At 44.0% G+C, this 565,723-nt stretch overlaps 2 protein-coding genes and 1 long non-coding RNA gene across 4 annotated transcripts; 1 reads left to right on the forward strand and 2 right to left on the reverse strand.

Annotated features, from left to right (window-relative positions):
* Positions 1-145,453: 145,453 nt before the first annotated feature.
* Positions 145,454-200,902, reverse strand: PURG (purine rich element binding protein G). The gene is made up of 3 exons (XM_040417878.1): positions 200,781-200,902; positions 151,246-151,315; positions 145,454-146,712 (listed from the first exon to the last, which is right to left on the reverse strand). Exon 3 carries the CDS (start codon positions 146,692-146,694, stop codon positions 145,720-145,722), a length of 975 nt encoding a protein of 324 aa, XP_040273812.1. The 5' UTR covers positions 146,695-146,712; positions 151,246-151,315; positions 200,781-200,902; the 3' UTR covers positions 145,454-145,719.
* A 133-nt stretch (positions 200,903-201,035) lies between these two features.
* Positions 201,036-431,995, forward strand: WRN (WRN RecQ like helicase). Of its 2 annotated transcripts, XM_040417880.1 has the most exons (37): positions 201,074-201,128; positions 201,317-201,403; positions 203,246-203,359; positions 207,457-207,572; positions 212,317-212,462; positions 218,620-218,768; positions 219,642-219,791; positions 221,099-221,171; positions 221,257-221,371; positions 227,452-227,749; positions 240,501-240,569; positions 251,364-251,505; positions 253,603-253,678; positions 265,846-265,913; positions 266,678-266,786; positions 268,018-268,086; positions 272,300-272,382; positions 287,197-287,303; positions 309,811-309,998; positions 323,651-323,825; positions 339,767-339,948; positions 341,376-341,477; positions 342,931-343,023; positions 346,182-346,323; positions 360,761-360,931; positions 368,480-368,577; positions 372,102-372,177; positions 372,254-372,330; positions 372,881-372,959; positions 381,094-381,206; positions 387,986-388,100; positions 409,673-409,804; positions 410,445-410,607; positions 412,968-413,209; positions 415,871-416,005; positions 418,892-420,153; positions 431,984-431,995. In XM_040417880.1, exons 3-36 carry the CDS (start codon positions 203,279-203,281, stop codon positions 418,997-418,999), a joined length of 4,242 nt encoding a protein of 1,413 aa, XP_040273814.1. In that variant the 5' UTR covers positions 201,074-201,128; positions 201,317-201,403; positions 203,246-203,278; the 3' UTR covers positions 419,000-420,153; positions 431,984-431,995. The 2 variants fall into 2 exon arrangements, with proteins under 2 accessions (XP_040273813.1, XP_040273814.1); XM_040417879.1 differs by lacking the exon at positions 201,317-201,403 and having other exon boundaries at positions 201,036-201,128; positions 203,249-203,359.
* A 94,408-nt stretch (positions 431,996-526,403) lies between these two features.
* Positions 526,404-547,609, reverse strand: LOC120991648. Its single transcript, XR_005776749.1, has 3 exons — positions 547,480-547,609; positions 538,904-538,908; positions 526,404-526,416 (listed from the first exon to the last, which is right to left on the reverse strand). It is a non-coding gene; the product is annotated as an uncharacterized LOC120991648 (long non-coding RNA).
* Between the last annotated feature and the right edge of the window lie 18,114 nt (positions 547,610-565,723).

The following is a 565,723-nucleotide window of genomic DNA, read 5'->3' on the forward strand; positions in this document are numbered from 1 at the left end:
ACAAGGGCCCCGGGGGGAGTGTCCCTTGCTAGGAGACCTGCATAAAAGGCTGAAAAATAACCCATTAAAGAGTTCCTGTTTTACATTCAACATAGAGCCTCATCTCATGTGTGTGGGGATTGCTATACGTGTATACTCCCCTGGCTATTACTCCTAGCTCTTGTAAGAGCTGTTCCTGTTCCTGGTTCCTGTGGTGGTATCGGTGTCGAGTGGAGTGCTTGGAGGCCTCGGGAAGCACTAGGAGCATCTATAAACGGAGGTACGCAGTCGGGGTGTCAGGAGATCCTTTACACGTTCCGTGCTTCCGTTCCGCATCTCTAGGTTTGCGGACCCTTTGAAATGAATGGTTCCTAAAGTGGTCACTAAGTGGTACCGCACTCCAGATATATTACATAAAATGTTTCCTTTAGTGCCTGAGACTTGCTGGAGATGCCACGCAGCTAAGGGCACAGCTTTGCATGTTTGGTGGTCGGGTACTATGATTCGTCCGTTCTGGGAAAATGTGACTAATGAGATTAAGAGGTTATGTCCAGCAGATGTGACTCTAACGCCCAAAGCTGTCCTCTTAAACTTGCCAGAACTACATTGCCCTCTTAGCAAGCACTCGCTTCTCTCGCAACTAATAGCTGCGGCAAAACTGTTAATCCCTCTCAAATGGCTATCTGATGAGGCCCCTACTGTACAGATGTGGAAAGACAAAGTTAGAGAGATTTGCAGATTTGAGGAGTTATCTAGCTGGGAATCCCATAAGCCCTAAAGTTTTCCCCTTGATAGGTCCTTGGACCATGTTCCATCCCTTTCCTTGCAATTTGGGTTTACGTTTGTATGATTCTACCATCCATTCACTGTATGATTGACTTATCATATATCTAGTCATTTATTTTTTGATCATAACTAGCAGCTTTGTGTGAATATAGGTGATGACTTACTATGCTCTTGTACACATGTAACTAATGCTCTTGTGATCCTGGGGCATGTTGCCCTCCTTTTCTATTGTTATATATGTCTGTTATTTCAATAAACAGAAATGTAAAAAAAATGAATGGTTCCGCATCCGTGATGTGGAATGACAACGGAACGGTGCCCGTGTATTGCGGATCCACAAATGCGGTCCGCAATATGGGCACGGGACACCAACAGTCGTGTGCATGAGCCCTAATTGACTCTGAAGCCGGCTTGAGGCTTCGGTCAATTAAATCGAGGTAACAGGTCCCCCGATCTCAGCCGGGAAACGCTGTTACTGGACCGAAAGATTGTGACTTCCGGTTCCGGTCTGTGCAGATGCCGTGGTCACATTTGACCACGGCATCTGAAAGGTAAGATGTATGCGATCAGCCTTATGGCTGATCGCATACATGTGCCGCAGGACTCTGCTATTTAAAATAGTAGAGACCCCGCGGCTAAGGCGCCCACGAGCGGGCGCCATCTTTAGGGATCGGACCCATGACGTACAGCTACGTCATGGGTCCTTAAAGGGTTAAGGTAATGCTGGTGGTTTGGGAGGCGTTTTTTAGGTAAGAAGTTCTATTTAAGGTGACTTCACAAATTGCAGATTTTGTTCTGTTCATGCCATGCTTTTCCATGTCAGTGTTACCCAGTGTTTTACCATTTAGTATGTACTGGGGACTTGTATTATTCCTACTCATGTGCATAACCTTACATTTGTCAGTGTTAGGCCTCTTTCACACGGCCGTTTGGCTTTTTTAGTGTTTTGCAGTCCTTATTTCAAGGATTCATTGTTCCGTTTTTTGTTTCCATTGTGTTTCCATTTCTGTTCCGTTTTTCCGTATGGCATATACAGTATACAGTAATTACATAAAATACAATAAAATTTTCAATAGATGGTTCCGCAAAAACAGAACGGATACGGCAGACATATGAATGCATTTCCGTATGTGTTCCGTTTTTTTTTTGCAGACCCATTGACTTGAATGGAGCCACGGAACGTGATTTGCGGGCAATAATATGACATGTTCTATCTATGTAGAACACATATACAGTGGCAGTGTACAGAACCACACACACATATACAGTGGCAGTGTACGGAACCGCACACACATATACAGTGGCAGTGTACGGAACCGCACACACATATACAGTGGCAGTGTACAGAACCGCACAAGCATATACAGTGGCAGTGTACGGTACCGCACACACATATACAGTGGCAGTGTACAGTACCGCACACACATATACAGTGGCAGTGTACAGTACCACACACACATATACAGTGGCAGTGTACAGAACCGCACACACATATACAGTGGCAGTGTACAGTACCACACACACATATACAGTGGCAGTGTACAGAATCGCACACACATATACAGCGGCAGTGTACAGTCGCACACACATATACAGTGGCAGTGTACAGAATCGCACACACATATACAATGGCAGTGTACAGTCGCACACACATATACAGTGGCAGTGTACGGATTTTTTTTTTTTTTATGTTCCGGCGTTCACCGCATAGATTTTTTTTATATTTTAATAGTTTGGACTTTTCTGACGTGGCGATATGTGATATGTTTATTTATTTATTGTTTATATATTTTATATGTGACCAGAAAGCTCAGCGGCTCAACCTCTCACCGTATGAGATAAGGTGCTCACCTACAAGTCCCACCCTAAGGACCAAAGTGAAACGTGGATGTCAAAAAGCAATGAAGGGGCACACTCAAAAGGGCTCACTTGAAAAAGCAACGATAGACACTTTATTTAACCTAAAAATATCCCCTAAAAATATACATAAAATATAGGCTGAATACAAATATATGACCTCTATATATATAGGATTGAGTCCCGTGTATCAGTACACCCGTCCCAGGGTGATTCCTGTAGCAAGTATGTCGGCTGAGACCCTTACTAATCGATAGAAAGGTGGTGCATATGTGCCGGCTATATATCACTCAAATGTGGCACGTATATGTCATTATACCGCAACCAAATGTAGATCAATGGACGTGCAGCACCTGTATAGGTGTAATGATGAGGGCTGTATAGCACTAAATGCCAATAACTTCTGATCTTTCTCAGTCAAAGTCCAATTGATATAGGCGGCAACACTCACAGTTGATAACACCGCCAAAAGTCACTTGGTGCATTCACAATGCCACAATAGATGATCCCCTGGAGCTGGGTCTTACCCGTCTTCACTGCCTCTAATGCAGCGCTGATTCCAGACGGCCGCACACCAGCGGCATCCCACGTGGTGTGCTAGACCTCGGCGTGGCGTCCCACGTGACCTGGTTGCTTGGGAGACCGGGAGAAGCTGGGATGACGTCACCAATCGGCGACCGCTTGCTATGAATCCGGACAAAGCTTCCTCTATTTTCTTTATTTATTGCAGGTAGGGGTGGGCGATATGGCCTAAAATCTATATTGCGATATAATTTTAAGCATGTGCGATATGCGATATAGTGTTTTCTATATTTGGGGGGGGGTGTTTAAACTTTTTTTTTTTTTTACTTTTTATTTAATAACTATTAGCCTCCTTAAGGGCATATTGTCATATTCACCCTAATAGAGCTCTACTAGGGTGAATAGGACTTTACACTCTCCCTGCTGCCCTGTGCTTTGTGCACACAACAGCAGGGAACTGACCATGGCAGCCAGCCTCTCATGTGCCCCCCCCAGCCTCTCATGTGCCCCCCCAGCCCCTGATCAGCCCCCCAGCCTCTGATCAGCCCCCCAGCCCCTGATCCGCCCCCCAGCCTCTCATGTGCCCCCCCGCCTCTGATCAACCCCCCAGCCTCTCCCTCTTATCAGCCCCCTCTGGTAACTCAAACCCACCCCCCCTCCCTCCCCAGTATTAATCATTGGTGGCAGTGGCCACAGGGTCCCCCTCCTCCCCCCCATCATAGGTGGCAGTGGGCAGTTCCGATCGGAGTCCCAGCAGTGTAATGCTGGGGCTCCGATCGGTTACCATGGCAGCCAGGACGCTACTGAAGTCCTGGCTGCGATGGTATGTTAGTGAGCAGCATTATACTCACGTGAGCCGTGGCCGCTCCTTCTTCTCATAGGTCTGTGCGGCGCATTGCTAATGCTATAAGCATTAGCAATGCGCTGCACAGACAGAAGAAGGAGCGACCGGCGGCCACGGCGCACATGAGTATAATGCTGCTCACTAACATACCATCGCAGCCAGGACTTCAGTAGCGTCCTGGCTGCCATGGTAAACGATCGGAGCCCCAGCATTACACTGCTGGGACTCTGATCGGAACTGCCCACTGCCCACCGATCGGAACTGCCCACTGTCCAATTCAGAAACTGAAGAACATTCCCGGCACCCGACCTCTGACAGGACGCTGTGATCTGCGCGATTAACCCCTCAACTGAGGGGTTAATCGTGCGGATCACAGCGTGCAGTCATAGGGGCCGGGATATGGCCGGCACATTGGTATTCAGGCATTCATTGGTGGCGCAGTGGCCACAGTCCCTCCCCTCCTCCTCCTACTCTGTTCTTAGTGGCCAGCGGCAGCCGCGCACAGTGGGGAGGGACTCCCTCCTTCTCCACTGTGCCGGCTCAGGAAACCATATCGTGGCACAAATTTATATCGCATATCGCCTATATCGCCCACCCCTAATTGCAGGAATTCAGTGCAATGCTCACTCCTCACGCCAGACGCGTTCGAGGTATTGTACCTCTTCCTCAGTATATTTTATATGTGAAATTGGGAAAGGGGGTGATTTATACTTAATATTTTGGTGTTTTTTTTTAACCCCTTAAGGACCGGTACTTAACCACCTCCGGACCGCTGTACGCACAGACGCGTCCTGGAGGTGGTTGATTCATTCCGAGTGGACGCATATACGCGTCATCTCGCGAGACGCGAGATTTCCTGTGAACGCGCGCACACAGGCGCGCGCGCTCACAGGAACGGAAGGTAAGAGAGTTGATCTCCAGCCTGCCAGCGGCGATCGTTCGCTGGCAGGCTGGAGATGTGTTTTTTTTAACCCCTAACAGGTATATTTGACGCTGTTTTGATAACAGCGTCTAATATACCTGCTACCTGGTCCTCTGGTGGTCCCATTTGTTTGGATCGACCACCAGAGGACACAGGTAGCTCAGTAAAGTCCCACCAAGCACCACTACACTACACTACACCCCCCCCCGTCACTTATTAACCCCTTATTAGCCCCTGATCACCCCATATAGACTCCCTGATCACCCCCCTGTCATTGATTACCCCCCTGTCATTGATCAACCCCCTGTAAAGCTCCATTCAGATGTCCGCATGATTTTTACGGATCCACTGATAGATGGATCGGATCCGCAAAACGCATCCGGACGTTTGAATGAAGCCTTACAGGGGCATGATCAATGACTGTGGTTATCACCCCATATAGACTCCCTGATCACCCCCCTGTCATTGATCACCCCCCTGTCATTGATTACCCCCCTGTAAAGCTCCATTCAGACGTCCGCATGATTTTTACGGATCCACTGATAGATGGATCGGATCCGCAAAACGCATCCGGACGTCTGAATGAAGCCTTACAGGGGCATGATCAATGACTGTGGTGATCACCCCATATAGACTCCCTGATCACCCCCCTGTAAAGCTCCATTCAGATGTCCGCATGATTTTTACGGATCCACTGATAGATGGATCGGATCCGCAAAACGCATCCGGACGTCTGAATGAAGCCTTACAGGGGCATGATCAATGACTGTGGTTATCACCCCATATAGACTCCCTGATCACCCCCCTGTCATTGATCACCCCCCTGTCATTGATCACCCCCCTGTCATTGATTACCCCCCTGTAAAGCTCCATTCAGACGTCCGCATGATTTTTACGGATCCACTGATAGATGGATCGGATCCGCAAAACGCATCCGGACGTCTGAATGAAGCCTTACAGGGGCATGATCAATGACTGTGGTTATCACCCCATATAGACTCCCTGATCACCCCCCTGTCATTGATTACCCCCCTGTAAAGCTCCATTCAGACGTCCGCATGATTTTTACGGATCCACTGATAGATGGATCGGATCCGCAAAACGCATCCGGACGTCTGAATGAAGCCTTACAGGGGCATGATCAATGACTGTGGTGATCACCCCATATAGACTCCCTGATCACCCCCCTGTCATTGATTACCCCCCTGTCATTGATCACCCCCCTGTAAAGCTCCATTCAGACGTCCGCATGATTTTTACGGATCCACTGATAGATGGATCGGATCCGCAAAACGCATCCGGACGTCTGAATGAAGCCTTACACGGGCGTGATCAATGACTGTGGTTATCACCCCATATAGACTCCCTGATCACCCCCCTGTCATTGATCCCCCCCCTGTCATTGATCACCCCCCTGTCATTGATCACCCCCCTGTCATTGATCACCACCCCTGTCATTGATCACCCCCCCTGTCATTGATCACCCCCCCTGTCATTGATCACCCCCCCTGTCATTGATCACCCCCCCTGTCATTGATCACCCCCCCTGTCATTGATCACCCCCCTGTCATTGATCACCCCCCTGTCATTGATCAACCCCCTGTCATTGATCAACCCCCCTGTCATTGATCACCCCCCTGTCATTGATCACCCCCCTGTCATTGATCACCCCCCTGTAAGGCTCCATTCAGACATTTTTTTGGCCCAAGTTAGCGGAATTATTATTTTTTTTTCTTACAAAGTCTCATATTCCACTAACTTGTGACAAAAAATTAAATCTCACATGAACTCACCATACCCCTCACGGAATCCAAATGCGTAAAATTTTTTAGACATTTATATTCCAGACTTCTTCTCACGCTTTAGGGCCCCTAGAATGCCAGGGCAGTATAAATACCCCACATGTGACCCCATTTCGGAAAGAAGACACCCCCAGGTATTCCGTGAGGGGCATATTGAGTCCATGAAAGATTGAAATTTTTGTCCCAAGTTAGCGGAACGGGAGACTTTGTGAGAAAAAAATAAAAAATATCAATTTCCGCTAACTTGTGCCAAAAAAAAAAAATTTCTATGAACTCGCCATGCCCCTCATTGAATACCTTGGGGTGTCTTCTTTCCAAAATGGGGTCACATGTGGGGTATTTATACTGCCCTGGCATTCTAGGGGCCCCAAAGCGTGAGAAGAAGTCTGGTATCCAAATGTCTAAAAATGCCCTCCTAAAAGGAATTTGGGCCCCTTTGCGCATCTAGGCTGCAAAAAAGTGTCACACATCTGGTATCGCCGTACTCAGGAGAAGTTGGGGAATGTGTTTTGGGGTGTCATTTTACATATACCCATGCTGGGTGAGATAAATATCTTGGTCAAATGCCAACTTTGTATAAAAAAATGGGAAAAGTTGTCTTTTGCCAAGATATTTCTCTCACCCAGCATGGGTATATGTAAAAAGACACCCCAAAACACATTCCCCAACTTCTCCCGAGTACGGAGATACCAGATGTGTGACACTTTTTTGCAGCCTAGGTGGGCAAAGGGGCCCATATTCCAAAGAGCACCTTTCGGATTTCACTGGTCATTTACCTACTTACCACACATTAGGGCCCCTGGAAAATGCCAGGGCAGTATAACTACCCCACAAGTGACCCCATTTTGGAAAGAAGACACCCCAAGGTATTCCGTGAGGGGCATGGCGAGTTCCTAGAATTTTTTATTTTTTGTCACAAGTTAGTGGAAAATGATGATTTTTTTTTTTTTTTTTTTTTCATACAAAGTCTCATATTCCACTAACTTGTGACAAAAAATAAAAACTTCCATGAACTCACTATGCCCATCAGCGAATACCTTGGGGTCTATTCTTTCCAAAATGGGGTCACTTGTGGGGTAGGTATAATGCCCTGGTATTTTAGGGGCCCAAATGTGTGGTAAGGAGTTTGAAATCAAATTCTGTAAAAAATGACGAGTGAAATCCGAAAGGTGCTCTTTGGAATATGGGCCCCTTTGCCCACCTAGGCTGCAAAAAAGTGTCACACATCTGGTATCTCCGTACTCAGGAGAAGGTGGGGAATGTGTTTTGGGGTGTCATTTTACATATACCCATGCTGGGTGAGATAAATATCTTGGTCAAATGCCAACTTTGTATAAAAAAATGGGAAAAGTTGTCTTTTGCCAAGATATTTCTCTCACCCAGCATGGGTATATGTAAAAAGACACCCCAAAACACATTCCCCAACTTCTCCTGAGTACGGAGATACCACATGTGTGGCACTTTTTTGCAGCCTAGGTGGGCAAAGGGGCCCATATTCCAAAGAGCACCTTTTGGATTTCACTGGTCATTTACCTACTTACCACACATTAGGGCCCCTGGAAAATGCCAGGGCAGTATAACTACCCCACAAGTGACCCCATTTTGGAAAGAAGACACCCCAAGGTATTCCGTGAGGGGCATGGCGAGTTCCTAGAATTTTTTATTTTTTGTCACAAGTTAGTGGAAAATGATGATTTTTTTTTTTTTTTTTTTTTTCATACAAAGTCTCATATTCCACTAACTTGTGACAAAAAATAAAAACTTCCATGAACTCACTATGCCCATCAGCGAATACCTTGGGGTCTCTTCTTTCCAAAATGGGGTCACTTGTGGGGTAGGTATAATGCCCTGGTATTTTAGGGGCCCAAATGTGTGGTAAGGAGTTTGAAATCAAATTCTGTAAAAAATGACGAGTGAAATCCGAAAGGTGCTCTTTGGAATATGGGCCCCTTTGCCCACCTAGGCTGCAAAAAAGTGTCACACATCTGGTATCTCCGTACTCAGGAGAAGGTGGGGAATGTGTTTTGGGGTGTCATTTTACATATACCCATGCTGGGTGAGATAAATATCTTGGTCAAATGCCAACTTTGTATAAAAAAATGGGAAAAGTTGTCTTTTGCCAAGATATTTCTCTCACCCAGCATGGGTATATGTAAAAAGACACCCCAAAACACATTCCCCAACTTCTCCTGAGTACGGAGATACCACATGTGTGGCACTTTTTTGCAGCCTAGGTGGGCAAAGGGGCCCATATTCCAAAGAGCACCTTTTGGATTTCACTGGTCATTTACCTACTTACCACACATTAGGGCCCCTGGAAAATGCCAGGGCAGTATAACTACCCCACAAGTGACCCCATTTTGGAAAGAAGACACCCCAAGGTATTCCGTGAGGGGCATGGCGAGTTCCTAGAATTTTTTATTTTTTGTCACAAGTTAGTGGAAAATGATGATTTTTTTTTTTTTTTTTTTTTTTTCATACAAAGTCTCATATTCCACTAACTTGTAACAAAAAATAAAAACTTCCATGAACTCACTATGCCCATCAGCGAATACCTTGGGGTCTCTTCTTTCCAAAATGGGGTCACTTGTGGGGTAGTTATACTGCCCTGGCATTCTAGGGGCCCAAATGTGTGGTAAGGAGTTTGAAATCAAATTCTGTAAAAAATGACGAGTGAAATCCGAAAGGTGCTCTTTGGAATATGGGCCCCTTTGCCCACCTAGGCTGCAAAAAAGTGTCACACATCTGGTATCTCCGTATTCAGGAGAAGTTGGGGAATGTGTTTTGGGGTGTCTTTTTACATATACCCATGCTGGGTGAGAGAAATATCTTGGCAAAAGACAACTTTTCCCATTTTTTTATACAAAGTTGGCATTTGACCAAGATATTTATCTCACCCAGCATGGGTATATGTAAAATGACACCCCAAAACACATTCCCCAATTTCTACTGAATACGGAGATACCAGATGTGTGACACTTTTTTGCAGCCTAGGTGGGCAAAGGGGCCCACATTCCAAAGAGCACCTTTCGGATTTCACTGGTCAGTTTTTACAGAATTTGATTTCAAACTCCTTACCACACATTTGGGCCCCTAGAATGCCAGGGCAGTATAACTACCCCACAAGTGACCCCATTTTGGAAAGAAGAGACCCCAAGGTATTTCGTGATGGGCATAGTGAGTTCATGGAAGTTTTTATTTTTTGTCACAAGTTAGTGGAATATGAGACTTTGTAAGAAAAAAAAAAAAAAATCATCATTTTCCGCTAACTTGTGACAAAAAATAAAAAGTTCTATGAACTCACTATGCCCATCAGCGAATACCTTAGGGTGTGTACTTTCCGAAATGGGGTCATTTGTGGGGTGTTTGTACTGTCTGGGCATTGTAGAACCTCAGGAAACATGACAGGTGCTCAGAAAGTCAGAGCTGCTTCAAAAAGCGGAAATTCACATTTTTGTACCATAGTTTGTAAACGCTATAACTTTTACCCAAACCATTTTTTTTTTACCCAAACATTTTTTTTTTATCAAAGACATGTAGAACTATAAATTTAGAGCAAAATTTCTATATGGATGTCTTTTTTTTTGCAAAATTTTACAACTGAAAGTGAAAAATGTCATTTTTTTGCAAAAAAATCGTTAAATTTCGATTAATAACAAAAAAAGTAAAAATGTCAGCAGCAATGAAATACCACCAAATGAAAGCTCTATTAGTGAGAAGAAAAGGAGGTAAAATTCATTTGGGTGGTAAGTTGCATGACCGAGCAATAAACGGTGAAAGTAGTGTAGGTCAGAAGTGTAAAAAGTGGCCTGGTCTTTCAGGGTGTTTAAGCACTGGGGGCTGAGGTGGTTAAAGGGCTTCTGTCACCCCATTAAACCTTTTTTTTTTTTTTTCCTTTACTAATAATCCCTATAGTGCGATCTCATGATACATAAGCTAATTAATCATTTTCGTTCAGTAGAATTTGCTAAAAATCGATTTTAAAAATATGCTAATTACCTTGCTACCAGCAAGTAGGGCGGCTACTTGCTGGTAGCAGCCGCATCCTCCGATCGTAATAACTCCCCCTCGGCATGCTGATTGACAGGGCCAGGGAAGGGAATCGTTCTCTGCTGGCGCTGTTAGAATTTGAAATCTCGCGCCTGCGCCGTACCTGTCTTCAATCGGCGCAGGCGCACTGAGAGGCGGCCGCTCGCTCGACCGCTCCATCCTCAATGCGCCTGCGTCGATGACGTGATCGCATACACCCGGAAGAGAAGACGCCGGCATCGCTGGAAGGAGGCGGAGAGTCTGGATGACGTCGCTGGATGCTCGAATCAGGTAAGTATGTATGTAATAAGCATGCTGCCACAAAAACCACCAACGAAATGGTCATAAAAAACAATAAATAATTGTTATCAAAAGTACAATTATTAACACTATACTCTTCCGGGTGTATGCGATGACGTCATCGACGCAGGCGCATTGAGGATGGAGCGGTCGAGCGAGCATTTTGGAAAGAAGACACCCCAAGGTATTCGCTGATGGGCATAGTGAGTTCATGGAAGTTTTTATTTTTTGTCACAAGTTAGTGGAATATGAGACTTTGTAAGAAAAAAAAAATAAATCATCATTTTCCACTAACTTGTGACAAAAAATAAAAAATTCTAGGAACTCACCATGCCCCTCATGGAATACCTTGGGGTGTCTTCTTTCCAAAATGGGGTCACTTGTGGGGTAGTTATACTGCCCTGGCATTCTAGGGGCCCAAATGTGTGGTAAGGAGTTTGAAATCAAATTCTGTAAAACATGACCAGTGAAATCCGAAAGGTGCTCTTTGGAATGTGTGCCCCTTTGCCCACCTAGGCTGCAAAAAAGTGCCACACATGTGGTATCTCCATATTCAGGAGAAGTTGGGGAATGTGTTTTGGGGTGTCATTTTACATATACCCATGCTGGGTGAGAGAAATATCTTGGCAAAAGACAACTTTTCCCATTTTTTTATACAAAGTTGGCATTTGACCAAGATATTTATCTCACCCAGCATGGGTATATGTAAAATGACACCCCAAAACACATTCCCCAACTTCTCCTGAATACGGAGATACCACATGTGTGACACTTTTTTGCAGCCTAGGTGGGCAAAGGGGCCCATATTCCAAAGAGCACCTTTCGGATTTCACTGGTCATTTTTTACAGAATTTGATTTCAAACTCCTTACCACACATTTGGGCCCCTAGAATGCCAGGGCAGTATAAATACCCCACAAGTGACCCCATTTTGGAAAGAAGACACCCCAAGGTATTCGCTGATGGGCATAGTGAGTTCATGGAAGTTTTTATTTTTTGTCACAAGTTAGTGGAATATGAGACTTTGTAAGGGAAAAAAATAAATAAAAAATCATCATTTTCCACTAACTTGTGACAAAAAATAAAAAATTCTAGGAACTTGCCATGCCCCTCACGGAGTACCTTGGGGTGTCTTCTTTCCAAAATGGGGTCACTTGTGGGGTAGTTATACTGCCCTGGCATTTTCCAGGGGCCCTAATGTGTTGTAAGTAGGTAAATGACCTGTGAAATCCGAAAGGTGCTCTTTGGAATGTGGGCCCCTTTGCCCACCTGGGCTGCAAAAAAGTGTCACACATCTGGTATCGCCGTATTCAGGAGAAGTTGGGGAATGTGTTTTGGGGTGTCATTTTACATATACCCATGCTGGGTGAGATAAATATCTTGGTCAAATGCCAACTTTGTATCAAAAAATGGGAAAAGTTGTCTTTTGCCAAGATATTTCTCTCACCCAGCATGGGTATATGTAAAATGACACCCCAAAACACATTCCCCAACTTCTCCTGAGTACGGAGATACCACATGTGTGGCACTTTTTTGCAGCCTAGATGCGCAAAGGGGCCCACATTCCTTTTAGGAGGGCATTTTTAGACATTTGGATCCCAGACTTCTTCTCACGCTTTAGGGCCCCTAGAATGCCAGGGCAGTATAAATACCCCACATGTGACCCCATTTTGGAAAAAAGACACCCCAAGTTATTTAATGAGGGGCATGGCGAGTTCATAGAATTTTTTTTTTTTTTGGCACAAGTTAGCGGAAATGGATTTTATTTATTTTTTTCTCACAAAGTCTCCCTTTCCGCTAACTTGGGACAAAAATTTCAATCTTTCATGGACTCAATATGCCCCTCACGGAATACCTTGGGGTGTCTTCTTTCCGAAATGGGGTCACATGTGGGGTATTTATACTGCCCTGGCATTCTAGGGGCCCTAAAGCGTGAGAAGAAGTCTGGAATATAAATGTCTAAAAATTTTTACGCATTTGGATTCCGTGAGGGGTATGGTGAGTTCATCTGAGATTTTATTTTTTTACACAAGTTAGTGGAATATGAGACTTTGTAAGAAAAAAATAATAATTTCCGCTAACTTGGGCCAAAAAAATGTCTGAATGGAGCCTTACAGGGGGGTGATCAATGACAGGGGGGTGATCAATGACAGGGGGGTGATCAGGGAGTCTATATGGGGTGATCACCCCCCTGTCATTGATCACCCCCCTATAAGGCTCCATTCAGATGTCCGTATGTGTTTTGCGGATCCGATCCATGTATCCGTGGATCCGTAAAAATCATACGACATCTGAATGCAGCCTGACAGGGGGGGTGATCAATGACAGGGGGGGTGATCAATGACAGGGGGGTGATCAGGGAGTCTATATGGGGTGATCACCACAGTCATGGATCACGCCCCTGTAAGGCTCCATTCAGATGTCCGTATGCGTTTTGCGGATCCGATCCATCTATCAGCGGATCCGTAAAAATCATGCGGACATCTGAATGGAGCTTTACAGGGGTGTGATCAATGACAGGGGGGTAATCAATGACAGGGGGGTGATCAGGGAGTCTATATGGGGTGATCACCACAGTCATTGATCACGCCCCTGTAAGGCTTCATTCAGACGTCCGTATGCGTTTTGCGGATCCGATCCATCTATCAGTGGATCCGTAAAAATCATGCGGACATCTGAATGGATCTTACAGGGGGGTAATCAATGACAGGGGGGTGATCAGGGAGTCTATATGGGGTGATCACCACAGTCATTGATCACGCCCCTGTAAGGCTCCATTCAGATGTCCGTATGCGTTTTGCGGATCCGATCCATCTATCAGTGGATCCGTAAAAATCATGCGGACATCTGAATAGAGCTTTACAGGGGTGTGATCAATGACAGGGGGGTAATCAATGACAGGGAGGTGATCAGGGAGTCTATATGGGGTGATCACCACAGTCATTGATCACGCCCCTGTAAGGTTTTATTCAGACGTCCGTATGCGTTTTGCGGATCCGATCCATCTATCAGTGGATCCGTAAAAATCATGCGGACATCTGAATGGATCTTACAAGGGGGTAATCATTGACAGGGGGGTGATCAGGGAGTCTATATGGGGTGATCACCACAGTCATTGATCACGCCCCTGTAAGGCTCCATTCAGATGTCCGTATGCGTTTTGCGGATCCGATCCATCTATCAGTGGATCCGTAAAAATCATGCGGACATCTGAATGGAGCTTTACAGGGGTGTGATCAATGACAGGGGGGTAATCAATGACAGGGGGGTGATCAGGGAGTCTATATGGGGTGATCAGGGGTGATCAGGGGCTAATAAGGGGTTAATAAGTGACGGGGGGGGGGGGGTGTAGTGTAGTGTAGTGGTGCTTGGTGCTACTTTACTGAGCTACCTGTGTCCTCTGGTGGTCGATCCAAACAAAGGGGACCACCAGAGGACCAGGTAGCAGGTATATTAGACGCTGTTATCAAAACAGCGTCTAATATACCTGTTAGGGGTTAAAAAAATCACATCTCCAGCCTGCCAGCGAACGATTGCCGCTGGCAGGCTGGAGATCAACTCTCTTACCTTCCGTTCCTGTGAGCGCGCGCGCCTGTGTGCGCGCGTTCACAGGAAATCCCGGCTCACGCGAGATGACGCGTATATGCGTCGCTGAGCACAGGGCTGCCACCTCCGGAACGCGAATCTGCGTTAGGCGGTCCGGAGGTGGTTAAGGACACAGGGCGTACCTGTACGTCCTGTGTTGTTCCGATCACTGCCGCACGGCCGGCAGTGTTCAGAACGGGGTGCCTGTTGAAATCATTCAGCAGGCACCCTGTGACAATGCCTAGGGGGGTCGTCGTCCCCCCGCATTGCCGATCGCTACAAACCGCAGCTCAATTCAGACCTGCGGTTTGTAGCGCTTATGCGAGTTTCTGATCCCTGCGGTCCGTGACCGCAGGGATCAGAAACCTCAAAGGGCCTGTATTTCAAAGTTACCCCCCCCCCCCCTGCAGCCCTCTGTGTTTTTGTGCCTGCGGGGGGATTGCGGGCGGTGCGGGAGGCAGTGTGGGGGGCGGGCGAGCGATCTTCCGCCCAGCCCCCGTTTATTCTCAGGATGACCAAGCGGTTGAATCAGAGTGTCAGCTCATTGCTGACACTCTGATTCAAACGGCTGACATCTGTGCAGATGTCAGCCGATTTAACCCCTTCCATGCCGCGGTCCGTAGAGACCGCTGTATGGAAGAGGTTAACAGGGAGGGAGCTCCCTCCCTCTCCCATCGGGGGACTGCTGTGCCTTTGCAGCCCCCGAACAGGATGAGATCACAGAACCCCCCTCCCTCCCCTTCTCCGTCTGCTCAGTTGTGGCAGACGGGGAAGGTTCCCATGGCAACAGGACGCCTTCTCAGGCATCCTGCTGTCTATGGTGCTGAACAGATCTGTGCTAAAGGCAGAGATCTGTTCAGACAAAGTGTAAGTGAAATACAGTACAGTACACTATATAGTGTACTGTACTGTATTAGGCTACTTTCACACTAGCGTTCGGAGCGGATCCGTCTGATGTTTCATCAGACGGATCCGCTCCGATAATGCAGACGTTCGCATCCGTTCAGAACGGATGCGTCTGCATTAAAACTTAGAAAATTTTCTAAGTGTGAAAGTTGTCTGAGCGGATCCGTTCAGACTTTACATTGTAAGTCAATGGGGAACGGATCCGCTTGAAGATTGAGCCATATGGTGTCATCTTCAAGCGGATCCGCCCCCATTGACTTACATTGTAAGTCTGGACGGATCCGCTCGCCTCCGCACGGCCAGGCGGACACCCGAACGCTGCAAGCAGCGTTCAGGTGTCCGCTCACTGAGCAGAGCGGAGGCTGAACGCTGGCAGGCGGATGCATTCTCAGTGGATCCGTCTCCACTGAGAATGCATTGGGGCCAGACGGATGCGTTCGGGACCGCTCGTGAGCCCCTTCAAACGGAGCGCACGAGCGGACACCCGAACGCTAGTGTGAAAGTAGCCTTATACAGACATCAGACCCACTGGAACTTCAAGAACCAAGTGGGTCTGGGTAAAGATTTTTTTTTTTAAAAAGTGAAAAAAAGTAAAAATAAAAAAAAACACATTTATCCCTGATTAAAAATTGAAAAAATTAAATTCCCTACACATGTTATATATCACCGCGTCCGTAACGACCTGATCTATAAAACGGTCATGTTACATTCCCCGCACGGTGAACGCCATAAAAAAATAAAAATAAAAACTATGATGAAATTGAAATTTTGCCCACCTTACTTTTCCCAAAAAGGTAATAAAAGTGATCAAAAAAGTCGTATGTACGGCAAAATAGTACCATTCAAACCGTCGCCTCATCCTGCAAAAAATGAGCCCCTACGAGACAATGGGCCAAAAAAAAAAATATATGGCTCTGAGTCTATGGAGACACTAAAACAAGTTTTTTGGGTTTCAAAAATGATATTATTGTGTAAAACCTTAATAAATAAAAAAAAAAGGTATACATATTAGGTATTGCCGTGTCCGTAAGAACCTATAAAAATAATGCTCTATAAAAATATCACATGATCTAACTCCTCAGGTGAACAACGTAAAAAAATAAAATAAAAATGGTGTCAAAAAAGCCATAATTTTGTCACCTTACATCACAAAAAGTGTAATAGCAAGCGATCAAAAAGGTATACGCACCCCAAAATCATACCATTAAAACAGTCATCTCAGGCTACTTTCACACTAGCGTTCGGGGCTCCGCTTGTGAGTTCCGTTTGAAGGCTCTCACAAGCGGCCCCGAACGGATCCGTCCAGCCCTAATGCATTCTGAGTGGATGCGGATCCGCTCAGAATGCATCAGTTTGGCACCGTTTGTCCTCCGCTCCGCTCAGCAAGCGGACCCATGAACGCAGCTTGCAGCGTTCGGGTGTCCGCCTGGCCGTGCGGAGGCAAACGGATCCGTCCAGACTTACAATGTAAGTCAATGGGGACGGATCCGTTTGAAGTTGACACAATATGGCTCATTATCATGAACAAACAAAAAAAAATTAAAAAAATAATTAGTTTTTTTTGTTCATGGTAATGCAAACGGATCCGTTCTGAATGGATCTAAGCGTTTGCATTATAGGTGCGGATCCGTCTGTGCAGATACCAGACGGATCCGCACCTAACGCAGGTGTGAAAGTAGCCTCATCTTGCAAAAAATGAGACCCTAACTAAGACAATCGCCCAAAAAATAAAAAAAACTATGGCTCTCAGACTATGGAGACACTAAAATGTTTTTTTTTTGTTTCAAAAATGATATTATTGTGTAAATCTCAAATAAATTTAAAAAAGGAAACATATTAGGTATCCCTGCGTCCGTAACAACCTGCTCTTTAAAAATAGCACATGATCTAATCTGTCAGATGAACGTTGTAAATAATAAAAAATAAAAACTGTGCCAAAACTGGTATTTTTGGGCAAATTTTCCATTTTAATAAAATTTTTCCCGTAACAAAGCAAGGGTTAACAGCCAAACAAAACTCAATATTTAATGCCCTGATTCTGTAGTTTACAGAAACACCCCATATGTGGTCGTAAACTGCTGTATGGCCACACGGCAGGGCGCAGAAGGAAAGTAATGCCATACGGTTTTTGGAAGGCAGATTTTGCTGGACTTGTTTTTTGACACCATGTCCAATTTGAAGCCCCCCCTGATGCACCCCTAGAGTAGAAACTCCACAAAGTGACCTCATTTAAGAAACTACACCCCTCAAGGTATTCAAAACTGATTTTACAAACTTTGTTAACCCTTTAAGGGTCCATTCACACGTCCGTTGTTTCTTTCCTGATCTGTTCCGTTTTTTGCGGAACAGATCTGGACCAGATCTGGCCCTATTCATTTTCAATGGGTCCTGAAAAAAAACGGACAGCTCAATGTCTGATTTTTTTTCAGGACCCATTGAAAATGAATGGGTCCAGATCTGTTCCGCAAAAAACGGAACAGATCAGGAAAGAAACAACGGACGTGTGAATGGACCCTAAGGCCTCCTGCACACGACCGTTGTGTGCACCCGTGGCCGTTGTGCCGTTTTCCGTTTTTTTCGCGGACCCATTGACTTTCAATGGGTCCGTGGAAAAAACGGAAAATGCACCGTTTTGCAGCCGCATCCGTGATCCGTGTTTCATGGCCGTGAAAAAAATATGACCTGTCCTATTTTTTTCACGGCCAACGGTTCACGGACCCATTCAAGTCAATGGGTCCGTGAAAGAACACGGATGCACACAAGATTGGCATCCGTGTCCGTGATCCGTGGCCGTAGGTTAGTTTTTATACAGACGGATCCGAAGATCCGTCTGCATAAAGCTTTTTCAAAGCTGAGTTTTCACTTCGTGAAAACTCAGAACCGACAGTATATTCTAACACAGAAGCGTTCCCATGGTGATGGGGACGCTTCTAGTTAGAATACACTACAAACTGTGTACAAGACTGCCCCCTGCTGCCTGGCAGCACCCGATCTCTTACAGGGGGCCGTGATCAGCACAATTAACCCCTTCAGGTGCGGCACCTGAAAGGGTTAATTGTACTATCATATCCCCCTGTAAGAGATCAGGGCTGCCAGGCAGCAGGGGGCAGACCCCCCCCCCCCCCTCCCCAGTTTGAATATCATTGATATCATTGATGGCCCCCCCCCCCCCTCCCTCCCTCTATTGTAATAATTCGTTGGTGGCACAGTGTGCGCCCCCCATCGGCCCCCCCTCCCTCTATAGCATTAACAACATTGGTGGCCAGTGTGCGGCCTCCCATCTCCCCCCCCCATCATCATTGTTGGCAGCGGAGTTCCGATCGGAGTCCCAGTTTAATCGCTGGGGCTCCGATCGGTAACCATGGCAACCAGGTCACTACTACAGTCCTGGTTGCCATGGTTACATAGCAATAGTACAATAGTAGAAGATTCATACTTACCGGCTGCTGCGATGTTCGTGTCCGGCCGGGAGCTCCACCTACTGGTAAGTGACAGCCTCAGGTCTGTGCGGCGCATTGCTAAATGAACTGTCACTTACCAGTAGGAGGAGCTCCCGGCCGGACACGAACATCGCAGCTCCCAGGTAAGTATGAATCTTTTACTATTGTACTATTGCTAGTAACCCGCTGCCACCAATGATCGGGGGGGGGGGGGGAGATGGGAGGCCGCACACTGGCCACCAATGTTGTTAATGCTATAGAGGGAAGGGGGGGGGGGGGCGATGGGGGGCGCACACTGTGCCACCAACGATTTATTACAATAAAGGGAGGAAGGGGGGGGGTGGCGGGGGGGCGCACACTGTGCCACCAACGATTTATTACAATAGAGGGAGGAAGGGGGGGGGGCGGGGGGGCGCACACTGTGCCACCAACGATTTATTACAATAGAGGGAGGAAGGGCGCACACTGTGCCACCAACGAATTATTACAATAGAGGGAGGAAGGGGGGGGGGGCGCACTGGCCACCAATGATATTCAAACTGGGGAGGGGGGGGGGGGTCTGCCCCCTGCTGCCTGATCTCTTACAGGGGGATATGATAGTACAATTAACCCCTTCAGGTGCGGCACTTAAGGGGTTAATTGTGCTGATCACGGCCCCCTGTAAGAGATCGGATGCTGCTAGGCAGCAGGGGGCAATCATGTACACAGTTTGTAGTATATTCTAACTAGAAGCGTCCCCATCACCATGGGAACGCCTCTGTGTTAGAATATACTGTCGGAAATGAGGTTTCACGATCTAACTCATATCCGGCAGTATATTCTAACATAGGGGCGTTCCCATGGTGATGGGGACGCTTCAAGTTAAAATATACCATCGGATTGGAGAAAACTCCGATCCGATGGTATAAAAGGGACTCCAGACTTTACATTGAAAGTCAATAGGGACGGATCCGTTTGAAATGGCACCATATTGTGTCAACGTCAAACGGATCCGTCCCCATTGACTTGCATTGTAATTCAGGACGGATCCGTTTGGCTCCGCACGGCCAGGCGGACACCAAAACGACTTTTTTTTCATGTCCGTGGATCCTCCAAAAATCAAGGAAGACCCACGGACGAAAAAACGGTCACGGATCACGGAAAAACGGGACCCGTTTTTGCGGACCGCAAAAAAATACGTTCGTGTGCAGGAGGCCTAAGTGTTCCACAAGAGTCAATAGAAATTCTGAAATTTTATCTCCATTTGCTATTTTTTGTTACTTTGCTTCACAAAAAGAGTAATATAGAGAAACCAAAAATCATATGTACCCTAAAATAGTATCAAAATAACTGCTACCTTGTCCCGTAGTCCAAAATGGGGTCACTCTTTTGGAGTTTCTACTCTAGGTGTGCATAAGGGGGGCTTCAAATGGGACATGGTGTAAATAAACCAGTCCAGCGAAATCTGCCTTCCAAAAACCACACTGCGCTCCTTTCCCTCTACGCTCTGACGTGGGGCCGTACAGTGGTGTAGGACCACATATCGGGTGTTTCTGTAAACCGCAGAGTCAGGGCAATAAATATAGAGTTTTGTTTGGCTGTTAACCCTTGCTTTGTTAGTGGAAAAAATGGATTAAAATGGAAAATTTGGCAAAAAATTTAAAATTTCATCTCCATTTGCCATCAACTCTTGGGGAACACCTAAAGGGTTAATAGTGTTTGTAAAATCAGTTTTGAATACCTTGAGGGGTGTAGTTTCTAGAATGGGATGGTTTCTATTATGTAAGCCTCACAAAATGACTTCAGACCTGAACTGGTCCCTAAAAAGTGGGTTTTTGAAAATTTCAGAAAATTTTCAAGATTTTCATCTAAACTTCTAAGCCTTGTAACATCCTCAATAAATAAAATGGCATTCCCAAAATGATCCAAACATGAAGTAGTCATATGGGGAATGTAAAGTAATAACTATTTTTGGAGGTATTACTATGTATTATAAAAGTAGAGAAATTGAAACTTGGAAATTTGCTAATTTTTCCAAAATTTTGGTAAATTTGGTATTTTTTTATAAATAAAAATGAAATTTTTTTACTCCATTTTACCACTGTCATGAAGTACAATATGTGACGAAAAAACAATCTCAGAATGGCCTGGATAAGTAAAAGCGTTTTAAAGTTATCACCACATAAAGTGACACTGGTCAGATTTGCAAAAAATGGCCTGGTCTTTAAGGTGAAATTAGGCTGTGTCCTTAAGGGGTTAAAGGGGTTATCCCATCTTTTGAAGTCTGCCTAAGGGTCCATTCACCCGTCCATGTGTGTTTTGCGGATCCACAGAACACGGACCGGACATCGCCGGCACTTAATAGAAAATGCCTATTCTTGTCCGCAATTGCGGACAAGAATAGGACATGTTCTATTTTTTTCGGGAAAGGAATTGCGGACCCGGAAGTGCGGATCCGCAATTCCGGATCCGGGCAGCACATCGTGCTGCCCCATAGAAATGAATGGGTCTGCAATTCTGTTCCGCAAAATGCGGAACAAAATTGCGGACGTGTGAATGGACCCTAATTGTGTAGTTTTTGACACCAGTATCAACTTACCCAATAGAAGTTATTAGAGATTCGTCATCCCTTCTTATATATTGGACCTTCTTTTGTAGCCTAGTTTACTGCCGGTCGTTATAGGTTACGGCCACCCCAGCAACATCGGAGCATTGGCCGCGCTTGCGCGCTATCCTCTTTATTTTTTTTACGCAGCCCGACCTGACTCTCGGGCTTGCGCATTTTCGCGCCTGCGCGGTGGATTCCTTTAGTTCGTCCTGTGTTTTTTTTTGCAGAGAACTCTCTGCGCGCTTGTTAGTTCTCCTGCGCTTGTAGCTGCGGCGGCTGAGCGAATGATTTCCTGCTCACACAGGAGATTGCACGCCAAGCAAGGAGGCGGAGTCAGTAGATCAGCAGACCGCTGATCCTGCTGTCAGTCAATAGAAATGTAAACGCCCCCTGACTGAGCAGTTTCTCGAACATAAGAGAGCAGCCACGGCATGGAAATGAGAAGGTGGGATAACCCCTTTAACTTTTTTTTTTTACACTTTTTATTCAATAACTATTTTCCCCCTTAGGGGCCAGAACCTTGGATCTTTTCATCCCTTGACCTATTTACCCTGATAGATATCTATCAGGGTGAATAGCATCTTACACTGTCCCTGCTGCCCTGTGCATAGTGCACACAGCAGCAGGGAGATTACCATGGCAGCCAGGGCTTCAGTAGCGTCCTGGCTGCCATGGTAACTGATCGGAGCCCCAGAATTAAACAGCTGGGGCTCCGATCAGAAGCTGCCACTGCCACCAATGAAGAGGAAGGGACCCTGTGGCTACTGCCACCAATGATTTTAATACTGGGGGGTTGAGAGGGGCGGGTGTACTGTGCCACCAATGATTTTAATGGGGGGGGAGGGGGGCGCACTGCGCCACCAATGATAATTAACCCTTAATACAGGAGGCGGGTACTGGCAGCAGATCAGCGGCAGTTAACTGCCGCTGATCGCAGCTCCCTGTCAGAGGCAGGGTGCCGGCTATGCGATTCTGCTGCCGGCACCTGCCTCCTGTATTATGTGTTATATGGGTCCGGACTTTAAGTAGCAGGCTACACAGAGCGGCGCACAGAGATGTCCCAGCACTTACTATTATTCTTGGGCGCCGCTCCGTTCGCCTGCCGTGCCCAATTACTGTCTCCTGCTCCATATGCTAATTACTATCGGAGCAATGGGGAGGAGACAGCAGGGCGTTCCTTCTCCCTGCGCTGCGATTGGACAGCGCTAAAGCCAGGGAGAAGGAACGCCCACATGATGCGGACCCACTGCATCCTACCTACCTCCTCGGCTTCCCTGATGTTACCCTGTCCACCCCGCTCTCCACCCCCGGGTAACTTCTTCTGGGGGCAGCCATGTGAGGGCAAATACCCAGGTGCCAGGACAAAATTCCTGATCGCCTTGGCGGCCTGAGATTTGTCGAGCCCTGGCTTAAAGAGGACCTTTTACCTGAAAATGAAAGTTAAACTAAAGATATAGCCTTACTTACATGCCCCCGGTATTGCTTATTCAGTAATTAATTTTTCAATCAGTGCCCCCGTTTGTCCGCGCTGCCCCCCAGAAGATTTGCTGCCTTGTATGCTAATGAGCCATTCGGCTCAACTGGGCGAGCCTTCAAAAGTTCACCCGAGCGTGTCATTCTTCTCCCTGGCACGGAGCGCATCCAATCAGCGCGCTCCGCTCTTAGCCAGGAAGACGCTCCAGTTCTCGCGAGATTTGCGAGAACTGGAGCGATTTCATCCATCCGGAGTCGGCGCCATCTCGCGACAACTGGAGCATCTTCTCCCTGGCTAAGAGCGGAGAGCGCTGATTGGATGCGCTCCGTGCCAGGGAGAAGAATGACACGCCCAGAGAACTTTTGAAGGCCCGCCCAGTTGAGCCGAATGGCTCATTAGCATACAAGGCGACAAATATTCCGGGGGGCAGCGCGGACAAACGGGGGCACTGATTGAAAGATGAATGACTGAATAAGCAATACCGGGGGCATGTAAGTAAGGCTATATCTTTAGTTTAACTTTCATTTTCAGGTGAAAGGTCCTCTAAGAGAGTAGTGCCGAGTCTGAAAACGTCCATTTTGTGATCAATGGAAATGTCACTTTTATAGTCACAGAGACCCTTTTACGGCGAGTGCATTGGTAGTCCAGCCCAGGAGTATAGGAAAACCCTTTAGGGTCCATTCACACGTCCGCGAAATGGGTCCGCATCCGTTCCGCAATTTTGTGGGTGTGGACCAATTCATCTTCAATGGGGCCGCAAAAGATGCAGACAGCACACAGTGTACAGCACACTGTGTGCTGTCTGCATCTTTTGCGGCCCCATTGAAGATGAATTGGTCCACACCCACAAAATTGCGGAACGGATGCGGACCCATTTTGCGGGGTACTTCTGTTCCGTGGCCCCGCAAAAAATAGAACATGTCCTATTCTTGTCCGCAGACACGGACAAGAAAAGGCATTCCCATTATAATGCCAGACATGTGCGGACCACAAATTGCGGAATGCACATGGCCGGTGTCCGTGTTTTGCGGATCCGCAATATGCGGACCGCAAAACACGTACGGACGTGTGAATAGACCTTTACTCTGAGATCTGGTGTCATTTGGGGGGAAACAGGCAGATGGAAAATGGAGTACAATTTCAACAAAACGAAACAGTTGCATTATACTACATAAAACCAAGGTAGAAAAAAACGAATCTGTTATATTTTTTTATTGTATTAGGCGCTGTTCACATCTCATCATCTCAACACGTTCAGCATATGATCAAGGACAGCTCCCTGGAGCCATAGGCAACCATTCACTCTAAGGGTCCATTCACACGTCCGCAAAATGGGTCCGCATCCGTTCCGCAATTTCGCGGAACAGGTGCGGACCCATTAATTTTCAATGGGGCCGGAATGTGCTGTCCGGATCCGCACTTCCGTTCCGCAAAAAAATAGAGCATGTCCTATTCTTTTCCGCAATTGCAGACAAGAAAAGGCATTTTCTATGAGAGTGTCGGCGATGTGCGGAACGCACATTGCCGGTGTCCGTGTTTTGCAGATCCGCAAAACACATACGGACGTGTGAATGGACCCTAAGGAGGCCAAAGGAGTGTCCTGTTGTCTCCATCAGAGTGCTGTGCACCAGACTGCGCTTTCCTATATAGTGGGACACAAATACAAAACCGTATGCCGCACAGTATGCTTTATCATTGGCATACCTAGGAAAGACTCCTGACCTACACCTCTTATGTAGATCTATACATAATGCTGGCCATACACATGCAGTAGATAAAAGGTGGCCAGAATGGCTAATTACGACCAGCTGTTATGTGAAAAACTAGCGCGAACGACTGTTCACAATTGCCGATTGCAGACTCTTGTCTGACGAAGATGTCATCAGCCATGCCAAAAGTGCAAGTTTAGGGTCCATTCACACGTCCGCAATTCTGTTCTGCATTTTGCGGAACAGAATTGCGGACCCATTCATTTCTATGGGCTGCCCGGATCCGGAATTGCGGATCCGCAATTCCGTTCCCGAAAAAAACAGAACATGTCCTATTCTTGTCCGCAATTGTGGACAAGATTAGGCATTTTCTATTAAGTGCCGGCACTCTGTGGATCCGCAAAACACACATGGACGTGTGAATGGAACCTTATGGCGTGATTTGCCAAATTCGGACAACCATTTGTGCAAGGACACGGGAGTCCATTTTCTAAAAACTAACTCCATGGTCGACTAGTTTAGTCTGGCATGTTGCTGGTGGGATGAAACAAACCATCCCATAGATGACTGATGCAGCCAATCATTGTCTCAAATGTATGATATTAAAGGGGTAGTCTCACTTCAGTAAGTGGCATTTATCATGTAGAGAAAGTTAATACAAGGCACTTACTAATATACTGTGATTGTCCATATTGCCTCCTTTGCTGTCTGGAGTAATTTTTCCATCACATTGTGCACTGCTCGTTTCCATGGTTACGACCACCCTTGCAAGCCATCAGCAGAGGCTGTTCTTGCACAATATAGGAAAAAAGCCCAAGCCTTTGTGCGCTTTCGCGGTTTAGGCCACCAGAGAGGCCGGCACTTTTTCCTATAATGTGTAAGCACGACCACTACTGTTGAAATGCAGAGTGGTCATAACCATGGAAACGAGCAGTGCACAATGTGACGGAAAAATGAATCCAGCCAGCAAAGGAGGCAATATGGATAATAACAATACATTAGTAAGTGCCTTGTATTACCTTTCTCTACATGATAAATGCTATTTTCGGAAGGGACACAACCCCTTTAAGGCCTCATGCACAGGACCGTATGTATTTTGTGGTCCGCAAAAAACAGAACGGACGCGGAAAGAAAATACTTTGTGTGCATGAGCCCTAAGCATAACTAATTAGACTGACAGGAACATCTACACAGACTTTCATCACTATGGACTTGCTCACTTCTGCAGTAGAGGAACCCACAGAGAGGAGAGGTATACAGTAAAGTTAGTGACCCCCCCTATTAGGGTTGTTGCGGGTATCGAAATTTCGATACCCAATCGATACTTTTGTCCCGGTATCGATACGATACCGGGATTTCCGTTTTTTCGATACTGGGCTGCGCTTCTGCGCAGTCTAGTATCTCTGAACATGAGCGCGCTGCTATCGGCGCGCTCATGTTCTCTCTCAGCAGCACGGGGAGAAGGAAGCTGTCCTCCCTCCCCCTGTGCTGCTGCCGCTGCCACCAATGAGAAGAGAGGGGCGGAGGAGGGGCGGCAATGAGAAGAGAGGGGCGGAGGAGGGGCGGCAATGAGAAGAGAGGGGGTGGAGGAGGGGCGGCAATGAGAAGAGAGGGGCGGAGGAGGGGCGGGCGCACTGCGCCACCAATGATAGGATTACTATCGGAGCGATGGGAGGAGACATCAGCTTCACTAGTGGGCGTTCCTTTTCCCTGCGCTGCGATTGGACAGCGCTACAGCCAGGGAGAAGGAACGCCCACTAGTGAAGCTGATGTCTCCTCCCATCGCTCCGATAGTAATCAGCAGCATGTGGAGCAGGAGAGGAGACAGTAATGGGGCACTGCGGGCGAACGGAGCGGCGCCCAGGACTAAATGGTGAGTGCTGAGACATCGCTGGGCGCCGCTCTGTGTGGCCTAATAGTAAAAGTCTGGACTCATATACAGTAGTCAGTCTTTAACACATACAGGAGGCGGGTGCCGGCAGCAGAATCGCATTGCCGGCACCCTGCCCCTGACAGGGAGCTGCGATCAGCGGCAGTTAACTGCCGCTGATCTGCTAGTACCCGCCTCCTGTATAAAGGGGTAAAATCATTGGTGGTGCAGTGTGCCCCCCCCCTCAATCCCCCCATCCCATTAAAATCATTGGTGGCACAGTGCGCCGGCCCCTCTCAACCCTCCAGTATTAAAATCATTGGTGGCAGTGGCCACAGGGACCTCTCCACTCCCCCTCATTGGTGGTGCAGTGGCAGCTTCTGATCGGAGCCCCAGCTGTGTAAGCCTGGGGCTCCGATCGGTTACCATGGCAGCCAGGACGCTACAGAAGCCCTGGTTGCCATGGTAACATCCCTGATGCTGTGTGCACAAAGCACAGAGCAGCAGGGACAGTGTGGAGTCCTATTCACCCTGATAGAGATCTATCAGGGTGAATAGGAAAAGGGATGAAAGATCCCAGGTTCTAGCCCCTAAGGGGGGAAATAGTTATTAAATAAAAAGTGAAAAAAAAAAAAACCACTAAAATATGAAGTATAAATCACCCCCCTTTTCCCAATTTCACATATAAAATATATAAATAAACATATTACATCGCCACGTCAGAAAAGTCCAAACTATTAAAATATAAAAAAAAAATCTAGGTGGTGAATGCCGGAACAGAAAAAATAAAATAAAAACTGCGCGATTCGCCATTTTTAAAAATGAGGAATGCACGTGGCTTTTTTTGTTTATTTTTTTCGCGTGGTATCGAATGGTATCGAGTATCGCAATACTTTTTCATGGTATCGAAACCGAATCAAAAATTTGGTATCGCAACAACTCTACCCCCTATATGAAGTCTGCGTATGCCCACCAAGACAAATCCTGGACAAGGTGTAGGATACACTATACACATAAGGGCACTCTCTTCTTCCGTTTACACTATAGCGCACTTGGGATCAGTATGGTTTCCCCATATAGCAGCTAATGTTATATCTATGGGTCTACAGACAGCTACATAAATCTCTATGGAGTCTGGGCAAAGAAAACATTAGATGGAAGCAGAGCTTTCCCAATAGAAGTACATACAGGGATTGAGACAGCACACACAGCTCAGCTGTGCAGAACCTCATGGAGCCACCAGATCTCCATCTTGTGTGCACGAGCCCTGACCCAGACATGGCAGTACAGCGTACTTGTGAAACCCAGGGATCTCAACTCTCCCGGAGGTTCAGGGAGTCTCCAGCTATAGCGGCTCCCTGACACCCATATGTGAAGCAAAAGGTTTATCTCAGTCAGATAGCAGAGCAGAGAGATAAGAGAAGTGACAGGACAGAGTTTAGATTACAGGTTGAATTAACCCTTTAGGGTCAAATTGGCTTCTCAAGGAGATATATATGTTAAAGGCATCCCTCCTTCTGTCTCATTCAGTAGCTATAGAACTATTGAGAGAGATGTATTTTTTTTAAATACATTTACACATTTAATCCTCCATTTTAGTTATATAATTTACCCCAGTGTTAAATTCCCCCCCCCCCCCTTCCCCCCCCCCGGATGCTTTAATCATATACATAAATATGATAATTTGGGGCAGGGTAATGAGCCCAGTCCTCCACACCATAGAGCACAGTGTGCAGATACTGCATATGTTTGGAAAATGTAATAAAAAGTTTGTGAAAAAAAAAAAAAAGAAAACCTCCCTGAAATGAGAAGTGCACCTCCCCTAAATGAGAAGTGCACCTCCCTGAAATGAGTTTTTGCAGGTTGGGATGTCTGGAAACCTGACTACAACTGGACAAGCAAGTGACCCAGTCAGGTCTCCATACATAGGTTAGAGTGAGTCCTGAAGACCACAATGTACTAAACCATGAACTGACTTGTAGTCAGCACATAGGGACCTGGAGGAGGTTCTGGGAGTCACTTCCACCATAACGATGCCAGACAGATTACACAGCAATGTGTAGGAGATTTATCAGAACTGGCTTAGTTGTCGATAGTAACCTATCAGATTTCACCTTTCATTTTTCAGAGAGCCTATGAAAAATGAAAGGTGGAATCTGATTGGTTGCTATCGACAACTAAGTCAGTTTTCCTTTCTAACAGTTTTGATAGTGTAGGTAAGAATTACACTCTGCTTCAGGTACAGATAGGAGTAGTGGTCCCCAGGAGTGGAAACAACTGCAAAGAAAGAGGCCATTTCCCTTTGTATGGAGACATCTATAGCAAATACTAAGGAAAATGCAGTATCACACTACAGACATAGAAATTAAAGGAAAAGTGCAATGACTGGGCAGGGGCGGACACTCCATATGTGCACCGCCAGCCTTTACTACTGTCCATTAGTGGAGCCAGGCTCAGAATCATGTGCACAGGGGTCCGCACCTGTCTCAGGTAGGTGGCCAAAGATAGAGGGGGAGATTTATCAAGGAAAACTGGCTTAGGCGCCCATAGCAGCCAATCAGATTCCACCTTTAAGATCTGCTTTGGAAAATGACAGGTGGAATCTGATTGGCTGCTATGGACAACTAAGCCAGTTCTTCTTTTCACCAATCTCGATAATTTCCCCCCACAGTTTTTAGTAAACTTGAGGGGCTTTGCCAACACACATACAGCGGGGTTCAGCAACCTCCTTCACTCCAGCTGTTGTGAAACTACAATTCCCAGCATGCCCACTCGCTCCCATAGGTGCAAATGGAGCTTGCTGGGAGTTGTTCAACAACAGATGGAGTACCAGAGGCTGCTGACCCTGATCTACCACCTATATCTCATACCTAGGGAGGCAAGGGGGGGGGGGGGAACTGACTTATTACACAGCGGTCTGAATACATGATGAGGCGATCACTTACCTGCGTCTCTTATAACCGACGCCTGCACCATCCGCAACCGCAATACAATCTGACTAGCGGCAGGAAAGTCCGGGACTAACGGGCATCCCAGGCCACGCCCACTGCAGAAACACACATGGTGATTGGTAGGCTCGTACAAGCAGTTCCTCAGACGCCTCGATTAGCAAGAGGAGCTCCGCTGCTGATTGGTCATTCCGCGCGACAACAGCCTAAACCACGCCCACAATGTAAACCGCTTCCACACCAGAGGAGCACGAAGACGTTACTGAACTGTGTGCAGTCAGTCATGGAAGCCGCACCATGCCCACCGGCTGTAGTCACATTGCCCCATAGGCAAAAGGTGGTCTGCAATGAGACGTAAGCCCCTAGAGGTAAACTCTCCGAGCACCGCCTACTAGAAGCGAAGTAATAAAGCGGTCCAGGTTCTCCATCCCCGCACATCTCCTTCCTCAGTAACTGCAAGGGGCAAAACAGCGCCACTGATAACGCTGGGGGCTGCCCCCCTGTACTAGAAAGCGCAGCGTGGGGGCCACAAACAGGACGCAACGGCTTCATTAACGCACCTCTCAGGGGCTTCATTCTGACGTGCGGTAACGCCACGGGCCGGGAGGGTGTGAAGAGGTGACCCCTGGTCGCTGCCACCTCAGGCACCAGTGCGGACTCGTCAGTCATTTTAGGATAAGGTTTTCCCACGCCCGGGAAGCCTGTCATGAGGACACTAGACCAGAATAAGTGTGACAGAGAAGGTGTAATTACAGGAATTCCCCCGTCACCTCAGGATAAACCTGCCTTCTAATGCTCCCATGTGTAAAGCCAGCCTTACAGCCAGTAACCGCTCACTTGTTGTTTTCAGGCTACGTTCACACTTTGTCAAGCTGAACAACACAGAGCTGATCTCAGGAGAAACCAGCCTCTGAAATGCAGGCACTTGTGGAGGATGCCTGTTTTAAAGGGAACCTGTCACCGGGATTTTGTGTATAGAGCTGAGGACATGGGTTGCTAGATCTCCACTAGCACATCCGCAATATCCAGTCCCCATAGCTCTCTGTGCTTTTATTGTGTAAAAAAACGATTTGATACATATGCAAAATAACCTGAGATGAGTCCTGTCCCTGAGATGAGTCCAGCGTGAAGAAGCCCAGCACCGCCCCGCATCCTCCAAATCTCCTTGCTCCCTGACGTCACAAAGCTAGAGCCAGCACAGGGAATTAACATTTGCCATCAGTGATGGCCAGTTCGCATTGTTCGCCCGCGAACATATGCGGGCTGCCATCTTTTTTCACAAGTCCGGCGAGGCACAGGTGAGCCCTTATCTGTGCCTGTGCGCGAGCCGGTCTGAAAACAAGTGCGGTCAGCGGGAGCAGGCAGTTCCGAGAACAGCCCGATTAAGGCCCCCGGTGGCTGTTCTCGGAACTGCCTGCTCCCGCTGACCGCACTTGTTTTCAGACCGGCTCGTGCACAGGTAAGGGTTTACCTGTGCCTCGCCGGACTTGTGAAAAGAGATAGCAGCCCGCATATGTTCGCGGGCGAACAATGTGAACTGGCCATCACTATTTGCCAAATGTCTACTTTATGTTAGCATCATTTTGTATTTGTCATTTAATTTTTTTAGGACATTAGAAGGTTTATATTTTTAGAAGCAAATTTTTAAGGAAATTTCCAAAATCCACTCTGTGGGCCTTACGTAGTAGATACTACCCATAAATTACCCCATTTTAGAAACTACACCCCTCAAGTTATTCAATACTGATTTTACAAACGGTATTAACCCTTTATACGTTTCCCAAAAATTTACGGAAAATGGAGGCAAAATTTCACTTTTTTTCAGTTTTAATCAATTTTTTCCTGTAGCACATCAAGGGTTAACAGCCAAACAAACCTCAATATCTATTACCCTGATTCTGCAGTTTACAGAAACACCCCATGTCTGGTAGTATACTTCTGTAAGGGCACACGGCAAGTCTCTGAAGGAAAGGAGCATTATATGTTTTTTGGAGGGCAGGTTTTGCTGAAGTGGTTTTTGGGCGCTATGTTACATTTGAAGGCACACTAAGGTACCCCTACAGTATCAATTACAGTAGCTTTATCATTGGTTCTACAGGGTGGGCCATTTATATGGATACACCTTGATAAAATGGGAATGGTTGGTGATATTAACTTCCTGTTTGTGGCACATTAGTATATGTGAGGGGGGAAACTTTTCAAGATGGGTGGTGACCATGGTGGCCATTTTGAAGTCGGCCATTTTGAATCCAACTTTTGTTTTTTCAATAGGAAGAGCGTCATGTGACACATCAAACTTATTGGGAATTTCACAAGAAAAACAATGGTGTCCTTGTTTTTAACGTAACTTTATTCTTTCACCACCCATCTTGAAAAGTTTCCCCCCTCACATATACTAATGTGCCACAAACAGGAAGTTAATATCACCAACCATTCCCATTTTATTAAGGTGTATCTATATAAATGGCCCACCCTGTATTTTGGGGTACATACAACTTTTTGATAACATTTTATTTAGCTTTTTGGGAAGCAGGATAAAGAAAACGCAGCAATTCTGCCATTGCTTTTGGGATTTGTTATTGCGGTGAACACCGTGCATGAAAAATGACATGTTATCTGTATTCTGCTGGTCTATACGATTACAGAAATACCAATTTTATATAGTTTATTTTTTTATTTAATCACTTTTACACAAAGCATTTTTTGGGGGGAAAAATCGTGCTTTTGTGCCTCCGTTTTTTGAGAGCCATATTTTTTAAATTTTTCTGCCAATCGTCTTTTGTTGCGGCTTATTCTTTGCAGGATGAGTTGATGTTTTCATTGGTACCATTTTGGGGTACATAGTACTTTTTGACCGCTTGGTATTATGCTTTTTGGTGGTGTCAACACCATTTTTAAAAAACTTTTTTTTTTTACACCATTCACCTGAAGGGGTATACAATTACCGTATTTTTCACCCCATAAGACGCTTTTTTATTTCCACCCAGCTCCATATGTAGCGAATACTAATGAACGCTTCCATTATAGAAGCGCTTATTAGTACCGGATGACCAGGAAGTGGTGAAGGCTCTGTACTTACTGCTTCCTGGTCCTCGGCTGTCAGCTGTGCTGTGGCTGCGCACAGCATGAGGGCGCTCTGTGACCTCACGCTGTGCCCATCAGTTCACAGCACAGCCGACTTGCATTGTGGGTCATGACGGATCCCTCTTGCTCCGCATCCCAGGACAGAAAGCAAACCGCAGCATGCTGCGGTTTGCTCTCTGGTATGAGAATGCAACTAAACAGAACAGAATGCATTTTGGTGCACTCCGTTCTGTTCAGTTACGTTTTGTCCCCATTGACAATGAATGGGAACAAAACTGAAGCGGTTTTTTTCCGGTATTGAGACCCTATGATGGAACTCAATACCGGAAAATATTACCACTAGTGTGAAAGCAGTCTTAGGGCTCATGCACACGAACGTATTTTCTTTCTGTGTCTGTTCTGTTTTTTTTGCAGACCGTATACGGAACCATTCATTTCAATGGGTCCGCAAAAAAAAAATTCCTGCGTGGTGAAATTAAAAACACGCGATTTGCCATTTTTCTCATCTTGTCCCCACAAAAAATTTAATAACGGTGATCAAAAAGTCTTACATACTACAAGCATGGTATCAATAAAAACTACAGTTTTTTGCGCAAAAAATAAGCCCTCATACAGCTCTGTAGACTGAAATATAAAAAGTTATGGTTGTCAGAATATGGTGATGCAAAGAAAATTTAGATTTTTCTAAACGTTTTTATTTTTTTTAAAGTAGAAAAAACTATTCACTTTGGTATTGCCGAATTTGTATTTAGCCGCAGAATAAGGACGTCAGGTCATTTTTAGTACATTGTGAACTTCGCCAGAATTCAGCTTTCTTTTCAATTTTGCCACCCAAAGAATTTTTTTCCTGTTTTCTAATACAAGACATGGTAAATTAAATGGTGGCATTAAAAAATTAATCTTGTCCCGCAAAAAATAAGCCCTCATATAACTATGTGAACGGAAAAATAAAAACGTTATGGCTATTGAAACGTGCGGAATTAAACTCCAAAATGCAAAAATGAAGATAAGCCTGGTCTATAAGGGGTTAAGGATCTGTCCGGTTTTTGAAAATTTGACATGTGTCACTTTATGCGATAAAAACTTAGAAATGCTTTTACTTATCCAAACCATTATAAGGTTGTTTTCTCTCGATACATTGTACTTCACGATAGTGGAATATTTCAGTCGATTTCAATTTTCCAAATTTGAATTTCTCTGCTTTTAAGGGCTCATGCGTACGACCGTTAATGTTTTACGGTCCATTTTTCACGGATCCGTTGTTTCGTATCTGAGGTTTGTTTTTCTCGGATTTATGTCCTCTTCTGTTCCGTCATTCTACAAAACATCCGTATGGCTTCCGTATGCGATCCGTTTCTTGCAGATCGGAAACGGAAACAGTAACTTATTAATCACCAATCACATGAGCAATATGGGCTGGGCATAGCATTTCTACAGTATGGATCCGCAAAATACGGATGACATTCGAATGTGTTCCGTGTGCGTTCCGTATTTTTTGCAGGCCCATTGACTTGAATGGGGCCTTGGACCGTGATTTGCGGACAATAATAGGACATGCACTACTTTTTTGCGGAACGGAAATACGGAAACGGAATGCACATGGAGTACCTTCCATTGTTTTTGCTGACCCATTGAAGTGAATGGTTCCGCATACGGTCCGGAAAAAAAAAACCGGAACGGAAGCGGAAAGAAAATACGTTTGTGTGCATAGTGATACATCATAAAATAGTACTTTCACACTAGCGTTTTTGTTTTCCGGTATTGAGTTCCGTCACAGGAGTTTTATCCTAATGCATTCTGAATGGAGAGCATTCCGTTCAGGATGCATCAGTTCAAATTGCGGTCCCCAATGCACGGAATGGATGCACAACGTTCGTGTGCAAGAAGCCTTTATTGTGAGGGAAGGTAACCAAAAAATTGCTGTTCTGGCACAGTTTTTATTTTTTTGTTTTTTACGGTGTTCACCTGACAGGTTAGATCATGTGATATTTTTATAGAGCAGGTTGTTACGGAAGTGACGATATCAAATATGTCTACTTTTCTTTTTCTTTCAGTTTTACAGAATAAAGCATTTTTTTTAAATAATAATGTTTTTGTGTCTTATTTTTCTGAAAGCCATATTTTTTATCTTATGTAAGGGCTCAGTTTTCTGCGGTATGAGGTGACGGTTTGATTAGTACTATTTTGGGGTACATACGACTTTTTGATTGTTTGGTATTACACTTTTTGTGATGCAAGGTGATAGAAAATGGCTTTTTGCCATGGTTTTTATTTTATTTATTTTATGGCATTCACCAAACTAGTTGGATCATGTGATATTATTATAGAGCACATCGTTATGGACGTGGCGATACCCAATATGTCTTTTTTAAATATATTTTGGTTTTACACAATAAAAACATTTTTGAAACCAAAAAAAATCATGTTTTAGGCTAGTTCCACACTAGCGTCAGGGGACTCCGGTAGGCTGTTCCTGCGGGTGTCGGATCCGTGCTGCCGCTAGTGCACACGTGACCCCTGTGGTACGCTCCGTCCCCATTGACTATAATGGGGCGGGGTGGAGTTCCGGCGGCAGCACGGTAGCGCACGCCGAGAGGGGGCCAGAATAAAAGTCCTGCATGTAGTATAGTATAGTCAAATGGGGATGGAGCGTACCTCCGGCGGCACGCGTGTACTAGCGGCAGCACGGATCCAACAGGCTGTTCACCCGCTGGAACAGCTTGCAGGAGTCCCCTGCCACTAGTGTGAAAGAACCTTTAGGCTGGTTTCACACGGGTTTTGCGGAAAAAGATGCGGGTGCGTTGTGGGAACATGCACGATTTTTCCACGCGAGTGCAAAACATTGTAATGCGTTTTGCACGCGCGTAAGAAAAATCTACATGTTTGGTACCCAAACCCGAACTTCTTCACAGAAGTTTGGGTTAGGTGTTGTGTAGATTGTATTATTTTCCCTTATAACATGGTTATAAGGGAAAATAATAGCATTCTTAATACAGAATGCAAAGTACAATAGGGCTGGAGGGGTTAAAAAAATAATAAAAAATAATTTAACTCACCTTAATCTGCTTGATCGCGCAGCCCGGCTTCTCTTCTGTCTTCTTCTTTGAGGAATAGGACATTTGATGACGTCACTGCGCTCATCACATGGTCCACCACATGATCTTTTTACCACGGGGATAGATCGTGTGACTGACCATGTGAAGAGCGCAGTGACGTCACCACAGGTCCTTTTCCTGTGCACAGCAAAGATGAAGACAGAAGAGATGCCGGCTGCGCGAACAAGTGGATTAAGGTGAGTTACATAATTTTTTATTTTTTTTAACCCCTCCAGTCCTATTGTACTTTGCATTCTGTATTAAGAATGCTATTATTTTCCCTTATAACCATGTTATAAGCGGAAATAATAAAGGTCAGGTCCCCATCCCGATTGTCTCCTAGCAACCGTGCGTGAAAATCGCACCGCATCCCCACTTGCTTGCGGATGCTTGCGATTTTCATGCAGCCCCATTCACTTCTATGGGGCCTGCGTTGTGTGGAAAAAAGAATATAGAACATGCTGCGATTTTCACGCAACGCACAAGTGATGCGTGAAAATCACCGCTCGCGTACACAGCCCTATAGAAATGAATTGGTCCGGATTCAGTGCGGGTGCAATGCGTTCACCTCAAGCATCGCACCCGCGCGGAAAACTCGCCCGTCTGAAAGAGGCCTTAGTGTCTCCATTTTCTGAAAGCCATATCTTTTTATTCTTTGGGCGATTGTCTTAGGCTACTTTCACACTCGCGTTTTGTGCGGATCCATCATGGACGGATCCATTCAGATAATACAACCGTCTGCATCCGTTCAGAACGGATCCGTTTGTATTATCTGTAACATTGCCAAGACGGATCCATCTTGAACACCATTGAAAGTTAATGGGGACGGATCCGTTTTCTATTGTGCCATATTGTGTCAGAGAAAACGGATCCGTCCCCATTGACTTACATTGTGTGCCAGGATGCATCCGTTTGGCTCAGTTTCATTAGACGGACACCAAAAGCAAGCAGCGTTTGGTGTCCGTCTCCAAAGCGGAATTGAGACTGAACTGATGCATTCTGAGCGGATCCTTTTCCATTCATTGATTGCTTGGTATTACACTTTTTGTGATGTAAGGTGACAAAAAATGGCTTTTATTGGCACAGTTTTTAGTTTTTTTTGTTAACCAAACAGGGTGGATCATGTGATATTTTTATAGAGCTGGTCATTACAGATGCAGCGATACCTAATATGTCTGTTTTTTATTTTTTTCTATTTCTATTTACAATTTTATATGTGTCTTTTTATGGGAAAAGGACATTTTTTTTACTTGAAACTTACATTTTTATTGTTAAAAACATTTTTATTTCATTTTTTTTATTTTTGGCCCACTATGGGACTTCAACATTACAGGGTCTGATCCCTGTTTCAATGCAGTACAATACATCTGCAGATACAGCAGGGGCTCAGCTGTCAGCCAGGCCTCTGCCGCTGATAGGACTAGTGCAGCTCCTGCACCCGTCCAATCAGCGGCCCATAACTGTAAAGTGGCTGGAGAAGTCACTTTCTGCTGCGCCGTACATGTACAGCAGATGTCGGGAAGGGGTTATTAGTACATAAGTGGCAAAAAGATATATAAAAAAAAAAAAAACACCAACCAAAACCGTTGCTATAGTCACGCAAAAGTATAAATTATATATATTTGTAAAGCGCTGCGGAATATGGTGGTGCAATATAAATAAATTATATATATATACAAAAAATGACTAACACGAAATAGAGAACGCATTTTATTTATTTAAAAAAAAAAAGTTGTAGTTTGAAAACAAAATTAGTTTTTTTTCTATTTTTCTTTCACAGTTTTCCTAAATTAAATCTCAAAAAATTATTTTGCTAGTCCAACAAATACAGTTGTGTTCAAAATAATAGCAGTGTGTTTAAAAAAAGTGAATAAAGCTTAAAATCCTTCTAATAGCTTTTATTTCCATACACACAAATGCATTGGGAACACTACACATTCTATTCCAAATCAAAACATGAAAAATATATCAAATTGGTTTTGTTCCTCTAAAAAAAAATGGAAGAAAAAGGAATATTAGACTGTTCAAAAAAATAGCAGTGTTTGTATTCTTCTTTACAAACTAAAACATTCACTATATAAGCTGAAAAATGTTTGAAGATTTTGCTTTCCTTTGAATCACTTAACTAATATTTAGTTGTATAACCACTGTTTCTGAGAACTGCTGTACATCTGTGTTTCATGGAGTCAACCAACTTCTGGCACCTGTGAACAGGTATTCCAGCCCAGGACGATTGGACTACATTCTACAGTTCTTCTCTATTTCTTGGTTTTGCCTCAGAAACTGCATTTTTGATGTTACCCCACAAGTTTTCTATTGGATTAAGATCCGGGGATTGGGCTGGCCACTCCATAACGTCAATCTTGTTGGTCTGGAACCAAGATGTTGCACGTTTACTGGTGTGTTTGGGATTGTTGTCTTGTTGGAACACCCATTTCAAGAGAATTTCCTCTTCAGCATAAGGCAGCATGACTGTCACAGTCGTTACCTCTGGCTGTGACCTTCTGTCTATGCTCTCGCTGCAGCTTCGTTCCTGTGTGTTATTTGTGGTTCTTTATGGGTTAACTCCCCTGTGTGTCTATTAGGAGTCAATCCTCTCTGTCTGCTCCATGGGTGTGGCCTCTCTGCTGCACCCATGGAACCTGTATATAAGGCTGAGGTTTCCTCAGTTCTGTGTCAGCTCTCCTGGTGTGTGTTGTCTTGTCCTTCTCCTTGTTTGTACTCACTCTCCCATGCTGCTGACCCATGGGATCCGTGTCTGTCTGTGCTCTGTGGGTTTCCTACTTGTTCATTCCTGTCCTCCTGTTATCTGTTCTGCCAGTTATGTTTTAGTTACCTTGTGTGTATTCATATGTATCTGTTCAGCAAGCCCTTGCTGCAGCGCGCCTAGCTGCAGAGTGCTATGGGCAAGGCCACGCAGTATACCACTGGTGGAGCTAGTCCTTCTCTGCTCATTGCCACTCCTGTTCCCTTGCGTGAACTCCTGTTTGTATTTTTAGTTGCCTGTTTGTTTTATGTTTGCCTATGTACCGTCGGTACCTTCTGGTACCTGTATTTGCTCCTGTTGTCACTGTCTAGTTCACGCTCCAGAGTGGACCCTGGCAACTCCCTGCGGCAAAGCCTAACCCTACCATCTGGGGCACTAGTGAATACCCGGAGTTGCTTAGTCACGCCCCTCTGGAGTATTACTAGACAGTGGCGCAGTGGGGTTTTCCTCCCACTGTGCGGACGATACATAGAGCTCTCAATTTTCCCTGTGTTTCCCTCCTTGGTTTCTGTTTGTGCAATAAACTCTGTTGTGTCTGTACCGTATTGCTGTATGTTTATTGCTTGACGACGCAGAGGTCTCTCCTGGGACCTCCAACTCGTGACAATGACCTCTTCAAGTATTCTGATGTATTCAAACTGATCCATGATCCCTGGTATGCGATAAATAGGCCCAACACCGTAGTATGAGAAACATCCACATATCACAATGCTTGCGCCACCATGCTTTACTGTCTTCACGGGGGTCGTCTGACAAACTGTCTCCGGCCACTAGACCCAAAAAGAACAATCTTACTTTCATCAGTCCACAAAATGTTGCGCCATTTCTCTTTAGGCCAGTCAATGTGCTCTTTGGCAAATTGTAACCTCTTCAGCACGTCTTTTTTTCAACAGTGGGACTTTGCGGGGGCTTCTTGCAGATAGCTTGGCTTCACATAGGCGTCTTCTAATTGTAACAGTACTCACAGGTAACTTTAGACCTTCTTTGATCTTCCTGGAGCTAATTGTTGGCTGAGTCCTTGCTATTTTGACTATTCTTCTATCCATTTGAATGGTAGTTTTTCGCTTTCTTCCACGTCTTTCAGGTATTGGTTGCCATTTTAGCTGAGCAACCTATCATTTTCTGCACTTCTTTATATGTTTTCCCCTCTCCAATCAACTTTTTAATCAAGGTACACTGTTCTTCTGAACAATGTCTGGAACTACCCATTTCCCTCAAAATGTCAGAGAGAAATGCACTGTAACCAGCATATACAACATTTGCTGCCTTCCTTCCTTAAATAAGGGCAATAATTGCCACCTGTTTTTCAAAGAATAATTGACCTCACTAATTGAACTCCACACTGCTATTATTTTGAACATGCCCCTTTCAATAAGTGATTGAATTACACAGAATCAGCAGCATGCATGGCATGACTGTTGGGTCTGTTGGAGTTCTATTACTCTACTACACCTGCTAGTAAATTATTTGCCATGTAGAAATATAATTTCTACCAAAAACAGTGATTGATCAGGTTAGTGATGTCTATTATTTTGAACACATCTGTACATAAGTTAGGGCTGCCCCAAATGAAACAGTGTCTCGCCATTAAGGCCTTTGTAGGCCTGGTCATTAAACTGGTTAAAACACTTCAGGGACATGACATGCTGCACGTTACTCTAGGAGCACCCTCTGCACTTTTATTGACTGGGTCAGGTATGATGAAGTTTACACTGCCTGGTCCTGTTAATCAAAGTGAAGGAGGCTTGGTGGTTCCAGATAGAGCAGAGTCTCTAGGAGCAACAGCAATGCCCCTGTTGCTCCTATAGGCTCATTTGCATATATTAAATTAAAATATCATGTTTCTCAGCAATGCGGACACGTGTACATTGGACCAACACAGATGCCTTTAGCTGCCAAGTGCACATACAGCAAATCAGCCAGTTTCATAGATACAAATCTGCTGACAGATGCCTTTTAACACATGAAGCACTGAATGTGTTATATATGAACTCCTCAAATTTTATAGTTTTTTCGAAGACTATATTTATTTGCATTTGCACTCTGCTAGAATATGCATTTTAGTCCCAAAAAATTTTTTTTTCACTTTTTGCTAATAATCATTGTTTTCTGCAAAGCTGCATGAAGGTGGTTTTGTGTGTTTGAGATTGTGAAACAGCTCTTGTTGCATGAACACTGTTATTTTGCTGTTTGTCCACAAGAGGCCGCTGTTTTCTCTCACAGCTACACAGACTGCTCAGATTTAAATATTCATAGGAGGTGAAGCTGTGTGTCTAGAGGAAGGAAGCTAGGTCCATTTTAGTTGCAGACTGGAAAAGTGTGTGAGAGAAGAAATCCATTAACATCCTAGCGTGGAATCACCCTTTTGTGACCAGGACTGCAGCCAAGTGAAGCTGACTGTGTCAAGGACCCAGATCCCGTCCAGGAGATAGAGTACAGCTGCCTGGGAATGTGGCGGGAGACCTTCCCCCAGCGCCAATGGCACCGGATCAGGACCCAGCAAAGGGTGCGCCTGCGCAAGGCCAGCTTGCCCCCTAACGCCATGTCCGCCCCAGTAGGATACATGTTGCGTCATCTGCCAAAATTTGACGGTGAAAACATGTTGTTGCAGGACTGGACTGAAAGGGTGCGAAATGCGGTTAAAATTTGTAACCTGACCAGGCAGGCATTGGTTGCGTTGGGGACTCTAGAGGGTGACTAATATCACATAAAGAGGTCTAGATTAGTTATAACGATGGTAACTGGGATACTCAATTACTGTTATATACACACCAAAAAAAAAAGAGTAAACTTAATTCCCATGGATTTAAAATGTAATGTTTATTCAAATGACAAGAATAAAATGGAAAGACATATTCATACTAAGTATATAATCGTTACCAACATATGTAGAGACATCCAATTAACAGCTCCACCTAACCTCAATTATCTTACTGGTTACATATAAACAGTAAAAGGACATTGCAAGAAGGTTTAGACCGGTGCAAACTAACATAGTGCGCAGGGAAATACATCCTCTCTAAAAAATATATGCGTCCACTAATCTAGATACATTCCTAAATACAATGACAGCAATGTAACAGAAATGCTAAAACTTCTTGTGCAGTTTTAGGACAAATCATACCAGGATGGTGGCAGGGTTTGGTGGTCGCTGGCTCCTCGACGTCAGACGGACAGTGATGGTGAGGCCCAAATCTGAGAGAGACACCCTAGAGAAAATAGGAGATAGGGGGGGGGGGGGGCTGCTAAAGTAGTGCAGAGACACTTCTTCAACCGACAACAGCAAGAGGGCGAGACTCTGATGCAGTATTCCAATGCCCTACAGGAAATGATCAATGAGATACAGCGGCGAGACCCAGAGGCCATGGGAGCCTTCCGGGAGGTGGACCGGCCACTAAGAGATCAGTTCATAGTGGGGCTCTACAACAAGTTCCTACAGGATAAGCTGCAAGAGATGAGCCGGATGACGGCCAACATGACATTCTACAGTGTCTACCAAGCTGCCATGGAGAGGGAGGAAGAGCATGTACCTGTGGAGGCGGGAGTGGTGAGTAGCACTCATGCTACAAGGGACCGGTCTGGGTCTGAAAAATCTGAGTCCCTAAAGGATGTGGTACAGGCCCTGAGGACAGAATTAAGAGGACTTCGGCTAGAAGTGTCCTAGATGAAGGCAGAAACATCCGGTCTCCGGAAATGACCCCAGCATCCCGCTCCACTCCACCCAGGAAGACCTAGTTGTGGGGGCATGTCAAAAGAGGGCCCCTCTGTTGGGCTTGTTGACAGTACGGCCATATGGCCAGAGAGTTCCCCCTAACGGATGGAGTCCGAGCCGACGTTAAGCTTCTGAACGCCGCAGTAGCTGGGCTTCCTGCATGGGGTACTCCAGAAGCTAAGCCCAATGCGTGAGGAACACGACCTGTATGCCAGCAGCCCCGTTAGGGAAGCCAAGTTGGAAAGCCAGAAGGTACGCTGCCTAGTTGATACAGGGTCGGAGTGCACCCTTATGCCTTTGCAGTTGTCACGCCTTGCCCTGTGAATGTGCGGAGATCTGCCAGGCTGGCTGCTCATGTTTTCTCTTTGTTTTGGTTTGAGTTGAGCTGGATCCACCTTCCCTCAGGTGTACTGGGTTGATTGTTAGCGAAGCTATTTATTCCTCCTTCTCCCAGTGGCCTGTGCGGGTTATAGTTCATTCCTGTGGGCTTTGGATGTGTTGTGGATTGCCTTCTCCAGCTCAGCTCAAGATAAGTCCTCTCTGTTTCTTCCGTTGTTGTCTAGGCCTCTAGGGAGACGGTTGCTTCCTCCTCCTTGAGGAAACAGGTAGTCTCTTCCCCTTTCCCTTCTGCTCAGGGTTTTCCCAGGGTATATAGACGTAGGCACGAGGGCATGTGCATATCCATCATAAGGGTATGCACATGTGCATAGCGGTATAGGGAAAGCTTCAGGGATCGCTAGGAGGTGACCCTTTCTCCCTAGCTTTTGGGCCTGGTCTATTGTTCTGTTTGTTTTCCCTGTGTTTGGTTATTTCCCTGCTGACATACCTTCTGTGACATTATAACCCTCCATAAAACTGTCATATCCCTGCTGTTTGCGAAATGGAGGCTATGGATGCTTTGGCTGATTGCATGCAGGGATTATCGCTGGAGGTTGCTGATCTCCATAGTACTGTTGCATGGTGTCAGAATGCTCTGGCGTCTAACGCCGTTGGAGGAAAACAGGTCTGCTTAGAGCCTAAAGTCGCTCTCCCTGATAGGTTCTCAGGGGGTGGTGATGACTTTATATAGTTCAGGGAGTTCTGCAGGTTGTATTTTCGTCTGCGGCCGATGTCATCTGGTGACAAGAATCAAAGAGTGGAGAACATTATATCTCTGCTCAAAGGGGACGCGCAGTCCTGGGCTTTTTCTCTGCCGACCGGTTCACCATCCCTCTGGTCGGTGGATGAATTTTTTAGAGCCTTGGGCTTGATTTATGATGACCTAGACCACATCTCTATGGCTGAATCGAAGCTGCACAGTTTGTTACAGGGAGAAGTTACTGTGGAGTCATATTGTGCAGAATTTAGAAGATGGGCAACTGACTCGGGCTGGAATGATCCTGCACTCTGGAGTCAGTTTTGTCAGGGGCTATCTGAGAGGTTGAAAGATGCCCTTGCTTTTCATGAGTACCCAGATTCATTGAAGACGGCCATGTCTTTGGCAGTGCGGCTTGATAGACGTCTTAGTGAAAGGTATAAGATTCCTCTCGAGTGGGGGGTCCCGTCTGTAAGTGGATCCGTCCCACCTAGTCCCCGGGGTGATATGACTTTTGAATCTGGGGAAGGAGAGGAGCCTATGCAGTTGGGCCAGGTTTCCTTTCGCTCAGGTGATAGGGATTTTAGGAAGCTGAATAAGCTATGTTACTACTGTGGTAAAAAAAGATCATTTTGTTTATGCGTGTCCTTTTGCTAAACCTCAAAACGGTAATGAAAAACTACGGAGGTATTCACATAAAGAGAAAGAAAAAAACTCCCTGACTCTTGGTAGTGTGAATGGGGAGTCTGAGCAAGCTAATATGCATTCTCCCTGCAATACCCATTTTCTCCTGCCTGCCATGGTGACGCTAGACCTTATTGACTTTCATTTTCTCCAAAATTTTGGTTTTAGAACTAGCGCATTAGAAAAGGTAATACCAGTGTTTGCTATTGATTCCTCCCCTCTCTTACAAAAGAGTCTTACACATATTGTTCATGACATTCCGTTAAGGATGGGTGATTCACATGTTGAGTCCATTTCTTGTTTTGTTATGAGGGGCTTGCCTGCTCCGATGGTCGTCCATAAGTGGCCCTCCCTCCCCCTCCTCCTGCTGTAAGATTTCACGCATACAGGGGTTGAGCGAAGTGCCGGCGCATGCGCACTTCGCTGTAAGAAGCCAAATGGAGAAGTCCGCACGGGCGCATCAGGCAGAGCCCTGTGCGCAAGCGCGAGATCTTACAGCAGAAGGAGGGGGGAGGGAGGGAGGGAGAGCAAGAGGTGGCACAGAGGATTAGGAGGCGGCGCTGAAGTCCGGAAAGGCGGCGCTGGGCATGAACGGCGGTGGGTGCGGCCGGCACCTTGCATCTATTAACATCCCCTTGGGCACCTTATTTGTTTGACTGACAGGTTAGTAAAAGCTGTTTTTTAGCTAAATAAGCCCACAGATGACATTTATAATCCCACATTAGGAATCGTGAAGACGCCCTGAACATCAGCATATTTTTAGCTGACAGGGGTGAAACCTGGTGACAGAATCCCTTTAAAGAAATTACTGTTTCTAGCTGCTGTGGACTAGCAGCTAGAAACAGTAATTTCTTTAATGTGTTATGTTATTTAGACTGAGCTCTCAGCATGCTTAGCCAGTCAGTAATTTTCATAGTGCTGTTATGATTTATGGACACAGCTCTCAGCATGCTTAGCCAGCCTTCTATCTGGCTGTGCTTCTTGAGAGTCACAGTCCACAGGCTCAGAAACAGCTAGTGGACTGTGACTCTCAAGATGCAAAGCCAGATAGAAGGCTGGCTAAGCATGCTGAGAGCTGTGTCCATAAATCATAACAGCACTATGATTGCCCTCCCTTCCAACTGGATGAGTTTATCTGATACCTGCCCTGCTCCAGAAGCTCCTGCTGTCTCGCGGGCTGGTGTGGCTGAGCGCTGTGGGCCGTGTGCTGGTCGAAACTGCTGAGCAGGTTGTACACAGCGCAGCGTGCAGGAGGGATAACCGCGGGCGCACTGAGGTCATATCCGGCGGGCCAACGTCACATTATCCTGTGACGTACATCCGGCGGCAGGACGTCAGAGCAGCTGGTGCTGTTCCTGTAATGCCGGCCCGCCGGATATGACCTCAGTAGTGATGGGAAGTTTGGATCTTTCAGATGAATCGGTTCATTTGAATCAGCTCATTCAAATGAACCGATTCATGAATCGGATCTTCGGTTCACTTGCTGAGTCACTGACTGCTGAGCTGACTCGCAAGTGAACCGAAGACTCTAGGTGCCGGTGCGCATGATGCTATCCAATCGATTCACTTGCTGCTGCTGACTCAGTTGGCTCTTCAGCTCTCTAATGAGTGAGTCAGGATCAGGAAGAGTGATTGATTATAGTGATAGTGAAGGGAAGCTGAGGCTGACGCCGGACAGGAGGACTCAGGACAGGAGTCAGGAGCTGTCACTGTGGTGTGCATTGTGCATTGTTACCCACAGTGACAACAGTCTGACACTGACAGTAGTACAACGAACCAAGTGAAGTGAAATGTGAATGCACGCACAGGGAAAACTATGTGCTGAATTGATAACAGTATTACAGTAACACAGTCACTGGCTGATAATAAAATAGTCCCCACTTAACGGAATCCATAAAGGAGATGTGAACCCACCCTTAGTTATATAGCTACTGAATGAGATGCCTTTAACATATATATCTCCTGAGAAGCCAATTTGATCCTAAAGGGTTAATTCGAACTGTAATCTAAACTCTGTGTCCTCTTATCTCTCTGCTCCTGTCCCTTAATCTTATCACTGCTGCAACAAAAGCAGCCGAGAGCCTCAGTGTAACCTGTTCTAGCCTCTGACTCACGGCTCTTTTAACTCAAAGAATCGAATGAGTCTCTAACTAATCAGATCTTTAGATTCTTTTAACCTGAGACTCATTCCATTCATTTCTATTCTTAGACTCCCTGCACTACTCAGACGGCTCAGAGCTGCTAGTGCTTGCCTTGCCTCAGCTCTGATTGGTTGGTGGGCGGGGAGGGGCTGGCAGAAGAAGCTTCCACTCTAGGATGATATTACGCTCCCCCCGAGTCCCTCCCTCAGGCTCCCTGCTGCCAGCATGAGGTGAGCGTCTCTGCATTGTCTGTGTGCTGTGTGACTGACAGTCATCACTAGACCTCAGTGCGCCCGCGGTTATCCCTCCTGCACACTGCACTGTGTACAACAGAGGACGTTTAGCGCAGGCCGCCCCCGACGGCCTTTTGGCTGGCGGATGGGCCTATTTTATGGTAGCTGCAGCTCCATCAGCCCCTACGTTAATCCGGCCCTGCCTTTGAGCCAGTGAAGGAGACGCTGACCAGTGCCCCGATTCTGGCTTGTGTGCAGTTCGACACCCCATTCCTGCCGTACACTGACGGAAGTCTACATGGTCTGGGGGCCATGTTATCCGAAGTCCAGGATTTACGTGAGAGAGTCATTGCCTATGGCAGGCAGTCTCTAAATAAGTCAGAGCGCAACCCTGACAACTATAGCTCCTTTAAATTAAAACTACTGGGGCTGGTGTGGGCTATGACCGAAAGGTTCACGGAGTGCAGAGGTTACCGTGATGACGGACAACAACCCATTAGCACATCTGGAGAAGGCCAAGCTCGGTGCACTTGAGCAGAGGTGGTTGGCTCGCTTTTCTAAGTTCCAATATCGCATCAAGTTCCGGTCAGGTAGGGAGAACGGCAACACCGTTGCACTCTCCCGAGTGTAAGGGCGCCGACTCAGGAAGCCGATGAGGAGCTAGAGGATACTGAAACTAATGACCTTGGTCGATTGCCCATGTTCCAGGACGTGGCACATTCAAGTGGGGTGGCATCTGGGATGTCCATGGTGTTGGGAAAGACGTTGGCTGATTGGGAGAGAGTCCAGAATGGCTGCCCGGACCTGTGAAAAGTGAGAGAATGGGTCTGGACCAAGACCTGGCCTTGGCCGGAAGAGTGTAGACCCGTAAAAGTAAAAAAAAAAAAAATACTGTATCCGTTTTTCCAGATGACACCGGAGAGGCGGATCCAGTATTGCAATGCATTTGTGAGACGGATCCACATCTGGATCGGTCTACAAATGGTTTCCATCTGCATTCAGATTGCCGGATCCAGCAGGTAGTTCTGGCGACGGAACTGCCTGCCGGAATCCAGCAACTCAAGTGTGAAAGTACCCTAAGCTGACTGTTACACGGGGCCTCCTGTGTCGAACCATATACTTACAGTCAGAGTTGCAACAGATTTGTCATACCCATCTCATTGGGACCGGAGGCCGTCCGGGAAGCCCATGAAAGGGGCGCCCATTTCGGGAGCGACAAAACATTCAAGTGGCTCCAACGGCTGGTATACTGTCCAGATCTGGCAAATATGGTGGCTGAGGCCTGTCATAAGTGTCGTGCCTGTGGGCTGAACAAGAGTACTGAACAGCGGGCTCCTGTCCAGGCCATCCGGACTTCAGCTCCACTAGAGCTTCTTATGATCGATTATGTGCAGATTGCATACTCTACCTCGGGACACTCGTACTGTCTAGTCATGACAGACCATTTCACAAAGTATCCGGTGGCTGTACCCACCAGAGACCAGACAGCAGAGTCGGCCACCGAAGCGGTCTGCAAACACTTTATACAGGTGTTTGGGTGTCCAATGAGAATACATTCAGACCAGGTGGCATGTTTCCAGGATACTCTAATGAACGAACTATATCAGCTATATAGGATCGAACGCTCCCGCCCAACCCTGTATCACCCTCAAGAAAACAGGGCGTGCGAACTCTTCAACCAAACTTTGCTCCAGATTCTGCGGACTCTGGAGGATAGCCAAAAGGCTCGGTGGCCCGAATACCTATACCTACCTGAACTGATGTGGGCCTATAACAACAGGGTACACAGTACTATCAGATACTCCCCACATATGCTCATGTTTGGGAGAGCCGGATGGTAGATGGAAGACCTCCACATGCCTGACCCGATGGAACCATCATGAGAAGTACTACCGCATGGGCGCAAGAGCAACATTGCCGGCTGAGAGCGGTCCACAAGGTTGTGGGAGAGCGTCTGGGACAAGTGGTACACCCTAACACAAGACCAGTGCAGAGGCATGGGTATGCCCCAGGGGATCGAGTGATGATCAAAGCCAAACGGCCGTCTGGGAAGTTGGATGGGCGGTGGGCGGCGGTCCCATATACAGTAAAAAGGAAGGTAGACCCTGCCATCCCGGTATATGACGTAGAATCAATAGGGACTGGGGGTCCCTCACGGAACTTACACCGTAACATGTTGAGACATTGTAATTTTGATGAGCCAGTGTGCGTGGAGGAGATCCCTCCTCATGCTCAGGGTACAGAGGAAATCTCTTTAGAGGAGGAAAAGGACGAATGGTGTGTTGTCCCTGTCCCGATACCAGCCGAGGCGCCAATCGTGGCAGGTTGTCACCCCAGAAGAAATGCTGAACAATTAGCAGCTCCTCCCCCGGCAGAAGTGCCTGACGTCCCCAGAGCTTCTGAGCTTCTCACTCTGCAAAGGTCAACCAGGGCCAACGCTGGGGTGCCCCCACAGCGCTATGCACAGGATGAGTTTGAGTGGGGAGGGTTGCCGAGGATGACAACCTCTAGTGGCGTGGCATGTGAGATTGTGAAACAGCTCTTATTGCATGAACACTGTTATTTTGCTGTTTGGCCCCAAGAGGCCGCTGTTTTCCCACGCAGCTAAACAGACTGCTCATAGGAGGTGGAGCTGTGTGTCTAGAGGAAGGAAGCTGGGTCCATTTTAGTTGCAGAGTGGAAAAGTGTGTGAGAGAAGAAATGCATTAACATCCTAGCGTGGAATCACCCTTTTGCAACCAGGGCTGCGGCTGTAACACCCTAGAGTTGTGTTACTACACTCCTCTACCCAGCTACTATCTTCTAAGCGCCTCTTATAATGTCATCTGATATAATTTACATTATGTCCTCCAGAAATCTATATATATAAAAAAGGACGTATGTTTGTATGTGTGTATGTATGTATGTGTGTATGTTCCGCGAAAACTAAAAAATGCAACCATCCATTTCAACGAAACTTGGTATACACATCCCTTGCTACCTGGAAATAAATCTTGCGGGGGTCTCGGCTCTCTAGGACGTACCGTTCCCGAGATATTCCCAAAAAATGGGGCGGTCACTGCTAAAGGGGCGGCCACTGTGAAAGTCACTGTTAAAGGGACGGCCACCATGAAAGTCACTGTTAGGCGGTCACCGTTAAACGGGCTGCCGCTGTGAAAGTCAATGTTAGGCGGTCACCGTTAAAGGGGCGGCCACCATGAAAGTCACTGTTAGGCGGCCACCGTTAAAGGGGCGGCCACTGTGAAAGTCACTGTTAAAGGGGCGGTCACCATTAAAGGGGTGGCCACTGTGAAAGTCACTGTTAAAGGGCGGTCACCATTAAAGGGGCGGCCACTGTGAAAGTCACTGTTAAAGGGGCAGACACCGTTAAAGGGGCGGCCACTGTGAAAGTCACTGTTAAAGGGGCGGTCACCGTTAAAGGGGCGACCATTGTGAAAGTCACTGTTATTTAATATAAAATTGCAATAAATAAATAACCGAGCAACGCCGGGTCATCAGCTAGTGTACATATAAAACTATGTTAAAGGGGTTCTACACTTTGTTTAAACTGATGATCTATCCTCTGGATAGATCATCAGCTTCTGATCGGCGGGTGTCCGACACCCGGGACCACCGCCGATCAACTGTTTGAGAAGGCAGCGGAGCTCCAGCAGCGCTGCGGACTTCTCACTGTTTACCACAGGCCCAGTGACGTCACGACTAGTATCACTGGCCTGGGTGGGGCTAAGCTCCATTCAAGTGAACAGAGCTTAGCCCAGGCCAGTGATACTAGTCGTGACGTCACTCGGCCTGCGGTAAACAGTGAGAAGGCCGCTGCATTGCTGGAGTGCCGCTGCCTTCTCAAACAGCTGATCGGCGGGGGTCCCAGGTGTCGGACCCCCGCCGATCAGAAGCTGATGATCTCTCCAGAGGATAGCTCATCAGTTTAAACAAAGTGCAGAACCCCTTTAAATGTAATGTGTTATGTAATTATCCTGGTTACCAGCGGGTGGCAGCATCATTGGCAGAGATAGTCTTAATGTTATTGAACTTTAGAGTGGAAAATTTCTGTTCTATTCTGCCCCCCCCCCACACACACACTTTCTGGAGAGAGGTCGGCGAGTCCGTCTTCCTGCAGCAAGGGAGGGGAAAAACTGTTAGAACCAGTTATAGTTTACCCCCTGTTGGGGAAAGGAGGGTTTTGAATAGTACTCCCTCCTTAAGGAAGAAACTAGGGGCACATCTCTGCAAGAGACATGGCCATATACCCAGTCTGAACACCTTCAGCCCTGCTGGATGAAGAGAGCAGAAACTACAGTCAAACTCCAGAGTTCCAGGAAGAAAGCATCCCCTGAGAATCCATCTGTGAGATAAGTCCAGAATCCTAGGAGAAGCCTATTCCTCCTCAGCTAGTCTGTCCCCACACAGCAGAAGCTACAGATAAGTTCAGAAGCTAATCCTGCCACAGTTACAGAGCTATCAAGCAGACGTTTATCCTGCAAGCTCCACATTTAAAGCAGAAGTACTCATTCCTGCCAATGATTGCCAAAACCTGCTGGGACCAAGAGACTAAAGCTGTATACTGTTTGGATACAAGTAATTTCAAGTAAAGCAACGTTTGAACTTCATCTAAAGGTCTGGACATCATTTATTCTGCAAAGTTCCTCTATTACTCCTACTATCACTACACTCAAATTTATTGCAAGTGAGCCAGGAGTCCGGCCGTACCCAGGTAGGAGACACAGTGAAACAACTACCACAACACTACAGAGACATTATAGGCCATTACACCACTCTGGCATTCCTAATTTGGCAATTTGGCGTCACGACAAATACAGAATATTATCCACCCTCACCTGGCCACGGCACAGCCAAGTGAAGCTGATTGTATCAAGGACCCGGATCCCGTCCAGAAGGAGTACAGCAGAGCAGACCCGGGTCAGTAAGACAGAGTGTGCACGCACCTCAATATAAGATTGGCGCCTAAATACTAGAGACTGAGATCAAACCTGCCTGTAGTTAGTTAGTGTTGCTGAGTGGCAGGCTACCAAGAATTGCTGTTTGTTTATCACAAAGACTTATCAGTTAAAGTTTTGGTTCGCTACGGAGAACAGAGAGGACTTCACCATAATCTCCAGTTACTCCAGCGTGTTTATCGGGAGTGATCTATATTAGGCACGTGCCACATTACCAGTTTAGGGGAGTGTCTAACTAGCTGGGTATTGTTAGGAGGCGGTGCTGGAGCTGTGGTAGAGAAATGAGAACTGCATAATTGGTTTGGTTGGATACAGCAACAAGAAGTGCTAAATTTAAGATTGAAACGAACCAGTGATTGGTTTACATGGTGAAAACAAGTCAGGAGATTCCATAATAAAAACCTACATTGTGCTTTCAGTAGTAATGCCTGTATTGTGTCCCCAAAATTAATGTCCCTTAATATGCCCCTGTAATATAAAAGTGCTTTCAGCATTAACCCCTTCACAGTGGTTGAGGTAATGTACGGAGCGGGCTGTATCATACAGCAGGCAGACGCCGCAATGTCAGGGAATGGTCAACATGCCACACCCTGTCATTTAACCCCTCAGGTGCCGCGATCAACATAGGTCGTGGCACCGGTGAGGAATGTGGCTCCCTCTGCCTTCCAATCAGAGCTCCTGCAGTGAAATTGCGGGGCTTCAATCGGGTACCTTGGCAGCCTGGACGCATCTAAAAAATGTCTGAACTATGAAAATATAATAAAAAATATTTCTTTGAGGTGAAAAACACACAATTAGCTTTTTTTTGTCACCTTTTCCCCCTCCCAAAAATTGAATAACAGTGATCAAAAAGTTGTACATATCACAAAAATGGTATCAATAAAAGCTACAGTTCATCACGCAAAAAACAAGCCCTCACACAGCTCTACAGGGAGTGCAGAATTATTAGGCAAATGAGTATTTTGACCACATCATCCTCTTTATGCATGTTGTCTTACTCCAAGCTGTATAGGCTCAAAAGCCTACTACCAATTAAGCATATTAGGTGATGTGCATCTCTGTAATGAGAAGAGGTGTGGTCTAATGACATCAACACCCTATATTAGGTGTTTGGCAAAATGGGTCAAAAGAAGGACTTGACAGGCTCAGAAAAGTCAAAAATAGTGAGATATCTTGCAGAGGGATGCAGCACTCTTAAAATTGCAAAGCTTCTGAAGCGTGATCATCGAACAATCAAGCGTTTCATTCAAAATAGTCAACAGGGTCGCAAGAAGCGTGTGGAAAAACCAAGGCACAAAATAACTGCCCATGAACTGAGAAAAGTCAAGCGTGCAGCTGCCAAGATGCCACTTGCCACCAGTTTGGCCATATTTCAGAGCTGCAACATCACTGGAGTGCCCAAAAGCACAAGGTGTGCAATACTCAGAGACATGGCCAAGGTAAGAAAGGCTGAAAGACGACCACCACTGAACAAGACACACAAGCTGAAACGTCAAGACTGGGCCAAGAAATATCTCAAGACTGATTTTTCTAAGGTTTTATGGACTGATGAAATGAGAGTGAGTCTTGATGGGCCAGATGGATGGGCCCGTGGATGGATTGGTAAAGGGCAGAGAGCTCCAGTCCGACTCAGACGCCAGCAAGGTGGAGGTGGAGTACTGGTTTGGGCTGGTATCATCAAAGATGAGCTTGTGGGGCCTTTTCGGGTTGAGGATGGAGTCAAGCTCAACTCCCAGTCCTACTGCCAGTTTCTGGAAGACACCTTCTTCAAGCAGTGGTACAGGAAGAAGTCTGCATCCTTCAAGAAAAACATGATTTTCATGCAGGACAATGCTCCATCACATGCGTCCAAGTACTCCACAGTGTGGCTGGCAAGAAAGGGTATAAAAGAAGAAAATCTAATGACATGGCCTCCTTGTTCACCTGATCTGAACCCCATTGAGAACCTGTGGTCCATCATCAAATGTGAGATTTACAAGGAGGGAAAACAGTACACCTCTCTGAACAGTGTCTGGGAGGCTGTGGTTGCTGCTGCACGCAATGTTGATGGTGAACAGATCAAAACACTGACAGAATCCATGGATGGCAGGCTTTTGAGTGTCCTTGCAAAGAAAGGTGGCTATATTGGTCACTGATTTGTTTTTGTTTTGTTTTTGAATGTCAGAAATGTATATTTGTGAATGTTGAGATGTTATATTGGTTTCACTGGTAAAAATAAATAATTGAAATGGGTATATATTTGTTTTTTGTTAAGTTGCCTAATAATTATGCACAGTAATAGTCACCTGCACACACAGCTATCCCCCTAAAATAGCTAAAACTAAAAACAAACTAAAAACTACTTCCAAAAATATTCAGCTTTGATATTAACCACCTCCGGACCGCTGTACGCACAGACGCGTCCTGGAGGTGGTTGTTTAATTCCTCCTGGACGCGCCGGCGCGTCATCTCGCGAGACGCGAGATTTCGGTCACAGCCGGCCCGCGCATGCGCATCGCGGGCCGGCAAAAGTTCGAGGAGTATTTCATCAGCAACCTGCCGGCCAATGATCGTCGCTGGCAGGTTGCTGATTTTTAAAAAATCGAATCACAAGCCAGATAACAGATCATATTAGTAAATATGATCTGTTATATGGCTTCTCTGCTCCTCTGCTGGTCCTTTTCGTCGGTTGGATCCAGCAGAGAAGCAGACATCACTGTGAGTACACCAAACACTTCACTGTAGCCCCTGATCACCCCCCTGCACCCCAATTAACCCTTTGATCACCCCTTTGATCGCCCCTGTCAATCACCAGTGAAAGGAAAAAAAGTGATCAGTGTAAACTGTCACTTTTTTTTTTTCACTAGTATTGGCTGTTAGGTTTTAGGGATAGTTTAGGCCCCTTGGTTAGGTAGTTAGCGTCAGTTAGCGCCCACCCCACCGCACCGCAGTCACTTTTATTCGCTGTTTAGCGTATCGCTAATCAGCATTTGTACTTTTATAGTATCTGTAAGTGATCAAAACTGATCACGGTCAGATCTATAATAGTATTAGTGTCACTTTAGTTCGCCCTCCACCCAAAACGCAGTGTTTGCCCGATCAGGCCTGATCGGTCGCCCACACGTGCGTTCACCCACGCCCGCCCCACCGCAGTGACAAAAAATTATTTTTTTTTGATCACTGCACATTCACTTTACACGCTCTGCGGCGATAAAAAAATCAGTTTTGATATTTTTTATCAACCGCAGCGGCCTCCAGTACTTCGCTAGCCTCCCCTTTGTAAGACAGGCTTGCTTTTTTTCTTGGGTAGTCTCAGGGAATACCCCTAAATTTAGTAGTCCAAATGTCAAACAGGGGGTATTCTTCTGAAGAGGCCTACAGGATTCTGACCCAGTCGGATGAGGAGTGGGAACCCTCATCTGACGAATCTAGCGGGTCAGAATATGAACCTGTAGAAAGCAGTGGCTCTCTGACCCAAAGTTCGGACGAGGAGGTGGAGGTCCCTGGCAGCACCAGGCGTACTCGGCCCCATGTCGCTAGACCACAGGTTACACAGGATCCGCTTCAAGAGCAGCAGAGTGGGGCTGTCGCTGCCGGATCACGTGGTGAGGCATACACCAGCAGCGCAGCCCTTCCTGGACCTAGTACCAGCACTGCCGTACAACCTGGTGAAGTAGCGAGCACCAGAAGGGCAGTTGAAGCTGGTACGGTGGCACGTGCACTAGTTACCCCGTCGCAGCCACCTCGCAGACAGGCCCGTAGAGCCCCTAGAATCCCTGAGGTGCTGGCAAACCCTGATTGGCAGTCACCAACTTCAGCCGCACCATTAGTTCCCCCTTTCACCGCCCAGTCTGGAGTTCGGGTTGAGACGGCTCAGATCAGTACGGCCCTGGGATTTTTTGAGCTGTTCTTGACTGCGGAGCTCTTGGACTTAGTCGTGGCAGAGACCAACCAATATGCCACACAATTTATAACCGCAAACCCGGGAAGCTTTTATGCCCAGCCTTTCCGGTGGAAACCAGTCCAAGTTTCCGAACTTAAAATTTTTCTGGGCCTTCTCCTCAACATGGGCCTGACAAAAAAGCATGAATTGCGGTCATATTGGTCAACGCACCCAATTCATCACATGCCCATGTTCTCTGCTGCTATGTCCAGGACACGATTTGAGGCCATCCTGCGTTTCCTGCACTTTAGCGACAACACCACCTCCCGTCCCAGAGGCCACCCAGCTTTTGACCGGCTCCACAAAATTCGGCCCCTCATAGACCATTTCAACCAGAAATTTGCAGATTTGTATACCCCTGAGCAAAACATCTGCGTAGACGAGTCCCTAATACATTTTACCGGGCGCCTTGGCTTCAAACAATACATCCCAAGCAAGCGTGCCCGGTATGGGGTCAAATTGTATAAGCTCTGTGAAAGGGCCACAGGCTATACCCACAAATTTCGGATCTATGAGGGAAAAGATCAGACCCTGGAGCCGGTCGGTTGCCCTGACTACCTGGGGAGCAGTGGGAAGACAGTCTGGGACTTGGTGTCACCCTTATTCGGCAAGGGGTACCATCTTTATGTGGACAATTTTTACACAAGTGTGGCCCTCTTTAGGCATTTGTTTCTAGAACGGATTTGCGCCTGTGGCACCGCGCGAACTAGTCGCGTGGGCTTCCCCCAACGGCTTGTAACCACCCGTCTTGCAAGGGGGGAGAGGGCTGCCTTGTGTAACGAAGAACTGCTCGCGGTGAAATGGAGAGACAAGCGTGACGTTTACATGCTCTCCTCCATTCACGCAGACACGACAATACAAATTCAAAGGGCAACCCGTGTCATTGAAAAGCCCCTCTCAGTCCACGACTATAATTTGCTCATGGGAGGGGTGGACTTCAATGACCAGATGTTGGCTCCCTATTTAGTTTCCCGCAGAACCAGACGCTGGTATAAGAAGGTGTCTGTATATTTAATTCAATTGGCGCTCTACAATAGTTTTGTTCTCTACAGTAAGGCTGGGAGAACACGATCCTTCCTCAAATTCCAGGAAGAGATCATCGAGAACCTCCTTTACCCAGGAGGTTCCGTGGCCCCATCCACCAGTGTAGTTAGCCGTCTACACGAGCGACATTTCCCCAGTGTCGTTGCTGGTACCTCAACCCAACCGCCACCCCGAAAAAAATGTCGTGTCTGTAGCAGGAGTGGAATAAGGCGTGACACCCGCTATTTCTGTCCTGACTGTCCGGACCACCCTGCCCTATGCTTAGGAGAGTGTTTCCGGAAGTACCACACACAGGTACACCTAGCATAGGGATCACATCTCACCAGGACAGGCACACAGGGCTATTAGGGCCCTTTCTCTCACAGCTGCTGCAAACCTCTCCTTTCACCTGGGATAAAGTGCATAACGTACTTCGCCACATCTTTGGGCGATTTGCGCTTTGCACATTGTCCCATGGGGAAGGAGAGGTTTGTTCTATAAAGGTAAAAAAAAAAAAACAAAAAAAAAATTACCGGTAAGTAAAAAAGTTAAAAAAGTTTAAAAAAGTTAATATGTTCTGTTCTAAAGTTAATAAAGTTATTGCTTTGCGGCCTGGTTTTTTCTTTTTTGTTTTGTTTTTTTTACCTTCCAGGTGGACCAACCGATCGACCAGCTGCAGCACTGATGTGCATTCGGACAGAAGTATTGCGCTGCTGTCAGATTACACGCAAGTCGGTGTATGCGGCGCTGCAAGACGAGATTTCTCCTCTGCAGTAAAAGATATGTTTGCCGAGGCATATGAGCTGAGGAGGTGGCGGTGTTCATATACTTTGGCAAACACTTTGTATATATAAAAAAAAAAAATCCCGGCAATGATTTATTCATCCACATCGATTGATGTGAATGGAGAAATCTGGTTTGCCAGGGCATACGAGCTGAAGTGGGTATGGATGTTGGGCGGAGCTCCTATGTCCTGGCAGACGCCTTTCCCCTCCTTTTTCTTTTTTTGGCAGAGATTTTTTCATCCACATTGATCGATGCGAATGAAGAAATCTGTGCCGTTCATTTTTTTCTTTCAGCCCAGAGGCTGAACGGAAAAAAAAAAATCTCATTACCCGTATGCTCAATATAAGGAGAATAGCAGAAACTCCTAATGCTGGGCATACATGTAATGATTGCGGAGACCCTCAAATGCCAGGGCAGTACAAACACCCCACAAATAACACCATTTTGGAAAGAAGACACCCCAAGGTATTCGCTGAGGGGCATATTGAGTCCATGAAAGATTGAAATTTTTGTCCCAAGTTAGCGGAAAGGGAGACTTTGTGAGAACAAAATCAAAAAAATCAATTTCCGCTAACTTGTGCCAAAAATTTTTTTTTTCAATGAACTCGCCATGCCCCTCATTGAATACCTTGGGGTGTCTTCTTTCCAAAATGGGGTCACATGTGGGGTATTTATACTGCCCTGGCATTTTAGGGGCCCAAAGCGTGAGAAGAAGTCTGGTATCCAAATGTCTAAAAATGCCCTCCTAAAAGGAATTTGGGCCCCTTTGCCCACCTAGGCTGCAAAAAAGTGTCACACATCTGGTATCTCCGTACTCAGGAGAAGTTGAGGAATGTGTTTTGGGGTGTCTTTTTACATATACCCATGCTGGGTGAGATAAATATCTTGGTCAAATGCCAACTTTGTATAAAAAAATGGGAAAAGTTGTCTTTTGCCAAGATATTTCTCTCACCCAGCATGGGTATATGTAAAAAGACACCCCAAAACACATTCCTCAACTTCTCCTGAGTACGGAGATACCAGATGTGTGACACTTTTTTGCAGCCTAGGTGGGCAAAGGGGCCCACATTCCAAAGAGCACCTTTCGGATTTCACAGGTCATTTACCTACTTACCACACATTAGGGCCCCTGTAAAATGCCAGGGCAGTATAACTACCCCACAAGTGACCCCATTTTGGAAAGAAGACACCCCAAGGTATTCCGTGAGGGGCATGGCAAGTTCCTAGAATTTTTAATTTTTAGTCACAAGTTAGTGGAAAATGATGATTTTTATTTTTATTTTATTTTTTCATACAAAGTCTCATATTCCACTAACTTGTGACAAAAAATAAAAACTTCCATGAACTCACTATGCCCATCAGCGAATACCTTGGGGTCTCTTCTTTCCAAAATGGGGTCACTTGTGGGGTAGTTATACTGCCCTGGCATTCTAGGGGCCCAAATGTGTGGTAAGGAGTTTGAAATCAAATTCAGTAAAAATTGACCTGTGAAATCCGAAAGGTGCTCTTTGGAATATGGGCCCCTTTGCCCACCTAGGCTGCAAAAAAGTGTCACACATCTGGTATCTCCGTACTCAGGAGAAGTTGAGGAATGTGTTTTGGGGTGTCTTTTTACATATACCCATGCTGGGTGAGATAAATATCTTGGTCAAATGCCAACTTTGTATAAAAAAATGGGAAAAGTTGTCTTTTGCCAAGATATTTCTCTCACCCAGCATGGGTATATATAAAATGACACCCCAAAACACATTCCCCACCTTCTCCTGAGTACGGAGATACCAGATGTGTGACACTTTTTTGCAGCCTAGGTGGGCAAAGGGGCCCATATTCCAAAGAGCACCTTTCGGATTTCACAGGTCAATTTTTACTGAATTTGATTTCAAACTCCTTACCACACATTTGGACCCCTAGAATGCCAGGGCAGTATAACTACCCCACAAGTGACCCCATTTTGGAAAGAAGAGACCCCAAGGTATTCGCTGATGGGCATAGTGAGTTCATGGAAGTTTTTATTTTTTGTCACAAGTTAGTGGAATATGAGACTTTGTATGAAAAAAAAAAAAAAATCATCATTTTCCACTAACTTGTGACAAAAAATAAAAAATTCTAGGAACTCGCCATGCCCCTCACGGAATACCTTGGGGTGTCTTCTTTCCAAAATGGGGTCACTTGTGGGGTAGTTATACTGCCCTGGCATTCTAGGGGCCCAAATGTGTGGTAAGGAGTTTGAAATCAAATTCAGTAAAAATTGACCTGTGAAATCCGAAAGGTGCTCTTTGGAATATGGGCCCCTTTGCCCACCTAGGCTGCAAAAAAGTGTCACACATCTGGTATCTCCGTACTCAGGAGAAGGTGGGGAATGTGTTTTGGGGTGTCATTTTATATATACCCATGCTGGGTGAGAGAAATATCTTGGCAAAAGACAACTTTTCCCATTTTTTTATACAAAGTTGGCATTTGACCAAGATATTTATCTCACCCAGCATGGGTATATGTAAAAAGACACCCCAAAACACATTCCTCAACTTCTCCTGAGTACGGAGATACCAGATGTGTGACACTTTTTTGCAGCCTAGGTGGGCAAAGGGGCCCATATTCCAAAGAGCACCTTTCGGATTTCACAGGTCAATTTTTACTGAATTTGATTTCAAACTCCTTACCACACATTTGGGCCCCTAGAATGCCAGGGCAGTATAACTACCCCACAAGTGACCCCATTTTGGAAAGAAGACACCCCAAGGTATTCGCTGATGGGCATAGTGAGTTCATGGAAGTTTTTATTTTTTGTCACAAGTTAGTGGAATATGAGACTTTGTATGAAAAAAAAAAAAAAAAAAAAATCATAATTTTCCACTAACTTGTGACAAAAAATAAAAAATTCTAGGAACTCGCCATGCCCCTCACGGAATACCTTGGGGTGTCTTCTTTCCAAAATGGGGTCACTTGTGGGGTAGTTATACTGCCCTGGCATTCTAGGGGCCCAAATGTGTGGAAAGGAGTTTGAAATCAAATTCAGTAAAAATTGACTTGTGAAATCCGAAAGGTGCTCTTTGGAATATGGGCCCCTTTGCCCACCTAGGCTGCAAAAAAGTGTCACACATCTGGTATCTCCGTACTCAGGAGAAGTTGAGGAATGTGTTTTGGGGTGTCTTTTTACATATACCCATGCTGGGTGAGATAAATATCTTGGTCAAATGCCAACTTTGTATAAAAAAATGGGAAAAGTTGTATTTTGCCAAGATATTTCTCTCACCCAGCATGGGTATATATAAAATGACACCCCAAAACACATTCCCCACCTTCTCCTGAGTACGGAGATACCAGATGTGTGACACTTTTTTGCAGCCTAGGTGGGCAAAGGGGCCCATATTCCAAAGAGCACCTTTCGGATTTCACAGGTCATTTTTTACTGAATTTGATTTCAAACTCCTTACCACACATTTGGGCCCCTAGAATGCCAGGGCAGTATAACTACCCCACAAGTGACCCCATTTTGGAAAGAAGAGACCCCAAGGTATTCGCTGATGGGCATAGTGAGTTCCTAGAACTTTTTATTTTTTGTCACAAGTTAGTGGAATATGAGACTTTGTAAGAAAAAAAAAAAAAAAAAAAAAATCATCATTTTCCGCTAACTTGTGACAAAAAATAAAAAGTTCTATGAACTCACTATGCCCATCAGCGAATACCTTAGGGTGTGTACTTTCCGAAATGGGGTCATTTGTGGGGTGTTTGTACTGTCTGGGCATTGTAGAACCTCAGGAAACATGACAGGTGCTCAGAAAGTCAGAGCTGCTTCAAAAAGCGGAAATTCACATTTTTGTACCATAGTTTGTAAACGCTATAACTTTTACCCAAACCATTTTTTTTTTACCCAAACATTTTTTTTTTATCAAAGACATGTAGAACAATAAATTTAGAGCAAAATTTCTATATGGATCTCGTTTTTTTTGCAAAATTTTACAACTGAAAGTGAAAAATGTCATTTTTTTGCAAAAAAATCGTTAAATTTCGATTAATAACAAAAAAAGTAAAAATGTCAGCAGCAAAGAAATACCACCAAATGAAAGCTCTATTAGTGAGAAGAAAAGGAGGTAAAATTCATTTGGGTGGTAAGTTGCATGACCGAGCAATAAACGGTGAAAGTAATGTAGGTCAGAAGTGTAAAAAGTGGCCTGGTCTTTCAGGGTGTTTAAGCACTGGGGGCTGAGGTGGTTAATGAGTTTTTTGGGTTCATTGAGAACATGGTTGTTGTTCAATAATAAAATTAATCCTCAAAAATACAACTTGCCTAATAATTCTGCACTCCCTGTATAGACAGAAATATAAAAAAGTTATGGCTGTCAGAATATGGTGATGCAAAGAAAATTTTGATTTTTCTCAATCTTTGAGAACAAAGTATAACTGAAGCTATACACATACAGACAAAAATAAAAGCAAAAACAACCTAATATTACGTAACAATAGGCATGTTCACAAAATTGACCAATGGCAAAGTTAGCATTTTTGACGGAAACATTCACGTGTGAGCATCTGCATATAAAAGGAACGCCAGTGGGTGGGGGAAAATAAATGCACCTCTTAGAAGACGAGGCTGGCTGTAAATTAAAGTTTCTATAGAACCACCTCAGGCAGGGGAGCTGCGTGTACGCACGAGAGCCACGGCATGCATTGGTTCAGAACACGTGTTCTAAGTTGTAGTGTAGGAGCAAAGACCACTTTGTGGTGCATATGCTGGTCGTTTTTAACCTCTAATATCGACAGGGTGGCATTCTGTTTCCAGTGTCTCGCCAATATGTTACGGGTAGCGGTAAGGATGTGTGCAACCACCCATTTAAATTCACTTGGGATCTGGTGTAGGCCAATACACAGTATAGCCAGCTCCGGAGTTAGAGAAAAGTGTACATCTATCACTTCCGAAATTAAAGCTCGTGTTTCTTGCCATTGGGGGGAAACTGTAGGGCAGAACCACCACATGTGCGAAGGAGAACCTATTTGTCCACATGCCCGCCAGCATAGGGCTGAATACCCGCTTTTCATATGAGCCAGCCTATCAGGAGTGATATACCATCTCAGTTGTATTTTTCTATTCTGTTCTGCGTGATTGATGCATTTAGAAGGTCTAATTGCCCAGAGCAGTGCTTTTTGCCACTCTTCAGTTGAGAAGCAAGTCCCAAGTTCCTCTTCCGATTTGAGCATAAGATGGCTTAGCCGATATGTGCGAGGGGAAAAAAGAAGAGTACACAATCGATAGGCCTCTCTTGACCTCCGTAGATCGATCATAATATTGTGTTACATTGGTAGTAGGGGGCTGGTTTGGCTCGATGGTTATGGAATTTAAAAAGTGACGTATTTGTAGATACTGATAAAAAAAAAAAAGAGTGTTCGGAAGGGCAAATTCCAAATGTAATGACTCAAATGGTAGTAAATTCATATGATCATATAGTTTCCCAAGCGTGTCTACCCCTCGCTTGTTCCAGGTTTTCAGGAATAAATTGGGTATGTGATATTCTAAGGATATTAGAGGAAAGCGGTTTTTGTCAAACCTAGCCATGGGACCCGAATGTGAAAGTAGATGGTGCCAAGCCTCCAGAGCAGCTTCCATAGTGTTTAAATGAAGAGTTCAGCTTAATTTCCTCAGAGCCTGCGCCGCGAGGAAGCTCTTGAGTGAAGAGCCTTTTATAAGTGATTCTTCAATTTGTAACCACCTTTGAGGTTTGGAGGGTTGCCACCATTCTTTGGTTTGTGCTGCTAGGGACGCCCAGTAATACTTCTTCACATCAGGGACACCCAGTGCACCCAGTTTCATAGACTGATATAAAGCTGCCTTGCAAATTCTGGGTTTGGAGGAGCCCCATATGAAATTTATCATATCCTGTTGAAGCTGATGAAGAATGCTATTGGGGATTTTAATGGGCAGGCAACTGAATCTATATAGCAGTTTGGGTAGGACTAGCATCTTCGTAATATTTATCCTAGCAATCAAGGAGAGGTTGTGACATTTCAAGAAGTCGTAATCTTTTTTGAGTTCTGCCGATAAAGCTCTAAAGTTCACGCCACCCAACTCCCGTACCGAGGGGGTTACCAGAATTCCCAAGTGCATCATGTGATTTTCGGCCCACTGGAAGTTATACGACAGTAATATACTATTCTTTATATCATCATTAATAAACATTGGGAGAACGCTGGACTTGGTAACATTTAGCTCTGTAAGACATTCTATATACTTGCTAGCGATTTTTCTGGGTTGTTAACAGTTAGGATGACATCATCAGCATATAGAGTGATAGTGTGATAATGTTTTCCCACTGGAGTACCTGTGATATCAGGGTTTGACCTAATAGCTTGTGTCAAAGGCTCCATTACCAATGCAAATATTAGAGGGGATTCGGGGCATCCTTGTCTCGTGCCGTTTGTAATATGGAATGTTCTAGAGAGAAACCCTGATGCTAATATTCTGGCTGAAGGATTGGTATACAGGCCCATGATGCCAGAGGCTATTGGTCCAGAGAACCCAAACTTGGTCAGAACTTCCTCCAGGTACCCCCAGTGTACTCTGTCAAAAGCTTTTTCTGCATCTAGCGAAAGAAATACAGTGGGGACCCTGGAGAGCCCTGCTATTTGTAGCAGGTCTATTATGCGTCTTGTCCCATTACTGCATTGCCTGCCAGCCACAAAGCCCACCTGGTCTAAGTCAACTAAGTTAGGGAGAACTTTGTGAATTCTGGAGAGCAAAATCTTAGAAAAGAGCTCTATGGGCCAGATTTATCATTAGCTTAAGTCAAAATAATGGAGTGAAAAAGTCGCAAATTTTTGCGCAATCACTAAAACCCGCGCAAAAATTTGTGACTTTTATTAGCTCTGCGCTATGCTCGCCAGTTTTTTGAAAGTGGGTGTTTTTTCTTATGTAAATGAATCTCTAGACAGATTTACTATTGCGACAATTTAAAAAGTTCACTCCAGTGAGGACCATGCTTATCTTATGCGACTTTTTTTTTTTTTATCTGATAATTTGTATTCGTTTTCCAGAGGTAAAAATTAAATATGAATACCATTGCACGTACATATTATAGTACGAGATATACATAATCTCTGTTAATTGATACATATTATCAAAGCAGTATCAAACATTATGCATATTATCAAACAACAGTGCAAGATATTAATAGGATTTTCTATCAGTACCAATTCACTCTTAAACCCTCAACCCCCATCAAACCCCCCCGGCAATGAAGCGGGCACAACATCAACCGTACAGTTGAAATCCATAGGTTAACCATCATTCCTTGAGTACCATACCAGATCACCAAGCATATCAACCCATCCATGTATGACTTACATTTACAGGCATGAGCACATGTACACATAACACTATACTGCCTACTTATAGAAGCTGCTCCACAGTGAGAGGCCTAATTACATTGCACCAGTCCTATAGTCCACCCATTTGTCCCAAATTTTGTTAAACTTTTTCAGGCACTGCCTCTTAAGATACACTCCCTTTTCTAGGCGAAGGATATCAGTCATTCTGTTCAGGAATTCTGGCATCGATGGGGCCTGGGGTTTAAGCCAGTATTTAGCAATCAATTTTCTAGCCTGGAAAAGCAGACGCTGCACTCCCAGACGATAATGACAGTTTTTAATTTCCAGTATTCCCAGTACACATGTCCTCGGATCAGCCGAGATCTCAATGGTGTAAGCATATTTAACCCCTTAGGGACCCATGACGTATCGGTACGGCATGGTTCCCGAGTCCTTAAGGACCCATGACGTACCGGTACGTCATGTGTTGTTCCGATCACCGCCGCCCGGCGGGCGGTGATCGGAACATGGTGCCTGCTCAAATCATTGAGCAGGCACCTCGGCTAAATGCACGTGGGGGTCCTGTGCCCCCCGTGTTGGCAATCGCCGCAAACCGCAGGTCAATTCAGACCTGCGGTTTTCGGCTTTTACCTGGTGAGGTGGCGGTGGTGCCATCGGGTCCCCATGGGGCTGTGGGGGGACCCGATGGCATGGAAGGCAGCGCGATGCCTTCCTGAGGAATCTGTGCTGCCTTCCGGTGACGAGCCTGTGAGATCCAGCCCCCTGGATCTCACAGGCTGGAAGCTGTATGAGTAATACACACAGTATTACTCATACAGCCAATGCATTCCAATACAAAAGTATTGGAATGCATTGTAAGGGATTAGACCCCCAAAAGTTCAAGTCCCAAAGTGGGACAAAAAATAAAGTGAAAAAAAAGTTGAAAAAATAAAGTTTTCCCCCCAAAAAATTAAAAGTTTCAAGTAAAAATAAACAAAAACTTAATTTTTCCCAAATAAAGTGAAAAAAATTTGGTAAAAAATAGGAAAAAAAAAAAGTATACATATTAGGTATCGCCACGTCCGTATCGACCGGCTCTATAAACATATCACATGACCTAACCCCTCAGATGAACACCGTAAAAACAGCAAGCGATCAAAAAGGCGTTTTCCCACCAAAATAGTGCCAATCAAACTGTCATCTCATCCTGCAAAAAATGAGACCCTACCTAAGAAAATCGCCCAAAAACTGAAAAAACTATGGCTCTCAGAATCAGAAACATGATTTTTTTTGGTTTCAAAAATGATATTATTGTGTAAAACTTACATAAATAAAAAAAGTATACATATTAGGTATCGCCGCGTCCGTATCGACAGGCTCTCTAAAAATATCACATGACCTAACCCCTCAGATGAACACCGTAAAAAATTTAAAATAAAAACTGTGCTAAATAAACCATTTTTTGTCACCTTACATCACAAAAAGTGTAATAGCAAGTGATCAAGAAGTCACACGCACAAATCATACCCTACCCAAGGTGATCGCCCAAAAACTGAAAAAATTATGGCTCTCAGACTATGGAAACTTCAAAAATAAAATCATTGTGTAAAACTTACATAAATAAAAAAAAAGTATACATATGAGGTATCGCCGCATCCATGACAACCTGGTCTATAAAAATATCACATGATCTAACCTGTCAGATGAATGTTGTAAATAACAAAAAATAAAAACGGTGCCAAAACAGCTATTTCTTGTTATCTTGCCTCACAAAAAGTGTAATATAGAGCAACCAAAAATCATGTGTACCCTAAACTAGTACCAACAATACTGCCACCCTATCCCGTAGTTTCTAAAATGGGGCCACTTTTTTGAAGTTTCTACTCTAGGGGTGCATCAGGGGGGGCTTCAAATGGGACATGGTGTCAAAAAAAACAGTCCAGCAAAATCTGCCTTCCAAAAACCGTATGGCATTCCTTTCCTTCTGCGCCCTGCCGTGTGCCCGTGTAGTGTCCCACTAGGTAATTGTGGGCACTACACAAGGGTCAATTGGGCCACGTTGTTCTCCACCTCCTGTGGAACAGGGTCATTGTATTTGATATGTCATTTTAATGTATAATGTCATTTTATTTATGTGTATTTCCTGGTTACCAGGCCTATTAGGGTGCAGTTCCTACTCCTAGACGTTAGAGGTAGTGTTGAGCGAACTTCTGTTTTAAGTTCGGCGTCTAAAGTTCGGCTTCCGGTTAGCGAAGAATCCTGATATGGATTCCGAATTCCGTTGTGGTCCGTGGTAGCGGAATCAATAATGGCCAATTATTGATTCCGCTACCACGAACCACAACGCAATTCAGAATCCATATCGGGATTCTTCGCTAACCGGAAGCCGAACTTTAGACGCCGAACTTAAAACAGAAGTTCGCTCAACACTAGTTAGAGGGAGCCAGGGACCCCCTAGTATAAATAGCCAGGTCTAGACAAGAGAGGTAGTGTAGAGTCAGAAGTGAGTGTGGACTTTAGCTAGGCATCAGCTGAAGTGAGCTTCTGACATGCAACTAGACAGCCCAGGCTTCTAGTTGTCCCCCAGGGGAAGAGTTACCTCCTGAAGAAACCTGCAGTTCCTACAAAGTAAAGTACAGAGCAAAGCAGAGCCAGTATTCCAGCCAGACCAGAGAGCTGAAGGGCAGAAGGATTTTATAGGAAAGCAAGAATATATACCTGAGGAAGTTTCCCTAACCAAGAATAAAGCCAACAATAGAGCATACGGGCCTTAGGATAAAGACAGACAGGAGTTCTGAGGAATAGTGCACAGGATTTCTGAGGAAAAGTGCAGCCTGTTCTGTAAGTGTGTTTACCCTCTGTGTATCTTGCAAGACCATTGTGCCTGCCAATTTTATATAAGCCTGCTTGAGACTGCTTCAGTCATATGGAACTGAACCTAAAGAACTGTAAATAGTTAATTGCTTCAGTAAACAAAAGTTTTGGTTCACTGCAAACTGTGTACCTCAATTATTCCTATTATAAATCGGTGTGCCACCGTTACCGGCACTGGCGTCACGAACTTAAAGGGATCTTGCCACCGGCACATGAAACCTGCAACATCCAGGGCACCTCACCTACCACCGGCCTGGTCCCTATACATTGAGAGTGCCCCAGAGGACTTCTGTGCCAGCCTCTCCATCACTGCTGTATGCCTGCCCAGGGTCTCCTATGAACTGTGAGTAACCAAGAGCAACCCTCGTTTGCCTATTAACCGTGACCTCACTATCGCAATACCCTGCAGGGCTGCGTACTGCACCCGTACAGCTGTTTACGACCACATATGGGGTGTTTCTGTAAACTACAGAATCAGGGCCATAAATTTGGAGTTTTGTTTAGCTGTTAACCCTTGCTTTGTTACTGGGAAAAATGGATTAAAATGGAAAATTTTCCAAAAAATTGAAATTCTGAAATTTCATCTCCATTTGCCAATAACTCTTGTGGAACACCAAAAGAGTGAACGACGTTTGTAAAATCTGTTTTGAATACCTTGAGGGGTGTAGTTTCTTAGATGGGGTCACTTTTATGGAGTTTCTACTCTAGGGGTGCATCGGGGGGCTTTAAATGGGACATGGTGTCAAAAAAAACAGTCCAGCAAAATCCGCCTTCCAAAAACTGTATGGCATTCCTTTCCTTCTGCGCCCTGCCGTGTGCCCCTACAGTAGTTTACGACCACATATGGGGTGTTTCTGAAAAACTACAGAATCAGGGCCATAAATATTGAGTTTTGTTTGGCTGTTAACCCTTGCTTTGTAAAAGTAAAAAAAATATTAAAATGGAAAATCTGCCAAAAAAGTGAAATTTTGAAATTGTATCTCTATTTTCCATTAATTCTTGTGGAACACCTAAAGGGTTAACAAAGTTTGTAAAATCAGTTTTGAATACCTTGAGGGGTGTAGTTTATAGAATGGGGTCATTTTTGGGGTGTTTCTATTATGTAAGCCTCGCAAAGTGACTTCAGACCTGAACTGGTCCCTAACAATTGGGTTTTTGAAAATTTCAGAAAAATTTCAAGATTTGCTTCTAAACTTCTAAGCCTTGGAACATCCCCAAAAAATAAAATATCATTCCCAAAATGATCCAAACATGAAGTAGACATATGTGAATGTAAATTAATAACTATTTTTGGAGGTATTACTATGTATTATAGAAGTAGAGAAATTGAAACTTGGAAATTTGCAATTTTTTACAAATTTTTGGTAAATTTGGTATTTTTTTTATAAATAAAAATGTTGTTTTTTTTTACTTCATTTTACCAGTGTCATGAAGTACAATATGTGACGAAAAAACTATCTGAGAATGGCCTGGATAAGTCAAAGCGTTTTAAAGTTATCAGCACTTAAAGTGACACTGGTCAGATTTGCAAAAAATGGCCAAGTCCAGAAGGGGTTAATAGCTGCCAACACATCAGTCCAGAAATTCCTAAGCTCTGCGCACTCCCAGAACATGTGTAGCAAGGAAGCAGGACTCACTCCACATCGAGGACAGGATGCATCAGGTCCAACTTCCTATCTTGAACAGAAATGCCGGAGTCATTTACACCCTGTGAATAAGAAACAGTTGAGACATGCGTTGGCCTTCACAGAGCGATAATTGAGGTGTCAATGCCAATATCGACTTCAATTGCTCCTCTGTTATTGGTCCAACCTCCATCTCCCATTTATACTTGACCACTAGAGTATTCTGTTTCATTGATTTCACAGATTGATTCCTATAAATGGACGAAATTAATCCACTTGAGGAGTAACCCGTGAGTATTTGTTGAAACAATGGAACTGTTGTACACTTAAGTGACATAGATTTCGCCTGAACCTGAAAGGCGTGTCGTAGCTGCAAAAACGGATAAAAGGCTGTGTGAGGAAGAGCAAACTCATTTCTAAGTTGCTCAAAGGACTTAAAGAAGACCTTTCACCCGAATAAAGTATCTAAACTGACTATATAGACGTGTAGAGCGGCGCCCAGGGATCCCCCTGCACTTACTGTTATCCCCGGGCGCCGCTCCGTTCTCCGGTTATAGCCTCCGGTATGTTCATAGTTAGGCTCCACCCAGGGGAACCTGCCGCGGTCTCCTTCTCCTATGCTGTAGCGCTGGCCAATCAAAGCTACCGGTGAATCATGACCTATGATATATGCTATCAGCCGGGCAGACGCAACGTCCCCAGGGGTCTTTCCCCACCCCCTCAGCTGCTGCAGCTGTAAAGATAGATAATATAGCCAGGAGTTAGGGATAGAGAGCCCCCTGCATCTTTTCCTCTCTGCAACGTATCCAGTCAGATCCTAGCAGTTTTTTTGTGCCAAATCAGACTTCTAAATAGTCTATCTATTCTAAGAAAGATCCGGCGAGGTATCCATCTTATGCGACTTTTTAATAGAACATGCGACTTTTTCGTAAAGACGTGCGACTTTTGTAAAGCCGCTTACTGAAGGATAAACTGCTACCGTCAAACCAGATTTATCACAGTATTAAAGGGCTATTAATAAATCTGATTTAGCCAAAAGTGACTTTGGACATATGTAAAAGTGGAGTAAGATGTAAGTGTAATGATAAATCTGACCCTATGTCTGTATTTAACAAAGATATTGGCCTAAAATTAGCAGACGTGTCTGCCACTTTCCCTGGCTTAGGTACAGGGCCGGCGCAACTGTAAGGCGAACTAGGCAGCCGCCTAGGGCGCAATTTAGCAGGGGGCGCCGGCTCCGTGCGGTTTAAAAAAAAAGCGTTGGTTATATTAGTACTATTTTTGGGTACATATGATTTTTTGATCATTCATTATAACACTTTATGGGGCAAGGTGACCAAAAAATTGGTTGTTTTAGCACAGTTTCTATTTATTTATTTTTACAGCGTTCACCTGAGGGGTTCAGTCAAGTGACATTTTTATAGAGCAGATTGTTACGGACGTGGCGATACCTAATATGTATACTTTTTCTCATTTATTAAAGTTTTACACAATAATAGCATTTTTGAAACCAAAAAATTATGTTTTAATGTGTCCATGTTCTGAGAGCTATAGTTTTTTTATTTTTTGAGAGATTTTCTTATGTAGGGGCTCATTTTTTGCGGGATGAGGTGACGGTTTTATTGGTACCATTTTGTGGGACATACGCGTTTTTGATCACTTGGTGTTGCACCTTTTGTGATGCAAGGTGACAAAAATTGCTTGTTTTGACACCGTTTTTTTTTTTTTTTTTTTTTTTTTTTACGGTGTTCACCCGAGGGGTTAGGTCATGTGATATTTTTATAGAGCTGGTTTTTACGGACGCGGCAATACCTAATATGTATACTTTTTTTTATTTGTTTCACTTTAACACAATAATAGCATTTTTGAAACCAAAAAAATGATGTTTTAGTGTCTCCATGTTCTAAGAGCTATAGTTTTTTTTATTTTTTGAGAGATTTTCTTATGTAGGGGCTCATTTTTTGCGGGATGAGGTGACGGTTTTATTGGTACCATTTTGTGGGACATACGCGTTTTTGATCACTTGGTGTTGCACCTTTTGTGATGCAAGGTGACAAAAATTGCTTGTTTTGACACAGTTTTTTTTATTTATTTTTTACGGTGTTCACCCGAGGGGTTAGGTCATGTGATATTTTTATAGAGCTGGTTTTTACGGACGCGGCAATACTAAATATGTCTATTTTATTTTTTCTATTTTTAATTTTTTTTTTTTATTCCTTACTTGGGATTTTTTTTTTTTTTTACATGTGAAACTTTTTTTTATTTTATTTTTTCAACCCTTTATTTTATTTTTATTTTATTTTACACTTTTCGTTCCCCATAAGGTCATACAAGACCTCTGGGGGACATTTACTTCACTTTTTTTTTTTTTTTTTACACTGTTGATTTCTCCTGTAACTGGGGCTGACATAGTAGCCCCAGTTACAGGACAAATACACCCCTATAGAGGCTGTACAGCAGCAATCCTGCGCTGTACAGCCTCAGTGCAGGGCTGATCGAGGTCTCTGCACTCTCCGGTCACGGCTCCTGCACTCTCCGGTCACGGCGGTCACATGACCGCCGGGCCGGAACAGGAAGCGCACAGCGCTTCCTTCTCTGCAAACACAGCGCTCGGTGAGCGCTGTGTCTGCAGCGATCGTGAAGGCAGGGACACCTGGGCACTGTCCCTGCCTCCTCTCTGGGTTGCCCTGCTGTCACTGACAGCGGGCAACCCGATCAGCAGCTGCACGATTAGCGTGCAGCTGCTATTTCTGACAGGACGTTTTAAAACGTGCTGTCAGAAATTGACGTCCACCCATAGGACGTTTATATCCTATGGGCGGACGTGAGGCGGTTAAGTACCAGGGCATCAAGGCGTACCTGTACGCCCTGTGTCCTTAAGGTTAATGCATTCTGAAGGGATAATGATCCGCTCAGAATGCATCAGTTTAGCTCCGTTCCGCCTCCATTCCACTTTGGAGGCGGATGCCAAAACGCTGCTTGCAGTGTTTTGGTGTCCGTCTGACGAAACTGAGCCAAACGGATCCGTTTTCACTGACACAAATGGGGACGGATCCGTTTTTCTGACACAATATGGCACAATAGAAAACGGATCCGTCCCCTATTGACTTTCAATGGTGTTCAAGACGGATCTGTTTTGGCTATGTTAAAGAGATACAAACGGATCCGTTCTGAACGGATGCATGCGGTTGTATTATCTGAACGGATGCGTTTGTGCAGATCCATGACGGATCTGCACCAAACGCGAGTGTGAAAGTAGCCTTACTTACATGTCGAAGTCCTGCCTCACCTCAGCTTGCCTCCTGCCTCGCTCTTAAAGATGACCTTTCACCGATTCTTACCCTATGAACTAACTATACAGACATGTGGAGCGGCGCCCGGGGATCTCACTGCACTTACTATTATCCCCGGGCGCCGCTCCGTTCTCCTGCTATGTCCTCCGGTATCTCCGTTCCCTAAGTTATCGTAGGCGGAGTCTGCCCTTGTTCTTCTGTAGCGCTGGCCAATCGCATTGCATAGCTCACAGCCTGGGAGAAAATAACCTCCCAGGCTGTGAGCTCTGCGCTGCGATTGGCCAGCGCTAGGGCAGACTCCGCCTACCATAACTTAGGGACTGGTATCTCCGCCTACTATAACTTAGTGAGCGGAGATACCGGAGGGCAGAACGGCAGAACGGAGCGGCGCCCGGGGATAATAGTAAGTGCAGGGAGATCCCCGGGCGCCGCTCTACATGTCTGTATAGTTAGTTCATAGGGTAAGAATCGGTGAAAGGTCCTCTTTAACTGTCCGTCTATGCAGCAGCCATTATATGTATTTTGCATGCCTTCCGCTGCTTCTAAACAGGCTTCTCATTCCCATAAGTCCTCACAGCCAAACAGTTTTTTGGACAAAAAAAGGCTGTCTCATGTCTCACAGAAAAATAAGGTACGGTCTCTTTAAAAGCTCATGTGTCTTAGGGTACTTTCACACTAGCGTTTTTCTTTTCTGGCACTGAGTTCCGTCAAAAGGGCTCAATGCCGGAATAGAACTGATCAGGTATATCCCCATTTATTCTGAATGGAGAGTAATCCATTCAGGATGCATAAGGATGTCTTCAGTTCAGTCATTTTGACTGATCAGGCAAAAGAGAAAACCGTAGCATGCTACGGTTTTATCTCCGGCGAAAAAAACGGAAGACTTGCCTGAATGTCGGATCCGGCATTTTTTTCCATAGGAATGTATTAGTGACGGATCGGGCATTCAAAATACTGGAATGCTGGATCCATGCGCAGACCGAAAAAAAAGGTGAAAAAAATAAATGCCGGATCCGTTTTGCCAGATGACACTGGAAAGACGGATCCGGCATTTCAAAGCATTTTTTGACTGATCAGGCATTTTTAAGACTGATCAGGATCCTGATCAGTCTTACTAATGCCATCAGTTGGCATACGTTTTCCGGCGACTGAACTGCTTGCCGGATCACTCTGCCGCAAGTGTGAAAGTAGTCTTATCTTGAGCAGTGCTGCCCTGACACAGAATGCACTAATGCTGTTCCTGATGATAAAACCTGACTTTCTACTTAGTAAATTCAATCTACCTAACTAAATATATTGTCTTCATAATCCCTACACTGTCTGTAAAAGACCCAAAGATGGCAGTCTTCTTGTGTTTACTGCAGATAGGACAAATACGTCCTGTCACATCAGTGGCTGAGCTCACTGTTATGCCAGTGGGTCCATAACGACTGTGTCAACTTAAGCACATGGCTGCTGGCGAGCCATCAGGCCGCTACCTCCTGGTGTAGTCTCTGTGTGGTTGACAGCTGACCCACGGAGGTGCAGAACATCGAGAGATCAGGCTAAATCGTAGTTGTGGACAGGCCAAGCTCAGTACTGGAAATTAAGGGTCAATATGGAGGTCAGATCAGGCAGCAGAGGGTCAGGAATTGGGCAGAAGTCAGTGTCACGAGGGTGTCAAGAGCCACGTCTGACTCCGTTAAACCCGGGGTCAGGAAGTCGCAGCGGGTGGCTGTGCGCTCTATGTATAAAGATAGTGCTGTTTCTTAATGGTAGCTTTCTGGATTTGCCTTGTAACCCTTTTTGGCTCACTCAGGGATCTGTAGCTTCTTCTCCTCAGCTGTTTCTTGTCCAGCACTCCCAACCTCCTTATATTCCCATCTCCCACTTCTCTGGTTGCCAGATATAGAGCTTTCTGCCTGGACTTCTATACTGACCCACTGGAGCTGAGTAGCTGTGATCCCTGGTTGTTGTCTCAGAGCGTTACCCTCCGGATCCCTGTTGGGCCTTGGTGGTCTGCTGTTGTCGTCCACCTGGGATTATATGTTTTGTCTGTATTGTCTGTCCTCTCCTTGGTGTTTTCCTTTAGTGTCAGTGGTGCAGACTAGTGATCCCACCACCCCGTTCACTACACAGGGCTCATCTTAGGGAAAGCCAGGGTTTAGGCACGTGATCGGCGTACGAGTGAGGAACCCGTCTAGGGACGTCAGGGCAGTCAGGTGCCAGCCTCAAGGGGAGTCAGGGGTCACCACCTTTCTCTCTCCCTTGGACAGGGCCTTCCCATTTCCCTCCCTTTGCGTGACGACGGTCATGACATTATATCTGGCCCTTATTTTGTGTAGGTAAAAAAAAAAAAAAAACTTTTTTCTTTTTCTGCCTATTTAGAATCCAGTATGGATCCAATTGCTGCTTTGACAAAACAACTTCAAGGCCTGTCTTTGGAGGTGGCAGTATTGAAGGCGTCGGTCCTCCAGCAACAGCAGCAATTGCAACAGACCGCAAGTCCAGCGGTTGCTACGGGTAACCAGGTTGTTGCGGAACCCAAGGTTGTTCTTCCTGACAGATTTTCTGGGGGAAGGGACAAATTTGTGACGTTCCGTGAGGCCTGTAAGTTATATTTTAAACTGTGCCCTTACTCCTCTGGTAATGAAGAACAGCGGGTGGGGATTGTTATTTCCCTGCTTCAGGGGGATCCGCAATCCTGGGCGTTCTCTTTACCCACTGATTCCCAGGCTCTCCGGTCAGTGGATGAATTTTTTGGGGCTTTGGGTCTCATATATGATGACCCTGACCGAGTCGCTCTGGCTGAATCAAAATTACGGAGACTCCTACAGGGAGAGCGGCCAGCAGAGGAGTACTGCTCAGAGTTCCGTAGGTGGGCTACGGATACCCATACCCAGTGGAATGACCCGGCTCTCAGGAGTCAGTTCTGCTCTGGGTTATCCGAAAGGATTAAGGATGCGCTTGCGCTGTATGAGACTCCCTTTTCCCTTGATGCTGTTATGTCCCTTTCTATCAGAATAGATAGACGGCTGAGGGACAGATTGAAAAATCCTGAGCAATTGGTAACCCCTCCCAAGCAGCAGTTAGTCTGTACGGACTTAGACGAGCCTATGCAGCTAGGAGGAACTACTCGTCAGGTCCATCCTCCTGAGGCTCGCCGTAGGCGTGGGGTTTGTTTTTTCTGTGGGGGGAGGGGTCATTTCATTAATGTCTGTCCTTCCTTTCCCAAAAACAAGAGACCGTCGGAAAACTACTAACCCCAGGCTGTGTGGAGGATGTCAGCCGGGGGGTATACGTTTCCTCCATACGAACATCTCAATTTGTGTTGCCAGCGGTTGTTGTTTTTGGTGTTAAGACGGAGACTATTTCTTTCTTTCTAGACAATGGAGCAGGAGTAAATTTGATAGATGCCCATTTTGCCCACACTATGGGTTTGTCTCTCTGTACGCTACAGAGACCTATTCCCATATTCGCTATTGATTCTGCTCCTCTGTCTCAGAGAAAACTCACTCACATTGTCCATAACTTACACCTTCGGGTAGGGGACCACCATAGCGAGTGTCTTTCATGTTATGTTCTGGAGGGGCTTCCCACTCCTGTGGTATTTTGTCTTCCCTGGTTGGTAGCGCACAATCCAGTGGTGGATTGGCAGGCCAGGGAGATATTGGAGTGGAGTGAGCATTGCAGAGAAAATTGCTTAAATATCAATTGCTTAGTCGCCTCCATAGCTACTCTACCTAAATTTGTTTCGGACTTTGAGGACGTTTTTTCTGAAAAGGGTTGTCAGAAGTTACCACCTCACCGTCCTTATGAATGCCCGGTTAATCTGATTCCTGGTGCAAAATTACCCAAGACCAGGTTATATAATCTTTCGGGTCCGGAGAGACAAGCCATGAAAGATTATATCTTCGAGAGCTTGGCTAAGGGACACATCAGACCCTCTTCTTCACCCGTGGCTGCAGGGTTTTTCCCTGTTAAAAAGAAAGATGGGGGCCTGCGTCCTCCTTGCCTAGATTTCAGCAAACTAAACCGGATAACCATCCGAGACCCTTACCCTCTTCCTCTCATTCCTGACCTGTTTAATCAGATTGCGGGTGCTAGGTGGTTCTCCAAACTTGATCTTGGGGGGGGCCTACAATCTGATTCGTATCAAGGAAGGGGATGAGTGGAAGACAGCTTTTAACACCCCTGAGGGGCATTATGAAAATCTAGTCATGCCTTTCGGTCTGACCAATGCTCCTGCTGTCTTCCAACATTTCGTTAATGACATTTTTAGTCATCTTATCGGCAGGTTTGTGGTGATATACCTAGATGATATTTAAATTTATTCGTCTGATCTGAAAACACATGAGGTGCATGTCAGACAGGTACTGCAGGTCCTACGGACCAATAAATTATATGTGAAAATTGAAAAGTGTGTCTTCGCTGTTCAGGAAATACAGTTCCTAGGTTATTTATTATCTGCTTCAGGTTTCCGTATGGATCCTAGGAAGGTCCAGGCAATTTTAGATTGGGATCTTCCTGAGAACCTCAAAGCACTGCAACGGTTCTTGGGCTTCGCAAATTTCTACAGAAAGTTCATTAAAAATTATTCGGTGATTGTCAAACCCCTTACTGACATGACTAGGAAGGGGACTGATTTTTCTAAATGGTCTGACGCCGCTAAAATTGCTTTTTCCTCTCTAAAAGAGAGTTTTACCTCGGCACCTGTACTAATCCAACCTGATGTCTCCCAGCCTTTTATTGTTGAAGTAGATGCATCAGAGGTGGGAGTGGGGGCTGTACTGTCTCAGGGTCCGTCTCCTGGCAAATGGCGTCCTTGTGCTTTCCTTTCTAAAAAACTATCTGCAGCGGGGAGAAGAACTATGATATTGGCAATAGGGAACTATTAGCTATTAAACTAGCGTTTGAAGAATGGCGTCACTTTTTAGAGGGGGCAATCCACCCCGTCACGGTGATTACAGACCACAAAAACCTTCTGTACCTCGAATCAGCTAAGCGTCTCACCCCTAGACAAGCTAGGTGGTCGCTATTTTTTACCAGGTTTAACTTTTTTATTACCTATTGTCAGGGCCGGATTAAGAGCATCATGGGCCTGGTGCTGAGGATTTTGCTGGGCCTTTTTATGGAACTGCATATGTCTTAATTACATATATATATTATCGATACCATTAAAGTATTTTGTTCCTGCAACTACCCCTTCATTTGGCGTCTATCTTGGCAACATGGAGGGGGACCACAGAAGGGGGACCCTGAGGGTGGGGGCACCCTCAGGGCACTATAGTGTCAGGAAAACCGCTTTGTTTTCCTGACACTATAGTGATCCTTTAACATGACTATGAAGATTACTGTTTTCTAGCTGCTGTGGACTGTGGACAACAGTGGGGAGGGAGGGAGAGCGAGAGGCGGCACAGAGGATTAGGAGGCGGCGCAGAAGTCTGGAAAGGCGGCGCTGGGCACGAACGGCGGCGGGTGCGGCCGGCACCTTGCATCCATTAACATCCCCTTGGGCACCTTATTTATTTGACTGACAGGTTAGTAATAGCAGTTTTTTTGCTAAATAAGCCCACAGATGACATTTATAAGCCCACATTAGGAATCGTGAAGACGCCCTGAACATCAGCATATTTTTAGCTGACAGGGGTGAAACCTGGTGACAGAATCCCTTTAAAGAAATTACTGTTTCTAGCTGCTGTGGACTAGCAGCTAGAAACAGTAATTTCTTTATCTGTTATGTTATTTAGACTGAGCTCTCAGCATGCTTAGCCAGTCAGTAATTTTCATAGTGCTGTTATGATTTATGGACACAGCTCTCAGCATGCTTAGCCAGCCTTCTATCTGGCTGTGCTTCTTGAGAGTCACAGTCCACAGGCTCAGAAACAGCCTGTGGACTGTGACTCTCAAGATGCAAAGCCAGATAGAAGGCTGGCTAAGCATGCTGAGAGCTGTGTCCATAAATCATAACAGCACTATAATTGCCCTCCCTTCCAACTGGATGAGTTTATCTGATACCTGCCCTGCTCCAGAAGCTCCTGCTGTCTCGCGGGCTGGTGTGGCTGAGCGCTGTGGGCCGTGTGCTGGTCAAAACTGCTGAGCAGGTTCTACACAGCGCAGCGTGCAGGAGGGATAACCGCGGGCACATTGAGGTCATATCCGGCGGGCCGGCATTACAGGAACCGCACCAGCTGCTCTGACGTCCTGCCGCCGGATATCCTGTGAAGTATATCCGGAGGCAGGACGTCAGAGCAGCTGGTGCTGTTCCTGTAATACCGCGGCCCGCCGGACATGACCTCAGTAGTGATGGGAAGTTCGGATCTTTCAGATGAGTCGGTTCATGAATCGGATCTTCGGTTCACTTGCTGAGTCACTGACTGCTGAGCTGACTCGCAAGTGAACCGAAGACTCTAGGTGCCGGTGCGCATGCGCAGATGCTATCCATTCGATTCACTTGCTGCTGCTGACTCAGTCGGCTCTTCAGCTCTCTAATGAGTGAGTCAGGATCAGGAAGAGTGATTGATTATAGTGATAGTGAAGGGAAGCTGAGGCTGACGCCGGACAGGAGGACTCAGGAGCTGTCACTGTGGTGTGCATTGTTGTCTGTTGTGCATCGTTACCCACAGTGACAACAGTCTGACACTGACAGTAGTACAACGAACCAAGTGAAGTGAAATGTGAATGCACGCACAGGGAAAACTATGTGCTGAATTGATAACAGTATTACAGTAACACAGTCACTGGCTGATAATAAAATAGTCCCCACTTAACGGAATCCATAAAGGAGATGTGAACCCACCCTTAGTTATATAGCTACTGAATGAGATGCCTTTAACATATATATCTCCTGAGAAGCCAATTTGATCCTAAAGGGTTAATTCAACCTGTAATCTAAACTCTGTGTCATCTGTCACTTCTCTTATCTCTCTGCTCCTGTCCCTTAATCTTATCACTGCCTCAGTGTAACCTGTTCTAGACTCTGACTCTTGGCTCTTTTAACTCAAAGAATCTAATGAGTCACTAACTAAGGGATCTTTCACACCTGCGTTCTTTTCTTCCGACATACAGTTCCGTCGTCGGGGCTCTATGCCGGAAGAATCCTGATCAGTTTTATCCTAATGCATTCTGAATGGAGTGAAATCCGTTAAGGATGCATCAGGATGTCTTCAGTTCCAGAACGGAACATTTTTTGGCCGGAGAAAATACCGCAGCATGCTGCGCTTTTTGCTCCGGCCAAAAATCCTGAAGATTTGCCGCAAGGCCGGATCCGGAATTAATGCCCATTGAAAGGCATTGATCCGGATCCGGCCTTAAGCTAAACGTCGTTTCGGCGCATTGCCGGACCCGACGTTTAGCTTTTTCTGGATGGTTACCATGGCTGCCGGGACGCTAAAGTCCTGGCAGCCATGGTAAAGTGTAGTGGGGAGCGGGGGAGCAGTATACTTACCGTCCGTGCGGCTCCCGGGGTGCTCCAGAATGACGTCAGGGCGCCCCAAGCGCATAGATCACGTGATCACATGGACTCGTCATCCATGCGCATGGGGCGCTCTGACGTCATTCTGGAGCGCCCCGGGAGCCGCACGGACTGTAAGTATACTGCTCCCCCGCTCCCCACTACTACTATGGCAGCCAGGACTTTAATAGCGTCCTGGCTGCCATAGTAACACTGAAAGCATTTTGAAGACGGCTCCATCTTCAAATGCTTTTAGTACACTTGCGTTTTTCCGGATCCGGCGTGTAATTCCGGCAAGTGGAGTACACGCCGGATCCGGACAACGCAAGTGTGAAAGAGGCCTTAGTCGGATCTTTAGATTCTTTTAACCTGAGACTCATTCAAATCATTTCTATTCTTAGACTCCCTGTACTACTCAGACGGCTCAGAGCTGCTAGTGCTTGCCTTGCCTCAGCTCTGATTGGTTGGTGGGCGGGAAGGGGCGGGGCTGGCAGAAGCAGCTTCCACTCTAGGATCAGTTTACGCTCCTCCCGAGTCCCTCCCTCAGGCTCCCTGCTGCCAGCGTGACCATCTCTGCATTGTTTGTGTGCTCTATGTGACGCTGCGCTGTATGCAACAGAGAACTTTTAGCACGGGCCGCTCCCGACTGCCTTTTGGCTGGCGGATGGGCCTATTTTATGGTAGGGGCCGGGAGCAGCAGCTACATCAGCCCCTTTGTTAATCCGGCCCTGCCTATCGTCCTGGGGCAAAAAATACCAAGGCAGATGCATTATCTCGTTGTTTCCCTGGAGGGGGTAATGTGAGTGATCCGGTACCCATTCTACAAAGAGGAGTGGTTGTCTCTGCGGTACACTCTGTTCTGGAGGGGAAGGTGTTAGAGGCCCAGGGGGACGCCCCGGTCTCTTGCCCCTCAGAGAAATTGTTTGTACCGTTAAACCTGCGTCTCGAATTATTAAAGGAACATCATAATTCGGCACTTGCTGGGCACCCGGGTAGTAAAGCAACCTTGGAACTATTGTCTCGTCGTTTTTGGTGGCCAAGGTTGCGTCAGGATGTAATGGATTTTGTGTCTACTTGTTCTACTTGTGCGCGCGCGAAAGTCTCTCATACACGTCCTGCAGGGTCTTTATTGCCACTTGTCATTCCTAATAGGCCATGGACACATCTGTCAATGGATTTTATTACTGACTTACCTTTGTCTGCGGGTAAAACAGTTATCTTGGTAGTAGTAGACAGGTTTAGCAAGATGGTACACTTCATTGCGTTACCCGCACTACCTAATGCTAAGACTCTTGCTCAGGTATTCATCAGTGAAATCGTGAAGCTTCACGGGGTCCCTTCCGATGTTGTTTCGGATCGGGGAACCCAGTTTATTTCTAAGTTTTGGAAAGCTTTTTGTTCCCGTTTGGGGGTACACTTGTCCTTTTCCTCAGCTTTCCATCCTCAGTCGAATGGACAGACTGAGCGTACCAACCAAAACCTTGAGACATATCTAAGGTGTTTTGTGTCTGAAAACCAAGAGGTGTGGTCATCATATTTACCGTTAGCCGAGTTTGCCATAAATAATCGCCGTCAGGAATCCATTGGCAAGTCACCATTTCTTGGTGCATATGGTTTTCATCCCCAATTCTGTACTTTCAAAGAGGGGGGGTCTTCTGGGGTTCCCAAAGAGGAACGGTTTTCGTCATCTCTTTCATCTGTATGGCAGAAAGTGCAAGCTAATTTGAAAAATATGGGAGGTAAATATAAATGCATGGCTGATAAGAAACGGTCGCTAGGTCCGGACCTAGGTGTGAATGACTATGTGTGGTTATCTACTAGGAATATTAAATTAAAGGTTCCCTCTTGGAAACTGGGTCCTAGGTTCATTGGTCCTTACAAAATAGTGGCCATCATTAACCCCGTGGCTTTTCGCCTGGAGCTACCTCAGACTTTTAAAATTCATAACGTCTTCCATAAGTCGTTACTCAAAAAGTATGTTCCACCTCTAGAACCATCACCGCTGCCACCCCCTCCTGTTATTGTGGATGGTAATCTAGAGTTTCAAATATCCAAAATTGTTGATTCTCGTCGGGTCCGCCGCTCTCTTCAATATCTGGTGCATTGGAGGGGTTACGGTCCCGAGGAAAGAATGTGGGTTCCAGCGTCTGAGGTAAACGCCGACAGGTTAGTTCGGGCTTTTCATGCCTCTCATCCTGAGAGACCTAGTCCTGAGTGTCCGGAGGCCCCTCGTGGAAAGGGGGGTACTGTCACGAGGGTGTCAAGAGCCACGTCTGACTCCGTTATACCCGGGGTCAGGAAGTCGCAGCGGGTGGCTGCGCGCTCTATGTATAAAGATAGTGCTGTTTCTTAATAGTAGCTTTCTGGATTTGCCTTGTAAGCCTTTTTGGCTCACTCAGGGATCCGTAGCTTCTTCTCCTCAGCTGTTTCTTGTCCAGCACTCCCAACCTCCTTTTATTCCCCTCTCCCACTTCTCTGGTTGCCAGATATAGAGCTTCCTGTCTGGACTTCTATACTGACCCACTGGAGCTGAGTAGCTGTGATCCCTGGTTGTTGTTCCAGAGCGTTACCCTCCGGATCCCTGTTGGGCTTATGTTGTCTGCTGTTGTCGTCCACCTGGGATTATATGTTTTGTCTGTATTGTCTGTCCTCTCCTTGGTGTTTTCCTTTAGTGTCAGTGGTGCAGACTAGTGATTCCACCGCCCTGTTCACTACGTAGGGCTCATCTTAGGGAAAGCCAGGGTTTAGGCACGTGATTGACGTACGGGTGAGGAACCCCTCTAGGGATGTCAGGGCAGTCAGGTGCCAGCCTCAAGGTGAGTCAGGGGTCACCACCTTTCCCTCTCCCTTGGACAGGGCCTTCCCATTTCCCTCCCTTTGCGTGACGCCGGTCATGACAGTCAGCACACGGGCAGACAAGCAGATAGAGAACACCTTTGCTGGAACTAGATAGCTAGGTAATCTATTGCTATTGGGGATGGTGTCTTTAGTACCATGATTTGGCCAGCCATAGGCTGAAGAGAATTAGAGTGCATGTGCGCTGGCCCTTTAAGAGCTGAAAGGAGCGTGTGTGCCGTGTGGGCAGAAGTAAGAGGTCTATACCAGCAAAGATCGGACTGCATGACGCAGCCAGCTTTGAGACCAGGGGTTGGTGGTCTGGACCGCCAGGGAATTATGAGTGAAAGTGCACCCATGCCAAGAAGGCAGGTAGTCTGGCTGTGAAGCTGACTGAAAAGCATTGTGGGCAAGCCGGCTGGATGGAGGTCTACCTGTGGTGAGGTGATGCTCCATCTTCATCCTTCCTGCCCTGCCTCACTATTTAAATGTAAATGGTGGGTTCTGTTTTACACTAAGCAAAGCAAAGCTTTGGAATCATTTGGGAGAATTTATGTGAATTTTTGACAAATCTGATTAGAATTGATTCGATCATCTCCAATTGTAATTTTATTTATTTTATGCACTTTACAGACATTAGCAACCAACTGTCCCCAATGGGGCTCACAAGCTAAGGTCCCTATCAGTATGTCTTTGGAGTGTGGGAGGAAACATGAGTACCCAGAGGAAACCCACACAAACATGGGGAGAACATACAAACTCCATGCAGATGTTGTCCTTGGTCGGATTCGAACTTAGGACCCCAGAGCTGCAAGGCACCAGTGCTAACCACTGAGTTACCGTGCTGCCCATGTAATCACTTAATATATCATCATTACCTTCACACATATAAAGTTTAAAGGGGGTTGTACAAGTTATATTTATCCTCAGGATAGTTCATCAATATCAGATCGGCGGGGGTCCGTCACCCGCGACGATCAGCTGTTTGAAGAGAAGGCGCGCGCCTGTCCCAGCGCTGCCTCCTCTTAATTATTTACCTGCTCCCCGTCGCATCTGTAGCGATGAGCAGCTATAATTACACCCGAGCCGTCCTATTCATTTCAATGGGACAGCTCGTTCCTATACACTTGTCAATTTGAGTCGATTCCAACAAACTCTTGGTGTGTTATTTTTTGCCAGTGAATATATCATGCTGCTCATCTGAGCTCTTAGGTCTTATGCACCACTCTACAATCCTATAACTTTGCCCCGGTACATCCTAGCTCTTTGATTTGGGGTTATCATTGGAGGTTCAGCCCAGAGAACTTTTAGGTCCAATAGCATTCTGGAGAGAAATCTGGTAAAGTGTAGAATGAGATTTCAAATGGCCTCCTTAGATTCCCCACTTACTCCTTTTCTATTACACCCAAGCCTTCCAGATGGTATGATACCTATGGTGTGATTCCTATGATGTCTACACCATGGTTTACTACTGTCATTTTCAAGTTTAGGGATTTGGTCAATCCTAATACACACACACTTACATTTTTTGGAGATTCAGACAAAACTGTTTATACCTGCTTCTACATCTTACAGTTACCAGTAAATAACACACTTCTTTACTTTATAGCTCCTCCTACTCAATCACTTTGAGCACATGGGTCTCATCTCAGATATTTATAGTTTGTTGAATGGCATTCTTATATGCTGAAAGGGGTTTTACCACAGTAAAAAACGCAGATAAAAATAATTATATTAGCAAATTTGACCCCTTTTCTTAAACCCAAGTATTTCTAAAGCCAAGCTTACCTACGTAGCCTGGTCTCTGTACTTGTTCTGACAAGTTGCCAGGCAGGCTCAGAGTGGTCCGCAGGAGTACAGGTGAATCCCCCAGTAGGCCCCTGGGCAAGGTGGGCCCCTAGTCCCCCAACCCCTTCACAAGTGGCACATAATCCAGTAGAATGTTAGTGGGCACGTAGGCGTTAGTGATGAGCGGCAGGTGCAATATTCAAATTCACGATATTTCATGAATATTCGTCATATATTGTCAAATTCGTGTCTATTTTCTTGCTGCGTAAATCGGCAATGTAATATGAGCGTATTGCGTGCCCAATATAGCCGTGGGTCACTGTTGCTACATTTTTCAAGCTGCTAGAAGTTTCCTGAGACTGGAGAAAATGGTTGGCACGGCAGAACATTACAATAGCTTTATACGCAGATAGAGTGCTCCAATATATTCGTGATTGCGAATATTTTGGCGCAATACGTGCAACTTCACATTTTAGCAGGTCTGATGACATATTACTGATTGGTGCACTATGTTTTGTTGTGACATCACAGCATTATGTCTGCAGCCATGTATGTATGGACAGCAGAACCTATCACTATCTAACCTACACTGACTATCTCCTACTAACTATCTGTATTATATATATAAGCTAACTAACTATCTAACTATCTAATGCATTATAGCACGAAGCACAGCAATGACACCGCTGTCTCTCTCAGAACTTAAAAAACTGTAGAAAATGGCTGCTAGGGAGGTTCTTATATAGTAAACGGTAGGGAACTTTCCTATTGGTTGCTAGGGATGTTGCTAAGCTCAGACAAAGACATTGCAGCCTTCTCATTGGCCCACAAGCAAGAAGGGAGGTTACTGATGAAAAAAAAAATGAGAATATACGTGAATATGAATATATAGCACTATATTCTAAATCTTCGCAAATTCTCAAAGTGGCGATATTCGCGATTCGAATATTCGCGCTAACACTATTAGGCGTATGCCGGAGTCACTACCATGGGGACATTGAGCATATTGGGGGTTGTATTGTATGTTATTTGCTTCTCTTTCCCTCCTTTTTTCCCTGTATTTAGTTATTCTACAGCTTGTCTGAGGTGAATCCTAATGAGAGACTGTGATTGGTTCCCTGGTTGCTTACCTGTTGCTGGGTACCTGTTTTCTACCCATCAGCAATTGGTCATTCAAGCTGCAGTGGCGGGAAATGTGGGTATTTATACAGGCGGTCATGAGGTTCCGGAGCTTGTCTGTCTGTGAACTCTGGAAGAAGAGGACATCGTCCCGCACGCCCTCCCCTATGTTTAAAGTCGCGGTTCTGAATTAGAGGGGAGTTAGTCACCCAGCTTTGCTGGGGGGACAGTCTTGGAAGTACTGGTTTTAATGATTATTTATTAATTTGATTAATTAATTATTTATGAGTTTTAATTTTGGTATGTAAATAAACCCTTAATAAAGGACCACGGCCATTATTTTACCACTTTATGTTTAACCACTTCACATTCACCCATAGGATATAAACGTCCCATGGGTGGATGTTTATCTCTGAATGGAAGTTCTGGGCGGGGGGTCTGCTGTCAGTGACCCATAGGGAAGGCAGGGATGGTTCCCAGGTGTCCCTGCCTTCTAGATCGCTGTATATACAGCGCTCAACGAGCGCTGTGTATACATATCAGAAAGCACTATGCACTTCCTGTCCTGTCCCTGTGGTCATGTGACCGCCAGGGTCGGGAGAGTGCAGGAGCTGTCGGGTCTTCTACAGACCTCGATCAGCCCTGCACTGAGGCTGTATTTCCCCTGTAACTGGGGCTACTATGTCAGCCCCAGTTACAGGAGAAATCAATGGTGAAAAAAAAATATGTGAAGTTAAATGTCCCTCAGAGGGCTTGTATGACCTTATGGGGGACGCAAAGGGTAAAATAAAAAATTAAAAAAATAAAATAATAAAGTGTTTTTAAAAAATAAAAAAATTCTCCAATTAATAAAAAAAAAAATATGTTAAAAATAGAAAATAAATAAATAAAATAGACATATTGGTATTGCCGCATCCGTAATGACCGGCCCTATAAAAATATCACATGATCCATCCCATCCGATAAACACCATAAAAAATTAAATAAAAACTGTCAAAAAAGCCATTTTTGGCACCTTACATCACAAAAAGAGCAACTCCAAGTGATCAAAAAGGCATATGGCCCCCAAATTTGTAGCAATCAAACCGTCACCTCATCCCGCAAAAAATTTGACTCTAACTAAGACGGTATAATAAAATAAAACAGAAAATAAAAAAAGCTATGGCTCTCAGACTATGGAGACACAAAAACATCATGCTATTGTGTAAAACGTAATAAATAATAAGTACACAAATTAGGTATTGCCACATCCGTAGCGATCTGCTCTATAAAAATGTCACATGACCTAACCCTTCAGGTGAATGCTGTAAAAATAAATAAAAACTGTGCTAAAACAACCAATTTGTTGGTCACCTTGCCCTATAAAGTGTAATAATGCATGATCAAAAAATCATATGTACCCAAAAATGGTACCAATAAAAACGTCAACTCTTCCTGCAAAAAAAATAGCCCCAGCACAAGACAATCGGCAAAAAAATATAAATAATATGGCGTTTAGAAAATGGAGACACCAAATTTTTTTTTTTCCAGAAATGCTTTATGATGTAAAACTGAAACAAACAAAAGTAGGCATATTTGATATCATTGCGTCCGTAACAACCTGCTCTATAAAAATAGCACATGATCTACGCTGTCAGATGAATGTTGTAAAAAATTTAAACAGTGCCAAGAGAAATTAAAAATTATATGTACCCCAAAATAGTACCAATAAAACTGGCACCTTATCCCCCAGTTTCCAAAATGGGGTCACTTCTTGGGAGTTTCTACTGTAAGGGTGCATCAGGGGGCTTCAAATGGGACATGGCATCTAAAAAAACAGTCCAGCAAAATCTGCCTTCCAAAAACCATACGGCGCTTCTTTTCTTCTGCGCCCTGCCGTGTGCCCTTACATCAGTTTACGACCACATATGGGGTATTTCTGTAAACCGGCTAATCAGGGTAATAAATTCTTGAGTTTTGTTTGGCTGTTAACCCTCAATATGTTAAAAAAGAAAAAGTGATTAAAATGGAAAATTTGCCAAAAAAGTGAAACTTTGAAATGTCGTCTATAGTTTTGAGTATGGAGGCCTCGTGGTGAGCGCCTCAATCCTGCCTTTGCTGTGGAGCAACACACTGCCCCCACTGCTGGCGTGATGATCTGGGGAGCCATCACATACAACAGTCGGTCACCCCCTAATAACGATACGAGGGACACTAACATCTCAGCGAAATGTGTAAGACACCCTGCAGCGACATGTGTTCTGTTGGGCTTCCAACTGGCACTCTTTAGCAGGATAATGCTCAAGGATTTATGGGACCAACTGGGATTCCAGCTTTGGAAACCTGTGAGTGTGCAGGATCTACAGGACAAATCTTGGGCAAATGGGCCACAGGATACCATACAGAACCTGTATGTCTCCATGCCCTACTGTAGTTCATCTTGTATCCAGGTTAGAGGCAGCCCAAGAGGGTACTAGAGCCTAGTTTTCCCATGGCATCCGACCACTAAAGCCAATTAATTTTCTCTGCTGTAGACTGCAAAGGACAATGATTGGCTGCCAGACCAAGTGCCATATCTCAGGATGTCATGATGCTAATTGAAAGCAAAGAGTAGCGGGAGCCCCAGAGGAGCGCCACAGAGAATGGCAGTGGAGAAAGGGGCGAGTCTTAAAGGGAACCTGTGACCTGGATTTTGGGTATAGAGCTGAGGACATGGGTTGCTAGATGGCTCCTAGCACATCCGCAATATCCAGTCCCGGTAGCTCTGTGGGCTTTTATTGTGTAAAAAAAACGATTTGATACATATGCAAACTAACCTGAGATGAGTCAGAGCTTGAAAATATGACTCTTCTCTGGTCACACAAGATATGACTCTTATGTTAATTTGCATAAAAGGCCGGAAGTACAAAAATGCATAATACTTATTGAATTAGTCTGAAAATGAAATTAAAAGTGTAATTTATATGTTTAGGGTAACACAATGAACATTTAGAAACGCTCAGTGAGCAGTGGCGTAACTACAGGGGAAGCAGCTGCTTCGGGGCCCAGGCTGACAAGGGGCCCGGCGCCCAGCAGCGTGAGGCACAAAGTTTCCTAATTATCTAATAGCTTTTCAAGCCAGGCCCCTTCACATACAGTGCAGCTGCAATTGGGGGCCTGGCCTGTCCATCACCAAACACCGTCCCCTGTGTGACCATATGTGAGCAGCAACACAGTCTCCAGCACAGCCCGAAGCCTGACTCCGCCGACTCATGTGACTGATCACGTGCTCCTGACATCATGAAAGGTCCTTTTGCTCACTATGAACTCGCATCTCCTGAGGTAGGACATGTAACTGAAATAGTATATAGCCAGTTCACAGTGAGTTGGTCCCCCCCACACCTCAGTGTACAGTCCCCCCACATCTTAGTGTACAGTCCCCCCCCACATCTTAGTGTACAGTCCACCCCACATCTCAGTGTACAGTCCCCCTATACCTCAGTGTACAGTCCCCCCACATCTCAGTGTACACTCCCCCCACATCTCAGTGTACAGTCCCCCCATACCTCAGTGTACAGTCCCCCCATACCGCAGTGTACAGTCCCCCCATACCTCAGTGTACAGTCCCCCCCATACTTCAATGTACAGTCCCCCCACATCTCAGTGTACAGTCCCCCACATCTCAATGTACAGTCCCCCCCATACCTCAATGTACAGTCCCCCCACATCTCAGTGTACAGTCCCCCCACATCTAAGTGTACAGTCCCCCCACATCTCAGTGTACAGTCCCCCCACATCTCAGTGTACAGTCCCCCCTTACCTCAATGTACAGTCCCCCATCTCAGTGTACAGTCCCCCCCATACCTCAATGTACAATCCCCCCACATCTCAGTGTACAGTCCCCCCATACCTCAATGTACAGTCCTCCCACATCTCAGTGTAGAGTCCCGCCCATACCTCAGTGTACAGTCCCCCCCATACCTCAGTGTACAGTCCCCCCACATCTCAGTGTAGAGTCCCGCCCATACCTCAGTGTACAGTCCCCCCCACACCTCAGTGTACAGTCCCCCCCACATCTCAGCGTACAGTCCCCCCCACATCTCAGTTCAAAATAAGTTACTACATGAGTAGGTTCTGCATACTTCTCCCGTGCTGCTGACACTCGCGAACTCCATGATCCATGTGAAAAAGCACGTTACTCTCCTGTTTCTGAGCCACGTGATCTGGGAGTGCCATGTGATGTTGTAACGTCAGTAGGTCCTTGCCAAGTATAGTATTTAGCCATTGCCGTAGGACATGAGAATGGAGCATTTCCAGCACTGATGTAGATACGGGGGTCGCAGAAAACCAGAGCCTCCCGCCTTTCCTGTACTGCTTCTGGGGAACTACAAGTCCCAGAATATTAGTTCTTGCGATAGGTGTAAATCCATTAAAACCTGGCTACTTGTAGGCTTCCCGTATGTATGGAGACAGTGAACTGTGGTTATTAGGGGCTCAGACCATTGGGACAGCCGGTGTCAGCCCTGCAGCAATACATAGAATGGGCACCTATCCTACAGCAGGGGTCATACTGTGCTGTACATACAATTTAGTGTGACGTCATATTCACCTCCTCGGTTATATTACACAGGAAAGCACAATTCTGCAGCAACCCCCCCCCCCCCCATCCCCTTCCTTCCTTCCCCCAGCCCTTGTCTATGCTGCCCTGGTCTGTGCCCCCCTGGCACTTGAGTTGCGAAGTGCGCGGGATGGGGGGCCTCATACAAAAAATTGCTGTGAGGCCCAGTCACTTCTAGTTACGCACCTGTCAGTGAGGGTAGCATAGTAGAGGTGACAGGTTCCCTTTAAGATGACAATAGAAGGTTTAGGAGCAATGGAGAAGAGTAGATAAAATATCACTGAATTCAAATGATATTTTAATGTATCTTACAAATTCACACAAAATGTTCAGTTACCGAAAATATAGAGATACAGTTAAGTTTATTGATTAACAGGTAAAAGTCAACATTATTGTTATTGGAAAAGGAAGAGTCATGCTCTGACTTAACCCCTTGTCAGCATCCACTGAACATGTACAGATATGCGCAGGGGAGATGGTGCAGGTTGAGGAGCCCACTCAATGTGTTGTGGGTGCCGACTGTGTTACACAGTGAACAGCTGCCTGCAGTGACCACTTAGATGCCACAATCAATGGTTTAACCAATTTACAGGTATCTGGGCTGCGCTGTAGGGAATCCCCAGGTCAAAATCTCCAGAGTAATCTTGGACTGGTGACTGTGGTGCTGAGGTGAGGAGTTAAACCAGGGTCCATAAATGGAAAAGCAGGCAGGAGGCACCAAAGGAATATGTCAGTGCAGGGTGAGGTACAAGGACAAAGGTAAGAATCCTGAAAACACTATGCAGACAACAGAGCAAATGAGTTAAAAGGGAATCTGTCAGTAGTTTTGGTGTCCTAACTTAGGGCAATATAAACTAGTGACAGGTCTCCTTAACAAAACGCTCAGTCACTTTGTTTAACTGACCCGGTCATTTTGCTAAAATCTTGTATTAAACAACTTGAGTTCATGCCAAATGAGTCCCCATATCCATGAGCTCCTGGCTTTCCCCACCCACCTGCCCCTGATTCATATGGAAAAAAAACCTGTCAATTAAAGGCAGATGGGAAAGCCGTGAGGTCAGGAATATGGGGACTCGTTTGGCATGCGCCGGAGCTGTTAGAACCAAGCAGCATAAAACTGGTGACAGATTCCCTTTAACCCGTTAGCTACGAGTACGGCGCTGGAGTGATAGGCATACATGGCGCATGTGCAGAGACCTGCCGTTAATTACCGTGACCGGCATGCTTTGCCTCTCACACTGAGTTCAATCTGCCATCAGCATGTTATAGAGCAAGAGGAGCTGAGCAGCTTGATATACAGTCTTCTGGGAAAAAAATTATTTTACATTTCTGCTCATTCTAGGCTTTGAAGTCCAGGAAGCGGTCCTATCAGTGACAGCCTTCCCTCTATGACTGTGTATACAGAGATAGCTGTCAATCACTGATATGACCACCTCCTTGATTTCAAAGCTCAAAATGAGTAGTAATTTAACCCATAGGATACCAGCGTTTTAGGGTCACAAATCCCAGCGCCATACAGCTACTGTACGGCGCTCTGATTGGGCGGGTGCAGGAGCTGCGCCTGCCCGATCAGCTGCAGGTGTCCGGCAGTCACTGATAGCCGGACTCCTGCTGTATGTGCCGGTATCGATGCCGGAACATTAACCCTTGCACTGCCGCGGTCAGCGCTGACTGCGGCACGTGCGGTATTCTGCTGGGTGCGGGGTGGCCATCGGCTCCCCGCGCTGCTGTGAAGGGGACCCGATGGCAGGAAAGGCAGCCCGATGCTTTCCTTAGGCATCGTGGCTGCCTTCCATGTGAGCCTGTGAGGTCCAGCCCCCTGGATCTCACAGACAAGAAGCTGTAAGTGTATTACAGTGTGTAATACACTTACAGCCAATGCATCACAGTCACGGGTTACCAAAAACGTGACGTTACGCCCTCCAGAGGAGCAGGTAAGGTCAAGTTGGTACAGTTTACACACACACCTCCTGTCCACGCGGGCACAGAGAGGCAACAAGCTGAGAGAGCCTTTTCACTGCCGCCGCAGTGAAACAGCGCTGTCTCAGCCCGGGAAATCTGCCACCAGCTTCTCGCTTGATATAAGCCCGGTCCGCTAACAGGATTATATAGGGTGAGAAACCAATCCGCGGCAGCTTATAACTAGGCCAAAACACGGACGTGGGGATTCGTGATCGAGATACAAGATAGCACAAGATTAATTTATATATTTAATCGCCGTAAGGGCACACTAGATATAACACAATATACACAGAGAATATATACAGTGGTCTGAGGTTACAGATACTGGTTATATGGGTACAACAGGGTTAAGCAGTGTAAAAGTCAGTTACCGGGTAGTTGAAAGTTCCTTTGGGTCATAAGGGTGGAATAGTCCCTAGCTTCAGTCACGTGGGGGTGGTGATGTCAGCGGTTTCCAGGTCTCTCTAAACACATTTGCACGATGTGACCCCCTTTCAGAGAAAAACACCGCCCGCTGGCTTGCATGGGCTTATGACCTGTAGCTGGCCATGCCCCTCCCGCCTATGGGTAGGGTCCACCCCTCCTTCTCTGGTGCTGGGAGAAAATGACCCATAGGGCTCATAGCCCCAGACCAGAATGTCGCAGGAAGATGGTTCCGGGCCCAATTGATCCGCCTGGGTTCTGGCTACAACTAGAGTCCAAACATGGTACCGGTATTTGGTTTCTGTGGGGAGATATGGATATCTCCTTTCCCTGGCATGCCCCCATCAAATAAAGCCCATGGGCCCGTACATCGTGGCCACCGGGACACAAATATGTATCCGGTTTGCGCCTGCGATGGCCGGGCGATTCATAATTCCTTATGAAATGTAGGTGCCAACATGTCTGGAAGGTAGCATTAATCCTGGCAGGGCTGATACCTCCTGCTGGGTTTTTTTCCTGCAGGATTTAGCTTGCTTCCAAACTGACTGATGGAGGTGTGACCTTCTCCACCTGGGGCCTCCTTGAAGCCTGGACCCCTGGGGCTTTCTTCCTTGCCAGCTGACACTCAGATGGCTGGGGGATGGGAACTTATTTTGCATGTACACTGATGAACATGCCAAGAGGTGAATCAAATGACAATCAGGGCTGGGGCTTTGAAGCAGGGCCCTCCTGTGGAGTTCACTACCTCTGCTATCTGTCAGAAAATGGGGGTGTGAGGACATGGCTGACAGTAAATATTAATCCATATTCCTTACACCGGCTCTATAAAAATATCACATGATCCACACCGTCAGGTGAACGCCATAAAAAAAAAAAAAAAAAAAAAGCCTTTTTCTGGTCACCTTGCCTCACAAAAAGTGTAATATCAAGCGATCAAAAAGGCATATTTAGGCCAAAATTGTACCAATCAAACCATCATCTCATCCAACAAAAAATTAGCCCCTACCTAAGACAATCGCCTAAAAAAAATTAAAATAGGGCTCTCAGAAAATGGCAACACAAAAACAAGATTTTATGCTGTTCAACAATGGTTTCACTGTGTAAAACAAAATAAAAAATGATAGACATATTAGGTATTGCCGCGTCCGTAACAACGTGCTCTATAAAAATATTACGTTATATGCCTCCTCAGTTGAATGCTGTAAAAAAATAAAAGAACTATGCCAAAACAGCAATTTTTTTCACCTTTCCTTACAAAAAGTGTAATAGCAAGTGATCAAAAAGTCTTATGTACCCCAAAATGGTACCACTCAAACCGTCACCTGCAAAAATGAGTCCCAACATAAGACAATTACTTAAAAAATAAAAACCAATGGCACTCGTAAACCAATCCATAAAAATCTGCACTGCAAAAGCCATATGGCGCTCTTTCCGTTCTGAATCCTACCATGTGCCCCCACAGCAGTTTATCACCACATATGGGGTGTTGCAATATTCAGGAGAAAATGGGTAACAAATTATGGGGTGCTTTTTATCCTGTTACCCCTTGTGAAAATGAAAAAATGTGGGGCTAAAGTAACACTTTATTGGAAGAAACAAAGCTTTTCATTTTCACAGCCAAGTGTTTCCAACTTCTGTAAAACGCTTAGGGGGTCAAAGTGGTCAGTACCCCCTTTAATATGTTCTTTGAAGGGTGTAGTTTCCAAAATGGGGTCACTTTTTGAGTGTTTTGACTGTAGGGGTACGTCAGGGTCTCTTCAAGTACAGAATGGTGTCTAAAATCCATTTTAGCAAAATCTGCCTCCAAAATCTGTATGGCGCTCCTTTCCGTCTGACCACTGCCACGTGCCCATAGAGCACTTTACCGCCACATATGGGGTATTTATTTAAACTGCAGAATCAGAGTAATATATATTGAGGTTTATTTTGCTGTTAACCCTCGCTGTGTTGAAAGAAAAAATTAACATAAAAAAATCTACCTTTAATTCTTGTGTAACACCTCAAGGGTTAACAAAGTTTGTAACATCAGTTTTGAATAATTTGAGCGGTGCAGTTTCTAAAATGTGGTCATTTATGGGTGGTTTCCTTTACGTAAGCCCCTCAAAATCACTTTATAACTGAATTGGTGCTTAAAAAAATGTTTTCTAAACTTCTAAGGTCCTAAAAAAATAAAATGACATTTACAAAATTATGCCATAAAGCATAAAGCAAACATATGGGGAATGTTGATTGATAACTATTTTATGAGGTATTATCTGTCTCAAAAGTAGAGAAATTCAAGTTTAGAAAATTGTGAATTTTTCTAAATTTTGGGTAATTTTTTGATTGTTTTATAAATAAAAGGTGAAATATATTGACTCAAATTTACCACTGTCATGGAGTACAATGTGAAGGGGTTAAATGAATGAATTACAATGTATACTAAATGTTTTCCCGCAAAACTATACATCAATCTGTCCAGCAGCTGCTGATCTATAACATACCGGTACTACTTGTAGGTTGCACTGCATTTTCAATATTACAGGTTTCCCTTTAACACAGCTCTGCTCCAAAGCTATAAAGGAACCTTGAGAGGAACATAACACACGCTGTGATTCTGTTATCAGCCTTCAGGTTTATAATAGAGGTTTTACTTTTCTTTGTAATTCTGCCAACAATAATAATGAGAAGTCTGCTGAGAAGTGATCTCTTCATAACAGGAACTGTCAGCCCATTAGGGGCTCAATATACTAACAGGAAAACTGCAATATTTTTTTTTACTTTTTAACATAATGAATGGAAAATAAAAAAAAAGCATCAAAATATATTTTAAAAAAAACTTTTTTAAACAACAGTTATTTCTCCAGGCCAAGTTTTAGAGGCAACATACACTTATCTTTTCATTTTTTACTTTGCATGCCAGAATGAAGCCGAAAATTAAGCACAATTGGTCAGTGCTAAAGAAAAAATATAAGCAAATTATAATTGATCGGTGACCCATTTGTGGTCATCAGGATGTATTGGGCAAATCAATTTGAAAAGTTTGAGATTAATTTTCAATGAAATTATAGCAGGGGGTTGGACTGACAAATCTGGTGTATAATAAACAGTATGAGATTCCTTTCCCTACATATAGCTCATAAAATATTGTCATGGTGCAGTTCACTGTAACAGTTGTGGCCATGCAGACTGGCTACATGCTCTCTCGCGTACTGGTAGCAGGCTGACACCTGTGTATGTGCAATGAGCAGGACACTGGGTCAGTGGACATGCAATGCAGTGGGTCAGTATATAAGTGTATAAGTTTGTGACGCCAGTTGCAGCTTGCGCAGGTACTGTAGCAGGGCCCTTTAAGATGTTATGAGCTCACGTACTAGGTAAGGAATGCCAGAGGGGGATAATGTCTCTGTATAGCAGATTTGATAGTGTCAACGGTGTCTCCTACCTGTGGTACGGCTGGACTCCTGTATCCTGGCTCACATGCAACAAAATGAGTGCTGTTAATAGGAGTAATGGAGAAATGATGGAATTCCACACAGATAATAGGGTCCAACTTGTCTTTACTCGGTAATATGATATGCAGCTTTGATCCATACAAGTTACAGCTTCAGTCTAGGGTCCCAGCAGGTTTTGGCAATATGTGGCAGGAATTTATATCTATTCTGCATCTGGTACATACGCCTATTGATCTGGCAGGTATCTATCTTCTGCTCTGTCTGTGGTCTGCTTGTTTGGGTCTGACTAGCTTAAGAGGTACTTATCTTCTCTTTATCTTGGGATCTTTACTTACAGGACTGCTCGCAGGGTATGATGGTGGCTTCCTGGGGATCTGATAGTTCTGTAGATGGCTGCTTTCTCTGTCCACCAGCTGAGGTAAGGGACTCAGGCTGGGAAGGTTGATCTGGGGCCTCAGCAGAGGCTTGGATCCTTGGTTGGGGTCCCTGTTTTCTGGGAGCTCCTGGTAACACAGCCTACCCCAGCAGGGGGGCTAGTTACACTGACTAGAACTTTCTTTCCTCCTCCTGAAGTAGGATGTGGGAACATTCCACTCCTCCTCAGAAAGGGGGAGCTAGCCTGGAATGGACTATTCCAGCCTAGGTCTATTAACTAGCTATGGTCTGCCTACATATTGCTGCCACCTGCTGGTGTACATTGAGAATTACAGCATAATATATGAAACAGGCATAAAAATACATACATTGGTAATGCACGGTTATATTACATCAGATGGAAATACACATCTACACCTAACATTATGAAGCAGGGTGAAGGAGTTTTAGTGACATACTCTGGGATGTTACATACCCGCTTACTTTAAGTGAAGCCGTCCTCGGCGCATAGTAGACGGTTGAGGAATAAGCTCTGGGTACCCAATAAATACAAAGTGCTGCATGAATATACATAAAATGACGTTCAAAGACAAAACATTTAACGGTTTCCTCGAGGTTCCTGCCCGCTAGCATAAGGTGTCCAACACACAGTTTCCTATAACTGCACTAAGCAATACCTTTACTGACTGACTTTGTATATCGTCCACCAATATCAAAGAAAGCATGGGGGTGTCTTTACTCCGTAATCCCACCATTATGTAATGGAAAGCCCGCAAATAGAAGGGTGGCTTTATCCTGTATTCCCTTCCCTGCATCATAGCCTGAAGAAATTTGGCTTATAGCACGATCAATATGAGGTCTATGAGGAAGCTAGATATAAGGCTCTAAGGCTTGAGGTACCATACCTTAGGCAAACGCTCAGAAGGGGAGGTATTTATCGTCTCTGTGTCTTCTGGCAAGTAACAGGAGGAGGGCAGTACGTTCCCATGGATCTCCTGGAAATAAGACACCTCCGGATGGGAACAATCCAGAACATTTAACAAGCGGGAAGGAGCAGCCTAGGGCTTCTAACGATTCCCGAAGCAGCAGGGGTACCTGTGTAACTAGACCTGTCAGGACTTACCACTTGGTCCTACCCAGGTGTAGGCCATTAGTTTTCAATGTCCATATGAAGACAGTCCGTTTGAAGGGGGGAAAGAACAAGAGCTGTAAAAAGGAACACTTTAAGTAAATTGCGAGATTTTTGTTAAGTGCAATGGTTAAGTGCAATCATTGTAAACAGTGCATAAATTCACATTGCGGCATCTGGAAAGATAATACACACAATGAGCAGGATATATTGAACGTTGCATAACATTTGTAAACTGGTTACAATGACATAAATTATTAAATAGCATGACAATTGAGTGCAAGCTTTTATGTTGCAAACATTTTATAAAATAGTGCAAATTTTATAAGTGCAAGGATAGGCTCAACAATAACTTGAGTCCTTATTCCTGGAAGTGCTTGTAGTTTGTAGAATCCTCTGGAAACTGATAAAAGTTCTTTGCAATCCACAGGGCAAAAGAGTTAATTGTAATCCAAAGGGTTAAAATGTCATATAATAGCAGCAACAGGCTATCAAGTAACCTGAGAAAGGGGATAAAACGGTTAACTTGGAAATGAGGGGCTAAGTGCTGATGGGGGGGGGAGTCCTAACTGACATGACCATCTGGATGAGGACAACAACGGCAACCTGGAACAAAAAGGTTAAAAGCACACAACATGCCAACAGGTCCTCACCCGTCAGGTAGCAGTCCACGGAGTGGCTCCCAAAACAATGTCACTGATAATTATTTTTGTAGTGGGGACACCTTACAGGTAGGTGTCCAGCTCCTCATCACTACTAGAGCTGCTGAAGTGCATGAGAGGATATTCTAGCCTCTGCTGGTAGCTCAGAGTAGTGTTAGTGGTGGTGCGCCACCTCCCTCTACCGGTGACAGTAGGAATAGGCTGTACTGACAGCCTGGAGAACGTATCTGTAGCTTCCCGCAGACCGGAATCCACAGCCGGTGCGGGAAGGGGCAGAATCTCTGGCTGCAAGGGCTCAGGGAGGCCTGGAGCAGTTTGTTAGGGCTGCTTCCAAGGAAGCGCGTAGGGAGGCATGAAAGACGGCTGCACCTTGGGGTTGAAGGTCAGGACACTGTTATTAATCTGCCCTACCCTCAGGGATGGTGGTGGTGACAAGTCTGGTATTAAAGGTGTAGGGGCTGGTTGAACCTTCTCTTTGAAGAGCAGTCGGCCATCCGGGGTTTCCTGCAGACAACGGGTCCTGCCCGCAGAGCCTGGATCCTCCTGCCAGATCTCTGGGGTGACGGCAGGGGAGAGTGGTTTCTGCAGCAGGGTGACTCCAGCTGCAAACAGTCCTTGCATAGACCGCATAGGGGTATATTCCACTTGATCCCCCACATACAGATTGTGCCTCTCCTGGGGCAAATAGTGGCGTTTCACTGACCGGCGGCCTACAAACACCTCAGTTCCAGAATAATTGTCCTGGAGGAACCCCACTCCTCTCTCCACTGAGAACCATAGGACGGTTCCGGTCCTCCTGGCTAACTTGGGGTCGTCGATCACCTGCTTTGCCCATTCCTCAACCGCCGATTTGTACTCCCACACGGTCTGGGCGAAATCGGTAATCTCATGTGGGACATCTGGGTTTGGGCTGCAGAGCTTCTCGTAGCTGGGCTGTGGAGTGGAATCTCCAGCCGCCTCCACCGCACCAGGATGCACAGACAGCGGTGCAGGTTGGGGTCCGGTGACGTTGGAGGGTGTTGCGGGATGTGATGCAGGCCCTGGGCCTGACGGCAGGTACTGGGGTCTCAGGACGTGGCGGTGGGACGGACCGGGCCTGGGCCTCAGGGAGCGGGGTTGCTCCTACCTGATGTCGCGGCCGGTTCCGGTGTCTCCTGATCACGATCCTGTAGCTCCACCTTCGACTGTGCCACAATCTGGATGATGGTGACAATGGCGACGGCCCCTGCGGTGGATGGCTCGACATCAGCCTCCATCTGTATGGTGGCGTCGCCTTCCGCGGGGGTCCTTGCGTCAGAGGAGGGATCCACGGCCTCCGGGAACTCAATCAGGTCTTGGTTCTCCACATCAGGGATCGGGGCTTCAGCGGCGGCCTTCTCCGACTCCTCGGGGATGCTGGGCAGGACAGGGGATGTCGAGTCTTTGGGCACGGAGTGATCCACTGCCTCCGGCCTGGATCCAAAGGTCGACGGTCCACGCTTCTGCATCAGTTGGGAGACCTGAATCTCCAGCGGTTGTTCTGGGTATACGTCCTCTCCTCCGATGGACATTTTGTTCCACCTGGGACGCGGGCAGGCCATGCTTGCGGCTCTCCTGCACACACTGATCGCCAGAACTAAACTTTTTTTTACTCACAAAAGGTGTAAAAGGGGCTGGCCCAAGACAAGGATACAGGAAGTGATGACATAGGAAAGGACAGGGAGGGGCAATCAATGTGGCTGGACAGACTAAGCACACACCCCATCACTGTATAAGGAAGGATGAGTCATGTCCATTGTCTGACCAGCCAGGTGGCCGCCCACCCCCCATCACTGTCAGCATGGACCTCATTCAATACTGCTCAAAAGTGACCAGTATCTAATGAAGATCATTCTACTCGTTCTTATAGGTTTGAGATTATCTGCGAGACATTGCTACGGCTATTGTCAGTATACGGTACGAGTATACTGACAAGGCAGATATGCATGTCTTAACAGCAGATATGTATCCAGAAGGGAAGAAGCCCAGTGCATTGCGCTTAGTGCTCACAAACCGGCAAACGCCCCCCTACACACTGAGAACACGTCTCCAAGCCCATGAGAAGGTTTTCATACTGACGGTTTTGCACTGGTCCCGATTCAGCCCAAGTACCCTCTGCCAGAGCGTTCTTTGGCCAAATCCGACACAGGGAGACAGATGACAATCTATAAAAACACACACACACACACACACACTCTCACTACCAGAGCTTTGAGACGTTCTCACAGCTCTGTTTCTCCACCCCTGTGATGATGTCACTACTAGAGCTTGGAGGAGTTCTCTCTGCTCTGTTTCTCCGCCCCTGTGATGAGGTCTTTACTTTCTGTTTCCTTCCTCCCAGCTGTTCCTCCTGTGTTTGATTTCTCTGTCTTTAAATCACCCCTCCTCCTTTGTAGGGTGCGGATTATATTTCTCATTTGAGTTGTAGCTCTCGCTTGAGTATCTTCACTTGTGTGCTATCATTTCACTGGACCTGTGTTCTGCTGCAGCAAGTACTCCGGATATTGCCAGCTGTCTTTGGATCTGTCTTCACTGCTGCTGCAGCTCCTTCAGATAAGTGTGCAGACATTGTAGTGTTTCTGTTTGTTTTCTGACTGGATCCGAGGTGACCCCGGTTCCGTCCATATACTGAGCAGGGCACCGGTGGCCGTGCCCCTTCCACTATTGTAGGGGTTACAGTGGTCATCAATCTTAGGTACGCGGGCATGCCTCGTTCCACCATTTGGATCCGGGCATGTGCTTAGCAGCATAGGGAGAGCTTTGAGGGTCTGACAGGGGTCACCCTTTATCCTCCCTAGTTTGGGTCCGGTCAGTAGCTCTATTTACTGTGCATGCTCTTGTTGCTCACATACAGCCGTGACACACACATCCTAAGATAAAATGTCCACATAAAATTTCCACAACAAACTATTTTCAATAAAAACATGTTAATAAAAAAGAACAATGAATGGTGTAATGCAGTGTTTAACGTATAGTGCAGGCTTCCTGCCTGTACTGTATCTTATGCTCTTGTATCACAATGTATGCATGTCATTTATTGTACTGTTGGCCAGCTTACGTTGGATTGCATTATCTTGCATGTTGTATTTGATTGAAACAAATCTATTTCTTCATTAAACTCAAACAGCTGTCTACAGATGAGTCTCTAGTTTGTGTGAAATACCTAGTCATATTTCTAGCCACTTTAACCACCTCAGCTCCCCTAGCTTAAACACCCTTAATGACCAGACCACTTTTTACAATTCTGCACTACACTACTTTCACGGTTTATTGCTCGGTCATGCAACTTACCACCCAAATGAATTTTACCTCCTTTTCTTCTCACTAATAGAGCTTTCATTTGGTGGTATTTTATTGCTGCTGACATTTTTACTTTTTTTTGTTATCATTCGAAATTTAACGTTTTTTTGGAAAAAAATGACATTTTTCACTTTCAGTTGTAAAATTTTTCAAATAAAACTACATTTCTATTAAAATTTTTCTCAAAATTTATTGTTCTACATGTCTTTGATAAAAAAAAAATATGTTTGGGTAAAAAAAAAAAATGGTTTGGGTAAAAGTTATAGCGTTTACAAACTATGGTACAAAAATGTGAATTTCCGCTTTTTGAAGCAGCTCTGACTTTCTGAGCACCTGTCATGTTTCCTGAGGTTCTACAATGCCCAGACAGTAGAAAAACCCTACAAATGACCCCATTTCGGAAAGTAGACACCCTAAGGTATTCTCTGATGGGCATAGTGAGTTCATAGAACTTTTTATTTTTTGTCACAAGTTAACGGAAAATGATGATTTTTTTTTTTTCTTACAAAGTCTCATATTCTACTAACTTGTGACAAAAAATAAAAACTTCCATGAACTCACTATGCCCATCAAGAAATACCTGGGGGTGTCTTCTTTCCAAAATGGGGTCACTTGTGGGGTAGTTATACTGCCCTGGCATTTTAGGGGCCCGAATGCGTGAAAAGTAGTTTGAAATCAAAATGAGCAAAAAATGACATGTGAAATCCTAAAGGTGCTCTTTGGAATGTGGGCCCCTTTGCCCACCTAGGCTGCAAAAAAGTGTCACACATGTGGTATCGCCGTACTCAGGAGAAGTTGGGCAATGTGTTTTGGGGTGTCTTTTTACATATACCCATGCTGGGTGAGAGAAATATCTCGGCAAAAGACAACTTTTCCCATTCTTTTTTTATACAAAGTTGGTATTTGACCGAGATATTTATCTCACCCAGCATGGGTATATACAAAATGACACCCCAAAACACATTGCCCAACTTCTACTGAGTACGGCGATACCACATGTGTGACACTTTTTTGCAGGCTAGATGCGCAAAGGGGCCCAAATTCCTTTTAGGAGGGCATTTTTAGACATTTGGATCCCAGACTTCTTCTCACGCTTTAGGGCCCCTAAAATGCCAGGTCAGTATAAATACCCCACATGTAACCCCATTTTGGAAAGAAGACACCCCAAGGTATTCAATGAGGGGCATGGCGAGTTCATAGAAGATTTTTTTTTTTTGCACAAGTTAGCGGATTTTTTTTAATTTTTTTTCTCTCACAAAGTCTCCCTTTCCACTAACTTGGGACAAAAATGTAAATCTTTCATGGACTCAATATGCCCCTCAGCGAATACCTTGGGGTGTCTTCTTTCCAAAATGGGGTCATTTGTGGGGTGTTTGTACTGCCCTGGCATTTGAGGGTCTCCGCAATCATTACATGTATGGCCAGCATTAGGAGTTTCTGCTATTCTCCTTATATTGAGCATACGGGTAATGATATTTTTTTTTTCCGTTCAGCCTCTGGGCTGAAAGAAAAAATGAACGGCACAGATTTCTTCATTCGCATTGATCAATGTGGATGAAAAAATCTCTGCCAAAAAAAAAAAAGGAGCGGAAAGGCGTCTGCCAGGACATAGGAGCTCCGCCCAACATCCAAACCCACTTGGCCTGTATGCCCTGGCAAACCCGATTTCTCCATTCACATCAATCGATGTGGATGAATAAATCATTGCCGGGATTTATTATTATTTTTTTATATACAAAGTGTTTGCCAAAGCATATGAACACCGCGCCCCTCAGCTCATATGCCTCGGCAAACGTATCTTTTACTGCAGAGGAGAAATCTCGTCTTGCAGCGCCGCATACACCGACTTTTGTGTAATCTGACAGCAGCGCAATGCTTCTGTCAGAATGCACATCAGTGCTGAAGCTCGTTCATCGGTTGGTCCACCTAGAAGGTAAAAAAAAAAGAAAAAACCAGGCCGCAACGCAATAAATTTATTAACATTATATAACATTTGAACAGAACATTAACTTTTTTGCTTACCAGTGATTTTTTTTTACCTTTATAGGACAAACCTCTCCTTCCCCATGGGACAATGTGCAAAGCGCAAATCGCCCAAAGATGTGGCGAAGTACATTATGCACTTTGTCCCAGGTGAAAGGAGAGGTTTGCAGCAGCTGTGAGTGAAAGGGCCCTAATAGCCCTGTGTGCCTGTCCTGTGAAACGCAATCCCTATGCTAAGTGTACCTGTGTGTGGTACTTCCGGAAACACTCCCCAAAGCATAGGGCAGGGTGGTCAGGACAGTCAGGACAGAAATAGCGGGTGTCACGCCTTATTCCACTCCTGCTACAGACACAACATCTTTTTCGGGGTGGCGCTTGGGTTGAGGTACCAGAAACGACACTGGGGAAATGTCGCTCGTGTAGACGGCTCACTACACTGGTGGAGAAGGAGAACGCCCAGAAATTTTTTTAATTCGGAAACTTGGACGGGTTTCCACCGGAAGGACTGGGCATAATAGCTTCCCGGGTTGGCGGCTATAAATTGAGTGGCATACCGATTTGTTTCTGCCACGACTAAGTCCAAGAGCTCTGCAGTCAAGAACAGCTCAAAAAATCCCAGTGCTGAACCGATCTGAGATGTCTCAACCTGAACTCCAGACTGGGCGGTGAAAGGGGGAACTACTGGTGCGGCTGAAGTTGGGGCTGCCAATCAGGGTTTGCCAGCACCTCAGGGACTCTAGGGGCGCTACGGGCCTGTCTGTGCGGTGGCTGCGACAGGGTAACTACTGCACGTGCCACCGTACCAGCTTCAACTGCCCTTCTGGTGCTCGCCACTTCACCATGTTGTACGGCAGTGCTGGTACTAGGTCCAGGGTGGGCTGCGCTGCTGGTGTATGCCTCACCACGTAAACTGACAGCGCCAGCCCCACTCTGCTGCCCTTGAAGAAGATCCTGCGCAACCTGTGGTCTAGCAACACGAGGCCGGGTACGCCTGGTGGTATCAGGGACCTCAACCTCCTCGTCCGAACTTTAGGTCAGACTGCCACTGCTTTCTACAGGTTCATATTCTGACCCGCTGGATTCGTCAGATGAGGGTTCCCATTCCTCATCCGACTGGGTCAGAATCCTGTAGGCCTCTTCAGAAGAATACCCCTTGTTTGCCATTTGGTCAACTAAATTTAGGGGGTATTCCCTGAGACTACCCAAGAAAAAAAGCAAGCCTGTCTTACAAAGGGGAGGCTAGCGAAGTACCGGAAGCCGCTGCGATTAATAAAAGATATCAAAACTGATTTTTTTATTGCCGCAGCGCTTGTGAAGTAATAAAAAAAAATTAAAAATTTTGTCACTGCGGCGGGGCGGGCGTGGGTGAACGCATGTGTGGGCGACCGATCAAGCCTGATCGGGCAAACACTGCGTTTTGGGTGGAGGGCGAACTAAGGTGACACTAATACTATTATAGATCTGACTGTGATCAGTTCTGATCACTTACAGATACTATAAAAGTACAAATGCTGATTAGCGATACGCTAATCAGCGAATCAGTGACTGCGGTGCGGTGGGATGGGCGCTAAACGATCGCTAACTACCTAACTAAGGGGCCTAAACTATCCTAAAACCTAACAGTCAATACCAGTGGGGAAAAAAAGTGACAGTTTACACTGATCACTTTTTTCCCTTTCACTAGGTGATTGACAGGGGCGATCAAGGGGTTAATTGGGGTGATGGGAGGGTGATCTGGGGCTATGTGTGGTGTTGGTGTGTACTCACTGTGATCTGTGCTCCTCTGCTGGGACCAACCGACGAAAAGGACCAGCAGAGGAGCACAGAAGCCATTTAACACCTTATATTTATAAATATAAAGTGTTAACTGGCTTCTGATTCGGTTTTTTGAAAATCATCAGCCTGCCAGCGATGATCATTGGCTGGCAGGCTGATGATGAACTTGTCCTGTAACTTTTGCCGGCCCGCGATGCGCATGCGCGGGTCGGCTGTGAGCGTAATCTCACGTCTCGCAAGATGACGCGTAGATGCGTGACTCTGCCTGAGACAGCCGCCTCCATGGAACCTGTCACCATGAAAATGCAGAGTAATCTGCAGGCAGCATGTTATAGCGCAGGAGGAGCTGAGCAGTGTGATGTATAGTATTAGGGAAGACACCATTTTCTTCCTTCTGGTGGAATTAATTTGCATAAAGTGAAACCTGGCACCTTTAGGTAGGGCAAACCTAAAGTACAGGTGCATCTTAAAAAAAAAAAAGTCAGAATATTATCAAAAAGTTAATGTATTTCAGTAATTCAAATTGCAAACTTATATTTTATAGTTTAATTACATACAGAGTTATCTACTTCAAGTGTTTTTTTTTATGTTGATGATTATGACTTACAGCTAATGAAAACCCAAGTGTAATTATCTCAGAAAATTTTAATATTGTGAAAAAGCCCAATATTGTAGACTCATGGTGATAAACTCTAATCAGTTAATCAACACAAAACACCTGCAAAGGTTAGCTAAGCTTTTAAATGGTCACTCAGTCTGGTTCAGTGGGCAACACAATCATGTGGAAGACTGCTGACTTGACAACCACAAGACAGTCAGACACCTTCCACAAGGAGGTTAAAGGGTTGTCTCACTTCAGCAAATGGCATTTATCGTGTAGAGAAAGGTACTGCAAGCCACTTGCTAATTTACTGTGATTGTCCATATTGTTTCTTTTGCTGGCTAAATTAATTTTCCAATCACATTATACACTGCTGATTTCCATGGTCACGACCACCCTGCAATCCATCAGTGGTGGCCATGCTTGCACACTACAGGAAAAAGCACTAGCCTATGTGTGGTCCCACAGTCCCGGCCACCAGAGAGACTGGTGCTTTTTCCTATGGTGTGCAAGCACGGCCACCACTGATGGATTGCAGGGTGGTCATAACCATGGAAACGAGCAGTGTATAATGTGATGGAAAAATTAATCGAGCCAGTAAAGTAAAATGGATAATAACAATACATTAGTAAGTGCTTTATATTAACTTAATCAACATAATAAAGTCTATTTGCTGAGGTGAGACAACCCCTTTAAGCCACAAAAGGTCATTGCTAAAGAAGCTGACTAATTACAGAGTGCTGTATCGAAGCATATTAATGGAAAGTTGAGAGGAAGAAAAAAAGTGTGGTAGAAAAAGTTGCGCAAGCATCAGGGACAACCACAGCCTTGAAAGAATTGTCAAGAAAAGACCATTCAAGAATTTGGTGGACTGCAGCCAGAGTCAGTGCTTCAAGAGCCACCACACACAGACATATCAAGGACATGGCTACAACTGTCATATTCCTTGTGTCAAGCAGCTCATGACTCCGAGAGAACGTCAGAAGCGTCTTACCTGGTCAAAGAAGAAATATGTGCAGCCTCTTGTACCTGATGAAGGGGAGTGATTCCCCAAAACGCGTTGTATTGCTGCAATAAAATACTGTACTCCTGATCCTGGTGACCTGTGGACGGTTTTTGCGCCGTGGGACGTTTTGTTTCTGCTAACTACTTACCTTCTTGGGGATCCCAGGCATCTCTGATAAGAAGACTCTCTCTGATCCGGTGGCTGAAGACCGCCATTTTCCAGGTTTTCAGGTTCCTTCTGATGAGCATACATTAGAGTTGTGCCTAATATTAGCACAACCCTACAAGGTGAGCCTTGCAATTTATTTTCTTACCCTCTGGTTCTCGCAGAATTACCCTATGGTGCGCACATCTGTTTAATTACAGTACAAATCAAGCCTGCTTACTGAAAGAAGAAAAAGGACTGGGCTGTTGCTCAGTTGTCCAAAGTCCTGTTTTCAGATGAAAGTAAATTTTGCATTTCATTTTGAAATCAAGGTCCCAGAGTCAAGAGGAAGAGTGGAGAGGCACACAATCCAAGTTATGAACATGGCGATCACAGTGGCTCAGTTGTTAGCACTGTTGCCTTCTGGCGCAGGGGTCATAGGTTCAAATCCAACTAAGGACAACATCTGCATTGAGTTTGTATGTTCTCCCCGTTTTTGCGTGGGTTTGCACTCCAAAGACATACTGATAGGGAACTTAGATTGTGAGCCACAGTGGGGACAGCCTGATGTTAATGTCTGGAAACCGCTGCAGAATATAGTAGTGCATAATAATAATTTTGAATTTGTTTTAGCTATTTCAGTCTGAGATCTGTTATTTTAGACAGAAAAAAAAAAACTTCATGTAGGACTTTTTTTCTGTCTAAAATAACGTATCTCAGATTGAAATGGCTTCAACTGATGCTTAAACTACATGACTGTTACATCAGGAGAGCAAGTGCCATGGTTGTGTGTCATGAACTGTGCAGAAATCCTATCATCTCTTCCCCTATGCAGAATGAGGGCTGTAACTGTGTCCACAATCCCCTGCGGAATACTCTGCCCGGCAACAACAGATTAAGAGCTGTACTTAAAGGGAACCTGTCACCGGGATTTTGGGTATAGAGCTGAGGACATGGGTTGCTAGATGGCCGCTAGCACTTCCGCAATATCCAGTCCCCATAGCTCTGTGTGCTTTTATTGTGTAAAAAAAAACGATTTGATACATATGCAAATTAACATAAAAGAGTCATATCTTACTTGTGTGACCAGAGAAGAGTCATATTTTCAAGCTCTGACTCATCTCAGGATAATTTGCATATGTATCAAATTGCTTTTTCTACACCATAAAAGCACACAGAGCTATGGGGACTGAGTATTGCGGATGTGCTAGCGGCCATCTAGCAAACCCATGTCCTCAGTTCTATACACAAAATCCTGGTGACAGGTTCCCTTTAAGGTTGTTTACCTGTAAAGCCTTATAAGGGCAATGGAATGTGATAATATCATGTGACCTGCCATGAGAGGGGGGATTTGAAACTGTTGTTATCCCTCACATCTTGGGGAGGGGGATATGAAAACTGTTGTTTTACCTCAATAAATCAGTTTATGTTCTGAGTTCACATGAACCAGAGGTGTGTGATGTCTTCTCTGAGGAAAAGGGGACATTAGGATCGCATGGTTCTGGATGTCCGAATGGCATGATCTTGTGACAGTACAGAGCTACTCATTTGGGTTATAAGGGCCCTGTTACAATTTGGTGGCAGCGGCTGGATAGATCCCCCCACTAGGGTGACGTTCAAACCACCACTGGGACCCCCCCCCTTTGTAATGATGGAGCGTTACTATGAGACTCTAAAGAGGGAGACCCTGAAAGATCTGCTGGAAACTCGAGGAAGGACATCTGGTAATAAGACCAAAGCTGTGATGATCGAGGAGTTGTGAGAGTTAGACCAGCAACAAGAAGCGGTCCGGGTTGAGAGTCCTGTCATATAGGACACAAAGAAGCAGGTGGAGTGGCGACTTGCCCTTTATGGAGATCACCCCACGGTTGAGCAGGTGAACCAGGTGCTGGATCAGGTGCACAAGCTGGAGCGGGAAAGGCGGATGACCCAGCAGGAAGCAGTAGCCCGGCCCTGAAGATAGGGGGGGGGGGGAACAAGCTATCCTATGGGGCATTCCAAGGAATCGGAAAACATCGACGAGTTCCTTGAGGTATTTGAGCGGCAGTGTGGGAACTTATGTCTGGAGCCAGATGAGTGGGTCCCTGTGCTAGTGAGTAATCTTAACGGCCGAGCACAGACTGCCTACAAGAGCGTGCCTGCTGAGGACTGCCATGACTATGAACGAGTAAAGGAGCGGCTGCTCGCCTGATATGGAATAACCCCTGAGGCGCACAGAGTGAAATTCCGTAGCTTCAGAAGGAAGGTACAGCAGTCCTTGGTGGAGTGGACCCACTGTATGAAGCAGTCTGTGGAAGGCTGGATCTTGGGAAACCGGGCAGATACTGTTTCGGACGTTATCCAGTTAGTATTGCTGGAGCAATTTTATAAGTATGCTCCCACTGCAGTCACCGAGTTTGTGAAAGACCGTAAACCCAAAACTGCGGACGAAGCAGCAGTTCTTGGGGACGAGTACCTAGACTCCCGACGCAACTGGCACCTCGACAATAATAGGCAAGTACTGAATGCGCCTACTCCAACCCGAACCCAGTTCCAGCCCCGACCCAGTCCGGCAACCCTTGCTCCCACAGCTGCCAGACCATCCTACCCTCTCTCAGCTGCCCGAAACCCTTACCGGGCACAGTCTACTGAGAACAGAGTTGTGCTAGCAAGACCAACCCGTCCAGACCTGTTTCCGTTGCGAGCAAGCGGGACATATACAGCTACACTGCACCACCTGGGGTCCCAAGAACAACCATCCTTCTGCCCAACCTCCAGTTCTCTGCCTAGAAACCAAGGAGGACTTTGGAACCCTTCATGAGGAGGACCCAGTCCGAGCTGCCTCTGGAGATAACAGGGAACACCATCGGCAGGATGTGTGGGTCAATGGTAAGAAACCTGAGGGGCTACGAGATACAGGGGCTACTATCACCCTTGTTAAGCTCCACCTGGTCCCCCCTGCTGGACAGTTGTCCAAATTCATAGCTGTCCGAGTGGCCGGCGGCAACGTACATCGGATTCCCCTTGGCCAAGTTAAAATGGATTGGGGCAACGGAAGCCAACAGGTCCAAGTTGGAATTATGCATGAGTTACCAGCTGAAGTGCTTCTGGCCAATGATTTGGGCTACTTAACTTCTCAATATCAGAAGGATACCGTAACCCCAGAGACATGTATGGTGTTAACACGCCAGCAGAGCCAGAGGGTCAGAGGGGCACTCGAGGAGGAGAACCAAGTGAGTGAGACTGCCCCTAACTGCAACCCTGACGAGTCCCTAGGTAGTACCCCAGATAGTGGTCCTGACTCGCCCGATAGGCCGTGGGCCACCTCAGCAGAATTTCGGAAAGCCACACTTGCTGATCCAACCCTAGCAGGGTATCGAGAATGTGCTGGGGCTGAGCCAGCAAAGCAAAGCAAAGCGATGGTAAAATTATATGGAGCCAGGGGTTGTTATACCGGCTTACAGAGGGCACCAAGCCTACTAAGATACCTAAGAAGCAGCTGGTTGTGCCCCAGCAGTACCGAATTGACCTCATGCGAGTTAGCCATGAGATTCCCCTGGCTGGCCACTTCGGAATAAACCATACCACGGATCACCTGACTCTGAACTTTTATTGACCCGGGCTATCCGAGGATTTGAAAATGTACCTGCGAAATTGTGATGCCTGCCAGCGGGCAGGCATGCGAGGTGACAACCCAAGGGCTAAACTACACCCCTTACCCGTTATCGAGGAGCCCTTTAGCCGCATAGCAGTCAATATTATCGGGCCCCTCGCTAAGCCCAGCCCCACCGAGAAAAGGTTGATCCTCACAGTCGTAGACTTTGCTACCAGGTACCCCGAGGCTGTCCCGTTAAACAATATCACCACCAAGTCAGTGAACGATGCACTGTTTAGTATTTTCTCCAGGGTGGGTTTTCCCAGAGAGGTGCTTTCCGACAACGGGTCTCAGTTCTTTGCTGAACTGACCTGGCAGGTCTGGGATCTGTGTAAGATACACAGTCTGCGTACATCCCCCATCACCCCCAGACCAATGGTCTCTGCGAACGCTTCAATGGGACCCTGAAGCAAATGCTTCGGACATTCGTCCTGCAGTATCGGGACTGGGAGAGGTTCCGGCCCCACTTTCTGTTCACTCACAGGGAGGTGCCGCAGGAGTCTACTGGGTTTTCTCCCTTCGAGCTTTTGTACGGGAGAAGAGTTAGAGGACCCCTAGATTTGGTTCGAGACCACTGGGAGGGAGACAGGGAGGAGGAAGGGACCCCACTACATCAGTATGTCCTCAATCTCAGGGACCGGCTAACGGAGCTAACTGCCTCTGTGGCGGCAAACCTTTGGGAAGCCCAGAGTCGACAAAGAGTTTGGTACGATCGTACCGCTCAAAGCCGTATTCTAGCAGTAGGGCAGAAAGCGCTGGCACTAAAACCGTTAAGGACTGATAAGCTCCAAGCCAAATGGCAAGGACCTTACCGGGTGGTAAAGCAGCTCTGCGACACCACATACCTCCTGGCCAAGTGTTCAGATGAGAGGATTCAACGAACCTTTCATGTAAACATGTTAAAGGCATACAAGGAGAGGGCAGGGGAGGTAGCTGCCATCTGTGCCCCTGAAGCTGACAACACTGAGCAGCTACCACTTTCCGAAATGCCCAGACAGGGGGGACCCCGAGTAGGGATAGAGGGCATACAGATATCCAAGCAGTTAGGGGATATCCGGCAGAGGCAGGTCAGAGAAGTACTAGCCCGACGTAGGGACCTGTTCTCGATGATCCCAGGAGTCACAGATCTAGCCATGCACCATGTAGAAACCCCAAGGCAGTCTCCCCTCAAGCAAGCCGCTTATAGTGTACCAGAGACTGTTAGATCAGGGATGAGGCAAGAAATTAGAGAGATGCTTGATTTAGGGATCGTCAAGGCATCTGAGAGCTCCTGGGCTTCTCCAGTAGGACCCGTTTTGCGTGGACTACCGAAGACTCAATGACCGGACCACGACTGATGCCTACCCCAAGCCCCGTATCAATGAGTTGTTAGACCGCATTTCCCGGGGCAAGTTCCTCACCACTTTAGATCTCTGCATTGGGGTACTAGCAGATTCGTCTGGACCCGGAGACTATTTTGAAGTCGGCGTTTGTCACCCCCTTTGGCCTGTACCAGTTTAAAGGGTTTCTGTCACCCCGCAAAACTCATTTTTTTTTTTTTTTGGATAGTTAGATTCCTCATAGTGCGATATAGGAGAATATAATAGTCTTACTTACTTTCATGCGGCAGATTCTTTATAAAACGAACTTTTATAATATGTAAATGAGGGCTCTACCAGCAAGTAGGGCGTCTACTTGCTGGTAGCTGCTGCAGAAATCCACCCCCTCGCCGTGTTGATTGACAGGGCCAGCCGTGATCTCCTCCTCCGGCCGGCCCTGTCAGTAATTCAAAAATCGCGCGCCTCTGGTCATTCGGCGCAGGCGCTCTGAGATGAGGAGGCTCGTCTCCTCAGCACTCCCTCAGTGCGCCTGCGCCGATGACGTCTTCTCTTTCGGTGATGTCATCGGCGCAGGCGCACTGAGGGAGTGCTGAGGATACGAGCCTCCTCATCTCAGAGCGCCTGCGCCGAATGACCAGAGGCGCGCGATTTTTGAATTACTGACAGGGCCGGCCGGAGGAGGAGATCACGGCTGGCCCTGTCAATCAACACGGCGAGGGGGCGGATTTCTGCAGCAGCTACCAGCAAGTAGACGTCCTAATTGCTGGTAGAGCCCTCATTTACATATTATAAAAGTTCGTTTTATAAAGAATCGGCCGCATGAAAGTAAGTAAGACTATTATATTCTCCTATATCGCGCTATGAGGAATCGAACTATCCAAAAAAAAAAAAAGGAGTTTTGCGGGGTGACAGAAACCCTGTAAGGTGATGCCGTTTGGGATGAAGAACACACCAGCAACATTCCAGCGGATGATAGGCTCCTAGATTGCCTCCAGGAGTATGCCTGCGCATACCTGGACGTTATTGCTATCTACAGCAATACCTGGGAGGACCACTTGGGTATTGTATTGGACCGTGTGCAGGCAGTGCGACTCACCCTCAGGCCCGACAAATGTGTAATTGGGGTGGCGGAAGTGCCATACCTCGGGCACAGAGTGGGTAGTGGGTGCCAGCGTCCAGAGCCAGCAAAGATAGAGGCAGTTGCCCGATGGCCCACCCCCAGCACCAAGACACAGGTCTTAGCGTTCCTGGTTACCACTGGCTATTATCGCAAATTTGTTCCCGAGTACAGCTCCATAGCCAAGCCCATGACTGACCCGACAAAGAAAAATCTGCCTAAACAAGTCCTGTGGTCTCCGGAGTTTGAAGCTGCCTTCCAGAAACTCAAACACGCTCTGGTTATTGAACCTGTACTGACTGCAACTGACCCCACCAAACTGTTTTGTGTTTACACAGATGCCTCTGCTTTTGGACTAAGTACTAAGCCAAGTGGGGGGACAATAGCCGTGAGCACCCGGTGATGTACACTAGCCGCAAGCTGTTACCTCGGGAGGTAGGATATGCAGCTGTGGAGGAGTGTCTGGCTCTGGTCTGGGCCCGTAAAAAGTTCCAGCCTTATCTGTATGGGCAGTCCTTCACGGTGCTCACTGACCACAACCCTCTTGTATGGCTTCACTGTGTCTCTGGGGACAATGGCTGACTCTTGAGATGGAGCCTTGCCCTGCAGCCCTATGACTCCAGGGTTCAGTACCGACCAGGGAAGCAGAACGGGAATGCTTGATTGTCTGTCCCGGCAACTGGAGCTCGAGAACTGAACAATGCTGAACTTCCCGGACAGCCCCTAGCCGACCCGTTAGGATCTGGCCGGGTCTGCCGGTCCTTTAGACAAAGGGGGGGGGAGTATTGTTACATCAGGAGAGCAAGTGCCATGGTTGTGTGTCATGAACTGTGCAGAAATCCTATCATCTCTTCCCCTACCTATGCAGAATGAGGGCTGTAAGGCTGGGTTCACACGAGCGTGTCCGGATTAGGTCTGGATGCGTCCCGGTGTATTGCGGCAAACCTGCGCGAGTAGGAACGCAATTGCAGTCAGTTTTGACTGCGATTGCGTTCCGATGTTTCGTTTTTATCAGGCGGGTGCAATGTGTTTTGCACACGCGTGATAAAAAAACCGACTGTGGTACCCAGACCCGAACTTCTTCACAGAAGTTCAGGTTTGGGTTAGGTGTTCTGTAGATGTTATTATTTTCCCTTATAACATGGTTATAAGGGAAAATAATAGCATTCTGAAAACAGAATGCTTAGTTAGTGATCAATTGAGGGTTAAAAAAATAAAAATAATTAACTCACCTTCTCCTCTTGATCGCGTAGTTACCGGTCTCTTCTTTACTTCTTTAATGATGAGCTGTGGGCTAAAGGATCTGTGGTGACGTCAGATCACATGCTCCTATCACATGGTCCATCACCACGGTGATGGACCATGTGTTTGGAGCATGTGATCTGACGTCACCACAGATCCTTTAGCCCACAGCTCACCATTAAAGAAGTAAAGAAGAGACCGGTAACTACGCAATCAAGAGGAGAAGGTGAGTTAATTATTTAATTTTTTTTAACCCTCAATTGATCACCTACTAAGCATTCTGTTTTCAGAATGCTATTATTTTCCCTTATAACCATGTTATAAGGGAAAATAATACAGTGACTAGACTTACCTAGCCACCATGCATGAAAATCGCACCGCATCCGCACTTGCTTGCGGATGCTTGCGATTTTCACGCAACCCCATTCACTTCTATGGGGCCTGCGTTGCGTGAAAAACGCAGAATATAGAGCATGCTGCGATTTTCACGCACCGCACAAGTGATGCGTGAAAATCACCGCTCATCTGAACAGCCCCATTGAAATGAATGGGTCGGGATTCAGTGCGGGTGCAATACGTTCACCTACCGCATTGTGCCCGCGCGGAAATCTCGCCCGTGTGAACGCAGCCTGTGTCCACCATCCCCTGCGGAGACTCTGCCTGGCAACAACAGATTAACAGCTGTACTAAAAGAGGACCTTTCACTAGAATAGAAAATCTAAACTAAGTATACAGACAGAGAGCGGCGCCCAGGGATCTCCCTGCACTTACTGTTATACCTGGGCGCAGCTCCGTTCTCCCGGTATAGCCTCCAGTATCTTCATATGTTCGGCTCCACCCAGTTGAGCCTGCCGGCGTCTCCTTCTCCCATGCTGTAGCGCTGGGATTCGAAACGGTTATCCCTCACATCTTGGGGAGGGGGATATAAAAACTGTTGTTTTAACTCAATAAATCAGTTTATGTTCTGGGTTCACATGAACCAGAGGTGTGTGATGTCTTCTCTGAGGAAAAGGGAACATTAGGATCGCATGGTTCTGGATGTCCGAATGGCATGATCTTGTGACAGTACAGAGCTACTCATTTGGGTTATAAGGGCCCGGTTACAATGACCGATTTTTTTGTTTATTTTTCTGTTCTTCTGATGGGATCAGGTGAACGGAAAACAAACAGTGATGTGAACCTGGCATTAGGATGCCTTCACATGCGACAAAATTTGTTCCAGAAAATTTCAGCAACAGAACATATGTTCCATTTACTTGCATGGAGTTGTTTTGGCAGCAAGCACAAAGATTTCTGCAAGCTTTATTCAGGTGAATAGAGCAGATTTTTAGTTGCAGAAATGTTCTATTGTCAGTATAGGCATGGGTCTGAGACCTGGCATCCCCGCGAATCAGAGGTTTGAAGAGTAGGCCCTCCATGCGAGCACTAGTTCTTGTTCATTACACTGCACTTCGTCTCAGAAGTTTCGGCAGCAGAGTGTAATGACAAGTACTCACTCAGTTTACTTGAATGGAGCTAGTACTTGTAATTACACTATGTCGCCACTGCAGAGAAGGCAACGCATAGTTTAACGAACATTAAGCGCCGCCTCCTCTTCAAACAGCTGATCAGTGGAGGTGCCAGGAGTCAGACCCCTGCCGATCGGATATTGATTACGTATCCTAACAATAGGTCATCAATATAAATGGTCTGCACAACCCCTTTAAGAATGGTACAATTGTAATAAACAAATAATCTTTTATTAAAATTAAGCATGGTATAGCATCTAATACAAAGGGACAATCAGCAAATTCTAACAGTGTGAAATTAACCAGGTTGCCTGCTATACTTATTTACGTTGACTAATTAAAAAGAATTCATGAAGTGATTTCCTTCTCATTAACAGCAAATAAGTCTGAAGTCTTTTCTGCCTCAATGGTTTTTTTCATCAAGCTAAAATGATCTCCTGCTGTATATTGAGCAACAGTATTAGAATAACTCAGAATTTAATGTTGGTGACTATTAAGACCAACAGGAATTAGATTACATAAGCTGAGGCTTTGTTAGCAACTTACCCAATACAGTCCTAATCACCAATCTCCGTAAGATTTCGTTCACACACAAATTTTCCCTGGCATTTTAAGAAGCCATAAAAATAGCTTACGTTTTTTTTCCTTGCGCAAGAGTTCTTGTGGCGTTTTGCATTAACACGTTTGAATGGTGTTTATTTAGGCAATTTTTTCCATATAGGGAAAGGGATGAAAAAACACCACTGCTGCATAAAGAGACACAAAAAGCCACAAAAACGGAAAAACAAAAAAAATTCAAAACAAAACAAAAAACACTTCAACCCTGCATTTTGTAAAATCTGCAGCTGGAATTTTTTCAGCAAGGGAAAAAACAAAAAACAAAAAAAAAAAAACAAACAAACAGCACAAACAGAGAAAATGCATAACAGTATGTTATTTATTGAGCAGCAATGTTTTGAGTTTTATTTAACCTTTCATCAGACTGCTGGCAGAGACCTTTGGCAACGTTGGTGCAGATAAAGGAATGTGAGTTTTTTAGCCTGTACAATTACATTCCCATTAACACTCCACAGGCCCGAATTAGGCATACTACAGTATAACTTTTACCTGGAGTGTTCCTTTAATTAGAAAAACATGGCTGCTTTCCTCTAAAAATAGCTCCACACCTGTCCACAGATTGTGTGTGGTATTGCAGCTCAGCCCCACTTGCATCAATAGTGCAGAGCTACAATATCAGACACAAGTCATGGACAGGTGTGGAGCCGTTTCTGGAAGACAGCAGCAACAGTTTTCTAATTCTGGACAACCCCTTGAAATCTTAGGCTCACCTTGTATATTCTGTTTTCTTAGGTATCTGGGCGAAGAAAAAAAAAAACATGTTGGGGTGCTGTAACACATTTTTTCTTGCATTTTTTGCACCTGCAGTTTTTGGCATTTTTATATATTTTTTTGCAGTAAAAAAATCCAGCTCTTTGTTAGCCGAAGCTCTAAGGGAAATAGTAAACCCAGGACACACAAGCATTTTTTGCTGCCAGTGTTTTTGTTCATTAACTGGCGTTTTTGGTCTTTCTGGCTTCTTTTAAAAAATACACCAACAAAAATAAAATAAAGTGGGCTAGTGGAAAAACATGATCAAGGATAGTTGCTTATAAAATCCATCAGGCCTAGGGCGCAATTTAGCAGGGGGCACTAGCCCCGTGCGGTTTAAAAAAAAGCGTAGGTTAAGTGGCGGCCGGGCTTGCCGCAAGTTTTTTTTTTTAAAGTATGGCGGCGGCCCTCCCCCGCACGGTCGCACTGGGCGGCTGCCGCACTGCCCGGACTGGAGCGTCCATGATTGTGCACCGCCCGGGCGCAGCCTTAAGAGAGGGACTGACAGGAGGGAAGCGCCTCTAATGTAGCGTGGCCGAGCTCTGTTCGGTCCGCGGTACAGGAGCTTTTGTTTCCTGTACCCAGCCGGACTGACAGGAAGTGCTCACTTAGTGTGCACTTCCTTTTAGTCCGGCCGGGTACAGGAAACAAATGCTCCTGTACCGTGGACCGAACAGAGCTCGGCCACGCTACACTAGAGGTGGGGGGGAATGAGAGTGACAAGGGTGGGGGGAAATGAGTGTGACAAGGGAGGGAGGGGGGGGGGGAGAAGAGAGTGGGGGGAAATGAGTGTGACAAGGGAGGGAGGGGGGGAGAAGAGAGTGGGGGAGAAGAGAGTGACAAGGGAGGGAGGGGGGGAGAAGAGAGAATGGGGGAGAAGAGAGTGACAAGGGAGGGAGGGGGGGGAGAAGAGAGAGAGTGGGGGAGAAGAGAGTGACAAGGGAGGGAGGGGGGGGGGGGAGAAGAGAGAGAGTGGGGGAGAAGAGAGTGACAAGGGAGGGAGGGGGGGGGGGAGAAGAGAGAGAGTGGGGGAGAAGAGAGTGACAAGGGAGGGAGGGGGGGGAGAAGAGAGAGAGTGGGGGAGAAGAGAGTGACAAGGGAGGGAGGGGGGGGAGAAGAGAGTGACAAGGGAGGGAGGGGGGGGAGAAGAGAGAGAGTGGGGGAGAAGAGAGTGACAAGGGAGGGAGGGGGGGGAGAAGAGAGAGAGTGGGGGAGAAGAGAGTGACAAGGGAGGGAGGGGGGGGGAGAAGAGAGTGACAAGGGAGGGGGGAGAAGAGAGTGACAAGGGAGGGGGGAGAAGAGAGTGACAAGGGAGGGGGGAGAAGAGAGTGACAAGGGAGGGAGGGGGGGGGAGAAGAGAGTGACAAGGGAGGGAGGGGGGGGGGGAGAAGAGAGTGACAAGGGAGGGAGGGGGGAGAAGAGAGTGACAAGGGAGGGAGGGGGGGGGAGAAGGAGAAGAGAGTGACAAGGGAGGGAGGGGGGGGGAAGAGAGTGACAAGGGAGGGAGGGGGGGGGAGAGAAGAGAGTGACAAGGGAGGGAGGGGGGGGGAGAGAAGAGAGTGACAAGGGAGGGAGGGGGGGGGGGGGAGAACGTGACAAGGGAGGGAGGGAGAGAGAAGAGAGTGACAAGGGAGGGGGAGAAGAGATAGTGACAAGGGAGTCCCCAGAGCCAGACCAAGAGCCGGACTGCAGCCAGAGACCAGATCATCTTATTGTCCTGGTGGTAAGTAAACAATGCAATATGTTTATTATTTAATTGTTTAGTTATTAATACTACATTGGAAACTAATTTCCCTCACATTAAAAGGACACTATAGTCCCAGAACCACTACAGTTTAATGTAGTGGTACTGGTGTCTATAGCCTGTTCCTGCAGAGAAAAGACACTGTGCAGTACTGGTGTTAAAGGAGCACTATAGTGCCAGGAAAACAAAAACTCATTTTCCTGGCACTATATAGTTGTTAGGAGTGGGGCACCCTCGTGTCCCCCTCCCACTGGGCTGAAGGGGTTAAAACCCCTTCAGCCACTTACCTTTCTTCAGCTCCGGCACTGGGAACTCTTCTCCCCGATCCTCCTCTCAGCTGCGCATGCGCACGCATTCAAAACTATGTTCCGCGTCTTCCCACTGTAATTTTCACAGTGAGAATCGCGGAAGCACCTCTAGCGGCTGTCAGGGAGACAGCTACAAGAAGCTTGATTAACCGTAAGGGAAACATAGCAGTTCTTTTTATTTAAATGCTGAGAAAGGGGTGGAACATATGTGGTCATGATATGGGCAGATCATCTGATAAGGAAGGGGGGGGGGGGGCTAGGCAATTTTTATCTTGCCTAGGGCGGCAAAAATTCTTGCACCGGCCCTGCTCATACCAGAGAGCAAACCGCAGCATACTGCGGTTTTCTTTCCGTCATAGGATGCGGAGCAAGACAGATCAGTCATGACCCACAATGCAAATCAATGGTGACGGATCTGTTTTCTCTGACAATAGAAAACGGGTCCATCCCCCATTGACTTTAAATGGAGTTCATGACTGATCCGTTTTGGCTATGTTAAAGATAAAACAACCGGATGTGTTCAAAACAGATGCAGGCGGTTGTATTATCACTAACGGAAGAGTTTTTTTGCTGAACCCTTCCGGATCCAGCAAAGACACTAGTGTTAAAGTAGCCCAAGGCTAGTTTCACACTAGGGACTGTCTGATCCGTGCTGCCACTAGTGCACGCGTGACCCCGGACTACCGCTCCGGCCCCATTGACTGTTCACCCGCCGGAATTCCTTGCCGCTAATGTAAAAGTACCCTAACTGGGACCTCACACCCCTGACGTGTTTTGCCGTAGCTTCTTCCAAAGGGAATTATATGACCAGTTTGTAATGCTCAAATAACTATTTTTGCATTAAAGGGGTTGTCTCACTTCAGCAAGTGGCATTTATCATGCAGAGAAAGTTACTACAAGGCACTTACTAATGTATTATTATCATCTATATTGCCTCCTTTGCTGTCTGGATTCATTTTTCTATCACATTATACACTGCTCGTTTCCATGGTTACAGACCACCCTGCAATCCATCAGTGGTGGTCGTGCTTGCACAATATAATTAAAAGCACTAGCCTATGTGCATTCCCATGGTCCCGGCCACCAGAGAGGCTGACGTTTTTTTCTATATTGTGCAAGCACAGCCACTACTGATGGATTGCAGAGTGGTCTGTAACCATGGAAACGAGCAGTGTATAATGTGATAGAAAAATTAATCCAGACAGCAAAGGAGGCAATAAGGAGAATCACAATACATTAGTAAGTGGCTTGTTTTAACTTACTCTACATAATAAATTCTATTTGCTGAAGTGACACTACCCCTTTAATCCTGGGATCCTCTAATTATATGTGATTTGCTGCCTGTTCTTAGATATGTTTTAACAGTATTAAATAAAGCTTCATATTTTATTATATTGATAAACTGTGTGGTGGAGTTTATAGGCGACAATTGTTTTTAAAAATGCAGCATGCTGCAGTTCTTAGTGTTTGCTAGGCATCACCTTCTCTATAGCACACTATAAAGAAAATGTTAGCGGGCAAATACGCTGTTTGCAAACACACTCAAAAAAGCCACAAAATAATACAGGTGGACAAAACAAAAATGCATGCAGCGGTATTTCTCTGTCAAAACCAGTATCTGGGTGGAAACCTCACAGGCCCTGGCTATGCCAGATATGGCAATTCTGGTAATCTGCTCCTCTGCTGGAACAGAGTACAGGTGTGCTAAAACACCGATGTGGACGTAGCGTTACTTTTAGCGTAGCGTAACTCCAACAGGTTTGGTAAATGTCCAAATGAAGTTTGGTCAGAGCAAATTTTTGGGGAAACCTATAACAGAAATAACGTGTACAGAACAGCATATGCAGAGCTTTTTTTTTGCTTTTTTTTTTAAGTCGGAAAAAAAAACACACAGACTCAATTAAAGACAGAAGCAAATTTATTTGTAAGACGGAACAAATAGAGGGGCAAACATCGATAAGCAAAGTCACTGTATAACTGGGGTAAACAGAGACCTCAAATACAAAATATATTGAAGGGACTGTAAGTAATATTGGTAAGAGCAGCTCATGTCTCCATGTTTGTTTCTATTCTTTCAGTAAGATTAATTTCGGATTGAACCCATCAGGCCAAGAAACTTTAACAAAGGGACAATGAAGTAACGCTTCACTGAAGTTGCTATGTATAAGGCTTCTCTGGAATGAAGAAAATCACACTGAAAACACTGGCTACTGTATGAGAGAATCTTAGAAGTCATACAGAGCCTTTGTCTGCTATCTCTACTATTAGGCGGTGAACTATTTTTGGAATTTTGAGAAATAGGCTGCATTAGCAACACTCAAGGATAATGAATCATTCGTGTTTTATTACCTGAAACTAACATTCTTTCCTTAATCTAATGGATTGAGTGGATGCTTATGAAGCACGTACAAAAAGTATGTTTTCTAAGGGAGATTTCTTTTTAAAATTATGTTAAAAGGGTTATCCAAGATAATTAAAAATTTCAGACGAGCCCTACAAACTGCAGCAGTCAAAATCAGGTATACAGCACTTCATCGCTGCAGCCAATCACTGTACTCAGATGTCTTAGGACTCATGCACATGTCCATGATCGGCCCGGGAAACAGCTCCCCCGAACTAACCATTTTATGATCATAGCTGGGGAGATCCGGCAAAGACATGAAATGTGTGATCCCGATCATGGTTGTGTGCATGAGCCATTATGCTTAGGACAGTGACAGTTACGTGCCATACACATGCACGGCGATTGGAGGGGTTTGTCTGAGATTTTAAACCTTCTTGGACAAGCCCTTTAACTACATTTTTCACTTTTGTTAGACTTCTTCCCCTTCTGCATTATTTCTGTTGTTCTGCTAGTTTATAGGAACTGAACAACTAAAAATAACAAAAGTGGCAAATTGTGGCAGAGAAACCCATTGAATATAATTGGCGTCTGACAGGTTTTCCGTCATGGGGCCTATCGGCTTACTAAATAGTGCAGCATGCCGTGCTATTTTGACAAGCATTTTTAAAGGAATCTGCCACAAAGTCGAACAAAGCCTTATTTGGATAATCATCCATAATATAGAGTCTACATGTTCGGAGCCATGGGGCAAGCAATAAATTTAATGCGGCCAAGCCATGCCTGTATTTGCAACTCCCATAAAATGAAAATTTAGGAACATCTCTTCTTAAGTTTCCAGTTATTAATTCTGAAAATGTACGCATAAATTGTCAAGAGGATGTTAATCAGTAACCTATTCAATGGTGTGTGCAATTAATCACTGAGCCCGTATGCACCGGACTGTAATTGTCCCCAAATGAGTGCTGATCAATGACATACATCGGTTTTCACACTGGCCAATGCAAACTGAATACAGGACGAATGATCGTTACTTCAATCATTCATCCCAGTTCGGCTTTTGTTGGCAGCTAATCCTGTTTAAATGGGGTGATGTCCCGCAAACATAAAATTGGTGGGCCTTTGAAACAGGCCATTGATTGTTTTTTGGTGATCAATGGCACATGTAAAATGAGTGTATAAGGACTGACCCTATTGGCAAGGTTAAATTGCAACATCCGGTTGTCAATTTATTCATACATTTCAGACAGGAATAACAGAGTAACGCAAAGTTTAAAAAAATGCTCCAGCCAGAGATGTATCTGGTGAGGAACGAGAGTTTGCGGGTGACATTCCAGGGCCATTTGCATGGTGAGCCCCACCCCAAGGCAGAGTGGCCTAGCTGAGCACCACTCGCAACTATATCCATGTCTGCAGGATGCTGATACCTGTGGTACAGCAGGGAGCCACAGGCCCTACCATTTTTAGTCTTGTAGGCTAATCCTTTCTAGGTCGCTCACAGGGGCCATTGTTACTTGGAGGCACACAGGGGGAATTATTACTTTCCAGGGGGTTCAAAAGGGTCACTATTACTGTCAAGAGGGCACATAGTGGGCATGAATACTATATAAGGCTCACAGAATTGGCAGTTATTACTTTGTAGGGACACATAAGGGGCATTTTCATATGGACCCTGAGGGGACTGTTTTCAGGGGTGCTGTCTATGTGGCACTATTTTTTGGGGGGATAATTACAGTTATATCTAAAGTACAATGTTTGGAGCACCGTGCCATACAGCACATATAGTAATAGGGGAAGATAGGGCAGCAACAGTCACAGAATTGTGGGCATCAGCAGGATGGAGAGTTTGTGTAGGGAAAAGGTAAGGTAGATACTGGAAAAGTGAGCAGCTGTCAGTTGCAAACTCTGCAGATGCAAATTGTGGCTTTCAGAAATCATCATTGATCTGGGCCATATGGAAAAGTGAATGCCTCCAATCAAAGACAGATATGTAAACTGTAAGCCATTGGGTATAACTATACTGAAATGACTTGTGTAATCTGCAGCACACCTGTATAATATTAATATCCACCACAGTAGGTTGGTAATATTGGTCTTTGTACAGAGTTTTGTTTAGTAACAGTATGGAGGCAATATTCAGTCACCATTTATTTGAATTGTTATTGCTCATGGTGCGACTTCCACCTCCGGGGAATATAGCTATTTGCTAATACAGACATGGCTAATGTTTTAACCTGATTAAACTAAAATGCTGGGAAGAGAAGTACATATGCATTAGCAAAAGGGTGTGCATATGTACTGCTTTGAATACCAAATCAATCTACGACGTGGAATGTGAGCGGTTTCTCAATACCTGGAGTGAGTCCCTCTGAGCCCAGGGCATCCACTGAAATGGAATGTCTAACAATTTTAAGGATAGCAATACTATGCGGAATGCAGCCTTGAGCTTTGTACCCTTTTCTGTATCAACTAAACAGGTCTCAATAAGTTGAGGTTGTCAATAAAATAAAACTTTCTTGCCAAATAAATTAAATAACTGGTAGGACTGTTAACTATAACTTAAGACTAGTAACTCAAGAAAGTATTGAATGTTGCAGAAACATTATAGATCCAGGTATCTGATATACATTTGTTGAGAAATAGCAATATCTGATTTTACTGCCAAAAGCTAAATTCGCCATGAACTAGCAGATGAGATTGTTCCTTTTAGCAGACATTTGATAAAGGGATTTTCAGTTTTCAGATGCCATTTTCCACACAAATCCAGAAATCACTCTCACAGGAATTCTGTATCAGAAATGGGTTCATGCAAATCACATGCCAAATTTACCATGCAAAACCATTACACAGTCACATCACATTTTACAGAGCATTATTATAAGAAAAACTTTTTCACCCAACTCATTTGCTCAAAAAAGTTACCATTTTTAAATACTCATTACATATTTCTAGATATATGTTTTTACAGTGCCCAGGAGAGATAATCACAAACCATTGCAAAGCTTAATGAGGTTCTTGGCCATATCAGGATCAAACCGTGAAACCTGTTCTGTTATGGAAGAGGCTCAAGTTAAGATTAAAACTCCTTGGCTAAAACAGAGAAGTTTGTGGGTTCACAGAATGTTGCGTGGGTTGCACAGGATCAGAGCTGCTTTCTTGAGGAAAGAAAACTGGAGGACAAAAGAAAAGCCCACATATAAAATTGTACGGAGATTGTCAATGAGTCTTTGAAAGGAAATTCAAGTTTATCAAAAATTGTTCTGTTGTCATTACAAACAGACAGACAATCTTGCAAAATAGGATTTCTATCTTCAAGCTTTGCTTAGCATGTGTGCAGTTAGCGTCCACAGAAGCACCATAAGAAGAGATAGCACCACAAATGTACTTTTTTTTGTCTTAGAGGCTAACTGTCAACGTGCGTCGAAAAACTTGGAACTGGTGTGGTTACACACAAAGGTCCAAATACAAGGCCATTTATATTTTTAATACAGTACAATACATTTAAGAGAGAACACATTTAAAGTACAGTACAAAGGGAACATCACCATGCACCCTGCAGATAGTGGAGTATGGAAAACTACTAACACCACAACCACCACTATTACCACCTAAGATATTGTCACTAACACCAGAATAACCTATGACATCCCAAACTCAGCTTGGTAGTACAACTATGCATAACTGCACCTTTTGAAATACAAGTCGCAAGCAAGGTGTGCAAGGTGATCTTGACAAAGTTGCTAAGCAAACATTGGCCTTTCGATGTATTTGGGCATAATCAATGATGTTTTACCTTGACCATGAAACACACTATATTTATTGCAAGGTGTTGAAGCAGGGCTTAGAATGAACATGAAATGACATTGATCCTCCATCTGAAAGGAAGGTTGCTACATTAAGCAGAAACACATATTTGGAAAGGAGAGTGTAACCACTGATATACTGTGGAATACCATTCTCCCCAACTGTTCACAACCAAAACAAAGGTTTAAACCGGTTGCCTATGATTGGGCGAGTTTAAATAACCAAAGAAACCGAAAAAGAAAAAAGATTTTCTAATATACTGCCACTGGCATCGAAATCCCATGTCATCCAACTGATGAAATGCCATTATGGTCCATTGAAAATCATGGGAATGAGACAATAGGTCACTGTGGCCTAATCATAACACCCTTATTGTAAGCCAAAACCAGTAGTGAAGCCTACTGAAAATCAGGTGATTTTATTTTGCATCTATTCTGTGTTTTTGACCCACATCTGACCACAACTGACCAAATAACTGAAGTGTCAACTCAGCCTTACTGGCCCAAAATGTGATGCTTATATTTCAATGTCCACGGTTTCGACCTGGTCCTGTAGCTTATATCCCTGTCCAAATGCCAGAATAACCCTTTAAATATGCCACGGTTATAGGACTTGAGTGGCTTTTCATAACCTTGATAGAATCTGAAGTAGAGAAAATCATTCCATACACAGAAACATGGAATTGGGGGACGGGGTTACAATAATAGGAATGAAGGTCGAAGTAGATTTCAAAGCAAGACGGACTGGCAAGGTAAGTATCCTGAAATGTTATGTAGTTTTACATATAGAGTAGATTTATAAAGTACAATCTCAGCTGTAATGCACATGTATTGTGCCCTCTTCTGTGCTGAAGACAAATTAATGGAAAGACTAAATATATTTCTGACCTCTATTCATCAACCTTTTTACGTCTGAAACGTCATCTTTAGTAGGTCATTCATCTTGAGAAATTTTAGGAGCTTAAATTTTAGGAGCCTTGAGTGCTTTTACAAGGGCAGTCATTATAAAAGTACAGTCTTCTCTAGTGCGTTATGCTCTGAAAAGCTGTATGTTTGCATGAATGCAGAGCTGTGTACATACACTGAATTATAGTTTCATAATGTAGATTTCACGTATTACAGAGAAAGGCAACAGCAAATGTTTCAAACAAACCACCATACTCTTAGCTCAACAGACCTCTCTTATTTCCAGAGGTTTAAAGGGGTAAATGCTAAAACTTCAAGCTACACACAATGCCATAACCCTATATATGCAACATCACGTATGTATTGTATGTAAAGTGATAAATATCTCCTTAGCGTCTATAGACATATTTCAGAAAAACTACTGTAGAGCAATCTAGTTCAAGAGTTACCTAGGCAAATAAGACCCACCAACATGAAGTATTTATATAGAAGTAATAACTTCTCCAAGAACTGATGCAATCTGAAGTTGAATTTGGTAATTTAAAGATAGCACCACTGGGAAAACACACAACATTACTACCTTCAACTGCTGAAATACATTTCAAGACAAACTTATAATGCCAAAATATCAGCATAAAATATTCTTGCAAATGCATGGTTGAGCAACTTTCAAGGGACTAGTAAACTGGTACAGCTATTGATGACCTATCTTCTGGATAGTTCAGTAGAGATGTCAACCTCCTGGCACTCTGGAGAATGTTGCTTGAAGTCGGGTTCCCACCCCATATAGTAATAAAGAGAAATACTCCAGTCTATCTTCTGGATAGGTCATCAATATCAGATCAGTTCCAACACCCCCACCGATCATCTGTTTTGTGCTGCTGTGGCGCGGGAATCTACAATGATACAGAACAGAAGGCGCCATACACTGTGTAGCTTCTGACAACAGCGTACTGAAACTCAGTTCCCATTTACTTGGTTTAGAGCCGAGCTGCAGTACCCTGGCATGGCCACTACACAGTGCACAGAGCTGTCTGCCTCCAGTACCGTGCTGTCGCAGCCCAAAACTGTGGATTGGAGGGGGATCATGATGTCATGAATGACTGTAGCCCAGACAACCCCTTTAATCCTGCTACTACTATAAATAAAAGGAGGGTGTGGAAAGAGTCTATAGACAGAGGAAGGTCCAGAGGATGCATACATGGTACTAGGGATCGACCGATTATCGGTTTGGCCGATATTGAGGATTTTGAACGTTATCGGTATCGGCATCTATTTTGCCGATATACCGATAACGTATGGGGAACACAGATCGCTGTGTTCCCTCCGCAGCACAGGGGAGAAGGAAGCAGTGTCTCCTCCCCCTGTGCTGCTGCTGCCGCTGCCGCCAATGAGGGGATAGAACATAAGAGGAGGGGAGGGGCTGTGGCCGCTGTGCCACCAATGAAGATAAGCCTCTCATTCATTCATATACAGGAGGCGGGAGCTGGCTGCAGAATCACATAGCCGGCTCCCGACCTCTATGAGCGATAGCTGCGGTCCGCGATAGTTAACTCCTCAGGTGCCGCGGATCGCAGCTACCGCTGATAGAGGTCGGGAGCCGGCTATGTGATTCTGCAGCCAGCTCCCGCCTCCTGTATATGAATGATCGAGAGACTTATCTTCATTGGTGGCGCAGTGCGCCCCCCCCAAGCCCCCCAGTATTAATCATTGGTGGCGCAGTGCGCCCCCCACCCCCATCCCAATCCCGGCCAATAGTAAAAACATTGGTGGCGCAGTGCGCCCCCCCCCCCCACCCAGTATTAATCATTGGTGGCAGTGGCCACAGGATCCCCTCTCCCCTGCTCCTCCGATCGGAGCCCCAGCTGTGTAAGCCTGGGGCTCCGATCGGTTACCATGGCAGCCAGGACGCTATTGAAGCCCTGGCTGCCATGTTCAGCTCCATGCTGCTGTGTGCACTATGCACAGAGCAGCAGGGACAGTGTGAGATCCTATTCACCCTGATAGAGATCTATCAGGGTGAATAGGACAAAGGTTCTAGTCCCTAAGGGGGTTAAAAGTTAGTAAAAAAAAAAAACCACAAAAATATTAAGTATAAATGAAAAAGATTTATAAAAAAAAAAATACACATTAACAATAAACATATTAATTTTCAGCAGATTTGTGTAGGAATTTTTTTTTTCTCAAAAATGAAAATTCCCAGAATATCGGTATAAATTATCGGCTATCGGCCTGAAAGTTCACAAATTATCGGTATCGGCCCTAAAAAATCAATATCGGTCGATCCCTACATGGTACCATTCCCAATTGGTACCACCATTTGGAATGTTTTAATTACATCTTACGTTTCATTGTTAAAAGGCATCTGTCAGCAGATTTAAACCTATTTAAGTGGCAGCTGAAGACATCTGTATTGGTCCCATGTTCATATGTTACCGCATTGCTGAAAAAAAAAAGATGTTTTATTACATGCGAGTGAGCCTCTAGGAGCAATGGGGGTGTTAGTTATTCCTAGAGGCTCTGCTTTCTGTACAACTGCTACGCCCCCTGCACTTTGATTGACAGAGTGGTAAAGTGATCACACATGCCTGGCCCTGTCTACGTGCATAGAACGCGGCAGTTCCAGAGAGGAGAGAGCCTGTAGATGTAACGGCAACGCCCCCGTCGCTCCTAGAGGCTCATTTGCATATATTAAAACATCATTTTCTCAGCAATGCAGACATATATGAACATGGGACCATGCCTTTATTTTCATTCTCTGGCAAACACTAAGGCCCACATTTATCAAGATCTCACTTAACAAAATGTCTAAGTTAAAGCATGGTTAAAATATAGTGATCTAAATTTATGGCTGCATACCTATGCCTGCTCTGATAAATCGGTCACTAAAATTCCCTTTCTATATCAGGGTCTGTTGTGTTATTCTTCAGTTTTTCTACATGTGCATAAAAAACACATCACAAACTGCATTTGAGCAGAAAAAGTGCTAGAACTTAACAGACTGGCAGGAAGAACTGGCAGTAATCAGGGTATGGCACACAACCAAGGCACCCCCCAAAAGCAGCCAATCGCCACATGATTTTTCTGCGTTCTCTGGCCATACTCTTACAAGCTAACGTAAATGATACAAATCACTGATAAATGTATCCTAAAGCATATATGACACTATTCTGGAGTAATATTCATGCAAAAAAAAAAAAGCAAATACACTGATAAATATGGGCCTACGTTTGATAAGTCTCTCTAATTCGAGCAAACTATACAAAAGGTTATAAGAAAAGATGTTTGAGAACTGTTATTTTATAAGGAATAAAAGTATTTCTAAAACAGACATGTCAGGAGAGGTGACAGGTCCTCTTTAAATGGGTTCTATAGCTTTTTCTTACTGGTGATCTATCCTCTGCTGGTTCACTTCAATGGGGCTTGGCCGCGCCCAGGCCAGTGATACTACATGTGAGGTCACTAGGCCTGTGGGAAAGAACAAGAAGGCAGCGGCGCTACTGCCAGCTCCGCTGCCTTCTCAAACAGCTGACAAACGGGACCCCAACCGATCAGATGCTTATGATCTATCCAGAGGATAGATCAATCGGTAAAAAAAAGATCCAGAACCCCTTTAGGGTCAAAATAGTGCATGAATAGACCAAATCTGTTTCATGGGTAAAGTAAGCCAACCACACACTAGTACTGTATTATATAGGTTTAGTTCTCTATACATATACAGATGTACCATGGTTAGCACTCCCGCTGTTAACTCAAATTTCTTAACTCATTTCATTATCTTGAGACAAAAGCCATTGAAAGGCAATTGAAGGCGTTTGCTTAGATTAGAAAAAAGGAGTGCTAACCATGTGACAACTGTATGTACAGGAAAGCAGAAATCCTATAGAAACGCCATTGTTTATTGCAGCCTTTCTGGCTAGCAGTTCCTGGAAACATTCTTAATATATTTATCACGTGCCAGACCACCAGAATGTAGAGACGGGAAGATGAGCTTTTTGCTGTTTGTTAGCAGCTACGGTATGCATGGCTTGTAATTGATATAAATTCAATTGTACTCCATTACAAAGCCATGATAGAGCGTTTAAATCTAATAGTAGATGCATCAAGCTAAGCGTTCTCTCGTCCTTAAGTCACACTACAGCAAGTGCTTTATTTAATGTTTCATTTAGAATGGCTGCATGTTATTAGTGCAACCCTAGTACATTTTTTCCATTGCATCTTTCTGCTTTTGATCCATTTTTAGCACTACTATCTTAATTTGGCACATGGCTATATTAAAGGGGTTGACCCACGAAAAAATATTCTAGTCTTCAAACCAGCACCTGGATCTGAATACTTTTGTAATTGCATGTAAATAAAAATGTATTATAGCTACTGAGTTATTCAATGAAATCTACCTGTATAGCGCCACCTGCTGTTCATTCTTTTTCTAATTTCTCTGTCCCGCTCACTGAGATGGAAGCACATGCTCAGTTCTATCCTTTAACAGTCACTAGCAGCTGCAGACAGGACTCACCCTCTGAGAAAGGGCACACCCCTAAGCTGCCAGCTCCAACTAACTCTAGCAGAACAATTTGAACAATGAATGGGGAGATCTCTGGATCCATGTGAGGTGCAGGGCTGGTTCCAGCTTTGGTAGAAAGAGGGTGCCATGTGCTAGATTAAGGATAATTTTCATTTTTTCCATTATTCATAGTATAACCCCTTTAAGGATCCATGTTGAATGGATCCTAATACAATGCCCACTGTCTGTAACCAGTTTCATATGGAGATACCATTTTTCTCACAGATTTTAATATGGAAAAAATCTTTCTGCTGTCTGTGGCTCCACAGGACCATGCTGCAAAAACAATAGACTTAGGACATACTCAGTTTGGCTACATTGGTAAATGTAACAAAGTCCACGCATTATTCCAAAGAATGCTTTACACTAGTCTTATCTGTACAGAAAGAAATTCTATTTTAGGCTAGACTCATGCATGCAGCTTAAGATGTAGTTTGAGCCAAAACCAGAAGTGGATCCAAGAGAAAAGAAACATATCAATCTTTTTGAATTTGGCTCCAAAAACCTCCATGTGCGATTCGACTTTGACAATATCCAATTGATCTAACCTGGAGTCTCTCTCAGATTGCCCTGGATATCTGCATTCCCTTTTTAAGCTGGTCCACTGGGCATTGATCCTGAAAAACAGATGTTACAAAAGGGTAGTGGTAAAGGATTTTGCAACCTTGCCAGGAGTCGGTCATCAGTTTTGACCATGCAAAACTGATACCAGCACTAGGTATGGGCTGGGGAGAGCCAGATAAAAATACCTTTAGTGGAGCTTATATTATCAGGAATATGAACTTTTATTCTGCCAGGTTCTGCTCCTGCAAGTGCTCAGGAGATGCTTAGTGCTCTACATTGACCTGCTTCAGCATCCAACAAGGAGACCACTGCAGCTGTTGCTCAGAGCATTTCACAGTGAAGTAGTTGCAGGAGAAGAATAAAAGTTCATATGAACTCTACTCTTGGTAATAAAATGCTGGTAAACTAGTAAGAATCAATAGGTCAGCTAGATCTGGTTCAAAATGTACAATTATAACAGCTACTTGTTCTTAAAGCTATGTAAGGTTAGAAAAAATGCTTCAAGTCCATGTATCTTCATACATGACAGCTTCCATGCTAGTTTCTATCAGGGGTGTCCATGATCACATGGCTCACAGGTCAGTTTCCTGATCCCTTTTTTAGTTCCTGTGGAAAGGGCTCTGTGGCTCACACCCGTAAGAAATAAGGACCCAAGCATAGGCTCTTTATGGTATGTACACTCTAGCTTCTAACCATTTAAGGGGTCATCCCATAAATAATATTTAAACTAGCAATGAATTATAAACTAGCAATAAATTCTAAACTAATGCTGTATTATAGAGGTTTTTCAGGATTTAAACATTGAGGACCTATCAGAAGGACGATTCCCAGGACCCCCACTGATCAGCTGTTTAAGGGTGCAGTGTTGCGGCCTCTTCATAATATGCCAAGCACAATCTGAGCACACATTAATCTCTCTCCACACAGCTAGGTTACAGCATAGGGATCCTCTGCTCACTGCAGAGCAGCCAACAGAAATAGCTTTCTGCTTGTGAGGGAAGGGCCATAGCGTTTGCAGTAGCATGGAAGTAATCAATGCAAAGAGTGCTTCTCAGCTTGTTAGGACTGCAAAGCTGGAAAGAAAAGGAGACCGATTCTAGCTAGAGTCCAGCCACAGGTACATATTAGCAGCAGCAAAGAGGAAGCAAAAGATGATGAAAAAAGTATATGCTAGACACGGGAAATTACTTTAAGACCGCTATAAAACAGCATTTCTGGATATTTGGTATGAAAATGATTTAGGAGAACCTCTTTAATTACATACCTCACACCTTTCCTTAGAAGCTTTATCTGGATGCTTTGTGTGAAGACACACAACCTCCTCTGAATATTCTCTTGGTATAGAAATATCTTTATTGCACCAGGTAGATATACAAGTCTTGGAAATATATATATATATAAAAAAAGCTACAGAAATCTGCACGGCCAAATGTATTAGTGCAAGAAAGTTAACTATAATCTTAATATATATGCTCTATAATAGAATTTCTTTTGTTATTGTGAAAATATATTAAAAATACATTTCTATTACAACAAAAACACTATACTACACAAAACTTTAGACACTGCATGTCTTGCAGCACTAGATGTTATATTTTATATTTTTGGACAAGCCCTTTTATATAAAAACGTATAGCTAAGGCTAGGATCGGATCAGCAGCGAAACTCCAGTTTTCGGTTTCAATATATGCGAAGAGGTATTTCCCAAGGAAACAGAACCATCTTGCTTTGAATATAGTCTTCCCATGGAGCATTGCCAATAAGTCTCCATACCATGGAGCACTTCCAGTAAGTCTCCATACGGGGCTGGTCTCAGAGAGATCCAGTACCCTACCTAAGCTGTTCCATTCCAATTTTTTGTTTTGGAATGGTTTGATCCGGCATATGACGCACAGCACCAGTGTGCGATGGATCTCATTGACTATAATGGTGTCTGTTGGGCTTCCAGTATGCATTGCGGCATTCTGCTGGACAAAATACTGCTGCATGCAACAGTATTTTGTCATTTTTTCCCAGATTATGCTAGTGCCAGAACTTCTGCTACAGATGTGAACTTAGCTTTACTTGATTTGAAAATTGCAGCAGTAAAGACATTGAGGGTTGTTAATACATAGTTCCACATGTATTTTTTTAGGATACTCATAAAATCATCAGGGTAAGGCCACGTAACGCAGCTGACTGCATGTGGCCAAGCCATCCCACCAACGGCAGCACAATTTTGCTGTAAAATTACATGGTCAGTGGCTGCCATAGATTGATGGAGCTTGGCCGCATAGTGTGGTCCTACCCTTGGGGTTTGCATAATTTCAATTAACTATATGATATTTATACACTGAACCAAACTATGTTTTATCTGCAATGCAAAAAAATGCAAATAGAGAGAGTTCTTCTCACTCCATTTCAGGAATGTTAACACATCAGGATGAACTGAAAAGGGATCCAGTACGGGCATCAAAGAATAAAGGCATTTTAGGGAATTGACAGATACGGTACTACAAGCCTAGAAACTTTCTGATTCAAAATGAGTACAAATTTGAACCTTCTCAATATAATACCAAGCACTTAAATCCTAAAATGGTTGAGGAGATATGTAGAGTGCTGATCTACCAAGTGTACAGGCCTTACAATGTACAGCACCTTCTCTCTCAGCTGGTTACATGCCGGTCCTGAAGACAGCATTTTAGTATTTGCACAATGTATGCTACACTTGATGGCTAATGGTTGGGAGATATACCGTAGTAAAAAAAATATTTTATATATATAGCGTCTTCTCAGGTACTATTAAGAGAATTAGGAATGCATCGATTCAGCAGCATGCTATCCATAATGTGAGTTCTATTGGTACCAATTATTCCCCATTAGGATGGTGCTGGAAATCAACACACCACCATTATAAGCTTTAGTTAAGGTTCTAGTCCGTGTTTAGCAGTTTGTGTCCCATAGTACTGTATGTGCATTAGTGTCCTGCTAACTTTGAAATTAAGCGATAGATTTGTCTAAAAAGTGACTCCTTCAATGTTTCCAAGAAACATTAACCTGCTTGTTGTGGATGAAGAGGTAGGCATGCACAAGAGGTCAGTCTTCATTGTAGTGTGGGCATTATAACATGAGTGAGGCTACTTTAACAGTCATCTGAACTTAGCATGGTTCTCTTCTCCCCATTCCACTGTAAATTAGTTTACATCAAACAGGGGGCAGAAATGACCGACAGCAATATAATTACTCTGAGGCTCTGTTCAAATCTGCATTGTGGCTTCATTTTGTAATGGAAGCTACAACACTGTGGCATAACAGACACCATCAGCACCCACCTAATGATGCGTTTGTAATTTTCAATTGCAAAAACAGCGCTACATGCAGAACAATTTTTTTCCCAGTCAAAAAGGACATAGATACACTACTCACAAAAAGTTAGGGATATTTGCCTTGTGGGTGAAATTTCAGGATGAACCTAAAATGTACTCTAACCTTTACAGGTGAACTTAAAGTGAACTTTTGAATGTACATGTCCAACTGTTCATTGTTATGGTGCTTTTTTGCAAAACTTGCAACAATAAATTTCCTGGTTCAATTAGAATTGGTATTTAAACAGTCCTCCTCATCATGTTGTTCACATTTTGACATCATGAGACCAAGACGACACCTACTGAAACAAATCAAATCAAAAGTACCTCGCCATTGCAAGGCTTTAAGCAGGATGTTCTCAGACAGAAGTGGCCACTAAGCTTAGAGTGTCATCAAAAGGTTGCGACAGATAGAGAGACTGGAAGAGTGACTGAAAGGCATAGAAGTGGACGTCCTTTGGACACATTCCACACAGATGACCGCTTCATTGTGAATACCTGCAGAACCAGATGATGAACTCCAGGCACATTTTAGGGAGGTGAGAGGAACCCAAGTGTCACATAAGTCCATTCGAAACCATTTACAACATGGTCTGCGTGCTAGGTGATATGCAGGGGTACTGTACATGACCACAGGTGTCATCGTCTTGCATGGGCCAGGGAGCATCTACGATGGATGAGGGACCAGTGGGCCTCAGTACTGTTCACTGATGAAAGTGGATTCATGCTGAGCAGAAATGATGGCCACCAACGATGTTGGAGACGTCAAGGAGAGCTCTATGCATCAGCCACTGTTTGCCTTTGGTGGTGGCGTTACAGTGTGGTCAGGTATGTCTAGTCACTACAGAACTGCCCATACTTTGTGAATGGTACAGTGACAAGCCCATACTACTTGAATAACATCATTAATCCGGTCATTGTGCCTCTGCACGAACAGGCCTAATTTCATTTTCATGGATGACATAAATGTGCCAGCTCATCAAAGTCGCATCATTAGGGAACGCTGCTGGAGACTGGGGTACCTCAAATGGAGTGGCCTGCACTTTCTCCAGACCTGAATCCCGCTGAAAACCTATGGGATCAGCTGAGTCGCCATGTAGCGACTCATAACACTGTACCCTAGAACCTCAATGACCTGAGGGCCACCCTTCAAGAAGAGTGGGATGCCATGCCTAAGCAGACAATAAGTCTACTTATGAACAGTCTGAGACGTCGCTGTCAAGCTGTAATTGATGCTCAAGGCAACATGACAAGTTATTGAGACCATGAAATTTTTTGTGAGGGTACACCGGCCACTGTTGTTGGCTTTGGTTTCAATAAATTATTTGAGATGAGGAAATCAACATTGCATGCTTCTACATAAATGCCCTACTTTCATTATATAATATCTTTGTAGCGTGAAGTTTTTACGTTTTCCATAAATTTCACCCGAAAGCCAAATTATATACACTGAACAAAAATATAAACACAACACTTTCGGTTTTGCTCTCATTTTGCATGAGCTGAACTCAAAGATCTGAAACATTTTCTACATACACAAGACTCATTACTCTCAAATATTGTTCACAAATCTGTCTAAATCTGAGTTAGTGAGCACTTCTCCTTTGCCGAGAATTTATGAAAGAATAGGTCATTCTAAAGAGCTCACTGAATTGAAATGTGCTCCTGTAATAGGATGTCACCATTTTAACACTTTGTGAAATTTCTTCCTTCCTATATATTCTATGATCAACTGTGAGTGGCATTATTGTAAACTAAGTGTTTAGTAACCAAAGCAATTCAGAAACAAAGTGGTAGACCACTGAATGTTACAGAGCGGGGTCACATAGTGCTGAGGTGCATTGTACATTAAAGTCACCAATGCTCTGCTGACTCAATAACTGACTCTGCCAAACCTCCTATGACATTGTCGGCACAAAAACTCTGAGCTGGGAGTTTTATGGCAGGTGTTTCTGCATGTAAGCCTTACATCAGAAAGCACAATGCCAAAAGCCAGATGGAGTGATGTAAGGCACTGTACCACCTGTAAAGGTTGATGGAGAAAGGATAATGCTATGGGTTTGCTTTCCTGAGGTTGGCTTAAGTCCCTTAGTTCCAGTAAAGGGAAATCTTAATACTTCAGCATACCAAGACATTATGGACAACAGTATGCTTCAATCTATGTGGGAACAGTTTAGGGAAGGCCCTTTTCTGTTCCAGCATGTGTACCAGTGCACAAAGCAAGGTCCATGCAAGGCATGGTTGGGTGAATTTAGTGTGCAAGAACTTGAGTGGCCCTCACAGAGCCCTGACCTCAACATCAAACACCTTTGGGGCAAAATGGAATGGAGATTGTAAGCCAGTCCCTCTCATCCAACATAAGTGTCTAACCTCACAAATGCTCTTCTGGATTAATGGACAGAAATTCCCACAGACACACTCCAAAATCATGTAAAAAGGCTGGAAGCTTTTATTTAAGCTGCAAAGGGAGGACCAATGCCATATTAATGCCCATAGCTTTAGAATGGGAGGTCATAAAAGCTCCTGTAGATGTGTAGGTGTCCCAATGCATTTGCCCATATAGTGTATATATGTTTTGGTCCTTTTAGTTCTTCCATTGTGAAACTGGGGTTTTCCTCACTGTGCAGATGTATGATTACGGTATGTATGACAACAAACTTCCCCATACTGTAGAGTGTATGATTTACAATGAGCCTTTACTTTAGAGTACTGTAAAGAGGTTCTGCAGTCGTATGGTGAAATTGTTTTTATCTGCTCAGAGTACCCCAAGCACTGTATAGTTCTTCCTCATATGCCTGCTTTTTATGTCAGGTATTTTATTTCCTTTCTATTCTCGATCAAGAGGGGGGTTTAGGGGCATAGATACTGCAGAGGAAACCATGTGGAAAAAGTTATGTGAAACATTATGTAGCAAAGTATGCTGGGCTTGGTTTGCAAACCCAGCAGAAAGCTGAGAAAAACAGGAAGTTCTGCATGTAAACATCCTGCTCAGATACGCTGATGCAGGGAACGGGGTTAAGTAAAGCACTGACATTAAAAATAGTTATATAGGGCAAAAATATGCAGCGTTTGGGGTACCTTAGGCAGTTACAAAATTTTTGGAGAACCCTTGTAAAGCATTTATAGACCTTACTTTCACTTAACATGCCAGTTAGGCCTGATTTTTAGTTTGCAAAAATGGATCTTTCAAAAAATGGATACCTTTTCCTGCATTTCATTTTTTTCTCCCTGATGTGTGAATAGCTCCATCGTCTTGTATAGGTCAGTTTTAAAGGATAGCACAATGAAGTGTGGTTGTGTGGATGAGGCAATTTAATGCAACTCGTTTTGTTTAATATTCTAAATATACGGTTTATACTACTGTAAATAGAAATAATTTACAAAATAAAAACTAAACAAAAAGCACAAAGCCAATATTGAACATCTTACCATTCTTTACCAAATGACATGAACACATCATGTAAGTACGTTGAAGACAAGACATGAAACCTAAAAGGGAAGTATCACTTGTTTTAACATGCTTAAATACACTGGACTCAAACTGCAAACGATAGGATTATATTGGCATCTATTAAATCATTCCTGGCAGCTCACGGACACCTCCTGCCCAAGACTCTACTTGACTGGTTTTTTAGCATGTCCCCCATGCATAGAGTGCTGCTAAAGATATAATTTATGCCCGTCGCAGACAATGATTAGCTGCAGTTATAAAACTCTCTTGTCTACACTATCTGTGCGAGCAGAATCTCCAGCATATTATACGAGATGCAGCTTCTCACTGCTCTCCCCACCTCCTCCTTCTAACCTATAACAAGCAGGAGGCAGAAGAGACAGGCTGAAGCTCTCTCTCCTAGACCACAATGCATTAAGAATTTTATAACTAAGGCACAACCGAATTTTTGCTCTGCATCCGATCCACATAATTGCGGATTGGATGCAGACCCATTAATTTCAATGGGGCCGCAAAAAATGTGCATTCACATCCATACCTCTGTTCTGCAGTCCCACAAAAAAGATAGAACATGTCCTATTCTTGTCTGTTTTGCGGACAAGAATAGGCATTGTTACAATGGGTCTGCCCAAAAAAATGGATGCAACACGACGTCAGTTTTTTGCGGACCACAAAATACATATGGTCGCGTAAATGCCCTCTAGTTACATGTCACTGAGCTCTATCACTTGCTGCCCTTACAGATAGGACTAAAAACAGAGCAAATGCTGTATGAGATACCCCTCTTTATAAATGGAAATGTAGGCTGCAGGGCTACAGATGAGACTCATACGGTTCCCCTAATGCAGAGAGGAAGAAGGAGCCAAAATGGTGTACAGCCACATCAACTAAAACAGTTATATAGGACTCCTACACAAGCGCATTATTCGCGGCACTATGTAGGCAAAACAAATGCTGGAGGGCTTCAACCTCAGGGAGGCAGCACAATTATACCAGATTCCATCATGAACAACACCATAGGATTTCTTTTTAGCACAGTCAGTTTTACTGTTACAATGTGGCATTTCAGTTTAAGTAAAACACAATCTAGTTTTATGCGGACTTCATAGAAACATCAGAATAGTATTTATTATAGAACGTGTCTAATCTCTATTTAAAGATGATACTTTATGAGAACAGCACAACACAATTTGCTTTAACTGAACCTTGAAAGCAGATCTGATCTAGAAATCTAAGACTGACATATACAACAATTAGGTATAATAAGCTATAAAGTCCTACAATGGTTTGACTTATGTTAAAAGCACATCCATCACCATATACATTTTATATACCATATATATATATATATATATTGCACAGGGCCTCAGAATATTAGTGCTACAATATCAGCACCAAAGATCTAAGAACTTCAGTAATTCACATAACTACATTATGACCGTTACTTATGCTATAAATATTTCTTCTACACCTTGTAAACTCTTTAATCGTATAAAATTCACTTAGAAAATAATTTAAATGACAGACATTGGACATCTGAAGTTGCTAGTGATTTAGTAAGCTTCGCTTACATGTAAAAAAGAAATGGAAGGATACGCAGTGACTTAAAGCCACTAATGGTCCACACACATAGAAACTCCCCTTTACAAAGTGCTTAGATAGCAGTTTAGAGGTAATGTCAGTCATTTCAACTATGTTCCTTCATGGTTTGATATAAGTTACTGGTTTCCCTAAATATATAGCCTTTTCGCTTATAAAGAGGGGTAATGTCCCCAATACAAGGATTTGGCATACGCCTTGGATGTAGTTCCATTTAGTACTGTCTAATATAGTTGTAATAGTGCCGTCTACATTGCTAGAAAAAAATAAAATGGAGATACATATACTACTGACTTGAGAACCAGCCTGCAAAGCTTATAAACAAGTGAGCAGTGAGTAACATGGGTGTAAACCTTGGTCCTGCTGGTTATAACCACAAGCCTCATGTCCTTTATTTTTACACGGATGCAAAACTCTCTTACATTTGGAATCTGTCATGACTTCAGATTTTAGCGGATCCAAGACTAATCCGGATCGAAAAATAACGCAGCACACTGTTATGCTGACCTTCAACAAGCCACAGAAGTCTGTACAGAGCCTTATCTGTACATGCTTTAAAATTGTTCCAACAACTGCCCACACACATACAAATTTAGGATAATTGTCAATTAATATATTCATGTGGCCTTACAATGTACTACAACAGAATATGTACATGCACAATGCATGTACATAATAATCACATTGAAATTTACACTTAGAACAAAATTGCAACATAAGACTGGCCAGGAATGGTTATTACTTGAACCCATGGGCTGGTAGCCTACCCAATCAACAGAACAAAGAGGCTGAAGTACTATGCTCATTTGGCCATCTCACAGTGTAGATAGGTTGGTCCACAACATCAGCAAGATAGATGAGAAGTTTATGATGGTTGGGGGTCTGACCACTGGGACCCCTACCAATCACAAGAATGGGGGTTCAGAAGTACCTAGCTTGAATCGAGTAGTAGAAGTAGTGAATGAAGCGGTGGTCATGCATGCACTCTACCACTTTATTCACCAGATTGGAGGGAGTTGCAGCAGTCCGAACCCCAGAAAATCAAAGATTTCTCAGCTATCCAGTGGGCAAGGGCTAAATGATGTTTGTTGGCCAATTCATTGACAGGGATCCTGTAGACTTAAACAGGTTTTCCAGTCACCCGATATTGATGACCTATCCTCAGTATAGGTCATTAAAGGCAATCAGTGAGGGTTTGCCCCACCAATCAGCTATTCCCTGTGGCCTCTGGTGCTGAAACTAGCACTTTGAATGGAACAGGAAGCAGACCGCTCTGTTCAAAGTTTAGTGGCCGTGCTGGGTTACTTCAGCTTATCTACCACTGAAGTAAATGGGAGCAGAGTTGCAGTAACCCAGCACAGCCCCTAAACTTTGAACAGAGCGGTCTGCTTCCTGTTCCATTCAAAGTGCTACTTCCAGCACCAGAGGCCACAAGGAATAGCTAATTAATGGGGTGTGGGGTGTCAAACCATTACATTGGATATTAATAACCTATCCTGAGTATAGGTCTTCTATATCAGAGGCCTGGAAACCCTCTTTAAATAAGGGTCAAATACACATGCGTAGAGACCCCTTAATTTCAGCAACTGTATGGGTCAAAGTTCAGAAACCCTCATCATTCCAAAGAATAAGTCAGAGGTACACCATTTATTGTAAATTAGCCAATACAGGATTTCAAGGAAGTCTGTCAGTAGTTTTGATAATGCTAAACTGCTGACAGCACTATGAAGGGGCTTGGGAGAGCAGCGCAAACATAGCTTTTGGTGAGTTTTTATTAAGGGTAGTGGAAATAAGAACTTTCTGCATTGAGCTGCTTAATAGAAGACCAGCCAGCTTTCAACCGGAAGACCACTATAGCTGTCACTCAGAGCAGGGAGAAAGTGCTGCAAAAGCAGCTCCCCACCGAGCACTTCACAGTGAAGCTCTATGTCCAGGGCACTCACTGGGCATATTCTAGCAGAAGAAAATTTCATTGGGCAGCACGGTGGCTCAGTGGTTAGCACTGGGCAACATCTGCATGGAGTTTGTATGGTTCCCCCCCACACTCCAAAGACATACTGATATTGTTGTGACTTAGATGAAGATCGGATCATTGCGGACAGTGGGATGCTAATGTATGTAAAGCGCTATATATAGTTGCAAGAAAAAGTATGTGAACCCTTTGGAATGATATGGATTTCTGCACAAATTGGTCATAAAATGTGATCCAATCTTCATCTAAGTCACAACAATAGACAATCACAGTCTGCTTAAACTAATAACACACAAATTAAATGTTACCATGTTTTTATTGAACACACCATGTAAACATTCACAGAGCAGGTGGAAAAAGTATGTGAACCCTTGGATTTAATAACTGGTTGAACCTCCTTTGGCAGAAATAACTTCAACCAAACGTTTCCTGTAGTTGCAGATCAGACGTGCACAACGGTCAGGAGTAATTCTCGACCATTCCTCTTTACAGAACTGTTTCAGTTCAGCAATATTCTTGGGATGTCTGGTGTGAATCGCTTTCTTGAGGTCATGCCAAAGCATTTCAATCGGGCTGAGGTCAGGACTCTTACTGGGCCACTCCAGAAGGTGTATATTTTCTTCTGTTTAAGCCATTCTGTTGTCGATTTACTTCTATGCTTTAGGTCTTTGTCCTGTTGCAACACCCATCTTCTGTTGAGCTTCAGCTGGTGGACAGATGGCCTTAAGTTCTCCTGCAAAATATCTTGATAAACTTAGGAATTCATTTTTCCTTTGATGATAGCAATCGGTCCAGGCCTTGACGCAGCAAAGCAGCCCAAAACCATGATGACCCCACCACCATACTTCACAGGGATAAGGTTTTGATGTTTGTGTGCTGTGCCTCTTTCTCCACACATAGTGTTGTGCGTTTCTTCCAGCAACTTTGGTTTCATCTGTCCACAGAATATTTTGCCAGTACTGCTGTGGAACATCCAGGTGCTCTTGTGCAAACTGTAAACGTGCAGCAATGTTTTTTTGGACAGCAGAGGCTTCCTCTGTGGTATTCTCCCATGAAATCCATTCTTGTTTAGTATTTTACATATCGTAGATTCTCTAACAGGGATGTTAGCATATGCCAGACTTTTGTAAGTCTTTAGCAGACACTCTAGGATTCTTCTTCACCTCATTGAGCAGTCTGCGCTGTGCTCTTGCAGTCATCTTTACAGGATGGCCACTCCTAGGGAGAGTAGCAGCAGTGCTGAACTTTCTCCATTTATAGACAATTTGTCTTACCATGGACTGATGAACAGCAAGGCTTTTGGAGATACTTTTATAACCCTTTCCAGCTTTATGCAAGTCAACAATTCTTAATCGTAGGTCTTCTGAGAGCTCTTTTGTGCAAGGCATCATTCACATCAGGCAATGCTTCCTGTGAAAAGCAAACCCAGAACTGGTGTGTGTTTTTTATAGGGCAGGGCAGCTGTAACCAACACCTTCAATCTCATTGATTGGACTCCAGTTGGCTGACACCTCACTCCAATTAGCTCTTGGAGATGTCATTAGTCTAGGGGGTCACATACTTTTTCCACCTGCACTGTGAATATTTACATGGTGTGTTCAATAAAAACACGGTAACATTTAATTCTGTGTGTTTTATTAGTTTAAAAGGAACCTGTCACCAGGATTTTGTGTATAGAGCTGAGGACATGGGTTGCTAGATGGCCACTAGCACATCCACAATACCCAGTCCCCATAGCTCTGTGTGCTTTTATTGTGTAAAAAACCAGATTTGATACATATGCAAATTAACCTGACTCTTCTCACGTACAGGACTCATCTCAGGTTAATTTGCATATGTATCAAATCGTTTTTTTTACACAATAAAAGCACAAAGAGCTATGGGGACTGGGTATTGCGGATGTGCTAGCGGCCATCTAGCAACCCATGTCCTCCGCTCTATACACAAAATCCTGGTGACAGGTTCCCATTAAGCAGACTGTGATTGTCTATTGTTGTGACTTAGATGAAGATCAGATCACATTTTATGACCAATTTGTGCAGAAATCCATATCATTCCAAAGGGTTTACATACTTTTTCTTGCAACTGTAAGTGCATAAAATAAATAAATACTCAAACTACTAATTTATGTTTGTACTGCTCCCCCCAATGACCTGCCTATGGTTGTAAACAGTTTAGCATGGACTCTCTTTAAAGGAAACATCGATCAGGCCTTGTTCACCTTACCACAATTAGCATATTTGGTACTAGTCTTCCCTACCAATTAATATGTATGTTATTTTTCTGTTTTTCTAAAATTATGTTCTATGGAGGAGGGAATGGAAAACGGAAGAAAAAAAAATGCAACTGCGTGGCTGCTTGCACACTGTAATTTGCAGTGTCCATTTGCCATATGGCGGGATGGCTGCTGACGCAAACATCAAGCGTCCTTTTAGCATCTGTCTATTTTTTATTTTGCTGTATAGAACAGTGTGCTATTACATACAAAGGCATCCAGTAACTGGCACCTATGGGTGATGGATGCCACTACATGCCAGAAATCCTCAAAAAGACATTGCAAAATGCAGTGTGAAAGCACCCAAATTCCACCGTTATAGCACAAATGTGAATGAGGCCTTATCAAATCAACTAAAATTTGACAAGTTTTTTTGAAATGAAAGAAAAATAAATGTAAAAGTAATCAAAGAAATGGTGTACTTTGGTGCAGACAAACAGTAATGTTACCCGCATCCATCATCTACTGTTCCGGTATAATAATAATAATGGGCGATACCAGTCCTTGACAAATAGAGGCATTAGAGTTACTGTGGGGTATTTATGGTCCAGAAGATTAGTTGTTACATTCATCCCCAAATTAGCATTGTCAACATGTTCTCCTTTACTACAGGCACTGTGATTAGCAGCAACAGTGTTAAGTTATACTTACTGTATACCCCACTTATAATCATTACCAAAGATAACTCTATAGATATGCTAAACATGCATAACTATGGTATACATACAATTTATAATGAAACATTAATGGTTCATATATATATTTATAGATCTATATATATCATTTTTTTCTTTAAATAAAAAATAAAACTTTTTAGTGCTTCAAAACCCAACATACAGAGTCAGCAACCCCTTGTGCAAAACAATACATAAATAAGGGCAGATTTGGTATGGTTCAATTGTCTACTGACAGAAATGAGAACCCTATGCCACTATTCAGCTGGAATTTAAGGTCTTTCCTTTGTTAAAGCATCCAAATGTTCTTTGCTAGGAGATGCTGCATAAACGCAATCAAACGATATTCAACTAAAATAATATTTTAACAATCACTAAATAGCTTTTTCGTTGTCACCTAACACTCGCGCGCACATGGGGGAGGGGGGTCAGTTACTTTGACTTACAATATAAACAATTTGTCATAGTACAATAGGTCTATACAGAGGCGCACCATAATCTATATATATTTCTATATAAAATAGCCATGAAGGGAGGAATATTGTTAAAAGGCATAATTCTACTCTTTCACATATTCAAACTGCTACTGTCGGGAAGCATTTTCTATCCCGGTGACAGTGCAGTGGTTTCATCTACACGTGGACAGTTTTTTTTGAGATTTAGAAATTCCTTGGCTGTAAACAGTGTAAACAGTTAACACACACTGTCAGCTACCATACGTCACTTTGTTGCTGATGTATTCTGCATCCAAAAGACATTCTGAACTCTCAACAGAGTTTTACAAATGTGTAAATGCATTTCATATACATTCACAGTAATAAATGCCCTGTATATAAGCTTGGCAGAGCTGAAAAAGCAAACTGGAAATCAAACGAATAAAAAAAAAAAATTATAAATTAGGTTATATATTTTATATGTGTACTATATCTATATATCTATGAAGTAGAAATATAGATATAATGTAATTCGCTTTGATAGTGCAATTCAAGCCTTACCTAATGTATTTTAAAAAGGTTGAACTTTGTGCTGATCAAAAGAAAACAACAAAAAACCACTTGTACAGTCTTGAAATTATTGAAGCAGCTCTATCAGAGGCTGGTAAGCTCATAAGAGAGTGTCTGTGTTGTAGACAAAAATGTGGACAACAGATCCTCAAAGGATTTTTCTGTCCGTTGATACTCTGCTAAAAAATAAAAAGGAATGAACAAAAATGAATAGAGAAATCTTCTAAAAGACTACAGAATTTGTCTCCAATAAAAAGACTTCAATTTTGTATCATGTTCACTGGCAATTGCTCTACTCAGGACACTCTTGCTCTTCACTACTGTCCACTCGTACATCCATTCTCTTTTCTTTATGGCTATTATAAATTTTTCTCATCTCCTCTTCATATTTGATAAAATTGTCTCCAAACCTTGTCCATACTTTGTAAGGGACTGTGATAGTGTTGCGATAGGGTGGTCTTACCTCGCTTACCCTTAAGAATATGCCATAACGGTTAGAGCCCACATCAAAATAGAACCTCTTATTGTCCACACGGAAAGAAGTTCCTTCTGGAAGCTCAGGGGGTTCATCCCCACCACCTCGACGTTCTTCTATATCTCCTTCTCCATAATCTTCAATAAGCTGAACCAATGCATCTCTAAATTCAATCATACCTTGAGCTGGCAGAACTATGGTCTGCTCTTGACCCAAACTTTGACCAAAATAACCAATCATTCCAGGTCCTCTGGTCATTGTTTGTCTAATTCTTAAAAACCGTCCCCGTTGGTTCTCCTTAAGGTCTAAATAATATTTTCTATTGTCTCGTTCAATATATTCGGTTTTAAGAACACTGTGTGTTGCTGGTTCTTCTGATCCAACAGAACCTGAAGGTGAGGCTGGATGAGGCCTCCTTCTAGAATCATGTTCTTTTTCACTTCCATGTTCACCTCTTTGAGAATGACTGCTTCTAAGACCTAGATGAGCATAGTGCTCAATAAAATCTCCTAAACAGTCTTTTAGTTCAGCAGCCACAGATAAGGATAACGTCAACTTGCTTTTTCTAATGTTATCCTGTCGCCCTCTACCAATCCAAACTTCTGCAATCTTTAAAAAACGACCACGAGCACTCTGCTTGACATCCAAATAAAACCTTTTTTTCTGAATGTCAACTCGTTTGGATGCTAGCTCTTGTATCTCTAAATTTTGTGTTGAGGGGTAGCTGTACTGTTGTGGGTAGACGTTCCTGCTTATTCCTGCACTTTCCCTCTGGCCTCTTCCTCGATCCATATTTAATGTCTCAGTCAACTAGAAAAAGAAATATTAAGTAATACAAATCAGAACTGCACATATATTAGAAACATTTGAAAGTACACACCACATTTAAATGGGAGTTGAACTGCAGTAGCCCGGAACTACACTTTCAACACAGCTAGCTATACTTCTAGCACCATTCAAAGTGCTAGTTTCCACACTGATTAGATATTGATGGCCTATCCTAAGGATAACCATCAATATTATGTGACTGGAAAACCCTTTTAAGCTGGTGTGTAATATTTGGTGCTTTGTACTGTATCTAAAGTTTACCAGTTGACCAACTAAATGCAGTCATGCTGGTGATGTTACATAATATACCTCAAAACCCACTAGTATTTATTGCGGCTATTCAGTATAAACAATGGCTTGCAAATATAAGTAATCGGAAACACATACCAAATAAATCCTTTTTCAGATTTTAAGCTACTATGGCCACAGCCTTTTGCAACCATTACAGTCAGGTCCATAAATATTGGGACATCGACAACGCTAACATTTTTGGCTCTATACACCACCACAATGGATTGGAAATGAAAAACAAAATGTGCTTTAACTGCTTTGATTTGTGGGCATTTACATCCAAATCAGGTGAACGGTGTAGGAATTACAACAGTTTGCATATGTGTTAAGGGACCAAAAGTAATGGGACAAATGGCTTCTCAGCTGTTCCATGGCCAGGTGTGTGTTATTCCCCCAATATCCCAATTACAATGAGCAGATAAAAAGGTCCAGAGTTCATTTCAAGTCTGCTATTTGCATTTGGAATCTAAAAAAATAAAAAAAATAAAAAAACAACATCAGAGAGATAGCAAAAACAATAGGCGTGGCCAAAACAACTGTTTGGAACATTCTTAAAAAGAAGGAATGCAGCGGGGAGCTCAGCAACACCAAAAGACCCAGAAGACTACGGAAAACAACTGTGGTGGATGACCGAAGAATTCTTTCCCTGGTGAAGAAAACACCCTTCACAACAGTTGGCCAGATCAAGATCACTCTCCAGGAGGTAGGTTTAGGTGTATCAAAGTCAACAATCAAGAGAAGACTTCACCAGAGTGAATACAGACGGTTCACCACAAGATGTAAAACATTGGTGAGCCTCAAAAACAGGAAGACCAGATGAAAGTTTGCCAAACAACATCTACAAAAGCCTTCACAGTTCTGGAACAACATCCTATGGACAGATGAGACCAAGATCAACTTGTACCAGAGTGATGAGAAGAGTATGGAGACGGAAAGGAACTGCTCATGATCCAAAGCATACCACCTCATCAGTGAAGCATGGTGGTGGTAGTGTCATGGCGTGGGCATGTATGGCTGCCTATAGAACTGGTTCTCTTGTATTTATTGATGACGTGACTGCTGACAAAAGCAGCAGGATGAATTCTGAAGTGTTACGGGCAATATTATCTGCTCATATGCAGCCAAATGCTTCAGAACTCATTGGACGGCGCTTCACATTGCAGATGGACAATGACCCCAAAGCATACTGCAAAAGCAAACAGTTTTTTAAAGGAAAGAAGTGGAATGTTATGCAATGGCCAAGTCAATCACCTGACCTGAATCCGATTGAGCATGCAATTCACTTGCTGAAGACAAAACTGAAGGGAAAATGCCCCAAGAACAAGCAGGAACTGAAGACAGTAGAGGCCTGGCAGAGCATCACCAGGGATGAAACCCAACATCTGGTGATGTCTATGCGTTCCAGACTTCAGGCTGTAATTGACTGCAAAGAATTTGCAACAAAGTATTAAAAAGTGAAAGTTTGTGTGGCGAAAATAACCTCGCCACTGGGTTTTGGAGGGGCCTGTTTGCCAGCCTCTTGCCTCAGGATTATGGCCCATATACTAACTTTGAAGGAGAAGACAGACTGGCCGCACAGCTTCAGGCCTCCTGCACACGGCCGTTTTTTCCCCCCCGTTTACTGGCCGTTTTTTGCGTTCCGTATACGGAACCATTCATTTCAATGGCTCCGCAAAAAAAAACCGGAATGTACTCCGTATGCATTCCGTTTCCGTATTTCCGTTCTGTTCTAACATAGAACATGTCCTATTATTGCCCGCAAATCACGTTCCGTGGCTCCATTCAAGTCAATGGGTCCGCAAAAAAAACGGAACACATCCGTTTCCGTTCTTTGCTGAACCATCTATTGAAAATGTTATGCCCAGCCCAATTTTATCTATGTAATTACTGTATACTGTATATGCCATACGGAAAAACGGAACGGAAAAACGGAACAGAAACAAAAAAAACGGAACGGATCCGTGAAAAACGGACCGCAAAACACTGAAAAAGCCATACGGTCGTGTGCAATAGGCCTAAATCTGTGGAACTGTTTAGGGCAGGAAAGCCATGCTTGCGGTCGGCCAAATGTGACTTCCATGGAATTCGGAAACCTCTGCTCGGATCTGGGTGATTTTTGGATATGTTGGTCACCCAGATCAGAGCTATACATGGATGTATAAATTATGGGGATATGTGGGGTTTTGAGGTGTTTTCTGTGTTTTGGGAAAAATGTGTGTTTTCTGCCTGATTAAGTTAGCCTGTTATGTTTGGTAATTGTATCACAGGCAGAGCCCAACCAATGTGTTTTGGTAATTGTATTTTGTTGATTGCGTCAAAGACAATGCTTATTGTATTTTGTTGATTGAGTCAAAGACAGAGGGAAGGGGGTTTTGTGTACAATTGCTGGGAAGGTTTTAATACTGTAAATGCATGCGATTGGCTAAAATATAAACTGTCACAGTCTTCTACAAGGGCCCCAGGAGGAGTGTCCCTTGCTAAGAGACCTGCATAAAAGGCTGAAAAATAACCCATTAAAGAGTTCCTGTTTTACATTCAACATAGAGCCTCGTCTCATGTGTGTGGGGATTGCTATAGGCTGTATACTCCCCTGGCTATAACCCCTAGCTCTTGTAAGAGCTGTTCCTGTTCCTTGTTCCTCTGGTGGTATCGGTGTCGAGCCTAGTGCTTGGAGTCCTCGGGAGGCACTAGGAGCATCCATCAACGGAGGTACCCAAGTCAGGGTGTCAGGAGATCCGTTACATTAGTGGCAAGCGGCGGGATCGTTCCCACAGCCAGAGGGACAGCTACTTACAAAACACCAAACTCCCGAACGGCATACAAGGGAATGCTCCAAACCCCCGAACGGAAAACAGCATAGCACTCCAAACTCCCGAACAGAACCTCACGAATAGCTGCTAGCAGACGAATAGGAAATGCACCCAAGCGGCTTACACTCCTAGCAATCAATCAGTCTCTAACAGCATACAGTGAATCCCCCTAAGAACGAGACGAGGCTCTGTGTTGAGGGTCAAGCAGTGGACAGCCAGAGGTGTGTGTTTATTGTTCTTATATACACATTAGTACCACCCACAGGGTTTTGTAAAACAACCAGTAAACACGTACAATACACTCAGACACTCCCACACAAAATCCTCCCCTCTGCCTGTGATACAATTACCTTACACAATGGGTTAATGTAATTATCACAGGCAGGGGAATACACAGTTTTACACAATGTCTTCTGTCCTGGAGACAATTGGGAAGTAATGAAATTTATCTCCAAGGGCAAAGGCAAAACTTCATTAGCCACATGGTAGCAAAAGACAATCAAAGACATAAGAATATTTAACTGTGCAGCTATTGCATAAAACATAGACATTTAACATATCCCCAGATAGCTCCGGTCTGAGTGCATATTATTAGGTGAATGGCACTCAGACTACACGAATACAGTTCAATTGCCATGGAGCCAAATTCTTTCACATAGTGTTTGCAGGGGAAAATCAAGAGTTTCAACATGGGGCCATAGTCTAAAGGAAGCGGGCGGGCAACCAGGCTTCTCCAATGCATTGTGGCGAGATTGGTCTCGTCACAGTTTGATTTATGATTATTATTTTGTCCCATTACTTTTGGTCCCTTAACAAGTGGGAGGCACATATGCAAACTCTTGTAATTCCTACATCGTTCACCTGATTTGGATGTAAATACCCTCAAATTAAAGCTGACAGTCTGCAGTTAAAGCACATCTTGTTAGTTTCATTTCAAATCCATTGTGGTGGTGTATAGAGCCAAACATTTTAGAATTGTGTCGATGTCCCAATATTTATGGACCTGGCTGTATGTATTACAAGGTATTGATTTGGTATTTCAGCACATTGTACAGTACAATAGTACAGACGACGTTCACTCAGATCATTTTACAATTACAAGAATGCCTTTTTCTTTTGGTTTACAAAACTGCAGCTTATTTACTAAAACAGGCATTTCTGAGTGTAAAGGATTAAACAGTGACAACACTTTGGGAGAGATTTATCAAACTGCTGTAAAGTAGAACTGGCTTAGTTGCCCAGGGCAACCTATCAGATGCCACCTTTCATTTTTCACAGCTCCTTTGAAAAATTAAAGGTGGAATCTAATTGGTTGCTATGGGCAACTAAGCCAGTTCTACTTTACAGCAGTATGATAAATCTCTCCCTACGATTGTAAACAGGGCTAAATAATAGAAGCGGATCAGTGACCCACCTGTGCTCAAGCAAGGATATCATGAAGTACAGGGTTTGACAGCACCACTTCAGAAATGCAATATCTGCTCCTGTTGATAAAAATTAACAGTTAGCTAAAGATTTAATTCAATAGACAAGCAATTTTAAATTGAACTATTGCATAATGTTTATTAGTACTAAAATATGAATTATTCCTTAGAACAGAAATGAAGTGCAGCATCATAATTTCAATAAACTTTGCATAAAATCAATAGTATAAGGGAAAATACATTTTGTAATGTATCTTATTAGAGAAAAATATGTCTCATTCTCCAGCTACCTCTCCCCTTCCCTACCTGCCTCCTGTACGGATTGTTCACTCTCACTTCACGACTACAATCTGTATGGAGAAATTAGACACACTTGGGCACATTTATTAAGACCAGCATTTTAGACGCCGGTCTTAATAAAGGACTGCGCTGGTGGTGGATCCGCCAAAGTTATGAAAAGGCGCAGCCTCTATATAACTTCGGGTGATCCACCGCCGCTTTCGGGTGATCCACCGCAGCTTCCTAACTGTCTTAGGGTCCATTCACACGTCCGTAAGTGTTTTGCGGACCCGCAAAACACGGACACCTGCAATGTGCGATCCGCAATTTGCGGATCCGCACATAAGACACTATAATAGAAAATGCCTTTTCTGGTCCGCAATTGCGGACAAGAATAGGACATGTTCTATTTTTTCCAGGAATGAAATTGCGGATCCCGAAAAAACGGATGCGGATCCCGAAAATGCAGATGCGGATCCAGGAAATGTGGATTTGCATCCGTTCCAGCCCCATTGAAAGTGAAAGTGAATGAATCCACAAATTGCGGAACGAATGCGGACCCAAATTACGGACGTGTGAATGGACCCTTACTCTTAGGGCTCTTTCACACTTGCATTGTTGTGTTCCGGCATAGAGTTCCGTCGTCGGGGCTCTATGCCGGAAGAATCCTGATCAGGATTATCCCAATGCATTCTGAATGGAGAGAAATCCGTTCAGGATGCATCAGGATGTCTTCAGTTCAGGACCGGAACGTTTTTTGGCCGGAGAAAATACCGCAGCATGCTGCGCTTTTTGCTCCGGTCAAAAATCCTTAACACTTGCCGCAAGGCCGGATCCCGAATTAATGAAATGCATTAATCCGGATCCGGCCTTAAGCTAAATGTCGTTTCGGCGCATTACCGGATCCAACGTTTAGCTTTTTCTGAATGGTTACCATGGCTGCCAGGACGCTAAAGTCCTGTTTGCCATGGTAAAGTGTAGTGGGGAGCAGTATACTTACCGTGCGTGCGGCTCCCGGGGCGCTTCAGAGTGACGTCAGGGCGCCCCACGCGTATGGATGACGTGATCGCATGGATCACGTCATCCATGCGCATGGGGCGCCCTGACGTCACTCTGAAGCGCCCCGGGAGCAGCACGCACGGTAAGTATACTGCTCCCTCGCTCCCCACTACTACTATGGCAGCCAGGACTTTAATAGCGTCCTGGGTGCCATAGTAACACTGAACGCATTTTGAAGACGGATCCATCTTCAAATGCCTTTAGTTCACTTGCGGTGTTACGGATCCGGCGGGCACCTCCGGCAAATGGAGTGCACGACGGATCCGGACATTGCAAGTGTGAAAGAGGCCTAACATGCCTAAAAGAGGCATAGAAAATGGTAAATGAGACGGACCTGCGTGAGCGGGGAGAAGTTGCAGACTGCAGCACAAAGGACCTTTGCGGCCAATCTGCACCAGAAATACAGCCAATTTAGACGTATTTGTTTAAAAAAATGACCCCCATTATTCGCTTACTGAAAAATGTGGGTACGCGCTTCTTATAGACGTCTATGGAAAGTGGAGGAGGATGAGGAGGTGTGAGCTGCTGGAGGGGGACAGACGCTGCTGCTGGCTCTAGTAAGTTTTCTGCCTCACCCCAGTTCTGGATATACAGCTATAATGCTCAGTAGGGCCTCATGCACACAACCGTTTTTTTTTGCGGTCCGCAAAACGAATTTCATTTGTTCCGTGACCGTTTTTTCTTCCGTGGGTCTTCCTTGATTTTTGGAGGATCCACGGACATGAAGGAAAAAGTCATTTTGGTGTCCGCCTGGCCGTGCGGAGCCAAACGAATCCGTCCTGACTTACAATGCAAGTCAATGGGGACGGATCCGTTTGACGTTGACACAATATGGTGCAATTGCAAACGGATCTGTCCCCCATTGACTTTCAATGTAAAGTCAGGAGTCCCTATTATACCATCGGATCGGAGTTTTCTCCAATCCGATGGTATATTTTAACTTGAAGCGTCCCCATCACCATGGGAACGCCTCTGTTAGAATATACCATCGGATTTGAGTTAGATCGTGAAACTCAGATCCGACAGTATATTCTAACACAGAGGCGTTCCCATAGTGATGGGGACGCTTCAAGTTAGAATATACTGAGAACTGTGTAATAACTGCCCCCCGCTGCCTGGCAGCACCCCATCTCTTACAGGGGGGTGTGATCAGCACAATTAACCCCTCAGGTGCCACACCTGAGGGGTTAATTGTGCGTATCATAGCCCCCTGTAAGAGATCAGGTGCTGCCAGGCAGGAGGGGGCAGACCCCCTCCCTCCCCAGTTTTAAATTCATTGGTGGCCAGTGCGGCCCCCCTCTCCCCCCCGGTAATTAAAACCACCTTCCCCCATCATTGGTAGCAGCAGAGAGTTCCGATTGGAGTCCCAGTTTAATCGCTGGGGCTCCGATCGGTTACCATGGCAGCCAAGAAGCTACTGCAGTCCTGGCTGCGATGGTTACTTAGCAATAGAAGCATTATACTTACCTGCGATGTCTGTGACCGGCCGGGCGCTCCTCCTACTGGTAAGTGACAGGTCTGTGCGGCGGCATTGCGGCGTATTGGCCACCAATGAGTTAAATACAGGGGAGGGAGGGGGGGCCGCACTGGCCACCAATGAATTTAAAACTGGGGAGGGAGGGGGGTCTGCCCCCTCCTGCCTGGCAGCACCTGATCTCTTACAGGGGGCTATGATACGCACAATTAACCCCTCAGGTGCGGCACCTGAGGGGTTAATTGTGTGGATCACCACCGCCCCCTGTAAGAGATCAGGTGCTGCCAGGCAGGAGGGGGCAGTCATGTACACAGTTCGTAGTATATTCTAACTTGAAGCGTCCCCATCACTATGGGAATGCCTCTGTGTTAGAATATACTGTCGGATCTGAGTTTTCACAAAGTGAAAACTCAGATCTAAAAAGCTTTTATGCAGACGGATCAGCGGATCCGTCTGTGTGAAAGTAGCCTACGGACACGGATGACAATCTTATGTGCATCCGTGTTTTTTCACGGACCCATTGACTTGAATATGTCCGTGAACCGTTGTCCGTCACGGACACACGGATCACGGACACGGAGGTACAACGGTGCATTTTCCGAGTTTTCAACGGACCCATTGAAAGTCAATGGGTCCGCAGAAAATCACGGAAAACGGAACAACGGACACGGATGCACACAACGGTCGTGTGCATGAAGCCTAATGCTGTATAATGCCCTACATGCTGCTTCTTTCGAGGGTGTGCTACAGAAAGATTGAGGCATAGGATCTCTATGTGTACTATGTATGGAAGACATCTCAAAAGCTTGTCCCCACTAACCAACTCAGAGGAAACGATTCAGCTTGCAGAGTGGAAAATCGTATATCCAAATCATATAATGACAACATATAGTGTTATTCTTTACTTACACACAACAGCTTATTCTAAAAAGCCCCCTACAATGAGGGGTAGCCCTTAAAGTTTGCAAACTGTCCACGATCATTACAATTGTTGATTTACACGTCTGGGATTTTTTCTTACTTTATATGCCTTTCTGCTTTCCCCAGCAGTTCTGGATGGGGCATGTGAACACTACACTACTACTGCCTGCGCTACATTGCCCTGACAGGTAATACTCGCCCCATGCTGGTACACAGACTACAGTGGCTTGAAAAAGTATTCATACCCCCTGAACATTTCAATTTTTTTTTTCCGAATTACTCCCACAAACTTAAATGTATTTTTATTGGGATTTTATGTGATAGACCAACACAAAGTATCAAGTATGTGTGAAATGAAAAGAAAAATGATACATGGTCTTCAAAAAATTTTATAAACAAAAATCTGGAAAGTGTGGTGTGCATTGGTATTTAGCTCTCTGTACTCTGATACCCCTAAATAAAATCATGTGACCAACTACCTTCAGAAGTCACCTAATTAGTAAATAGAGTCCACCTGTGTGTAATTTATTCTCAGTATAACTACAGCTGTTCTGTGAAGGCCTCATATTTGTTAGTGTTAGCATCATGACCAAGGAACACACCAAACGGGTCAGGGATAAAGTTGTGGAGAAGTGCAAAGAAGGTTAGATTATAAAAATATATCCCAACCTCTGAACATCTAACGGAACACTGTTCAATTCATCCTCCAAAAATGGAAGGAGTATGGCACAACTGCAAACCTACCAAGACATGGCCATCCACTTAAACTGAGAGCCCAGGCAAGAAGAGCACTTATTAGAAAAGCAGCCAAGAGGCCCCTGGTCACTCTGGAGGAGCTGAAGAGATCCACAGCTCAGATGGGAGAATCTGTCCACAGGACAAGTATTAGTCATGTACTCCACAAATATGGCCTTTATGAAAGAGTGGCAAGAAGAAAGCCCTTTTTGAAAGTAAGCCATAAGAAGTCCCATTTGCAGTTTGTCACAAGCCATGTAGGGGAAACATCAAATATGTGGAAGAAGGTGCTCTGGTCAGATGAGGCCAGTCAACTTTTTGGCTGAAAGGGGTATTCTCATCTCAGAAAATGGGGGCATATCACTAGAATATGACCCCATTGTCTGAAAGGTGCAGGTCCCACACCAATCTTGTAAACTGAGCCGACAAAGTGAAGGCAGGCGCACAGAGCTTGTGTGGCCACACTCCATAAATTTCTAAGGGGCAGCTGGAAATAGCGCTGGCTTGGCTATTTCTGTTGGCCCTGAACACACCATGTCCACCTTGAAACACAATAGTGGCAGCATCATGCTATGGGGATGCTTTTCTTCAGCAGGGACAGGGAACCTGTTCAGAGTCGATGGGAAGATGGATCGAGATGAATACAGGGCAATCCTGAAAGAAAACCTGGTAGAAGTTGCAAAAGACTTGACTGGGGCAGAGGTTCACCTTCCAGTAGGACAACAACCCTAAGGATGCAGCCAGAGCTGTAATGGAATGGTTTAGATCAAAAGCATATTCACGTGTTAGAATGGCCCAGTCAAAGTCCAGACCTAAATCCCACTGTGGCAAGACTTGAAAATTGCTGTTCACAAACGCTCTCCATTCAATCTGACTGAGCTTGAGCTATTTTGCAAAGAAGAATGGGCAAAAATTTCAGCCTCTAGATGTGCAAAGTTGATAGAGACATACCCCAAAAGATCTGCAGCTATAATAGCAGCAAAAACTGGTCCTATACAAAGCACTGACTCGGGGGAGGGCTGAATACAAATGTATGTCACACTTTTGTGACACAGGTTTAGAAGTGGCAGTGGATCTGCCGAAGTTATGTAGAGGCCGGTGCCTCTACATAATTTTGGTGGATCTTCCGCCAGTGCAGGGCTTTAATAATAACGGCACTAAATCGCCAGTCCTAATAAATGTTCCCCTGTATGTTTACAGATGCCGCCGCTAAGTGAGCTGCCTTTGTCTTTTTAAATTTTAATTTTGTGGCATAAAAAAAAAACCATTCTCTAGATCAGTACAAAAGCAATACCTAACATACATTTTTAGGTTGTTATGGATGTGGCAAAAATGTGGAGGGGTTTAATTTTTTTTCTTTAATTTTAAAAAATAAATAAAAATATAACACTTTCAGGAGAGAGAATGGATTTTCCAACTTTTTTTTTTTATTTCAAATAAAACTTTGAGTTGTTTGTAGATTTGATTAGTCCCACATAGGTACTAGCGTTTGTTTGATCGCTTACATAATACAATGCACTACTTATGTAGGGCAATGTAATATCTTGTGGGTGGGAAACTGAAAAGCAATACATAGAAGGCAAACTTAGGGCCTTTATTATACCCCTGCCCTGGATGTCATTTAAACAAAGTAGTTGACAGAGGGAGACCCTCCCTTTAAGACCGCTTAGATGCCACAGTGACTATAAATTGCGATAACTAAGAGGCTAAACATCAGAGCAGGCGGTCAGCTATTATAGCATTTGCTCTTCCTGGCACAGGAGACCTGTCCAACACTAAAGCCATTGGAAAAAAAGTGAAGGCCTAGCTTAAAGTCCTTTGACTCATATCAAAAGTAATATTGGTGGTAACAAGTCAGTAAAAACATAACTTTTCAGACTACCATTCCTAGAAATTGAGCTCCATTTTAAAGATGAAAGATAAAACCCCATTTAAAAAAATATGAATACCATTGAAACAAGGACTCAGCAGTCCATGAGACAACTCTTAATTGAGGAGATTTACAGGTAACCTAAAAAAGCTGATGAATTTAGGGGTCTGCAAAAATTGCCCTACAGTTGTTGCCTAAAAAAACAAACAAAAAAAAAAACAATGAGTACTCACCTAACCGATCCCCTGCCGCTGCTCTAGTCCCGCTTCTTTCCACTTGCCTCAGGCTCAAAATTTAGGATACTGATTGGCCCACCTAATCAGCCAATCACTAGCCAAAGAGGTGACCAGCCTCGGACAGTAATTGGCTGAGCGAACATGGAAAGCCATTTCTTGCATGTCAAAGCCTGAGACTAGGAGCATGGCCCGAAGCAGCGGTGGCGGATTAGTAAAGTGAATACTGATAGCCTTTTGAATTTTTTATTTAAGTCATTTCGATTCAGTTTCTAAACAAAAATCGGGTAAAAAATGGCGTACTGTGCATTCCTCACAGTTCAAAAATGCTCCCTGTAGTGTCACAAAACATGGGGCTGGGGTATTAAAATATACAGTATAAAGTAACCTTTAACAAAGTCATTTTATATATTTCCATACAATATTACAGCAAGTAAAAAATTAAATACTAATATGTGAAAGAATGCTCAGCCAACCTTACCTTTGTTCCAAGCAGCAACCAACACTATTTATAATATGCAGCAAAATATATGTTACATTCAAATCAGTGAAAACTTGGCCTTATAAGCACATACTGTACATTCACGTGCATAAGTACCAAAAAGTAACAGGTTATAACAGGATTTTGCTCCCCTTACCCCCACAGCAATGCACAGCACAGACACTGTCAAAGTCATTGCAGCCACTTCACACCATGTAATGCTTACACACTGAGCTGCAGAAAGCAATCAAAACCCTTGCATTGTATCCCTTTTATGAAGTTGTTTGGCCTTTCTATTAACTTGAAATTACATTTCTGCTTTAAAGCAGGCTTAGTGGTTCATGGCCATTGTCATTAGGGCAGCATTAGAGGAAAGGCAGTGTACAGAAAGCAGGACATGTTCTGGTCACACATTTTTTGGCACAAGCAGATATCACACACAGGGATGAAGGATCTGAAAGCTCTTAATAAAATTATGATGTTTTCCACTGCAAAACACTGAGGATGAAAACAGATAGATACTGGAGTTCAAGATGTTAACAAGGTTTAGGGAGGACAGAATGTACATAGTTTGGTTTCTTTCCTCATATCACAAGCCATTTCATACCATTTGAGAAGCTCTTCAGCACTGTAGTTTGTCATGGTTCATGTGGCTTTAAGTTGCCTATTTGTTCTTTTTCCACAAGGGACCCAGACAAGATTGTTCTAAAACCCAACATTATTACCATTGAACTGTATTATATACCATTTTTATCAGCAGGCTTAAAGGGGCAGTCCGATGCCAGAAAAAAATATTTTCATTATTTTGCCAATGTAAAATAACGAAATAATAAACCGTATTTTTCAGACTTTAACCACTTCATGCATTTTCACGTACATGTACGTGAGGGAATGCGGCTTCTTGCTGCATCCTCACGTGCATGTACGTGATGTGATCCGCAGCACGGGCCCGGCTGTTACCGATTAACCCTTTCACATGCCAACACGAAGTGTAATTCCAAGCGATCAAAAAGATAAATGTACCCCAAAATAGTGCCAAACAGTAAAAAAATTATACACTACCTAAGACAACCCTCCAAAAAAAAATAAAAAAAAATATGGCTTTCAGAAAATGGACAAACATGATTTTTTTTCCTTAAAAAATGCTTTTATATTGTAAAACTGAAATAAATGTTAAAAAAAAAAAAAAAGTATACATATTAGGTATCGCCACATCCGTAACGACATGCTCTATAAAAATATCACATGGCCCAAACCCTCAGGTGAACACCGTAAAAAAATTATAAAAACTGTAGCAAAAATGCAATTTTTTGTCACCATACATCACAAAGTAATTCCAAGCGATCAAAAAGACATATGCACCCCAATATAGTACCAAATTATTTATTCAGGCAAAAAATGAGCCCCTACATAGGACAATCGCCCACAAGATAAAAAAATAAAAATAAAAAAAATTATATATATATATATATATATATATATATATATATATATATATATATATATATATATATATATATATATATATATATATCTTTTAGAAAATGGAAACACTAAAACATGATTTTTTTCTTCAAAAAATGCTTTTATAGTGTAAAACTGAAATACATTTAAAATTTTTTGATATATTAGATATCTTCATGTCCGTAGTGACTTGCTCTATAAAAATATTATATGACTTACCCCCTAAGATGAGCAACATAAAAAAATTTAAACTGTGCAAAAAAGCTATTTTTTGGTCACCTTACATGACAGTTTAATTCCAAGTGATCAAAAAGACATATGTACCCCAAAACAGTACCAAACAGTAATCTTTTCCTGCAAAAATTGAGCCCCTACCTAAGCAAATAAAATGGCTGTTGTGGCACAGTTTTTATTTAGTTTTTTTACGGAGTACTCTTGACAGGATAGATCATGTGTTGCTTTTATAGAGCAGGTTTTTGTTTCAGTTTGACATGATAAAGCATATTTGAAAACAAAAATAATGTTTTTGTGTCTTCATTTTCTGAAATCTACATTTCTTTTATTTTTCTGCCGATAGTCTTGTGCAGGGGCTATTTATTTGCAGGAAGAGCTGCCATTTTTATTGGTACCATTTTTGGGTACATACGATTTATGATCATTCAATATGACACTATTTTGGGATAAGATGACCACAAAAATTTATATTTTGGCACAGTTTTTTTTTAAATAGAGTTCAACTGAGGGGGTGGTAGATCATGTGATATTTTTATAGAGCAGGTTTTCACAGACGTGGCAATACCCAATATGTCTACTTTTTTATGTATTTCAGTTTTACACAATAAAAGTATTTTTGAAAAATAATCATTTTAGCATCTCGTAATCATCTGCTCTATAAAAATATATCACATGATCTATCCCCTCAGGTGAACGCCGTAAAAATAAAGAAATAAAAACGGAGCCAAAAATGCAATTTTTTGTCACCATCATAAAAAGTGTAATTCCAAGCGATCAAAAAGTCATACACAACCCAAAATGGTACCAGTCATCTCTTCCGTCCAAAAATGTGCCCTGCATAACACAAAATCGCCCCAAAAAAATAAAAAAATAAATGACTTTCAAAAATGCTTTTATTGTGTAAAACTGAAATACATAAGAGTAGACCTATTAGGTATTGCCACATCTGTAAAAACCTGCTAAAATATCACATGATCTACCCCCTCAGTTGAACACTATTAAAAAAATAAAAACTGTGCCAAAATAGCCATTTTGTGGTCACCTTGCCCCAAAAAAGTGTTATATTGAATGATCAAAAATAATATGTACCCAAAAATGGTACCAATAAAAATGTCAGCTCTTTCTGCAGAAAATAGCCCCTACAATAGACGATCGGCAGAAAAATTTAAGAAATGTAGATTTTAGAAAATGAAGACACAAACATTAATTTATATTTGTTTTCAAAAATGCTTTATTATGTAAAACTGAAAAAAAATAAAAAATAAAAACACATATTTGGTATTGTTGCGTCCGTATAAACCTGCTCTATAAAATAAAAACACATGATCAATCCTGTCAGGTGTACTCCGTAAAAAACAAAAAATAAAAAAACTGCGCTACAACAGCCATTTTTTGGTTACTTTGCCTCACAAAAAGAGTAATATCAAGCAATCAAAAATAATGTGTACCCCAAAATAGTACCAATAAAACTGTCACCTCATCCCGTAGTTTACAAAATGGAGTCACATTTCGGGACTTTCTACTCTAGGGGTGCAGGGGGTCTTCAAATGTGACATGGCAACTTAAAATTAACCCAGTAAAATCTGCCCTCCAAAATCCATATTGCGCTCCTTTCCCTCTGTGCCCTGCCGTCTGCCCTTACAGCAGTTTACCACCACATGTAGGGTGTTTCTGCAAACTGCAGAATCAGGGGGGGAAAAAATTGTGTTTTCTTTGGCTGTTCAACCTTGCTGTATTACAGGGAAAAATAAATAAAAATGGAAAATCTGAAAAAATTAAAATAAATAAAAAAATCTGTGTTGAATAACTGGAAGGGTGTAGTTTCTAAAATGGGGTCTTTTATAGGTGGTTTCTACTATGTAAGCCCAACAGCGACTTCATATCTGAACTGGTCCTTAAAAAGTAGGTGTCACACCCTGCCCTGTGGGTGTTCTGAGGAGATCTGTCAAAATTGCTGCACGTGACTCGATCTGACAGTTTGTTTTGTTGTGGGTTTGAGCAGAATCCCACCTCCTCCCAGGTGTTTTTCTTTAGGTAATTGGTGAGGCTATTTATTCCTCTCTCTCCCGATAGCCTTTGCGGGTTATAGTTCTGCCTTGTGTGAGCTCTGGAAGTTTGGTGAATCGTCTGCTCCTACACATCAAGATAAGTCCTTTTCTTTTTTTCCTTCTGTGTCCGTTTTGACTAGGCCTCTAGGGTGACGCTAGCTCCTTCAGTTGCTTTTTCTCTGCCGACCGGTTCACAGTCCCTCCGGTCGGTGGATGAATTTTTCGGAGCCTTGGGCCCGATTTAGAATGACCCAGACCGGGTCTCTATGGCTGAATCTAAGTTGTGCAGCTTGTGCCAGGGAGAAGGTACTGCTGAGTCGTATTGTGCTGAATTTAGAAGAAGGGCGACTGACTAGGAGTGGAATTATCCTGCACTCCGTAGTCAGTTCTGTAAGGGGCTATCTGAGAGATTATAAGATGCCCTTGCATTTCATGAAAATCCTGATTCTTTGGAGGCGGCCAGGTCTTTGGCTGTACGTATTGATAGACTTCTTAGGGAGAGGTGCAAGGTTCTCCTCGGGCAGGGGGTGCTGTCTGGTGGGGAATCGGTCCCTCCTGTCCCTCGGGGTACTATGACACTTGAATCAGGGACTGGAGAGGAGCCTATGCAACTGAGTCAGGTTACTTCTTGCTCTGGTTATAGGAATTTTAGGAAGCTGAATAGACTGTTACTTCTGTGGTAAAGAAGGTCATTTCGTTAATGTGTGCCCCTTTATTAATCCTCGAAGTGGTAATGAAAAACAAATCGGGGATTCCTTCAAAGGAAAAAAAAGCTCCCTTAGGCTCCATTCAGACGTCCGCAACGTGTTTTGCGGATCCACAAAACACGGACAGTGGCAATGTGCGTTCCGCATTTTGCGGACCGCACATTGCCAGCACTATAGAATATGCCTATTCTTGTCCGCAATTGCGGACAAGAATAGGACATGTTCTATTTTTTTCGGGAACGGAATTGCGGACCCGGAAGTGCGGGTCCGAAATTCCGTGTCTGGGCAGCACATCGTGCTGCCCCATAGGAATGAATGGATCCGCAATTCCGTTCCGCAAAATATGGAACGAAATTGCGAAAGTGTGAATGGACCCTTACTCTTGGTAGTGTGAATGGCGAGTCAGAGCAGCCATATTCGTATCCTACCTGCAGTACCCGATTCCTCCTGCCTGCCATGGTGGCGCTAGACTCAGGGAATTTTGAGTTAAAGGTATTTGTTGACAGTGGCGCAGGGGGTTAATCTTATTGATTTTAAATTTCTTCAGAGTCATGGTTTTAAAACTAGTGCATTAAGCAAAAAGATACCAATGTTTGCTATAGATTCCGCACCCCTCTCGCAAAGATGTCTAACTCATAGGCCTCTTTCACATGGGCGTCATGTTTTTTGCCCGGATAAGATGCGGGTGCGTTGCGGGAAAATGCGCGATTTTTTCACGCGAGTGCAAAACATTATAAAAATCGGCATGTTTTGTACCCAAACCTGAACTTCTTCACAGAAGTTCGGGTTTGGGTTAGGTGTTCTGTAGATTGTATTATTTTCCCTTATAACATGGTTATAAGGGAAAATAATAGCATTCTTAATACAGAATGCATAGTACAATAAGGCTGGAGGGGTTAAAAATAAATAAATTATTTAACTCACCTTAATTTACTTGATCGCGCAGCCCGGCTTCTCTTCTGTCTTCTTCTTTGCTGTGCACAGGAATAGTACCTTTGATGACATCACTGTGCTCATCACATGGCTCATCACCATGGTGAGGGACCATGTGATTGGACCATGTGATGTGACGTCATCACAGGTCCTTAGCCGGCAGCTCAACATTACAGAAGAAGACAGAGATCCGCAACTACGCGATCAAGTGGACTCTGAGTTAATTTTTTTAAACCCACTATTTTACTTTGCATTCTGTATTCAGAATGCTATTATTTTCCCTTATAACCATGTTATAAGGGAAAATAATACAGATCGGGTCCCCAGCCCGAATGTCACCTAGCAACCATGCGTGAAAATCACACCGCATCCACACTTGCTTGCGGATGCTTGCGATTTTCACGCGGCCCCATTCACTTCTATGGGGCCTGCGTTGCGTGAAAAACGCAGAATATAGAGCATGCTGCGATTTTCACGCAACGCACAAGTGATGCGTGAAAAATCACAGCTCATGTGCACAGCCCCATAGAAATGAATAGGTCAGGATTCAGTGCGGGTTCAATGCGTTCACCTCACGCATTGCACCCGCGCGGAATACTCGTCCGTGTGAAAGGGGCCATATTGTTCAGGATATTCATTTGAGGGTGGGTGATTCTCATGTTGAGTTCATTTATTGTTTTGTTATGAAAGGTTTGCCTGCTCAGATGGTTCTGGGCTTACCATGGTTGATAAAACATAACCCTACCATTGATTGGCAAACAAGACAAATCATTAATTAGTGGAGTAATGGAGTAAATTTTGTACGAACAACTGTCTTAGTGCTTCTATTTCGGGGGTGTCCACTAAGGTGTTGCTTCAGTTTCTTTCCGATTTTTCGGACGTATTCTCGGAGGGTGGAGCTCAGGAGTTGCCCCCTCACAGAGTATGATTGTCCGGTCAATCCTATCCCCGGAGCAAAATTGCCAAAATCTCGGTTATATAATTTTTTTTCAACCTGAAAGAACAGCTATGCAGAAGTATATTGCTGAGAGTTTGGTAAAGGGACATATTAGACCATCTAAGTCTCCTATGGCCGCTGGCTTCTTTTTCGTAAAGAAGGACGGATCCCTTAGACCATGCCTAAATTTCCGGGAATTGAATCTCATTACTGTCCGTGATCCTTATCCCCTTCCTTTGATTTCGGATCCATTTGATCAAATTGTTGGTGCCAAGGTGTTTTCTAAGTTGGATTTAAGAGGAGCTTATAATCTGATCAGAATCAGGGAAGGAGATGAATGGAAAACAGCCTTCAATACCCCCGAGGGTCACTTCAAGAACCTAGTCATGCCCTTTGGTTTAACTAATGCTCCAGCAGTCTTTCAGCGCTTTATCAATGACATTTTTCATCATTTGGTGGGGAGGTTCGTTGTGATTTAACTCTATGACATACGTATTTACTCACCCGATATGAAGACTCATCATTATCATTTGAGACAAGTGTTATTGATCCTTCGGGAGAATAAATTGTATGCCAAGTTGGAAAAATGTGTTTGCTGTTCAGGAGCTGCCGTTTTTGGGGTACTTGCTTTCTGCCTCCGGTTTTCGTATGGATCCCGAAAAAGGTCCGTGCGGTAGTGGAATGTGACCGGCCGGAGAATCAGAAAGCCCTGATGCGGTTTTTAGGATTTACTAATTACTACAGAAAACTCAAGAGGAGGCACCCGATTCTTGTCCTCCAGGCAAGTTGTTTGTTTCTTCTGAACTGCGATACAAAGTGTTCAAGGGACATCATGATACTGTCCTTGAGGGAGATCCTGAAAGTAGATCCACTGTAGATCTTATTTCCCGGAGATTCTGGTGGCCAAGGTTGCGTAAAGGTTTTGAGGGTTATGTAGCAGCTTGTGAGACCTGTGCACGCGCGAAGGTGGCTCACACTCAGCCATCAGGATCTCTTCTTCCTTTGTCCATCCCATCCCGTCCTTGGACGTATTTGTCCATGGACTTCATTACTGATTTGACGCGTTCCTCTGGGAAAACTGTGATTTTGGTGGTAGTGGACCGCTTCAGCAAGATGGCTCACTTTATACCATTATCAGGTTTGCCCAATGCGAAAACTCTCGCTCAAGTTTTTATTGTTAACATTGTGAGATTACATGGCATTTCCTCTGATGTGGTGTCTGATAGGGGGACGCAATTTGTTTCCAGGTTTTGGAGGGCGTTTTGTTCTCGTCTGGGTATTCAGTTGTCTTTCTCTTCGGCTTTTCATCCTCAGTCAAATGGTCAAACTGAGCGCACTAACCAAAACCTGGAGACCTATTTGAGGTGTTTTGTCGCTGAGAATCAAGATGAGTGGTCCTCATTCTTGTCTTTAGCCGAGTTTGCCTTGAATAACCGTAGACAGGAGTCAACTGATAAGTCACCATTTCTTGGTGCATATGGTTTTCACCCCCAGTTTGGTACTCTTTCTGGGACCGAATCTTCTGGGATACCGGAAGGAGAGATTCTCTTCCTCTTTGTCATCTATCTGGCGGAAGATTCAAGTTAATTTGAAAAAAACGGGTGAAAGATATAAACGGATGGCTGACAAGAGACGTATGACAGGTACAGACCTGTGTGTGGGTGATTTGGTGTGATTGTCCACTAAAAACATTAAGCTCAAGGTACCCTCTTGGAAATTGGGTCCAAGATTTATTGGCCCTTACAAAATCTCGGCCATTGTCAATCCAGTGGCGTTTCGTCTGGAACTTCTGCAGGCCTGGAAGATCCATAATGTGTTTCACAGGTCCTTGTTGAAGAAATATGTGGATCCTGTGGTACCATCTCCTTTGCCGCCTCCTCCTCCTCCTGTTTTGGTTGATGGTAATCTGGAGTTTCAGATCTCTAGAATTCTCAACTCACGCGTTCTTCATGTTTCCCTTCAGTACCTGGTGCATTGGAGGGGATACGGTCCAGAGGAAAGAATGTGGGTTCCGGCTACAGATGTTAATGCTAACCGCCTTGTGAAGGCCTTTCACAGGGCACACCCGGATAAAGTTGGTCCTGGGTGTCTGGAGGTCACCCGTAGAGGGAGGGGGGGGGGAGGGGTAGGCATGTGCATAGCTACCATCCAGATATGCACATGGGCATAGCAGCTTAGGGAAAGTGCTTTAGGGATTTCTAGGAGGCGACACCTTTGTTCCCTAGCATTTGGGGCCTAGTCAGTTGTTTTTGCTTGCTTTGCCTTGTTCTGTTTCCTTCCCTCATCTTAACTACCGTGAATTTTCTTAAAAACTTTACGAATTATTTCTAAGCCTTCTGGGCGGACCCTGGCCGCTGGAGAAGTTGGCAGCGTGAAGCCACAGCTCCTCTGTACCCAGGCACTATAGACCGGAAAAAAAAAAAGTGACCTATTTGTATAAGCTCCTACTTAAATGTCCGATAGTTCCACCATCACCAGTCTTGGTGCCTGCTGCAGAGCTTTAGTGAGGAGGGCCTTGGAGATGTTGGTGCTATCCAATTCCTCCTCTTCTATCTCCGGCATGCTCTCCGGCTCAGAGTCTTCAGCTGCATTTGCCGAGACTGTTGATCCTGCGGCCATCTTGGATCCAACTCCTTTTGAGTGTGCACCTTTCTTTTTGAAGAATCTCTGCACATGTCTTACCTAGAGTTGTCATGATACCAAAATTTGGACTATTTCGATACCATAAAAAAGTATTGCGATATTCGATACCACGTGACAAAAATAAAAAACACCAAAAAAAGCCATGTGCATTCCACATTTTATGGAACGCCTGGACCATAATAGAACAGTCAGAGCCTAATTTTTGTTAGGACAAGGTGACTAAAAAATGGCAAATTGCAATTTATTTTTATTTTTTTTCCGTTACGGCGTTACCGCATAGGAGAGATTTTTAAATATTTTAATAGTTTGAACTTTTTTGAGCATGGTGATATGTAATATTTATTTATTGTTTACATATTTTATATGTAAAATTGGGCAAGGGGGTGATTTAAACTTAATATTTTGGTGTTCTTAAATAAAAAGTAAAAAAAAAAAAAAATTATATATATATACTATTAGGGGCTAGAACCTGGGGGAAGAGGGGGCACACTGCACCACCAATGAACATAGTTTATGCTGGAATACAAACGCAGGCTGCGCTGCAGGTGCCGGCCATATCCCATACCTGGCACCCAGCCTCTATGACTGCGTGCTGCGATCCGCCGCTATTAACCAGTCAGGTGTGGCACCGGAGGGGTTAATAGCGGAGGATTGCAGCGCGCAGTCATAGAGGCTGGGTGCCAGGTATGGGATATGGCCGGGACCCGCAGCCTGCGTTTGTATTCAGGCATAAACCATATTAATTTGTGGTGCAGTGGCCACAGCCCCTCCACTCCTCCTCACTTCTATCAGTCCATTGGTGTCAGCGGCAGCAGCGGTAGAGGAGGGAGGGACTGCCTCCTTCTCCCCTGTGCTGTTGAGAAGAACATGGCACGCGCTCAGAGATGGGAGCTCACCTGATTAAACAAGTTACCCAGGAGGAGGTGGGAGCAGTAATCCACAGCTTTGCCCGGGCAAAAGTCTGGGCCCGGACGGGTTTCCATTGATTTACTACAAGAGGTTTCAGAAAGTTCTACTTCCCGGAGGTCACGGAGGTGTGCAATAGACTAATGAGAGATATGGAAATGTATGTGTTGGTACATTTTTGGTGACTTACTGTATTTCTGAAAACTGAAAATAAAGAATTTATAAAAAAAATAATAATCTAAGCCTTCTAACGTCCTAAAAAAATTATGACGTTTACAAAATGATGCTAACATGAAGTAGACATATGGGGAATGTACAGTAACAACTATTTTATGAGGTATAACAATCTGCTTTAAAAAGAGAACCTTTCATGGTTTTTGTTTATTCTAGATAAATACCTTTACTTGCGGGCTGATGCTGCCACCCTGCCTGTTTTTTTTATATTTCTCCTACTCTCCGCTGTGCCCCCTTGTATTTTTACCGCTCAGTATGTTAATACTGAGCATCGAAGGAGGGAGGAGGAGACGCCAGGGTTTCTCAATGGGCATCTCCTTCTCCCTGGCTGTGTCGCGATCCAATCTGCTGTGATGCTCCCTGCATCGATGCCCTCTACTGTGAGGAAGAAACCTGTGAGCGGAAAAAATACAGGGGGGCACAGCGGGGCGTAGGAGCGATATTTAAAACAAACAGGCAGGGTGGCAGCATCAGCAGGGAGTACCCCGCAAGTAAAAGGTATTTATCTAGAATAAACAAAAACATGAAAGGTCAGCTTTAAGAGCAGAGACATTCAAATTTCAAAATGGTGAACTTTTACAAAATTTTTTGTAAATTTCGGAATTTTTTTTTTTATACATAAAGGTGAAACATATTGACTCAAATTTACCACTAACATGAAGTCATGAGAAAACATATTGACTCAAATTTACCACTAACATGAAGTCATGAGAAAACAATCTCAGAATCACTTATATATGTAAAAGCGTTCCAGATAGATTTGCAAAATGTGGCTTGGTCCTTATGGTGAAAACTGGCCTGGTCTTGAATAGCAAAAGATGCACTTTTTTCCCCAAAAAGTGTCAGTGTGTCTTATAGTCTGAATAGAGTTGTTGCGATACCAAATTTTTGATTCGATTTCGATACCATAAAAAAGTATTGCAATACTCTATACCATGCGGGAAAAAAAAAAAGCCACGTGCATTCCGCATTTTATTAAAAAAATGGGAATCGCGCAGTTTTATTTATTTTTTTTCTGTTCCGGCATTCACCGCATAGATTTTTTTTTAATAGTTTGGACTTTTTGATGTGGCGATATGTTTATTCATTGTTTATATATTTTATATGTGAAATTGGGAAAGGGGGTAATTTATACTTAATAATTTGGTGTGTTGTTTTTTTTTACTTTTTATTTAATAACCATTTCCACCCTTAGGGACTAGAACCTAAGATCTTCTAATCCCTTGTCCTATTCACCGTAATAGATCTCTATCAGGGTGAATAGGACTTCACACTCTCCCTGCTGCCCTGGGCTCTGTGCACACAGCAGCAGGGAGCTGCAGTAGCAGTAGCGTCCTGGCTGCCATGGTAACTGATCGGAGCCCCAGGATTACACAGCCGGGGCTCCGATCAGAAACTGCCACTGCCACCAATGAAGAGGCGGTGAGGGGACCCTGTGGCCACTGCCACCAATGATTTTAATGGGGGGGGGGGGGGGGGGGGGGGCGGGCGCACTGCGCCACCAATTATTCTAATACTGGGGTGGTGGTGGGGGGGGGGGGGGGAGGGAACACTGCGCCTCCAATGATAATTAACTCTTAATACAGGAGGCGGGTACTGGCAGCAGATCAGCGGCAGTTAACCCCTCAGGTGCTGCGCTTTGATTGGACAGCGCTACAGCCAGGGAGACGGAATGCCCACTAGAGAAGCTGATGTCTCCTCCCCATTGCTCCGATAGTAGTAATTAGCATATGGAACAGGAGACCGTTATGGGGGCACAGCGGGCGAACGGAGCGGCGCCCAGGAATAACAGTAAGTGCTGGGACATCTCTGTGTAGCCTAATACTTAACTAAGTCCAAACCCAGGAAAAGTCCTATCATTGGTGGCGCAGTGCGCCCGCCCCTCCTCCGCCCCCCTCTCCATTCATTGGTGGCAGCGGCGGCACAGGGGGAGGGAGGGACTGCTTCCTTCTCCCCTGTGCTGCTGAGGGAACATGAGCGTGCTCATGTTCTGTGATACTAGACTGCGCAGCCCAGTATTGAAAAAAATGGAAATCCCGGTATCGTATCGATACCGGGACAAAAGTATCGATTGGGTATCGAAATTTCGATACCCGCGACAACCCTAAGTCTGAATGCTAATGACTGCTTTCATTATGGAAGTGGTCATCAGCATGCGGGAGGCACAGGGAGCAGTGAGGGAAGCACTGCACTGGATCTATTCACCCTCCCTGGTCTTCTTACAGTGTGGTGCGTACAGGGTCAGGACGTAGTGCATGCAAGCGTGTACTATGACCTGAGTCTGATCCGAGGGCCGATGGGGAGTCTGAGACCTGATGGAACTTGGGGGTCTGATCTGAGGTCTGATGAAGAATGGGGGTCTGCTTTAGGACTGATGAAAAAAAATATATCATTTTTTTCCCCCTATTTTCCTCCTCCAAATCCAAGGTGCGTCTTATAGTCTGGTGCATCTTTTAATCTGAAAAATACGGTACATTCATTTTCAGAACTGCACCAATGAAACATTTTTAATCCCTGTTGAGTGGTCCTGGAAGTGGAGCTTCTCCTGTAAGCTATGATGTTCTGGCACAACCTCAGGTCGCAACCTTCTCTGTGTGGGTGACATGTATGAACCAGCTGTCTACTGTATCTGGCTTAGTTTTTTTTCTCTCATTCAAGGTTTTATAAAATTTTCCAAGGTAAATAGGACAAAAGCAAAAAAGCGTATCTGAACATATTGCCACATGCTGTAAGTCGAGAACAGTCAAATATCCGTTTCAAAACAACGGAAAACATCAGGGGGTCTGCCAAGAACATATTCAGTAAAGAAAAGGCATTGGGAGGAGGAGCATACAATGAAGACAGCAGGGGGGACACACGAGGGCAAAAAAAATAAAAGAAGGAGGGGGAAGGAAGAGGGTGTGGAACAGACACGAGTGCTGATTACAGGTGTGCAGCCCGGAACTCACTGGAGGTGCGAAACGTCTCCCATGGGCTCCACGTCTTCACAAAACGGGAGGCGGCCAATGGGGAAATGCAGATGAGGTCCTCCATCCTTTGGTGGAGAGCAATTTCCTCAAACCACTCCATCAGTAGGGGGAAGGGGGGGGGGGGGGGTGGTGACTTCCAGTGGCGGGGAATGACCGTTTTGGCGGCTTGGAGAATATATTTCAAGAGGGAGACCTTATAGGCTGGGATGGTGAGGTCGAAGGCGAAAAGCAAGAGGGATTCGGGGGTGTTGGGTATAGGAATCCCTGACACTTTACGCACAATGGAATGCACCGAGTCCCAGAAAGGGCGCAGGCCAGAGCATTGCCACCATATATGAATCATGGTGCCCTCCTCTGACAAACATCTCCAGCATCTGTCCAGTACAGACGGAAACCACTTGTGGAGAAGAGTGGGCACTCTGTACCACCTGGAGAGGACCTTGTAATTAGTTTCCTGCGCCTTCGTGGAGATCAGCGCCTTGTGAGTCAAAAGGAAGACTCTCTTCCATTGGGAAGGGGGTGAGTTGGACACCTAAATCGCATTCCCACGCCGAGCAAAAAGGGAGGAGGACGGGAGGAGTGTTGCTGGATGAGCAGATTGTATATAGTGGAGATGTCCCTGAATACTGCTGATGGAGCCAGGCACATTTGCTCAAACTTAGTGAGGGCTCTGGATAGGTCATGGGTTTTACGCAAGGTCGAATAAAAATGTTGAAGTTGGAGGTGTTCAAAGGTTCTGGCTCAGTTTTTTAGCCTTCTCCAAATCTGCTGTGATGTCTAATAAGAGAGCCAGACAGCTTGTCCCCTTCAAGAAGGTGTTCTCTGCCACTTGAGGCTGTGTTAGAATGGCACACCTTACAGCAGAATCTCCACTTTGGAGACCACATCACAGGGAATGAAACTGGGCCCTTACTTTATAGTTGCAAAATAATGAGGAGCTCTTTCTTTTCTCTTCCTGACTCCTCCTATACATGGTTGAAGCAGCATGAAACTGCTGACAGTTTCCCCTCTAACCTGTGTGCCTGCAATGTTTAAATCAGCATTGAAAAGAGCACAAAAGCATGTTTTTGTAATAAAACCCTAGTGTAATTAGGAATGTCAAGAAGCTGCAAGCAGGTTCAGAGTCCTCCCAGCTACATTACACAGTTGTCCGGCCTAGGAGTTGACAACCCAAATGGCCATAACCAATAAAAAAAAACAATAATAATAATAATAATTAAAATGATCACAAAATCAGGCACTCAATATTGGATGCAAAACCGAGGAATCTCCAAAGTAATGTCAACTCGGAAAATAGACATGCAGTAGAAAACGATCCAGCACTTGAGCATCTTGATAAAATACATGGACTTTAATCCAAATGGAAAAAATACAACATGTAGCATGGCATCACATGTCTTTCCTTCACATACTGAACACAGCAATTCTTGATCATGGCTCCAGGTCAAGAACATAGGAATGTGCCAAGAATCTTATGGCCTTACTGTTTGTTGGGGATCTGTATCCTCATAGTCATTAGATGGAAACAGGTTTATTCATCTCCTGATATTGCAGGGATAGGTTCCTTTTTTTGTTTCAGATACGGAATCCTTGTATTCCACATAGGGACAAATTAACTGCTTGCCAAGTGTAACTAGAGCCTAATGGGATTCACAGTCCGTGCTGCAACTCCATTATAATTATTTATCTTGTGGCAAACAGATATAGTTACAACTGGAACCACCATGGGCAGCAAAATGGCACTGCAATATGCCAATCTTTTCATGGCAAAACTAGAAAGTGAGTTCTTGGTATCCTGCCCCATCACACCTTTGTCCTACTTTTGTTTCAGTGACAAAATCCTAATCATCTGGACTGACTGAACATGAACTAATACAATTCCATGAAAGATTCAATGATAATCATCCCACCATAAACCTGACACTTAACTGCTCAAAAACGCAGACAAGCTTTCTAGATACCACCATAAAGCTTTAAAACAGCTCAATACAGACATCCTTGTATCGGAAACCAATCGATCAGCCTACGTACCTCAAATAGGACAGTTTCCATCCCAGACACATTAAAACAACCAGCATCTACAATTGGGACATCAGATATATTGGCATCTGTTCGAGCTCATCGGAATAAGAAAGTCAATCGGATGACTGGCAAAACGTCTTCAAGAAAAAAATAATAATAATCCAGGTGCTCTAAGTTATTACTACTGATATACCATGACCTGAATGAATGAGAACCTTCACAGACATAACACTAGATATGTGACCAATGCCATTCATGGTCCAGAATGCAATCTCACATCTATAGGATGCACGATGAGAAAAGTAAAATGTCGTATTGCAAAGCATATTGTATATATTGCACCTTAGTTAGCTTTTTGTTTTGCAAAACACTTTGTAGAGCAACACTTTCCCGATTCTTTTATATCTGGCCCAGATCACTATGAAGGCTTCTTCCAAACACACATTTTGGGTCATTGCCTTACAGCACCAGCTCCACCTCTGCATTCGCCATACACAGTGCCAAGATGGTAATAATGCCCCCTCCCATTGCCCTACATAGTATTAGTACCGCCTTTGTGCCTCCCTTTGCATTTGTGCACCCACAAAGTAGTAATGCATGCCATTGTGCTCCCATGCAACAATAATGGCCCTCTGTGCTCCTATACAGTAATACCTCCCATGTCCCAGGACAATTGTAATGTCACTGTATACTACTAATCTATACCAATAATAATACTTCCCTATGTGCACCCAATACAATAATAATGCTCATGTATGCACTCATACAATAAAAATGCCCCTATATATGAATGCTCACTTATGCTTTGTGTCCCCTAGATTAGTATTGCTCCCATTCACACCATAACAAAAAAATAAAAGGTTATAATTTGGAACACTGGACTCCCATTCCCTCTGCTTTTGGCAGTGCCACCTCTGAGGCTCCAACGATCAACATAAAAAAAAAAATCCATTTTTTTTTTAAACAAATTCCTGGTGGTAGACTTTTTTTTTTTTTTTTTTTTAACAACCTCTTTAAATTCCACCCGTGGGGTCCCTAGATCTGGAGGCTTCCTGTAAATGAAAAATCATTATTGTCTAGAAGCTTTTTCCCTCCTGGGTGAAAGCTAATGTACCATCTCCACATACAGAAACATTACGTTGATGGCCTCTTACCTGGCCAACCAGTTTCCTGCTTTGAAATGATAAAGAGCAAGAACCTCAACACAGTTATCTGCAGATATGAAGAAGATTCCGGTTTGGCTTATATCTCATGTCATGTTTCAAGGCATGTTACAAGACATGTCACACTGACTTGTAGGGTAGCACTCAGTTTGTTTCCGGATTGTGGTTTTGCCTGATCCTTTGGTGCTCCGCACCAGTCTCTCTTGACCCCTGTGGGTTTGCAGCCAAAGATCAGTGACTACTCTAAGGCCTCTTTCGCACGGGTGTCGCGTGTGAGGGACGGATAGGATGCAGGTGTGTTGCGGGAAAATGGATGGACCATGTGATGAGCGCAGTGACGTCACCAAAGGTCCTTTTCCTCCCAGGTCATCAAAGAAGAAGAAAGAAGGCGAGCCGCGATGCGCGAATAAGTGGATAAAGGTGAGTTTAATATTTATTTTCTAACCTCCCCCATCTCTAATTTACTTTGCATTCTGTATTAAGAATGCTATTATTTTCCCTCATAACCATGTTATAAGGGAAAAAAAAAGATAGAGTCCCCATCCCGATAGTCTCCTAGCAACCATACGTGAAAATCGCACCGCATCCGCACTTGCTTGCGATTTTCACGCAGCCCCATTCACTTCTATGGGGCCTATGCTGCGTGAAAAATGCACAATATAGAGCTTGCTGGGATTTTCACGTAACGCACAAGTGATGCGTGAAAATCACCGCTCATGTGCACAGCACCATAGAAATGAATGGGTCCGGATTCAGTGCGGGTGCAATGCGTTCACCTCACGCATTGCACCCGCGCGGCAAACTCGCTCGTGTAAAAGGGGCCTTAGAGATAGCAGCATGGTGGTTCCCCTACAGCGGAATCCAGACCATTGTATAGGGGTTAAAGGGTGAAGTCAAAGGGGGGCACTTAGATAATGCCCCTAGAAATAGCCCTAAGTCAAATCTGTTTCTAAACACACTTCTATAACAGGGAAGATATTGCAAAATATTCTATAAAAGACATAAGTAATAAAGAAAAATAAAGAAAAGCAAAGCACTTTCACATTACACCCACATACTTAAAATGTTTATGATATACGGTTTTCAAACTTTTTAACCACCTCAGCCCCCATAGCTTAAACACCCTGAAAGACCAGGCCACTTTTTACACTTCTGACCTACACTACTTTCACCGTTTATTGCTCGGTCATGCAACTTACCACCCAAATGAATTTTACCTCCTTTTCTTCTCACTAATAGAGCTTTCATTTGGTGGTATTTCATTGCTGCTGACATTTTTACTTTTTTTGTTATTAATCGAAATTTAACGATTTTTTTGCAAAAAAATGACATTTTTCACTTTCAGTTGTAAAATTTTGCAAAAAAAACGACATCCATATAGAAATTTTGCTCTAAATTTATAGTTCTACATGTCTTTGATAAAAAAAAAATGTTTGGGTAGAAAAAAAATGGTTTGGGTAAAAGTTATAGCGTTTACAAACTATGGTACAAAAATGTGAATTTCCGCTTTTTGAAGCAGCTCTGACTTTCTGAGCACCTGTCATGTTTCCTGAGGTTCTACAATGCCCAGACAGTACAAACACCCCACAAATGACCCCATTTCTGAAAGTACACACCCTAAGGTATTCGCTGATGGGCACAGTGAGTTCATAGAACTTTTTATTTTTTGTCACAAGTTAGCGGAAAATGATGATTTTTTTTTTTTTTTTTTTTTTTCTTACAAAGTCTCATATTCCACTAACTTGTGACAAAAAATAAAAACTTCCATGAACTCACTATGCCCATCAGCGAATACCTTGGGGTCTCTTCTTTCCAAAATGGGGTCACTTGTGGGGTAGTTATACTGCCCTGGCATTCTAGGGGCCCAAATGTGTGGTAAGGAGTTTGAAATCAAATTCAGTAAAAAATGACCTGTGAAATCCGAAAGGTGCTCTTTGGAATATGGGCCCCTTTGCCCACCTAGGCTGCAAAAAAGTGTCACACATCTGGTATCCCCGTACTCAGGAGAAGTTGAGGAATGTGTTTTGGGGTGTCTTTTTACATATACCCATGCTGGGTGAGATAAATATCTTGGTCAAATGACAACTTTGTATAAAAAAATGGGAAAAGTTGTCTTTTGCCAAGATATTTCTCTCACCCAGCATGGGTATATATAAAATGACACCCCAAAACACATTCCCCACCTTCTCCTGAGTACGGAGATACCAGATGTGTGACACTTTTTTGCAGCCTAGGTGGGCAAAGGGGCCCATATTCCAAAGAGCACCTTTCGGATTTCACTCGTCATTTTTTACTGAATTTGATTTCAAACTCCTTACCACACATTTGGGCCCCTAGAATGCCAGGGCAGTATATCTACCCCACAAGTGACCCCATTTTGGAAAGAAGACACCCCAAGGTATTCCGTGAGGGGCATGGCGAGTTCCTAGAATTTTTTATTTTTTGTCACAAGTTAGTGGAAAATGATGATTTTTTTTTTTTTTTTTTTTTTTTCATACAAAGTCTCATATTCCACTAACTTGTGACAAAAAATAAAAACTTCCATGAACTCACTATGCCCATCAGCGAATACCTTGGGGTCTCTTCTTTCCAAAATGGGGTCACTTGTGGGGTAGTTATACTGCCCTGGCATTCTAGGGGCCCAAATGTGTGGTAAGGAGTTTGAAATCAAATTCTGTAAAAATTGACCTGTGAAATCCGAAAGGTGCTCTTTGGAATATGGGCCCCTTTGCCCACCTAGGCTGCAAAAAAGTGTCACACATCTGGTATCTCTGTATTCAGGAGAAGTTGAGGAATGTGTTTTGGGGTGTCATTTTACATATACCCATGCTGGGTGAGATAAATATCTTGGTCAAATGCCAACTTTGTATAAAAAAATGGGAAAAGTTGTCGTTTGCCAAGATATTTCTCTCACCCAGCATGGGTATATGTAAAATGACACCCCAAAACACATTCCCCACCTTCTCCTGAGTACGGCAATACCAGATGTGTGACACTTTTTTGCAGCCTAGGTGGGCAAAGGGGCCCATATTCCAAAGAGCACCTTTCGGATTTCACAGGTCAATTTTTACAGAATTTGATTTCAAACTCCTTACCACACATTTGGGCCCCTAGAATGCCAGGGCAGTATAACTACCCCACAAGTGACCCCATTTTGGAAAGAAGACACCCCAAGGTATTCGCTGATGGGCATAGTGAGTTCATGGAAGTTTTTATTTTTTGTCACAAGTTAGTGGAATATGAGACTTTGTATGAAAAAAAAAAAAAAAAAAAAAATCAGCATTTTCCACTAACTTGTGACAAAAAATAAAAAATTCTAGGAACTCGCCATGCCCCTCACGGAATACCTTGGGGTGTCTTCTTTCTAAAATGGGGTCACTTGTGTGGTAGTTATACTGCCCTGGCATTTTCCAGGGGCCCTAATGTGTGTTAGGTAGGTAAATGACCTGTGAAATCCTAAAGGTGCTCTTTGGAATATGGGCCCCTTTGCCCACCTAGGCTGCAAAAAAGTGTCACACATCTGGTATCTCCGTACTCAGGAGAAGGTGGGGAATGTGTTTTGGGGTGTCATTTTACATATACCCTTGCTGGGTGAGAGAAATATCTTGGCAAAAGACAACTTTTCCCATTTTTTTATACAAAGTTGGCATTTGACCAAGATATTTCTCTCACCCAGCATGGGTATATGTAAAATGACACCCCAAAACACATTCCCCAACTTCTCCTGAGTACGGCGATACCAGATGTGTGACACTTTTTTGCAGCCTAGATGCGCAAAGGTGCCCAAATTCCTTTTAGGAGGGCATTTTTAGACATTTGGATACCAGACTTCTTCTCACGCTTTGGGGCCCCTAGAATGCCAGGGCAGTATAAATACCCCACATGTGACCCCATTTTGGAAAGAAGACACCCCAAGGTATTCAATGAGGGGCATGGCGAGTTCATAGAAATTTTTTTTTTTTTGGCACAAGTTAGCGGAAATTGATATTTTTTATTTTTTTCTCACAAAGTCTCCCGTTCCGCTAACTTGGGACAAAAATTTCAATCTTTCATGGACTCAATATGCCCCTCACGGAATACCTGGGGGTGTCTTCTTTCCGAAATGGGGTCACATGTGGGGTATTTATACTGCCCTGGCATTCTAGGGGCCCTAAAGCGTGAGAAGAAGTCTGGAATATACATGTCTAAAAAATTTTACGCATTTGGATTCCGTGAGGGGTATGGTGAGTTCATGTGAGATTTTATTTTTTGACACAAGTTAGTGGAATATGAGACTTTGTAAGAAAAATAAATAAAAATTCCGCTAACTTGGGCCAAAAAAATGTCTGAATGGAGCCTTACAGAGGGTGATCAATGACAGGGGGGTGATCAATGACAGGGGGGGTGATCAATGACAGGGGGGGTGATCAATGACAGGGGGGGTGATCAGGGAGTCTATATGGGGTGATAACCACAGTCATTGATCACGCCCGTGTAAGGCTTCATTCAGACGTCCGTATGCGTTTTGCGGATCCGATCCATCTATCAGTGCATCCGTAAAAATCATGCGGACATCTGAATGGAGCTTTACAGGGGGGTAATCAATGACAGGGGGGTGATCAGGGAGTCTATATGGGGTGATCACCACAGTCATTGATCATGCCCCTGTAAGGCTTCATTCAGACGTCCGGATGCGTTTTGCGGATCCGATCCATCTATCAGTGGATCCGTAAAAATCATGCGGACGTCTGAATGGAGCTTTACAGGGGGGTAATCAATGACAGGGGGGTAATCAATGACAGGGGGGTGATCAGGGAGTCTATATGGGGTGATCACCACAGTCATTGATCATGCCCCTGTAAGGCTTCATTCAGACGTCCGGATGCGTTTTGCGGATCCGATCCATCTATCAGTGCATCCGTAAAAATCATGCGGACGTCTGAATGGAGCTTTACAGGGGGGTAATCAATGACAGGGGGGTAATCAATGACAGGGGGGTGATCAGGGAGTCTATATGGGGTGATAACCACAGTCATTGATCACGCCCCTGTAAGGCTTCATTCAGACGTCCGGATGCGTTTTGCGGATCGGATCCATCTATCAGTGCATCCGTAAAAATCATGCGGACATCTGAATGGAGCTTTACAGGGGGGTGATCAGGGAGTCTATATGGGGTGATCACCACAGTCATTGATCATGCCCCTGTAAGGCTTCATTCAGACGTCCGGATGCGTTTTGCGGATCGGATCCATCTATCAGTGCATCCGTAAAAATCATGCGGACATCTGAATGGAGCTTTACAGGGGGGTGATCAGGGAGTCTATATGGGGTGATCACCACAGTCATTGATCATGCCCCTGTAAAGCTTCATTCAGACGTCCGGATGCGTTTTGCGGATCGGATCCATCTATCAGTGCATCCGTAAAAATCATGCGGACATCTGAATGGAGCTTTACAGGGGGGTGATCAGGGAGTCTATATGGGGTGATCACCACAGTCATTGATCATGCCCCTGTAAAGCTTCATTCAGACGTCCGGATGCGTTTTGCGGATCGGATCCATCTATCAGTGCATCCGTAAAAATCATGCGGACATCTGAATGGAGCTTTACAGGGGGGTGATCAGGGAGTCTATATGGGGTGATCACCACAGTCATTGATCATGCCCCTGTAAAGCTTCATTCAGACGTCCGGATGCGTTTTGCGGATCCGATCCATCTATCAGTGGATCCGTAAAAATCATGCGGACGTCTGAATGGAGCTTTACAGGGGGTTGATCAATGACAGGGGGGTAATCAATGACAGGGGGGTGATCAGGGAGTCTATATGGGGTGATCAGGGGCTAATAAGGGGTTAATAAGTGACGGGGGGGGGGTGTAGTGTAGTGTAGTGGTGCTTGGTGGGACTTTACTGAGCTACCTGTGTCCTCTGGTGGTCGATCCAAACAAAGGGGACCACCAGAGGACCAGGTAGCAGGTATATTAGACGCTGTTATCAAAACAGCGTCTAATATACCTGTTAGGGTTAAAAAAAAACACATCTCCAGCCTGCCAGCGAACGATCGCCGCTGGCAGGCTGGAGATCAACTCTCTTACCTTCCGTTCCTGTGAGCGCGCGCGCCTGTGTGCGCGCGTTCACAGGAAATCTCGCGTCTCGCGAGATGACGCGCCGGCGCGTCCAGGAGGAATGAATCAACCACCTCCAGGACGCGTCTGTGCGTACAGCGGTCCGGAGGTGGTTAATAAATAAAAATCTGGAGTGTGGCGTGCATTTGTATTCAGCCACCCCCCCAGTCAATACTTTGTAGGAAGACATTACGCTTCAATTACAGCTGCAAGTCTTCTGGGGTATGTCTCTACCAGCTTCACACAACTAGAGGCTGAAATTTTAGCCCATTCTTGTTTGTCAGTCAGTAATTTTTTAGTCTTGCCACAGATTCTCAATGGGATTTAGGTCTGGACATTGACTGGGCCATTCTAACACATAAATATGCTTGGTCCAAAACCAGTGATGCCCAACCTACGGCCCGTGAAGCTGTGTCATGCAGCCCGTGCGACTCCCTGGAAAAAGTCTAAAAATTCCAATACGCCTTAGGCCTCTTTCACACGAGCGTGACGGATTGGCTCCGGATGCGTTCAGTGAAATTTGCACCATTTTGAAAGCATGGTCAGTCAGTTTTGTCTGCAATTGCGTTCAGTTTTTTCCACGCAGGTGCAATGAGTTTAAAACGCATTGCATCCGCACCTGCTTTCGGATGCAATGCGCTTTTCACTGAAGACCCAGTCACTTCTATGGGGTCAGGGCAGCGTGAAAAACGCTGAATATAGAACATGCTGCATTTTTCACGCAACGCAGAACTGATGCGTGAAAAAGAAAACCGCAGATGTACACAGACCCATTGCGGGTGCCATGCGTTCATTTCACGCATTGCACCCGTGCGGAAAACTCGCTCGTGTGAAAGGGGCCTTAGACTTTCCCCCCACATTCATCAGCACAGTAAGCGCTGTGAATGGCACAGGCAGCGCAGCGATGCTGCCTGAAATAACCAATAGCAAAGCTCCTTTACAGCAAGGAGCTTTGTTATTGGTTAGTATAGCAGTGCGCCGGAGCGAAACAGGTCCTGCAGCGGGGAAGTCAGCGGGAGGAGGGGCCGGGCTCCAGGGCTGGCTGTTGTAAGGAGAGCGGACATGCGTCCCGAGGACCTTGGGAAACATGACAGGGCCGCTGGAGAGATAAGAAGGAGTGGACTCAACTGGGTTCCTGGTGACCCTGCTCCCCCCTCCTCCTGTCACCCCACTAGTGACCCTGCTCCCCCTTCCTCCTGTCAGCCCACTAGTGACCCTTCTCCCCCCTCCTCCTGTCAGCCCACTAGTGACCCTGCTCGCCCCTCCTCCTGTCACCTCACTAGTGAAGCTAAACAGACTCCACCGACTATGATGGGATCCGTTCAGTTTCTGTTCGGGATCCTGTCTTTTTACCGGACACAAAAGTGCTCCATACAAGGCTTTTTTGTCTGGTCTTTTTCGACAAACTGCAACAGAGGCTCCAAAAGCAGCCTCCAACGCAGATTTGAAGGCCTACGTATTATGTTTTTTAGTAAAGCTCACACGTGCCCCCTCAGTGTTTGCATTTCTTTCTGGCAAAACTACCTGGTTCTGGCCCGCAAAATTTATACCACGTCCAGTGCGGCCCTCAGACGAAAAATGGTTGGGCACCACTGTATCCATTGTAGCTCTGGCTTTATGTTTAGAGTTGTTGTCCTGCTGGAAGGTGAACCTCTGTCCCAGTCTAAATCGCATATGCTGACACCATCATGTTTCATGGTGGGGATGGCGTGTTCAAGGTGATTAGCAGTGTTAGTTTTCTGCCACACAGAAATGTGCATTTCTATGTGTGGCATCCTTCATTATAGCCTTGTAAACATTCGGTGTCTAGGTTCTTCAACCCATAACTGAATGCATGAAGCCAACAAGCATCCAGCTCTATTGCATCCTGTAGAGACAGTGACAACCTGCTGAGGCCAGGCAGAGAGCACACAATGAGAGCAGGAATCTTATGCAGAAGTTGAACGTAAATGGGGAACTTTGAATCGTTGCAGCCTTACACTGCACCTACATCAATGTGATCGATGCAAAAAAATCCTCAATGCAGTTTCCCTGGTGATTTGAAGGGGGCACCTGTGATTTGAAGGGGCTGATGGAGCTGGGGGACATAGATGGCAATGGCATGGAGGGGCTGATGATATCTGATGGCACTGGGGAAGTGGGGGACATGGCATGGAGGCGCTGATGATATCTGATGGCACTGGGGGACATGTCATGGAGGGGCTGATCTGATAGCTGTGGGGGACATCCCATAGCAATGGATGGCATGGAGGCACTAGGGGAGTGGGGGACATGGCAATGGATGGCATGGAGGGGCTGGTAGCACTGGGGGAGTGGAGCTGAAGGCACTGGGGGAACGGAGCAGATGGCACTGGGGGATAGTGGAGCTGATGGCATTGGGGGGAACGAAGGGTGTTGGGGACTGATGGCAGGGGTTCTGATGAGTTTTTATAAAAGGAAAACAGTCTATTAATTCATTTTTTCTTATTAAAGTACTCGATTATTCATAAAAAATAAAATTGGTAGAATACTCGATTGCTGCAGCACTAGTGCAGTGGCAGTTAAGTGGCATGAACAGGATTAGAAAAACAAGAGCAATTTGTCTAAAAACAGCAGTGCCTTACGTGTCCACAGATTGCGTGTGGTTGTCACGCCGGTGACAGGTTTGTGAAGGTCTGAAAGAATAACTGCACATTAGTTATCTGACAGCCTCTTTTGGTTTCACTTTGTGTATTGCTGGCATGTCCACACCCCCTGTTCAGGTGTGGATCAGGTGACCTTCACCTCCCCCTATTTAGTCTGACTTTACCCATCACTCCTTGCTCTGGATAGCTTCATTTGGTTTTTGGAAGAGCTGGAGTGTGGTTCATGGTGAAGTCCTGTTCGTCCATCATCCATCAGCCTCAGAAGTTAAGTGTTCCGCTTGTTGTGTTTTGTATTCCCCCCACCCACCTTTGTTTGCTAGGCCTCAGCGAGACGCTGGTTCCTTCACCAGGGAAGGAGCGGGTTGTCTCTGCCCGGTCATTACTATTAGGGGAACTGAGGGCCACCAGGGTTTTCTAGGTTCCTGTGTATGGGCATCTCTACCATCGAGAGGTGCCCATACGGATAGGAGCTAGGGCCAGGAGCAGGGTTTTATAGGTGGTGACCCTTTTCCTTCCCTAGCGGTGAGGCCTAGTGTCTTTTCCCTTCCTTCTTGTTGTCCTTTGTTGTTCTCCCCTACAACATCCGTGACAGTGGTATTGTAGCTCAGCACCATTTACTTTCATGAACCCTAAGCTGCAATACCAGACAACACATAGAAAGGTGTAACACTGCTTCTGGAAGTAAGCAGCCTAGGGCGGGGTGTTTCATCAAATTAATTCGCCATTTGACTCAACCAAAATTCTGTTTTGCTCAGATTCATAAAATTCAATTTTACCCATACTTGTGTGACCCTCACACTACTACCCGAGTCATCCTCGCTGGACTATATAGGATTTATACATATAGTGATTAATATTTTCTGCTCTACAGACAGGAGATGCTTACATGTAGTACAGAGATTCTGAGGGCGCTACTTGCTCTCCTCTCCCCTCCCTGGTAATGTCTGAATTGGCACTGCCTCCTAGGTTCAAAGGAGTATTCCCATCTGGACATTTGTGGTATATCAATGTGGACCCTTTTCTACTGAATAAACAGGGCCCCAACGTGAATGAAGAGCAAGCCATGCATGCACGACTTTCTCAATTCCCTGCTATGGGACTTCCGAAACAACCGAGTGCTCTTCATTTAAGTCGAGCCCTGTTATTGAGATAGGAGTGGATTCCAGAGGTGGGTCCCGCATCTATTAGGCATATACAGTTACAAGAAAAAGTATGTGAACCCTTTGTAATGATATGGATTTCTGCAAATTGGTCATAAAATGTGATTTGATCTTCATCTAAGTCACAACAATAGACAATCACAGTCTGCTTAAATTAATAACACACAAGGAATTAAGTGTTACCATGTTTTTATTGAACACACCATGTAAACATTCACAGTGCAGGTGGAAAAAGTATGTGAACCCTTGGATTTAATAACTGGTTGAACCTCCTGTGGCAGCAATAACTTCAACCAAACGTTTCCTGTAGTTGCAGATCAGACGTGAACAACGGTCAGGAGTAATTCTTGACCATTCCTCTTTACAGAACTGTTTCAGTTCAGCAATATTCTTGGGATGTCTGGTGTGAATCGCTTTCTTGAGGTCATGCCACAGCATCTCAATCGGTTTGAGGTCAGGACTCTGACTGGGCCACTCGAGAAGGCGTATTTTCTTCTGTTTAGGCCATTCTGTTGTCGATTTACTTCTGTGCTTCGGGTCGTTGTCCTGTTGCAACACCCATCTTCTGTTGAGCTTCAGCTGGTGGACAGATGGCCTTAATTTCTCCTGCAAAATGTCTTGATAAACTTGGGAATTCATTTTTCCTTTGATGATAATAATCCGTCCAGGCCCTGACGCAGCAAAGCAGCCCCAAACCATGATTCCCCCACCACCATACTTCACAGTTGGGATGAGGTTTTGATGTTGGTGTGCTGTGCCTCTTTTTCTCCACACATAGTGTTGTGTGTTTCTTCCAAACAACTCAACTTTGGTTTCATCTGTCCACAGAATATTTTGCCAGTACTGCTGTGGAACATCCAGGTGCTCTTGTGCAAACTGTAAACGTGCAGCAATATATTTTTTTGGACAGCAGCGGTATCATCCCACGAAATCCATTCTTGTTTCGTGTTTTACGTATCGTAGATTCACTAACAGGGATGTTAGCATATGACAGAGACTTTTGTAAGTCTTTAGCTGACACTCTAGGATTCTTCTTCACCTCTTGAGCAGTCTAAGCTGTGCTCTTGCAGTCATCTTTACAGGACGGCCACTCCTAGGGAGAGTAGCAGCAGTGCTGAACTTTCTCCATTTATAGACAATTTGTCTTACCATGGACTGATGAGCAGCAAGGCTTTTGGAGATACTTTTATAACCCTTTCCAGCTTTATGCAAGTCAACAATTCTTAATTGTAGGTCTTCTGAGAGCTCTTTTGTGTGAGGCATCATTCACATTAGGCAATGCTTCTTGTGAAAAGCAAACCCAAAACTGGTGTGTGTTTTTTATAGGGCAGAGCAGCTGTAACCAACACCTCCAATCTCATCTCATTGATTGGACTCCAGTTGGCTGACACCTCACTCCAATTAGCTCTTGGAGATGTCATTAGTCTAGGGGTTCACATACTTTTTCCACCTGCACTGTGAATGTTTACATGGTGTGTTCAATAAAAACATGGTGACATTTAATTCTTTGTGTGTTATTAGTTTAAGCAGACTGTGATTGTCTATTGTGACTTAGATGAAGATCAGATCACATTTTATGACCAATTTGAGCAGAAATCCATATCATTCCTAAGGGTTCACATACTTTTTCTTGCAACTGTATATCCCTATGTCTATAATTGTCCAGAAGGAACAGGCTCAATGTTTGGTGTAAACTGTAATTTAGGGGATCAATTGTTCCATTCTTTTTTTGAAGGCACAGTCACTGGCCAAGAGTACATAGAGTTGCTTCGCACATCCGTTTTACTGGCCATTCGTGCACTTTATGCGGACGAGCAATTTTACTTCCAGAAAATGAAAATTACTTACGGGTAATTGGATTTTCCTGAACCCACGACAGCACCATGAGAGAGGATGGATCCGCCCCCAAAGACAGGAAACCTGCGGCACAAAAAGGCGGAGACTCCTCTCTGCCCTCAGTATGACAACCTCACGGATTTGAGGAACTCCGACGTCTTCGTTAGTTTACATTTCTACTCTTTTTTTTTGCAACACCCGTGAAAACACTCCAGCACCCAGGATAAAGAAAGAGGGGGGAGAGAAAAAATAAGGGTGCTGTCGTGGGTTCAGGAAAATCCAATTACCAGTAAGTAATTTTAATTTTACCCCTCACCCACGACAGCACCGAAGCTCCAAAGAATAAAATCAGGAGAGTTCAATTGTAACCGGTAGTGGTTAAAGAAGCTAGAAGGAGAAAACCAAACGGCAGCTTTACAGATGTCCTCGATAGAGACTGCCGCTCTTTCAGCCTATGACGTTGATACAGCCCTTGTGGAGTGCGCACGTAGACCCTCAGGAGGTTTCTTACCCGAGTAAGAGTATGCCAGAGAAATAGCTGACGTGATCCATCTTGCTAGAGTCTTCTTTGAGGCCTGATGTCCTTTGTTTTTTCCCTGAAAAAGAACAAATAGCGAGGAAGATTTCCTCCACTCCCTAGTCTCATTCAGGTACTGAATGAGACATCTGACATCCAGGCAATGGAAAACGTCCTCCCTTTCTGAAGATGGATTATCATAAAAGGAAGGAAGAATAATTTCTTGTGATCTACGGAATTTAGTAGCTACTTTAGGTAAGAAAGCCGGGTCAGGTTTTAAAATGACTGTCCTGAAGGATAGTTGTGTACAGGGGATTTATGGAAATCGCCTGAATTTCGGAGACTCTACGTGCTGAAGTAAATGCCACTAATAAACATAGTTTTAGATAAAGGAATTTTATATTAATCTGATGGATAGGCTCAAAGGGAGGGGCTGTCAGGGCCTGCAGAACCAGATTTAGGTCCCAAGGGGCCATTCTCTGGGAAACATTAAGGGAAGATCTGGAAACGGCTTTAAAGAAATGCATAACCCAAGGATGACACTAAGCGTTCGTTACTGAGGGCCGACAAGGCAGACACCTGGACTTTCAGAGTGCTTGGAGAGAGATCCATTTCTAGCCCTTTCTGAAGGAACTCTAGTACCTTATTTAAGGGTGGAGAGTCTGGAAGGTTTTTAAATTGAAGACCTGCGAAAGACAAAAACTTCTGCCAGGTTCTGGCATAAATAGACATAGTTATCTTTTTCCTGCTACTTAAAAGGGTATTTGTTAAGTTGACAGAAAATCCCTTACTCCTCAACAATTGCCTCTCAAGTTCCACGCCATCAGGTGGAGGTTGTCAACCTGCGGATGGAAAATCGGATCCTGAAAAAGAAGACCCTGAGTTGCCGGGAGCACCCAAGGATCTGAAATCGATAACTTCCTCAGCCATGTAAACCATGGCCTCTTTGGCCAAAATGGGGCAATTAGTATTACCCTTGCCTGATCTTCCCTGATTTTCCTCTATACTCGGGGAATCAGTGGGAAAGGAGGGAAGGCATAGGCCAGAGGAAAATCCCACCTGTGGAGGAAAGCATCCAGCCCACAGGGGGATCCATATGGAGACAGGGAAAAGAACCTTTTCACCTTTTTGTTCTGAGCCGTGGCAAACAGGTCTATATATGGGAGACCCCAGCTTTTTGAGATCTGGGTGAACATCTTGTGGTCCAGACAGCACTCCCCCTGGGAAATCTCATGGCAATTCAAAAAGTCTGCCTGGATATTTACCTTCCCCCTGATGTGAACTGCTGAAATAGACCTGCATTTGCCCTCTAACATGTGGTGGATGTAACTTAGTACTAGCATTAGGTCCTGACACCTGGTGTCCCCCCCCTGCTTGTTTATGTAGGAAACAACTGTTATATTGTCGGACATAATTCTTAGATCCTTGCCTACAAATAGTGGAAGAGCTTCCTGAATTTCTTCTTTCACCGCCATGAGCTCCTTCATGTTGGAGGAAACCTTTATCAAGCTTCCCTTCCAACGCCCCTGAAAAGATAGCTTCTGAAAGTGGGCTCCCCTGCCCCATGGACTTGCGTCTGTTGTCAAACAATCTCGTTCTTTAGCCAAGGAAGACCTTGATTTAAATTGTCTGTCTTCAACCACCACCTTAGGTTGAGTAAGGTCTGAGAAGATATTGTGAATTTCATATCTAGAGGAAGACTCCCCTTCTGCCAAGTCTCTAGAATCTCCCACTGCAGCTCTCTTGTATGGAATTGTGCCCAAGTGACAGCTGGGATGCAGGAAGTTAAACTCCCCAGGATCGACATACCTTTTCTCAAGGTGATCCGGGGATGATCTATTAAATTTTGGCTCTTCTATCATATACCGGCTATCTTCTCTTCTGTCAAAAAACACTTCTGGTGTCTGGAGTCCAAGATTAGGCCCAGGAACTGCTGACGTTGAATAGGCCTTCTATTCTCCTTCACAAGGCACTGCACAGTCTTTTCTTAGACTGTAGGTCACCCTTCCAATTTTTTAGCCATAAGGCCCTGCGAGCGGAGTTAGCTAGTCCTGCCGCGCGGGCGGACAATCTAATAGCGTCCACAGATGCATCCGCTAAAAAATCTACCGCCTTTTTAATAATAGGAAGACTAGCTAAAACGTCCTCTCTAGGGCTCTTGCTCTTTATCTGTTCCTCTAGATCTGACAACCACATAATAAGGGATCTGGTAGTACAGGTTGAAGCGATGGAAGGTCTGAAGGAAGACGTCGAGGCCTCCCAAGCTCCTTTCAGGAACCCCTCAGCTTTTTTATCTAAGGGATCCTTTAAGGACCCCATGTCTTCGAATGGAAGAGCCGACTTCCTAGCTTCCTTAGATATGGCTACGTCAATCTTTGGCGCTTTATTCCAGATAGCGGCTACGTCCTCAGAAAAAGGATATTTCCTCTTAAAATTTTTAGAAATAAACACTCTTGTTTGGTTTATGCCATTCTTCATTAATTAAGGCTGATATATTTTTATGCTAAGGGGATGACCTAGACTGTTTTGTCTGCAGCCCCCCAAACATAATATCCTGCACCGATCTAGCCTCTTATGTCTTCTATTCCCATGGTTGCTTTGATTGCTTTTAAGAGTTTATCCACATCCTCCACGGGAAAGAAAGCTCTCAATTTCATTATTATCGGAATCTGACGAGAGGGACGAAGCGTCTGAGTCCAAACAGAAAGACTGGACCTCCTCCCCCTCAGCCCGAAGAAACCACCTTAAACTCTTTCCTTTTTCTTAGACTTAGCTTCTCTGGAACTATCAGGCTACTTGGAGGATAAAGAAGCATTAATCTCAGCTCTTACAAAATTCTGTAGACAACTATAAAAGGATGGAGTCTCCTCAGCCACCGTTTTATCTATGCATTGCTGGCATAACCTCTTGCTATATTCAGAAGCCAGAAAACATCTGCATAAGGCACATTCTTTGTGACGTCTCTTAGAAACTGCTTTTTTAGTTTTTTCCTGCAAAGACACATATACATTTGTACATCAAAAGATAGTCATATAAAACATGTGGCTACACAAGCCTCTCACCCCTCCCTGGTACAGAGGTCTGGTTGGCCGCCGGGTCCTCCATAGCCTCTTTTCTTTCTTCCTCCATGCTGCAGCTCTTGTCTCCAGACACTGTCAGGCCTCCGTGTAATACAAACGCTGGCAGCCATTTCCGGGTTCCAGTGGCTTTTTAATCACACCCGCCGCACGTGATGAGCCCACGCATCCATGCGCTCCAGGCCTCACTCTCAACCCAGAAGTGGTGGATCACGTAAGCAGAGCCAAGACTCCTCCCCCTGGCCGGTTCTTCTGTCCTCTGCGCCGACGGATGCTTACTATCGCACCGAAGCATCGTGCCCTCCAGCGCTCAGGAAGGCCGAGCCATCGCGCCTCTGCTCGCCCCCACCCCCAGTGCACAGCGTGCCGCACAAAAACTGGGGGCCACAGGTAACAGGGCAGCCTAGGGAGATGAGGACGAACCACAGGCTTCCCTCAAAGACCGGAAACCATACTGAGGGCAGAGAGGAGTCTCCGCCTTTTTGTGCCGCAGGTTTCCCGTCTTTGGGGGCGGATCCATTCTCTCTCGTGGTGCTGTCGTGGGTGAGGGGTAAAGATGACTTACCACACACAGCTTTATCCCATAGACTATCTCCCCGTGTGAAGTGAGTTATTTAATATGCATCTGCACGTTTATTTTAGCTTGATTATTTAGATCAATGATTTTACCCTAATGTCTAGCAATAACTGATGGTCTATAACTGGGCACAAGGATCCAGATATAGATAGTGGCGCAAGCCTCTTAAGATCCAATCCCACTCTGATCATAGAGAACCTCCAACTTAATTAGATTTTAGGTCATTTCTTTCATCTCTAGCATTACCTCCACTTTTGGATTTCTATTGCATGGACCTCAATTTCTATACTTTATGTTCATTGTGGACCCATGGATCTAGAATATTAATTTGACCTAAGTATTTCTCGTGGATTGGCGCCCACGAGGTGGTTAGGCCCCCCATTTTTTTTCCTATCCTTCATCATGATGATATGTTTATGCTTGTTACATATTTAACCATCTTAGGCAGCCTTCCACTATTCTCCTAGTAACCTTTTACAGTCACCTCCTTTTCCAACTTTCCCCTGTTGGCGCCCGGTAGTTACTCGAATAACTCCTCTATTGGTTTACTCCAAAAGGAATTTTGTGATTAACACTCTTCTTTTTTGGGACTTTGTCCCCTTCCTCTCCTTACCACCACACTACCACCAAGATGAGAGATATCTCGATATTCTGCCAGGAAGTTGGATGAAGAAGCGCAGTGGAATTCCCACCTCATTCCCCTGACTTTACACCCCTTGACTTCTACCTATGGGAAACTGTAAAAAATGTGGTATACCATAAAAAAAAAACAGCAACATGGGCTGCACCATGGAAAAATATTGAAATGTCGTTCTACGATATCCAAAGTGTCTTGATGTTAATGGTGATCACTCTGAGCACCTTATGTTGATCCAAAAAGTCAAACATGACTTACAGCCACCCTTTTGTCTAGTAATAAGGCCTCATGCACATGACCGTTGTTTTGGTCCGCATCCGAGCCGCACTTTTTGCGGCTTGGATGCGGACCCATTCCCTTCAATGGGGCCGCAAAAGATGCAAACAGCACTCCGTGTGCTGTCCGCATCCATTGCTCCGTTCCTTGGTCCGCAAAAAAAATATAACCAGTCCTATTCTTGTCCGTTTTGCGGACAAGAATAGGCAGTTATATCAATGGCTGTCCGTGCCGTTCCGCAAATTGCGGAATGCACACAGACGCCATCCCTGTTTTGCGGATCCGCAATTTGCAGACCGCAAAACACACAATGGTCGTGTGCATGTAGCCTTAGGCTGAGTTCACACGGGCGAGTATTCCGCGCGGGTGCAATGCGGGAGGTGAACGCATTGCACCCACACTGAATCTGGACCCATTCATTTCTATGGGGCTGTGCACATGAGCTGTGATTTTCACTCATCAGTTATGCGTTGCGTGAAAATCGCAGCATGCTCTATATTGTGCGATTTCCACGCAACGCAGGCCCCATAGAAGTGAATGGGGCTGCGTGAAAATCGCAAGCATCCGCAAGCAAGTGCGGATGCAGTGCGATTTTCACGCACACTGTTGCTAGGAGACGATCGGGATGGAGACCCGATCATTATTATTTTCCCTTATAACATGGTTATAAAGGGAAAATAGCATTCTGAACACAAAATGCATAGTAAAATAGCACTTTTTTAAAATAAATTTAACTCTCCTTAATCCACTTGCTCGCGCAGCCGGCATCTCTTCTGTCTTCATCTTAGCTGTGTGCAGGAAAAGGACCTGTGGTGACGTCTCTCCGGTCATCACATGATCCATCACCATGGTAAAAGATCATGTGACGGACCATGTGATAACCGCCGGAGAGACGTCACCACAGGTCCTTTTCCTGCACACAGCTAAGATGAAGACAGAAGAGATGCCGGGCTGCACGAGCAAGTGGATTAAGGTGAGTTAAATTATTTTCTTTTACCCCTCCAGCGCTATTGTACTATGCATTCTGTATTAAGAATGCTATTATTTTCCCTTATAACCATGTTATAAGGGAAAATAATACAATCTACAGAACACCGATCCCAAGCCCGAACTTCTGTGAAGAAGTTCGGGTTTGGGTATCAAACATGCGCGATTTTTCTCACGCGCGTGCAAAACGCATTACAATGTTTCATGGTTTGTAGAGTGAAACTAAATCGCACCTCCTCATTCCTATACTATTGACTACTGTATGTAATAAGCAGCATTTCTTATGATAAAACATGGCTATACAGCGGTTATATCAATCATTTGCTGTGCACTATTAGGAGGCAATTAGTATACAGTTTGATCAAAGAGCATAGGCCCACTTACCGCGACAAGGTTTCCTCCTGTTAAGTGGGAACCTACTCTAACCGTAGCGCAGTGCCGTGTGGCGATCACCGCGTCTCCACACTGCTCCAGCAGGCAATGGGTGCGATTTAGTTTCACTCTACAAACCATGATTTAAGTCAGCACTCCTCCCCATGTGACACAGGTGCTCTGTACTTAAATTAGCAGTAGTCTGCACAGGGTTTTAATTCCTACCACATCTCAGTTGGAGCTCCTGAGAAGCTGTGAACAGGTGATCCTTTAGCACCAGTTCACATGCGGCGCTGGATGGCGGCCGTCGTTGTTTCTGTGCTGTGCTGGTGGAGCTGTGGGATCCGAGGCCTAGGTGGCTCCGCTGTACAGCGGGGCGGCTGGTTGGCTGCTGGATCCCATTGCCTGCTGGAGCAGTGTGGAGACGCGGTGATCGCCACACGGCACTGCGCTACGGTTAGAGTAGGTTCCCACTTAACAGGAGGAAACCTTGTCGCGGTAAGTGGGCCTATGCTCTTTGATCAAACTGTATACTAATTGCCTCCTAATAGTGCACAGCAAATGATTGATATAACCGCTGTATAGCCATGTTTTATCATAAGAAATGCTGCTTATTACATACAGTAGTCAATAGTATAGGAATGAGGAGGTGCGATTTAGTTTCACTCTACAAACCATGATGCATTACAATGTTTTACACTTGCGTGGAAAAATCGTGCATGTTCCCGCAACGCACCCGCACCTTTTCCCACAAAGTCTAGCTTGGAGCTTAATGAACCCCACTAATCAAATGTAACCGAATAAACAAATATGATGTGCATGATGTGGGTGCAGATCGTGCCATTCACTAAACAGATGATGTTTATCCATCAGTATTAGGGTCCATTTACACGTCCGCAAAATGGGTCCGCATCCGTTCCGCAATTTTGCGAAACCATTCATTTTCAATTGGGCCACAAAAGATACGGACAGAACATGTCCTATTTTTGTCCGCAGGCACGGACAAGAAAAGGCATTTCCATTATAGTGCCGGCCATGTGCGGACCACAAAACACTTGCGGACGTGTGAATGGACCCTTAGACACTCTTAGGCCAGGACCACATCAGTTATTTATAACCAGTTTTTCTTTAGTCAGAGATGGACATGACTAATATATATGTACAGTTTAGTGCACCAGTGTAGCATCCATAGCCTGACAGCGCCCAAAGCTGGCGTCAAAACTGATGCACTGGATGAGGTGAACAACTACCACAGCAAACTAGGGGATCAGTTCTGGCATCAGTTTCCCTCTGGGGTTTTTTGTACTATGCCAGAGAAACCAATGAATGGCAGTGTATATGTGAATTCGGCATTATAATGACCATAAAAAAAAAAAAAAAAAAAAAAAAAAAAAAACACATAACATTCACATTCATGAAAGGACACCAATGCAGATAATCTTATTTGGGCTAAAAAAAAAATTCTGAGTGAGTCTTTACTAAAAATTTGCAACAGTTTCTGGCTTACAGACTGTCTTACTTTATGTTTTACAGAGAATCTGTCAGGCAGCTGCTCTGATGGCTGGATGTGCAGCCCTTATCCTGAACTCCTGACAGCTCATAAACACTACATCAATAGGAGAGTCTATGAGCTGCCAGAACAGAACTTCAGATATTCTGTATATACAATGAAAATGAAGGCTGGAAAACAGAAACGGTTGTAAAGTTTTAATAAAGACCACTTGAAAAAAGAATTTTTAGCCGAAGCCGAGTAAAATGCAATAATAAAAGACTGCTTCCGAAGGTATACATTAGGGGTGCACCGAAATTCCGGCAGCCGAAAATATCGGCCGAAAATGTACCTAATCCATTTCGGCCGATATTTTTACATATCGGCCGAAAATATGGGGTGTGGGATTTGTCACCCACCAAGTAGCTCACCATCTGCGGGCGGGCGGTTTACTTTAAGTCACTGCATCTTTATTTTACCTTACAATCGTGACGCTCCAGTAACAACTCTGCAGGCAGAGCGGAGGGCGGCGTAACGTCACTTACTCACGTGACGCGCCTGCTCCGCCTCCTTCATTCATAAAGTGGGCGGAGCAGGTGCGTCACGTGAGTAAGTGACGTTACGCCGCCCTCCGCTCTGCCTGCAGAGTTGTTACTGGAGCGTCACGATTGTAAGGTAAAATAAAGATGCAGTGAGTGATGCTGTGAGCAGCAGGGCTGGGGCTGTTATGGGTAGGGGGATCGGTCTATGGCACTGCTATGGGGAGGGGGGATCTGTGCACTGTTATGCCCATAACAGTGCACATATCCCCCCCATAACAGCGCCACCCACAGATCCCCCTCTCCATAACAGCGCCACCCACAGATCCCCCTCTCCATAACAGCGCCACCCACAGATCCCCCTCTCCATAACAGCGCCACCCACAGATCCCCCTCTCCATAACAGCGCCACCCACAGATCCCCCTCTCCATAACAGCGCCACCCACAGATCCCCCTCTCCATAACAGCGCCACCCACAGATCCCCCTCTCCATAACAGCGCCACCCACAGATCCCCCTCTCCATAACAGCGCCACCCACAGATCCCCCTCTCCATAACAGCGCCACCCACAGATCCCCCTCTCCATAACAGCGCCACCCACAGATCCCCCTCTCCATAACAGCGCCACCCACAGATCCCCCTCTCCATAACAGCGCCACCCACAGATCCCCCTCTCCATAACAGAGCCACCCACAGATCCCCCTCTCCATAACAGCGCCACCCACAGATCCCCCTCTCCATAACAGCGCCACCCACAGATCCCCCTCTCCATAACAGCGCCACCCACAGATCCCCCTCTCCATAACAGCGCCACCCACAGATCCCCCTCTCCATAACAGCGCCACCCACAGATCCCCCTCTCCATAACAGCGCCACCCACAGATCCCCCTCTCCATAACAGCGCCACCCACAGATCCCCCTCTCCATAACAGCGCCACCCACAGATCCCCCTCTCCATAACAGCGCCACCCACAGATCCCCCTCTCCATAACAGCGCCACCCACAGATCCCCCTCTCCATAACAGCGCCACCCACAGATCCCCCTCTCCATAACAGCGCCACCCACAGATCCCCCTCTCCATAACAGCGCCACCCACAGATCCCCCTCTCCATAACAGCGCCACCCACAGATCCCCCTCTCCATAACAGAGCCACCCACAGATCCCCCTCTCCATATAGAATATGATTTATTAAATTCATGAAAAAGAATTATTAAAAAAATCATTAAAAAAAAAAAGTATTTTAAAAGTATTTGGGCAAAAAAGGCAGTTTCGGTTTCGGTTTTCGGTCAAGGGCATCCAGAATTTTCGGTTTCGGACCAGAATTTTCATTTCGGTGCACCCCTAGTATACATAGCCTTTAAATGGGTTGTCCCATTACAACAACTTATCGCTTTCCACAGAATAGGGGATAAGTGTCTGATTGGCAGGGGTTTAACCGCTGGGGTCCCCGCTGATCACTAGAACAAGGGCCCATGTTCCTCCATATGAGTGGAACAGCGGACACACATGGAGCACAAATACGAATGTATGTCCAAAAGGAGAAACACTGGCATGTCACTGTGAAGTTCAAGTGTACAGTCGTGGCCAAAAGTTTTGAGAATGACAAAAATATATTAGTTTTCACAAAGTTTGCTGCTAAACTGCTTTTAGATCTTTGTTTCAGTTGTTTCTGTGATGTAGTGAAATATAATTACACGCACTTCATACGTTTCAAAGGCTTTTAAATCGACAATTACATGACATTTATGCAAAGAGTCAGTATTTGCAGTGTTGGCCCTTCTTTTTCAGGACCTCTGCAATTTGACTGGGCATGCTCTCAATCAACTTCTGGGCCAATTCCTGACTGATAGCAACCCATTCTTTCATAATCACTTCTTGGAGTTTGTCAGAATTAGTGGGTTTTTGTTTGTCCACCCGCCTCTTGAGGATTGACCACAAGTTCTCAATGGGATTAAGATCTCGGGAGTTTCCAGGCCATAGACCCAAAATGTCAACGTTTTGGTCCCCGAGCCACTTAGTTATCACTTTTGCCTTATGGCACGGTGCTCCATCGTGCTGGAAAATGCATTGTTCTTCACCAAACTGTTGTTGGATTGTTGGAAGAAGTTGCTGTTGGAGGGCGTTTTGGTACCATTCTTTATTCATGGCTGTGTTTTTGGGCAAAATTGTGAGTGAGCCTACTCCCTTGGATGAGAAGCAACCCCACACATGAATGGTCTCAGGATGATTTACTGTTGGCATGACACAGGACTGATGGTAGCGCTCACCTTTTCTTCTCCGGACAAGCCTTTTTCCAGATGCCCCAAACAAATCGGAAAGAGGCTTCATCGGAGAATATGACTTTGCCCCAGTCCTCAGCAGTCCATTCACCATACTTTCTGCAGAAGATCAATCTGTCCCTGATGTTTTTTTTTGGAGAGAAGTGGCTTCTTTGCTTCCCTTCTTGACACCAGGCCATCTTCCAAAAGTCTTCGCCTCACTGGTGGCACTCCGATCCCGCAGCCGAATCCTCTTTAGGAGACGATCCTGGCGCTTGCTGGACTTTCTTGAACGCCCTGAAGCCTTCTTAACAAGAATTGAACCTCTTTCCTTGATGATCCTATAAATTGTTGATTGAGGTGCAATCTTAGTAGCCACAATATCCTTGCCTGTGAAGCCATTTTTATGCAACGCAATGATGGCTGCATGCGTTTCTTTGCAGGTCACCATGGTTAACAATGGAAGAACAATGATTTCAAGCATCACCCTCCTTTTAACATGTCAAGTCTGCCATTTTAACCCAATCAGCCTGACATAATGATCTCCAGCCATGTGCTCGTCAACATTCTCACCTGAGTTAACAAGAAGATTACTGAAATGATCTCAGCAGGTCCTTTAATGACAGCAATGAAATGCAGTGGAAAGGTTTTATTGGGATTAAGTTAATTTTCATGGCAAAGAAGGACTATGCATTTCATCTGATCACTCTTCATAACATTCTGGAGTATATGCAAATTGCTATTATAAAAACTTAAGCAGCAACTTTTCCAATTTCCAATATTTATGTAATTCTCAAAACTTTTGGCCACGACTGTATACCACATGACCACTGGAGCCAATCACTGCCCTTATTGGTAGACTGCTGAGGACAGCAATAGGCTGCAGTGTGGTCACGTGCCATATACCTCACTGCTGCAGTTTGTAAACAAGCAGAGGACCATACCAGCGGTGCAGACTATGGCGCTAGAGAAAGAGGCAAGTACAACATCCTTTTTTATTTGACACCATTTGGTGGCTTGTCAGATATTTTTTTATTATTTTAAGACATCACATAAATACATGTCTGTCTTATAAAGACTGGAGGGTCTGATCTGAGGTCTGATACATATTGGGGATCTGATTGGGGCGGTCTGACACGAGGTCTAATAATGATTGGGGTCTGATCTGAGATCTGATAAAGCCTGGGTGTCTGATACAGATTCTGGGGGGTCTAATCTGAGGTCTAATAAAGCCTAGGGGTCTGATCTGAGGTCTCAAAAATTGGGGGTCTGATCTGAGATCTGATGTCAAATGAAGATTAAGGGTCTGATAAAGATTGGGGGTGCTGATCTAAGGTCTCATGAAGATTAGGGGGTCTGATGAAAAATTTTTTTTTCTTATTTTCATCCTCTAAAACCTAGGTGGGTTTTATAATCAGGTGAAGTCTTTAAAGCAAAAAATAAAGTCATCCTCTAAAACTTCAGTAAATATTTATGTAGACAAATTTAATACAAGCCACTAATCTATTGCGATTGTCCACATTGCTTCCTCTGCCGGCTGGATTCATTTCTCCATCACATTATACACTGCTCGTTTCCATGGTTACGACCACCCTGCAATCCATCAGTAGTAGTCATGCTTGTACACTACAGGAAAAAGCAGCAAACTCTCTGGTGGTTCGGACTGTGGAATCGCGCACAGGCACGCATGCACAGCAGATCCTAGCCACCTCGTATCTGCACTCCAGTGGTGGCTGTAACCATGGAAATGAGCAGTGTATAATGTGATGGAAAAATGAATCCAGCCAGTAAAAGGAAACAATATAGATAATAATAATACATTAGTAAGTGGCTTGTACTAACTTTCTCTACATGATAAATGCCACTTGCTGAAGTGAGACTACCCCTTTATGCTATGAGTTAAAGGGTGCACCAGCTGGGTTGCCAAATCCCAGTTCTGTCAGACTGAGCCCAAACATGGTAGAAGTGCATACACTTTCTTTTGTCTCTCATCTTCACTAGATCAACATTGAGTATAGGCCCCCCTCCAAAAAAGCCCCATTACTGCATAACCGCCCCTTCTATTTCCAGTACTAGCCATTCCCTGACAACCACAATTTACCAGTTTCTATTTCAGCGATATATGTGATCAGAGACATGTTTGTCAGTGATCAGATGTACTGCACGGTATTATAAAATCAACTGACCCCTTAGGCGAGGCTCACGTGGCACAGATTTCAGTTGCAGAGTGGCCAGTGGATCTGCACTCAGATTAGCCCCACCAACGGCGCTAAGCCACGGCTTTTCCATGTGGCATTTGCCACATTAAGGCTACATGCACACAACCGGTGTGTTTTGCGGTCCGCAAATCGCGTATTCACAAAACACGGATGGCGTCCCGTGTGCGTTCCGCAATTTGCGGAACGGCACGGACAGCCTTTAATATAACTTCCTATTCCTGTCCGCAAAGCGCAGACAAGAATAGGACAGGTTATATATTTTTTTGCAGACCACGGAACGGAGCAACTCTGTGCTGTCCGCATCTTTTGCGGCCCCATTGAAGTGAATGGGTCCACCCCCGAGCCGCCAAAACTGCGGCTCTGATGCGGACCAAAACAACGGCTGTGTGCATGAGGCCTAATGAACATTTTTAAATCTGCAGCAAAATATGGCAACCGTTCATGAATAGACCTATAATTACCCAGAAAATTGGGCAGCCATTAGCAGTCAATTTGGTGCAGGGCCTGGCAGTGTAAGTAAGGTGGCGGCCGCCATTGCTCTAGCAGATGTTAGGACAATAAAACACGCAGACTGCCCAGACCATGTCATTCGGAGATGAGCTCTGAACAACATTTTCCAAGTTCCTAAGAATTCAGCTAGCCATTTTCCAGTGACTTCCATTTCAAGGAGACCTTGGTGACGACCATTATGACCATCATCGCTGCATCTTAAAGGGTCATTACCAAACCACGAGTTAGAAACTGATGCAAAACGCGTCAGTAAATTAGCTTTTTAGATTTCTAGAAAAATCTGATAGGCATCTTTACTAATTTGATAAAAGTGGACACACTGACTAATGATTCCAGGTGGTCACTGATTTTAATAGGGTGGTCAAATCCAAACATTACATAAGCTGATCAATGGGTCGCACTGCTGGTCCCACTCCCACCTAAAATCTGTGGAACAAAGGGACCGGGACCACCACTCGGAATTTCCTAGTAGCAGGTTTCAGAATGCTTTTTTTTTTCCAAACCAAACTACCTGAGGCCACGTAAATGCCAGGACCTATTAAAGGGACAAAGTAGACTATGAGGATGGTCATATAGGAGGAGATGAGCGCTGTCCGTGGTGCTGAAATGTACATAGGCCCAAGTTGACTTCCTCCATACCCTCTACCATTCACCCAGGGCAATGATGCCAACCAAGGTGAGAATGGTTTGCTTCTGGTGAGCGGATGGTGCCCGTATGGGTCGCGGCTTGGGCATTAACAGTTTTTGAGGGTGCACACAGACAATTCTATAGTGATGCCTTGTAATGTATGTCAAAGGGGATGCAGTGACATCCCTGGCACACTATGGCAGCACTACATATGGCACATCAGTGTACACACATAGTGACAGATCCCACCGGCCACCTTCTGAGGGACAAGCTGGCACCAATGGAATCCAGGCTATGCCTATCTCGGCTGACCTTGCAGCTCCCCCCCCCCCATCCATCATGAGCAGTGCACAGTCAGCCAGAAATGCACCTCGTCTCCCAGAGAACAGGCCTGTACTCACTGTTACACGCAGTGCATGGCGGGCCGACCTGCTCCCCGGTGCAGCCTCGAGAACAGCGCTCCTCCCGCTTTCATGGCCGTCCGGGAATGACTCCTCCATCCGCGCGTTGGCGCAGAATGACGTCACCGCCACAGAACAGCAGGTCCTAGAGACAAGCCTCGGCAGGCGGAAGTCGTCTGGAAGAATGGTGCCTGCCGGGAGCCGGGAGGACCAATCAGGATTGTGTGGGCAGGAAGGGCGGAAGTGTTTCCCGGAGTCAGCCTCACCTGAGTCTTTTCGCGCCGTGGCTGAATGCAGCAGAGGCTGAGGCGGCTGGTGCTCTCCTGTCATAGAGACCTATAGTATGCAGTAAGTGGGAGCAGCTTGTGTCATGAAATGGTGATAGGCTGTGATTAAGTGCACATGGCATATAGCCCACCCCTAGTCATAGTTTGAGTTTATGGGGGGATCTACAGGTTTTCTATAATGATAAGTTACCTTGTACTTGTCTCTTTTATGGCTTCTTTCTAACTTTTTGCCCTTTAACATTTCTCCAGGATTGCGCAGAGTCTGGGGCTCACGTCTCGTCTTCCTCCAGAAAATAGCATGCCCCATGTGTACTAACCTCCAGACTTTCTTCTACACCAGGCAGCTCACCATACGTACCGTGATATGGCATCTCATATATACAGCTATAGTTATAAGGCCTACAGGCACCGGCCGTGTGAATGCTGCCATTTTTTTCACTGTAAAAATGTCCTGTTCTTGTCCACTTGAAAGGGTTTTCCAACATTTTAATACTGATGACCTATTCTCAGGATAGGTCATCAGTATCTGATCGGTGGAGGCCCAGGACCCCTGCCAATCAGCTGTGAGCACCAGTGCTTTCTCGCAGATCACCAAGCGCAGCGTCGTACATTGTATAGCGGCTGTGCTTGGTCTCGCGCTCAGTCCTATTTACTTGAATGGGACTGAGCTGCTCCTGGGCCACGTGACATCATTGGCCTAGGAAACGCATAAAGGAGGAGTGCCGGTGCCTTCTCAAACAGCTGATCCGCAGGGGTGAAGGATGGAAAAAAATAAGTGGCCCCATTTTGTAGTTGGTTCCAAATTGACAGAAGGTAGGGCCATCAATACCAGATTTTGGCACATTATACACCCTCAACAGAGCCAAATACCACAGTGCATCAAAAAATACATCCCTAAAAACTGCCACTGGCTGGTGGTGAGGAGGGCTCAAGTGGCCCAATGGGCATTGGCCCCCACGGAAGTTTCCCTGTAGAGTCTATGGCCAGACAGAAGGGGTCCAGAGTGTCAGACTCCCACCGATCAGATACTGATGACCTATCTAGAACATAGGTTATCAGTATTATAATGTTAGAAAATCCCTTTAAAGGGGTTGTGTCAATTAAGCAAATAGCATTTATCATGTAGAGAAAGTGAATACAAGCCACTTACTAATGTATTGTTATCATCCACATTGCTTCCTTTGCTGGCTGGATGCATTTTTCCATCTCATTATACACTGCTCGTTTCCATGGTTACGACCACCCTGCAATCCATCAGTGGTGGTTGTGCTTGCACACTATAGGAAAAAGCACCAGCCTATGTGTGCTCCCACGGTCCCAGTCACCAGAGAGGCCGACGCTTTCTCCTATAGTGTGCAAGCACAAACCATCATACGGCTATGTGAACTGAAAACTAAAAAAAATGATGGCTCCGGGAAGGCAGGGAATAAAAAACTGAAAGTCTCTGCATTAAGAAGGGGTTAAAGATCATTTTTCCTTTTTTCTTCTCTTTATAATATGTGACATATGAATGAGACACCTCAGAAAATGCAACTGGTGAAACCCCTCCAACTGCCTGAGTAAAGGTGCTGTGGATTAGTCAGTGAGGTTATCTCATAATTAATATAAAAAATGAAAATCAGATATCATAAGAGTACATGGATCCAGAGATCTCCACATTTCTTGCTCCAGTTACTTGACTCGATTTTTCTTGAAGCTGGGAGGCCCGGGGTGCGTCCTTTCTGCTGTAGCTCTCTCTGTGACAGCCTCCAACAGTAGATATGGCTGGTGACTGTTAAAGGATGGAATTGAGCATGTGCGCCCACCGCATCGAGGTGTACAGAGAAATAAGGAAAAGAATAAACAGCAGGTGGCGCTAGACCAATAGAATTTATAACTAATAAAAAAATTTATGACATGCCATTACAAAAGTATTCAGATTCTGGTGCTGGTTTAAAAAATAGAATAATTTTTGTGTGATTTTTTTTCCCCCTTAAGTGGGGAAAATTGGCTTCTATCTCGCAGTTTTTTTTTGCCTTCCTCTGGATAAACTTGCAGGATTACAGGCCGAACTGGATAGACAGATGTCTTTTTTCGGCCTTATGTGCTATGTTACTATGTTACAACCCCTTTCATATGTTTCAGTAGGGACATACCCGTTAACTAACTGCCAGTGGAATAAATGAAACCTCTGTCTTTCAGGACCAAATTATTGCTTTTGCATGAATTTAAATGAAAATGTCCGGGGAACAGCGAAAGCTTCCCAACTGGATGTCTGAGCAGGATACTCACGGTACAAGTAAGGCTAAGACGGTAAGTCTGCTTCAAGAAGTCATTGTGGCTTTTAGGTTCTTATATTTTGTGTTGCCCATAGCGACAAGTTGGATCAAGTCCACTGCAAAGAAATAAAAAGCTTAAAGGGGTTTTCCAGGAGTTTCATACTGATGACCTCTAAATACATCATCAGTATCTGATCAGCTATTTGATAAGACACAGGCGCTTGCAGTAGTGCCGCGGCCTTCTTGAAGCTTTCCCTAGGCCACGTGATGTCACGTTCTTTGGTCACATGTCCTAGGCACAGCCCAGCCCTATAGAAGTGAATGCGGCTGAGCTGCCATACCAAGTGCAGCTGCTATACGATGTACAGCGCTGTGCCTGGTGAGCACAGAGAAGGCCTTCTCAAACAGCTGATCGGTGGGGGGCCCCCCAGTGTTGGACCCCCCACCAATCAGATACTGATGACCTGTCCAGAGGATAGGTCCTCAGTATTAAAATCTTGGAAACCCCTTTTAAAGGGGTTTTCAGGAATTTTCATACTGATAGCCTATCCTCAGAATAAGCAATCCATATCTGGTCCGTTCTGTCAGCTTCCAGTTCCGTCCACTACACAATAATGGAGCTGTGTAGTTCTGGTGCCAGAGCTTAAAATCCCAGAAAACTGATTGGTTGCTGTAGACACTGACACCTTTCTTAGCTTATAGGGGGAGATTTATCATCTACCATGCACCCGAAAAGTGGCGTTAAAAAGCCTCAAACTATTGGGGTCATTTATCAAACTGGTGTAAAGTAGAACTGGCTTAGTTACCCATAGCAACCAATCAGATTCCACCTTTCATTTTTGACAGCTCCTTTGGAAAATGAAAGGTGGAATCTGATTGGTTGCTATGGGCAACTAAGCCATTTCTACTTTACACCAGTTTAAATAACCCCATATGTGTTTGCAAGTTTTTAACTGTGACACTTAAAAAGTATCGTATCTGCCAATTTTCAGAATGGGGGCATAACAAAGGCCGGAAAGGGGCGTGACCAGCAGCCGCAACTTATTTATCTTCATTTCCGTCAGTCCTCTGGCGCAAATGAAGCCAGAAATCTATGGCAGCTCTGAGTTGCCGTGGATTTCGGTTTAGGTGCATGTGCTGCCGGAGGTTGCGCCTCATTTATGACGAGGCCCAAAATTAGTTGCATCCTCTTGCAGCACAGGGGATATCAAGACCCCTTATTCCATTTTTATTATTCCTTGATATGTCTAATAGAGGAGAGAGGGGGTAACATGCCGTAGTGATATATATGATTCAGGCACTTCATACTTCTGTTTATGGGATGTTCCTTTAGAAATCTGCTTATGGGATGGATTGGTGTTCTGTTTTTTTGCGGAAAGGATGCAGACCCATTCATTTCAATAGGCCCGCAAAAAATGTGGACAGCACACAGTGTGGTATCCGCATCTGTATGTCTGTTCCGTAGCGCCGCAAAAAAAAAAAAAACATGTCCTATTCTTGTCTGTTTTGCGGACAAGGATAGGCATTGTTACAATGGATTTGCAAAAAAAATGGATGCCATACGGAAAGTCAACCGTTTTCTTTGCAGATCTGCAATTTGCGGACCGCAAAACACATACGGTCGTGTGAATGTAGTCACCTACTTTTGAATGGTCATTCTATCTGGATACACAGTAGCAAGCCCCTTCCCCTCCCATTACTTGTCAGGTTGGCCAAAGCAGAAAGACAGTACTTATAGTCATTGGAATTGGCTGAATGTGTATACTGTGATGAGACTACCCCTTTTATGAATCACTTTTAGCACTGGGTGACGATTTATGGTAACATGTAAAAAAATGATTTTTATGAGGCTTTGAGTTTGGTTGGTGCATAGCCATTGTTGAATACTGTATCTGGTAGCTACTAAAAGGGAATGTCCAGTAGCAAGTTAGACTACTTTCACACTAGCGTTAATATGTTCCGGTATTGAGAGCCGTCAAAGCGCTTCCGTTTTGTCCCTATTCATTCTCAATGGGGACAAAACGTAACAAAACAGAACGGAGTGCACCAAAATGCATTCTGTTCCATTCTCATACCAGAGAGCAAACTGCAGCCTGCTTTCCGTCCTGGGATGCGGAGCAAAACGGATCCGTAATGACCCACAATGCAAGTCAATGGGGGACGTTTCTCTGACACAATCTGGCACAATAGAACACGGATCCGTCCCCCATTGACTTTCAGTAGAGTTCATAACAGATGCAGATGGTTGTATTATCAGTAACGGAAGCATTTTTGCTTAACTCTGTCGGATCCAGCAAAAACAATAGAGTGAAAGTAGCCTTAGATAAGGCTACTTTCACACTGGCATTTTGTTTTCCGTTTGTGAGATCCGTTCAGGGCTCTCACAAGCGGTCCAAAACGGATCAGTTTTGCCCTAATGCATTCTGAATGGAAAAGGATCCGCTCAGAATGCTTCAGTTTGCCTCCGTTCAGTCACCATTCCGCACTGGTGACGGACACCAAAACTCTGCCAGCAACGTTTTGGTGTCCGCCTGACGATGCGGAGGCAAACGGATTCGTCCTGACACACAATGGAAGTCAATGGAGGCGGATCCGTTTTCACTGACACAATATGGCACAATAGAAAACGGATCCGTCCCCCATTGACTTTCAATGGTGTTCAAGACGGATCCGTTTTGGCAAAGTTAAAGATAATGCAAACAGATCCGTTCTGAACGGATGTAGACGGTTGTATTATCTGAACGGATCCGACTGTGCAGATCCATGACGGATCCGCACCAAATGCGAGTGTGAAAGTAGCCCATCTTATAAATATGCTTCAGTTATCCAATGTGCCCTGATATGAAGATACCCTCTCTAGTCCTGGGTCCCAGCACCTTTACAGGGTAACCGTGCCGTGTGAAGAGGCTGGCTGAATGTCTCATTTCAATAGCTTAACCAGCCCCCTTCCTGGTATGGCTGACACATACATAAGGGGGCTGGCTTAGCTACTGAAATTGTGTCATTCTCGAAATTCTCAGTGGTGGGAAGAACCAGATGCTACAGTGCAGTTTGGTTGTGATAGATGAGTACACCAATACTTTAGACAAAGGGGTTGTGCCACTAATATAAATGTGTCCCACCCAACAGATATCGCTGTTATAGAACGTTCCCCAAATACCTCCATTTATTAGAGCAGCCTTATTCTAAAGTTATTCGCTTACCATTTCACCTGTGCCAAGCCAGTTTTGATATTCATTTGCGTTTGGTTACGTCATGCATTGGAGCTTTGTAATGTAGGACATTGGGAAGAAGAAGGGGCGTGGTTAGTGTCACATGACCTGCTGATGTCAGGACACATATCGCTGCCCTAAGGCCTGATGGGACAGCTGACACATGACAAACCAGGAAGTAGGATTCAGGAATGGGGGATAAGAGAAAACTGCAAATGAGGTAAATCTGAAAAAAAAAAAAAAAACAGTCCAAGAATAAATAGGGGCTAGAATTATTGATGTGAAAAGTAGTTTATGGCACAGCCCCTTTAAAGGGGTTGTCCGGGATTGGGGACATTGCTCTAATAGTACAAGTGTGACATACACATTACATACAAGCACCTTTGGCACAGATTTCTGCAGCCCCGTTTTCATCTTTGAAATTCATGGCCAGAAGTTACTGTTTTCTTCTCCTCAGTGACGTACCGGGTCCCTTGCAGGCAAGCAAAGCTTCCTCTTCCGCTGCTCAGGGAGCCTGGTGACGTCACTGGCAGCATAGGTAATTTATGCAGAGTGGATGGAGGGGCGGTAACTAGGCTGGCCGACATTGCGCTAAGCCCCGCCCCTCCAGTCCGGTGACATCACCAGGAGCAGAGAGACAGCTGTAACCACCTGATGCCACGCTGCCCCAGGACCCACAGGGCAGTGCAGCCGGAAGTCAGGTAAAGATAAACAGATATATAAACAATGAGTGGGGGACTGTTGGAGCCACATAGAAGTGGTGAAAATAGCTGAAAATATATGGAGGCACCTTTATTTAGATGTACATTGTGAGTAAACGCGTTTTTTTTTTAACATTTGGTCCCAGACAACCCCTTTAAGTGGTCAGATATTTATTGTTTCATGTATTGTATAAAGCTTTCATTTACTTCTTAATTAGAATTGCTCCTTGAAGAAAAATATATTAGAAGATAATCTCCCGTTCCTGAAATTCAGTGGCTCAATTGTCTATAGTTATGAAGCACAGGAGTGTTCTTTCTTTTCGGAGTACATCAGGTGAGACCTTTTATAAAGCACAATTTTTACTTCAGTTTAAGGTAGTATGTTAAAGATATCTCCTATTTTAGTATTTTAAATGCTAGACCCCCAGCAGTTGCTGCAAAACTTGGAGGTGTTTAAATGGAGCAGTGGTCAAGTATGTATGCTTCCAATCCATTTAAAGACTATTTGATTGACAGAACAGCCAAACAGTTAGTAGGTTATTAAAGGTGTTATCCAAGCCACAATTATTGATGACCTTTCCACAGGACAGGCCATCGATATCAGATCAGCAGGGCTGACATGTGCTACCCCGATAATCATCTGTTTGAAGGGGCCATGGCGCTTGTGCGCACTCTATTGTAGTGGTGGTGCAGCGTAATTACAGCTTCCTCTTCCATTCACGTGATTAGGAGGAGAATCTTTAATTACACTGCACATATTTTAATAGTTTGGACTTTTCGGATGTGGCGATATGTAATTTGTTTATATATTTTATATGTAAAATTGGGAAAGGGGGTGATTTTAAAGGGACACTGACAGGCCCAAAAAGCATATTTAGGTATATATATGACAGTACAGGTCTTATAAAGTGTATTAGAATCATCTAAGTATCCCCCCTGTCCACCTTATAAATACAGTAAAATGAAGTTTTATAACCTGCTTGAATCGTGTTTCATCTCCACTTGCGCCCAGCCAGCCTCGCCACAACTGCCAGTTGAAGCGCCGCCCAGCTCATCAATATTCACTTTGCTGGGCGGCTACTAGTGTCCCCGGCCATCTTCAGCGCATGCGCCCGGCACCCTCACTGGCTGGGATCGCATCGCGCCTGCGCACAGTCTGATTCTCAGAGGCCGATGCAGCCTCTGCTTTATGCGCATGCGCCGGGCACAGTTCAGAGCAGCGCTTCAGAGTAGCCGCCCAGCGAAGTGAATATTGATGAGCTGGGCGGCGCTTCAAACGGCAGTTGTGGCGAGGCTGGCTGGGCGCAAGTTGAGATGAAACGCCGCCCCTTGGGCAAATTGAACACGATTCAAGCAGGTTATAAAACTTCATTTTACTGTATTTATAAGGTGGACAGGGGGGATACTTAGATGATTCTAATACACTTTATAAGACCTGTACTGTCATATATATACCTAAATATGCTTTTTGGGCCTGTCAGTGTCCCTTTAAACTTGGTATTTTTTTAATTTTTTTTTACTTTTACTTTTTATTTAATAGCTATTAGCCCCCTTGGGGCTAGAATCTGGGATCTTTTAATCCCTTGTCCTATTCACCCTAATAGAGCTCTATTAGGGCGAATCAGAACTCACACTCTCCCTGTGCTTTGTGCACACAGCAGCAGGGAGCTCACCATGGCAGCCATGGCTTCAGTAGCATCCTGGCTGCCATGGTAACCGATCGGAGCCCTGCGATTACACTGCTGGGGCTCCGATCAGAATCTGCCACTGGGCCACCAATGAATTTAATACTGAGGGGGGCGGGTTGGAGGGGCGCACTGCACCAACAATGTTTTTAATACTCCTCCTCCTCCCCTCTCTTTTGTCATTGGTGTCAGCAGCACAGGGGGTAGGGAGGGAGAGACTGTTTACTTCTCCACTGTGCTGCTGAGGAGAACATGGAGCGCGCTGAGAGCAGCGGGTGCCATGTTCTGTGATACTAGGCTGCTCAGTAGCGCAGCCTAGTATCGTTAAAAGGCAAATCCCGGTATCAAATCGATCTGGGTACAAAAATATCGATTGGGTATCGATAATTCGATACCCGGTGCAACCCTAGTTTAATGCAGGGGTGCACAACCCGCAGGCCGCATGCAGCCCCCAGAGCCAAGATTTGTGGCCCCCATCCTCCTGGTCAGAAACAGTGTATCAGCGCTTCTTCTCAGATAGGTGAGTGCCGCGCTATGCAGGGTGGACCTAGCTTGGGGGCAGAAGAGCGCAGAGCTGCAGGGTCAGGAGACCCTGCTCAGCTCTGCCTTGTACAAAGCACCCACAGTAGGCTGGTTTACCCTGTAACTGGGGCTCCTTTGGATGCCTCAGTTACAGTTGAAATAGTGCAAAAAAATCTCCTATTGTCTCCCAAAGGTCTTTCAGTGACCTATTGGGGACAAATTATGTGGAAAAAATATTAAATTCTAAAAATAATAAAAAACAAAACAAAAAATGTAATAAAACACAAATGAAAAAAAAATTATAAATATAATATGATGTGGCAAAAAATAGAAAATTATATACGAAAAATAAAATACAAATAAAGGAAAAACTGCAAAATATAATAGTGTTCACTGTCCCCCAACAGGCCTTTTATGATCCCTTGGGGGACATATTATGTGGCAAAAATATGTTTAAAAAATAAGTAATAAACCAATTATGAAAAAATACAATAAAATATTAATAAAATACCAAAAAATTAAATAAAAAGGAAAAAGTTAAAAATTAACAAAAAGTGTCAGTGTCCCCCCAAAGGTCTTTTTATAACCTCTTGGGGGATATATTTTGTAGCAGAGCTATATTAAGAATTAAGTTAAAAAAGATAAAAAAATAATAAAATGCATAAAACAAAAAGCACCCACACCAACCAAAAGCGTCACCATTATCGCGTGAAACTATACATATTATATAACAAAACGACTGACACAAAATAGGGAACTAATTATAATAATTATTTTGGAATCAGTTTGCATATTTACTGAACAAGGAGCTGTAGTTTGAAAAAATTAATACTTAAAAAAAAATAATTGTACAGTTTCCCCCAAATAAAACTAAAAAAGAAATTCTAAGTCCCTATGTGTCAAGTAAAAAATTGTTGCAAAAATTATTTTGGTAGACCCAACACATAAAACATTAAAAAGTTACAACTGTTTGAGCCACCACGTGCACTGAATCACAAAGTGTCTGTTCAGGCCTGGTTATTAAAGTGTTAACTAATAAGTGCTTTCTCCACTAGTAAGGGAAAGTGCTTACTGGTTATTACATGACGTCTGTAACTGGGGGGCAGGAGGTGGTAATGACCAGGGAGCGCCGTCCTCTACAGTGAAGGAAAGCGCTGATTTATGAATAGGGGGCAGGATGGAAGGAAATGTTGCCACTTTTCTGGGTTTTTCCTGTAAAAATTTATTTTTTAACAAGTTCCTGCAGCATTGCCCCTGAAACAGAAGATTCGTACTTACCTGCTCCATGCCGCTCTGGTCCTGTTGCGCTGCCCGCTCTGCCTCCATCTTCGAGTTCCTGCGCTGTTTACACCTGGCAGTGTATGCATATGGTCACATGCACCTCTCTCAGCCAATGACTGGCTTCAGCAGTGACATGCTGCTTGTGGCCACATTATCTCTGAAGCCAGTCATTAGCTGGAGTGGTGCATGTGACCATGGCCATGCACTGCCAGGTGAAAACAGCGCGGGGACTGGAAGATGGGGGCAGTGCAGAGGACCGAATAGGTGGGGAGCAGGTACGTTTAACTATTCGGTTTCGCGGGACATGCTGAAGGAACGTGTTAAAAATAAATTTTTACTAGAAAATCCTTTTAAGCCCCTAATAAACTGAGATATTCAGGTCAATTACTGGGAACAAGTGTTCATAGAAGCGCTCATTCATGATAACTGTCCGGTATAATCGTGTCGTACATCTCTCTGTGTAATCAGGGATGTACTACCGATTAATCAATATAACTAAATAAATGAGGAATGACTGTGATAGCGATCATTCCTCACCAGTCACTTTATATTGTCCTGTGTAATAGGCTGATGCAAATGAGTGGCGATCAACATATATATGACAATGCGGCCCTCAGACCAAAAAAAAGGTTGTGCACCCCTGGTTTAAAGGCTGTGTACACCTTTGGAGGCTGTTTTTTAATGATTGCATTTTACTCATTTTTGGCAAAATTTTTTATATTTTTTAAATATTGAGCTGTTCTGTCACGAAGGGTTAAATGTTTTTCTAGCTGTGTTACTGGTACTTTCACTTTGTACCGGTCATCTAATAACCCTTATCTCTAAACTACTAAGAGGTCATAAACACTTAAGCCACATTCTTATCAATGAGATTAGGACTGAGCTATAATGAGTGTTTATAATGTCAGAAAGCAGAGATAAGGAGCCCGTCAGCTCCCCAACTGACCGAAAATAAAAAAGGGTGCTACTAGAGCATCTCAGCCCTGTTTAGAAAAAAAGACTCTATATTTATAATAAAGAGCAATTCAAAAAAATATATATTTTTAGCTCAAAATGAGTACAATGCAATAATAAAATAAATAAATAATTGCCCCCAAAGGTGTGCATAGCTTTTAAGTGGATGCCTGACAGTAGCATCTGCCATCTGTAGTCTTTAATAGTATCTGTGTAACGGATCCATTATGAAAAGTTCATGACCTACCTGTGAAATGGATGGCACCTGCCCCCCATAGGCTACCATGTGTAAATAAACGGTATATTTACTAGACTCCAGAGGATGGGTTAGTGTAGATTACTTTTCTATTCTATTTTTATCTTTTTGCAGTATACTGACATATACCTGCCACTTGTAGCCCAAAAGAGCACTCTTTTGTCCTCTGTGTGGCATTGGAAGGCTATGGACATATTTAGCATGTACATCAGGCGCTTTCACTGTGTACATGCTGAATAGAAACAAAAACTGGGATGGGAACAGTCCCTAACCGTGTTGGGGTGTGGAATACAACATACACCAGCCTTAGAAGTTCTCCCATGTTGTGTTGGTATACACTTCAGCACGTATAATTTGTTTTTTGTGTACTTTTATTTTAGAGAGAGACTTTCCAAAGAAGCTGTGCTTGGATTTGACATTGAGTGGCCCCCTGCTTATAGAAAGGGTAAAAATGGAAAGGTCTCCCTCATCCAAGTGTGCACTTCAGAAGAGGAATGCTATTTATTTCAGGTTTCATCCATGACAGGTCTGCTATGTTAAAATATTATTTGTTCTTATCGTAGATACAGTAGAATTAATTTAAGGATATGACAATGGTTTTTGGTCTGGTTGGAAAACCCGTTTTCAATTACAGTTGGTTGTGACTATGAAGGATCTCTTAGCCAGAGCAGAGAAAAGCAACATGGAATTGTCTCTGAGGACCCAGCATGTCATTATATCATACAGACAACCAGTTAATTAAATGAAAATTGTGAAATGCTTTCATAATTTTCCCTGTGGCAAAGCTGCAGGGAATTTGAATACTTGTCAGGTTGCCTTGCAAAGTCAGAAAGGTCCACATCATGTAAATCATACAACATCTTTAAAGGGGTTATCCAACCCCTATAATGCCCGGGCCTGTACTTACCTTACTGTCCGGCACCCGCGTTGTTTCTGATGCCCGCACGGCTGCTGTTGCATCTCCCCATCGTGCGCGACGGGGTGGAGTGGTCAGCCAATAGCAGGTTGCGATGGGGACGAGCCTTCCTAGCATCACCCGCGATGCTAGGAAGGCTCATCCTCGTCATGGCCTGCTATTGGATGCCTCCTGCTAGGAAGGCTCTACCCCGTCTCGGCCTGCTATTGGCTGGACCCAACCCTCCGTCGTCGGATGTTTTGATCTGCGCGACAGGGAGATGCAACGGTGGCCGTGCAGGCATCAGAAGCGACGCGGGTGCCGGGAAGCAAGGTAGGTACAACCTGTGTGAGGGAGCCCTGGCATTATAGGGGTTTGATAACCCCTTTAAGAAGTCCTTTTTACTAAAATATGGCATTGGCAATTATCTCTATGAAGTATTACATTAACTGTAAGGTTCTCTTCATTTCTTTGGTCTGTGTTAACATGCATGAAACGTGGACTCTATGATCATTTCCATCGGAAGGGTCAGAATGGAGAGTTTCCCAAGTTTTATGTAAATTGAAATGGATTTTTAAGATTGGACATGTTCAATCAATCTCAGCCATTGCAGGCCAGTAACTAGAACTACATGGAAAAAAACAGGATAATGTTCTACCCTCTTTGGGAATCGATAACAGCCAAAAGGGCACACAGAATGGAAGGTGTTGTTCCAGAGGCTTTTATTAAAGGGGTTCCCCCCTCTCCTAAATTTATGGCATAGCAATGGCAGCTGCTCAGGAACATATAGCTGACACTCTGCTGCAAAATCCGAGATAACCCATTGCAGTGAATTTTACCAGCGATTGGACAACTGTATGTTCAAGTCCCCTGAAAAAAAAAAAAATAATGAGTCTTAGATATGGCGATGCAAAGAAAAAAATAAGATGGAAAACTTAAAATGTGATTTTTATGATGCAAAAGTAGTAAAACATGAAAAAAATCAACATAATTGTATCAATTTGCATTTATCATATCATATATTCCGTATGGCGAACCCGAAAGTTTGTTCCATAAAAAAATCAAACCACCACAAATTATGTGGTGCCTTTTTTCCTTTTAAGCCTTGCAAAAATTAAGAATTTGGGGCTAGAGCAAAATACTATTGGAAAAAAATTAAATTATTTTCCATTTTCCATTTTTGCAGTCCAATGTTAATAAATTCTATGAAACGCCTGTGGAGTCAAAACCATCGCTGCACCGCTACCTGAATTCCTGGAGGTGTAGTTTAAAAAAATGGGGATTACTACTTAGGGTTTCCACTGTACTGGTACCTCATGAGTGCCATGTTTGACCTGGTGCCCCAAACCCATTCCAGTAAAACCTACGCTTCAAAAGCCAAATGGTACTCCTTCCTTACCATAGGTCACAGTAATGCCTGTGCAAGCGTCAGACGCCTGTACAGGCAGCACAGCAATACTGCTGGTGCCCGGAGCATCCAATAACAAAATAACAAAGCACTGTACTGGCAGGTCTAGAGTAGGCAGCAAGTAAGAAGCTTTGTTATTAGATGAGGAGGCTTCTGATTGGCCAATTTTGGCTCACTATTGCTCCATGTCGCACCTGAATCAGTGACTGCCTGGGCTAAGAGGGGCAAAAAGAGTCTGGCAGGAGGCGGTGAAGGAAAGATCCATGGATACGGGGGACAAGTGCTGGAGACAGTTAATAGCAAAAGGCAGCATCATGTGCACTTAGCTGTGCGGGTCTGGGGTGTACAGTTGCTCCGGTAGCAATTCCCTATAGCTGCTGAATGAAAAGTGAAACCTTTTACATCAGCATGGTCTGCGTGCTAGACGACCTGCCCCACCACCAGGCACAGGCATTATCGACTTGTATGGGCAAGGAGCATCTACGCTGGACGAGTGACCAGTGGGCCTCAGTGCTGTTCACTGATGAAAGTTGATTCACGCTGAGCAGAAATTATGGCCGCCAATTATGTTGGAGACATCAAGTAGTGTGCTATGCATCAGCCACTGTTTGCTTGTGGTGGTGTTACAGTGTGGGCAGGTGTGTCTAGTCAAATACAGTGATAAGCCCATACTACTTGAATAACATCATTAATCCAGTCATTGTGCCTCTGCATTAACGACACAGGCCTAATTTCATCTTCATGGATGAAAATGCGCCAGATCGAGGTCACATCATTAGGGAACGGTTGATGGAGACAGCAAATGGAGTGGCATGCACTTTCTGCAGAACTGAATCCCATTGAAAACCTATGGGATCAGCTAAGTCACTGTGTAGAGGCTCGTAACTCTGTAACCCAGAACCTCAATGACCTGAGAAGGCGCCCTTAAAGCAGAGTGGGATGCCCTGCCTCAGCAGGCAATACGTCGACTTGTGAACAGCATGGGACGTCGTAGTTGTTGGGGCAAAAACCCCAATGCCGAATGAGCCTTGGACTCCGAATTAGAAGTTATGGATATCCATAGAGAAAAACCAACACAGGCATAGAGCTGTGTTTCAAGAGTTTCTAAACTTTATTAAAGAAAGCAGAGGTTAATAAAGCGATTTTCTGGATCATTTCTAACTAAAGACGTAGTCAAACATTTATGTCATTAACTCATTAAAAACACAATCTGAAATGAGCTTGGCTATATGCCTGAATCTTAACTGTGGGTGCTAGCCACATGCTAGTTCTCCTAGTGCTTGTTAAGATTCCTTTCTAACAAGCGTTGGTGGGGGCTAGGAGTGACCTTAAAGTTACAGTAACTTTCCACAAGAAGCTCACAGTTCATTAAAGAGGACCTTTCACCAGGATACATGTATAGAAATAATTATATTACCTGACAGTGCGGCCCCCAGTGATGTATTTCCGCTTATTATTTTTCAAAAAGACCCCCCTCCTTTCATCTGCTGTGGTCTCTGGTAGTTCTGGCGCCTCATATGCTAATTAGGCGATTTGGTTCAACTAGGCGGTGACTTGAATTTGTCCTGGGCGCGGTTATCTTCTCCCTGGCTAAGAGCACATCCAATCAGATTCGCGAGAACTTGAGCTTTTACACATCCCGAGCTGTGCGCCATCTTGGAGTCCCCGGCGGAGAGCATTGCAGCGGCGGCATAGGCTGCAGCAGCAGTAGGATCCTGTCGGTAAGTAGGAAAAACACCCTAGAAAACTAGCAACTTGTTCAACCTTTACTAATACTCCCCCTAGGCAAACGAGCATGATGTTAGTTTTACAAATTTACCTGCCACAACCCCCTAAGGGACTCCAAGATGGCGCACGGCTTGGCTCCTTCTCCCTGGCTAAGAGCAGGACACTCTGATTGATTGGATGCGCTCGCAGCCAGGAGGAACATAACCGCTCCCAGGACAAATTCAAGTCACTGCCTAGTTGAACCGAATCGCCTCATTAGCATATGATGCGCCAGAACTACCGGAGACCACAGCGGACGAAAAGGGGGGTCCTTTGAAAAAAAAAGCGGAAATACATCACTGGGGGCCGCACTATTAGGTAATATAATTATTTCTATACATGTATCCTGGTGAAAGGTCCTCTGTAATGTAAAATGGCAATATGAAGTACAAACATGGAGTCTTAACCCTCACGTTGTCAAGCGGTAATTGATGCTCGAGGCCACATGACATGGTATTGAGACATTGCCTTTTTCGTGGGGGTATACCCAACACTGTTGTTGGCTTTTGTTTCAATAAATTGAGATGAGGAAATCACCATTGCATGCTTCGACTTAAATGCCCTACTTTCATTATATAATATCACTGTAGCTTGAACATTTTACGTTTTCCATAAATTTCACCCAAAACCCAAATATCCCTCACATTTGGTGAGTAGTGTATGTTAAATAGAACCCTATAGTAAATAACTTACTAATATACCGTACTTCTTCATACAATATTGCCTGCTCTCCTGGTAAAGTGTCATTTTGTAGTCGTTTATAGACTCATTGGCAGAGTTACGACCACCACTGCAATCCAGTCGGTTGCAAAGCGCTGGCCTCTGTGGTGACTGGTGTCGTCCCGGCTACTTCATATACTGTGAGCTTCTCCTGGCAATGGCAGGAACCTGAGAGCAGTTCAAGAGAATAAAAGAGGGCGGAAAGCAAGCGAAGCCACCAAAGTGCTGCACTTAAGGCTGCTATTGCTTTTTCCTGAGCAGACCGAGGCTGCTATTGAATCATTAGCAGCCTCGGGAGTGCGCACACCCAGACAAGGGGCGGAGTTACTGCGCCCCAGCACCGCTTGCCTGAGCACCACCCCGTAGTGTGCCGAATGTCCTGGATTGAAGAGTAGAAGAGACAAGGTGAGACAACCCCTTTAAGTATCTCCTGTATTAAATTGTCCTATCGGCACTATCCCCACAAAGAGCCTATATGTGCATTGGATCTGCAGAGCAGAACAGCTCATTGTGGGGTTGTCATGGTGCTTATGGGATAATGTAACCCTGAAGATCCAGAGCACCGATAACTTGGCTACCTGTACAGCCCACACATGATGTGAACTTAATGATGCAAACATAACATCCTGACTACACTGTACCAGCATGCTCTGGCTGAGCCTCTGATCAGTCTGCTGTCCCACTCGACAAGTCTGCAGGCCCTCTTGTAGGCCAGTGAGGTCACGTTCTTCGGTCACATGGCCTAGGTGCCATTCAGTTCCACTCATTATGGGGCTGAGCTGCAATACCAAGCACAATTGCTGTCCAGTGGACGACGCTGTGCTTGGTAAGCTGCAGTGCTCACCTGAGCGGCCTCTTCAAACAGCTGATTGAGGGTGGTGCTGGGTGCCAGACCCCCCACCAATCACATACTGATGACCTATCCTAAGGATAGGTCATCAGTATTAAACACTCAGCCAACCCCTTTAAAAAAAAATATGACTTATGCCCCAAAAAAGTACGGTAAGTATTCATATGACTACAAAAAACCAAAGCATAGATGTTATTACTAGTGTTGAGCGAACTTGTGTTTTCAAGTTCGGCGTAAAAGGTTCGGGTTATCTAAGAATTCCGTTATGGATTCTGCTACCACGGACCATAAGTTCGCTCATCCTTAGTTATCACTCGAATCTGACCTTCACCTGACGTAGACCCCAGTAAGTGGACCTTTGTGAGAAGTAGTTGAGATCTGGCATATAGTTTAAGCAGTCCTGTGAGCTAAAAGTTGTAGCATGAAGAGAACATGTATGATCCCACAGTCCAGGATTCTTAATGAAAAAACGTAAAAAAAAATATATATATTTTTTTTTCAAGAAAACTGCTGTTTTATTGGTGGAATCTAAAGTGCAAAAGAAAACATTGGAGATGGACATTAACCTTCTCTCAGCTGAGCACTTTATGGTTGACATCTGAGTGCTTTGTGGTTGACATCAGCAATGAATTGGTGTAAAACAGTTGACTGTAAAAAGCCTTTCCAAATATCTTATTATGAAACAAATGCTGTATATTTAGTTCCTACTGTCAAAGACTCCCCACCGTGGGAAGGGAGAGTCAGTCTGAATTGACTATTGGCTGGTAAACTGGACCTCACGAGGGCTGCATAGAAAAGTATACTACCTATAGTTGTATAGTATTGCTGCCTGTGTGAAATGAGTGCCCTTTATTCAATCAGTTTTTTGATCCCTGAACAGATGTTATGGCATTGTCCTAGAAAATGTCACACTTTTTCTGGGGTGGATCCATTAAATACAGTAGGGAAAGGGGGTTATGTGAAGTCTATGAAATTTATGTTTCTCAGGATTTCACGAAGGTCTACAATTAGATATAATCTGATAGGATTTACCTGTCTCACAGGTTTTCCTAAGGGTCTGAAGAGGCTGCTTGAAGACATGTCTATAAAGAAGGTTGGAGTTGGTATTGAAGGGGACCAATGGAAGTTAATGAGCGACTGTGATCTGAAGTTAAAAGGATTCATCGAACTTACTGATTTGGCAAACCAAAAGGTATGTGTTTCCTAATATATTCTAACCCATGAAATGCTGAGGTCATGTTTGTTAAATAGGTATTTCCATTCCACCTCTGGAACGATCATAAAGTTAGGGCATGTTCTAGTAATATGAAACCACTTTATGGTAGGAATACCCCATTAGGCTGGCCATACATTTGAGATTGCTTATCAGCTGAACTACCGTATTTCTTTCAACTCCAGTATAAACATGCACACTCTGCTCAACCGAGCATACATGTTTATTTCAGTAGGGACAGTGAAATAAAGCGCTGCCAGACCCCTTTTACAACAGCTTGAATCTGCCATTAAGGAAATGTAGGGAGATCCTATACACTTGAAATTATTGGGTTTGAAACAGTTTTTACCTCTAGACATCTAGTTGGATGTCTAGGTTTAGTGTCCAAAAGAAAAACCAAACACAATGCAACAGCACTCTGAACATATAAACTATACTAATGCTATATTTACTTTATGTATGAATGAGGTACTAAGCAAGTATATTTTGATCCAAAGCATTTGTGCCCATCCACCACTGCAAGGTGACATTTTTTTTTTTTAAGATAGAACCCTACTCTTTCATAACTCCTGTCCTTCTGCCAACATGTCTCAAATGAATGCAGGGAAACTGGGCTCCACCTATACTACACAAATTAAAAACCGCTTGTGGGAAAGATTGGTTTGTTAGGGGTGCATGACCAAAATGGAGGCAGCACCACCACCAAATGCATACTGCAGAAACATGCATGTTGCAGTGGCTGACCTTCATATTCAGAGCTTTAACATATGCAGTATTTATATCACTTTTTGTGTACACTAATTCTTATGTTGATTTTGGAGATGTCTTAAAATATATCTTTTATGTGTTTAGCTTCAGTGTAAGGAAAAGTGGAGTTTGAATGGCTTGGTCAAACACCTCTTCAACAAGCAGCTTCTGAAAGATGACTCTGTGCGTTGCAGTGACTGGGACAGACTTCCCCTCAGTGAAGAGCAGAAGCTCTATGCTGCCTCAGATGCATATGTACGTTTGAATGCCACTGAATATTTTCAATGTACTAATAGATGTATTTTCTACAAATTAAAGGGATATTCCGGTAAAGTAACTTCATTTTTGAAAAACTGCATTAAAGGATAACTGTCATTTTTTTTATTTTTGGAGTATTGGATTGTGGTGATTTAATATTACCTTGGTGGCCCTATTTCAACTTTTCACTGTGTATTCAATTACCCCTTAATTCCACATTTTTGTTCCCTGTACTGCCTACTTTTACCTGTGCTTAAAATAGGGTTGCTAGGCATGGTCCGTCTATCTGTTGAAGGACGGAGCAAAGCAGGCTGCGTGCAAGGTCACATTACTGACAGCCAGGGACTGTAAGTAAATGATTAAAGTCAGGTCCTCCCCAGCAGCTGATAACAGTGCCTGGGCTGTGTGCACTTCTCCCTGTCCCTGCGCTTGGCAGACGCTCCCTCACTCAGCAGAGCTGGAGAATGCAGAGTTGAAGCAGCGCAGACCAGGGAAGGGAGATCTGCCATCTGCTCAGTGTATAAATGAAAGCAACATGTGGTAAGAGGACCCCTTTGTGCTGCAGGAGATTAACCCTTTAGGGGGAGGGCTGTGGTTACTGACACTTTTGGGGGCTATTGTTACTGGCTAGTGAGGGCAGGCAGGATTAGCCTCAGGGTGAGGGCAGTGGCGGCCATCTTAACTGAATAGTGAAATTGCAGTTTTATGCAAACTGGTTGCTAAGGGCTGAATCTTATTAAATATGGGGTTAAGTCAGTCTAATAGTAACTGATTCTGGAATATCATGTTATTAGTAACTACATATATGAAAATTTAAATTAGGGTCTAAATGTGACAGTTATCCTTTCAGGCTGCAAGCTGTGACCCAACCAGAACCCATACCTATACATATAACCAGAGTTTCAATTTACCTTGACTCCTGTCATTTTATACCTCCTACTGCAGATTCTGTCTCCTTCATCCCCCAGATTAGCCTTTAGTAATTAGTCTTAAGCTCCTTGATTGTTCCCCCTTCATCTGGGCCTATGTGTGGCTGACCTGGCTGCACAAGCAGTATGTCCGTCCCTAATATATGACAATATTAACCCTAATGTAAGAATGTTAGAGAAAGCTACCCTGACCCCTCTATGAGGTGACTTCAAATAGTTTTTATTAGTTATACATTATTTCTTTTAATATTGTCAGGTTCTCCAAATTGGAGTACTGTGCTGAAAGAGGGATCACTGTAAACCGCAGAAGGATTATCATCTAGTGCATCTCCAAAAGTAGATCTGATCATTTAGTCTTCATACTGTATTTTGCAGGCTGGACTTCTGATTTACCAAAAGTTGGAGAGCTTGGATGAAAAGGAGAAACTTGTTTTATCTATCCCCACAGGTATATTTTATACTACAATGTTGTATTATTTATTCTATGATGATGTATTATATATTTCAGTTGACGTGGGCTATTTGTTTCATAGGATTGAGTTCTGGATCATGTGAAGTGAAAAACAAGTTGAACAGTCTGTCACAGGAGCTCCTAGTTCTGGTGGATCAGGTCCCTGGTAATTTTGAGGACTCTAGAGAAGCAGAAAGGTAAGGTTTCTAGTGATAATATCTGATCTTTGGTGACGCTGAAGTGTCTGCTCCTTGTAGAAAGAAGTTGAAGTGTCACAGGAAAACAAGCCTCCATGAGTAGGGATGAGCGAACCCGAACTGTATAGTTCGGGTTCTTACCGAATTTTGGGGTGTCCGTGACACGGACCCGAACCCGAACATTTTCGTAAAAGTTCGGGTTCGGTGTTCGGCGCTTTTTTGGCGCTTTTTGAAAGGCTGCAAAGCAGCCAATCAACAAGTGTCATACTACTTGCCCCAAGAGGCCATCACAGCCATGCCTACTATTGGCATGTCTGTGATTGGCCAGTGCAGCATGTGACCCAGCCTCTATTTAAGCTGGAGTCACGTAGCGCCGCACGTCACTCTGCTCTGATCACTGTAGGGATAGGATGCAGCTGCTGCTGTTAGGGCGAGATTAGGCAGGGATTTATTTACTGAAGTGATCGATATACAGCTGTGTATCATACAACCTCTGCTATTCAATTGCTCACTGTTTTAAGGCTGCCCAGAGCGTTTTTCAGTCACTTTTTTCTGGGGTGATCGGCGGCCATTTTGTGTCTTGTGGTGCGCCAGCACAAGCTGCCACCAAGTCCATTTTTAACCATCAATAGTGTGTTGTTTTTTTTTGCTATAGCCTACATCAGGGGCTTGGCTGTGCTTGCTATTTTATTGAGGGGTAAAATACAATCGCCAAAATAGCAGTACCCTAAATCTGGTGTTTCAGCTGTGGCTAGCCAATTGTAATACTGTCTGCTGTCTGCCAAAGCACAGTTTTTGTTCTGGGTTGAAATACAATTCCCAACTTAGCAATTCCCTATATTAGTGGTTTCTGCTCTATCAGGCCAAGTTTAAATCTATCCATAAAAGGGTATATTAGATTGAAGGTGCGGATAGGGTCATCCTCAATAACTTCAGACGCTACCGTGCATTTCCAAGTCTAATTCTGTCCGTAAAAGGGATACCTGTCATCCAGCGCCTAAATACTAGGCCTACAATTTATATTCAGCTAAATCTGTCGTTACTGCTGTGCCTGTATTAGTGTAATACGGTACCTAAATAGATAGCCAGATAGTGTTAGGTGCCTGTAAAAAAAAAAGGCCTGAATTTGAATTCAATACATTGGGCCAAATAATTTTTTTCTTATTGTGGTGAACGGTAACAATGAGCGAAACATCTAGTAAGGGACGCGGACATGGTCGTAGTGGTGTTAGTGGACCCTCTGGTGCTGGGAGAGGACGTGGTCGTTCACAGCCACACGTCCTAGTGAACCAACTACCTCAGGTCCCAGTAGCCACCAGAATTTACAGCGATATTTGGTGGGGCCCAATGCCGTTCTAAGGATAGTAAGGCCTGAGATAGAATGCACTAACGCACAACCACTTATGTTTCCTGATGAGGACATGGGAATACCACCTCAGCACGTCTCTGATGATGACGAAACACAGGTGCCAACTGCTGCATCTTTCTGCAGTGTGCAGACTGAACAGGAGGTCAGGGAGGAAGACTGGGTTGAAGACGATGCAGGGGACAATGAGGTCCTAGACCCCACATGGAATGAAGGTCGTGCCACTGACTTTCAGAATTCGGAGGAAGAGGCAGTGGTGAGACCGAGCTAACAGCGTAGCAAAAGAGGGAGCAGTGGGCAAAAGCAGAACACCCGCCGCCAAGAGAGTCCGTCTGCTACTGGCCACCGCCATCTGGGACCGAGCACCCCAAAGGCAGCTTCAAGGAGTTCCCTGGCGTGGCAGTTCTTCAAACAATGTGCTGACGACAAGACCCGAGTGGTTTGCACGCTGTGCCATCAGAGCCTGAAGCGAGGCATTAACGTTCTGAACCTTAGCACAACCTGCATGACCAGGCACCTGCATGCAAAGCATGAACTGCAGTGGAGTAAACACCTTAAAAACAAGGAACTCACTCAGGCTCCCCTGCTACCTCTTCTGCTGCTGCCGCCGCCTCGGCCTCTTCCTCCGCCTCTGGAGGAACGTTGGCACCTGCCACCCAGCAAACAGAGGATGTACCACCAACACCACCACCTTCGTCACCAAGCATCTCAACCATGTCACACGGCAGCGATCAGCTCTCTATCTCACAAACATTTGAAAGAAAGCGTAAATTCCCACCTAGCCACCCTCGATCCCTGTCCCTGGATGCCAGCATTTCTAAACTACTGGCATATGAAATGCTGTCATTCAGGCTGGTGGACACAGACCGCTTCAAACAGCTCATGTCGCTTGCTGTCCCACAGTATGTTGTTCCCAGCCGCCACTACTTCTCCAAGAGAGCCGTGCCTTCCCTGCACAACCAAGTATCCGATAAAATCAAGTGTGCACTGCGCAACGCCATCTGTGGCAAGGTCCACCTAACCACAGATACGTGGACCAGTAAGCACGGCCAGGGACGCTATATCTCCCTAACTGCACACTGGGTAAATGTAGTGGCGGCTGGGCCCCAGGCGAAGAGCTGTTTGGCGCACGTCCTTCCGCCGCCAAGGATCGCAGGGCAACATTCTTTGCCTCCTGTTGCCTCCTCCTCCTACTCGGCTTCCTCCTCCTCTTCTTCCACCTGCTCATCCAGTCAGCCACACACCTTCACCACCAACTTCAGCACAGCCCGGGGTAAACGTCAGCAGGCCATTCTGAAACTCATATGTTTGGGGGACAGGCCCCACACCGCACAGGAGTTGTGGCGGGGTATAGAACAACAGACCGACGAGTGGTTGCTGCCGGTGAGCCTCAAGCCCGGCCTGGTGGTGTGCGATAATGGGCGAAATCTCGTTGCAGCTCTGGGACTAGCCGGTTTGACGCACATCCCTTGCCTGGCGCATGTGCTGAATTTGATGGTGCAGAAGTTCATTCACAACTACCCCGACATGTCAGAGCTGCTGCATAAAGTGCGGGCCGTCTGTGCGCGCTTCCGGCGTTCACATCCTGCCGCTGCTCGCCTGTCTGCGCTACAGCGTAACTTCGGCCTTCCCGCTCACCACCTCATATGCGACGTGCCCACCAGGTGGAACTCCACCTTGCACATGCTGGACAGACTGTGCGAGCAGCAGCAGGCCATAGTGGAGTTTCAGCTGCAGCACGCACGGGTCAGTCGCACTGCGGAACAGCACCACTTCACCACCAATGACTGGGCCTCCATGCGAGACCTGTGTGCCCTGTTGCGCTGTTTCAAGTACTCCACCAACATGGCCAGTGGCGATGACGCCGTTATCAGCGTTACAATACCACTTCTATGTCTCCTTGAGAAAACCAGGTACAAATGTGGCCAGACAGGGCCCACTACTGGAGGACGAGGATGAGGAGGAGGTGGAGGAGGATGAGGATGAAGCATGTTCACAGCGGGGTGGCACCCAACGCAGCTCGGGCCCATCACTGGTACGTGGCTGGGGGGAAACGCAGGACGATGACGATACGCCTCCCACAGAGGACAGCTTGTCCTTACCTCTGGTCAGCCTGGCACACATGAGCGACTACATGCTGCAGTGCCTGCGCAACGACAGCAGAGTTGCCCACATTTTAACGTGTGCGGACTACTGGGTTGCCACCCTGCTGGATCCCCGGTACAAAGACAATGTGCCCACCTTACTTCCTGCACTGGAGCGTGATAGGAAGATGCGCGAGTACAAGCGCACGTTGGTAGACGCGCTACTGAGAGCATTCCCAAATGTCACAGGGGAACAAGTGGAAGCCCAAGGCGAAGGCAGAGGAGGAGCAAGAGGTCGCCAACGCAGCTGTGTCACGGCCAGCTCCTCTGAGGGCAGGGTTAGCATGGCAGAGATGTGGAAAAGTTTTGTCACCACGCCACAGCTAACTGCACCACCACCTGATACGGAACGTGTTAGCAGGAGGCAACATTTCACTAACATGGTGGAACAGTACGTGTGCACACCCCTCCACGTACTGACTGATGGTTCAGCCCCATTCAACTTCTGGGTCTCCAAATTGTCCACGTGGCCAGAGCTAGCCTTTTATGCCTTGGAGGTGCTGGCCTGCCCGGCGGCCAGCGTTTTGTCTGAACGTGTATTCAGCACGGCAGGGGGCGTCATTACAGACAAACGCAGCCGCCTGTCTACAGCCAATGTGGACAAGCTGACGTTCATAAAAATGAACCAAGCATGGATCCCACAGGACCTGTCCATCCCTTGTGCAGATTAGACATTTATAACTACCTCCCCTTAACCATATATTATTGTACTCCAGGGCACTTCCTCATTCAATCCTTTTTTTATTTTCAATTTACCATTATATTGCGGGGCAACCCAAAGTTGAATGAACCTCTCCTCTGTCTGGGTGCCGGGGCCTAAAAATATCTGACAGTGGCCTGTTCCAGTGTTGGGTGACATGAAGCATGATTCTCTGCTATGACATGAAGCCTGAATCTCTGCTATGGAACCTCTCTCCTCTGTCTTTGTGACGGGGCCTAAAAATATCTGACAATGGCCTGTTCCAGTGTTGGGTGACATGAAGCATGATTCTCTGCTATGACATGAAGCCTGAATCTCTGCTATGACATGAAGCCTGAATCTCTGCTATGGGACTTCTCTCCTCTGTCTGGGTGCCGGGGCCTAAAAATATCTGACAATGGCCTGTTCCAGTGTTGGGTGACATGAAGCCTGATTCTCTGCTATGACTTGAAGCCTGATTCTCTGCTATGACTTGAAGCCTGATTCTCTGCTATGACTTGAAGCCTGATTCTCTGCTATGGGACCTCTCTACGGGTGCCGGGGCCTAAATATCTGACAATGGCCTGTTCCAGTGGTGGGTGACGTGAAGCCTGATTCTCTGCTATGCCATGAAGCCTGATTCTCTGCTATGCCATGAAGCCTGATTCTCTGCTATGCCATGAAGCCTGATTCTCTGCTATGCCATGAAGCCTGATTCTCTGCTATGCCATGAAGCCTGATTCTCTGCTATGCCATGAAGCCTGATTCTCTGCTATGCCATGAAGCCTGATTCTCTGCTATGCCATGAAGCCTGATTCTCTGCTATGCCATGAAGCCTGATTCTCTGCTATGCCATGAAGCCTGATTCTCTGCTATGCCATGAAGCCTGATTCTCTGCTATGCCATGAAGCCTGATTCTCTGCTATGCCATGAAGCCTGATTCTCTGCTATGCCATGAAGCCTGATTCTCTGCTATGCCATGAAGCCTGATTCTCTGCTATGCCATGAAGCCTGATTCTCTGCTATGCCATGAAGCCTGATTCTCTGCTATGCCATGAAGCCTGATTCTCTGCTATGCCATGAAGCCTGATTCTCTGCTATGCCATGAAGCCTGATTCTCTGCTATGCCATGAAGCCTGATTCTCTGCTATGCCATGAAGCCTGATTCTCTGCTATGCCATGAAGCCTGATTCTCTGCTATGACTTGAAGCCTGATTCTCTGCTATGACTTGAAGCCTGATTCTCTGCTATGACTTGAAGCCTGATTCTCTGCTATGGGACCTCTCTCCTCTGTCTGGGTGACGGGGCCTAAATATCTGACAATGGCCTGTTCCAGTGGTGGGTGACGTGAAGCCTGATTCTCTGCCATGAGACCTCTCTCCAATTGATATTGGTTAATTTAAATTTATTTTATTTTTATTTTAATTAATTTCCCTATCCACATTTGTTTGCAGGGGATTTACCTACATTTTGCTGCCTTTTGCAGCCCTCTAGCCCTTTCCTGGGCTATTTTATAGCCTTTTTAGTGCCGAAAAGTTCGGATCCCGAACCCGAACATTTCCGGGAAGTTCGGCCGAACTTCTCGAACCCGAACATCCAGGTGTTCGCTCAACTCTATCCATGACAAATCTGTTTTTAAGAAAAATTCAAATTACTGGCAATTTCCAGGATATACAAAATCTATATGGCCATGAAATTGTAAAAGAATAGATCTTTAAATTGTTCAGTTTTAACCAATAGCCTGCTGTCGTTCTCTGGTACGCTATCCATGATGACACAGTGATATGACTGCATGACGTGGCCCAATGTCAGAGGGAGACAGCACCAGTTTATTTGATTAAAGCATTTCTAGAGCTGGCAGACTTGTATTTCTGCTTATTTTATTTTACAGAGCTGTACATATTCTCGATAAGCTTTCTTCGGGCCTGGAAGATTTAAGAAACATTCTAGTGTCTTCCAAAGAACAGGAAAATGGCACAGAAGGTGAACATTTGTCGCAGGATGAGACCAATTCAGCAAGCATGGAAGACAGCCATGATCAGAGGAAAAGCAGCAAGCGTACTGAGGGCATGGTTACTCTACCTAAAGATACTTTACATCAACCATTACACTCGAAGCAAGGGTTGACTATAGATGAACTTAACATGATTGAGCAAGAAGAGCATGAAGAAACGATAATGTTTGATGAGGTAGGAAGTGAATTTTTTTAATGCATTTATCACTCTTTATTCTTTTTTTTTTATCTAATATTTTTTTCGATTATACATATAAAGGAAAAACAAACCCCAAATCCCAACCACCTCTCCTGACATCTCTGTTTTAGTAGCTACTTGCATATGGAGCATCTGTTTTTTTTTTTTTTACTCTGTCGTAGCTTTTTTTTTACTATTCTTGCTAGAAGTTTATGGATATCGGTACAGATGGTTTTTACCAGCCTGGGGGAGTGTCCTGCACTGTCAAACACTATCAAATCAGTGCTGCCAGTGTCAGACTGGACAGGAACACCCCCCCAGCCAGTAACTCCCATAAACTTCTAGCAGGAATAATAGTAAAATGGCACAACATAGAGTCATAAAAATAGATGCCGCAGAATTGATATTACATGGGAATGCAAGTAGCTACTAAACAGACATGTCAGGAGTGGTGACAAGTCCTCTTTAAACCTCTATAGTCCCAACAGAACATGAGCACTGATACATAAAAGTTAAATCCACAGTATATAATGGATAAAGACAAAAGAGATGATACATGCCATATTACAATAAACTGAGCTCTTAAGATACCTTTTCATGCACCCAGGTACAATTTCCTCTCCAGTCCTAATTCGTGTGTACCCTGGGATGATTCGCCAACACTCCACAGCATTCTGTCCCTTACAAGATGCTCATGAAGCATCACTCCTCGTTCTTACTTTGTATGTTTCCACATTACAGTAGATGAGTTTGGAAACAAAATACTGTCATGCCCTGCTCAGACTATGTGCGGAGGTCTGCCAGATTAGCAGCACGTGTCTAGTCATTTGTTTGTTTTGGAGTCGTGCTAGATCCGCCTCCCTTCAGGTGCACTGGGTGGGGTTGTGCGTTTAAATTACTCTCACTCCCAGTGTACCGTACGGGTTATAGCTTCTGTCAGGTAGTGGAAGCAAGCAAGGAGGAATTGGCTGTTCCTGCTCAGATAAGATAAGTGGTTTTGGATTTCTTTGGTTTGCTGTCTAGGCTGTTTGAGTGTCGTCTGTCCCTTCCAGGTTCTGAGGGAGCAGGCTGCCACTTTTCCCCTTTCACCATCTCAGGGATTCTAGGGTATTTTCAGCCCAGGCACGAGGACACATTATTCCCACCTTCAGGGTCTGAATGTGGGCTTAGCAGAATAGGGAAAGCTGTTAGGGATTTTCTAGGAGGTGACCTTATCCCCAGCTTCTCGCCTAGAAACTTGTTTGTTTTGTTATCTGTGTATCTTATATCCTGTCCGCCGTGACATTATAACCCGCCAAAACTGTGACTGCCATTGCTCAGCGGTTTTGTGATGGCGTCAATTGATGCGCTAGTTGACAGCATGCAGGGATTATCTCTAGAGGTTGCGGATCTGCGTAGTTCGGTCACATGGTGTCAGAATGCTCTGGCATCAGGTTCAGGTCAAATTTGTTGGGAGCCTAAAGTCGCTATTCCTGAGAGATTTGCAGGGGGTGCGGATGACTTTATCCACTTTAAAGAGTCATGCAAGTTGTATTTTCGGCTACGTCCATCTTCGTCAGGTGATGAAAGTCAGAGGGTTGGTATAATCATTTCTCTGCTTAAAGGGGACGCGCAATCCTGGGCCTTTTCTCTGCTGCCCGGTTCTCTGGCCGTCCGGTCGGTGGAAGAATTTTTTAAAGCCCTGGGATTAATTTACGATGACCCAGATCGGGTCTCGATGGCGGAATCTAAATTGCGTAATTTATTACAGGGTGAACATACTGCAGAGGTTTACTGCGTTGAGTTTAGGAGATGGGCTACCGAGTCACAGTGGAATGACCCTGCGTTACATAGTCAGTTTTGTCAGGGGTTATCTGAGAGATTGAAAGATGCCCTTGCTTTTCATGAGTACCCAAATTCTTTGGAGAATGCTATGTCTTTGGCAGTACGGTTAGATAGACGTATTAGAGAGAGGTGTAAGGCTCCCTCCGCGCAAGGGATCCCTTCTGTGAGTGGTTTCATCTCTACTGCTTCCCAGGGTGATGTTACAGGTAACTCTGGGGTAGGGGAGGAACCCATGCAGCTGGGTCAGGTATCTTTCCGTTCTGGTAGTAGAGACTTTAGGAAATTGCATAAACTATGTTACTACTGTGGGAAAAGTGGTCATTTTATTTTTGCTTGTCCTTTGGTTAAACCGCATGTTCATAAGAAAGAGAAAAAAAAAAACGTCCTGACTCTTGGTAGCGTGAATGGAGTGGTGGAGCAAGCAGGTATGCAAGCTCCCTGTAATACTCGTTTTCTCCTTCCAGCTATGGTGGCGCTAGACTCAAGAATTTTTTTTTGTTGAAGTATTCATTGACTGTGGTGCTGGGGTAAACCTTATTGACTTTCTTTTTCTTCAAAATCTGGGTCTAAGTACTTGCACTTTAGAAAGAGAGATTCCAGTTTTTGCAATTAATTCTTAACCTCTTTCTCAAAGGAGTCTCACTCATATTGCTCATGGTATTCAGTTAAGGGTGGGCGATTCACATGTTGAGATTATGTCTTGTTTTGTGATGAAGGACTTGCCCGCTCCTATAGTCTTAGGGTTACCGTGGTTGACAAAACATAACCCAATTATAGATTGGCAAGCAAGACAAATCATTGGTTGGAGTGAATTTTGTTCGGATAATTGTCTTGGCACAACTATCTCTGGTGTGTCCACTACGGCTCTACCTCAGTATCTCTCAGATTTAGCGGATGTCTTTTCGGAGGGTGGGGCTCAGGAATTGCCCCCTCATCGTGACTATGATTGTCCAGTTAATCTCATCCCAGGGGCTAAATTGCCAAAATCTCGGCTTTACAATCTTTCTCAACCCGAAAGAGAGGTCATGCGGAAGTATATCGCCGAGAGTTTGGCAAAAGGTCATATTAGGCCATCTAAGTCTCCGGTGGCAGTAGGTTTATTCTTTGTAAAGAAAGGATGGATCGCTGAGACCTTGTTTGGATTTCCGGGAATTGAACCGTATTACGGTCCGGGATCCGTATCCCCTTCCTTTGATCTCCGACCTTTTTGATCAGATTGTTGGTGCCAAGGTGTTCTCTAAGTTGGATTTGAGAGGGGCCTACAATCTGATCAGAATCAAGGAAGGGGATGAGTGGAAAACGGCCTTCAATACGCACGAGGGTCATTTTGAGAATCTGGTTATGCCTTTTGGGTTGACGAACGCACCAGCAGTATTTCAGCGATTCGTATATGACATTTTCTATCATTTGGTGGGGAGGTTCGTGGTAGTTTACTTGGATGACATTTTAATTTACACTCCTGATCTGAAGACCCATCAGGATCATGTGAGACAGGTTTTGACGATCCTTCGGGAGAATAAATTATATGCCAAATTGGAGAAATGTGTATTTTCTGTGCAGGAGCTTCCATTTTTGGGATATCTGCTTTCTGACTCTGGTTTTCGTATGGACCCCGAAAAGGTCCGGGCGGTTCTGGAATGGGACCGACCAGAGAATCAGAAAGCTTTGATGCGGTTTTTGGGGTTTACTAAATATTATAGAAAATTTATTTTAAACTATTCTACCATTGTAAGACCCCTGACTGATATGACTAAGAAGGGCGCCGACGTCTCTGTCTGGTCGGATGAGGCATTGCAGGCCTTTTCGACTATTAAGGAGTGTTTTGCGTCTGCTCCCATTCTGGTGCAGCCTGATGTGTCTCAGCCATTCGTGGTGGAGGTTGATGCATCAGAAGTGGGGGTTGGAGCGTTGCTGTCGCATCTCCTGGCAAGTGGGTCCCGTGTGCTTTTTTTTCTCAAGAAGCTCTCGGTCGCCGAGAAGAATTATGATGTGGGAGATAGAGAGTTGCTGGCCATCAAGTTGGCCTTTGAGGAATGGCGTCACTGGTTGGAGGGGGCGTCTCACCCCGTTACAGTATATACAGGTCATAAGAACTTGGCTTACCTGCAATCTGCCAAGCGTCTGAACCCTAGACAGGCCAGATGGTCGCTGTTTTTTACCAGGTTCAATTTTGTGGTTACTTTTCGTCTGGGGGTTTAAAACGTCAAGGCAGATGCGTTGTCTCGCAGTTTTCCTGGGGGATGTGATTCAGAGGATCCTGCTCCGATTTTGGCTGATGGGGTGGTGGTCTCTGCTCTGTACCCCGAATTGGAGATGGAGGTGTTGGGAGCCCAGGAGGGGGCTCCTGGTTCTTGTCCCCCAGGGAGGTTGTTTGTTCCTGAAGGACTGCGATACAAGGTATTCAAGGAGCATCATGATGCTTTCCTTGCTGGACATCCTGGTGGTAAGTCCACCTGTGACCTTGTGTCCCGGAGGTTCTGGTGGCCTGGGTTACGTAAGAGCATTGAGGATTACGTGACAGCTTGTGAAACCTGTGCACGGTCAAAGATTGCTCATACTCGACCGGCTGGTTCACTTCTTCCTTTGTCTATTCCGTCTCGTCCTTGGACACACTTGTCTATAGACTTTATTACGGATCTGCCGAGTTCCTCCGGGAAAACTGTGATTCTGGTGGTAGTTGACCGTTTTAGTAAAATGGCTCACTTTATATCGTTGACTAGTCTGCCTAATGCCAAGACTCTTGCACAGATTTTTGTTGATAATATCGTGAAATTGCATGATATTCCTTCGGATGTGGTTTCTGATAGGGGCACGCAGTTTGTCTCCAGGTTTTCAACTTGGCATACAACTCTCGACTTGGCATACAACTTTCTGAATGGACAGACAGAGCGTACTAATCAAAACCTGGAGACCTACTTGAGGTGCTTTGTGGCTGAGAATCAGGAGGACTGGTCCTCATTCTTGACCCTAGCAGAGTTTGCTTTGAATAACCGTAGGCAGGAGTCCACGGGTAAGTCGCCATTTTTTGGCGCATACGGTTTTCATCCTCAGTTTGGTACCTTTTCTGGGACTAGTTCCTCTGGGATGCCAGAGGAGGATCCAAGTGAATTTGGAGAAGATGGGTAAAGGTATAAGCGAATGGCTGACAAAAGATGTGTGACTGGTCCGGATCTGTGTGTGGGTGATCTGGTGTAGTTGTCCACTAAAAATATTAAACTGAGAGTGCCATCTTGGAAACTGGGTCCAAGATTTATTGGTCCGTACAAAATATCTGCGGTGATCAATCCAGTAGCGTTTCGGTTGGATCTTCCGCAGACTTGGAGGATCCATGATGTGTTCCACAGGTCTTTATTGAAAAAATATCTGAAACCGGTGGAACTATCGCCATTGCCCCCTCCTCCTGTTCTGGTCGATGGAAATTTAGAGTTTGAGATCTCCAGGGTTCTCGACTCTAGAGTTCTTCGGGGTTCCCTTCAGTACCTGGTACACTGGTGGGGATACGGCCCTGAGGAAAGGATGTGGGTTCCGGCGCTGGATGTCAGTGCGAACCGACTGGTTAGGGCTTTTCACAGATCCCACCCGGATAAGGTTGGCCTGGGGTGTCCGGAGGTCACCCGTAGAAGGGGGGGTACTGTCATGTCCTGCTCAGAATATGTGCGGAGGTCTGCCAGATTAGCAGCACGTGTCTAGTCATTTGTTTGTTTTGGAGTCGTGCTAGATCCGCCTCCCTTCAGGTGCACTGGGTGGGGTCGTGGGTTTAATTTACTTTCACTCCCAGTGTACCGTGCCGGTTATAGCTTCTGTCAGGCAGTGGAAGCAAGCAAGGAGGAATTGGCTGTTCCTGCTCAGATAAGATAAGTGGTTTTGGATTTCTTTGGTTTGCTGTCTAGGCTGTTTGAGTGTCTGTCCCCTCCAGGTTCTGAGGGAGCAGGCTGCCCCTTTTCCCCTTTCACCATCTCAGGAATTCTAGGGTATTTTCAGCCCAGGCACCAGGACACATTATTCCCACCTTCAGGGTCTGAATGTGGGCTTAGCAGAATAGGGAAAGCTGTTAGGGATTTTCTAGGAGGTGACCTTATCCCCAGCTTCTCGCCTAGAAACTTGTTTGTTTTGTTATCTGTGTATCTTATATCCTGTCCGCCGTGACAAATACATCCTTCAAATATAAACATTAAATTGCAACGCTAAGAGGGACATGCTCTAAAGTTCAGCAAATACAGAAAGTAGTAGATGTCGCAAAAGGTCTGCAGATGATCAAATTTTCAAGCACCTAACTCCAATCTGTGGCATGTGGGAGGGGCATAAAAGTAAGACTGAAAGTAAAGTTTTTTTTTTAGCCACACAAAACTTAAAAAATTGGATTGTGTGGGATGAATGTGAGATGCTTATAGGTGTTTCCTGGGAATGGAGGCAGAAACAAGGTGTGTGGCCATACAGATGAGTTACAAGTTGGAGTGATTGGGGGAGGGGAGGGGGGTTCTGTCTGCTTGTTTCTGCCTTCATTCCCAGGAAACACCTATAAGCATCTCACATTCATCCCACACGATCCAATTTTTTAAGTTTTGTGTGGCTAAAAAAAAAACTTTACTTTCAGTCTTACTTTTATGCCCCTCCCGCATGCCACAGATTGGAGCTAGGTGCTTGAAAATGTGATCATCTGCAGACCTTTTGTGACATCTACTACTTTCTGTATTTGCTGAACTTTACAGCATGTCCCTCTTAGCGTAAAGTTCAGGCTATGAGCTGATCGCTGCGATTGGCCAGCGCTACAGCATGGGAGAATGAGACGCCGGCAGATTCCCCTGGGTGGAGCCTAACTATGAAGATACCGGAGGCTATAACGGGAGGTCGGAGCTGCGCCCGGGGATAACAGTAAGTGCAGGGGGATCCCTGGCCACCGCTCTCCATGTCTGTATAGTTAGTTTAGATGTTTTATTCTAGTGAAAGGTCCTCTTTAAGCTTTTCTATTCATTTGATAATGGTTCTTACCTCTCTTCTCAGAAAAGTCAAGGTTGCTTCCAGGCACGGAGAAATTGCTTTGCCATTAGAAAGAAAAAGAATACAAGCTTTCTCTAAGCCCAGCGCCACCCTCCAATACTTTACCAAGTGTGGTCTGCCCAAGGGAAAATTACAGATTATCATTATAGATCAGGGGTGGCCAGCCTGTGGCTCTTTGCTTCATCAAGTGAGGCTCTAGCTGTGGTGCCTGGAAGCAGTCAGGCCACCTCACTCTCCACCCCATGCTCAGATCTCTTTTCCTGATCAGGCACTGTTACTACTTTGCAGCTCCAGCTCACTCTTCACTATGTCCTGATGCACACAGTGTGAGAACGTAGTATGTGGAGACACGCACTATGACCTGACGTTGTGCTCATCAGGTCACAGTGGAGAGCGTGTCAGACCTGCAGAGTAGCAGGTGCCCGAGCAGGAGCCCAGTGCCTGATCAGGAGAGGGAAGAGATTTTTTTATTTTTTATTATAGAACTGAGCATACAGGTCTGATCTGAGCATGAGTGGGAAAATCTGAGCATGATGGTTCATATCTGATCATGGGGGTCTTGTTTGAGCATGGGTTGGTCAGGTCTGAGCATGGGGGGTCAGATCTGAGAAGGGGGAGATCTGAGCATGGGGGGGGTGGGGGGTGGATCTGAGCATGGGGGGGGTGGGGGGTGGATCTGAGCACTGAGGGTTTGACACTGGGAGTCTGATTTGTGTTACCTGATCCAAGCATTGGGGGTCTTATTTTGGGGGTCTAATTTGGAGGTCTGATGAGGTTTGGGATCTTATTGTAGGTCCGATTAGGATTGGGGATCTGATTTAGGAGTCTGATCTGAAGTCTGATGAAAAATATATTTCTCGCCCATATTCATTGGGGGACACAGAGACTGTGGGTATAGCTATGTCCTCTAGGAGGCGTTGACACTAATAAAAGCTGTTAGCTCCTCCCCTGGCAGCTATACCCCCTCCAGCCTGGAGAGAGAGCTTCAGTTTTTTCTAGTGTCAATAGGAGGCAAAACCTCCCTGCTCTGCAGGGAAGCCCCTGAAGATTTTTTATTTTAGTTTATTTTTTTTCTTCTTTTTCAGATGGGAAAACAGTGGATGCCTCGCCTGCCTGTTCTCCCGGGGTCGAGTTGCGCCAGTACCGGTCACCCGCACTGCTGCCTCCCCCACAGAAGACAAGGTGGACCAGGGCAGCCTTGCTCCCCTGCTTCCCGCCAGCCAAGGGGTCACCTAGGTCTGCCAAAGAGAAGACCCTCCCGCCATACCAGACTTCTGCCACTCCGGTGCCAGCTGCTGAGGAGGTGACCCTGCTGGAGAAGGTGACCTTGAGGGTCCACTTAGGGAGGGTGAAGTGAAGAGGATGAGAGAGGTGAGTACACGGGACTAGGTAAGTATCCCTCCCTCCCTCTTGGTGACAATTGTCCTAGGATTTGGGCACCAGGAAACAGGCACCAGCCTTATTATGGAGCACCAGGGTTCCCTCTCACTCCCCGCCTGTGCACTCCCTAGGCCGAGCAGGTGCTGGCTATCGCGGGCACTAGGGGAGGTAATCGGTGACTGATTATATTTCATCGGCAGGAGAGCTCTTGCGCTCTCACTCAGGTCCCTCTGCGCCACGGCCGACTGACAGCTTCGGTCCGCCGTGCGCTAATGCATAGACCCGACCGCCCCCCGCTGCAGACTGGAAACATGCATCGGCGGACACACAGGGAAGGGAGCGAAGGAGGCTCTCCCCTATCTGTGATCCGCTGGTGTCCAGGCTCTTAGGGAGTTAATAACTTCCCTGACAGGAGTGGGGGGTGCGCTCTGACTGTATATTCCTTATCCACCATTTCTGATGTGGGAAGTAGTTGTGCTGGCACTCTGGTTTAGTATTGCAGCGTGTTCTGCTCCGCTGATGCGGATTTTTATGCTGGTACTACCGTTCGCAGTCGCTGCAGTGGGGCAATCCCTCAGTAGTGGTTCTACCCTGACACTGGCTTGGCAGTTGTTCCTGTCCAACGCCCTTCCCAGGTGGAGTGTTTTAGTTTAGCTCTCCTTTCCTGGGGCAGTATGGTACCATGGCCTCTACCGGATTCCTCTAGTCTGCCCCTCAGTTTGTGCGGACGGGGCACACTGCGGCTCCTACGGTATGGGGGTTCTGGAGTAGCCATTACATACTCTGGCTCCTCCTGCACGGCTCCTTCGTTAGGTGACAAATTCTTCTAACGCTAAATTCGGTGGCGTACGCTGCATGGCCTCCTCCTTAGGCTGAGTATGGCACCGCCATTATCATCCGGTGGCTACTTCTGTGTAGTGCCAGTCTCAAATGGCGAATGGGCTTCGCCCTGCCACTTTTTTCTTCAGTTTTTTTCTCTTCCTTCTCTGACTCGGGGTTCACGGCCACTCCGCAAACCTTGGTAGCTCCTACGTTACTACTTCCCCTCATCTATGTTGATGCAGGGTATTGGTTCTGTGGTTTTTTCTTCCAAGTCCTGTTCCGGACCGACTGTTGTGCTGCCTGTGACGTTTTTTCCAACTCCTACCCGTTGGTACTGGGTGTACTACCCGTATCTACAACTACCTCTCTCAAGACTTGACTAGTGACTGCCATGTCAGTAGTCATGCCTTTTCACTGCATGTTACGTGGCTGGGCTACGAGACTCACCACGCCAGGCTGAGCAGGGGTGCTGTTACGACTGTTAATGGAGTTTCGTTCCTGGAACGGAACACCCCTTCTATTCTACCTCCTCGAGGCAGGAGTTTTTTCTCTCATCTTGGTCTGGTCGAAATTTCTGTCGAGCAGTGTTGCTCCTCCGTCAATACACGGTCGTTGACGGAACTCTACCGCCGGTGATTCTCGTATCGTCTCTACTTTTACCTATCCAATGTGTTGTTTCATTGGCTTGCGGTTGGACATGTCTCATTCAGGCGCTCTTTTCTCGGTAGTTTATCAGCCAGCTTCTCAGTCTCCCCACAAGCCTCTTCGGCTCGGGGAACATTGGTGGACCACTTACCGTTTCCGTGGAGCGCTTCCCTTTAGCAGGGGTGGATCCTGCGGTCCTGGGTTTTTTGGTTGGCCATTAGTTCCTTGCTCCTGTCCTGGAAGGTGTTTTTTTCTTGTGGCTATCGCATCCATCAGATGGGTGTCCGGGTTGGGGCACTCTCTTGCAGAGAACCTCCTGGTTCTAACAGGGATAAGCGGTTCCCCGGCCCGTTCATTGCTTTCTCCGACGGTGGTCTCCGATTTCCATTTCAATGAAGAAACTGTCCTTCCATCACTGTGTCCCTCCCCTTCACACCCTAGGGAAAGGGAGTTAGGTCATTTGGACATTGTCAGGGCTCTGACTATTGCCAGCCTCCAGTTCCTTCCGGTGTACGGACTCTCCTTTTTTGTCATCCCGGAGGGTCCTCGCAAGGCATTGGCGGCCTCCAGGGTGGCAATTGCACGTCTGCATTTGCTTAAGCGTACTGCACCCGGGGCAGGGTCCCGCCCTTAGGTGTCACGGCTCACTCCACCAGAGCGGTGGGCGCTCTTGGGCCCGGAGGATTCAAAGTTCGGCCGCGCAGTTGTGCAGGGTGGCTACTGTTGTCCTTACGCACATTCACAAAATTTTGCCAGATGCATACCTATGCATCGGCGGGCGCCGCCTTTGGAACCCTTGGTCTTGCAGGTGGCAGTTCTTAGTTACCTGCAGGGGCGCTTGCTCCATGGGTCTGTGGTTTTCCCTCCCTGTGGACTGCTTTCGGACGTCCCACGGTCTCTGTGTCCCCCAATGAATTTGGGCGAGAAAACGAGATTTTTATAAAACTTACCAGTAAAATCTCTTTCTCGCTCTCCATTGGGGGACACAGCACCCACCCAGTATTGTTGTTCGGCTACAGTTGTGGCTGTTGCTGGTTAGAAACTGGTTCGGTTCTTGGCATTGTTGCTGTTACACGTTTTTTCGTTTGGTTTTCTTTCTCTCCTACTGCTTCTCACAAACTGAGACTCTCTCTCCAGGCTGGAGGGGGTATAGTTGCCTGGGGAGGAGCTAACAGCTTTTACTAGTGTCAACGCCTCCTAGAGGACATAGCTATACCCACGGTCTCTGTGTCCCCCAATGAAGAGCGAGAAAGAGATTTTACTGGTAAGTTTTTCAAAAATCTAGTTTTTGTTTTTTCCCCCTCTGGAAATGAAAAATAAGAAAAATATATTTTTAGCAGACCTCAGATCGGATGAAAAATATCTATTTTATGTTAATTTTCTTTGTTAAAACCTAGGTGCATCTTGAAGGGCGAAAAATACGGTGACTCGTGTGTAATTGTATAGCTTGTGGCTCCTGGTAGTCATACGTTGTTTTTTTTTTGGGCTCTTTGTGTATGTAAGTTTGGCCACCCCTGTTATAGATTAACCTCATGGCTATGGAAATCAAAAAATATTTTTATTATGTTTTTTTCAAAATTCTTGCTTGGTGTGCCTTCTGCAGCTTATCTGTTTCACAGTAGCCCTGGGGAACATAGCAAAGTGCAGAATATTGTTCTGTGATAACTGTCAGACTGTCTGATGCTAAGTTTCTTTTCTGAACAATCTTCTAAGCTGATTTATGACCAAATGAAAGGGAAGGGTACTGGGAGGAGTACCAGTGATCTCCGATACATGGGCTGGCTATAGACATCAGAACTTTATCTGCAAATCTTTGACTTATTTTAGTAGCATCAAAGACACCAGATTCTCCGCAGACCTAACCAGGTTTAGATGGGACTCCGAATGGTCAGCAGGCTTTTTTTCCCCCTATATGCACCACAGAAGTGAATACATAGGGACAGATTTAGGGCTCATTCACATGGCCGTATCTGTTTTTGCGGATCGGAGAGGCCTTCCCTATGATACAAATGCCTATTCTTGTCTGCAAAAATGATTAGGACATGTTCTATGTTCTTTGCTGTCCGCATCTTTTGTGGCCCCGTTGCAATGAATGGGTTCGCATTCGATCCGCAAAGTTGTGGAATGGATGCGGACAGAAAAATACGGTCATGTGAATGGGCTCTTAGGGAACTGTCGTTGTACATAACAACCAATCAGAGTGCAGCTTTCATTTTGTATTCTGATTTTGCAAAATAAAAGTGGCGTTTTGGTTGCTGTGGGCAGTTTTTCTTTTAGACAGTTTCAGAAATGCTTTCCATAGTGTTTCCTTAATTATAGTGTTTTCAGCCTTTTTTACTATGATAACATGCCTACATGGAAGGATGACGGCAGAAAAAGAGCATGCCCACGAACAAGGCCTTTACTATGGATTTACCCGCTGCTGGAAGTTTCTTCCAAGCATATACCTCTCTTTTAGTAAAATATGTTCTCACATTGCTGATGTCTGTACAAATTTCTAAAGCGATCAGTAAAATGCACTACATTTATTAAGATGTGCTCCAAATATTGTTGTATAGTAGTGTTCAAGCCATGAAGCCACATTGATAAATTTGGCACACTTTAAAGGGAACCTCTCACCATGAAAATGCGGTGCAATCTGCAGGCAGCATGTTATAGAGCAGGAGAAGCTGAGCAGATTTTATATAGTTTTATAGGAAAAGATGAATTAAAGCTTCTAATTTAAACATTAAAACCTCAGCTGTTGTCAGTGATTGACAGCTATCTATGTATGTCCATTTATACAGGGAAGGCTTCCAGTCACCAATAAGTCTGTCCACTTGGTCAGCTGAGCTCAGAATGAGCTAGGATTTTAATACATTAATTTACAAGTTCTTCTGAATCTTTTCCCACAAACTGTATATTGATCTGCTCAGCTCCTCCTGCTCTATACTGCGCTGCCTGCCGATTACACTGCATTTCATGCTGACAGGTCCTCTATAAACCACTGATGTGTGGATAGACGCTTTCTCCTCTGTGTCTTCTCTTGTTCACGATATGTTTACGAAGACTTTTTCTATAACTTTTTATCAAATTACAGGAAAATGAGGAACCAGAACTAAGTTATATATTTGATGACGATGAAGAGTTTGAGACTGAGATGCTCAAGGTAGGAGTATTCATTGGTTCTTCTCCCAGTGAGACAGTTACTGTCTATGTGTACCGATTACAGAAATGTATTAATACAGAACCCTTGTAGAACCTGTGTGACCTAGCCAAAACATAAGGGCCAGAGGAAAGGAAAATAAAGGAAAAAATATTCCATTGCATGTTTCATTTGACCCTGCTTTTTTATTACAACACAATGCATGCAGCATATGCTACAGATTCATTGAGATGACTCTCCACATTATCTGCCAGCCACAGACACCGAGCTCCTCCCTATTCTGCCATAATGCAGCTCTTCAGCCTTTCTGCTGCCTGATGTGAAAATTGAAATGATGATGCCACCTGTAGTGCCAGTACATATAATGTCCCACTCCCCATAGTGCCCATATGTGTAATGACCAGGGTCGTAGCTAAAGGCTCATGGGCCCTGGTGCAAGAGTTCAGCTTGGGCCCCCCTTCCCTCAGTGCTCTGTGGCCAGGGGCAGGGGAGCCCATAGCCTTCCTGCTGCCTGAGGCAAAAATTGAAATGGCACCCCCCATGCTAAATTCTCAACCTAACCCCTTCCCTCTAGCCAGAGTTGTGACGATCAAGCACTTCCTATAATGCCAGTGTCTTCTTATGTGACACAAGGGTCTTTGGGCCCCCTCAGGCTCCTGGGCCCGGTAGCGACTGCTACCTCTGCACCCCCTATAGCTACGCCCCTGGTAATGACACATGTATTATAATGCCTCCTGTAGTGGTCTGGCCTGTATTATAATGCCCACTCCCCTGTAGTGTCCCCTGTAGTTTACAGCTCCCTATAGTGCTAGTATGTATAATACTCTCCGCCTCCTGTAATGACCCCTGTATTATAATGTCTCCTTGTAGTTCTCCCTTTAGTGCTAGCATGTACACTGCGTGCAGAATTATTAGGCAAATGAGTATTTTGACCACATCATCCTCTTTATGCATGTTGTCTTACTCCAAGCTGTATAGGCTCGAAAGCCTACTACCAATTAAGCATGTTAGGTGATGTGCATCTCTGTAATGAGAAGGGGTGTGGTCTAATGACATCAACACCCTATATTAGGTGTGCATAATTATTAGGCAACTTCCTTTCCTTTGGCAAAATGGGTCAAAAGAAGGACTTGACAGGCTCAGAAAAGTCAAAAATAGTGAGATATCTTGCAGAGGGATGCAGCACTCTTAAAATTGCAAAGCTTCTGAAGCGTGATCATCGAACAATCAAGCGTTTCATTCAAAATAGTCAACAGGGTCGCAAGAAGCGTGTGGAAAAACCAAGGCGCAAAATAACTGCCCATGAACTGAGAAAAGTCAAGCGTGCAGCTGCCAAGATGCTACTTGCCACCAGTTTGGCCATATTTCAGAGCTGCAACATCACTGGAGTGCCGAAAAGCACAAGGTGTGCAATACTCAGAGACATGGCCAAGGTAAGAAAGGCTGAAAGACGACCACCACTGAACAAGACACACAAGCTGAAACGTCAAGACTGGGCCAAGAAATATCTCAAGACTGATTTTTCTAAGGTTTTATGGACTGATGAAATGAGAGTGAGTCTTGATGGGCCAGATGGATGGGCCCGTGGCTGGATTGGTAAAGGGCAGAGAGCTCCAGTCCGACTCAGACGCCAGCAAGGTGGAGGTGGAGTACTGGTTTGGGCTGGTATCATCAAAGATGAGCTTGTGGGGCCTTTTCGGGTTGAGGATGGAGTCAAGCTCAACTCCCAGTCCTACTGCCAGTTTCTGGAAGACACCTTCTTCAAGCAGTGGTACAGGAAGAAGTCTGCATCCTTCAAGAAAAACATGATTTTCATGCAGGACAATGCTCCATCACACGCGTCCAAGTACTCCACAGCGTGGCTGGCAAGAAAGGGTATAAAAGAAGAAAATCTAATGACATGGCCTCCTTGTTCACCTGATCTGAACCCCATTGAGAACCTGTGGTCCATCATCAAATGTGAGATTTACAAGGAGGGAAAACAGTACACCTCTCTGAACAGTGTCTGGGAGGCTGTGGTTGCTGCTGCACGTAATGTTGATGGTGAACAGATCAAAACACTGACAGAATCCATGGATGGCAGGCTTTTGAGTGTCCTTGCAAAGAAAGGTGGCTATATTGGTCACTAATTTGTTTTTGTTTTGTTTTTGAATGTCAGAAATGTATATTTGTGAATGTTGACATATATTGGTTTCACTGGTAAAAATAAATAATTGAAATGGGTATATAATTGTTTTTTGTTAAGTTGCCTAATAATTATGCACAGTAATAGTCACCTGCACACACAGATATCCCCCTAAAATAGCTAAAACTAAAAACAAACTAAAAACTACTTCCAAAAATACCGGTGACGCTTATTCCACCACTCTGCCCCCCACAAGAAGACAAAGCGGACCAGGAGGGCTTGACCATCCTGCTCCCCCCAGCCATGGGACCACCTATTTCAGCCCTCCAACCCAGTCCCTGTCACTTGTGCCAGGGACTGAAAAGGTGGCACCGCTGGTACATATCAGATGGGCGAAGAACACAGATGAAGGCAGGTAAGTATGCCTGTCTGTGTTTGTGTATAGGCTGGACTCTCTATTTGCGATCTGGGGCAGTTCGGGTATCTGAGGATCCTCTGCAGCACGGGGGGTTAATACTCTGCGGCGACTTCCTCTCTCCACCAGCGTCTTGTCGGTGGCGGCACTGCCGCTGCCGCCGTCGTCTTCTCTCCCTTCTCTTGTTCTGGCCGGGAGACATCTCCCGTTTACAGGAGCGCGGGCCCGCTTGACCATGCCGGCCGGCACCCCTTCGCTTCCGGATTCCGCCAGCGCAGTAGTGGGGGTGGAGCTTCGCGCCGTCGTCTTTATTGTTCCGCCGGGCGGTAGGAGGGGGCGGAGCCAAATATTCCCGCTGCGCTTTCCCTCCTGCCTGCTCCAGCTCCTGAGAGGAACGTCGCTCGCCGCAGACTGCCGCCCTGTCTCCTGGGGACACAGTCAGCAAGGGTATTGCTCCACTCTGGTAGGACCAGCGCTGCTCCCCCCTCCTCTGTACCCTCTCTGACCCCTGACTCAGGTCATGTTGGACCCAGCGGATCTCGCGCTCCAAGTCCTTGGCAGGGCTACCCATTATGCCTGCGCCTCATGCAACGTGAAGTTTCCTAGGAGCCAGGCGAACCCCCTCTGTGCCTCATGCCAGACCACCCAGTGCGTGCCGCCTCAGTCGCAGTCCACCGACGTGCACCCTTCTGCTGCAAGTATGGAACCGGAATGGGCCAAATCCCTGTCCCGGGCGGTGACTGACCTATTTAAGATCTCCCAATCCACCCTTTCCATAATGGGTCGCTTGGTGGAGACGTCGTCACCTGCGCAACCTGCTATCTCCCAGGGCGCATCATCCAGGAGCAGACATCCCAGCAAGCGTCCCAGGCAGGAACGCCTCTCTTCCTCAGATGCATCGCCTTCTCCTCCTCCCCCCAGTTCGCTGTGCAGGGCGTCCTCGTTGGTTGGGGATCCTTCGTCCGGAGGAGAACTCGCCGAGTCGGACACTGATCTGAATCCGGACTGCTCGTCCCAGATGGCCGCCTTAGTGGACAGGTCAGTCTCGGCAGTCCGGGACACTTTTCAGCTTCAAGAGGAGGGCCCCTCTTCCAGTCACAAGCAGACTCCCAAGTCGTTCCCGGTAAATGACGACTTTTCCGTTCTCACTGCTAAAGAGTGGGAACAGCCAGGTTCACGTTTCCTGATCCCCAAGCGGCTGGATCTTCTTTATCCGTTCCCGCCGGATTGGGTGGGTAAGTGGTCTTCCCCTCCAAAGGTGGACCCGCCTGGCTAAAAATACCGCTATTCCGGTCGCGGAATAGCAGGTATTTCTCTGCAGGACCCGGTGGACCGTCGTGTCGAATCGCTGGCGAAGTCGGTTTTTTCTGCCACCGGTTCGGCACCCCTTCCCATTTTCGCTTCCGCGTGGGTAGCTAAGTCGGTTTCTGAATGGGCCCTGCGCTTGCATCAGGATTTAGACTCGGACCTTTCCCGCACAGAACTCCAGGCTCTGGCGGCCCAGATATCCCAGGCGGGGAAGTACCTTTGCGAGGCGGCTCTGGACGCGGGCTCCATGGTCGCGCGGTCATCCGCTTTTGCCGTCTCCATTCGGCGGGAACTCTGGTTGAAGGCCTGGCAGGCCGATTCTTCCTCTAAGCATTCTCTTCTCTCCCTTCCTTTCGCTGGGTCTCGTCTTTTTGGGCCCAAACTTGACGAGATCATTTCTGAGGCCACGGGTGGCAAAGTACCCATCTTCCGCAGCCCAAACCCAAGCGTTCTTTCCGACCACGTCCTTCCGCACCTCGCCAGTCCCTCCGCCGCTTCATGGGCACCCGCCCGGCGGCCCAAACTTGACGAGATCATTTCTGAGGCCACGGGTGGCAAAGTACCCATCTTCCGCAGCCCAAACCCAAGCGTTCTTTCCGACCACGTCCTTCCGCACCTCGCCAGTCCCTCCGCCGCTTCATGGGCACCCGCCCGGCGGCTCCCTCGACCGCGAGGCAGCCCTTCCAGGAGCAACGGTGGAAGCCTTCGTTCAAGCCCCAGCCCGCCTGGCGTTCCCGAGCGCAGCCTCAGCGCTCTTCCTCTGACAAGCAATCCCCTACATGAAGGTGCGCCCCCACCTTCCTGGGTGGGGGGTCGGCTCCGTCATTTTCAGGAGGTTTGGCAGGCCCACATCTCAGACGCCTGGGCGCTCGAGGTGGTCACTTCGGGCTACAAGTTGGAGCTCAAATCCATGCCTCCAAACCATTTTTTTCTGTCCCGTCCCCCCAGGGAGCCGTCTCGTGCGGGGGCCTTCTTTCAAGCGGTTCAAGATCTGCTGGTCAGGGGAGTGATCTCCCTATTTCCGGTGAAGGAGCGGTTTTCCGGTTTTTACTCCAACCTCTTCATGGTGCCCAAGAAGGAGGTGAGCGGTCCGCCCGGTGTTGGACCTCAAGAGGTTAAACCGTTACCTTTGAGTGCGCCGTTTTCGCATGGAGTCTCTTCGCTCCGTGATAGCTTCCTTGGCGCAAGGGAAATGGTTAACTTCCGTGGATATCCAGGACGCTTTCCTGCACGTCCCCATCGCGATCGCTCACCACTCAGACCACTACCAGTTCGTCGCCCTGCCATTCGGTCTGGCGACTGCGCCGAGGGTGTTCACCAAGGTGCTCGCTCCGCTTATGGGCCTTCTTCGCTCCAGGGGCATCACTTTGATTCCGTACCTGGACGACATTCTCATCAAAGCGTCGTCGTTCCGGCAGTTCACTTTGGATGGCTAGTGAACCTTCGAAAATCCTCCCTGGTCCCGTCCACTTGGATTCCGTTCCTCGGTATGCTACTGGACTCCGGGACAGCTCGGGTGCGTCTTCCAGCGGACAAGGGTGAAGGGCCTTCGCAGCGCGGTGCTCCGTTTGCTTCGGCAGCGCACAGTCTCCATCCGGACTTGTATGCGGGTGTTGGGCCTTATGGTGGCCTCGTTCGAGGCGGTACCATTCGCTCAATTTCACACCCGGTCCCTTCAACGGGCGATCCTCTCGACCTGGGACAAGTCCCAGGAATCCTTGGATCGTCGGTTTTCCCTTCCTCAACAGGTTCGGTCGGACCTCCATTGGTGGCTCTCCCCAATTCACCTGGAGATGGGGAAGTCTTTCCTTCCGATCAGATGGACGGTCGTTACGACCGATGCCAGTCTTCAGGGTTGGGGAGGAGTCTTCGTCACTCGGACTGCCCAGGGCGTATGGCCTCCGTCGGAGTCCAGACTGTCCATCAATGTCTTGGAGCTTCGTGCAATTTTCTTATCACTGCGCCATTGGTCTCCCCTCCTGCGGGGCCTTCATGTCCGAGTCTAGTCGGACAATGCCACAGCGGTGGCGTATGTCAACCATCAGGGGGGGACTCGCAGTTCGACCGTCATGTCGGAGGTGGGCGGAGGCCCATGTTCCGGCCCTGTCGGCGGTCCACATCCCTGGCGTTGTCAATTGGACGGCAGATTTCCTGAGCCGGACGACGATAGACCCCGGGGAATGGTCTCTCCATTCGGAAGTGTTCAACGCTCTCGGTCATCGCTGGGGGCGGCCAGACGTGGATCTGATGGCCTCCGGCCTCAATCACAAGCTTCAATGCTACATTGCCCGCGCAAGGGATCCAGCAGGTTGCGGAGTGGACGCCTTCGTGGCGACGTGGGACGGGTTCACGTTCCTCTATGTCTTTCCGCCACTGTCCCTCCTGCCTCGGATTCTCCGCAGGATCAAGTGGGAGGGCGTTCAAACCCTGCTGATCGCTCCGGACTGTCCGCGCAGGGCATGGTACTCGGACCTTGTCCTCCTGTTAGGGGACGTTCCGTACCCGCTCCCTCTCAGACCCGATCTTCTGTCGCAAGGGCCTGTCTTCCACCCGAGTTTAGATACTCTTCGTTTGACGGCGTGGCTCTTGAAACCTTCCTTTTGAAACAGCTGGGTTTTTCCGATGCAGTGGTTCGGACGCTCATTTGGGCCAGGAAACCTACTTCTTCCAGGATATATTATAGGACCTGGAAATCCTTCCTTCGTTTCTGTGAGGAGCGGGAACTATCTCCCAGATCCTTCTCCCTGACGGTCGTTTTGGCCTTCCTTCAGTCCGGACAGGAATTGGGCATGGCGCTAAGCTCCTTGAAGGGCCAGGTGTCGGCCCTTTCCATTTTCTTTCAGCGATCCTTGGCGGGACTGGGTTCTGTTAGGACCTTCCTTCAGGGCGTTGCGCACTCCGTTCCGCCGTACCATCCTCCGCTTCATCCGTGGGATCTCAACTTGGTATTGGGAGTTCTGCAGGCTTCCCCTTTCAAACCCTTGCGGGAGGCTTCCCTCCACCTGCTGTCCTGGAAAGTGGCCTTCCTGGTGGCCATCACATCCATTCGGAGGGTTTCAGAATTGGCAGCTCTGTCCTGCCGTGAACCATTCCTGATCTTTCATCAGGACAAGGTGGTACTCCGTCCGGTCCCTTCCTTTTTGCCTAAGGTAGCGTCGGCTTTTCACCTCAATGAGGACATTGTCCTTCCGTCCCTTTGTCCTGGGCCCTTACATCCGCGGGAGGTGTTGTTGCACCGCTTGGATGTGGTGCGGGCTCTGCGGATTTACCTCTTCGGCCGTGGCCCCCTTTCGGCGCACGGACGCCTTGTTCGTCCTTTCGGAGGGTTCTAGGAAGGGGTTGGCAGCTTCCAAGGTGACGATCTCCCGGTGGATTCACTCCACTATTTTGGAATGTTATCGCGTTCGGGACAGGACGCCCCCTCCGGGAATCACGGCCCATTCTACCAGGGCACTTGGGTCCTCCTGGGCTCACTTCCACCGGGCGTTGGCGGCTCAGTTGTGTAAAGCCACGACCTGGTCTTCCCTCCACACTTTTACAAAGTTTTACAGGGTTCACACTCTCGCTTCTGCGGACGCCGCTCTGGGCCGCCTGGTTTTGCAGGCCGCGGTGTGATGACTGTCATGAGGGTCTCTACCTTCTTCACTCTGTTTTGTGTTCCCTCCCCAAGGACTGCTTTATGACGTCCCTTGGTCTGTGTCCCCCAATGATATAAGCGAGAAAACGAGATTTTGTGAAACTCGCCTGTAAAATTTGTTTCTCGCTTGATTCATTGGGGGGTACAGCACCCACCCCCGTTTGGGTCCGTTGACCGTGGAGTTAGTTAATGTGGTTATATCCTTCTGCTTCTCCTACTGCTTTTGCACAAACTGAAGGCTCTCTCCTGGCCGGAGGGGGTATAGCTGGCGGGGGAGGAGCTAACAGTTTTTAGCCTAGTGTCGCCTCCTAGTGGCAGCAAGCAGCTATACCCATGGTCTGTGTCCCCCAATTAATCAAGCGAGAAACAGATTTTACAGGTGAGTTTCACAAAATCTTGTTATTGCTCCCTCCCTCGTCCTGTAGTGCCCCAGTATTCTAAAGCACCCTCTGTAGTGGTAGTATATATAATGGCCCCCTGTTTTGGTAGTATATATAATGGCCCGTGTGTCTTGGTAGTATACATAATACTACTAGTACATTAGTCTTTGCCCAAAGCAACCAATCAGAGCTCCTCTTTTAGTTCCTACAGGGCTCTAAAAAAATGAAAGCTGAGCTCTGATTGGTTGCTTTGGACAAATAAGGCTACTTTCACACTCACATTTGGTGCGGATCCGCCATTGTTCTGCACAGACGGATCCGTTCACATAATACAACCGTCTGCGTCCGTTCAGAACGGATCAGTTTGTATTATCTTTAACATAGCCAAGACGGATCCGTCTTGAACACCATTAAAAGCCAATGGAGGACGGATCCGTTTTCTATTGTGCCAGATTATGTCATAGAAAATGGATCTGTCCCCATTGACTTACATTGTGTGTCAGAACGGATCCGTTTGGCTCAGTTTCGTCAGACGGACACCAAAACGCTGCAAGCAGAGCGGAATAGAGACGGAACGGAGGCAAACTGATGCATTCTGAGCTGATCCTTTTCCATTCAGAATGCATTAGGGCAAAAGTGATCCGTTTTGGACAACTTGTGAGAGCCCTGAACGGATCTCACAAACTGAAAGCCAAAACGCCAGTGTGAAAGTAGCCTAAGACAGATTTGCTATTAGGCAGTTTGATTTGGAAATATTAGAGGCGGGCTACTTTTTTGTGGGCCACCCTATATAATGGTCCCCCTATAATGGTTTTACAATGGTCCTCCTTTATACATGGTCTATATAAAATACACCCCCTGTAGTGCCCCAAGTAGTGCCAGCATATATACAGTACAGACCAAAAGTTTGGACACACCTTCTCATTCAAAGAGTTTTCTTTATTTTCATGACTATGAAAATTGTAGATTCACACTGAAGGCATCAAAACTATGAATTAACACATGTGGAATTATATACATAACAAACAAGTGTGAAACAACTGAAAATATGTCATATTCTAGGTTCTTCAAAGTAGCCACCTTTTGCTTTGATTACTGCTTTGCACACTCATGGCATTCTCTTAATGAGCTTCAAGAGGTAGTCCCCTGAAATGGTTTTCACTTCACAGGTGTGCCCTGTCAGGTTTAATAAGTGGAATTTCTTGCCTTATAAATGGGGTCGGGACCATCAGTTGCGTTGAGGAGAAGTCAGGTGGATACACAGCTGATAATCCTACTGAATAGACTGTTAGAATTTGTATTATGGCAAGAAAAAAGCAGCTAAGTAAAGAAAAACGAGTGGCCATCATTACTTTAAGAAATAAAGGTCAGTCAGTCAGCCGAAAAATTGGGAAAACTTTAAAAGTAAGGGCTATTTGACCATGAAGGAGAGTGATGGGGTGCTGCGCCAGATGACCTGGCCTCCACAGTCACCAGACCTGAACCCAATCGAGATGGTTTGGGGTGAGCTGGACCGCAGAGTGAAGGCAAAAGGGCCAACAAGTGCTAAGCATCTCTGGGAACTCCTTCAAGACTGTTGGAAGACCATTTCAGGGGACTACCTCTTGAAGCTCATCAAGAGAATGCCAAGAGTGTGCAAAGCAGTAATCAAAGCAAAAGGTGGCTACTTTGAAGAACCTAGAATATGACATATTTTCAGTTGTTTCACACTTGTTTGTTATGTATATAATTCCACATGTGTTAATTCATAGTTTTGATGCCTTCATAGTCATGAAAATAAAGAAAAATCTTCGAATGAGAAGGTGTGTCCAAACTTTTGGTCTGTACTGTATATAAAAAAGCAAACAAAATACTTGTGTTCCGCTCTCTGCCGCCATCTGCATTGCATGCTACAGGCCTGTTCATCTTCCCAACTTCTTTTGGCCTCAGTTGCCATGGCCCTCCTGTTCTCAGTGGAGAGCTCATCCTGCAGTTCTTCTCCATGCTGTTGGGGGTTGAAGGACCTGTGATGATGCTCTGTTCTAGTCTCAGTTCCTTTACTAGATGTACAGGCCTTGTGATGATTATGGTGTCATCATCGGTCCTTGCAGAAGCTCCTATCTAATCTGGGAACTACACCATGCTCTGTGCAGTTCCTTTACTGGATGTACAGGACCTGTGATGCTGAACATGATGTTATCACAGGTCCTGGCAGATGCCCCTATCTAACCTGCCTCTGCTCTTATTGCCCCAGCCTAGGCCTCCCTACTTCTCTGATATATATTAATAAAAAAAACTTAGCATTTCACAAAATTCTCTACTTATGTCTTTTTGCCAGCGGTGTGATTCTCCTCTATCTGCCCAGCGCCGCCCTGCTTAGTTAGCAGCTGCTGGCAAATAAAGGAGTGCATGGCTGCAACGATCAATGCAAACAGTGGAGGCAACTAAGCCAGTTTTCCTTTACGCCAGTTTTGATAAATCTCCCCTGTAATTGTTGAGCATTTCTGTATGTCAGCACTGATCGCTGCAGTACTGTTCGACTGTATTTGGCATACTCCTTCCCGATAATTTCCTCAGTCATTGGTCTGTGTAGCGGGGCCTTTACAGTTATATATATATATATATATATATATATATATATATATATATATAAAAAATCATCATTCACTTTAACAAAGGAGCTTTATACATAAAACCATAAAGTTTTTGTAAAATTGCTTTAATTTTATTTCCAACTTTTGAAGCAATAAAAGAAAATTAGTCGCAAAATTGTATACTTTCTTTTAAGGCAGCCTTATAATAGGTGGTAACGGCTTCTTACTAAGTATTTAATGGGGAATTGTGCAGTCTTTTATCATAATCTGCTCCTCCCTGTAATCAACAATATATGGTCAGACCAGCCCTCTAATAAAGAATATTTAGAATAAGGAATTATTGCTTTTCTTTTTTTTAGTCTGTAGAGATCCTGGATAAAAGCCCAGAATCATTTACCACTAGCTTTCCACAAACACTGGTACCCAGTAGTAAAGTAGACCATAATGCAGTGGATGAGGAAGAAGATGAAGGTATAGAAGAGGAGGAGGAAGATGATTGGGGTATGAACTTCTATATAAAAGCATTATTTTCTCAATACATTTGCATGTAAATGAAATTTGCCAGGGTTAGGGCTCTTTCACACCTGCGTTCTTTTCTTCCGGCATAGAGTTCCGTCGTCGGGGCTCTATGCCGGAAGAATCCTGATCAGTTTTATCCTAATGCATTCTGAATGGAGAGAAATCCGTTCAGGATGCATCAGGATGTCTTCAGTTCCGGAACGTTTTTTGGCCGGAGAAAATACCGCAGCATGCTGCGCTTTTTGCTCCGGCCAAAAATCCTGAAGACTTGCCGCAAGGCAGGATCCGGAATTAATGCCCATTGAAAGGCATTGATCCGGATCCGGCCTTAAGCTAAACGTCCTTTCGGCGCATTGCCGGATCCGACGTTTAGCTTTTTCTGAATGGTTACCATGGCTGCCGGGACGCTAAAGTCCTGGCAGCCATGGTAAAGTGTAGCGTGGAGCGGGGGAGCAGCATACTTACCGTCCGTGCGGCTCCCGGGGCGCTCCAGAGTGACGTCAGGGCGCCCCAAGCGCATGGATCACGTGATCGCATGGACACGTCATCCATGCGCATGGGGCGCTTTGACGTCATTCTGGAGCGCCTCGGGAGCCGCACGGACTGTAAGTATACCGCTCCCCCGCTCCTACTATGGCAACCAGGACTTTAATAGCGTCCTGGCTGCCATAGTAACACTGAAAGCATTTTGAAGACTGATCCGTCTTCAAATGCTTTCAGTACACTTGCGTTTTTCCGGATCCGGGGTGTAATTCCGGCAAGTGGAGTACACGCCGGATCTGGACAACGCAAGTGTGAAAGAGGCCTTAGATCAGATGTTGCGCAGCTTCAATGTGCTTAAAATGATCCTAAAGTGGTTTTTATGGGAATCATTTAAAATGGCCACCAGCAACCTATTCTAGATTATAAGCAGGACTGGTTGCCTCCACTTGCAGAGCGGATTGAGGTGTGAGGGGACAAGGTCTCGCAGCACACAATGCTCTGGCACTTGCATATATACTACATATTGGTGAGTGTAACTTTCAGGCTGCTCAGCCATGATGGCATATTATAGGCCGGATCACATCATTACCATCTATTGTAGAGCAGTACTAGGTGTTCTGAGAAAACGACCCCTCACCCTCCTATGCATCAAGTGGAGACAACCAGTCCTGCTCATACTCTTGGAGAGGTTGCTGGCACTCATTTTAAATCATTCCCGGAGAGCCCCTTTAGCTGGCTTGTATTCAACAGCCGGAGAGCCTTATGCACGAGTCCTGGTTAAATAGAATATGGATTGTGCACCAGACTCTTCAGACATCATAAAGTTACCTCAGCATTTGTAGTGATCAGGTTGCCACCTGTGTCTGTCTATACCTGGTGTAAGATTGAGTAAGTAAGACTCGCAGTTATAGGGACACTTTAAAGGGAGTCTTTCACGCAGATTCACCCTATTAACCTAATAACAGTGTTATGTCCACGGCATCCCCCCTATTAAAACGGTGCTTACCGTTTGTTGCTTGCTAACATCGTTGTGGAGAAAAACACTTTTAATCCGCATGCAAATGAGTCTGTGAAGGTGCCCAGGGCATGCGCCAATGAACGCGATATCGGCGCTTGCGCATTGAATGAGCACTGTCAGGCCGGGGCATCGCAGTTTAGCGTGCGCATGCGCGGGATTACTGACGGGAGGAGGGAGGTTAGAACAGAGACTAAGGGTGGGCAAACGCGGCGGAGGGGGAGTGCCTTCGTATGAAAATGTCCCAGGGGCCTGGGCACCGGCCGTTGTAACACCGCCCCTGGGCACCTTCACAGACTCATTTGCATGCGGATTAAAAGTGTTTTTCTCCACAACGATGTTAGCAAGCAACAAACGGTAAGCACCGTTTTAATAGGGGGGATGCCGTGGACATAACACTGTTATTAGGTTAATAGGGTGAATCTGCGTGAAATATTCCCTTTAAGAATGTATCTTTGCTGGGTCCAAGACATCTCAGGCCTGTATTATTAAGTATCATAGACTGGAAAAAGCCATTGGTTACAATCACATGGTAAATGTGCAAATGGTATTCACTTTATTTTTTTCTTATTTTTTTAAAGATCCAGCTCTTCCCGAACCTAATGTGCATCAAATTTCTTGCTTGAAAACGTATTTTGGCCATTCAAGTTTTAAACCGTAAGTATGATAGAGGGAGTTATAAAAAAAAAACCACAAGATTTTGGCATGAGTTTTAATGCCAGCTCTATCAACACATCATTACCAGCAAAAGCTCATTTAGTTTTTCAGCTAACAAGTGAAGTTGGAGATCATGATCAACAATCCTCACACGACCATATGTATTTTAAGGTCAACAAAACACAGATCCTCAAAAAATACAGATAACGTCCGCATGATGTCCGTGTTGCATCATTTTTTTTTTGCAGATCCACTGTAATGCCAATTTTTGTCCGCGAAATGGACAAGAATCGGACATGTTCTGTCCTTTTTGCGGAGCTACAGAACGGACATACAGATGCGGACAGCACACGGTGGGCTGTCCACATTTTTGGCGGACCCATTGAAATGAATGGGTCCGCATCCTATCCTCAAAAAATGCTGATTGGATGTGGTTTTTCCTTTTTTGCGTTTTCGTTTTTCTCTCCCTGCATTTCCGGGGCCATAACTTTTTTATTTTTACATTCACATAGCTATATGAGGGCTTGTTTTTTATGGTACAAGTTGCACTTTCTAATTCCACCATTTAATATTGCATACGATGTAGGAAAGCTGGGGAAAAAAATCCAAATGGGGTGAAATTGGAAAAAAAAAAAGCTATTCCGCAACAGTTTTTTCTGGGTTTTGTTTTTATGGAATTCCCTATACGGTAAAACTGACCTGTTAGATTCATTCTACAGGTCAGTACTATTACGACGATACCACATATGCATCGTTTTACTTTTTAATACAGAAACAAAATTAAAAACCTTGGAAAAAAAAATCTTTTCATCACTATATTGTGACCCCCTAAAACTTTTTGGTAGTTATGTGTACAGGGCTGTGTGAGGGCTCATATTATCTGGGGTGATCTCTACTTTTCATTGATACTATTTTGCTGTGTGTGTATAACTTTTTGATCAGTTTTTATTTAATTTTTTGTGGGGGTTAAGTGACAAAAAACGAACATTTGGCCATTTTGACTTTTTTCCATTTCGCAGTTTGCTGTATAAGATAAATATTTTAATGTATATATTTTTTTAAACATTTCCCATAGAAAACTAACAAGCCATCATTAGATGGCTTCTCTCATACACTCCAATACAGTAGCTTTGGAGTGTATGTGAAATACACTATGGGGGTCATTTATTAAGTCTGGCGTTTTAGACGCCGGTCTTAACAATCCCTATAGCGGTCTTTCTTTTCATTGTCATGTTTGGATATTTGTTGCAGTAATGTATGATCTTTGCTGTCTAACCCTTTCATGACCGGAAGTGTGTTTGATCTTGAGGACCAAAGCAAAATTTCACTTTTTGGAATGCTGTAAAGGTGATGTTTTTTTCATTTCTTCGTCTATCTACAAAAGGTTTTTTGGATACACAGGTACAGGGTGGATTTGATTTAAATCATAGTTTTCTACATAAAGATGAATTCTTGCTGGTATAACTTATAATATGCAAGTAGATGAAGATTTTTAGAATAACAACTTTTCATATTAGTTTTATTAGGTTGATTCTGCATTCATAGGTTTGTAGAAGTTAGGATTAGGCCTCTTTCACACGGGCGTGTCCGGATGCGTCCCGGTGCATTGCGGCAAACCCCACGCGAGTAGGTACGCAATTGCAGTCAGTGAAGGATTGCGTTCCGTTGTTCAGTTTTTATCGCGCGGGTGCAATGCGTTTTGCACGCGCGTGATTAAAAACTGACTGTGGTACCCAGACCCGAACTTCTTCACAGAAGTTCAGGTTTGGGTTAGTTGTAGTGTAGATTGTATTATTTCCCCTTATAACATGGTTATAAGGGAAAATAATAGCATTCTGAATACAGAATGCATAGTACAATAGGGCTGGAGGGGTTAAAAAAATAAAATAAAAATAATTTAACTCGCCCTAATCCACTTGTTCGCGCAGCCGACATCTCTTCTGTCTTCATCTGTGAGCAATAGGACCTTTGATGATGTCACTACGCTCATCACATGATCCATCACCATGGTGATGGATCATGTGATGAACGCAGTGACGTCATCAAAGGTCCTATTGCTCATAGAACAAGACAGAAGAGATGCCGGCTGCGCGAACAAGTGGATTAAGGGGAGTTAAAAAAAAATTTTTTAACCCCTCCAGCCCTATTGTACTATGCATTCTGTATTTAGAATGCTATTATTTTCCCTTATAACCATGTTATAAGGGGAAATAATAATGATTGGGTCCCCATCTCGATAGTCTCCTAGCAACCGTGTGTGAAAATCGCACTGCATCCGCACTTGCTTGCGGATGCTTGCGATTTTCACGCACCCCCATTCACTTCTATGGGGCCTGCGTTGCGTGAAAAATTCAGAATATAGAACATGCTACGATTTTCACGCAACCCAAAAGTGATGCGTGAAAATCACCGCTCGTGTGCACAGCCCCATAGAAATGAATGGGTCGGGATTCAGTGCGGGTGCAATGCGTTCACTTCACGCATTGCACCCGCGCGGAAAACTTGCCCGTGTGAAAGGGGCCTTAAGGTATTTTTCTCAACTTTGTTCATGTTATAACATTTTTGCTGTGAAGAAGAGGCATGTGATCTCTGCTGAGTCAAATTCAGTTTTGAGAACTGCAAAAGTAAACCAAGCATCTGTGATAATAATCTTACAAAAACCTCTGGAAGAGCATGACATTGTAAATGGATTAATGGAATTTATTTAGCAAAAAAATTACACATATAGAAACATAGAATGTGTCGGCAGATAAGAACCATTTGGCCCATCTAGTCTGCCCAATATACTGAGTACTATGGATAGCCCCTGGCCCTATCTTATATGAAGGATGGCCTTATGCCTATCCCATGCATGCTTAAACTCCTTCACTGTATTTGCAGCTACCACTTCTGCAGGAAGGCTATTCCATGCATCCACTACTCTCTCAGTAAAGTAATACTTCCTGATATTACTTTTAAACCTTTGCCCCTGTAATTTAAAACTATGTCCTCTTGTAGCAGTTTTTCTTCTTTTAAATATTCTCTCCTCTTTTACCTTGTTGATTCCCTTTATGTATTTAAAAGTTTCTATCATAGCCCCTCTGTCTCGTCTTTCTTCCAAGCTATACATGTTAAAGTCCTTTAACCCCTTAGGGACGCATGACGTACCGGTACGGCATGTTTCCCGAGTCCTTAAGGACCCATGATGTACCGGTACGTCATGTGGTGTTCCGTTCACCGCCCCCATTGAGCAGGCACCACGGCTAAATCCGCGGGGGGCACAAACCTGTGGTTTGCGGCTTTTTATTGTGCGGGCGGCGGTAGTCGGCGGTGCCATTGGGTCCCCATGGGGCTGTGGGGGGGACCCGATGGCATGGAAGGCAGCGCGATGCCTTCCGGTGAAGAGCCTGTGAGATCCAGCCCCCTGGATCTCACAGGCCGGAAGCTGTATGAGTAATACACACAGTATTACTCATACAGCCAATGCATTTCAATACAGAAGTATTGGAATGCATTGTAAAGGATTAGACCCCCAAAAGTTCAAGTCCCAAAGTGGGACAAAAAATAAAGTGGAAAAAAAAAAGTTTAAAAAATAGAGTCCCCCCCCAAAAAAATTAAAAGTTTCAAGTAAAAATAAACAAAAACGTCATTTTCCCCAAATAAAGTTAAAAAAAATTGGTAAATAATAGAAAAATAAAAAAAAAAGTATACATATTAGGTATCGCCGTGTCCGTATCGACCGGCTCTATAAAAATATCACATGACCTAACCCCTCAGATGAACACCGTAAAAAATAAAAACTGTGCTAAATAAATCATTTCTCTGTCACCTTACATCACAAAAAGGCGTTTGCCCACCAAAATAGTACCAAGCTAACCGTCACCTTATCCAGCAAAAAATGAGCCGTTACCTGAGACAATCGCCAAAAAAATAAAAAAAAACTATGGCTCAGAATATGGAGACACTAAAACATGATTTTTTAATTTTTTTTTCAAAAATGATATTATTGTGTAAAACTTACATAAATAAAAAAAAGTATACATATTAGGTATTGCCGCGTCCGTAACGACCGGCTATATAAAAATATCACATGACCTAACCCCTCAGGTGAACACCGTAAAAAATTTAAAATAAAAACTGTGCTAAATAAACCATTTTTTGTCACCTTACATCACAAAAAGTGTAATAGCAAGCGATCAAAAAGTCACACGCACCCCAAAATAGTGCCAATAAAGCCGTCATCTCATCCCGCAAAAATCCTACCCTACCTAAGGTAATCGCCCAAAAACTGCAAAAAATATGGTTCTCAGACTATGGAAACACTAAAACATTATTTTTTTTTGCTTCAAAAAAGAAATCGATGTGTAAAACTTGCATAAATAAAAAAAAAAGTATACATATTGGGTATCGCAGCATCCGTGACAACCTGGTCTATAAGAATATCACATGATCTAACCTGTCAGATGAATGTTGTAAATAAAATAAAAAACTGTGCCAAAACAGCTATTTCTTGTTATCTTGCTTAACAAAAAGTGTAATATAGAGCAACCAAAAATCATATGTACCCTAAACTAGTACCAACAATACTGCCACCCTATTCCGTAGTTTCTAAAATGGGGCCATTTTTTGGGAGTTTCTACTCTAGGGGTGCATCAGGGGGGCTTCAAATGGGACATGGTGTCAAAAAAACCAGTCCAGCAAAATCTGCCTTCCAAAAACCGTATGGCATTCTTTTCCTTCTGCGCCCTGCCGTGTGCTTGTACAGTAGTTTACAACCACATATGGGGTGTTTCTGTAAACTACAGAATCTGGGCCATAACTATTGTTTGGTTTGGCTGTTAACCCTTGCTTTGTAACTGGAACAAAATTATTAAAATGGAAAATCTATCAAAAAAGTGAAATTTTGAAAATGTAGCTCTATTTTCCATTAATTCTTGTGGAACACCTAAAGGGTTAACAACGTTTGTAAAATCAGTTTTGAATACCTTAAGGGGTGTAGTTTATAGAATGGGGTCATTTTTGGGTGGTTTCTATTATGTAAGCCTCGCAAAGTGACTTCAGACCTGAACTGGTCCCTAAAAATTTGGTTTTTGAAAAATTTCAAGATTTGCTTTTAAACTTCTAAGCCTTGTAACATTCCCAAAAGGATCCAAACATGAAGTAGACTTATGGGGAATGTAAAGTAATAACTATTTTTGGAGGTATTACTATGGATTATAGAAGTAGAGAAATTGAAACTTGGAAACTTGCAAATTTTTCAAAATTTTTGGTAAATTTTTTTTATTTTTTTATGCAAAAAAATTAACTTTTTTGACCCAATTTTAGCAGTGTCATGAAGTACAATATGTGACGAAAAAACAATCTCAGAATGGCCTGGGTAAGTAAAAGAATTTTAAAGTTATCAGCACTTAAAGTGACACTGGTCAGATTTGCAAAAAATGGCCAAGTCCTTAAGGTGAAATAGGGCTGAGTCCTTAAGGGGTTAACCTTTTCTGGTAAGTTTTATCCTGCAATCCATGTACCAGTTTAGTAGCTCTTCTCTGAACTCTCTCCAAAGTATCAATATCCTTCTGGTTATATGGTCTCCAGTACTGCACACAATACTCCAAATGAGGTCTCACTAGTGCTCTGTAGAGCGGCATGAGCACCTCCCTCTTTCTACTGGTAATTCCTCTCCCTATACACCCAAGCATTCTGCTAGCATTTCCTGCTGCTCTATGACATTGTCTGCCTACCTTTAAGTCTTCTGAAATAATGACCCCTAAATCTCTTTCCTCAGATACTGAGGTTAGGACTGTATCACAGATTTTATATTCTGCTCTTGGATTTTTACGCCCCAGGTGCATTATCTTGCACTTATCAACATTAAATTTTAGTTGCCAGATTTTTGACCATTCCTCTAGTTTTCCTAAATCCTTTTCTATTTGGTGTATCCCTCCAGGAACATCAACCCTGTTACAAATATTTGTGTCATCAGCACAAAGACATACCTTACCATCGAGGCCTTCTGCAATTTCTCTGATAAAGATATTAAACAATATGGGTCCCAGAACAGATCCCTGAGGTACCCCACTGGTAGCAAGACCATGGTCTGAATATACTCCATTGACTACAACCCTCTGTTGTCTGTCCCTCAGCCACTGCCTAATCCATTCAACAATATGGGAGTCCACGTACAGCCTTATTCTACATAATTAAAAAACTAATCTTTATTTCATGATGGAATAACCTTTGGATGGTAATATATTTTCCTCAAAAAGCTTTTTATGTAAAAAAAAATACGATTTAAATAAAAAAATCTTTTTTTTTTTTTTTTTTATAAAAAAAAAAAAAATAATAGATTTTTATCCACCCTGCACAGGTATTTCTTACTATTAAGCAAACCTGTCAAATTGAACCCGTTACATTAAAAATGCATCGCAGCCTGAGCAGACTGATGTAATTTTTTGTTAGAACAGTTTCAGTATCATTTATTCTTTCAAACCCTTCCCAATCATGTAATTGTAACCATTAAGTTTCCTCATGCTCCCCTTGGTTCCCTTCCATTTTCCACGTTTGTTTTTTCTGTCACACATGCTATTACAGCAGGTGTCCCTTTTGGTTTATACATTTATTTTAATTGTTTTTGTGTTTTTTGCCTTTGTTTTTTATTATTTGTGCCTAGAGAGATTTATTTACAGAGTGGTGTTAACGAAGTGTGCCAAATGTGGGGGTACAATATTTTCTTGGGAGGTAAGGCTCCTGAGATGTACACAGGTAGGCTCATGGCTAATCTTATCCCTACCTTTTTGGAATGCAGTATATAATATGGTGGCATTTAATACAGTTTTGTTTAATGTGAAGATTCTCCTTTCCCTAAATGTTGCCAAATCTTTTCCATGTTAAAAAAGAAAAATAGCTCAATATTACTTCTCTAAGAGATCCATTTTATGGGTTCTCTAAGAGACCCATTCAAGGGGTTTATCCAACACAAAAAGACCTGCATGACCCAAAGTGGGGGTGATGCTCACCCGATCCCCGCCACTGGATCTGGGCTGTTGGGCTCCTGGGCCAGTAGTTCTGCTCTCATGTTGGCCAAGGACAACATAAGTTGACGGGCTTACATTTGACTGCTGCAGCTAACCACAGACCACAGCAGTGACCTTCTCTCCTCCGCTACATGTCACGTCATGCGTGATGCAAGGGGAACAAGTCACTGTTGCTGCTTGTGATTGGCTGCAGCGGTCATATGCGCTCCTGTTGACGGATGTTGTCCTCGGTGCATGTGGGAGTGGAACTGCCAGGCCAGGAGCCCAACAGACTAGACCCAGCGGCGGGGATCAGGTGAGCATCACTCCCACTCTGGGACAGGAAGGTCTGGGCCACTCTTTTAGGCTGGGTTCACACTTGAGCGTTTTACAGCGCGTTCAAACGCGCTGTAAAACGCTCAACACATGAAAACCAATGCTTCCCTATGGCCCTGGTTCTCACTTGAGCGTTTTACAGCGCGTTTGAACGCGCTGAAAAACGCCCTACGCTCAAACAAGTTCTTGAGCTTCTTTGGGGCGTTTTACAGTGCGTTTGTGGCCATAGGACATTGCAGTCAATCACACAAACGCGCGTTTACTATTGCAAAAAACGTGCGTTAAACGCGCATATCAAAGACGCTCAGGTCTGAACCCAGCCTTAGTGTTGGATAACCCCTTTAAGTTTAAAACATACCTAACCTTTCAATGGACTCTGCATTAATCAATAGTACAGTGTGTGTACATAACAAATAACACAATTTCTGGCCATTATATGACTTGTTTCTGGCATTTTTTAGCAGTTTTCCTCTGTGCATGGTGAATGTCTCGTTTGCAGTTTTCCTAGATCTGGTGGGTGGAGCCTAGCCGCCATCTACTGCTCACAGAAAGTAGAGGAGAATCTGCTTCCTAACCTTCTCATACTCACTCAGAAGCAACCCCAGGATCATGGAGAACATTACAAAGAAGTCCTGTATGGTTAGGAATTTAGTGCTTGTGCTGAGATAAAAACTTCCCATGTAGCTGTGGAGTCTCTTTAGTGTCTTTCCTTGATTCCCGGCTCACTCATGCCCCGGCTCACTCATCCCCCATTCCTCTCCGTAGACTTGTATTGACATGTTTGATACTTCAGCAGAGCTAGTCTGTTTGAAGATGGATTCAAAGCATATTTCAAACAGAAAAGCAATTAGGGAGGCAGTGGAGATGTAAACAGCTCATAGCACGATGGCTAGACATTTCTCTTTGATAAGACATATTACAAAGTTTCTTGTGGTCGCTTGTACTATTGATTTATGTAAAGTTGTGTGAAAAGTTAGTGACTATTTAATAATAAGCTGGTTATTTATAAGGCGTTTCTTGCAAGGTTTTCATTCCCTGGCCCTTTTATTGATAGTTTTTTCTATGTACACCAATGGTTTGATCATATTTTGAGTTCTGCAGTTTTTAAAATAAAAGGCGATTTATTTTTATTTTTTTCTCTATTGGGGATGTTTCTTTGCATTGCCATTTTCTAATAGCCATAACTTTTTTATTTTCGTTCAACAGAGCGACAAACAGGAGAAACTGAAGTTTTTATTTGTACTATTTTTGGGGTACATATGACTTTTTGATAACTGTTAACTTTTTTGGGGGGACAAGGTTACTAAAAGAAATGTTGAATAACTATTCACTGCACAGGAACATTTAAAAAAAAAAATTTAAATAGTTCAGACTTTTTCGAATGCGGCAATACCTGATATGTTTGTTTTTATTTTTTTATAGAATTTTTATATGTAAAATTGGGAAAGGGGGGTGATTTAAACTTTTAATATTTTTGTGTGTCTTTTTTTACTTAACTTTTAGCCCCCTTAGGGGGCTAGCACCTGGGATCTTTTGATCCCTTGTCCCATTCACCCTAATAAAGATGCATTAGGGAGAATGGGATTCTGAGATTTTCCCTGCTAAGCTGCACCTTGAAGTTACCAGATTCCGCAATTGCTGTTGAATGCGGCATCTGAGGGGTTAAATGACGGGATTCTGCGTGATCGTCGTTCCTTGTAATTGTGGCTGGGTGCCTGCTGTATTATACAGCCGGCAACCACCACGTATGGAGCAGGTTCAGAGCAGCTGCCTGCTCTATACAATTCCCTGCGCATAATTCCAAACATATACTGCATTATGCGTTAAAGGGTTAATGGGAGGCACATAGTGTTATTAATTTTAAACCTCCATGTGCCTTTATATTAATAGTAAGTGACACCCTCATTAACCCCATGTAGCCCATTATATGAGGACATGATGGGGTCACTTGCTATTAATATGAGGCACATGGAGGTACTAATGTAATAAAACCATGTGCCTCACATTAATACAGGCACACAGCATAAAAAATATACCTATAAAACTGCAGAAAACCTCCTCAGTGTTCCCTGTAAGCTGCCTCCGGCCGAGCGAGCAGCTTAGAGGGAACACTGAGTTTTGGACCGTCTCAGCCCTTTGAAGATCTCCCTTGCTGTTGACTCCCCTTAGATTGGCCCTATAAGCAGCAAACATACTTAGGGGTGAAAATTAGTAGTAGTTATTTGTTCTCAATCATACCTCGCTTTTACAGGCTATATTGATTCATTTAGATTAATTAAAAGTCCCTTATTTCTATTGGTTTGGAAGGAAGAATATGGTCAAGTCCTTCATTATTCCCAGGTTTACTTGCTTGTTTAAGGCTGGGTTCAGACCTGAGCGTATTCGATATGCGCTTTTTACAGGCGTTTTTATCGGGCGTTTTTAATGGGGGGGAACAAGCAAATGCCTATTTAGGCGCGTTTCTGCTGAAGTCTATGGGCGGGAACGCGCGACAATACGCCCCAAAGAAGCTCCTGTACTTCTTGAGGCGTAGGGCGTTTTACAGCACGTTCGTACGCATTGTAAAACGCTCAGGTGAGAACCATGCCCATAGGGAAACATTGGTTTTTGCCTGTTGAGCGTTTTACAGCGCGTAGGAATGCGCTGTAAAACGCTCAGGTCTGAACCCAGCCTAAAGATTTTCCCATTATAGTTCCAAGAGTTTTCTTTCAAACACTGTGTAAAACTAGCTGCAAATGTTTATAAAACAACAAAGTCACAGATTATCTATGGTAATTTAAATAGACCTAAAGCACAGGGTGGCAAAGGGTTACCAGGTCCAGAAATGTTTAATGAAGGTAATGCATCTGTTAGTCTGCTAGTTGTAGACGGCTCTTGTGCATAAAACATGGGTGGGTACTGAGGATGCAGTGGCCTCCAAATCATTAAGATCTCTGAGTTTAAGTGATCAATTACATAATTCCCACACGTGGACTCTTAGGCTGGGTTCAGACCTGAGCGTATTTGATATGCGCGTTTAACGCGCGTTTTTATGCGCGGTTTTTGCAATAGTAAACGCGCGTTTGACGCTCGTTTGTGTGATTGACTGCAGTGTCCTATGGCCACAAACGCGCGTCAAAACGCCCCAAAGAAGCTCAAGAACTTGTTTGAGCGTAGGGCATTTTTCAGCGCGTTCAAACGCGCTGTAAAACGCTCAAGTGAGAACCAGGGCCATAGGGAAGCATTGATTTTCATGTGTTGAGCGTTTTACAGCGCGTTTGAACGCGCTGTAAAACGCTCAAGTGTGAACCCAGCCTTAGCCCTTTATTAAAAGCTACCTTATGGGTGTAGAAATGGTTTTGAGACAAAAAGGGAGCTTCTACTCAATCCTCCCCCCCCCCTCTTACAACTCAAGGATCTCATTGAGGTAGCACTGTGTGAACTGGTTGAAATTTTATCTTATGATAATGCACTCTACTCTAGATAGGGCACTCATGGTTTAAGACATTGAAGGTTTGTTCCCAAATGCTGATTAAATTCATCTTTGGGATCTACAAGTTCCCGCATACACCTTCTACTTCTCTCACCCTATTACTTCTTTCACCCTTGCTATTATTGGATTATGGGAGAGAGATTTGGGTAGAAAATTCTCTAAAGAGATCTTTCTTATTCTCCGCTCCCCTCATAAGCTTTCAAGGTGTGTATGCATCCAAGAGAACGACTATAACGTAATGACTAGGTACTGGTAGTACAACACCCTTGATAAAATAGCCTTGTGTGGTTGCAACCTTACTGATTGTTGCTGGAGATGTCTGGAGGAGAGAGGCTCCTTCCTTTACCTCTTGTGGACCAGTAAGACCATAGGTGACTAGTGGAAGGAGGTAAAATAACACTTGCAAAACTTCCTTCCTCTGTATTCTTGATATTTGCTGTGTCTTCTAAGGGAGAGGGAAAGTATTCGGCCTTATTGTTCCAACAGTTAATAACAGCTGCCTCCTTGTTCCCCATTCTTGGCTTTTAGTGGAGTTGCCTTCCTTAGATCAGTGAATAAATAGAGTGGATCAACTATACCGATTTGAGGAAATCCCTCACTGGGAATCACGTCTAGGGTTGCTTTCCTCTGTTTGGCAAGGATGTCGATCTTTTGTATTTTGTATCGTAATGTCTATCTGTTTGCATGCCTGCAATACTAAGATTATTGGTTAAGACCTGATCTCTGTCAATACTTTTATGACTTGTTCATTGTTTTACTATATGTCATGAAAGGTACGCTTTTAATGTTTTTCATTACTCAAAAATCAATTTTAATTAAAAAAAAAAATAAAAATGCAGAATTCCAAAAAGTGGGAATTTTGCTCTGGTTACAAAGGCCCCAAACACCACGGGTCATGAAAGGGTTAACCCTCTACTCGTCCTCTGTCCAGTGGGCGGTGTTATTCGGTGGCCGATAGCTATCATTCACTAATAGGACCAGTCCCAGTCTAATACTAAGCTTGGAAAGAGCAGAGAGTTTGAATGAATAAATTGCACATTGTACAGAATCTTTTCCCATAAAACTATATATCAACCTGCTCAACATCTCCAGCTTTATAACATGCTGTCTGCAGATTGCACTGCATTTTCAGTGTGACAGGCCGCATGCATACGACCGCGTGTAGTCCGAGAAACACGGCTCATATGTCGGCTGCATCTCTCGGCTCAACAGCGGCTTCTCTGACATGAACGTACTGCATCATAGTGATTTACAATGCAGCAAGTTCCTATCCACAGGTCTTTTGTACTGTACTTACATCATCATGTGATGTGGACAGGAAGATGTTTATATTACTTCTTGTTTGTTATATCACACTGATTTCTATTTCTTAGGGTCCAATGGAAAGTTATCAATTCCATTTTAAAAGAGAGGCGGGACAACCTTGTTGTCATGGCAACAGGTAGCTGATGTGTTCATATCTTGTTGATTTCATGTCCATTCTTGTTGTAATATATTGTGGTGAACCTTACATTGAGTCTCTATGGGGTGAAAGGGCTCAGGAAGGGAAAGGGGAAGAAAAGCAGAACCAGCAGTTCGTCTTCCTCTTCTTCAGCCACTGATCTTCCATAAATTTTTGGGTCAGTTTTCTTGCGGCAGATGCAGCTCCTTGCCTCTCCTAGAAGCTCGCTGCTCCCTCCTCTGTGCTGCTGATGTCGGCTAAACCCCCAAAATACCCAGTGTGGTAACGTGTACTGTGATGACAGGGAAAGACATGGCAGACGAGAGTGGAGAAATTGTCATTGGTGGTTTAGTAGGTGGTCCTGATGCAAGTGATGCAGATGGAGAAGCGAGGAGCTGCTTCTTCAAACATGCCCACCCTCTGTTGTGAGAACGATCAACTGCGCATGCGCCATCTCATTATTCAGATAGGAAGACAATACCTACTATAGAGAAGTGCCAAATATTTATGGCGCATGCTTGACCATGGCAAAGTGAAATACAAATGGATAGGTCCATCGGATGGAAATGATCCGATCCTCAGGAGGTATTCTACATGTAGACAAGTATGTAGGAGAAAATAGCGGGCCTGGCTTACATGGGTTGTCCGAGATAATTAAAAATATACACTCACCCCTTGCTCCAGTACCATTCTCTGCAGTGCTAATCCAGTATGTCCAGTGCTCTTTTGTCCTATTTGTATAAAATGCCTGTTTTATTTTATAGGTTATGGAAAGAGTCTGTGTTATCAGTTTGCTCCGGTTTATACTTCCTGCATTGGCATTGTGATCTCACCGCTTATTTCTCTCATGGAAGACCAAGTATTACAGCTTACGTAAGTGTCTCCGTATAGGACTTGCCTCCAGGGTTCCGATATGCAGCCATTGGTAATATTCAAATACTGTAATCTGGCAGCAATAACATCTGATTTGATTCTGGATTATCAAATGGTCATAAAAACAATGTGTAAGCAGGATAGAGAAGCTTTGAGAAGACTGTCCAAACTAACGGTTTTCTGGTGTTAAGCAAAAATGGCATGCATTTTTTTTTTTTTAAAGTGTGACTTTATGCTACTCTTGTCACTTTTGAAAAGTGGGTGAGAAAGTAAGCAGGGTAGCTAGGTGAGTAGGTGTATAGTAGATTTAATGCTTTTTCCCAAAAACATGCAACATTTGACCCCTCAGTTGCCATGGTCTGAGACCTGCCACAGCAGTGTTCCTATAGACTATAGCTGTCCCTATATACTGTACAATAGCTTCTCCCTGTCACCCTGTCTTACTGCCCACTGTCATGTGTCTCCCAGCAGCTGGTTGGTATTTCAGCATGCCAGGGATGCAGCAGGATTGCTTACTGTCAGCGCTGGCCATGAGGATCACTGAGAAACAGCAGGGATGGGAACATTTAGGCTACACATAGTAATATACTGTACAGAGGGAGAGGTGAGGGCATCTTCATAGTCACCACTGCAGTGTACTGTATTAGGAAGACGGATATGTCTTAGTAACACTCATTTTAGGGCTCATGCACACGGCCGTAAGCATTTTGCGGTCCTCAAACCACAAATCTTCAAAACATGGGTCTGGGGCAAGTGCAAGCCACCATTTATTTATTTTTTACTTCTGTAAACATGCCCTATCCTTGGAATAGGACATGTTCAATTTATTTTTATTTTTTTGCTGGGCGACGGAATAGAAATGTGCATGAGATGAATGGGGCTGCATACGATCCTCAAAAAACGCTGATCAGATGCGGAGTAAAACTACGGCTGTGTGAAGCCTGTGCCCATATTGTGGCCCCACATTCACTCTAATGGGTCTGCACCACAATAAAATTGAACGTATTATATTTTTTTGCAATGCGGACTGAATGTTGTGGATCGCTTGAATGGGTCCGCAAACAGCGGGCACTCGTGTACATGAGATCTCTGCTAAGAGCCGTTTCAGGGCAAGTTTTGTCCTATAAGTGTATAGCTTCACTAAATAAAGTATATTAGAAAAATGTTCCCTACACATTAGAAAAAAATGGCAGCTGCTCTTTAACATGGCATATGTTTCTTTTATTATTAGAATGTCAAATATTCCAGCCTGTTTTCTTGGCTCAGCACAGTCTAAAAACGTCATGCATGATGTGAAAGGGTAAGTCTTTATATCGAAAACCTTTCTCACAGGAACAAATGTATTTCTGTCATTGTCCCTTGTATCATGTAGGCGACTGGTAACTTATCTATTTTGTAGGCATCCTGATAGCAGAGAATTCTTACAGTAGCAGGAGTACAGATTTTACTGAGCGGAAGGGAGATTTCATTGGGAACCCCTAGTAGGCCTCAAACACATTTTAGCTCATACTTCTATGAAGGGTGCCATACCTTAGATATGTTTTTCCCATAGAAACAGTGCATTTAGGTAAAATATAGTTTAATATGTAACATCTATTTAAGGGAATGGAGCTCTTTGAGTGTAGCATAATAGAAACACCAAGATTAGCGTTTGGAGGGTGACCTCCTCTAAAGAATCTGTAGGATTCCTATGGGGAAGTCTCCTGCATGAAGATATCATTGTGTGATTGAAATTACTGAATAAACAAACCTCAAAAAGCACCTGTCATCAGAATCATCCCTATTAAACCAGCCATGATGCCCACTAGGACTGACCATGATGATTAAAAATATTATTTTCTTCCATCAATCCGTTGCAGCATTTAGGAGAAATATGCGAGTATAAATTTTCAAGTCCAGTAATTGACAGTGTTCTCTGTATGATCATGCAGTCAGAGATAGCTGTCAATCACTGATTTGACCACCCAGAGGTCTCCTAAGCCCAAAATGAGCAGGAGTATAAATGAGTAAATAACATTTTTTTTCAGAATCTTTTCCTACTAAGCTATACATCCTTCTGCTCTATAACATACTTTCTGCAGATCAGACCATGTTCAATGTGACAGGTTCAGAGTGTAATCTACATACACTCCTCTAAATTCAAATTGCAACACCCAGAAAATCAAGCCGTAAGGTTATACAAATTGAGTAAGTAGCGGGGGTCAATAAGATATGCAGATCAGATTTTCAAGCACCTAGCTCCAATCTCTGGCATGTAGGAGGGGCATAATAGCCAGATTGAAAGCAAAGTTTTTTTCTTTTAGCCACATGAAACTTTACAAATTGGATGAAGTCATGTGGGATGATTGTGCGTCCTGTTCATTGATGTGCAAGTTATCTCTACTTGTCGCAAACTGAGAGGGACAGAATCCTTGAACAGAGAGAGACCTTGGTTTATCACTTCAGGAGATTGCTATGTGCCTAGATTGAGATATCAGCACTGTTAAAGGGGTATTCCCATCACAGACAATGGGGGCATATTGCTAGGATATGCCCCCATTGTCTGATAGGTGCTTGTCCCACCTCTGGGACCCACATCTACAATGAGAATGGAGCGGGGAAATGAACGGAGGGCGCGCTGCGCATGCGCAGCTGCCTTCCATTCATTTCTATGGAGCCGACGAAAATAGCCGATCGCTGGCTCAGCTATTTCCCTCTGCTCTATAGAAATGATTAGGAGCAGGGTCCGCGTGTGCGCGGTACGCTCCCATTCACTTCTATGGGAGCAGCGCTTGGTGGTGGACGGACCCCTGGAAATCCGGCGTCCTCTAGCCACAGCTCTACTTGCTCTGTTCTCATTGTAGGTGCGGGACCAGAGGTGGGACCCACACCTATCAGACAATGGCGGCATATCCTAGCCATATGCCCCCATTGTCTGTGATGGGAATACACACTTAAAGCTTGCGTATCCCAGTGTTTGGGAAAACAACAATGCACTGGAATGAGAGCAAGAAGTGCACAGAGGCGAACTTCTGCATGGACAGATTTTCTGATTAAAAGAATGCCAGTGTCACGATCATGGTTATGGTCGTGACTCCTTATCCGCATGCAGTTGCCTGCGGTTTTGTTTTTGTTGTCAACCACATGGTGAGGGCTGCTTGTATGTTGCCTCACGTGTGGTTCCCGCTGGCAACATGTTTGTATTTGGCAGCATAGCAGCCTGAGCTGTTGCTAGGCAACTTGCTGTCAAGTGCATGCGGTTTCACCTTGCAACCTCTCTTGGTATGTGTGCACTTTCCGGGTTTGTTGTGCATGAGGTTATGTTTGTATGCACTGTGACACCTCCCTTCACTTGCGGTTGTCCGCGGCAAAGTGTGGCAGTGTCTCGGCCTGCTGGCTGTTCCCCAGGACATGGTTGCCACGCATGCCGTTGCCGGCGGTAACAGGTGAGTGTGTTGTTTATGTGCTTTTCCCTTTAAGTGGCTTCACTACCCTGCCTGGTGTAAGAAGGGTTAACTCCCTTCTTAGTGTGTGAACACTGGGTGTGTCTGTGTGTGGGTGTGGCCACTTGGGGCTATTTAGCTCCGGCTGGATGCCAGACTCTGAGGGGTACTTCAGCCATGGTTAGCTGGAGTCATCCTCCTGGGTATATACCATCTGCCAGTGAGGGCCACCCTTGTAGTCATAAGTTTGTTATGTTTGATGTTTTGAAGATGTTTCTTTGGTCTCTGTGTTTATTGCAGCTATGGTTTCCTGGGTTCCTGTGTGGTGTGTGCTGTGTTCGTTAGTATTGTTGTGGACAACAGCACTTGTACATGGGTTCCAGGTTGTGTGTCTGTGGCAGGTAGGTGGTGTTACTAGTTGCATTTACCTGCCATTGCCATAAGCTGTTTATGTTCCCCTTTCTTTGCAGCTTGGCCAGTGAGACTCCTGTTCGTCCGGATCTAGGAGGAACAGGTCGTCTTACCCTGCTCCTAGTTCAGGGCCATCCTGAGGGCTAGTAGGGACCCCAAGGTTCCGGAGTATGAGCCCTCCTACCATCAGGGTCGGCTCATACAGCTAGGAGTCAGGGTCAGAATTAGGGACGTATTAGGAGGTGAGCAGCTCCCTGATTCCTGTCCTGGCCTAGCAGCGACCACCATCTTCTGACATCACTCGGCTAAGGGTTTTCCCCATCCTCAGCCGTGACAGCCATGCAGTGATCCATTCTGTACTTCAGTAATATTGGACACATCCCAAGCCTAGGGTGGCAAACAGTGTCTACACAAATGATCAGAAGTTGTTTGCATGACATTGGGCTACATCCAGACGTCCAGCTACAGGTGTTCCATTGACCTCATGCCACTACTCTCACAGACTATCATGGTTCACAGCAAGATACTGCGTTTGTCTCAGAACAATGAAAGCCAGAGAATGGTCTGGAGATCACATGGGCAACGCCATGAAGAGACCTTCACAAGGAAATGTCACACCGGCCCTAGTCCCGGGATTATGGTGTGGGCTGGCATAATGTATGGTGGCCGGACCCCACTATTCTTCATTTTAGATACACTAACAACTCAGCATTACATTGATTTAATCTCGGAACCAGTGGTACAGCCATTTCTCCAAATTTTTCCGGGGCCGTTTTTTAACAGGACACTACCAGGCAGTAAGTTGCTTGGCCTAAACGCTTGCAGCGTCTCCAGACTTGTCTCCAATCAAGCACATCTGGGCTGCCATTGGTTGGCAGTTGTAAAGGGAGCTGCCAGCGAATCTTGATGATTTGTGTGCCTAACATGTGGCAGAACATTCTTCAGACAACCATTATTAATCTCAATGATGGCATGCCAAGGCATCTAAGTGTGTGTATTTCTGCGCATGGTGTTCATACTTAAAGGGAACCTGTCATCAACTTTATGCTGCCCATACTAACGGCAGTATAAAGTAGAGACAGGTGAGTTGATTTCAGCGGTCTGTCATTTATAAGTTAAATATAAGTTGTTTCCCGAGAACCAACATCACAATCATTGAAGACTGGTTCTGGAAAAGAGTCACGGCCACCTGAGAAGAGTCCTGGTTATTCATGAATTCCTTCTTAGTCTTAGTCTTCTACCTAGTTTTTTTCCTTTCTCTCTAGGAGAGAACTGCCAACCATCAGCAGATGGACGGGAGAGCATGAGATTATGAATAACCATGACTCTACTCAGGTAGATTGGACTATTTTCAAGGCCTGTGCTCCAGGATTTATGATGCTGGTTCTCAGCAACCACTTAGTTTTAGCTCATGAGTGACACACCGCCGAGATCAGCATTTCTGTCACTAGTTTATTCTGCACTCAGTGAGATTAGCATAAAGTTGATGACAGGTTCCCTTTAATACTGAATAAATCAAGATATTCTGGATATTTTGTTTCCATTTTTTTTTAATCATTTGCATATCATTAACATATCTGTTGAGGATTGTATATAGTTAAATGGTGAAATAATATAACATGTGGTGAGATTTTTTTTTTCTACAATTTTATATCCTTGTTTTGCTTTGTCATTTTACAGAGGAAAATTTAAAGTCATTTATATGACACCTGAATTTTGTTCTGTCGGGATCTCTTTGCTGCAGGAGCTAGATAACAATTTTGGTATGCTTTCATTTTTTTTCTCACTTCCTGTTTTAAGTTTTTAATTTCATGTAAACTCTCTTAAATCATTCCTGTGATTTGGAGGAACACAAGGGGATGTACTGTATAATGAAATTGCATTATTTCAAATGCCCTAACATGCCTTTACTAACAGAACACACAGAGAGTTTAAAAGCCACCACCCACACTCACCCGTCAGGGTAATTTATGCTTCCTTCTCTCCTCTGCCTCCTGCAGTGGCTGCTAAAGCTGGCAGAGTGAGTCCACACAGGCTGATTCTCGTCCCTGACAGCGGGGGCCTGTTTTCACGCCGCAAACGAGGGGTCTTCCTTCCCTACATTCGGAAGCAGACCGGAGAGCGCAGAGACGCTGCACGCCGCTCTGGGTGCCAGCAGCAGTCAGCGCTTAGTTCCCGACATTGCCGGAGGGGGCGGAGCCAGGTCACGTGGGGAGGCGCAGGAGCGCCCTAATGAAGTCAGCTTTTTCTAATATAGAGCGGGCGATTCAATTCATCCTGGTCTCCACTGATTCCTGCTCCCAGACAGCTACTGAATATCGGCTCCTGAAGCCCCTGGAAGCCACATGGAAGGCGCAAACCCACCTTCAGTTGCTCCTGTCATGAGTTCTCCTGGGGGGGAAAAATTCTGCATTTATTTTTCATGTTATTATTTTGCTGATACCTGGTTGCTCTTCTTTTTAGGGATTAAAGGAGGCTAAAGTTAAACATAAGATTGCAAGATGTGCAACTTGTTCAAATAAGCTTCATGAAAATTATATAAAAAAAGGCTTTGTAAGTCTTGCATTAGTGAACCTTTAGAGTTTAGAGGAGGAGCAACCATCTATCCTTAATGAAATGAGATCTATGATCCAAAATGAAATTAAGTCCTCCCTGGTCTCCCTTGTGCCAGTCCCCCATACACCTCCGGCCAAAAAGACCAAAATATTAATTCCATCCTCCTCTGAAGCAGAAGACATGGACGAGGGGGCCTCCACCTCTAGACTCAATATTGATGCTGATGTTCTGTCAGAGGGATAAATAATTGAACATGGAAAAAAATATTACTTTTCATCTGAAGATATGGAGGAATTATTAGGGGCTGTTAGAGCCACCATGGGTATCGAGGATATCCAGAAGCCCCGGTCAGTTCAGGACGTAATGTTTGGGGGATTACGTGTAAAAAAGTCTCATGTATTCCCAGTCGATGAAAACATCACTGGCATGATAATGGATGAATGGACAGATCCTGAAAGAAGGTTGGGTGTCTCCAGGAAATTTAAAAATAGATTGTTATTTGACCAGTCTGAAACCAAGATCTTTAACGAGACCCCAAAAATTGATCACAGTTACAGGATCCCATGGAAAGAAAGACAGATGCACTTCTGAAGAAAAGCTGGGAGGCCTCTATGTTTGGGGTCAAAACAAACATAGCGGCAACCTCTGTGGCCAAGTCTATGTATATTTGGCTCAATGAGTTAGAAGACCACATAAAAAAGAAAACTCCAAGAGAGGAAATTTTAAACTCCATTCCCCTCAAGTCAGCAACAGCATTTCTAGCGGACGCTTCTGTCGAATCTGTCAGATTCGCTGCAAAAGATGGGGCCCTGTCAAATTCAGCCAGAAGAGCTCTATGGATGAAATCCTGGGGAGTCGACAGGGCATCCAAGGCAAAATTGTGCTCCATCGCCTTCTCAGGAGAGTACGTATTTGGCCCAGTTCTAGATGCTATCCTAGAGAAGGCAGCTGATAAGAAAAAGGGTTTTCCTGAGGAGAATAAAAGGAAGCCTTTTTGTCCCTTTAGTTCACAGCCTTAGCCTTACAGAGGTAAGGGCAAAACGGGACGTTGGAGTTACCAAAAAGGAGGCAGGGGCAGAGGGTTTCTCCTCAATCCCCATAACAAACAAAATGACAAACAATGACGCCAAAGTTGGAGGAAGGTTGAGGAAATTTCTGACTCAGTGGGAATCAGTCACCCAAAATCCCTGGGCCTTAGATCTCATCAGAGATGGTTACAAGATAGAATTTTTTTCAAAACCTCCAAAAAGATGCCAAATAACGACTCGCAATGAAAATGTGGTATCAAACATTTGGCAAGGAGTGGTAGAGCTAAAACAATTAGGAGTAGTGATAGAAGTACCCAAATTAGAAATAGTAAGAGGCTTTTACTCACCATTATTCCTAGTCCAAAAACCAGACTGTTCTTCCCGTACTATTATAAATCTAAAAGGGCTAAACAAATCAATAACTTACAGAAGATTCAAGATGGAGTCAATATCATCTATCATTCCACTAATCAAGGAAGGTTCATATATCGACCTAAAAGATGCCTACTACCATGTAAATTCACAAAAATATCTGAGATTTGCACTAAAAGACAAAAAGGGCATAATCCATCATTATCAATTCGTTGCTCTCCCATTCAGGATTTCGTCAGCCCCAAGGGTGTTCACAAAACTGGTAGTAGAGATGATAGCCCCGCTCAGACTAGAAGGGCTACTAATTTTTCCCTACTTAGACAACTTCCTTCTGGTCGGGAATTCAAAACCAGAAACATCCAGACAAACCGAATTTGTGTTATGGAAACTTTCAGAGCTAGGCTGGATAACAAAAGTCCTGCCTAGTACCATCATCAAAAAGGAAGTTCTTAGGGGTAATACTAGATTCTAAATCCCAGCCGTCGGAAAAGATGGAATCTTTGAGGGAGAGAATAAAAAGCTTCCAAGCTCAAAAAGAGTGCTCTATCAGAAAAGCTATGGGCATCCTGAGACTGATGACGTCCTGCATTCCAGCAGTAGCATGGTGTCAGGCCCACACCAGAGTAACACCTTCCTGGATCCTGAGAAAATGGAACAGAAAACAGTCATCTCTGGACAAAAGGTTAAGAATCCCTTACCACGTAAAGTTAGATCTGAACTGGTGCAAGGAAAGCGCAAATCTACTAAAAGGTGTAACCTGGTGGACAACGCCACAGATACAGATAATGACCGATGCAAGCGGCTACGGATGGGGGGCAAAAGTAGCCTCAAATTCACTGAAAAAAGGATACTTGGGTATTACGTTTCAATATCAATTGTGCTCACGGTACTAAGAAACGTTGAATAAGAAGTAAAACTCCAAATATTTATTAGGTATGCATTAAAAAGAGGAAGGACCTCTATATCACTAAATAATTACGGTTCGCTGCTTTCTCTGTATTGTAACATCAATAAACAAGAGAAAGCAACGGCTGATACAAAACGTGAAGGTGATTGTCAGGTTAATCTATAGTAAAGATAGGGGTATAATCACAACACCGCAGCCATGTGGAGGGCTGTCACAGAGGGTGTGATCATCTCTATTCCCTACTTCTTTTCCACTTCTCCCCCTGGTAACAATTCAGACCAGTGAGTAGTGCCTGACGTTTCAGCGGCTATCTGCTCTAGTATATATTCTCATATTGTCTGCGCTAACATTGCTGTTATCCTCTGCTCTACGCGTTTCGCCTAAAGCTCATCAGGAGCGCTGGATACAGACAGGACAGACAAACAGAACGCCGTTTGCCTCGTGTCTCAAGGCGGTGGCATCGGTGCTAGGGTGGCCGTAGTTACGGCCGCCGCAAACAGCTGTTTAAATGGGGGACTTCCCTCCCCCCACAAGGGTGTGGCTAGCCACTGTCAGCATCCATGTACGCCCTCTGCAGCGCTGTATCGATGTAAAAAAGCATATGCAGTTAGCAGGGACCAATCGGCTGTTATAGTGCAGGTAAAGAGACAATATCAGCACATATGGGAAAATGGAGAAAAGTTATTAACCCTATATGTTATATTTATAGTGTGCCTGTTTTAGAAGCTACAGGAATAGAGAGGGAGAATGACCCCCAGATAGTATATATGGAATCAGGGGGTATGTTTTACACACTTAAATTGATAATGCAGAAATGACCAGCACTTATGAGTGTAGGTGGTGAGGTAATGATGGACAATAGAGGATATCCCATTACATATGAAGCATACATACAAAATATGTTTAAGGCCCTCTGGTTTTACGGTTCGTAGCCTAAATGTCCATTCTGCTTCTTTTTAACCACCTCAGCCCCCAGTGCTTAAACACCCTGAAAGACCAGGCCACTTTTTACACTTCTGACCTACACTACTTTCACCGTTTATTGCTCGGTCATGCAACTTACCACCCAAATGAATTTTACCTCCTTTTCTTCTCACTAATAGAGCTTTCATTTGGTGGTATTTCATTCCTGCTGACATTTTTACTTTTTTTGTTATTAATCGAAATTTAACGATTTTTTTGCAAAAAAATGACATTTTTCACTTTCAGTTGTCAAATTTTGCAGAAAAAACGAGATCCATATATAAATTTTGCTCTAAATTTATTGTTCTACATGTCTTTGATAAAAAAAAAATGTTTGGGTAAAAAAAAATGGTTTGGGTAAAGGTTATAGCGTTTACAAACTATGGTACAAAAATGTGAATTTCCGCTTTTTGAAGCAGCTCTGACTTTCTGAGCACCTGTCATGTTTGCTGAGGTTCTACAATGCCCAGACAGTACAAACACCCCACAAATGACCCCATTTCGGAAAGTACACACCCTAAGGTATTCGCTGATGGGCATAGTGAGTTCATAGAACTTTTTATTTTTTGTCACAAGTTAGCGGAAAATGATGATTTTTTTATTTATTTTTTTCTTACAAAGTCTCATATTCCACTAACTTGTGACAAAAAATAAAAACTTCCATGAACTCACTATGCCCATCACGAAATACCTTGGGGTCTCTTCTTTCCAAAATGGGGTCACTTGTGGGGTAGTTATACTGCCCTGGCATTCTAGGGGCCCAAATGTGTGGTAAGGAGTTTGAAATCAAATTCTGTAAAAAATGACGAGTGAAATCCGAAAGGTGCTCTTTGGAATATGGGCCCCTTTGCCCACCTAGGCTGCAAAAAAGTGTCACACATCTGGTATCTCTGTATTCAGGAGAAGTTGAGGAATGTGTTTTGGGGTGTCTTTTTACATATACCCATGCTGGGTGAGATAAATATCTTGGTCAAATGCCAACTTTGTATAAAAAAATGGGAAAAGTTGTCTTTTGCCAAGATATTTCTCTCACCCAGCATGGGTATATGTAAAATGACACCCCAAAACACATTCCCCACCTTCTCCTGAGTACGGAGATACCAGATGTGTGACACTTTTTTGCAGCCTAGGTGGGCAAAGGGGCCCATATTCCAAAGAGCACCTTTCGGATTTCACAGGTCATTTTTTACAGAATTTGATTTCAAACTCCTTACCACACATTTGGGCCCCTAGAATGCCAGGGCAGTATAACTACCCCACAAGTGACCCCATTTTGGAAAGAAGAGACCCCAAGGTATTCGCTGATGGGCATAGTGAGTTCATGGAAGTTTTTATTTTTTGTCACAAGTTAGTGGAATATGAGACTTTGTATGAAAAAAAAAAAAAAAATCATCATTTTCCACTAACTTGTGACAAAAAATAAAAAATTCTAGGAACTCGCCATGCCCCTCACGGAATACCTTGGGGTGTCTTCTTTCCAAAATGGGGTCACTTGTGGGGTAGTTATACTGCCCTGGCATTTTCCAGGGGCCCTAATGTGTGGTAAGTAGGTTAATGACCTGTGAAATCCGAAAGGTGCTCTTTGGAATGTGGGCCCCTTTGCCCACCTAGGCTGCAAAAAAGTGTCACACATCTGGTATCTCCGTACTCAGGAGAAGGTGGGGAATGTGTTTTGGGGTGTCATTTTACATATACCCATGCTGGGTGAGAGAAATATCTTGGCAAAAGACAACTTTTCCCATTTTTTTATACAAAGTTGGCATTTGACCAAGATATTTATCTCACCCAGCATGGGTATATGTAAAAAGACACCCCAAAACACATTCCTCAACTTCTCCTGAATACAGAGATACCAGATGTGTGACACTTTTTTGCAGCCTAGGTGGGCAAAGGTGCCCAAATTCCTTTTAGGAGGGCATTTTTAGACATTTGGATACCAGACTTCTTATCACGCTTTGGGGCCCCTAAAATGCCAGGGCAGTATAAATACCCCACATGTGACCCCATTTTGGAAAGAAGACACCCCAAGGTATTCAATGAGGGGCATGGCGAGTTCATTGAAAAAAAAAAATTTTGGCACAAGTTAGCGGAAATTGATTTTTTTGATTTTGTTCTCACAAAGTCTCCCTTTCCGCTAACTTGGGACAAAAATTTCAATCTTTCATGGACTCAATATGCCCCTCAGCGAATACCTTGGGGTGTCTTCTTTCCAAAATGGTGTTATTTGTGGGGTGTTTGTACTGCCCTGGCATTTGAGGGTCTCCGCAATCATTACATGTATGCCCAGCATTAGGAGTTTCTGCTATTCTCCTTATATTGAGCATACGGGTAATGAGATTTTTTTTTTTCCGTTCAGCCTCTGGGCTGAAAGAAAAAAATGAACGGCACACATTTCTTCATTCGCATCGATCAATGTGGATGAAAAAATCTCTGCCAAAAAAAGAAAAAGGAGGGGAAAGGCGTCTGCCAGGACATAGGAGCTCCGCCCAACAACCATACCCACTTCAGCTCGTATGCCCTGGCAAACCAGATTTCTCCATTCACATCAATCGATGTGGATGAATAAATCATTGCCGGGATTTTTTTTTTTTTAAATATACAAAGTGTTTGCCAAAGTATATGAACACCGCCACCTACTCGGCTCATATGCCTCGGCAAACATATCTTTTACTGCAGAGGAGAAATCTCGTCTTGCAGCGCCGCATACACCGACTTGCGTGTAATCTGACAGCAGCGCAATGCTTCTGTCCGAATGCACATCAGTGCTGCAGCTGGTCGATCGGTTGGTCCACCTGGAAGGTAAAAAAAACAAAACAAAAAAGAAAAAACCAGGCCGCAAAGCAATAACTTTATTAACTTTAGAACAGAACATATTAACTTTTTTTTAACTTTTTTACTTACCGGTAATTTTTTTTTTGTTTAGTTTTTTTTACCTTTATAGAACAAACCTCTCCTTCCCCATGGGACAATGTGCAAAGCGCAAATCGCCCAAAGATGTGGCGAAGTACGTTATGCACTTTATCCCAGGTGAAAGGAGAGGTTTGCAGCAGCTGAGAGTAAAAGGGCCCTAATAGCCCTGTGTGCCTGTCCTGTGAGATGCAATCCCTATGCTAGGTGTACCTGTGTGTGGTACTTCCGGAAACACTCACCAAAGCATAGGGCAGGGTGGTCAGGACAGTCAGGACAGAAATAGCGGGTGTCACGCCTTATTCCACTCCTGCTACAGACACGACATCTTTTTCGGGGTGACGGTTGGGTTGAGGTACCAGGAACGACACTGGGGAAATGTCGCTCGTGTAGACGGCTAACTACACTGGTGGATGGGGCCACGGAACCTCCTGGGTAAAGGAGGTTCTCGATGATCTCTTCCTGGAATTTGAGGAAAGATCGTGTTCTCCCAGCCTTACTGTAGAGAACAAAACTATTGTACAGCGCCAATTGAATTAAATATACAGACACCTTCTTATACCAGCGTCTGGTTCTGCGGGAAACTAAATACGGAGACAACATCTGGTCATTGAAGTCCACCCCTCCCATGAGCGCATTATAGTCGTGGACACAGAGGGGCTTTTCAATGACACGGGTTGCTCGCTCAATTTGGATTGTCGTGTCTGCGTGAATGGAGGAGAGCATGTAAACGTCACGCTTGTCTCTCCATTTCACCGCGAGCAGTTCTTCGTTACACAAGGCAGCCCTCTCCCCCCTTGCAAGACGGGTGGTTACAAGCCGTTGGGGGAAGCCCACGCGACTAGTTCGCGCGGTGCCACAGGCGCAAATCCGTTCTAGAAACAAATGCCTAAAGAGGGCCACACTTGTGTAAAAATTGTCCACATAAAGATGGTACCCCTTGCCGAATAAGGGTGACACCAAGTCCCAGACTGTCTTCCCACTGCTCCCCAGGTAGTCAGGGCAACCGACCGGCTCCAGGGTCTGATCTTTTCCCTCATAGATCCGAAATTTGTGGGTATAGCCTGTGGCCCTTTCACAGAGCTTATACAATTTGACCCCATACCGGGCACGCTTGCTTGGGATGTACTGTTTGAAGCCAAGGCGCCCGGTAAAATGTATTAGGGACTCGTCTACGCAGATGTTTTGCTCGGGGGTATACAAATCTGCAAATTTCTGGTTGAAATGGTCTATGAGGGGCCGAATTTTGTGTAGCCGGTCAAAAGCTGGGTGGCCTCTGGGACGGGAGGTGGTGTTGTCGCTAAAATGCAGGAAACGGAGGATGGCCTCAGATCGTGCCCTGGACATAGCAGCAGAGAACATGGGCATGTGATGAATCGGGTGCGTGGACCAATATGACCGCAATTCATGCTTTTTTGTCAGGCCCATGTTGAGGAGAAGGCCCAAAAAAATTTTAAGTTCGGAAACTTGGACTGGTTTCCACCGGAAAGGCTGGGCATAAAAGCTTCCCGGGTTGGCGGATATAAATTGTGTGGCATACCGGTTTGTCTCTGCCACGACTAAGTCCAAGAGCTCCGCAGTCAAGAACAGCTCAAAAAATCCCAGGGCCGAACCGATTTGAGCTGTCTCAACCCGAACTCCAGACTGGGCGGTGAAAGGGGGAACTACAGGTGCGGCTGAAGTTGGTGACTGCCAATCAGGGTTTGCCAGCACCTCAGGGATTCTAGGGGCTCTACAGGCCTGTCTGTGCGGTGGCTGCGACGGGGTAACTAGTGCACGTGCCACCGTACCAGCTTCAACTGCCCTTCTGGTGCTCGCCACGTCACCATGTTGTACGGCAGTGCTGGTACTAGGTCCAGGGAGGGCTGCGCTGCTGGTGTATGCCTCACCACGTGATCCGGCAGCGACAGCCCCACTCTGCTGCTCTTGAAGCGGATCCTGCATAACCTGTGGTCTAGCGACACGGGGCCGGGTACGCCTGGTGCTGCCAGGGACCTCCACCTCCTCGTCCGAACTTTGGGTCAGAGAGCCACTGCTTTCCACCGGTTCATATTCTGACCCGCTAGATTCGTCAGATGAGGGTTCCCACTCCTCATCCGACTGGGTCAGAATCCTGTAGGCCTCTTCAGAAGAATACCCCTTGTTTGACATTTGGACTACTAAATTTAGGGGTATTCCCTGAGACTACCCAAGAAAAAAAGCAAGCCTGTCTTACAAAGGGGAGGCTAGCGAAGTACCAGAGGCCGCTGCGGTTGATAAAAAATATCAAAACTGATTTTTTTATCGCCGCAGTGCGTGTACAATGAATGTGCAGTGATCAAAAAAAATATATTTTTTGTCACTGCGGTGGGGCGGGTGTGGGTGAACGCACGTGTGGGCGACCGATCAGGCCTGATCGGGCAAACACTGCGTTTTGGGTGGAGGGCGAACTAAAGTGACACTAATACTATTATAGATCTGACCGTGATCAGTTTTGATCACTTACAGATACTATAAAAGTACAAATGCTGATTAGCAATACGCTATTCAGCGAATAAAATTGACTGCGGTGCGGTGGGGTGGGCGCTAACTGACGCTAACTACCTAACCAATGGGCCTAAACTATCCCTAAAACCTAACAGCCAATACCAGTGAAAAAAAAAAAGTGACAGTTTACACTGATCACTTTTTTTCCTTTCACTAGTGATTGACAGGGGCGATCAAAGGGGTGATCAAAGGGTTAATTGGGGTGCAGGGGGGTGATCTGGGGCTAAGGTGTAGTGTTTGGTGTACTCACAGTTCAGTCTGCTCCTGTGCTGGATCCAACCGACGAAAAGGACCAGCACAGGAGCAGACAAGCCATATAACAGATCATATTTACTAATATGATCTGTTATATGACTTTTGATTGGATTTTTTGAAAATCGCCAGCCTGCCAGCCAATGATCGTTGCTGGCAGGCTGGTGACGAACTTGTTCTTTGAATTTTGCCGACCCGCGATGCGCATGCGCGGGCCGGCTTTGAGCGAAATCTCGCGTCTCGCGAGATGACGCGTATATGCGTGATTGTGCGCAGCGCTGCCACCTCCGGAACGCGAATCTGCGTACAGCGGTCCGGAGGTGGTTAAAGCAGTCTTTTATCATAGTCCCCACCCCTCGGCATTCTTCTAATCACTTCAATGCCTTGAAATTTAATGGCATCGACTCTGCCCTCATGCATCGCGCAGGCATGGCGTGCAATTGGAGTATCGGCTCCATTACGGATATCGTTTAGATGTTCCCCTACCCGTCGCCTAAACTTCCGTATTGTCCTGCCCACATATTGCAGGCCGCATAGCATGTTACCAGGTAAATGACACCACTCGTTCTGCAATTGATAAATGAACGAATTATAAACTTTTTCCCTGTCACCGTATTCCTAAAGCTGTTACCTCATTCAATTGACGCACAGCCTCCACACCGGAAAGTACCACAAGGTTGTCGGCTAAGCCATGTATTTGGCTGTTGACTTTGGTGGAGGCTATGAACTAGTCTATCCCTTAGGTTGCGGTCTCAACGATACGTGATAGTCTGGGTAGCATCCCCAAGATGTCCTACATCTGGGTCAGACTGTAAAATACCCCAGTAACAGGTAAGGACATCCCGTACTTTTTGATGAGCTTCGTCAAACGTGGCAATGATGCGGATTTTATCATTGTCATCATCTCTCTTCCATGGTTCAAGTAACATATTACGATTCACTGATAATGAATGCTGCTATGAGTTCTTGAGGACCTGATCAGGGTATCCCCTCTTCTTCAAGCGGTTTTGGAGATCCTTTGCTTCCACCCTGTAGTCCTCCACAAACTGGCAGGGAAGGTGGTCAGAAGAAGTAGGGAAAAGATCCTCAAACTACAGAAAGTTACGAGCGGTCTGGGAGACCCTAAAGGTATCTCAGGTCATGTTAGGAGGAAAACATTTAAATCTATTCTCAGACAATACCATGACTGTTGCATCTCTAAAGCATCAAGGAGGCACAAGGTCATCAAGTTTAATACTACTAGCATAAAAAAATTATTATTGGGCAGAAAAGAACGTCCTCTTAATTACAGCAGTCCATCTCAAGGGTTTGGAAAATGTAGAAGCAGATTATCTGAGCAGAAGAACACTGGACCCAGGGGAATGATCTTTAAACCATGAAGTCTTCCAACAGATCTGCAAAAAATGGGGCTCACCGCAGATAGACCTGTTCGCCTCTTAGACAAATGCAAAAATAGGATGCTTTTGCTCCCTAAATCCCAGGGAAAAACCGTGGGCATTAGATGCCTTTTCGATAAAATGATCATGGGACCTGGCATATGCTTTCCCACCATGGAGCCTAATTCCTCAGCTCCTCTCAAAAAATTCTAAGGAATCCGGTAACCATGATATTAATAGTTCTCTACTGGCCAAAGAGTAGCTGGTTCGCCATCCTGAAGAAACTAGCCCTAGATGAACCGTTGGAAATACCTCTGATGGGGAACATTCGGTCTCAGGGTCCAATTGTTCATCAGAATCCCAGTTTTTTTCAAGCTGTCCGCCTGGATCCCGAGAGCGAGATCTTGAGAGGCAAAGACCTCTCGGACAGGGTTATTAGTACATTAAAAGCTAGTAGTAAAAAGGTTACCTCAGCTATCTACCTTTAAAATCTGGAGAAGGTATTGTAGTTGGTTAGGGGATACTTCCCCGGATATGTCATCCCCATGTATCCAAAATATCTTGGATTTCCTTCAGAGGGAATTAGATCTGGGCCTTTAGACCAAGTACTCTCAAAGTCCAGGTCTCCGCCCTGGGTGCATTCTACAATTTTAATCTGGCTAATCATAGATGGCTAAAAAGATTTAGAAGAGCCGCTTCCAGACTGAGACCATCCTTAACCCCTAGGACCCCTCTGTGAGAACCTAAACTTGGTTCTGAGGGGTCTGACACAGTCTCCTTTTACCCCTACATCGGATATTTCCATAAAACACCTTTCATTTAAAGCAGCCGTCCTTATAGCTATAACAACAGCTAGACGCCTGGAGGAAATTCAGGCCCTCTCCTGTATGGAACCCTATCTTACAATATGTCCTGACAGGATCATGCTTAGATTAGATCCTGGCTTTCTTCCAAAAGTCGTCTCCGACTCCCATAGAGACCAGGAGATAATCTTACCTTCTTTTTGCCGAAAACAGAAAAACATTTCCATCTCCTAGACTTAAGGGAAACAGTTATCTAATACCTGGCAGCTACTAGGGAATTCAGAAAAGACGATAACCTTCTAATTCAGTTTTTAGGCCAAAACAAGGGGAAGGAGGTTTCCAAAGCCTCTATAGTACATTGGATAAAGAACACAATATCCTGTTACTCCCAAATGGGCCTTATGGGGCCTTCTAACGTGAGAGCCCATTCCGCCAGGGCAATGGCCTCTTCCTGGGGTGAAAAAGCTGACGTTTCTATTGACAAAATTTGTAGGGCCGCTACTTGGTCAAGTATAAATACGTTCATTAAACATTATCGTTTAAATGTCACTGCTTCTGCAGATCTAACCTTTGGCCAGACAGTTCTGCAAGCAGTAGCCCACCCTACCATTTTATCTTGTAGTTCTCATGTATAGCCGTCATGGTGGATGAAATGGAAAACCGGAGTTAGACTTACCAGTAATTCTGTTTCCTTGAATCCACCATGACTGCTCGTATATTCCCTCTCTAAATTATTCTAAAATTAGGTAATACAAAAAAAAATTATTCTCACACCCACTTGGGTAATTTGTAAAAACTGACGGGTGAGCGTGGGTGTTGGATTTTAAACTCTGTGTTCCTGCCCCTATAGAGGTCAAGGGGTCGATCTCATGTATAGCCGTTATGGTGGATTCAAGGAAACAGAATTACCGGTAAGTCTAAGGCTGGTTTCACACGGGCGTTGCAGGAAAAGATGCGGGTGCGTTGCGGGAAGATGCGTGATTTTTTTCCCCGCGAGTGCAAAGCGTTTTAATGCGTTTTGCACGCGCGTGAGAAAAATCTGCATGTTTGGTACCCAGACCCGAACCCGGACTTCTTCACACAAGTCCGGGTTTGGGTTCCATATTCTGTAAATTTTATTATTTACATGGTTATAAGGGAAAATAATAGCATTCTTTAATACAGAATGCTTAATAGAAGGTCAATTGAGGGTTAAAAAAATATATATAAATTGACTCACCTCCTCCAATTGATCACGTAGCTGCTGGTCTCCTGTTCTTTCTTCAGGACCTGTCAAAGGACCTGTAGTGACGTCACTGAGCTCATCACATGGCCCATCACCATGGTGATGGATCATGTGATGAGCACAGTGATGTCACCACGGGTCCTTTGACAGGTCCTGAAGAAAGAACAGGAGACCAGCAGCTACGCGATCAATTGGTGGAGATGAGTTAATTTTTATTTATATTTTTTAACCCTCAATTGACCTTCTACTAAGCATTCTGTTATAAAGAATGCTATTATTTTCCCTTTTGACCATGTTATAAGGGAAAATAATACAGTGAATAGACTTTCATCCTAGCAACCATGAGTGAAAATCGCACCGCATCCGCACTTGCTTGCGGATGCTTGCGATTTTCACGCAGCCACATTCACTTCTATGGGGCCTGCGTTGCCTGAAAAATGCACGATATAGAGCATGCTGCGATTTTCACGCAACGCACAAGTGATGCGTGAAAATCACTGCGCATGTGCACAGCCCCATAGAAATGAATGGGTCCAGATTCACCTCACGCATTGCACCTGCGCGCAATACTTGCCCGTGTGAAAGGGGCCTAACTCTGGTTTTCTCCAGATTTATCAAATGTTCCACGTTGTTTGATACATTTGTCTCATCTTTAAGCCTAACACTTTTGTCTAGAAAAACTACTCCAGTTTTCCTACATCCTTTTTGCGACTTTTTAAAAAAAGTCTCAGTGATAAATTTGAAGTGAAGCTTATTAACATAGCTAACCACAACCACTTTCCCACCCATTTTTTCAAAACTGGAGTGGTTGCAAAATGTTTTGTGCAAGTGAGCCCAAAATGTCGCAAAGGCCCACTTTTGCAATTTTTTAAGCCAGAATTCTGAAGAGAAGGCATGATAAATTTCCACCATAGTGTTTTGTCTGTAGCCTGCAATACATAGCCAAACTGTATGACTTTAAAGGGACTCTGTCACCAGTTTTATGGTATCCCAACTAAATGCAACATAAACAAATGACAGATCTCCTTAGCAAAATGCTGGGTCACTTTTTTTTTTTACCTGACCCAGCCATTTTACCAAAATCTTGTGTTGCATAGCTCCAGCGCATGCCAATGTGTCCCCATATCCATGAGCTCCTAGCTTTCCCCGCCCAATTGTTGCTGATTCATATGGATAACTGTCAGGTGAGCGGGGAGAACCGTGAGCTCATGAATATGGGGACACATTGACATGCACTGGAGCTGTTGGTGACAGATTCTCTTTCGAGGGGTTGTCCATTCCTTTAGAGTTGATGGTCTATCTCTTCTTTTTTTTTTTCTTTTCTTTACACACCAACCTGCCTGTAATTAAAGGGCATCTGTCACTGTATTTGCAGTTATAGGTGACAATCCTACTACTGTAATTTCCAATGGGCCAAATTGCAGACAAAACACAAAATATGGGGACTAAAAAACAATGTAAGAACCAAGAAAGGTATGATGTCTTGGAGATATGGCCACAGTAGGTGCCATGAGAGAGAAATAAGAGAATGAGTATTATAATTAAACGTGCAGTTTTAGAGATCAAATACTTCTAGATCCAAAAGATATACAACATTCTCTTTTATAAAGATTTCCGTTTCCAGATGTACTGACCAAACCTCATTGTTTATCTTGATTATAGGTATAAGCCTTATTGCCGTTGATGAGGCACATTGCATTTCTGAATGGGGGCATGATTTCAGGAGTGCTTATCGGAGCCTTGGAAACCTCAAGCGATTACTGCCTTCGGTAAGAACTCTACATGCTCTCTAGTCTTCATAATAGATGGTAGGCTTTCCAAACACTGCTTGGATTCACACTATGGCCTACATTTACTACTAATGGTATATTTTACAGCAACATGTTGGTAAGATGCACCAAATTTATTATTAGCAAATATGGTCTTGGAAACACAAAAGAGGACCGTATACTGCTACAGATGGATCTGGATAGATTGGAGGTTTGGGCAGATAAGTGGCAGATGAGTTTTAACACTGACAAATGTAAGGTTATGCACATGGGAAGGAATAATGCAAGTCACCCGTACATACTAAATGGTAACACTGACATAGAAGAATTATAGTTGACGAAACATGGAAATGTGAACAGAGCCGAACAGTATTACAGGATATAAGTACTAGATTTATGAAGGAGAATTTTTTATCCAGGGAATTCTTCTGATGCCACATTTCAATTTTCAGCCTCACAATCTGTTAGTATGTACGGATTTGTACCATAATTTTGCACTCCGCTATTTAGCCTAACCTCTTAAACATGAGGCCCAGTTAGGTACTTAACCCCTTACGGACACATGACGTACCGGTACGGCATGTTTCCCGAGTCCTTAAGGACACATGACATACCGGTACGTCATGTGGTGTTCCGAACAACGCCGCCCGGCGGGCGGTGATCGGAACAAGGTGCCTGCTCAAATCATTGAGGAGGCGCCACGGCTAAATGCGCGCGGGGGGGTCCTGTGGTTTGCGGCTTTTACCTTATGCGGCGGCGGTGATCGGAGATGCCATCGGGTCCCCATGGGGCTGTGGGGGGGACCCGATGGCATGGAAGGCATGTCACCTTAGATCACAAAAAGTACAACAGCAAGCGATCAAAAAAGCCTTTGCCCACCAAAATGGTACCAATTGAACAGTCACCTCATCCCGCAAAAAATGAGCCCCTACCTGAGACAATCGCCCAAAAAAAAAAAAAACTATGGCTCAGAATATGGAGACACTAAAACATCATTTTTTTTGTTTGAAAAAAGCTGTTATTGTCTAAAACTTACATAAATAAATAAAAAAGTTTACATATTTGGTATCGCCGCGTTCGGATCGACCGGCTCTATATAAAAATATCACATGACCTAACCTCTCAGATGAACACCGTAAAAAATAAAAACTGTGCTAAATAAACCATTTTTTGTCACTTTACATCACAAAAAGTGTAATAGCAAGCGATCAGAAAGTCATATGCCCCCCAAAATAGTGCCAATCAAAAAGTCATCTCATCCCGCAAAAAAATTAGACCCTACCTAAGATAATCGCCCAAAAACTGAAAAAATTGTGGCTCTCAGACTATGGAAACACTAAAACATGATTTTTTTTTTTGCTTCAAAAATGAAATCATTGTGTAAAACTTAAATAAATAAAAATTGTATACATATTAGGTATCGCCGCATCCGTGACAACCTGGTCTATAAAAATATCACATGATCTAACCTGTCCGATGAATGTTGTAAATAACAAAAAATAAAAAATGTGCCAAAACAGCTATTTCTTGTTATCTTGCCTCACAAAAAGTGTAATATAGAGCAACCAAAAATCATATGTACCCTAAACTAGTACCAACAATACTGCCACCCTATCCCGTAGTTTCTAAAATGGGGCCACTTTTTTGGAGTTTCTACTCTGGGGGTGCATCAGGGGGGCTTCAAATGGGACATGGTGTAAAAAAAAAAACAGTTCAGCAAAATCTGCCTTCCAAAAACCGTATGGCATTCCTTTCCTTTTGCGCCCTGCCGTGTGCCCGTGCAGCGGTTTACGACCACATATGGGGTGTTTCTGTAAACTACAGAATCAGGGCCATAAATATTGAGTTTGGTTTGGCTGTTAACCCTTGCTTTGTAACCGGAAAAAAAATTATAAAAATGGAAAATCTGCCAAAAAAGTGAAATTTTGAAATTGTATCTCTATTTTCCATTAATTCTTGTGGAACACCTAAAGGGTTAACAAAGTTTGTAAAATCAGTTTTGAATACCTTGAGGGGTGTAGTTTCTAGAATGGGGTCATTTTTGGGTGGTTTCTATTATGTAAGCCTCGCAAAGTGACTTCAGACCTGAACTGGTCCCTAAAAATTGGGTTTTTGAAAATTTCTGAAAAATTTCAAGATTTGCTTCTAAACTTCTAAGCCTTGTAACATCCCCAAAAAATAAAATATCATTCCCAAAATGATGCAAACATGAAGTAGACATATGGGGAATGTAAAGTAATAACTATTTTTGGAGGTATAACTATGTATTATAGAAGTAAAGAAATTGAAACTTGGAAATTTGCCATTTTTAACAAATCTTTGGTAAATTTGGTATTTTTTTTATAAATAAAAATGTTTTTTTTTTTTACTTCATTTTACCAGTGTCAGGAAGTACAATATGTGACGAAAAAACTATCTCAGAATGGCCTGGATAGTCAAAGCGTTTTAACGTTATCAGCACTTAAAGCGACACTGGTCAGATTTGCAAAAAATGGCCTGGTCCTTAAGGTGAAATAGGGCTGAGTCCTTAAGGGGTTAAAGTATCTGTCAGCAGGTTCAACCTTATTAAACCAGGTTCTTACCTAATAAAAACAAAACTTTCTACCTATGATCCGTTTCTGCTTTTAAAGGGCATCTGTCAGCAGATTTATGAAACTGGCTTACATGTTACATGTGTACTTGGCAGCTGATGGCATCTGTGTTGGTCCCATGTTCATATGTTCCTGTATTGCTGAGAAAAATTGTTTTAATATATGCAAATGAGCCTCCAGGAGCAATTGCTGTTACTCCTAAAGGCTCTGCTCTCTCTGCAACTGCCGCGCCATCTCCTCTTTGATTGACAGGACCAGGCAATATGATCTTTTCACTGCCTGGCCCTGACAATAAAAGTGCAGAGACTCATTTGACCAACACATGTCTTCAGCTGCCAAGTGCACATGTGACAGGTCAGCCAGTTTCATAGCTACAAATCTGCTGACAGATGCCCTTTTAGACAGATAAATATGTTTGAAATATCCAAATTAGAGTTTAAGTGCACAGAGAATGAGCCCTTTTCATTCTGTGCACCTTAGCTTCTCTCCACTTGATTGAGAGCACCAGGCATCCAGTTGAAGAAGGGGGTGTCCAGGAAAGCAGAGCTGAGGAGTAAGGCTCCATTCACACGTCCGCACATGGAAAGCGGCAATGTGCAGGCTCCATTCACACGTCCGCACATGGAAAGCGGCAATGTGCGGTCCGCATTTTGCGGACCGCACATTGCCGGCACTAGTAGAATATGCCTGTTCTTGTCCGCAATTGCGGACAAGAATAGGACATGTTCTATTTTTTTGCGGAATGGAAGTGCGGATCCGCAATTCCGTGTCCAGGCAGCACATTGTACTGTCCCATAGGAATGAATGGGTCCGCAATTCCGTTCCGCAAAATGCGGAACGAAATTGCGGATGTGTGAATGGAGCCTAAAGGTGCATTGAGTGACTAGGGCATGTCCTCAGTGCACTAAACCTCTAATATTTATATTCCTAAAAACACTTGTTTCTCTTAAATGCATCAACAGATTGATGGAACAAAGGTATTTTAATAATCAGAATGGTCAGCCTACCAGGCATTATGGCTGGTTTAGTATGGTTGATACTGCCCTTTAACCCCTTCAAGGACCAGGCCAATTTTTGTTTTTGCATTTTTGTTTTTTCCTCTCTACATTCTCAAACGTTCAACTTTTTAAATTTTTTGTTCACATGTCTTGTTTTGGTAAATGTAAAAAAAAAAAATTGTGGGGTTAAATTGAAAAAAACACAATTCTGCCAAATTAAAGGGAACCTGTCACCGGGATTTTGGGTATAGAGCTGAGGACATGGGTTGCTAGATGGCCACTAGCACATCCGCAATATCCAGTCGCCATAGATCGGTGTGCTTTTATTGTGTAAAAAAACGATTTGATACATATGCAAATTAACCTGAGATGAGTCCTGTCCCTCATCTCAGGTTAAAAGCACACAGAGCTATGGGGACTTTGTATTGCGGATGTGCTAGCGGCTATCTAGTAACCCATGTCCTCAGCTCTATACCCCAAATCCAGGTGACAGGTTCCCTTTAACCCCTTAAGGACTCGGCCTATTTTTTGCAAATCTGACCAGTGTCGCTTTAAGTGCTGATAACTTTAAAACGCTTTGACTTATCCAGGCCTTTCTGAGATTGTTTTTTCGTCACATATTGTACTTCATGACACTGGTAAAATGAAGTCAAAAAAATTCATTTTTATTTATAAAAAAATACCAAATTTACCAAGTTTAAATTTCTCTACTTCTATAATACATAGTAATACCTCCAAAAATAGTTATTACTTTACATTCCCCATATGTCTACTTCATGTTTGGATCATTTTGGGAATGATATTTTATTTTTTGGGGATGTTACAAGGCTTAGAAATTTAGAAGCAAATCTTGAAATTTTTCTGAAATTTTCAAAAACCCAATTTTTAGGGACCAGTTCAGGTCTGAAGTCACTTTGCGAGGTTTACATAATAGAAACCACCCAAAAATGACCCCATTCTAGAAACTACACCCCTCAAGGTATTCAAAACTGATTTTACAAACTTTGTTAACCCTTTATGTGTTCCACAAGAATTAATGGAAAATAGAGATACAATTTCAAAATTTCACTTTTTTGGCAGATTTTCCATTTTAATAATTTTTTTCCAGTTACAAAGCAAGGGTTAACAGCCAAACCAAACTCAATATTTATGGCCCTGATTCTGTAGTTTACAGAAACACCCCATATGTGGTCATAAACTACTGTACGGGCACACGGCAGGGCGCAGAAGGAAAGGAATGCCATACGGTTTTTGGAAGGCAGATTTTGCTGGACTGTATTTTTTGACACCATGTCCCATTTGAAGCCCCCCTGATGCACCCCCTAGAGTAGAAATTCCAAAAAAGTGGCCCCATTTTAGAAACTACGGGATAGGGTGGCAGTATTGCTGGTACTAGTTTAGGGTACATATGATTTTTGGTTACTCTATATTACACTTTTTGTGAGGCAAGATAACAAGAAATAGCTGTTTTGGCACTTTTTTTATTTTTTGTTATTTACAACATTCATCGGACAGGTTAGATCATGTGATATTTTTATAGACCAGGTTGTCACGGATGCGGCGATACCTAATATGTATACTTTTTATTTATTTATTTATGTAAGTTGTACACAATGATTTCATTTTTAAAGCAAAAAAAATCATGTTTTAGTGTTTCCATAGTCTGAGAGCCACAATTTTTTCAGTTTTGGGGTGATTACCTTGGGTAGGGTATGATTTTTGCGGATGAGATGACTGTTTGATTGGCACTATTTTGGGGTGCGTGTGACTTTTTGATCGCTTGCTATTACACTTTTTGTGATGTAAGGTGACAAAAAATGGTTTATTTAGCACAGTTTTTATTTTACATTTTTTACGGTGTTCATCTGAGGGGTTAGGTCATGTGATATTTTTATAGAGCCAGTCGATACGGACGCGGCGATACCAAATATGTGTACTTTTTTATTTATTTATGTAAATTTTACACAATAACAGCTTTTTTAAAAAAAATAAAAATAATTTGTCCCACTTTGAGACTTGAACTTTTGGGGATATATTCCTTTACAATGCATTCCAATACTTCTGTATTTGAATGCCTTGGCTGTATGAGTAATACTGTTTGTATTACTCATACAGCTTCCTGGGCCTGTGAGATCTGGGGGCTGGATCTCACAGGCTCTTCACCGGAAGGCAGCGCAGATGCCTCAGGAAGGCATCGCGCTGCCTTCCATGCCATCGGGTCCCCCCCACAGCCCCATGGGGACCTGATGGCACCACTGCCGCAGCAGGTAAAAGCCGCAAACCGCAGGTCTGAATTAACCTGTGGGGACCCCCCCGCGCATTTAGCCGAGGTGCCTGCTCAATGATTTGAGCAGGCACCTTGTTTCGATCACCGCCCGCCGGGCTGCGGTGATCGGAACAACACATGACGTACCGATATGTCATGGGTCCTTAAGGCCTCGGGAACCATGCCGTACCGATACGTCATGGGTCCCTAAGGGGTTAATATACGGTAGTTTTTATTATGTTGTGTGTCTTTAAAAAAAAAAAATCCTTTGAAAAATAAACATTTTCTTTGCATTGCCATTTTCTGACTTGCATACATTTTTTATATTTCCGTCTACAGCGCTGTATCAGGTCTTTTTTTGTGTGGAACAAACTGTATTTTTTATTGGTAATAATTTGGTGTACATACCACTTTTGGATCATTTTTTTTATTCAATGTTTTGGGGGCTAGGACAAGGTGACCAAAAATGCCGAGTAGTGTTTTTTTTTTTTTTATTGAATTTTTTTTCTATTACAGCGTTCACTGCGCATGAAAAATATTTGTGTTTTTTAATAGTCCTGGCACATTCAGACTTGGCGATTCCAGTTGTTTGTTTATTTTTTGTATTTAATTGCTTTTATATGTAAAATTGGGAAAGGGGGTGATTTTGAGTTTTATATGTTTTTTAATAAAAATAAATTCTACTGTAACTTTTAGGTCCCTTCAGGGGACTTGCATATGCAGTCTTCTGATCTCTTGTCCGATAGACTGCAATGGAATACTACTAAAGTGTATGGGATTCAGACAGGCTGCCTGCCGAGCTGTGCCTCATGGCCAATCTCGATTTACTGCTAGAAAGTGATGGCTGTATTATGCAGCTGGCACCCACCATGTATGGAGTGAGCTCAGCTTGTGAGCTTGTTTCACACGTCCTCTGCACGCTGGTGCCATACATGTATGCTATTATGCATTAAAGAGTTACAGAGACATCAAAAACATATTTTTTTTTTTTATCTCATCTCTCCATTTTGAAATCTTTTAGAATTATTCCATTGAAGTAGCTACAGTGAAGAACAGAATTATTTGAACACCCTGCGATTTTGCAAGTTCTCCCACTTGGAAATCATAGAGGGGTCTGAAATTCACATTGTAGGTGCATTCCCACTCGGAGACAGAATAAAAAAAATGAAAAAATCAGGAAATCACATTGTATGATTTTTAAAGAATGTATTTGCCTTGCACTGCTGAACATAAGTATTTGAACACCTGAGAAACAGCAAGAATTCTGGCTCTCAAAGACCTGTTACTGTGCCTTTTAAAAAGTCCACCTGTACTTCACTCATTAATTTAACTTAGTAGCACCTGTCTGAGCTGTTTAAAGACACCTGTCCACCCCACAGTCAGTGAGACCCCAACTTCTACCATGGGCAAGACCAAAGAGCTGTCAAAAGACACCAGAGACAAAATTGTGGACCTCCACAAGGCTGGAAAGGGCTATGGGGCAATTGCCAAGCAGCTTGGTGAAAATAGATCAACTGTTGGAGCAATTGTTAGAAAATGGAAGAGGCTAAAGACGACTGTCAGTCTCCCTCGGACTGGGGCTCCATGCAAGATCTCACCTCGTGGGGTATCACTGATAAGAAAAGTGAGGAATCAGCCCAGAACTACAAGGGAGGAGCTGGTCAATGACATGAAGAGAGCTGGGACCACAGTTTCAAAGGTCACTGTCGGGAGAACATTACGCCGTCATGGTATTAAATCATGCATTTCACGGAAGGTTTCCCTTCCCAAGTCATCACATGCCCAGGCCTGTCTGAAGTTTGCCAATGACCATCTGGATGATCCAGAGGAGGCATGAGAGAAAGTCATATGATCAGATGAGACCAAAGTAGAACTTTTTGGTCTAAACTTCACTCGTCGTGTTTGGAGGAAAAAGGAGGTTGTGTTGCATCCCAAGAACACCATCCCTACTGTGAAGCATGAGGGTGGTAACATCATGCTTTGGGGTGCTTTTCTGCGAAGGGGACAGGATGACTGCACTGTATTAAGGAGAGGATGAATGGGGCCTTTTATTGTGAGAATTTAAGCAACAACCTCCTTCCCTCAGTCAGAGCATTGAAGATGGGTCGTGGCTGGGTCTTCCAACATGACAACGACCAGAAGCACACAGCCAAGATAACCAAAGAGTGGCTCCATAAGAAGCATATCAAGGTTCTGGAGTGGCCTAGCCAGTCTCCAGACCTAAATCCAATAGAACATCTTTGGAGGGAGCTGAAACTCCGTGTTGCTCAGCGACAGCCCCGAAACCTGACAGATCTAGAGATCATCTGTATGGAGGAGTGGGCCAAAATCCCTGTTGCCGTGTGTGCAAACCTGGTCAAGAACTACAGGAAATGTTTGACCTCTGTAATTGCAAACGAAAAGGCTTCTGTACCAAATATTAACACTGGTTTTCTCAGGTGTTCAAATACTCATGTTCAGCGGTGCAAGACAAATACATTATTTAAAAATCATACAATGTGATTTCCTGATTTTTTATTTTATTTTATTCTCTCATTGTGGGAATGCACCTACAATGTGAATTTCAGACCCCTCCATGATTTCTAAGTCGGACATCTTGCAAAATCACAGGGTGTTCAAATACTTCTGTTCCTCACTGTATATGAATGCTTGTTTTTTGTAGGAGTAGTTGTATATTTTAACAGCAGCATTCCGGAGTACATATTATGTATAGTATAATTTTTATACATTTGGGGGGGAAGGGCTGAGTTGTTTTTTTTTTTTTTTTTTTTAACTGCTCTCACTGTGCAATATAAATGTAGTATAAACAATTAGAATTTTTTAGTTTTTCATGTTTTTTCCTCCATGCATTACATTCTAATGGCACCATATATCAGTGGCAAAAAAAACGGAATTAGACTTACCGGTAATTCAGTTTCCATGAAATCACCATGACGGCCACAAGGAGATTGACCCATGACCTCTGTGGGGGCAGGAAACAGAGAAGAGGTTAAATTGCCCCCTCCCACCACCACACCTCAGTGTTCCAAAGATATCAAGTGCCAGAAGTGTCCTAGTATTTCCCAGTATTACATCATACCAGAAAATACCGGTGAAAAGAACTTAAAAGAAAGGGAGGGAATATATGGGCCGTCATGGTGATTTCATGGAAACTGAATTACCGGTAAGTCTAATTCCGGTTTTCCCATATCATCACCATGACGGCCACAAGGAGAGTTATAAAATTATTTTTTAAGGGTGGGGGCAACCGCTTGGAGAACCTTCCGACCAAAGGAGAGGCCAGAGGTTCCAGATAAATCCAAACGGTAATGTTTCACAAATGTGTGAATACTAGACCAGGAGGCGGCCCTGCATATATCATCCAGGGAGGCCCCTGCTCTTTCAGCAAAAGTAGTGGAGACAGCTCTGGTAGAGTGAGCTCTAATATTGGAAGGAGGATCCAGATTCTGATTCTTATAGCAAAGGGTAATAGTGTCTTTAATCCATCTTGCAATGGAGGATTTTGAGACCTTGGATCCTTTATTCTTTCCAGCAAATTGGACAAGCAGGCTGTCAGACTTCCTGAAGTCCCTAGTGGCTTCTAAGTATCTAAGGACTGTACGCCTAACATCAAGGAAATGAAATTTTTCTTCCTCCTGATCCTTGGGATTGTTGAAAAAGGATGGAAGGAGGATCTCTTGGCCTCTGTTGCGGTCTGAGGCTACCTTTGGCAGGAAACCTGGGTCTAGTTTAAGCACAATCTTATCCTCAGTGATGGTAAGGTATGGTTCCCTAATGGAGAGAGCTTGAATTTCTCCCAGTCTCTTGGCAGAGGTAATTGCTATAAGGAAAGCAGTTTTGAAGGAAAGCAATTTAATTGAACAACTCTCCAATGGCTCAAATGGGGAACACATAAGGTTGTTGAGAACTAAATTTAAGTCCCAGGTTGGGCTGCGGGATCTTAGCGTGGGTCTAAGTCTGCGGGCAGCTCGTATGAATCGTTTGACCCATCTATGGTCTGCCAGGTCGGCGTCAAAGAAAGCGCTTAATGCCGAAATCTGAACTTTTAAGGTGGATGGAGAGAGGCCCATGTCCAGACCTTTCTGTAGAAATTCCAGAATTTTCTGGATATTAGGCCCTACAAAATTTGGATTCTCTTCTCCCGACCATGAACAGAACCTTTTCCAGATCTTCAAGTATATTGCGGAAGTTACTTTTTTTCTGGAACATCTCAGGGTGGCTATAACTTTGTCTGACAGGCCCTGAGACCTTAAGAGGGAGACCTCAGGATCCAAGCCGTGAGCTTCAGGAACTCCGGATGAGGATGCAGCAAAGGACCCTGGTATAGGATGTCCCCTCTGAGTGGGAGTCTCACTGGTTCGTCTATTGCTAGTTTCAATAGAGGAGCGAACCAACTTCTCTTCGGCCAGAACGGGGCGATCAATATTACTGTGGTTCTCCCCTCCTGAATCTTCTGAATGACCCTTGGTATGAGAGGCAACGGAGGGAATGCGTACCCTAGATCCCAGCACCATTTTAGGGAGAAGGCATCTATCCTCCAGGGATGATCTCCTGCATTTAGGGAGCAGAATGTTTGAACTTTCGTATTTCTCCTTGATGCGAACAGGTCTATTGTAGGAAGCCCCCATCTCTGGGTTAGCATATTGAAGACCTCTGGATTCAGTGCCCACTCTGTATGATCTACCACTTGTCTGCTCAAAAAGTCCGCTTCTAGATTCTGGGACCCCTTCAGGTGCATTGCTGAGATGGATTTTAGTTCTTTCTCTGCAAAGAAGAAAATTTCCTCTGAGATACTCTGGAGTTTCCTTGATCGAGTACCTCCCTGGTGTTTCAAGTAGGAGACCACGGTCACATTGTCCGATAGGACTTTCACATGCTGATTTCTTATCAACTGTCTGGCGGAGAGTAGAGCTTCTCTTACCGCATACAGCTCCCTGAAATTTGAGGATTGGGCAGATATCAGATGCTTCCACGTCCCCTGGAAATAGGCTTTGTCGATTTTCGCTCCCCAACCGGATTGGCTGGCATCCGTGAAGATGGTAATTGAGGGCGATTTGATCCATGGGACTCCCTGGGAAAGATTCTTCTCCTTCATCCACCATGAGAGAGAGCTCTTTACTGATCCTGGAATTGGAAGTTTGGAGTCCAGAGAGCCCTTCTTGTTCCAGTGGGACAATAGCCAGTTCTGTATCACTCGGCAGTGAGCCTGTGCCCACTCGACAGAAGGTATACAGGAGGTTAGGAGGCCGAGTAGGCTCATTGCTTCCCTCACTGAACATCCTTTCCGGCGTTGGAAGTGCCTCACCTTGTTTATCAGGGACTGGACCTTGCTCTGTGGAAGGAAGGTTGACTGAGTTACGGAGTCCAGAGTAACTCCCAGGAACCTCACCTTCTCGGATGGAACCAACATTGACTTGGATTCGTTCACTATCCATCCTAGTTGAGACAGGCGGGACAGAAATATTTCCAAGTCCGATAGCAGGAGTTCTTTTGAGTCTGCTATAATTAGAAAGTCGTCCAGATATGGCACTATATTTAACCCTTCCTGTCTGAGTGGGGCTATCATCTCTATCACTAATTTGGTGAAAAGCCTTGGAGCGGCTGAAATCCCGAAGGGTAGTGCTATAAATTGGAAATGACGAATCCGATTGGAAGGATCTAGGATAGCAAATCTTAGAAACCTCTGGTGATCTGGGTGAATGGGGACGTGCAGATAGGCGTCCTTCAGGTCGACCGAGCACATAAATGCCCCTAGCTTTATCAATGGTACTATGGATCTGAGAGACTCCATCTTGAACTTCCTGTAAAGAATAAACTTGTTCAGTTGTTTCAAGTTTATGATGGTCCGGAAGTTTCCTTCCTTTTTCCTTACTAAGAATAGGGTTGAATAGTACCCTTGACCTCTTTGAAACGCAGGAACTGGGATTACTGCACCCTTCTTCACCAAGTCCTGGACTCCTTGAAAAATATTTAGGTTGGAGAATCTGGTAGGCATCTTTGTGACGACGAATCTTGGAGGGGGGAGAGAGGTGAACTCGATCCTGTAACCTTGCCGAATGATATCCAAGGCCCAGGGATTTCTTGATGTTAGAGACCATGGACCCAGGAAATCATTCAGTCTCCCCCCTACAATGGCGTCATTGTTTGTCCTCGAATTTGGATTGGGGCTTGAGAAGGAAGCCTCTCCCTCTACCCCCTTTGGGATAAGACCAGCGGCCTGACTTGCCTTTCCCTCTAACAGACTTGTTTTGTCCACCGTAAGACCGAAAGGACTGGTTCTTTCTAAAGGACCTTTCCTCAGGGAATCCCTTCTTTTTGTCGGCCGCTTTCTCAAGAATTTCGTCTAGGACCGGCCCGAATACATATTCTCCTGAAAAGGGGATAGATATTAACTTCTGTTTAGAAACTCTATCGCCCGACCAAGACTTCATCGACAAAGCCCGACGAGCTGCATTGGAAAGCCCTGCCTCCTTAGCGCAGAATCTAATAGACTCAGCCGATGCATCTGCCAGGAACCCCGTAGCTGATTTAAGTAGCGGGATGGACTGCAAGATTTCTTCCCTGGAGGTCTTACTGCTTAGGTGGTTCTCAAGCTCTCCTAACCATAAGTACATAGACCTGGCGACAGACGTTGCTGCGATGTTGGTCTTGATGTTAAACATGGAGGCCTCCCAAGCTTTCCTTAAAAGGGCATCTGCCTTCCGCTCCATAGCGTCTTTCAATTGGGCGGCATCCTCAAACGGCAGGGCAGTTTTTTTATTAACCTTTGCCACCTGCACATCTATTTTAGGGGTCTCGTCGAACAACTTAGACTGAGAGGGGTCGAACAACAGTCGATTTTTAAATTCTTTGGAAATCCCCAAACGTTTTTCTGGTTCTGACCATTCCTCCAGAATCATTTGTCTAATGTGTTCGTTTATGGGGAAGACCCTGGATTTTTTCACCTTGAGTCCCCCGAACATTTCGTCCTGAATGGATAAGGACCTAGGGGTTTCCTCAATCCCCATTGTTGTTCTGACTGCCTTTAATAAGTCACTCATCTCTTCAGAGGAAAAATAAAATTTCTTATTATTTTCGTATATTTCTCCTTCAGAGAGAGAGAGATCATCCTCCCACTGCATGGAAGTGGAGGCTTTATCGTCGGCATCCTCGGATCCAGAGGTAATGATCCTAGAACGCGGACGCTTGCGAGAGGGCTCGTCCTGGGGATCAGACTGAGCAACTCTAGCGGCCCTAATTTCTTCCTGAACCACAGATCTGATATTCTCCATAAGGGACGACTGTTCCTGCTGGACCACATCAGAAATACATGCTTTACACAGCTTCTTTCCATATCCCTCAGGCAGTCTTTTAGCACAAGAGATGCAGCGAGGAGGTTTATTAAACTTTTTTTGCGCCTCTTTAGCCTGAAATAGATATGGAATAGAGGCATCAGAAATAGGCCTAGTAAAAATACAGTGCTATAAGAAAAGCGGACCCCCAGAGGGATACTTACAGGAGGCAGAGAGGGGGCATCAAGCTCCATAACAGTTTGTATCTCAGGACCTGACATATTCCAAGCAAAGCAATTGCAGTACTCACAGACCTCAGATCGGCGTTCCCATGGCCGTCCCGCCTTTTATTCAAACTGCTCAGCCTCCTGCGCTTTACTTCCGGGTTGCGTCACATGACCGAACCCGGAAGTGACGTCACTGACGTCGGCGTGCGCACACGCCGGCCGCACCAGCCCGACCCACAGGGGAGGAGGAGGAGGAGGAGGAGATTGCGGCCCGGGAGCAGGCTCCAGACCAGTCGGAGCGAGACCTCCCGATATCCCCCAGCCCAGCATAAGCACGCGGCCGCCGGCGGACTGGGGGAGCTCCGATGAGCTTCAGGTAACCAGGAGACCGTCCTCGGACCCTCCTGGAGACAAAGAAAAATAAAAAAGGAGACTATTTCCTATCTTCATCTCCCTGCCGTCCGCAGGGAGACTCTTCTCTGACCCTGGCCACAGTGGGGACAGGAACACTGAGGTGTGGTGGTGGGAGGGGGCAATTTAACCTCTTCTCTGTTTCCTGCCCCCACAGAGGTCATGGGTCAATCTCCTTGTGGCCGTCATGGTGATGATATGGGAAACCCTTTTATATTTTCTATTACCAGTAATTCCATTATATGGAATACCAATTCCATACAATGGGAGTACTGGTTATAAAAAAAAATTTTGAAGGAGTTGTGCCACAAATACAAATGTATCCTACCCAGCATATATCGCTGTTAAATCATTTCCCTAAATACCTCCATTTATTAGAGCTGCCTTAGGGCTCATGCACACGACAGTATTTTGCGTTCCGTATACAGACCGTATTTTGATTCCGTATACGGTCCGTATACGAAACCATTCATTTCATTGGGTCCGCAAAAAGATGCGGACAGCATTCTGTGTGCTGTCTGTATCCGTTGCTCCGTTCCGTTACCCCGCAAAAATTATGAGACATGTCCTATTCTTCTCCGTTTTGCGGACAAGAATAGGCATCTCTATAATGGGCCTCCTGTTCCGTGCCGCATATTGCGGAAGGCACACGGGCGGCATCCGTTTTTTTGCGGACCGCAAAAAATGGCACGGCCGTGTGCATGAGCCCTTATTCTAAAGTTATTAGCTTGCTGATTAGCACCCTGTGGCAAATTTTGTTCTGATATTCAATTGCAGTAGGTCACGTCTTGCATTAGAGTCTTGTAATGTAAGGGGTGTGGTTAGTGTCACATGTTCTGCTGATATCAGGACGCATCTTTCTGATGGGACAGTTGATACATGATAAACTAGGAAGTAGGATTCAAGCATGTGGGATAAGAGAAAACAGCAAATAAGGTAAATTTGAAAATAACATCCAAGGAGGCATGAGAGCTATGAAAATACACTTTAGGGCTCATGCACACGAACGTATTTTCTTTCCATGTTCATTCCGTTTTTTTTGTGGACTGTATACAGAGCTATTAATTTTAATGGGTCTGCAAAAAAAACGGAAGGATAGTACTGTTCTATTAGGGGCCAGCTGTTCTGCCTAATTTAGAATGCACACGGACGTCATCTGTGTTTTTTGCGGACCACAAAATACATATGGTCGTGTGCATGAGCCCTTAGACTAAAAAAAGTTTCTGACACAACCCCTTTTAATGGGATGGAATTGGGAAAAAATGCAATTGTTATACATCTTTTGTTACCTTTATTCTGTGGGTCAGTAGGATTACAGTGATACCAAATTTATATTGTTTTTGTTATATTTTAACCTCTTAAGGACACATGACGTACCGGTATATCATGATGTCCTGGTACTTAAGGACACATGACGTACCGGTACATCATGTGTTGTTCCGATCACTGAAGCCCGGCCGGCGGTGATCGGAACAAGGTGCCTGCTCAAATCATTGAGCAGGCACCTAGGCTAAATGCGCGGGGGGGTCCCGTGGCCCCCCCCCCCCCCCCCCATGTCGGCGATCGCAGCAAACCGCAGGTCAATTCAGATCTATCAGGGACCGCGGGGATCAGAAACTTTTAGTATTCCTAAAATATATATTTATCTCCCCCCTTGCACCCCTGAATGATTTTATCCCGGTGGGAGGTGCAGGGGGGTGGTTGCGGGCGGTGCGGGAGGCGAGCGGTGCGGCAGGCGGCATCGCGATCCCCCGCCCGCCTCCCCTTGAATAATCGTTGATGGCCAGTGGGTATGCCAGAGTGTCAGCACATTGCTGACACTCTGGTATAAACGGCTGACATCTGTGATGCGATGTCAGCCGTTTAACCCTTTCCATACCGCGGTCCGTACGGACCGCTGTATGGAAAAGGTTAACAGCTCAGGGAGCTCCCTCTCCCATCGGGGGGCTGCTGTGCCTTTGCAGCCCCCGATGGGAGAGAGCCCCCAGACAGCCCCCCTCCTTACCCTTCCCCGTCTGCGAAGTTGTGGCTACAACTGAGCAGACGGGGAAGGTTCCCATGGCAACAGGACGCCTTCTCAGGCATCCTGCTGTCCATGGTGCTGAACAGATCTGTGCTAAAGGCATAGATCTGTTCAGACAAAGTGTAAGTAAAATACAGTGCAGTACACTATATAGTGTACTGTACTGTATTATACAGACATCAGACCCACTGGATCTTCAAGAACCAATTGGGTCTGGGTCAAGAAAAAATGTAAAAAAAAGTGAAAAAAGTAAAGTAAAAAAAAACACTTATCACTGAATAAAAATTAAAAAACTAAAATACACTACACATATTAGGTATCGCCACGTCCGTAGCGACCTGATCTATAAAACGGTGATGTTACTTTCCCCGCACGGTGAACGCCAAAAAAATAAAAACGGTGAGGAAATTGAAATTTTGCCCACCTTACTTCCCAAAAAAGGTAATAAAAGTGATCAAAAAAGTCGCATGTACGCCAAAATAGTACCAATCAAACTGTCATCTCATCCCGCAAAAATCATACCCTACCTAAGATAATCGCCCAAAAACTGAAAAAACTATGGAAACACTAAAACCTGATTTTTTTTTTTTGGTTTCAAAAATGAAATCATTGTGTAAAACTTACATAAAAAAAAAAGTATACATATTAGGTATCGCCGCGTCCGTATCGACCGTCTCTATAAAAATATCACATGACCTAACCCCTCAGGTGTCCACCGTAAAAAAAAAAAAATTGCCGCGTACGTGACAACCTGCTCTATAAAAATACCACATGATCTAACCTGTCAGATGAATGTTGTAAATAACAAAAAAAAAAAAAACGGTGCCAAAAAAGCTATTTCTTGTTACCTTGCCTCACAAAAAGTGTAATATAGAGCAACCAAAAATCATATGTACCCTAAACTAGTACCAACAAAACTGCCACCCTATCTCGTAGTTTCTAAAATGGGGTCACTTTTTTGGAGTTTCTACTCTAGGGGTGCATCAGGGGGGCTTCAAATGGGACATGGTGTCAAAAAAACCAGTACAGCAAAATCTGCCTTCCAAAAACCAAACGGCGCACCTTTCACTCTACGCCCTGCTGTGTGGCCGTACAGTAGTTTACAGCCACATATGGGGTGTTTCTGTAAACGGCAGAGTCAGGGCAATAAAGATACAGTCTTGTTTGGCTGTTAACCCTTGCTTTGTTAGTGGAAAAAATGGGTTAAAATGGAAAATTAGGCAAAAAAATGAAATTCTCAAATTTCATCCCCATTTGCCAATAACTCTTGTGCAACACCTTAAGGGTTAACGACGTTTTTAAAATCAGTTTTGAATACCTTGAGGGGTGTAGTCATTTTTGGGTGGTTTCTATTATGTAAGCCTCACAAAGTGACTTTAGACCTATAGTGGTCCCTAAAAATTCGGTTTTTGTAAATTTCTGAAAAATTTAAAGATTTACTTCTAAACTTCTAAGCCTTGTAACATCCCCAAAAAATAAAATATCATTCCCAAAATAATTCAAACATGAAGTAGACATATGGGGAATGTAAAGTCATCACAATTTTTGGGGGTATTACTATGTATTACAGAAGTAGAGAAACTGAAACTTTGAAATTTGCTAATTTTTCCAAATTTTTGGTAAATTTTGGTATTTTTTTTATGCAAAAAAAATACTTTTTTGACTTGATTTTACCAGTGTCATGAATTACAATATGTGACGAAAAAACATTCTCAGAATGGCCTGGATAAGTCAAAGCGTTTTAAAGTTATCAGCACTTAGCACTGGCCAGATTTGCAAAAAATGGCCTGCTCCTTAAGGTGAAATAAGGCTGTGTCCCTAAGGGGTTAATACTCTTTTTAAATATCAAGTGAATTAGGGCAAGCTGTAGATTTTCATTTATTACCATTTTGGGGTATGTACCATTTTGTCCAATTTTTTGAGAAGGTGAAGCAACCAGACTTTTATTTTTGTGTTTCATTACAAAGTGCGCTGTGTAAGATTAAACTCCCAGGGTGACTGCTTAACAACCCTATGACCTGCCATGCTTAAAACGTCACTCTGGCTGCACTCCTAGAGGAGCCTCTGTCAGCATGATCAACCCTATAAAACGTAGGGTTGATCATGCTGATTTAATTTATATCTGTCTTATGGCTATAGGATCACCTGCTGCAGCAATATATTCATTTTTATATTTATGCAAACCAGGTAGTTCAAGCACCGAGGGGCCGGTGTAGCTGCTGTGCCCCTCAGTGGTCTGTAATAGCCCTTTCTAATGATGCCTTTGCTGTGACTGACAATCATTGGTGATCCAATGTGAATATATTATAGCTAGTCTTTGGTGTTAGTGTGTATAACCTGCTCGCCTGTGAAGCAAGTAGATGGTGCGGCCATTGTTTGCCTGCGGCAGTCACATTCCCCTCCCCCTGACCGTCAAAAAGTATGCCGATTTCTGCACAGCAGGGAGATGACGAACGGGCCATGGAGCAATGGAGACCGAACCCAGCATCAGGAACCAGGTAAGTATGATCGCCCACTCTGGGAGCTCTGTTGTAGTCTTGGATAACCCCTTTTAAGGCCAAGAAGAGCGAATGGTTTTTGTGAAAAAAAACGGGCTGGCATCGAAATCGAGGCATTGTGTAGTATGTATAGTAATTTCGACATGCAAATAATTTTCAAAAGGTTGCTTCTACCTATAAGGGACAGTTCATATCGCCATTATTTGCTGTTCTGATCCGTTAGAATAACAGGGAAAAAACAACGGGATTCTGTAAAAACAAAAAAACAGATCCTGTTAGATTGAAAAAAAAGTCTTGCATGCATGCATCGCCCGGATCTCCACAAAAAAGCAGCATTCTGCAAAAGGGGAAATTCATTCATCTAGGGACCTACATCTAAAACCCTTTATTAAAGTAGAAGTCGAGATCACATAGACCAACAGCTCCACTGCCAAAGCATAAAGGAGGGGCAAAAGAGGGCATCCTTGCCTAGTGCCCCTTCTTAAAAGAAATGAAAAGGACCGTTGGACCTGACCATAGCTGTTGGACCTGTTTATAAAAGCAGTTTATAAGAAAAAAAGAAAGAGGCCAAAATCCTTCCTTTGAAAGACTGCCCTTAAACAGTTCCACTCAACGCAGTATCAAATGTATTTAAATGTATTTTTTTATAAGTTTTTCAATTTTTGCACAATGAAAAAAATTTAATTTAAATAATTTAATTTTGCTCTGCTGAATTTAAAGGGGGGCTGCTTTTTGCAGGACAATGTGTAACTTTCATAGGTACAATTTTAGGGTGCATAAATCTTTTTGATCATCAGTGGTATTTAAAAAAAAAAAAACTGTCAATTTTTGGGAATTTTTATTTTTATTTTCACCATGCATTTTGAATATTGCAATCTTTTATTAAATAAGTGATACCTTACAGACAGACAGTGATTACAAATTACCCTATTTTTGCTCTATAAGATGCACCGGACCATAACTTGCACTTAGCAACCTCCAGCGCTCCAGCAGTTCTGAAACTACAACATCCAGAATACTCCTTTCACCTTTATGGGAGTTACAAAAACAGCCATGTACGTGTGCTTGCTGGGAAGTGTAGTTTCACACCAGCTGGAGTGCCAATGGTTGCTGATCCCTGACCTATGATATAAAGGAGGAAAATAATCAAATTTTAGATCAGACCCCCAGATTCCATCATACATCTGTATGACACCCCCATTCCTCCTCAGCAGATCAGACCCCATCACTCCTCCTGCTCCTCCTCAGAGCAGACCCCCATCATACCGCAAAGAAAATAAAATTGGGGGTCAGTCAGCACATCCCAGTGCGCAGGTGCACGTCGCCATGGCTGAAAGCACAAAAGCAAAAAATGAACAATGCAACAGCACTCTGCAAACACGCATAATAAAGTAAATACAATCTTGCCATACTCACTATAGAAATGTAAAATGCTAATGGTACGTTATAAATGAGAGATTCTTGTCAAATACATTTTATACCAAAAAAATTGTCTCATTAAGACGGGAACCTAACACTAAATACCACAATTTACTGGTGCCTTACCGACCTCCATTACATTCAGGGAATGCAGGTTCCACTAGCATGCTGAGCCCACTCTGTATTCCAACTCTCCTGGTGCCAAATAGCCTCAAATACATACAGGGAGAGCAGGCTAGAGATTTAAGCCTCATTCACACGTCAGTGTTTCACGGACGTCTGCTGTAAGTGTTCTCCACGGACAGCACACGTCCCCATTCTTTTTAATATGTGTATTCAGACATCAGTGTTTTAGCACGGTCCGTGTTTTAAGCACGGATGCATGCTCTATTTTGCCCATGTTCGCAAATCCATCACGCCTATTATAGTCTATGGGTCCGTGAAAACCGTGTTGCATCCGTGTTTCATGGATCATTAGGAAGAGATGCTTTGAAAATTATTTTTCTGCTGTTCAGTGTCAGTGAAACATGGACCCTTCACGGATGCATCACTGACTACCTTCTCACGGATTTGAGCACTGACACACACGTGTGAATGAGGCTTTATAGCTGTACTAATTAATCTGTCTGCCCCATAGGCTGATTTTAATCAAGAGTGCACGACCAACAGAGTCAGCCACACCTCCAATACAAACTGCAAAGAAAATAAAATTGGGGGTCAGTCAGCACATCCCAGTGCGCAGGTGTACATCGTCCCATCAATACCCCCTTTCCTCCTCAGACAAAAATAAAAAAATAAGTTAAATTGCCTTTCCTGCCCTGCACCTCGCTGACGCTCACCGCTCCCTGGTCTTCTGCCAGCCTAGCGCTGCACTGTTACCTGACATTGCACAGCGTCAGGTCATATTGTTATCCTACATAGACTACGTTCTAACACTGTAAGCAGTCAGGGCATTTGCAGTGTGGTGCCCGGAAAAAGACCACTTTGGGGAGGGGGAGGGGGGGGGCTGGATATGGTATGTTTATTTTTTTCCAAAAATTGTGTTCTTTTTTTTAAATGTTTTAGTGATCGCTTATAATTCGCATAAATACTTCTGTATTATGTCTGTCAGTGTAAAATTGACAGGCAGCATATTAGGCTTATTAATTACTTATGTAGTACAGTGTATCAGTACCATACTGACAAGCTCTATCAGACTGCGGCTCTGAAAACATTAGGCTGCCATGAGAAGACATTGGCACTTCTGCCGGTCAAGACAGTTAGAGCAAGAACCTGACTTTCGTGAGAGAGCAGAGCTCCTGCTTTGCTCTGCATGGAAGAGCCATGCAGCGCTTACACTAGGCCAATGTCAAATGACAGCGGCCAAGCCTAAGGCCCCTTAGTGACTGCTGTAAAAAGGCATATTAATGTCCGTAAGGGATTCAGATATTTTCACTTGCGCCTGGGACCTAGTACACAGGGTCCAGGAAGGTATTGCATGTTTACTGGGTTTCTATGGAGGTCACTCTAGATTACAAACAGAACGGTCATGTCAAATGAGCCTCTTTCTGCAGCCATCTTATGGAGGTGATTGGTGGTGCTCTCAGAGAAGACTTGGCTAACCAGGGGCCATGCTGTAACAGCATAAATAAACCATGCATTAGTAAGATGAATGTGCAGCAGCCTACTGTCTGTGTCTGGGGTATCCCTTGCCCCTTAGGAGGTTTCTACGAAATATGACCCTCTTTATAGAGCAGGTAATCGTGATGCCAGTTGCAGTTAGGCAACGAGGACATGGAGTCCCCTTTGTAAATAGTAATGTTGGTACCCGGGGTAGGATTGCCAGAGTGGTGTAGAGTGGCCTACAATTTCTCTGTAGATGTTGTATGCTCGTGCCACGTTGCTCCTACCTGGATAGCCTTGGTTCCCAGATGTGGTGTAATCCGAAGCAAGTGCAAAAGGGATGAATAACTTGGATGATGAAGGAATAATTGAGTCCAAACTTGTAGTAACGTAGGACACAGCTTTACTTGGCATAAACGGTAATCCAAACCGTTTCCAAATGGTATCTTGGTCATCAGCAGGTATTGGCTTAACTTTGGCAGGCAAACACTTCTGCAACTATCTCAGCTCTTCTATGCGGTACCTCTCTCTCAGCTCTGCTATATCTGTAGCTGGGTTAAAACAGGAACTTTCCTCTTCTGATGGAACTTTAGATTAGCTGTAGTCTCTTTATCTTTATCTTTAGTCCTAGGAACTTCTTGTCCTGGCTCTGAGTACCTCAAACTCTAGCTTCAGCTTGGATGAAAGCAGCGCAAGCCCAGGATGGGACAAGCAACCATGTAGGCTTCAGAGGCAGAACCTCTGGGCAAAGCAGAGCAGATAGAGCTCTGCTGGCCGACACACAACCTCTCCCTGAGGAGGGTAGGTTAGACTACTCCCTAACACTAAAATTCCTTCCCCTCTAGAGAGATCTGGAATGCAACCAGGAGGTTCCTCTCCAGGGAAACTAACTCTCTGCCAATGCTGCTGCCACCTGCTGGTGAACCAGGCACATTACATGTTAGCATGGTTTTACAAGGAAATACATATACACATTGCAGGATATGACCGTAAATATATATATATGAGATGACACTTGTTGCACCAACCAAGATAGTGGGGGTATAAAAGGAGTTGGTAATGCCACTCTGGGGTATTACAAATGCAACCTCTTTTCCCATACATAAGTAAAGGGTATATATTGAGTGGCCAACCTCTTTAATTCATTTGCTGATGCCACATTTCAAAAGTACTAAATTACTGTTCTGTCTGATATATCTAGGTGCCTGTGATAGCTTTGACAGCAACGGCAAGCCCCTCGGTACGTGATGACATTCTAGCATCTTTACACCTGCATGACCCACAGATCACCTGTACAAGCTTTGATCGTCCAAACTTGTACCTAGAAGTAGCACGGAAGACATCAAATATGGCTCGAGATCTTCAACAATTTCTCATTAAAAAGCAAGGGTAAGAAAGAGATTAATGTGCTTCAAATATTTATCATACATAGCATAGCATTTATCATACATACTGTACATGTACTGGTCCATCCCGAGTAACTGTTCTCATCTGTATATCTACAGTGGATATAAAAAGTCTAGACACCCCTGTTGAAATGTCAGGTTTCTGTGATGTAAGAAATTGAGACAAAGATAAATCATTTCAGAACTTTTTCATCCTTTAATGTGACCTATAAACTGTACCACTCAATTGAAAAACAAACTGAAATCTTTTAGGTGGAGGGAAGAAAACAAAAAAAAACAAAAAATAATGTGGTTGCATAAGTGTGCACACCCTCTTATAACTGGGGATGTAGCGGTGTTCAGAATTAAGCAATCACATTCAAAATCATGTTAAATAGGAGTCAGCATACACCTGCCATCATTTAAAGTGCCTCTGGCTAACCCCAAATAAAGTTCAGCTGCTCTAGTTGGTCTTTCCTGAAATTTTCTTAGTCGCATCCCACAGCAAAAGGCCATGGTCCACAGAGAGCTTCCAAAGCATCAGAGGGATCTCATTGTTAAAAGGTATCAGTCAGGGGAAGGGTACGAAAGAATTCCCAAAGCATTAGATATACAATGGAACACAGTGAAGACATCATCAAGTGGAGAAAATATGGCACAACAGTGACATTACCAAGAACTGGACGTCCCTCCAAAATTGATGAAAAGACGAGAAGAAAACTGGTCTGGGAGGCTACCAAGATGCCTACAGCAACATTAAAGGAGCTGCAGGAAAATCTAGAAAGTACTGGGTGTGTGGTACATGTGACAACAATCTCCCGTATTCTTCATATGTCTGGGCTATGGGGTAGAGTGGCAAGATGAAAGCATTTTCTTACTAAGAAAAACATCCAAGCCAGGCTACATTTTGCAAAAACACATCTGAAGTCTCCCAAAAGCATGTAGGAAAAGGTTTTATGGTCTGATGAAACCAAGGTTGAACTTTTTGGCCATAATTCTAAAAGATATGTTTTGCCCAAAAACAACACTGCACGTCACCAAAAAAACACCATACCCACAGTGAAGCATGGTGGTGGCAGCATCATGCTTTGGGGCTGTTTTTCTTCAGCTGGAACTGGGGCCTTAGTTAAGTTAGAGGGAATTATGAACAGTTCCAAATATTGCACAAAACCTTCAGGCTTCTGCTAGAAAGCTGAACATGAAGAGTAACTTCATCTTTCAGCATGACAATGACCCAAAGCATACATCCAAATCAATAACGGAATGGCTTCACCAGAAGAAGATTAAAGTTTTGGAATGGCCCAACCAGAGTTCAGACCTGAATCCGATTGAAAATCTGTGGGGTATCTGAAGAGGGCTGTGCACAGGAGATGCCCTCGCATTCTGACAGATTTTGAGTGTTTTGGCAAAGAAGAGTGGGCAAAACTTGCAAAGTCAAAATGTGCCATGCTGATAGACTCATACCCAAAAAGACTGAGTGCTGTAATAAAATCAAAAGGTGCTTCAACAAAGTATTTGTTTAAGGGTGTGCACACTTATGCAACCATATTATTTTATTTTTATATTTTTTCTTCCCTCTACCTAAAAGATTTCAGTTTGTTTTTCAATTGAGTTGTACAGTTTATATGTCACATTAAAGGTGGAAAAAGTTCTGAAATGATTTATCTTTGTCTCATTAGAGAAACCTGACATTTTCACAGGGGTGTGTAGACTTTTTATATCCACTGTATATCAATGTAAAAGATACTGCCCTCCAGTGTAATTTTGAACCTTTTTATTCATTCTTGTGCAGCTTTGATCTTTTTTCCTGTCCTCCTGTAACTCCCTCCCTCTGCCTAACTGCACAGATGCTGTGGTTGCTATTGCCTGCAGAATTTGAGGCATTAAATTAAATGACCAGGACTGATGCTCGCTCTTCCAGAAGAGGCACCATCTTTAAAGACTTGACTTTTGCCGTACATGTTCGGTGGTGGTCGGGAAGGGGTTAAACATTTCATTCTATATTTTTTTTTTAGTCCCATTAAGGGTCTTGATCATTGCAGTATATTACCTGTGATCCATATAATATGCTGCAATGCTTCTTTAGACCCATCCCTTTGCAAACTGCTGAGATGTCACTTTTCAGCATTGACTGCTTCTAAGGGGTTAAATGTGCAGGATCGGAGTTATCTCAGATCCTGGACTGTCATATTCAGGCCCCCACGGTGATCATGCAGGTCCCGCTTCTGTGCCCCTGAGATCAGCAATTTCAAGAACTACATATCCCCTACTTTTGTGTCACATGTCAGGGAGGGGGTTAAATACAAAAAATAATACCTGCAAAACACCAGGCTCCTCTTTACCAGTGAACAGGGAATGTTATGCATTATTCTCCAGGTGGTGCTTGAGTACCTGAAACACTGCATTTTCTTGTCCCGTATACCTGCTTTTCATGTCCTGACTTTCCCTACCCTTTATATACATTATTTCATTTGGGTTGTTTTCATCCACTTCTTGTTGCGTTTTCCAAATTCTCTGCTCCTCCCTTCTCCATGTTAGCTTGGCGGAGCAAGCCCTGTGAAACGTTACAGAGCAAAGCATGCTGGGTTTGGTTAGAAAATATATTGGCACCCCTTACAGGGAGAATACCGCCTTCAGAGACTCACTGCAATGCTGATCTGGGACTGCTAAGACCCAGCAGCTCCTGCAATTGCCTGGCGATCACATGATTTCCAGGTTGAGAGAAGAAACGTCATGATCGATGCCTGAAGTACTCACTGAGCACAGTGTATACAGTAAAGGACAGGGCAGAGATGGTAATATCCGCTTTTGTTTTCACTTTTGGAAGCTGGGCTGTCAATAACTGGCTCCCGCAGCGGAACTATCTTTGTTTATTAAAAAAAAAAAAAGGAGTGAGGGAGATCCTTGCCTGTGACTCCTGTGTTTAGAAATGTGCAAATAGGTCTTGGTTTTTTAGTAGGCAGGTAGTGGTAGTCTTGATTGCATAAACAGGACAATTATCAGGGCATGTTTAGAAGTTATTTTTGTGATAAATGCCTGATTGAGGAACTGAGCAGTAAACTGAGAATCAGTGTAGGATACTTTGGTATTATATGGGATAGTCCTCACCGAAGTATGTCTTTTTACTGCTGATTTTACATGTTATAATGTCTGTCCAACTTTTTTGTGTGTGAGTTTTGATTAGTGGAGGCTCTGCTTAGTATTTCTTCAATGACCCGGTGTTAAACATTTGGTGGGTGTTTATTGTTATAGGTAGCAAAAACACCAAGGAAATCATCTGGAAAGACTAAACATAAAGAATGTGGAGGATGTAGAGTAGCCTTATCAGCCTCTTATATTAAACCCTAATGTCAAGCATGTATAGATAAGTTGGTTATGGAGTCTCACAGCTTATCTAGAAATATTAAGACCTTGGTACGGTCAATAGTTAAATCTTCTATTAACTCACTCGGTCGGAGTCGCACAAGGTCTCCAGAAAGGTCTACCTATAATAAGGACTCTGATTCAGATTTTTCTGGGGAGGACGAGGATAGAGAATCTGGCGAGGCCTCATCAGAAGATTTCTTCTCTTCAGATCAGGATTAAGCGGGAGGGCTCTTTTTCCACCAGAAGATACCAAGCCTTTACTTAAAGCCGTTAAAACCACCATGCAATTAGAGCATGTAAAACAACCTAAATCTACACTGCGTGCAGAATTATTAGGCAAATGAGTATTTTGACCACATCATCCTCTTTATGCATGTTGTCTTACTCCAAGCTGTATAGGCTCAAAAGCCTACTACCAATTAAGCATATTAGGTGATGTGCATCTCTGTAATGAGAAGGGGTGTGGTCTAATGACATCAACACCCTATATTAGGTGCGCATAATTATTAGGCAACTTCCTTTCCTTTGTCAAAATGGGTCAAAAGAAGTACTTGACAGGCTCAGAAAAGTCAAAAATAGTGAGATATCTTGCAGAGGGATGCAGCACTCTTAAAATTGCAAAGCTTCTGAAGCGTGATCATCGAACAATCAAGCGTTTCATTCAAAATAGTCAACAGGGTCGCAAGAAGCGTGTGGAAAAACCAAGGCGCAAAATAACTGCCCATGAACTGAGAAAAGTCAAGATGCCACTTGCCACCAGTTTGGCCATATTTCAGAGCTGCAACATCACTGGAGTGCCCAAAAGCACAAGGTGTGCAATACTCAGAGACATGGCCAAGGTAAGAAAGGCTGAAAGACGACCACCACTGAACAAGACACACAAGCTGAAACGTCAAGACTGGGCCAAGAAATATCTCAAGACTGATTTTTCTAAGGTTTTATGGACTGATGAAATGAGAGTGAGTCTTGATGGGCCAGATGGATGGGCCCGTGGCTGGATTGGTAAAGGGCAGAGAGCTCCAGTCCGACTCAGACGCCAGCAAGGTGGAGGTGGAGTACTGGTTTGGGCTGGTATCATCAAAGATGAGCTTGTGGGGCCTTTTCGGGTTGAGGATGGAGTCAAGCTCAACTCCCAGTCCTACTGCCAGTTTCTCGAAGACACCTTCTTCAAGCAGTGGTACAGGAAGAAGTCTGCATCCTTCAAGAAAAACATGATTTTCATGCAGGACAATGCTCCATCACACGCGTCCAAGTACTCCACAGCGTGGCTGGCAAGAAAGGGTATAAAAGAAGAAAATCTAATGACATGGCCTCCTTGTTCACCTGATCTGAACCCCATTGAGAACCTGTGGTCCATCATCAAATGTGAGATTTACAAGGAGGGAAAACAGTACACCTCTCTGAACAGTGTCTGGGAGGCTGTGGTTGCTGCTGCACGCAATGTTGATGGTGAACAGATCAAAACACTGGCAGAATCCATGGATGGCAGGCTTTTGAGTGTCCTTGCAAAGAAAGGTGGCTATATTGGTCACTGATTTGTTTTTGTTTTGTTTTTGAATGTCAGAAATGTATATTTGTGAATGTTGAGATGTTATATTGGTTTCACTGGTAAAAATAAATAATTGAAATGGGTATATATTTGTTTTTTGTTAAGTTGCCTAATAATTATGCACAGTAATAGTCACCTGCACACACAGATATCCCCCTAAAATAGCTAAAACTAAAAACAAACTAAAAACTACTTCCAAAAATATTCAGCTTTGATATTAATGAGTTTTTTGGGTTCATTGAGAACATGGTTGTTGTTCAATAATAAAATTAATCCTCAAAAATACAACTTGCCTAATAATTCTGCACTCCCTGTATTGCTGACCAGGTTTTTGAGGGTCTCGGCCATAAAAGGCATAGAGTTTTCCCCGTTCATAAAAATATGGAAACCCTTATCAGAAAAGAATAGAAAAATCCTGATAGAAAGTTTTTAATTCCTAATTCTGTAAAAAGAAAATATCCGTATGAGGAGTCGGTAGCGGGCATCTGGGACAGAGCCCCCACGGTAGATGCCCCGGTAGCTAAAATAGCCAAAAAATCTGCTCTACCATTTGATGATTTAGGCTGCTTAGGAGATCCGTTAGATAAAAAAAGCAGACGTCTAACTTAGACGTGCTTGGGGGTCTGTTTCAATAAGTGTTAGGCCGGCCATTGCCGCCTCTTGGGTCTCCAGGTCCTTAAGGCTATGGTTAGATCAGCTGAAGTCACATAGTAATTCCTCTCTAGGTCTTTTGTCCTTTAATATCTTCCCTCCCTACCTTTTCTAAAGCCGCAGACTTCCTGGAGGATGCATCTACTGATGTGATCCGTTTTTCTGCCAGAGCAGCAGCCATGTCTAACGCAGCTAGACGAGCTATCTGGCTTAAATCATGGAAGGGGGACCAGGGTTCTAAGTCTAGACTTTGCTCTCTTCCATGGGAGGGTTCTAGGTTGTTTGGTTCCTCGCTTGATGACATCCTAGAGAGGGCCTCAGATAAGAGGGGTTTCCCGGTTCCTCAGAAAACTTCTTTTTTTTCATAAATCCCAGGCCAGTTTTAAAAGACAAAAGAGTAGGCAGGGTGACAGGAGAGACAGGGAGAAATTTCCTAAAAGATCTTTTTTTTTTTTTTTTTGTTCTAGCCCCAGGACAATAGACCAAAGGACAAACAACAATAACGCCAGATCTCAGGTGGGGGGAAGACTCAGTTTCTCCCAGCCTGGAGGTCCATTTTTTTTAGAACAAATGGATCTTAGGTGTGATAGAAAATCGATTCCGGCTGGAACTCCTTTCTCATCCACCATATTTTTTTTGCCCAGACAGCTTGTCCCAAAAATCGGGGAAAAAGAAATGCTTTGGAGTTAGAAGTTTTCTCCCTCTTGGACAAAGGGGTAGTTTGCCCTTTCCCAAAACAGAGGGGGGGGGGGGGGCAAAGGGTTTCATTCCCCTCTATTCTTGGTGAAGAAACCCAATGGAACATTCAGAGTGATTTTAAATTTAAAAGAATTAAACCTCTAGTCTACAAAAATTTTTGTATGGAGACGATAAAATCAACTGTAAATCTCCTCTTCCATGATTGCTGGACGGCAAGCTTGGATCTGGAAGATGCATATTACCATGTTCCAATCCATGCTTCCTCCCAAAAGTTTTTAAGAACAGCAGTCTGGGTCCAGGAAGAGTTACTGCATGTCCAATACAGAGCGCTGCCCTTTGGGGTTTCTCAGACTCCCATAGTCTTTACCAAAGTAGTAGCAGAAGTAGCAGGTTTTGTAAGACTGTCTGTCTGGAATTGCGTTAGTGCCCTATCTAGACGATTTTTTAATAGTCGCTCAGAAAAAGATATAAAATTCCTCTGCTCCACTTTGCAAAATCTAGGATGGAAAACAAATTTGAAAAAATCATACCTAGTTCCTTCTCAAGTTTGGATTTTCTTAGGAACTCAGCTAGACTCCCGTCTGCAAATAAGTTTTCTTCCGCTTCCAAAGAAGGAGTCAATCAGGGAAAAAGTATGGTCAGTCTGCCTTTCTTACCAGTGTACTTTCGGGAAGCAATGGTGGCACTCGGGCAAATGACATCAGCGATTCCAGCAGTACCTTATGCACATCCATTCCAGAGAGCCTCAAGCAAACATCCTAAAATCATGGGACGGCTCCCCTTATTCCTTGGATCGCAGTTTCCACCTTTCTTTAAAGACAATTCCAGAGAATCTATCCGCAGGGGTTCCAGCTTAGAACAGATGCTGGCAGGGGAGGTGGGACTTGAACACGAGGAAAGCATCCTCCAATTTCAAGGCGATAAAGGCAGTAGAGATGGCACTGAAGTTGGCTATACCAGAGGTAAAACACAGGAAGATTCTCTTCTATTCCAACAATTCTACAACAGTGGCCTACGTAAACCGTCAAGGGGGAATGAGAGTCCCTTCCCTTTTACTTCTATGCCAGAAGATCTTTTATATAGCAGAGGAGAGAAGGCTTTTTCTGTCAGCAGTGCATCTGAAGGGAGAGGAGAACGTCATAGCAGACTTCCCTTCCTAAGTCGAGTCTCCTTAAAACAAGGAGAATGGTGTCTAAACAAAGAAATTTTTTTCAAATAGTCCAAAGGTACAGTCTTCCCACATTGGACCTTTTTGACTCAAGAGCCAACAGAAAATTAAAGAGGTTCTTCTCCCTCAACCATTTGGACGGCCCGTTAGCAATTGATGGGTTAGCACAGCACAGGACTGGAGCCAGGAGTTAGGGTATGCCTTCCCTCCATTTTGCCTTATTCCCCAGGTATTAAAGAAAATAAAAAGAGAGGGGGCCTCGGTTATCCTGATAGCTCTAATGTGGCCAAAGAAGTCCTGGTACTCCAGTCTGCTAAAGTTTGCAGTAGAGCCTCCGTGGACCCTTCTGTTGAAAGAGGATCTTCTGTACCAGGGTCCGTTAGTCCATCCCAGCACAGAAATTCTGGATTTTGAAAGGGAAGTCTGGTCTAGAAGGGGATTATCCGCCAAAGTAGTCTCCCCTATGCTGAAGAGTAGGAAGGTGGTTACCTCAACAAAATATAACAAAGTTTGGAATGTTTTTTCAGTTTTCCTAGGACATAGCCCAAACCCCTTTTAAGTAGCCTGAAATACCAAAGATCCTAGAGTTTTTGCAAGCAGGGCTAGACTGGAATCTTAAAGCATCTACATTGAAAGTCCAGGTAGCTGCTTTGTTATTTCTTTGATTCCAGATTAGCAGATCATTTATGGATTAAAAGATTCTTGTCGGCAGCATCAAGAATGCACCCTTCTTTAAGACCATTGTCTCCCCCTGGGATTTGAATACTGTCCTTTTGGCCCTATCGCAAAAGCCGTTTGAACCATTAAGTGAGATTTCTATTACAATGCTTAATTTCAAAATGGCCTTCCTTTTAGCTATAACATCTGCTAGACTGGTTTCAGAAATTCAGGCTTTCTCTGCCTCTCCTCCCTATAATACCAATTTAGAGGAGAAGGTGATTATTAGACCGCTTCCATCCTTTCATCCTAAGGTGGTCTACGATTTTCATAGAAGTCAGGATGTGATCTTCCCTCCTTCTGTCCAAATCCAACCAATATGTTGGAGGAAAGATTCCATTGCCTGGATGTTAGAAGGTGTTTAGTATTTTACCTAGACTCCACAACTTCCGAGAACCAACATCACAATCATTGCAGACTGGGCCTGGAAAAGAGTCCCGGCCACCTGAGAAGAGTCCTGGTTATTCATGAATTCCTGCTTTCCCTGCCCACCTGCTCATGATTGACAGTCTTCTACCTAGTTTTTTCCCTTTCTCTCTAGTAGAGAACTGCCGATCATCAGCAGATGGACCGGAGAGCAGGAGATGATGAATAACCATGACTCTTCTCAGGTAGCTTTGACTCTTTTCAAGGCCTGTGCTGCAATGATTATGATGCTGGTTCTCAGCAACCACTTTCTTTTAGCTCATGAGTGACACACCGCTGAGATCAGCATTTCTGTCACTATTTTATGCTGCCCTCAGTGAGGTCAGCATAAAGTTGATGACAGGTTCCCTTTTACAGAGAGTGTGCTTTCTGCTGCAGCTCTCTCCCTATCACAGCTCAGGAGGCAGTTGTAGGATGAAACTGAACATGTGCAGCCATGTCAGTGAGCAGGACAAAAATAAGAAAAACAAACAGTAGGTGTCATTATACAGATGATTTTATTATTATTATTATTTTATTGAATAAGTCAGTGGCTATGTTAAATTTTTCATTACAGTTACAAAAGTTTTCAGATCCAGGTGCTGGTTTGAAAACTGTAGAATATTTTTTGTGGGACAACCCCTTTAAATACTTTATTTATGGATCACAGAAAACAGTAAAAAATGACACCAGAATTGCTATTTTCTATTCATTGCACCTTCCAAAAACAGAATAGAGCAGTGAGGAAGATGAGGCAGCTCAGTGTTGTGAAGTGTTGTGATTAGGACAGGTTTTGTGTGTATTAATACAATGGCGGCCATTTTATTTCTCCTAATGATTGCTCCCTAGACAAAACGAGCCATTATAACTCATGAAAGGTATTTTGGAATATATTTATCATAAAGTAATATTTAAGTATTTTCATTTTCTTAATTCCTGGAGAAACCACTTTAAGTCACCTTATTAAGACATAAATTCTAAATCTACAATAACAAAATATCAACATTTTTGGAAGGGTTTTTCCAGTTACAATGTGACTGTTAAGGGGGTTAACATGGAGAATGAGAACACCCAGTTGCGAATATATTCATACATTTCCAGGAGCAGCACACAACTCTAGGAACTGATGCTCCAGCATTGCCCGTAGATTGTAAGCCATCGCGGGCAGGGCCCTCTCTCCTTCTGTACCAGTTTGTAACTCCTCTTGCCCATGCTTATTGCATTTGTTTAGTATTATGTATGTATACCCCTTTCTTAAGTACAGCGCCATGGAATAAATAGATATGTTCGGAGAACACTAAGTCGGAAAAATTTGGATCTGTCGGTTTTACACCACTCAAAAAAGCCATAAAAACCACTCGGGTTTATTTCCTTACATCATGCAGTTTTACGGTGTTTTTTACTACCTTTTATTTGTAAGATTTGTAAGAACTGCGTGAATCAGATTTGTTTCTTCTATTTTATTCGCTATAAAGAAAGACTTGTCAAAATACCAGAAAAAAAGTGCTAAAGGCATCAACATGCTGTGTTTAAAAAAAAAATGAGAGGTCCAAAAAATGGCACCTAATTAACAAAAACGCTTGTGTGTCCTACATTTATTTTATTTTTTTCACGTAGACTTTCAGCTAACAGCTGGAGCTGTTTATTTTACAGCAAAAAATGTACCAAAACCTTCTGGTGAAAAAAGCCACTAAAAATACAAAAACTCCATTAAAAACCTATGTCTGAACCCAACCGTTAGCATAAGAAGTAAAATAATTCCCCAGAGTGTTGACGAAAATACAGTTTTTTAGTATGTTTTAGTGTTTGCTTTTACTTAAGTGGGGCCCTTGTTAACCTGTTTAGTTTCAGCATGGTTCTCAGTAGGTTACTACTGTGTATGGCAATGGGGATTTTATTTTTTTTTTTTAACTAAAGTTGTGTCAAAACATCTAGTGCTGGCAAGCAGGTATTTTTATATATATTTTTTACAACCACAGCCCACTTCCAAGCTCTATTCTAAGGAGCTTGCTATCTTATTTGCAGCTGATGCACAGAGACAGAATAGCCCATAGGCGACGTAGCCTATTTTCCTTAGACATCAGACATCTATCAAATTTCACCCAAGGTAGAAAAACACACAGATGTTGTCGCAGATGGGTTGTGCTCGAGGTCCAAACACAAATTTAATGTCAGTGATTTCTCTGAGGGCCTCCTTCAGGTAAGCGGATCGTTTTACCAAACATATCATTAGGAGTAAAATGAGTCTGAGGGCTCTGTCTGAAAATTCATGGGGTGGTAATTGGCTTAATTTGTATACTCGGATGGCTGCACGCAGTCTTCAAGTCCCACATTCAGCCTGGTTTTACAAACTTTTTGCCATTAACTGTTACCTTTCTGGGTAATTACTAGCCTTTTTTCATAGTTACTGTTTGAACCCAGTCACAAAAACAGAGATGAACATACTCAAATGAAGTTAATTTTCACCTACCGAGCTTTGATGTTATTAACTTTATAAGCTTTAGTTGTAAAAAAGATTCCCTGAAACAGTATCCTCTTTTAAATCCCTAAAGCATTCCTCCATCAATAAAAAAGAAAACTTTATTAAAAATAAAATACTACTGCCACATAGGGCTCTTGCACACTTAAAGGAACTGTGTCACCAAAAATTTTATCTGCCACTTAAAACCAGATAGTGACACATCCTTTTTTTCTAATCAGTTTTTTATTTTCGGATTGTATATTTTTTTTATATTCTATTTTCTGAACAGGATTATGGGGGCGGCCATCTTGCCGTGCTGTTCTTAACAGCATTTAGAAAGCATTAAGAAATTTGCTTTTGGCAGCCCCATGGGCCATAGACACAATGGTCTGGAGGGGGACCTCATTGACTTATATACAGGCAGGATTAGCATGAGTTAATTGCAGTAAAGTGATCTATGCAAACCAAGAAGTGGCGCCAATAATAAGACATAGTGGCCAGTGCGAAAAGGATTTTCTTTTTTCTATAAGTAGTGTATATCAAATACATGGAAAATTTAAAAACTTCATCAAAAGTTCTTTAAAAATATATTGAGCCTAAAAAAGTTAAACAGGTCATTTTCTGATGAGACATTCCCTTTAACTGCAGATCTGCAGTAGGCAACCATTTATACTCTGTGCGTCTAATAGGGGGCCCTAACGTACATGAATTTTGTTTGGTGCATACATTTTTTTTCCCCTCTTTTGGTAACCTGCATTTTTGTGGTTCTCTTTTGGGCCAACAGTGACCTATCTAGATGGTGTAAACTTCGAAAGGCGGTCTAGACCTGCACCAAATTATCACAGGGGCTCAGGCTGGATGATCAATCTGGTGCAGGGACAGACACTTTTCTCTGACTCTATACCAACAATTGCGTGGCTTACTGTGAGACCAACTTTTATCCCAGTACTGTGGCAGAATTTTGGGCAAAAACCGTGCATCTTATGCCCCACCCTTTCCAGTGAAGCTTCTACCATCTGTTGCATGTCCGGGGAAAAAGTGTAGAAACCCTAGATGCACCAATTTGCGCCATTTTGTGGCAATCTTTTTGGTGTGGATACATTAGTAAATCTGGGCCAGTGTGCTTGAACAGTGGCGTTATTTTAAAATGAAGTTTTTCTCTATACAGGAGGTGATGTCAAGAAGCCTGAAAACGACACAGCAGGCAGGCTGCATTTTGAAAACAAGAAGCCAGAAACAAAAAAAAAATAATGCTTGTGTGGCCTGCATATGATAATACTATAGACATTCAGCTAACATCTGGAGCTGGCATTTTGACTACAAAAAATTGCACTAAGAGTGTAAAAGTGGAGAAAATGCCAGTAAAATGTGTTAAAAAATAAATAAATCACAGGTACAGTGGGCACATACACATGGTCCATGTGACTTGGATCCTGCATGAGCCATTAAATTTTTTCTTTGTTCCTTTGTCACTGGCCTCCATCTTTCCATGCCACTCTGTGTTGTGGTGTTGATGATATCTCACCCTTAATGGGGTTGTCTCATCTAGAACGTTGGTGGCATATCGCTAGCATATGCCACCAATGTCAGATAGGCATGGGACCTGCACCGCTCTCTAGAATGAAGTTTCCAAACAGAACAAGAGAGCACTGCACATGTGCGGCTGCCCTCCATTTATTTCTATGGGAGTTACGAATATAGCCAAGCACTGGCTTGGCTATTTCTGACAGTTCCATAGAAGTGAATGGAGCGGTGGCTGCGCTTGGACGGTGTGCTCTCCATTCACTTCTGTGAGGCTTCCAAAAATAGCCGAGCGTGGCACTCACCTATTTACGACAGTTCTATAGAAAAGAATGGAGGGCGGCCACGCATGCGCAATGCACTCTGTTCTCTGCCACCAATGTTCCAAGTGAGGCATTCCCCTTTAACCTCTTAAGGCTACTTTCACACTAGCGTTTCTATGTTCCGGTATTCAGATCTGTCATAGGGTCTCAATACCGGAAAAAAACGCTTCCGTTTTGTCCCCATTCATTTTCAAAACGTAACTGAACAGAACGGAATGCTCCTAAATGCATTCCGTTCCGTTTGGTTGCGTTCGCATACTGGAGAGCAAACCGCAGCATGCTGTGGTTTTCTTTCCGTCATGGGATGCGGAGCAAGACGGATCCGTCATGACCCACAACGCAAGTCAATGGGGACGGATTTGTTTAACTCTGACACAATAGAAAACTGATCCGTCCCTGATTGACTTTCAGTGGTGTTCATGACAGATCCGTCTTGGCAATGATAAAGATAATACAACCGGATCCGTTCATAACGGATGCAGATGGTTGTATTATCGGTAACGGAAGCGTTTTTACTGAGCCCTGCCAGATCCAGCAAAAACGATATCGTGAAAGTAGCCTCATACACGCGACCATGGGGCATCGGCTGTGTGCACTCCACGTTACAGTGCGGACCCATTGACTTCATGCCATGACGTTTATTTTAGATTTTTTAAACCATAATGTGAATAGCCAAGGCACCAGGCTGATATGCATTACAAGGAGTTAACACAAAAGTCTTGAAAAGTGTGTAAGCATTAGATATTTATCTTGGTTGCGGTAATGGACGATGCCACTTTTTTTTTTCTGCTCCTAGGCCTGGCTGGGAATTTGAAGGTGCTGCTATTGTCTACTGCCCATCCAGGAAGACATCAGAACAGGTCACTGCAGAATTGTCTAAGCTGGGCATTTCTTGTGGTACTTACCATGCTGGTATGGCGATCCGTGCCAGGAGAGACGTACATCACCGATTTATGCGAGATGAAATACAGGTACAGTTGTTTGGATAGCAGTGGTGAACTAGATTCTGATAAACATTCGTTCTTTCTGGATGCCCATAAGCCCTTCTTCTTATATTTAAAAGTCTACAGAGTTTTTCCACCAATTACATTTATTCGCATCCACAGAGTAGATGAGAAATATTAAATCGGTGGGTCCTCAACCAATTCTGAATACTGGAATGGGTGTCCTCCGCCACCTTCACTGGATAATTGTGACCATAGGTTCCTATAGCATAAAAACTTAGCAGTCGAATACTTTTTTTTTTGGTAGCGCTTCCAATTATTTAAGTGACCATTTTGTGCCTTGTGTATGCTACTATGCCATTCACCACTGTGGGAGATACAGAAACAGCTGAGTACACTCCATGCGACCCATAAAGCTCTGCAGAGTGACAGATTGCATACTTTGTCACGGCTGTATACAAATCCTCATTGAAGCCTGTTCTAGGGGAGGAGGGCCAGGTTCCCTATTTCTACTGATCAGTGGGGATCCCATCAGTTGCATGTAGCATGTTTTACTTATCTTGTGGATGTGGATACATTTTATAGGTGAGGAAACCCCTTTAATGATCATATAATGAAAAGTTTTATTATCCTGTTAGACCTCTAATTGCTGTCAGTGAATGGGAACACTCTTGTTTACAGTTCATCGGCAAGTCCTAACTTGGACCTGCTGAGAACTTATTCTATTCAATGTAGACAGTCCCCTGTGTGTTTAAATAGGTTTTTCCATTTCAGAAATTCATGGCTGAGATTGGAATACCAATCTTATGTGGCGACCAGGGTGGTTGGGATTACTGAAACGGCGGTGCAAGTTATATTAAACTTTTTCCATACTGGAAAATAGAGTGCAGGCACAAGATGACAGGTCTTGGCGCTAAGTGTTGCACTTCTTGAAGAGCAGCAGGAGAAGCGCCCAGACCAGAAGGTACAGCACAGGTTGGAACATACAAGTCTCGGTGCTAGGAGAGCAGCAGGCACTAAAAGAATAGCCCTGTCAATCCAGGGGAAGGGGGGAGGGACTGAAGCTGAAGGGAGTGTAAGAAACTGGTGCTCCCAGGGCTCTGGCCAGCCCTTTGGTGCTCCAGTTAGGTCATTTGCATATAAAATAATAAAAATGTATTTTTCTCTGCAATGGGGCCACAGATAGTCTTTGAGGACCAAGGGACGTATTTGTCCCATGTTTTTAATTGCCTGTATCATCTGATTAAGAACTTTAAAATACTTTTATTTTTTTTTGTTTGAGTCAAAATATAAGTTCTTATCAACAAATGGATCTAGCTTTTTGCCAGTTATTTCATGAAATGGCTTAGTTACAGCAACTAAAGTCTACGGACTTTTGGCTCTCCATTAAAAGTAACCTAAATAGTCACATTTGTCCCATGTCATAACTCCTCCCCCAAAAATGACACAAGTGTGGAAATGCTTTTATTTATTGTTCAAATACATTCTTAAATGGAAAAAAATATAATTATTTTTATATTGATGACGGTAATCTCATGTTCCTCAAAGGGTTTTAATAAGGGTATAGTTTTTATCAGAATGATTAACCTTAACAGGGTGTATGCTTGGTTTAAAGGGTTTCTGTCACCAGAATTAACCCTATATGGGTACTTTCACACTAGCGTTATTCTTTTCTGGCATAGAGTTCCGTCTTAAGGGCTCAATACCGGAAAAGAACTGATCCGTTTTATCCCCATGCATTCTGCATGGAGAGCAATCCATTCAGGGTGCATCAGGATGTCTTCAGTTCAGTCTTTTTGACTTTTCAGGACGGAGATAATACCGCAGCATGCTGCGGTTTTATCTCCTTCCAAAATTACGGAGCACTTGCCGGAATGCAGGATCTGGCAGTTTTTACCATTGACATGCATTAATGCCGGATCCGGCCACGAGTGTTCCGGGAAAACGGATCCGGCATTGTGGTCTGCGCATGCTCAGACCGCTAAAAATTTGAAAAACATAAATGCCGGATCCGTTTTTCCAGATGACACCGGAGAGACGGATCCGGCATTTCAATGCATTTGTCATTCGGATCAGGATCCTGATCCATCTGACAAATGCCATCAGTTTGCATACATTTTGACGGATCCTCTGCCGCAAGTGTGAAAGTACCCTTAAACTAGCTGACATGAGCGATGTGCTAATGTCAGCTGAACCTAACTAGCCTATTCCTACTTTTATCTATGCCCCCGTTACTCCAGAAATATAACTTTTTATAATATGCTAATTAGCCTCTAGGAGCAGGGGGAGGTGTTGCCCCTGCTCCTAGAGGCTCCATTCTCCCACCTCTGGCCACGCCCTGCTACACTAGATTGACAGGACCAGGCAGCGTTGGTCTCCTACTGCCGGCCCTGTCTGCCATGTAAAACTCGCGCCTCCGCCGTCCCGTTCAGTATTTGGCGCAGGAGCAGTGAGTGAATGGCGCTCACCGGCTGCCTCACTGTATTCGGCGCGAGATTTCCCCAGCGCACAGGGCCTGCAGTTGGAGGTAAAGGCTGCCTTTAAGGACCTTTTAACCCCTTACATGTACGGCACAGCTGGACATGACTTGAGGACCAGCGTCGTACATGTACGGGGCAAGGTCCGCCAGATGCTGGGAAGAAATCGCAGTGGAATCGGGGCACCATGGCTGCTCTTACCGGCAGGCATCCATGCATTTCCGCCCCCCTGCAGCTCCAAGCGCTGCGATTGGCTGGTCAATGAAGACCGAATCATCGCAGCGCCGTAAGCAGGAGGAAGCTGCGGGGGGGGGGGGGGTCATGGGGAGGTGACCGTTGCTGGACTAGTCAGCTCTGGTTTCCTCCGATGACCTGCTTTCTGGGACTTGATCACCACCACGGCGATCTACTGCTTCCTGTAAAGAAGAAGAAAAAAAGAACATCTGCTACAGTGATTAAATTTTTTTTTTGTGCAGCAGAAGTTCCAGATCCCGAATCCACCTCCCTTCCCAAGCCCTAGTCCGTGTCCCTATCTCACCCCCCCCCCCCACCCCCCATCTAATTTAGCCTACGATGAACAAATTTTATCTGGCTTTTTTTTTTCCTTGCTCTGCACCACTTTTTTAGTGTGCGAGCTGTGAACTCCAAACACTGATCAGTCCGTAATCCACTGTTCAGCACCTGGGCTCATTTCTTTGGTGCAGATAAATAAAAAAAAATTAAATTTTATCTGTGCTTTTTATTTTAAGAAGTAATAGTTAGAAATATATATATATATATGTTGATTTTTAGATGTTCTTTTTTTGTATCTGCAGTAAATTGTAGTAAAGTTTTATACTGCAGTGTCTGCACGGACGCACCAAACGTCCGCTTGCGTGCGTTCTGCAACCCTGAGCACCAATAAGTACCATTTTTTTTACTAGTCGCTTTTGTGCTGTTTTCTTGTATTTTTTACACAAAAAATTAAAATAAAAATCTTGTGTTAAATAGAAATCAATTTTAGGTAGTGTTTGGTGTAGATTTTTGCACGCATATAATATCCTGTGTGCGTGCGTCCTGCACCTGCTGAGCGCTGATCAGACACATCCATTTTTCTGATCGGTCTGCTCAGTTTACTGTGCAGATTTTTTTTCTTCGTGTAGATATATATATAATCGGAGTGCTGTCCGATTTTTTTCTATTTGTCTACTAGTGGGTAAGCTCCAGTTACCGTACTTGGACTTTGCACCCGTTTTTGTTTGCTCCAAAGGTGGTGCTGCCAGTTGTTTTTCATAATAAATATATATATATATATATATACAGTCCTGATCAAAAGTTTAAGACCACTTGAAAAATGGCAAAAAATCATATTTAGTATGGCTGTATCTTAACAAGGTTCCAAGTAGAGCTTCAACATGCAGCAAGAAGAAATGGGAGTGAGACAAAACATTTTTTGAGCATTCAATTTAATGAAAACAACGAATAAACTGAAACAGGCTGTTTTCCAGCTGATCAAAAGTTTAGGATCACACCTCCAAAAAAACTAAACCCCCCCCCCCAAAAAAAAAAACAGAAATCTAACTTCCAAACATGAACTCAGTAATGAGTAGCTCCGCCAGTTGTTTATCACTTCAAAAATTTGTTTCGGCATGCTTGATGCAAGCGTTTCCATGAGGTGAGTGGGAACATTTCTCCAAGTGGTGAAGACGGCCGCACGAAGGCCATCTACTGTCTGGAACTGTTGTCCATTTTTGTAAACTTCCCTTGCCATCCATCCCCAAAGGTTCTTAATTTGATTTAGATCAGGGGAACACGCAGGATAGGCCAAAAGAGTGATGTTATTCTCCTGGAAGAAGTCCCTTGTCCTGCGGGCATTGTGTACTGTAGCGTTGTCCTGTTGAAAAACCCAGTCGTTACCACACAGACGAGGGCCCTCAGTCATGAGGAATGCTCTCTGCAACATCTGGACATAGCCAGCGGCCGTTTGACGCCCCTGCACTTCCTGAAGCTCCATTGTTCCACTGAAGGAAAAAGCACCCCAGACCATTATGGCGCCCCCTCCACTGTGGCGCATAGAAAACATCTCAGGTGGGATCTGCTTGTCATGCCAGTATGTTGGAAACCATCAGGACCATCAAGGTAAATTTTTTCTCATCAGAGAATAAAACTTTCTTCCACCTTTGAATGTCCCATGTTTGGTGCTCTCTTCCAAAGTCCAAACAAGCGGTTCTGTGGCGTTCAAGGAGACGAGGTCTTTGAAGACGTTTTTTGTTTTTGAAGCCCTTCAGTCTCAGATGCCGTCTGATGGTTATGGGGCTGCAGTCAGCACCAGTAAGGGCCTTAATTTGGGTCGAGGATCGTCCAGTGTCTTGACGGACAGCCAATTGGAGCCTCCGGCTCAGTGCTGATGAAATTTTTTGGGGTCTTCCACTTGACTTTTTTGTTCCATAACACTTAGGATGATTTAAGAAATTCCAAATGACTGTCTTACTGCGTCCCACCTCAGCAGCGATGGCGCGCTGTGAGAGACCCTGCTTATGCAGTTCAACAACCCGACCACGTTCAAAAAGGGAGAGTTTTTTTGCCTTTGCCATCACAACGTGTGACTACCTGACAGAAAATGACAATGAATCCACATCTTTGCACAGATTTGGTCTTTTAAAGGCATGTGGTCCTAAAATTTGGATCAGCTGAAAAACAGCCCGTTTCAGTTTAATCGTTATTTTCAATTAATTGAATGATCAAAAAATGTTTTCTCACTCTCATTTCTTCTTGTTGCATGTTGAAGCTCTACTTGGAACCTTGTTAAGATTCAACAATGTAAAATATGATTTTTTTTGCCATTTTTCAAGTGGTCTTAAACTTTTGATCAGGACTGTATATACAGTCAGGTCCATAAATATTGGGACAGCGACACAATTCTAACATTTTTGGCTCTATACACCACCACAATGGATTTGAAATGAAAATAACAAGATGTGCTTTAACTGCAGACTGTCAGCTTTAATTTGAGGGCATTTACATCCAAATCAGGTGAACGGTGTAGGAATTACAACAGTTTGCATATGTGCCTCCCACTTGTTAAGGGACCAAAAGTAATGGAACAATTGACTTCTCGGCTGTTCCATGGCCAGGTGTGTGTTATTCCCTCATTATCCCAATTACAATGAGCAGATAAAAGGTCCAGAGTTCATTTCAAGTGTGCTATTTGCATTTGGAATCTGTTGCTGTCAACTCTCAAGATGAGATCCAAAGAGCTGTCACTATCAGTGAAGTAAGCCATCATTAGGCTAAAAAAACAAAACAAACCCATCAGAGAGATAGCAAAAACATTAGGAGTGGCCAAAACAACTGTTTGGAACATTCTTAAAAAGATGGAACGCATCGGTGAGCTCAGCAACACCAATAGACCCGGAAGACCACGGAAACAACTGTGGTGGATGACCAAATAATTCTTTCCCTGGTGAAGAAAACACCCTTCACAACAGTTGGCCAGATCAAGAACACTATCCAGGAGGTAGGTGTATGTGTGTCAAAGTCAACAATCAAGAGAAGACTTCACCAGAGTGAATACAGAGGGTTCACTACAAGATGTAAACCATTGGTGAGCCTCAAAAACAGGAAGGCCAGATTAGAGTTTGCCAAACGACATCTAAAAAAACCTTCACAGTTCTGGAACAACATCCTATGGACAGATGAGACCAAGATCAACTTGTACCAGAGTGATGGGAAGAGAAGAGTATGGAGAAGGAAAGGAACTGCTCATGATCCTAAGTATACCACCTCATCAGTGAAGCATGGTGGTGGCAGTGTCATGGCGTGGGCATGTATGGCTGCCAATGGAACTGGTTCTCTTGTATTTATTGATGGTGTGACTGCTGACAAAAGCAGCAGGATGACTTCTGAAGTGTTTCGGGCAATATTATCTGCTCATATTCAGCCAAATGCTTCAGAACTCATTGGCCAGCGCTTCACAGTGCAGATGGACAATGACCCAAAGCATACTGCAAAAGCAACCAAAGAGTTTTTTAAGGGAAAGAAGTGGAATGTTATGCAATGGCCAAGTCAATCACCTACCTGAATCTGATTGAGCATGCATTTCACTTGCTGAAGACAAAACTGAAGGGAAAATGCCCCAAGAACAAGCAGGAACTGAAGACAGTAGAGGCCCTGGCAGAGCATCACCAGGGATGAAACCCAGCGTCTGGTGATGTCTATGCGTTCCAGACTTCAGGCTGTCATTGACTGCAAAGGATTTGCAACCAAGTATTAAAAAGTGAAAGTTTGATTTATGATTATTATTCTGTCCCATTACTTTTAATTCCTTAACAAGTGGGAGGCACATATGCAAACTGTTGTAATTCCTACACCGTTCACCTGATTTGGATGTAAATACCCTCAAATTAAAGCTGACAGTCTGCAGTTAAAGCACATCTTGTTATTTTCATTTCAAATCCATTGTGGTGGTATATAGAGCCAAAAATTTTAGAATTGTGTCGATGTCCCAATATTTATGGACCTGACTGTCAATTTGTTACTGTAGGTAGTGTTAGGCCTCTTTCACACGAGCGTGTCCGGTTGTGTTGCGGCAAACCCGCGCGAGTAGGTACGCAATTGCAGTCAGGTTTGACTGCGATTGCGTTCCGATGTTCAGTTATGCACGCGCGTGATAAAAAACCGACTGTGGTACCCAGACCCGAACTTCTTCACAGAAGTTTCAGGTTTGGGTTAGTTGTAGTGTAGATTGTATTATTTCCCCTTATAACATGGTTATAAGGGAAAATAATAGCATTCTGAATACAGAATGCTTAGTACAATAGGGCTGGATTGGTAAAAAATATATAATAATAATTTAACTCACCTTAATCCACTTGTTTGCGCAGCCGGCATCTCTCCTGTCTTCATCTGTGAGGAATAGGACCTTTGATGACGTCACTGCGTTCATCACATGGTCCATCACATGATCCATCACCATGGTGATGGGTCATGTGACGGGCCATGTGATGAGCGCAGTGACGTAATCACTGCAAGTTCTATAGGGTTCACATCAGGTGACTGACTTGTCCATTCAAGAATATAAACTCCTGGGTTGCTTTGGCTTTGTTTTGGGTCATTGTCTATCTGATCGGCGTTTCACAATACAATCAGTTTGGCTGAATTTTTTTATATTTTTTAAATCACAAAAAATACAGATAAAGAAAATAGTCTGCACAGTATATATGTAACAGTTAATAAAAGTAGTCCCAAAGCATTACATGATCGATCATATAGTTAATTCCATGAGTACACTATGTATCATCAAGCATAGTAGAAGACGTATATGAGATCAAGTACTATAGTTATACAGTATACCTTGTACAAACCAAATTTCCCATCCAATATAGTTTATAGACAAAAGACCATCCCTCCCTACCCAACTAAAGCCTTATTCTTCCTCCACACTACCCGAGCGATGGAACGGGTCCGATCTCCAAAATCTGTTACCTTATTAATATTTCAAAAGAATAGCCATTGGTGTACTTCTCCTATCTGTTTGACATGCCAGTACACTCCCATCCTATATCGTACTAAACACCTTCAGACAGCATACATCCAAAACTAGACAGAATAAAGGAGAAAGAAAGCACAAACAAACAAGTACTTTGCTTCTACCTACCACATAGCACAATTAAGAAAGGAAGCTAGTCCGGGCACTGTATCCTAAATTTCTCCCAATTTTCCCATATTTTTTTAAACTTCATTACACATTGTCTTTTAACATATACACCTTTTTCTAAGCGTAGTATATCTGACATCCTATTGAGAAATTCTCCCCTAGTCGGAGATTGAGGTCTAAGGGCCCTTTCACACTTGCTTTCTTTTCTTCCGGCACAGAGTTCCGTCGTCGGGGCTCTATGCCGGAAGAATCCTGATCAGTTTTATCCTAATGCATTCTGAATGGAGAGAAATCCGTTCAGGATGCATCAGGATGTCTTCAGTTCCAGAACGGAACGTTTTTTGGCCGGAGAAAATACCGCAGCATGCTGCGCTTTTTGCTCCGGCCAAAAATCCTGAACACTTGCCGCAAGGCCGGATCCGGAATTAATGCCCATTGAAAGGCATTAATCCGGATCTGGCCTTAAGCTCCGCATCGCCGGATCCGACGTTTAGCTTTTTCAGAGTGGTTACCATGGCTGCCGGGATTCTAAAGTCCTGGCAGCCATGGTAAAGTGTAGTGGGGAGCGGGGGAGCAGTATACTTACCGTCCGTGCGGCTCCCCGGGCGCTTCAGAGTGACGTCAGGGCGCCCCACACGCATGGATGACGTGATCACATGGATCACGTCATCCATGCGCATTGGGCGCTCTGACGTCATTCTGGAGCGCCCCGGGAGTAAGTATACTGCTCCCCCGCTCCCCACTACTACTATGGCAGCCAGGCAGCGTCCTGGCTGCCATAGTAACACTGAACGCATTTTGAAGACGGATCCGTCTTCAAATGCTTTCAGTTCACTTGCGTTTTTCCGGATCCGGCGTGTAATTCCGGCAAATGGAGTACACGCCGGATCCGGACAACGCAAGTGTGAAAGAGCCCTAAGCCAATATCTGGCTATCAATTTCCTAGCCTGAAATAACAGACGCTGTACTCCCAGACGATGATGGCGATTTTTTGATGTCTAATATCCCGACTTTACATGTTCTCGGTCCAGGCGGAACCGTAATATTAAATGCTTCTTTTATTGAGGCCAGAACCGCGGTCCAGGAGCTCCGGAGCTCCGCACAATCCCAGAACATGTGTAACAGGGATGCAGGGCTTATGCCACATCTAGGACAATCCGCACCTTCCCGAACACCTATCCGGCATAAAAACTCTGGAGTCCTATACACCCGGTGTATTAAAAACAACTGGGACATAAGCTGCCCCTCTCCGGCTTGATAATTGCAGAGTGAGCGCTAAAAGCGCTTTCCACTGCTCTTCTGAGATCGGCCCTACCTCACTTTCCCATTTAGATTTAACTGCTAAAACGTCTTGTTTCAGTGATTTCACATACAAGTTCCTGTAGGTAGATGATATCAGACCACTCGAGGAGCTGTTTGTAAGAAGTTGCTGAAACAACGGAACCATAGTACATTTCAATGATAAGGATTTAGCCTGTGTCTGAAAGGCATGCCGTAGTTGCAGAAATTGATAAAAGGCCGTGTGTGGGAGACCAAATTTGTTTCTTAACTGTTCAAAGGACTTAAAGACACCAGCACTCTGTAGTTGACATAAATACCTCACTCCTTTGCGCTCCCAGGGTGAAAAGCCATCTAATTGGAATAGTTCAGGAAGGTGCGGATTTTTCCATATAGGGGAAAACTGCGTAAACCCTTTTACTGATAACAGCGCCCGACATTTCTGCCAAACCTTGTGCATCATGAAAAGTGTGGGATGCCCTGTCAGCTTGCCAACAATTCCACTATTTTCCAATAAAGCCACCGGAGAATTGTGACCAATAATGTGTCCCCCGGATTCCTCCCTCATCCCCTCAGCTGTTGCAATTGGGCCGAAATGTAGTAGAGCCATGCATTCGGTACTGAGAGCCCACCCTCCTCTTTCCCTCTCTGCAGAGTGTCTAATCTAATCCGTGCTTTTTTATGGCGCCAAATCAGATCCCTAAATAACCTATCGATTTTTATAAATATCCTGCGTGGAATCCATACTGGGGAATTATGCAAGAGATACATGAGTTTGGGCATGAGAATCATTTTAAGAAGATTACTCCTCCCAATTTCAGATAGCGGCAGCTTGCACCAAGCCTTAAAGGGTTTCTACCACCAGAAATACTGTTATGTAGCTGACTGACATTAGCGATGCGCTAATGTCAGCACTATACATAACAGTATGTTTCTAACATTAGTACCTGCAGCCGTTTTTGTAAAAAAAAAAGCACTTTTATTATATGCTAATGAGCCTCTAGGTGCTATGTGGGCGTAAAATCAGCACCTAGAGGCTCCGTCTACTCCCGCTTTATCCCGCCCAGCTCTTCTTGAATGATGGCACGATCCACCGCATTGTTGACGAAATCCCGCGCCGTTCACTTCTGTCTTCGGCGCAGGCGCAGTGAGTGAAGGCTGCTCTCCTGATGCCGGCTTCCTCACTGTGACGTAGTCAGCGCAGGCGCAGTGAGGAAACCGGCATCAGGAGAGCGGCGTTCACTCACTGCGCCGAAGACAGAAGTGAACAGCGCAGGCACGGGATTTCGTCAACGATGCGGTGGATCGTGCCATCAATCAAGAGGAGCTGGGCGGGATAAAGCGTGAGTAGACGGAGCCTCTAGGTGCTGATTTTACGCCCACATAGCACCTAGAGGCTCATTAGCATATAATAAAAGTGCTTTTTTTTACAAAAACGGCTGCAGGTACTAATGTTAGAAACATACCGTTATGTAGTGCTGACATTAGCGCATCGCTAATGTCAGTCAGCTACATAACAGTATTTCTGGTGGTAGAAACCCTTTAATCTTATCCAACATTGTGATCAAAAGCGGCTCAATATTAAGTTTAATATAACTGTTAGGGTTTGCTGTAACTATTATCCCCAAATACTTGACTTGATGCGCAATTTGCAATGGGCTAGATTTTGGGAGGAGAGTCATAGCAGATTCATCTAACGGTAGGAGAACGGATTTGTACCAGACCTATCTCCAAACTCCCGTAGAAGTGCCATGACAGGACCTAAGGACTGTTCCACATTACCCAAATATATTAACATGTCATCAGCATATAGGGACACCCTCTCCTCCCAGGTCCCACAGGGAAATCCTACGATCTTATCAGATGAGCGCAACAAGCAGGCAAGCTGCTCAATTGCGATAGCAAACAGAAGGGGGGATAATGGGCATCCCTGACGGGTTCCTCTTCCCAATCTGAACGACTCAGAAGTTCCCCCATTAGCCCGTATCCTAGCCGTGGGGCCGTTGTATAACAACTGAACCCAGGAGATAAAGGTCTTCCCAAACCCCATGACTCGCAACACCTCCCAAAGATAACTCCATTCAACGCTATCAAAGGCCTTAGCCGCGTCCAATGAAAGGATGGCTCGACCTCTGACAGACTCAACTCTTCTCTGAGTATTAAGAAAAAGTTGTCTGAGATTTACCGAAGTGGATTTGTCAGGCAGGAAACCCGCCTAACATTCCACCCTATTATCTTAAGATTATTTGCCATAGTACCACCTAGTATATTTAATAGCCAAGCACACCACAGCAGTCCCATATGATACCTCCATACTCCTTGCATACCGCAGAAGTACTCGGACCCCGCTCCATCGCTCAACCCACCCATTCCCAGCCCCAAAAACTAAGCCAAAAACAAAACGGCTAACGGCAAGAATATGCTCCCTGCCCTGAAAAACCCAACAAAATGGGCGATAAAATTTCCCTACGGTCGGCCATATATATGGCGGGATAACTGCCACAGGGAAACCTGTGGAAGAATGCAAACATAAATCGGGTTGCCAATGCTGACCTGCCCACATGCAAGTGAATCTGCAGCGTATTGTATCTAAGCAAAGTACATAAACATATTTAAATATCTTCAGGTGACACCCGCAACTCGTCACCAGAGTAATACATGGATCTAAGGACCCTACATATAGAGCACAAATAACATAAACAAAGGGTCATAAGAACAGTAGACAGGAATGAGGAACGACCTATACGCAAAGCATTGATATGCAAAACATATCAAACGTGTCGCTTAGGGCTCTTTCACACTTGCGTTGTTCTTTTCCGGCATAGAGTTCCGTCGTCGGGGCTCTATGCCGGAAAAATCCTGATCAGGATTATCCCAATGCATTCTGAATGGAGAGAAATCCGTTCAGGATGTCTTCAGTTCAGGACCGGAACGTTTTTTGGCCGGAGAAAATACCGCAGCATGCTGCGCTTTTTGCTCCAGCCAAAAATCCTGAACACTTGCCGCAAGGCCGGATCCGGAATTAATGCCCATTGAAAGGCATTAATCCGGATCCGGCCTTAAGCTAAATGTCGTTTTGGCGCATCCGACGTTCAGCTTTTTCTGAATGGTTACCATGGCTGCCAGGACGCTAAAGTCCTGTCTGCCATGGTAAAGTGTAGTGGGGAGCAGCACACCCACCGTCCGCATGGCCCCCGGGGCGCCCCACGGGCATGGATCACGCGATCCATGCGTATGGGGCGCCCCGGGAGCCGCACGGGCGGCAAGCACACTGCTCCCCCGCTCCCCACCACTACCATGGCAACCAGGACTTTAATAGCGGCCTGGCTGCCATAGTAACACTGAACGCATTTTGAAGATTGATCAGTCTTCAAATGCTTTCAGTTCACTTGCGGTGTTACGGATCCGGCGGGCACCTCCGGTAACGGAAGTGCACGCCGGATCCCAACAACGCAAGTGTGAAAGAGCCCTTAGTATATCCGTCATATCTCGTGTGATCCAGCTCCGGGATAGACAGGACACTCGTCCCACAGATGCCGAATTTTTCAGCGAAGGTTCGTTAGTGTCAATCCACTGCGCCGCCTCCAGGGGTGTGTCAAAGAAGCAGACTTCTCCGTGCGCCACTACACGGAGCTTGGCTGGATACAACATGGAGTACAGGATTTGTAGATTTCGGAGGCGTCGTTTCACATCCAGGAACTTGACTCTCTTCCGTTGGACCTCTGCGGAGAAATCTGGATAAATCGCAATTTTACTTCCATTGATCAGTAGCTCAGGATGATCTCTTGCTTTCTTAAGTATAGTGTCCCTGTCCCTGAAGTGTAACAACTTCATTAAAACTAGGTGAGGTGGGGCCCCTGGTGGTGGAGCGCGGAACGGCACTCTGTGCACCCTTTCAATAGCAAATATCCTGGATAGCGAGTCCTTGCCAAATTTAATTGTAATCCAATCTTCAAAAAAGGATACTGGATCAGGACCTTCTGCCTTCTCGGGGACCCCCACCAACCGGAGGTTGTTCCTCCTTGAACGATTCTCTAAATCATCTGTTTTTTACATCAACAGAGTTACATTGTGAATAACCCTGCCTAGATCTCTTTTAACAGGGGGCAATTGGTCCTTCAAGGTGCTCACTCTGACTTCAACCTCAGTCATCCTATCAGTGACTTTTTTAAGGTCTTGACGGAGAAAGGATACATTTTCTTGCAGGCTTCCCATGTTAGTAGTGAGAAGAGCAAGCGTGCTGTTACTTTGCTGAACCGCCTTAAAGATATCTTTAGAAGTGGGCTCACTAGTATCTTCATCAGGCTGTCCATGCTGGGTATGCTGAATACATAGAGATGCAGGGCCACTAGGTGGAGCTATGGGAACAGAAGCTGAAGCTCCAGCCATCTTCCCTGTCATTGAAGCTCATATTCAGGCCCCATTGCTGCTGATGCTGAGGTTTTCTGCCTCCCAGCTGTCTCCCCCGACATATAAAGGGATAAAGCAGGCATTTCAGAGGGAGGCTGAGCGGGCGTATTTACCCAAGCGGGCCGCCACGTCCGCGGCCCGTACCTCCGATGCGGCGCCATCTTGTTTGACCGGCGTGGACGTACCGGCCTCTCTCAGCTCCCTTTCCTTCTTGCCTGTGCAGGTCATGGTGTTCTGTACAGGATCCGCACACTCTCAGGTGCCCCTCAGTGAAGTCCAGAGCAGCGGCGCTTACTGCAGATGAAGGATTCCTCAGGATAGCAGACGGCAGGTCAGGAGCTCCCCTCAAGCACGTCCGCTCACATGCCCGACCAGGCCACGCCCCCACAGTTTGGCTGCATTTGAGCGCGCAGTATGTCTCTGAAACCCCCAGAATTCATCCGGCTGCTTCTGTCCTGTGTCCCATCATCAATAAACACTAGGGACCCAGTGCCATTGGCAGCCATGCATGCCCAAGCCATCACACTGCCTCCACCGTGTTTTACACATGATGTGGTATGCTTTGGCTCATGAGCTGTACCATGCCTTCGCCATATTTTTTTCTTTCCATCATTCTTTTAGAGGTTGATCTTGGTTTCATCTGTCCAAAGAATGTTCTTCCACAAGCGTGCTGTTTTTTTAAAATGTTTTTTTTTTTAGCAAAGTCCAATCTAGCCTTCTTATTCTTGAGGCTTATGAATGGCTTGCACCGTGCATTGAACCCTCTGTATTTACTTTAATGCAGTCTTCTCATTATGGTAGACTTGGATATTGATACGCCTATATCCTGGAGGGTGTTGTTTAATTGGTTGGCTGTTGTGAAGGGGTTTCTCTTCACCATGGTAATTATTCTGCGATCATCCACCACTGGTGTCTTCCATGGGCATCCAGGTTTTTTTTCATTGTTGAGGTCACCAGTGTACCAAACTGTAGATTTTGCCACTCATAATAGTGTAGCAATTTTTCGGATGGTTTTTTTCTGTTTTCGCATATAGAGGATGGCTTGTTTCACCTGCATGGAGAGCTCTTAAAAATTTGAAGATTTGCTTCTAAACTTCCAAGCCTTCTAACGTCCCAAAAAAATAAAATGTAATTTTCAAAATGATCCAAGCATGAAGTAGACATATTGGGAATGTAAAGTAATAACTATTTTTGGAGGTATTACTATCTTTTATAAAAGTAGAGAAATTGAAATTTGAAAATTTGAATTTTTTTTACATTTTTTTTGTTTTATAAATAAAAATGAAATATTTTGACTCAAATTTACCACTATCTTGAAGTACAATATGTGACGAGAAAAAAACATCAGAATGGCCTGTATAAGTAATGCGTTTTTAAAGTTATCACCACACAAAGTGACACATGTCAGATTTGCTAAAAATGGTGTGGCCCTTAAGGTGAAAAAAATGGCAGGGTCCTGAAGGGGTTAAGAAACACAACAAATCTCTAGAAGTATGCTTGAAGAATAACGTATTTACCTTGGCTCTGGATGTATAACGAGCCTTGAAAATGTTTAGTTCAAATTATGATTCCTGAGGCCAGTGTTAATTCTTCTTTCTATCTGTATTAGGCCTCATGCACACAACAGTATTTTTTCACGGTCCGCAAAACGGGGTTCCGTTGTTCCGTGATCGTTTCCGTTTTTTTTCCCGTGCGTCTTCCTTGATTTTTGGAGGATCACCAGACATGAAAAGTAAAAAAAAAATCTAAGTCAAGTTTGCTTTGAAAATGATAGGAAAAAAACGGACACGGATGCGGATGACAATCTTGTGTGCCTCCGTGTTTTTTCACGGACCCATTGACTTGAATGGGTCCGCGAACCGTTGTCCGTGAAAAAAATAGGACAGGTCATATTGTCTGAGCCCTGAAAAATAACGCTCCATTCCTTTACTAGATGTCAATGGTTTGTATCTGCAGTCAATATGTGGCCAGAAGCTAGTAGGAAATATTAAAATTTTGCAAATAAGATGTATCTTTTGGGGTGGTGGATAGAGCAGGATGGGTTATTCATCTGTCCTCCAGATCTCTAATTTTTTTAGTATATTGAGCTGTTCCTTGAGATGCCAGTATTGTGCCAAACTAAAGTGCCTTGTTGAGTAATAATGACTAACAGTTTCTGCATTTTGCAGTGTGTTGTGGCTACTGTGGCATTTGGGATGGGTATCAATAAACCAGACATCCGTAAAGTTATCCACTATGGAGCTCCTAAAGAAATGGAATCCTACTATCAAGAAATTGGTCGAGCCGGTAGAGACGGTCTGCCTAGTAGCTGCCATGTTTTGTGGACTCCCACAGATATGAAGTTTAACAGGTAAATATAAAAATATTCATACAGCAGATCACAGTTTGCAACATTTTTAGATTTAAACTTTAAAGGAACAGGATACAGGACACAAGTAAATGTGAACCTAATTAACAAACGTTAAAAAATAAGCCTATTTCCCGTTGAGACTACCACGTCCAGTACTAGAACATTGCTGTATGGCTTGTGATATGAGCAGGAGCAGCAAGGAAACACTCCTAGGGGAATACAAGTTACGTTTGGTGCTCATTTACACTATCCCTACAGTTCTCAAAAAAATCCAATACTTCTTATACTCTGCTATATGCTCTGCCTCCTAAGCCTGTGCTGTAGGATTTTACTGCTTCACATTAGCTCCAATGCTCCAAGAAGCAATCCCTTCTGTGGTCTACTAGAGTCTTAGACATAGTGACTCAATAAAACACCAATGACCTCAATATTACACTGTGGAGTTTGAGTTGACCATGATTTGGTGCCTTCAGAATCCTGAAATCAGCACCATTAATTTCCTTGGATGTGTGTTCTTGTATAACATGCCTTGTATGTAGTCATGATTGTGAGTAGTGAAAGAAGAATTCAGCCTAAGGCCTCTTGCACACGACCGTATGGCTTTTTCAGTATTTTGCGGTCCGCAAAAAAACGGATCCGCAAAATATACGGATTACGTCTGTGTGCATTCCTTTTTTTGTGGAACGCAACAGCTGGCCCCTAATAGAACAGTACTATATTTGTCCGTTATGCGGACAATAATAGGACATGTTCTATCTTTGAACGGAAATACGGAAACAGAAGGCATACGGAGTACCTTCCGTTTTTTTTTTTTGCGGATCCATTGAAATGAATGGTTCTGTATACGGAACGCCAAAAACAGAATGTAAACGGGAAAAAAAAAAAGTTTGTGTGCAAGAGGCCTAAGAGCTCATTCACACAACCGTATTAGTTCAGAGTTGTGGTAAGGAGCCAAAATATGGCACACCTAGAAACCTGTGGTATCTTATGTTTGTATGCTTCCAATTTCATATGAAGGTTTTTGGAGATTGGACCATGTTTCATCAGATGCCATATCACAGAGGTGTTCTCCCCTGAAAGCAATGCTAATACAGTGCTCCACAGAGGCACCGTGCCAAGCACTCTGGTACCTATGGTTCTGTAATGCGGAACTGTAGGGCCTTCGTGTGCTGCAGTTTAGCATCTGCCAAGTACATGAGGCCTTAAAGGGGTTGTCCAGCCAATAAAAGGGGGTCAGAATGGCTTAAAATAAAACCTGAAGAAATGACCTGCCTCAGTCATTGATTCACGTGTGAGCAGGAAGTAGATACTGGAGGAGGCTGAGAACTGTTTGAATGAGTTTTTTTTTAAATAAAAACTTTATTGAATTATTGTATGCATAAATGAAATATTGTGAATTTACGAAGATTATTTTTTCCCGTTTTCAGGCACATGCTTAGCGAGATCAAAAATGAAGGTTTTCGAGACTACAAATTGAAAATGTTAGCAAAAATGGAAAAATACCTTAATTCAAGTAGCTGCAGGCGAAAGTATGAACTCATTTTTATTTTGACACTTGTTTACAGCATTGTATTTGTTTCATGTGCTGCAAAACATGCCTACTGTACGTCCTTTTGTAGCATTGGTGTACTTTTTTTTTTGTCTCTTAGGCTAATGCTAAATTAAAATCCAAATCTTGCATATTCAGCTGATTGACACCTAGCCCTTGAATGCTGCCATCAATAAACAGGGAAACAAGGACTAACAACCCGGAATCAGCACTTGGGATAGACATTCTCCCTGCTCCCTCTAGTAACATGTAAAACAAATGGCACAGTAACCCTAGTCCACTATGTAACTCAAGAAAGTGCAAGTGCATAGACAACTCAGACTTAGATAAATATCATGACCACGTGTAGTGGCCATGGCTTTTTACTCCACGGTGTATGGAGCTGTGCGGTATCGGGCACGCAGCAGCAATATCTGATCGCTGGGGCTTGACTCTTGGCACCCACACAGATCAGCTTTTTGTAGGAGTTGCAGTATGCAGCAACCCCTGTGGAAAAAACCCTGGTTCAAGAGGACCTGTAACCTCTCCTGTCGCCTTTTTTTAGTAACTACTTGCATCCCCCTTCTAGCAACAGATCTGGAGAATCTGTTCATTTGAAGCTATCATATGCAGTCCTTTATTATTACTGCTAGAAGTTATTAACAAATTACTAGCAGTTTGCAATGAAGGTCCAGATGGGTGTTACCAGTTGGGGGGGGGGGGTGCCTGCACAGTCTGTCATCAGTGATTCCAATGTCAGAAGGTGCTGGGACACACTCCCAACTGGTAACACCCATCTGGACTTTCACTGCAAACATCTAGCAATACATTCAGAATTTCCTGCAGGAATTATAAAGGAAGGCCACAAACTGTCATTACACGTGGCATGCAAGTAGCTACTTAGACATGTCAAGAGAGACGATGGTCCCCTTTAACCTAAGCAAACAAACTGTAATAATAGACTAAATAGGGGGATCTGTGAAAAAGTTGCTCACCATTTAAAGTCACGTCTTATGAGTTATTTCCTTGTGAGGATAGAGTTTCTGTTCTCCATGCAGACCAAAGAAACCTACTGTCATTACACAACAGGCACTGCTTGGCCACTGGTAGTATGTTTGGCCGAAGTAGTCCTAGCCTAAGATGGGATATGTGAAACTACATGTATCATATTCATATTTAGAAGGCAGACTGTTGCCGAGACACTTTGTTTTAGCTTTATTTTTACTGTGCCACATTTGGAAACTTGGTCCTTCACTGTATGCCCCTGTATGTGTTTTTTTGTTTTGTTTTTTCATCAAGAATGAGATCACTGTCTGTGAATTAGGCAAAACCAAATAATTGTGTCCCTCAAGGTTAAATTAATGGAGGTAATTTTAGTCCATTGTTGTCTTCATTCAATTTAACATGTAAATTCTTGTTCTTTTGTATTTACCTCACTTTGTTCCCTCGTGTAGGATCATCTTGTCCCATTTTGAAGACAAACAACTTCGCAAGGTCTCTTTTGGTATAATGGGAACTGAAAAATGTTGTGATAACTGCAAGACCAGGTACATGATCTCTTGAGGCTAATGCCTGGACAACTTCTGCTGTTCTGAAAAGTAGTGGGTTCTTGAAGGTTCCTCCTGTTTCAATGAAAAGGCAAATCAGACAGAGTTAGTTAAACGGATGGGAAAAACGAGATGTGAACCCAACCTAACTGCACTTTCACAAAGCCTTTCATATGTGAATGGGAACTGAGCCACTACACTTTGTACTGCTCTTTTTAAAACCGCTAATCGGTGGAGGTGCACTTGTCAGACCCTCACCGATCAGATATTGATGGCCTATCCTAAGTATAGGTCCATTTCAGGAGCCTGAAAAATCCCTTTGATAAATGTTGCTGCATCTTACGCCAGAAGATTTTTTACTAAGGCAGCGTTCACATCACGGTTTTGTCCCACATTGAGTGTATTCATGACATTTGGTTAAGCACAGCATACTACAGTTCTTCTTCCATTTTTCCTAACCTATACATCAAATGTGGTACAAAAACATGATGTGAACACAACCTAAGACTGCAGGATGAAATTTGCTCCCGAATTTATGATTACTGTATTTTTTGCTTCATAAGAAACTCTCTCCACCCCCCCAACCCCCCCCCCCCCCCCCCCCCTTCCTCCAAAAGGGGGTTGGAATGGCATTGCGTCTTATAAAGCAAATGGAGCAATCCAAGGCCAGGATTTTATCATCTAATGCCTCTGAACACAAGACGTGTGAATGAGGCTTAATTATTACTGATGCGTGCTTCCATTATGGGGCGCTGCGATGTGCTGTGTCCTGACAGCATACAGTGACCGGACGTAGGGTCCTCACTATGACCTGAAGCCATGCGACGTCTTGTCACAGTGCTGCGCTGCAGGAAGAGGGTTCTGGATCTCCTGAGTGGCGACGCCAGCCAGAATGAGTTTTATTTATTTTTTCTCTGATCTATGTTGTGATGAAGATTGGGGGTCTGATCTGAGGTCTGATGAAGATTGGGGGTCTGATCTGAGGTCTGGTCTGATGAAGATTGGGGGTCTGATCTGAGGTCTGATGAAGATTGGGGGTCTGATCTGAGGTCTGGTCTGATGAAGATTGGGGGTCTGATCTGAGGTCTGATGAAAAACATTTTTTTTCTTATTTTCCTTCTCTAAAACAACAAGCTATTCAGGATAAAAGAAAAAAAATGGTGACATGTCTCACTGACTTCTGGTTAGGAATGTGCCTGTTTTTTGTGATTTAATGGCCCTAATACATAGTATGATGCTGCTGTCTCTGCATCTAAGGCTTCATGCACACAACAGTATCTATTTTTCTGGTCAGCAAATTGCGGACCCACACTATACGGATACTGTCCGTGTTGTATCTGCATTCTTTGCGGACTGATTGACTTAATTTTTGCGGCTAAGTATAGGACGTGTTTAATTTTTTTTGCTGAACAGACATACAGATGCAATCAATTCCCAGGCAAGTAGGTCTGTGTTTTGATGGTTGGAGGTCACTCAGAATGGTAATTTGGTCTGTACGGTATACATCCCTGGCTTAGAGGGATTGTCTGGTTTAGGCTTCTTTCAGACTAGCGTTAAGCTTGTCCGGCAAGCTGTTCCGCAGCATGCTGCGGTTTTTGTCCGACCGCCTCTCGGCATGTTTGCCATGCTGGGGCCGCATCTCCCGCCCGTCCCCATTATAGTGAATGGGGCCAGGCCGAACTTCCAGCAGCACACATGTGCAAGCGTTAGTACTGATCCAGCAGGCTGTTCCCCTACCAGACAAGCCTAACGCCAGAGTGAAAGAAGCCTAAGAACGTTAATTTTCAAATGTTGTATTCGGAACTACTGATTATTTTAGTATGGGGCGCTGTGGCCTTCTCTAGCCTTTCCTAGGCCAGTGCCGACACGTTTATTGGTCACGTAGCCTAGGAGCGGCTCAGCCCCATAGAAGTGAATGGGGATGAGCGCAATACTAAACAGAGCCGCTATACAATGTACAGCCCTGTGATTGGTAAGCTGCGAGAAGGCAGGGGCACTGGAGCCCAGTGCCTTCTCAAACAGCTGATCGGTTGGGGTCTCGAGTGTCGGAGCCCCACTGATCAGATTCTGAAGGCCGCAGGATAGGTCATCAGTATTAAACTCTCTAAAAACCCTTTTAAGTTTAGCTTATTCAGATCTAATGAATTAGTCATTATGTGGACTTTTATTTTACTAATCTGATATAAATGTTGAATTCCAGTTAATGTGCTTCCACTCTTGGACTCTTTCCATATATATAATAATCTGCTCATTTTGTTGGTGCCACATTAGTGATTGTCTTGGGCAGACAGCCAGATTATTGCTTCTGCTTCCAGGAGACTAGACAATCCTCCTGTAATGTGTTCAGAAATGGAGCTCTAACCAGGCAAACATCATACTGCTGCACTACCAAGATACTAAGTGTGTCCCTGACCATGTTTTACCACCGAGATAACAGCATGCCGCAGTTTCTGCACGTTTCACCGAAACCCTGTCATTGAAGCCCCCTATTTAATGTATTTGAGGAGCAGGCCAAGCTTTAGTTGTGAAAGACAGATAGCCCATATTAGTACGCGCCTTCCCACTTTTGTGTCCTGGTGGCCTAGGGGTACATGGCTTCCTCTCTTCAGTTTGGCAGAGGTATTGAGGGAGGAAGGCACGTTGCTTAGGATATTTTATAAGACTAAAGCTGGCCATACACACAAGTTGTGGGGTGAATACGCGTTTTGTTCACACCTATCTCTCTTGTCCTTCTCTTACCAAGCATGCATATATAGTGAACCCGCTGCCAGACACCTTTGGCAGTGGAATATCTCCTGAGAACAAAGGGTTTGGACAGTTGAAATCTAACATGCCCGATTCTTAGCTCCCCTAGTCGGGAGGCCACCATACAAATTAGATGCTCGGCCGAAATCTTTGGGTTTAGCTAATGCACATCTAATGCGCATCTTGTCAGTAGGATCCCCTTTATTAACCCAGGAGTATTGCCTGGAAGGGTTGATACTGCTGATTAAAGTGAAAATCTTTAACTAGTTGTCGGCCTACAGCTATTGAATGTGTATGCCCAGTTTTTGTCAGCAGAATTTCTAGTTTACTGGATGCTGAGACTCTATTTTCTTGTACTGCTTTAAAAGAAATGTTTTCCTTTGTTCAGACTAATAATTTTATCTGCCTTTTAGATTAAGTCACAACATTTCAATTATTGATCAAGAAGACAGCCTCCAAGACTTTGGTCCTCAAGCCTTCCAATTTTTGTCTGCAGTAGAAGCTTTGGGGGAAAAATTTGGAACAGGCGTCCCTGTTTTATTTCTCCGTGGTTCAGTAAGTAAATGGTGTGAAGACCACATCCAAATTTCTGATATATGACATAATGCACCCTCCACACCAAAGTTTGACAATATTACACGTCTTCACATAGTGTTTGCACCACACCAAAGCACGTTCGGCTTTATGATTGACATGAAGCACCCACTAAGCATAGAAGGTCCGTAAACTAAATGAAATGTTTGGTGCAGCTTTTCAGTACAATTTTTGAGCCAAAGCAAGAGAAAGTTCAAGAGGAATGGGAGATATAAAGGAAGGGCTTATATGTTTGATCCCTGCTGGATCCACTTCTGGCTTTCAATAAACTGCATCAATAAGTGCTCCAACATCTACATGTGTGATTCTACAAGGTTCCGTAGCAGCTGGGGTTTTTGGTCTCTGCAGAAGTTATGGTCTGTTTTTTAGATATGGTTATGCTGTGTGTGTGACCGCACCACAGCCTAAGGGCTCATCCACATGACCGCTGTTTGGCTCGGATGCAGACCCATTGACTTCAGTGGGGCCGCAAAAGATGCAATCCGTGTGCTCTCCACTTCCGTACTTCTGTTCTGTGGGCCCGCAAAATAGATAGAACACGTCCTATTCTTGTACGTTTTCCGAACAAGAATAGAAGTTTCTCTCATGGGTCGCCCATTCAGTTACACAAATTGCGGAAAGAACACAGCTGGCATGCGTGTTTTGCAGATCCACAATTTGTGGACAGCAAAATACAGTGCGGTCTTGTGCACGAGCCCTTACTCTGATGATGCCAAAGTACACTTCTGTAGGGACATGAATGCTGAGCCTACAGTCAGAAGGTATTAGTTGTACAGATAGATATACATGGACATCAATGTCCATTCTACTTTTTTCCCTTGAACTATAGTCTACAAATATGGGCTCAGATAATCTATTTTGGTACAGTTAAAACTTATATGCATCATAACTATTGGAGATAGGAAAGGTGCAACAATACCTATAACAGGAGAATACAGTAGCCAATGCATCCAATCACTGGCCCCAGTGGTGTACAGCATGAGATGGCTGAGGTCAGTGATTCCCATCAGGTGGCTGGCTCGTCATCGCTGCAGCAGTGTAGATAAAGACCAGCTGTTACAAACATTTATTTCATTCTCGGAAATCCCCTTAAATATGTCTTATATATTGTGGAAGCTCCATTTGTCTGATACAGAGCTCCGAATCTCCAGCATAGGTACAGAATGAAATAAGATATCTGGCTACCTGCAGCCACTACTAGGGAAGCTTAGGCTTACAGTGTACAACTTAGACTGAAGTCCGTAATAAACCGGTATACAGTTATCCCCACAGCTCCCCTAGTGGTAAGAGGCGGGCAGACCCGTTCACTTCAATGGGTCCGCAAATCCGGAGATGCGGAACGGAACACTACTGAAGCACTACGGAGTGCTTTCTAGGGTTCCGTTCCGTGCCTCCGCACCGCAAAAAGATAGAACATGCTCTATCTTTTTGCGGAACAGAGGGATCGCGGACCCATTCAAGTGAATGGGTCCACGATCCCCATACGGCTGGGCCACGGTTGGTGCCCGTGCATTGTGCACACGAACGTTGTTTGTTTCTGGGTTTTTTTGCGGATAGCATGCAGACCCATTCATTTTAACGGTGTGCTGTCCGCATCAGTATGTCCGTTCTGTAGCCCCACAAAAAAAAAAAAATAGAACATGTCCTATTCTTGTCCGTTTTAGGCATTGTTACAATTGATCCGCAAAAAAAAAAAAAAAAACGGATGGCATCCGTTTTTTTTTTTTTGGCTGACCGCAAAACGCATACGGTTGTGTGCATGTAGCCTTATGGTGGATTTACATGGCCCGGTATTTGGGAACAAATGTACTTCCTACGAACCCTTGTTCCCAATAATCTGCCCATCTAAAGGTGCCGCAGATCACCCGATAAACGAGCAAACACACCTTCTAAACAGCGCTCTACTTCCCAGGAGCAGTGATTTCGTATGAGGACAAGATGGCAGTAGTGATCACTCATTGTCATACTATGGAGAAGATCATGCAGCGCTTCACTTCCTCTGAGCAAACAGCCGACTGGCAGAAAGGAACGCTCCCTTCCCGACAATTGCCCTTCCTTGAAGCGTGTAAATGCACCTTTAGCTTCATTAAGGTTCTGTTATCTGTACAAATCTTAGACATTTACCTACATATTTATTCATCCATGATACTTGCTTAGAGTTTCTGCTCCACTGTTCTTGTGCAGATTAGGCCCAGTCCTGTCATTAAACTAAGGCCTCTTGCACATGAACGTTGTGTGCCCATGGCCGTATTGCGGCCCGCATACGGCAGGTCCGCAATACACGGGCACAGGACCGTGTGCACTCCACATCACGGATGCGGACCCATTCACTTGAATGGGTCAGCAATCACAGAGATGTGGAACGGAAGCAAATTGCGGTCCCCAATGCACAGAACGGATGCACAACATTCGTGTGCAAGAGGCCTAAAGTCAAGGAGTCGCATTAAAAGGAATCTGTTAATTAACCTCTTTAAGCTGCAGTACTAGATGAGGAGTGACGCAGACCTCCAATCAGTACTTTATATGGCTATATGTCCCCCCTTCCCCCTCAATTCACCTGCCGTGCGGCTCAATGCTTCCCTGTAGGGCTACTTTCACATTAGCTTTTTTTTGCAGATCTGTCATGAATCTGCAAAAACGCTTTTGTTACAATAATACAACCGCATGCATCTGTCATGAACGGATCCGGTTGTATTACCATATGTCTTCTATAGCCATGACTGATCCGTCATGAACACCATTGATAGTCAATGGGGGATGGATCCGTTTTCTATTGTGTCAGAGAAAACGGATCTGCCCCCATTGACTTACATTGTGTGTCAGGACGGATCCGTCTTGCTCCGCACCACATGGCAGACAGAAAAACGCTGCTTACAGTGTTTTGGTGTACGTCTCCAAAGCAGAATGGAGACTGAACGGAGGCAAACTTGATGCATTCTGAGCGGATCCTTTTCCATTCAGAATGCATTAGGGCAAAACTGATCCATTTTGGAGCCCATGACTGATCTCAGAAACGGAAAGCCAAGATGCTAGTATGAAAGTAGCCTAAAGAATTGAGAGGACTCTTAGGAGATCCTTTCCATTATATGTGCAAGCCAGTGTATTGCAGTAAAGCTTGGTTGCGGGGATCGGGTAGTATAGGTATATAAAGTACTGATCGGAGGTCAGTGTGGCCACTGCCACTCATGTAGTACTGCACTTACCAGTGCTTAATCAAGATGACCAGGTTCCCCTGAAAGTGGTTTTCCCTACAGTAAGCGATAGCATATCACTATGATATACCACCACTTACTGATCGATCAGGGTTCGTTGAGGAGTACTTACCTGATCCTTGGTATAAAGGGAAATTCATTTACTTCAAGGAGCTTCAATGCAATTACCTGCACAGTTGGTGGCCTGCTGGATCCCTCTGCAGGTGAACTGGCAAATGAAGCTTTGTCCCTTTGTTCTCCAGATTGCGTGGGGTCCTAGAGCCCACTGAGCGGATATACTGGAACAAATATGAAGGGAATACCCCCCCCCCCCCCTTAGAAGTTGTCGTCTTTATGCCTTTTCCATATGCTATATTAAAATTTATGGAGTTAATAAAGGGAAGGATCACCCCATTATTAGCCAAAGTAGCCAAGCCCATAGTTAAGAATAAACTACTTCTGTTCATTAATGGCAGAAAGCTGGGGGTCCTATCATATAGAAATGTGTTAACTATATGAGAAAACCCATTCAGTTCTCCTCCGCCCCATATGTACTAATCCAAGGATGGGCAAACTGCGGCTCTCCAGCTGTTGTAAAACTGCAAATTCCATCATGCCCTGCTGTGGGCATACTGGGAGTTGTAGTTTTACAACAGCTGGAGAGCCGCAGTTTGCCCATCCCTGCACTAGTCCTTTTTACGAGTTAGATGTTATGAAAGATTCCCCAGATGCTTGCAGTCATCTGGTTATCACACTTCCTGCATGATGAGGATTATGTGAAGTTGGAGAGCAAAGAATGACCTGTAAGGGCACTTTCACACTTGTGGCAGAGGAATCCAGCAGGCAGTTCCTTCAAAACATATGCCAACTGATTGCATTTTAAAACTGATCAGGATCCTGACCCGTCTTACAAATGCATTGCAAGAACGGATTCGTCTGTCCGTTTGTCATATAGACAAACAGATCCGTTTTGATTTTTTTTCACATTTTTTTTTCGGTCTGCGCATGCGCAGACCAGAAGTGCGCTTCCGGCATTCCGGTATTTTGAATGCCGTATCCGGCACTAATACATTCCAGCAAGTGTTCCGTTTTTTTGGAGCTGGAGATAAAACTGCAGCATGCTGTGGTATTATCTCCATCCTGATCATTTAAAAAGACTGAACTGAAGACATCCTGATGCAAACTGAACGGATTACTCTCCATTCAGAATGCATGGGGAAAAAACTGATCAGTTCTTTTCCGGTATTGAGCCCCTAGGACGGAAAATAAAACCGTTAGTGTGAAAGTACCCTAATGCGTGAAAGCTGCTTCTATGTGTACACATTTCAGTTACATGAAGTGTCTTGGTTGGATTGTCTTGGTTATAAGCCTTTAGTAGGAGTAACAGAGAATGACACAATGTGTATGAATAGATGCTCCAGAAGTAATTACTAAAACAGACATGTCACGGGAGGTGACACTTTTTGAAATTGTGGGACGCAGACATGTAAAATGCAAACAATCTGCAGATTTTGATCTCTGGACTGGTTTAATAATACAATGTTCACAGTATGTGTGACCACAACCTTAGTTTTACGGCCCAATACTGCAGGGTCAAGGATGCTCGGAGCAGGACTGGTGGGGAAGATGCTCATCCTAGATTTGTAAAAATTAGCTGCTAATATAATACACTTTGAAATTTCTGCCTGCAAATCCTAACAGAAAATATACCGTAAGGGTATGTTCACATGATGGATTTTGAAAATCCGCCTTTAATAATTCAACTTGGAATCCACTTTTTTTTTTTTTTTTTGTAGGGAGCTTTTTCACTCCGTTTTTGACGCACCAAAAAACTACACAAAAAAATGTGCTAAAAAACGCATGGGCGCGTATGGAGCTGTTTTTTATTTTTCTGCTTTCCATTCATTTCAGTGGGAGATTCTGCATCCTGGGCATGCTGCTTCATTTTTCCAAATAAATGGGAGGTTCTTTTAAGACTTTTTTGGAGCGGATTTTGAAAATGCTCCAAAATCCGTCCTAATAAACTGTGTGAATTGGCCCTAAGACTTCTTTCAGATGGTTCTTAGTGAACTCATCCGTCTTCTGGACAATGAACATGGATGAATGAATTTTAAAATGGACCGCACACATATGGATAGTCTTTTTTTTTTCCCACAGACCCTTTTATTTGAATGAATGAGTCTTGCAGGAAGAACAGACAAATATACAATGTGCTGCAATTTTCTTTGTACACACCAAAGGTGTGTGCGGAGAACCACTCATGCGAGGATTTTTGGTTGGATTTCCAGCGCTCACTGTTTAGTATTGGATTACTGCCTGTGTGATATTAGCCACAATTTGGGGAATGCAATATCTCCTTATGGAGAGCGTCCTAAACAGTGTAAGGAGTCTTAGAGGCCAGGCAATGCTCCTCTGGAATTCTGGAAGAGGGACTGTAGATGAGCTCTTGGCAAGCTCTACCTCTAAGGGCTCATTAACACGACCGTTGTTATTTTGCAGTCAGCAAATTGCGGATCCGCAAAACACAGATACCGGCTGTGTGCATTCCCTATTTTGCTTCACAAAACTGCCGGTCCATAATAGACTAGTCCTGTTCCATAATGCGGACAGTAATAGGACATGTTTTATTTATTTGCGGAACGGAAATGGAACGCACATTTCCGTCGTTTTTTTTTTTTGCAGCCCAATTGAAGTAAAAGGTTTCAAATACGGGCCACAAACAAAACACGGAATGGAGACGGACAAAAACACTTTTGTGTGCATGAGCCCTAATGCGTCCAGATGTAAGTCAATGATGTAAACGGGCCTTGAGACATGACTTGGTTAGTAACTATGCCAGCACCTCATCTGCAGACAGCTGTTTTGGGTGCTTGCCCCTATCTGGTGGCATTAGAGGCAGAGGTTGCTAAGTGCTCATTTGCATACCCTGAAATTAGCCAAACACATGTAAATATACTTGGTTAACCCCTTCAGGACCCTGCCATTTTTCACCTTAAAGAGGACCTTTCACCTATTCTTACCCTATGAACTAAGTATACAGCCATGTGGAGCGGCGCCCGGGGATCTCACTGCACTTACTATTATCCCCAGGCGCCGCTCCGTTCTGCCGCTATGCCCTCCGGTATCTCCGTTCCCTAAGTTATAGTAGGCGGAGATACCAGTCCCTAAGTTATGGTAGGCGGAGTCTGCCCTAGCGCTGGCCAATCGCAGCGCAGAGCTCACAGCCTGTGAGGTTATTTTCTCCCAGGCTGTGAGCTCTGCAATGCGATTGGCCAGCGCTAGGGCAGACTCCGCCTACCATAACTTAGGGAACGGAGATACCGGAGGGCATAGCAGGAGAACGGAGCGGCGCCTGGGGATAATAGTAAGTGCAGTGAGATCCCCGGGCGCCGCTCCACATGTATGTATACTTAGTTCATAGAGTAAGAATAGGTGAAAGGTCCTCTTTAAGGACCAGGCGATTGTTAGTAAATCTGACGTGTCACTTTATGTGGTGATAACTTTAAAACGCTTTTACTTATCCAGGCCATTCTGAGATTGTTTTCTCATCACATATTGTACTTCATGACCGTGGTAAATTTGAGTCAAAAAATTTCATTTTTATTTATAAAAAAAATACCAGATTTATCAAAAAAAATAAAAAATTAGCAAAATTTCAATTTCTCTACTTTTATAATAGATAGTAATACCTCCAAAAATAGTTATTACTTTACATTCCCCATATGTCTACTTCATGTTTGGATCATTTTGAAAATTACATTTAATTTTTTGGGGACGTTAGAAGGCTAAGGCCTCTTTCACACTTGCGTTGTTGGGATCCGGCATGCACTTCCGTTGCCGGAGGTGCCCGCCGGATCCGGAAAAACGCAAGTGTACTGAAAGCATTTGAAGACGGAACCGTCTTCCAAATGCTTTCAGTGTTACTATGGCACCCAGGACGCTATTAAAGTCCTGGTTGCCATAGTAGGAGCGGGGAGCGGGGCAGCGGTATACTTACAGTCCGTGCGGCTCCCGGGGCACTCCAGAATGACGTCAGAGCGCCCCATGCGCGTGGATGACGTGATCCATGCGATCACATGATCCATGCGCTTGGGGCGCCCTGACGTCACTCTGGAGCGCCCGGGGAGCCGCACGGACGGTAAGTACACTGCTCCCCCGCTCCCCGCTACACTTACCATGGCTGCCAGGACTTTAGCGTCCCGGCAGCCATGGTAACCACTCTGAAAAAGCTAAATGTCGGCTCCGGCAATGCGCCGAAACGACGTTTAGCTTAAGGCCGGATCCGGATCAATGCCTTCCAATGGGCATTAATTCCGGATCCGGCCTTGCGGCAAGTGTTCCGGATTTTTGGCCGGAGCAAAAAGCGCAGCATGCTGCGGTATTTTCTCCGGCCAAAAAACGTTCCGTTCCGGAACTGAAGACATCCTGATGCATCCTGAACGGATTTCTCTCCATTCAGAATGCATTAGGATAATCCTGATCAGGATTCTTCCGGCATAGAGCCCCGACGACGGAACTCTATGCCGGAAGACAATAACGCAGGTGTGAAAGAGCCCTTAGAAGTTTAGAAGCAAATCTTAAAATTTTTAAGAACATTTCCAAACTCAATTTTTTTTTAGGACCAGTTCAGTTATGAAGTCACTTTCTGAGGCTTACATAATAGAAACCACTCATAAATCACCCCATTTTAGAAAAACGACACCCCTCAAGGTATTCAAAACTGATTTTACAAACTTTAACACTTTAGGTGCCCCACAAGAATTAAATGAAAATAGGAGTGAAATTTCAAAATTTCACTTTTTTTTTTACCAGATTTTAAATTTTTATCAATTTTTTTCTGCAACACATCAAGGGTTAACAGCCAAACAAAGCTCAAAATCTATTACCCAGAATCTGGAGTTTACAGAAACACCCCATGTGTGCTCAAAAACTGATGTATGGGCACACAGCAGGCTTCAGAGTGGAAGGAGTACCACACAGCAGGCTTTTGGAGAGCGGATTTAGCTGGAATGGTACTTGGGAGCTATGTCGCATATGAAGACACCCAGAGGTGGCCCTAGAGTGGAAACCCCCAAAAAGTGACCCCATTCCGGAAACTACACCCTTTAAGGAATATTTCAAGGTGTGTAGTGAGCACTTTGACCCATCAGGCGTTTCACAGAATTAGGAAACGCTTGGCTGTGAAAATAAAAAATGACAATTATTTTTTTCCATGTCTGGCGCGGGTCCTCTACAGGTTAAATACAATTACATAGGATGTTAACATACTTGCAGTGGTGACATATATCTAGTACAGTGCTTCTCAAATAGTGGGGCGGGGCGCGAGGCTCCGTAAAGGGGGGCTCGTTTGACCTCGGCAAACACTGTCATATTGGATGTCCAGATCGGATTATCCGACTCACTCGCAAGCGGCGTCCCACACGGCGTTGGTTGCCTAGCAACTCTACGGCTGGAGAGAGGGAGCAGCGCGGCGCGATCACTGGAGATTGTCCCAGCGCAGCCCCAGTAGCAGCCCGACGCGGAGGACCACGTGACCGCCAACGCACGTGACACATGCAGAGGACCCGTGGAGACATACAGGAATCAATACGCCGGTTCCTAGTGCCACTCACAGAGGAGAAAGAGCAGGACGCCGGCATGTCATCAAGGCAGAGTCGCAAAGATACATCTGCAGCATCACCAGGTGGGAAAACAAGAGCTGAAGCACAGAAAGAACATAAAGAGCAGGGGTCAAGGAGAGGAGGTAGGACAAACACAAAATCTGATAATAAAACTGAAAAGGGGAAAAGAAATAGTAACCAGGGGATGGAGGAGGAAAAAGTATACGAACTAGAAGGCAGTACCCTGGATGATGCTCTATCCTGATTGGCCAAACTCGCCCGTGTGACTTTTAGACCCGGAAATCGGTCCTCTGTACAGAAAAGTTGCTCCACAACTGATGTAAGTGTGGCTCATTTTTATGCTTTTAATCTTTGTATTTTACAAACTTCTTTTTTTATTCTCTTATATGTTAATAAGGATACAGTGTTATGCAGAGGTGTACTTATTACAATTTTATAGACAAATGTTACTATTTACAGTCGCGCGGGGGGCGCAAAATGTTTTCTTCTTCCTGGGGGGGCATGACAGAAAATAATTAAGAAGCACTGACCTAGTAGGATACACATTCAAGCCCATCCCCCCTGCATTGGTAACCCACATAAGCTTCTACATTACACATTGATAAAACTGATACTTTTGCGTACATTTATACAGTTGTCAGATGAATACACTTCTACAATGGTAAGACGGGTTCATACACATCTGTGCGCGAATAGTAATGCAAAGCATGGCTAAATTAAAAGTTTTCTTTCTGCAGTTGATGAAATTATTATTTTCCTTGTTTTTCCTCCACCTGCATGTTTTGTCCTTGGGATAACTAGGTACACATGGGCTTTCAGGTATATCTGAAGCAGACCACAGGAGGGGATCAGGTTTCGTCTTATTATTTGAAAACTAGTCAGTCTGCTGTAGGAAAAGTTCTCCTGGGAACTTTCGAATTAGGAAGTTGCATTTGATGAAATTTTATACTGCCTTTGTTGCGCTGGAAGATTAAGAGCTCTCCAGAAAGGAAACCTCCCATGTAAATAAAAATTAAAACAAAGAAATGAGAGGTTTGCCCACATTTAATGAGATGTTATAGAACGGAGTCCGTATTAAGACTCAGTCAACAAAGGCAGAGATCATGCACGATGCACATAATCTTCAGTTACCTGTATCAGCTTCACTTAATTATTAGTCAGTGTTTCTTTTAATAAACCAAATTGTATAGCTACCTTTTATTATACAGTTTAGGCACATTTAACTATAAAGTATACATGGATTATACACAGAATGTAGGCTGCTATAATGCGTGCTTAGGCTAGTGTCATACACAGCTTTTTGTGGCAGTTTTTGATGCAGTATTCTTATTTTTTAGCTGTGGCCAGATGTGGGTTGGAAGGGAATGTAAAATATAAAGGAAGGATAAAACTTCTCTTTCCCAGATCCACTTCTGGCTTTGGCGGTGTGACACTAGCGTGTTTGTTATGGCAGCCTACATGTCAAGTGACTGAGGAGTGAAGTCCATAACATTCAAAACACACATTAACCCCTTAAGGATCTTGCCATTTTTCACCTTAATGACCAGGCCATTTTTTGCAAATCTGACATGTCACTTTACATGGTAATAACTTTAAAATGCTTTTACTTATCCAGGCCATTCTGAAATTGTTTTCTCGTCACATATTGTACTTCATGACAGTTGTAAAATTGAGTCAAAAAATTTCATTTTTATTTATAATAAAAAATGTAAAGAAATTAGCAAATTTCGATTTCTCTACTTTTGTAAAAGATAGTAATAACTCCAAACATAGTTATTACTTTACATTCCGCATATAACCCACTTTTTAAGGACCAGTTCAGGTCTGAATTCACTTTGAGGCTTGCATAATAGAAACCACCCAGAAATGACCCCATTTTAGATACTACACCCCTCAAGGTAGTCAAAACTAATTTTACAAGCTTTGTTAACCCTTTAGGTGTTCCACAAGAATTAATAGAACATGGAGATGAAATTTCAGAATTTCACTTTTTTGGCAGACGTCAGGGCACAGAAGAAAAGGAACACCATTTCGTTTTTGTAAGGCAGATTTCACAGGGATATTTTTTGGCCTGATTCTGTAGTTTAGAGAAACACCCCATATGTGGTCGTAAACTGCTGTACGGGCACACGGCAGGGCGCAGAAGGAAAGGAACACCATATGTTTTTTGGAAGGCAGATTTCACTGAGATAATTTTAAGTTGCCATGTCACATTTGAAGACCCCCTGATGCACCCATAGAGTAGAAACTCCCCAAAAAATCCCATTTTGGAAACAACGGGATAAGGTGGCAGTTTTGTTGGTACTATCTTTGGGTACATAAGATTTTTGGTTGCTCTATATTACACTTTTTGTGAGGCAAGGTAACAAAAAATAGGCACCGTTTTTTTTATTTTGTGTTATTTACAGTGTTCATCTGACAGGTTAGATCATGTGCTATTTTTATAGAGCAGGTTATTACGGACGCGACAATACCAAATATGACTGTTGTTTGTTTCAGTTTTACATAAAGCATTTTTTTAAAAAAGATTTTTTTAGTGTCTCCATATTCTGAAAGCCATCGTTTTTTTTTTTTTTTTGGGGCGACTGTCTTATGTATGGGCTCATTTTTTTTCTGTATGAGATGACGGTTTTTAGGGTGCATATGACTTTTTGATCGCTTGGTATTACACTTTTTGTAGATTTTTTTTTTTATGGTGTTCACCAGAGTGGTTAGGACATCTGTATTGTACTGCATTGACTATCAGTATATTACACGCCTTGGAATGGCTTGGGGCTGCCATGGCAACCATGGGTGCTGTGGCTGGGACCCGATGGCTGAGGTGAGGGAGCGCAAACCTCCCACATGCAGCTGTCGGCGCTGACCGCGGCATATGAGGGGTTAATCCACCGCCATCGGCATTATCACTGATGCTGGTGGATTCAGCAGGGATCCGGCTGTCAGTAACAGCCGGATCTCTGCCGCTGATCGCGGCACTACACGTGGGGGAAGAGAAGGACCGCAGGACACGAATACTCGTCCTGGGACGCAAAGTACCGGCCATTTAGGATGAGCATTCTCGTCCTGGGTCCTAAGGAGTTAAATGGGTATTCTGTTTTTTTACTAGTTTATTTCTTTATTTTATGCACTTAGATAGCTCTACTATATTCTGCAGCGCTTTACAGACATTAGCATCACACTATCCCCAATGGAGCTCACAATTAAGTTACCCCTGTCACCAGGATAGCGCATAACATTAGATCGGTGAGGCTCCTACTGCTTTGGCCCCATCCATCACAAGAATGAGGGCGCCATACCCCTTGGAGCCTCCTGAAATGAACAGAGAAGAAGGTTGGGCATTCAAACTACCAGTCTATTAGTCTATACGGGAGTTCTAGAAATAGCCAGTCTGTCTCCTGAACTCCCATAGAGATGATTGAAACATCAGGAACTGCTGTGTGCATGCTTGACCTGCTGCTTTGTTCATTTGAGGGGAGCTTTGAGGGTTTTCTGGCTAAAAATCTTTTTTTCAGTTGGTCTTTATTAATATTCAGCAGTTTTTGTTTTATGTCCTTCAATTGCAGTATATCTGCAAACTGTCTTGCTTTGTGTTTTACATTGAATCCGTCAGACAGCAGCTCTGACTGCTTGCTTATATGTGACCCTAATCTCTGAACTCCTGACAGCTCATAAACACTCATTTAATTCATAGTCTTATCAAACAAATAAGAATTTAGTTATAATGAGGACAGAAAGCAAGATGGTGTGCAGATATATTGAAACTGAAGGCTATTAAGATTTTTTTAACAGTTCTTTTTCTGTATAGACTGAAAAAATGATTTTAGCCCAAAATGAGTAAAATGCAAGAATAAAAAAAATAATACCCCCCACCTCCGCCCACAAGGTGTTCATAACCTTTATGCAAGATGAGCTAACATACAGGGTATGACAGGATATTAAACTGATGGTCTATTTTTTCCATTGCTGTGTTTTTTTGTTTTTTTTCCGGTTTTAATCATCAACACCAAGTAGGCTTATCCCATTTAGTATTAGGCACAAGTTTTGCATCTGGTGCTGGGGTGTCATGTTTTACCTTTGGTGTCATGGCACTCTGCATATAGCAAACCCTGCAGTTTTCTTATTTTTCTCCTTTTTTTTTCTTCTGTGAACTTGGCTTGAATCTGTAGACCTTGTACTTGCGTCAGATATCAATAATGTAAAAATGTCACATCCAGTTTCTGATCAGTCCATGTATTCTTGACAGTTTTCTTGCTAATACTCTCAGCCATGAAAAGAAAAGGTTAGGCTCTGTTCTCACCATATTTTAGGTCTATATCACATATGCTGTACAGTTTCCAAAGGCTTTTGACAAATGTATGGAATTTTGGCTTAAAGGGCATCTGTCAGCAGATGTGTACCTATGAAACTGGCTAACCTGTTGTATGTGCGCTTGGCAGCTGAAGACATCTGTTTTGGTCCCATATTTATATGTGCCCGCATTGCTGAGAATAATGATGTTTTAATATATGCAAATGAGCCTCTAGGAGGCTCTGCTCTTTTGGTAACTGCCAGGCCCTCTCCACTTTGACAGGGCCAGGCAGTGAAAACTTCATCATGTCTGGCCCTGTCTATCAAAGTGCAGTGGACGTGGCAAATGCAGAGAAAGCAGAGCTTTCAGCAATGTGGGCACATATGAACATGGGACCAACACAGATGCCTTCAGCTGCCCAGTGCACATGCAACAGGTCAGCCAGTTTCATAGGTACAAATCTGCTGACAGATGCACTTTAACCACCTAACTGTTCTGCCGCAGCTGGGCTCGGGCAGAAGTAAAGGGGGGACTGCTGCTTTAGCTGCGGGTATCTCCTGAATGTTAGTAGCTAGAAGCATGGGCCTGGTCTTGTTTGAAAGCTGGCATTTCATGACAGCATTAACCCAAGCTAAACAGGAGAGATCATTGTTAGAACTCAAGTTGGGAATAATCGCAGGCAAAAACTTTCAGCTGTATTCAATGCATCACGATTTCTAACAGTGATATCTTCTCATGTACTGAAGATGCTGTTGTTGCCAGCTTTCAAACAATACAAAGCCCATATGTCTATCTGCTGCCAAACCAGAGATATGAGCAGTTAAAGCAGCTGCCTCCTCCCTGTCAGTCTGGAGAAGAATGAGGGAGCAGTTGCAGAGCTGACAGGCTGCAGGAGGAGAGAAAAAACTAAAAAATATATAGAAACATGGTATTATCATCATTGCACTGACCACATAATAGAATTGTTATTTTTACCACACAGTGAACACCGTAAATAAATTCTACCAAATAATGTTAAAATTGCTGTTTTCTTTAATCTTTTTCCCTAAAAATAAAATAAGTTATTTACTACACTGTTATGTAAATAAATGCAAATGTACTTTTTTTTCTTGAATCCAATTGACATATCCTTTTATAAAAAAATAAAAAAAAGTTATCATGACTACTAGTGTACTTTTTTTGCAGTATACATTTACAAAAATGTGATCTGGTATGGCAATACGCTCTGATTTGTGTATTCTTTCGAAAGCTGACGATTTGTTACAAAAAGTGAAGTGTTACTTACAATTGAATTCTAGACATCACAAAGATTGCCAGACAGATATCGCTGCCATCTTCTCTTCGGTAAGGGAAAGGATGTATCCGAAGCATTTTGGAAGGCTCTAGCAAGACAGCTGATTACTGAAGGATTTCTCCAAGAGTTGTCTGGTCGAACCAAATTTGCAACTACCTGTGGCCTTGCATCCAAGGTAATGTGAAATGATTTGCAGTTCACTCTGCTTCCATGGTTAGCTAATTATATTGCTACTTTTAATTGAAAGGGTCCTTATACACATGAATTTTATATCAATGTAAAAAAAACATCAGAATAACCTGAAAGCAGTTTTTTTTTGCACAAGTTGTTTTTTTTCCACTTGTCTAAAAGATAATTTCTAAAAACTGCAGGAAAAAAAATGCTTGTGTTTCATGCCTTATGTAATTCCTTTAAACTTTCAGCTAACATCTGGAGCTGGTGTTTTTACAGCAAAAAAAAAAAGCTAAAGTGCAGAGAGGTGCCTACAAGTAATAAAGGGGTTGTCAAGTTTATATAAAGTTTTTCTATTTTTATAGAGCAGGTTGTTACGGATGCGACAATACCAAATATGGCTACTTTTTTTTTTTGTTTGTTTCAGTGTTACATAATAAAGCATTTTTGAAAAAAAAAAGATTTTTTTTGTGTCTCCAGCCATATTTTTTTTTATTTTTTGGCTTTTTTGGGCGACTGTCTTATATAGGGGCTCTTTTTTTTTCCGGTATGAGATGACGGTTTGATTGGTACAATTTTAGGGTGCATATGACTTTTTGATCGCTTGGTATTACACTTTGTGATGTAAGGTGTCAAAAAATGGCTTTTTTGACAGTTTTTATTTTATTTTTATTACGGTGTTCACCTGAGGGGTTAGGTCGTGTGATATTTTTATAGAGCAGGTTGTTACAGACGCGGCCATACCTAATATTAGGTATGAGTGTATTGCGTTCGGATGAAACATCTGAAGTCGATTCGCATAAAGTTTTGTTTTAATACTGTACCAAGCAGGAGCTCCGTACAGTATTAGAATGTATTGGCTCCGATGAGCTGAAGTTATTGCTTCGCAAAGTCTCGCAAGACTTCGCACAATAACTTCATAAATTCATTTGTACTTTAAGAAAAAAACATTTCCCCAACTCTGGTTCGGTTTCAAGGTACTACTTTGCGAGACTTTGCGAAGCAATAACTTCGGCTCATCAGAGCCAATACATTCTAATACTGTACGGAGCTCCTGCTCCGTACAGTATTAGAACGAAGTTTTATGCGAATTAACTTTGGATGTTTCATCCGAAGTCAATTCGCTCATCCCTACCCAATATGTATACTTTTTTTTATTTAAGTTTTACATAATACCAGCATTTTTTAAATAAAAAAAACATGTTTTAGTGTCTACATATACTGAGAGCCATAGTGGGTTTTTTTGTTGTTTTTTTTGGGCGATTATCTTTTCTTATTTTTTGCGGGATGAGATGACTTATTGGTATGATTTTGGGGTGCGTATGACTTTTTGATCGCTTGGTATTACACTGAGGGGTTAGATCGTGTGATATTTTTATACAGCAGGTCGTTACGGACGTGGCAATACCTAATATCTATACTTTTTTTTATTTATTTAAGTTTTACACAATAAAAGCATTTTTGAAACAAAAAAAAAATCATGTTTTAGTGTCTCTATATTCTGAGAGCGATAGTCTTTTTAAATTTTTTGCCCGATTGTTTTATGTAGGGGCTCATTTTTTGCGGGATGAGGCGACTGTTTTATTGGTACTATTTTGGGGGGCATACGCCTTTTTGATCGCTTGGTGTTGCACTTTTTGTGACGTAAGATGACAAAAAAGATGGTTTTAGCACAGTTTTTATTTTATTTTTTCTACGGCATTCAGATGAGGGGGTGAATCATGTGATATTTTTGTAGAGCTGGTTGTTACAGACACGGCAATACCCAATGTCCTTTTTCTTTCTTTTTTCTATTTTTATTTATTTATTTATTTATTTTACAATTTTATGTGTTTTATTTGGGAATTTTTTTATTTTTTTTTAACTTTTTTTTTTTTTTACTTTATTTTTGTCCCACTCTGGAAATTCAACTTCTGGGGTCTCATCCCCTCTGCAATGCATTACAATACAATCTGTATTGTAATGCATTGGCTGTCAGCTTTTATGCCTAAGCTCTGGATCTCACAGGCTTCCGTAGAAGGCAAGCTTGCCTCCTCTACCATCGTTTCCCTGCCACTGCAGTGCGGGGACATGAGGAAGCGGAGGGCACCCGTACCCTCTGCATGCCACGGTCACCTTTGACCGCGGAGTACAAGGGGTTAACGAACCGTCATCTGTGTTTTCACCGATGCCGGCGTATGCAGCAGGGGCCTGGCTGTCAGTGACTATACAGAGCTGGTCTTTAAGTCACATACACCAGCGCCGTACATGTATGGCGTGGGTCCTTAAGGGGTTAAAGGGCATCTGTCAGAAGATTTGTACCTATGAAACTTGCTGACCTGTTGCATGTGCGCTTGTCAGCTGAAGACATCCGTATTGGTCCCATATTCATACAGTATGTGTCTGCATTGCTGAAAAAAATGATGTTTAAAGGGAACCTGTCACATCCCAAGCCGCCAGCAGTACCTGCGTGTAGCAAGCAGCGTGTTTCTGATGATGCCTTTCTTCCTGAATGCTGAAGCAGCAAAAGTACGGAAAACTTTGTTTTATCCCCTAACCGGCGCGCTTCTCCACAGATACTTGAAGTCAAGGAGGCAGCGGCTTCCTTGCTTCAAGTCACGTTAACCATGCCCCCTTCACTGTGACTGACAGCACTTATGCAGAGAGTTCGGCTGCCTTTGCCAAACAGCCGGCTGTCAGTCACAGCAAAGGGGCATGGAAGGGGGCGTAGTTACCGTGACTTGAAGTAAGGAGGCCGCTGCCTCCTTGACTTCAAGTATCTGTGGAGAAGCGTGTCGGGCAAAGGATAAGACAACGTTTTCAGTACTTTTGTTGCATCTGCCTTCAGGAAGAAAGGCATCATCAGAAACACACTGCTGGCTACACGCAGGTACTGCTAGCGGCTCGGGATGGTTTTGGGAGGTGACAGGTTCCCTTTAAATATAAGCAAATGAGCAATGTGGGCATTGCCATTACACCTAGAGGCTCTGCTTTCTCTGCAACTGCCGCTTCCTCTGCGCTTTAATTGACAGAGCAGGCAGTGTAAACGTCATCATGCCTGGCACTGTCAATCAAGATGCAGAGGAAGCGGCAGTTTCAGAGAAAAAAGAGCCTCTAGGAGTAACGGCAATGCCCACATTGCTTCTAGAAGCTCATTTGCATATAATAAAACATAATTTTTCTCAGCAATGCAGGCACATATGAACATGGGACCAACACAGATGTCTGCAGCTGCCAAGTGTACATGTAATAGGTCAGCCAGTTTCATAGGTACAAGTCTGTTGACAGATGCCCTTTTAATGATTTATTGTTTTTCTTGTAAAATGAAGAAAGGGTGATGATTTGAATTTTTGATTCTTTAGTCTTTTTGTTATTATATTTAAAAAAAAATATAATAATGTTTAGCTTTATTTTTAGCTACCTTAGGGAACTTGAACATGCAGTCTTTGCTTATACCATAGACTGCAATCTACAGTCAGGTCCATAAATATTGGGACATCGACACAATTCTAACATTTTTGGCTCTACACGAAACCACAATGGATTTGAAATTAAACAAACTAGATGTTCTTTAACTGCAGACTGTCAGCTTTAATTTGAGGGCATTTACATCCAAATCAGGTGAACGGTGCAGGAATTACAACAGTTTGAATATGTGCCTCCGACTTGTTAAGGGACCAAAAGTAATGGGACATTTGGCTTCTCAGCTGTTCCATGGCCAGGTGTGTGTTATTCCCTCATTATCCCAATTACAATGAGCAGATAAAAGGTCCAGAGTTCATTTCCAGTCTGCTATTTGCATTTGGAATCTGTTGCTGTCAACTCTCAAGATGAGATCCAAAGAGCTGTCACTATCAGTGAAGCAAGCCATCATTAGGCTGAAAAAACAAAACAAACCCATCAGAGAGATAGCAAAAACATTAGGCGTGGCCAAAACAACTGTTTGGAACATTCTTAAAAAGAAGGAACGCACCGGTGAGCTCAGCAACACCAAAAGACCTGGAAGACCACGGAAAACAACTGTGGTGGATGACCGAAGAATTCTTTCCTTGGTGAAGAAAACACCCTTCACAACAGTTGGCCAGATCAAGAACACTCTCCAGGAGGTAGGTGTATGTGTGTCAAAGTCAACAATCATGAGAAGACTTCACCAGAGTGAATACAGAGGGTTCAACACAAGATGGAAACCATTGGTGAGCCTCAAAAACAGGAAGGCCAGATTGGAGTTTGCCAAACGACATCTAAAAAAGCCATCACAGTTCTGGAACAGCTTCCTATGGACAGATGAGACCAAGATCAACTTGTACCAGAGTGATGGGAAGAGAAGAGTATGGAGAAGGAAAGGAACTGCTCATGATCCTAAGCATACCACCTCATCAGTGAAGCATGGTGGTGGTAGTGTCATGGCGTGGGCATGTACGGCTGCCAATGGAACTGCTTCTCTTGTATTTATTGATGATGTGACTGCTGACAAAAGCAGCAGGATGGATTCTGAAGTGTTTCGGGCAATATTTTCTGCTCATATTCAGCCAAATGCTTCAGAACTCATTGGATGGCGCTTCACAGTGCAGATGGACAATGACCCAAAGCATACTGCAAAAGCAACCAAAGAGTTTTTTAAGGGAAAGAAGTGGAATGTTATGCAATGGCCAAGTCAATCACCGGACCTGAATCCGATTGAGCATGAATTTCACTTGGTGAAGACAAAACTGAAGGGAAAATGCCCCAAGAACAAGCAGGAACTAAAGACAGTTGCAGTCGAGGCCTGGCAGAGCATCACCAGGGATGAAACTCAGAGTCTGGTGATGTCTATGCATTCCAGACTTCAGGCTGTAATTGACTGCAAAGGATTTGCAACCAAGTATTAAAAAGTGAAAGTTTGATTTATGATTATTATTCTGTCCCATTACTTTTGGTTCCCTAACAAGTGGGAGGCACATATGCAAACTGTTGTAATTCCTACACCGTTCACCTGATTTGGATGTAAATACCCTCAAATTACAGCTGACAGTCTGCAGTTAAAGCACATCTTGTTCGTTTCATTTCAAATCCATTGTGGTGGTGTATAGAGCCAAAAAATTTAAAATTGTGTCTATGTCCTAATATTTATGGACCTGACTGTATATATATATTTTTTTTTATCAAATAGTTTTTTATTATGTTTAACCAATTATACATACTTGAAAGTACCACATGTAAAAATAAAGGGGAAAAAAACTACCCAACAAAGTATAAACCTCCCCAACCATCCATCGCAGATGTGCACCAAAGTTCCGGATGCTTCAAGTGCATCAATCATTTGGCACCAAGGCAGACCTTTATCTCTCAGTCCAATTCTCAGCTCCCCCATTTAGACTAATACATCAATTATATACTAACTACCTATATATAATATATATATATATATATATATATATATATATATATTTAGTCTTCACAATGTTGGACTTCATCAGAACATGCAGCGGGGCATCCACCTCCAAGCCCCTACCTCCACTCAGTATTCCATGCAGTATGATATAATCTTTCTGTCAGAAAGGGTAAATTATATTTTGCTATCCATAAATCCCAAATATCATGACATTTCTGCATCTTCCCCCTTACTGCAATCCATAGTAGTCAGGGCTTAATAGGATGTTTACTATGGTAGGCCTCTGAGCCTTCAGAAGGCTCCAGGCTGCCATAGTAACCCAACAGCTCCTGACATCTCGACAGGGGGGCTTTTGTTCATCAGAGGGAGTCCCCTCCCTCTAAATTGCCACTTATATGAGAGGTTATATGTTTGTGACCGCAGTTGTCTCAGATTATGGACACTGCTGGTGGATGTCTGCTGTGTAAAACAGGCTATGGCTGGCTGTGGCAGATGCTCAGGTCATTAGTAGAAGTCGTATTTAAAGATCCTATCCACCATACATGTATGGTGGATGTCACCAAAGGGTTAATGTTGCATTTAGAAAGCAAATTAAGACAATCAGTTCCAAGCTGCCCATGGCTTATATACAGTGCCTTGCAAAAGTATTCACCCCCCTTGATTTTTTTCGTGTTTTGTTAAATTACAGCCTTAGGTTCAATGTTTTGTTAATCTGAATTTTATGTGATGGATCAGAACACAATAGTCTAAGTTGGTGAAGTAAATGAGAAAAATATATTTAAAAAAAAACTATTGTTTAGATATAGAAAACTGGCATGTGCGTATTTATTCACCCCCTTTGTTTGGAAGCCCATAAAAAGCTCTGGTGCAACCAATTTCCTTCAGAAGTCACATAATTAGTGAAATGATGTCTACTTGTGTGCATTCTAAGTGTCACATGATCTATCATTACATATACACACCTTTTTTGAAAGGCCCAAGAGGCTGCAACACCTAAGCAAGAGGCATCACTAACCAAACACTGCCATGAAGACCAAGGAACTCTCCAAACAAGTAAGGGACAATGTTGTTGAAAAGTAAAAGTCAGGGTTAGGTTATAAAAAAAATATCCATATCTTTGATGATCCCCAGGAGCACCATCAAATCTATCATAACCAAATGGAAAGAACATGGCACAACAGCAAACCTGCCAAGAGATGGCCGCCAACCAAAACTCATAGACCGAGCATTAATCAGAGGCAGCACAGAGACCTAAGGTAACCCTGGAGGAGCTGCAGAGTTCCACAGCAGACTGGAGTATCTGTACATAGGACGACAATAAGCCGTACGCTCCATAGAGTTGGGCTTTATGGCAGAGTGGCGAGAAGAAAGCCATTACTTTCAGCTAAAAACAAAAAGACATGTTGTGAGTTTGCGAAAAGGCATGTGGGAGACTCCCAAAATGTATGGAGGAAGGTGCTCTGGTCTGATGAGACTAAAATTGAACTTTTCGGCCAATTAAAGAAAACGCTATGTCTGGCGCAAAACCTGTACCACTCTGTGCATGATTTGAGGCTAGGACGGAGGTCCACCTTCCAGCAGGACAATGACCCCAAACACACTGCTAAAGCAACACTTGAGTGGTTTAAGGGGAAACATGTAAATGTGTTGGAATGACCTAGTCAAAGCCCAGATCTCAATCCAATAGAAAATCTGTGGTCAGACTTAAAGATTGCTGTTCACAAGCGCAAACCATCCAACTTGAAGGAGCTGGAGCAGTTTTGCAAGGAGGAATGGGCAAAATCCCAGCTCATAGAGACCTATCCAAAGCGACTTGGAGCTGTGATTGCCTCAAAAGGTGGCTCTACAAAGTATTGACTTTAGGGGGGTGAATAGTTATACTCATTGACTTTTTCTGTTATTTTGTCCTATTTGTTGTTTGCTTCACAATAAAAAATAAATAAAATCTTCAAAGTTGTGGGCATGTTCTGTAAATTAAATGTCAATCCTCAAACAATCCATGTTAATTCCACGTTGTGAGGCACTAAAACACAAAAAATGTCAAGGGGGATGAATACTTTTGCAAGTCACTGTACATTAAAAATGTGATATTTGCAATAGTGTTACATGTTAACAGATGAGTCACCCTTATCCTATGTGTTAAATGAGAACGTACAATATTTGGTGTAGAATTTCTGTAAATGACTGTATGTACTCCTGCAGGGAAGAAACTGGATGAGTAAAGCCAAGACTCAGTCATGTCCAAGTCTTATGTTGACACCAAATGAAGAGTTGTGTCCGCGAAGATTTGTTCTGCCAAGGTAATTCTTGTATCCCAACCTCACACAAACATATTGTTCTAAGCCAGTGGATGGAGTTGAGTGGATACTTACACAGACTACTGTCAGAACGGTGCAGAGAGGATGGAGGAGAAAAGCTGGAATATATCCAGTCTTTGTAGCTTCATAGCAGGTGCGAGTCTAAGGCTGCTTTCACAATACAATATATTGGTCAGTATGTGTAAACCAAAATCTGGAACAGATACAGATCTTTCCATTATACTTTTCTTCCTCTATAGGTTCCATTCCTGGGTTTGGCTTGCAAGTGCCAATCAAACATACTGACCAAAATACTGCAGTGCGAAAATTGCCAAACTTTGCTACAGGGAAGAACACACTTAAACTGAAATAATTATACATCATAACCAAAAAAAAGATGAGGACTGGAATTGCATTGTATTTTAACCTCTTAAGGACACAGGGCGTACAGGTACGCCCTGATGTCCTGGTACTTAAGGACACAGGGCGTACCTGTACGCCCTGTGTATTTCCGATCACCGCCGTGCGGATTACAGTGATCGGAACAAGGTGCCTGCTCAAATCATTGAGCAGGCACCTTGGCTAAATGCGCAGGGGGGTTCCCGTGACCCCCGGTGTCAGCAATCACCGCAAACCACAGGTCAATTCAGACCTGAGGTTTGCGGCTTTTACCTGGTGCGGCGGGTGGCGGTGCCATCGGGTCCCCATATGGCTGTAGGGGAGACCCGATGGCATGGAAGGCAGCGTGATGCCTTCCTGAGGCATTTGCGCTGCCTTCCTGTGACGAGCCTGTGAGATCCAGCCCCCTGGATCTCACAGGCCGGAAGCTGTATGAGTAATACTCACTGTATTACTCATACAGCCAATGCATTCCAATACATTAGTATTGGAATGCATTGTAAAGGATTAGACCCCCAAAAGTTGAAGTCCCAAATTGGGACAAAAAAAGAAAGTGAAAAAAAAAGTTTCAAAAATAAAGTTTCCCCCAAAAATTTTTAGTTTCAAGTAAAAATAAACAAAAATGTCATTTTCCCCAAATAAAGTTTAAAAAAGAATTGGTAAAAAATAGGGGGGAAAAAAAGTTGACATAATAGGTATCGCCGCGTCCGTATCGACCGGCTCTATAAGAATATAACATGACCTAACCCCTCAGATGAAAACCGTAAAAAAATTCAAATAAAAACTGTGCTAAATAAACCATCACAAAAAGTACAACAGCAAGCGATCAAAAAGGCGTTTGCCCACCAAAATAGTACCAATCTAACAGTCACCTCATCCCGCAAAAAACGAGCCCCTACTTGAGACAATCACCCAAAAAATAAAAAAAACTATGGCTCAGAACATGATTTTTTTTTTTGTTTCAAAAATATTGTTGTGTAAAACTTACATAAATAAATTAAAAAGTATACATATTCGGTATCGTCGCGTCCGTATCGACCGGCTCTATAAAAATATCACATGACCGGTGTAAAAAAAAGCCATTTTTGTCACCTTACATCACAAAAAGTGTGATAGCAAGCGATCAAAAAGTCATACGCACCCCAAAATCGTGCCAATCATCTCATCCCGCAAAAATCATACCCTACCCAAGATAATCGCCCAAAAACTGAAAAAACTATGGCTCTCAGACTATGAAACACTAAAACATTATTTTTTTTTTGTTTCAAAAATGAAATCATTGTGCAAAACTTAAATAAATAAAAAGTATACATATTAGGAATCGCCGCGTCCGTGACAACCTGGTCTATAAAAGTACCAGATAATCTAACCTGTCAGATGAATGTTGTAAATAACAAAAAATAAAAACGGTGCCAAAACAGCTATTTCTTGTTACCTTGCCTCACAAAAAGTGGAATATAGAGCAACCAAAAATCATATGTACCCTAAAAAAATACCAACAATACTGCCACCCTATCCCGTAGTTTCTAAAATGCTGTCACTTTTTTGGAGTTCCTACTCCATCAGGGGGGCTTCAAATGGGATATGGTGTCAAAAAACCAGTCCAGCAAAATCTGTATGGCATTCCTTTCCTTCTGCACCCTGCCGTGTGACCGTACAGCGGTTTACGACTACATATGGGGTGTTTCTGTAAACTACAGAATCAGAGCCATAAATACAGAGGTTTTTTTGGGGCTGTTAACCCTTGCTTTGTAACTGGAAAAAAATTATTAAAATGGAAAATCTGCCAAAAAAGTGAAATTTTGAAATTGTATCTCTATTTTCCATTAATTCTTGTGGAACACCTAAAGGGTTAACAAAGTTTGTAAAATCAGTTTTGAATACCTTGAGGGATGTAGTTTCTAGAATGGCATCATTTTTGGGTGGTTTCTATTATGTAAGCCTCGCAAAGTTCAGATCTAAACTGGTCCTTGAAAAGTGGGTTTTTGAAAATTTCTGAAAAATTGCAAGATTTGCTTCTAAACTTCTAAGCCTTGTAACATCCCCAAAAAATAAAATGTCATTCCCAAAATGATCCAAACATGAAGTAGACATATGGGGAATGTAAAGTAATAACTATTTTTGTAGGTATTACTATGTATTATAGAAGTAGAGAAATTGAAACTTGGAAATTTGCAAATTTTTCAAAATTTTTGGCAAATTTGCTATTTTTTTTATAAATAAAAATGATTTTTTTTTTACTCCATTTTACCAGTGTCATGAAGTACAATATGTGACGGAAAAAACAATCTCAGAATGGCCTGGATAAGTCAAAGCGTTTTAAAGTTATCACCACATACAGTGACACTGGTCAGATTTGCAAAAAATGGCCTGGTCCTGAAGGTGAAAATGAGCCCAGTCCTTAAGGAGTTAATGGGGTTTGCTGCTCAATTTATATTGATGGCCTATCACTGGAGCTTACTGCAGAAAGGCTAATTTGCAGGGGTTCTGGGTGTTTGGACCCCTGCCTCACCAAGTGCTATACAGTATAGTAATCATATGTTTAAAAGTAACTGTTCAGATATTGATGGCTTGTCCTGAGGATAGGCCATCAGTATAAAAGGACTGGAAAACTCCTTTAATACTGAAAGTATCAAAATCTTTTTTTCAACACCTACAAATGGAGAAGGGGGTGCTAAACCAATAGTGAAGAGATCAACAATTCTTTATGTTTGTATACAGGACTTTTTCTTACATATCAGATGATATTTGATCAGTAACCAGCTGATCAAAGCCCAAGAGAAAAGTAATAATGACTAGATTTAGTAGGAATTTGAACACTTTGTCCTTTATTCATTCACCTACTAGACCACTTAAAGGAGTTACCCTCCATAGACTATGTTCTAAAAGGAGGGACCCTACAGATGCCAGGGGTGTCCCTTTTTTATTACTGTAAGGACCAAGCATGCAAGATTTCACAGCTGGCAACGAGACACAGGCACCACTGTTTTCTAAATCGGTTGTTCCCCAGCAGTCAAATCACCCCACCCTAAAGAACATTAAAGTTCTAGAGTCGTCTTTGGGTCAGATGGAGGGACTGAAAATAAACAGATTGCCATTGCATTTATTCCTTATGTCTTTTTGAATAGTGTGCATCCACGTTCTCCAATGGTTAGGCAGCCATTACCAGATGTAGGATTGAAGAGACCTGAAGCTGGCGTTCAGGTTAGTTCCTTGCTTTCTATGTTTCTGTTCATCAGCATTGTTGGTACTGTTTCTGTCAGTTTATTTGCATTTACAGAAAGCCTCTTTGAAAAACAAGTTTTCATATCAAGAACCTGGAAAGCTTTCAAAATCACCAGAACTGCCGTCAACCAGGTATTGTTCAAAATATTTGCTTAGTTGGTGGTTACTTATTTATTTAAAAGTGCACCCTCTGTTACATTCTTTAATTGGTGGTTCCAGGGCTTATATATATGATGGCAGTGTCACTATGGAAATATATCACTAGGGAGGAAAAATAGGGGGCTTAGGATGGGTTCTTGTGATCAGTGGAGATCCTAGTAGTCAGACCCATTGTGGCAAATACCTACTTGTAGCAAAACACCTTTAAATTTAATAATGCAACATAAAATGATATTGATTAGTAAGGCTATTGGGGCTAATTTCTTTAGCATGGGGCACTGCTCATCCACTTTTGAGACTCTTGGCTCTCTAACTAGGGGAATGAACTGCATACAACTGCGCAAGGGTATATTAGGGCTGACGGCCATCTCCTCCCTCAACACTCTGGTCCGCTTTAATATGACATAAAGCCAAGAAAACGTTTGTTGAAATTATTAGATTGAAGTTGGTAACTTTGTGTTTAAAATGTATTGCTGCTTAGGATGAACAATTAAACCATTTTCATCTTGTGTATTTTTTTAAGCATGTTGAGACACATTTCACCACGCAAACCTTCCAAACCGCCAGAACCAGCTGTGTCACCAAGAGAAATGCAGCTGCAGGTGAGTTCAGATATGAGGCTTCCGCATTAGGTCCCTGGCTTAACTGGCCCTATATTGCAACATACACATTAAAGGGGTTGTCTCACTTCAGGAAGTGGCATTTATCATGTAAAGAAAGTTAATACAAGGCACTTACTAATGTATTGTGATTATCCATATTGCTTCCCTTGCTGGCTGGATTCATTTTTCCATCACATTGTGCACTGCTCATTTCCATGGATACTACCACCCTGTAATCCATTAGCGATGGTCATGCTTGCACACTGTAGCAAAAGTTGCTGGCCTCTATGATGGCCGGGACCACGGGAGTGTGCATAGGCTTGCTCTCTTTCCCATAGTGTGCAAGCACGGCCACCACTGCTGGATTGCATGGTGGTCGTAACCATGGAAACGAGCAGTGTATAATGTGATGGAAAAATGAATCAAGCCAGCAAATGAGGCAATATGGACAATCACCATACATTAGTAAGTGAGACAACCCCCTAAAGTGGCTAGCATATCTGTTTAGTTCAGTTGTTCAATGGACCTGAGGCTAGATAAAGCATTTTCTTCTGTTTTTCGCCATTTAATTGAATGATCATAACAAAAATGTGTTACTTAGGGCTTAGGCTACTTTCACACTTGCGGTAGCAGGGTCTGGCAGGCTGTACCGGTGGAGTAACAGACTGCCAGATACGTGCTAACACTAGCCACCCCGTGCTGCCGGTAGTCCGCTCTGGCCCCATTCACAATAATGGGCCGGAGGTCCGGCCGCAGCACAGCAACCATGCAGAGAGGTGGCCAGACAAAAACTACAGCATGCTGCGGTCTTTGTACAGCCGCCTCTCACCTTGTCTGCCGTGCTGTGGCCGGACCTCCGGACCACCCACATTATAGTGAAAGTGGCCGGCGCGGACTTCCGGCGGCACTATGGTCTAGTGTTAGCACGGATCCGGCAGGCTGTTCCCCCGCCAGAACAGCCTTTCCGGACCCTGCTGCCGCAAGTGTGAAAGTAGCCTTATTCAGGATACAGCTCAAACATGTAGACTTGTATTTATATGGACAGACAAGGAATAAGTTTAGAGGAAAACTAACACATTCACACCTTAAGAACACATGCATTTCAGGATGTAAAGGGGTTTACTTGCAAAAAAAAACACAATATAAGCTATATGTGGGAAAAAAATTGCCGGCTGCCCCATGCTTCAGTAAAAAGACCACTTATTAGAGAAGCCTGTCCATCCCCCCAATATTCTGAAACCGTTATCTCAGCAATAGATTTTCTATTACTTTATGTCTTATGTATATCCCATGATTGACTGGCCAATATCACCCTGACCAACCCGCAAACATGCGTTCTTGGCTCAATCATGGCGCTTGTCTCTTAGTAGGAGAAAGAGAAGCCGCTACCAGACACTTTTGATAGATGCTTATAATTCAAAATACACTGTTTTCATTTTCCCGACATTAAAGGGGTCGGCCACTTTGTGAGTACTGTACTTGTAATCAATGTGTAGGTAAGATGACTATATGGCACTTACTAATATAGCTATTGTTGATATTCTGCGCCGTTTGCTATATTTCATAAGCCATGTCCCTTTTGTATGGTAAATCTTCTGTACTGTCCACATAGAGGGCCTGTCCATAAGATGGCCGCTTATGGAGGGTCATGTGACCAGACACATCACTCATTCTCCTTTAGGGTCCATTCACACGTCCGTAGAATGGGTCCGCATCCGTTCCGCAAATTGCGGAATGGGTGCGGACCCATTCATTCTCTATGGGGCAGGAATGGATGCGGACAGCACACAGTGTGCTGTCTGCATCCGCATTTCTGGAGCGCGCCCCCCCATCTTCCGGTCCGCGGCTCCGGAAAAAAATAGAACATGTTCTATTCTTGTCTGCAATTGCGGACAAGAGTAGGCAGTTCTATGGGGGTGACAGCCCGGTGTATTGTGGATCCGCAATACACTGCGGTCGTGTGAATGGACCCTTATTCTAACCCACAGCACCTGCACTACGAGAGGGCAGATGCAGTGTATTTGAACTGAGGGTACATCATATGGAGGTGACCTGCCATGTCACATGACCCTCCATCAGCAGCTATTTCATGGATAAGACCCTGTGTGTACATCACAAAATACTTGTCAAACAAGGAGGCATAACCTTATGAAGTATAGAAAATAACACATATTTTCAACAAAGGCTATATTATTGCCATATAGTCCTCTTACAAACACATTGGTCAACTGTAACCAGAAAGTGGCCAACCCCTGTAATCTATTTTGGCAGTCTTCAGTTGAAAATGTTACTTAGGTGGAGGGGCGTGGCCTGTGAGCGCATGGAGTGAGACGCACCGTTCACTGCTCCTGCCGATATCCTGGACTAAACTGGTGGTAGCACGCTTCGGTTTCTTAGAAAAATCTTATCTGGTGTGAGGGAAGTGTCCGGTAGCTGCTGTGACAAAGTTTGAAGCCTGAACATGCCGAGGAAATCGAGCAAAGTCATGAAACATGACAGGCTGGAGGCGGGCAAATATGGCGCCGATGGAGGTGAGGAGACGGCGCTGCAGGAGGCTGTCAGCCAGAGTGTGGCTGCTAAACTTAGCAAATACGCCCGTACAGAAAGTGGAGTGGGTGACTGGGCCTCTGATAAAGGGACTGAAACATTTACCTCTTCTGATCAAGAGGACGGTTCCATGGATGGCAACGGCTTGGATATAGCCGATCAGCTTGCACCAGTTCCTGCATTACCTGTTAAGGATTCTAGAGGCCCTCGGGCCGTGTCTACAGAGGAGCCCACTCTGAAGGACATAATGACGGCTGTGGCAAGCTGTAATAGCACCCTTAAAGTGCTTACAGTACAGGTTGGCAGTTTGAGATCGGATGTCTCCATAATAAAGCATGATTTGCATAAGATATCTGAACGAACCTCTGAACTGGAGAAGAGGGTGTCATCATTAGAGGATGCAGTCCAGCCTTTGCAGATGGCGTCCAAGACGTCTTTGAGAGATATTGCTGCCTTGTATGCCAAGACAGACGATTTAGAAAACAGATCAAGAAGGAACAATCTAAGAATTGTAGGAGTGCCGGAGAAGACAGAGGGGGCTAATGCCACTGAATATGTGGAGAAATGGTTGTACCAATTATTTCATGAGAAAGGCCTATCTACCTTGTATGCGGTGGAGCGGGCGCACAGAGTGCCCACGCGGCCGCTTCCACCAGGCAGACCTCCTCGTCCTATTCTTGCGAAGATATTACATTTTAAGGATCGGGACACTATTTTGCGTCAATCTAGAGATAATGAAGAGATGGTCCTGAACGGGGTCAAGGTGTCTATTTTCCCGGACTACTCAAATGAAGTGCAGCGGCGGAGGAGTCGTTTTATGGATGTCAAGAAAAGGCTTAGAGGGTTACAGGTTCCGTATGCCATGTTGTTTCCTGCGAAATTACGTGTTGTGGCACTCGGATCCACCAGATTCTTTGAGGATCCGGAGGAGGCAGCACAGTGGCTGGACGTCCACGAAAGACAACTGAGAAATGGGGCCCCGGACACTTGAAGGAGACAGATGTGTTGCCTGGTTTAATCTCCTTATATGTTTGCATTTTATTGTCACTTTAATGTTACACCAGTTAAGAAGTGTACTTTACAATGCTACCACATGTTAGATTTTGAAGTGGGAGTAGGCGGTTAGGGGAGAAAATGAAGTGTTTCCCTACTGTGGAGAGGATTCTCTGCTTAAGGGAGGGTTCTGATAGAGTTAAGGATGACTGTGATTCACTTGAGGGCAAGTTGCTCAGTGAGCGCCCGGTTTTTGGGTTTAGGGGTGAAACAGTGGAGGTAGTTGTCTCCATTTGTAGTATTCTGATAATGGGGTGGTGGGAGGGGGGGGGTAGGGAGTTTGTTAGGAGTAAGATAAGGGGTGAGAAATCTGAATGGATGAGGTTTGAGTGGGGTGTGAGATGCAGATATGTCATTATGTTCTACCATGACACAGGTGATTAAAGTTTTGAGCTGGAATGTGAGGGGTATGGCTGATGCAAGAAAAAGACTGAGCATTTTTCACTATTTAGGGCGTTTTCAGCCTGCCATCTTTTGCTTGCAGGAAACGCATCTGACTAGTGACATTGTACAATGGTTGAGCAAAAACTGGGTGGGTCAGGTGGTACATGCGACGCATTCCTCACATTCCAGGGGAGTAAGTGTCTTAGTGCACAAGAGTATCAGGTATGAACATGTGCAGCAGTGTGTAGATGATGAGGGCAGGTATGTCTGTATAGTATGTAAGATTGATGGGATTCACATGGTGTTGGTGTCAGTTTATGTGCCACCGCCATTTGCTTCTCCTTTGGTGCGGGCAATTATGTCGTTTGTGGCGGACTTCCCTGGATTGCCGTGGCTACTAGTGGGGGATTTTAACTGCACGCCGGATGATTGTTTGGATAGATGTCGGGTGGAGGGATCTGGTGGATCGCCTGGAAGTGCAGCTTTGAAGAATATTATGACTGAAACTGGTTTGGTGGATGTGTGGAGAGTGCGCAACCCGAGTAGGCGCGAATATTCGTGCAGATCTGCTACGCATCACTCATTGTCACGCATAGATCTGGCACTTGTTAATGACTCTATGCTGCCCCTGATCCGGGGAATTGTTTATCATCCTCGGTCGTTGTCTGACCACTCCTTGGTACAGATTGATGTGTGCTTGGGGGAGCTTAGACAGGGACCGAGGTTGTGGAAATGCAACCCACATTGGCTGAATGTTTTGGGAGACTTATCTGAGTTATCTCTGGCAGTTAGAGAATACTTTACAGTTAATGCAGGGACGGCCTCAATCCATGGTGTCTGGGATGCTATGAAAGCGTTCTTGAGGGGAGTATTAATAAAGGAAATTAGTAAACACAAATCCAAGTCTAGAGAAGCGGATGTTAAGGCGCATTTACAAGTTGCTGAAGCTGAAAGGGTGTTTGGTAGGTTGCCCTCCATGGTTAACAGTGAGATGTTGGCGGTTGCTCAGGAGCAGTTGAGATGTCACTTAATTCAGGCCGCGGAGCGGAAGCGTAGTTTTTACCGCCAAAGATCTTTTGAGGAGGGTGAGAAGGTAGGTCATCTGCTGTCTGTAGTATCCCAGGCTCAGCGGGGTTCCTCCTGCATACAGGAACTGAGGGACGGAATCGGAAATAGTAGGCAAGATACAAAAGGAATACTGGATATATTGAAGGGTTTCTATGTATCCCTGTATGAATCTACTGTCCCTAGTTCTGGGGACGCTCTGTCTGTCTTTTTTTAGAAGGGGCGCAGCTGCCGGTGTTGTCGGATGAGGATAGGGAGAGACTGGAAGAGCCGATTACACTTGAGGAACTGGAAGCTGCACTGGGTGGTATGGCGAATGGTAAGGCCCCTGGGGCTGATGGATTACCTGTAGAGATATATAAGAAATTACAGGGGGTGCTTCTTCCTGAACTGTTTAAGGTACTGGAACACTCACTAGAGACGGGTTCGCTACCACACTCGATGCAGGAGGCTATAATTGTAGTCCATTCCCAAACCTGGGAAAGATCCCAAGTTTCCTGACTCATATAGGCCGATTTCGCTTTTAACAGCTGATGTAAAGCTCCTAGCCAAGGTGCTGGCGAACAGGTTGTCCAGGGTGATTCTGACTATTGTGCATTCTGATCAGACGGGCTTTATGCCTGGGAAGTCAACTGCTATAAATATTAGAAGGATATATGCTAGTTTGAATATCCCGGCAGACAATGGTGGAGACAGGGCTTTGCTTTCTTTGGATGCCGCTAAGGGATTCGATAGTGTAGAATGGTCCTATTTGTGGGGAGTTTTGAGAGCTATGGGTTTTGGAGCTCGGTTCATACAGTGGGTACAGGTATTATATTCAAGTCCCAGAGCCCGCATTAGAGCCAATGGGGGATTGTCAGACAATTTTAATTTGGCCAGAGGTACCAGGCAGGGATGCCCACTGTCGCCCTTATTGTTTGCATTGGCCATCGAGCCATTAGCAGCCCTAATACGCCTGTCACCTCATATTGTGGGGTTCAGATATGGTGAGGTTCAGAACAAGGTGGCTATGTATGCTGACGATACCTTGCTTTTCTTGGGCGATACTGGGTCATCCTTGGATGCTGCCATGTCACTTATAGATAGATTTGGAAATTTCTCTGGACTAAGGATTAATTGGCAAAAATCTGCTTTGATGCCGGTGGATGGACAGGACTTTTCAGTGGAGAGAGTGGATGATAGAATTCCCTGGGTGAACAAGTTCAAATATTTAGGGCTATACATGACGCCTAGATTGCTGGACTTTGAAGAACTAAATCTGACCCCCATGCTTGCTACTTTCAGACTCAAGGTGAGAACTTGGTGTAGACTATTTCTGTCAGTAGTGGGAAGAGTGAACCTTTTAAAAATGGTAGTAATGCCTCAGCTGCTGTATGTACTTAATAATGCTCCTGTCTGGATCCCGCTAGACAGATTCAAGAAAATACATTCCATATTTAGAGATCTTATATGGAAGTATGGTCAAGCAAGGATCAAATTAGAGACGCTGCAATACCCTAAGACAGAAGGGGGTTTGGCAGTCCCTAATGCTTGGATTTATTTTCTGGCATCTCAGTGCCAGCACTTTAAGGGCTGGATGGATTTTCAGGTTCCAGATGTGACAGGCAAGATACTGCAGCATTGGTTGGGCAGTCGAGACCTTATGTGTATTCTGGAGGGGGCGGGAATGCATGGAGGGAGAGAGAAAGTTTTACTTATTGAACTTATGAAGAAAGTATGGGCGAAGGTGAAGCAGCTCAGAGGTGTGGGAGGAGTTGGTGAGCTTTCCCCAATATGGAATAATAATCTATTGCCAGAATTCACGTCCTTGTCAGGATTTAGGAATTGGGAATCCCATGAGGTACTGAGGATAGGTCAACTAATCGAGGGTAATGTTTTTAAATCTTTCCAGGGAATACAACAAGAGTTTAAGGTCCCCAAGAGATGGTTTTATCAGTATTTGCAACTGAGGCATGCCTATGAGGCCACGGCAAGGAAAGGGTGTAATATAGCTAAATTGGATGTGGTACAGAAACTTATTCTTCCCAAGGGGAGGAAAAGAGGATTGATATCACAGGTGTATACACTATTGTTAGATAAGTTTCTAGATGGGTTTCCTCTGTCGCGGATGACGAAGTGGGAGGGCGATTTGGGTGCAGTTTCCAAGGATCAGTGGGAGGATATATTAGAGGCAGTTCCTAGAGTGTCTTTAAGCGAGCAGGCTAAATTGTCTCAGCTGTTTATTATTCACAGAGTATACAAAACACCAGTATTTTTACAAAAAATCGGGGTTAGGAATGATGATAGGTGTCCGAAGTGCATGGAGGAAGGAGCGGATTTGATACATATGTTATGTTATGGTCGTGTTCTGTGATAGGAAGATATTGGGATGAGGTGCTGAACATGATCAATCGCAAATTGTAGCTGAGATTGCAAAAGGATCCTAAGGTGTGTGTGCTGGGATATGTGTCGGAGATAGGAGGAAGTGAATTGGTCAAGGTGGCGGTGGGAAGACTGTTATATGTGGCCAGGAAACTGGTGGCGCAGAGGTGGATCCAGGGGAGTCCGCCGACGATCGAAGAGTTTGAAAGGAGGGTGAATGACATGTTGATTATGGAAAAAAGTGTGTTTGTTAAGAGAGGTTGTCCTCAGAAGTTTGAGAAATTGTGGAATGATTGGATGTCTCATACTCATATTGTGTTATAAATTATGACAGAAGTTTTCTTACTCCTTTTCATGGAGGGGGGAGGGGGGGATGGCGGGGGGAAAGAGCGTTAATTGGATATGCTTTGTGCCATAAAAAGTGTTTGGGGATATATCTTGTATTGATGTTGTATATTGTATACATTTTCAGGTACCCATGATTGTTTATTCCTTACTGCTGTAGTTGGCATTTTGCCTGATGATGCAATTTATTATTGTATTTTGTATTTTATTTTTGTATGTTCCATGGTAAAATGTATAAGTGTCTACAGAAAATGATTATATCATAAAAACGATTTGATTCAGAAAATGTTACTTAGGTGTCTGAAATCTGCACTCTTTGCATTTGTGCAGCCAGAATAATATTATGGAAGGCTAACTGGTGAATTCTTCTTTCCTACAGACTACACTGTATGGCAAACTGGTTGCAGCCAGGCAAAAAATTGCCAGTGAGAAGGATATCCCACCAGCCGTATTGGCTACCAACAAAGTGCTTGTGGATATGGCTAAAATTAGGTAATATATTCTTACAAGTTATGCTGTGTATTTTTATTTTTATTTTTTGTAAACGTCCATTGTCTGAGGGTCTAATTAGATAGATAGACCGACAGACCGCTCCTCAACATTGAAATTGCAACACAAGAAGGAATAGTCATGGAATTATGGAAATCGGGAACAATAGAAAAGCTAACTTTGCAAATAGTAAGAAAATGGAAACAAATTATTCAAAATATCTTGATTTATTTAGATTGAGTATGATCGCCACGCAAAGAAGTACACACACGTACACGCTTTGGGATGCTATCAATGAGGTTATTAATGGTTATCTAAGGACACCTGCCACCCTGAATCCATTTGGGCACACAAATCATAAAGGTCTGCTGTTGGCAGCTCCCTTTGCAGTTGCCGACCAATGACATCCCAGATGTACTCGATGGGAGACAAGTCCGGAGACGCTGCAGGCCATGGTAGCATGTTTAGGCCACACAGGCTTCACACAGTAGCATGAGAAACAGTAGTGTTGTCCTGTTAAAATGGCTTCTGGGACACTTGGAGAAATGGTCGTACCACAACCAAACGTAATGCCAACCTGTTAGTTCACCTGAAATGAAGACTAGAGGTCTACCATACATTATTCCACCACACACCATAATCCCAGGAGTAGGACCAGTGTAACGTTTCCTTATGAAGGCCTCTTCATAGCATTTTCTATTTATCTCCAGACCAATCTCTGACCAGCATTGCATCCAAGACAAAAATGGGACTCATTGCTGAAGGGGATAGATCTCCATTACAGCCTTCTTAGCTGCCTTGCTGTGCATCATGATAGATTTGAGAGCATGAAGGCAATGGAACACCTGTAGCTGGACATCTAGCTCATAACCCAATGTCGTGCAAACGCGTTCTGATAGTTTGTGTAGACACATTCATTGTTGTTTTCCCAACCATGCAGTGTTGAACAGTGCTGACATCTCGGTCTAGGCGCGAAGTGATCTGCCGGGAGTTATAAACCGAGGTCACTCTGTTCAACGATGCTGTCCCTCTCACCGACAACTGGAGCGTCGACAAACAAGAGGGATCACACAATTATCCCACAAAACTTAGGCTACATGCACATGACAGTGAAAAAAAAGGACACACTGTCAGTTTTTCATGGCCATATATCCATGTGTGTGTCCATTTTCTGGCAGTTTGTCAGTTTTTAACCCCTTAGTGACCAGACTGTTTTGGGCCTTACTGACCAAGCGTTTTTCTTCCTTTTTTCATTGTCATTGAGCTATAACTTTATTTTTCCGTCTATATAGCTTTGAGTGCTTGTTTTTTGCAGAACAAGTTGTAGTTTTTAATGGCGCCATTTTGGGGTACACATAACTTAACTGATTAACTTTTATTAACTCTTTCTGGGAGGGAGATGGGATAAACAGCAATACTGCCACTGCGTTTTTACGTTATAAATTTTACGGCGTTAATTTTTTGGTATAAATAACATAATATCTTTATTCTCTGGGTTAGTACGATTACAGTTATACCAAATACCTTTAGTTTTTTTTAGGTTTTACAACTTTTTTGTAATAAAACCCCTTTTTTTAAAAAAGAAAAAAATGTTTTTACATTGCTTCCCAAGACCCATAACTTTTATTTTTGAGTTGCGCGAGGGCTTGATTTTTGCGGGACGGCTTGTATTTTTCATTGGTATCATTTTGGAGTAAATGGAGCTTTTTGATCATTTACTTATTACGTTTTTTCGGTGGCAACTAAGAATAAATTAGCAATTCTGTCTGTTTTTCATGGAGTTTTTTTTATTTAATTTTAAATTTTAAATTTAAATTTTTTTTTACCACTTAGTAGTCCCACAAGGGGACTATAACACAGTATTTTAATTGCTTTTAATATGCAATGCACTATCTCTATAATGCATTGCATTTTAATAGCAATGCTATTTTAACATTGACCATAGACGCGCACAGCCTACTGGAAATTACTACAGCCGGGACCAAGGCCTACATCGGAAGCCAGGTAGCCTTCAAACACATCGGCACTCCTTGATCGCATTTGCGGGGTGCCGATGCGAGACGGAGTCCGCTCCCTCTGTCACCGATTTACATGCGGCAGGCGCCATTACCCGCAGCATGTAAAGTGTTAAACAGCCCGGATCAGCACTTCTGCCGGTCCAGGCTGTTAGAGCAGGTCCGCGGCTCTCAAGTGAAAAAGCGGTAGCCCAGCCTAAAGGCTACTTTCATACTGGCGTTTTGGTTTCCGTTTGTGAGATCCGTCCAGTTGTGCCCTAATGCATTCTGAACGGAAAAAGATCCGCTCAGAATGCATCAGTTTGTCTCCATTCCGCTTTGGAGGCGGACACCAAAACGCTGCTTGCAGCGTTTTAGTGTCCGTCTGACGAAACTGAGCCAAACGGATCCGTTCTGACACATAATGTAAGTCAATGGGGACGGATCTGTTTTCTATGACACAATAGAAAACTGGTCAACAAAACAATTAAACAATTAAGATGTAGCAGGTGAAGAAAATGAAGAAAGGATCCCAGCCGCAATCAATTGACAATTCAAATAGTAAGTATTCCATAATAGCAGTGGTAGGGTTAAATAAAGTTTCAAAGTAATGATGCAGCTGGGATGTCTTCAAGTTTTCTAAATGTAAAGAGAAAACAAATTATTTGATACATTGGTTTGCAACAATGGTACATGTTATTCATGTACCATTGTTGCAAACCAATGTATCAAATAATTTGTTTTCTCTTTACTTTTAGAAAACTTGAAGACATCCCAGCTGCATCATTACTTTGAAACTTTATTTAACCCTACCACTGCTATTATGGAATACTTACTATTTGAATTGTCAATTGATTGCGGCTGGGATCCTTTCTTCATTTTCTTCACCTGCTACATCTTAATTGTTTTGTTGATATCGTCACCATGGTAATGTGATGTCATTTCCGCCTTGGCGGGCTATTTAAATGCTGTGTGCTTATTTCTGTTTGTACCATATCCTATACGTCTGAGGAAGGCTCCAGATGTGAGTCGCAACGCGTCGACAATAAAGATTTCCTTTTCTTCAAGCTACAGTGAGTGCCGGTCTTTCCTTACTATATTTATGAGATCGTGATCTCGGACGCGAGCACCACGCCATTTGTTACGGAGTGCCGGCTGATCATCACTTTTAACAATAGAAAACTGATCTGTCCTCCATTGACTTTCAATAGTGTTCAAGACGGATCAGTTTTGGCTATGTTCAAGATAATACAAACGGATCCGTTCTGAACAGATGCAGACATTTGTATTATCTGAATGGATCCGTCTGTGCAGATCCATGACGTATCTGCACCAAACGTGAGTGTGAAAGTAGCCTAAGGCCCCTTAGTGACCGCCGTAAAAACACGTATCGGTGGTCACTAAGGGGTTAATGGCGATTTCGCACCCTTTTTTCATAAATCAGATTAATTTCATTGATTTATGTGTTTTTTTTTGCATGCCAACACCTGCAGTGCCCTAAGTACACCCCACAGTGTCCTCAGTATCTTTACTGGCCCCCTATAATGCCTCCCATAGTAGCCCCAGTATATACAGTATTTATATATACGGTCCCACACATTGCTACCCTGTATGTAAAATCCCCCCAATAGTGCCTTCTGTATATAAATTCCCTCCAATATTGTTCCCCAGTCTAGAATACCCCCCAATAGTGCCACCTTATGTATGAAATGCACTCAGCTCTGCCACCCTGTATATTAAATGCCCCCAGTATAAATTTTTCACAAATTTTGCTGGATGCAAAAAAATAACTCCCCTCATCCACTTGAACGCATTGACACTTGCTCTGCACTGGAAGTACCTGACACGCCCAGCGTCATGACGTCGCATGTGACATCGTGATGCTGGTAGCGTCAGGTCTTTCCAGTTCAGAGGGAGTATCGGCACATTCAAGTTTGTGTGTGTGTGTGTATATCTAATATATAAAGCTGAGTGTGTGTGTGTATGTATGTATGTCCGCTAAAGGAATCCAGACCGTCGCATTTACAATCACAAAATTTTGCACAGTGCCTCCTGTGACTCGGGGAACGTCATAGACTATGTTTTGATTAGAAATTTTCACCCCACACTTTCCAATTATTCAATTATTTGCCCAAAAATACGCTTAGTAACCTAACCGCCAAACTACAGGAGCTATTGTCTGTTGGCTGTTGTGGCAGTAAGCCACAAATTGGTTCCTATAGGCAACAAAATACATTCTTAGTATAAGGCAGCTTATGTTTGAGTTAATATGATTTTGATTGTGACGCTTAGCCAACATTGTTGTAGAGGCTGATATAACTCACATGACCGTAAGTGTATGCTAATTATGTGGGGTTATATATACTGGCAATTAAAGACAATAATGCCCCGTAAAAAAAGGAATTCAATTGGGCGATTACCAGGCCGCTGTAGAGGTCACTGTTAAGGGGGCAGGGGACTGTGGAGGTCACTATTAAAGGGGCAGCTGCTGTGGAGGTCACTGTTAAGGCAGCAGGGTACTGTGAGGTCACTGTTAAGGGAGCGGGGTACTGTGGAGGTCTCTGTTAAGGGGGCGGGCCCCGGTAAAGGTCACAGTTAAGCGGACTGTCCCCTATTGAGGTCACTGTTAAGGGTAGGGGTGCTGTAGAGGTCACTGTTAAGGGGGCAGGCCCTTGTGGAGGTCACTGTCAAGGGGTTGGGGTGCTGTTTTTATTTTATTTGTTTAAACCCCTAAAAGTAATTTTAACTAATTTTTAATGGCCATTAGGCGAGTGCACTCCTGTCTACACAGCAATTAAATATGGGCCCATTGATTTCAGTGGGGTCCGTCTGGCCGTGAATAGCTCTATAGACTGCAATGGTTCTGAAAACAGCTGTGTGACAGCCCGTTTGTCTGTGTGCATGTAGCCTTAGGGTCCATCCAGACGTCCGTAGTGCATTGCAGATCCGCAATACACCCAGCCGGCACCCCCATAGAACTGCCTATTCTTGTCCGCAATTGCATCCATTCCGTCTCCATAGAGAATGAATGGGTCCGCACCCGTTCCGCAATTTTCAGAACAGATGCGGACCCATTTACGGACGTGTGAATAGATCCTTAATTTGATTTTTGAGGTTTCTTTCATGCTCTTATCACATGCCATATGTCACAGATTGGAGCTAAGTGCTTGAAAATTTTATTTTCTGCAGATCTTAGTGATACATGCTAATGCCACGATTTGCATAACTTTATGGCTTTGGTGTTGCAATTTCAATGTTGAGGAGTGTATATAAACTTTGCATTCGGAAAGTATTTACACCCTTTAGCTTTTTTTTATATTTTGTTATGTTGCAGCCTTGTAGCAAAATTTAAAAAAAAAAATCTAGATTTTCCCCATCAGTCTGCATTCAATACTCCATAAATAGAAAATGAAAACAGAATTTTAGAAATGTTTGCAAGTTTATTAAAAGGGGAAAACTAGAATTTCACATGGACATAAGTATTCAGACCTTTTTGTTTGACACTTGATATTTAGCTCTAGGGGCCTCCATTTCTCTTGATCATCTTTGAGATGTTTCTACACCTTGGTTGGAGTCCACCTGTGGTAAATTCAGTTAACTGGACGTGATTTGGAAAGAGACACATCCATCTATATAATGTGTCACAACTGTCAATACAGCAGCAAAGACCAAGCCATAAGGAGGAAAGAACTGCCTGTTGAGCTCAGAGACAGGATTGTGTGAAAGTACAGATCTGGAGATGTGTACAAGTAATTTCTGCTGCACTGAATATTCCCAAGAGAGCAGTGGCCTCCATAATTCTTACATGGAAGAAGTGTGGAACAACCAGAATTCTTCCCAGAACTGACTGCGCCAGCAAAATAAGCATTTGGAGTAGAAAAGCCTTGGTAAGAGAGGTGACCAAGAACTCAGTGGTCACTGGTTGAGATCCAAAGATCCTGTGTGCAGATGGGAGAAACTTCCAGAAGATCAGCCACTGTCACTGTAGCCTGCCATCATTCTAGGCTTTATTGCAGAGTGGCCAGAAAGAAGCCTCTCTTCAGCTAAAGACAAATGAAAGTCTGTCTGGAGTCTGCAAAAAAGCACCTAAAGGACGCTCAGAATGTGGGAAACAAGATTCTGTGGTCTGATGAAACAAAGATTGAACTTTGTGGCTTTAATTCTAATCGTCATTTTTTTGAGGAAACCAAGCACTGCTCATCAACTGCCTGATACCATCCCTACAGTCAAGCATGGTGGTGGCAGCATCAGGCTGTGGGGGGGGGGGGTGTATTTCAGCGGCTTGGACAGGGAGAGTTGAGGGAAAGCTGAATGGAGCAAAGTGTAGAGATATTCTTAATGAAAACCTGATCCAGTATACACTGGACCTCAGACTGGGCCAAAGGTTCAGCTTCTAACAAGACAATGACCCTAAGTACACAGCCAGTACAATACAGGAGTATCTTAGGCCTGTATTACACCAACAGATTATCTGGCCAATCATTGGGCAGATGGCTTATTACACACACAGATCTTGGCTGTGGCTGTCCACTGATGGTCCCTATCCAATCTGACAGAGCTTGGGAGAAGATCCCCAAAGTCCAAGTGTGCAAACCTTGTGGCGTCATACCCAAGAAGACTATAGGCTGTAATCGCTGCCAAATATGCTTCAACTAAGTCCTGAGGAAAGAGTCTAAATACTTATGTCAAATCTTATGTGAAAAAGTGAAATAGATATAAATGTGTGTATGTATGTGTATACACACTATTATTGACTTTGTATCATGCTGTTCCTATACACATTTGCAGGCCAACTACAGTTGAAAATATGAAAAAACTTGATGGGGTATCAGAAGCAAAAGCTAATATGCTAGCGCCCCTTGTGGAGGTTGTGAAAGAATTCTGCCTCACCAACAGTTTGAAGGTATTGTACATTTATAGTTGGATGTTTTCTGCTGGGTATAGTGCTTCTCATTTTAGATAACATTTACTAGCAGGCAGATTACGTCTGTCATTTTGACACATAACAAAGCTCAGCTTTCTGTTTTTATGGAAAGAGAACTAACGTACATGCCACATAACTCATTTACCTTCAGTCTCCCAATATTCAGCTTGGCAGATCCTTTATTTCTTTTGCTGCAGGCTGTGTGATTCTTTAGAGCAGGCATGCTCAACCTGCGGCCCTCCAGCTGTTGTAAAACTACAACTCCCACAATGCCCTGCTGTAGACTGATAGCTGTAGGCTGTTCGGGCATGCTGGGAGTTGTAGTTTTGCAACAGGAGGTCCGCAGGTTGAGCATGCCTGCTTTAGAGAGTTTTAGAAAGTTGGCATAGTATAAGGAACATTTATAGTACTCTTTGCTCCACTTCTGGAAATGCAGTATCTTCAAGATGTAGCAAGTGTTAAATTGAAGGCTCGTTACATACCATTAAAATGAATAGTATGTAGTGTGATAAATGTCAATTTGGTGTTTGCAACATCTGCTCTACTAGCACTTCAGTAATATTAATACTGTGTCCTTTGCTCAAAACAGCATAGAAATCTACTGGTGTTAGCTCTCGTGGTATTGTTCCCATTCTGTTGCATTTTACAACATGAAATTTAAAATTATTTTTTGGGGGGATTGAACCCATTTAATTTTAAAGAGGTTGTCTCATCGTGGACAATGAGGGCATATCGCTCGGATATGCCCCCATTGTCCTATAGGTGCGGGGCCCGCACCTATATCGAGAACAGAGCCCCACAAGTGAAGGAGGATGCACTGCGCATACGCAGCCACCCTCCATTCATTTTCTATGGGGCCGGCGAAAATAGCAGAGTGCTGGCTCGGCTATTTCTGTCAGCTCCATAAAAATGAATGGGAGCAGGGGCCGCGCAGGAGCCGGCTTGGTGGTGGCCAGACTGGAGTCCTCCAGCCACCACATTGCCACCACATCTCTGTATAGGTGCGGGTCCCAGAGGTGGGACTTGCACTTGTAAGACAATAGGGGCATATTCTAGCGATATGCCCCCATTGTCTATGTTGAGACAACACCTTTAATCCCTACCACTTTAACCACTTCACATCTGGGTCATTTGCCCCCTTCCTTACCAGGCCTAATTTAGCAAATCTGACATATCTCACTTTAGGTGGTAAAACGCTTTTACTTATCCAAGCCATTCAGAGATTGTTTTCTCGTGACACATTGTACTTCATGCTAGTCATAAATTTGAGTCAATATATTTCACCTTTATTTATGAAAAAATCCCAAATTTACCAAAAAATTTAGAAAAATTAGCAATTTTCTAAATTTCAACTTCTCTGCTTTTAAAACAGAAAGTGATACCTCATAAAATATTTATTACTTAACATTCCCCATATGTCTACTTTATGTTGGCATCAATTTGGAAATGTCATTTTTTTTTTTTTAGGGCATTAGAAGGCTTGGAAGTTTAGAAGCAATTCTTAAAATTTTTAAGAAAATTGCCAAAACCCACTTTTTAAGGACCAGTTCAGGTCTGAAGTCACTTTGTGGGGTCTACATAGTGAATACCCCCATAAATGACCCCATTGTAGAAACTACACCCCTCAAGTTACTTAAAACCGATTTTAGAAACTTTGTTAACCCTTTAGGCGTTCCACAAGAATTAAAGAAAAATGGAGATCAAATTTAAAAATTTCACTTTTTTGGCAGATTTTCCATTTTAATCCAATTTTTTCTTTAACACATGGATGGTTAACAGCCAAACAAAACTCTATATTTATTACCCAGATTCTGCGGTTTACAGAAACACCCCACATGTGGTCCTAAACTGCTGTATGGGCACACGGCAGGGTGCAGAAGAAAAGGAGCGCCACATGTTTTTTAGATGCCATGTCCCATTTGAAGCCCCCCTGATGCACCCTTACAGTAGAAACTTCCAAGAAGTGACCCCATTTTGGAAACTAGGGGATAAGATGCCAGTTTTATTGGTACTATTTTTGGGTACATATGATTTTTTGATCATTCATTATAAAACTTTTATGGGGCAAGGTGACCAAAAAATTGGTTGTTTTAGCACAGTTTTTATTTATTTTTACAGCGTTCACCTGAGGGGTTCGGTCAAGTGACATTTTTATAGAGCAGATAGTTACGGACGTGGCGATACCTAATATGTATACTTTTTCTTATTTATTTAAGTTTTACACAATAATAGCATTTTTGAAACAAAAAAATTATGTTTTAATGTGTCCATGTTCTGGAGATTTTTTTATGTAGGGGTTCATTTTTTGTGGGATGAGGTGGCGGTTTTATTGGTACCATTTTGTGGGACATACGTGTTTTTGATCACTTGGTGTTGCACTTTTTGTGATGCGAGGTGACAAAAATTCCTTTTTTTGACTTTTTTTTCTATTCTTTTTTTTGTACAGTGTTCACCCGAGGGGTTAGGTCATGTGATATTTTTATAGAGCTGATTGTTACGGATGCGGCGATACCTAATATGTATATAAATGATGTTTTAGTGTCTTCATGTTCTGAGACCTATAGTTATTTAATTTTTTGAGCGATTTTCTTATGTAGGGGCTCATTTTTTGCGGGATGAGGTGACGGTTTTATTGGTACCATTTTGTGGGACATAAGCCTTTTTGATCACTTGGTGTTGCACTTTTTGAGATGTAAGGTGACAAAAATGACTTTTTTTTTTTTTTTTTTTTAATGGTGCTTATCGGACTGGGTAGATCATGTGATATATTTATAGAGCCGGCCATCACAGACGCGGCAATACCAAATATGTCTATTTATTTTATTTTTTTATTTTTTATTTTTTGTTTTTTATTCCTTACTTGGGGAATTATTTTTTTACATGACCTCTGGGGGACATTTAACTTCACTTTTTTTTTTTTTTTTCACTGTTGATTTCTCCTGTAACTGGGGCTGACATAGTAGCACCAGTTACAGAAGAAATACACCCCCCCAGAGAGGCTGTACAGCGCAATACAGCGCTGGACAGCCTCAGTGCAGGGCTGATTGAGGTCTGTGAAAGACCTCACAGCTCCTGCACTCACACTCATGTGACCGCCGGGCCGGAACAGGAAGCGCTTAGCGCTTCCTGCACTGTATACACAGCGCTCGGTGAGCACTGTGTATAGAGCGATCTAGAAGGCAGGGACACCTGGGCACTGTCCCTGCCTTCTCTAAGGGTTGCCCTGCTGTCACTGACAGCGGGCAACCCGATCTGCAGCTGCACGATTAGCGTGCAGCTGCAGTTTCTTAATGGACGTTCTGGAACGTCCATTCAGAAATAGAGAACCACCTCCCGGACGTTTATAGTCTATGGGCGGACGGGAGGTGGTTAAAGATGCAAGATATTTTATACTGTCCCATAAACAAAAATGAACACAATTAAAAAAGTTAATGAGCATAAATTTTTACCCCCTGAATGCTTGCTGCAAGTACAGAGGCAAGTCTCTTGGAGTATGTCTCTTAGCTTAGCACATGTAGACCCTGGGATTTATGCCCATTTTTCCAGGCAAAACTTCTCCAACTCTTTCAAGTTAGATGTGTGGTGTTCAGGTATAGCAGTCTTCAAGTCACACCGCAGGTTCTCAATCATATTGAGGTCTGGACTTGTTTCCTCCTAGAACACTCCATGATAACTTTAGAAGTATGTTTAGGGTCATTGTCCTGCTGTGAAGTGAACTTCTATTCCTGTTTCAAATCTCTGGCAGACTGAGACAGGTTTTCCTGAAGAACTGCCCTGTATGTGTTGCCATCTGTCTTGATATGGCAGCAGTCTATGCCTACTGCTGCTCCACTTCCTCCACCAAGCGTTTCCACTGCTCTGCTCACTCGCTCCCAGGCTCGGTTTCTCCAGTCCCACTGGCGTCCTTCTTATCTTGTTCGACAGGTCGCCAAGATCCAGTGCTAATCCTGCTTCTTGACGAAATTTCCTCTCACTGCCTGTAGGGTACATGCACGCACTTCCTTTGGCTCTTAAAGGGCCAGCACCTACACACCTTAATTCAGGGCTCGACAAATCCCAGGCGCCAGGTCGCCATGGCGACCAGGAATGTAGTCCTGGCGCTTGGGTATTTGTCAGCCCGTTTTCAAAGGTGCCCGGGCGATGGGTGCGGAGCTGCCGTTCTGTCCGGAGGCAGCACCGTGTGAAGCAGCTCCGTCACAGCACACAATAGCAGAGACGCTGGCAGCAGGGAGGGGAGGGGCTCGGGAGGAGTGTAATCTGATCCTAGAGTGGAAGCTGCTTCTGACAGCCCCTCCCCTCCCCGCCCACCAACCAATCAGAGCTGAGGCAAGGTAAGCACTAGCAGCTCTGAGTCACTGACACAAGTACAGGGAGTCTAAGTAAGAAAGAATCGAATGAGTCTCAGGTTAAAAGAATCTAAAGATCCGACTTAGTTAGTGACTCATTCGATTCTTTGAGTTAAAAGAACAGGTTACACTGAGGCTGTGCTGATGCTTTTGCAGCAGTGATAAGACAGTGACAGGACACAGTTTAGATTACAGTGTGAATTAACCCTTTAGGATCAAATTGGCTTCTCAAGGAGATCTATATGTTAAAGGCATCCCTTCTTCTGTCTCATTCAGTAGCTATAGAACTAAGGCTACTTTCACACTTGCGGCAGGATGGATCCGGCAGGCGGTTCACCCTGTCAGATCCGTCCTTCCGCTGTTTCGCCGGACCGCAGCTCTGTCCCCATTGACTATAATGGGGGCAGAGCTCTGGCGCAGCACGGCAGTGCATGGTAAAAGTACTGCATGTCCAACTTTTTAGTCCGGCGGCCTCTCACCGCGAACTGCCATGCTGCGCCGGAGCTCCACCCCCGTCCCCATTATAGTCAATAGGGTCCGGGGACGGAGCGGCGGTATATGTAACATGGTATACAGCATTATTGGGGGGGCTCTATGGAAAAGTGGGGGGGGAGCACTATGGGGGCACCTACTGGGGGCTTTATGACGCGGCTCCGCCTGGCTCCTAACTTTTTTAGCTGGCTCCTAGATTCCAAGGAAATTTGTCAAGCCCTGCCTTAATTTTTGTCCAGCAAATGGGGTACTTAAAGGGTTTGTGCTCAGGATAGGTCATCAGCATCAGACCGGCATGGGTCTGACTCCTGGCTCCCTCACGATTATGTGAGTGCTGCTTCCTCCTCAAAGTTTATCTGCGCCTTGTCTCCCTTGTCTTGGTGGTGCAGTGTAATTACAACTGCTCTATCCCATTGAAGTAAAATTACACTGCACTGGCAATACAAAGGAGACTGCACGCAGGTAAACTTTGAAGGGGAAACATTGCTCACACGAGCACCACCACCCTTTCAAACAGCAGACCGGCAGGAGTGCTGGTAGTCGGACCATCGCCAAACTAATATTTATGACATTCCCTGTGAATAGGTCATCAGTATTACTCCACTGCACAACTGCTTTAACCCCTTCCCCTGTATGCATTTTTGACCTTATTGACCAAGCAAATTTTTTCATTTCTTTTTTATCATCGTATTCCAAGAGCTACAACTTTTTTTATTTTTCTGTTGATGTATGAAGGCTTTTTTTTTTGAAGGACAAGTTGTAGTTTTTAATGGCACTATTTTGGGATACACATAATTTACTGATTAACTTTTATTAACTCTTTCTGGGGTGGATGAGAAAAGACAGCAATACTGACACAAATTTTTTACCTTCTAAATTGCACAGCGTTAATTTTTTTTATATAAACAACACGTAGTTTTCTAATATTTTACTACTTTTGCACAAACAATTCATTGGTATCATTTTGGGGTACATAAAACTTTTTGGTCACTTTTTATTTCTTTATTTATTTTTTTGACAAATAAAAAAAAATGCAATTTTGGCATTTTTACACAATTTACAGTATGGATTAATTACATAATAATTGTGAAGTGTGGATCGTTATGGGTGTGGCGATACCAAATATGTGGGGATTTAATTTTTGCAAATTTTTGTTCCATTTGAAAAGCTTTTTTTTTTCAGTGGAAAAAAAGCTTATTTTGGAACTTGGAATTTTTTTTTATAACTTTTTTTTTAACAGTTTAGTAGTCCCACAAGGGGACTTTAATAGACAATCTTTTGATCGCTTCTATAATACATTTGTATTGCTAATGCAGTACAAATGTATTATAGTGTCAGTACTATACTACCAGAGAGGAACAGCTTGCTAGGAATATACTGCTGGCAGGCCTGGGCCTTCATTAGGTCCTCAGCTGCCATGCAAAGACATCAGCACCCTGCCATTTAATTAGTTGGGTCCTGATGGGAAACAGTAAGCTATTGACCATGGCATCTAAGGGACTGCCCAGATCGATATAGAGACCCATGCAGCGATTATTCTAGGCTGCCGTAAAAAAAGCTGCGGCCTAGAATAAAACCCATTAATGACTGCCCTAAAAACATATATTGGCATATATGGGAATGTGCCTGAGCAATAGGTTCTAGTTCGGTAGTAACCTGCTAAGGTGTGCTGTTTCTACCTTCATCTGCCCCTGTACCGATTTCTGATTGATTTTGCCCTTCGGTACCTAACCTGTGCCTGATCTCCATTTTGACCCTGAGCTGTCCTTCCTGACATCAGATTGTTTATTAGATCGCACAAACTCTGCCTGCCCGGATTACAGTTTTGCCTGATCCTCAGTGCTCCGCACGAATATAGTCAGTCATTTGACCCATTTTAATTCTAGATTGCAATGCAACAAAAATAGAAAAAAACACTAAGGCCCCTTTCACATGGGCGAGAATTATGTATCAGTATTGCACCCGCACTGAATCCGGACCTATTCACTTCAATGGGGCTGTTCAGATGAGCAGTGATTTTCACGCATCACTTGTGCGTTGCGTGAAAATCGCAGCATGTTCTATATTCTGCGTTTTTCACGCAACGCAGGCCCCATAGAAATGAATGGGGATGCGTGAAAATCGCAAGCATCCGTAAGCGAATGCAATGCGATTTTCACGCAAGCGAATGCAATGCAATTTTCACGCATGGTTGCTAAGGAGACGAGGGATTAGTTACCCAGGACCCCATTTACTTTATTATTTTCCATTATAACATGGTTATAATGGAAAATAATAGCATTCTTTAATTTAGAATGCGAAGTAAAAGGTCCATTGTGGGGTAAAAAAAATAAAATTATGTAACTCACCTCATCCACTTGATTGCGCAGCCGGGCTTGTCTTTTTTCTTCTTCTTCTTCTTCTTGCAGGACCTGGCTGGAAAAGGACCTGGCTGGAAAAGGACCTATCTTCATTCAGCAGGACCTTTGGTGACATCACGTGGTGAGCGTGATTACGTCACCAAAGGTCCTTTTGCAGGTCCTGAAAGAAGAAGCAAGAAGTATTAAGAATGCTATTATTTTCCATTATAACCATGTTATTAGGGAAAATAATAAAATATACAGAACACCTAGCCCAAACCCGAACTTCAGTGAAGAAGTTCGAGTTTGGGTACCACAGTCAGTTTTTTTTATCACGTGCGTGCAAAATGCATTGCACCCGCACGATAAAAACTGAACATCTGAATGCAATCGCAGTCCAAACTGACTGCAATTGCGTTCCTACTTGCACAATGTTCCCTGATTGCAGACACAACGCATCCGGACCTAATCCAGACACGCTCGTCTGCAAGGGGCCTAAGGGGAATTAATACTTTTGTAAGGTACTTTCACCTGTCATTATTTAATGGAATTAATAAATCTTCAGTGGATAGGTAAACGTTTTTGCACTTCTATAGTACTACTCAAAGGCTACTGGAGTATTGGTGACAGCTGGACCATGGTCCTTTTTGTAGAAAGCTGTCAGCCTTTAACCACCTCAGCCCCCAGTGCTTAAACACCCTGAAAGACCAGGCCACTTTTTACACTTCTGACCTACACTACTTTCACCGTTTATTGCTCGGTCATGCAACTTACCACCCAAATGAATTTTACCTCCTTTTCTTCTCACTAATAGAGCTTTCATTTGGTGGTATTTCATTGCTGCTGACATTTTTACTTTTTTTGTTATTAATCGAAATTTAACGACTTTTTTGCAAAAAAATGACATTTTTCACTTTCAGTTGTAAAATTTTGCAAAAAAAACGAGATCCATATAAAAATTTTGCTCTAAATTTATTGTTCTACATGTCTTTGATAAAAAAAAAATGTTTGGGTAAAAAAAAAATGGTTTGGGTAAAAGTTATAGCGTGAATTTCCGCTTTTTGAAGCAGCACTGACTTTCTGAGCACCTGTCATGTTTCCTGAGGTTCTACAATGCCCAGACAGTACAAATACCCCACAAATGACCCCATTTCGGAAAGTAGACACCCTAAGGTATTCGCTGATGGGCATAGTGAGTTCATAGAACTTTTTATTTTTTGTCACAAGTTAGCGGAAAATGATGATTTTTTATTTTTTATTTTTTTCTTACAAAGTCTCATATTCCACTAACTTGTGACAAAAAATAAAAAGTTCTATGAACTCACTATGCCCATCACGAAATACCTTGGGGTCTCTTCTTTCCAAAATGGGGTCACTTGTGGGGTAGTTATACTGCCCTGGCATTCTAGGGGCCCAAATGTGTGGTAAGGAGTTTGAAATCAAATTCTGTAAAAAATGACCAGTGAAATCCGAAAGGTGCTCTTTGGAATATGGGCCCCTTTGCCCACCTAAGCTGCAAAAAAGTGTCACACATCTGGTATCTCTGTATTCAGGAGAAGTTGGGGAATGTGTTTTGGGGTGTCTTTTTACATATACCCATGCTGGGTGAGATAAATATCTTGGTCAAATGCCAACTTTGTATAAAAAAAAATGGGAAAAGTTGTCTTTTGCCAAGATATTTCTCTCACCCAGCATGGGTATATGTAAAATGACACCCCAAAACACATTCCCCAACTTCTCCTGAATACGGAGATACCAGATGTGTGACACTTTTTTGCAGCCTAGGTGGGCAAAGGGGCCCATATTCCAAAGAGCACCTTTCGGATTTCACTGGTCATTTTTTACAGAATTTGATTTCAAACTCCTTACCACACATTTGGGCCCCTAGAATGCCAGGGCAGTATAACTACCCCACAAGTGACCCCATTTTGGAAAGAAGAGACCCCAAGGTATTCGCTGATGGGCATAGTGAGTTCATGGAAGTTTTTATTTTTTGTCACAAGTTAGTGGAATATGAGACTTTGTATGAAAAAAAAAAAAAAAATCATCATTTTCCACTAACTTGTGACAAAAAATAAAAAATTCTAGGAACTTGCCATGCCCCTCACAGAATACCTTGGGGTGTCTTCTTTGCAAAATGGGGTCACTTGTGGGGTAGTTATACTGCCCTGGCATTTTCCAGGGGCCCTAATGTGTGGTAAGTAGGTAAATGACCTGTGAAATCCGAAAGGTGCTCTTTGGAATGGGGGCCCCTTTGCCCACCTAGGCTGCAAAAAAGTGTCACACATGTGGTATCTCCGTATTCAGGAGAAGTTGGGGAATGTGTTTTGTGGTGTCATTTTACATATACCCATGCTGGGTGAGAGAAATATCTTGGCAAAAGACAACTTTTCCCATTTCTTTTTTATACAAAGTTGGCATTTGACCAAGATATTTATCTCACCCAGCATGGGTATATGTAAAATGACACCCCAAAACACATTCCCCAACTTCTCCTGAATACGGAGATACCACATGTGTGACACTTTTTTGCAGCCTAGGTGGGCAAAGGTGCCCAAATTCCTTTTAGGAGGGCATTCTTAGACATTTGGATACCAGACTTCTTCTCACGCTTTGGGGCCCCTAAAATGCCAGGGCAGTATAAATACCCCACATGTGACCCCATTTTGGAAAGAAGACACCCCAAGGTATTCAATGAGGGGCATGGCGAGTTCATAGAAAAAAAAATTCAATCTTTCATGGACTCAATATGCCCCTCAGCGAATACCTTGGGGTGTCTTCTTTCCAAAATTGTGTTATTTGTGGGGTTTTTGTACTGCCCTGGCATTTGAGGGTCTCCGCAATCATTACATGTATGCCCAGCATTAGGAGTTTCTGCTATTCTCCTTATATTGAGCATACAGGTAATGAGATTTTTTTTTTCCGTTCAGCCTCTGGGCTGAAAGAAAAAAATGAACGGCACAGATTTCTTCATTCGCATCGATCAAAGTGGATGAAAAAATCTCTGCCAAAAAAAGAAAAAGGAGGGGAAAGGCGTCTGCCAGGACATAGGAGCTCCGCCCAACATCCATACCCACTTAGCTCGTATGCCCTGGCAAACCAGATTTCTCCATTCACATCAATCGATGTGGATGAATAAATCATTGCCGGGATTTTTTTTTTTATATATACAAAGTGTTTGCCAAAGTATATGAACACCGCCACCTCCTCAGCTCATATGCCTCGGCAAACGTATCTTTTACTGCAGAGGAAAAATCACGTCTTACAGCGCTGCATACACCGACTTGCGTGTAATCTGACAGCAGCGCAATGCTTCTGTCCGAATGCACATCAGTGCTGCAGCTAGTCGATCGGTTGGTTCACCTGGAAGGTAAAAAAAACAAAAAAGAAAAAACCAGGCCGCAACGCAATAAATTTATTAACTTTTCAACAGAACATATTAAACTTTTTTTAACTTTTTTAACTGAACGTTAACTTTTTTACTTACCGGTATTTTTTTTTTTGTTTAGTTTTTTTTTACCTTTTATAGAACAAACCTCTCCTTCCCCATGGGACAATGTGCAAAGCGTAAATCGCCCAAAGATGTGGCGAAGTACGTTATGCACTTTATCCCAGGTGAAAGGAGAGGTTTGCAGCAGCTGTGAGTAAAAGGGCCCTAATAGCCCTGTGTGCCTGTCCTGTGAGATGCAATCCCTATTCTAGGTGTACCTGTGTTTGGTACTTCCGGAAACACTCACCAAAGCATAGGGCAGGGTGGTCAGGACAGTCAGGACAGAAATAGCGGGTGTCACGCCTTATTCCACTCCTGCTACAGACACGACATCTTTTTCGGGGTGACGGTTGGGTTGAGGTACCAGGAACGACACTGGGGAAATGTCGCTCGTGTAGACGGCTAACTACACTGGTGGATGGGGCCACGGAACCTCCTGGATACAGGAGGTTCTCGATGATCTCTTCCTGGAATTTGAGGAAGGATCGTGTTCTCCCAGCCTTACTGTAGAGAACAAAACTATTATACAGCGCCAATTGAATTAAATATACAGACACCTTCTTATACCAGCGTCTGGTTCTGCGGGAAACTAAATACGGAGACAACATCTGGTCATTGAAGTCCACCCCTCCCATGAGCGCATTATAGTCGTGGACACAGAGGGGCTTTTCAATGACACGGGTTGCTCGCTCAATTTGGATTGTCGTGTCTGCGTGAATGGAGGAGAGCATGTAAACGTCACGCTTGTCTCTCCATTTCACCGCGAGCAGTTCTTCGTTACACAAGGCAGCCCTCTCCCCCCTTGCAAGACGGGTGGTTACAAGCCGTTGGGGGAAGCCCACGCGACTAGTTCACGCGGTGCCACAGGCGCAAATCCTTTCTAGAAACAAATGCCTAAAGAGGGCCACACTTGTGTAGAAATTGTCCACATAAAGATGGTACCCCTTGCCGAATAAGGGTGACACCAAGTCCCAGACTGTCTTCCCACTGCTCCCCAGGTAGTCAGGGCAACCGACCGGCTCCAGGGTCTGATCTTTTCCCTCATAGATCCGAAATTTGTGGGTATAGCCTGTGGCCCTTTCACAGAGCTTACACAATTTGACCCCATACCGGGCACGCTTGCTTGGGATGTATTGTTTGAAGCCAAGGCGCCCGGTAAAATGTATTAGGGACTCGTCTACGCAGATGTTTTGCTCGGGGGTATACAAATCTGCAAATTTCTGGTTGAAATGGTCTATGAGGGGCTGAATTCTGTGGAGCCGGTCAAAAGCTGGGTGGCCTCTGGGACAGGAGGTGGTGTTGTCGCTAAAATGCAGGAAACGGAGGATGGCCTCAAATCGTGCCCTGGACATAGCAGCAGAGAACATGGGCATGTGATGAATCGGGTTCGTGGACCAATATGACCGCAATTCATGCTTTTTAGTTAGACCCATGTTGAGGAGAAGGCCCAAAAAAATTTTAAGTTCGGAAACTTGGACTGGTTTCCACCGGAAAGGCTGGGCATAAAAGCTTCCCGGGTTGGCGGATATAAATTGTGTGGCATACCGGTTTGTCTCTGCCACGACTAAGTCCAAGAGCTCCGCAGTCAAGAACAGCTCAAAAAATCCCAGGGCCGAACCGATTTGAGCCGTCTCAACCCGAACTCCAGACTGGGCGGTGAAAGGGGGAACTAATGGTGCGGCTGAAGTTGGTGACTGCCAATCAGGGTTTGCCAGCACCTCAGGGATTCTAGGGGCTCTACGGGCCTGTCTGTGCGGTGGCTGCAACGGGGTAACTACTGCACGTGCCACCGTACCAGCTTCAACTGCCCTTCTGGTGCTCGCCACGTCACCATGTTGTACGGCAGTGCTGGTACTAGGTCCAGGGAGGGCTGCGCTGCTGGTGTATGCCTCACCACGTGATCCGGCAGCGACAGCCCCACTCTGCTGCTCTTGAAGCGGATCCTGCATAACCTGTGGTCTAGCGACACGGGGCCTGGTACGCCTGGTGCTATCAGGGACCTCCACCTCCTCGTCCGAACTTTGGGTCAGAGAGCCACTGCTTTCCACAGGTTCATATTCTGACCCGCTAGATTCGTCAGATGAGGGTTCCCGCTCCTCATCCGACTGGGTCAGAATCCTGTAGGCCTCTTCAGAAGAATACCCCGTTTGACATTTTGGACTACTAAATTTAGGGGTATTCCCTGAGACTACCCAAGAAAAAAAGCAAACCTGTCTTACAAAGGGGAGGCTAGCGAAGTACCGGAGGCCGCTGCGGTTGATAAAAAATATCAAAACGGATTTTTTTATCGCCGCAGTGCGTGTAAAATGAATGTGCAGTGATCAAAAAAAATATATATTTTTTGTCACTGCGGTGGGGCGGGCGTGGGTAAATGCACGTGTGGGCGACCGATCAGGCCTGATCGGGCAAACACTGCGTTTTGGGTGGAGGGCGAGCTAAGGTGACACTAATACTATTATAGATCTGACCGTGATCAGTTTTGATCACTTACAGATACTATAAAAGTACAAATGCTGATTAGCGATACGCTAAACAGCGAATAAGTGACTGCGGTGGGCTGGGCGCTAACTCACGCTAAACTACCTAACCAAGGGGCCTAAACTATCCCTAAAACCTAACAGCCAATACTAGTGGGAAAAAAAAGTGACAGTTTACACTGATCACTTTTTTTCCTTTCACTAGTGATTGACAGGGGCGATCAAAGGGGTGATCAAAGGGTTAATTGGGGTGCAGGGGGGTGATCTGGGGCTAAGGTGTAGTGTTTGGTGTACTCACAGTTCAGTCTGCTCCTCTGCTGGATCCAACCGACGAAAAGGACCAGCAGAGCAGCAGACAAGCCATATAACAGATCATATTTCCTAATATGATCTGTTATATGACTTGTGATTGGATTTTTTGAAAATCGCCAGCCTGCCAGCCAATGATCGTTGCTGGCAGGCTGGTGACGAACTTGTTCTTTAAATTTTGCCGGCCCGCGATGCGCATGCGCGGGCCGGCTTTGAGCGAAATCTCGCGTCTCGCGAGATGACGCGTATATGCGGGATTGTGCGCAGCGCTGCCACCTCCGGAACGCGAATCTGCGTTAGGCGGTCCGGAGGTGGTTAAAGGGGACCTGTCACCATGAAAATGCAGTGCCATCTTGCAGGCATCATAGAGCTGGAAGAGCTGAGCAGATTCATATACGATACTGTGCAAAAGTTAATTTTTTATCAATTAGCAAAAGACAGACTCTATGATGTTGAGATTAGGGCTCTTAGGGGGCCATGTCATCACTTTCAGACTCCTTCTCCTTTAGGGCTCATGCACACGACCATTGTTTTAGTCAGCATCAGATCCACAATTTTTGCAAAAGATGTGGAAAATCCACAGTGTGCTGTCCGCATCCGTAAGTCTCTTCTGCGGCACCGAAAAAAAAATAGAGCATGTCCTATTCTTATCTGTATTACGGACAAGAATAGGACGTTTCTATTATGGGCCGAACGTTTTGTTCCGCAAAATGTGGAACGCACACAGTTGGTATCCGTGTTTTGCGGACCACAAAAACGGCTATGGCCGTGTGCATGAGCCCTTACACTCTTAGGCCTCATGCACACGACCGTTGTGTGCACCCGTGGCCGCTGTGCCGTTTTCCTTTTTTTTTCGCGGACCCATTGACTTTCAATGGGTCCGTGGAAAAAACGGAAAATGCACCGTTTGGCAGCCGCATCCGTGAGCCGTGTTTCCTGGCCGTGAAAAAAATATGACCTGTCCTATTTTTTTCACGGCCAACGGTTCACGGACCCATTCAAGTCAATGGGTCCGTGAAAGAACATGGATGCACACAAGATTGGCATCCGTGTCCGTGATCCGTGGCCGTAGGTTAGTTTTTATACAGACGGATCCGAAGATCCGTCTGCATAAAAGCTTTTTCAAAGCTGAGTTTTCACTTCGTGAAAACTCAGAACCGACAGTATATTCTAACACAGAAGCGTTCCCATGGTGATGGGGACGCTTCTAGTTAGAATACACTACAAACTGTGTACAAGACTGCCCCCTGCTGCCTGGCAGCACCCGATCTCTTACAGGGGGCCGTGATCAGCACAATTAACCCCTTCAGGTGCGGCACCTGAAGGGGTTAATTGTGCTGATCACGGCCCCCTGTAAGAGATCAGGGCTGCCAGGCAGCAGGGGGCAGACCCTCCCCCCCCCCCCCCCCCCCTCCCCAGTTTGAATATCATTGGTGGCCAGTGCGGCCCCCCCCCCTCCCTCTATTGTAATAATTCGTTGGTGGCACAGTGTGCGCCCCCCCCCCTCCCTCCCGCTATTGTAATAATTCGTTGGTGGCACAGTGTGCCCCCCCCCCCCCCCTCCCGCTATTGTAATAATTCGTTGGTGGCACAGTGTGCGCCCCCCATCGGCCCCCCCTCCCTCTATAGCATTAACAACATTGGTGGCCAGTGTGCGGCCTCCCATCTCTCTCCCCCCATCATTGGTGGCAGCGGAGTTCCGATCGGAGTCCCAGTTTAATCGCTGGGGCTCCGATCGGTAACCATGGCAACCGGGACGCTCCTACAGTCCTGGTTGCCATGGTTACTTAGCAACAGTAGAAGATTCATACTTACCTGCTCCAGGCTGCTGCTGCGATGTTCGTGTCCGGCCGGGAGCTCCACCTACTGGTAAGTGACAGGTCTGTGCGGCGCATTGCTAAATGAACTGTCACTTACTAGTAGGAGGAGCTCCCGGCCGGACACGAACCCCGCAGCTCCCAGGTAAGTATGAATCTTTACTATTGTACTATTGCTAGTAACCCGCTGCCACCAATGATCGGGGGGGGGGGGGAAGATGGGAGGCCGCACACTAGCCACCAATGTTGTTAATGCTATAGAGGGAGGGGGGGCCAATGGGGGGCGCACACTGTGCCACCAACGATTTATTACAATAGAGGGAGGAAGGGGGGGGGGGGGGCACACTGTGCCACCAACGAATTATTACAATAGAGGGAGGGGGGGGGGGGCCGCACTGGCCACCAATGATATTCAAACTGGGGAGGGGGGGGTCTGCCGCCTGGCAGCCCTGATCTCTTACAGGGGGATATGATAGTACAATTAACCCCTTCAGGTGCGGCACCTAAGGGGTTAATTGTGCTGATCACGGCCCCCTGTAAGAGATCGGATGCTGCTAGGCAGCAGGGGGCAGTCATGTACACAGTTTGTAGTATATTCTAACTAGAAGCGTCCCCATCACCATGGGAACGCCTCTGTGTTAGAATATACTGTCGGAAATGAGGTTTCACGATCTCACTCATATCCGACAGTATATTCTAACATAGAGGCGTTCCCATGGTGATGGGGACGCTTCAAGTTAAAATATACCATCGGATTGGAGAAAACTCCGATCTGATGGTATAAAAGGGACTCCAGACTTTACATTGAAAGTCAATGGGGACGGATCCGTTTGAAATGGCACCATATTGTGTCAACGTCAAACGGATCCGTCCCCATTGACTTGCATTGTAATTCAGGACGGATCCGTTTGGCTCCGCACGGCCAGGCGGACACCAAAACGACTTTTTTTTCATGTCCGTGGATCCTCCAAAAATCAAGGAAGACCCACGGACGAAAAAACGGTCACGGATCACGGGAAAACGGAACCCCGTTTTGCGGACCGCAAAAAAATACGGTCGTGTGCATGAGGCCTTAATGACATTGGCTGTATATTTAAGATTGTTGTCCTGCTGCAGAATAAATTTGGAGTCCATCAGATGCCTCCCTGATGGTACTGCATGATGGATATGTGTCTCCTGTATTTCTCAGCATTTTTTCATACATGCCTAAATCTCTTGCACAGTGCTGAAAAAGTTTTTTGTTCAACTTGTAATTAATTTTTTAACTTCCCTGTTCTTTCTGTTCTTGAGTCATGTGGGCTGTCCTACTTACTGACAGCTATCTCCAGGGGTGCACCTAGCCTTTCTGCTGCCTAAGACAAAAACTAAAACTGTGCCTTCCCCCCCCAAATGCCAATTTCTTAACCTAACCCCTTCCCTTCTGCCCATGGCCCTTCAGCTGCCCCCTGTTGCCCCTACCTGGTGCTGCCTGAGCAGATTGCCTTACCTGGCCTTATTGGTGGTGCACCCCTGGCTATCTCTGTATACTTAGTCATGCAGTGTTAGCTGTCAATCACCAAATAGGATTACCACATTGATGGATGAGCCATCAATACCTCATTGGCAGGAGTCTGACACACCACACCTCTGCTTGTACAGCTGTTCTGAAGTAACTTAGGTGCTAGATCTACACAGCTTCATCCATTGTGTAGTGGTCAGAGCTGGTTACTGCTGCGCTGCTCCTATTGAAGTGAATGGTGGCGGAACTGCTGCAGAAGAGCTGATCAGCCCGGTGTCTGACTCTCACCGATCAGATATTGATGGCCTATCCTGTGTATAGGCCATCAATATAAAAGTCCTGGACAACCCCTCTTGATAAATAAAATGCAAGTTATACAGAATATTGTCTTCTAAGATTATAGATCTGCTCAGTTCCCACTGTGCTGTAACATACTGGGGGAGATTTAGCAAAACTGGTGTAAAGGAAAACTGGCTTAGCTGCCCATAGCAACCAATCGGATTCCACCTTTCATTTTTCAAAGGAGGTCTGAAAAATAAAACGTGGAATCTGATTTCCTTTACACCAGTGTTAATAAATCTACCTCACTGCCTGTAGATTACACCATCTTCTTAGATTTTTGTGGTTTTAAGAGTCTTAAATTTAGGTAATTACAACCTCACGTGAACAACAACACATGACAAATTACACCGTGTCTTTTTGTAACAAAAACTAGACCAAAATGCGGAAGCTGTATGTAAAAATCAAGTAGATCCTTAATGCTTCCATAAAAAAAGAAGGTAAGTAGAAGCCATGTGCTGCTAATCAAATGAGTGTGACCACCTGTAGAAAAGCTGGTCTGGAGCATTCAAGCATGACATCAGCAATGATCTTACAGAACCCATCTTTGCTGCCCATCAATCTGGAAAGAGTTAGAATGCCACTTTTCTCATCAATAGCTTTTATTAAATTTTTTCAGGAAAGCTTTGGTATACATTATCGGTGAGAAAGATTAAGTGGAAATTCAAGACAGTTGACTATCATCCCAGGAGGGGATGTCCCAGCTAATTCACTCTGAGGTCTGACTGTACAATGCTCAGAGAAATTGCAGAGATACATATAAGACTCTACAGAACCTCAGTTAGCTTATTAAATGTTCAAGTTCATGACAGTACAACTAAAAGAAGACTGTACAAGTATGACCTGTTTGCAAGTCTTGCCAGGTGAAAGCCTCTTCGGCTTAAGTTGCATCTAAACAAACCACAAGACTTCTGGAACAATGGGGTAGACTTACTTAGTGTCATACTTTACATTGTCTCAGTCTTTGGAGTATCCTAAATCCTGCGCCAGTTTTACACTAGTGCACCAGAAATTTTGCCACGTGCCAGAATAATGAGGTACATTTATTAAAACGGGTGTAAAGGAAAACTGGCTTAGTTACCCATAGCAACCAATCAGATTCCACCTTACATTTTTCAGAGCTCTTCAATTTTCCTTTATACCAGTTTGATAAATGTCCCCTAATGTGTCTGCACCAAAAAAACTGTCTAGTCTAAGTTTACTCCACCTATAAATTGGCTTAGTTCCACTATAAAAACGCACCAAATTTTTGGTGCATGGAGAAGAGTTTAGACCAGTGTAAACCGTTATATGCCAATAAAAATTACCAGACCGCATGAAATATAAATATAATTTATTGACACAATATATAAATAAGTGCAGGAAAAGGCGACATCCACATCAGGAGACACAACTGGTGACTCAATCCCCATTATACATAATATTAAAGTGCAAGTGCATATAAGTATCTCATACATACAATGAAAAAAGTCAGTTTACCCATTACAGGGCTCCAGATGGCGACCAAAATGGTCACAAATGCGACCTAGAATTGCTAAATGGCGACAAGACTTTGTAGTCTTGTCGCCATTTGCGCCTAGACCCGCCACTGCTCTGCCGCTTTCACAAACTGACATGGCACGCGCTGCTCTCAGCGCGTGCCATGTTCTCGACAACACAGGGGAGAAGGAGGCAGTCCCTCCCCCCTGTACTGCTGCTGCCGCTGCCACCAATGGGCTGATAGCAGGGAGGAGGAGGGGAGGGGCTATGGCCACTGCGCCACCAATGAATATAGTTTATGCTTAATACAAATGCAGGCTGCGGGTGCCGGACACATCCCATACCTGGCACCCAGCCTCTATGCTGCGGCACTGCACCCCCCCCCCCAACCCCAGTATTATAAATCAGAATCATTGGTGGTGCTGACGTTCCATAAAATGTGGAATGCACGCGGCTTTTTTGGTGTTTTATTTTTTTCATGTGGTATCGAGTATCGCAATACTTTTTTATGGTATCGAAATCAAGTCAAAATTTTGGTATCGTGACAACCCTAGGTAAGACGTGTGTGTTGTTTTTTTTTTATTATTATACCGTAATTATATGTATTTTAAATTTGGCGACTAAATTTTTTAAGGTTAGGAGCCAATTGCTCCTTGATATTTTTTTTTTGTCTGGAGCCCTGCATTATGTGTCTCCTCTGGGATGGTGCCAGCCCCGATGCACGTTTTGGCGGACCTTCGTCTGGGAGCAGTGTAAACAGTTAGCAAATGTGGTTCAAAGCACGTACGCCAGTTTTTTGGTACAAAAATGCGTAAAAAAAACGTTACATTTTCGATAGTAAAGTTGCCCCAATGTTCTTTGGACAGACGAAACTAAAGTGTGATGTTTGGCCATAGGGTACAGTGCATACACAGCATATCAGCACAAGCACCTCACCTCATACCATGCATGGTGGTGTAGGGGTGTGATGATTTGGGTTTGTTTTGCAGCCATGGGACCTGGGCACTTTGCAATCATTGAATTGACCATGCACTCTTCTATATACCAAGGTATTCTAGAGTCAAATGTGAGGCCATCTATTCAACAGCTAAAGCTTGTCTGAAACTGGATCATGCAACAGGACAGTGATCCCAATAATACCGGCAACAGAATGGCTGAAAAAAAATCAAATGCGGTCATTTATCAAACTGGTGTAAAGTAGAACTAGTTTAGTTGCCCATAGCAACCAATCAGATTCCACCTTTCATTTTCCAAAGGAGCTGTCAAATATGAAAGGTGGAATCTGATTGGTTGCTATGGGCAACTAAGCCAGTTCTACTTTACACCAGTTTGATAAATGACCCCAAAAGTGTTGCAAAGGCCCAGTCAAAGTCCAGACCTCAGTCCAATTGAAATGCTATTGATTTATGAGGCATGCTTAGTTTTTCAAGCAAATTATCTATTTTGGCTTCATTTTTGTTGAAAATCTTTTGAGGTTTGTTTATCTGATTTTGAATGTACCTAATTTTAAGACCTTCTAAGGACCAGGTGCCCTAATATGTAAAACCATTCTCTCTCTCTCTCTCTCTCTCTCTCTCTCTCTATATATATATATATATATATATATATATATATATATATATATATACAGTACAGACCAAAAGTTTGGACACACCTTCTCAATCAAAGAGTTTTCTTTATTTTCATGACTATGACAATTGTAGATTCACACTGAAGGCATCAAAACTATGAATTAACACATGTGGAATTATATTCATAACAAACAAGTGTGAAACAACTGAAAATATGTCATATTCTAGGTTCTTCAAAGTAGCCACCTTTTGCTTTGATTAATGCTTTGCACACTCTTGGCATTCTCTTGATGAGCTTCAAGAGGTAGTCCCCTGAAATGGTTTTCACTTCACAGGTGTGCCCTGTCAGGTTTAATAAGTGGGATTTCTTGCCTTATAAATGGGGTTGGGACCATCAGTGGCGTTGAGGAGAAGTCAGGTGGATACACAGCTGATAGTCCTACTGAATAGACTGTTAGAATTTGTATTATTGCAAGAAAAAAGCAGCTAAGTAAAGAAAAACGAGTGGCCATCATTACTTTAAGAAATGAAGGTCAGTCAGTCAGCCGAAAAATTGGGAAAACTTTGAAAGTAAGGGCTATTTGACCATGAAGGAGAGTGATGGGGTGCTGCGCCAGATGACCTGGCCTCCACAGTCACCGGACCTGAACCCAATCGAGATGGTTTGGGGTGAGCTGGACTGCAGAGTGAAAGCAAAAGGGCCAACAAGTGCTAAGCATCTCTGGGAACTCCTTCAAGACTGTTGGAAGACCATTTCAGGGACTACCTCTTGAAGCTCATCAAGAGAATGCCAAGAGTGTGCAAAGCAGTAATCAAAGCAAAAGGTGGCTACTTTGAAGAACCTAGAATATGACATATTTTCAGTTGTTTCACACTTGTTTGTTATGTATATAATTCCACATGTGTTAATTCATAGTTTTGATGCCTTCATAGTCATGAAAATAAAGAAAACTCTTTGAATTAGAAGGTGTGTCCAAACTTTTGGTCTGTACTGTATATATTATTACAGTGGTCACTCAAGTTACAATATTAATTGGTTCCAGGACGACTATCGTATGTTGAAACTATTGTAACTTGAGCAATCGGTTCCAAAGCCCCAAAATGTCGTCCAAGATAATGAAGATTTAAGAAAAATAAGCAGATAACTAAGACAGATAAAGCAAGTCCTTACATATAACAGTCAGGAATAGCTGATAATTAGCAACTAATACAGATATTTTACCAGAGAAGTGGCCTTGATTGGTTGGATCTGGGTCTGAGACATTGTATGTTGAGTCTGGTTTCAACTTGGGTCAAAAAAGACCATTGTATGTTGAAAATATTGTATCCTGAGGCCATTGTGTCTTGAGGGAGCACTGTACATACATATACACTTTATACATTCTTCATTTCAGGCAGATTCGCTTAACATTTCTGGTACAAATTTACAAACCAATGTGGCTGTATCCAAAGGCTCAGCCTGCATAGCCCTCCCAGAGTCGCCTCGTGTCACCTACTCCCTGTTTCAGGAACAGTGCTTGTCAATGGTAAGTGTGACTGTCTTATTAGCTCTCTAGAACCCCCAACTATTTTAAAAAAAAGGGCTGTACACATACTGCAGTGTGAATAATAGACAAATACTACTTCAGTCCAGTTTTTTTGCCATCCACACCCTCTGAGTCTTCCATCCTTTTTACCCGAGAGTGGCTGTTGTCTCGCTACCCTATCACTTTGCTGCCTGGCTTCCCCATTTCCTGATTTGTAAATGACCAACTTTCATGTTGGGCTACTTTAACATCCCGATAGACAGCCCTACCTCCCCATCTGGCTTCTAGCTACTTTCTAACCACCTGTCTTGGCCTTTCACAAGCTTTGTCAAACAAAGCTTGAAAAAGACTCGTATGAGTCGAAACGTTGCTTGTTTGGTGAATAAATTCTGAAGTAACATTGAAGACGTTGAGTGCCGCAGTCATCTCTTCATCTTTCAATAACAGTGGGAAACATATTCACATGTCACATGACATTACAAATTCTGACTACTGGAGCCCAGAGACTACACACTGCCACACACAACAGTCAGAATTTTAAATGTCGTGTGCCAAAATTCAATGAATGTGGACTTACAAATTAAAATCATTAAGAATGAGGCACATCTTATAACTGTTTTCTTTCTGGGTTTTTTTCCAGCAAACTATTGCTGATACCAGAAGCATAAGCTTGACAGCTGTTGGCATGCATTTATGGCAGGCACTGAAAGCTGGTTACCCCCTCGATTTACAGCGAGCTGGCTTAACACCTGCTATACAGAAGACGATTACAGAGGTCATTAAAGGGCCAACTATCAACTCAGGTCAGACAATTTCTGATATTTTTTTAAAGACTGATTACTTTTAAAGACAAACCACATAAAGAATTATACACAAATTAAGGGAGTTTTCCAAGACATAAGGCTGTATTACACTTGCCGATTTTTTTAGCCGATGATCACTAACGAATGTTCGTAGTAAAACTGCTGCTGATTGCCCGATGAACAAGCAAGCGCTTGTTCATTGGGCAATTGTGATTTTTAAAGGATAACTGTCATATTTTTATTTTTTTTGCTAAAGTGTAGGGCAAGTGATAGGTAACATTTTTGCAATAGACTTTATTTAGCCAAAACGTTTATTTTTGGTAGAAAACTGGGTCTGAAATGGCCCTTAGCAGCACTCTTCAAAAGAGCGTTGCTAAGGGCCATCCGTCTCCGAATAGAAAAGACGGGCTGTGCAGCCAGACGCTATGCTTCTGCCTCCCGTGCTTCTCTGGGAGACAGAAGGCTGGGCATAGGAGTCTTAGCAGTTAAAATTACATTTATATTCCCCCTTTCTATGCAATCTAATGCTCCGTTACATTCACTGACTTGCGATCCATGTGATAATAATTCATGTAGCAGCCGCCGGCTCACCGCGTACAGTGCTTCTACTTCCGGCGGCTGCTACATGAATTATTATCACAGGGATCGCAGGTCAGTGAATGTAACGGAGCATTAGATTGCATAGAAAGGGGGAATATAAATGTCATTTTAACTCCTGTGCCCAGCCTTCTGTCTTATAGATGACCTAACCTTAGGTCATTAATATAGGAATAGCAGGTATCTAACTTTCCGCACCCCTGCCGGTCAATTGTTTGCACAAGTACTGAACTACATAGCTCTTCACTGTGTGTGATTACTGTATCATTAAAGGGGTTTTCATATTCTTTGTTGGCCTACTAGTTGGAGTACTATTTTTGTTTACTCTGTTTTAATCTACTTATCTTTTTTTTTTTTGCAAATAAGTAAAATACTATAAAAGTAGCACATATCACTGGGTACCACATATCAAAATTGATAACCCTAAAAAAAGAAAATCCCTAAAAAAACACGCCATATGGTATTGAACAATGTGTGTCCTACCAGACACAACATGAGGGTGATCCACAAACCTAAAAAGTTTGTAAGATCTGTAGTGGCGGCAAAGTCTCAAGTAACAATGTCATTACAAAATAGTGTGTATTAGGATTTATTGTTATATAGAGCATATATTTAAAAAAATGCATATAGGCTGCTTGACTTTGCCAGTACCTTGCATTTAAAAAGAAAAAAAGTGGACAGATGACTCAAGGAGTTAGAAAAAGCAGAATTTCTGCCAACAGTTTTCTCCTGAGTGTTATTACAGATAAACTAACGTAAGACTTCCAGAAGTGTGAAAGGGGTGCAGGAGAAGCATTGTGGATTTCCCCAATACAAGTGCAGGACACAAGGACAAGGAAGCAATATATCGGAGCTCTGTGCACCTGCAAACTAACCACTGTACTGATGATTTTCTTACGGGTAGCAGCTGAGTAAGGTTAGGCATACTACTGAACAAAGGTAGTATCACCAATAGGATCTGGAAATTGGCTGGGAAGCTTGGGGGAAGAGGGTGGAGGCCAAACCCTTATTTTCAAGGTAGATGCATTTTCTCAGGGGAATGCCGTGAAGAAGGCCTTATGAGCTTGGGAGGCCTCTGTTTCATTGGAGCTGTGTTGGCAGCAATCATGTGACGTGGATGTCATGACGTTATACCACAATGTAAAAGCGATCTGTCAGCGGAGGTTATGATTAGAGTTGAGCGAACCTGCCTTTTGGCGGGTTCGGGGTTTAAGTGAATTACGTAATGGATTCCTTATCGTAATTCAATGCCGGCTTGCCAAACGGAATGCATTTAGAGGCATTCCTTTTTGCATACCGTCATAATACAAGTGTATGGTCACCAGAACGGAACCCTCGGGGCTGGCCATACACTTGTATTATGCGGCATTTCGGCATTAAATTATGTGGTTGATTCTGTGAGAATAGTGATAGATTCCGTGAGGCAGAGTGTTCTGTTCAGTGGTCCATTCATTCTTGGAATCAACGCAAGTCCCTGTCCATGCACCCCACTGATGTAATTTGATATGTCCGACAATCTTTAAAGGTGCGCACGTCCTGTAAAACAGATTTCCGTTTACCACCAGATCTTAAAATGCGTATCACAGTTTTTCCTCAAAGTGAATATTAAAATTTTGTGTTATACAAGATAAACACATAGGGGGAGCTTTAACAAAGTGAGTGCAATTGAAAAGGCGGATCAGTTGCTTTTTCCATTCCTCTAGTTTTTCTAAATGTCCCCCAGTATTACTACATGTGATTTTATAATAATGTTATATTTACAGATCTGTCAAGTTTTCAAGCTATAAGGTCATTATTGGATCCTGAAATTGATATCTACCTCGTAAGAATGGTGATCACTCTGCTTGAAAAAGAGGATAAGGTTGAGCTGAAGAAGAAAACACTTGGCCTCCCCAAGGAACAACCACAAAGTCTACTTTTGCAAGCAAGGGACAAGCCACAGGAACAAGAGCACACACAGCCTACAACTACTATGGACAAGAGTCATCTTTGGATTGAAAAAGAGGTTAGATGGTCTCTGTTAGTTCTGTTAACTATTAGTTCTGAAATGTTAAAGAGCTAGTCTCATAATGGCAACCCTTTTCCACGTGCCTGAATAGGACATCTCCGGAGGGTCCTCATGACAGGATCCCACTCTGTAAGTTGAAATGGAGAGACATTTTGTTTTCTGCACTTGCCCAGTCTCTTCAGCCACCTATTTGAATGACTGCCAAAAAATACTAAAAGTAGATTTGAATGAAAGGAGTTTGAGGAGAAGAATATTGATGATCTATCATCAGGATAGGTCATTAATATCAGATCAGTGGTGGTCCGACTTCAGGCACCCCCACCAATCCGCTGTTTGAAGAGGCCACTGTGCACACCGGAGTACCATGGTCTCTTTAAACAACGGATTGGTAGGGGTGCCTGAAGACGGACCACCACTGATCTGATATTAATGACCTATCCTGATGATAGGTCATCAATATTCTTCTCCTCGAAAACTCCTTTAATTCAAATCTACTAGCCTCCTCTTAGGCTAGTCATGTCACATTCATTGGTTAAATGGACTATTTTCATCTTGGCCCCATTCAAGTGAAATGACCTGAGCTGCAATACCAAGCATAGCTGTGAGGAGGCCGCAGCACTCACTGGAGCTCTACAGCCTCTTCAAACAGCTGATCAGTGTCGGGTGGACTACTAATCTGGTATTGATGACCTATCTTGAGGATAGATCATCAATATTCTGCTCCCAGAAAACCTCTGTAATTTCCATCTGTATTTACAATTTTGCTCAATATTTTATATTAATTCTGCATGTAAGTTGTAAATTATATGAATATATGCTTTAAACGGACGTCGGTAAAGTGTAGTACAGAAAAGTTGGAGGGTAACTCTTTTGTTTCTGAGACTTTGACCTCATTTATAAAAAAAATGTCTTCGCTTTAATTCTTTTTACCTTAGGGGTTCCAGCTAGTTTTTGCTTTAAAGGCTCAAATAAGTTTTCCTTTTTGCATTCTATTGGTTATTACTTTATATAATAGATATATACATATAGATATATACAGTAGATCATAGAAGGTATAGGAATCCTTGTGTGTGATGGGACACACCCTATTGCCCAGTGAAGTACCCATTTATCAATTTAACAAAACAGGAGGTTTAACAAAACAATTGCTCAAAGTACTGTTAAATGAAGCCACAGAATTGCCTTAAGGGGACACACGTATTTACTAATACAGACATGTCCAAAGACTCCTCTTTAACAATCTATATAATAGAGAAAAGCAAAGGCATTTACCAAATATCAAATCTTCAGCACTTTATTGTTTCAAGATAAAATGAGCAGCCAATAGATGCTGGTAACATATCAGGCCACTGCCGTTTTGCCCCACGTTTTTTTGAGCTTTGATGTTATGGTGTTCACCGTGTGCTGAAAATGATGTCCTTATTGTGCCATAATGCGATACCAAATTTGCATAGTTTTCAGAAACCTTTTTAGAAAATAACTAATTTCTTTGCCATTTTTTGACACCAAAGGCTTTTTTATATTTCCATGTACAGAGCTGTATGTTCTTTTTTGTGAGGCGAACTGTAAAGTTTAACATTTTGGGGTTTGTATGACTATTTTATGGGTGGGATAAGGTGACCAAAAAAATGGCGAATCGTGGATAATTTTTTTCCATTATTGTGTTCACCGCAGTGGAAAAGTATTTTGATATTTCAATAGTTTGGACATTTCCGGACGTAGTGAAACCTGTTATGTTACTTTTAGTCACCTTAGGTGACTTGAACATACGATCTTCTGACCGCTTGGTTCCTCCACTGCAATAGAATGCTATTGCAGTCTGTGGGATTCTGACAGGCTGCCAATGAAGCCATGCCTTGGCCACAGGTTTTTAGACAAATAGCCATGATAGGCCTTGGAACCTTCAGAATTCCCCAGGCTGTCATGAAAACTGATTGTAGCCCCATCGGAGGACAGAGGAAGTTCCATCTGCTTAATTCACAAGATGCCACAGTCCTTATTGACAGCAGCATCTGAGAGGTTAAATGACCAGGATAGGCATCATTGCTGGTCTTGGTGACTGCAGGCAGTTGCTTGCTGTACTATACAGCCAGCAACTGCCATGTATGGAGTGAGCTTGCTTCATACATCCCCTGCACTCTAATGTCATATATGTAGGGCATTATGTGTTAAGGGGTTAAAAATGCAGAAAAGAGCAGATGTTCTTTAAAGTGGTTTTCCAAAAACTTTATATTGATAGCCTATCCTTAGAATAGGTTATCCATATCAGATCAGTAGGGACCTGGTACCCCCGCCTATCAGCTGTGTAGTGGGCAGTGCTGGTTACTGCAGCACTGCCTCCATTCACTTGAACAGGAGCAGCGCTGGCCACTACACAGTGGATGGAGCGTTGTATTTCCGGTGGAGAACTGCTGCTGAAAAAAAGGTCCGACACCCAGCACCCCCAAGATCTGATGCAGATCCCTGCCCTAAGGATAGGACATCAATAAAAATAAAAAAAAGTCCCGGAAAACCCTTTTAGATTATACAGTCACATTCACTAAAAAGAATGCTGGGAATGAAGAGAAGTATTGTGGAACCATTTTCCACTGCAATATATAGTTCAATCAGTGATTACTTTCACAATATTTACTTCTATATGCTTTACATTTTATTCAGGAACCAGCCAAAGAAATCACATCGAGTGTACAGAAAGATTGCACATCTGTTGTGGCCCCGATCAAGCTTGCCTCATGGAATCAGCAGGTGCTGGATGAAGACACTGAGGAATTATTCTCAGACTCCCAGGTTCAGGTAACTGACATTAAGCACCATTACAATGCACTATTTCTGTCTATTAGGCCTCATGCACACGACCGTTGTTTTGGTCCGCATCCGAGCCCCAGTTTTTGCGGCTTGGATGCAGACCCATTCACTTCAATGGGGCCGCAAAAGATGCGGACAGCACTCCGTGTGCTGTCTGCATCTGTTGCTCCGTTCCGTGGTCCGCAAAAAAAAAATATAACCTGCCCTATTCTTGTCTGTTTTGCGGACAAGAATAGGGAGTTATATCAATGGCTGTCTGTGCCGTTCCGCAAATGGTGGAAAGCACACGTACGCCATCCGTGTTTTGCGGACCGCAAAACACACAACGGTCGTGTGCATGAGGCCTTAGACAACTGGCTCTAGCTTCTGATCTTTTTGAAAATAAACGCACCTCACACATAAAAACAAAGTGATGCTAAACCCATTTTATTAGGGAGTGCCTTGGGGATAGCGGCAGAATTGTTGGGTCATATGTTCTATGCGCCACTGATATTTTCAAGCCTTTTCCCTGAATACACAGGAATAGGTAAAACATTCTATTTGTAGACCAAGTACCGCTAAAAAAATTGTTCCAGAAAAAAATTATCATTATTGTTCATATCAGCTAGTCATTTATAATCCCTTTTCGATGAGTTGCCTTGCTACTGTATTAAGCTGTTACTAAGAGCTCAGGTTCTTAGTGCATGTTCCTGCTTCACACCCGGGGTCCGAGGAAGCTCTTATCTTGTCTGCTAACACTTTGATAGTCCTCGTGCATACCAGGACATGACCAAAGGGGACTTTTTCAGTGATCAGACTGGGGGAGCCAGGGGTTAAGTATACCTTGGGAAGATGAATACTAAAATTGGACAGTTGTTTTGGGACACAGACAATTTTCCATAGAGCAGTTATGAGTATAATTTTACCAGCTCTAGCACCCATACAGTTCTCCATGTCTGTACAGTGCGTACACCCATCTATGCATTAACTCTGTTCTATTGAAATTGCTAGTGTTGATCCCAGCAACCAAAATATTACTGCTTTTATTACCAAATTTGCTCCAGAAAAAGCAATGCTGAAGTCAAATTTTTTTGTGTGCATATTTATATCTTCCTAAACTTGTTTCAATACCTCATACCAAAACAAAAATAAATAAAAAAAAATCACTAAGGCCTGTTTCACACTGCCAGCAGGCTGTTCCAGCATAGAATGCCGGGAATTGACCAGACAAAAAATACTGCGCACAACGGTATTTGTCCAACCGTTTTTTTCTGCATATTTGCAGGATCGCGGCCAGATCACTACCAGACACCATTATAGTCATTAGGGCCAGGCGGCATTTCGGCAGCCTCCAGCAATGCTGAATCCAGCCTGCTGGATCGGCAGGTGTAAGTATGAAAGGAGCCTAAGCTGGATCTGGCCTTTTAGGCTATTTTCACATAACTATGAAAAAACCAAATGGTCAGTTTTTTTACCATGGTTTATTCACTGATGCATTTCTGAAAAATCACCATTAAAAAAGACCCCCTTCAATTGTATGATGGCTGTCGGGCTGTGAAAACATAGGACATATGCTATTTTTTTTTAACGTCTGTTATTTATTAGCCGTTAAAAATAAATACTGCAATGAGCCATTTTTCACTGTAGCCTAATCCTTTTCCACACCATGATGTCATAGTACATTAAAGGGGTTATCCAACCCCCATAATGACCACTCCAATGCCCGGGCACCTTGTATACATTATACTTACCTGCTCCCCAGCACATGCGTCGCTCCGGATCCCTGACGGCTGCTGCATCTCCCCGTCACTCGGATTAAAACATCCTCTTCAGTGTTTACCTGCATGCCTTCTCCATTGTAGCAGTGGTGCAGGGTAATTGCATGGGAGGAACCATGTCAGTGGCACGATTAAGCCTAAGGCTCAGTTCAGACCTGAGCGTTTTACAGCGCGTTCCTACGCGCTGTAAAACGCTCAACAAGGAGAAACCAGTGCCTCCCTATGGGAATGGTTCTCACCTGGGCGTTTTACAGCGCGTACGATCGCGCTGTAAAACGCCCGACGCTCAAACAAGTACATGAGCGTTTTTTTTGGGCGTTTGTCGCGCGTTCCCGTACATAGACTTTCGGGAACGCGCGACAATGTGTGTTCACTTGTCTCTGTATGCGCGCTTGTAAACGCCCGTACAATCGCGCATACAGAGCGCTCCTTTCAGAACGCTCTGGTGTGAACCCAGCGTAATCGTTACACTGTATAGGGGTTCAGGGACGCCCTTGTTGAGATGATAGGACTGCTCATGTAAATTTTATATATTTCTATAAACAGGCACCATTTACTGGCATACAGAGGTATGTCAGTAGATTAAGTATATTGTGATAAAAAGAACTTTATAGAATTAAAACATATAAAAATTCTTAAAAAATAAATTACACAAATACATCTTTAAAAGAAAAATAAACATTTTGGGGGCTGTTTCTTAAGAATTATATGGCACTTTTTGGCGTGTGAATGTTGCAGATTTTGTTGCAATGGTTTTTTAAGGCACCACTTTTCCCGAGTCACATTTTTTCACGCACAAGTCCTAAAGAGAAACCTATGGGAAAAAATGCCACACCTGGCTACATGCTACTTATTAGGGAAAAAAGGCCACTGACCCAAAATCCCACCAAAAATAAAGAAAAACTGCCTAAAAAAATGTACATATATATATATATATATATACATTGAAATTGTAAAAGCTACAATTTTTCCCATCTTTCTGTAAAAATGGTGAGATAAAAAATCCAAAAAGCTGTATGGTCCTGAAGGGTTTAGGAAACCAACATATTTAGAATTTCCAAACAAGCCCATTTGTCATTCTGCTGTGTACCATAATTTGGTTATTTTGTTTTTTCAGACACCAAAAAGAAAACTGCCTGGATGGTTTGAAGCTCCAAAAGAAACTGCAAGGTCATCTAATATCAAAAAAGCCAAAACTGTGAAGAAGAAAGGCCTTTTTGGATGAATGCTTGAATTATATTTTTTTTTATATGCTGTCGTATGTTTAGATTCAATACCGTTTCTCTATTAATCCTACTTAAAGTTAATGGATTGCCAGCAGTCTGCAGTATTGGTCCATCTGAGTGTTATCAATTGTTTCCCTCCACCCTCTGACACTGGCAGCATTGATTGGATAGGGGCAGGGTCACCCCCATCCCTTAACTGGCAATTCATTCATAAACTTCTAGTAGGAGTAATAGAGGAATGGCACAACATTGAGAATTCTAAGCTAATTTTTTTTGTAATATACGGTAGAAGCCAAGTTGCAAGTTGGTAATTTTCTTATTATGTAAAGACCAGTGTGCATACTTGTAGTGTGGGGCCAACAATACTCTAAGGTGTATGAGCGAAGCATGACGGTCCCCCAGTGTCTACTGTGAGGAGTTACAAGGAAGGGTCATATTAGATTTAACATGCTTGATCTTTTGTACCTCAGGGATATAAGTGGTACAATATGACAGCCACTTATCACCCATTTACCTATGGCCACCAAAAACTTGTTCCTCTGATCCAAGTTTACATGATGATTTAGGAGTTAGGAGACATAGTTATCAGCAGAACAAATATTGTGTAAATATATAAATGTAAAATATATGTCTAGCATTTTTTCACCAAAATAATTACAATATGTTTTTTTAATATTTGATTCGTTTTCTGGGAACTTGTTAAATAAAGAAAAGTAACAGTAAATCTTTTCATGTATATAAAACACCAGAATTTATCACTACAGAGGCTACGGTTAATTGTATTACATTTACAGGGTTTCAAGCACTAAGAATGAAGTGCAATGCTTTAAGGGGTTGTCTGAGTTAAACTTGGACAGCCCATGTAATTGGTCAAAAATAACAAAAGATTGGATCCGCACCCTTTTTCTCCCCTGCTTATTTCAGCATTGCTGTCCAGTCTTCCTTGTTCCTGACATTATCTTCCTGGCTGTAGCGGTGATGTTACATGCACACAGGTCACCATGCTGCCAATTACTGGCCTGAGATATCACCGCTGAGGCCAGCGATTGGCTGCAGCAGGACCTGTATGCTCAGAACATCACCGCTGCAGTCAGGCAAACAAACAGAAGCGCGAAGGACCTGAGTGCAGTGCAGGAAGAAGGGCAGAAAAGTGGTATCGATTCTTTTGTTTTAGACTATTTACAGGGGCTGTCCTAGTTTTTATTTAACAAACCATTTAAAGAAGACTTCCCATAAGCAACTAATTGCATGTGAATAACAAGGTTGTATGGCCAGTGAAAATGTTTTAACAAAGGCTCAGACACGTGTAAAATAATGAAATAAGGAGAGTGGCCTGACTAAAGATGTATGAACACATGAGACACTTCACGCCTACTGACAATCCTGCTCCATCCTGCTGTACCAGAGATCTTGCTGTGTCCTAACCATGGGAACTTACTGCAGGCAATTTGTGTACTTGATATCTTCATTCTTGGGGCTCATGCACACACATGACCGTGTTTTTTGTCCACATCTGATCCACATTTTTTGCAGGTCGAATGCAGACCCATTCACTTCTATATGCCCGATCCGCGGCCCCGCAAAAAAGTAGAATATATGGTCAAGTGTATACAGTCGTGGCCAAAAGTTTTGAGAATGACACAAATATTCGTTTTCACAAAGTTTGCTGCTAAACTGCTTTTAGATCTTTGTTTCAGTTGTTTCTGTGATGTAGTGAAATATAATTACACGCACTTCATACGTTTCAAAGGCTTTTATCGACAATTACATGACATTTATGCAAAGAGTCAGTATTTGCAGTGTTGGCCCTTCTTTTTCAGGACCTCTGCAATTCGACTGGGAATGCTCTCAATCAACTTCTGGGCCAATTCCTGACAGATAGCGACCCATTCTTTCATAATCACTTCTTGGAGTTTGTCAGAATTAGTGGGTTTTTGTTTGTCCACCCGCCTCTTGAGGATTGACCACAAGTTCTCAATGGGATATAGATCTGGGGAGTTTGCAGGCCATGGACCCAAAATGTCAACATTTTGGTCCCCGAGCCACCTAGTTATCCCTTTTGCCTTATGGCACGGTGCTCCATTGTGGTGGAAAATGCATTGTTCTTCACCAAACTGTTGTTGGATTGTTGGAAGAAGTTGCCGTTGGAGGGTGTTTTGGTACCATTCTTTATTCATTGCTGTGTTTTTGGGCAAAATTGTGAGTGAGCCCACTCCCTTGGATGAGAAGCAACCCCACACATGAATGGTCTCAGGATGCTTTACTGTTGGCATGACACAGGACTGATGGTAGCGCTCACCTTTTCTTCTCCGGACAAGCCTTTTTCCAGATGCCCCAAACAATCGGAAAGAGGCTTCATCTGAGAATATGACTTTGCCCCAGTCCTCAGCAGTCCATTCACCTTACTTTCTGCAGAAGATCAATCTGTCCCTGATGTTTTTTTTGGAGAGAAGTGGCTTCTTTGCTGCCCTTCTTGACACCAGGCCATCTTCCAAAAGTCTTCGCCTCACTGTGCGTGCAGATGCGCTCACACATGCCTGCTGCCATTCCTGAGCAAGCTCTGCACTGGTGGCACTCCGATCCCGCAGCTGAATCCTCTTTAGGAGACGATCCTGGCGCTTGCTGGACTTTCTTGGACGCCCTGAAGCCTTCTTAACAAGAATTGAACCTCTTTCCTTGAAGTTCTGATGATCCTATAAATTGTTGATTGAGGTGCAATCTTAGTAGCCACAATATCCTTGCCTGTGAAGCCATTTTTATGCAACGCAATGATGGCTGCACGCGTTTCTTTGCAGGTCACCATGGTTAACAATGGAAGAACAATGATTTCAAGCATCACCCTCCTTTTAACATGTCAAGTCTGCCATTTTAACCCAATCAGCCTGACAATGATCTCCAGCCTTGTGCTCGTCAACATTCTCACCTGAGTTAACAAGACGATTACTGAAATGATCTCAGCAGGTCCTTTAATGACAGCAATGAAATGCAGTGGAAAGGTTTTTTTGGGTTTAAGTTAATTTTCATGGCAAAGAAGGACTATGCAATTCATCTGATCACTCTTCATAACATTCTGGAGTATATGCAAATTGCTATTATAAAAACTTAAGCAGCAACTTTTCCAATTTCCAATATTTATGTAATTCTCAAAACTTTTGGCCACGACTGTATATCCAATATCTGTGTTTTGCGGATCTGCGATTTGTGGACCGCAAAAACGCCAACAGTTGTGTGCATGAGCCCTTAGTTGTAGGCTTCAGCCTTATGGTGACCCATAGCAAAAATAAAGGCCCAGAAAGGGCAGCGCACCCTCCAATATGGCACCTACTCTGGAAACTTTGTCCAGAGACAACTTTGGAAGTGGTTGGGTGATTTGCCCATTCTGCATCTAAAGCCCCTGAAGCAGCATTGGAAAACCAGGCCAACCCAGAGGATAGTGATGATAAATCCTGGAAAGGGGGGAGGCTGGACGTGGCTGTGAAACCCCCAATATAGCGCTCTGCCATCCAGCTGCAACAAGATCCTCATCTCCCTCAGAGACTGGATCTAAATGCAGTGTGGTAAATGCATTCCCTCCACATAATCCTGACACAATTCTGTAGTCGGGATGTGTTTACAGCAGTTTCTCTGCAATGCCACTCTGGCTTCTAAATATACTCATAGCTGGGCTAAAAGAGGAGATGGCCTTGGTTAGGCATGATGTAGAAAAGGTGAAGGAGAGACTGACAAAGGTGGAAGCCAGAGTGAGCACTCTGGGGGATCAGATCCCTCCACTCCAGAAAGATCTCAGGAAAAACTGCAGACTTTTTAGGAGTTGAATAAAACAGAACCTTGGAAAAAAGGCTCTGTTTAGTTGGTATGTTTGAAAAAGCGAAGGGGCAATCCTAGAGACTTCTTTCAAGCTTGGCTACAGAAAACATCACCTTGATTTTCCACCTCGCTTTGTATTAACCAAGCTACTGCACTTCAATGCTAGACATTATTTTGTGGAAAACCCAGGATCATCCTGAGCTCACAACTGAGGCAGTCTCAATATACTCAGTTTTTTTCTGCAGAAGGGCAGAACACCGTTTAGGCCTCGTTCACATCACCGTTTCTCCTTTCCGTTCTCCGGCTCTGTTGAGGAGCAGGAGGACGGATTCTGCAGATAACTGAGCGTAACGGAGCCTAAAGACCCCATAGACTATAATGGGGTTTGTTCAGTGTCTGCTCAGAACATGATTTTTGAGCGGAGACGAAAGTTCTGCATGCAGGAGAACTTTCCGGAGATCGGAAAGGATAAACGGTGATGTGAACGAGGCCTTACTGACAATAAAAAAGACTATGGGGGAAGATGCTGTTGCTCCGAGAGGTTCAGCTCTCTGCAACTGATGCGCCTTCTGCACTTTGATTGTAAGGGCCAGGCAGTGTAAAGGTGACTTCTCCTAAAGTCTTGCGCTGTGCTGTGCACTTCAGTAGCCGATGCAGAACAGGAAAGAGGTTCTCCTGCAATTCTCTTCCATACTGCAAGCCTCCTTCCTGTACTGCATCTGTGCCAGATACTGAAGTGCACAGCACAACGCAAGACTGGGGTTTTACAAGATTTTCTTACTGATGACCTATTCTCAAGATAGGTCATCAGTATCTGAAGTTGGACCCCCACTGATCAGCTGTTTGAGAAGGTAATGGTGCTCCTGTGAGCGCTGCGGTCTTCTCTCTGCTTTTCCTAGGCCAGTGACGTCACGTAGCCTAGAAGTGAATGGGGCTGAGCTGCAATACCAAGCATAGCCACTATGCAATGTACGGCGCTGTGCTTGGCGAGCACCGCTGCCTTCTCAAAACAGCTGATCAATGGGGGTCCTGGGTGTCGGACCACCACCGATCAGATACTCATAGGTCATTAGTATTAAAATCTCAGAAAACCCTTTTAAGGAGAAGTCCAGGTTTACACTGCCTGGCCCTGTCAAAGTGCAGAGGGCTTGGCAGTTGCAGAGAGCACTGAGCCTCCATGTGTTATAGCAACACCCCCATTGATTCTACAGGCTTATTAACATATATTAAAACATAATTTTTCTCAGTAATGCAGGCACATATGAACATGGGCCCAACACAGATGCCTTCAGCTGCTAAGTGCACATGCAGCAGGTCAGTCAGTTTCATAGGTGCAAATCTGCTGACGGATGCCCTTTAAGAAAATGATACATTTGTTATAAATCATACAGAGCTTCAGGGGGAGTTGTATAACTTTGGCGTTTCTTGAATTCCTGTGTCATGCCCTGCACTAGGCATAACAATGTATTGGTCCTGATATTTAGATCCGCGCTGCCGATATCCCAAACCAGAAATCCAAAGCAGCTGGGAAGACCAAGTTGCTGCTCTCCACACAAGCTGTCTGCGTTGCCTCTCTCTCCTGGTTTCCTCCTCCTGTAATCCCTCTCAGAGACAAACTAGAGAAGATCCAAGGTAGTGAAGTACTGCAACACTAGGTTCAGCCAAGGATATTTATTATACTTACAGGATATGATATAAAACCAGATGTCCTGGCAAGCCCGACCCAGGTTTCGCCATGCTTTTTCAAGGGCCTTAGTATCTTCCATGCTATTCAATCCTAAATAACGCCCCTATTTGCATATGAGCAGGTCTTGCATAGCTCATTCCAATTTTACAATTGACAATTCCTTATAAATCACAAGTACCAATAAATAAAATAGACACACATAGCAAATGTAAAATTACTACTAAAAATGCATTTATAATTCATAAAACAATTCCTCATTCTCAATTCTTTTAAACCGATCACATGTTTCTGGCAACCAGTCCTCTTTGGAGTTCCCCCTTAACATTATTACTCAACACCATACTTGGTTTTACATATACCCCACCCTTCTACTTATAATGAACACACTCTTTCTTAGTTCATAAAACTAGTCCTGAGACCGCACTCTCCTCTGCTCTGTTCACGTCAAGTAATGAATGGTTTTAGATTCAGGTCTATATTCAGACCATCAGGTTGCAGTAAGTTCATACAATAAATCTACTCCACCTCTTTTTGATTGATTTGTTTTACTGGATCTCCTCCTCTCCATTTCTTTCCCACTAAGGCTACTTTCACACTAGCGTTTCTATTTTCCGGTATTTAGATCTGTCATAGGATCTCAGTACCGGAGAAAAACGCTTCTGTTTTGTCACCATTCATTGTCAACGGGGACAAAATGTAACTGAACAGAACAGAATGCTCCAAAATGCATTCCGTTCCGTTTGGTTGCGTTCCCAGACCTGAGAGCAAACCGCAGCAAGCTGTGGTTTTCTTTCTGTCATGAGATGCAGAGCAAGACGTCATGACCCACAATGCAATTCAATGGGGACAGATCCATTTAACTCTGATACAATAGAAAACGGATCCGTCCCCCATTGACTTTCAATGGGGTTCATGACGGATCAGTCTTGGCTATGTTAAAGATAATACAACCGGAATCATTCATAACGGATGCAGATGGTTGTATTATCAGTAACTGAAGCGTTTTTGCTGAGCTTTGCCGGATTCAGCAAAAATGTTAGTGTGAAAATAGCCTAACTTGACACAAATGAATTTCAGCCCTCTAGGATTTTTACCATAAACCTTTTTTAAAATGCAGAGAAACAAGGATTTTTTTTAATTACCTATGTGTTCTTGTACATGTGTTTTAAATTTTTGTAAGGGTCTTCCCACGTACTGGAAAAATAAAAGCTAATGAGATGCAATAAGAATATGATATTAAAGGGAACCTGTGTTTCCTTTAATATCATATCTTCTGTAAGACAATGGGGGTCATCTACCCGTACGTGCTGGACTGCCCTTGTGACCTCCAGTAGGTAGGAAGAACCTTCCGTAAATTACCCCTTGAGGATACAAGCATTTTTCACCTTAAGGACCAGGTCGTTTTTTTGCAAATCTGACATGTTTGACTTATGTGGTGTTAAAGATGTGTGAATTTTATTCTATATTTTGTATCTCTAGGACTGTAATGAGTTAACTTTTTCTTCTCCAAGTGCCCACCCACCCCCTCTTTGTTTCAAGACTGGAGAAGAGAGGGGGGGTGCAAAGAGCTGTGCTGTGGGATTTGTCTGATTTCTCATCCTTGTACAGGCGTCCCAACAAGGGAGCTACAGTCATGTGAAAAAATTAGGACACCCTTTGAAAGCATGTGGTTTTTTGTAACATTTTTAATAAATGGTTATTTCATCTCCGTTTCAACAATACAGAGAGATTAAAGTAATCCAACTAAACAAAGAAAACTGAAGAAAAGTCTTTTCAAGATCTTCTGTAAATGTCATTCTACAAAAATGCCTATTCTAACTGAGGAAAAAGATAGGACACCCTCACATGTATTCCCTCTTAAATTGGCTCAGATCTCACACAGGTATATCACACCAGGTGCACATAATTAGTAGATCGTTACTCTGCATGTTGAATGAGGCTTGCCCTATTTAAACCTCAGACATTTAGTTTGGTGTGCTCCTGACTGTTGAAGTGAGAGTGAGCACCATGGTGAGAGCAAAAGAGCTGTCAGAGGACTTCAGAAAAAAGATTGTAGCAGCCTATGAGTCTGGGAAGGGATTTAAAAAGATCTCAAAAGATTTTGAAATCAGCCATTCCACTGTCCGGAAGATAGTCTACAAGTGGAGGGCTTTCAAAACAACTGCCAACATGCCCAGGACTGGTCGCCCCAGCAAGTTCACCCCAAGAGCAGACCGCAAGATGCTAAAAGAGGTATCCAAAAACCCTAAAGTGTCATCTCGAGAACTACAGCAGGCTCTGGCTACTGTTGATGTAGAAGTACATGCCTCTACAATCAGAAAGAGACTGTACAAGTTTAACTTGCATGGGAGGTGTGCAAGGAGGAAACCTTTGCTTTCCAAGAGAAACATCGAGGCCAGACTGACATTTGCCAGCGATAAAGTTGACAAAGACCAGGACTTCTGGAATAATGTTCTTTGGACAGATGAGTCCAAAATTGAATTATTTGGACACAACAGCAGAGGACATGTTTGGCGTAAACCAAACACAGCATTCCAAGAAAAGAACCTCATACCAACTGTGAAGCATGGAGGTGGAAGTGTCATGGTTTGGGGCTGCTTTGCTGCAGCAGGACCTGGTCAGCTCACCATCATAGAATCCACGATGAATTCTACTGTGTATCAGAAGGTGCTTGAAGAACATGTGAGACCATCAGTTAGAAAATTAAAGCTGAAGCGGAACTGGACCATGCAACATGACAATGACCCAAAACATACTAGTAAATCAACCAAAGATTGGCTGAAAAAGAAGAAATGGAGAGTCCTGGAATGGCCAAGTCAAAGTCCAGATTTGAATCCCATTGAGATGCTGTGGGGTGACTTGAAAAGGGCTGTACGTGCAAGAAACCCCTCAAACATCTCACAGCTGAAAAAGTTCTGCATTGAGGAGTGGGGTAAAATTTCCTCAGACCGATGTCGAAGACTGGTAGATGGCTACAAGAACCGTCTCACTGCAGTTATTTCAGCCAAAGGAGGTAACACTCGCTATTAGGGGCAAGGGTGTCCTATCTTTTTCCTCAGTTAGAATAGGCATTTTTGTAGAATGACATTTACAGAAGATCTTGAAAAGACTTTTCTTCAGTTTTCTTTGTTTAGTCGGATTACTTTAATCTCTCTGTATTGTTGAAACGGAGATGAAATAACCATTTATTAAAAATGTTACAAAAAACCACATGCTTTCAAAGGGTGTCCTAATTTTTTCACAAGACTGTATATAGAGAGTGAAGGAGTGCATAAGCCAATTATATTGCTCGATGATATGTATATATTATTCACTGCCTATAGAGAAGCACCTCTTTGAAGTGTCACATATGACGTATGCAGTATTATTGTTAGAATAGAAGCCATTACAAAATGGCGATGGTAACCAGATGTTTACATTAGTTCACATTCCAAAGTAGGGCCCAGTGCGCAGATGCTGGTGTATTATCTTCTCTCTCTTATCTCTTCTTCCTTTTTGACCAATGAAACAATGTTTAAGCCTCAGTGAGAACTGCCCTCTTCTGAAGATGTATATACGCTTACCCCATGTAATAAAAGTTAGAGATTGCATTGACCATCTATGTGTCAGAGTCTAGTCTCTCAGTCACGCGTGGATATTAACCCCTGGGGGGGGGGTACATTGATTTGAAGCACCAGAGTGTATCTAAAATGCCCTAATTTAGGGTGGCTTTATCAAATGGCACCCCAGATGGCATTCTGAGCGAAAGTAGCATCCAACAGCTGACAAGACGGGCCCCTGAGCTTGACGAACGGCAGAGGGGAGAGGACTGCAACCTCAAAGAAAGGTGAGAGAACTTTTTATCTCATCTGCCTTTCTGCTATTTACTTCGTCAAGCTCAGTCTGCTGTGAGGTGGTACCGATGGAAGTATAGTAGTCGGCTGTAATGCTGAAAGCTTGGAGTCTATAGAACCAATAGTCTGAAATTATAGATCACTCTGGTGTGTATATGTTTTGTGAGTGTCTGTGATTTATGTGAGGAGTGAGTTGAGCACAGACGGTAAAACCACAGACAAAGGGAGGGGACAGTAACCTCCTGGTTTGGAAGGGGGCGCTGTAGCGCCGAGGTGTGGGACAAAGTAAACTCCGGCTGACCTGGCAGGGAGAGGCGGGGAGTCTTATGACCCTTTGACCTAAGGGAAGACTGCGGAGATATTCTCCACCTGACCTGACCTCAGGGAGACGCGTGGAGCCGTATGACCTGAAAGGGAAGACTGCGGAGATATTCTCCACCTGACCTGACCCCAGGAAGACGCGACGGAGCCGCCTGAGACGTGCGGGGAGTCCCAGCTGACTAGTCAGACGTGATAGTCAGATTTGAGCCAACCAGAGGGAGGGCGAATCCTTTGTCTGTGGAGGAAAGGGTTAAAGGTGCCTCTTTACTCCCCTGTTTTGTGTGTGTCAGTCTGAAATACTGCTATTGAAATGGGTCAGTCCCAGTATTATGAAGAAGGAGAAAATACAGCCCCTAGCTAGTATCGAGGGAAGAGGGAGATTATAGGATGTGATATGGAGAATTGAAAGTTAAAATGTGACAAAGAATGGCAACAGGGATGAAAATGTGTAAGAAACTGTGAAGTTAGAGCTTACAGACTGTGGGCATTAGAACTCCTGTGATGTTGAAGGGAGGAGGGAATCATGGGGGCAGGGAATCATGCAGAGTAAGTGATGTGTAATATATTATACAAGACAGAATTGTTCAATAATCTTCTTTCCCAAGCAGTGTACTGTGGGAATCCAGCTTTTAACAAAATGACTGTATGATTACAACATGTATATTGTCTTACAGCGACAGACCATCAGCAATTCTGGGTGTGGTGTGGCTATCTGTTTCCAGGAAAGCTGTGTTTGTCTGTGCTGCAAGTTTTGGGATGAAAACAGTGTGGCTAGGTTGGAAGACATAAATGATTCAGTGGAATGTGAATGGGTGTGGCTTTGTGACTGATGGATGTTTTTAGCAGAGCTGTGAATGCAATTCATATTTTATGTGTAAGGGCGTGGTTATGAGCTGTTAATAAAAATGAGTACATGAAAATGTATATGAATGCGTATGGAGTACAGTATTTTTTTTTTTTTTAAATATGCGCATTGAGGATTTTATTTTATTTTTCTTGGAAGTTTTTGGTTTTTATTGGTGCCAACAGCATTGATCAAGCTGTACATTTTTTTTTTATCGAAGTCAATGAAAAGTTTCTTATGGGCCCTTTGTGTGTTCATGTCTGTATTGTCAGATCTGTTTGTTTCAATGTTTGAAGTTACGTGTTACATGTTAAGTGTTGTGCTAAACATCAGAGCTGTTCTAATGGACAGCTGGTACATTACTGACGGACAAAAGGAGGACCACAGTGTCCGACTGAAAGGGGTGGACTTAGATGACTCGGAGCGGAGGGAGGAGTCAATTTTGTGTTCCCCCACACTGGGCCTATCAGATTATTACATTTACATTGTGTTGTTATGAAGTGAGTGGCCATGACTCCGCTGTCCTCACCCACCTGCATGGCCAGCAATAACGCCCCGTAGCATATTATTCAGTCAGACTTGATCCCGTGGCCAGAGGTGCCCCTTTCTGCATCAGAGCTGTAGTAGTTGTACTAGCTATGCTTGATGAAAGCTCTGAGATAGTTCTGAACCACAAAGTGATGGTGATATTACATCTATCCTGATGAACGTACAATCCAAATTATTGTTTTGTTGCCGTTAGTTGAGAATGCAGTGTTCCATTTTGTTGCCTGACAATGTTGCTCTCCAAAGGTGTAATACTTTGGACCCAGCCACCCTGTTGCCTCTGGACCAAGGGGGGAGGGAAGAGTTAGGGCACTGCACTTTAAACTTTTCTTCCAGATTCAAAGGAAGAGGCTCCTGACTGTTTGCAGATGATGTCACAAGAGGTAGTGGGATTTGGTAAATCAGCCATTAGGTAATCTAGATCATGTGCTCTTTGTGGATGGATCGAGGTATGGCCAGGATGGCAGGTACTACACAGGTTGGGCAGTGGTGATTAAACGTTAACTACCACACATGTCTGCTCAAGAAGTGGAGCTAAAAGACTCTGAAGATTGCTTGCAGATATGCAGATGGAAAAAACAGCCAACATTTACACTGATTCCAGGTGTGCTTTTGGGATAGCCCATGACTATGGGCCCATATGGAAAGTCAGAGACTCCTTGATCGCTTCAGGTAAACCCATCGAAGATGGGGAAGCAGTGAGGTCTCTGATGGAAGCCCTCTTGTCACTAACATGAGAGGTGATGATAGCAACGAAAGGCCACTGTAAACAGATGCAGAGGAGGCAAAGGGGAAAGCCACAGCAGATCAGGCGGCAAAAATGGCTGCCAAATTACCTAAGCAGACCCCTGTCTTAAGTGGCCACAGTTCAGGTCCCTGAAATAACTCCTCCTGTCTCCCGAAAGTTCTTAAGACCTTACAGAACCAGATGGGGAAGGAGGAAAGGGACTGGTGGATGAAAAAGGGGGGACTACAAATAAGAAGGGAAACTTTGCCTTCCCAGGTCCCTCTACTCCACGATGGCACAGGCAACCCATGGAGTGATGCACCAGACAAAACTGCTATGTGTGATTCAGTACGTAGCATATGGTACGCCCCAGGGTTCAGCACTATACCAGTCAGACATACTCAAGGATAAATGGTTTCTGCCCAGAACAACATGGGCAAGGTGGTTAAGGTACCCAAAAAACACATCTTGCTTTTTGTATCTGTTTCAACGTTTGCAGACTACCTTCAACTACACAAGGTGGGCATGTATGAGTATGTATTGATATGTGATGACTTGTTTTCAGGATGGCCAAAACCGTACCCAAAACTTTTTCTTCTCCAAGTGTCCACCCACCCCCTCTTTGTTTCAAGACTGGAGAAGAGAGGGGGGGGCAAAGAGCTGTGCTATGGGATTTGTCTGATTTCTCATCCTTGTACAGGCGTCCCAACAAGGGAGCTATATAGAGAGTGAAGGAGTGCATAAGCCAATTATATGGCTCGATGATATGTATATATTATTCACTGCCTATAGAGAAGCACCTCTTTGAAGTGTCACATATGACGTATGCAGTATTATTGTTAGAATAGAAGCCATTACAAAATGGCGATGGTAACCAGATGTTTACATTAGTTCACATTCCAAAGTAGGGCCCAGTGCGCAGATGCTGGTGTATTATCTTCTCTCTCTTATCTCTTCTTCCTTTTTGACCAATGAAACAATGTTTAAGCCTCAGTGAGGACTGCCCTCTTCTGAAGATGTATATGCGCTTACCCCATGTAATAAAAGTTAGAAATTGCATTGACCATCTATGTGTCAGCGTCTAGTCTCTCAGCCACGCGTACCCCCTGGGGGGGTACATTGATTTGGAGCACCAGAGTGTATCTAAAATGCCCTAATTTAGGGCTTTATCAGTGGTAATAACTTAGAAACGATTTTACCTATCCAAGCAATTCTGAGATTTTCTTGTGACACATTGTACTTCATGACAGTGATAAATTTGAGTCAATATTTTTCACCTTTATTAAACTAGCAGAAGGACCCGGCTTCACAAGGGTATATTTGATCTATTTCATTTAATGTTTGTGTGTGTCGTTAAAAGATATCAACAGTATCCACTATAACAGTGACATCTACCGTACCCAGCCCCTTTAACATTGACCTCTGCCCCTTAACAGTAACATCTACAGCTCCCTCCCCTTTTTAACAGTGACCTCCACAGCAGCCGTCCTTTTATTATTGACCTCCACAGTACCCCATCTCGTTAACAGTGATTTCCACAATAACCCGCCCCCTTAACATTGACCTCCACAGAGCTCTGTTCACTTTAAATGTGATCTCCACCACACCCCGCCCCTTTACAGTGACCTCTACAGCACCCGGCCCCTTAACACTGAGCTCCATAGCGGACCGTCCCCTTAACTGTGACCTCCACCATTCCCTGCCCCCTTAACTGAGACCTCCACAGCATCCCACCCCCTTAACAGTGACCTCCACAGCGGCCGCCCCTTTATTAGTGACATCCACAGTACCCCATATCCTTAACAGTGATTTCCACAACACCCCGTCCCCTTAACAGTGGCCTCTACAGCAATCTGGCCCTTAACTCTGACCTCCATAATGGACCGTCCCCTTAACTGTGACCTCCACAGCAGCCTGCCCCTAGGGTGGCCAGAGGTCCGGTTTTAGGCCGGACAATCCGGTGCAGGGCCTGGACGAACACAAGGATGTCCTTTTGAACAACTCACTCTCAGACAGCAGCACTGTGCTGTCTGAGCGTGAGCTGCAGGGAGAAAGTCACCCTCCCTCCCACCCCTGCAGCTGACAGAAGTAGATTTTTACCTGGGGGCTGGGTTTTTAAGTCTATCTTTTGAGGGTGGCCTTAATGGCCACCCTACTTGCCCCCTGAACTGTGACCTCTACAGCACTCCGCTCCGTTAACAGTGTCATCCACAGCGCCCTGCCCCTTTAAAGCTGACCTACAGCAGTGAAGAAAAATCGCTGGGTTGTTATGGAAACCTGGTGTAAACCTGTATGCATGTGGAGACTAAGGCTAATGCATTTTTTGGGAATATCTCAGGAACGGTATATGCTAGAGAGCTGAGACCCGGTCTAAAACCTTCCTGGACACCTGATGTAACCGTGTGCCAAATTTCGTGATTGTAAATGCGACAGTGCGGATTCCTTTAGCAGATATACATACACACACACACACACATACATACACTTTTTATATATTCGATAAACCAAGATTTAGCAAAAAAAAAAATAGAAAAATTCACATTTTTCTGAATTTACATTTCTCTGCCTTTAAGGCAGATACTGATAACTCATGAAATAGTTATTACTTTACATTTCAAATGTGTCTACGTTATATTTGCATCATTTTGTAAATGTGATTTTATTTTTTTAGGACGTTAGAAGGCTTAGAATTTTAGAAGGAAATTTTAAAATGTTTAAGAAAATTTCCAAAACCCGCTTTTTTAAGGACCAGTTCAATTACAAAGTCACTTTGTGGGGCTTACATAGTAGAAACCACCCATAAATGACCCCATTTTAGTTCCACAAGAACGAAAGGAAAATGGAGGTGAAATTTCAAAATTTCACTTTTTTTTTGCAGTTTTCCCATTTTAATCCATTTTTTTCTGTAACCCATCAAGGGTTAACAACGAAACTCAATGTTTATTACCCTGAGTCTGCACTTTACAGAAACACCCCATATGTGGTCATAAACTGCTTTATGGGCACACGACAGGGCGCAGAATGGAAGAAACAACATAAGAATTTTTGAGAGCAGATTTTGCCAGAATGGTTTTTGGGAGCCACGTCGCATATGAACCACCCTGAGGTACCGATTGTGGAATTCCCAAAAAGTGACCCCATTTTGGAAACTAAACCCCTCTGGGAATCTTTCAAGGTGTGTAGTGAGCACTTTGACCCCAAAGATGTTTCATAGAATTGGCTGTGAAAATGAAAAATTTAAATTATTTTTTTTTAATGAAAATTTGTTTTAGGCCAACATTTTTTACTTTCACAATGGGAAACAGGATGCACCCCACATTTTGATACCCATTTTCCACTGAATATGGCAACACCCCATATGGGCTAAAAAAAACTGATGTTCGGCCGCATGGCAGGGTTCAGAAGGGAAGGAGTGCCCTTTTGGAGGGCAGATTTTGCTGGAATGGTTTTTGATAGCTGTATCGCATATGAAGACAACTTGAGGTACCCCTACAGTGGAAACCCCCAAAAAGTGACCCCATTTTGAAAACTAAACCCCTAAGGAGTTTTTTAAGTGGAGTAGTGAACACTTTGGTCCAAAAGGCGTTTCCTAGAATTTAGAAACACTTGACCATAAAAATGAAAAATTGCTTTTTTTTTTTGGGCAAGAGACTGTCGCTGTAGGCCCATTTCATTTACACTAGGAGTAACAGAAAAATTGCACCCCATAATTTGTTGCTAATTTTCTTCTCAATACGACAACACCCCATATATGGTTGTAAACTGCTGTGTGGACACTCAGCAGGGCTAAAAAGGGAATGAGCACCAAATGGCTTTTAGATGGCAGATTTCTGTGAAATAATTTTTAGGCACCACAGATAAAGATAGTCCAGACGGCACCACTCCCCTTATAACACGCTGGTAATAATAAATAAATGTCCTCTGTGAAAGTCGGGTGTCAGGCGGCAAAGCGGAGGTGCCTGCTTGGAATAGCGGATATAATAGTGCACTTGAGAAAATAGAAAAAATCAGCGGCACTCACCAGTTGCAGGTTTTCAACATATCATCACTTTATTTGAGACAATAGGTACATGCTTTACAGGGCTAATTTTCCATTTTAAGACACCCTAAGGCCCCTTGTAGACTAGTGTCAGCGGATTAGGTGCGGATGCGTTCAGTGAAAAATGCATGATTTCGCAAGCAAGTACATTCAGTTTTGTTTGCGATCGTGTTCACTTGTTCAGTTTTTATAGCTCTGGTGCAATGCGATTTATTGCGTTTTGCACGCACTTGATAAAAAACTGAATGTTTACAAACAACATCTCTTAGCAACCATCCGTGAAAATCGCATCTGCAAGCAAGATGCGATTTTCACGGAGCCCCATTCACTTCTATGGGGCCAGCATGTACTCATGTACACAGCCCCATAGAAATGAACGGGTCTGGATTCTGTGTGGGTGCAATGCGTGCGAATCACGCATTGCACCCGTGCGGAATACTCGCTCATGTGAAAGGGGCCTAAGGTACCCCTACAGTAGAAACCCCGACAAAGTGACCTTATTTTGGAAACCAAACCCCCTAAGGAATATTTTAGGTGGGGTAGTGAGCACTTTGGGGTTTTCTAGAATTTAGAAACACTTGACCATGAAAATGAAAAATTGCATTTTTGACAAGAAAATGTCGCTTTAGGCCCACATTTTTACATTTCCCAAGGGGTAAAAGGAGAAAATGCATGCCCACAATTTATTAACCGTTTACTATTAAATATGTCCCTGACCCATACTTGTTTGTAAACTAATATATTGGCACACAGCAGAGTTCAGAAGGGAAGAGCGCTATGTGGTTTTTGGAGGACAGAATTTGCTGGAATGGTTTTCAGGCACAATGTTTCATTTGAATAGATCCCGAGGTACCCCTACAGTGGAAACCCCCAATAAGTGACCACATTTTGGAAACTACGCACACTAAGGTATTCATTTAGAGGTATAGTGGATTTTTAGTTTCATTATAATTTGTACATTAAATTTAGTTGAAATAATTTAGACAAGGTGGGCTAAGATTTTTAGAAAATATGAATTCTCACTGGGCAACAGGAAGGGATAAAAAAGGGTTTTATGAAAGTAAAAGTATAAAATTATACATCACAAGAAGTATGGCATATTTTGAAGCATCTTTTCATACAAATATCAGGTTTTGATGGACATGTTTCACATTGATAGCTGTTTTCCTCTCTGATTCCATTTTTGTAACACACACAGCAATGTTTTAGTGGCTTGCTCTTTTTTGCAGTGGGAGAAACTTCACTGGGAAAGTGCTGTCCTGGCACTATCCTTGCTGCCTCACGTGTAGAAGTGGTACTGTGGTCTGCCTCCTACTGTTCCCCATATATGAGGGCCTTTTATAACATTTTCTTGAAATTCAAGAAAAGTTCCCTCTTGGCCAGCATTTCTGTAAAGCACAAATGCATTATATAATGCAACCTGTGTAATGTACACCACAAGTTTTTTTTATACCATTTCCTGGATTTTCGCATGGCATTGTAGGGTTTGAGTACCTGGTCTGACAGGTCTACCCCTCCCATAAATTTATAATATTCTTGAATGCACACTGGTTTAGGGGTTTAAGTGCCACTATCTCTAACAGGTACACGGGTTCTGATGTCACAATGTATTGTGGTTAACATAAGTACATCTCTTTTGTCTTTAATAATGCACAATTTATTTTCGCTACAAAGTCCTCTGCTCACTCCTACCCTAAGCATTTGCCCCAGCAGCATTTTAGGGAGGCCTTTTTGGTTCTTTCTTATTGTGCCACATGCCAACATACTTTTGCTAGCAAGGCACTTAAAAAGTGATATATTGGGGGGCGTGGCCAGCCATAAGCGAATGAGGACGTGTTCTCTCTGAGCTCCTCTGCATCCCTGGCGATATTTATCAGCATCCGGCCTCTCCTGATGGGAAAATCGATTAGGAAGGGTAGAGCCCGACCATCGGCTCCCCTGGCAGCCTCGCAGGGGGATTTGCCCCTTCTCTTCGCCCGGAAAGCCTCCTCTCCGGGCCTCGGGCTGACAGGCACCTGACCTGGATCCACAAGCGCATGCCGCGGCTGCGGTGCTGATCCCGGACATCTCCCAAGTCAGTCAAGGGAGCTCGCCACAAAACCCTAACAACGGGGGTTTAGGGGCTGAGAACCCCACCAACCTGCGAAATTGCGCCCTGAGGCCCCTTGCCGGCCCTTTCTGGCCTGGTAAGCCCTTATCAAGTGGCGCGGACCTCTTCACTCTCCAGCGGAGCCCTTTGGACATTCCCGTGGGCGCTCAACTCCCTCCTGGGGAAGCCCCCCAAAATGGAGGCTTCCCTGATGTATTGGACCCTTTCTGTCCTCACTCCCACTCTCCTGGGCCTTCTCTAGCTGCCTCACCGCAGTGGTCCACTGGATCCTCTTGGGACGGGTCCCACCAGCCACCGTCCGGGGTGTCCCCTAAGAGACCAGGCCTCACACATATTTCCCCCCAAGTCGGGGCCCCTCCTGCCTCAGCAGATCTATTTGGCGACGAAGCCAGGCTGCCAACGATGGCGGATTTGCGCACTCTCATTTGTTTACTGCCCACCAAAGCAGATTTTTCCAGCTTTGCCACTAACATACTGCAGGAATGCAAGCGAGAATTCTCACAGGTCCGCTCTGAAATGGCTGTGATTGACTCCAGAATTGACTCTGTCGCTCAAGACCACACATCTCTAGCAGCCACGGTCTCGGCCCTACAAGATACCGTCCAAGCTCATAAAGCCCAGCTCTATACTTTACATCAGCACTTGGATGACATCGGAAATCGCAAACGTCATAACAGCGTACGGCTTAGAAGCCTGCCAAAATCGGTGACGGCACCTCTCCTCCTGTACACCATAGTTGGATTGTTTAACAAAATCCTGGGTCGTCCGCCGGGCTCTCATATAGAAATTGATAGAGTGCATAGAGCCCTAAGACCCTCCAACCCGGATGGTTTTAAACCGAGGGACGTCATCTGTAGAATTCATTTCTACGTGATCAAGGAACAAATCCTGAACAAAGCTAGGCAGTCTTCGCCTTTGTCATATGAGGGATCCCCTCTCCAGCTTCTGCAGGACGTTTCCCGTCATACTTTGGCCCAGAGAGCTACCCTACGACCTCTTTTGGATCTGCTCAGGGAACAAGGCATCCCCTACAGGTGGGGCTATCCTTTCGCCCTTTACGCAGGTCCCAAAGGACACGCTGCGACACTCCGCAAACCTGTGGACCTTCCTGAATTTCTTCATCTCCTGAACCTCCCGATGGTTGATCTAGGCCCCTGGCCTTCTGTTCTTCAACCCACACCAACGCAACAGGGTCGCATCCGCCCACTCCTGCCTGTCAATTCCAGGTCGCCGACAGCAACCTTGCCGACCCCTTCTAGACGGAGGCAGCGTCGCTCCCCAGCCCATGGTGGCAGATCTCCACCCACAGCGGATATGGGCACCTGAAGCCGTGCAGTTTGCCGTGTTTGAGAATCCCGTTACATTGCTAGTGAGACGCCCTAGCATATTTGACTCTCATTTGCCCTCTTAGTAGCAGGCATGGTTATTATCATAATTGTTTCAGGCCAGAGTTTGGAGCTGGCTCGCTTTCTCTCGGTTGTCACTTTCCCCAAATAGTCTGAGGCACCCTCTGGGGATTGATTGATCCCTAGCGACTGTCTCTTTGGATCTGTTTGATCCGGATAGTTAGATACCTATTGTCTTCTCCTTTCTTCCGTTTCATCCTTTTCCTTATCTTTTCTTCCCTTGTTTGTTTATCCTCCCCCTTGTCTGTTGTGTTTTTTCCCTTTTGCTACAGATATGACATCACTCAAGATTGCGACGTTTAACGCAAAAGGCCTCAACATTCCTGAGAATAGATCCCAGGTCCTCCATCACTTTCACCACCAAAGGGCGCAGATTGTATGCTTCCAGGAAACCCACTTCAAAGAAGGTAAGGCCCCTAACTACACGTCCTGGCACCTTGCGAATAACGCTGAAAGCAAATCTAAGGGAGTCGCCATATCGATCCACAGATCTCTGGCTCATCAGGTGCTAGGATGCGTTGCTGACCCTGGGGCGAGATACTTGATCCTCGCACTTCTTATAGGCGGTCGGGAATTCACCCTTCTCAACGCTTACGCTCCTAATTGTAATCAGGTCCCCTTTATCACAGATTTAGTTGACAAAGTCTTACCCCTGATTCGCGGAACGCTCGTGCTGTGTGGTGACCTTAATCTCACTCTTGACCCCACGCTCGACAATTCTTCAGGTAGGGTCTCCCTCTCTTATGCTGCCATCAAAAAGGTGAAAAGAGCACTGCTCCAAGTACAATTGTATGACCCATGGCGCATTCACCATCCCGCAGATAGGGACTACACTTTTTTCTCAGCTCCCCACTCCTTATATAGCAGAATAGATTATATCCTTGTCCAACAGCCCGCCCTCTCATGGCTAGTTTCCACGTCCATTGGTAATATTCTGTGGTCTGATCATGCCCCGGTCTTTTGTTCCCTGACGCTCCCTTCCTTAACCAGAAACGAATGGACCTGGCGGTTAAATGAGTCCCTTCTCCTGGACGCAGTATGTGCTGCGGACCTTCAAGCCACTATAACCAATTTCCTTACTGATCATGCCTCAGACCCTACCTCCCTCCCCATGCAATGGGAGGCCATGCAATGTGTCCTCTGTGGGATTCTCGTCAAGCACGGTACCCGCCTTAAAAAGGAAAAGGCCATCACTCTGAAAAATGCCCTGCAGAAGGTCGCGTCCTTAGAGCTCCTTCATAAGCGAGCCCTTTCCCAGTCCGTTCTCTGTGACATTCAGAACGCGCGCATGGACGTGCGGCGCCTCCTGGAAGCGTCTTACAAACGGATGATCCAAACTTGTCGCAGTAAATTTTACGAGTATGGCAACAAATGCGGTCGCTTGCTGGCGAGGGCTCTCAGAGGTCATATTGCTGCTTCCCATGTCCCAGCTGTCAAAAACCCGAAGAGCCATATGGTGCACACTAATGAGGAAATCGCCTCCTTATTCCACTCTTTTTATTCCCGGTTATATAACCTTCCTGGCTCCCACTATACGGAGGTTGACCTGACCTCCAGACCACTAACTCTGGGCCCTAAATTGTCCACTGAACAAATCGCCAGCTTGGAGGCCCCGTTCACAGAGACAGAGTTGCAGGGTGTGATCAAGTTCTTACCAGGAGGCAAGAGTCCAGGCCCTGACGGATTTACCGCCAGTTTTTATAAATCTTTCTCAACTCCTCTCAACCCCTTTCTATTGAAGGTCTTCAGCGCTATATCCTCTGGATGCCCTTTTCCGGCGCAATCTACCATGGCCCACATCGCAGTCATCCCTAAACCTGACAAAGATCCACACCTTTGCGCCAGCTATCGCCCTATCTCTTTACTAAATGTGGACCTTAAAATATTTGCCAAACTGCTCGCCAACAGACTAAATGCGTTCCTACCCTTTTTGATACACCCTGACCAGGTAGGCTTTATCCCCGGGAGGGAAGCCCGCGATAATACCCTCAGAACACTAGACATTATTCACCACGCAAAAACTACTAACACCCCCCTCATGATCTTATCCCTCGACGCGGAAAAAGCTTTCGATCGCGTCTCCTGGCAAGCGATTCGAACTGCCCTTTTGGGGTTGGGAATAGGCCCGGATTTCATGGGGAAAATTTTCAGTCTATACCAACGGCACTTACTCTTCTCCTTTCCTCATCCGCAATGGCACTCGTCAAGGCTGTCCACTATCCCCCCTCCTATATGTCCTAGTGATGGAGAACCTCCTCGCTTCTATCGGTGAGAATCCGGATATTGCTGGAGTCAAGATAGATAAAGTGGAGCATAAATGCGCAGCCTTTGCGGATGATCTTTTATTGTACATAACTAACCTACGAATTGCGCTCCCGTCCTTACTTCGTGAACTCACGGGTTTTGGCGAATGGACGAACTTTAAAATAAACATGTCCAAGTCTGAGGCCCTGAACGTCTTCTTGTCCCAGGAGTTAGTTTCCTCCCTCAAATCCTCGTTCCCTTTTACCTGGCCGCCCGCAGGAATAAAATATCTGGGCATAAAAGTCTTGGCGGACCTCTCCCAGCTCTTTAAGATGAACTTCTCTCCGCTTCTCCATCGGTTCCAGGCGGATCTGGACTCCTGGCATCGCCGCGATTTCTCATGGTTCGGTAGGGTCAGTATCCTGACTTACTGCCAAAACTGCTCTACCTCCTACAGACCACCCCTATCCGATTGCCGTCAGCCTACTGGTTGCAGATGAGACGCTGCTTCACGCGATTTGTGTGGGCCTCAAGCAAGCCACGGATAAAATATTAAATATTGACTAGGTCCAAGGAGCCGGGAGGGGTGGGTCTGCCGGACTGTAGGTTGTATTATTACTCCACGGCGTATGCCAGACTTCTAGATCTGCTGAGAGTGGACTCCACTAAGACATGGGTCCACATGGCTGATTGGGTCGTCTAGCGTTTCTGCCCCCAGCCCATCTTTCACGGTCAATCACACCCTTGCGATACTTGCCTCAATAAATAACCGCCTCTCCCTCATTGACGCTACGGGTCCTCTAACTCCAATCACTCCCCTCGTCCCTTCCTGACAGGCACATGCCTGCGCCCTCTCCGATTCTGTCATGTTCTACATGGGTCATCTTTGAAACCCCTGAGCCAGTTAATAGAACCCTCTGCTACTCGCCCTAGACACACTTTTGAATATCTCCAACTTCAACACTTCTATTCATCCATGTGCAAAACTCATGTATCTAGAACACTTACTGCGTTTGAACAAATGTGTCTGGCCCCATTGGCGGTATTTAGAGACATCTCTACTATATATATTTGTTTATAATGTTTGCTGACATTGTTTATTTTTTATTAATTTTTTCTTTCTATGTACTGTCCCCATTTACTTTAGGGGTTGTACCCCTGGTGGTTTATAATGCTGATATTGTATCCTGATTGTCCTAAACTCACTGCTTAGTAATGTACACACTACTACGCATTTCTGTCTTGTTTTATCAGAAAACTCAATACGTGTACTGCAGTATAACATGATATCTCTGTACGTGTTGCAATTGCCTATGTATCAAGTTTGATTATGTTGCATGCTCTAATTTTACTGTTGTGCAGTTATTGCAAGGAGTTGGATCCTTTATGCATATATTATTACTGCTCAATAAAAAGAAAATTGACAAAAAAAGGGATATATTGGAATAAAAATTGTCAAGGTAGAGGTGGTATCCTTGATCCAACAATGGGTGAACCAAATCCCATACAATTTTTCCGCTTATTCCAAGGGTGGGGGGACTTTCTGGGGGTACTATTTTAGAATCCTTCCCCTCGTATATTTTAAATCCATGCATGTAGCCAGTTTCACTTTCACACAATTTATACAGTTTGATGCCGTATCTTGCCCTCTTTTTAGGCAAGTATTGTCGAAAATGCAGCCTTCCTTTGAAGTTCACTAGGGATTCGTCAACAACAATATGTTTTTCAGGGGTATATATTTCTGCAAAACTGTAACTAAAAAAGATTTTATATAGCTATATAAAAAATTGCTCCGAAAAAATATAGAGAATACGGCTCACTGGGTCAGTGACTGAAGGCAGTTAGCCAATATGTATGTCATTGGGAAGGGGAGTGAGGGGGAGGTAGTTCTTGGTGCGACTCTGACAGAACTGCTGCCCATACCTAGTAAAATAATGGTAAAACGGTAGGAACCAAAATATATTATTTTTTTTATATAGATTAAAAAAAATATTGCTCAGAAAAAAATAAAGGAGGGGAATTGGGCTCACTCGCTCAGTGACTGGTGGCCGTTAGCCAATGTAGATGTTGATGGAAGGGGGTAGGCTCACTGGAGAATATGTAGTTCTTGGTGTGACTCTCAGAGGAGTGCTGGGCGTACCTACTAAAATAACAGTAAAACAGTGTCAGTGACCGTTGGCCTGTGTGGACATTGATTGGGGTTGGGGGGGGGAATATGTAGTGCTTTGTGCTTTTTGCAGGAACGCCAGGTGTAGTTACTAAAATAACGGAAAAATGGTACGAACCACAATATCTTTTTTCTAGATGGATAAAAAAAAATTGCTACAAAAAAAATAAAGTAGGGGAACACTGGTGGCTGTTAGTCAATGGGGATAGGGGGAGGCCCTCTGGAAAATATGTAGTTCTGGGTGTACCTACTAAAATAACAGTAAAACTGTCAGTGACTGTTGGCCTGTGCAGATGTCGATTGGGTTGGGGGGGATATGTAGTGCTTTGTGCGACTCTGGCAGGAGCACTGGTTTTACTGGGGCACACTGGGTCATGGAATGGTGGACGCAAACCATGCTTGTGGGAAAAAAGGGCCACTAACAAAATAATAAAACTAAATGAAACTAAATATATAAACTGATGTGATCAGAGGGGGTGATGTCACTTACCCAGACTCCTGTCCCCTGATTGGACAACCTAGGACCATCTTGATTTGCCCTGGGTTGGCAAGCTGTGATTGGTAGCTGTCTGTGACAGCTGGGTGTGCTCTAACAGGTCCCAGGCCTGCTACCTGTGATAATCAGCTGTCTGTGACAGCTTACATCACAGCTCTGCCACCATGTAGTAAAACATGGCGACAGTTTGTAGCCATGACGTGTATACTCGTAATGGAGCAGTAAGTAACACTGCTCCATGCCGAGTATACACATCAAATAGCACTAAGGGGTTAAAAAAAGCACATGTACAAGAACACATAGGTAATATAAAAGAGGGATTTGAAACGCATAGGGCCAGATTTATCATTAGCTCAAGTCAAAATAATGGAGTGAAAAAGTCAAACATTTTTGTGCAATCGCTAAAACTGCACAAAAATTTGCGACTTTTATTGGCTCTGCGCTATGCTTGCCAGTTTGCTGAAAGTGGGCGTGTTTTCTTATGTAAATGAATCTCTAGACAGATTTACTATTGCGACAATTTAAAAAAGCTATTTCACTCCAGTGAGGACCATGCTTATCTTATGCGACTTTTTAATAGAACATGCGACTTTTTCGTAAAGACGTGCGACTTTTGTAAAGCCACTTAATGAAGGATAAACTGCTACCGTCAAACCACATTTATCACAGTATTAAAGGACCATTAATAAATCTAACTTAGCCAAAAGTGACTTTGAACTAAAAGTGGAGTAAGATGTAAGTGTAATGATAAATCTGGCCCATACTGTTTCTCTGCATTTAAAAAATGTTCATAGTAATGAAATTCATCGGTGTCGAGTTAGTCTACTTTCACGCTGCCGTTTTGGCTTTCCGTTTGTGAGATCCGTTCAGGGCTTTCACAAGCGGTCCAAAACTGATCCGTTTGCATTCTAATGCATTCTGAATGGATAAGGATCCGCTCAGAATGCATCAGTTCAGTCTCCATTCTGCTTTGGAGACGGACACCAAAACACTGCTTGCAGCGTTTTGGTGTCCGTATGATGAAACTGAGCCAAATCACTGACACAATCTGGCACAATAGAAAACGGATCCGTCCTCCATTGACTTTCAATGGTGTTCAAGACGGATCCGTCTTGGCTATGTTAAAGATAATACAAACGGATCCATTCTGAACGGATGAAGAGGGATGCATTATCTGAACGGATCCGTCCATGACGGATCCGCACAAAACTCGAGTGTGAAAGTAGCCATAGTGGGAAAGAAATGGAGAGGAGGAGATCCAGTAAAACAAATCAATCAAAAAGAGGTGGAGTGGATTTATTGTATGAACTCTCTCCAAACTAATGGTCTGAATATAGACCTGGATCTAAAACCATTCATTACTTGACGTGAACAGAGCAGAGGAGAGTGCGGTCTCAGGACTAGTTTTATGAACTAAGAAAGGGTGTGTTCATTATAAGTAGAAGGGTGGGGTATATGTAAAACCAAGTATGGTGTTGAGTAATAATGTTAAGGGGGGACTCCAAAGAGGACTGGTTGCCAGAAACATGTGATCGGTTTAAAAGAACTGAGAATGAGGAAGTGTGTGAATGTGGGCTAAATTGTTTTATGAATTATAAATGCATTTTTAGTAGTAATTTTACATTTGTTATGTGTCTGCTTGTTTTATTTATTGGTACTTGTGATTTATAAGAATTTGTCAATGGTAACATTTGAATGAGCTATGTAAGACCCGCTCATATGCAAATAGGGGCGTTATTTAAGATTATATAGCCTGGAAGATACTAAGGCCCTTGAAAAAGCGTGGCGAAACCTGGGTCGGGCTTGCCAGAACATCTGGTTTTATTACTGTACATGCGTCTTTTATGTAATATCCTGTAAGTATAATAAATATCCTTGGCTGAACCTTGGATCTTCTCTGGTTTGCCTCTGAGAGGGTTTATAGGAGGAGGAAACCAGGAGAGAGAGGCAACGCAGACAGCTTGTGTGGAGAGCAGGAACTTGGTCTTCCCAGCTGCCTTGGATTTCTGGTTCAGGATATCGGCATCGCGGATCTAAATATATGTACTTGTTTGTGGTGAAGGTGGCCTACTTCTATAGATCCTGCAGCGCCAAAAAACTGTGGACTTTGGACAATAAGGTTTTTTATTATTTGATTTTACAATATATTGGTCCTACCTGAAGTGCTCCTTTAATGGGGTTGTGCCTAGTTTAGAAGTTATCCCCAGCTGACTCTTGGTCTCCCGATCTGATGGAGTGGTAGGTCCTGCTTTCCCCCCTCCACTCCATTCATTCTCTATTGGAATGCCGCATGACCTACTGCTCCATCAGATTAAGGGAATGGGGCCCCCGTTCTCGAGATCAGTAAGGATCCCAGCAGTTGGACCCCCAGTGATCAGTTAGTTATCACCTATTCTGTGGATAGGAGATAACTTCTAAACTTGGCACAACCCCTTTAATATACTTACATAGTGGTATGGTCCTCAGCTACAGATAAATTAGAAGTGACCAGCATATTGTGTCTCCAATTAGCAGAGATCTCATTTCATGGGTTACAAAGATCTGCCAGAGTTCTCTGGTTGAACCATAGCCAGATAGTGACACATGTTCGCCGGACCTCATTGTGTATAATGGGAACCGGTAAGGATCCGGTCACTCAGCTGGTCAAAAATTACTGCAACTGTTTTTTCCGACCAAATCTCTGCATTTATGCCTGGGAGCAGCCGGATCCCTCCAGTTCCCATTATAGTCAATGAGGCCTGGCAGGAGTGTTTCAAAAGGTTACCTTGTTTAGTTCTGTGATAATTCTTGTTGCATAATTTGATTTCCCTGTTTTGATTTGCTGAACTAAAAAGGTAGAAATAGCTGATATCTAATTAGTACTTGAGAATATGTGTCAAGTACTAAAGCAAACTGGTTTCACTTGTCAACCAAAATAGAATAAGAATTCCAGTTACCATAGCAACAGAATTACTTGCAATGCAACCATACATAGTAACGGATAGAAGACACTGATGAGCCTTCAAGTTTACACATTCATCTGAACACCTACCAAGAACAGAAAATGTTAAATGGCTAGTTAAATGATTTTTCATTTACTATATATCTGATGTACAATAGTAACAAATAGTTATTTATACAGTATCTGATGTATACCGTAACAAATATAAGTCTAGTAAAAGCTAAGCTGAGTTTTAAGATCTAAAGATCGTCTGAACCCATGTTTAGCTGAGAATGCATGTTTATTTTAGTGGGGAGAGAGTAGAGGGGCTTAGGTTCTATGAGAAGAAAGGATTGAGAATGGTGAAATTCATTATGCCTGATACCTCTGTCCCCAATATCTGTCATCGGGTGAGGATCTGGAACACCAAGATTTCTCAAAGGTTGAGATCTCTGCTTACATTTAGTGAACAAAAGCATTCAAAACCAGTTCTGATAACATTACACCTCAGCAGAATGGACTAATCTAGTGATTCCCAACCAGTGTGCCTCCAGCTGTTGCTAAACTACACCTCCCAGCATGCCCGGACAGCCTTTGGTGTCCTGGCATGCTGGGAGTTGTAGTTTTGCAACAGCTGGAGGCACGCTGGTTGGGAAACACTGGCTAATCTATGACAGAAAGAAGAGATCTTTATGTCCATTTTTGTACCCATATTTTTATTGTCCCAATGCATCTAAAATTAAGACTTTGCAAATAGTCTTGGCTACAGATTTCCAAGTGTTTTGTCGCTCCAGAACCTATGCATCTCCATGGTAATAAACAGTGGTGTACCTCCAATGAAGGCAAACCATTTAGATGCTATGGGGGAGGGGGCCCAGCCGTGGATGAAAGGCCCAATCCCCTTATTACAGGCTCATGACCTATCCCAAGTCCTTGGCTGGGGCTCAGCCCCAGTCTTCCAGCTCTTGCTGTGCAGCGCCCCCTTCCTTACCCAGCACATCAATGGCTAGCTGCTACAGCCCCAATGAACACTCGTTCTGTGTTGTCTCTCTGCTGGGCATTGGGCTGGCAAATCAGCATTAGCAGTCCTAACAGGGCCTGCTGCTGATTTGGTTGCCTAGTGTCCAGCAGAGGAACTTTAGTGAGCTGAGCTGTGCCATTGGAGTCAGGGCTTCACTCCTCTGCTGGCGATGTCAGCACTGTATGCTGCAGCATCACCAGTCTGGCAGGTGCTGTAAATACCTGCCACAAGCCTTGACTGCTGCACTCTCAACTGGACAGCACACAGTAAGTACAGTAAGTCAGCACTGACATTTAAGTTTTAAAATAAAAGTTCAAGGGGGCTGAGGCCTAAGGCTGTGGGTGGGAGGGTGACGGTCCATCCAAACTACAGTATATTAAGCAACAGCAGCAGGAACAGTTCACGAGGGTGGGGTTGATGGCACACTATATAATAAGCAGGAAGCAGCAGGCGCAGTTCATGGGGGTTATGGCACAATATTTACAGTAAGCAGCAGGCAACTTTATGGGGGTTATGGCACAATATATAATAGACAAAAGAAGAAAAGAAGAAAAAAAGGAGATTAGAGAACCTTTGCACAAAAGGTATCCCTACTCACAGGGCGCCAACGGTGATGGGACTGTTGTTCAAAGAAAAAAACTAAGAAAATACAAACAACCACAATAGGGGAGGCTGCTAGAAAGTAGCTTTAGCACCCGGCTAAACGCTTAAATCATCACAAGAAAAAAATAAAATAAAAAATATATGTGTAAGATTTTTGGTCTATAGTGGTTTTGACCTTCTTAATTAGTTAGTTTCAAATTACACAAGAAAGCGCCAGATCCCCACAAACATTAATAATAAAAAATCTGTAAAATGTCGCAAATTTGCATTATAAAAAGCATCAAAGCTGTGAGCATTCCTACTCACTTCACTGAGGGGCTGTCAATCCGGCAAGCAATTTGCCTAAGACAGTACCCCCCGGCCAAGATCACTTAGAGAAATCACGCCAAATTTTGAATGGACATGTAATATGAAATTGATTGATTCTTACTCACTTCACTGGGGGAATGTCAAACAGGTATAATATTGCAATACCTGAGACAATATCCCCCGGCCAGGTTCGCATATGATATATCAGAAGTTGAAGTCCGCACACATCCAGACCAGGCTCATCTTCAATTTCTTTATTCAATAGGGCTCAACGCGTTTCGGGGTGTACATATAAAACCCCTTCCTCAGGAGCAAAAGATTGTTTAATCTGTATGCATCTTTCATTCATACCCCATTCAATCTGTTCACTACATCCAACAAACAGTGAGTCCGCAAGAAGTAGGGGACAAACTGCAGCATGACTGCAGGAGCAGTCTACATGGGGTTTATTTTGTAGTCTTTTATCTTTAAGATGCATAGATTTGTGTGGGGTGTCATGGCCATCATACGCAAAGTGTCATCATACAACAACTGTCAGGCAGTTAGAGATGGCAGAAGTCATAGATGCTATGTGAACTGCACAAACAACATTTCCCACAAAATAGGTTTGTTGCAGTATTACCTTATTGTGTTTACTGCTCCACTTTTCATTGTTTCTGCTCTTTACCTTCAAAACCACAACTTCCACCATTTGTTCCACTGACCTTCATCAGTCCCTCCCTCCTTTCCTCACCCATGTTTAGTTCACATACACTTTTTGTCCTAATACATCACCCTGATCCATCTTCCTCCATCGTGCAGCATAAAAAACACCCTCACATCATTCAACCATCTGCTGTCTCTTTCTATTCGCTTCCTATTCACTGCAGGTGACAATTTACCAAACCCCATTCATTGTATGTCTTCTATCTCTTTTAACTGTGGTCTCTGGAACTCGCAGTCAGCATGAAACAAACTCCCCACAATCCATGACTTCTTCCTCTCACAATCTCTGAACTTGCTAGCCCTCACACTTGTTTTCAACCTTCTGACAGCGTTTGCCCTGTCACTATAACCTATGGTGGACTACACTTTTCCCATACCCCTAGACCTGGTGACAGGAATTGTAGAGGAGTAGGCATACTACTTTCTCCACAGTGCATGTTTCAGGTCATTCCTGTACCTTCTCTGGCATTCCCCTCTTTTGAGGTCCACACCATCAGACTCTTCTGCCCATTCCCCGTGCAAGTGCTGTTGTCTATCACCCCTCAGGCTCCCCCCACCAGTTCCCAGATAATTTGCTGTCTGGCTTCTTCACCTCCTATCATCTGAATAGACAACTCTGGGTGATTTTAATATCACCATTGACAATCTCATCTCCCCATCAGCCTCTCACTTTCTTTCCATAACCTCCTCTCTCGGCCCTCACAACTTTCTTCTTCCGCCACACACAAAGAGGGCAATACGCTTGATCTAGTCGTCTACTGCCTCTGCTCAGTCTCTGACTTTATTAACTCCCCCTTCCTGCTTTCTGACCACAATCGTCTTACCTTCACTATGAAGATCTCTCACTCTTCTCATGACATTCCTACCTTTCACACATACAGAAATCTACATGCCATTAACTCCCAGCAACTCATTGACCCCCTACAGTTATCTCTAGCCCCAATCTCTTTCCTCTATTTTCCAGATCTGGCTGCCAATCATTACAACCATGCCCAAACCACCTTGGATGAAGCATCTCCAATTACAACCTGACCTTCCCAACACAGAAAACGGCAATCCTGGCACACACCTGAAACATGTTTTCTTCAGCGGTGCTTTAGGTGTACCAAATGCTTATGGAGAAAATCGTTAATGCCTGAAGATTTCCTCCACTCTAAATGTATGCCTAAAACAGCTTGGTCCTCCTCATTGCCAAACAGAACTATTTCACCTTTCTTATGTCCTCACTGTCAAATAACCCAAAATTACTCTTTGATACTCCCTTCTAAGCCCTGAAGTGCATATGCCCATCACTGACCTCTGTGCTGAAGAACTGGCCACTTGCTTCAGAGATAAGATTGGTAACATCCAGCAGGAAATAATCTCCCAGTCCCCAACCAGCTTTGATCCTCCTCCCTCTCACAATTCCTAGTATTTTCTCTCCTCTTTTGACCCTGTAACGGAAGAAGTTGTCTCCAGGCTTCTCTATTGTTCATGTCCTGCAGCAGTGATCCTATTCCCTCACACCTCCTCCAGTCCCTGTGTCATTACTCACCTAACTACAATATTTAACCTCTCTGTCTCTCTACTGGTTTCTTTCCATCAAACATTCTGAATCAGGGAGTAGGTCCGTTCTCCCTATAATAGTAAATAAAAATTAAGTTTGGGTCCGCGCTGAAGGTGCTTTAAGTAGAGGTCAGTTCACACATAATCCCTTTTCCAAAGCACTTTTACTCAGTCTCTGGTTTCAGCCCCCTCGATCTCTGAACCAACCGGCAGCAGAAACAGTTGTTATCCCTTCAAAAGGAGGAACAAAATATAGTAGACCCGCAAGTAAAAGGATTCTCTGTGTTTTATTATACTTACAAAGTCTCTTCTTTTAACATCGCACATAAAAAATGGCATTGCACTTCTTCTCTTTCCCTCATGTACTAATTCACCTTAACTTGACATTTCATTTTTGGTCTGTGGTATTATCATAACCCCTGGGCCACACGCCTGCTTCCTTGAGATTATGTTTGACATAGATCTTTCCTTTATTCTCCATATTCATTCACTTGCACGCTTTTGTTGTCTGCACCTCAGGAACATCTCTAGACTCGCCCTTTTTTCACAGTGGAAACAGCCAAAGCTGTTGTTGATTTGATTCATTCTCGTCTTGACTACTGTAACTCATTACTAATCGGTCTTTCTTTCACTAAACTCTACCCCCTTCAGACTGTCATAAATGTAGCAGCCAGGTTTATCTATCGCTCCACCCGCTATATCGATGCCTCTAGCCTGTGCCAGTCACTTTCACTGGTTGCCCATCCACCACAGTTCAAACTTCTCACTGACAAAACTACACAGTGCTGCACCTCTGTACATATCCTCCTTCACTTCTGTTTACCACACTACTCATGCTCTCGGTTGTGCAAATGATCTAAGATTATCATCCTCCATAATTCGGACCTCTCACTTCCGTCTTCAAGACTTTTCTCGAGCTGCACCATTTCTTTGGAATGCTATGCCCCGGGCAATCATGTTAATTCCCAATTTCCTTACCTTCAAACATGCCTTAAAATATAAATATCCACGCAGGCTTTTCATGTTCCCTAAACTGAATCCTCACCGTTTAACCCCCCCCCACCCCATTTTTCAGAACTGAACGCCATTTTCTGACAGTAATCTCCATGCCCAGAGCACTATCTCACACAGCTTAGCCAGTACCACTCCTTTTAGTACAAAGATGGCTGGTCCACTTCATATAGCAATCAACTTTACATTTTGTGTCACCCCCACTTCCTCATAGATTGTAAGCTCTTGCGAGCACGGCCATCACTCCTAGTGTATCAGTTGTATATCAACCTGTAATTTTGTGATGTCTTTTGCTTTGTACATGAACCCTCTTAATTGTAAAGCGTGGCAGAATATGGTGGTACTATATAAATAAAGATTATTATTATAGGTCTGCTCAGAAGCTGTAGATACAAACAACATTTTTTTGTCAAGACTCTTTGCACAGTTGATTTGTTTTTCATTGCAAAACTAAAATATATATAGATGTGTATATGTACATTTGCATTGAAACCACTTTGGGACAACCACCCATAATTGCATTTAAAAGTCTTCTAGGGGGGTAGTCTTAAATAAGATGGCCTGTATGTACAAGTTTCACCGATTTTCATAGAAATGAAAATCTTGTCTGGGAAAAGAAAGAAGTGGTCTTCTGGAGAGGTTTCACTGTATATGTATATATTTTCATATTATAAAGTATTCTAAAAACATACCTTTTCACATGTACTGTACAGTGTAAACTGTGTTCATTCTAGGTTTTTACTGCCTTCAGTTTCAGTGACATGAAGTAGCTGTTTGACTGCTTCCTTTGTAAGGCCTCATGCATACCAATGTTAATTGGGCAGCAAACTGCAAATTCTAGTGTCTGTATCTGGGTCCATAATGCTTTGGTGTAGCTTCCACAACAATTCTGTGTGTCCTTATCATACAGCCATGTTGTTTCCGTGTATCATCTGACGGAATAAGACCTACTGGTAATTTTATTTCCTTGAATCCACCATGATAGCATACAAGGAGATTAACCCTTGACCTCTGTAGGGGCAGTACAATTAAAAATTACTACTGGAATTAGTCAGATTGAGTATTAACTTTATACCCAATGTTTTTTTGTTTTTTTTTGGGAGGAGGTAATATAAGTGCCATCATGGTGGATTTAAGGAAACAGATTTACCGGTATGTCTAATTCAGACTTTATTTCATCTACCATGATGGCATACAAGGAAAACTAATGAATTACATATTTAGGGGGGGGAGGGCTATTGCTTGCAGAACCTCGCGTCCAATTGCGGAAGCAGACAAATCTAGTCTATAATGTCTCATTATAATAATACATTATATAATACATCTAACATGTATTAATGTCAGACCATGTGGCTGCTTTGTAAATTTGATCCAGAGAAGCACCTGCTTTTTCAGCCCATGAGGAGGCTATTGCCCGGGTAGAATGAGCCTTAATTTTTTAAGGACAGGAGATTCCCTGAATAGAATAACATTCAGTTATAGTGTACCTAATCCATCAACCAATAGATGCTTAAATGGCCCTTTACATGGGCCGACAATTGACCAGATTATCACTAACAAGCTTTACTAGTAACGCAATGATCTTGCGGAGTAAATGCACCGCTGATTACCCGATGAACGAGCGAAATGCTTGTTGATCCGGTAATTGGATTGTTTGTGCAGCACAAAAGATCATCCTTTCGTAGTGGCAGATCATGCTGTGTAAACATGATCTGCTGCAGGGAAACAAGACAGTATGGAGAAGAGCAATGGCATTAGCAATCACTCCTCCCCATTCTCTGGAGGAGATCGCTGCATGTAAGTGCAGCAGTCTCCTCCACTAGAGATCAGAAGATTGTCGGGAAGGAATGTTTCCTTCCCAACAATCTTCTAGATCGCCGCCCCGTGTAAAGGGACCTTTAGACCATTTCTTTCCTCTGTTTTGGCCTGAAAACTGATTCAAAAGATTATCATCTTTCCTGAAATCTTTGGTGACCTTCAAATTCTCCCTCCTTTAGAATTTTTAGGGTTGTTACAATATGAATGTAACACTATCTTTTGGTTTCTTTGAAAATTGGTGACCATTTTAGGCAAGAAACTTGGGTATAATTTAAGTACTACTCTGTCATCTGAAATAGAAAGATAGGGCTCCCTAGAAGAGAGAGAGCTTGGAATTCTCCTACCCTTCTGGCTGATGTTATGGCTATGAGAAAAGCAGTCTTGTAAGATAAGTGTTTGACTGAAGAATCTATGATAGGTTCAAAGGGGGCTTTTGTTAGTTCTTTAAGCCCCATATTTAGGTCCCACTAAGGGACACGAGTTTTAATTGATGGCCTCAGTCTAGATCAGGGATGGGAAAACTCGGCCCTCCAGCTATTTTAAAACTACAAATCCCATCATCCCCAGTCTGCCTACAGCTATCAGCCTAGAGCAGGGCATGATGGGATTTGTAGTTTTAAAACAGCTGGGGGGCTGAGTTTGCCCATTCCTGGTCTAGATGATGCTTTCATGAATCTTCTTACCTATCTGTGATCTGCCAGGTTAGTGTCATAAAAAATACTAAGTGCTGATATTTGGACCTTTAGAGTGCTGGGTTTAAAGAGGTTATCTGAAACTATAAACTGTCCCCCCCCCCATACGCCGGGCCCCTCACACGGAATATACTTACCCTGCTCCCAGCGCCCGCGATGCTAGGGAGGCTCGTCCCCATCCCCGCCTGCCATTGGCTGCTACCCCCCGACACCGGATGTTTTCATCGGTGCACGGGGAGAAGCAGCAGAGGTGGTGCGGGGACCAGGAGTAGCATGGGGAGTAGGGTAAGTATATTCCATACGAGGGGCCCGGCATATGGGGGGGCAGTTTATAGTTTCAGATAACCCTTTTAAGCTCAGATCCAGTCCCTGTTGTAAAAAAAATTTTTGCATCACTGGCCTGGACTTGTTCAGGAAACTGTCTCCTGACCAACTACAGAACTTTTTCCAGATTTTTAGGTATATGGCCGAGGTAACCTTTTTTCTGCTATCTTTTAGAGTAGAAATTATGTCCTACCTTTCCCTGTTTTTTCACCTTTTTCCTGAACTGCATGCGCTGGATTAGACTATGTTAAACTACGGCTACAAAGAAACTGTGATGGTCAGTTCGCAGTGTTCGCCAGCGAACACATGTGGGCTGCCATCTTGACTCACCCGTCCGGTGATGCACAGGTAAGCCCTTGCCTGTGCCAAGAGCCGGTCTGAAATCAAATGCGGTCACCGGGAGCAGGCAGTTCCGAGAACAGCCGCCGGGGGCCTTCATCGGGCTGTTCTCTGAACTGCCTGCTCCCGGTGACCGCATTTGATTTCAGACCGGCTCCTGACACAGGCACAGGTAAGGGCTTACCTGTGCATCGCCGGACGGGTGAGTCAAGATGGCAGCCCGCATGTGTTCGCTGGCGAACACTGCAAACTGACCATCACTGCAAAAGACTATACACTGTATTTCAGCAATAAAATATTTATTAAACCAATAACAAGTCTACAATTATTTCTGTCATATCTATATATAGTTATAGTAATTGTTATATAAATATATATACATATAGATGCACATGGTAATACACTAACAGCACGATAATAAACCTAACTACACTAACACTGTACTATGTTACTATGTTACTCACACATGTAGCAGCAGCACCCTCCCACCTGGCTATAAACTGTCCCTATAGGGTAAAAAGGGTTAATCAATAATGACAATTCAGGGGTTAACAGGGCAATACAGGGGTAGCTGTGGGATACAGGGGTATGGGTACAATGCAGGGGTTAAATGTAAGGGCACTGCAAGGGTAAATGCAGGGACCGAGTATTGCAGGGGTTAATGGGATATAAGGAAAGGGTTAATGCGTTGGTGGTATAGGGTAATGCAGGGATATGGCAAGGGGTAAATTATATAATGCAGGCGTTAGGGTATATTGCAGGGATTTGGGTAGGCAATGCAGGGGTTAATGCTGATTGGTCTAGGGCGGTAGGGAAAGGGTTACTCAGCCAGATGCTCGTTTCCCGGGGTTAATGCTCATTCCTAGGGGGTTGATCCTTGCTTGCTTGTCGCCCTGGGGTTGATTCTCGCTTGGCTCGTTTCCCAGGGGTTAATTCTCGCTTGGATTTCTCAGCGGGACTGCTGGGCTCAACTGATGAGCACTTCGCTGCCGGACTATTTAAATCCGGCGGGGCTCGCTCCCGTTCCAGCCCGTGCTTCCCATCGCTTTGATCCTCCTGCTTTTGAAGTGACCGTGTACCTCTGGCGCTGTAATTACAGCGCTGGAGGTATGCGGCATACAAGGGCAGGGGAGCCCTTTGTTCCCCTGTCCTTGTTATGCCAAACATCTCCGGCCCAGCCTCTTTGATCTTTTGATGTGCCCGCAACTGGACACGTTTGTCCAGTTATCCGGGCAGCATCTCGCCCCTGCTGGCATGCACCTGCAGGAGGATTTAGCAGCGGGGAGGGGGGGTCACCCGAGCATTGGGGAACACACTGGAGGCATAAGATGTAAGTATGTATATAGACATGTATGTAAATACAGTGGCATACATATCTATCTATCTATATATATATATATATATATATATATATATTGTAGGAGAGTACCTGGGGTGGTGGTAAACGGGAGGTACGTGCCAGCGGGGGTCCTGGCCCCGCTGGAGTAAGAGCCGGAAAAGTGCATTTTGCAGCGGTTACGCTGTTAACAACGGATCCAGGCCGGCTCTTATTGGGAGCAGGCAGATATGCGGGCGGGTGCCTGTCTCCCCACGGTCCAGGCCAGGTTTTGCAGGCAAGGGTTAAAACCTGACCAGCAACAAGGGTGTGGTGCACAGTGTGGAGCTTCTGTGTTCACTGGCTGTGAGAGTGAGGAGTGGAGGTGAGCTGGGCTGCGTGCTGAGGCCTGTAAAGGAGTGTGCAGGGACCCGCAGCTGAATCCAGGAGGGATCCATGTCCTGTGGCTAGGAGCCGGACCCATGGACTTACTTCCCCAAGGAGAAAAGGTGACATTACTCCTGGCTTTAAATAGACTTTGCTTTATGTGACTGAAACAGGCCTCAAGCAGCCTGCAGCAGGGACTTGCTGTGTTTGAACTATTATTTTGCTGTGTGTGACCACCCTCCCTGTGAACTGCACCGTCTTTCACAAATATGCACCGTGTGAATAAACAAAGCATTGTGTTTTACACTAAGACCGGTCTGTGATGCCTCTATACTGCACTCGCTACCACTGCCTACCAGAGCGGATCCCCACAATTGGTGGCTTCAGCGGGCAAACAGCAGTGAGGCCGAAAAATTGTGTTGTTTGAACTGTACGTCATATATTAAGCCGGCAAGTTTTGTGGCTCCAGATAAGATGGAGGAAGCCATTAGACACTTGGTGCAAAGTAATGAGGAGGCTACTCGGAGACATGAGGAAGCCCTGAGAGACCAGCGGCAGTTAAATAGTCTACTGGCCCAGCAACTGGCGACTATGCAGGAATCCATGCGTGTGTTACAACAACAAGCCGTCCCAGGGGGAACCGCAGTCCTACCTGCTGCCCGGGATAAGGTGCGCTCAGCGTTAAGAAAGATGGGCCCCGAGGATGATATCGAGGCGTTCCTGATGGTTTTCGAACGCACTGCGGAACAGGAAAGGTTACCTGCAGAACAGTGGGCCGAAGTAGTAGCACCATTTTTAGTGGGAGACGCACAAAAGGCCTACTTCGACCTCAGTCAGGAGGAAGCCAAGAGCTATAAGAGGCTGAAGGGGGAGGTGTTGGCTCGTCTTGGGGTTAATACCTATGTGCGTGCACATCGAGTCTACCAGTGGGCCTTCTCTGAGTCCCGGCCTGCTCGGTCCCAGGCCTATGACCTGTTACACCTAGTAAAAAAATGGCTGCAGCCTGAGACATTGAGCCCCTCGCAGATGGTGCAACGGGTGGTGGTCGATCGTTTGGTGCGGACCCTGCCAAGGGCCATACAGTGCTGGGTTGGTCAGGGAGACCCCGGCAACCTGGATCAGTTAGTAAGCCTAGTCGAGAGGTATGTGGCGACCCAGGACTTGGTGCGGGACTCAACGCAGGTACGGGAATCCCGTCAGGCTCCCTCGCAGGCTAGGGATCCGGAAAAAGGGACCCAACCACAAAGGGGGGGGAAGGCTAGTCCTACTCCAGGGAAGAGAGACCGGGGAGGGACCACGGGGATTCAAAGTTGGCACTGCCACGGCCTGGGACATAGGGCAGCGAACTGTCCTCAAACACCTGAACCCATGGACTGCGGGTTCGCTCGCCGGTCCTCTTTCTTTGCCCGGCCTGTATGTACCGCAGATGCCTGGCCGGACGCCGATATGCCACCTCTGTGCCAAGTCTTGATCGATGGGCATCCGATTAATGCTTTGCTGGACTCTGGGAGCCTGGTAACCCTAGTGCATGAGTCCTTAGTGTCTGAGACACTCCCAGAGAAGCAAACCCTGTCCATTGTCTGTATCCATGGGGATCGCCGGGAGTACCCCACTGCCAGGGTTACCATGTCCGTGTTGGGCAAAGAGGTGCAGCATGTCGTCGGAGTGGGACGCCAAATCCCTTATGCCGCCATACTGGGAAGGGATTTTCCTTTATTCTGGACTCTATGGAAGAGCGATATGCCTTCCCTTAGGGACAGACGACAATCTGGCCCAGTGCCCGAGGATCCCGATGCGGGGATACCAGCCGTAGGGGTCACCACATCACCTGTAGAGTGTCATCCCGATAGGTTTCCCCTAGAGGTGTTGGCAGGCGAATCCGTGGAAACCCCGTCCATCCCGGACCTGGAGGTATCCCGTGACACGTTCGGGACCGCCCAGCTCCAGGATCCGACATTATTGCGGGCGAGGGAAGGGGTGACAGTGGTAAATGGGGTGGCTCAGCACCCAGGGGCCGACTCGGTGTTTCCCCATTTAGCTTTTAACCAGGACCTGCTGTATAGGGTGGACAAAGTGCAGCACGAGGTAGTAGAGCAGCTGGTGGTACCCCAGCCATACCGCCGTGTGGTACTGGACTTGGCCCACTCCCACGTGCTGGGAGGACACTTGGGCGTAAAAAAAAACCAAGAGCGGATTCTGCAAAGGTTCTATTGGCCCGGGGTTTATGAGGAGGTCAAAAGGTTTTGCCAATCCTGTCCAGTGTGTCAGATGACGAGCCCCCAACCCCACTATCGCAGTCCCCTAGGACCTATGACCATCATTGAGGTCCCCTTCGAAAGAATAGGGATGGATCTGGTAGGCCCCATAAACAAGTCGGCCAGAGGGCACCAGCATATCTTGGTGGTCTTAGACTATGCCACCAGATATCCTGAAGCGATCCCACTACGTCATACTTCAGCTAAGCTCATAGCTAAAGAACTCATGGGCATGTTCGCAAGAGTGGGGATTCCAAAAGAGATCCTGACCGACCAGGGGACACCCTTCATGTCTAAGGTGACGAGGGAGCTCTGCAAGCTTTTAGGGGTTAAACGGTTACACGCGTCCGTATACCATCCTCAAACCGACGGACTAGTGGAGCGCTTTAACAAAACCCTAAAAACTATGCTTAAAAGAACCGTAGCCAAAGACGGAAAGGATTGGGACTTGTTGCTGCCGTACGTATTGTTCGCAGTGCGAGAAGTGCCCCAGGCCTCTACGGGATTCTCGCCCTTCGAGCTATTGTACGGTCGACGGCCAAGAGGGTTGCTGGACATCGCTAAAGAGGCGTGGGAGCAACAGCCCACCCCACACAAGAGTATTATAGAGCATATAGAAAAGATGCAGGACCGTATCGAGACAGTCCTACCAATCGTCCGGGAACACATGGAGGCCGCCCAACTGGCACAGAGCCGGGTATACAACCGGAGTGCCCAGGTCCGGACATTTAACCCGGGTGACCGGGTACTGGTGCTAGTCCCCACCATTGACAGTAAGTTTTTGGCACGGTGGCAAGGTCCCTACGAGGTGAAAGAGAAGGTAGGGCCAGTGAATTACAAGATATCCCAGCCAGGCCGGCGGAAGCCAGAACAGGTATATCATGTAAATTTACTGAAATCGTGGAGAGATAGGGAGTGTCTCATTGGGGACGGCCCAAGCACTGTCTTGTCTGCGGGGAAGATCCCAGCTCCACCCGAGGTCCCGGAGGGCACCTCCACGGTAAAGATAGCGGGTGGTCTGTCGACCAAACAAGCTCAGGAAGCCAAAGAGTTGGTGAGTCGAAATAGGGACGTGTTCTCTGAGCTTCCTGGTCGAACTTCGGTAGTCCGACATGACATCGTCACCGAGCCCCACGTCAGGGTACGGTTAAAGCCGTATCGTGTACCGGAGGCCCGGCGACAGGCCATTTCAGAAGAAGTAAGGTCGATGTTGAGGTTAGGGGTGATTTAGGAGTCAAGGAGCGAGTGGGCCAGCCCCATAGTCCTCATCCCAAAACCTGACGGTACTCTGCGCTTCTGCAATGACTTTAGAAAGCTCAACGAAGTGTCGAAATTCGATGCCTACCCCATGCCCCGGGTAGACGAGCTCATAGAACGGCTAGGGAAAGCTCGCTATTTCTCGGTCCTCGACCTCACAAAAGGATATTGGCAGGTGCCTCTCACGGAGGCGGCAAAGGAGAAGACTGCCTTTGTCACCCCCGAGGGGTTATTTCAGTACCAAGTTTTGCCCTTTGGCCTGCATGGCGCTCCAGCCACCTTCCAGCGATTGATGGACGTCATACTACGGCCCCATCGTCCATATGCTTCGGCATATCTGGATGACATCATCGTGTTTAGCCAGGACTGGGAGAGTCACCTGCCCAAGGTACAGGCCGTAGTCGATTCACTTAGAAAAGCCGGACTGACGGCCAACCCAAAAAAATGTTCGATCGGGTTCGAGGAGGTCCGGTACCTGGGATACGTGATTGGGCGGGGAGTTGTCAAACCCCAGGTAGACAAGGTTGAGGCGATCAAGAGCTGGCCCAGACCTCTTACCACCAAGCAAGTACGTTCGTTCCTAGGGATGATAGGATATTACAGGCGCTTTATCCTCAACTTTGCCACAGTAGCGGCCCCATTGACAAGACTTTTAAAGGGGAGGAAGACTGTGATGGTCCGCTGGGATGAGCAGGCGGAAGAGGCGTTCTCCCGTTTGAAGTCGGCTCTGTGTGGGTCCCCGGTTTTGGTGACACCAGACTTCACACGGGAATTTGTCGTTCAGACGGACGCCTCTGGAGTGGGCCTAGGGGCAGTACTCTCTCAGGAAATCAGTGGGGAGGAACACCCTGTTGTCTTCCTGAGTCGCAAACTCACCCCAGCGGAAACCAGGTACAGCGTGATAGAGAGAGAATGCCTGGCCATTAAGTGGGCCCTCGAGTCCCTTAGGTACTATCTGTTAGGGAGAAGGTTCCGTCTGGTGACCGACCATTCCCCTCTTCAGTGGATGAGCCGGGCCAAGGAGGGGAGTGCCCGGGTCACCAGGTGGTTCTTATCCCTCCAGAATTTTAAGTTCAGTGTCGAACACAGGGCAGGCCGCTTACAGGGGAATGCCGATGCCCTGTCCCGGGTACACTGTTGTACGTGTGTCCAACCGCTCAGGATTGAACAGGGTGTGCAACCCTTCAGGATTGAACAAAGGGGGGGGATATGTAGGAGAGTACCTGGGGTGGTGGTAAACGGGAGGTACGTGCCAGCGGGGGTCCTGGCCCCGCTGGAGTAAGAGCCGGAAAAGAGCATTTTGCAGCGGTTACGCTGTTAACAACGGATCCGGGCCGGCTCTTATTGGGAGCAGGCAGATATGCGGGCGGGTGCCTGTCTCCCCACGGTCCAGGCCAGGTTTTGCAGGCAAGGGTTAAAACCTGACCAGCAACAAGGGTGTGGTGCACAGTGTGGAGCTTCTGTGTTCACTGGCTGTGAGAGTGAGGAGTGGAGGTGAGCTGGGCTGCGTGCTGAGGCCTGTAAAGGAGTGTGCAGGGACCCGCAGCTGAATCCAGGAGGGATCCATGTCCTGTGGCTAGGAGCCGGACCCATGGACTTACTTCCCCAAGGAGAAAAGGTGACATTACTCCTGGCTTTAAATAGACTTTGCTTTATGTGACTGAAACAGGCCTCAAGCAGCCTGCAGCAGGGACTTGCTGTGTTTGAACTATTATTTTGCTGTGTGTGACCACCCTCCCTGTGAACTGCACCGTCTTTCACAAATATGCACCGTGTGAATAAACAAAGCATTGTGTTTTACACTAAGACCGGTCTGTGATGCCTCTATACTGCACTCGCTACCACTGCCTACCAGAGCGGATCCCCACAATATACACAAAACAAGGGCAGCACAGCCAAAAAATAACAAAAGTAACTGGGTGCCAACGGCTATGGGGGCGATCCACCCACCTGACTTACATAAAATATTGAATTCCGTGGCACATCCAGAAAAAAACGTGAGTTTATTCACCAAAGATACAGCAACATTTCAATCCTCTCAATGGGATCTTTCTCCAGCAATTTCTCATATCACTATTGCTTGAGAAAGATCCCATTGAGAGGATTGAAACGTTGCTGTATCTTTGGTGAATAAACTCACGTTTTTCTGGATGTGGCGCGGAATTTAATATTTTATATATATATATATATATAATATATATATTATAATAATCACAGGTCGGCACTGCTGTTTGAAGTCGCGGTGCACGAGTCTATGGGATGGCGTCCCAATGTAGAATTTGCAGAAAAGACCGGCACTCGCTGTAGATAAATCTTGTATTTATTCAGTCACATATTCAGGCAATAAGTGACGCGTTTCGGTGCTACCGCACCTTCATCAGACTTATCATCATACAAGAAACATCTCATGTTTAAATAGAGCGCCCAAACACAGGGAAATGACATCACACAGAAAACCACTCCCACCAATCAGTGTTAAATCAAGACATATGAACAAAATGAAAACACATTTTATAGTGACATTTCTCTGAATTCAATCTATATTATTCCTTCCTTATTGTGTTCTTTGCTTAGGTCCGCTGTAAAAAATTTATAAGAAAAAAGATCTGTTTTATTTCTCTTTTCAAAAAAATATTTTTTTTGTTTTTAAAAAAAAAAAAAAAAATTTTCAAATTTTTTTTTTCTGTTACACGATTATGCTATTTATAAAGGTTGTTGTTATTTGTTTTCAAAAAAGAGAAATTTTTGGAATTTTTTACCAAGAAAAAATTATATTTTTTTTAGTATTTTTAGTAAGGTGATCGATCAAAGGAAGCTTTGTACATTATATTCACGGTTAAAAAAAGCCTTTAATAGGTATGCGTTCACCCGATTGTTGGTGTGTGAAATGTGTACCCTTAATCACGCTGGAGCAGTGTACGTAATTTAAACAGGGAAAAGTTCCCATTTTCGGGGTAGCCAATACTCTCTGTATGGGTCCAGTTCTACTGCTGCCAATATCTGCCCGTACTATCCTGTCACGTATATTGCTAGCTCTTTTAAAACACATCATGGGTGGTTGTCTAAATTCCACCACTTGTGGGTAAGATCTTAATATCACATGCCAGTGTTTGTTTATTTATTATCCCTCTCAATCTCTGGGTCCATGGATGATACTTGACTACAAGTGGGATCCGTGATTGTTTCAAGGGTTTGTCCTGCTGTATTGCCTCAACTCTGTTCCTTTGTTCGTGTAATAGATGATCGGGATAGCCTCTCTCCCTAAATTTCTGAGTCATCTCATCCAGTCTAACCTTGCATAATTCAGTCTTGCCCACTATACGTTTAACCCTTTGAAACTGGGAATAGGGGAGAGATTTTTTTGTAGCTCCTGGGTGGTTACTCGTGTAGATAAGTAAACTGTTCCTGTCCGAACTTTTTGTAAATAAATCCGTGTATATCACTCCCGTGTCTCCCTTAATCACCCACGTGTCCAGGAATGAAATTCTATATACGTCAAAATGCAGAGTGAACTTTAATTCAGGCCAGACGGAATTGAGGTGAAAAGTAAATTGTTGAAGGGATTGAATGTCGCCACGCCACACGCAAAAAATGTCGTCTATAAAACGACGCCAAAATTTGCAGTGTTTTTTGTAAAGGTCATTAGTATAGATAGAATCGGTCTCAAATTGCGCCATATAGAAATTTGCGTATGGCGGTGTGACGTTCGATCCCATCGCGGTCCCACGCCGCTGTTGATAAAAAGAATCCTGAAATAAAAAGTAATTTTGTTCAAGAACAATCCTTAATAACGTCAGAAAAAAATCACGTTCTGCATTTTTATAGTGACTTGATGCTAAAAGTGTATGAATTGCTTTCAAACCTTTCTCATGTGATATGGATGTGTATACATTGCATACATCAAAGGTAACAAGTATATCATCTTTGTCTGAGTTCAAGGATTTGATTTCTTGTAAAAAATGCTCAGTATCACGTAAATACGAGGGAGACAATTTAGTAAATGGTGTGAAAAATTTTTCCAGAAAAACTGCCAAAGGTGAGAGGATGGAATCAGTGGATGCCACAATGGGACGGCCAGGCGGATTGGTAATAGACTTGTGGATTTTCGGTAACGTATAAAAAACCGGAGTAATTGGATGTTGGTTAACCAGAAAGCCGCCCAATGTGGCATCAATGACCCCCTCCTCTATGGCAGTGTTCACAGCAATCTGGATCATTTCTTTAATGCGATATACTGGATCATTCTGCAAAAGCTGATATGTATCTACAGTACAGACCAAAAGTTTGGACACACCTTCTCATTCAAAGAGTTTTCTTTATTTTCATGACTATGAAGGCACCAAAACTATGAATTAACACATGTGTAATTATATACATAACAAACAAGTGTGAAACAACTGAAAATATGTCATATTCTAGGTTCTTCAAAGTAGCCACCTTTTGCTTTGATTACTGCTTTGCACACTCTTGGCATTCTCTTGATGAGCTTCAAGAGGTAGTCCCCTGAAATGGTCTTCCAACAGTCTTGAAGGAGTTCCCAGAGATGCTTAGCACTTGTTGGCCCTTTTGCCTTCACTTTGCGGTCCAGCTCACCCCAAACCATCTCGATTGGGTTCAGGTCCGGTGACTGTGGAGGCCAGGTCATCTGGCGCAGCACCCCATCACTCTCCTTCATGGTCAAATAGCCCTTACTTTCAAAGTTTTCCCAATTTTTCGGCTGACTGACTGACCTTCATTTCTTAAAGTAATGATGGCCACTCGTTTTTCTTTACTTAGCTACTTTTTTCTTGACATAATACAAATTCTAACAGTCTATTCAGTAGGACTATCAGCTGTGTATCCATCTGACTTCTCCTCAACGCAACTGATGGTCCCAACCCCATTTATAAGGCAAGAAATCCCACTTATTAAACCTGACAGGGCACACCTGTGAAGTGAAAACCATTTCAGGGGACTACCTCTTGAAGCTCATCAAGAGAATGCCAAGAGTGTGCAAAGCAGTAATCAAAGCAAAAGGTGGCTACTTTGAAGAACCTAGAATATGACATATTTTCAGTTGTTTCACACTTGTTTGTTATGTATATAATTCCACATGTGTTAATTCATAGTTTTGATGCCTTCAGTGTGAATCTACAATTGTCATAGTCATGAAAATAAAGAAAAATCTTTGAATGAGAAGGTGTGTCCAAACTTTTGGTCTGTACTGTATATCACTTAATTGAGACAAAATTTCTGAAACATAATAAGTTTTATCAAGAACCACCAAAGCACCCCCTTTCTCCGCTGGCTTAATTACAAGGGACTTATCCTCCAGTAACTGGTCAAGAGCACATTTCTCCTCCAAAGGTAAATTTGATTGTATGCGCATATTGCCAGTCTTACATTGTTGCAACAATGTCTCAACATCGCGTTGTACCAAATTTATGAAAGTTTCAACAGGATGATATGAACGTGGTGGTGAGAATGTGCTCCTGATCTTCAAATCAAACATTTTGGCTGTTAGGGTACCAGTTCGAATGGCGAAATGAACAGGCTGAGAAACAATAGAATCTGAAGAAAAATGGGCCTTTAAACGTATATTCCGATAGAAACTTTGTAAATCAGTGTCTAAACTGAAAGTATCAAGACTTCCAGTGGGGCTGAATGATAAACCCTAAAGAACTCACTGCACTACAAGATAAACTCGACAAACAATGCAGCGACTTACGTACCAGGATCGAAGCTACAAAGCGATCCAAGTTTCTTCGAGACACAGAGGATTATCTGCATTATCAAGTCTACAGGTGGCAGGACGCGAAAGGTATAGCGGTTCCATTCTCTCGTATGAGAGACCGGCGGGCGGGCTCGGCTTCCTCAGGCTCTGGGAGCGATGTTTCTGCTGGCTATCGTGCGCCTTTTTTAGGCCGAAGACCACGCAAGCCGAGACAAGGCGAGCCGGGCGCCATCATAGGCGAGGTAGATGCTCCGCGGATCACGAGGTCCCAGGTAAGGACAAAAACTTAGTATTCAATGTGTCCTCTAAGAATCTGAGTCCGGCTGACATGAACTTATTACAGAAGGGTTTATCATTCAGAAATATCTCTCTAAAAGACAACTTTTCCCATTTTTTTATACAAAGTTGTCATTTGACAGAGATATTTATCTCACCCAGCATGGGCATGTGTAAAAAGACACCCCAAAACACATTGCCCAACTTCTCTTGAGTACGGCGATACCACATGTGACACTTTTTTGCAGCCTAGGTGGGCAAAGGGGCCCACATTCCAAAGAGCACCTTTAGGATTTCACAGGGCATTTTTTACACATTTTGATTTCAAACTACTTCTCACGCATTAGGGTCCCTAAAATGCCAGGGCAGTATAACTACCCCACAAGTGACCCCATTTTAGAAAGAAGACACCCCAAGGTATTTCGTGATGGGCATAGTGAGTTCATGGAAGTTTTTATTTTTTGTCACAAGTTAGTGGAATATCAGACTTTGTAAGGAAAAAAAATAAAATAAAAAAAATCAACATTTTCCGCTAACTTGTGACAAAAAATAAAAAGTTCTATGAACTCACTATGCCCATCAGCAAATACCTTAGGGTGTCTACTTTCCGAAATGGGGTCATTTGTGGGGTGTTTTTACTGTCTGTGAATTGTAGAACCTCAGGAAACATGACAGGTGCTCAAAAAGTCAGAGCTGCTTCAAAAAGCGGAAATTCACATTTTTGTACCATAGTTTGTAAACGCTATAACTTTTACCCAAACCAATAAATATACACTTATTTTTTTTTTTTTTTATCAAAGACATGTATAACAATAAATTTAGAGAAAAATTTATGTAGAAATGTAGTTTTATTTGAAAAATTTTACAACTGAAAGTGAAAAATGTCATTTTTTTGCAAAAATTTTGGTAAATTTCAATTTACCAAATTTCAAATTAATAACAAAAAAAGTAAAAATGTCAGCAGCAATGAAATACCACCAAATGAAAGCTCTATTAGTAAGAAGAAAAGGAGGTAAAATTAATTTGTGTGGTAAGTTGCATGACCGAGCAATAAACCGTGAAAGTAGTGTAGTGCAGAATTGTAAAAAGTGGTCTGGTCATTAAGGGTGTTTAAAGAGGACCTTTCACTAGTTTAAAAACTAAAAACTAACTATATCAGTGGGCAGAGCGGCGCCCAGGGGTCCCCCTGCACTTACTAGTATGTCTGGGCGCCGCTCCGTTCGCCCGGTATAGGCTCCGGTGTCTGAAGCTCCCTCTGTTGTACTGGGCAGAGTTTTTGTATTAGGGTTGTCCCTTGCTGCAGCGCTGGCCAATCGTAGCGCACAGCTCATAGCCTGGGACTCTCTATAATTAACATTGGAAAAGTATGTTACGAAGGGCCTTATTCCTAGAGGTTTGCGTGTACAGACTTTACCTTCCTATGGAAGGGATGATGATGACTTTTGCAAAAAAATGGGAAAAGACATGTAGTACGTGTTCGGTTAATCTCATGCAATTGATCATTGAATTGAATACCCAAACAATGTCTCAGTTGGAAATGGAAATTACTAATGTGGAAAATCAATTGATGCAGAAAATGTCCCAGAGTGATCTGGAGCAATATAAGAAGGAAATGAAAGGAGTTTTTCTTAACTGGGAGAGACAGATCAAGGACATCAAAGTGAAAAAGTTTGAACGTGATCTTTTGGATGTTAAAAATTATAGGATATATCGATAGAAAAGTAAGGACCTAAGGTTGAGGTCAAGATCAGTATCAATATAACATCGGGGACATCGATGAGTGAAGATGGGAGTACCCAAGCCCAAAGAGTTAGAAGATATCATAACAGATATAGTAAGTGGACACATGGTGAATCGCAACAACCAGCAGGGAAGAGACGCCCTGAGACTTTGCAGGTAATATATTTATCTGACCATATATTGACCCAGGATCAATTGTCAATCCTAGGTAAGGGATTATCATTTTAACCAACAGCTAATCATGATATTTTCTCAACAGTAGAAGATGTACAGCAGTTTGCACGCAAACTCATCTTTAAAAAGATTTTTAACAGTAAATGTGATTAGAATTTTCCAACAACTGTGGAACAAGAGGCCTTGAGTACTTTGATGGTACTTCTAGATGAACAAGACCCTTTAAAAAATCCTGGTGAGTTTCCTGGTACATTAATACCTAGATCCAAGAAATTTCCTTCTCTTTCACCTTTTCCTAACATTGAACTTTTTGTTCAATTAGTTTGTAAAGAGGTGGTTAAGATCCCTACTGGAGGAAGTTATGATAACTGCACCAGGGGAGAACGACAAGCACTCAAAGAAAGTAAGAGTTGGGCAGATGTAGTCATAAAAGCGGCCGATAAAGGGGGCAATATAGTTATATCGCCTACCTCGATGTATGAGAGGGAGGCATGGAGGCAGCTTAATGATCATAACTGCTATAAAAGACATGCGTACAATCCCACACTGGCATACATGAAAGAACTGGTGGCGATCTTGGATCAGGGAGTTAATGATGGAATAATAACAACTAAACAATACACATATTTGTTACCGGAACATCCTACTATTTCAACGATATATTTTCTCCCGAAGGTCCACAAGAACACTAAACAACCCCCAAGCAGACCTATAGTGTTTGGTGTGAACAGCTTCAATGACCCCATCTGCAGATATATTGAACATCATTTACATCCCCTGGTGGAAAACTTACCATCATATCTAAAAGACACTACCGACGTTTTGAGGAAATTGGAAAATTTACATCTGGATCCGGATATGATTATTGCAACATGTGACGTAGAATCCCTATACACATCAATCCGACACCATGATGGTTTAGAAGCGGCGGAATTCTTACATGGAATCTACTAAACGTAAGTTTATATTGTCTTTGTTGGAGTTTGTGCTAACGCATAATTTTATTTTGTTTGGGGGGGTGCTTCTTCCTGCAGCTCCAGGGCACTGCAATGGGGGCGTCTTGCGCGCCCTCATATGCAAATTTTTTCCCCGTGCCTGCCCCTTCGCTGTGATTGACAGCGCTTATGCACGACAGTTCAGTTGGAATTGCCGAACTGCCGGCTGTCAGTCACAGAAAAGGGGCAGGGAAGGGGGGCATGGTTACCGCAAGAAGGCCGCTGCCTCCTGACTAGAGAAGAGTGCCAGCAAGGGATTAAAGATCGTTTTTACAGCTTTTGCTTCAACTACCTGCAGGAAGAAAATGATCATTACAAACATGCTGCTGGCTACTCTAAGGTACTGCAGCCAGCTTGGGATGTTTTTTGGAGGTGACAGGTTCCCCTTAATAATATTTGACTATATGAATTCTACATTTTCACTATTAATCATGAGATGTAATTTGTATTAATTATGCACTGTTGTTTAATTGTATACACTAGTTAGCACTTTTACATTTGTGCATTGTGGCCCTTTATGTATTGTTTTTTTTATGTATATGTAATTTTTAATGTCATTGCCAGGATGCTATAATTGTTTTCTTATAGCCCATTCTTATTCTCTGATGTGGCGCTGTATTGATTAATATTCATGTCATGGGGTAGAGTCACGGGTATAAAGATGGAGCGGAGGTGCACCCCCTGAGCTGCCACCCGGTCCCCTGTCCCTGCCTACCTGCACCACCCGCCCTAGGTGACGGGGCGCAACTGGGCGACAGTCCCTGACCTGAGTAAGTGCAAGCAGAGAGATAGAGACAGCAGAGAAGCGGACAGCCAATGAGAGGTAGCACTAGAGCGGACAGAGAGGTGGAACAAGCAAGGTACCACCAAAAACGGAAGGGCGAGGCGGGTCAACTAGCCAGGGTCAGCCCAGAAGGTCACGTCAGTACAAGAGAAGAGGCAAAGACAAAATCCAAAAGCAAGCCGAGGTCAAAATCCGAGAGGTAGCGTCAAGGTTCAGGGAGCAGGCAGAAGAGGTGTGAGGAAGCATTTCAAGGGTCAAATCTAAAGGTAAGCTAAATAACAATAATAATACACAGCCTAAGGGACAAAAATCACAGGCAACCTGTAGCCAGCAGGTTGCCTGTTTTTATAGTTGGGAGTGAGGGTCATGTGACGTGGCCACGTCACATGACCGACAGACAAACAAGTCAAGCACTGAGTGATCAGCTCGGCGCTCAAGGCAGACCTAGGAGCAGGGAGCCTCCCAGCTAGCAAAAGCCGCCCTGGGAACGAGGCTGAACACAGATCCTCGCTCCCGAAGTTAAGCAGCAGGTCTGCGGCTGATGGGAGACCGAGTGCGCCTTCGGCGCCCCGTTACAGTACCCCCCCCCCTTTTACGAGGGGCCACCGGACCCAAGCCCTTGGGTACAAATCTCCCAGAATGCTCATCATGAAACTTCTTGATGAGCCTTGAGGCGTGGATCTTAGTAGCTGGGACCCAAGACCTCTCCTCGGGTCCATAGCCTCTCCTGTGGACCAGGTATTGAAAGGAGTTCCTAACCTTTCTAACATCAATAGTTCTAGAGATTATGAATTCCTCCTGACCTTCAACCTCCACAGGTGGAGGAGTTTTTTTTAACCAGAACCACTGGTGACACATATCTCTTAAGCAATGACTTATGAAACAAAAGGAGTCGGGTAGCTTAAGTCTAAAGGACACTGGGTTAACAACTTCAATAATATTGTATGGTCCAATGAAACGTGGAGAGAATTTCCTAGAACACTGTTTCAAAGCAAGATTCTTAGTCGACAACCACACCTTATCTCCGAGTACAAAATTTACCCCCTTGGAACGTCTCTTATTGGCATGTTTACACTGGGTTTCCTGGGCCTTTTCCAGGTTTGAACCTGTGCCCAGTCTAGAGGTAAAAGAATATACCTGCGGGTTGAGTGAGGATACAGAGGGACTAGAACAAAAGCAAGGATGCAAACCACTGTTACAAAAAAAAGGAGACACCCCCGTGGAAGAATTAACTCGATTGTTAATAGCGAATTCTGCCAACGGGAGGTATCTCACCCATAAGAGAATATCCAGCATTGAACAATTAAACCCCTAAAAATTACTTTATTGGTATGCGTTAAAAGGATCCCATAAGGGTCCACTAGATACACACTAGTAGGTATACACACAAAAATTGACCAATAATCACATCCAGAATAGAAATAAATATACCTGGGGTATGGGAAAATATATCCCGAAATCTACCCCTATCCTAAAAACCTCAGCCCAGGGAGGGCTCCTGATGGTGGAGGCCCCCTGTCCGCGTACCTATACTGCTACCCCTACCTGTACCCTACAGGGGTGTCGCAGAGATGGCAGACAGTTAAACCAGGTATGAGATATGGATATTGAGATACCAACTATATGAGTAAGCTGGATGGGAAAAGAAACAAAAAAGAGACACAGAACATAGTACAGACAAACACAAAAATACACTTAATCAGGGATGACAATATAGTCATACACCTCTGTCACCTCGACGCGTTTCACCCACGTAGATACTGTGGGATCATCAGGAGGTGTAGTTATATAGTTAATCTATACAATATTTAGTAAGTGACTCTATAGGTACCGGTACAGAACCGGGTCACACAAGAAAAGTGCTCCAAGATATATGCCGGCTAAAATGCCAAATCGCAAAAACGCACACTTGAAATGAACGCTCTACATATAAATGATGGGGATATATTTAAAGATACTTATGCCTGATTCAGACTCCATCCAGTACAGATAATGTCATCCACGTCCTATATGAGGCAGAAAACAATCATAGACCGCGGTCAAGGTCGATATCTCAACATCTAGATGTATATAGAGTTGCTAGTGATTGCAAACTTACGGTTCAGTAGATGGGGTGGACCCAGTTAGTTAATTCTCTGTCAGTCCCCTGCCATGGTTACTTGACAGAACCCACACTGTAAATAAGATACATCATCAGCTGTAAGCAATGATGCCAACGCTCAGTAGGTACCCACAATTCAAAAAGCCTCTGATCAGAGAAGAAGGATGCCATACTCACATGGTGGAGTCTCCCCCTATGTTCTATATCCCCCTGGTAGGCGATTCACCTACAAGTGTGCAGGCTGTGTTTAAAAAGACCGCCGCATTCTGCCACTGATGGATGATTGTGTTCCACCTTAGTCCAATATCCTGCCGTTGGAACGCATATGCGTTCCAACAACCGGAAATACTGCGTCCTTGAGGCAGAGCTATGCACTGAAAACGGGCGCCGCCCCTCCAGGCGCTGGAACGCAAATGCGTTCCAAAAAGCGACTTCCCAGGGGCAGGGCTGTATGGTCAAAGCCAGTGCCGCCCCTTCCGGGTGCTGGAACGCAAATGCGTTCCAAGGAGCGACTTCCTAGGGGCAGGGCCATATGAGACGAGCCAGCGCCGCCCTTCCAGATGCTGGAACGCAAATGCGCTCCAAAGAGCGACTTCCGGCCTCCCTCAGGTCAGATGAGGTGCGGTACGCTCCATACAGTGCTCTCCTCCCTTACAGCCATATCGATACCAGGTTGGCCCCAAGCCTTATCCGGACATAGACCTTTAATTTGGTCAAGGTGAATGGTAGACCTGGGATCCCCTGGGATGTTATAATGCGTATAGTTATATATTGCTCACCTTACTACTGCCATATAAAGGAGGGCAGAGTGGAGCAAATACTAGGCATCAGATTTATACAGTGCCTTACAGTAACCTTCCACCAGCTCAGGGGGACGGCAATGGGGAGCCCTTGTGCCCCCTCCTATGCCAATCTCTTCCTGGGCTGGTGGGAGGACACCCATATCTTTCCAGACCAGAACACGTGGTGGACAGACAAAATCGTTGTCTGGACACGGTACATCGACGACGTGTTTCTGGTCTGGAGAGGTGGGTCGGATGAGTTCGGCAGGTTCATCACTGAGATTAATGTAAACAATGTGGGCCTTCGGTTTACATCTAAGATTGATCCAAAAACAATTGCCTTTTTGGATGTGCGTGTCACGATTGAAGGTGACAGGCTAACTGCTAATATGTTTAGGAAGACGACCGCCACCAATTCCCTCCTGCACTGGGATAGTCACCACCCGGCTCCCCTCAAGGGATACCGAAGGGGCAATATCTCAGTGCACGGAGGAATTGCTCAGACAACCATGCATTTTTTAGCGAAGCTAGGAAATTACAATTAAGGTTCAAAGAGAGAGGCTATCCGCAGAAATCCCTGAACCTAGCATTTAAGCATGCAGTGGCACAGGATCGCACTACACTATTGGTCCCGAAACCGAGAGATACAGACACAGTGCAACCACCTCGTATTGTCTCCACGTACGATTCGGCCAATCAGGAGGTGATGAGGATACTGAATAGGTACTGGCCCATTTTGCGGATGGACCAAGACCTATCGGATATTTTAACGGAAAAACCAAGTGTCTGTTACAGACGGGGCAAAAGCCTCAAAGACCGTTTGGTCCATAGCCATCATACTTCCCCCATCAGGGAGGGCACTTGGTTGGACCGTAAACCCTGAGGGATGTTTAAATGTGGATCCTGTAAAGCATGCAAATACGTCTCTACAGCTAAAACCATAACATGCACAGCCACCGGCCAGGAATTCGACATCAGGGACTTCTGCAGTTGCCGCAGTAAAGGGGCTATATACATCTGCCAATGTCCCTGCCCTAAAGACTATATAGGGAAGACGATAAGGGAGCTACGTAGGAGAATTTGTGAACATGCCAATGACGTCATCAATAAAAAAGTCACCCCAGTAGCCTCTCATATCAATGATGTGCATGGGGGGGACCCTTTTTGCTTAAAATTTTCCATCTTGGAGCTCGTACCACCCTCACCCAGAGGTGGGAACTGGGACAATAAGATCCTACAGAAGGAATGCGTGTGGATACACCGATTTCGATCCCAGGCACCCATTGGTATTAATGAAAGGCTGACATTCAGTTGCTTTCTATGAGATGTGACTTTGTCCGTGATATCCCTATTCCGTTTTTATAAGCCCAGCATTTGGTGACTTTAGAAATGTACTGAAGATTAGACCACATGCGTAAAGCATGAAATATAATGTTTTATCGGATTGGACATTAGTGATTTATTATCTGATCACTTTCCTGAGGTAACCATACATCTTGGCTACTCTCTTTTAGGATGTATACATCAAAACTAATTGTGAAATATGCCGGCGTGTATATTTGGATAACCCCCGCATTATGAGAACATCGTATTTATATGCATTCCGCTGCGGTTACTGTAAGGCACTGTATAAATCTGATGCCTAGTATTTGCTCCACTCTGCCCTCCTTTATATGGCAGTAGTAATGTGAGCAATATATAACTATACGCATTATAACATCCCAGGGGATCCCAGGTCTACCATTCACCTTGACTAAATTAAAGGTCTATGTCCGGATAAGGCTTGGGGCCAACCTGGTATCGATATGGCTGTAAGGGAGGAGAGCACTGTATGGAGCGTACCGCACCTCATCTGACCTGAGGGAGGCCGGAAGTCGCTCTTTGGAGCGCATTTGCGTTCCAGCATCTGGAACGGTCTTTGAGGCTTTTGCCCCGTCTGTAACAGACACTTGGTTTTTCCGTTAAAATATCCGATAGGTCTTGGTCCATCCGCAAAATGGGCCAGTACCTATTCAGTATCCTCATCACCTCCTGATTGGCCGAATCGTACGTGGAGACAATACGAGGTGGTTGCACTGTGTCTGTATCTCTCGGTTTCGGGACCAATAGTGTAGTGCGATCCTGTGCCACTGCATGCTTAAATGCTAGGTTCAGGGATTTCTGCGGATAGCCTCTCTCTTTGAACCTTAATTGTAATTTCCTAGCTTCGCTAAAAAATGCATGGTTGTCTGAGCAATTCCTCCGTGCACTGAGATATTGCCCCCTCGGTATCCCTTGAGGGGAGCCGGGTGGTGACTATCCCAGTGCAGGAGGGAATTGGTGGCGGTCGTCTTCCTAAACATATTAGCAGTTAGCCTGTCACCTTCAATCGTGACACGCACATCCAAAAAGGCAATTGTTTTTGGATCAATCTCAGATGTAAACCGAAGGCCCACATTGTTTACATTAATCTCAGTGATGAACCTGCCGAACTCATCCGACCCACCTCTCCAGACCAGAAACACGTCGTCGATGTACCGTGTCCAGACAACGATTTTGTCTGTCCACCACGTGTTCTGGTCTGGAAAGATATGGGTGTCCTCCCACCAGCCCAGGAAGAGATTGGCATAGGAGGGGGCACAAGGGCTCCCCATTGCCGTCCCCCTGAGCTGGTGGAAGGTTACTGTAAGGCACTGTATAAATCTGATGCCTAGTATTTGCTCCACTCTGCCCTCCTTTATATGGCAGTAGTAAGGTGAGCAATATATAACTATACGCATTATAACATCCCAGGGGATCCCAGGTCTACCATTCACCTTGACTAAATTAAAGGTCTATGTCCGGATAAGGCTTGGGGCCAACCTGGTATCGATATGGCTGTAAGGGAGGAGAGCACTGTATGGAGCGTACCGCACCTCATCTGACCTGAGGGAGGCCGGAAGTCGCTCTTTGGAGCGCATTTGCGTTCCAGCATCTGGAAGGGCGGCGCTGGCTCGTCTCATATGGCCCTGCCCCTAGGAAGTCGCTCCTTGGAACGCATTTGCGTTCCAGCACCCGGAAGGGGCGGCACTGGCTTTGACCATACAGCCCTGCCCCTGGGAAGTCGCTTTTTGGAACGCATTTGCGTTCCAGCGCCTGGAGGGGTGGCGCCCGTTTTCAGTGCATAGCTCTGCCTTAAGGACGCAGTATTTCCGGTTGTTGGAACGCATATGCGTTCCAACGGCAGGATATTGGACTAAGGTGGAACACAATCATCCATCAGTGGCAGAATGCGGCGGTCTTTTTAAACACAGCCTGCACACTTGTAGGTGAATCGCCTACCAGGGGGATATAGAACATAGGGGGAGACTCCACCATGTGAGTATGGCATCCTTCTTCTCTGATCAGAGGCTTTTTGAATTGTGGGTACCTACTGAGCGTTGGCATCATTGCTTACAGCTGATGATGTATCTTATTTACAGTGTGGGTTCTGTCAAGTAACCATGGCAGGGGACTGACAGAGAATTAACTAACTTAACTAACTGGGTCCACCCCATCTACTGAACCGTAAGTTTGCAATCACTAGCAACTCTATATACATCTAGATGTTGAGATATCGACCTTGACCGCGGTCTATGATTGTTTTCTGCCTCATATAGGACGTGGATGACATTATCTGTACTGGATGGAGTCTGAATCAGGCATAAGTATCTTTAAATATATCCCCATCATTTATATGTAGAGCGTTCATTTCAAGTGTGCGTTTTTGCGATTTGGCATTTTAGCCGGCATATATCTTGGAGCACTTTTCTTGTGTGACCCGGTTCTGTACCGGTACCTATAGAGTCACTTACTAAATATTGTATAGATTAACTATATAACTACACCTCCTGATGATCCCACAGTATCTACGTGGGTGAAACGCGTCGAGGTGACAGAGGTGTATGACTATATTGTCATCCCTGATTAAGTGTATTTTTGTGTTTGTCTGTACTATGTTCTGTGTCTCTTTTTTGTTTCTTTTCCCATCCAGCTTACTCATATAGTTGGTATCTCAATATCCATATCTCATACCTGGTTTAACTGTCTGCCATCTCTGCGACACCCCTGTAGGGTACAGGTAGGGGTAGCAGTATAGGTACGCGGACAGGGTGCCTCCACCATCAGGAGCCCTCCCTGGGCTGAGGTTTTTAGGATAGGGGTAGATTTCGGGATATATTTTCCCATACCCCAGGTATATTTATTTCTATTCTGGATGTGGTTATTGGTCAATTTTTGTGTGTATACCTACTAGTGTGTATCTAGTGGACCCTTATGGGATCCTTTTAACGCATACCAATAAAGTAATTTTTAGGGGTTTAATTGTTCAATGCTGGATATTCTGTTATATACTTACCCCCATTACATCAATGTCTATTGATCTTGCTGGAATTAAATCTCACCCATAAGAGTTGGTTATGTGATACATAGCACCTTAGAAAAAACTCCACTGCCTGATTTAACTGTTCCGTCTGCCCATTGGTCTGTGGATGGAAAGCAGACGAAAAGGATAAAGAGATGATCTTCGACAAAAAGCCCTCCAGAAACCAGAAACAAACTGATTGCCTCTATCAGAGACGATATTCTCAGGGACACCATGCAGACGTACCACATGTTCAATGAACAAGGATGCTAAGGTCTTCGCATCAGGAAGCTTACTTAAAGGAACAAAGTACACCATCTTGCTAAAACGGTCAACCACTACCCACCCCACTGATTTCCCCTCAGAAGGGGGCAGATCACAAATAAAATCTATGGAAATGTGAGACCATGGCTTGCAGGGAATGGGTAGTGGTTGTAGAACACCACCAGTGTTCTCGGGGTATTAGACCTGGCACAAACATCGCAAGCCAAAACATAAGACCGTACATCCTTAGACAAAGTGGGCCACCAGAAACACCTCAGCAGCAATTCCTTAGTAGCAGCAATACCTGGATGACCAGAGAGCACGGAGTCATGACATTCACCCAATAATTGAAAACGAAAGCACTCAGGAACAAATAACTGCCGGTGTTTGTGGAGGAGCAAGTTGCTGAGACCGTTGAATCTCAGAGGAAAGATCCGCAGAAATTGCTGCCACAAAGATGCTTGCCGGCAAGATGGGTTCCGGGGGGGTGTCAGGAGGTTGGACGGCATTAAAACTCCGGGATAAGGCATCTGCCTTAATATTTTTTACTACCTGGTATGAAAGTAATAGAAAAATTAAAATGAGTAAAAAACAGGGCCCATCTGGCTTGTCTAGGATTAAGGCGTTTGGCCGCCTCAAGAAACACTAAGTTCTTATGATCGGTGCGGACAGTAATACGGTGTCTAGCCTCCATTCCTCAAATGCCCATTTTATGGACAGAAATTCACGGTTTCCAATATCGTAATTTCTCTCCGAAGGAGAGAAGAAGGCGCATGGCCTTAAATTAGTGAGGTTAGAAGACCCCTGAGAAAGGATGGCCCCCACACCATCCTCTGAGGCATCAACCTCCACCACAAAAGGTTCCTCGGTATCAGGCTGAACCAAGACTGGAGCCATCTGAAAACAATTAAGGGTATCAAAGGCCCGACAGGCCTCCAACGACCAGTTAACCAGATCAAAACCTTTTTTAGTTATATCAGTAAGGGGCTTGGCAATAACAGAAAAATTCTTTATGAATTTACGGTAAAAATTGGCGAATCCTAAAAAGCGTTGGAGTGCCTTTAAGGAGGATGGTCTTACCCAGTCTTGGATAGCCTGAACTGAGGAGTAAGAATATAGCCGAGATAAGGAATTTCTTGAACTCCAAACAAACATTTCTATAATTTAACGCACAGATGATTCTCCCTGAGGATTTTAAGAACCAATCTGATGTGAGACACATGAGAATCCCAGTCAGGTGAAAAGACAAGAATATCATCGAGATAAACAATCATAACTTTGCCGATGAGTTCTCTAAAAATGTCGTTCATGAAATTATAATACACAGCTGGGGCATTGCAAAGACCGAATGGCATAACAAGATACTCAAAGTGTCCCTCTGGAGTATTAAAAGCAGTTTTCCACTCATCTCCCTCCTTAATACGAACTAGGTTACACGCTCCTCTCAAATCAAATTTAGAAAACCACGAAGCATCCAAAATCTGGTTAAACAAATCAGGAATTAACGGGATGAAAAAGAATCCTGCTCCTAGGGGAGAGGTGGAGGGCCTAATATGTCCCTTCTTGAGACTCTCCTGGATATAGTCTTTCATGGCCCTGCGCTCAGGACCGGAAAGATTATAAATCCGTCCTTTAGGAAATTTGGACTCGGGTACCAAGTCGATAACACAGTCATAAGACCTATGGGGAGGGAGAGTATCTGTCTCAGTGGTGGAAAAAACATCTGAATAATCAGAAATAAAATGAGGAATAATATCTGATGAAACCCCAGCTTGAACTACAGTTAAGCAAGAACTACAGTTAGGCCCCCATCTTTCTAACTCGCCCGAACTCCAGTTAATGACCGGATTGTGTTGCTGAAGCCAAGGACTACCTGAACAGGAAGATTCTCTAAAACAAAGAAAGAGCATTTTTCTGAGTGGCAGACCACCACAGACAGGGTAACCTCCGGAGTACGGAGTTTTACTGTGCCCCCTAGCAGGAGGGTAGAATCGATGGCGACAACCTGGATCGGGGTGGACAATTCTAGTATAGGAATTCCCATTTGTTCAACAAATTTGTAATCAATAAAACTAAAAGCTGACCCTGAATCCACAAAGGCATTTCCTGACCCCTTTAAGACTCCATAGGCAATAGAAACCGGCAACAATAATTTATTTCTTACCACCTCCGGGAGTACCTTGTCCTTGGATACTTCAGACTTGGATGACTTTCCAGAAGGCAGAGCTTTAGGACACTGACGGATCCAGTGGTCACGATCCTCACAATAACATCAAGAGCCCCGACGACGGCGTAACTCTCTTCGCGTCATCCCGAGTTGCATGGGCTCGTCCGAGTGGGTCTCCATCTTGGGTTCAATGAGGGAAACCTCAGGTTGAAGAAGGGTATGAGGAGAAAACAAATGCTCTCGCTGTCTCTCTCTGATCCGTCTATCTAGTCTGATGGCTAGAGTCATGGTCTCCTCTAAAGAGTCAGGACAGGGATAACAAACCAGCATGTCTTTTAACTTCTCAGTCAAGCCTGCCCTAAATTGACATTTGAGCGCTGGTTCGTTCCAACCCGAGGGAACGCACCACTTGCAGAACTGCGTACAATAATCCTCCATGGGACGATTCCCCTGAGTGAGGGCCTTAAGATTGGATTCTGCCACAGAGGCTCGGTCTGGTTAATCATAAAGAACCCCTAACGCCTGGAAAAAGAGGTCCACAGAATTAAGACAAGGGGAATCCGGAGGCAAAGAAAAGGCCCATTCCTTGGGGTCCCCTTGAAGCAGGGAGATGATAATACCAACCCTCTGTGGATCAAGACCAGAGGAGTGAGGACGTAGTCGAAAATAAAGTTTACAGCTTTCCTTGAAAGCTAAAAAACTTCGGCGGTCACCCGAAAACCGATCGGGTAATTTAATGTGTGGTTCTACCTGAACGGTGGCGGGAGCAAGAATGGGGGGAGTTCGTACGGTCTCCTGAACCTGTAGTCTCTCCCCAAGTTCCTGTACTATTTGAGCAAGACCCTGCACATGTTCGATGAGGCTCTGTAGAGGGTCCATGCTAAATTAAGGCCTGTGATTCTGTCACGGGGTAGAGTCGCGGGTATAAAGATAGAGCGGAGGTGCACCCCCTGAGCTGCCACTCGGTCCCCTGTCCCTGCCTACTTGCACCACCCGCCCTAGGTGACGGGGCGCAACTGGGCGTCAGTCCCTGACCTGAGTAAGTGCAAGCAGAGAGATAGAGACAGCAGGGAAGCGGACAGCCAATGAGAGGTAGCACTAGAGCGGACAGAGAGGTGGAACAAGCAAGGTACCACCAAAAACGGAAGGATGAGGCGGGTCAATTAGCCGGGGTCAGTCCAGGAGGTCACGTCAGTAGAAGAGAAGAGGCAAAGACAAAATCCAAAAGCAAGCCGAGGTCAAAATCCGAGAGGTAGCGTCAAGGTTCAGGGAGCAGGCAGAAGAGGTGTGAGGAAGCAGATCAAGGGTCAAATCCAAAGGTAAGCTAAATAACAATAATAATACACAGCCTAAGGGACCAAAATCACAGGCAACCTGTAGCCAGCAGGTTGCCTGTATTTATAGTGGGGAGTGAGGCTCATGTGACGTGGCCAGCGTCACATGGCCGACAGACAAACAAGTCGAGCACCGAGTGATCAGCTCGGCGCTCAAGGCAGACCTAGGAGCAGGGAGTCTCCCAGCTAGCAAAAGCCGCCCTGGGAACGAGGCTGAACACAGATCCTCGCTCCCGAAGCTAAGCAGCAGGTCTGCGGCTGATGGGAGACAGAGTGCGCCTTCGGCGCCCCGTTACAATTCATCTCTATGTGTACCAATAAGAGGTGGTTTCTGTAGGTGATTGAAGCTGCTGCCGATGTCTGTGGGAGGCAGGGTTACTTGCGCCTCCTTAATGTGCAGTAGATTGAGCGGAGACCTGTGGTGAGATCACGGGTCTGATTACGTGACGCGATCAGGTGATCACGCGTCACGATCCTGCGGGATTTGTGCCGTGATAAGGAGCGATCATGTGACCTCCTTCTAAGCACCCTCTGTGGTGACAGGGTAGGAATCCTTATTGGTCACCATTGATAGGGTGACGCCCTTTGGCAAATCTATACCAATTAGGCGGGGTATAAATAGTCATGTGAGGTAGGCAGTAGGTTACGCCCCCGGAAGAAGCGCACCAGCTAAACGTCCATCGGGCCCAGGCCTTTCCTAAAGTGGTTAGTTGTCTTGCCTATATGACATCAATTGTTTGGTCTCCATTTTCTCTGTAATGGGCTATCCTTTGTGATTTATATTTATGTTTATGTGTACTCAGCAATACAATAGCCCTTGTAGGCTTTGTATATATGATAGTAATGATGGTTAACATCCCCTGATTTTGGCTGCTTGATCTCCTGGATTTTTTGCCACTCCATATCATTGGGAATGCTCATTTGATGTTGGTTTAGCAAATATATACTGAGTGGCATATATTCTTGATATAGGATTAATTTTTCCACAATTATTATACATTTTGTACACTTGTACTAGTATTTGCGTAACACTATACTGCTAACGAATTGGGAGATCATACCAGACATATAGGGGTGTTACTCCATTCTAGAGGTGGGACGAATCCAATTTTTTTCGAATCTGAATCCAAAAAGGTTCTCGAATATATTGAATCTTTCGAATCTCGAATCCTACGAATCCTGTACATAATTGTGTGAACGCACGGTGTAAGAAACAAAGTCAGACCGCGTCAGTTTGTCTGAACCTCCACCTCCCAGTCACGGTCGCACCCTATATGACCGCGATGACCCCTGCTATGACCCCTGCTCCTATCACTACAGAACATACAGGGTAATACAGCGCCACATACCTCTTACATCCAGTGACGTCTCCTTTGATGTAGATGTTCTCTTTCCTCATCTTCTCCTTTCAGACCTTCAGACCAGACACCATTTTTCGGCCATTTTTCGTCTTTGCAGTTTGACAAAAAAAAATCTTAGTTTACTACTTTTCCATCATCCTCCCATCTTCTGGACAAATCATCCTAACACCCCCAATACTGTGCCGCTGTGCTCCCCAATACTATACTGCAGAAACAGATAATACCCCTGATAATACTAGTACCACACAGAGCCCCCCATATAAAATACCCCTTCTTTGTGGCCTCAGTAGATGCCCCCATAGTGCCCCCCAATAATGTGCCAATAAGAAGTGGCCCCACAGTGCCACCCAATAATGTGCCAGTAAGTGTCCCCATAGATGCCCCCCTAATCATGTGCCAGTATCAAGTGCGGAGTGCCTCTCTCCTCCCCCCCATGTGCCGGTATCATAGTGCCATCTCCCCCCATAATGTGCCAGTATCATAGTGCCATCTCCCCCCATAATGTGCCAGTATCATAGTGCCATCTCCCCCCATAATGTGCCAGTATCATAGTGCCTCCCCCCCCCAATGTGCCATCCACAGACCCCCCCACCCCATACCAGTGCCATCCACAGACCCCCCCCCACCCCATACCAGTGCCATCCACAGACCCCCCCACCCCATAACAGTGCCATCCACAGACCCCCCCCACCCCATAACAGTGCCATCCACAGACCCCCCCCACCCCATAACAGTGCCATCCACACCCCATAACAGTGCCATCCACAGACCCCCCCCACCCCATAACAGTGCCATCCACAGACCCCCCCCACCCCATAACAGTGCCATCCACAGACCCCCCCACCCCATAACAGTGCCATCCACAGACCCCCCCACCCCATAACCATGCCATCCACACCCCATAACAGTGCCATCCACAGACCCCCCCACCCCATAACAGTGCCATCCACAGACCCCCCCACCCCATAACAGTACCATCCACAGACCTCCCCCCCACCCCTTAACAGTGTAATCCACAGACCCCCCGTTGCCGCTCCAGTACAGTTATAAAGTGTGTAATTTAATTAATAATGAATGATTCATGCTGCCCCCTCTGTCTGTAGTACATTCAATATATCCGACTTACAGGGCTACTGACATCGTAATGCAGGCCGGCCAGGCAGACGAGCGGCAGAGTGACTGACTGACGTCACCTGCCTGCGCCGCCTGCTTTATGAATGAAGCAGGCGGCGCAGGCAGGTGACGTCAGTCAGTCACTCTGCCGCTCGTCTGCCCGGCCGGCCTGCATTACGATGTCAGTAGCCCTGTAAGTCGGATATATTGAATGTACTACAGACAGAGGGGGCAGCATGAATTATTATTATTAATAGAATACACATTTTATAACTGTACTGGAGCGGAGGGGCCGGAGCACAGTGAACGCACCGGCCCCCAGCTCCTCCTCCCAGTCCCTCCCACCGGATTCGTATGAGGTAAATTACGTCGGGATTCGAGTCCACGAATCCCACGAATCCAGCAAGATTCGAGGGATTCGTGGATTCGACGAATCCCCTGTCCCATCTCTACTCCATTCATTTACTTTCATACAATTATTGATATATGTGCGGCTTCATTGTCTGCACCTAAGATTATTATATCTCCATTTTAGGGGGGCCTTTTTTCTACATTCCAGTACTTTTTGCAACGTTTTGTGATTGTCTCTGATATATATATATATATATATATATATATATATTCAATAAAGATGTGATGTTTGTACTTTTATGTGTGGTCTTGTGTACACGTTTTTTGGAGGTTTGGATATAGTCCCACACATGCTGTAATTTTGTGGTTCTTTGTGGATACAGCAGATGTGGTGCAGCTAATGTCGCTGTCTGCAGCGGCCTAACTATTGCACGCCATTTAGCGCAGGATGTGCTCAAAATAGATATTGCTGCGCTAAAAAGGACTTTCGGGTCTGTAAAGTTTTAGCTATTTAGCACAGTTTGACCTAAAAATAGATATTGCTGCTACCACACACAATAGTCCTTAAAATGAGTTTTTGGGTCACTGAAAAGTTATTCTAATAAAAATATTCCTATATCACTCCCTACACTGTCTGTCCCTTCCTCAGCACAGCTCTTTCTGACTAAGGCTACATGCACACGAACGTTGTTTGTTTCCGTCTCCGTTCCGGGTTTTTTTTTGCGGATAGGATGCAGACCCATTCATTTCAATGGGTCCGCAAAAAATGCGGACAGCACACCGTGTGCTGTCAGCATCAGTATGTCCGTTCAGAAGCCCCACAAAAAAAATAGAACCTGTCCTATTCTTGTCCATTTTAGGCATTGTTACAATGGAGCCGAAAAAAAAAAGGATGGCATACAGATGTCATCGTTTTTTGTTTTTTTTGCGGACCGCAAAACACAAACGGTCGTGTGCATGTATCATAAGATTGAGCCGAACACGCGTCATCGGGTGCTATACAGCACCCGATGACGCGTTCCGGCCAGCCAATCACTGTAAGGCCAGTAACCAACATGGCTACGGCATTACAGTGAGGGCAGTACTTACCTGCATGTTTATTTGCTGCGTAGCAGCCAAGAAACGTGCGGGGAGGAGACTCGAGCATTGCGCTCGAGCACATGCGGTATTCGGCCATGTGCCGAGCATCGAGATACTCGAGCTGAACTGGTGTTCAGCCGAGCATGCTCGATCAACACTATTCACAATCCATGTACGTCAGTTTTCTGGCACACAAAAGTAGTATATTTGTGCAAGCCACAGTGTACATAAAAAGTGACAACAAAAATGGGCATGGTGTAGCGGGAGGACATGCCTACCTTGGCTTAACAGATTTACCATAATTTATGGAAGCTATTGTGCAAATGATATGTAGTGTCCCACTACGTAAAGGTGGGCACTACTAAAGGTCAATTGGGTCATGTTGTTTCCCACCTCCTGTGGGAGATTGCTTATGGTATTTTGTATTGTATGACTGCATATTTCCCTGTTATTTCCTGTGTATCAGGCCTGCTAGGGGTGTAGTTTCTCCTCCTGAGCTGTAGAGGGAGATAGGAAACCCCCTAGTATATACAGTCTTGTGAAAAAATTAGGACACCCTTTGAAAGCATGTGGTTTTTTGTAACATTTTTAATAAATGGTTATTTCATCTCCGTTTCAACAATACAGAGAGATTAAAGTAATCCGACTAAACAAAGAAAACTGAAGAAAAGTCTTTTCAAGATCTTCTGTAAATGTCATTCTACAAAAATGCCTATTCTAACTGAGGAAAAAGATAGGACACCCTTGCCCCTAATAGCGAGTGTTACCTCCTTTGGCTGAAATAACTGCAGTGAGACGGTTCTTGTAGCCATCTACCAGTCTTCGACATCGGTCTGAGGAAATTTTACCCCACTCCTCAATGCAGAACTTTTTCAGCTGTGAGATGTTTGAGGGGTTTCTTGCACGTACAGCCCTTTTCAAGTCACCCCACAGCATCTCAATGGGATTCAAATCTGGACTTTGACTTGGCCATTCCAGGACTCTCCATTTCTTCTTTTTCAGCCAATCTTTGGTTGATTTACTAGTATGTTTTGGGTCATTGTCATGTTGCATGGTCCAGTTCCGCTTCAGCTTTAATTTTCTAACTGATGGTCTCACATGTTCTTCAAGCACCTTCTGATACACAGTAGAATTCATCGTGGATTCTATGATGGTGAGCTGACCAGGTCCTGCTGCAGCAAAGCAGCCCCAAACCATGACACTTCCACCTCCATGCTTCACAGTTGGTATGAGGTTCTTTTCTTGGAATGCTGTGTTTGGTTTACGCCAAATATGTCCTCTGCTGTTGTGTCCAAATAATTCAATTTTGGACTCATCTGTCCAAAGAACATTATTCCAGAAGTCCTGGTCTTTGTCAACTTTATCGCTGGCAAATGTCAGTCTGGCCTCGATGTTTCTCTTGGAAAGCAAAGGTTTCCTCCTTGCACACCTCCCATGCAAGTTAAACTTGTACAGTCTCTTTCTGATTGTAGAGGCATGTACTTCTACATCAACAGTAGCCAGAGCATGCTGTAGTTCTCGAGATGACACTTTAGGGTTTTTGGATACCTCTTTTAGCATCTTGCGGTCTGCTCTTGGGGTGAACTTGCTGGGGCGACCAGTCCTGGGCATGTTGGCAGTTGTTTTGAAAGCCCTCCACTTGTAGACTATCTTCCGGACAGTGGAATGGCTGATTTCAAAATCTTTTGAGATCTTTTTAAATCCCTTCCCAGACTCATAGGCTGCTACAATCTTTTTTCTGAAGTCCTCTGACAGCTCTTTTGCTCTCACCATGGTGCTCACTCTCACTTCAACAGTCAGGAGCACACCAAACTAAATGTCTGAGGTTTAAATAGGGCAAGCCTCATTCAACATGCAGAGTAACGATCTACTAATTATGTGCACCTGGTGTGATATACCTGTGTGAGATCTGAGCCAATTTAAGAGGGAATACATGTGAGGGTGTCCTATCTTTTTCCTCAGTTAGAATAGGCATTTTTGTAGAATGACATTTACAGAAGATCTTGAAAAGACTTTTCTTCAGTTTTCTTTGTTTAGTTGGATTACTTTAATCTCTCTGTATTGTTGAAACGGAGATGAAATAACCATTTATTAAAAATGTTACAAAAAACCACATGCTTTCAAAGGGTGTCCTAATTTTTTCACATGACTGTATAGTTAGGCCCAGACAGGAAAGGGGAGTTCTAGTCTAGTCCAGGAGGCTAAGCAGTTCAGTCTAGCCTGCCTGAAGTCCTGAATAAGTAAAGCTCAGAGTCCAGGAGAAGAAGATCCTCCTGAGTTATCCTGCACCCTGCAGAGTACAGAGCAGTGCTAATCCTATACAGCCAAGTGGAAAGCTGAGGGGCAGAAGTTTATTGTCAGCAAGAGAATTGATACCAGAGGAGGTTTCCCTGCCCAAGGATAAAGCCAGCTATTAGGCATACGGGCCTTAGAGAAAGCCAGACAGGATTCTGCAGAAAGTACAGCCTGATCTGTGAGTTTAATTCCCCCTGAGTTATCTTGCTAGGATTCTACCTGCCACCTGGGTAAAGCCTGCCTGCTACTAAATATTCTTCATATGGAACTGTTTGGAGTTTGTACATAGTTTGAACTGTTCAGTAAAGAAAAATTCTAGTTCACTGCAATCGTGTGTACCTCCATTATTCCTCCTAACAATCGGTGTGCCACCGTTACCGGCACTGGGGTCACGAACTGTAAGGAATCTTGCCACAGGCACGCTAAACCTTCAACACCCAGGGCACCTCACCTATCACCCGGCCTGGTCCCTATATCTAGAGAGTGCCCCAGAGGATCTACGTGCCAGCCTCTTCACTGACTGTACGCCTGCCCAGGGTATACTACAAACTGTGAGTACTAAGAGCAACCCTCGGTCTGTCTACTGACCCCCGTGACCTCACACTCGCTCCCCCTGAAGGACTGGCGTACTGCAGATGCATTTACTGTTTTGGCACATGGACACCCCACTGATGTGCCAAATTTATTAACAGACATGGAACTCTTAATAAATTTGTCACATCTTCTAGATTAAGGGCATGGCCACACATGGTGTAAATGCTGTGGATTGTCAGCAATGGAATTTCTTGTGGAAAATTCTCATTACAGTACAAGCAAAGTGGATGAGATTTCAGAAAACGCAAACTGCATGTCAATTTATGCTGCGGATTTTATCCACGGTTTTCAACTTTTTGCAATGAAAGCAGCAGGAGACTGGATGCAATTCCAGCAGTGATGCTGCTTTAAAAATATCGGCCATTTTGGGGCATTTTTTGAAGCAGCTTACTCAGGATAGATCTGCTGTGGAAAATCTGCATGGGATGTACACTTTGACAGATGTTTAAAACGTTGGTCTTAGTAAATCTCCCTCATAGTGTCCTACTACTGCCCTGCTCTTATCAGAATTGCTGCCTCCTGTAAAAGGAGCAATTTTATTGTATATTTTAGATTAGCATTTTCCAACTAGGTGCGATGAGTGTGCAATAAACAATGCTATGACATCTCCTTGAATCAATGACAGATGTGGTGACCTGTGTGCCTTCTACAGTTGTAGAAATTCAGTGAGGCACACGGTTATAGGAGTGCTGGAGGGCCGTTTAACACAAAGATGTATGAATGTAGACCATAACCCTGCTGCCTGCTCAGGAAGAAAATGGAACAAGAGCTCCCCCTATTGGAAAAACCTGTAACAGTCACATGAAATTATGTTTCACAGCTAAAGCTTCAGTATTAGGCCTCATGCACACGACCGTTGTTGTGTTCCGTTCCGCAAAATGGGGTTTCGTTGTTCCGTGATCCGTTTCCGTTTTTGTTTCCGTGTGTCTTCCTTTATTTTTGGAGGACCACCAGACATAAAGGAAAGTAAAAAAAAGTCTAAGATAGGTTTGCCATGCAAATGATAGGAAAAAAACGGACGCGCGGACGCAGATGACAATCTTGTGTGCATCCGCGTTTTTTAGCGGTCCCATTGACTTGAATGGGTCCACGAACCGTTTTCCGCGAAAATAATAGGACAGGTTATATTTTTTGGACGGACTGGAACCACGGATCACGGATGCGGATGGCAAACGGTGCATCAGCCGAGTTTTCAACGGACTTTTCAATTGAAAGTCAATAGGTCCGCAGAAAATCACGAAAAACGGCACAACGGACACGGAATAAAACAACGGTCGTGTGCATAAGGCCTTAAAGGGACTTTTGTTATTTTAAAGCTGTTGCGAGGAAAATATGTTATCTGATGATAATTACTGTAGAAGTTAGCATGACAGTATAATAGTACCTTTTTTCTCTTGATAGGCCTAGATCTGGGGTACTCCACTGGTGGTTGCCAGCTCTCAGGACCTCTATGTCCCACTTTTAACCAGTGTCGTCTTTAGCTTTCAAATTTTGGGGGGGGGCACACTGGGGGCCAGGACAAAAGTAGGGGGGGGGGCAGCTATAACAACGATACATTTACACAAGTATGCTTAGAAATGCTGCGATACTTTACCCAATACCTAAAACCGCAACAGGGAAGAAAAGTCCTGCTGTCTGTGGTTTAAAAAAAAAAAAAAACAATCATTCAGATTTCAACATGTCCTAGTTGCCTGTGGATGACACTTCTATAGGGAGGGGGATCTGTGGATGACACTGCTATGGGGGGGATCTGTGGATGACACATACCGTATATAGCATCTTATGCTATATGTGTCATCCACAGATCCACAGTGTCATCCCAATTTCCCCCTCCATGACAGTGTCATCCACAGATCCCCCTCCCTATAACAGTGTCATCCACAGATCCCCCTACCTATAACAGTGTCATCCACAGATCCCCCTCCCCGCCTCTCACAGGAGTGTACATTTGACATTTCTAAACTGTAATCCATATCCTGCAGTAACTTTAACTTTAAATCAGGATTAAGCGGCCGCTCATCTCTACTAGTTCCTTAACCTTACACCACTCGGCTAGCTTCGGTAACAGGGCCAGGCTACAGCCTACAGGCACTGCCTGTTAGTTGTTACCGAGCGAGTGATGATTTCTGCAGGTCAGAGGATACGGATTACAGTTTAGAAGAAATGTACACTCCTGTAAGCGGTCCAGTGGCGGATCCAGAGCCTGGTCTCGGGAGGGGCACTTCCAGATTATTTTCTGTCCACCGCCACAGAACAAGGGTGTTTATAGAACAGACTCCACAGTGTAGAGGTATACTGTATATTGTGTGGCACAGTGTAGAGGTATACTGTATATTGTGTGGCCATCATGTGCCAGTAATAAGCCCCCATCATGTTCCAGTAATATGCCCCCCCATCATGTTCCAGTAATAAGTTCCCCCCCCCAATGTGCCAGTAACAAGAGCCCCCCTAATGTGCCTGTAAAACTATTGTAAAAAAAACACAAAAAAACACTTATACTTACCTCTATGTCAGCGATGCGATGCAGGCCTCTTCTGGCCTGTGTCCCGCGCTGTATGGCTCAGGCCTCTGGCTCAGGCACTAGGCCGGCAGCCTATCAGAGGAAGGGGAAGGGACACACCTCTCCCTCCCCTGCCACGCTGCAGCACAGGCAGATGACTATGGAGATGAGCGCAATGGAAGAGCTCATCTTCCTGTGCCCGGCTGCAGCCGCTCAGGGGGCATTTTAGTTGGGGGGCACATGGGGGGCACAGCGTGATGTAGGGGGGGCCGTGGCCCCCTCTGGCCCTTCCCTGGCGACGCCACTGCTTTTAACTGTACAGGCATAGGATGATCTGGTACATGTACCTGCAGCGACCGGGACACGCAGGGGAAAACATGTGAGGCTCACGGTGGGCTGATGGGGGCAGTAGTTGTTTGTACTCATGGTTAGTAGATGCCTCCCTGGGCCAGCGTGCAGTGATGAGGAAGACAGCACAAAATCCTCCAGGGCACTCTGTTGCAGGGAACAGCAGCCAGATGTTGGTTTGAGGTGCCCTTGATGGTAATTGGTGTTTAAGGTGCTTTGGTGGCTGGGCCCCTGGTTTGTGACGCCAGCACTGCAAGGTGCAAATGTTGAGAGTAGCAGTAGTAAGAATGAGTCATTTGTTGTAAACCAGTTGAATGTTTACTGAAAATCCATAGTCTCTGGACAGTTGGTACAGTTCATCAATGGAAAGCTTTTTGTATAGCATAAGTAATAATAAGTTCAATTGTAATCCTATTATCAAGTAGTGGCAGTTGTCAATGAAGGAGTTGTCCCTTTTAAAGTAGACACTTTACAGGCAAGGATCCTGGTAGTAATCCTAAGTTCACTCTATAGCACTCGGGTACTAAGTATGCTGATATATCTGGTTATTATCAGCTATCCTTTAAGGGCGATCTCCCTTGTTGCAGGCAAACACATCTGCTTCATTATTTGCAGGATACTCTACTAAAAAGGTTTAGGTTTTCTACTATGACCTGGATGGCTTGTGTAGTGGATAAGGACAATTCTGCGCACTAACTGTCCATTTGTGTCCTGGCACTCGCTCGGAAAGTTGCTCTCAGGCACTTGTGCTAATGAGGTCCATAAGCTAAGTTTAGCTGTTACTCTCGCTAGGCTCTCTGCATCTTTGTACATAGACTCACTGTCTGGTGCTTGGTTGCTGTGGTTGTCTTCTCCAGGCTTGATCAGGGCTCAGAGCAAAGGAAAACCATTACATGGTGACTTTAGCCTGTTTCTCTCCTCCATGAACTTGCTTCTCCGCCCCTCACACAAACTAGTAACTAACTCCAACTCTCTTTATTAACACCACCAAAGCTCCAGCACCACCTAGGGGCCAGTGGGGTGTAATGACATTGCCAGCCAGATAATGGGAAATACCATACATTGTAAATACATAGGCAGATGTTTAAAGTGTCCCATTTACACACTGACGTGGGACGCTGCATACCGGTCATGTGACACACAGAACAGTCATGTGACATTCAGCAAGCAGTTTGAGTGATAGATAGTTGCTTTATTTTAACATAAAAGCCCTTAAAATACACTTAACATGCATTCCTATAATACCATTTTAACCCCTTAGGGACTCAGCCCTATTTCACCTTAAGGACTTGGCCATTTTTTGCAAATCTGACCAGTGTCACTTTAAGTGGTGATAACTTTAAAACGCTTTGACTTATCCAGGCCATTCTGAGAATGTTTTCTCATCACATATTGTACTTCATGACACTGGTAAAATGAAGTAAAAAAAAAATAATTTTTATTTATAAAAAAAATACCAAATTTACCAAAAATTTGTAAAAAATTGCAAATTTCCAAGTTTCAATTTCTCTACTTCTATAATACTTAGTAATACCTCCAAAATAGTTATTACTTTACATTCCCCATATGTCTACTTTATGTTTGGATCATTTTGGGAATTATATTTTATTTTTTGGGGATGTTACAAGGCTTAGAAGTAAATCTTGAAATTTTTCAGAAATTTTCAAAAACCCAATTTTTAGGGACCAGTTCAGGTCTGAAGTCACTTTGCGAGGCTTACATAATAGAAACCACCCAAAAATGACCCCATTCTATAAACTACACCCCTCAAGGTATTTAAAACTGATTTTACAAACTTTGTTAACTCTTTAGGTGTTCCACAAGAATTAATGGAAAATAGAGATACAATTTAAAAATTTCACTTTTTGGGCAGATTTTCCATTTTAATAATTTTTTTCCAGTTACAAAGCAAGGGTTAACATCCAAACCAAACTCAATATTTATGGCCCTGATTCTGTAGTTTACAGAAACACCCCATATGTGGTCGTAAACCACTGTACGGGCACACGGCAGGGCGCAGAAGGAAAGGAATGCCATACGGTTTTTGGAAGGCAGATTATGCTGGACTGGTTTTTTTGACACCATGTCCCATTTGAAGCCCCCCTGATGCACCCCTAGAGTAGAAACTCCATAAAAGTGACCCCATCTAAGAAACTACACCCCTCAAGGTATTTAAAACTGATTTTACAAACGTCATTAACCCTTTAGGTGATCCACAAGAATTAATGGAAAATAGAGATACAATTTCAAAATGTCACTTTTTTGGCAGATTTTCCATTTTAATATTTTTTTTACTTTTACTTTTATGGCCCTGATTCTGTAGTTTACAGAAACACACCATATGTGGTCATAAACAGCTGTACGGGCACATGGCAGGGCGCAGAAGGAAAGGAATGCCATACGGTTTTTGGAAGGCAGATTTTGCTGGACAGTTTTTTTTTACACCATGTCCCATTTGAAGCCCCCCTGATGCACCCCTAGTGTAGAAATTTCAAAAAGGTGGCCCCATTTTAGAAACTTACGGGATAGGGTGGCAGTATTGTTGGTACTAGTTTAGGGTACATATGCTTTTTGGTTGCTCTATATTACACTTTTTGTGAGGCAAGATAATAAGACATAGCTGTTTTGGCACCGTTTTTATTTTTTGTTATTTACAACATTCATCTGACAGGTTAGATCATGTGATATTTTTATAGACCAGGTTGTCACGGATGCGGCGATACCTAATATGTATACTTTTTTTATTTATGTAAGTTTTACACAATGATTTCTTTTTTGAAGCAAAAAAAAATATCATGTTTTAGTGTTTCCATAGTCTGAGAGCCATAATTTTTTCAGTTTTTGGGCGATTACCTTGGGTAGGGTATGATTTTTGCGGGATGAGATGACGGTTTTATTGGCACTATTTTGGGGTGCATGTGACTTTTTGATCGCTTGCTATTACACTTTTTGTGATGTAAGGTGACAAAAAATTGTTTATTTAGCACAGTTTTTATTTTAAATTTTTTACGGTGTTTATCAGAGGGGTTAGGTCATGTGATATTTTATAGAGCCGGTTGATACCTAATATGTATACTTTTTTTTATTTATGTAAGTTTTACACAATAATATAATCTTTGAAACAAAAAAAAATAAATCATGTTTTAGTGTCTCCATATTCTGAGAGCCATAGTTTTTTCAGTTTTTGGGCGATTATCTTAGGTAGGGTCTCAATTTTTGCGGGATGAGATGACGGTTTGATTGGCACTATTTTGGGGTGCATATGACTTTTTTATCGCTTGCTATTACGCTTTTTGTGATGTAAGGTGACAAAAAATTGTTTATTTAGCAGAGTTTTTAAAAAAAATATTTAAGGTGTTCATCTGAGGGGTTAGGTCATGTGATATTTTTATAGAGCCGGTCGATACGAACGCGGTGATACCAAATATGTATACTTTTTTTTTTTATTTATGTAAGTTTTACACAATAAAAGCTTTTTTTTAAAAAAAAAAATGATGTTTTAGTGTCTCTATATTCTGAGCCATAGTTTTTATATTTTTTGGGCGATTGTCTCAGGTAGGGGCTCATTTTTTGCGGGATGAGGTGACGGTTAGATTGGTACTATTTTGGTGGGAAAACGCCTTTTTGATCGCTTTGTACAGTTTTTATTTTTTATGGTGTTCATCTGAGGGGTTAGGTCATGTGATATGTTTAAAGAGCCGGTCGATTTTTCCCTATTTTATACCAATTCTTTTTTACTTTATTTGGGGAAAATGACGTTTTTGTTTATTTTTACTTGAAACTTTAAATTTTTTGGGGGGAAAACTTTATTTTTTAAACTTTTTTTTTTTCACTTTATTTTTTGTCCAACTTTGGGACTTGAACTTTTGGGGGTCTAATCCTTTACAATGCATTCCAATACTTCTGTATTGGAATGCATTGGCTGTATGAGTAATACTGTGTGTATTACTCGTACAGCTTCCGGCCTGTGAGATCCAGGGGGCTGGATCTCACAGGCTCGTCACCGGAAGGCAGCGCGATGCCTTCCTTAGACATCGCGCTGCCTTCCATGCCATCGGGTCCCCCCTACAGCCGGATGGGGACCCGATGGCACCGCCCGCCGCCGCTGCAACAGCAGGTAAAAGCCGCAGACCGCATGTCTGAATTGCCGATACGGGGGGGGGCGTCACATGACCCCCCCTGGCGTTGTGACAGGATGCCCGCTGAATGATTTCAGCGGGCATCCTGTTCCTATTAACCCCCGCCAAGCCGCAATGTACTTTTAAAGTTCTTAAGGACTCGGCAAACATGGCGTACCGGTACGTCCTAAGTCCTTAAGGGGTTAACATGATCATTTTAAATTATTTTATTTGAATTGTCTTGTATGCATTCATTCACTGATTGATACACCTCCCCTGGGAACTTTGGGGGTCATTTATCAAACTGGTGTAAAGTAGAACTGGCTTAGTTGCCCACAGCAAACAATTAGATTCTCCTTTCATTTTCCAAAGGAGCTGTGAAAAATGAAAGGTGGAATCTGATTGGTTGCTATGGGTGACTAAGCCAGTTCTACTTTACACCAGTTTGATAAATGACCCCCTTTGTTTTTTAAATTGCCCACCATTGTATGTATGTTTTCAATACGACTGGACCTGATGAACGGAGCATTCTGCCCCTGTAATACATATTCCGAATAAAGACAATCTTTGGAGCCAACTCCCTGCTGATTGAGTCTTTCCTGGCAGCGCAGTCACAATACCAGATCATCTTATTGCTGTACCGATTTCACCCACTGTACCGATTTCACCCACTGTACCGATTTAACCCACTTCCATGATGTTGTGTTGATTGAATGTGGTCTGGCATTATCTTGTTGAAAAATGCAGGGTCTTCCCTGAAAGAGATGACGTCTGGATGGGAGCATATGTTGTTCTAGAACCTGAATATATTTTTCTGCATTGATGGTGCCTTTCCAGACATGCAAGCTGCCCATGCCACACGCACCCATGCAACCCCATACCATCAGAGATGCAGGCTTCTGAACTGAGCGTTGATAACAACTTGGGCTGTCCTTGTCCTCTTTGGTCCGGATGACATGGCGTCCCAGATTTCCAAAAAGAACTTTGAATCGTGACTCGTCTGACCACAGAACAGTCTTCCATTTTGCCACACTCCCTTTTAAATGATCCCTGAGCTTGTGGATCTTGCTTAGAAATGACTTCTTCTTTGCACTGTAGAGTTTCAGCTGGCAACGGCGGATGGCACGGTGGATTGTGTTCACTGACAATGGTTTCTGGAAGTATTCCTGAGCCCATTCTGTGATTTCCTTTACAGTAGCATTCCTGTTTGTGGTGCAGTGTCGTTTAAGGGCCCGGAGATCACGGGCATCCAGTATGGTTTTACGGCCTTGACCCTTACGCACAGAGATTGTTCCAGATTCTCTGAATCTTCGGATGATGTTATGCACAGTTGATGATGATAGATGCAAAGTCTTTGCAATTTTTCGCTGGGTAACACCTTTCTGATATTGCTCCACTATCTTTCTGCGCAACATTGTGGGAATTGGTGATCCTCTACCCATCTTGGCTTCTGAGAGACACTGCCACTCTGAGAAGCTCTTTTTATACCCAATCATGTTGCCAATTGACCTAATTAGTGTTAATTGGTCTTCCAGCTCTTCGTTATGCTCAAATTTACTTTTTCCAGCCTCTTATTGCTACTTGTCCCAACTTTTTGGGGATTTGTTGACACAGTGAAAATTAGAATCAACGTATTTTTCCTTTAAAATGATACATTTACTCGGATTAAACGTTTGAGCTGTCATCTACGTTGTATTACAAATAAAATATTGACATTTGCCATCTCCACATCATTGCATTCAGTTTTTATTCACAATTTGTTTAGTGTCCCAACTTTTTTGGAATCCGGTTTGTACATGGTATTGTGCCATGTTGGTAAGCAGCCCATTATCTTTCACACTGTCCTATGCAGAAACGTTTTACACTAGGATGGGGCATCACTAAATGTGGAGGGCCACTTAAGGGGGCAGCACAAGGGGGGCTTAGAGGGCATCACTTTGTGTTTGGGGCACTTAAGCTTGCCTCATTCTGTGTGGGGCCATTTAAGGGATAATTCTACCATGCAGGAGGCACTTAGAGGCATCATACTGTGTGGGGAGCATCATAACGAGTCATGCATACTAATGGAGCATCATACTGTGGGGTATCACCCTGCTGTGAGGGGACACTTAGGGGACATTCTACTGTGAGGGAGCAGTTAGGGGCATCAAACTGAGTGGGGTGCACTAAAGGAGAATCATTACTGCCTAGGGTGGGCACTTAAGGGAGCAGGGGTGGACTGGCCATTGACCATACAGGGAAATTTCCCAGTGGGCCTATGCCTAAGCGGCCACCTAAGCCCTTCTCATGCCCGTCGGCTAGGTACATAACTATCTGATGCTCTCAGCATTAGTGTTAGGATAATCAGGTACTTATGCCCCTGGCCGACATGCCCTGGTGCCCTCCTGAATCCAACTGTATCATTGTACTCAGGACAGTGATACAGTTGAATACAGCAACAAGAGCAGCAGTATTTTACAATGCACTGTGGTATTTGGTTCTGCTGGGGCAGTATTTTGTGCTGCAATAAGGTACTGCTAACCCTGCCTACCTCTGTTGACTCTGCCTACTTGTGCTGCCCTGCCTTCTGTCAATATGGATCCACATACAATATGGGACCACTTTAAGGTTCTTTTTCCTGGGCCACTTTAAGTTCCCAGTCCTTCTCTGTAAGGGAGTTTCCTTACTGTGTGGTGAGGCACTAAGGGAACTGGGCTGGATAAGATGCATAGCTTATTGAAAAAAAAATATATATAATTACCATAACACCATATATCCCACTGGTGTTGTACTACTTACAATTTTTTTTTGCGGCTTGGACCTTTACCTACAGCAGACACAGGTATGTGTACCTTTACAAAAAGTATTTGAGTACCCCTGTAGATTAAGATGTCCAAAGAGAAAAACTGCACTTATCAGTTTAATGTGTGATGCTCTAATTAAGTCACTACAGTGGGGATGTCTCTCTGGTTACAGTGAAATGGTCTGGGCAAAAAAGAAGTTGAGAGGCTGTTTGGTGTCTGGTACAGGTTCAGGATCAGGTTACAGAGCTAGGGTAGGAAGGAGAATAAAAGTGCAGTGACCCAGCAGGAGTGAGTGGCGGATGGGAGTAATAGTACTCGAACAGTACAATGGCATTTTCAACTCTTGCACTCCCTAGGGCTGTGCAGTGACTGGAGGGCGCACCATTTCTTCCCTTGGGGTACACCCTGGTATTGGGGCTCCAGCCAGGTTTTGGTTGTGTGCCATTGATGTTGGATAATTTGATGGGTGCAAAGCAGGACAGATTGATAATGGAGACAATGATCAGGCCCGTCAGTTGTAATAAAGTCTCTCTTTACAAAGTGGATGATAGGGGTAGTAGTACAAATAGCAGCAAGGCACAGTTAAACAGTATGTCACGGTGCAATATTCTCTAAATCATTGTATGAACAGCAGAAATTATGGTGGTTATAGTCAGGGCCGTATCTATCCATCTACAAGACTTGTTCAATAAGTTATCTACCCCACCATGTTCTGTCGCTGAGCTTGTCTGTGCAGGTTAAGACATGTCTGGTAAAACAACATACACAGTAGCAGTTCAGTCTTATGAAAGCACTAGAAGTGACAGGATGGCAAGTGCAGTACAGTGCAGGTCTACAAAGAAAGAGGGATTTGGAGCTTCGGTTTGTGATTAAATTCCTTTCAAAGGAAGAAAAGACTAAAGAAATCGATGAAGGGATGATTCACCTTCCTGCTACTTAGTAAAGTTTTGGGCCAAGCAGTTTAAATGGGGTGGGGAATCAACTAAAGATGACCCCCCTTCCGGGGCGACCTGTTGAAGCATCTTCAGAGGAAATGTGCAATAAAGTGGAGGCCATGATTTTGGAAAATCATGGGGTCAACGTCAGTGTTATAGCTCATGAATTAGGCATTTCAGTTGGCACAGTTTCCAGTATCTTTCATGATGTTAATGTTTTGATGATGTCCAAGGTCAGTTCCTGGAGGGTGCCACAAATGTTAATGCCTGAGCAAAAAATTGTCACCAGCAATTTAGCCAAAAGAATCTAGACATGCTTAAGAGAAAATCTTAGAGAACATTTTTGGGATACAGAAGGCATTTTACTACTAGAATTCATGCCACACAGGACAACAATTACTGGCGACACCTATGCTTCAACAATGAAGGCATTATGTGAGGCAATCAAAGAGAAACACTGTGGGAAGTTGTCTGCAGGTGTGTTGCTGCTTTACGGCAATGCGCCAGCTCACGTCTCGCAAATCACAAGCTGCTATCAGGAGCCTAACCATCCACCCGACAGTTCCAGACCTGACTCCCAGTGATTACTTTCTCTTTCGGAACCTGAAAAAATTTCTGCGTGGGCAATGATTTCCTGATGAAAATGCATCTATCTATCCGGCTATCTCTCTCATATCTATCTATCTATCTATCTATCTATCTATCTATCTATCTATCTATCCAACTATCTATCGCATATCTGTTTGTGTCATGCCCTGCTCAGGTTATGTGCGGAGGTCTGCCAGGTTAGCAGCACGTGTGTAGTTTTTTGTTTGTTTTGGGTTTGGAGTTGAGCTGTATCCGCCTCCCTTTAGGTGCACTGGGTGGGGTCGTTTGTATGAGTTTAAATTACGCCCCTTCCCAGTGTCCTGTGCGGGTTATAGCTTCTATCTTGCTCTGAGGAAAGAAGGATTTGCTGTTTCTGCTCTGCTACAAGTTAAGTTGGTTTTGGTTTCATTTTTGTGTCCTGTCTAGGCTGTTAGAGAGACACCTGCCTCCTCCAGTTCCTGAGGAAGCAGGCTGCCTCTTTCCCCCTTTCCACCATCTTAGGGACTTTAGGGAATCTTCAGCCTTAGGCACGGGGGCACGTTGATTCCCACCTTTTGGGTCTGAACGTGGGCACAGAAGTCCAGGGAGAGCTGGTAGGGATTTGTCAAGAGGTGACCTTTATCCCCAGCTTTTGGCCTAGATGCTTGTTTTGTGGTTTTCTGTGTGTTTATTGTATATTGTATCCTACCCAGCATGTTTTGTGTACCTTTTATTGGCATTGTACAGTGTGTTTAGTTGTAATATTGTAAAAGGGAAATGCCAGCATTGGTGAATAAGGTAAAACTTCACTTCATCCATTGGTAAAATCAATCTTTTATCTTGATGTGCTCCTCGGTGTCATTTTAATATGTATTTTAAAAAAATTTGAAGTTTTACACTATTCATGAATGTTGGAATATCACTGTCATGATATTGCCACTATTGCATGCTTCATGCTCCAGCTCAGCTTCTCCCATTATGGCATCTAACGTAATTATCATTGTTCCAAATTCCAGCACCCTCCAAGTTAACCTAGTGGAGATGCCAATATTTTTTTACCTGTGTTTTTCTACATGCCATCAATTGTGCATCCCAGCTTATAATATTATCATCATTTTCTTTATAATGTACTTGTGAATACTGTATGAGGGCTTGTTTTTGTTTATGCTGGAAACCAGCTGGATCCTTATTGGAACCTATTATAGTGAATGGGGGAACCTTGGATGCCTGGCAGTGTCTGGCTATGTTGGTTACGGTAACTCCAGTTGTCTGCTCCTCTGCTGGAATAAACTAAAGGATCATGGACCACAGCATGATCAAAGGGCTAACAGCCAGGATGGGCGCCCCCTCTGACCCCAGCTGTAAAGCAGCAGCCTGCACTAAGAATCCAGGCTGGTTCTTAGCGCAGGAGCACTTTGTCAGTTATTACTACCCCCCTCAAATGCAACAATGACTAAAGACGTCGTCAAAAAATCATTTTGTAATCTCATAATTTAATACGAAGTCATGCTTTTTGCAGGGCAAGTTGTAGTTTCTATTGGTACCATTTTGGGGGTACATATGAATTTTTTATACATTTTTATTTAATTCATTATTTTTATGCATTGTGCATTTTTTATGCCATTCACCATTTAGGATAAATAATGAGATGAATAGTTTGCAACATTTTCGGATGCGGTAATACCAATTACTTATGTTTGTTTATATGATAAAAAGGTAATTTTTTGACTTTTTAATATACATGATGTGTTATGTTTAAAAAAAAAAAACTTTATTGACCATTTGTTTCCTTTTTTTAAAAACGTCAAAATAGGGAGGCTCAACACCTGGATGGAAGGAAGGGTAACGGTGGGTTCACTGCTCACTGGGTCACCCACCCAGTTAAGGGTAAGAAAATGTAGCAAGGAAAAGAGCAGGCACACCACCTTCTGGAAAATAATGTAGAATACTGTATTTGATTATTTATTCCAGCTATAATGCTCTATGCATGATTTAAAACTCAATAATACAGGATATCACATAATAAAAATGAAACAATAAACAATAAAAATCATTCAATAAAATGTCACTAAATAAAATAAAAGTCACTGTGTGACAATTCAAAGGGTGTTCAGAGGTCTGGCACCCTCATAATATAAGGACTCCAATATATACAATCTCCTAAGACGTGCCACAACTGTGGCAAAAAAGGTATCCAGCTGTAACACAAAGGTAAGCACCACTCTTCTCATAGACCGCCCGATATAGTCTGGTAAATAGTTGCCAAGCTTATTAGATTGTCTCAGTGAGACTATTACCACTTCGTAGTGTTTGTAGTGTCCGTTGGTGTGTCAGCAGAATCGCTTACTCACGTGTCTGCACGGGCACCTTCCAAAGAGTGGGGAGTAGGATGTTATCACCGAGACGCTGAATACATGTGTTTGGAGTGCTCGGCTCCATTGCTTGGGGGGCGTGTCCAAGTCAGGTGATCCTGATAGACAGATCAGGTGATCAGATCAGCTGGTGCAATAGTAAAGTCATGTGGTACACAGGTCCTATACCACAGCAAAAGTCTGTATCACAGGTGCACAGGTCCTATACCACAGTAGGAGTCTGTATCAACGATGGCCACTTCAAGAAATGTATTTTATATCAACGGAATTCTTCTGTATTCTAGGTCCGGACCAGTACTGGATGAGTTCGCTAGACGCGTTTCGAGGCGACTTGCCTCTTCCTCAGTAGCTACCGAACTGCGCTCCTCCAAACATTTTATAGGGTTCATAATTGGGATTCAGATAAAATCTGGAGTCTAGATTAAGACTCAAATAAAACATGGAGTGGATTCCAGATATAAAAACAATACTGTGAGTAAAGATCCAATCAAATTACATATGCATAGTGTTAAATAACATCACATATGTTATATGACAAAATACAGCACAGCAGGAGGCTATAATATATATGCACGTTTCTTTTGCGTTTTTCTCTCATGTGCTGTATTTGATCATTTATACTCCCTATTCAATTTATAAGCGGATCCAAGCTGCAACTATCAGCAGGTTAATTTAGTATACACAATTTCAGCAGATATTTTTTCAGCAGATGTTTTTGTTTTTTTTCAGCAGATATTTTGTTATTTTGGCAAATATTTTTCTTAGCAGATATTTTTTCTCAGCAGATATTTTTCTCACTGAAGGCAGATATAATGGAGCCTGGGAGCAAGGGGAGATCAGGGTGCTGGAATAAAACAGCCTGACCCTGATGTCCTGTTGGTCCCAGGCAACCCATAAATTATAAAAAACCAAATACTTCTAATTCTGCATTAAGACCCTTCGGAACCAGCGAACCAAACTCAAAAATCCTTCTCGACTCTACACGAGACATATGCATAATGTGGATCCCTCCCCTCCAGTTTGGTTGTATTCTCTCTAAAGCCACATATCGCAATGTACTCGGGTCCTGATTATGGTGTGTCTTAAAATGTCTAGAAACCCTTACGTATGTTGGCGATATGCTCCGAAATTCTCTTTTTTAATGTCCCTTTTGTCCTCCCTATGTACTGTTTATCACACGTACATTGAAGCAAATAGATGACATCAGTGGTGTTGCATGTTAGAAATTCTTTAATTACCCATCTGTAATTATTACTTGTCGATACGACTAGTTCTGTTTTTTTGTAGTTATTTGTTATTTTACAGTTGGAGCAACTCCCACATCGGAAGAACCCATGTAGACCTGACCATTTGGCTATGGTGCCAGCTTTGATGTTATTTTTATTTTTAATAGTTGGAGCAATTTTTAACGCTAGGGAGGGAAAGTTTGTGTACGTAATCTCAGGGAAGATCGGTAGGAGGTGGCCAATAATCTTATCTTCACGAAGGAGATGCCAATGTGTTTTAATCAATTTCTCAATCTTCCTATATTGAGAATTGAAGGGAAGGATGAGTCTTATTTTTTCTTCTACATCTATCTTCTGCTCAATACTTAATTTCTCTTTAAAGAAAGAGGTTCTATCCATCGCTTTTACTTTATTCAAAGAGTTTTGCAAAAGGACTGGTGGATACTGTTTGGCATCAACATTTTTCCTCATCTATTCAGCCTCTCCTTCAAAGTTTCTCTCAGAAGTACAATTACGTTTAAGGTGCCTGAATTGATTCATTGGTATATTCGCCAACCATCTAGGAAGGTGACAACTCGTATGTAAGATGTAGCTGTTTCGTGGCACTGGTTTGTAATATGTATGCAGACAAACTTGTTTTTGATTGATATTGGCAGTGAAGATTAGATTTTGATCATTACAGTTTAACTCCATTATAAAGTCAGCCAGGTCATCTTCTCTCCCATTCCAGATGAAGAGAATATCATCAATATATCTCCGCCACAATCACCCCATGTTCGAATTGTGCCATAAAGAGATTGGCGTAGCTGGGGGCGAATCTGGTCCCCATGGCGGTACCCCTGGCTTGGAGATAAAATTCTGAGCCATACCAGAAATAATTGTGTGATAGTATGTGCTGTATCCCTTCCACTGTGAAATTGATTTGATCTTCTTTTAATTCACTTTCTCTCTTTACCACTATTTGTATTGCTTCCAAACCTTGTTTGTGTCTAATGGAGGTATACAGAGAGCTGACATCCAGTGTAACTAAAAACCATTGTGGGTCATATGTTAAAGTTTCAACAATTTTAATAATTTTTGTTGTGTCCTTAGCATAGGAAGGAGTCTTCTTAACAAAGGGTTGGAAGATTTGATCTATGTAATGTGATAAATTGCATGTAATGGATCCTATCCCTGAAATAATGGGACGTCCTGGAGGGTTTTTATTGTTTTTGTGCACTTTCGGCAAACAATAAAAAACAGGGATCCTTTGTTCCGTATCTAGTATGTATTTATATTCACTTTCATATAGAAGTCCCTTCTCTCTACCTCTTTTACATAGATCAGTTAGAGAATTATAAAAGTCATGTGTGGGATCCTTATCTAATTTAATATATGTATCTTGATCCATCAGCTGTTTACGGCATTCCTTATCATAATCCTCTGTGTTTTGGATCACTATTGCTCCTCCTTTCTCAGCAGAACGTATTGTTACGCTATCCAGCTTCTGCAATTATTTTAGAGCTTCAAACTCACATTTCGTTAAATTGTTATAATGCTTCTTTTGAATAGAGGTATTAATCTTCCTAATATCTGTTTCCATATTTTTTCTAAAAGTTGATATCTCATGTCCTATCTCTTGTTGGGGGTATTTTCTAGATTTAGGTTTCAAATCAGTATGTAAATATTCAGATTGGTTAGATAGGGAACGCTCATAAGGATTTTTAATGAAGTGTTTCTTGAGGCATAATTTCCTCACAAATTTTTCGATGTTGATATATGTTTCAAACCTATTCAGAGGGACTGTAGGCGCAAACTTAAGACCTTTGTTCAGTAAAGTGGTCTGTGCTGTAGTGAGTATGTGTGTGCTCAGATTAATAATGGAGCTTTCTCCTTCTATTTGTACACTCATCTCCTGTTGTTTCTGTTTGTGTTTCCTATTTCCCCTACGGTTCTTCTTCCCTGATCGTAGGTCCGTGTTACCTGCATTCGTTGTGATCTCTGTGAGTTGTAGTGTTGTATTGGAGGTGATTTTGATCTTCGCCTCTCTCTCAATGGGGTCTGTTCCCTCCTTTGTATCTGTGTTCTTGGGCTGGTCTCCCTGTATCTCAAATTGTAGCTGTGTGGCTGTGTTGGTGTCTGTTGATAATATTTTTTGGGAATCAATTGTCCCGTGGGACGGTGTATTCGTGATTTGTGATGGGGTGATGTTCTGTCTAAAAAATGTGACTCAGACAGGTTTTCATCCTGATTCGTGATGGGTATATTATATACTATTTTTGGGTCTCCTTGTGCACATCCTGTGTCTTTTTTTACTCTAATGATTCATCTAGGAACACCTATAGAACACACAATTCTACCTGCCCCCCATCTTGGCAGGTCGGATCACATTTCTTTGTTTTTAGCTCCAGCATACAAACCTCTTATCACCAGGATTAAGCCTACTTTGCATACAATCAGAGTTTGGCCTGAAGGAGCCACAATGAGACTACAGGATTGTTTTGAGGACACAGATTGGGATTTGTTTAAACAGGCAGCTACAAAGGAAAATCACACAGACTTAAACATATATGCCTCCTCTGTCCTATCCTATATTAAATTTTGCATGGACAATGTCACTGATACCAAAATCATTCGGACCTTCCCAAATAGGAAACCATGGATAAACAGAAATGTCCAAAACCTTTTGAAGGCACGTGACATTGCTTTCCGAAAGGGAGACCCAGAGGAGTACAAAACAGCCAGGTCCAATCTGAAGAGGGGCATTAAGGAGGCAAAGCACTGCTACAAAACAAAAATACAACATCATTTTACAAGCTCTGATTCCCGACGCATGTGGCAGGTTATCAAGTCCATTACACCTGTTCTATCAACACTGGAAATTCTTTCTCTCTTGATGACCTAAATCATTTTTTTGCACGATTTGACAAAGACAATGAGCTGCCTATCATCAAATTAGCCCAGCAAGAGGCTCCATCATGTTCCCTGATGCTGAGAGCACATGAGGTAGAATGGGCCTTAAACTACATTAATCCCCACAAAGCAGCTGGCCCTGATGAAGTTCCTGGAAAAGTCCTAAAAAACTGTGCTAAACAGCTGAAAACAGTGTTTACCAGTATGTTTAACAGCACACTAGAGCAGGCCATTGTCCCCACTTGCCTGAAGTCCTCCACAATTGTCCCAATTCCAAAACAGGCAGGGGTGAAGACCTTAAGTGATTATCGCCCGGTGGCTCTCACTCCTATTGCTATGAAGTGCTTTGAACAACTTGTCCTCAGGCACATGAAGAGCAAGATCTGCACCTACATGGACCAATACCAGTTTGCTTACAGAGCACATAGGTCAACTGAGGATGCCGTCTCACTTACCCTTCACACTGCGCTATGTGCGGATGCTGTTCATTGATTACAGCTCCGCCTTTAACACCATCCCTCCCAACAAGTTGGCAACGAAACTGAACAACTTGGGTCACAGCTTACACCTGTGCAACTGGATACTGGATTTTCTTACAAAAAGACCACAAATCGTACGCATGGGCAAGCACTTTTCTTCATCCTTAACACTAAACACTGGGGTACCGCAAGGCTGTGTGTTGAGCCCTCTCCTTTACTCCCTCTTCACAAATGACTGTAAACCTATTCACAATACCAATACCATTGTAAAATTTGCAGATGACACGACCGTGATAGGCCTGATCTCCAACAATGATGAAACAGCCTATAGGAAAGATGTTGAGAACCTAGAGAGATGGAGTAAGAACAACAACCTCATACTCAATACCAAGAAAACAAAGGAGCTAATTCTGGATTTTAGGAAGAAGAAACAAAATGGACACCATCCCTTTAGCATTAATGGCGGAAATGTGGAGATAGTTCAAAGTTTCTGATTCTTGGGAGTTCATATTAGTCAGGACCTGTCATGGATAAAAAAACACAACAGAAATTACCAAAAAAGGCCTTCAGAGGCTTTATTTTCTGAGGCGTCTGAAGAAAGCACAACTCCCAAAACAGCTGCTAGTCAATTTTTACAGGTGCACCCTAGAATCTGTTATCACATACTACATTACAGTGTGGTACTCCGGCTGCTCTTCTGAGGACAAGAAGACCCTCAAGCGCATCATCAGAATGGCTGGCAGAATCACTGGTACTCAGTTACCATCACTGGATGACATCTTCACTGCTCGCTGCAGCAACAGGGCAAAAATTATCTGCGGGGATCCAACTCACCCCGGCCACAGCCTTTTCATTCCCCTACCCTATGGTAGGCGTCTTAGAGCCCTACATGCCCGCACCACTAGGCTGAAGAACAGCTTTTACCCAAAAACAATCAGTCTCCTAAATGCTCAGAGATTATTGCCCCTTCCTAGGATAGAAACTACCACAGACTGAAAGTGACTGCTGCATTCGTGAACCCATGATGATCTCTTGTCTGCAGTGGTGTCTGATCAGTGTGTATATATACTCATAAGCACTTCCTACCTTGCTCTTGCTATATATATGCTGTGAACTGTGAATAGTAATGCTTTCTAGTGCAATGTTTTTTTTTTTCTAGTATAATGCTTTAGTTTAAATGTCAGTTCTTATTCCTCTGTCCATGGCATCTAGGATTACTCCAAACAACATTTCATTGTATTGTACATTGTATTACATTGTATTGTACAGTGACAATAAAGGCATCTTATCTTATCTTATCTTAATTCACATAATATGGAGATTCAGAGGAAAACACAAAAAGACACAGGATGTGCACAAGGAGACCCAAAAATAGTATATAATATACCCATCACGAATCAGTATGAAAACCTGTCTGAGTCACATTTTTTAGACAGAACACCACCCCATCACAAATCACGAATACACCGTCCCACAGGACAATTGATTCCCAAAAAAGATTATCAACGACAACAACACAGCCACACAGCTACAATTTGAGATACAGGGAGACCAGCCCAAGAACACAGATACAAAGGAGGGAATGGACCCCATTGAGAGAGAGGCGAAGATCAAAATCACCTCCAATACAACACTACAACTCGCAGAGATCACAACGAATGCAGGTAACACGGACCTACGATCAGGGAAGAAGATCCGTAGGGGAAATAGGAAACACAAACAGAAACAACAGGAGATGAGTGTACAAATAGAAGGAGAAAGCTCCATTATTAATTTGAGTACACACATACTCACTACAGCACAGACCACTTTACTGAACAAAGGTCTTAAGTTTGCGCCTACAGTCCCTCTGAATAGGTTTGAAACATATATCAACATCGAAAAATTTGTGAGGAAATTATGCCTCAAGAAACACTTCATTAAAAATCCTTATGAGCGTACCCTATCTAACCAATCTGAATATTTACATACTGATTTGAAACCTAAATCTAGAAAATACCCCCAACAAGAGATAGGACATGAGATATCAACTTTTAGAAAAAATATGGAAACAGATATTAGGAAGATTAATACCTCTATTCAAAAGAAGCATTATAACAATTTAACGAAATGTGAGTTTGAAGCTCTAAAATAATTGCAGAAGCTGGATAGCGTAATGATAAGTCCTGCTGAGAAAGGAGGAGCAATAGTGATCCAAAACACAGAGGATTATGATAAGGAATGCCGTAAACAGCTGATGGATCAAGATACATATATTAAATTAGATAAGGATCCCACACATGACTTTTATAATTCTCTAACTGATCTATGTAAAAGAGGTAGAGAGAAGGGACTTCTATATGAAAGTGAATATGAATACATACTAGATACGGAACAAAGGATCCCTGTTTTTTATTGTTTGCCGAAAGTGCACAAAAACAATAAAAACCCTCCAGGACTTCCCATTATTTCAGGGATAGGATCCATTACATGCAATTTATCACATTACATAGATCAAATCTTCCAACCCTTTGTTAAGAAGACTCCTTCCTATGTTAAGGACACAACAAAAATTATTAAAATTGTTGAGACTTTAACATATGACCCACAATGGTTTTTAGTTACACTGGATGTCAGCTCTCTGTATACCTCCATTAGACACAAACAAGGTTTGGAAGCAATACAAACAGTGCTAAAGAGAGAAAGTGAATTAAAAGAAGATCAAATCAATTTCACAGTGGAAGGGATACAGCACATACTATCACACAATTATTTCTGGTATGGCTCAGAATTTTATCTCCAAGCCAGGGGTACCGCCATGGGGACCAGGTTCGCCCCCAGCTAAGCCAATCTCTTTATGGCACAATTCGAACATGGGGTGATTGTGGCGGAGATACAGTGGGGGAAATAATTATTTGACCCCTCACTGATTTTGTAAGTTTGTCCAATGACAAAGAAATGAAAAGTCTCAGAACAGTATCATTTCAATGGTAGGTTTATTGTAACAGTGGCAGATAGCACATCAAAAGGAAAATCGAAAAAAAAACTTTAAATAAAAGATAGCAACTGATTTGCATTTCATTGAGTGAAATAAGTATTTGAACCCCTACCAACCATTAAGAGTTCTGGCTCCCACAGAGTGGTTAGACACTTCTACTCAATTAGTCACCCTCATTAAGGACACCTGTCTTAACTAGTCACCTGTATAAAAGACACCTGTCCACAGAATCAATCAATCAAGCAGACTCCAAACTCTCCAACATGGGAAAGACCAAAGAGCTGTCCAAGGATGTCAGAGACAAAATTGTAGACCTGCACAAGGCTGGAATGGGCTACAAAACCATTAGCAAGAAGCTGGGAGAGAAGGTGACAACTGTTGGTGCGATTGTTCGAAAATGGAAGGAGCACAAAATGACCATCAATCGACCTCGCTCTGGGGCTCCACGCAAGATCTCACCTTGTGGGGTGTCAATGGTTCTGAGAAAGGTGAAAAAGCATCCTAGAACTACACGGGAGGAGTTAGTTAATGACCTCAAATTAGCAGGGACCACAGTCACCAAGAAAACCATTGGAAACACATTACACCGCAATGGATTAAAATCCTGCAGGGCTCGCAAGGTCCCCCTGCTCAGGAAGGCACATGTGCAGGCCCGTCTGAAGTTTGCCAATGAACACCTGAATGATTCAGAGAGTGACTGGGAGAAGGTGCTGTGGTCTGATGAGACCAAAATAGAGCTCTTTGGCATTAACTCAACTCGCTGTGTTTGGAGGAAGAAAAATGCTGCCTATGACCCCCAAAACACCGTCCCCACCGTCAAGCATGGGGGTGGAAACATTTTGCTTTGGGGGTGTTTTTCTGCTAAGGGCACAGGACAACTTATTCGCATAAACGGGAAAATGGACGGAGCCATGTATCGTGAAATCCTGAGCGACAACCTCCTTCCCTCTGCCAGGAAACTGAAAATGGGTCGTGGATGGGTGTTCCAGCACGACAATGACCCAAAACATACAGCAAAGGCAACAAAGGAGTGGCTCAAGAAGAAGCACATTAAGGTCATGGAGTGGCCTAGTCAGTCTCCGGACCTTAATCCAATCGAAAACCTATGGAGGGAGCTCAAGCTCAGAGTTGCACAGAGACAGCCTCGAAACCTTAGGGATTTAGAGATGATCTGCAAAGAGGAGTGGACCAACATTCCTCCTAAAATGTGCGCAAACTTGGTCATCAATTACAAGAAACGTTTGACCTCTGTGCTTGCAAACAAGGGTTTTTCCACCAAGTATTAAGTCTTTTTTTGTTAGAGGGTTCAAATACTTATTTCACTCAATGAAATGCAAATCAGTTGCTATCTTTTATTTAAAGTTATTTTTTCGATTTTCCTTTTGATGTGCTATCTGCCACTGTTACAATAAACCTACCATTGAAATGATACTGTTCTGAGACTTTTCATTTCTTTGTCATTGGACAAACTTACAAAATCAGTGAGGGGTCAAATAATTATTTCCCCCACTTGTATATAGATGATATTCTCTTCATCTGGAATGGGAGAGAAGATGACCTGACTGACTTTATAATGGAGTTAAACTGTAATGATCAAAATCTAATCTTCACTGCCAATATCAATCAAAAACAGTTGCATTTTTAGACTTATGCATTTCAGTAAAAGGACAGAAATTAGTCTATAGTACATATTACAAACCAGTGACACGAAACAGCTACATCTTACATACGAGTTGTCACCTTCCTAGATGGTTGGCGAATATACCAATGAATCAATTCAGGCGCCCTAAACGTAATTGTACTTCTGAGAGAAACTTTGAAGAAGAGGCTGAACAGATAAGGAAAAATTTTGATGCCAAACAGTATCCACCAGTCCTTTTGCAAAACTCTTTGAATAAAGTAAAAGCGATGGATAGAACCTCTTTCTTTAAAGAGAAATTAAGTATTGAGCAGAAGATAGATGTAGAAGAAAAAATAAGACTCATCCTTCCCTTCAATTCTCAATATAGGAAGATTGAGAAATTGATTAAAACACATTGGCATCTCCTTCGTGAAGATAAGATTATTGGCCACCTCCTACCGATTGTCCCTGAGATTACGTACACAAAAGTTCCCTCCCTAGCGTTAAAAATTGCTCCAACTATTAAAATTAAAAATAAAAATAACATCAAAACTGACACCATAGCGAAATGGTCAGGTCTACATGGGTTCTTCCGATGTGGGAGTTTCTCCAACTGTAAAATAACAAATAACTACAAAAAAACAGAATTAGTCGTATCGACAAGTAATAATTACAGATGGGTAATTAAAGAATTTCTAACATGCAACACCACTGATGTCATCTATTTGCTTCAATGTACGTGTGATAAACAGTACATAGGGAGGACAAAAAGGACATTAAAAAAGAGAATTTCGGAGCATATCGCCAACATACGTAAGCGTTATGAAAAACATACGGTTTCTCGACATTTTAAGACACACCATAATCAGGACCCGAGTACATTGCGATATGTGGCTTTAGAGAGAACACAAACACAGAAATATAGTGGCAATTCTGGGGGAGCTGCTCAACCCCTAACACTGTAGCGTGTTTTTCATTGGGGGAGCAGCCCCACCGCATGTGGACCGCAGCAAACGACTATCCCCAGCAAAAATTGCATACAATGGAGGATGTCGGTGCGGTCCACATGCACCACAAAGGCATCCTACACAAAACGGAGCATTGTGCGGATGAAAATATAATCATATAAATCACAGAAAAAATGCACCAAACGGATATGCCACTGACTATACTGGCTAGTCATAAATGCAGATATTAAAAGCTGAGACTTTTGCCAATATATTCCTGCCAGGAAAATATCGGAGCCCATCATGCACCACGTCACGGTCACTCAGCATGGCAAGGGGTCCTACCACTACGCTAACTATGGTGTGAACAAGGTCTGAAGGTGATGTAATCCATCTAACAGCCAAGCTTCCACACAACCGCCCAGCAGGCACCAACATCCTCCATTGTATGCAATTTTTGCTAGGGATAGTCGTTTGCTGCGGTCCACATGCGGTGGGGCTGCTCCACCAATGAAAAACACGCTACAGTGTTAGGGGTTGAGCAGCTCCCCCAGAATTGCCACTATATTTCTGTGTTTGTGTCTTGTTTTATATGTAGTGTATGTGCCTTTGCCTGGAATTCAAACACTCTTTTGCACCTGGTAACCTCCATCACATGGTCGGATATGGGTGTGGCTTACAGTCTGGCTTTGTTCACATTGCACTGGCTGTCCTGCTGGGCGGTTGTGTGGAAGCTTGGCTGTGAGATGGATTACATCACCTTCAGACCTTGTTCACACCTTAGGTAGCTTAGTGGTAGGACCCCTTGCCATGCTGAGTGACCGTGACGTGGTGCATGATGGGCTCCGATATTTTCCTGACAGGAATATATTGGGAAAAGTCTCAGCTTTTAATATCTGCATTTATGACTAGCCAGTATAGTCAGTGGCATATCCGTTTGGTGCATTTTTTCTGTGATTTAGAGAGAATACAACCAAACTGGAGGGGAGGGAACCACATTATGCATATGTCTCGTGTAGAGTCGAGAAGGATTTTTGAGTTTGGTTCGCTGGTTCCGAAGGGTCTTAATGCAGAATTAGAAGTATTTGGTTTTTTATAATTTATGGGATGCCTGGGACCGACAGGACATCAGGGTCAGGCTGTTTTATTCCAGCACCCTGATCTCCCCTTGCTCCCAGGCTCCATTATATCTGCCTTCAGTGAGAAAAATATCTGCTGAGAAAAAATATCTGCTAAGAAAAATATTTGCCAAAATATCTGCTGAAAAAATAAAAAAACATCTGCTGAAAAAATATCTGCTGAAATTGTGTATACTAAATTAACCTGCTGATAGTTGCAGCTTGGATCCGCTTATTAATTGAATAGGGAGTATAAATGATCAAATACAGCACATGAGAGAAAAACGCAAAAGAAACGCGCATATATATTATAGCCTCCTGCTGTGCTGTATTTTGTCATATAATATATGTGATGATATTTAACACGATGCATATGTAATTTGATTGGATCTTCACTCACTATTGCACCAGCTGATCTGATCACCTGACTTGGACACGCCCCCCAAGCAACGGAGCCGAGCACTCCAAACACATGTATTCAGCATCTCGGTGATAACATCCTACTCCCCACTCTTTGGAAGGTGCCTGTGCAGACACGTGAGTAAGCGATTCTGCTGACACACCAACGGACACTACAAACACTACGGGGTGGTAAGAGTCTCACTGAGACAATCTAATAAGCTTGGCAACTATTTACCAGACTATATCGGGCGGTCTATGAGAAGAGTGGTGCTTACCTTTGTGCAGTGGAGTCGCCAGGGGGGGGCCAGAGGGGCCCCCCCTACATCACGCTGTGCCCCCCCCAAGTCAGCCGCCGCAGTTGGGCACAGGGAGATGAGCGCTTCCATTGCGCTCATCTCCATAGTCATCTGCCTGTGCTGTGCTGCGGCAGGGGAGGGAGAGGATTGTCCCTTCCCCTTCCTCTGATAGGCTGCAGGCACTAGGCCGGCAGCCTATCAGAGGCCGTCGCAGGCGGCGCGATGACGTCATCGTGCCGCCTGAGCCATACAGCGCGGGACACAGGCTGGAAGAGGCCTGCATCGCATCGCTGCCAAGGAGGTAAGTATAAGTGTTTTTTTTTTTTTTTACAATAGTTTTACAGGAACATTAGGGGGGCTTATTACTGGCACATGATGGGGGGGCTTATTACTGGCACATGATGGGGGGGGCTTATTACTGGCACATTGGGGGGGCTTATTACTGGCACATGATTGGGGGGCTTATTACTGGCACATGATGGGGGGCTTATTACTGGCACATGATGGGGGGCTTATTACTGGCACATGATGGGGGGCTTATTACTGGCACATGATGGGGGGCTTATTACTGGCACATGATGGGGGGGCTTATTACTGGCACATGATGGGGGGGCTTATTACTGCCACATGATGGGGGGCTTATTACTGGCACATGATGGAGGGGCTTATTACTGGCACATGATGGGGGGCTTATTACTGCCACATGATGGGGGGGCTTATTACTGCCACATGATGGGGGGGCTTATTACTGGCACATGATGGGGGGGCTTATTACTGGCACATGATGGGGGGCTTATTACTGCCACATGATGGTGGGCTCTTGTTACTGGAACATTGGGGGGGCTCTTATTACTGGCACGTGATGGGGGCTGGGCTCTTTTTACTGGCACATTGGGGGGCTCTTGTTACTGGCACGTGATGGGGGGCTCTTGTTACTGGCACGTTATTGGGGGCACTTATTACTGGCACGTTATTGGGGGCACTTATTACTGGCACGCTATTGGGGGCACTTATTACTGGCACGTTATTGGTGGGCACTATAGGGGCATCTACTGAGGCCACAAAGAAGGGGTATTTTATATGGGGGGCTCTGTACTGTAGAATTTTATACTGGGACACATTATGGTGGGTCCTATGGGGAAGGGGGGAGAGGAGTACTATGGAGTCATCTTTGGGGGGCACTAAGAAGGGGTATTTTATACTTGCAAATTTTGGGGGACACTGAGGGCATCTACTGGGGCACGATATATGGGGCATTTTATACTGGTACATTATGGGGGGCACTAGGAGGAAGGGGGGAGAGGAGCACTATGGGGGCATTTACTGGGGGCACTATATAGGGGTATTTTATACTGGCATATTATGGGGGACATTAGCTCAACTGGGGGCATTACAAGGGGGTATTTTTTGCATTGTCACAATATAAGGAGAATTATTTCTACTGGGGGGGGCATTATGGTGGGCTTTATTACTCCGCAATGGTATGACCCCCTAGTAGCAGCACCAGCTTCTCCCTGCTCTGCTATCCCTCTGCCCCTTCTCCAAATCCTTTTTATGAAATCTTTCTCATTAGGATAAAACACAACATCAGCTCCACCGAGCCCCCCAGCCAAAGTGTTGAAGTGGTGTCCAAGATCCCCAAGGGTCAAGCCAAGTAATTGTAAGTTTTCATATGAAATATGTTTGTTATACACATATAGCATACACTGTGCCACACAATATACAGTATACCGCTACACTGTGTAGTCTGTTCTGTAAGCACCATTGTTTTGTGGCGGCGGACAGAAAATAATCTGGAAGTGCCCCTCCCGAGACCAGGCTCTGGATCCGCCACTGGTCTGGACCGCTCACAGGAGTGTACATTTCTTCTAAACTGTAATCCGTATGCTCTGACCTGCAGAAATCAGCACTCGCTCGGTAACAACTAACAGGCAGTGCCTGTAGGCTGTAGCCTGGCCCTGTTACCGAAGCTAGCCGAGTGGTGTAAGGTTAAGGTACTAGTAGAGATGAGCGGCTGCTTAATCCTGATTTAAAGTTAAAGTTACTGCAGGATATGGATTACAGTTTAGAAATGTCAAATGTACACTCCTGTGAGTGGCGGGGAGGGGGATCTGTGGATGACACTGTTATAGGGAGGGGGATCTGTGGATGACACTGTTATAGGGAGGGGGATCTGTGGATGACACTGTTATAGGGCGGGGGATCTGTGGATGACACTGTTATGGAGGGGGGAAATGGGGATGACACTGTCATGGGGTGGATCTGTGGATGACACATATAGCATAAGATGCTATATACAGTATGTGTCATCCACAGATCCCCCCCATAGCAGTGTCATCCACAGATCCCCCTCCCTATAAAAGTGTCATCCACATGCTAGGACATGTTGAAATCTGAGTGATTTTTATTTTTTTTAAACCACAGACAACAGGACTTTTCTTCCCTGTTGCGGTTTTAGGTATTGGGTAAAGTATCGCAGCATTTCTAAGCGTACTTGTGTAAATGTATCGTTGTTATAGTTGCCCCCCCTACTTTTGTCCTGGCCCCCAGTGTGCCCCCCCCAAAATTTGAAAGCTAGAGACGCCACTGCCTTTGTGTTACAGCTGGATACCTTTTTTGCCACAGTTGTGGCACGTCTTAGGAGATTGTATATATTGGAGTCCGTATATTATGAGGGCGCCAGACCTCTGAACACCCTTTGAATTGTCACACAGTGACTTTTATTTTATTTAGTGACGTTTTATTGAGTGATTTTTATTGTTTATTGTTTCATTTTTATTTTGTGATATCCTGTATTATTGAGTTTTAAATCGTGCATAGAGCATTATAGCCAGAATAAATAGTCAAATACAGTATTCTACATTATTTTTCAGAAGGTGGTGTGCCTGCTCTTTTCCTTGCTACATGTTTCCTTTTTTAGTCTCTCTATCTGTCTTGAATATGTAATCACCATTACAGCCAACCACCACGTAAGGAGCAGGCTCAACTCCTGAGCCTGCTCGATACACTGGCACCATACTGAAACCACTGTGGAAAAAAGACACCATGTGTGGCCTTAACCTAAAAAGTTATTTGGGGAGATTTATCAAAACTGGTGTAAAGGAAAACGGGCTTAGTTGCCCATCACAACTAATCAGATTCCACCCTCATTTTTCACAACTCCTTTGGAAAATAAAAGGTGGACTCTGAATGGTTGCTATGGGTAACTAAGTCAGTTTTGCTTTATAACAGTTTGATAAATCTCCCCCATTGAGCTTACTATAGGCCAGGGATGGGCAAACTGCGGCTCTCCAGCTGTTGTAAAACTACAACTCCCAGTATGCCCAGTCTGCCTACAGCTATCAGCCTACAGCAGGGCATGATGGGATTTTTAGTTTTACAACAGCTGGAGAGCTGCAGTTTGCCCATCACTGCTATAGGCTACTGACCTGTAGTCCTATTGGCTCATTTGTATTTTTAGGTTGTAAGGGTGACACCCAACGCTTTACTAATAAAGAGGATCTTCTGCTGTTTGAAGTTGAAGGAGGTGGAGAAAGACTCAAATACCACCATGAGTCACATCTTCTCATTCTTTTACCCCTAGACTAAGGCCCGGGCGAGTTTTCCGCGCGGGTGCAATGCGTGAGTTGAACGCATTGCAACCGCACTGAATCAGGACCCATTCATTTCTATGGGGCTGTTCACATGAGCGGTGATTTTCACGCATCACTTGTGCGTTGCGTGAAAATCACAGCAAGCTCTATTTTGTGCGTTTTTCAAGCAACGCAGGCCCCATAAAAGTGAATAGGGCTGCGTAAAAATCGCAAGCATCCGCAAGCATCCATGGTAAAAGATCATGTGATGGACCATGTGATGACCGGAGTGACGTCACCACAGGTCCTTTTCCTGTACACAGCAAAGAAGAGAAGCCGGGCTGCGCGAGCAAGTGGATTAAGGTGAGTTAAATCCAGCGCTATTGTACTATGCATTCTGTATTCAGAATGCTATTATTTATTTTACAATCTGAAATACCCTGCACTTGTAGAGGCACTTTTACTTTATTTACATTTAGTCAGATGACTATTGGTTGCCTGCTCTTGACAAGTGCATTTGTTTGTCTCGGCTTGCTTTATTAAAATGTAGCTTTTATTAGTGATTTTTTAAAACAAAAAAAATAGTAAATAATTTTTAGTCCTAACCTACTATGTTTTAAAACTTTCATCAGTCGGCCAGTAGTGTGCTGGCTTATATTTATTCCTTGATATTCTCTATTTGTATTTGAGTGGCAGTCTTGTATGGCTGCCTTATCTATCTCTATCTTTAGGCTCTTGGAGCTTTGTTAATAGCACATTGGTGGCTACACTGCCTGCTGGTTGCTTCCCAGCTTACTCGCTATTGTGACTCAATTCACTGCTACTTTGTAGCTGACGGCTGTGAGTGCGCTGCACTGGCTGAGGTCTATTGATTTTCATAGCCTCGATTGCCTGAACTCTTCAATCACTGCTAGTGGTACATGTGTTTGTTATTCTATCTCGCCGCTACTTAGTAGTATACTCGTGGAGTTGTAATATTAGCTCATTGGCAGCTTCGCTGCCTGTTGGTTTCGTTGCTACCTGCTAGCTGGTATTGCTACATTGGTGCTACTTTGTAGCTGCCGGCTGTGATTGCGCTACGCTGGCTGAGGTCTATTGACTTTCATAGCCCTGTTCAGCTTCTCTATTTTGTCAGTACCATCGGCGCATTTGTTATTTTTCTTGCCTAACAGCTACTCAGTAGCCAGCACACTATATTGGGGTCGGCTGTGATCTAAAATCTGGTTACTGCCTCCCGACATGTTTCGCCATATACATGGCGTCTTCAGGGGATCGGGCAGTCTGCACTGAGTTCGGCAAAGTTAGTTATATTTATTACCTCCTGTTTTGTGACGTCAGTAATTCAGCAGCCAATGGATTTGTCTCTTTTTTAATGTATGATTGTTACGCTTGATTCCATTGGCTGTTGTTTGATTTGCGGTGGCGTCAGGAATCGCGCGATGTTCCCATAGTCTCGCGCATTTCTTAACACTTAGAACTTTTAGCTAACCGCTCTTCCGGTATCTGACCTGTAGAATCCTCATGATGTTTTCTTCTCCTGCGCATGTCTCTGCACTTAGGATTTTTTGTCAGATTCAATCAGTTAGGTGTCTTACATATATTTTATAATGTCAGTAGCTTATTTTCAGATGGTTAATTTACTGGCTGGCGCTTACTGTTCTAGATGTTTGCATATCTTTATGGTAGAGATTCTGCACCTATGTTGTTCTGCACTTCTATTTATTTTGTATTTTATTTTTTGAATTTTCATCAGATTTTTGAAGTTTACTTATACTGACTCACCATATTGTCTATGTAAGTTTATTTATATTTCTTTTCTTATTTTTTCTTATAGATGGATTTACATTGCTGGATCATTGAGAGGTAATATTATATATATGTATTTCTCATAATTTTATAATTTTATTTTTTTATATATTTTTTTATTTTATTTTATCTCTAGTATTTTGCCGTTTCTCTGTTTTTTATAAAACTTCTAGAAGGTCTATTGGAACAATAGTGTATTTTTTTAGTTTTGATTATCATGATATCGTTACTGTTAAATTATTGCAGGAATGACGCATAGGTGAAACCTTCATTCAGGCCTAGAGGTGAAAGGCTTTTGAGCCTGTATATCCAGCGGGTTTCTTCCTGCTGTAGTTTTCTGTCTATGTCCCCTTGTCTGGGGCCAGATTTTATTTTAGTTATCCCCCATATTTTTAGACTGTCACTTTTTCCATGATGTTCTGCTATTACATGTCTTGATAAAGTGGTGTCTGTTTTTAGATTAATATCACTGAAATGTTTTGATATTCGTCTCCGGAGCTCTTGTACTGTTTTTCCTACATAAATTTTGGGGCAGCTGCATTGAATCGCATACACTACCCCAGTTGTTTTGCAATTAATGTAGTGATCGATTTTGTATTTTTTGTGATCTACCGGATTGACGAATTCTTTACAGGCTTGCATTCTGCTGCAGAATTGGCAATTGCCACATGGGTAGGACCCTTTGGTGGTTAGCCATGTGGTTTTGCCTTCTGCTGGAGAATTTACCTGATAATGGCTATGAACTAGTTGTTCTCTGAGATTTTGTCCTCTTCGATATGTTATTGAAGGATATTTTGTTATTACACTTTCAATGTCCTGGTCTAATCTTAGGATGTTCCAGTATTTACTGAGGATCTTACTTACCTCTTGATGTTTTATGTCATATGTGCCAATGCAGCGCACAGTTTTTTCTGTGCTTGTTGTTTTACGGTCCATTAGAAGGTTGTTTCTATCTATTTCCTTTGCCTTCCTATAGGCTTTGTGTAATACTTTCTTTGGGTATCCGCGTTCAAGAAACTTGTGATATAAGGTTTTACTTTCACGTTCAAATGCCTCTTCTGTGGAACAGTTCCTTCTAGCTCTTACATACTGACCCACTGGAATACCTCTTTTTAGAGGTGTTGGATGGTAGCTTGTCCAGTGGAGAAGACTGTTACTTGACGTGGGCTTTCTGTAGATTTCTGTTGTTATAGTGCCATCTTCTGATAGGCTAAGGGCCAAATCCAGAAAGTTGAGTCTGGTTTGATGGATTTCTCCAGTGAATTTTAATCCGATTGTGTTTATATTAAGAATTTTAGTAAATTCTTCAAATTCCTGTTCGGTGCCTTCCCACAAAATTATAACGTCATCTATATAACGGCCCCAATAAGTGATGTATTTGGTGAATTGGATGTGTGCATTTGTAAATACTATTCTATCTTCCCACCACCCTAAAAAAAGATTAGCAAAATTTGGTGCGCATTTCGTGCCCATTGCAGTGCCAGTGATCTGCAAATAATATTCGCCGTCAAAAATAAAATAATTGTGAGTAAGTAAGAATTGTAGAAGTGACAAAACAAAGTCATTATGTGCTTTGAACTGGGTGCCCTTTGTGTCCAGATAGTATTTTACTGCATCTAAACCTTTAAGATGCTGTATGCTCGTATATAGTGCCTCAACGTCTAGGCTTGCTAGGTACGTTCCCTTTTCAACATGTATATTCTGTAGTTTAATCAACACATCTTTCGTGTCTTTCAGATGTGATGTTAGACTGGGGACAAATGGGGATATCACTTCATCGACGTAGCCACTGATCCCCTCACATAGGCTCTCATTCCCAGACACTATAGGTCTGCCTGGGACCGGATGTCTCTTTTTGTGGATCTTAGGAATTGCATAAAATGTTGCAAGTACTGGATTCGGTTTGTACAGCACTTTTAACTTTTTGTGATCAGATTGCTCTCTTTGGCTTGATATAGGATGCTCTTGAGTGCTTGTACATATTGAGTTGTGGGATTGGTTTGTAATTTTTTATACGTATTGGTGTCTTTTAATAGGTCCATAACCATTCTCTTGTAAAAAAAAACAAAAACAGAATGCTATTATTTTCCCTTATAACCATGTTATAAGGGAAAATAATACAATCTACAGAACACCGATCCCAAGCCCGAACTTCTGTGAAGAAGTTCGGGTTTGAGTACCAAACATGCCGATTTTCTCACGCGCGTGCAAAACGCATTACAATGTTTTGCACTCGCGCGGAAAAATCGGCACCCGCCCCTTTTCCTGCAACGCCAGTGTGAAAGAGGCCTAAATGTTAAGGTTTCTAGCATTGCAGACAACATGGTTAGATCCCTTGTTTAGGGATCATACAAAAATTCTACCATGAGACTACCCGGTGATCCCAGTCAACATTTACGGCAGCAAGTGAAGTTTTTGATGTGCACACATACAACACAGGACTTCTGGGCAGCTACATGAATGCAGCCAGGTAATAGGACATGTAAGCTACCTGTACTGTGACAATGAATCTGCAGCAAAATCTGCAACTGATTTTCTGCAGCAACATATATCCAGTGTGGAGGTAACCTAACACTGTGTACAGATTTATCCATTGACCTCTGTGGGTAGATGGCCTGTGTGTGAGATTCTTTTTTTTGCTTTACAGGAAAAACATATTGGTTGTGAGAGAAACTAGGCCAGGGCCTAATAATTGCACTTAGGGTACTAGTGTTTTTGTTTTCCGGTATTGAGTTCCGTTACAGGAGCTCAATACCGGAAAAAAATGATCAGTTTTATCCTAATGCATTCTGAATGGAGAGCATTCCGTTCAGGATGCATTAGTTCAGTCCCTGTTATGTTTTTTTGGACGGAGAAAATACCACAGCATGCTGCAGTTTTCTCTTCAGCCAAAAATACTGAACACTTGCCGGAATGCCGAATCTGGCATTAATTTACATTGAAGTGTATTAGTGCTGGATCTGGCATTAAAGGGTTGTCCGGGTTCAGAGCTGAAACCGGACATACCCATAATTTCACCCAGGCAGCCCCCCTGATGTTAGCATCGGAGCATCTCATGCTCCGATGCACTCCCTTGCCCTGCGCTAGATCGCGCAGGGCATGGGCTCTTTTGTTTACAATAACACACTGTCGGGCGGAGGCATCCACCCGGCACTGTGTTCGGTGACATCACCAGCTCTGATGGGCGGGCTTTAGCCCGCCCATCAGTGCCGGTGACGTCACCGGGTTTCCTGGCAGCCCATGGAGAGCCCGGTTCGTCACCGAAATTCCTGAAAATGCCTTTGCCCTGCACGATTTAGCGCAGGACAAAGGAGAGCATCGGAGCGTGAACTGCTCCGATGCTCAAGTCAGGGGGGCTGTCTGGGTGAAATGCAAAAAAAATGAATACCGGATCCGTTTTTCCGGATGACACCAGAGAGACGGATCCGGTATTTCAATGCATTTGTCATACGGATCTGGATTCGTCTGACAAAAGCCATCAGTTTGCGTCTGGATTGCCGGATCCGGCAGGCAGTTTCGGCAACGGAACTGCCTGGCGGAATCCTCTGCCGCAAGTCTGAAAGTACCCATAGCTGTTCTATTAGGGCATGGCCACACAGTTAGGTTTCCTGATGCAGTTTTTGAAGCCAATATCAGGATCATAAAAGGAGAGAAAATATAAAAGACACTCCTGGTTTTGGCTTAAAAAAAATGTATCAGAAAACCTGACCGTGTGACTGTACCCTTAGATTACAGTGCTATAAAGGATTATTGCTGTTAATGTTCACCTATGGGGAGCACATTTGATTACATCAAATGTGTACATGTTGTGTCATGCACCCCCTCCCTATAGGTTACCTATAGCAGCAATAATGTATGATGTAACACCATTATTTACCGTAGTTCGATAGCAAAGTTTAATGTGGCATATCCCAAATCACCAAGGTCATCTAACAGGGAACTCATAGGCAAAATCATGTGCATTTCTGTGTGCAATACTGAATGGTCAGTATTGTTCCTTAACCACCTGTTTTCCCAGAGTTCAGCTTGGGCAGTGGGAAAAGTAGCTAACTGCTCTGCCTGAGCTGGGCTCCGGCAGAAAGTGGAGGGGGGAGGGCTGCTTTAGATGCTTTCTCCAGAACGGTAACAGCTAGAAACATGCAACTGGTCTTGTTTGAAAGCTGACTAAAATCCAAGCAACAGAGGAGAAATCATTGTTAGAAATCAAGTCGGGAATAATCGGGGGTAAAACCTGCTTTTACTTTAACTTTCAGTTGCATTCACTGCATTCCTATTTCTAACAGTGATATCTTCCCCTGTACTGAACAGATCGCTGATATTCTGGTATTGTCTGAAAGCTGGCATTGTCTGAAAGCTACAAATATCTCTAGCTGGTACCAAACCAGAGATATGAGCAGTTTAAGCACCGCCCCCATCCCCTTCAGTCTGGAGGAGAATGAGAGAGCAGTTTCAGAGCTGACAGGCTGCAGGAGGAGAGAGAAAAAAACTGTAAAAATGTATAGAAATGGGACATTATGATCGTTGTAGTGACCCAGATAATAGAAAAATATTATTTTTACCGAACACCTTAAAGAAATTCCACAAAATAAAGTAAAACTTGCAGTTTTTTTTTTAATCTTTCCCCCTAAAAATAAAATAATAAAAGTTATTTAATACACTATATATACCCCAAAATGGTTCCTAAAAACCTACAACTAATCCCGCAAAATAAAAAAAACATTTAGAAGAAAAGATTTAAGTTATGACTGCTAAAACACAAGGGGGGGAAATATTATTGGTCCTTAAGGCTAAAATCAATGATATCACTAAGGAGTTAAAAATGCAATAGTGTCCCCTGAGTTGTGCCCCAACAAGATTTATAGCAGACACACATTAAAAATCTATAATAAAAAAGTTAAATTTTTCGGAGGGTTTTCCCAATTTTAATGTGACTGCTAAGAGGTTAAAGGGGTTGTCTTACTTCAGCAAATGGCATTTACCATGTAGAGAAAATTACTACAGGGCACTTACTAAAGTATTGTTATTATCCATATTGCCTCCTTGCTGGCTGGATTCATTTTTCATTTTCACATTATACACTGACCGTTTCCATGGTTACAACCACTCTGCAATCCAGCAGTGGTGGCCATGCTTGCACATTATAGGAAAAAGTGCTGATCTATGCGTACTGCTGCATTCCCAGCTACCAGACAGGCTGACACTTTTATCTATACTGTGCAAGCATGGCCACCGCTGCTGGATTGCAGTGCATAATATTTACCACGGGTCTACTTAACCCCTTAAGGACATAGGGCGTACAGGTACGCCCTTGTGCCCTGGTACTTAAGGACACAGGGCGTACATGTATTTTCGATCACTGCCGTACGTGTATTTTCGATCACTGCCGTGCGGCTGGCAGTGATCGGAACCCGGTGCCTGCTCAAATCATTGAGCAGGCACCTAGGCTAAATGCGCGGGGGGGTGTCCCGTGACCCCCCCATGTCGGCGATCGCGGCAAACCGCAGGTCAATTCAGACCTGCAGTTTGCTGCGATTTCTGCAGTTTCTGATCCCCGCGGTCCCTTTAGTATTCCTAAAATATATCTGTATCCCCCCTGCACCCCTGAGTGATTTTAGCCCAGTGGGAGGTGCAGGGGGAGGGTTGCGGGCGGTGCGGGAGGCGGGCGGTGCGGCAGGCGGGATCGCGATCCCCCGCCCGCCTCCCCTTGAATAATCGTTGGTGGTTAGTGGGTATACCAGGGTGTCAGCACATTGCTGACACCCTGGTATAAACGGCTGACATCTGCGATGCGATGTCAGCCGTTTAACCCTTTCCATACCGCGGTCCGTATGGACCGCTGTATGAAAAAGGTTAACAGCTCAGGGAGCTCCCTCCCTCTCCCATCGGGGGGCTGCTGTGCCTTTGCAGCCCCCCGATGGAGAGGGAGAGAGCCCCCAGACAGCCCCCCGACAGCCCCGTCCTTACCCTTCCCCGTCTGCGCAGTTCGGACCACTACTGAGCAGACGGGGAAGGTTCCCATGGCAACAGGACGCCGTCTCAGGCATCCTGCTGTCCATGGTGCTGAAGGCATAGATCTAAAAGGCATAGATCTGTTCAGACAAAGTGTAAAATACAGTACAGTACAATATATACTGTACTGTATTATACAGACATCAGACCCACTGGATCTTCAAGAACCAAGTGGGTCTGGGTCAAAAAAAAAAGTAAAAATCAAAAAACACATTTATCACTGACTAAAAATGAAAAAAATAAAATTCCCTACACGTTTGGTATCGTCGCGTCCGTAACGACCTGATCTATAAAACGGTCATGTTACTTTACCCGAACAGTGAACGCCATAAAAATAAAAAATAAAAAACTATGATGAAATAGAAAAAAGGTAATAAAAGTGATCAAAAAAGTCGTATGTACGCCAAAATTGTAACAATCAAACCGTCATCTCATCCCGCAAAAATCATACCCTACCCAAGATAATCGCCCCAAAACTGAAAAAACTATGGCTCTTAGACTATGGAAACACTAAAACATGATTTTTTTTGTTTCTAAACTAGTACCAACAAAACTGCCACCCTATCCCGTAGTTTCTAAAATGGGGTCAGTTTTTTGGAGTTTCTACTCTAGGGGTGCATCAGGGGCAGAGGCGTATCTAGTGAAAATGGCGCCTATGGCAAGCACTGAAACTGCGCCCCTGTCAAAATATTTTAAACCCATCTTTCAGATAACCTTAACAAAAAAAAAAACAGCTGACAAATCTTCAAGTCAAACTCTTTAATCTTCCAATTAAAGTTTTTGTTGCCTAAAATTAATGTTTGTAAGGTAGAAAAACAGAATAGTGTAATGATTCTGTTAAAAAACGAGTAAATACTTATTAAATTCCTTCATCTATATCACCTCCGGCGTTCTAGTTTCTGTTCTCTCATTCACTTCCTGGCTTGCGGCGCTCGTTCATGTAAGAACTACATTTCCCAGTATGCATTGCAGCACGCATAGTAATTCACATCTCCTTGATGTCTCTAACACGTAGAGAGCGTCCTGCCACACAGATGTAGTTCCCAGGAGGGGGTGAGCACGTTACTGACCACCGCAGTAAAGCCTCCCTTCACGGTGGTGAGTAACAATCAGACAAGCAGGAAGTGAACAGAACAGAGAAGAAATAGAGCAACTTCTGAGCAAAAACAAACAATGAGGAAGTGAAAAGAGGAATGTCTGCAGGTAAAGGATGCTTATTATGAACATTTTTTTTTTCCTTTACAACCCCTTGGATTGGCACTACATAAAAATTAGAACTGCACCCTCCTTGCTTTTACTGATGCAAACTGGTCTATGATCTGCTCAAAGTCAGTTTTTTCTGTTTCTTCTCTTTCTACACTCAGCAGAGCAAGATCACAGAGTCTGTCTTGACCCATGGAGGCTCTCAAATATGAAAGTATTAGTTTTAACTTGCTAAATGATCTCTCACAGCTGGCGATGGAAACTGCAATAGTTAGCATTATCTGAATAGCAATGCGAAGATTGGGGAAGACACTCTCATCTCCATATTGAACAATAAATTTGAGAAGCTCTTTAGGTCTTGATATTTTCATGTTGGCACGACTTAATAGCAACATTCTGCAATCCAAAATTTCTTCATATAGCTGCTGTCCATCAACATCAGAGCTGTAGAATTCTGCCAAATTTTCACACTTCTTTTTTAGGTCGTTATTGTAGGCACCGGAACACAGTCCCCCAACATCGAGAAGGAACCCAAACTTGGCGTCAGTGTCATGCAAACGGGTGAACCTTTCATCCATTTCTCTGTGAAGGCGGTCGAGTGTTCCCTTCATGACTCTTTCCATCTCCTCCTTGGCTGATAACCCAACATCTCTTAAGTTCTCACCAGGCATTTGTTTCTTTCGTCTCCGACGTCTTTCAACTTCAATATTCCAGTCTTGACAGAGACTGAGTCCTTCTTCGAGTGACTCACTGACTAAAACTTCTCTGTCATCATCAAAATGATCTCGGAGGGCTTTCAAATCCAGGGCAGCATCGTGAAAGTTCATGCTAGGATCCTGCAGCCTCTTTTGAATACGGTCGATGCAAATGAGTACTTTGTTCCAAAATCCTAGCAAAGTCAGAAAATCGTAACTCAACATGCGGTTACACAGCTGTCTTGCATCACTTCTTGTTTCACTGGTCTCGTTTTCATTATCTGTCATGTCTTGGAGAACTTGAACTATCTCCTCAAAGTAGTTGTTGACAGGCTTCACTGCTTCTGTCCTTGCACTCCACCTTGTTTCAGACTCTGACTTAACAACCATAGGCACAGCGTTTTTGAGTTTTTCCCATCGCTGTGTTGAACGAGAGAAGAACACATAGAGAGCTTCGATTGTACCAAAAAATGTGACCATCATTGTATCCTGCTTGGCTGCATGTACACCCACCAAGTTGAGTGAGTGATTGTTGCAATTCACAAACACTGCCAGGTTGTTTTTCTCACTTATTCTTTGATGAACACCACTTTTGTGTCCAGCCATCACAGCAGCGTTGTCATAGCACTGTGACCGACAATCCTGTAGCTCCATTCCGTCCTTCTCTAGCTGTTTCAAGATGTCTTCAACCAAGCTCTCAGCATCCTTCTGGCTTATCTGAATAAATCCAAGGAAGGACTCTCTAACACGGACAATTTTGCTCTCAAAATCAACCTCCACGTACCTCACTACTTCTGACATCTGCTCACGGTGTGCATGATCAGGAGTCGAATCAAACATGAGACCATAGTACTTGGCCTTATGAATACTTGTCAGTAAACTTTGGCAAACAGTAGATGCCATCATGTGAATGAATTCATTCTGAACACCTGGTGAAAGATAAGATGTGGATCCAGGATGACTTTCCACATGACTGAGGTGTTCTTTCATGACAGGGTCAAAGATGGCCAGTAGTTTCAGTAGGCCAAGGAAATTTCCCACGTTGGAGTCATCATCCAGCTGAAGTGACTCCCTATGTCCTCGCAAAGCCAGGTTCTGAGTCGCAAGGAATTTTATGCAATGAAGGATTCTCCTCAAGATATCACGCCACTTCTGCTTTTCCTTCTCAATCTGTGACTGAAGTTCCACGTCAATAACTCCTCTGTTTTCAGCTAAATTTCTTTCCATTTCTTTCCACTGTGCAAAGCACTCCCGATGATTCTTAGCATTTTCATGAACACTAATCCTTTCAGGTGCTTTCCATTGGCTGAATCCACTTTCCTGCTCCAATGAGGATTGATGGTCTGACCGGGAATATAGAAGACAACAGATACAAAATGCAGACTTTTTAAAAGGGGAATAGACCAGCCAAGAGCGGGTCACTTCCTCACCACGACCATTTCCCAATTTCCTCTTGAACCAAGTTTTGTTCATTGAGCGGTTACTTGTTGGTAGGAAAGGCCCCTCACTGTTTTGGAAATACTTTGAACCCAGCTTTATTATTTCTGTTCTTAATGCATCAGGCAGAATTGCTTTTCCAGATTCCTTGTTGAACTTCAGAAGTCCAATGTCATGGTGTTCAATAACTTCTGGTAAGACAGTTTGAGGCTCTTCAACACCATCAAATTCACCAGGTTCAGTATCGTCAGTTTCAATCTCATCAATAAACACAGAATTTCCGCCACCATCGTCTTCCCCTCCTGTCATGTTCATGTTCTCTCTGGCCTCCTCACTTCTAATCTCATCATACTCAGATTTATCTGACTTGACTTCCTCCTCGGCTTGTGATGCATTTTTACTTGATCCACCTTCAGATTCTAATAAACATGTAGCAGGTGCAGGGGACTCCATGGAAGGTGTCAAACAACTTGTTCCAGGCTTTTCAAAGAAGGTCATGAAGAACTTGCTTGACTTCTTGGCTTCCTCCGCCTCCAACTTTCGTCTCTTCCGTCCTTCAGCTCCACTTTCCTTCTTCTTCGTCAAGAAAGCTTTCATGGTTTTGCAATACACCTGAAAATTGATAGAAGTGGGCTGGGCTGTCAGGGCTGGTGCTCTCCACTTCTATCACTGGGCTCTCCAATTTTTTTCTTTAGTAATTTTAAAGAAGAACACATACACACACTAATATATATATAAACGACTTACACTTTTCACTGACAATGACCCATACACATGCTCTCAGATTAGATACACATGCTGACTGTGGCACACACACACAATGGCCCGTGGGCACACAGTGATATAAAAAAAATCACTGATGATGCCAACTCACACTCATTAATATAAATTGGTGCACACAGTAACTCATACAAAAACAATGACACACACTAACACACAATCAAGGAACAGGGAGGGACACTGGTGACAGATGGAGAGGGACGCAGTGTGATGAGGACAGAGAGGATTGTTGACGTCCTAGGCGAAACCTAATTTTGCCGATCCCCTGGCTCCAGTAATATCAGCACCCATAAATGCGGTAACGGTACCCATAGATGCAGTAAAATCAGCACCCATAAATGCGGCCTTACCAGCACCAATAAATGCAGTAACATCAGCACCCATAATTGCAGTAACATCAGCACCCATAAATGCAACCTTACCAGCATCCATAAATGCGGCCTTACCAGCATCCATAAATGTGGCCTCACCAGAACCCATAAATACAGTAACATCAGCGCCCATAATTGCAGTAATATCAGCACCCATAAATGTGGCCTCACCAGAACCCATAAATACAGTAACATCAGCACCCATAAATGCAGAGGAATCGTGCGGTGTATGGGCACTTAGCAGGAGGGAGAGAGTGGCCTCCATGGGGGCGGCGGATCATGTGGTGTACGGGCACAGCACTGGGCAGAACGGCAGAGTGGAACGGAACATCAGAGACAAGTGACTGTGCACAGTGGAACACACACAGGAGGTCACACTCACTGGCAGTGGCACTGTGATGATCAGGGACACACAGCAGTGCAGGGGATGTTTCCTCATAATGGATACAGTCCTCCGCCACTGCTGCTCCACTCCAGCGCCTCAGGCTCTGACACTGTACAGGGGGAGAGAGGAAGTAGGATCACCAGCGGCCCTGTCTGCTTAGCACATATACGCACAAACACAATCGCACCTGGCGGAGCTGGAGGCGGAGCTGGAGGCGGAGCCTCTGCAAGTTAGCAGATACACGGACGGACTGGGCGATCCCATTCATAGAAAATCATGGGGGCGCCTGTCTTTCTCCTACATGCCAGCCCTCAGTCCAGACTGTCCAGCCAAGGTAAAAGTACTTTCCAAGTTAATTTGCGTGCCGCCGCCAGCGCTGGGGCTAAAGGAGGTGGCTGCAGAATGGGTGGGAATTTTTTTTTCATGATATTTTTTTTTTTGTCGCCCCCCCCCGCTTGGCGCCTATGGCACTAGCCATGGCTGCCATAGCTTGGATACGCCACTGATCAGGGGGGCTTCAAATGAGACATGGTGTCAAAAAAACCAGTCCAGCAAAATCTGCCTTCCAAAAGCCGTATGGCATTCCTTTCCTTCTGCGCCCTGCCGTGTGCCCGTACAGCAGTTTACGACCACATATGGGGTGTTTCTGTAAACTACAGAATCAGGGCCATAAATAATGAGTTTTGTTTGGCTGTTAACCCTTGCTTTGTAACTGGAAAAAAAATATTAAAATGGAAAATCTGCCAAAAAAGTGAAATTTTGAAATTGTATCTCTATTTTCCATTAAATATTGTGCAACACCTTAAGGGTTAACAAACTTTGTAGAATCAGTTTTGAATACCTTGAGGAGTTTAGTTTCTTAGATGGGGTCACTTTTATGGAGTTTCTACTCTAGGGTTGCATCAGGGGGGCTTCAAATGGGACATGGTGTCAAAAAACCAGTCCAGCAAAACCTGCCTTCCAAAAACCATATGGCGCACCTTTCACTCTACGCCCCGCTCTGTGGCCGTACAATAGTTTACGTCCACATATGGGGTGTTTCTGTAAACGGCAGAGTCAGGGCAATAAAGATACAGTCTTGTTTGGCTGTTAACCCTTGCTTTGTTAGTGGAAAAAATGGGTTAAAATGGAAAATTAGGCAAAAAATTGAATTCTCAAATTTCATCCCCATTTGCCAATAACTCTTGTGCAACACCTAAAGGGTTAACGAAGTTTGTAAAATCAGTTTTGAATACCTTGAGGGGTGTAGTTTATAGAATGGGGTCATTTTGGGTGGTTTCTATTATGTAAGCCTCGCAAAGTGACTTCAGAGCTGTAGTGGTCCCTAAAAATTAGGTTTTTGTAAATTTCTGAAAAATTTCAAGATTTGCTTCTAAACTTCTAAGCCTTGTAACATCCCCAAAAAATAAAATATCATTCCCAAAATAATTCAAACATGAAGTAGACATATGGGGAATGTAAAGTCATCACAATTTTTAGGGGTATTACTATGTATTACAGAAGTAGAGAAACTGAAACTTTGAAATTTGCAAATTTTTCCAAATTTTTGTTAAATTAGGTATTTTTTGGTGCAAAAAAAAAATTTTTTTTTACTTTATTTTACCAGTGTCATGAAGTACAATATGTGACGAAAAAACTATCTCAGAACGGCCTGGATAAGTCAAAGCGTTTTAAAGTTATCAGCACTTAAAGTGACACTGGTCAGATTTGCAAAAAATGGTCTGGTCCTAAGGTGTAATAAGGCTTTGTCCTGTTACTGCATTATGTAATTATGATTTATGATGCCATGAGTTCACTTCAGAGAAGGAATGTTCAATCTGGAAAATACAGCTCCCACATGGAGTGTGTTTCCTAGACTGAATATCCTTTTGTGAAACTGGCCTAAAACAGGTTAAATTAACATCTGAATATGGACATTTTAGTGGCTACCTACAGTGCATTTACTGTATTGATTTAATATTCTTTCAGTTGCCATGCAGATAGAAGCAAGGTGCTGCACTATTATAGCATGCAGTGCTCCAGATTATTAAGAGGTTGATCATTTTTGTGAAGGTCTGGGGTCATTTTGTGGGTTCAAACCAGGTGGTCTTTTTTTTCTTTTGTAGGTCAATTCAGGTTATCCATACAGGTCCCAGTATTCTTATGTCATCTAGTGTCATGTTGCACATGCATGGTTTGCCTTTTTATCCTGTGTGTCCCTTCTCTCTTTCCTTCGTGCTGTCCTCTCTGTATAGTCTCCTCCCCTCCCTCCTTTGCATTCTGGCTTCAATCTTCATCTCAGCCACATGTATCCTGTTAGCTGCTCACAGCATGATTTTTTGACCTATCCATTTGTTCATCGGTGTATGATCTGCACAGTTTGGAATAAACTTCTTCACGATCTACAAGGTGTCGTTTAGATCGAGTCACTGTCAGCCAATTCAACTAAGATTAATGGTTACCGCTATCTCATCTTGCTTTCAATGCTTAGATTGGGGAGGCAGAACATCTAGGATTGCTTTAGTTTTAGCATGAAAGATCCCCAGTCTGAAATGTGGTTTACGGAAATATTCTAGGTGGTGGACAGTAGTAAAGGGGTAATGCAAAAAAAAAAAATGTATTAGCCTATGGTGGTTAAGCAACTAAATGTTACATCACTGACTGCTGTGGTAAAGAGAAGGAGTTGTCCCGCAAGTCCCACGATCTGAAACCATGTCAGAGAGAATGCCATGGAGTTTCACAATGTTATCAACAAACACTTGTGCAAGTGTTTTAGCATTAGGTAGGCCAGACAACACTATAAGGTGCACCATTTTACTAAAACGATCAACCACCACCAAAATAACTGTCTTTCCTAACTAATTAGGCAGATCAGTGCTAAAATCCATAGATAAAGGAGTCCATGGTCTAGATGGGATAGTCATGGAAGTAGGAATCCGGAAGGCCGAGTATGTGTCACATACGCAACCCTGGCCACCAGAATCTACGAGATGAGGTCGGCAGTAGATCTGCTCCCAGGGTGTCCTGTAAGCACCGTACAGTGATGTTCCTCAAACACCTTGTAATGCAATTCCGATGGCACAAACAATTTCCCAGAGGGGCAAGACTTCGGTGCGTCTCCCTGGGCCTCTAACACCTTCACCTCTAGGTCAGGGTATAGGGCGGATATCACCACCCCTTTTCGATACAATAGGACTCGAATTTTCAAAATCACCACCTCCAGGAAAACTATGTGACAAGGCATCTGCCTTGACGTTCTTAACCCCAGGACGATAAGTGACAGTGAAATTAATTCTGGTGAAAAACAAAGACCATCTGGCCTGCCTCGGGTTCAGTTGTTTAACCGACTCCAGGTAAGTCAAGTTTTTGTGATCTGTGAACACCATGATTGGATGAATCGCCCCTTCCAACCAATGACGCCATTCCTCGAAAGCCAACTTAATAGCCAGTAACTCTCTATTACCCACATTGTAATTTCTCTTTGTGGAAAATAGTTTTTTTTTTTTTAGATAAAACTGCTCCTACTCCCACCTTGGAAGCATCCACTTCCACAATGAAAGGTTATGATACATCTGGCTACACCAATATAGGGGCAGAAGAGAAGCATTCCTTAACCGCAGGAAAAGCTTGCAACGCCGAATCAGACCACACTGAGACATCTGTACCTTTCTTAGTCATGTCAGTTAAGGGCTTCACCACTGTCAAATAGTTCTAAATACATTTTTGGTAATAATTAGTGATTCCCAAAAACTGCATAAGAGCCTTCAGATTTTCGGGTCGATCCTAGTCCAATACGGCACAGACTTTCTCTAGATCCATTCGAAAACCCGAAGATGACAACAGGTATCCCAAAAATTGCACCTTGTGTATAGCAAAAACACACTTTTCTAAATTTTGTGTACAATTTATTATCCCTTAGGATCTGCAACACCTGTCTAACGTGATCCTGATGCATCTCCACATCTGGAGAATAAATTAGTATGTCATCCAAATACACGACTACAAACTTCCCCACCAGGTGATCAAAAATGTTATTCACAAAATGCTGGAAAAACGCAGGAGCATTGGTCAACCCAAAAGGCATGACCAGGTTCTCAAAGTGACCCTCAGGAGTATTGAAAGCCATCTTCCATTCATACCCTTCCTTGATACTGACCAGATTATATGCCCCCCTTAAATTCAACTTGGAGAACTCCTTGGCATCCACTCTCAGAAAATACGTTGGCAAAATCAGATAGAAATGAAGGCAATGTCTTAGTAGTTAAAACAGAAAAAGATGTATTAAGACAATTGTCAATGCAATCCCCCCAATTCAGAATCTGTCTAGCTTGACAATCGATGGTTGGATTGTGCTTGCTCAACCACGGCAAGCAGGGAGACCCTCCAACACAAAACACAAGATAAATTCCTGAAGAAAGTCACCCATTCTTAATCTGATAGCATGCACCACTTGCGATAAACACTTCCGAGCTAGAGGTGCAGAATCAATAGCAAAAATGGAAATATTTTTCTGTAATGCACTCGGTGACAACCCATGCATACGGACGAACTGAGCATCAATCAGGTTCACCCCAGCCCTGCTGTTGATAAACACATAAATGCCCACAGTTTTTGACTCTAGTGCCACCTCAGCAGTCAGAAGAAATCGGCTACTACCAGTCAAAGACAAATGCACATTTTCTGACTCTCCTCTCACCCCTCCAAGAGTCAGATGGGAGTTACACGTCTTTTTTTTTTTTTTTACGCTGATTGTATGGACATACTTCGATAAAATGTCCCTCCTGTCCGCAGAAAAAACATACTCCCGTCTTACGACCAGTATGCTTAAAAGCAGATCCAGGAGTAGCTCCCCCTAACTGCATGGGTTTGTCCCCAGACCTAAACCCAGGAGTATCTTCACCCAAAGTGTCAGAGGAGGACGATACAGCATGTGATAGTACATCCTGAGAGTTGGGGCCCCTAGATCTTTCTCTCAGGTGTCTATCAATGCGTATGGCAGGAGACATAGCAGCCTCCAGAGACACCGGAGTTTCATTAAAGGCCAAAGCGTCCTTCAGCCTCCCTGATAAACCCTGACAAAACTGGCTACAGAGAGCTGGATCATTCCACTCAGTATTCGTAGCCCACCTGTTAAACTCAGAGCAATAAATCTCAGCAGAACGATCTCGCTGACAAAGGCAACACGCTTGGTTTTAGCCAGGGATGTCCGATCCGGATCATCATAAATTAGACCCAAAGCTTCCAAGAAGCTTTGGTAGCACCAGGAACGAGATCCAAACACCAGCTATCCATAGGTCCAACTGAAGCTATAAACCGCACAGCATTTTAGGAGAGAAACTATAAATAGGGAAAGTTAAATGACCACAATAGCAACACCTGGAGGTTAAGGGTGTGGCCAGTACCATAAAGACGCCTATTTATCTACTAGGTAAACATATCAAACCAAACCACGTGTTGCCAGTCTCAAAGATTTCCTGCCACTCACGTCGCAAGGACGTCCGTATGTCTCAGTATGTCCGAGACAGTGACATGCAAATTAATGATTTGGATTTCGCAGCACAACTTTTGGATGAAATTTTTTAACCCCTTAAAGACCTATGCTATGTGCTTTCACGGTGGTCATTAATGGGCTTTATTCTAGGCTGCTTTTTTATGGTGTCCTAGAATAAGAGTTGCACTGGTCTCCTGTGCAGCAGAGAGCAGGAGCCTTGCTCTCATGTGAAAGCTCGGCTCCTGCTTTAACGGCGGGCTGTTTAACCCCTTAGATGCTGTGGTCAATAGCGACCATGGCATCTAAGCGGTATACAGGGAGGGAGCTCCCTCTGTCAGGCATCAGCATTCCATAAGCAAGATCGCTGAGTACCAATGTCTTTGTATGGCAGATGGGGCCTAATAAAGACCCCAGGTATGCCTACAGTGTAAATTGTATCAGGCTGCTCCTCTCTGGTGCAGCCTGATGGTACTGTCAGTATAGTATTGACAGAATAATACACTGTACTGCATATGTAGTACAGTATATTATAGAAGCAATCAGAAGATCGCGCGATTCTGCTTGCGTGTGGCATCCGTTTTGTATGTGATTGCATTGTGTTGTTGCATTTTTCTCAAGCGGATGACATCCAGATTGCATGTGTTTTTAACGCGCATGAAAAAAAACCTGATCCATCCTCTAGATTCACCTGTTACTGCAAACACATATAAATACCCCCAACATGCATTGGTTTTTTGGACAGATCCATTTGTTTGGGGAGTTTTGGTCGTTTGGCTGGTGTGTGTGTTTGGTTATTAGATTTTCCTTTGCAAGATGTCCACTTTGACTGTATCATCCACTGACCATGTGTTCTTGCACTGGCTGGTCTTCCATTATTTTGGAGAGCAGCCAGAAATGATAGAGGAGGAAATGGGGAGGAAGCGAATGTGGGTGCATCCTATCATTTCGCAGTGGGCCAGCAAAGGCTAATTTGTTGGTTTGTACTCTGACCTCCGTGCGCACCCTGTGAAGTTCTTTAATTATTGCTGCATTTCGGTCGCTAGCTTTGATCGGCGGTTGGGGGAGTTGAGGCCTGCCTTGACTTTCCAGGACACCAACATGCGGCGGAGTGTGTCACCTGAAGAACGTCTCATTATTACGTTTAGGTAAGACTATATATTATCACACTCATACATGAATGACCCACTGTTTGCCTGTGCATTGGGAACTTTACCTGTTCTATGTTTAAGTACTTAATAGTAGTACACGTGTATTGTATATTTTGCAGTTTGATTATGAAACTGTGTTTTTGGGCCGCCCACTTTGTATAAAGTCAATTGGTGTACTACCAAGTAATTGATTAGTCACACCAGATTCAAGTTCTGCGGGGGTTAATTATTCTAGTCCTGGCTGTAATGATGAGGATACGTCACCTGTGTGTATATGGTAATGGTCTGGAAGTTGATTTAGCTTGACGGTTTTCCTTACTTTAAAGTGTCTATCAATATAAAGTATTGAGTCCCAATCTTGGCGTGTGGCCTATTTTTATTTAAACGTACCAGACATATTGGCATTAAATCAAGTAAACTAATGTAGTACATGTTAAAACGTAAAATTTTGCGTGTTAATGTGTTTATTGTTATTTTTTTATTTCAGATATCTGTCGACTGCCAATTCTTTTTCTTCATTACATTTAGAGTTTAGAATGGGGACCTCCACAATAGCTGGCGTGGTACGGGCTACATGTGCCACCATTTGGTTAAATTATTTTTACCTTTTGACCTCACAGTACACGTTTTAACGTTTTAGTATTTAAATTTACTAACTGGTGGTCACTCAGGTCCTATTTACGTTTTTGGATCATGTACTGTTTATTAAATTAAAACTTCACTTTTATTTCATATTTTTAATATATATGTAGTATTTTTACACTTAGAACATAACTACTAAACTATAGACGTTAAAACTCTCAGTGATGCGGTCTTACTCAATTTATTCCTACCTATATGCTCAATGATTCGCTGTTGTAGCTGGCTTGTATCAATGGACTAAACAGCAGAGGGGAAGGTAAGTGGAAACGGGGGGGAGGGGAGGGAGAGGGTGAGGGGTAGGGACATGTGACGGATAGTGAAGATAAGTGAGGTACTTTATGAATAGGTTAGAGGTGGTGTTGCTGTGTAGTAGCTTTATTATACGCTCCTATATACTCTGGAGCGTTAATCTACTGTGTGATAGATTTACTTCACTTTTTTTGGAATTGTTGCAGCCTCTGCTGCTCTTATTTTTCCTCCTCCTGCTCAACTGCTACTCATATTTCTCCTCTTCCCTCTCTAACTGTTATATAACTTGTCCTATGTTGATTCTATTGCTGCCGCCTGCTATATGACTCTGTAGATGTGCCCATATATTTGAGCATACTGCCGCTATTTCACTGCCTAAAACCTAAACACTCCTACACTCTGCATCCCGACATGTTTCGCTGTGTAACCAGCGTCTTCAGGGAATAAAGCATGTGTGAGTGTTGGGGGCGTGTACCATCTTTTAATCACTCCTATTTGGTCACATGTTTCCTTGCTCCAATGATTTACCCAGACATCATTCCCCTCCCCTTTTGCTGCCGCGCCTCCTTATCCCTCATAGGCCACTGAGGATCGTTGTCATATGATGCATTCTGACACTGCATGATAATGGGGATTTGTCATATGATGCATTCTGACACTGCATAGTAATGGGGATTTGTCATATGATGCATTCCGACGCTGCATAGTGATGGGGATTTGAGCATGCGCCCAAACTTATGTTTCTTTTTACTCGCGATCCTATTCCTGCGAGTTTACTGCATGATTGGCGCATGCGTACGGACTTGGATCATTATTTCCAAACTTGATGTTCTCGCGATACTGGCTTCCATGACTCCGTGCTTGCGCATATACTTGATGTGTCTACAGATCCTGGTTTGCCTGCTCGATCGAATTTGAGCTGCGCAGATGCGAGGACTTATTGGATTATTTCTTTATTCTCTCATATACAATCATATTGGTATCCCTTTCTCTTTTGTCACTGGACTCACTTTTATACTCTGTCTACCTGCACCGTTATTTAACTATATTATATATAATGGCTGTATATTTGTATCTGTTTAGATTATCTGTTACTATATCGGTGCATTTACAGATTTCTTTTTTTGTCATCCTATATACTTCCTCTCATTGTCCTGTAACAATAGGTATATGAGGACTAGATTCATTTCAATAATTTTCACCATCCACCTTAGGGGTTATTTTATTAGTTTTTTACTTTTCTTTGAGAATTATACCAGTTGACGTTTAACTAGATTTTTTTATTTTGATTTTTTATTGGGATTGCTTTCTTTAATGTTTTATCTAGTGAAGTGTATCCAGTATTTATCACCTTTTTTTCCTTTATTTTGGTCAGATGGCATATTTCTAACTACTATATTCCCCCCACCCGGTGGACTCCTCGCTCTCCAATTCGGAATTCTCTCATACTCAATGGTAAGTATAATTTTTTCTATTTATATATGGTAATATTCTTTTTTTCAATTTTTCTCATTTTTAGATGGTCTCTCCCTCATTCTACTTGTCTATTGTCTCCTGTTTATTATTTCTATTATAGTCATTCTTTTTGTACACTCGTTTATCTTTCTTCCCTTTTTCCTTTTTTATCCTATTTTACTGTAACATTGTTCTATAAAAAGGGTGAGAAGGTGAATCCTTCATTAATTCCAATTGGTGACAGCGATTTAAGTCTATATATCCACCTAGCTTCCTCCTGTTGTAATTTATTGTCTACATTTCCCTGCCTTGGGCCTACTTTGATCTTCTGTATTCCCCATATTTGGAGATCTTTTGGATTCCCATTATGATATTTATTGATGTGTCGTACAAGGGGTGTATCGTCATCAGTGTTTAGATTACTTAGATGTCTCGAAATTCTCCTCCTCAGCTCCTGTATGGTTTTACCTACGTAGATCTTGGGGCATTTGCATTGTATTGCATAGATTACACCGGTCGTCTTGCAGTTTATATATTCTCTAATGATGTATTTTTTTCCATCATATGGATTTATAAATTCTTTTTTTGGAACCATATACTTGCAAAATGCACACCCACCACATGGGTAGGATCCCTGTGTGGACAGCCAGTTCTTTTTTATGAACGTCTTTTTTTGAAAATGGCTGTGTACCATTAGATCTTTTACATTTTTACCTCTTCTGTAGGTTACTGAGGGGCTACTAGGTAGTACTTCTCTTAGATCGTTGTCTGATCTTAATATGTGCCAATATTTATTCAAGATCCCGTAGATCTTTTGATGTTGATAATCAAACGTACCTATACATCGTATTGTTTTTTCGTTTTTAATTTCCTTCCTTTTGAACAGACTCTCCCTTTCCATCCTTTTGACTCTGTTGTACGCTCTATACAATACCTTTCTTGGATATCCCCTATCCAAAAACCTCTGATCCAGTTCTTTGCATTCTTCTTCAAATGCTGTCTCACTGGTACTGTTTCTTTTGGCTCTCAAATATTGAGCTACGGGTATCCCTTTTTTTAGAGGTTTTGGATGGCAGCTCTGCCAATGGAGGAGGCTATTGCTTGCTGTTTCTTTCCTGTATATTTCGGTGGTCACTTCTCCATTATTTTCTATATTTATTTTCAGATCAAGAAAGTTTATACTTTTTTTATTGATCTCTGCCGTGAATTGCAAGCCTACATCGTTTTTGTTGAGGCCCTTAATGAACTCGTTGAATCAGTATAAACTTTCTTGATCCGAAAATAAATATAGAAAATAATGGAGAAGTGACCATCGAAATATACAGGAAAGAAACAGCAAGCAATAGCCTCCTCCATTGGCAGAGCTGCCATCCAAAACCTCTAAAAAAAGGGATACCCGTAGCTCAATATTTGAAAGCCAAAAGAAACAGTACCAGTGAGACAGCATTTGAAGAAGAATGCAAAGTACTGTATCAGAGGTTTTTGGATAGGAGATATCCAAGAAAGGTATTGTATAGAGCGTACAACAGAGTCAAAAGGATGGAAAGGGAGAGTCTGTTCAAAAGGAAGGAAATTAAAAAACGAAAAAACAATACGATGTATAGGTACGTTTGATTATCAACATCAAAAGATCTACGGGATCTTGAATAAATATTGGCACATATTAAGATCAGACAACGATCTAAGAGAAGTACTACCTAGTAGCCCCTCAGTAACCTACAGAAGAGGTAAAAATTTTAAAGTTCTAATGATACACAGCCATTTTCAAAAAAAGACGTTCATAAAAAAGAACTGGCTGTCCACACAGGGATCCTACCCATGTGGTGGGTGTGCATTTTGCAAGTATATGGTTGCAAAAAAAAGAATTTATAAATCCATATGATGGAAAAAAATACATCATTAGAGAATATATAAACTGCAAGACGACCGGTGTAATCTATGCAATACAATGCAAATGCCCCAAGATCTACGTAGGTAAAACCATACAGGAGCTGAGGAGGAGAATTTCGAGACATCTAAGTAATCTAAACACTGATGACAATACACCCCTTGTACGACACATCAATAAATACCATAATGGGAATCCAAAAGATCTCCAAATATGGGGAATACAGAAGATCAAAGTAGGCCCAAGGCAGGGAAATGTAGACAATAAATTACAACAGGAGGAAGCTAGGTGGATATATCGACTTAAATCGCTGTCACCAATTGGAATTAATGAAGGATTCACCTTCTCACCCTTTTTTATAGAACAATGTTACAGTAAAATAGGATAAAAAAGGAAAAAGAGAAGAAAGATAAACGAGTGTACAAAAAGAATTACTATAATAGAAATAATAAACAGGAGACAATAGACAAGTAGAATGAGGGAGAGACCATCTAAAAATGAGAAAAATTGAAAAAAAGAATATTACCATATATAAATAGAAAAAGTGATACTTACCATTGAGTATGAGAGAATTCCGAATTGGAGGGCGAGGAGTGCACCGGGTGGGGGGAATATAGTAGTTAGAAATATGCCATCTGACCAAAATAAAGGAGAAAAAGGTGATAAATACTGGATACACTTCACTAGATAAAACATTAAAGAAAGCAATCCCAATAAAAATCGAAATAAAAAAATCTAGTTAAACGTCAACTGGTATAATTCTCAAAGAAAAGTAAAAAACTAATAAAATAACCCCTAAGGTGGATGGTGAAAATTATTGAAATGAATCTAGTCCTCATATACCTATTGTTACAGGACAATGAGAGGAAGTATATAGGATGACAAAAAAGAAATCTGTAAATGCACCGATGTAGTAACAGATAATCTAAACAGATACAAATATACAGCCATTATATATAATATAGTTAAATAACGGTGCAGGTAGACAGAGTATAAAAGTGAGTCCAGTGACAAAAGAGAAAGGGATACCAATATGATTGTATATGAGAGAATAAAGAAATAATCCAATAAGTCCTTGCGTCTGCGCAGCTCAAATTCGATCGAGTAGGCAAACCAGGATCTGTAGACACATCAAGTATGTGCGCAAGCACGGAGTCATGGAAGCCAGTATCGCGAGAACATCTAGTTTGGAAATAATGATCCAAGTCCGTACGCATGCGCCAATCATGCAGTAAACTCGCAGGAATAGGATCGAGAGTAAAAAGAAACATAAGTTCGGGCGCATGCTCAAATCCCCATCACTATGCAGCGTCGGAATGCATCATATGACAAATCCCCATTACTATGCAGTGTCAGAATGCATCATATGACAAATCCCCATTATCATGCAGTGTCAGTGGCCTATGAGGGATAAGGAGGTGCGGCAGCAAAAGGGGAGGGGAATGATGTCTGGGTAAATCATTGGAGCAAGGAAACATGTGACCAAATAGGAGTGATTAAAAGATGGTACACGCCCCCAACACTCACACATGCTTTATCCCCTGAAGACGCTGGTTACACAGCGAAACATGTCGGGAAGCAGAGTGTAGGAGTGTTTAGGTTTTAGGCAGTGAAATAGCGGCAGTATGCTCAAATATATGGGCACATCTACAGAGTCATATAGCAGGCGGCAGCAATAGAATCAACATAGGACAAGTTATATAACAGTTAGAGAGGGAAGAGGAGAAATATGAGTAGCAGCTGAGCAGGAGGAGGAAAAATAAGAGCAGCAGAGGCTGCAACAATTCCAAAAAAAGTGAAGTAAATCTATCACACAGTAGATTAACGCTCCAGAGTATATAGGAGCGTATAATAAAGCTACTACACAGCAACACCACCTCTAACCTATTCATAAAGTACCTCACTTATCTTCACTATCCGTCACATGTCCCTACCCCTCACCCTCTCCCTCCCCTCCCCCCCGTTTCCACTTACCTTCCCCTCTGCTGTTTAGTCCATTGATACAAGCCAGCTACAACAGCGAATCATTGAGCATATAGGTAGGAATAAATTGAGTAAGACCGCATCACTGAGAGTTTTAACGTCTATAGTTTAGTAGTTATGTTCTAAGTGTAAAAATACTACATATATATTAAAAATATGAAAATAAAAGTGAAGTTTTAATTTAATAAACAGTACATGATCCAAAAACGTAAATAGGTCCTGAGTGACCAGCATTTGGTTAAGACTCAAAGCTTCAGTGCTGCCACATCCAACCAGGCAGCAGTGGCTTGATATAACCCAGGGCTTCCTGGAGAGGACTCAATTCCCAAATTGTATTGGTGCCCTTGACGGGAAGCACATACGGTTTAAGAAGCCACCAAACTCAGGGTCCCGATACTATAATTATAAACAGTTTTTCTAACAGTTTTGTTGGCCTTGGCTGACACAAACTACAGGTTTATAATTGTAGATATTGGGTCCTATGGAAGTACTGCACATGCTCGCATCTTCAGGGCATCCAAAATGGGTCGGTTGCTTCAGTCCAACCAACTGGACGTACCACAGCCATAAAACCTTCCTGGCTCCTCTGGCACACTAGCGCCTTATGTGGTTGTAGGGGATGAGGCTTTTACCCTTTCTACCCACCTCACACGTCCCTTTCCTAGGTGAGGTTTGGATACAAAGAGGCGCACTTTTAATTATCGGTTAAGTAGGGCCAAAAGGTTTGTGGAGTGCGCCTTTGGGATTTTTATAATAAATGGCGGGTTTTTCTTTCGGCCATACAGCTGGCCCCCGGAAATGTCAATGTGGTCATCAAAGCGTGTGTAGTGCTGCAAAACTACATACGTACCTATGAGTCGACACCCAAGTCTATAGTCTGCCAACAGGAAGAGACACTTTCCAACTTGGAAGATCTGGATCTCCTGGACTGAGAGTGAGGGACTTATTTTCTAAATATTTTATGTCCCCTATCGGTTCATTCCCTTTTCAGCAGTAGTACTCGACTTATGGACGTTTGAGTTTGCCAGATATTTTATTTTTAACATGGATGGTTATTCTTTAGTTCGTTTCTGTATTTTTTAGTTAGGGACTCGCAAGATAATGAGGACCCTTGACGTGGGTTGTGAGCTTACATATATTGTTTCACACAGGGTATGTGAAATATGTACTAATACCTCATTCATAGAAAGTGTAAAATGTAGCCTAAAATGTATGCATGGTTTCCCATCATCATTAATAAAATTGTAGTTGGCCTCATTCTGAAGTAATAAAAACTCCATCTGTATTGTTTTTACTATCGTGTGCTTAAAGGACATTATATTGTTTATAACATGTTATGTATATACAAACCGGATTCCAAAAAAGTTGGGACACTATACAAATCGTGAATAAAAACTGAATGCAATGATGTGGAGGTGCCAACTTCTAATATTTTATTCAGAATAGAACATAAATCACGGAACAAAAGTTTAAACTCAGAAAATGTACCATTTTAAGGGAAAAATATGTTGAAATCAGAATTTCATGGTGTCAACAAATCCCCAAAAAGTTGGGACAAGGCCATTTTCACCACTGTCTGGCATCTCCCCTTCTTCTTACAACACTCAACAGACGTCTGGGGACCGAGGAGACCAGTTTCTCAAGTTTAGAAATAGAAATGCTCTCCCATTCTTGTCTAATACAGGCCTCTAACTGTTCAATCGTCTTGGGCCTTCTTTGTTGCACCTTCCTCTTTATGATGCGCCAAATGTTCTCTATAGGTGAAAGATCTGGACTGCAGACTGGCCATTTCAGTACCCGGATCCTTCTCCTACGCAGCCATGATGTTGTGATTGATGCAGAATGTGGTCTGGCATTATCTTGTTGAAAAATGCAGGGTCTTCCCTGAAAGAGATGACGTCTGGATGGGAGCATATGTTGTTCTAGAACCTGAATATATTTTTCTGCATTGATGGTGCCTTTCCAGACATGCAAGCTGCCCATGCCACACGCACTCATGCAACCCATACCATCAGAGATGCAGGCTTCTGAACTGAGCATTGATAACAACTTGGGTTGTCCTTGTCCTCTTTGGTCCGGATGACATGGCGTCCCAGATTTCCAAAAAGAACTTCGAATCGTGACTCGTCTGACCACAGAACAGTCTTCCATTTTGCCACACTCCATTTTAAATGATCCCTGGCCCAGTGAAAACGCCTGAGCTTGTGGATCTTGCTTAGAAATGGCTTCTTCTTTGCACTGTAGAGTTTCAGCTGGCAACGGCGGATGGCACGATGGATTGTGTTCACCGACAATGGTTTCTGGAAGTATTCCTGAGCCCATTCTGTGATTTCCTTTACAGTAGCATTCCTGTTTGTGGTGCAGTGTCATTTAAGGGCCCGGAGATCACGGGCATCCAGTATGGTTTTACGGCCTTGACCCTTACGCACAGAGATTGTTCCAGATTCTCTGAATCTTCGGATGATGTTATGCACAGTTGATGATGATAGATGCAAAGTCTTTGCAATTTTTCGCTGGGTAACACCTTTCTGATAATGCTCCACTATCTTTCTGCGCAACATTGTGGGAATTGGTGATCCTCTACCCATCTTGGCTTCTGAGAGACACTGCCACTCTGAGAAGCTCTTTTTATACCCAATCATGTTGCCAATTGACCTAATTAGTGTTAATTGGTCTTCCAGCTCTCAAATTTACTTTTTCCAGCCTCTTATTGCTACTTGTCCCAACTTTTTGGGGATTTGTTGACACCGTGAAATTTTGAATCAACGTATTTTTCCTTTAAAATGATACATTTACTCGGATTAAACGTTTGATCCGTCATCTACGTTCTATTACAAATAAAATATTGACATTTGCCATCTCCACATCATTGAATTCAGTTTTTATTCACAATTTGTTTAGTGTCCCAACTTTTTTGGAATCCGGTTTGTATGTATAAGGGAACTTTCACACTTGCGTCAAAGTTTTCCGGTATTGAGTTCTGTCCTAGGGGCTCAATACCGGAAAAAAACTGATCAGTTTTATCCTAATGCATCTGAATGGAAAGCAATCCGTTCAGGATGCATCAGGATGTCTTCAGTTCAGTCCTTTTATGGTATTTGGACAGAGAAAAAACCGCAGCATGCTGCATTTTTCTCTCCGGCCAAAAATCCAGAACACTTGGCGGAATGCCGGACCCGGCATTTTTTTCCATTGGAATGTATTAGTGCCGGCATTAAAATTGTCGCATTGATGGATCCGGTCTTCCGGACCTTTAAAAATGTAAAAATAAATAAATACTGGATCCTATTTTCCGGATGACACCGGATGATCCGGTATTGCAATGCATTTGTGAGATCGTTGGCACACAGATTGACGGATCTGGCAGGCCGTTCCGGCGATCGCAAGTGTGAAAGTACCCTAACAAAAATTTTTACTTGTAATACAGTTTTTTAATTTGTAGATATTGGAGAAAAAAACTTTAATATTAGTGTGTGTAAGTGATATAGAAAACAAGTTAATATAGTATAAGTGTATTTGGGTGATATTAATGTTTAAGTTAAAGTGTACAATTATTAATGTGGTGTATGTGTTGGTGCAACATAAATATCATGCACTGTATATAATAAAGAGAACTAACAAAATTCTGCAAAATAAAACTCTGTTTATTCACAGACATAATAGTCAACTGGACAAATTTTTCGGCTCAGTTTTATAAAATCACATAAATTGAAAATAACAAAAAAAAACTTGAAAATTCATAAAATGGCCAGATGGCGAGGGGGGACCCTGATACTGCGGGCCAGAGTACTGTGATGGGCCAGATTGGGAGGAGGAGGAGGGGACAGGCTGCCCATAAGAAGATTCCCCCTGATACTGTGGGCCATATGGCTGAAAAGGTGGCCCATAATGATCCCTTGGAGGAGGGAACTGTGGGGGACCCTGTGAGCCCTGGGAAATTGGCATTGGCCGGGGGCCAAACATGTGCCCATGGAGGCGCCAATTTTCCAGGGCCACAAACATTTTGGTAGAATCGTTGCGGGGAGTGGCTGCATCCAGAACGATTCCTAGAGCCGATTTGGTTCTAAGTAATCGTTCTGGAGGCAGCCCCTGCAAATAATGGGCCACACTACGGGCAAAAAGGTCTAAATTATCCTCCTGTCGGGCTCTAGATAAATACTCCAGAATCTGGCTATTTATCAGAGATTCGGCAGGAGGCATTGCCTGTCGCCTGGCCCGGCTGGGTAGAGCCAAAGGGGAGGGGGGGAAATCGGCTCTTGAAGCAGCTGGAGGCCTGGATGGTGCCGTGCTGGGTCCTGGGCCACTCTCTCCGTCTGCGCTGGGACAGATGGAGTGTCTTCCTCGCAGGCACTTGATTGCTGTGGAGCCGACTCATCCCCTTCCTCCTCTAGGTTGTCCTCCATTCTTAAAAAAAAAAAAGAAAAAACATTGTACATTACTATATGAACACTATTTTGTATTATAAATATTAGCCCCACATATTACTATCAGTAAAATACATTTAGCACATTGTACTACATTAACTAAACTACATATGGGGTCATTTAGCAGCATTGGGGAAATTAGAAGTGTCATAGCTGGCCATAGCAACAATTCCTAATCCACTTGTCATGTTGTTCAACTACTTTTGCTAATAAAAAGGAGGAATTGGAATGGTTGCTATCGGCAACTATGACATTTCAAATTTTACAATTGTTACCAATCACATTACCTACATAGTCTACATACAGTGTGTATCGATAAACATGTAGTGGTCATTGTGTAGAATTAACTTACAGACACAGCTCCATGACCTAATGGAGGAACATCAGTTCCTTGAACATATAGGGCCTTTTCTTTGGGGGCCCGGAACCACTCCGCCCCTAGTGCCGCATCTCTTTGCGGAACTGATCCCTGCAGCTCCGCCAATGATTCTTGACCTCATCGACTTAAACAACCACAAGGGCCCTTTGGAAGAGATATCTTTATCCATACCAGGGCCCTTGTGGTTGTTTCTTTCCCTTTGACGAAGCTGGGCAGTCAACTGGTGCGGTGTAGGGACTAGTGATGGACGAACATCAGCCGGGATGGTTCACGAACACGATCGCGCAATCAAATGTTCGCGAACCGCAAGTTTGCGGCGGGCCCCATTAACTTTAATGGCAGGCGAACCTGAAAAACCTTCAGGTCATATTTGCAGCCACCAAATACAAGTGCACAAATTGTCCCACAACATGGACAGAGACATACCAGAGGGGGATCAGGGGCCATTTTTATGCGTCTTAAATTGAAACTCTCAAAAATATGCTATGCTACAGCCTAGAAAAAAAGTTATTTTATGCCACGGGAGTACAGGCCCCAAACATTAAGCATTCACCGAAAACATCAAGTAATTATGTGGCTGGAGGTATATTAGACGGTCATTAGATATCAATTTTACTGCAGGCCAGTGGAGTACAGGCCCCAAAAATTATTCATTCAATGTACAGAAAAGAACAAGCTTTGTCTTCTTCTCATTGTCTGTCACTAGTAGAGGCCTAAGCATGGCAGGCAGTTTCCCCCACAAGTATCTTGCTGGATGAGCAGCCAATACCACACTTGCATCAATCTTGACAGGTGTAGAGGAATTGTTTTTTTGGAATGCTTTCTCCATCGCAACACCCTCCATGTCATTGAATAAACTGAGGACTGCCCGATTCTCTCCTAAGAAAAAAATTGAATATTATTAAATTTAATAAACATTTTATTATGAAATATATATATATATATATATATATATATACATATATACAGTACAGACCAAAAGTTTGGACACACCTTCAAAGAGTTTTCTTTATTTTCATGACTATGAAAATTGTAGATTCACACTGAAGGCATCAAAACTATGAATTAACACATGTGGAATTATATACATAACAAACAAGTGTGAAACAACTGAAAATATGTCATATTCTAGGTTCTTCAAAGTAGCCACCTTTTGCTTTGATTACTGCTTTGCACACTCTTGGCATTCTCTTGATGAGCTTCAAGAGGTAGTCCCCTGAAATGGTTTAATAAGTGGGATTTCTTGCCTTAGAAATTGGGTTGGGACCATCAGTTGCGTAGAGGAGAAGTCAGGTGGATACACAGCTGATAGTCCTACTGAATAGACTGTTTAATTTGTTTTATGGCAAGAAAAAAGCAGCTAAGTAAAGAAAAACGAGTGGCCATCATTACTTTAAGAAATGAAGGTCAGTCAGTCAGCCGAAAAATTGGGCAAACTTTGAAAGTAAGGGCTATTTGACCATGAAGGAGAGTGATGGGGTGCTGCGCCAGATGACCTGGCCTCCACAGTCACCGGACCTGAACCCAATCAATATGGTTTGGGGTGAGCTGGACCGCAGAGTGAAGGCAGAGTGAAGGCAAAAGGACCAACAAGTGCTAAGCATCTCTGGGAACTCCTTCAAGACTGTTGGAAGACCATTTCAGGGGACTACCTCTTGAAGCTCATCAAGAGAATGCCAAGAGTGTGCAAAGCAGTAATCAAAGCAAAAGGTGGCTACTTTGAAGAACCTAGAATATTACATATTTTCTGTTGTTTCACACTTGTTTGTTATATAATTGTTATATAATTCCACATGTGTTAATTCATAGTTTTGATGCCTTCATAGTCATGAAAATAAAGAAAACTCTTTGAATGAGGTGTGTCCAAACTTTTGGTCTGTACTGTGTGTATATATATATATATATATATATATATCTCTATCTATTATAAAATTCGGTGTCTCCATGATCAATCTGCAGAGTGGGGGTCCCACACAGGTTCTAAACACTTCCAAAATAAAGTGGGGCGAATAGATGATGGATGATCGGAACGCTCCATGATCTTCCTAGGAGCTGCTTTTGGGAGCCGAGGTTCATTTCTGAGACGTTTGTGTGGGAATCCGAAGACCATCTCCATCTCCGTGCGCCACAGGATGTCCTCCTCCTCCTGTGTTAGGAAAAATTGGTTTGAATCGTTATTAAATTTGCAACGCTCCCGGGCTCTAAGCAATCTTGAAGCTTTGTCTTCTCATTGTCTGTCGCTAGTAGAGGCCTAAGCATGGCAGGCAGGTTCCCCAGAGGAATCTTGCTGGATGAGCAGCCAATACTGCACTTGCATCAATCTTGACAGGATTCGGCTCCAGGTGGATCCATTTTTTTTTTTTTTATGCTTTCTCCATCGCAACACCACGTCGTTGAATAAACAGAAGACTGTCCGATTCTCTCCTGTTTTACGCAACATTTAATTTTTATTATTAAATTTATTCAATATTTTAACATTAATTTTATTAAACCAAAACTTGATTAAAATTATAAGAAAGTATACTTAAATTTGCCAAAACAGGCCTAATAACTCAAGTATGAACTCTACCTTATAGATCGATGTTAGCTCCAAGAAGAAGCGCACTCCTTTTACACCGTCGTCAGCTGATTTCACATAGATGTCTACAGAACGCCGGACTAAAAGTACTGCATGTCCGACTTTTTAGTCCGGCGGCCTCTCACAGCGTACTGCCATGCTGCACCGGAGCCGCTAGTGTGAAAGTACCCTAAGATGCACCGGCACATAAGACGCACCTAGGTTTTAGAGGAGGATAATAAGAAAAAAATATTTTCCATTACACCTCAGGTCAGACTAGCAATCAGACCCCCAATGTTAATCAGACCTCAGCTCACAGCCCAAATCAGCACCCCAATGTTAATCAGACGTCAGATGAGACCCCCAATGCTTTAGATCAGCCCTCCATGTCAGCCATCAGCCCTCCATGTCACCCATCAGCCCTCCATGTCACCCATCAGCCATCATGCCCCCCATTGTCAGCCATCATGCCCCCCATTGTCAGCCATCATGCCCCCCATTGTCAGCCATCATGCCCCCCATTGTCAGCCATCATGCCCTCCTGTGTCAGCCATCAGCGCAAATAAAATAAAAATGACTTACCTCTCCTGCTCCTGGACGCCGCCGCTCCTCATCCACCAGCGCTCTCTCTCTTCTTCCTAGTTCTCGGCTGTCAGCTGTGAAGGCTGCGCACAGTGAGGTCACATGGTGCGCAGCCCTGTACAGCAGACAGCCGAGCGGAGGACCAGGAAGCGGTGAGTACAGAACCTTCACTGCTTCCCGGTCCTCCGGTACTAATGAAGCGCTTCCAAAATGGAAGCGCTTCATTAGTATTCGCCCCATAAGACACAGGGGCATTTTTCCCCCACTTTGGGGGGGGGGGACTGCGTCTTATGGGGTGAAAAATACGGTATATTTCTTTTTCTACTGCTATACGTGAATAAAGATATAAGTGCAGCAGCGAATGTATATTTCTTTTTATACTGCAATACGCCAGTAAAGGCTTTACCAGATATAACTGCAACAGTGAACTGAGAATATATATTTCTTGATGGACTGAAAAAGGCCACTATACGGTTTCAACAGAAATAACTGCAGAAGTGACCTGAGAATATATATTTCTTGATGGACTGAAAAAGGCCACTATACGGTTTCAACAGAAATAACTGCAGAAGTGAACTGAAAATTTATTTTTCTTGTTGGACTGAAATATGCCACTATATGCTTTCAACAGAAATAACTTCAACAGTGCAGTGCGTATCTATTTTTCTTTGTTTACTGAAATACGTCCCTATATGCTTTCAACAGAAATAACAGCAAAAGTGAACTGAAGATATATATTTCTTCTTGGACTGAAATAGGCCACTATACGCTTTCACCAGCAGTCCGTACGTATTATTATTTTTTTATGAAATAAGCCCCTATACTCTTTCACCAGAAATGAATGCAACCGTGCAGTGCGTTTAAATGTTTCGTGTATTACTGAAATACCGCCCTATGATTTTAGCGTAAATAACAACAAAAGTGACCTGCGTATATATTTTTTGTATTTAATTGAAATAGGCCACTAAATGATATCAGCGCAGTTAACAGCAAAAGTGACCTGCGGATATATTTATCTTTTTCCACAGATAAAAGCCACTAAAGGCTTTTCAACATAGCACTTGCACCCCAATAACTAATTGCTGGAATGACAGAGAGGTATTATGAGACTATCTGGATCCCCATGTAATGTTTCCTTGCACTTGTAAATCGATTGTTTTCACAATGAGGAATTTACTATAACTCTCCCTAGCATCTGCACACGTCTCTCCCTGACTGTGAAATTATTCATCTCACTTATCCTTCCTCAGGAAGCGAGACAGCAAAACGTGCGTCGAGGAGCCAGCTACCGCCAAGCCCTGACACTATCCCGGTATGATCTGTCTTTCAATAATACAAGAAGTTCTTGCATTTTTGTTACATTTCTTTCAATGTATTTAGGAATAATTCTAGACTAGTGGATGCATATATTGATTAGAGAGGATGTATTTCCCTGCTCACTAGGTTAGTTTTCACTGGTCTAGTCCTTCATGCAGTCATTTCACTATTTATATGCAACCAGTAAGACATTTAAGGTCAGGTGGTGCTGTTAATTGGATGTGTCTGCATATGTTGTTAACGATTATATATTTAGTATGAATATGTTCTTTTATCTTGTTATTGAATAAATATAAAATTTTACATTTTTGAGAATTAAGTTTACTCATTTTTGTGTGTGTGTAGACAATACAAATACACTATATAGAAATTATATTATAGGTATATCACATCCCTGCCTCAATCAGTTTTTTTTTTTTTGGGGGGGGGGGGGGGGAAGGGTAGAAATGATTTGTTCCAATGGAGTTTGTCACCCTGTGTAGCTGAGGTAACGCAGCAGAGCCGCAAACAAATGTTGCACTACCCAAATGCACTATATGGAATGTATTTTATTGGTATATAACACCCCTGCTTCAATCAGTTTTTTGGGGGGGCAACTGGTATATCACACTAGCAGAAATTATTTGTTCCAATGTCATTTGTCACTATCTGTAGCTGAGGTAACGCAGCAAAACCGCAAACCAATGATGCACTATATAGAAAGTATATTATTGGTATATAACACCCCTGTGTAGGAAAGCGCGAGGGGCCGTCATTGACGGAAGGTATGTGTCACCGAGGTTCCTGGCCTCGGTGAGATAACAGCCGGTAATTTTAAGTGTCAGCGGCAGCTAGTGCTGACTGACACTATTGGTTATTTAGTGTGGCTGTAAAGCTGATCCGGGCCGGCTCTTACTGGGAGCAGCCAAAGTGCAGGGTGGCTGGCTGTTCCCCACGTTCCAGGCCGGGTTTTGGCTAGGGATATAAAACCCAGCAGCAGTCTCAGCTGGGTGTGGATTATCCTTCATTTCACAGTGAATATCTGTGGAATCGCTGTGGTTTGGGATCTGCATATTGTGTCCCGTACTAAAGGGCTGAGAGACGTATTGCTGGGAAGCAGGCCCTAAAGCCTGTTGGCAACTGCTACTGCCAAAACCGGTGACAAGGTGAATGCTTTTTGTTCTGTGGACTTGCCATGGTGTGAATGAACACCAAGACGACGAACTGTCATTGTTTATGTGCGAATAAACACTGCACTGTTTAAGTCAAAGACTTTGTTTTTGCCTCTGTACTGCATCCGCTAATCTGCCAGAGCGAATCCCCACACCTGCTTCAATCAGATTTTTTGGGGGGCAACTGATATTTCACACCAGTAGAAATGATTTGTTCCAATAGCATTTGTCACTCTTTGTAGATGCGGAAACGCAGCAGAACCGCAAACAAATGCTGCACTACCTAAATGCACTATATAGAAAGTATTTTATTGGTATATCACACCCCTGCTTCAATCAGTTTTTTGGGGGGCAACTGGTATATCACACCAGTATAAATTATTTGTTCCAATAGCGTTTGTCCCTCTTTATAGCAGCGGTATCTCAGCAGAACCGCACACAACTGCTGGACAATACAAATGCACTATAATATGCTTTCGATGTAAGAAATTATATTCTAAGTATATCACACCCCTTAGTAAGTCACACCTATACCAGTCCTTAAAAGGACTTTTGTGGCCCTATTAGCTAGCGTTTGGTGTCCCTAACAGCCTGTCCCTGCTCCACACAGCAACCTCTCCCTACACTGGCAAAAGACTGAATGTAAAATGGCTGCCAGATCAGGTTTATTTATAAGGTAGGGGGTGTGTCCATGTGCTGAAACGTCTCAATTGGCTGTCCAGTACCACCTGATGGATGTGTCATGGGTCAAAGTTCTTAACAATGTAAAAGATTATGGCACGGGCGGACATCGCCATATGTTTGCTTGTTAGGCGAACGAGCAAAGTTTTCTGCGAAACGACCGCCGGGCGAACCGCAAGGCCATCTCTAGTAGGGACATCTAAGGAGTCAGGAGTGACATGGGGGGGGGGGGGTCGCCCTTTTGAGGGGGGAGCGTTTTGTGAATAAACACTGCACTGTTTAAGTCAAAGACTTTGTTTTTGCCTCTGTACTGGTGTCGGATGCAGTGAGGCAGGTCTGAAGGCCGAAAAGTTTTTGTTTTCCCGGGCAAAAGTGCATGTCTTATATTACATAGTAACATAGTACATAAGGCCGAAAAAAGACATTAGTCCATTCAGTTCAGCCTGTCATCCTGCAAGTTGATCTCAACTCAACTGCCTAACTTAGGTCTGAGCTAAGCTAGGAAGGCAAAAAAAAAACCCTGTGAGGTAGAAGCCAATTTTCCCCACTTTAGGGGAATAAAAAATTCCTTCCCGACTCCAATCAGGCAATCAGAATAACTCCCTGGATCAACGACCCCTCTCTAGTAGCTATAGCCTCTAATATTATTACACTCCATAAATACATCCAGGCCCCTCTTGAATTCCTTTATTGTACTCACCATCACCACCTCCTCAGGCAGAGAGTTCCATAGTCTCACTGCTCTTACCGTAAAGAATCCTCTTCTATGTTTGTGTACAAACCTTCTTTCCTCCAGACGCAGAGGATGTCGCCTCGTCACAGTCACAGTCCTGGGGATAAATAGATGATGGGATAGATCTCTGTACTGACCCCTGACATATTTATACATATTAATTAGATCTCCCCTCAGTCGTCTTTTTTTTAAAGTGAATAACCCTAATTTCGATAATCTTTCAGGGTACTGTAGTTGCCCCATTCCAGTTATTACTTTAGTTGCCCTCCTCTGGACCCTCTCCAGCTCTGCTATGTCTGCCTTGTTTACAGGAGCCCAGAACTGTACACAGTACTCCATGTGTGGTCTGACTAGCGATTTGTAAAGTGGTAAGACTATGTTCTTATCACGGGCATCTATGCCCCTTCTGATGCAACCCATTATCTTATTGGCCTTGGCAGCAGCTGCCTGACACTGGTTTTTGCAGCTTAGTTTGCTGTTTATTAAAATTCCTAGATCCTTTTCCATGTCAGTGTTACCGAGTGTTTTACAATTTAGTATGTACGGGTGACTTGCATTATTCCTTCCCATGTGCATAACTTGACATTTGTCAGTGTTAAACCTCATCTGCCACTTATCTGCCCAAGCCTCCAATCTATCCAGATCCCTCTGTAGTAGTATACAGTCCTCTTCATTGTTAATTACTTTACACAGTTTAGTGTCATCTGCGAAAATTGATACTTTACTATGCAAGCCTTCTACAAGATCATTAATAAATATATTGAAGAGAATAGGGCCCAATACTGACCCCTGAGGTACTCCACTAGTGACAGTGACCCAATCTGAGTGTGTACCGTTAATAACCACCCTCTGTTTTCTATCACTCACTCAGTTACTTACCCACATACAGACATTTTCTCCCAGTCCGAGCATTCTCATTTTCTACTAACCTTTTATGTGGTACAGTGTCAAATGCTTTGGAGAAGTCCAGATATATGACATCAATTGATTCGCCGCTGTCAAGTCTAGAACTTACCTCCTCATAGAAACTGATTAAATTAGTTTGGCATGACCAATCCCTCACAAAGCCATGCTGATATGGCGTTATTTGCTTATTTCCGTTGAGATGCTCTAAGATAGCATCTCTCAGAAAACCTTCAAACAGTTTACCCACAACAGATGTTAAACTTAATCACCAAAAAATGAAACTGACTTTCGTATATATGAAAATCCCAAAAACTTTATTGTAAATATATATGAACAATACATACATGTATAATAAAAAAGGCAGCACAAGGCGGGACACACAGATGAGGAGCAGGACCCAAGGAGAGGCCGGGAGATCAGTGCACGAAATAACAGAGAAAAAGAATGCTAGCTCATAGCAGCAACGCCCCAAACAAAATGCAAAGGAGGCGATTATAGAGATTGAGGTTAAGATGAAAGGAACAAAATTAGACATACCCTGAGTGGTGCAAAGATCTCTCGGCCGACTCCTGACCCAACGCCGTTTCGCCAGTAGACCTGGCTTCTTCCGGGGATATGGAGATGTTAAACTTACCGGCCTATAATTTCCAGGCTCTGTTTTTGGACCCTTTTTGAATATTGGCACCACATTTGCCATGCGCCAATCCTGTGGGACATTCCCTGTCAGTATAGAGTCCGTAAATATCAGAAATAAGGATCTCGCTGTGACATTACTTAATTCCCTTAGGATACGGGGGTGTATGCCATCCGGTCCTGGCGATTTGTCTATTTTAATCTTTTTAAGTCGCTGATGTACTTCTTCCTTGGTCAGACAGGACACTTTTAATGGGGAATTTATTTTTACATTCTGCATGTCATCTGACAGTTTATTTTCCTCAGTGAATACATTGGAGAAAAAATATTTAACAGCTTTGCTTTCTCCTCGTCGCTCTCTGCGACTCCCCCCTCATTACTCTTTAAAGGGCCGACACCTTCAGATTTATACTTTTTAACATTTATATAATTGAAGAACATTTTAGGGTTAGTTTTACTCTCTTTGGCAATCAATCAATCTCTCGGTCTCTAGTTTGGCCGCTTTTATTTGTTTTTCACATGTTCTATTTTTTTTCCTTATAGTTTTTCAGTGCTTCCGTGCTACCCTCCTGTTTTAGTGATTTATATGCTTTCTTTTTGTCATTTATTGCTTTCTTTACAGTTCTATTTATCCACATTGGTTTCTTTTTGTTCCTTAACCTTTTATTCCCATACGGTATGTACCTCTCACAATGAGATTTTAGGATGTTTTTAAAGATATCCCATTTTGTGGCTGTATTTTTATTTTTGAGGACTTTGTCCCAGTTAGTTAGGCCTATGGCCTCTCTTAGTTGGCTAAATTTAGCTTTTTTGAAGTTTGATATTTTTGTTCCTCCCTGTAGAAACGCTCTTTTGAATGATAATTGGAAGGTTATTACTTTATGGTCACTATTTCCCAGGTGTCCACCAACCTGCACGTCTGTTGTTCTGTCAGGCCTATTGGTTAATACTAAGTCCAGTATGGCCGTCCCTCTAGTCGGGTCCTGAACCAGTTGGGAGAGCTAATTGTCTTTGGTTATTGCCAAGAACCTGTTTCCCTTATGAGATATACAAGATTCAGTTTCCCAGTCTGTATCTGGGTAGTTGAAGTCCCCCATAATAACCACCTCATTATGATTTGCTGCCTCGTCTATCTCGTTTAGTAGTAGATTTTCTGTGGACTCTGGTATATTAGGTGGTTTATAGTAAACTCCTATTAGTAATTTATTGTTGTTTTTAGCTCCATGTATCTCTACCCACAGTGACTCCACATGTTCATGTCCCTCACTTATATCTTCACGGAGTGTGGGCTTTAGACAAGACTTTACATAAAGGCAAACCCCTCCCCTTCTCCGGTTTTAACGATCCTTTTTAAACAGACTGTAACCTTGTACATTAACTGCCCAGTCATAGCTATCATCCAGCCATGTCTCAGTTATTCCCACTATGTCATAGTTCTCCTCACAAATCACTAATTCCAGCTCCCCAGTTTTATTAGTCAGGCTTCTGGCATTAGTATACATACATTTGAGAGGTTTATGTATATTTTTTACCCTACACCTTTCCTTCTGAACTGCTCTAGTCCCTCCTTCCATTCCTCCCCCAGTCCCACTACCTTGCCCCCGGTCTCTATTTGCACTATCTTCCCCTCCTATAGTGTAATTTCCCTCCCCCCAGTCCCTAGTTTAAACACTCCTCCAACCTTGTAGCCATCTTTCTCCCCAGCACAGCTGCCCCTTCCCCATTGAGGTGCAGCCCGTCCCTACGATAGAGCCTGTAGCCGATAGAGAAGTCGGCCCAGTTCTCCAGGAACCCAAACCCCTCCTTCCTACACCAGTTCTTGAGCCACTAGTTAATCTCCCTAATTTCCCACTGCCTTTCTTGTGTGGCTCGTGGTACAGGCAGTATTTCGGAAAATACTACCTTTGAGGTCCTTGCCCTAAGCTTTTGACCTAAATCCCTGAAATAATTTTTAAGGACTCTCCACCTAACTTTGTCATTGGTTCCGATATGGACCATGACCGCTGGATCTTCTCCAGCCCCTCCCAGTAATCTGTCAACCCGATCCGCGATGTGTCGAACTCTAGCGCCAGGAAGACAGCACACTGTTCGGCGATCACGGTCTTTGTGACAGCAAGGTTGCGACTCGAGGCCCCTGACAAAGTGGAGGCTAACTTGCAGCAGCGGGAGGCTAACAAGCAGCAACAAGAAACTAACCAACTGCTATTACAACATGTAATGGCATTGCAAGCAGCAGGAGTGTCCCAGAACATCCACGATGCCCGGAAAGCTGTCCGCGCGGCGATTCCTAAGATGATCCCTCGGATGACGTTGAGACTTATCTGGCGGTCTTTGAAAAGGTGGCCATGAGGGAAAAGTTACTCCGAGACCAGTGGGCTGAGGTCATCGCTCCGTTCCTGGCGTCTGGTCCCCAGCAAGTATTTTTTGATCTCCCGATGATCAAGCGTCCGACTACCCAACACTAATAGGTGAGATCCTGGCGAGACTTGGGGTGAATGTATTGGTCCGAGCCCAGAGGGTGCATCAGTGGGAATTTAACCCGGCTGAACCCGCCAGACCACAATATTATGATCTGCTGCACCGATTGCACAAATGGCTGCAGCCTGACATGTTGACTCCCACTGCTATGTTGGATTGGCTGTTGGCGGATGTGTTTTGGAGGGCTTTGCCGTACCCTCTCCAGCACTGGATCAGCCAGGTGTCTCTGGATAATGCCTTGGAGATGGTCGACCTGGTGGAGCACTACGAGGCCACCAGAAATCTGCAGGGGGTTCTTTTGGGAGGGGGCCAGTCAAACCCTGGAAATCTCCACTCCAAACCCGGCGGCTGATGCCAGCCAAACCCTCCTGGGACGTACCCCCTGCAGACCCAGCACCGGTGATCTGCTGGCGGTGTCACGAGCCTGGACACATAAAAGCCGACTGTCCCCATCGGGGTGAACTCATGGATACCAATTATGACTACCGCCATTCATTGTATGCCAGGAACCTGTGCGCCACAGGTACCGCCGAGACTGTAGACAAGTCACCTGTGCCAGGTGGAAGTGGAGGACACTCTGGCGGTGGCACTGCTGGATTCAGGGAGCCTGGTGTCCCTGGTAAGAGCTGCCCGCCGAGTATACTGGCCGAAAAGTCGGCGTTGTCTGCATTCATGGGGATTTAAAGGACTATCCCACCGCTCTGGTCTCTCTGTCAATGGTGACAGGCAGGTGGACGCATGAGGTGGCCGTCGCCACAAAGTTACCGTATGAGTTAATAATTGGGAAAGACTTCCCCAGTTTCCTGGCACTATGGCTGGATTCGAAAGTTACCAATACCAGGCAGACAGATGTAACCCTAGCAGAGTGGCCAGGCTCAGGGGAGAGACCAGAACCCTGGGAACCTGAGTCAGAAGGGCCAGCGGTAGGGGTGACCGCCACTTCAGTGGAAGAGGGGGAGACAACCCCCCTAAGTGTGATGATGGGAGACGTAGAGGACTTGCCGCCGGGTCCTGAGCTGGCAGACCTTGATGTCTCTGGGGATAATTTTGGTACAGCACAGTACCAGGACCTGACTCTGTCTCGAGCCTGGGAAAATGTGGTAATAGTTGAGGGTGAGCCGCAACAACCGGGGGCCGAGTCTATATACCCGTTTTGTGGTTCAACAGGAGATGCTGTACTGGATAAATCAACTACGGGGTGAACATATTGAACAGCTGGTGGTGCCCAAGGCGTATCGCAAGCTCGTGTTGGAGTTAGCCCACCAACATGTTCTTGGGGGACACCTGGGCCAGCAGAAAACGCAGGACCGGATTCTACAGCGGTTCTACTGGCCCAGTGTGTTCGGAGAGGTGGAAGAGTATTGCAAGTCTTGCCCAACCTGCCAGATAACCAGCTCCCAGCCACATTTCTGTAGTCCCCTGGTCCCTCTCCCGATTATTGAGGTTCCATTCGAGCGGATCACTATGGATCTCATTGGCCCAGTACCGAAGTCTGCTAGAGGGCACCAACACATCTTGGTCGTCCTTGACTACGCCACTCGGTACCCGGAGGCGGTGTCACTGCGTCATACATCAGCCAAACTCATAGCTAAGGAGTTAATGGAGATGTTTTCTCGAGTGGGTCTGCCTAAAGAGGTTCTGACTGACCAAGGGACCCCTTTTATTTCCAAGGTCATGAGAGAACTCTGTAAGTTGCTCCACATAAAACTGTTGCGGACGTCCGTCCATCACCCGCAAACGGATGGCCTGGTGGAGAGGTTTAATCAAATATTAAAAAATATGCTAAAAAGACTGGTGTCTAAGGACGGGAGGGACTGGGACCTTCTTCTGCCCTATCTCATGTTCGCAGTGCGAGAGGTAACCCAGGCCTCTGCTGGGTTCTCGCCCTTTGAACTGCTGTATGGCAGACACCCTAGCGGTCTGTTGGACGTGGCCAAAAAGGCCTGGGAACAACAACCCACACCGCACACAAGTGTGGTTGAGTATGTCACCCAGATGCAAGGACGGATGAAAACAGTGTTACCTCTGGTAAGGGAGCATATGGAGGCAGCGCAGCGAGCCCAGAGTAGGGTCTATAATTGGCAGGTTCGGGTCCAGAACTTTAACCTGGGTGATCGAGTATTGGTGCTGGTACCAACCGTAGACAGTAAGTTCCTAGCTAGGTGGCAGTGGCCCTACGAGGTACTTGAAAAAATTGGAGAGGTAGATTACAAGGTACATCAGCCGGGGAGGCAAAAGCCGGAGCAGGTGTATCATGTAAATCTGCTCAAACCCTGGAAAGATAGGGAAATCTGTACGGAAGACAGCCCACGTCCAGGGTTTCTAGGGGAAGCGGATTCGGTCCCTCTGTCTGCAGCAAGGGAAGCGGCTGCCACAGTGAAAATTGCTGACAGCATCTCCTCTAAACAGGCTCAGGAAGCCAGGGAGTCCGTTTGTCGAAACACAGATGTGTTCTCTGACCTTCCTGGACGTACTTCCATAATCCGACATGACATTAGCACTGAGCCTCAGGCAAAAGTCTGGTTAAAACCATACCGGGTACCCGAGGCTCGGCCATCGTGCAGGAAGTGCAGCTAATGCTACAGCTAGGTGTCATCGAGGAGTCAAAAAGTGAATGGGCCAGTTCGATAGTCTTAATACCCAAGCCGGATGGGACATTGCGCTTCTATAACGGCTTCCGCAAACTGAATGAGGTGTCTAAGTTTGACGCATATCCCATGCCCCGAGTAGATGAGCTTATTGAGAAGTTAGGCCAAGCCAGGTATTTTTCTGTGTTGGACGTCGCCAAAGGGTACTCGCAGGTACCCTTTACGGAGGCTGCCAAGGAAAAAACTGCTTTTATCACACCAAAGGGGCTGTATCAGTACAAGGTATTACCCTTTGGGCTACATGGCGCTCCTGCAACGTTTCAAAGGCTAATGGACATTGTACTCCGTCCACATCAGCGTACCTGGACGATATCGTTATCCACAGCACCGACTGGGAAAGTCACCTACCTAAAGTACAGGCTGTAGTGGACTCCCTTAGGAAGGCTGGCTTAACCGCTAACCCAAAAAAGTGCACGATAGGGTTAGAAGAGACCAAATACCTAGGGTATGTAATTGGGCGCAGAATTATTAGTCCTCAGGTATACAAAATTGAGGCAATTCGGAATTGGCCACGACCGGTCACTACTCGGCAAGTAAAGTCGTTCCTGGGAATGGTGGGATACTATATGAGGTTTGTCCCCCACTTTGCTACAGTCGCTGCACCATTGACAGGCCTTTTGAAGGGACGCAAGTCAGTGACAGTCCAGTGGAATGAGCAGGCGGAAAAGGCTTTCTCCGATTTGAAGTCGGCCCTGTGTGGGTCCCCGGTATTGGTTACGCCCAACTTCAAGAGGGAGTTTGTGGTTCAGACCGATGCCTCTGAAGTAGGCCTCGGAGCTGTACTCTCTCAGGACATCAATGGGGATCAACATCCCGTTTTCCTGAGCCGCAAACTTACCCCAGCCGAGACTAGGTACAGTATAGTGGAGAGAGAGTGCCTGTCTATCAAGTGGGCACTCGAGTCTCTCCGCTATTATCTGTTGGTGAGAAAGTTCCGTCTGGTGACTGACCACTCCCCTCTCAAGTGGATGAGCCAAGCCAAAGAGAGGAATGCTCAGGTCACCAGGTTTTTTTTGTCTCTACAGAACTTTAAGTTTTCCGCAGAACATAGGGCAGGCAGGTTACAGGGAAATGCAGATGCCCTGACCCGGGTACACTGTCTGACGGGTGTTCACCCTCTCAGGGTTGAACAAAGTAGTGAGGTATGTAGAAAAGCGCGAGGGGCCGTCATTGACGGAAGATATGTGTCACCAAGGTTCCTGGCCTCGGTGAGGTAAGAGCCGGTAATTTTAAGTGTTAGTGGCAGCTAGTGCTGACTGACACTATTGGTTATTTAGTGTGGCTATAAAGCCGATCCGGGCCAGCTCTTACTGGGAGCAGCCAAAGTGCAGGGTGGGTGGCTGTTCCCCACGTTCCAGGCCGGGTTTTGGCTAGGGATATAAAACCCAGCCAGCAGTCTCAGCTGGGTGTGGATTATCCTTCATTTCACAGTTAATATCTGTGGAATCGCTGTGGTTTGGGATCTGCATATTGTGTGCTGTACTAAAGGGCTTAGAGCCATATTGCAATACAAATGCACTATAATATGCTTTCTATGTTAGAAAGTATATTATAAGTATATCACACCCCTTAGTAAGTCACACCTATACCAGTCCTTAAAAGGACTTTTGTGGCCCTATTAGCTAGCTTTTGGTGTCCCTAACAGTCTGTCCCTGCTCCACACAGCAACCTCTCCCTACACTGGCAAAAGACTGAATGTAAAATGGGGGCCAGATCAAGTCAATTTATAAGGTAGGGGGTATGTCCATGTGCTGAAACGTCTCAATTGACTGTCCTGTACCACCTGATGGATGTGTCATAGGTTAAAGTTCTTCACAATGCAAAAGATTATGGCACAGGCAGACATCGCCATATGTTCGCTTGTTCGGCGAACGAGCAAAGTTTTCCGCGAAACGACCGCCGGGCGAACCGCAAGGCCATCTCTAGTAGGGAGGCTCCGTTCTCCCACCAATTCCTGATTGACAGGGCCAGGCAGCGCTCGTATCTGTCTGCCAGCCCTGTGCTCTGGTGAAATCTTGCTCCATTCAGCATTCGGCGCAGAAAAGACGCTCACAGGCTGCCAGCTTCCTCCCAGCGTCGAATGCTGAACGGCCCGAGATTTCTCCAGAGCACAGGGCTGGCAGACAGATACGAGCGCTGCCTGGCCCTGTCAATCAGGACTTGGAGGGAGGCAACAAAGGTGGGAGAACGGAGCCTCTAGGAGCAGGAACAACGAACCCCCCCTGCTCCTAGAGGCTAATTAGCATATTATAAAAGTTAGATTTCTGGCGTAACGTGGGCATAGATAAAAGTAGGAATAGGCTAGTTAGGTTTAGCTGACATTAGCACACCACTGATGTCAGCTAGCCTAATAGGGTTAAATCTGGTGACAGAAAGCCTTTAATTGCCTAATAGTGGGTACCTATTTTGTTTGTAACCACAATTGACCATTGTTTCCTATGGTTGTGTGAATAGTCTAATAAAAAGACAAGAAAGGAAAATGTAGGCAAATATACAGTCCTACAGAGGATAACGTATCGCATGTGCTATACAAAAGAGGATAACTGTAATGACCGGCGTCACGCAAAGGGAGGGAAATGGGAAGGCCCTGTCCAAGGGAGAGGGAAAGGTGGTGACCCCTGACTCACCTTGCGGCTGGCACCTGACTGCCCTGACGTCCCTAGACGGGTTCCTCACCCGTACGCCGATCACGTGCCTAAACCCTGGCTTTCCCTAAGATGAGCCCTGTGTAGTGAACGGGGTGGTGGGATCACTAGTCCGCACCACTGACACTAAAAGGAAAACACCAAGGAGAGGACAGACAATACATACAAAACATATAATCCCAGGTGGGCGACAACAGCAGACAACAAAAGCCCAACAGGGATCCGGAGGGTAACGTTCTGGAACAACAACCAGGGAACACAGCTACACAGCTCCAGTGGGTCAGTATAGAAGTCCAGGCAGGAAGCTCTATATCTGGCAACCAGAGAAGTGTGAGAGGGGAATATAAGGAGGTTGGGAGTGTTGGACAAGAAACAGCTGAGGAGAAGGAGCTACGGATCCCTGAGTGAGCCAAAAAGGGTTGCAAGGCAAACCCAGAAAGCTACCATAAAGAAACAGCACTGTCTTTATACATAGAGCGCGCAGCCACCCGCTGCGACTTCCTGACCCCGGGTATAACGGAGTCAGGCGTGGCTCTTGACAATAACCTATGACATGTGCTATACTAGGGAGGATAAAGTATCACATGTGCTATATTAGAGAGGATAACCTATGACATGTGCTATACTAGGGAGGATAACGTATCACATGTGCTATACTAGAGAGGATAAACTATGACATGTGCTATACTAGAGAGGATAACGTATCACATGTGCTATGCTAGGGAGGATAACGTATCACATGTGCTATGCTAGGGAGGATAACGTATCACATGTGCTATACTAGAGAGGATAAACTATGACATGTGCTATACTAGGGAGGATAACGTATCACATGTGCTATACTAGAGAGAATAACGTATCACATGTGCTATGCTAGGGAGGATAACGTATCACATGTGCTATACTAGAGAGGATAACGTATCACATGTGCTATGCTAGGGAGGATACCGTATCACATGTGCTATACTAGGGAGGATAATGTATCACATGTGCTATGCTAGGGAGGATAACGTATCACATGTGCTATACTAGAGAGGATAAACTATGACATGTGCTATACTAGGGAGGATAACGTATCACATGTGCTATACTAGAGAGGATAACGTATCACATGTGCTATACTAGAGAGGATAACGTATCACATGTGCTATGCTAGGGAGGATAACGTATCACATGTGCTATACTAGGGAGGATAATGTATCACATGTGCTATGCTAGGGAGGATACCGTATCACATGTGCTATACTAGGGAGGATAATGTATCACATGTGCTATGCTAGGGAGGATAACGTATCACATGTGCTATACTAGAGAGGATAAACTATGACATGTGCTATACTAGGGAGGATAACGTATCACATGTGCTATACTAGAGAGGATAACGTATCACATGTGCTATACTAGAGAGGATAACGTATCACATGTGCTATGCTAGGGAGGATAACGTATCACATGTGCTATACTAGGGAGGATAATGTATCACATGTGCTATACTAGAGAGGATAACGTATCACATGTGCTATGCTAGGGAGGATAACGTATCACATGTGCTATACTAGGGAGGATAATGTATCACATGTGCTATGCTAGGGAGGATAACGTATCACATGTGCTATGCTAGGGAGGACAGCAAGGATCACACATGTATACATTGGCTACTTACCCAAATTCTGGCAACTTTGGCCTTTGGTTTTCTCCCAGGCCACATCTTTTTTATACCGGTCGTGATAGTCCCCTGAACGCATATCCCAAATGCAGGGCCTCTCCTGGACAAGGACATTGGAATGGCTTTCTAATGGTCCGAAAGGGCTGGTAAATTCAGCAGCAAATTCCTGCCTCATGTGCTGTCTGGAGCCAGACGCTGAGAAACTCAACTTCCTATGTAAAATACCTTCACTGTTGCTAAGTTATTTGCGTTAAAAACAGAACGCAACGCATTGCATCCGGATGCGATTTTCCCACAGCCCCATTCACTTCTATGTCAGCCAGGGCTGCGTGAAAAACGCAGAATATAGAACATGCTGCGATTTTCACGCAACGCGCAAGTGATGCGTGAAAATCACTGCTCATGAACACAGCCCCATTGAAATGAAGGGGTCCGGATTCAGTGCGGGCGCAATGCGTTCGCATCACGCATTGCACCCGCGCGGAAAACTCGCTTGTGTGAAAGGGGCCTAATAAACAGTCAAAAAAAAAAAGTGTACTTTTATTTTTTAAAAAGTATCCAAATCGAAAAAAAAAATTTCAATGGAAAAAAATGCAAAAATGTAAACCCTCTCCACTTATTTGGTATTGCCGTGTCCATAACGATCTGCACTATACAATTATCACATAATTAAAGGCACTCCCTAACAAAATTATAGGCCGACACTAGTGTTTCGGTCTAACCATAGACAATGTGGTATGTAGAGTACATCTGGCGTCAGAACTGACAAGAATGGAGCGTTCTATGTGATGCGATGTGCTTGGCATCTAACAGGACACCCTATTCTTGTCAGTTCTGACGCCGTCTTCAGGCCTCTTTCCGATGAGTGCATCCTATGTGGAAATCGCTCTCCGTGTGTGAGCGTGATTCCGTTATGGACACTACTGGTTTTGCAGCAGCACACGGCATTATCCTGATTTATAATGCTGTGTGTCTCTGCATGACCTGTGTCTATTGAATTATAATGACAGCATTATGTCAGCCAACTTCGATGGATT

The sequence above is a fragment of the Bufo bufo genome, chromosome 2, assembly GCF_905171765.1.
Source record: "Bufo bufo chromosome 2, aBufBuf1.1, whole genome shotgun sequence".
Taxonomy (NCBI): domain Eukaryota; kingdom Metazoa; phylum Chordata; class Amphibia; order Anura; family Bufonidae; genus Bufo; species Bufo bufo.

Coding starts and splice junctions, on each gene's coding strand:
- PURG (XM_040417878.1), bottom strand. CDS start 146,694: ATGGATCGAGGAAGAGGCCAGAGGGAAAGTGCAGGAATAAGCAGGAAC.
- WRN (XM_040417879.1), top strand. CDS start 203,279: ATGAAAATGTCCGGGGAACAGCGAAAGCTTCCCAACTGGATGTCTGAG. Junction 218,769..219,641: donor CTGATTTGGCAAACCAAAAG/GTATGTGTTTCC, acceptor TTATGTGTTTAG/CTTCAGTGTAAGGAAAAGTG. Junction 368,578..372,101: donor CGAAGATTTGTTCTGCCAAG/GTAATTCTTGTA, acceptor CTTTTTGAATAG/TGTGCATCCACGTTCTCCAA.